The 420,000-nt window shown below is 37.7% G+C and overlaps 133 protein-coding genes across 133 annotated transcripts; 68 read left to right on the plus strand and 65 right to left on the minus strand.

Moving 5' to 3' along the window:
• Positions 1 to 1,327: 1,327 nt before the first annotated feature.
• On the plus strand, positions 1,328 to 5,167 carry SAPINGB_P000778 (uncharacterized protein; the record flags this gene model as incomplete). The annotated part of the gene is made up of 1 exon (XM_031995501.1): positions 1,328 to 5,167. One exon carries the CDS (start codon positions 1,328 to 1,330, stop codon positions 5,165 to 5,167), a length of 3,840 nt encoding a protein of 1,279 aa, XP_031851392.1.
• A 3,747-nt stretch (positions 5,168 to 8,914) lies between these two features.
• SAPINGB_P000779 (uncharacterized protein) lies at positions 8,915 to 10,888 on the plus strand (the record flags this gene model as incomplete). The annotated part of the gene is made up of 1 exon (XM_031995502.1): positions 8,915 to 10,888. The coding sequence occupies one exon, from the start codon at positions 8,915 to 8,917 to the stop codon at positions 10,886 to 10,888; it is 1,974 nt and encodes a 657-aa protein (XP_031851393.1).
• Positions 10,889 to 15,472: 4,584 nt separating this feature from the next.
• SAPINGB_P000780 (uncharacterized protein) lies at positions 15,473 to 17,938 on the plus strand (the record flags this gene model as incomplete). Its single annotated transcript, XM_031995503.1, has 1 exon — positions 15,473 to 17,938. The coding sequence occupies one exon, from the start codon at positions 15,473 to 15,475 to the stop codon at positions 17,936 to 17,938; it is 2,466 nt and encodes an 821-aa protein (XP_031851394.1).
• A 1,250-nt stretch (positions 17,939 to 19,188) lies between these two features.
• SAPINGB_P000781 (uncharacterized protein) lies at positions 19,189 to 20,772 on the plus strand (the record flags this gene model as incomplete). The annotated part of the gene is made up of 1 exon (XM_031995504.1): positions 19,189 to 20,772. One exon carries the CDS (start codon positions 19,189 to 19,191, stop codon positions 20,770 to 20,772), a length of 1,584 nt encoding a protein of 527 aa, XP_031851395.1.
• Positions 20,773 to 21,337: 565 nt separating this feature from the next.
• Positions 21,338 to 21,731, plus strand: SAPINGB_P000782 (uncharacterized protein; the record flags this gene model as incomplete). The annotated part of the gene is made up of 2 exons (XM_031995505.1): positions 21,338 to 21,564; positions 21,644 to 21,731. 2 exons carry the CDS (start codon positions 21,338 to 21,340, stop codon positions 21,729 to 21,731), a joined length of 315 nt encoding a protein of 104 aa, XP_031851396.1.
• A 293-nt stretch (positions 21,732 to 22,024) lies between these two features.
• SAPINGB_P000783 (uncharacterized protein) lies at positions 22,025 to 23,569 on the minus strand (the record flags this gene model as incomplete). Its single annotated transcript, XM_031995506.1, has 1 exon — positions 22,025 to 23,569. One exon carries the CDS (start codon positions 23,567 to 23,569, stop codon positions 22,025 to 22,027), a length of 1,545 nt encoding a protein of 514 aa, XP_031851397.1.
• Positions 23,570 to 24,171: 602 nt separating this feature from the next.
• SAPINGB_P000784 (uncharacterized protein) lies at positions 24,172 to 25,695 on the plus strand (the record flags this gene model as incomplete). The annotated part of the gene is made up of 1 exon (XM_031995507.1): positions 24,172 to 25,695. One exon carries the CDS (start codon positions 24,172 to 24,174, stop codon positions 25,693 to 25,695), a length of 1,524 nt encoding a protein of 507 aa, XP_031851398.1.
• Positions 25,696 to 26,127: 432 nt separating this feature from the next.
• SAPINGB_P000785 (uncharacterized protein) lies at positions 26,128 to 26,787 on the minus strand (the record flags this gene model as incomplete). The annotated part of the gene is made up of 1 exon (XM_031995508.1): positions 26,128 to 26,787. The coding sequence occupies one exon, from the start codon at positions 26,785 to 26,787 to the stop codon at positions 26,128 to 26,130; it is 660 nt and encodes a 219-aa protein (XP_031851399.1).
• A 109-nt stretch (positions 26,788 to 26,896) lies between these two features.
• SAPINGB_P000786 (uncharacterized protein) lies at positions 26,897 to 30,003 on the minus strand (the record flags this gene model as incomplete). The annotated part of the gene is made up of 2 exons (XM_031995509.1): positions 26,897 to 27,139; positions 27,373 to 30,003. The coding sequence occupies 2 exons, from the start codon at positions 30,001 to 30,003 to the stop codon at positions 26,897 to 26,899; spliced, it is 2,874 nt and encodes a 957-aa protein (XP_031851400.1).
• Positions 30,004 to 30,626: 623 nt separating this feature from the next.
• On the minus strand, positions 30,627 to 31,216 carry SAPINGB_P000787 (uncharacterized protein; the record flags this gene model as incomplete). Its single annotated transcript, XM_031995510.1, has 2 exons — positions 30,627 to 31,133; positions 31,205 to 31,216. The coding sequence occupies 2 exons, from the start codon at positions 31,214 to 31,216 to the stop codon at positions 30,627 to 30,629; spliced, it is 519 nt and encodes a 172-aa protein (XP_031851401.1).
• A 2,389-nt stretch (positions 31,217 to 33,605) lies between these two features.
• Positions 33,606 to 38,669, plus strand: SAPINGB_P000788 (uncharacterized protein; the record flags this gene model as incomplete). Its single annotated transcript, XM_031995511.1, has 1 exon — positions 33,606 to 38,669. The coding sequence occupies one exon, from the start codon at positions 33,606 to 33,608 to the stop codon at positions 38,667 to 38,669; it is 5,064 nt and encodes a 1,687-aa protein (XP_031851402.1).
• Positions 38,670 to 38,734: 65 nt separating this feature from the next.
• On the minus strand, positions 38,735 to 51,588 carry SAPINGB_P000789 (uncharacterized protein; the record flags this gene model as incomplete). Its single annotated transcript, XM_031995512.1, has 4 exons — positions 38,735 to 41,215; positions 41,292 to 49,897; positions 49,957 to 51,282; positions 51,333 to 51,588. The coding sequence occupies 4 exons, from the start codon at positions 51,586 to 51,588 to the stop codon at positions 38,735 to 38,737; spliced, it is 12,669 nt and encodes a 4,222-aa protein (XP_031851403.1).
• A 1,958-nt stretch (positions 51,589 to 53,546) lies between these two features.
• SAPINGB_P000790 (uncharacterized protein) lies at positions 53,547 to 56,153 on the plus strand (the record flags this gene model as incomplete). The annotated part of the gene is made up of 1 exon (XM_031995513.1): positions 53,547 to 56,153. The coding sequence occupies one exon, from the start codon at positions 53,547 to 53,549 to the stop codon at positions 56,151 to 56,153; it is 2,607 nt and encodes an 868-aa protein (XP_031851404.1).
• Positions 56,154 to 56,824: 671 nt separating this feature from the next.
• On the plus strand, positions 56,825 to 57,750 carry SAPINGB_P000791 (uncharacterized protein; the record flags this gene model as incomplete). The annotated part of the gene is made up of 3 exons (XM_031995514.1): positions 56,825 to 56,960; positions 57,011 to 57,135; positions 57,187 to 57,750. The coding sequence occupies 3 exons, from the start codon at positions 56,825 to 56,827 to the stop codon at positions 57,748 to 57,750; spliced, it is 825 nt and encodes a 274-aa protein (XP_031851405.1).
• Positions 57,751 to 57,935: 185 nt separating this feature from the next.
• Positions 57,936 to 58,365, plus strand: SAPINGB_P000792 (uncharacterized protein; the record flags this gene model as incomplete). Its single annotated transcript, XM_031995515.1, has 3 exons — positions 57,936 to 58,068; positions 58,123 to 58,286; positions 58,339 to 58,365. The coding sequence occupies 3 exons, from the start codon at positions 57,936 to 57,938 to the stop codon at positions 58,363 to 58,365; spliced, it is 324 nt and encodes a 107-aa protein (XP_031851406.1).
• Positions 58,366 to 58,568: 203 nt separating this feature from the next.
• SAPINGB_P000793 (uncharacterized protein) lies at positions 58,569 to 62,444 on the plus strand (the record flags this gene model as incomplete). Its single annotated transcript, XM_031995516.1, has 1 exon — positions 58,569 to 62,444. The coding sequence occupies one exon, from the start codon at positions 58,569 to 58,571 to the stop codon at positions 62,442 to 62,444; it is 3,876 nt and encodes a 1,291-aa protein (XP_031851407.1).
• A 171-nt stretch (positions 62,445 to 62,615) lies between these two features.
• SAPINGB_P000794 (uncharacterized protein) lies at positions 62,616 to 64,157 on the minus strand (the record flags this gene model as incomplete). Its single annotated transcript, XM_031995517.1, has 4 exons — positions 62,616 to 62,823; positions 62,882 to 63,108; positions 63,211 to 63,240; positions 63,906 to 64,157. 4 exons carry the CDS (start codon positions 64,155 to 64,157, stop codon positions 62,616 to 62,618), a joined length of 717 nt encoding a protein of 238 aa, XP_031851408.1.
• Positions 64,158 to 66,765: 2,608 nt separating this feature from the next.
• Positions 66,766 to 70,395, plus strand: SAPINGB_P000795 (uncharacterized protein; the record flags this gene model as incomplete). The annotated part of the gene is made up of 2 exons (XM_031995518.1): positions 66,766 to 66,864; positions 67,498 to 70,395. 2 exons carry the CDS (start codon positions 66,766 to 66,768, stop codon positions 70,393 to 70,395), a joined length of 2,997 nt encoding a protein of 998 aa, XP_031851409.1.
• Positions 70,396 to 71,649: 1,254 nt separating this feature from the next.
• On the plus strand, positions 71,650 to 75,960 carry SAPINGB_P000796 (uncharacterized protein; the record flags this gene model as incomplete). The annotated part of the gene is made up of 1 exon (XM_031995519.1): positions 71,650 to 75,960. One exon carries the CDS (start codon positions 71,650 to 71,652, stop codon positions 75,958 to 75,960), a length of 4,311 nt encoding a protein of 1,436 aa, XP_031851410.1.
• A 240-nt stretch (positions 75,961 to 76,200) lies between these two features.
• Positions 76,201 to 77,301, minus strand: SAPINGB_P000797 (uncharacterized protein; the record flags this gene model as incomplete). Its single annotated transcript, XM_031995520.1, has 1 exon — positions 76,201 to 77,301. The coding sequence occupies one exon, from the start codon at positions 77,299 to 77,301 to the stop codon at positions 76,201 to 76,203; it is 1,101 nt and encodes a 366-aa protein (XP_031851411.1).
• Positions 77,302 to 77,684: 383 nt separating this feature from the next.
• On the plus strand, positions 77,685 to 79,793 carry SAPINGB_P000798 (uncharacterized protein; the record flags this gene model as incomplete). Its single annotated transcript, XM_031995521.1, has 1 exon — positions 77,685 to 79,793. One exon carries the CDS (start codon positions 77,685 to 77,687, stop codon positions 79,791 to 79,793), a length of 2,109 nt encoding a protein of 702 aa, XP_031851412.1.
• An 82-nt stretch (positions 79,794 to 79,875) lies between these two features.
• Positions 79,876 to 80,864, minus strand: SAPINGB_P000799 (uncharacterized protein; the record flags this gene model as incomplete). Its single annotated transcript, XM_031995522.1, has 3 exons — positions 79,876 to 80,548; positions 80,629 to 80,702; positions 80,817 to 80,864. The coding sequence occupies 3 exons, from the start codon at positions 80,862 to 80,864 to the stop codon at positions 79,876 to 79,878; spliced, it is 795 nt and encodes a 264-aa protein (XP_031851413.1).
• Positions 80,865 to 83,090: 2,226 nt separating this feature from the next.
• SAPINGB_P000800 (uncharacterized protein) lies at positions 83,091 to 83,580 on the plus strand (the record flags this gene model as incomplete). Its single annotated transcript, XM_031995523.1, has 2 exons — positions 83,091 to 83,259; positions 83,447 to 83,580. 2 exons carry the CDS (start codon positions 83,091 to 83,093, stop codon positions 83,578 to 83,580), a joined length of 303 nt encoding a protein of 100 aa, XP_031851414.1.
• Positions 83,581 to 83,825: 245 nt separating this feature from the next.
• On the minus strand, positions 83,826 to 85,464 carry SAPINGB_P000801 (uncharacterized protein; the record flags this gene model as incomplete). The annotated part of the gene is made up of 2 exons (XM_031995524.1): positions 83,826 to 85,174; positions 85,377 to 85,464. The coding sequence occupies 2 exons, from the start codon at positions 85,462 to 85,464 to the stop codon at positions 83,826 to 83,828; spliced, it is 1,437 nt and encodes a 478-aa protein (XP_031851415.1).
• Positions 85,465 to 88,978: 3,514 nt separating this feature from the next.
• SAPINGB_P000802 (uncharacterized protein) lies at positions 88,979 to 90,328 on the minus strand (the record flags this gene model as incomplete). Its single annotated transcript, XM_031995525.1, has 1 exon — positions 88,979 to 90,328. One exon carries the CDS (start codon positions 90,326 to 90,328, stop codon positions 88,979 to 88,981), a length of 1,350 nt encoding a protein of 449 aa, XP_031851416.1.
• A 6,205-nt stretch (positions 90,329 to 96,533) lies between these two features.
• On the minus strand, positions 96,534 to 99,051 carry SAPINGB_P000803 (uncharacterized protein; the record flags this gene model as incomplete). The annotated part of the gene is made up of 4 exons (XM_031995526.1): positions 96,534 to 98,773; positions 98,820 to 98,844; positions 98,894 to 98,953; positions 98,998 to 99,051. 4 exons carry the CDS (start codon positions 99,049 to 99,051, stop codon positions 96,534 to 96,536), a joined length of 2,379 nt encoding a protein of 792 aa, XP_031851417.1.
• Positions 99,052 to 99,209: 158 nt separating this feature from the next.
• SAPINGB_P000804 (uncharacterized protein) lies at positions 99,210 to 100,734 on the minus strand (the record flags this gene model as incomplete). Its single annotated transcript, XM_031995527.1, has 3 exons — positions 99,210 to 99,859; positions 99,916 to 100,177; positions 100,234 to 100,734. The coding sequence occupies 3 exons, from the start codon at positions 100,732 to 100,734 to the stop codon at positions 99,210 to 99,212; spliced, it is 1,413 nt and encodes a 470-aa protein (XP_031851418.1).
• A 152-nt stretch (positions 100,735 to 100,886) lies between these two features.
• On the minus strand, positions 100,887 to 102,317 carry SAPINGB_P000805 (uncharacterized protein; the record flags this gene model as incomplete). Its single annotated transcript, XM_031995528.1, has 1 exon — positions 100,887 to 102,317. One exon carries the CDS (start codon positions 102,315 to 102,317, stop codon positions 100,887 to 100,889), a length of 1,431 nt encoding a protein of 476 aa, XP_031851419.1.
• Positions 102,318 to 102,530: 213 nt separating this feature from the next.
• Positions 102,531 to 108,221, plus strand: SAPINGB_P000806 (uncharacterized protein; the record flags this gene model as incomplete). Its single annotated transcript, XM_031995529.1, has 2 exons — positions 102,531 to 102,723; positions 102,793 to 108,221. The coding sequence occupies 2 exons, from the start codon at positions 102,531 to 102,533 to the stop codon at positions 108,219 to 108,221; spliced, it is 5,622 nt and encodes a 1,873-aa protein (XP_031851420.1).
• A 156-nt stretch (positions 108,222 to 108,377) lies between these two features.
• On the minus strand, positions 108,378 to 110,541 carry SAPINGB_P000807 (uncharacterized protein; the record flags this gene model as incomplete). Its single annotated transcript, XM_031995530.1, has 2 exons — positions 108,378 to 110,464; positions 110,520 to 110,541. The coding sequence occupies 2 exons, from the start codon at positions 110,539 to 110,541 to the stop codon at positions 108,378 to 108,380; spliced, it is 2,109 nt and encodes a 702-aa protein (XP_031851421.1).
• Positions 110,542 to 111,332: 791 nt separating this feature from the next.
• On the plus strand, positions 111,333 to 112,079 carry SAPINGB_P000808 (uncharacterized protein; the record flags this gene model as incomplete). The annotated part of the gene is made up of 1 exon (XM_031995531.1): positions 111,333 to 112,079. The coding sequence occupies one exon, from the start codon at positions 111,333 to 111,335 to the stop codon at positions 112,077 to 112,079; it is 747 nt and encodes a 248-aa protein (XP_031851422.1).
• A 1,267-nt stretch (positions 112,080 to 113,346) lies between these two features.
• SAPINGB_P000809 (uncharacterized protein) lies at positions 113,347 to 114,096 on the plus strand (the record flags this gene model as incomplete). The annotated part of the gene is made up of 1 exon (XM_031995532.1): positions 113,347 to 114,096. The coding sequence occupies one exon, from the start codon at positions 113,347 to 113,349 to the stop codon at positions 114,094 to 114,096; it is 750 nt and encodes a 249-aa protein (XP_031851423.1).
• A 1,118-nt stretch (positions 114,097 to 115,214) lies between these two features.
• SAPINGB_P000810 (uncharacterized protein) lies at positions 115,215 to 119,050 on the plus strand (the record flags this gene model as incomplete). Its single annotated transcript, XM_031995533.1, has 2 exons — positions 115,215 to 115,439; positions 115,508 to 119,050. The coding sequence occupies 2 exons, from the start codon at positions 115,215 to 115,217 to the stop codon at positions 119,048 to 119,050; spliced, it is 3,768 nt and encodes a 1,255-aa protein (XP_031851424.1).
• A 1,256-nt stretch (positions 119,051 to 120,306) lies between these two features.
• On the plus strand, positions 120,307 to 120,807 carry SAPINGB_P000811 (mitochondrial 37S ribosomal protein bS21m; the record flags this gene model as incomplete). Its single annotated transcript, XM_031995534.1, has 1 exon — positions 120,307 to 120,807. The coding sequence occupies one exon, from the start codon at positions 120,307 to 120,309 to the stop codon at positions 120,805 to 120,807; it is 501 nt and encodes a 166-aa protein (XP_031851425.1).
• A 392-nt stretch (positions 120,808 to 121,199) lies between these two features.
• SAPINGB_P000812 (uncharacterized protein) lies at positions 121,200 to 123,908 on the minus strand (the record flags this gene model as incomplete). Its single annotated transcript, XM_031995535.1, has 2 exons — positions 121,200 to 123,622; positions 123,671 to 123,908. 2 exons carry the CDS (start codon positions 123,906 to 123,908, stop codon positions 121,200 to 121,202), a joined length of 2,661 nt encoding a protein of 886 aa, XP_031851426.1.
• A 372-nt stretch (positions 123,909 to 124,280) lies between these two features.
• On the plus strand, positions 124,281 to 124,877 carry SAPINGB_P000813 (mitochondrial 54S ribosomal protein bL21m; the record flags this gene model as incomplete). The annotated part of the gene is made up of 1 exon (XM_031995536.1): positions 124,281 to 124,877. One exon carries the CDS (start codon positions 124,281 to 124,283, stop codon positions 124,875 to 124,877), a length of 597 nt encoding a protein of 198 aa, XP_031851427.1.
• Positions 124,878 to 125,324: 447 nt separating this feature from the next.
• On the plus strand, positions 125,325 to 131,998 carry SAPINGB_P000814 (uncharacterized protein; the record flags this gene model as incomplete). The annotated part of the gene is made up of 4 exons (XM_031995537.1): positions 125,325 to 126,998; positions 127,107 to 131,600; positions 131,655 to 131,749; positions 131,806 to 131,998. The coding sequence occupies 4 exons, from the start codon at positions 125,325 to 125,327 to the stop codon at positions 131,996 to 131,998; spliced, it is 6,456 nt and encodes a 2,151-aa protein (XP_031851428.1).
• A 393-nt stretch (positions 131,999 to 132,391) lies between these two features.
• SAPINGB_P000815 (uncharacterized protein) lies at positions 132,392 to 134,185 on the minus strand (the record flags this gene model as incomplete). Its single annotated transcript, XM_031995538.1, has 1 exon — positions 132,392 to 134,185. One exon carries the CDS (start codon positions 134,183 to 134,185, stop codon positions 132,392 to 132,394), a length of 1,794 nt encoding a protein of 597 aa, XP_031851429.1.
• Positions 134,186 to 136,150: 1,965 nt separating this feature from the next.
• SAPINGB_P000816 (uncharacterized protein) lies at positions 136,151 to 137,632 on the minus strand (the record flags this gene model as incomplete). Its single annotated transcript, XM_031995539.1, has 3 exons — positions 136,151 to 136,441; positions 136,884 to 137,062; positions 137,200 to 137,632. The coding sequence occupies 3 exons, from the start codon at positions 137,630 to 137,632 to the stop codon at positions 136,151 to 136,153; spliced, it is 903 nt and encodes a 300-aa protein (XP_031851430.1).
• A 951-nt stretch (positions 137,633 to 138,583) lies between these two features.
• Positions 138,584 to 141,129, plus strand: SAPINGB_P000817 (uncharacterized protein; the record flags this gene model as incomplete). The annotated part of the gene is made up of 3 exons (XM_031995540.1): positions 138,584 to 138,619; positions 138,729 to 140,612; positions 140,668 to 141,129. 3 exons carry the CDS (start codon positions 138,584 to 138,586, stop codon positions 141,127 to 141,129), a joined length of 2,382 nt encoding a protein of 793 aa, XP_031851431.1.
• Positions 141,130 to 143,494: 2,365 nt separating this feature from the next.
• On the minus strand, positions 143,495 to 145,147 carry SAPINGB_P000818 (uncharacterized protein; the record flags this gene model as incomplete). The annotated part of the gene is made up of 1 exon (XM_031995541.1): positions 143,495 to 145,147. The coding sequence occupies one exon, from the start codon at positions 145,145 to 145,147 to the stop codon at positions 143,495 to 143,497; it is 1,653 nt and encodes a 550-aa protein (XP_031851432.1).
• Positions 145,148 to 146,579: 1,432 nt separating this feature from the next.
• On the plus strand, positions 146,580 to 149,781 carry SAPINGB_P000819 (uncharacterized protein; the record flags this gene model as incomplete). The annotated part of the gene is made up of 6 exons (XM_031995542.1): positions 146,580 to 146,606; positions 146,679 to 147,342; positions 147,403 to 147,512; positions 147,890 to 148,493; positions 148,592 to 148,783; positions 149,048 to 149,781. 6 exons carry the CDS (start codon positions 146,580 to 146,582, stop codon positions 149,779 to 149,781), a joined length of 2,331 nt encoding a protein of 776 aa, XP_031851433.1.
• A 2,156-nt stretch (positions 149,782 to 151,937) lies between these two features.
• Positions 151,938 to 153,656, minus strand: SAPINGB_P000820 (uncharacterized protein; the record flags this gene model as incomplete). The annotated part of the gene is made up of 1 exon (XM_031995543.1): positions 151,938 to 153,656. One exon carries the CDS (start codon positions 153,654 to 153,656, stop codon positions 151,938 to 151,940), a length of 1,719 nt encoding a protein of 572 aa, XP_031851434.1.
• A 1,120-nt stretch (positions 153,657 to 154,776) lies between these two features.
• Positions 154,777 to 155,501, minus strand: SAPINGB_P000821 (uncharacterized protein; the record flags this gene model as incomplete). Its single annotated transcript, XM_031995544.1, has 2 exons — positions 154,777 to 154,971; positions 155,232 to 155,501. The coding sequence occupies 2 exons, from the start codon at positions 155,499 to 155,501 to the stop codon at positions 154,777 to 154,779; spliced, it is 465 nt and encodes a 154-aa protein (XP_031851435.1).
• A 1,598-nt stretch (positions 155,502 to 157,099) lies between these two features.
• On the minus strand, positions 157,100 to 159,778 carry SAPINGB_P000822 (uncharacterized protein; the record flags this gene model as incomplete). The annotated part of the gene is made up of 1 exon (XM_031995545.1): positions 157,100 to 159,778. One exon carries the CDS (start codon positions 159,776 to 159,778, stop codon positions 157,100 to 157,102), a length of 2,679 nt encoding a protein of 892 aa, XP_031851436.1.
• Positions 159,779 to 163,307: 3,529 nt separating this feature from the next.
• On the minus strand, positions 163,308 to 168,857 carry SAPINGB_P000823 (uncharacterized protein; the record flags this gene model as incomplete). Its single annotated transcript, XM_031995546.1, has 1 exon — positions 163,308 to 168,857. The coding sequence occupies one exon, from the start codon at positions 168,855 to 168,857 to the stop codon at positions 163,308 to 163,310; it is 5,550 nt and encodes a 1,849-aa protein (XP_031851437.1).
• Positions 168,858 to 169,304: 447 nt separating this feature from the next.
• Positions 169,305 to 170,441, minus strand: SAPINGB_P000824 (uncharacterized protein; the record flags this gene model as incomplete). The annotated part of the gene is made up of 1 exon (XM_031995547.1): positions 169,305 to 170,441. One exon carries the CDS (start codon positions 170,439 to 170,441, stop codon positions 169,305 to 169,307), a length of 1,137 nt encoding a protein of 378 aa, XP_031851438.1.
• Positions 170,442 to 170,727: 286 nt separating this feature from the next.
• On the plus strand, positions 170,728 to 172,239 carry SAPINGB_P000825 (uncharacterized protein; the record flags this gene model as incomplete). Its single annotated transcript, XM_031995548.1, has 1 exon — positions 170,728 to 172,239. One exon carries the CDS (start codon positions 170,728 to 170,730, stop codon positions 172,237 to 172,239), a length of 1,512 nt encoding a protein of 503 aa, XP_031851439.1.
• Positions 172,240 to 172,321: 82 nt separating this feature from the next.
• Positions 172,322 to 173,184, minus strand: SAPINGB_P000826 (uncharacterized protein; the record flags this gene model as incomplete). The annotated part of the gene is made up of 2 exons (XM_031995549.1): positions 172,322 to 173,113; positions 173,179 to 173,184. 2 exons carry the CDS (start codon positions 173,182 to 173,184, stop codon positions 172,322 to 172,324), a joined length of 798 nt encoding a protein of 265 aa, XP_031851440.1.
• A 224-nt stretch (positions 173,185 to 173,408) lies between these two features.
• Positions 173,409 to 173,825, plus strand: SAPINGB_P000827 (uncharacterized protein; the record flags this gene model as incomplete). The annotated part of the gene is made up of 2 exons (XM_031995550.1): positions 173,409 to 173,717; positions 173,766 to 173,825. The coding sequence occupies 2 exons, from the start codon at positions 173,409 to 173,411 to the stop codon at positions 173,823 to 173,825; spliced, it is 369 nt and encodes a 122-aa protein (XP_031851441.1).
• Positions 173,826 to 173,907: 82 nt separating this feature from the next.
• Positions 173,908 to 174,357, minus strand: SAPINGB_P000828 (uncharacterized protein; the record flags this gene model as incomplete). The annotated part of the gene is made up of 1 exon (XM_031995551.1): positions 173,908 to 174,357. One exon carries the CDS (start codon positions 174,355 to 174,357, stop codon positions 173,908 to 173,910), a length of 450 nt encoding a protein of 149 aa, XP_031851442.1.
• A 234-nt stretch (positions 174,358 to 174,591) lies between these two features.
• SAPINGB_P000829 (uncharacterized protein) lies at positions 174,592 to 175,371 on the minus strand (the record flags this gene model as incomplete). Its single annotated transcript, XM_031995552.1, has 1 exon — positions 174,592 to 175,371. One exon carries the CDS (start codon positions 175,369 to 175,371, stop codon positions 174,592 to 174,594), a length of 780 nt encoding a protein of 259 aa, XP_031851443.1.
• A 252-nt stretch (positions 175,372 to 175,623) lies between these two features.
• SAPINGB_P000830 (uncharacterized protein) lies at positions 175,624 to 178,056 on the minus strand (the record flags this gene model as incomplete). Its single annotated transcript, XM_031995553.1, has 1 exon — positions 175,624 to 178,056. One exon carries the CDS (start codon positions 178,054 to 178,056, stop codon positions 175,624 to 175,626), a length of 2,433 nt encoding a protein of 810 aa, XP_031851444.1.
• Positions 178,057 to 178,326: 270 nt separating this feature from the next.
• Positions 178,327 to 179,796, plus strand: SAPINGB_P000831 (uncharacterized protein; the record flags this gene model as incomplete). The annotated part of the gene is made up of 2 exons (XM_031995554.1): positions 178,327 to 179,073; positions 179,362 to 179,796. 2 exons carry the CDS (start codon positions 178,327 to 178,329, stop codon positions 179,794 to 179,796), a joined length of 1,182 nt encoding a protein of 393 aa, XP_031851445.1.
• Positions 179,797 to 179,874: 78 nt separating this feature from the next.
• SAPINGB_P000832 (uncharacterized protein) lies at positions 179,875 to 181,371 on the minus strand (the record flags this gene model as incomplete). The annotated part of the gene is made up of 1 exon (XM_031995555.1): positions 179,875 to 181,371. The coding sequence occupies one exon, from the start codon at positions 181,369 to 181,371 to the stop codon at positions 179,875 to 179,877; it is 1,497 nt and encodes a 498-aa protein (XP_031851446.1).
• Positions 181,372 to 181,630: 259 nt separating this feature from the next.
• On the minus strand, positions 181,631 to 182,416 carry SAPINGB_P000833 (uncharacterized protein; the record flags this gene model as incomplete). The annotated part of the gene is made up of 1 exon (XM_031995556.1): positions 181,631 to 182,416. The coding sequence occupies one exon, from the start codon at positions 182,414 to 182,416 to the stop codon at positions 181,631 to 181,633; it is 786 nt and encodes a 261-aa protein (XP_031851447.1).
• Positions 182,417 to 182,541: 125 nt separating this feature from the next.
• Positions 182,542 to 184,017, plus strand: SAPINGB_P000834 (uncharacterized protein; the record flags this gene model as incomplete). The annotated part of the gene is made up of 1 exon (XM_031995557.1): positions 182,542 to 184,017. One exon carries the CDS (start codon positions 182,542 to 182,544, stop codon positions 184,015 to 184,017), a length of 1,476 nt encoding a protein of 491 aa, XP_031851448.1.
• Positions 184,018 to 186,817: 2,800 nt separating this feature from the next.
• SAPINGB_P000835 (uncharacterized protein) lies at positions 186,818 to 188,049 on the minus strand (the record flags this gene model as incomplete). The annotated part of the gene is made up of 2 exons (XM_031995558.1): positions 186,818 to 187,980; positions 188,031 to 188,049. The coding sequence occupies 2 exons, from the start codon at positions 188,047 to 188,049 to the stop codon at positions 186,818 to 186,820; spliced, it is 1,182 nt and encodes a 393-aa protein (XP_031851449.1).
• Positions 188,050 to 188,178: 129 nt separating this feature from the next.
• Positions 188,179 to 188,880, plus strand: SAPINGB_P000836 (uncharacterized protein; the record flags this gene model as incomplete). Its single annotated transcript, XM_031995559.1, has 1 exon — positions 188,179 to 188,880. One exon carries the CDS (start codon positions 188,179 to 188,181, stop codon positions 188,878 to 188,880), a length of 702 nt encoding a protein of 233 aa, XP_031851450.1.
• Positions 188,881 to 190,140: 1,260 nt separating this feature from the next.
• On the plus strand, positions 190,141 to 191,499 carry SAPINGB_P000837 (uncharacterized protein; the record flags this gene model as incomplete). The annotated part of the gene is made up of 1 exon (XM_031995560.1): positions 190,141 to 191,499. One exon carries the CDS (start codon positions 190,141 to 190,143, stop codon positions 191,497 to 191,499), a length of 1,359 nt encoding a protein of 452 aa, XP_031851451.1.
• Positions 191,500 to 192,504: 1,005 nt separating this feature from the next.
• On the plus strand, positions 192,505 to 193,380 carry SAPINGB_P000838 (uncharacterized protein; the record flags this gene model as incomplete). Its single annotated transcript, XM_031995561.1, has 1 exon — positions 192,505 to 193,380. One exon carries the CDS (start codon positions 192,505 to 192,507, stop codon positions 193,378 to 193,380), a length of 876 nt encoding a protein of 291 aa, XP_031851452.1.
• A 1,133-nt stretch (positions 193,381 to 194,513) lies between these two features.
• Positions 194,514 to 197,000, plus strand: SAPINGB_P000839 (uncharacterized protein; the record flags this gene model as incomplete). Its single annotated transcript, XM_031995562.1, has 1 exon — positions 194,514 to 197,000. One exon carries the CDS (start codon positions 194,514 to 194,516, stop codon positions 196,998 to 197,000), a length of 2,487 nt encoding a protein of 828 aa, XP_031851453.1.
• Positions 197,001 to 197,122: 122 nt separating this feature from the next.
• On the minus strand, positions 197,123 to 198,526 carry SAPINGB_P000840 (uncharacterized protein; the record flags this gene model as incomplete). The annotated part of the gene is made up of 1 exon (XM_031995563.1): positions 197,123 to 198,526. One exon carries the CDS (start codon positions 198,524 to 198,526, stop codon positions 197,123 to 197,125), a length of 1,404 nt encoding a protein of 467 aa, XP_031851454.1.
• A 1,115-nt stretch (positions 198,527 to 199,641) lies between these two features.
• SAPINGB_P000841 (uncharacterized protein) lies at positions 199,642 to 203,458 on the plus strand (the record flags this gene model as incomplete). The annotated part of the gene is made up of 2 exons (XM_031995564.1): positions 199,642 to 202,008; positions 202,070 to 203,458. 2 exons carry the CDS (start codon positions 199,642 to 199,644, stop codon positions 203,456 to 203,458), a joined length of 3,756 nt encoding a protein of 1,251 aa, XP_031851455.1.
• A 114-nt stretch (positions 203,459 to 203,572) lies between these two features.
• SAPINGB_P000842 (uncharacterized protein) lies at positions 203,573 to 204,202 on the minus strand (the record flags this gene model as incomplete). Its single annotated transcript, XM_031995565.1, has 1 exon — positions 203,573 to 204,202. The coding sequence occupies one exon, from the start codon at positions 204,200 to 204,202 to the stop codon at positions 203,573 to 203,575; it is 630 nt and encodes a 209-aa protein (XP_031851456.1).
• A 1,501-nt stretch (positions 204,203 to 205,703) lies between these two features.
• SAPINGB_P000843 (uncharacterized protein) lies at positions 205,704 to 208,232 on the minus strand (the record flags this gene model as incomplete). The annotated part of the gene is made up of 1 exon (XM_031995566.1): positions 205,704 to 208,232. One exon carries the CDS (start codon positions 208,230 to 208,232, stop codon positions 205,704 to 205,706), a length of 2,529 nt encoding a protein of 842 aa, XP_031851457.1.
• Positions 208,233 to 208,799: 567 nt separating this feature from the next.
• On the plus strand, positions 208,800 to 209,264 carry SAPINGB_P000844 (uncharacterized protein; the record flags this gene model as incomplete). Its single annotated transcript, XM_031995567.1, has 1 exon — positions 208,800 to 209,264. One exon carries the CDS (start codon positions 208,800 to 208,802, stop codon positions 209,262 to 209,264), a length of 465 nt encoding a protein of 154 aa, XP_031851458.1.
• Positions 209,265 to 209,966: 702 nt separating this feature from the next.
• Positions 209,967 to 213,073, minus strand: SAPINGB_P000845 (uncharacterized protein; the record flags this gene model as incomplete). Its single annotated transcript, XM_031995568.1, has 2 exons — positions 209,967 to 212,399; positions 212,450 to 213,073. The coding sequence occupies 2 exons, from the start codon at positions 213,071 to 213,073 to the stop codon at positions 209,967 to 209,969; spliced, it is 3,057 nt and encodes a 1,018-aa protein (XP_031851459.1).
• Positions 213,074 to 213,651: 578 nt separating this feature from the next.
• On the minus strand, positions 213,652 to 214,658 carry SAPINGB_P000846 (uncharacterized protein; the record flags this gene model as incomplete). The annotated part of the gene is made up of 3 exons (XM_031995569.1): positions 213,652 to 213,745; positions 213,793 to 214,546; positions 214,643 to 214,658. The coding sequence occupies 3 exons, from the start codon at positions 214,656 to 214,658 to the stop codon at positions 213,652 to 213,654; spliced, it is 864 nt and encodes a 287-aa protein (XP_031851460.1).
• A 152-nt stretch (positions 214,659 to 214,810) lies between these two features.
• SAPINGB_P000847 (uncharacterized protein) lies at positions 214,811 to 218,698 on the minus strand (the record flags this gene model as incomplete). The annotated part of the gene is made up of 2 exons (XM_031995570.1): positions 214,811 to 218,420; positions 218,499 to 218,698. 2 exons carry the CDS (start codon positions 218,696 to 218,698, stop codon positions 214,811 to 214,813), a joined length of 3,810 nt encoding a protein of 1,269 aa, XP_031851461.1.
• A 629-nt stretch (positions 218,699 to 219,327) lies between these two features.
• SAPINGB_P000848 (uncharacterized protein) lies at positions 219,328 to 221,013 on the minus strand (the record flags this gene model as incomplete). The annotated part of the gene is made up of 7 exons (XM_031995571.1): positions 219,328 to 219,786; positions 219,849 to 220,080; positions 220,142 to 220,239; positions 220,290 to 220,434; positions 220,490 to 220,583; positions 220,677 to 220,772; positions 220,941 to 221,013. The coding sequence occupies 7 exons, from the start codon at positions 221,011 to 221,013 to the stop codon at positions 219,328 to 219,330; spliced, it is 1,197 nt and encodes a 398-aa protein (XP_031851462.1).
• A 2,515-nt stretch (positions 221,014 to 223,528) lies between these two features.
• On the plus strand, positions 223,529 to 224,505 carry SAPINGB_P000849 (uncharacterized protein; the record flags this gene model as incomplete). The annotated part of the gene is made up of 3 exons (XM_031995572.1): positions 223,529 to 223,760; positions 224,209 to 224,277; positions 224,339 to 224,505. The coding sequence occupies 3 exons, from the start codon at positions 223,529 to 223,531 to the stop codon at positions 224,503 to 224,505; spliced, it is 468 nt and encodes a 155-aa protein (XP_031851463.1).
• A 2,187-nt stretch (positions 224,506 to 226,692) lies between these two features.
• On the plus strand, positions 226,693 to 227,833 carry SAPINGB_P000850 (uncharacterized protein; the record flags this gene model as incomplete). The annotated part of the gene is made up of 3 exons (XM_031995573.1): positions 226,693 to 226,936; positions 227,107 to 227,219; positions 227,279 to 227,833. The coding sequence occupies 3 exons, from the start codon at positions 226,693 to 226,695 to the stop codon at positions 227,831 to 227,833; spliced, it is 912 nt and encodes a 303-aa protein (XP_031851464.1).
• Positions 227,834 to 227,841: 8 nt separating this feature from the next.
• SAPINGB_P000851 (uncharacterized protein) lies at positions 227,842 to 234,293 on the minus strand (the record flags this gene model as incomplete). The annotated part of the gene is made up of 2 exons (XM_031995574.1): positions 227,842 to 229,950; positions 230,373 to 234,293. The coding sequence occupies 2 exons, from the start codon at positions 234,291 to 234,293 to the stop codon at positions 227,842 to 227,844; spliced, it is 6,030 nt and encodes a 2,009-aa protein (XP_031851465.1).
• Positions 234,294 to 236,736: 2,443 nt separating this feature from the next.
• Positions 236,737 to 238,278, minus strand: SAPINGB_P000852 (uncharacterized protein; the record flags this gene model as incomplete). The annotated part of the gene is made up of 2 exons (XM_031995575.1): positions 236,737 to 238,082; positions 238,224 to 238,278. The coding sequence occupies 2 exons, from the start codon at positions 238,276 to 238,278 to the stop codon at positions 236,737 to 236,739; spliced, it is 1,401 nt and encodes a 466-aa protein (XP_031851466.1).
• Positions 238,279 to 238,815: 537 nt separating this feature from the next.
• SAPINGB_P000853 (uncharacterized protein) lies at positions 238,816 to 240,998 on the plus strand (the record flags this gene model as incomplete). Its single annotated transcript, XM_031995576.1, has 4 exons — positions 238,816 to 238,854; positions 239,016 to 239,275; positions 239,337 to 239,508; positions 239,562 to 240,998. 4 exons carry the CDS (start codon positions 238,816 to 238,818, stop codon positions 240,996 to 240,998), a joined length of 1,908 nt encoding a protein of 635 aa, XP_031851467.1.
• A 186-nt stretch (positions 240,999 to 241,184) lies between these two features.
• SAPINGB_P000854 (uncharacterized protein) lies at positions 241,185 to 247,034 on the minus strand (the record flags this gene model as incomplete). Its single annotated transcript, XM_031995577.1, has 4 exons — positions 241,185 to 246,272; positions 246,521 to 246,729; positions 246,791 to 246,852; positions 246,943 to 247,034. The coding sequence occupies 4 exons, from the start codon at positions 247,032 to 247,034 to the stop codon at positions 241,185 to 241,187; spliced, it is 5,451 nt and encodes a 1,816-aa protein (XP_031851468.1).
• A 908-nt stretch (positions 247,035 to 247,942) lies between these two features.
• Positions 247,943 to 248,368, plus strand: SAPINGB_P000855 (uncharacterized protein; the record flags this gene model as incomplete). The annotated part of the gene is made up of 2 exons (XM_031995578.1): positions 247,943 to 247,995; positions 248,056 to 248,368. The coding sequence occupies 2 exons, from the start codon at positions 247,943 to 247,945 to the stop codon at positions 248,366 to 248,368; spliced, it is 366 nt and encodes a 121-aa protein (XP_031851469.1).
• A 451-nt stretch (positions 248,369 to 248,819) lies between these two features.
• SAPINGB_P000856 (uncharacterized protein) lies at positions 248,820 to 251,734 on the minus strand (the record flags this gene model as incomplete). The annotated part of the gene is made up of 3 exons (XM_031995579.1): positions 248,820 to 250,829; positions 250,878 to 251,099; positions 251,159 to 251,734. The coding sequence occupies 3 exons, from the start codon at positions 251,732 to 251,734 to the stop codon at positions 248,820 to 248,822; spliced, it is 2,808 nt and encodes a 935-aa protein (XP_031851470.1).
• A 3,804-nt stretch (positions 251,735 to 255,538) lies between these two features.
• SAPINGB_P000857 (uncharacterized protein) lies at positions 255,539 to 258,817 on the plus strand (the record flags this gene model as incomplete). Its single annotated transcript, XM_031995580.1, has 1 exon — positions 255,539 to 258,817. The coding sequence occupies one exon, from the start codon at positions 255,539 to 255,541 to the stop codon at positions 258,815 to 258,817; it is 3,279 nt and encodes a 1,092-aa protein (XP_031851471.1).
• A 1,224-nt stretch (positions 258,818 to 260,041) lies between these two features.
• Positions 260,042 to 262,330, plus strand: SAPINGB_P000858 (uncharacterized protein; the record flags this gene model as incomplete). The annotated part of the gene is made up of 1 exon (XM_031995581.1): positions 260,042 to 262,330. One exon carries the CDS (start codon positions 260,042 to 260,044, stop codon positions 262,328 to 262,330), a length of 2,289 nt encoding a protein of 762 aa, XP_031851472.1.
• Positions 262,331 to 262,484: 154 nt separating this feature from the next.
• On the minus strand, positions 262,485 to 263,369 carry SAPINGB_P000859 (uncharacterized protein; the record flags this gene model as incomplete). Its single annotated transcript, XM_031995582.1, has 1 exon — positions 262,485 to 263,369. One exon carries the CDS (start codon positions 263,367 to 263,369, stop codon positions 262,485 to 262,487), a length of 885 nt encoding a protein of 294 aa, XP_031851473.1.
• Positions 263,370 to 263,963: 594 nt separating this feature from the next.
• On the plus strand, positions 263,964 to 264,998 carry SAPINGB_P000860 (uncharacterized protein; the record flags this gene model as incomplete). Its single annotated transcript, XM_031995583.1, has 1 exon — positions 263,964 to 264,998. One exon carries the CDS (start codon positions 263,964 to 263,966, stop codon positions 264,996 to 264,998), a length of 1,035 nt encoding a protein of 344 aa, XP_031851474.1.
• A 155-nt stretch (positions 264,999 to 265,153) lies between these two features.
• Positions 265,154 to 266,755, minus strand: SAPINGB_P000861 (uncharacterized protein; the record flags this gene model as incomplete). Its single annotated transcript, XM_031995584.1, has 1 exon — positions 265,154 to 266,755. One exon carries the CDS (start codon positions 266,753 to 266,755, stop codon positions 265,154 to 265,156), a length of 1,602 nt encoding a protein of 533 aa, XP_031851475.1.
• Positions 266,756 to 268,498: 1,743 nt separating this feature from the next.
• Positions 268,499 to 270,077, plus strand: SAPINGB_P000862 (uncharacterized protein; the record flags this gene model as incomplete). Its single annotated transcript, XM_031995585.1, has 3 exons — positions 268,499 to 269,041; positions 269,099 to 269,138; positions 269,206 to 270,077. The coding sequence occupies 3 exons, from the start codon at positions 268,499 to 268,501 to the stop codon at positions 270,075 to 270,077; spliced, it is 1,455 nt and encodes a 484-aa protein (XP_031851476.1).
• Positions 270,078 to 270,643: 566 nt separating this feature from the next.
• On the plus strand, positions 270,644 to 273,571 carry SAPINGB_P000863 (uncharacterized protein; the record flags this gene model as incomplete). Its single annotated transcript, XM_031995586.1, has 2 exons — positions 270,644 to 270,703; positions 271,493 to 273,571. 2 exons carry the CDS (start codon positions 270,644 to 270,646, stop codon positions 273,569 to 273,571), a joined length of 2,139 nt encoding a protein of 712 aa, XP_031851477.1.
• An 876-nt stretch (positions 273,572 to 274,447) lies between these two features.
• On the minus strand, positions 274,448 to 274,729 carry SAPINGB_P000864 (uncharacterized protein; the record flags this gene model as incomplete). Its single annotated transcript, XM_031995587.1, has 1 exon — positions 274,448 to 274,729. One exon carries the CDS (start codon positions 274,727 to 274,729, stop codon positions 274,448 to 274,450), a length of 282 nt encoding a protein of 93 aa, XP_031851478.1.
• Positions 274,730 to 275,782: 1,053 nt separating this feature from the next.
• SAPINGB_P000865 (uncharacterized protein) lies at positions 275,783 to 283,992 on the plus strand (the record flags this gene model as incomplete). Its single annotated transcript, XM_031995588.1, has 2 exons — positions 275,783 to 275,909; positions 275,963 to 283,992. 2 exons carry the CDS (start codon positions 275,783 to 275,785, stop codon positions 283,990 to 283,992), a joined length of 8,157 nt encoding a protein of 2,718 aa, XP_031851479.1.
• Positions 283,993 to 284,219: 227 nt separating this feature from the next.
• On the minus strand, positions 284,220 to 286,241 carry SAPINGB_P000866 (uncharacterized protein; the record flags this gene model as incomplete). The annotated part of the gene is made up of 1 exon (XM_031995589.1): positions 284,220 to 286,241. The coding sequence occupies one exon, from the start codon at positions 286,239 to 286,241 to the stop codon at positions 284,220 to 284,222; it is 2,022 nt and encodes a 673-aa protein (XP_031851480.1).
• Positions 286,242 to 292,517: 6,276 nt separating this feature from the next.
• On the plus strand, positions 292,518 to 293,054 carry SAPINGB_P000867 (uncharacterized protein; the record flags this gene model as incomplete). Its single annotated transcript, XM_031995590.1, has 1 exon — positions 292,518 to 293,054. One exon carries the CDS (start codon positions 292,518 to 292,520, stop codon positions 293,052 to 293,054), a length of 537 nt encoding a protein of 178 aa, XP_031851481.1.
• A 108-nt stretch (positions 293,055 to 293,162) lies between these two features.
• SAPINGB_P000868 (uncharacterized protein) lies at positions 293,163 to 294,383 on the minus strand (the record flags this gene model as incomplete). Its single annotated transcript, XM_031995591.1, has 2 exons — positions 293,163 to 294,292; positions 294,359 to 294,383. 2 exons carry the CDS (start codon positions 294,381 to 294,383, stop codon positions 293,163 to 293,165), a joined length of 1,155 nt encoding a protein of 384 aa, XP_031851482.1.
• A 326-nt stretch (positions 294,384 to 294,709) lies between these two features.
• SAPINGB_P000869 (uncharacterized protein) lies at positions 294,710 to 295,589 on the plus strand (the record flags this gene model as incomplete). Its single annotated transcript, XM_031995592.1, has 2 exons — positions 294,710 to 294,898; positions 294,978 to 295,589. The coding sequence occupies 2 exons, from the start codon at positions 294,710 to 294,712 to the stop codon at positions 295,587 to 295,589; spliced, it is 801 nt and encodes a 266-aa protein (XP_031851483.1).
• A 133-nt stretch (positions 295,590 to 295,722) lies between these two features.
• Positions 295,723 to 296,718, minus strand: SAPINGB_P000870 (uncharacterized protein; the record flags this gene model as incomplete). Its single annotated transcript, XM_031995593.1, has 3 exons — positions 295,723 to 295,766; positions 295,916 to 296,438; positions 296,587 to 296,718. The coding sequence occupies 3 exons, from the start codon at positions 296,716 to 296,718 to the stop codon at positions 295,723 to 295,725; spliced, it is 699 nt and encodes a 232-aa protein (XP_031851484.1).
• Positions 296,719 to 297,330: 612 nt separating this feature from the next.
• SAPINGB_P000871 (uncharacterized protein) lies at positions 297,331 to 298,447 on the plus strand (the record flags this gene model as incomplete). The annotated part of the gene is made up of 3 exons (XM_031995594.1): positions 297,331 to 297,558; positions 297,640 to 297,759; positions 297,833 to 298,447. 3 exons carry the CDS (start codon positions 297,331 to 297,333, stop codon positions 298,445 to 298,447), a joined length of 963 nt encoding a protein of 320 aa, XP_031851485.1.
• Positions 298,448 to 299,983: 1,536 nt separating this feature from the next.
• SAPINGB_P000872 (uncharacterized protein) lies at positions 299,984 to 304,519 on the plus strand (the record flags this gene model as incomplete). Its single annotated transcript, XM_031995595.1, has 1 exon — positions 299,984 to 304,519. The coding sequence occupies one exon, from the start codon at positions 299,984 to 299,986 to the stop codon at positions 304,517 to 304,519; it is 4,536 nt and encodes a 1,511-aa protein (XP_031851486.1).
• A 397-nt stretch (positions 304,520 to 304,916) lies between these two features.
• Positions 304,917 to 307,990, plus strand: SAPINGB_P000873 (uncharacterized protein; the record flags this gene model as incomplete). Its single annotated transcript, XM_031995596.1, has 2 exons — positions 304,917 to 305,931; positions 306,009 to 307,990. 2 exons carry the CDS (start codon positions 304,917 to 304,919, stop codon positions 307,988 to 307,990), a joined length of 2,997 nt encoding a protein of 998 aa, XP_031851487.1.
• A 220-nt stretch (positions 307,991 to 308,210) lies between these two features.
• On the minus strand, positions 308,211 to 309,494 carry SAPINGB_P000874 (uncharacterized protein; the record flags this gene model as incomplete). Its single annotated transcript, XM_031995597.1, has 1 exon — positions 308,211 to 309,494. One exon carries the CDS (start codon positions 309,492 to 309,494, stop codon positions 308,211 to 308,213), a length of 1,284 nt encoding a protein of 427 aa, XP_031851488.1.
• An 859-nt stretch (positions 309,495 to 310,353) lies between these two features.
• Positions 310,354 to 311,733, plus strand: SAPINGB_P000875 (uncharacterized protein; the record flags this gene model as incomplete). The annotated part of the gene is made up of 1 exon (XM_031995598.1): positions 310,354 to 311,733. One exon carries the CDS (start codon positions 310,354 to 310,356, stop codon positions 311,731 to 311,733), a length of 1,380 nt encoding a protein of 459 aa, XP_031851489.1.
• Positions 311,734 to 316,425: 4,692 nt separating this feature from the next.
• On the minus strand, positions 316,426 to 317,361 carry SAPINGB_P000876 (uncharacterized protein; the record flags this gene model as incomplete). The annotated part of the gene is made up of 1 exon (XM_031995599.1): positions 316,426 to 317,361. One exon carries the CDS (start codon positions 317,359 to 317,361, stop codon positions 316,426 to 316,428), a length of 936 nt encoding a protein of 311 aa, XP_031851490.1.
• A 1,026-nt stretch (positions 317,362 to 318,387) lies between these two features.
• On the plus strand, positions 318,388 to 319,772 carry SAPINGB_P000877 (uncharacterized protein; the record flags this gene model as incomplete). Its single annotated transcript, XM_031995600.1, has 3 exons — positions 318,388 to 318,421; positions 318,539 to 318,691; positions 318,781 to 319,772. The coding sequence occupies 3 exons, from the start codon at positions 318,388 to 318,390 to the stop codon at positions 319,770 to 319,772; spliced, it is 1,179 nt and encodes a 392-aa protein (XP_031851491.1).
• Positions 319,773 to 320,106: 334 nt separating this feature from the next.
• Positions 320,107 to 321,483, minus strand: SAPINGB_P000878 (uncharacterized protein; the record flags this gene model as incomplete). The annotated part of the gene is made up of 1 exon (XM_031995601.1): positions 320,107 to 321,483. One exon carries the CDS (start codon positions 321,481 to 321,483, stop codon positions 320,107 to 320,109), a length of 1,377 nt encoding a protein of 458 aa, XP_031851492.1.
• A 302-nt stretch (positions 321,484 to 321,785) lies between these two features.
• Positions 321,786 to 323,402, minus strand: SAPINGB_P000879 (uncharacterized protein; the record flags this gene model as incomplete). Its single annotated transcript, XM_031995602.1, has 1 exon — positions 321,786 to 323,402. The coding sequence occupies one exon, from the start codon at positions 323,400 to 323,402 to the stop codon at positions 321,786 to 321,788; it is 1,617 nt and encodes a 538-aa protein (XP_031851493.1).
• Positions 323,403 to 323,706: 304 nt separating this feature from the next.
• SAPINGB_P000880 (uncharacterized protein) lies at positions 323,707 to 326,450 on the plus strand (the record flags this gene model as incomplete). Its single annotated transcript, XM_031995603.1, has 3 exons — positions 323,707 to 323,835; positions 323,895 to 323,912; positions 323,958 to 326,450. 3 exons carry the CDS (start codon positions 323,707 to 323,709, stop codon positions 326,448 to 326,450), a joined length of 2,640 nt encoding a protein of 879 aa, XP_031851494.1.
• Positions 326,451 to 326,631: 181 nt separating this feature from the next.
• Positions 326,632 to 328,557, plus strand: SAPINGB_P000881 (uncharacterized protein; the record flags this gene model as incomplete). Its single annotated transcript, XM_031995604.1, has 1 exon — positions 326,632 to 328,557. One exon carries the CDS (start codon positions 326,632 to 326,634, stop codon positions 328,555 to 328,557), a length of 1,926 nt encoding a protein of 641 aa, XP_031851495.1.
• A 58-nt stretch (positions 328,558 to 328,615) lies between these two features.
• SAPINGB_P000882 (uncharacterized protein) lies at positions 328,616 to 329,554 on the minus strand (the record flags this gene model as incomplete). The annotated part of the gene is made up of 1 exon (XM_031995605.1): positions 328,616 to 329,554. One exon carries the CDS (start codon positions 329,552 to 329,554, stop codon positions 328,616 to 328,618), a length of 939 nt encoding a protein of 312 aa, XP_031851496.1.
• Positions 329,555 to 331,353: 1,799 nt separating this feature from the next.
• On the minus strand, positions 331,354 to 333,135 carry SAPINGB_P000883 (uncharacterized protein; the record flags this gene model as incomplete). Its single annotated transcript, XM_031995606.1, has 1 exon — positions 331,354 to 333,135. One exon carries the CDS (start codon positions 333,133 to 333,135, stop codon positions 331,354 to 331,356), a length of 1,782 nt encoding a protein of 593 aa, XP_031851497.1.
• Positions 333,136 to 334,058: 923 nt separating this feature from the next.
• On the minus strand, positions 334,059 to 336,233 carry SAPINGB_P000884 (uncharacterized protein; the record flags this gene model as incomplete). The annotated part of the gene is made up of 2 exons (XM_031995607.1): positions 334,059 to 335,984; positions 336,213 to 336,233. 2 exons carry the CDS (start codon positions 336,231 to 336,233, stop codon positions 334,059 to 334,061), a joined length of 1,947 nt encoding a protein of 648 aa, XP_031851498.1.
• A 382-nt stretch (positions 336,234 to 336,615) lies between these two features.
• On the plus strand, positions 336,616 to 337,464 carry SAPINGB_P000885 (uncharacterized protein; the record flags this gene model as incomplete). The annotated part of the gene is made up of 1 exon (XM_031995608.1): positions 336,616 to 337,464. The coding sequence occupies one exon, from the start codon at positions 336,616 to 336,618 to the stop codon at positions 337,462 to 337,464; it is 849 nt and encodes a 282-aa protein (XP_031851499.1).
• Positions 337,465 to 337,677: 213 nt separating this feature from the next.
• On the minus strand, positions 337,678 to 340,179 carry SAPINGB_P000886 (uncharacterized protein; the record flags this gene model as incomplete). The annotated part of the gene is made up of 1 exon (XM_031995609.1): positions 337,678 to 340,179. The coding sequence occupies one exon, from the start codon at positions 340,177 to 340,179 to the stop codon at positions 337,678 to 337,680; it is 2,502 nt and encodes an 833-aa protein (XP_031851500.1).
• Positions 340,180 to 343,348: 3,169 nt separating this feature from the next.
• On the plus strand, positions 343,349 to 344,504 carry SAPINGB_P000887 (uncharacterized protein; the record flags this gene model as incomplete). The annotated part of the gene is made up of 4 exons (XM_031995610.1): positions 343,349 to 343,351; positions 343,424 to 343,794; positions 343,944 to 344,209; positions 344,272 to 344,504. The coding sequence occupies 4 exons, from the start codon at positions 343,349 to 343,351 to the stop codon at positions 344,502 to 344,504; spliced, it is 873 nt and encodes a 290-aa protein (XP_031851501.1).
• Positions 344,505 to 344,755: 251 nt separating this feature from the next.
• SAPINGB_P000888 (uncharacterized protein) lies at positions 344,756 to 348,683 on the plus strand (the record flags this gene model as incomplete). The annotated part of the gene is made up of 2 exons (XM_031995611.1): positions 344,756 to 345,751; positions 345,810 to 348,683. The coding sequence occupies 2 exons, from the start codon at positions 344,756 to 344,758 to the stop codon at positions 348,681 to 348,683; spliced, it is 3,870 nt and encodes a 1,289-aa protein (XP_031851502.1).
• A 2,597-nt stretch (positions 348,684 to 351,280) lies between these two features.
• Positions 351,281 to 355,261, plus strand: SAPINGB_P000889 (uncharacterized protein; the record flags this gene model as incomplete). Its single annotated transcript, XM_031995612.1, has 1 exon — positions 351,281 to 355,261. One exon carries the CDS (start codon positions 351,281 to 351,283, stop codon positions 355,259 to 355,261), a length of 3,981 nt encoding a protein of 1,326 aa, XP_031851503.1.
• A 4,697-nt stretch (positions 355,262 to 359,958) lies between these two features.
• SAPINGB_P000890 (uncharacterized protein) lies at positions 359,959 to 361,574 on the minus strand (the record flags this gene model as incomplete). The annotated part of the gene is made up of 2 exons (XM_031995613.1): positions 359,959 to 360,702; positions 360,828 to 361,574. The coding sequence occupies 2 exons, from the start codon at positions 361,572 to 361,574 to the stop codon at positions 359,959 to 359,961; spliced, it is 1,491 nt and encodes a 496-aa protein (XP_031851504.1).
• Positions 361,575 to 362,207: 633 nt separating this feature from the next.
• SAPINGB_P000891 (uncharacterized protein) lies at positions 362,208 to 365,643 on the minus strand (the record flags this gene model as incomplete). Its single annotated transcript, XM_031995614.1, has 3 exons — positions 362,208 to 365,314; positions 365,375 to 365,440; positions 365,499 to 365,643. The coding sequence occupies 3 exons, from the start codon at positions 365,641 to 365,643 to the stop codon at positions 362,208 to 362,210; spliced, it is 3,318 nt and encodes a 1,105-aa protein (XP_031851505.1).
• Positions 365,644 to 366,437: 794 nt separating this feature from the next.
• Positions 366,438 to 367,556, plus strand: SAPINGB_P000892 (uncharacterized protein; the record flags this gene model as incomplete). Its single annotated transcript, XM_031995615.1, has 2 exons — positions 366,438 to 366,699; positions 366,781 to 367,556. 2 exons carry the CDS (start codon positions 366,438 to 366,440, stop codon positions 367,554 to 367,556), a joined length of 1,038 nt encoding a protein of 345 aa, XP_031851506.1.
• A 367-nt stretch (positions 367,557 to 367,923) lies between these two features.
• Positions 367,924 to 369,483, plus strand: SAPINGB_P000893 (uncharacterized protein; the record flags this gene model as incomplete). The annotated part of the gene is made up of 1 exon (XM_031995616.1): positions 367,924 to 369,483. The coding sequence occupies one exon, from the start codon at positions 367,924 to 367,926 to the stop codon at positions 369,481 to 369,483; it is 1,560 nt and encodes a 519-aa protein (XP_031851507.1).
• Positions 369,484 to 369,807: 324 nt separating this feature from the next.
• SAPINGB_P000894 (uncharacterized protein) lies at positions 369,808 to 371,685 on the plus strand (the record flags this gene model as incomplete). The annotated part of the gene is made up of 1 exon (XM_031995617.1): positions 369,808 to 371,685. One exon carries the CDS (start codon positions 369,808 to 369,810, stop codon positions 371,683 to 371,685), a length of 1,878 nt encoding a protein of 625 aa, XP_031851508.1.
• An 85-nt stretch (positions 371,686 to 371,770) lies between these two features.
• SAPINGB_P000895 (uncharacterized protein) lies at positions 371,771 to 372,775 on the minus strand (the record flags this gene model as incomplete). Its single annotated transcript, XM_031995618.1, has 1 exon — positions 371,771 to 372,775. The coding sequence occupies one exon, from the start codon at positions 372,773 to 372,775 to the stop codon at positions 371,771 to 371,773; it is 1,005 nt and encodes a 334-aa protein (XP_031851509.1).
• Positions 372,776 to 373,429: 654 nt separating this feature from the next.
• On the minus strand, positions 373,430 to 374,560 carry SAPINGB_P000896 (uncharacterized protein; the record flags this gene model as incomplete). The annotated part of the gene is made up of 1 exon (XM_031995619.1): positions 373,430 to 374,560. The coding sequence occupies one exon, from the start codon at positions 374,558 to 374,560 to the stop codon at positions 373,430 to 373,432; it is 1,131 nt and encodes a 376-aa protein (XP_031851510.1).
• A 304-nt stretch (positions 374,561 to 374,864) lies between these two features.
• SAPINGB_P000897 (uncharacterized protein) lies at positions 374,865 to 376,048 on the minus strand (the record flags this gene model as incomplete). Its single annotated transcript, XM_031995620.1, has 2 exons — positions 374,865 to 375,922; positions 375,976 to 376,048. 2 exons carry the CDS (start codon positions 376,046 to 376,048, stop codon positions 374,865 to 374,867), a joined length of 1,131 nt encoding a protein of 376 aa, XP_031851511.1.
• A 453-nt stretch (positions 376,049 to 376,501) lies between these two features.
• Positions 376,502 to 378,937, plus strand: SAPINGB_P000898 (uncharacterized protein; the record flags this gene model as incomplete). The annotated part of the gene is made up of 2 exons (XM_031995621.1): positions 376,502 to 378,283; positions 378,371 to 378,937. 2 exons carry the CDS (start codon positions 376,502 to 376,504, stop codon positions 378,935 to 378,937), a joined length of 2,349 nt encoding a protein of 782 aa, XP_031851512.1.
• Positions 378,938 to 383,183: 4,246 nt separating this feature from the next.
• SAPINGB_P000899 (uncharacterized protein) lies at positions 383,184 to 387,398 on the minus strand (the record flags this gene model as incomplete). The annotated part of the gene is made up of 1 exon (XM_031995622.1): positions 383,184 to 387,398. The coding sequence occupies one exon, from the start codon at positions 387,396 to 387,398 to the stop codon at positions 383,184 to 383,186; it is 4,215 nt and encodes a 1,404-aa protein (XP_031851513.1).
• Positions 387,399 to 388,040: 642 nt separating this feature from the next.
• Positions 388,041 to 389,668, plus strand: SAPINGB_P000900 (uncharacterized protein; the record flags this gene model as incomplete). Its single annotated transcript, XM_031995623.1, has 2 exons — positions 388,041 to 388,073; positions 388,226 to 389,668. The coding sequence occupies 2 exons, from the start codon at positions 388,041 to 388,043 to the stop codon at positions 389,666 to 389,668; spliced, it is 1,476 nt and encodes a 491-aa protein (XP_031851514.1).
• An 831-nt stretch (positions 389,669 to 390,499) lies between these two features.
• On the minus strand, positions 390,500 to 391,102 carry SAPINGB_P000901 (uncharacterized protein; the record flags this gene model as incomplete). Its single annotated transcript, XM_031995624.1, has 1 exon — positions 390,500 to 391,102. The coding sequence occupies one exon, from the start codon at positions 391,100 to 391,102 to the stop codon at positions 390,500 to 390,502; it is 603 nt and encodes a 200-aa protein (XP_031851515.1).
• Positions 391,103 to 391,725: 623 nt separating this feature from the next.
• Positions 391,726 to 392,709, plus strand: SAPINGB_P000902 (uncharacterized protein; the record flags this gene model as incomplete). The annotated part of the gene is made up of 1 exon (XM_031995625.1): positions 391,726 to 392,709. One exon carries the CDS (start codon positions 391,726 to 391,728, stop codon positions 392,707 to 392,709), a length of 984 nt encoding a protein of 327 aa, XP_031851516.1.
• A 548-nt stretch (positions 392,710 to 393,257) lies between these two features.
• Positions 393,258 to 394,883, plus strand: SAPINGB_P000903 (uncharacterized protein; the record flags this gene model as incomplete). The annotated part of the gene is made up of 1 exon (XM_031995626.1): positions 393,258 to 394,883. One exon carries the CDS (start codon positions 393,258 to 393,260, stop codon positions 394,881 to 394,883), a length of 1,626 nt encoding a protein of 541 aa, XP_031851517.1.
• Positions 394,884 to 395,095: 212 nt separating this feature from the next.
• SAPINGB_P000904 (uncharacterized protein) lies at positions 395,096 to 397,609 on the plus strand (the record flags this gene model as incomplete). The annotated part of the gene is made up of 1 exon (XM_031995627.1): positions 395,096 to 397,609. The coding sequence occupies one exon, from the start codon at positions 395,096 to 395,098 to the stop codon at positions 397,607 to 397,609; it is 2,514 nt and encodes an 837-aa protein (XP_031851518.1).
• Positions 397,610 to 398,729: 1,120 nt separating this feature from the next.
• SAPINGB_P000905 (uncharacterized protein) lies at positions 398,730 to 399,305 on the plus strand (the record flags this gene model as incomplete). The annotated part of the gene is made up of 1 exon (XM_031995628.1): positions 398,730 to 399,305. One exon carries the CDS (start codon positions 398,730 to 398,732, stop codon positions 399,303 to 399,305), a length of 576 nt encoding a protein of 191 aa, XP_031851519.1.
• Positions 399,306 to 399,374: 69 nt separating this feature from the next.
• Positions 399,375 to 400,580, minus strand: SAPINGB_P000906 (uncharacterized protein; the record flags this gene model as incomplete). The annotated part of the gene is made up of 1 exon (XM_031995629.1): positions 399,375 to 400,580. The coding sequence occupies one exon, from the start codon at positions 400,578 to 400,580 to the stop codon at positions 399,375 to 399,377; it is 1,206 nt and encodes a 401-aa protein (XP_031851520.1).
• Positions 400,581 to 400,909: 329 nt separating this feature from the next.
• Positions 400,910 to 404,073, plus strand: SAPINGB_P000907 (uncharacterized protein; the record flags this gene model as incomplete). Its single annotated transcript, XM_031995630.1, has 2 exons — positions 400,910 to 401,877; positions 401,928 to 404,073. The coding sequence occupies 2 exons, from the start codon at positions 400,910 to 400,912 to the stop codon at positions 404,071 to 404,073; spliced, it is 3,114 nt and encodes a 1,037-aa protein (XP_031851521.1).
• A 168-nt stretch (positions 404,074 to 404,241) lies between these two features.
• On the minus strand, positions 404,242 to 409,868 carry SAPINGB_P000908 (uncharacterized protein; the record flags this gene model as incomplete). The annotated part of the gene is made up of 2 exons (XM_031995631.1): positions 404,242 to 408,634; positions 408,805 to 409,868. 2 exons carry the CDS (start codon positions 409,866 to 409,868, stop codon positions 404,242 to 404,244), a joined length of 5,457 nt encoding a protein of 1,818 aa, XP_031851522.1.
• Positions 409,869 to 410,560: 692 nt separating this feature from the next.
• Positions 410,561 to 416,151, minus strand: SAPINGB_P000909 (uncharacterized protein; the record flags this gene model as incomplete). The annotated part of the gene is made up of 2 exons (XM_031995632.1): positions 410,561 to 415,670; positions 415,808 to 416,151. The coding sequence occupies 2 exons, from the start codon at positions 416,149 to 416,151 to the stop codon at positions 410,561 to 410,563; spliced, it is 5,454 nt and encodes a 1,817-aa protein (XP_031851523.1).
• A 1,624-nt stretch (positions 416,152 to 417,775) lies between these two features.
• Positions 417,776 to 418,409, plus strand: SAPINGB_P000910 (uncharacterized protein; the record flags this gene model as incomplete). Its single annotated transcript, XM_031995633.1, has 2 exons — positions 417,776 to 417,788; positions 417,853 to 418,409. The coding sequence occupies 2 exons, from the start codon at positions 417,776 to 417,778 to the stop codon at positions 418,407 to 418,409; spliced, it is 570 nt and encodes a 189-aa protein (XP_031851524.1).
• Positions 418,410 to 420,000: the final 1,591 nt, after the last annotated feature.

Below are 420,000 nucleotides of genomic sequence, written 5' to 3' on the forward strand. Positions count from 1 at the left end.
CTTTTTCTTCGGTAGTTTCCATGAAAAAATAGTAGAAACAACAATGAAAAATGAAAAATGAAAAATTATAAAAAAAAAAAAAAAAAAAAAAAACGGTTTGTCCCACACGGGATGATGATGGAAAGAATGAATTGTTGTTATTAAAGGACCTAATTATGTTGTAAATATGTATGTGTGTGTGGTTAAATTTTTATTATTATTATATACACCCCCCCCTCTCTCTCTCTCTCTCTCTAACCAACAATATTAACAACAACAACAACAGCCCAAAAAAAAAAAAAAGTTTCGGAGGTAAGCGAAACTATGGAAATGGACCTCCGCACTCTATTTAAATACGACTTATCCCAGCCACCATTTTGAATTTTTTTTTTTTTTTTTTTTTTTTTTTTTTTGGACTCTTTTGGAGAGTATCCTTTTAAAAATAAATCAATCACTTTTATTATTATTATATATATTTATATATATTTATATTTTTGAAATTCATATATATTGAAATTTTTTTTTGATATTAAACTTTTTTTTTTTTTTTCAACATTTATGGTTTCTCTCTTTCTCTCTTACACTTTGGTTTCTCTCTCTTTTATTGAAAATGCTTAAAAGGGTAATATCAGACACTCTGTGACAATTACCTTCCTACTATTATTATTATTATTATTATTATTATTATCATCATCAAAATATATATATATTTTTTTTTTGATATTCAAAAAAATTTAAGAAATTTAAAAATATTAATATTCAACAGAAAAAAAAAAGTTTATTTTCCCACAAAATTCCCAAATCATTTCAAACAAACTAACAAAACAACAAAACAACACATCACACACACATCCCTCCATTTTTACTTCATTCTTTTGATCTATTAATTTTATTTTTGGTTGAATTTTATTTTTGTGGGGAGTTACTCTGGTACGTGCGGAATTCCATTTTCTTTAATTTTTTTTTTTTTGTTCTTTTCATCGCTAAATAAATAAATAATAAATAAATAAACTCCAAAAAAAAAAAAAAAAAAAAAAATTTAACATATTATATATATTAACCATTATGTTTTTTTTTTTTTTTTTGTAGATTTAATATCATTTATAAACAATTGGAGAATAAAAAAAAATTAAGTTCTCCAATATTATTTTTGTTTGTCTACCTTGCGTTCCTCTCACCTATGGCCTCGGAGGACCATCAAGATAGAAAGCAAAGCTATAATAGCTTCCCAGATCAACATCAACATCAACATCAACAACAAAACCAACAAACAAACCCTCAACTTTCTTTTCCTCCAATGAGCGCAATAGTAGCACCTGCACTTTCTCAAAATCACCAACAATCAACAATGGGGCTTGCAATCATGCAGCAGCAACAGCAGCAGCAGCATCAGCAGCAGCAACAACAATACCAACAGTATCAACCCCAACTCTCTCTTCCAATGCCTTCCTCTCAACAACAATATCACCACCAACAACAACAGCAGCACCATCATCAACTCCAACAACATCAACAACTCCAGCTACAACAACACCAGCTTGAACAGCGCATGAAACGACGTCGGTTTTCGCGTCGCGGCCGTAAGAACCTAACAACTCGCGACAAACATGATCTAATTGTAATTCTCGAGGAAAACTCAAACCTGGTTCGTGACAATGACTGGGATGCGATCTCCACTATTTTTAATCGTCATGCGTGCGGTGATCAACGACCCTCGCGTACCGGCGCATCTCTCCGAAGTGCTTTCAGTAAACTCCGGAAACGCGCAAAACCTTCTGGTGACAATCATCTCGATAACCTCATTGATCACGCAAATAGACTCCACTCACTACTTTATACACGGACTGGAGGAGCCCAGCCTGGCGGCGGTGCACCTACACCCGCTGGAGGAAGCTTGGGGTTTAACCCTGGGTTGTTTGAAAGTGAAGACGGTGGTAATAATGGGCTAGGAGGATTTGCAACTACTTCAGGTATTAGTGATGCTCCCAATTCTTCTCAAAACTCACCGGAATATTACCATAGTGATGAACAAGATGAAGGATTAAGCAGTAGCATATCTATGAACACAGTCACAACATCAACAGCAACTGCAGTTTCTTCTACAATTTCAAATGATTTCTCACAACAACAATATACTTCTACACAAACTAGTCTTTCTGGACTTGTTCACAGCGCCAGTCATTCATCAGATCTACACCAACACACTCAACCTCATCACCAACAACAACAACAACAACAACAACAACAACAACAACAACAACAACAACAACAACAACAACAACAACAACAACAACAACCCTCGCTTCGGAGCGTTTTAGGGAACAGTAATATTTTACGGTACGAACAACCAGGGAACTTGTTTGCTCAGTCAAACACTACTCAACAAGAAGACAATGCCTTGGAATATCAACAAAACTCGGTTAGGGACAGCAATGTATCTTCCAATCCTTTTCGGTCATTAACTTCTACGTCTTCTTCTTCATCTTCGTCAAGTGCTCAGTTTCTTACTGAAGATTCCAGAATTCCACGGTTTTCTATGGGTCTTTCTTCGTCCTCATCATCATCATCATCAGCTCAAAACAACAATAACAATAACAACAACTTGACTGAGCAAAGCACAAGATCTGGATTTTCACGATTTGCTCCACAATTTTCCTTCAGTTCTGCAAACCCACTTGATCCGCGGGCCGCTGCTTCCTCTCCGCGGCGACACTCGGAAAGTAGCGGTGGTGGAGGAGAAATTTTCACCTTGACAAGTGCAACAACACCTGCAATAGCAGCAATAGCATCAGTAGCAGGAGAAACAGACACAGGTTCTCCTCTTTCAGCTCATCAACCTAATCCACAACAACAACATTTCCGCGGACCGTCCGATAATCATATTTTTAAACGGCCGTCTTCGGTAGTGTTTCAGTTCCCCAGAAGCGGAAATAATCCCACCACTGCTTCCACAAACACCACTTCACCTACCAATTCCGTCCCTAATAATTCAAGCTCAAGTTCGGCATCATCGGCCTCAAATCCTACGGCTATTTCTTCTTCTTCTTCTTCTTCTTCGGTGGCATCAGTTTCTTCTTCTGGAAATGCAGCACCATCAACTGGAGATTCCTCTTCGAACAATAGCAATAACAACAATGGTCCTGAAGACTCTTCGCTGTCAATTTCTCCTCGAATGAGCACTGGGCCACTGGCTTCTTCTTCTTCAGCAACAGTTTCTGTTTCATCACCTAATACACACAACAGTGCAACCTCAGCATCAAAATCTACTGGTTCTGATGGGGCGTCCATGACGACGACGACCACAACGCCGACGACAACTACAACTTCCACTACCAATACGGTGGGGCTTCAGCCGCAGCTGCAGAACTTCCCAAACGAGCAACAGCAGACAAGACGGCGGAGTGCCGCGGCATCCGCGGGATCTCCGGCGGCATCCGCGGGTGAGACTGGATCTGCCAATAGCAGTGCCACAAATAACAATGCCAATTCAACGGCACCGTCAACGGCCACCAGTTCCTCTAATACTACAAACGCAGAAGCAGCAGCAGCAGCAGCAGCAGCAAGTGAATCTTCATTGACACATACAAGCTCAGCAAGCACGTCCAATGACCAGACTGGCAATAACGAAGGCACAAACTTGGGCGGCTCGCCAACGGGAGGAGCGCCAGGAGCGTCTACCGGATTGGCTAGCTCGTCTACATCTTCTGGGTCTTCAGCTTCGACCAATGTTTCTGGAAACAATGGCAATAATAGCAGTGGAACCGGTTCTAATTTGTTCCGGTCGCAATCCTTCAACTTCCATCCTTACTCACACGCCCGCACAAACTCTCAACCAAATTTCCCAAGCCCACTTGGTCACCCATCATCATCTGCAACTCTGTCAACTTCTTCAACTAGCCCTAACAATTCTAATGCGTTGAACCGAAGGTTAATACGTAACAACAGTCTAACGCTTGGTCATGATGGACAAGTGATTGTTGGTGGTGCTAGTTCCAGTGCTCGATTGTTTCAGCAGACATCTCAAGGGTTTACCCATAAACACCGTCAGCAGCAGCTACAACAACAACAACAACAGCAGCAGCAGCAGATTACGGGTGGAGTGATGACTCAGGGTAGCTACGAGGGATTGGTCAAGGAAAACGGCCGGCTCAGTGAGCTTGTGTACGAGATGCGCGAGCGATTACTGGGAATGCGTGGAGTCATGGAGGAGGTGCGCCGCAAGTACGAGAGCGAACTACAAGACCAAGCGCAGACAATTTTGATCCTGGAGCGACGGCTGGCCGACGCTACACGGGAGGGTGGTGGTGGAGATGGGTCTGATGGATCTAGTCCCAAGACTTCATTGATGGTTGAAAACAGTGGGCCTGGAAGTGAAAGCAATGCAAGATTACGGCAGGTGCTTGTGCAACGAGAACGACAACTACAAGATACTCTAGCAGACGTGGAGTATCTGCGGAAACAAATGGCGTACAAGGACCAGGAAATTGAGTCACTCAAACACTTGCATGGCATGGAACTGCGGACACTGCGGATGGAGTCTGCGATGCGGGCCCGGTCTGGGTTTAAAGGTGAAGACTTGGATGTGGATATGAGTTGTGATGATGGCAGCAATATCACCAAGCGAGATGAGAGCGGTGGTGGTGGTGGTGGTGAGATTAACGATGATGACGATGATGACGAAGAGGAAAAACTCAAGAGGGGGTTGGAAGCTGCAGAGATTCAAGAAGAAAATCGTGAAGAAGATGAAGAAGAAAACGAGCAGTTACAGCAAAGTCTTGGGCAAGTCCAGCCTCCTAGTTTTCATCACCACCGGTCTGCATCTATGGTTGATTTGAAACCATCTGGGAGTTTTGGAAGTGCAATTCTTGGAGCAAGTCATAATAGAATGGCTGGATCAATAAGTTCTCGCATCTCGCTAGGCCCCGTGGCTTTGGATTTCGGAACAGTTGGAACAGCAGTGTCAGGAGGAGGAGGAGAGAGAAGTACTAGTAACAACAGTAATAGTAGCAGTAGTACTGGATTAAGGAACCAGACATTGTCATCACCAAGTAAAAGCGGCCGACTGTTTTCAAAGATTACAAACAAGTTTTCGAGTGGAGATCGTGGGAACCGGGGAAATTCAGGAGGAGGAAATGATGATGGTGGGTCTAGTCTTTTAGGAGCATTGATGCGTACTAGCAACAAGTGAAAAAAAAAAAAAAAAAAAAGAGGATAGATATTATTGATGTTTTTTTTTTTTTTTTTTTTTGGGTTTATTATTTGATTTTTTTGACTGTTTATGAAAAAAAAAAAGTGTTTTTTTTTAATGAATTTATGTTTTTTTTTTGTTTTTTATTTAATTTTAATTTTAGTTTTAGTTTTAATGAAAAAAAAATAAAGTAATAGAATATATACGGGTTATTTCTTTTAATTTTCAAAATTACGGGTTTCTTATATTCAATTCAATTCATTAAATGGACTTAATGTTTTAAAAAAAAAAAATAAATAAATAAATAAATAAAAAAAAGGAAGTTCTATATGAAAATGTTTATTAAAAGTTCACCATGAAATAATTTACAAGATTTGTTTATTTATTTTTTTTTTTTTAAAAATAACCAGGATAAAAAAAAAAGTACAAGATCGGGTAAAAAAAAAAAAAAAAAAAAAGAAGTGCATTTCCCAAATAGGAAAGTGGATATTTCATTTGTTTATTTTTCAATCATTATCCATTTATATTTACATCTCCCAAAAAAATAAATAAATAAATAAATAAAAAATCCCCTATTAAAGTCCCGGTTAAGTTTATAAATTTTATATTAATTTTTGTTTTTTTTTTTTCATCCTAAAGTATAACCGATCAAAAGATTTATATATTTATATATATTTACATATATTTATATATATATTTAAAAAAGCTTTCCCAAAATCATATTGTTTATTCTACCAAAAAAGGAAACTCACAAGCGAGAGTTGGTTAATGAATAATTCTGTTGATTTTGATTTTGATTTTTTTTTTTCCCCCCCTCTATTATTCTTTTTTTCAAAATCTACTCTGTTCTTCGCTTACCTTCTCCTTTTCCTTCTACCCCCCCTAAAAATCAATATATATATCCTTCAGGTACTAACATCTGCATCATAGAAGACATATACATTTTTTTTCCCCCTCCTTCATTTAACGATCAAAACTGTTTTTAAAGATCGATGGTGTTAGGACATTTTTTTTGTACTCTTGTTTCTTTTTCATCAAAGTATTGTTGTCACCGTTGAAGATCTTTGCCGAGAATAGTAGGCTTTTTTTTTTTTTTTTTTTTTCTTTTTCTTCTTTTCTGATTCACTGTGAATTAAACAATTATAAATTAATAAAGTATCCAAAGTGTAAAGAATTTGAAATTTCTCACAATAAGCAATTGAAAATTTTATTTATTTTATCTCTTTGCTCGTTTTTTTAAACTTTCAAAATCTAATCATCTTAAAAAAAAAAAAAAAAAAAAAAAAACTCTTCCTTTCATTTTGTATTTTGTCCAAAGTTTTTTTTTTTTTATAGTGGTAAAGAAGAAGAAAAGTTTCTATTAAACGTTATTAAAAAAAAAACCTAATCTGTGCACTTTTTTTTTTTGTGTTTTTTTTTTTCAAAAACGATTTTGGTTGTACCTGAAAATATATTTCAGGTCCTATTAGGGGTCTTTATTTCTTTTCAAGAGTGGGTGCAGTTTGGTGTGTGGATCATCAGTCAGTTACTTAATCTTAATATCTCCAATGTTTACAAAAAAAAAAAAATAGGTCCAGGTTTTTACTAACTAACGTAATCGGTTATTATTTGAGGAATTTTTTTTTTTTTTTTTTGAAAAATCCTAGATGGAGATGAAACCAATGGACTAAAAATTGTCAATGGGACTGGTCTGTTTTTTAAAAAAAAAAATTCCATCTACTAACTTAACTTGGTCTTAAGAAATAGGTAATCAGAGTTAATTACATCTTTGATAAAACAAAAAAACGTCTTTACAAAAGTATTATCATGAAATCATGAAATACTTATAAGTATTTCATAATTATGAGAAAGAATACAATCATCTCGTATAACACACATGTGTAACAGTTTGACCACATCTATTAGTGCACTTTTTTTTTAATTAGAATAACTAGCGGGTCTCTCTTATCTTTCAATATATGTATATATTTATATAACTAGCCAGTTTGGTTTGAGTAGACGTTTAATCATATGAAGCAAACTAGGCTAGTAGCTTAATAATATTAAAACTTCACATCCTTAAAGAAAAATGAAAAAAAAAAAAATTCAGATAGATTAACCAGGTCATTTGGCTGCATATGAAAACTCAGTTGAATCCAAAAGATAATTTTTTTTTTTTTTAAAATGGAAATACAGGTTCAACAAACTAAGCTTATATAATTAGTTAATTAGAGAACTTTTAGATTTCATTTAAAATTTTATATGAAATACCTTGATTTATTAGGGTTTAAGTATTTAAAGAATTAAAAACGTATACTAGACAGTTATGTATTCTGAGCATAAATAAGTTTTAAAAACAGGGTTTTTTTTATTTTATTTTATTTTAATGTTCCATGATTAGCTTTTTTTTTATTAATTTAATATAATATTTTTTTTTTTGTTTGGTAAAACTCGAGGAGGTCTTTTTTTTTTCTCCAACTTTATTATTATAGAACAAAAAAAAAAGATATTTATTATTTTACCACACAAACCTTTATTATTTCCATAGGATGATTATTTTTTTTTCTTCAATCTTCTGACAAGTTCAATTTTTTTTTTCTTACTGGAGGGGGGTTTTTTTTTATTATAATTATTGGATCCGACCTTGTTTGAAATAATCAAAAAGACCTTTCTGTCGCATTTTTCTCGTACAAGTTGGCCCGCTTTCAAATTATTTATTTATTTTTTCCTTCATCTCTATCTCTATCTGTCTCTTTTTCCTATTTCCAATTTCAATCTCAAATTCTAATATGACCTATTTGTAGCTCAATCAATGTTTACTTTTTTTTTTTCCCAAAGCTTTGGAAATATCTAAACCTAAAGGAAAAATAAATAAAAAAATAAATAAAAAATAAACTGATGAACTTGGAAAAGGACATAAAACGTGCCAAATAAATCAATCCTGGCAAACTCCACTTTCTTTCTACTTTGGAACGTTGCATTTAGATTTCCTTTCAATTTTTTGTGTGTTAATTTTAAGTGATCTTCTTGAAAAAAAAAATTGAATTTCATATATCTTTTTCTTTTCAAAAACATTCAAATTAATATATATATTTTAGGTCTTTCTTTTTAATTATTAACTCAGTATGCACGAACGTACAACCACCACTACTACTACTACTACTACTACTGCTACTACCACCTCCTTCTGTTGGAGTTGAATGTTTCTGATTTATTTTTGCAGAACAAAAGACCTGTGACAAGGAGGTTTTCTCTCTCTTGTTAAACAATGAACAAAACCAACAACAAGATTATGAAAAAAAAAAAAAATTAATAATTGAAATAATAATAATATATATTTTTTTCTGAAATTGTCATTGTGCATTTGTATGGTAAACAAAGAGAGAAGAAGTTTTCCAAAAAATAAAAAAAAAAAAGTACGATGAGACCACGGCTGCTGCCCTTTTTCTTTTTTTTTTTTTTTTTTTTTTGGGCAGCTATGAGATAGTACGTGTGTGTGTCTTGCTCGATAAGGTTACAAACCTACTTTTTAAGGTACAATTAGGTCTTCCATATATAAAATTGATTTAATATCCTTTTTTTATTTATATAAAAAGACCCCGATCTGGCCCTTTTTTTTTTCTTTTTTCCTTTCCAAGAACTTTTTTTTCATTATTTCTTCTATATCTAATACTTCCCTTTTTTTTTTTTCTAGTCACTCTTTAATCAAAAAAAAAAAAAAAACTTACTCACTTATACACTCTTTTATATCCATAATAACTATACAAAATGTCTTTTACAAACTTCCACTCAGCATTACCTCCATCTCTCCAGCAAATTCCTATTCCAAGCACTCCTCTTCCAGATAATGACAGCTCTTCCTCAACCGACTCTTCCACTGCTGGCTCAGACTACTCAAGATCTCCTTCAAATTCTCCTCGCCATCATCACCATCATCACAGACTTCTCACCGGTCCTTCTCTCCATCGTAGTGCCAGCGATTTGCTTCTCTCAGCTTCTTCCTCTTCAACTGTTGACAATGTCTACGAGTATCTTTGTGACGACGTTGATGGAACAACTGCTGCACTTTTGGGAACAGACGATGAAGAGTATATGTGTTCATCTGCCTCCCAGACTAACGTCTCGGCAGCAGATCTTTTGATGTCTTCATCTGAAAACAACATCAACAATGGTACTATTAACAGCAATATGACTATTGGTAAGCCCTATTATTCATTGGAAAAGTTGCAACATTACTCTCAGCTGAGTCTCATGTCTGGAACAATGCGTGTGCACCCGCATTCAGCACACAATGCTCTCCAGAGTGCTCTCGAAGACATTTTTGAGATTCAGCTTCTTTCGGAATCGTCGCTGGACGATGATGACGATGATGACGATGGTGATGAAAGCCTTGAAGATGATGAAGAAGAGAAGAATGGTAATGATGACAACGACGACAACGACAACGACGACAACGAAATGGCTCCTCAGGATTTAGAAAACTCGCTCAGCGAAGTTACTCTGAATAATGATGACGACGATGACGACAACAATGTCGATCAAGAAGAACTTTTCTATAAACAGAAATTGTCAAGATCACCATCTCTCCTTAATGCCCCTTGGTCGTTCTACTCAGGTCCTCAGGCGCCGGCGCCCGCAGCCCCCTTTTGCTCAGCACCACACGTGTATCCTCCTATGGGAGCCTCTGCGGCTGCCTGGTGGACAGATTCTAGTGCGGATGAGGCGGACATTTTGGACCATTATTACGATGATGAAGAAGATGATGATGATGGTGACACTGATTCGAGCTGCATGCCTACTCCTTTATCAGCAACAACATTTGGAGTTTTGTCTTCTTCATCTACAGCAGCAACCACAAGAACTGCAAAGACCAAAATCAGAGACGACAACGCCATGGTGGCCAGTCCGTCGCAAACTCAGGCGTACCATGCTGCAAGTGCAATCTTGTCGTCGGTCAAACAGCGCAACGCAGCGGCGGGCGCGTCTCCAAACTGGGTTGCGTTGCGGCGGCTGCACGATGACTACGAGGCTGCGTTTGTGCATAAATTGCAGCCCACCAACAAGTCGGCATTAGAAACAACAACTACAACTACAATAACAGCCAGTGCAATTAGTGCAGCAGCAGCATCAGCAGCAGCAAAAGCAGCTCACAGTGCAGCAGCAATCGCAATTGCTTCCGGGACTCGGAACAACGGAGAAGACGATTTCTCGATCGAATCACCTGAAGACGACGATTCTTCTTCATACTCGAGCAGCTGCTGTTCCACCTCAAGCGAGTCGGCAAATTACTCGCCGGTTTTCTACATTCTAAGTCCTCCAGCAAGAAACCCTACAGCCACTACCACCACTACTTACCACCATTCTCTTGCATCTACAAACCCATATCTCTCTTCTTCTTCTTCTTCTTCTAAAACAACGGCCATTCGTGCTCCCCCACCTGTCCCATCACGCGTCCCAGCTGCTGCCCAGCCTCCAGCTCCAGCTCCAGCTCGACCCGCATACTGTTTACCGACTGCAGTTTGTACTGCTTCTGTAGAGCGTGCTGCACTTCCTGGTCCTTCCTTGAATCGAGTGCTTGCTGTGCAGCAGCGAATTCAGAAGAATGCCCAGACAAGTTTACGTGCTCGCCGGATTCTGAAGCGCAGAATGATTGTTGAACAACAACAGATGCAAAGAAGCCCAAGAGTTCCGCCCGGATTGCCGGTGCCAATGGGTATGGCAAGCCCGGTGCCTGTCATGTGAAGAGGATGAACAGAATACAATTGATTGATTGACCTCTCCAAGCATATATACTAAATGTTGCTGCGGCTGCATGGAACATTTGGTTAAATGTGATGGAAGATGCACGTTTTTTTTTAGTTACGAAGAAGGAAGAACATGAAGACCAAAAATAAACTTGTAAAAAAAAAACCAAAAGCACACGTTATTATTTGATATTTAGCATTTTTTTATTTAGCATTTTTTTTTTAAAAAATAAACCAAGGATTTATTTATTTATATTTTAATATTTGACTTTTAAAAAAAAGAAGAAAAAAAAAAGGTCTATTAAGATGATTTTTTGGGAAAGTAAAAACAGTTTACTGGTAAAATAATTATTGAGGTGCATTGAGTGGTATCAAAGACCCTACTACCTTATTTCGACTTTTAAAAGCGCTTTGAGAAAAAATCGGATTTGACCGAAGGAAATGAACATTTGAGGGAGGATAGTATTAAAATCTCTTGTATCGGAGACATGCGAGATATGTAAAAAGATTTTGGATCAAATGAAAGAAAATAAAAATGAAAATGAAAATGAAAAAGGTCAACTGGATATTTATTTTGACAATTGTGTCCTATAGAGTATAAATCAAAACGTCGCCTGTAACAATTCTTTGATTAAAACCCTTCATAACCAAATTATTTTACAAAATATATATTTTACAAATTATTTTACAGCAGCTCAAAAAAAACATCCAAATAGAGTCTCCCGTACTAATTAAAGCCTAACTCGTCATCAGGTTAAAAATGATGAACGTCATTGTAGGAGGAAGACTAATATTGTTGGCTCATTGGTAAAGCCACATCAAAAGCGAAAAGGCCCAACCTTTACCAGAAAAGGGTCTGCCAAGTAAGAAGATCGACAGAAAAGAAACAAAACAAATATCAACATTAGGAAAAAAAAAAAAAAGTGGAGAACAAAAGAACCCTTTTTTTTTGATTGACGGCATTTGGATTATCTTCATCGCACCCATAGAATTTTAATCTGTTTAATCTTTTAGAGTGGGGAAAAAAAAACGATTTATTTATTTAAAAAAAAAAAAAAAACTAGAGAGAAAAGAGCGTTTACAGAAGCAAAAGTTTTTAGCCTCGATTTGAGTGGAGTTTAAAAGAAAGAAAGTATCTAAATTTTTTATACATCGATTCATCATAAGTCTGCCTATGTTAAATAAGTTTTTATGCTTTTTTTTTTCTCTTCTCTCTCTCTAAAGTGGCACATACGCGTATGAAATAAAAGATTAATTCGGAATTTGGGAAACTGGAGATTGTGCGATAGAAACATGTGTGTTCAACTTTAAAAATAAACCAAAGAGTTTTTTAAAAAAAAAATTAACTAATTTCAAATAGATTTTTATGATGAAAAAAAAAAAAAAAAACCTAGACACCAATTCTTTAAAAACCTAAACTTGAGATTGATTATAACAAGATTTCATGTTTTTTTGAAACAAAAATTACTCGTTTTTGTTTGCTTTTGTATTTTCCGAGAAACATGTTTTTTTTTAAAGTCCCAAAAGAGTGAAAATATTCCACATCTTAAACTTTGTTTTTTTTTAAACTAGAAACGTAGATTTCCATATTCCCCGATAAGCTTAAACAAACAAGCCTATTTTGTTTGTTATATGGTTATTTGTCTCTTTCTTTCTTTTTTCTCTTTAAACAAGCTTGTTTAAGAAGAAAAAAAAAAATATCCGTGCGCAAAGAAATCTTGTTATTTTTAAAAAAAAAAATTGTAAGAAAAAAAAAAAAAAAAAGCTTAGCTTAGCTTTATCAAACTTGCGTATTATTTGAATCTGAAGTTCTAGAGTACACTTGTAAGAGAAGCAGGAGGAGTCTAATATAGTGAATATAAATTAACTTGTAAAGATAAGCCATATAATAAAAAAGAAATGCTTCAAATTATCTTAACCATTATAAATAATCTTACATTTATATGATTATCAATAAAAAACAAAATTTGACATTTGATAAATCGGGGGAAAAAAACGTTGTTCTTTTTTTTTGGTTTTTTCTTTAAAAATATATATCTGGGTCACTAACAGATTTGCAAGAAACCCCAATTTACAATACTCATGATCAAAGATTACTTATTGCCTTGACTTTTGAGCCCAGAAAACACAATATGACATCAATTTATTTTAGATCCCATCTATACTCCTTGTAAACGCCCAATGTTTTCAATCACATCTTGTAATACCTCGTACAAACTCTTCATTTCATACATTTTTCTTGAAAAACAAACCCCAATTCAAAGTGGTGCGATTTTTCTGATTATAAAGAAAGTTAGGAGAAAAAAAAAAACTATACTTCTTTTTTTTTTTATTAATACACTGATTTTTTTTTTCTTTTTTTAGTTTTAAAATTTTTTATTACATATTTTAATAATTGGTTTCATAGTAATCTTCGATACAAAGTATTAGGAAAGCATAGTCCGTCATATTATCTGCCTCTACATTGTTACCAAAAAAAAAAATTTTTATATAAAAAAAATACAAAGGTGTTTGTAATGATTTTGCCGTATATATAAGGCCATCTTAATATTATATCATTAAAATGGTACCTTAATATAAAAATTTTTTTAGGGTGGTGATGGTGGAGACTTGTCTCGAGATTGGTGCTTGAGACCCAAGGAGGTTTAATTTAATTTAATTTTATTTTTTAATTAACGGAAGGATTAAAGGAACGTTTAGTAACGGTATGTCAACTAGGAACGGAAATGTAAGATTTATTTTTATTGGTTTATAATTTTAGCATAACGGTAAGCTTAGAATATTAATATTTTGGTTTAACAAAACGCGTCTTCTTTTTTATTTTATTTTTATTTTAGTCTTTTTGTTTTCTTGTTCTGACATCTTTGTGTTAAACCAACGTCCAGTCAAACCAAAATGATGGTTGTATTTGAGATGCCCCTTATACACATCAAAAAAAGTCTATTAAAAAGTTTTTTTATAAGCTTAATCACTCCTAACCTCGAGGCAATTCTTCAACTTTTTAAGTAGGAGGGGGTTTTTTTTTCTATGAATTACTCTCAAACTTTTATCTTATTACGCACTTCACCAAAAAAAGAATTTCAGGGTTTCTCTTTTTTTTAAATTAAATCATCAGCTGTCCATTGTTTATCTTGTGTTTTTTTGTTTTTTTTCCTTCAATCACATAAAAAAGTGGTTTCTTTTTTTTTTCTCTCTCTCTCTCTATTCTTTTTGATACACCCCACACACCTCCTTGCTTATTCTTGGAAATCCATGTTCCAACTTTATTTCAATTGCTCAACTGATTGAAGACCAAATCTTTTGTTCTTTTTTTTTTAATTATTGGCAGAAAACGCGAAAAAAATCATCATGCACCACCAGGTTTTTTCATTGTATATAAGCAGGTTGGTGTTCATTCATTTTTTTTATTATTTTTTCTGATGTAGTATAATAGTACAATATAATCTCTTTGTAAATTAAGATTGAATGTAATTTTTTTTTTGTTTGATATACAAAAGATCAAACCCCAAGACAATTGAATGTACTTTTTTTTTTTCGTTCAAAATATTGCAGGTTTGATATTACTTAGATTTTCATGATACAATTACTTACAAAGAACTATATAGATTCAATTTTAAACAGAAAAAAATGGGTTGAGATTTCTTAATGGAAAAAGAAATCAACTTTTTTCATTGACTAACTATGTTTTTACGCATTTATAAATCAAAAAAAAACTTTTAATATTTTTTTTGCTTAGACAATTCTTCTTGTATATAATGACCATCACTGTTAATACGACATTGTTCAGAAACAAAGTAAGGAGGGCTAACAAAAAAAAAAAGACAAATGACATATTATGAAAAACTACCACTTTTATACACCTACTAAAGATCAAGTGGTTTTTAATTCAATAATATATGATCATATATATTCCATAATTATAACTTCCTATATATTTATAATACAAAAAGTAGGGGGATCTGGCCTAGTATCAAACTGGAGACTTTCTGGGTCTTGATGAGAAAGGTGGCCAAATGAAAAAAAAAGTTTGACATGTTTTTTTTTGTTAAATGCTTAACTCATCTGGCCATATTTTTGACTCCTCTCTTTGATCAAAAAAACTTTTGCGCATAGTTTCAAAATTTCAGTATTAAAAAAAAAAAAAAAAGAATGCTACAACTGTGATTGTGGCGTGCTGGAAGTAATTGGGCACATTTTGGTTGAGTGTCATTTGCTGGAAGAGGAAAGAAAAAGGTTGAGACGGTTTTTTTTTTTTTTAAAAAAAAAAATTATTGAAATGCTTATCCAATTGTCATTTTTCAGATCAAGCTTGTATAGACATTAACGACCATTAGAGCTTTCTAGTCAGTCACCATTTAATGTCAAAAGTCCTGAAAATTAAACATGACAACAAGCTTAAACATAGATATTCTATTTAGCTTCCATAACTAAGCAATTTTTTTTTTTTTTTAAAGTAAACAACTCTTCCGATCACCATTCTATTTTTCTATCGCGAAAACTCATCACTACCACAACCTTTAAAAATTCCAACTTTTTTTTCTAACCAAATATATATATATATATATATTTTTTTTCAAACATCATGTCCCAGGTCGCACAAGGGGACCAACGGCAGCAGGTCGCCAAGGTTCCGCGGCACATGAAAAAGTATCGTAACAAGCATTTTGAACGCGTACCAGCCTCTGTTTTTAGTGCCATAGTGTACGCGTTACTTGGAATCAGCGACCCCACACTACCCAAATCCTCTTCTTCTTCATCGACCGATTCCACTACAAACTTTGAAAACGAATTTCCATCGCTTCAAGCGCTACTATCAGTACTTAACTTTGCACTGACGTGCACGGCATTTGCACGCGCAGCACTGCCGATTCTATGGCGCGACGTATACTTTGCAATTGCCGTTTGGATTTCTTACCCGGAGTCTCCATTTTATTTCAGAGCTGCACTACCGCAGCTTGCTCGAAGAGTAGTGGAAGGTGCGCACTCACCGGTAGGACTACTACAAGCAGCGTCGTTTCGAGGGTCGCTTCCTCCACAGGTTGATAAAGGAGAAGACCAGGAGTATGCAAAGTTTTTCCCTGAGCGGCCAGGGAGTCCTGCGGCCGCGATATGCACACAGAAGGGGTATATTTTTTCCAAATCATGGTTTAGATTTACGTCGGTAACAATTGAGGTTCAAGACGATACTGGATCGATTCACGAAATGCCGCCGATTCTTTTTGAAAAAGTGCGAATGGACAAGAAAATTTCAATATTAAAAATATTGCGTCCTTGGAAAATGTTACTAGCCGCGACAGATATCAAGGTGATTATGAATGATTCCTTTTTAACTCCTATAAACTCCGAGCTGGCGCGTCGAACTATCCATTCATTAGGACTGAGCGATCCGCATGTCAAGAATGTAGCATTATCGCTACCATTTACTTGGTATACAAACTTGTCTGCGCTGTCTCCGGTTTACGAGAAGCTCACAGATCTGACTTTACAGTTGCGGGGTCGCCATTGTGTGACTGAGACTATAGGTCATATCGAGAAGGTCCTGCATCTGCGGCGGTTACATATTTCATTTGTCGATATATTGCGATGTAATAATCCATTGCACAAGAACGAGAAGGGTGAAGAGGAGTTGTCGCAGTTTTTTGCGCGCGATTCGCTACCAATTACAGACTTTGGGTTTTATTCGACCGACTTGCGCATTACCACAATCCCCCCTCGTGCAACACGCGTGACACTACGCGCCGACAATTCACAACTGTATGCCAAGGCCATGGCTAACTCGGACGATTTGTTTGATGAGGGTGGGGCATATCCGTTGGTCAAACATTTGTCACTGACGGAGTACGGCGATGTGATGGGTAAGGGTTTGATTCGACAGCCTTCCTCTTCTTCCTCTTCGTCGTCGTCGTCGTCGTCATCATCTTTATCATTATCATCAGCATTGACACCTACATCAGCCTCTTCTTCTTCTGGTGACGAGGAACAACTATGGTTCCCTTTTGGGAACTTGGAAGTACTGGAAATTAATAACTTTTTGTGCTCGGACAATCCGCAGCATGAAAGATTGCTGCGCATTGCACTAACTGCAAGCCCTGGGCTTAGCCACCTGCGGTGCTTATATCTAGACTGGACACTATTGAGATTGATTCCAGAATACACACCTACACTTCAATCTCTTGTGATTATGAGGTCATTACCCATGGACTTGGGGCCTGGGGAGCCTGTTTCACACAAGGTACAGGTTTCTGCACAAAAGGCGAGTCTTCGTCCGGCAAGTTTAGGCACAGGTGCCAGTGTAGAGCGGGTAGCGTCTGCGAGTCCGCTTAATGCAATGACTCTTGATTTCGAGGCTTCTGCACCGGATGCGCTTTCGTTACGGATCTTAGAAGAGCTTCCAATGCTTCAGCTGCTTGTGTTGAGTGTGCGCGCGGATGCTTATGTATTGACGGAAATTCACTATGTAGCTAAGGCACTTCAGCCGCTTGGCATGTTATTGGTGAAGGCTGACCGGACACTTCCTGTGGTCAATGCGTCATTTACTGCTGATGAGCAGTATTCTGCGGCATTTGCAAATGTTGCGAACCAGGGAAGTTCCGAGAGTATTTTACGGTACATCAACAAGCATGGGAAGAGGGTCATTGAGGAAGAGGAAGAGGAAGAGGAAGATAAGGGAGATAATGGTAATGGTAATGGTAATGGTAAAGAAAGACAAGTTGATGAGAGCTTAGATTCTCAACAAAAGAAGAAGGATAAGACGGCGAGAATAGCGGCTACGAGAGGGTTTGAAGAAGGTATTGAAGGGGGATCAGTGCTACATGTTTTTGGACGGGCTTCTGGGCTTGCTCGAGAGACAATTTTTTTTGATGATGCAGCAACAGATTTTGGGTCTCAGTTTATAGTGCCTGAGCGGTATGCATTCCCTCACCTCAAGTTTACTACACGGTCGTATATGGAGTCTGTGGCAAGGTTGAACATAGCTGAGTATTTTGAAGAGACGGCATTGACACAGACATTCCCTTATACATTGTATCATCCGGAGGTTTTAGAGTAGTGACATTTTAGAATTTATTTTGGATATGATTAATTAGTGGATGATGATGAATTCAAATTGAGGGAGGGAGGGGGAAGTGTATTCAAATGAATTGAATTGTTGCATGTTCAGGGCCTGTACTGGTGCACTTTGACAGAATTGTGTATGTGTGTGGGGGAGAGAAATTACAAGTCTTTTTTTTTTTTTTTTGTATTTTGGAAAATAAAACTGTACAATTACAGCGCATGTTGGACTTTTTATTTTATTTTATTTTATTTTATTTTATTTTATTTTATTTTCTTTTATTTTCTTTATCTACAGTGGCAGATGATCGACTAATATTATTTTAAGATAAACCTGAGCCTCTTTATGAAATAGTCAAAAATTGTCATCTTGTGTGATCACGCAAATGCCGATATTGCTTGTAAATGGCTGGGCATTCGATATTGGTAATTGTTAATTTAATTTAACTTAACTTAACCAAAAATACAGGACATAGAAATGCTGAGCCGCTAAGCCTTGTGGTGTTACATTTAAAATTGTAATAAAAAAAAAACATCAATATAATAATAATAATTTCTTTTTTTATTTTTATATTATTATTTATTTCTCCACACACACACACACAAACAGTCAGCCACTTTCCAATTAAGAATTTTTTTTTTTTTTTTTTTTTTTTTTAAAACCTCCAAAAACCTGCTGCTTCTAACTTTCTTCTTTTACTTTCTTTTTTCTTATAAAAAAAAAAAGAATTTTAAATAAACAAACAATTCCTTTTTTTTTTTTTTTTTTTTTATTTCTTCTATTTCATTTTATTTATTTTCTTATTTTAAAAATATATAAATCTTTATATATGAAGACATATTAATACAAACCCTGGCGGTAATAAAGAAAACTTAATATAGTTGCAATATAGGAAAGAAAAAAAAAAAAAGCAAATCCTATCCTACCACCTCCCTATATATATATATATATATATATATAATCCTTATATGCTAAAAGTAGCAGCTCAATATCTTCACCACCACCAAATAGAAACAATCAAAGCACCTGATTAAAGTCTTTGGTTTTATGAATACAATATATATATATATATATATATATCAACACTCATTTTCTTAAAAAATTTTTTTTTTTTTTTTTTCAACCTAATCTTTCTCTCTCTCTCCCTCTCACATCTCCCCCCTAAATTGCCGTCTTTCTATCACAAACTAGGGCCCTCGCCGCGCTGGTCTCTAGATCCCTTTAACTCTCCTACAGCTTACAATCCCATGACTGCAGCAAACACATCCCCCTCCGACGCAACTTCTTCGTCCTCAGAAACTCACGCGCAACGATTTGCTAATGATAGTGAGTATAATGATAACAACACTACCGATAACCATCGCAAGTTTTCACTCTGGGATCTAGTTCCACGAACAAAATGGTCCATCCTATATATGCTAGTCACAATCATCTTCACAGCCACAATTCTCGTCTTAGAAGCCCTCATCTTTGCCTGGTTCACGTCTGGCTTTGGTAAAACTTCCATCGATCAAATGTCCACATCAGACAGACAGGAGTTCATTTCGCTTAAATCAACCATCCCAACATACATGGCCCTTTTCATTTTTGCCGGCGCATATCAAATCGGCGTTGCATTTCTAGCCCTTAGCCGCAAAAACACTTTCCAGCTCTTGCTTCTCATTGTCTTTTCCTTTGCTATGCTCATCTATGCTGGCATCCAATACGACCAAATCAGAGACTCTTACACACTCATCAATTCAGACCACACCCTCAAGTCACAACAAATCCGTTCTATCATTATTGCAATCCCATGTATAATTGCTGGCGAGTGCGTCATCCTCATGATTCTCTCCTGGAGACTCTACCTTGAAAATAATAAAAAAATCTTTCAGGAAATCGGTGCGTCAAGTTCCCGCAAGCGTGCGCGCCGTGATCTTCGCATTTTCGAAACAATCATCCTCTTTGACTTCTTCTTTTTTGTCGGCTTCACTCTCCAGTTTGTGCTCATTATTCTTGAAACAAAGGGCGTCGAGTTTGGACTCACCATTGCTGTCATACCTGTTACTGCCATAGTTCTGCTAGTGGCTGTCATTGCTGTCTACAAGGAAATTAGAGCCATCGTTTACCTCTTCCTTGTATTTTGTCTGGCGGGTCTGGCCTATTTCCTTTACAAGCTTGTGCGCATCTATACTACCAAAGGTGAAAAACATGACCAATACATCAAGGCCTCTAAGACCCTTACTGTTTTCGCTGCAATCACTATTGCCTTTTTGATTATCACTATGCTCATGACCTTGAAATGTTTAAGCAACTTTGGCTACAACCATGGCAAGTCGTTTGGAAACATGGCTGACGATGATATTGATCTCGGAGGCCCAGAACCTGTCACAGATGATGGGTATAATATGCAAGAAGCTTACTACTCGCAAAGCAATACAAACTACGACGACGCGACAAGTGTTGGTACAGGACATAGTGGACACAATGGGCGTAGTGTGCATAGTAGCCGAACAGACACTAGTAGTGTAGACGCTCGGCCACACCTCCCAGGGGGCGATATACATACTGATCCCAGTCTAGGCAACAACAATAACGAATACGGCGGAGGTGACTTGAGCGCGGGGAACCGTGACTCTGACCATACAGCAGCCACTGCCAGTTATTATGATGGCCAAATTACAGCAGACAAGCCTGGTGTGAAATACTCATCGGCGCACCTGACAGACGGGAAAGAATACGACTACGGCGATGAAGAGGAGGAGATGTATGATGCACATACAGGGAGTTACGATATTCATCAAGACAATAAAAGTAAGAATAACGGGGGTATCCAATATTCGAAAGAATGAAGGTGGGCATGATAATGTAATTGCCTTTTTCTCTCATTTTCCTCCTAAATATTAGTTTTTCTTTTTTTTTTTTTTTACAGTTATTGAAAAAAATTTTTTTTTTTTAGGATAATAATAATGATAATAATAGTATTAATAATAATAATAATAATGATGATAATGACAACTTTTGTTTTTCGTTTTTCGTTTTTCGTTTTTTTTTTTTTATGGGAAAAAAAAGCGAGATGTTTTCGTTTTAATTGAATGTTTCGAAATAGTGGCATTAAAAGAGGACTTTTGTCTGATGAGCAGAGGTGGAGGGGAAACCTTAAAAAGTAAGAAGAAGTTGAAACATTTTTGAACCGATACACACGCGGCTGAATTTATATATATAATATATTACGTAACATACAATTAAGTAATATAAGAACATGTAATACATTAAAAAGTGTAACACAATTTTTTTTTTTTTTTTTTTTTTTTCAAAACCTCCAAAAGAAGTATCGCGGTGTAGGTCTTGTGCGATCTCTCTCCCCTCAATTGACTGATACACAAACACACACACACACATATATATATATATATAATGTCAGCAGAAATCGAACCACATGTCCCATCACCTACAGATGTCACTCCTAATACACCAAGTGTTCCCATAGACTCATCTCTTGCGCCGCTGCTACCCTTGGAACTGGTTGACAAGGCGATTGGCGCGCGGATCTGGGTGATACTCCGCAGTGGCAGGGAATTCAAGGGTACGCTTGTTGGCTTTGACGATTATGTGAATATGGTTCTTGAGAATGTTACTGAGTAGTAAGTATAGAAAAGAATCTAAATGTTATATATATATATATACAATTTTTTTTTATAGTACTAACGGTTGATTCTATAGCGATGTGAATGGAGATATCGTGGCAGAACTGCCAAAACTTTTGCTCAACGGCACAAACGTGACCCTCATCATCCCAGAAGACCAGTAAATTATAGATGACGAAGAAGAAGAAGAAGAAGAAGAAGAAAAAAAAAACAAGAAATAAGGAAAAATTTTTCTTCTCTTCTCTTCTCTCAACTGTTTTTCATCTCTCCCCTCTCTCTATCTTTCTCAGGTGTTTTTTATTTTTTTATTTTTTTAAAAAATTATATGTACTTTAGTTTGTGTGCCTTTTTTTTTTTCACCTTGTCTTGTTTAATAAACAAATATATATATATATATATATATATATATCCAAATCCGTGATATATATATATATGTTCATAATGTCTTATTTTTTCTTTATTCTTCATTCTTGACCCGCTTTCGTGGGCCCTCTAGGGCATCCATATCCGGCATCCCGCCCAACTTCCACAACACCAGCATCAAGAGACTCCCGTAAGGTGCAAACTTTTGTCTCACGTACTCAAACTCATGTTCTTCCGGCATCTTCCATTTTAGTTTCTTATTCCCACCTCCTCCCCCTGTATTTTTCTTCTTCTTTACATTATTACCAGACTTATTAAGATCTTCCTCGCGTGCTGCCTTGGCTAGACTTACCACCTCAGGCCGCAAAACAAGATACCGCGCCAACCCGCGCTGAATCCCTAAATCTCCTCGACTAAACACATCAAGCCGCGCAAGTCCAAACAACAGAAACATTTCTGCAGACCAAGGACCTATGCCTTTAAGTGCAACCAATGCTTGTTCAATTTCCGTATCAGACCCATTTTTAAACAACTGCACCGAAAACGGTACTATTGATGTTGTTGTATTTTTTGTAGATTTTTTATCTTGTGACCCCTCTGATTCATTCTCTTCGTCATTACCTTCTGAAGATTCACGAATCGAAACTTGACCCTCAAGTTTTTCGTAGGCACCAAGAAACGCCTGTGATAACCCTACAACATATTCTACTTTGCGTGCAGATAACCCTGCGCTACGCAAAAGTTCAGGTGCTGTGTGAACTACCTGGTACGGATGTGGGAATGACAACCTTGAGTCATCAAAATACCCCGATGTAGTTGTCGACACTTGTGTGTCATTGTTGTCATTGTCATCATCATTCCCAGCAGTACTTGACTTACTTGCAGTCTGTGAATTCAGGGTTTCCCACAAAGCCTCATAATCTGGCACAGATGTAGGTATTGCGTGTGTTGTATGGGGCAGCGATGGCTCCGGCAGATTGTGGAACAGGAGTTTAAACTTGCGTACAATGGAACGTGCAGCAGCCCCAGAGATTTGCTGAGCAAGAATTCCACGCGCCATATGTTGGTAGTACTTGCTAAGCAACGCTTGGTCGCTCATAACAATGTTAGCAATGGTTGAGTTGTCGGTGCCAGTATCGGGTTCTGCATTTGACAATGGTGCAAATAGGTCTGCTTTCCATTCAGGACCAAGAAGTGCGGGCAAAGACGGGTCAGTTTGCAGTAAATGGTGGACCCCTTTGAGGATTGTTGGGTTTAGAATAGTACCTGTGGCAACGGCAGTAGGTTCATTTTCATTTTTAGTCTCGGACTTTACAGAACTCATAAGTTCAAGATTTGCAGCCATATGGACCCGGTGAACTTCAACGTCGAGTACAGGCTGCGGAATAAAAGGCGGTGGACCATCAATAGTATCTGATTGACGACGAGAGGCCGAACGTTTCCTGGAGGATTTGGTTTTAGTCAATGTTGTTGTTGCAACACTGGCTGGTGACGACGCCGCACGGGGCTTGCGAGTCGAAGATTTGGTGGTTACTACTAAACTTGAGCTAGTGGAGGAGTTTACGACTTCCTGGGTGACTGCTGCTGCTGCAGCAGAGCCAGAACCCAGGAGTCTAGCTGAGCGTCTGAGTACTACCATTTAATTTATAAGTGATTGAGTGATTGAGTGAATGAGTGAATGAGTGAATGAGTGAATGAGTGGATGAGTGGATGAGTGGATGAGTGGATGAGGGGAGGATTTATTTTGCGGGGAGGGGGGAGATACCTTTGAATTCTCGAGGCGAAAAAATAAAAAAAAAAAAGACGTCAGAATAGGAAAGCCGCACGTTGTTACCCTGAATAAGTAATTTATTTTAACAAACGGCTGTGCATTTTTTTTTTTTAAATTTTTTTTTTAATTTTTTTTTATAATATAAAAAATATTATAAATTAACGGGTAAGGGTTTCCTACAGAAGTTTTGTTTTCTTCTTGACTTTCCACCGCCGCCGCCACCGACAGACAGACAGCCTAAAAGACATTTTTTTTATTTTTATTTTTATTTTTTCAAAAACAGAGTACAGAGAATTATCATCAAACACTTTTTTAAAATACTTTTTACATTTCAACCCGCCACTGAAATTCATTAAACATTAAGACCAAAAAAAAAAAATAAAAAAAAAAATAAACCAAAATCTATTTCCTTTTTTAATATCTATATTCATAATTAAAGAAAATATTATTATTAAAAAAAAATAATAATAATGAAGCTTACACTTTCTTTTGATGTGGAAACATTCCCTAATCTCCAGAATCCTTTGATGGAGATTGATGCTGCTAAAGACATGTCATTCAATGACTTACTTGCTTATGTCGAGGCTGAGTCTGGTATTGAACGGCGGCGTCTGCTTCTTATGCACAATGCAAAGTTTATTGAAGGGAATACTGAACCAGAAAGTGCACACACTTTGGGGAATCTCAATATTGAAGATGGCGATCTTTTGATTGTATTTGACAAACTCGCATATGTAGCACAATCAGGTCAGTCATCAGTGCAGCAGCAACAACAACAACAACAACAACAACAACAACAACAACAACAACAATCACAACCACAGACACCAAGACTACCTTTTGACCAAAATACCGAGACAAATTGGCAGAGACTTTACGAAGACGTGGAACGCGTACGCAGACATATGTTAACAAATCCCGTTCTGCGATCCGGCGTAATTACACAGTACCCCTGGCTAGAAAATGTTGTGGAAGATCCGGTTCAATTCCGCGAAGAAATGATTAAGATTGAGCATTCACGGGTGAGCCAGGAGATTAACAAGCAGGCAGCCATGAAGAAGCTTCAAGATGATCCTTATGACGAAGAATCACAGAAAATGATTTTAAAATCTATTCAGGAAGAAGCTATTATGGAAAACTTTCACACAGCTATGGAACACAATCCGGAACTATTTGCTTCCGTAACCATGCTTTTCATCAACACCACCGTCAACAACAGACCCGTCAAGGCTTTTGTTGATTCCGGAGCACAGGCTACCATCATGTCACCTAGTTGCGCAGAACGTTGTGGTATTGCACATCTTATTGATGAGCGGTTCCAGGGGATGGCTATGGGTGTTGGTACTGCACGCATTTTGGGCCGTATTCACTCAGTTCCCATCTTGATTGGCGACCAGTTTTTGGCCACTTCTTTCACGGTCATGGAGGGTAAAGGCGTGGATTTCCTTCTGGGTCTTGACATGCTCAAAAAACACCGTGCAATGATTGATCTCAAAGATAACGTTTTACACATTGCAGACGTCACTGTACCATTCTTGCCCGAAGCTGAAATCCCAAGCTCCGAGCTGTTTTTCCAGGATGCAAGGTCACCAACAGGAACTGATACTAAATCTGGTGCAGGACCCAGCAGCAGTGACAGCAATTCCGGGCCATCGTCATCTGTTCCAGAAGGTTCTTTTTCTGGATCAGGAAGAAGATTGGAAGGCAGTAACAGTAGTAGTAGTAGTACAACAACAACAACAACAACAACAACAACAGCAACAGCAACAACATCAGCAGCATCAGCAGCATCAGCAGCATCAGCAGCAGCAGCAGCAACAACAGCAACAACTACACCTAAGCCGCGTACTGGACCTTCGCCAACCCCGGTCAAATATACAGAAGACACAGTACAGAGCTTAATGGCCATGGGGTATTCACGCGATAAGGTTCTTGAGGCCCTGACGCTGGCCGACGGCAACCCAGACCTGGCTGCCAATTTGCTTCTGGGTTAATAGTAGTAGACTGGGCTGGAATTAATAGTTGAAAATAATTATATTAATGTAGGATTTCTAGATAAAGAAGAAGAAGAAGAAGAAGTTTGAGAAAAGGGGGGGAACAAAAAGAGAAAGATTATTCAAAATTGTACTTGTATGTATGTTAAATAGTGTATGCAGAAACAAACAAATAAATGGAATAATAAATTAAAACAAAAAGTTCTCAAGTTGGTAAAAATTTTTTTTTTTTTCATGAAATTTAATTCCAAGCAATAGAATAGAAAGAATTTAAGAAAGAAAGAAAGTAAAGTAAAGAAAAAAAATGATCTATTAGTAGTTTTACATAAGAAAAAAAAAACCAAAAGAAACAAAAGAAAGTAAAATAATAATAATAAAAATTATAAAAAAACAAAAACAAAAGTATATACTTTTTTTTTTTTTTTTTTTTTCTTAGAAAAAGGACGGGTTCAAGTATGCATCAATGTTTGTAAAGTCAGTTGAATTCATGTCAGTATCAAAATCACCAAACACCGCCGAAGAATTCAAATCTCCTCCCCCAGTTACCCCAGACCCTGTCAATCCAGAACCTCCTCCAACATCGTCGCCAACTCCCATTGATACTCCAGATACTGCTCCGCTACCTAACCCATCCGTGGGACCCACTCCTGCGCCTGCAGAAAGTGTGTCCATGGGGTCCAGCGAATCAATGTTGGTCATGTTAGCCATCATGGCGTCCACGGAGTTTGCACGGCTTTCTACAGGTCCATTGTTTCCAAGTCCCTGAGATCCGCTACCGCTACCGCTACCGCTACCGCTACCGCTACCGCTGCTGTTGGAGTTAATGCCGCCATTGCTGTTGTTCCCCGCATTATTGCCACCTCCGATTCCTGGGTGCGTCTGTGTGGGGCTTGCAGACTTCGCTGACCCAATTCCTGTCGAGGCCGCTGCAAAATCCATCCCACTATTGCCACCGCTGTTTCCACCTCCAAAATCCATCACCGGAGATCCGCGGCCAGGCCCTCCACCCAGGGTACTTGTGTTCACATTGGTCATCATCTGATTTGTTCCCATCTGCTGCTGTTGTTGTTGCAGTTGCAATATGTGCTTCATCTGAGCTTGACGATACGCTTGCTGCGCAGCCTCTTGTTGCAACATTTGCGGGCGTGCACCCTGAATATTATCGCTATTATTACTATCGCTATTATTATTATTGTTATTGTTATTGCTGCTGTTGCTGTTGCTGTTGCTGTTGCTGTTGCTGTTGCTGTTGCTGTTGCTGTTGCTGTTGCTGTTGCTGTTGCTGTTGCTGTTGTTGCTGTTGTTGCTGTTGTTGCTGTTGTTGCTGTTGTTGCTGTTGTTGCTGTTGTTGTTGTTGCTGCTGTTGCTGCTGTTGCTGCTGTTGTTGTTGTTGTTGCTGCTGTTGTTGTTGTTGCTGTTGCTGTTGCTGTTGCTGTCGTTGGTACTATTATTGTTGTTATTAAGTCCAGTCGGGCTACTAGGAGGAATGCTTGAGGTGCCAGACATGTTGGACATGCCATTGGGTGGCTGCGATTGTGGTGTATTGGCACTATTACCACCGCTGCTAAGGTTCATATTCATATTGTTGGGCATGTTCATGGTATTCATGTTATTATTATTAGTATTATTCATGTTATTCATATTGTTCCCCATATTATTGGGGCTCAAATTGTTGACGTTCCCCATGTTATTCATATTATCCATATTGTTATTATTAGTATTATGACTATTATTCGTATTGTTTATGTTCCCGCCCATGTTATTATTACTGTTATTCATATTGCTTGTATTTTGGCTACCGTTAGGAAGTCCATTTTGTCCAATATTAATCCCCACAGCCAAAATAGCCGCTTGTATCTGGCTCAGTGTAAGACCAAGCTGTAATAGTGCAGATATACTGCCCCTTAGGTTTGTGTAATTACCCGTGTTTTTCATCTCATGCATCGTCTGAAGGACTTGCTGGATACTCTGCAGATTTTGAGCACTAGGTCCAGGCCCGTTATTGGGATTAGGATTGGGGTTAGGATTGGGATTGGGGTTAAGATTAGGATTAGGATTGGAATTGGGATTGGAATTGGAATTGGGATTGGAATTGGAATTGGGATTGGGATTGGAATTGGAATTGGGATTAGAATTGGGATTAGAATTGGAATTAGAATTGGAATTGAGATTAGAATTGGAATTGGGACTGGAATTGGAATTGGGGCTGGAATTGGGATTGGGATTGGGATTGGGATTGGGATTGGGATTGGGATTGGGATTGGGATTGGGATTGGGATTGGGATTGGGATTGGGATTGGGATTGGGATTGGGATTGGGATTGGGATTGGGACTGGAATTGGAATTGGGGCTGGAATTGGGATTGGGATTGGGATTGGGATTGGGATTGGGATTGGGATTGGGATTGGGATTGGGATTGGGATTGGGATTGGGATTGGGATTGGGATTAGGACTAGAAATAGGATTGTTGTTGTTATTGTTATTATTAGTATTGTTATTGTTATTATTATTATTATTATTATTATTATTATTATTATCATTATCATTATTGTTGTTATTGTCATTGGAATTTTTGCCAGTCTGTGTACCAGAAGATGGTGCTTGGTTAGGACCTTGCTGGGACATTTGCGGAGGTCTTTGCTGTTGTTGTGGAATAGATTGATGCTGGATAGGATGCTGAATTTGATTAGGTTGTTGTAGGATTTGTGTGGGTTTAGGACCATTGTTGATTTGTTGTTGTTGTTGCTGCTGCTGAGGAATATTAACTGGTGGTTTTTGTTGGAAACTCATATTTGCAGGTGACGATGGACCCATGCCTTGAGGGGATTGCTGTTGCTGCTGCTGCAATTGTTGTTGCTGCTTTTTCTTGAGCTGCTGTTGCATAAGTGCCATAACTTCTGGAAACAACCCTTGAAGAGCTCTATAACTATCAGTGAGCGAGGGAACTTCCATAGGATGCGTCAGGATCTGTGGAAACAAATTCATAGCAGATGCTGGGTTACTTTCAACAGAGGTTGGGTTAGAAAGTGCTGTTGTGAGATGGATCAGAAATGTAATATTGGCCTGAAGTCGGCGCAGACAGTTGAGGAACATGCTCTCGTTGGCCTGACCGGTAGGAGCTGTGTTTTGGATCTGCAGATTTGCTGACTTGGGAGCTGTTTCAAGTAGACTCATAGCCGGATCCGCATAGTTTCCCGTGGCAATCATGGCAAAACGAAACAATTCATTGTTGATTTCTAGTACTAATGCAATGCGTTGTCGGCACAAAAGGTGCTGTTGTTCAGTGAGCCCAAACATGTAGGACTGTTGTTGATTGTGCTGTTTGTTATACTGAGCTATGTTATCATCGCTATTTTTGCGACTTCCCATAGGCGAGTTTATTGCAAACATATCATTAAGACTACCTGAAGAAGAGTTACGTTCTCTACTCATGAAGGGAGACTGGCTTGTAGGTGTGTTTGGTTGTTGCGGTTGTTGCGGTTGTTGTTGTGGTTGTGGTTGTGATTGTGATTGTGATTGTGATTGTGGTTGTGATTGCTGTTGCTGTTGCTGTTGCTGTTGCTGTTGCTGTTGCTGTTGCTGTTGCTGTTGCTGTTGCTGTTGCTGTTGTGGTTGCTGTTGCTGTTGCTGTTGCTGTTGCTGTTGCTGTTGCTGTTGCTGTTGTTGTTGTTGTTGTTGTTGTGGTGGTGGTGGTGGTGGTGGTGGTTGCGACTGTTGCGCAAATCTCATTTTAATGGCGGCACTGTTTTGGTGCATTCTTAGTCTCTGTTGGTATTCGATTTGTTGTGTAGCCACCATATTTGCTTGTGACTGTGCGGCATTGTTTGTTGCATTGGGATTTGAAGGAGAAGACGCCAGGGGGAGGGCTGAGGCCATGCTAGGAGAAAGAGCCGAGCCAACTGGAGAATGGGCAGTAGCAGATCCAGGCCGTGGACCGATCATGGAGGCCTGAGCCATGGGCCCAAAGCCCGCGTTTGGAATGATTGGTGATGGCGTCGCGGCTGTTGAGAGGATACCTCCAGGCATTGAAGATGAAGTAGTAGTAGAAGAAGAGCTCATAGGAGCCATAGATGGGTGTGGGCTGTGCATGGGCATAGAGGGTTGTTGCTGTTGTTGCTGTTGTTGTGGAGGTGGTGGAACAGTGGAAGTTTGGTTCACCAAAGGACCTGCAGATGTGGATGATGTGGATGATGTGGATGATGTGGATGATGTGGAAGATGAGGACGTGTTGGAACCATTGTTTGTGGCAAAAGACGCGCTATTGAAGTTCCCGAGATTGAACTGGTACTGCTGTGAGCCAAAGTTCATCACGGAAGATGGAAAAGGGGTAGGTAGATTTATTACCAAAAGAAGAAAAGATATGTAGGAGGGCGAGGTTTAACAGGTTTTGAAGAAGGCGTTTTATTTGGGCGGAAAATTAAAAAAAAAAAAATAAAAAAAAATAAACGTAAAAAAAAAAAAAAAAGGTGGACGCGTTTAGGGGTGGTGATGGCTAAGGGAAAGGAGGTTTGATCATGGGAAAAAATGTAATAAAAATGTAATAAAAATGTAATAAAAATGTAATAAAAATGTAACAAAAATGTAACAAAAATGTAACAAAAATGTAATGAAAGATGTAACAAGATGTAACAATATGAAATGTCACATGTTTGTAATAATAAAATGTAATAAAATGGAACCTGAAAAAAAACTTGTAATTAATAAAAAAATTGCAACAAAACTTGTAACAAAAAAATATACAAGAAATTTCACACCAATCAAAACATTTTGTGAATCCACCCAACCGCATCTGGTCACTACGCCTATTATTGAATCTTGTATATATACACAAAAAAATAACAAAAAAAAAAAAGAGAAGGGGTGATTCTTGTTTAAGAATAATAATCATTAAAAAAACATCTAGGTGATAATAGAGTGTATGTTTACTTTGTTTACATGGCAGCAGCAGAGCCGAACTTCTCGTCGTAGCCAGGAGTCTCCCATCTACCCTTGGTGACAGCCTCGGTGACCTTGGCGTCAATGTCGGGTCTGGCCTTGCGGAGGTCGTCAAGAGTAAGCTGGTCAAAGGGTCTGGCGGTCTCAATGTTGGAGAGGGTGGCCTCAAGGTCCTGGAGCTCCTTCTCGATGGTAGCAGAGGTCTCCTTGGCGTTGGCAAGAGCCTTAGCCTCAAAAGCCTCAATGGTCTTGAGCTGCTTGGAAACGTCGTAGGTCACAGGGGTGAAAGACTTGTAGGCGTTCTCAATCTTGTCGACAATCTCTTGGTTCTTGAGGGTCTTGCGGTAGAAGGCAAAGTCAACGGAGGTGGGCTGAGTGCCGAGCTCGACAACGGCCTTGACGGCTTCATCGTGACGCTTGCGGAAGCCGGAGAGGGCAGAGACAGTGGAACCGGTCAGACCGAGGGTGGAAACGATCTTGGCCCAGTCAATCTTAACGGTGCGCTATATAAGGGAGTTAGATGAGAAAGAATAAAGTCAATTGTAGTGTATGTGTGTTTAATTTAATAACTTACAGCAACAGACATTGTGAATTGGGTGTGTGTGTGTGTGTATGTGTATGGAGAAGGAGGGAGGTGTGGTAGTAGGGAAGGTTTTTTTTTTTTTTTTTTTTTTTTTGTGGAGGAGACACGAAGAGGTTAGAAAATCCAAGAGGGTAAGGGAGAGAAAAAAAACGATACGCGGGAAAATTTTGGCTGGCAGGCAGGCAGGCAGGCTGGTAGGCACCGACTGGCTGGCCGACTGGTTGGCAGGCAGTTTGGGTAGGCAATGAATTTTATTTGAGTCACGTGAAGGAAGAAGAACGGCCACTGGTTGGTTGGAATTGGCAAGTGACATTGCAGGAAAGGCTAAGAGATGTGTATGACAAAAAGTTGTTACATAAATAAAAATAAAACATAAACTATATTACATAAGACTTAAATCATTTATTTTAAACAATATAGAACTTAAAACATAAGCTTAAAATGATATATATATATTTTACCCTTAACCACGGTAGGGATAGGTTTCCCGCATTGCTATATACATTTTCTTTTCTTTTTTTTTTTTGGGGAGAATATGTCCATCAACCCAACAGAAAATGAATGAATGAATGAATAAATGAATAAATGATCGTTCATGAATGACAAGACCGCTAGTGCCGGTTCAATTTCCAGCTAAGGTTGAATATATCGTATCATTGAAAGTAAAGAGAGTGAGAGAGAAAAGGAAAAAATAAAATAAAATAAATATTGAATAAAAAAGAGAGTTGACTTTGGGTATCACCGTGTATAATACCCACTCCTTAACTGCTGTTGTTACTCTTCGTGGAGAAAAAGCTGCGTTACGATAGTGTCAATTCGGTCCGATCCGCCCGGGTTTCCTTGAAAATTCTCAATTCCTCACACCACTTTGTGTGCAAATTTTTGTTTTATTTTATTTTATTTAGAAAAATTTTTTTTATTATTATTCTTGGTTTGGTTTTAGCTTATAAGCTCTAATTAGAGAATTCCATATATATTGGAAGGCAAAAATAAAAAAAAAAATTGCAAAGTAAAGAAGATGAAATTTATATTCAAGTGTGTAATTTCAATGGAGTGTTTGTATAAATATTATTATATATACAACTATGAAAAAGACTTTAAGATGTTCATCACAGTTACTGGTATCGTAGTATACTTACTTACACCTAATTATAATATACCAACACAAATTCCAACAACAACAACAACAACAACAATAACAGCTGAACCACCTATAATGATCATTCTTCCGAAAGTATATTTTATATTTTATATATTTATAATAATAATAATAATAAAATATTCTATTTCTTTCGTCTCGATAAGGTTTTTTGGCAGCCCGCTTTCTGTGTCAAAGTGTGAAGGAGGAACAAAAAAAATAAAAAAATGAAAAAAATAAAAAGAAAAAGAAGAATGACGATTTTAGAAAAATGAAGGAATCCTCAGTCCGCCATCATTACAACATTGTAAACCACCCGTAAATTTTTTTTATTTATTTTTAATTCACTTGTTTAATATATTGTTCAACAACAGTGACTTGGTTGAAATATATTGAAAGATATTGAAAGATTGAAGTTAAAGAAGAAAAAGAAAAAGAAAAAGAAAAAGAAGATGATGATAATGATAATGATCCAAGAGTCAAGATCAAGACTAAGATCAAGACCAAATTATTTTTTTCAATTTTTTTTTTACTTGAATTAAATATATACTCTCATATCATTATCTGCATCATCAAAAAAAGTATTTTTTTTTATATTCATCGTAGTAGTTCATCGTAGTAGTTCTTCGTTGTAAAGTACAAGTCATGATACAAAGCGCTTTCTTTTTCTATTCTCGGGAATTTCTGTTCCTTTCAATATAAATATAAAAAATATATATAACACAACAAAATATCCATATGATTTTTTGTACTTCTGCGTCATGGCCATATGGACAAGCAGCACTTGATATTCCGACTTTTCTTTAAAAATATTTTGGCACTCCAAAAAAAAATAAAAGTAAAAAAAAAAAATCTCGTTCTTTTTTATTTTAAATTTTTTTTCTCCTTATTTTTTTTTTTAATTTTTTTAATTTTTTTAATTTTTTTCTTTTTTTTCTTTTTTCTTTTTATTATTTTTTTAAATATAATAATTCTCTCCATCATTCATCTAAACCCATTGTATTTATTTATTTATTTATTTTAATTTATAAAGTTTTATTTTTATTTTTATTTTTTTTTCAAAATTCAATAATTTTCTACATATCCATCAAAACGGTCTTAAAGTCCCCCATCATATTCATCATCATCCTAATCATCCTAATCATAACCATCATCAACATTTTTTCACCTAAACTGTTCCACACTTTAAAAAGGCATTCTCAAACCTAACAGTCATAGTTTTCATGCTGCAACAACAAAAGGGACTTTTCTGCAATGAATCCTAACCACCAAAATCACCATTACTCAGAGCTTCATGAAGATCCAAATTTATTACGAGAAGAGGCCCCACCTTCTCCACCATCGCAGTCCACCTGCAGTTCTCAGTCTCAGGAGATGAACTCAAGAGCCCTAGTATCATCAGCATCATCAGCTAATTCTATATTATCCAATCCATCTACTACTTCTTCTTCTTCCTCCATAACTACAATCACACCAATATCTGTTCCATCAGCTTCATCATCGTCAACATCCTCATCCTCATCGTCTTCTTCTTCTGCTTCAAAAGACAAACAAAATAGAATCACAGTTGCTTGTGAACGGTGTCGCAAACGACATAAGCGGTGTCACGGTGGATCACCATGTCTTAACTGTATCCGCTCAAAAGCAAAGTGTGTTTACGTAGAAGGAGAACGTAAAATTGTTGTCACGCTGCGATATATTCAAGGCCTTCAATCAGAAAATTCTCGACTAAAGGCTCTTGAAAATGGCAACATAACGACTTCTTCAAGCAATCCTGATTCTCAGCAACAGCAAATTTCAGCATCATTACATCCATCACATTTATCCCAACCCCAACCCCAACCCCAACCCCAATCTCCATCTCAATCACAATCTCAATCTCAATCTCAATCACAATCACAATCACAGTCTCAATCCCAGTCCCAATCTCAATCATTACAACGGACTTATTCCTCCGAAACTGAAGCTCTCCAAAGTCAGTTAAAATTTGAAAAAGAACAAAAATCTGCACTTAAAATGCAACTCCAACAGCTCCAAAAACAAATATCACAGCTACAAAATCAACAAAATCACCACTCCTATGGACTCTCGGCCTACCCCACTGAAACCCAAGCAGAAGTTTTTCCAACATCTTCTTCATCTATATCGGCTTCTTCATCATCGTTATCACTCCAAAATCTCCAGCAACATATTCCATCCCACCGAGTTGTACACCCCTCCGCCTCGGCTACCACTTCTGCCCTAAATACCACGCCATTTTTGTCACCATCCTTACCACCAGGTAACTGCAACAGCTACCCACATGCAGCAACCTATGGAACAATCGGGGATTCTTCTTCTTCTCCTTCTTCGAGGTTCACTACTACTACTACTACTACTACTACTACTACCACCAATATCACTTCTCCTTCGACCACTACGAAAAACCTTTCCAAGTCTTGCAATGGTGAAGGAATGGCAGTGAGTCCTTTTGATTCCGTACCACTACCACCTACTACATCATCTGCATCCTTATCTACTGCCTCCATATCTGCTTCTTCTTCCTCCTCTTCGTTTTTGTCACCCTCTGGTCCTGGTTCGGCTTCTGCATCTTCTTTGTCGGCACCCTATTCCGCACAACCACCACCACCACATCTGGCTGGCTCCCACTATGGTTATGGATACTGGCATTCAGAAAACCCTAGCCCACTTCCATATCCATTTCAGCATGCGGCTCGCGAAACTTCCCAGGCTTCTGCTGCATATGGCCAAATCAAGCATTCTGCGTCGAACTTTCCACCGCCTGCCCGCTCTCACCGGCCTACCTTCCCTCCACCACCTTCTTCTACTACACATGCTATTGCTACTGCTGCTGCCACAGCAACTTCACCGGCCATCTCATCATCTCTTGTTAGAAATCCTTCTATGGCTGTCCAGGCAACCATCAGCAACACTTCCAACTCAAACAATACCGGTTCATCGATTGGGTCTCCTTCAATCACTGGGTCCCGAGGTGGGGTCCTAGTGGCTCCACCACCACCGTCTTTAAGATATAAGCATCAATCGCCAGGTCTTTTACCCCCACTTCCTGAGTCCCTGGCGTCAAGAACGTCATCCCCAAACAATTATGCCCAACAACAACAACAACAACAACAACAAATGCCTGGTCGGTTCCGTACTTCCCCGGGACCATCAGCATCACTAAATACGGCATCATCCCTTACATCAACACCAAACCCATTCTCATCACATCAAAACCCATCAGACCAGTTGCCGATGGCTTCTCCTGGAGGACAAATCTCCACTGGTGATCAACGCCCTAACGCTTCTAGTCCGTCTGGTTTGGGTTCCGGTTCCAATACCATGGGAGCACAAGTCTCCCCAACAACTAGGACAGCAAATGTAAACCACCTTCGCCAGCAACAACTTCATCACCAGCTCCAAGGACACCAACAAGTCCAAATTCTTTCTACCCTCAATACCCATCATTCTGGCTCGGCTAGAGTTCAACATAAGCACCAATCACCCAACTTTTCACCAGCAACTTCTGCACCTTTCCCTTTTTCGTCTTCCGCTTCTCAGGGATACGATCTTAAAACTGCTGCAAGAGCCTTTTCCGCAGTCACGGATGATCTTTCTAAAATGCTCTCCGGGTCACCCCGATCCACTACCCACAGAAATGTTACCCGCTTAAAGCGCTCAAATTCCGGTTCCCTTATCACAGGAAATAATGAAAATAACCAAAATGACTCCTCCTCTTCATCTTCTGCGTCTTCAGGGTCTTCCAGATTCTCGGGACCACCAGTTTCACCCCTTAGTCCTTCATTTTCGGGTTTTGAAACCTCAATTGCTTTGCCGACACTTAGCCGTGATTTCCTAAACTACACTGTCCAGATTCCGCGGTTTGGCCAGTCTCCTACAGTTGTATGCTTTACTGTCCCACCTTGCAATGAAGCTATTCGGCATCTTGAAACCTTCCAGCACTATTTGGGACGTAGCTATTATATTGTAAACCCTGGAAGATTCCGGGCAGAAATAGAGCTCTTTTATTCACAGCCGGCTCAAATAGTTAGCGCCTCACTTTCTCCGGATTACATTGCATGGCTAGTATGTTTCCTCATTATTATGGCTATTGGGGAGCTTTACGAATTTGAGGGCGATGGCCCGGCTACTGGTTCTAACTCGGTCCCATTTTTCTCTCCAGACTCTCAACTAGTTCAATTTTGTAATCTCCCAGGGTTTAAGCACTTTATTGTGGCAAATTATCTCATCTCTCATCTTATGGAAAACATGCAAATTGAGCCAGATTCTTTGTCCACAGCACAAGCCCTGGCACTCTATTCTTTTTATTTTATTCTTGCGGATTCACCAGGACCTCAATACTCTTCCGGTGGCTTGACAACCCGTTATGCTATCTGTCTAGGTCTTCACAGCGACTCTGCAGGTGTTACACTTACTCCCATTGAACATGAGCATCGACGTCGCCTTTGGTGGTCAATTTACATGGCAGATCGCTATAGCGCTGCAAAATCAGGATTCCCACCTTCCATTGGTGATGACTTTATTTCCACGCTACGTCCATGTCATGTCACTGTCCCTTCCGACGAGCCTGATACCTTTGAAGATGAAGGCTATGTTGCCTCATTTATTTTCATTTCTCAAATTACTTCAACCATGCTTTCCTACCTTTACCATCCGAACCGAAAGCCTGACGTGTTGGCTATTCTCACCAATGTTTTGGTTCATTTACACAACTGGCGTCGCAATCTTCCCAAAAAAATCCAAGTAGATTATGCCAAAAAAAAACTGGACGTAAAACGCCATATTGCAAATCTTCACTGCGAATATTTCCAATGTATTAACCTCACAGTAAGACCAATTCTTCTTTACTTTGTACGTCAGCGTCTTCTTGCTGCCAAAAAGGGCACAAACAATGCCTCAAATACATCCTCCTCACCTTCAGTCAAACGCCGTCGCATAATAGCTCCTCCCCCAGTTGATCTTTCCCATTATTCCCAGGAAATGCTTGCTCTTCTTAGTGCTACTTTCCAAGCATCTATCCAAACTATTCGCTCACTACAGCATCTCTATGCCCACCACGAGCTGCCGCTTTTTTCGTACTTTGACCGAGAATACATCACATCTTCCGTATCAACATTACTCCTCTTCAATGCGGCTTTTGGCGTCAACGCCTTTGCTATGACTCGTGTATCTGCCGGACTTGTGCTTCTTGAAGCCATGGCAGCTGGCGGGAACATTAAGGCTGAGGAACGCAGAGACAACTTGCTTGGCCTTATAACTGCGCTTGAAAGACATGGCGTTGTTTCGTATAAAGAAGAGCCACATTTGGATTCTTATCAGGGGCAATCGGAATCCATGCAAAATAGCCATACCAGCAATAATTCCCAAGCTTCAGACTCTGGAATGTCAGTGTCGTCACCGTCAACAAGCGACCCTCTTAAACTCCAAGACGGAACAAATAGATCCATTCTTAATACTACAAACTATGATAACATTCAAGGATCATCTCAGTCTCAGAACATTAATGAAGGACCAAGCTTCTCAGATACCCACGAACATAGTGTTTTGAATCCCTGTTCAATTGCTCGTATTGTACCCGATGCAACAGCACCTATGGCTTCACATGCTACTAGATCACCAGGCAGTGGAAATTACACGCCCACTGAACATTCAGTTTCTACCAATACTAATACTGCAACAACGACCAATGCTGACGGGAACCCGCTGGACGGAAAGGCCCCGTTCGAGTCCTGTGTCGAAAACAACTTATCACTGCTTGGTTTGACCGGAGCTGAGCGTCGCGATACATGGGGCACGCCAGCCAAATTCTCTTCATCATCTTCATCATCTTCATCATCATCATCTTCTGCCGCAAGCTCTTTAGCACCGTCATCTACAGTTTTCCCAGCATCTCTGGCAAACAGTATCTCGAATTTGCTTGCACCTGCGTCGCCGCAACAATCTCGGCAACCGCTTGCTCAGCAGCGGGCTTCACAGCAGCCACCAGCTGTCGGGTCCACGCAGAATCAAGCGTGGGTTCCACCTGAGCAAACCCCGGGCTTTGCACTACCAAATGCTTTCCCACATCCGCCAAATGCTCCTGGCTTGCCGCAGCAGCAGCAGCAGCAGCAGCAGCAACCGTCAACAACTGGGTCACCCAGAGTGGAGGGTCTGGGTAATATGACAGCTGTGCGCGGGTTACCACAATGGTGGGCTGACATTGATCGCGGATTGTGGAACGATATGGCTACACATTCGTCTTCATGGAACGCCTTGCTGCTTGGTGAAGAAGTTGATGATTTATACAGAAATTTGTAAAAAAAAAATATTCTTGTAATTAAAAAAATATATATGTACAAATAAACATAAATAACAAAGCTTTCTTATCCTACTAAACTTTCTAACACAGTCACACTAGCACACGCAGTTTCTTCACCCTCAATTTCCCTCATCGACTGTTCAACATGCGCTGGCAAGCCCAGCCACTCTGGAGGTTGTTGTCGGTCTGGCAGTCGTTCAACCCAATCATTGAATGCAGGTAGTCCACTGCCTTCTGGTGCAAGAAGCGATCCATCAGTGACAAGAGAGAATCCAAGGTTATACGCGTCAGGGGTGAACACACTGCGCACCAATTTGTCTAACACTTCACAGTCCTCCGTGCGATCAATCTTTCCACCATAAACAGTGTCGGTCAGCAAACCCCTGATAGCTTGCCAGGGCAATCCGGCAGGAGCCACATTTGTCCTGGTACCAGCCACCGCGTCGACCCATACATCAATCACGTAGGCACCACTCTCAAAGTCTGCATCATTGAAATCATATGGCTTAGTCCATCCAAGTGGCACCAGCCGTCCACGTTCTTGTAGCACACCGTGAAGCCATGCCAAAAGAAAGTATAGTCTACCACGCTCAATCGGCGGCCGCAAAAGACGGGTGGCATTGTTGAGCCGCAAGCTGGCCTGCATGCTAGATTTGATACCCCATGGCGGTTCAAACATGACCACACGAGACAGGCGCAGCAATGTTGTAGGAATTCGTGCACTTGTCTGCATTGTCAATAGTAGTCTAAAGTCAGGATGGTGACGTGTAGACAAAACATGTTTTTCCAACTTTTCAAGCCACGATGGTGACAAGTGCACGTTTTGAATCAATACCCAGGTGCCTTTTTGCGATCCAGTCAAAATAGCTTTGTCTGCATTCAAGTTTCCTTCCTTAGATCCAAGTGCCACAATCTCACACTTTTTGCCAAGTCGGTTCAAAACAGTTTCAACCTTGAACGAGGGGTCACTACCTCTAGTAGCACAAAGGGCAAGTGGTGTGGAACTATCACTGTGGCTTAAAATCAAATCCTCCAAATCGCAATTCATATCCAAAGGAAATGGAAACAAAGAACCGCAAAAGTTGTTCACATACTCCAAAAATTCTTTAGGCTGAACAAGCTTGACCAAAAGAAGATTGTATAGCTGGCGCAACGCTTCGCTGCATGTTTCACCCCAAATATTGATAGGCACAGATCCACCTTTGCGGTTCTTGAGAGCATCTGTCAACGATGGCTCATCGACAGAGTTGATGTCAATGTCAGCAAATTCATCCAAAATTCCCTCAATCTTAGAGAACCACCCAGGCTCGTCAATGTTGATACCTTTAAGATCGTGCTTGTTCAACACCCGAGCAAGCTTATTAGGGCCAATGTCAGAACTGTAAGCCTGAGCAAGCAACAGCATAAATGCAGGCTTATCCTTGTTAAGAAGCGACGCAGAGGTAGCATTGAAGGTGTTGGCATAGATAAGATTTATGAGCTCAGAAACACGAGAAGATGACATGTCTGATTTAGCTCCAGTGGTCCAAAGAGAAGAAAAAATCTTTAAAAAGTATTCAAGCGAAAACTGGTAAAATGGGTTGATGAGATGAAGTTTTTCCAAAATTGCAAAGATCTTACCGCAGTGCACAGCCAGCGGACGGTACTGATTCATTACTTCATCAATTGTCGTCATAACGTTATCTGTTTCTTCCACCTTGGCACTGATTTCAGCTGCCTCGACCTTAAGCTTTTCAAGGGTGTCAATAATCTTCTCATTGTCAAGAATGTTGCCCTCGGATTCGTTGAGCGCTTGTAACAACTGCGATTCAAGCTGTCTAAGGTGAACCTTGTATTCACTCTGCAATTGAATCAATTGTAGACGCTTCTCTTCGACATCAGGTCTTTCTGCTCTCAGAACCTGATTCAATGTCTGACTTTCCAAACTGCTTCGTGTAACACTAAAGTTAACAATGGTGGTGCGAGCGCTAATGTGTGGAGGAATGACAATAGATGGATCGCGTGTAAGCAAATACAATTTAAAGTCTTTTGAGAAATCAATATCTTGATTTCCAAGTTCTATCAAAACACGACCACCTGTCTTTTTGTATTCCTTATTGAGAATCTGGGAAAGAATGGGATCAAGGTATTCAGCATCTTGAATGAGAATTGGGTTGCCAAAACGGATGGCGCTTTCCAAGTGCTTCACAAATGCATCATCAAGGAAACTAGTGACAGTGAGCTTTTTGTTACTGTGCTGCTTCTCCAGAAATGAAATAACACGTGCTGTTGGATCAATAATGAGAGGGTAGCGGTCATATCGAGAGATCATGACCGCGTTCTCAACATAAAGATTGTCAGGAGGAAGATCAGCGCTACGCCATTTAAGACGTTGTTCTCCAGTGGCAAGGTAGTTTCCAAGTGTATTGTCTTTATGGAACGGAATGCCAGAATTTTCCAAAAAGTTCCTCCAGATCATGTAAATGCGCTCACGAACAGGTTGATCATAGTAACCGGCATAAGTCATGAAAGCAGCAGAAAGCAAAATCATCACCAGGTAAACTTTCTTTGCGGGACTCAAATTCCTTCATATTTGTGCCCCAACGGCTTTTCTCGGCCGAAAGACTTTGCAAAAGCTTGACACTACGGCTGACCTTGTTTTCGACAGCAACCATTTCACTCTTGATAGTCTGCACCTCTGTGATAAGAACAGCGTAATCATCTTTGAATTTCTCAATGCTTTGTTCGAGCTCGCCAATCATATCAATAATGGCCTTGGCTTGAGCTTTGGTCTGGTTAGCTTCTTCTTCGAGAGTATAAACTTCTTCACGCAAAGGACCAACACGCTCAAGTATTGAAGCATAGTTAACTTGAGCCTCTACCCATTGTAGCAATGGCCCACATGCCTTACTGGCTCTGTTGACTGTTTCAAAATTGAAATTAGGCAGTGACAAAAACTCACTTTCCATTCTGTGTCGCAGAGTGGGTGTCATTTGTGATTCACTATCAAAATTGACAATGTTGGAGATGAAATCATCACGACGTACATAAGCCTGAATCTCCTTCCAAGTTTGTGCATTGTATCCAAGCAATGTACACACAGAGTCAAGAGCAAGTTTAACAGCCTCTGGGGGGTTGACCATGGATCTCAGCTCTGTAAGATGCTGCTTTTTAATATTGCTGACGCTCTTTTGAGCTTCGATAACAGCAGGTTCAGCAACAGCCAAGTCATTCAAGACGATTTCTTGGCGCATAGCAATTTCTTGCTCTTGTACCTTAAGAGCCCTCTGAATTTTAATTGACGCTTCACGCTTGCGCTCGGCCTCATTCTGTTCAGCAACCATACGCTGGAGCGTTTGCTTGGCTTCATCGCTCTTGATTTCCAAGCGCGATTTCTTTTCTGCCAAGTTGGCCTTAAGTTCACGTACCTTCAGAACAGTATCCAAAAGCTTTTCAACACCCACGTTAAAGTGACGCTGTTGATCTTCCAGTTCTTCACTCTTTTCATGGAAAATTCTAACAAGGTGGTTGACAAAATCTAAAAAATCACTGGGAGAAATAGAGAGTTTGAACGATTTGTTAAGGTCCAGAACGCTTTTATGAGTGTATACCATGGCATTAACCAAAGTTGCACGGTAAGAGCTCAAGGGATATATCTTGGGAAGTAATGCAGTCGCATTTTCAGAAACCTTAAATTCCGAACGGTCAATACTTAAGAATTCAGTCAAAGAAGAAGCAACTTGGAATAGAGAAGCGTCAGACCAGTCACCCATCCAATTCAAAACACAACGGTTGAAAAGAGCTGGGGATGCAACGGCATGTGAAGAAAGGTCATCATCAGGGGGGTTAAGAGTAAAAATGACATGCAGGTTTCGGATGATTTCGCTTGTGAACCACTTGTAAAGCTCGTCTTGTGAATCAAGGTTAAGACTTTGACGAAGAGCTCCTTCCTTGCAAGCAGTCATGAGAGTCGTAAAATCGTCACCTTCAAACAGGCCAGGAACTTCACCATTAGCCAAAAGTGTATTCATTCGTTCAAGGAAAGTGGCCTCACGGATATTAGACTCATCAAGAATAAAGCAAATCTTTTCGCCATTAGTACCCGCACGACGCAAAATGTGGCGCAAATCAGTGTCAAAATCCTCTTGTGTGTATTTTCGTGTTGTTTTAAGTTGAACAACACGTAGGCCGGTCATCCAAGCAACAAATCGAGATAATGTTGTTTTGCCGCTACCACTTAGACCGATTAAAATCAGATGACCTTGGGGTTGTCTAAGAACACGGTCAATGCGAAGAATATGATCAAGAAGATCGTCAAATAAAATGAGTGGCTTGTCAAGATCTTCTTCACAGAAAGTTTTCATGCGAGCTTTAACAAAAGCCTTGAGCTCATCACCATCAACAGGCAAGTAATCCTTGGTAAGCCAATTGGAATACAAAATAGGCATTTTAAGAGTAGTGATAAGATCCACATTGACAAAATGCTTGTAAGCAACATTGTGCAAAAGTTCGTGAGTCCATTTTCTTTCGTCATCTTGAACAAGTCTATCATGAAATAAACGAAGAGCTTCATGTGCCCAGATTCTAACAAGGCCCTCTAAAGAAAGATGTTCAAGGGGATGGATGGCTTCGTAGATGCCACGGCACCAACGAGTAAGTTCACGCGGTGAATAAATGTAGTGAGAATGCTTTGAGTTTGAAAACTGTGCCTGTGAACACATGTAAAATTCAATCATTGCGCTCGTAAGAATGTTGGCATAGCCACGTAGTGAGGGAACGGTCTTAAGGATGGCTGAATTAAAAGTCTCATAAATTTGATGCAGTGATGTTTCACCAGGATAATCAACAAGAACCACAGCAGTATGGCGCAGGAAACGCATGTTGAGCTCCTGGCGGCCAACATCAGTAGGCGGGTTACAAGCACCCACAAACTGAATATGAGAGAGTGTAATCCATTGCTTCTTGGTAGGACTCCAAAATCCTTGCTGCTCAATCATCTGACGAAGAAGTGAAATAGCACGCTGAGTTCCGTAACGATCCCGTTCAGGCAAATTAATTTCATCACAGAATACAACAAGCCAACGGCCAATTTGCGAGGGGCAAAGGGTCATGCCATTCATAGTCTTTTTGTACTCACAATGTTGCTCAAGCGATTTGATGAGCAGGTTGGGTGTCGTAGCCTTGGAAAAATTAAGACCCATAACATCGAGGTTTGGCGACTTTCGAAGAGCACCAAATAAAGTCATTGTTTTACCAGAACCTGGAGGACCACAAAGTACAATAGGTCGATGACTATTAAGAAGGCTGTAAATCAAGCTCTCGTGACGAACAGTGTCAAGCGTAGGCACCACCACATCAGTCTGAATGATAGAGTGTGTTTCAAGATCCACCCGGGGAACCTTATCAATCCACTTTTCCCATTGAGCTGAAGGTAAGTTGACATCGTAGTCAATCAACAAAGTTGTGTGATCAAGGCCAAGAGTAGAAAATGGTGCAAGCGACAAAAGGTGCTTTCCAAAAGCTTCACGGTCTCTAATCAAACAATCACCGGCAAGCGCCCAAACAAGAGAAAGCAGAACTGACCTTTTAATGTATGCTTGACGTTGGTCAGCATCAATTGAATACTCCAAATGTTGGTTCATAAAGAGTAAAATTTTGAGACATGCCGAGTCGATGAAAGAAAAGGCCGAGTAAAGTGCACGCACGTTTTTGAACTCCATAACATGATTGAGTTCAGCTGCAAAAGAAAGAAGACTGTCAATATCAAGTTCATTAAAAACAGACCTGATATGAACAATTAATTCAGCCTGAATATCTGCAGTATTAAGTCCAGAAATATCTTCTTCAACATCATCATAGGCATTGTCCTTGAGTTGAAATAAAAATCGAGAAAGCTGCATGCGGCTTGTAACAACGTTTGGTCCAAACCAAATCATACCACAACGACTGACAGTGGCAGGTGTTGCATACTTGAGATTCTCAACCTCAAAAAGAATGCGGACATTGTCTGGAAGAGAGATGCGTTCACCATTGGGAAGGGTAAGAATCTTATTGTCATCCAAAACAGAGTTCAAATTTTCAGCCCATTCAGGGTCAACATCACCATCAAATACAATCCAGTGGCGTTTCTGGTCTTCACCACGCAAGTTTTCGACAATGCGACGCAAAATCGCAGTAAAAAACCCGTCAGTCCACTCACGTGTTGTAGAGTCAAGACTTCCGAAAAGAACTTCTTTGGACATAACTTTGGGATCGATCAAATGGAAGACACTTTCTGTCTTTTCAACAGTTTGCAACGCATCCAAAAGTGTGCGCCATACGCTTGATTTACCACAACCAGCAGCTCCAACAAGCATGATACCATGGTGGATCTTTTGAAACTGGTAAAGTTGAATAACCTTTGCTAGCCACTCGTCTGAGACAACATGGCCATTGGTTTCTGCAAAAGAACGAATGCTAGCTTCGAGCTCGGGAGAATGTGAACCCTTGTAGGTAATATTAGGGAAAAGAGTTTCCTCAATGGCCAACATGATTTGAGTGTCTTCTGCCACAAGCTTGGGAGCAACTGTTTCACGCAAACATTGCAAAATAATGGAAGCTTCCCAGGTATCAGTATCTTTAAAAGACTGGTCCGAGAGTTGTGCACGCTTAAGAGTACCAGAAGTAGCCAGCACATTTTTAAGTGCACGTAAACCAAAATCATAATGGATTTGTGACGAGAGACGGTTTTGAAGTTCAGTGAAGAAGGGAACAACAATCTGTGCAAGCTTTTTGGCATGAATGAATCCTTGGGAATTGAGAATAACTTCGGCAATAATTTCTTTGTCAGGTTTGGCCATGGAAAAACTGCGGAAAAGGCGTTTTAGATTCTCTGGTAGGGTGTTTCTACCAGTATACTCAGGATTCATTGTAATAAAAATGCCTGTATTATCGTCAATAGAAACAGTTCGACCCACTAGCTCAATCACAGATTGTGTGTTGGTGTTGATGGATTCTTTAATACCGAGTTCGATTGCCTCAATCTGTGTGGAGACTGCAGAAAGAATCTGTTCATTTAATCTGTTGAACTCATCAAAGCAGCCCCATGCACCAACCTGGCACACACCTGTAAGAATGCGGCCAATTGCCTGGAAATCAAAAGACTCGTCGCAGCAAAAAACAACAACGTATTTACCGAGGTTGTGACCCAGCGCCTTTACAGACTCTGTCTTTCCTGTGCCTGCAGGACCAAAAGGCGACCCACCAAGTCGCTGGTCAAGTGCTTGGGTCATTGCTAAGAAGCACTTGTCAACGAGTGGTGTGGAAACAAGACGGTCGGGCATACCGAGATATTCAAACCCGTACTTAAATTCGGCCTTGGCCTGAATGACTGTAAGACGAAGAGTAGGGTTTTCGATGTCCTCATCATAATAATAGCGAAGCTGTGATTGCCAAGAAAAGTCATCGACAGAATTAACGCCAGTATCAATTAGCTGAGTAACAACGTCACGCTGGTGAATAATCTCAGTAATAAAACTTTCGCATTTTTTGCGGTCAATGATGGAAAGATCTTTGAGAACAGACTGTGCTAAATGGCTCAGTATTTGTGCATATACTTCACGTAGTGAACGCAAATCATCGGGAGAAGTGACTGCATTTTCTACAGCCTTAGTCCAAAAAACTTGGGATGTGACAATGGAGATCTGAGATGGCACAGATTGCAACCAAGGAACAAGAGCATCTGTATTATTAAATACACTTGTAAATGATTGGGTGGAGTCGCCGAGAATAGTCGAAAGTGAAATGCAAACATTTTGTTCAAGCTCTAGCAACCAGTCGACCACCTTGGGCGTCTTGGCCAAATTAATTGGCGAAATAAGTTGAACTTCTTCACCCTCTTTAGAGCGGACACCAGTAATTTGGAGGCCGTCATGCAAAAGCCCGGCAATACCAGCAAACATTTTGGAAAGATGTTTTTCAACTCTATTAATATCATTGGAGTTGCCAATAATTTCAAGCAAGTCGTCATCGCCAATAAAGTAAAAGCGAGCAAAACGTTGACGCTCCTGCTCATAGTACTCACCAAGCGCCTTTTGAACCTTGGAAAGAAGATCTGCAAGACGTTCAATAGACTGCTGGACACCAGGAATGTTGAGAACATCAAGGACAAGAGGCGATTTGTATACCTTGCGCAAAATAACAAAAAGCTCTGAATTAATGCTCTGGAAGCGTGAAGATTCGACAGGTAGAATGTGCTTGATTTCTGAGTTGTTGTTAAAAACGCCTTCTAGGTAAACCCACTGGCGCTGGACATCAATCCAGACGTCAAAAAGAACGTGAACGCGGTTAAGCTTCTCTTCCCATCCGCGTGCTTCCTCTTCAAAGACCTTAAAGTAGTGTGAGTGGTGCATGGCGCTCAGTGAGTTCAAATGGTCGCTGCACGTTTGGAACAATTCGTCCCATCCCTTGATAAGACGGCATGTGTTTTTGTAGTTGATGAGTTGGAGCTCGTAGTTGGACCACACTTGACGCACCTGGCGCAAAAAGATCTCAAGAGCAAGCTCACCTTGTGCTTCAGCAACAATGTCTTTGATAGCTGCAGAGTTTTCCAACAGGCCAAGCCCCCAAACGTCGCCGAGTGTTAACGAGTTGTAGAAAATAGTTTGATTTTTTGAAAGACGCTTAAAAATCTTTTGCCAATGACGTTCAAGAATAGCATCACCCTTAAGATCCACAAGCAACGGTTGAGCTCTAATGAGATTCTTAAGCACGGTCTGGATATGCTCAAATGCAGCGTACTGACGAATCCGTGTAGGCATACCCTTAGTCATTTCCACAAGATCATCAAGACTTTTGCGGATTTTACGAGGGACAATGCTAGCCCAAGGTGTTTCCTTAAGGTCGTTTATGGAGTTCCAAATACTCTCCAGTGCAGACCATACAGAGTTAAAATCACGAATTTCTTCGAGAATTGGCTCAAGACTGCTAGAAACTTTGAATGTTAAGTCGAGTGCATTCGATGCTTTAGCCAAAAGCTCAGCAGATGCCAAAAGCGAAGATGCCTCAGTTTCAAATCGTTGTAAAAGCTGAAGAGCGTTTGAAGGATTAAGAGATCCTGCAATAGGTTTGTCCTGCTCCCATTGGCGATCAAGATTGTTGATGCGGTCAGTAAGGCGCTTCATCTCGTTTTGAACGCGGGCCCGAATAGCATCAATCTGGGACTCAATAATGGCTGATTTCTTTTCAAGAATTTCACCGAGTGCTGAAAACTCACTTTCAAGTTGTTCAACGTAGAGCCAGTTAGAGGGGAACCGGAACCGGTAACGTGAAAGTACCGTCTGACCATTAAGATAAAGATTAACTTCTTTCTCCCACTTTTGCAACGAGATATTGCATGCTTGGACTTTAGTAACAGTAGCGACAACCTGATCTGTAAAAGTAAAGTCAGTATTCATAAGTTCAAGATCACGACGATTAGTTTCAATCACACCGCAAAGATCCCGCATGGCGGTATTGAGCTGTTGAGAAAACTTGAGCATGGCTTCTTGCTCCCATGAATCGTACTTTGCATTAATTCGAACTTGCACAGTACGGAAATCAATTCGTAAAAGTCCGAAAGTCTTGTACATTTCTGTCGTGTCGAAAGTGGATCTGGCTTTGCGGATCTCATTGAGAATCTGGAGCCATTTTGGCATACTGTCGCCAAGGAAATCAAAGACTTGAGTAGGTTCAAGGTCCCAGAGAGATTGGAACTGATACCAATTGTCAAGATAAACCTCGGCATTGTGAATGTGGTGTTCAATCAAAACAAGTGTCTTGCTGATTTCGTGGCTTAAGTGATTTGGAATATCAGAGAATGTAGCATTTGATTGCTGCTGGGCTTTTAGTTGGAGATCGAATCGGTCTGATTTGATCATTTTAAGGCGTGATGCACAATTTACATTCTCCTGAAAATTGTAGAGCCATGAGCTTCGTGCAGATTCAATGGGAGGATAAAGCGAAATGACGCGGTTTTTTAGAATGAGTTCATGAACACGGATATCATTGGGAACGCCAAGAGTTTTAGCAAGCTCGGGTTGGTCAAAAGATGCATTCCATTGATTGACCACCGTGCGGCAGCGCTCAATTAGAATCTGTTCAATCTCATTGTTAAGGTTGTGTACAAAATCCCGGATGTTAGCATAGCCGTCTAGATTGAGTTTATCCACTTGTTCCTGAATTTGTACAAGACACGACTGGAAAGAATCGTATCCAAAAGGGCATGATTTGAGCTGAGAAAGAGATGACGAAATAGTAGAGTATGTGATTGCAGCTTGGTCAGTTTTAGATTCAAGTATCTTGACACTTGTCTCGAGCTTTTGAACAAACTTTGTATGGCGAGTATCCTTGTCAAACATCGAATCGTGGATAAAAGATTCCCAGGAAATGGCAATTCCCTTTGATAAAAGATTATAGACATCATTCTCATATCCATTGAGTAGGCCACTGGTTTTTGAAGGCAACTTTTCAATGACAGTCTGGGTATTGAAAAATGTTTTCAAAGTGTCTATGAGGCCAACGGCGAAAGGGTATGCGCATTTTGCATCCTTGGAGACGGCATTAAGAGAATGGGGGACCGGGAACTTGAGCCATGTAAGATTGCGAATTTCTTTAAAGAGGGTGATGATCTCTGGATCAAAGTTAACAGAAAGCTCATAAACAGCCGTTCCTGATTTTCGTGATTTGGATACGCGGAAGAGATGGCCGCTAATGCTAAGGTTGGGTTTTTGAGCAATGGAGGCAAGCCAAGCCTCATATATGGGAGTGCTATCAAGCTTTTGGCGAAAGGAAACACTTTCTGCATGAAGTTTCTGACCCTCTGCATAGTGTTGCCATCCTTTACCTAGGACAGCCTCGACGCGCTTCATATAGGTATTAAGCTGGCGCTCAATCTGACGGATCCAAATGATGCTGCCCGAAACTGGTGGGATATCACGAATCTTGGACATTTCATAGGCTTCAGAGTTGTAGTACTGGAGACGGAAGCGATTTTGAAGTGTGGCAATGTCTGCCTTGACGTTTTCAATAAGGCGTGATTGATATTCTTGAATTGCACCACGGATAGAAGCACGAACAAACAAAGCATTAAACTTTGAAAAAACCCGAAACATTTCGTTTGAGGTTTTAGCCGTAGCTAGTCTGTCCCTCAGCATTGCAATGATTGCATTTTCAACACGAGTAGTGCGTTCTTCGTATTCTTTTTCAGCCTTGTTCCATGTGTAGACGCCATCTAAAAGAAGTTAGAAACTATTTTTTTTCTTTTGTGTTTTCAAAACACGCTAAACTTACCCTGGGTAGTATCCAAAGCATTAATATTCTTTAAAATAGAATATGCTTCTTCAATCTCGTCAAGAGGATCAAGGCCTTCAAGGCCCACAAGTTGGGTTTTTCCTGCACCAAGCACACGTGCAAGAGTATTTCTAAGTTCCTGGTGACGCTTACGGAAGGATGTGATATAATCAAGTCTCTCTTTAGTCTTAAGATATTTGGCATTGAGACGGATGGGAATAAATTTTTCAGAACGCTTGCGAATGACTTCACGAGCAACGTTGGCAAACTCCTTGAACTGGTCGTCCCAGACAACAAAAATGTCATTGGCTTGGTTTATAGTGTAAAGGAATGTGGAATAGTCAAGATGCATAAGACGGGTAGTGTTAAGAATAGATTGTAGAGAAGCGTTGAAATCAGCAGAAATACCCTCGACAAGAGCCAAGGCACGCCATGCAGGGTATGGGGTAATTCTGAGTTTTTTGTTTAGATGAGAAAAAATGAGTAAAAGGGCACGTTGCACCCCATTTAGAGAAGTTGCGGAAATGAGATCGTCAAGAGGAAAGTCGCGCATGAGTTGATTGTATTTTGCAACTGTTTCCGAAGCTTCTTTAATACCTGTATCGGAAAGGAAACTGACAGTGGCGTGAAAACGTTTGGCATTGCGGAGAATAGCAAGGGTAAGAGAAACACCGGGGCCTTGAAGCTGATCATCAATATGTTTTAAAGCTGTCTCCATAGAGAGCCAAAAGTTAATTTCTTGGGTGGCTGATCCGGTGTAAGGGTCCCGGTTCATGCGAGTTGTACCCTGGATCGATTTGATCCAACCATTGACGTTAGACTGAAGAGTGTTGAGAAAATCAGTATCTGTAAGATATTGAGCAGGAATCAAATCGATTGATGGTGGAAAATCATCCTCTGGCGAAAGGGAAAGTAATGCATGTTCGATGGTAGGATGAATATTGAGAGTGAGTTCTGGAATCTCTACATTTTGTTGAAGATGAAGCAGGGAAAGTTCAAGTTCAGCAATTTTGCGGCGAGTTGCAGGAACAGCAGCTGTGGCAGTGGTGGCTGCTTTGTCTGTAGAAGAAGCGGAAGAAAGCTGTGCAGAGGCCTCAAAAAATGGACTGATGGCATAACGGATGATAGAATGAAGGGCTTCATAAGGGCTGGTCGCACCCTCAGCAAGTTGCGCTGCTGGTAATGGGAGGAGAAGAGTCTGTAGACGAGAGTGAAAGGCGTGAGAAGAGTCAATTGGAGTAGGATCCTTGATGACTGCAATGCATTGTGTGGAATCTGTAGTGATTGATGGTGTAGTATCGATTCGGTAGGTGTAGTATGTGGTTTCTATATAGGTTAGAGAAAATGCTGCAATTTTTTTATTAAAAAAAACTTACCATCTTCTGGGTCAATATGAGCATCTCTAATGATGAATATGACAGCTGTAGAAGAATCTGCGGCAAATGCTGAGCAGAGTTTTAACACAAGAGGCGTAGAAGCCGGGTCGAGAATAGTTGCAGTTGGATCCTCGAGAAGAGTGGCAATAACGTCATTGATATATCCTGCTAAAGAAAGAGGATTGACGGGATCAGGAACTTTAGGCTCGGAAAAGACTTCAGAGTCGTCCGGGTCTAAAGCTGTGGCAGAAGCCATGATTGATTGTTTGGTGTTGTAAGATGTTTTTTTATGGAAAAAATGGTGATGAGGTTTCAAGAAGTTTAGGAGGTTTGAATATTTTGTTGTTTTGTTGTTGTTACAAAACTAGAAATTTGTTACAATAATAATCAAGATACTATTGGTAAGTATTATTGTGATACCGGGTAATATTTGTTACCTGGTAACATAAAAAATTCTACTGCATATGTGTTACATTTATTCAGATTGGAACCGAAATAGATCTATTTACCTACTCTAGAGTAGGTGCAGTTGGTGGCCTAATTGAGTATCCACGGCACCGTCTATTTTTAGGGACTGTCTTGGCGGTCCTTATGAAGGCTTCAGTGTGACGAACTGCACCGACAGAACAAGAAAGTTAATTCTCGTGGTTGCGTATGTGACGTGAGACGACTAGCCGAAGACCTAATTGAAACAAAGGAATGGAGTGAAAGGAATGAGGGGAGTTGTAGGAAAAAGAATTAAAAAAAGAATTAATTAATTAATTAATTAATTAAAACAAAAGGTCTTTGAGTTATCGAGATTGCCAATTTTCAATCAATTATTCCTTTTAATATAGATTGTAGATATGGTTATTAATTATACTAAGTGCTAACCGGTCATACGTAGACATGCATAGCTACCATAGTAAGGTTTAGTTTATTTTCTTAGAAAATGCAAAAAAGGTGAGTTTAATATTGGACGACAACGACAACAAAAGCTCATGAAGATCGAACATTTTGATTACAAGAAGCCGCAGTTGTCCTTAGGGTTTTTCCTTCTTTTCTTTTCTTTTCTTTTCTTGTCTGCCCCGCTTCTGATAAAGGTTTTGGGAAAAGACACGCAATAACTTCGTAACTTTAGCACATGCTGTTCTTCTTCCTAAAAGCGAGCCGAGCCCTAAATATTTTTTTACCATATTTCATGATTCATAGTTCATTTTGTGGATAGGAAAAAAAAGGTTTTTGTAGATCTTAAATGTTAAAACAACCTCCTACAGTTGTTTGTTTATATTTCTAATCATTACTGATTAGAAATTTTTCAGCCTATATACAATGTGTTAGTTTGCCCATTTCTCTCACAACTTAAAGAAATGGGCCACCTATGAGTTGCACCCTCGCGTATTAAATACGACTGATTGGCGGATTAGAGGCTTCCAAAACTACCATCTATTCTTAATATAAAAAAATTATAAAATAAAAAAAGGAGCTTAGTGCTTACTATTGTTTTTTAATTGAATTCTATAGTCAGTATCTAGGGTTTTTTTGTCGGCTCGTCGGTTGCTCATCGGCTACAAATGGAGTCTCACAATTTTGGTCTTGGTAATTATTTCAGCTACCAAGCATTGCTTTTTCAACATTGATATCTATTTATTTATTTACTCATTTCTTCATTCATCGATTTATTTATTAATTTATTTTACTATCAGACTCAATTATATGCTGATTATTTTTTTTTTTACATTCCTGCTTTTATTGCTGATCTCTGTTGGTCAATGCTGATCACTGTTCTGCTGTTTCACCGTTTAAGGCTTGAGAGCCGCTCTCCTCAACTTTCCGGTTACTCGGAAGTACGGAACCTGTGCTACCATTAGCCCTAAACGCATGTTTAACCCACACTTATATGCCCACCCGCCGCCTTGGCTAAAAGCAATTAGGGCTCGGCAGCCAGCCTCCCTTCCTTCCTTTCTTACCAAGCGTTGGCAGTTCCCATTTTCTTTTTCTTTTTCTTTTTCTTCTTTTTTTTTTTGTTTCTTCTTTTCCCCAAGATATAATTATATTTTCTTCTTTCTCCTTTCTTCTTTGATTTTTAATTTTTAATATTTTTTTTTTTTTTTTGGAAAATTTTCGAAACTATCATCATTTACTTCTATATATCTTTCTCTGGGTGGGGGATTCTTCATTGTTTAGAGATATCATCAATTCTTACGTCCTCGCTCACATACTAACTTATTACCAATGAACCATCACACATTCCAGTCACCAAGAGATACCACAAACATTGACTTTCAGCTTGTTTCTCTTGGCTCCCATGATACGGTTGCTACCCCATCTCTGATCTCTTCATTATCGCAACCTCCCACGTTTCGAATAGGTGTTCCTTCAAGAGACTCTTCCAGAATTTCCAAACCAGCATCTTCATCATTATCTTCCTGCTCTAGTTCAGTTACTCAATCATCTCATTCCTCTATTTCCTCATCTTCTTCTTCTTCAGCTCGGTCTTCTCATCGTAGACATAAATCGACATCGCGGTCACCAACATCATCTCCATTAAACGCCTTAGGATCTTTTCAAAATACATCCCAAACACCGTCGATGCCACCACAAGTTCTTAATGCAAACCAAGTTTCTCCGGAGACTGATCTACCAGATGACTACGAGCAACGTTTACTTGCTGGCATGGAACTTGTGCGCAGCGGGGCAATTTCTATCCGTGCAGCGGCCAAAAAGGTTCAAGTAAGCCATGAAACCCTGCGTCGACGATGTCAAGGTGCGTCATCTCGGCAAGAGTTTCATGCCCAGCTTATGGCTTTAACACCAAAAGAAGAAGATCTTATTGAACGCATGCTTTTCACTTTTGTCACTTATTCAAACATTCTTTCTTCCTCGTTTCTTTGTAACCTAGTCAATAACTTTCGTAAAGTTAAAGCAACCCAAAAAAACCAGCCACCTCCTAAAGATCTTGGGATTTCTTGGACTGCAGGTTTTCGTCGTCGTCATGACAAAGTATCTGAAATAATGGCTAAATCCATGAATCGTGAAAAACCAGGAGCGAACTCGACATCAGGCTCCTCTTCCTCTCCTTCCTCAGAAACACCTCCATTACCCCCTTCTTCTTCAAAATCAGTTTATGACCATTGGTTTGATCTTGTTATAGAAGCTATTAAAAAGTACAAAATAGCTCCTGAAAGCATGTATAATCTTGTCGAAGTGGGATTTTTATGCGATTCAACCAATCCCAAATCTTCCAGTTTAGTAAGTGTCAAGCGTGCAGAGTCTCCAAAATCTTTGGATTCGTGTACAGTAATTTCTACATCTATGGAATGTATAGGAGCAAATGGATCTAGTCTTCCACCTCTATTCTCTGTACAAACCCCTACGGCCGGCCATAACATGCTTTCAGGACCAAGTCAAGACTATGGGCTTCTATGTGCAACGTCTGATGGATGGCCTAACGATTCTGCCATGTTTGACTGGCTTGTCAAGATTTTTGACCCCCAAACGAAACCAAAAAATGGCGAGTATAGACTCATTTTCGTTGAGTCTCATGCAGTGCTTTTTTCATCGCAAGTCTTGTTATTTGCCCTCAAAAATAAAATTTTATTTGCAGTTTTCCCGCATCAATCATCTCACGTTCTTCAGCCTTTTGACTTTGGCGTCCTTACTCAGTTCAGAAATCAAGTACATATGTTGGCAGAAAAGTCTCGCATATTTTCGTCACCAATACCCTCTATAAACTGGGACTCTTACTTTGGAATCCTTACTGCTGCTAGGGAAAGGACGTTTATACGAGAAGCAATTGTTGCAGGCTGGGAGAAATGTGGATTAGCACCCCTCAATAAGAATCAGGCTTTGGGTCTTCTTTTCTCCAACACACATATACAATCGGTTTCTTACAGTAATCAAGTTGGTTACCATGTCCATAATTCAAAGCGTGGAAGTAACGGCACCAGTTGTGGTGGGGGAGGAGAGGGAGAAGCTGCTGTTGTTGCTGTTGCAAGTGCCTCGAATCGTGAGAACCAGTCTCACAATCATTCCAGAAAATCAAATGAACGTAGAAACAAGTCAGTGGTAAGTGGTCACACAAACCCTCCCTTGACTGAAAACCATTCTTTGCTGGTAGATATGGATTTTGTTGTTTCTGGAAGCATGCCACAAACAGCGACGGCAGTTGTAGCAATAGCACAACCTACATCAAATGCCTTAGGTATAGCTGCTACTCATTCACAGGTTCCAGTAGGTCTATCAGCACCACTTTCATCTCCTCATTTGCAACCGTTAAGTCTTGCTGAAAAAAGCACCACATTACGCGTGATTAATGCGACTCAGCAATGTTTAACTGAGTACTTTGGCAACAGACCGGAGCTCTACTATGCCAACGGCCGCCGGGCGGATGTTGATGATGCAGAGCGTGCTGGTGCTGTGCTTCAAGGATTGTGGAGTCGATTGCTCAATCTCGATACTGCAAACAACAACAACAGTAGCTCTCCGCACTCTTTGCCGTATACTGATGATCACTTGTATACTACGGCCACAACATATTCTACTACTACAGGTGCCTTTCCAGTGACAACTTCCAGTTACTCTACTGCGTACACTACAAGTGTGCCGACGTTTCCATTGACAACGACAACAGAAGCAGTGGCAGGGGCACAGGGAGAGGCAGCAGCGAATAACAATGGTTATTCGATGCCTTCGGCGTATCTGCCGGTGAATATCATGGAGAGGGGCTCAATTTCTGGAAGTGTTCCACCAGAGTCACCCGAAGGTAGTGGTGCGGGAACCACAGCCTCTTCGTCTTCAGGATACTCTCCAGGAATTGATCCTGCAATGCTTTATCCATGAGCTACAAGCTTTTTGAAGAAAATGAATTTTTTTTTTTCATTATTGATGATTTATATTTGATGACCGTATGATAAATGTATTTATAGCATAGAACCACATGAAGTTTATTTCTTTTTTTTTCTTTTTTTCTTTTTTTCTATTTGAATAAATATCTCCAAGTCATGATCCTTTCTTTCTTTTATTTTTATTTTTTTATTTGTAGTAGTAATCATGACAATTAAAGCTTAGTCGGAATGCTACGTACTTATCACTGCATAACAACCCACCAGCTTAGTGCTATTCTAGTACTGACACCCATTTGGGATTTTCTGCCCGAAAACTTAAAAGCCTGTGGAGTGGCTGCGCCTCAAGTTGACCGCAGCGCTTTTTCAGGGTTTCCTTTCAGGGCACTCCACTGGCACACTCAAACTTACGGCTTATTGGGCATAAAATGAAAATAAAAAAATAAAAAATAAAAGAAAAAGGAAAAAGGAAAGATTACCCGGAAGCACAAATTACAATTAATTGTAAATATTTACAATTTACAAAAAAAAATTGTTTAAATATGAGTTACCCGGCCTTTAAAAATTACCCTGTCCAAACCGTCTACTCTGCTGCGGCTGCTCGGTTCTACACCTTTCTTATCCAGCAACAACCCCCTGCCCGAGTACCGAAAAACTGCTTCTTTTAAAATGGATAAAACTATCAATTCCATTACCTACAACCCTTATCTGCCAAAGCTTTTGCTTTTTGGTGATTCTATCACCCAGCGTGCATACTCCTATGCTGAGGGAAAGACGTTTGTCTTTGGTGCAGCTTTCTCAGATGGTATGTTTCAATTGTGTTTGCAACACAACCCATCCCTAACACTATCATAGACTACCTGCGTCGACTGAACGTTGTGCACCGCGGTTTTTCCGGGTATAACTCTGAGCAAGGCAGATATATTCTACCAGGTATCATTGAGGCTGAGACTAGCGGAAACCACTCAATTGCTCTTGCTGTAAGTAAATATCTTAATTATGTCCTCACCTGCTAACCCTTACATATCCAGACTGTCTTTTTCGGGTCTAACGACGCTGTTATCCCTTCAAACTCTCAATACGTTTCGCCCGAAAGATTTGAAGAAAATGTCCGTTTTATTACTAAAGCACTGCTCGACGCTGGTTCCCGCGTCATCCTCGTGGGTCCTGCGCCGCACGACGAGGTCCACCGTAACCAGCTTTTCCCTGGAGACCCAGCTGACAACCCACGTTCCACACTGCGCAATCGCCAATACGGAGATATTGTAGGCAAAGTTGCAGCAGAGCTCAATGTTGGGTTTGTTGACTTGTGGCACGCCTTCCTCGAGAATGTTGGGTGGAAAGAGGGCGACCCTATCCCAGGCAGACTCAAGGATACACCCCCAGAAGACCGTGACAAGCCATCTCGCATTGCGCATCTGTTATGTGATGGACTCCACTTCACAGGCGACGGATATCGCATTTGGTACAACTCAGTGGTCAATGTTATCAAAGAACAGTACCCCGAGCTTGAGCCTCGCAAGCTACCATTTCTTTACCCAGAGTGGCAGGCAGCTACCGTCGAGGACTTGCAAAAGAATGTCCAGAAAGACTAGCTTACCTGGTAACCTTTGAATTTTCTATTGGCGCCCCCACATATCAGTAATTTAAAACCTCCCTCTCCCCCCCTCCTAAAAAAAATGATGCAATTTTTCTCGTAGAAGCCACCAACCAAATGATCTCTTCGTCCTACCGAACCATCCATCTACTCTCATCTAGAATCCCTTCCTTCACTCGTAAAATGTCCACCGGAAAGCTCTTCACCTGCATCATCCCTGACAAGCCCGGCACTCTTGAGCAACGTCTCAAGGTCCGTGACCAGCACATTTCCAACGCCAAGGACCTCAACTCCAAGGGCCTTCTTGTGGCCGGTGGTATGTATATATAGTTATGGCTGTTTGTTTCTCAATTAACATGAAAATTAAAAGGCGGTTACGCTGACAAGCATCCTGATGAGGGTGAGTCCTTCAACTTTAAGGGATCTATCATTACTTTCCGTGCTGCCAGCCAGGAGGACGTTCAGAAACTTTTGGACACTGATATTTACACCACCACTGGTGTCTGGGATTTACCTAACGCTAAGATCTACCCCGTAAGTATAATAACCAATGGTTTACTCCGATCTTTCGACTAACAACCTACAGGCCATTGAGGCGATTCGCAAGGATTAAGCTTCTCTTTTTTTTTTTATGTAGAAAACCCTGTTGTGTAAATTAAACTTGCAGTCTTCCAATTAAAAAGATACTGCGTAAGTTACATATACGTTATTTAAAAAAAAATACCGCTCACCATTTTTTTTTTCCTCACACCACTCACTTCAGTCTATCTTCATTTACTCTATTTTTTTTTTTTTTTCATTTTTCATCTTCCATTCATGGCAGAATTTATAACGTATCCAGATATTGTCAATGCGTCCAAGACCGTGACGACATCGCAAGGGTGCTTCGTTGACGGGCTTGGGCGACAGATTGTGTTGCGCGGCATCAACTTTGCCGGAGATGCCAAAATGCCGACTCGTCCCAAATACACACCGTCCCATGCCCCTGATGACGACGAGTTCTATGATGGCGACGCTGTTTCATTTGTCGGGTCACCGTTTGCTCTCGATGAGGTTGACGAACATTTGGACCGTCTGCGAGCATGGGGGTTCAACACGTTACGATACATTTTTACATGGGAGGCCCTTGAACACCAAGGCCCAGGCATATACGACGAAGAGTTTATCGAATATACAATAGCAATGCTTTACAAGATTCGTGCAAAGGGGTTCCGGGTCATCATGGACCCACACCAAGACGTTTGGGCCCGTTATTGCGGTGGGTCGGGAGCGCCCATGTGGACTCTTTACGCCGCAGGGCTTGACCCCGCAATGTTCCGTCAAACACAAGCAGCAATTTTGGAAAGTCACTTTGCCAACCCGGACCGCGAGCGACCCAAAATGCTCTGGTCGTCCAACTACACCCGGTTAGCATGCGCAACCATGTTTACTCTGTTTTTTGGTGGCAGGGACTTTGCGCCTAAATGCACTCTTAACGGGCAGAATATCCAGAATTATCTCCAGGACCATTTCATTAACGCAGTGTGCTACCTTGCTCACCGCATCCACAAGTACCACCCACAACTAACGCGTGGAAACTCGACTATTCTCGGCTGGGAATCCATCAATGAGCCCGGAGAGGGCTATCTCGGTATCCGGAACATCTGCTCCATTCCAAAACATCAACAAGTCAAGCTATTTCATGCCCCGACTGCCGCGCAGGCCATGGCGCTCGGGTCTGGATATGCTCAAGACAGTATTGCACACTTTGCCTTTACAACCATGGGTCCCAGGCAAACAGGGACAGACCGGATTGACCCAGGTGGTGTTTCTGCGTGGCTTACTCCGGAACGGGCCAAAGAAATTGATTCACATTACGGCTGGACGCGGGGGTCAGAATGGACAGTTGGCGAGTGCATTTGGAAATTGCATGGAGTCTGGGACTTGTACAAGGGAGCTCCAGTTGTCAAACAAAGCCACTACTTTTCGCATGACAAAATGGGCAAACGACTTAACACAAAACGGTTTGTCAATGCCAACTTTACCGAACATTGGCTGGACTACTCGCGGGCCTTGCGTAAAATCATTAATGCAGATACTTTACTTTTTTTGCAGCCTCCAGTTTTGGTTGAGCCTCCAGAATTACTGGCCCGTGGACTTGTTGACAAGTACACCGTGTACACTCCGCATTACTACGATGGGCTTACATTGATGCAAAAGCATTGGAACACCAAGTTTAATGTTGACGCACTGGGCGTGCTGCGAAGCCGGTACCGCAACCCACCTGTGATGGCTGTGCGGCTGGGCGAGCGCAACATTCGAAGCTGTTTTGCGCAGCAATTGCTGGAGATGAAGCGTGAGGGCGTGGATGCACTGGGCCCTGATGTTCCCATGTTTATGTCAGAGATTGGGATTCCGTACGATCTCGACAACAAGCAGGCATATCGGACTGGAGATTTCAGTGCACAAACAAGGGCCCTTGATGCCAACCATTTTGCGCTGGAACGAGCAGGATTGTCATACTCTTTGTGGGTGTATTCAGGCCGCAACACTAACAAATATGGCGACGGATGGAACGGCGAAGACTTGTCGGTATGGTCGCGCGACAAGGTTGTGGGCGGCGAGGTGTACAATGGCGTGACACACTGCCCTGCATCAGTTGCTGAAGTTTACGAGGACGGAGCAAAAACACCTGTCGTAGCTGGAACAGAAGCAGAAACAACAACAGCAATTGAACCATCGCGCAGTAGGGATTCTTCAAAGACATCTTCGTTGACCCGGCGCGCAAGCACGCAAATCTTTCGACGAGCATCGGCAGTCCTATTACCGACAAGCACACCCATCAAAGGGTTCAAAGGTCCGTTGACAGCAGAGTCTAACTTCCCATTGTACCGCGAGCAGCATCACAAGAATAAGCATAAACACAAGCATGACCACAAGGTTGCAGAGCCCAACCATAAGGAAAAGCACAAGAATAAGAATAAAAAGAAGAAGAAGAAGAAAAAGGAAAAGGTTGAGAATGATGAGGAGAAAAACAACAAGAACAAGCATCATCACCACCATAAAATGATCTTTGTGGCAGCAGACGCTGTGCCATCGTCAGGAACACGGACACCAGATACCCCAGGACTTCCGTTGGCGCTTCAGAAAGATCAGGTGCACGCGGAACTCGAGGCCCAGGCAGTACAACATCGGGTTGCAGAGCACGATGCTGTCAAAACACCTACTTCAGGACACAATAGCCCCCCGACTCCTGGCAGTATTCGTCGGTCGGCAACGGCTATTTCAGAATCCTCGTCTGTTTCGTCGTCGGCCTCAAATGCCTCTGTGATGTCGACATCTGTACTGGAGATGCGGTCGCCTCGACGATCACCACGAGACCGGTCACCAATCAGGTCCGTACACTCGGCAGGTTCTTCTGCGGCATCATCGTTCATTGAGAGTGCTGAAAGTGATGATTATGATGATGGAAGCAGTAGCGGTAACGAGGATGGTGAGGGAGTAGTTGGTGGGCCAAGCACAAGCAACAGTAGCGTGCAATCATCGGTAACAGGATCATTCAAAACGGCATTGGAAGACGTCACAGGGCTGGCAACAGACCCAGAAACGGACCTGGATGATGAAACAGAGCTAGACCAAATGTCTGCAAAACAGGCGTTCCATGACCCGTGTGATTACCTGGAGGGCGCGCGAGCTCCAGAAGCATTTATCCGGCCGTACCCCGTGGCAGTTGCTGGGCGGCTGTGTGCTTATGGGTTTGACATGAAAGGTGGGGTACTGACGGTACGTGTGGAAGGTAGTGCTCAGACAGTCCCCTCGAGCGCGGTACGCGGGCTTGCAGCAAAACTGGCACGGGAAGCACGCCATCAAGACACGCCACCAGACAAACGTGCGGAAATTGTAGGGATGTTGAGAAAACATGCGCGGGCTGAACGCAAGGCATTGCGCAAAGCTGAGCGTCAGGAGGAACAAGCTGCAAGATTACGCGAGCGTGAAACAAAGGTACTATTACGTGCAGCAGCTTCAAGTGGATCAGTCCCCGCACATGAGTTTCTCCAGGGCAATGATCACGAGGAGGATAATGAAGATGATTTGGAAGAAGAATTGGAGGATGACGACGAAGACGATGAATCAGTGTTTGATTATTTTTCCACACAAGACGAGGCCACAACCGATGCACAGTTTGCCGCATCTCCGTATAACTCACTCCACCTAGTCCCCACAGTTATTTTCCTCCCCACGTTCCATTTCCCCTGTGCAGGCACCGCCGTTGCTGTTTCTGCTGGACTTTGGCGCGTAGACCGCGCAAACCAGTTGCTGTACTGGTGGCACCTGGGTGGACCACAAGAACTCGAAGTCCGAGGTGTTGGAGTCGACCGTACAACATACATTGTTAACTCCGTGGCCGCGTTACGTCTCCGTGACCGAGCTGCCTCCCAGGGTCCTAATGGACGTAACATGACGCAGGGAATTCCAGGTGCATGGACGGTTCCACAGCAGCAGCAACAACAACAGCAACAGCAGTCAGTTCCACCAGGAAGCGCAGGCTCAAGAGAGCGACCTGTGACTACACGGGAACCCTCATCTGCTTCTGTTGAACCTTCAGCGGCTTCTAAATCAAGATCAGCATTATCACAGTCGCGATCGCGAAGCAACGTGCAGCCAGCAGATTCTGGATATGACGGATCTGCACCATCATGCACGGTTTCTTAATGTAGATTTTTGAAATTTCAAGGTTGGAATTTTTTATAATGGAAAGAAAAGAAAGAAAGAAAAAAAAAAAAAAAAAAAAAACAAAAGAAAGCAAATTATTTATTTGGAAAAAGCAAAGTTTTTTATAAAATATAATAACAAAAAATCATAAGTAGTCATTAGCCATGGCATTTAAGCCTTGTTGTCAAAGTAGTCTTCCATCTCGGCATCAAGTTCCTCAAGAGTCTTCTTGGGTCGTCGGTTAGACTTCTTAGCAGAAGAGCCATTCTTGGAGGAGCCGTTGGAAGAAGTAGACTTGGTGCGAGCAGCAGGAACCTTTTTCTTTCTGCCACCGTTAGAAGCAGCCTGGGAGACAGCAGCATGAACAGCCTCAGTCGAACTAAAAAGTTAGAAACTGGTAAATATAAAAAAAAATGGTGGAGGGTACTCAAACATACAGAGGGTTCAATCTGGTAGAAAGAGGCTTTTTGGAAGGATCCATGACGAGCTCGACCTTCATACGCTTAGCGCCATTGTCAATAGCAGTGCCGTTGAAACGAACGGAAGCCTTGTGAGCATCGCCGGGACGCTTGAAGGTGATTGTGACAATACCGGTGGATTGGCCACGAGCATTGTAAGAAATGGAGCAGCTGGTGATGGGGCCGACTTCGTGAGAAAAGTAGTCCTATAAAAAAGCGAGTGTTGGTATTATGGAAAAAAAAACCTAGAGTGACATGGCGATTGAACATTTAAATTGTTGTTGCCGTCGAAAAAAAATTTCACTTACCCGAACAGCAGACTCGGTGACATCAGTAGGCTGTAACGGGGAAAATAAAGCGTGTTAGTTGGATGAAATAATAAGCTTGATAACAATAATAATAATAAAAAAAAAAAAAAAAAAAAAAAGGGGGGGAGAGAACGGTTCAACTGAGCTAAAAAATCTCTGAAACCGGACGCGTAGTGGTAGGTAGCGATTTTTTTGTTTTGAAAAAAAAAAAAAAACGTGTAAATTATTCTCGGAAGAAAAAAAAAATCACCACAACCACCACAAATAAACGACACGGGAGAAAATAGCCCGTCTGCGCAAAAGGCATTATTTGAAAAGGAACATTAGACCAAGTCTAGTGTATTCATTTCATTTCATTTTTGCAATGAACCCATAATCAAAGCAATAATTAATGCCAAAGGACGCGAGACACTCAAGACAACAAAGGTTAATGATTTAACAAATTCACCTTGTTTAACTTGGTCAAGTCATTAAATATTCATCACAAAAAAAGTGATGAATGTGCGCAGACGTTGAAACCGGATGGGGATAGTGAGCATACAAAAGCGTACGTCAGGATAAAAGACTTTTTTTTTAGTCAATCCTTTGTTAAACCCATTACAAGTTTTTTTTTTTAAAAAAAAATTATTATTGTTGAACAACAGTAAAAAGTTGATAATTTTACTGTTAGCGAAAAAATATAATCAAGTGCATACCAAGTTGGAGATGATAATTCTGTCGGAAAGCTTTGATGCCTCGTCGAGAATGTTTGTTTTAGGACCTTTAGGAGTTGATGCTGGGAGAGCAGAGGCCTTTTGCTGGTTGGACTTCTTTTTAGAAGCAGTAGAGGCAGAAGAGGAGGAGGATGGTTTAGAGACGCCGCGTCCAGAGGAGCGTCTTTTAGTACCACGAGATTTAGGCTTGGACGAGATGATTTCGTCAAGGGACTTGTCAAGGTTGGAAGACATTGTGAATATATGGATTGGTTAGATGGATGGGGTTTTTTTTTTTGATTTATAGTTTTTGGTTTATGGGATTTTTTTCTTTATAAGGATTTAAAAAAAAAAAAAATTGTATATATATGAAAATTTGTGGGTTGGGTTGGGAAAGAATAGAATCGATAGGATGGTAAGAGAAAAGAAATGGAAAGGTGGCAAAACTTTTTTATTTTTTTTTTATTTTTATTTTTTTTTTTATTTTTCAAAAAATTAGCTGGGCTGGCTGGGTTGATATTTTTTTTTTTTGAGGCTATCTGCCAGAGTGTGTTTTTTTTTTCAGACAGATGAACAAAGGGGTAATTTCATTAGTCATGATGAGTAAATATGTTGTCATTATTAAGTAATAAATTTTATTTTTATGTAACTTAATTTTTTGTAATTAACTTATGACTTTGTTATGAATGTTAAATTAATGATGCACGTGGACGCGTCTTTTTTTTTTTTTTTTTAAAATTAATTTTTTTCTATTCAGACCCCACCATAGAACTTTGTGCTCCACACGTTTCTTTTTGTGGAAATAGAGGCGACATTTTTTTTTTTTTTTTTTTTTATTATTGTTTAACAATAATAACAATAATTGTTAGCCCTCTGAATAAAAAAAAAAAAAAAAAAAAAAAAAAAAAAATATGGCTTGTGGATGGTTATGGCTGCACGTACCCGACTTGTTGAGTATTTGTGTTTTATATATACAATGAACGGGTACTTACATCCATTTTTTCCTTCCACCCCCCCTACAAAACTTTATATGGTATATAAAACTTTTCCAAAGCAGAAATAAATAAAAATAAAAAAAAAAACAACCGGAACCGGGCCCTGGATTCTGCCATTTTCATTGGTGGCGTCAGTAACAACCAGCCAGAGCTAGTCAAATGATATTGATTGATGATGGTTGCTATTGTAGACACATAAACACATAAACATATACGCACATACCCTAAATTAAATTAAAAAATAAAATAAAATAAAATATAACAGCCATCCAGCCGGCACGCTCGGAACCGCCCAGATCAATCATTTGCTAAGGCAAGGCTGTGTGGCCAATATATAGATTGATCTGTTGCTAAAGCCCGTAAAACTGTAAAACTGTAAGACCGTAAAACCCTAAGACCGTAAGACCGTAAGATTGACCGTGTATAGAGTTAACCTTGGGTTCCTAAAGAAGATTGGAATAGAAGGATGGGGATCTTTTAAGCAAGTAACATGGAAGCAATAGAATATGTGGGCTTTTGAATTTGACATAAGATCATTTAATAATATATAAATGTCCTAAATTTATTTATCAATTGAATGATTTAATGATTTTGAAAGCCTATATTTTGATTTCTATTTTATTATTATGAGAAAAAAAAAAAAAAAAACGGTTTTTCTTTCTAAGTGCGTTTTAGGGAATGGGAGGCTTTTTTTTTTTTTTTTTTTTTTTCATATATTTACTTGTATTTAACGGATTTCTCCAAGCTTTTAAAAAAAAATTAAAAAAAAATTTAAGGCTGTAACATTTCCGTAAGTAATTAAAAAAAAAAAAAAAAAAAAAAAAAACGCCCCTCCATCCAACCCCACCATTGCTTAATATAAAAATAAAAATAAAATGCGGCGGCGAATGAGAGACCAGCACTGGGGGGTTTTTTTTTTTTTATGTTGGTTGGCATGTCCGTCTGTACTTTCAGCCGTTAGGCGGCCGTCATTTTCAAAGGTTTTTTTTTTTTTTTTTTTTTTCTTCTTTAATTTCAATTATATAATTGAAATTGAAACAATAAGAATTCAAAGAAACAGAGTTGATTCTATTGATGATTTGATTTGATTTGATTTGATTTGAAAAGCCTTTGAATAGTAGTAATAATAGTAATCATTTCGAGGTTTTTTTTTTTTTTTTTTTTCAATCAATTAAAATAAAATAAAATAAAATAACAAACTACTCAAAATTGGAATCGCCACAATCAAAATCTACACAATCTACACAATCTACTCAATTTCTCTACCTACCATTCACGTATCCCGTGACGCCGAAACCCGCCAGCTGTCCCGTCAAGTACCTGCTGTTGTGGTTTTTATATTAAAATTATTTGTGTTAATTAATTATATATTAATTTATTAAATTATTATAAATAATTTCTTTAATATATATATATATATATATATTTTTTTTTTTCCCGCGTCTGCCCGTTGATGATTTGTTTATTGATTAGGCAGCAAAAATACCTTTACAAGGCCTTTTTTTTTTTTTTTTTTTTTTGCTCTCCTCCAATATATTAATATATTAATATAATAAATAAATAATAAATAAATAAATAATAAATAAATAATAAATAAATAAATAAATAATAAATAAATAATAAATAATAAATTAAAATAATAAAATAATAAAAATAAATTAAAATAATAAAATAATAAAAATAAATATATTTAACCCTTCTTCCCCTTCTTTTTCTTTCTTTCTTTTCCTTCTTTCTTTCTCTTCTTCTTTTTTTTTTTTTTCTTCTTCTTCTTCTTCTTCTTCTTTAGTTCGGATTTTTTTCTGTTTCAGTAAAAATACCAAACCGCTCTATTTCATCTAATATCTCATAATACTCTACATCAAAAAATGTTGAGATCAGCTTCCCGCTCTATCCTGAGCAGGCCCTCGCTCAGACAATCCCTCAGATCCTCTCTCGGTGCTTTTGTCCCAAGAAAGGCCTTTGCTGTAAGTCTTTATTGTTCTTATTTTAATTAAATGTTGGATTTTATATTTATATATATACCCTTGTGTTGTTTTGCCAAAAAAAGTTGATGATTATCCAGTCAATGTATCCTCAATACAATTCTCAAATCCAGCATATATATATATATATATAACATTGACGTTTATTATTGATGATTGGGAAATTCTCTTTTAAAAAAATAACTTTTTCAGCTATTTTTTTTTCAGTTATATTAAATTTTTTTTTTATTTTTCAAAATCACCACTTTAAACCACTCAATTTATCTCTTCTACTGGAAAAATATCAAAAAATATCAAAAAAAATTGAAAAAATCTTTCAATTCTATCTAAATCTCATCAATTTCAATTTTTTTTTCCCTCAAATTTATTTTCCTCATTTCTTTTACCATACTTTTTTTTTATTATTATATTATCTTAATTATTTTATTTTATTATTTTATTTTATTTTATTTTTTATTTTTTTTGGCTGCTTGTTTTGTATGGCTGCTCACTCGCGGCTTTTTTTTTCTTTGCATTGTCATTGGCTACCTTAACACAACAACAACACAACACAGATATCAACAAGACCTAAAATTTAAATCTAAATACTAATTTTGTTTTCTTCCCCCCATATAGACTGGCAGTGATGACGTCTTTCTCTCCACTGTCAATGCTTCCTACATTGATGAAATGTACGATGCCTGGAAACAGGACCCTTCCAGTGTTCACATTTCATGGCAATCTTACTTTAAGAACATCGAAAGCGGCACTCCTAGCTCCCAGGCTTTTGTCGCCCCTCCTACCATCGTCCCAGGTAGTGTCACTCCTGGTGCTTCCCTCGGTTCTTCCGCTGGCAACAACTCACTTGCTGACCACATGAAGGTCCAGCTCCTCGTCCGTGCCTACCAGGTCCGTGGCCATGCTCGTGCTAAGACTGATCCCCTTAAGATTTCTTTTGGCTATGACAACAAGCCTCCTGCCAAGGAACTTACTCCCGAATACTACGGTTTCACCGAGGCTGACCTCGACAAGAACATCACTCTTGGTCCCGGTATCCTCCCTAGATTTGCCACTGAGGGCAAGTCATCCCTCACTCTCCGCGAAATCATTGCCGCTCTCGAAAAGACATACTGCGGCTCTTACGGCGTTGAGTATATGCACATTCCTTCCAGAGAGCAGTGCGACTGGATTCGCGAGAGAATTGAGATTCCTCAGCCCTACAAGTTCCCCACTGACGAAAAGAGACGTATTCTCGACCGTTTGATTTGGGCCGTTTCTTTCGAGGCTTTCCTCGCTACAAAGTTCCCCAATGACAAGCGTTTCGGTCTCGAGGGTGGTGAGTCCACTATTCCTGCTATGAAGATTCTCATTGATGAATCTGTCGAGTATGGTGTTGAGGATATCGTCATTGGTATGCCCCATCGTGGTCGTCTCAATATGCTTTCCAACGTTGTTCGCAAGCCCAATGAGTCTATCTTTTCCGAGTTTTCCGGCTCTGCTGGTTTTGACACTGGTTCCGGTGATGTCAAGTACCACTTGGGTGCCAACTACCAGCGCCCCACCCCTAGCGGCAAGAAGGTCAACCTTTCTCTTGTTGCCAATCCCTCCCACTTGGAGGCCGAAGACCCTGTGGTTCTCGGTAAGGCCCGTGCCATCCAGCATTATAAGGATGATGAGGGTGTTGGCAAAAAGGCTATGGGTATTCTTCTCCACGGTGATGCTGCCTTTGCTGGTCAAGGTGTCGTCTACGAGACTTTTGGTTTCCACAACCTCCCTGCTTACTCTACCGGTGGTACCGTCCACATTATTGTGAATAACCAGATTGGTTTTACCACTGACCCCCGTTTCTCTAGATCTACTCCTTACCCCTCTGATCTCGCCAAGGCCATTGACGCTCCTATTTTCCACGTCAATGCTGACGATGCTGAAGCCATGTACTTTGTCTTTAAGCTCGCTGCTGACTGGCGTGCTGAGTTCAAGACTGATGTTGTCATTGATGTTGTTTGCTACAGAAAGCACGGCCACAATGAAACTGATCAGCCTTCATTCACCCAGCCCCTGATGTACAAGAGAATTTCTGAGAAGAAGTCTGTTTTGGACATTTACTCTAAGGCCCTTGTTGAGGAGGGTACCTTCACTAAGGAGGACGTTGAGGAGCACAAGAAGTGGGTTTGGGATAACCTTGAGGAGGCCTTTGGCCGCTCTAAGGACTATGTTCCTACCCAAAAGGAATGGCTTGCTTCTGCTTGGGACGGCTTCAAGACCCCCAAGGAGCTCGCTACTGAGATTCTCCCCCATCTCCCCACCTCTGTTGAGGAGCCCATTCTCAAGCACCTTGGCAAGGTCATTTCTACCCCTCCCGAGGGCTTCCATGTTCACCGCAACCTTAAGCGTATTCTCAACAACCGTATGAAGACTGTTGATGAGGGTAAGAACATTGACTGGTCCACTGGTGAGGCCTTGGCCTTTGGCTCTCTTCTCAAGGAGGGTTACCACGTCAGACTTTCCGGTGAGGATGTTGAGAGAGGTACCTTTTCTCAACGTCACGCTGTTCTCCACGACCAGGAGAATGAGCAGGCTTATACTCCTCTCCAGCATGCTTACCCTGACCAGGCTAAGCTTACCATTTGCAACTCTTCTCTTTCTGAGTATGGTGTCATGGGTTTCGAATATGGTTACTCTTTGGCCAACCCTGATGCTCTTGTCATTTGGGAAGCCCAGTTTGGTGATTTCGCCAACACTGGTCAAGTCATTATTGATTTGTTCATTGCCCCCGCCGAGACCAAGTGGGCTCAGAGATCTGGTCTTGTCCTTTCTCTTCCTCACGGTTTCGATGGCCAAGGTCCTGACCACTCTTCTTCTAGATTGGAGCGTTTCCTTGCTCTCTGTAACGAGGACCCCCGCAAGTTCCCCACTGAGGAGGCTCTCAACCGTCAGCACCAGGACTGCAACATGCAGGTTGTTTACCCCACCACTCCTGCCAACATTTTCCACCTGTTGAGAAGACAGATGCACAGACAATTCAGAAAGCCTTTGATTTTGCTTTTCTCCAAGTCTCTTTTGCGTCATCCTCTTGCCCGCTCTTCTATTGAGGACTTTTCTGGTGACTCTTCGTTCCAGTGGATCATTGAGGACAAGGCTGAGCTTCCTAAGGATCAGGTTAACAGAATTCTTTTCTGCTCTGGCCAGGTCTTTACTACTCTTACTAAGGCCCGCGAGACCAATGGCATTAAGGACACTGCCTTTGTTCGTGTTGAACAGCTCCACCCCTTCCCCTTTGCTCAGGTCCGCGATGTTTTGAACAGCTACCCCAACCTTAAGGACATTGTTTGGGTCCAGGAGGAGCCTCTTAACATGGGTGCCTACTCTTGGATCTCGCAGAGATTCAACACTGTTCTTGCTGAGTCTGATAACTACAAGGATGCCAAGTTGAGATATGCTGGCAGAGACCCTAATCCTGGTGTCGCTGCTGGTTCCAAGAAGCTTCACCACGATGAGGAGGAGGCTTTTATCAAGCAAGCTTTCCAGCTGTAATAAGGGAAAAAAAATGATTTTAAAATTTCCTTGATTTGATGACGATGACGAAATATTCCTTGGTTTTTTTTTTATATATTCTACTACTACTACTACTACTACTACCCCACAATTCACCTCACATACATTATTTGCCACTACTTCTTCATTTTATAATTTTATAACGAATAATTAATTAAAAAAAATTTGCAAAACATTGAAATAAAAAGAATGAGATTTAATTAAACAGGAGGACGTAAGGTTTTTTTTTTTTTTAAAATAAATTAAACAAAATGTTTTGGAGGAGGTGAAAAAAATAAAAAATAAAAAAGAGATTGAAATAAGGTTGTTCCTGGCACGGCTGGAGGATATTTCATAAACCTTAGCTTAGGTAGTAGATGTGGGGAGGCAGAGGAATAAACATATATATAAAGAAAAAAAGAAGTATTCCGAGTGATCCGTGAATATATAACAAAAATAAAAAAAAAATAAAAACAAAGCAATTGATAATAAGAGGAAGAAAGAAGTAAAACATAATTAAAGTGAAATGGATATAGGTGATAGATATAGAGTTAGAAGAATGAAGTTATAGCCAAAAAAATAAAAAATAAAAATTGGACTGGGAAAAGACTTTCTGGGATAATTGAGTGAATCAAAGAGTTAGTTTGAATGTTAAAAAGAAAAAAGAAATAAGAAAAATAGGAATTAATAAGTAAAAAAAAAAAAAAAAGAGTCGTTTTTATTTTTTTATTTATTTTTTTTCTAACAAAATGAAATTTCATATATTTATATATATATAAATGTCTAGACTTTTAAAAGCAGTTTTGAGGTAGGTATCTCTAGTGGTATATTAAATAAATGAATAAATATCTGAATGATAAGCGCGGTATTATTATTATTATTATTATGAAAAAACAAAATAAAAAAAAATGAAATTTAATAATAATAATAATATATATATATATATAAATTAAAAAAAATAAAAGTATTAAAAATAATGGATTGTTCGGAATACCGGTTTTAATGATATTGAAAATTTTCTTTTTCTTTTTCTTTTTCTTTTTCTTTTTTTTTTTGGCAGGTCTTTCTTTCTTTATAAGGAATGTAAAATATCGACATTTTTCAATAAAAAAAATTTTTTTTTTTTTTTTTCTTCTTCTTCTTCTTCCTTTATCTTTTTAATACCAAAAAAAAAAAAAACACGAATATTGTATAAATCAAATCAAATTCAATTCAATTCATTTATTGTATTATTCATTTCTTATTCTCAAAAAAATGCAAAATTCTGCTGTTAGTACTCCAATAAAACAAAACTCTTTACAACAATTACCTCCTCCTCCTCCTCCTCCTCCTCCTTCTTCTTCAGCCACAACAGTCCTCGCGTCAGTCACTACATCATCCTTCATCCCTCACGAAATCTCAACTTGTACAACTCAACAATTATTCTCAAACCCTTCAACTTCAATTTCAATTTCAACTTCAAATCTACCAAGATCTTCATCTCTCTCTCAACTTGCTTCATCTCTTGCTTCCTCATCTTCTCGCCTACTTAACCATCATGGAGCTGCCGGGCCCCCACCAGCCCGCAGTATCCGCTTCCCGCCGGTCGGATCGCTCATCACAAAGCCTACCGAGCCGCTAAGAAATTCACATCCACATTCGCATCCGCATCCGCATCTACAAAACTCCACAACAAACATATCCTCAATGACTCAAATCGAGTCCCAAGTGACCAACGACCTTCCACCTCCACCATATGGCACGCGTGCAAGCTTGCCGCACGATGTGGCCGCATGGCTCGACAAAATCAATGCGACTCTAAGAGATCTCAAGCCGCACGGATCTTCTTCAAATACTACACGAAACAATCAACCATCACGCCACGAACACTCAAATACCATCCCGACTTCCAATAGAACATCATCACCAGGCCTCAGACTCCATCACATCTCACCACCATCTGTCGACATGAATCTAAACATATTATCGCCGCCAGATGTACTGCAAGTGGGGTCTGGAGAAAACATTTACATACCTCCTAAACGTCAAGTCCGACCACTTTCCAAATCCAGTTCTGCAACCACACTCTCATCAATGAACAAGTCCATGGCCCTGCCGCAGCATACCCGCAACAAGTCCGAAACAAAGGACTTGAGTCTTGTGGCGGCAAATTCCGGCACACCGCAATTTGTGTTCAAGCCGTGGACCCCGTCCACCGCGGAGGGAGGCCCCACCACCGTTAGCGGAAACTCAAATGGAGCAACAGGTACAGCCTTACAGAAGAAACAATTGCCGGCCGTACCTGATGATTCAACAAACTTCACCACATCTAAACGGCTGCGACCTTTGGAAGACCCCACTGCATCTTTGCTTCCGACCGGTCGCAGTTTGAAGCCGAGCCATTCAACGTGGTCACTAGCTCATCAAGCAGACGCAGTTGAACTAAGAATCCATATTAATGCGACACTGGCTGGAATGTGCACCGCACTGGAGCGCGAACTTTGTGAGCAACGCGAGTGGATGGCAGCCCAGGAAAAAACGCGAGCTGCCGAGGTTGAAGCACAGGTGGCTCAACAGGTTGCGGAAAAAACTGCAGAACTAAAGGCCCAAACAGTAGCGGCGGCTAGTGCTCGACAGATGGCAATCGAGCAGCTACAACAAGACATGGCGGCAATATTTGTAGAAGTACGCGCCCTGAGCGGGCGACATTCAAGTGGCAGCAGCGGGTCTGCTACCACTACCACTACCACTACCACTCCTCCCACCATCCCTACCACAAGCGTGTCAACAAGCGAACTCGAAGGTCTTTTGGAAGAAACACGGACCACGGTGCGCCAGCAACGGGAAAAACAAGATGCACTTGCACAACGGATTGATGCGCTGGACGCACAACTAGGGGTCCTGAGTGCATCTGCACTTGAACAAAAGGCCAGTGCTTCTGAAACCATTGAAAAGCTGGCGACGCTCACAAAACGTGTTGACGGCACGGAAAAAAGCGTAGCACAAGCGTTGGAACGCGTGGGCGCTGTGGAACAGGCGGTGCGCGCGCAGGACGCACGCGCAGCAGATCTACAGCGACAACTGGGCGACGTCGCCAACAATACAATTCAGCTGGTCGGGTTGCACCAGCGAGCACTTGAGCGGGAAGAAAGGTTGAGGGACCAGCTGTCTGTGAGCACTAAGCCTGGTGGTCGGGTGGACAGTCGTGTTCCGAATGGTGCCAGAACTCCGCGTTGGGCGTCTGTTGGGTCTGAAACGTCGGCAAGTGAGATTCTTAACAGACACATTGATAGTTTTGAAGAAGGGTTTTCAGTGGCCCTTGATGATGAAGATGACAATGATGAGAATAACAAACAGATTGATATTAGTCTGGCAGAAGGGATCGGACCATTGCACAAATTCATGGCCAAACCTGGGACCCAACAACAACAACAACAACAACAACAACCGACCTCAACACAATACTATTTGTCGGACGAACCCCGATGCACTCTTCAAAACCTGCGAGTGCCTGCCCATGCGCGGACCCGTGTAGTGACCCCTCGGGCAGCCATTGATCCATATTTTCTCCATTCTCAGGTTATGCCGACAATAACACAGCATCATGATTTTGCCATGGACACATTGCCGACAAGCTTGCGCACGGGTTCGCCAATGGTTTTACAGCGGCCCGTGGTATTGCGTAATGGGCATCCGAGCCTCGACAAACCTGGCATTGAAGTTGTGTGTGGGAGCGGGAGGACCACGGCAAGTGAAGAAAGTTCACAGAGCACGAGTTGCTCCAACGACGATGACGATAGCTGGGAAAGCACAACGGCGAGCGAGGACACTCTGGAGGCGGCTGAAGCGGCGGCTGAAGCGGCAGCTGAGTCTGCGGGTAATGGAGGATTCGAAGCAAGCTGCAACAGTGAGACTTTGCGCTGTAGTGGTGGTCATGCAGGCGCAAGTACGATAAAGTTTAGCGGGAGCGGCATGTGCGAAGTGGGTCTTGGTACACAACAGTCTTTACCGCATAACAATACGCATCACAACCATCATCGCAGAAACCCGAGCAGCGAGTTGCATCGTCATGCACATGTATATGGCTACGGGCTAAGTCCCTCAGGGACTTCTGCGGTTTCTTCAACAGCAGTTCTTGAGGATCCGCGTGAAGATGAAGATGAAGATGAAGAAGATGTTGGATCTGAAAAGGGAGGAACGGAAGAGAAGAAAAACCATAAAGAAGACGATGGTGCAGGAGAAGAGCACCCACAAGCGTTTTGCATTTACTATGGAGGAACTGGAGACGTTTCAGAACAAGACGATGAGGACGAGACTCAATCCCAAGAGTCGTCGGGGACATCCCAAGATACCATGATTCACCATCGGGCGGTTCTTCGAGATAGCCACAATAGCCACAATAGCAGCAACACAAGCCCCAGCACCAGCAAAAGCCCTGCAAGTAGTTCGCGCAAGAAGCCTGTATATCCTAACCGGGTTATGTTCCGCGCGGATCTTGAAGCTAGTGTTAGTGGAGAGGAGGTCGGGGATGACGATGACGAAACGACACCTACATTTCGGGGGATAGAAGAAACAATAAAAGAGCCGGTATCGCCGGCACACAGCGTGTGTTTGGGGACCGGGTCTGGGATGGCATTGGGGGTTGGCAGTGGACATTACCAGCAACAACAACAACAACAACAACAACAACAACAACAACAACAACTGCAACAACTGCAGCAAACCCAAATCCAGGGGTTTGCGCCAGTGATTGCTCCACGACCCCGGGGCCATATGCGTGCGAGGTCGTGGTGTGCTCCAGTGGGACAGTCCCGGGTACAATTGAGGGGTATAGACGAAAGAACCGGAGCAGTTGGAAGTGAGAGTCATAGAGTTGCAGGTCATACTCGCAACAAGTCACATTCGCATGCGTTGACAGGATCATTGTCTTATGGAGTTGGTGCAGGGGCTATGAGTGGACTAAGCTTGCAACAGGTGCCAGTTCACCAAGTGTCGGTGCACTCAATGTCCACCCACCTGCTGGCCAGTGCTCAAGCGCATGCTCAAGCGCATGCACAAGCACAAGAACCCACACATGCATCGGAGAATGAATATTATCACCACCATCACCACAACCACCTCCACCACCACGGGTCCACGTCTTGGGGTCATTTCGAAGGGCCTGATTTGGGGACTGTTACGGAGGAATCAGCTGGCGAACTTCTTGGGGAGTTTTGCGAATACCTTGATCGAGAGGCCTTGGGAGGTGACGAAAAGTCGAGTGAAAAGGTCTATGAGAGTCACCAACATCATTTGACGATCAAGTTTGAGCAAGAGCAGGCGCAGTTTCCTCGGCCCCAAGCGTTGCACCAGGCTCACACTCATGCACTCGTAGTTGGTAATGGAGGAAGTAATGGTGGTAGTATATCCGGACTGATGTTTAATGAGGTAACGGTACTTCCGGATCAGCAGGGGAAAAAGAATGTCCGGGCAAGTGTGTACGACCACCGGTTGTACTACCACCCAAAGGTTTTGCATGATGACCATTCACGCAGCCTAAACAACCAACACCACCATTTAGAGGACCGATTGTTTGATGCGTTTTAAATAATAGTAGTAATAATGAGAGCACAGATTTATAAAAACAAATTGAATGAATGGAATAGCCTTCCCCCCCCAAAAAAAAAGACTTTTTCGTAAAATTCCCCCGCCCCCTATCTTGGTGAGGGTTTCTCGAACTTTCACACGCTAAAAAAAAAATGCTGGGGGTGCGCATTTTTGGGTATCTGAGCTGGGATAAGCAAAAATCGCAATCCACTATAAACCATTCATTTAGCTGCTCCCTTCTCAAGATGTGTGCAGTGACTGACCCGGCATGAACAGTCCGTCGTGGTTCCCGAGAGGTCTCCGTTTTGCTTCGATTCCTAGCACATCTTCAAACGTTATTTCTTGTTCTTGTTCTTGATTTTTTTCTTCCCTTTCTTTATTCATTATTTTATTTTTCTCACGGTCTTGCAAAACCTTTAAGTTGGCCTCATGCTCGCACCCGCGTAGCGCCGCAACAACGGGACCCGCAGCCAGACCAAGTACAAACTCGTCCAGGTACACTATGCGGAAACGGGCAAGAACAAGGTCAGGAGCACGCAGCAGTCGCCGCCAGTTGCCACTCAGTGAAGCACCAAACGAATATAGTTCCACGGCCCAACCTTCAGCCAAGGCCTTTTCGACGGCTGCCAGAAACCCGAGCGCAGCACCACCGTTGGTAAAGGCAGGAGGTTGACCGTCACCCGTCGCAAGAACAATGGTACCTGGGGTTTGTGTCTGGCGTACGGTCTGCAGAATGCGTACACTAAGAAGTTCATCCACACCGTGCTCTTTATGGTGGTGAGATGACTCTGGATATGTCTCCACACGCGACATGATTGTTACATCATAGTGTAGTTTCCGGGCATGTGCAAACATCTTTCCATAGACAGCATGCATGGGGTTTGAAGCTGAAGTTGGAGTAGATCCAACGACTACTTTCTGGGCAGCAGCACGGCCTCTTAACAAGACTTTATCTAGGGCTTCCATGTCGAGAGGGTGGATATGTTTTGATGAAGGTTTTTTTGCAAAAGCAGCTGCTAAATCTGGGGCTGCGTAGTAGTAGTCGAGGTATGTTTCGATAGTTTTGCATAGACCAATGTAGACATTGGAAAGGTCTACAAAGACGTGAAGATTAGATGCAGAAGGTGCAGATTTGGGTTTGGGGACTAATAATGTGGACTTGTCTTTGGGGAAAATCTGAATGATTTTGGTATAGAGGTTTGTGTAGCGGGCAATTCTTGTAGCTGGAGACTCGTCAAACGGTGGAGGTGGTATTATTGATTGTGGTGATTGTGGTTTACTATGGTGATGGTCTTTTGGTTGCTTTGGAGGTATAAAAAGGCGTTGATCTGGTGGTGGCATTTTGTTGTTTTTTTTTTTTTATAATTATAATTATAATAATAATAATAATAATAATAATAATAATAATAATAATAATAATATTTGATGATATTTGATGATAGTTGGGATTGGAGGTTTTGAAAGTTTTGGCGGGCAATTTTTTTTTTTTTTTTTTTTTTAAGGTTGGAGGTCCCAAAATAACTTTTTGATTTGTTGCCTCCCTAGTAACTCCCTAGTAATTCCATCAAAACTATAAAAACCCAGCTGGATTTCTCTAAAAAATAAATCTCCTTTTTTTTTTTTTTTTTTTTTTTATTTATTTATTATTATTTATTATTATTAAAATATATAAATCAAATTATATATATACTTGAAATATTTCTAAACTCTCGATTCAACTCAAAATGAACCCACTCGATCAAACAGACCGCTCACCCTCTTCAATCAAACTCCCCTATAGTCTGTCTTCAGTCCCGCTGGCCGTCGACTACTCAGACTTTTACGATTCAACAACATCTTGTTTTGATCCTACAACTGATTCCAATGCTTCTACCACACTCTCGGCTGGTCCTGTGCCTGTAGTATCATCTTCCTCAGCTTCATCTTTATCAACTTTTGCATCCTTCAGCTGTCCGTCTCTAACAAATCTGGCCGGCTATGCAGACCATCATCAACAATCTTTGTCAACAGACAATACTACCGCCACAATGGCTACCAGAGGTCTTGAGCAACGTACCCGTAAGCTTTCGATTTCCCCTGGATCGTTGTCAGGATGTGGAGGCCGCAATCATCCAAGAACATGTGCGGCAATTGCCGGCATTTCGTCCAGTAGTTGTTTGGACCAAGAAATAACGCAGAATATCAATTCCACAGAAACTGCTTCTCCTCCTCCTCCTCCTCCTCCTTCTCAACCTACAACAACAAATTTTGTTGCATGTGAAAATCCTTGTGACTCGTGCCGCAAACCATGTCTTGCCCACCTGGCCATGGCATCTAGCATAGCAGCCTTAGAGACCGACAATTCTTCACAATCGGCGTCTTGTTCCTGTTCTTGTTCTTCTTCCTCTTCCTGTTCCTGTTCCTCTTCTTCTTGTAAAGAATCCAGTGGGCCTCAACAGCCGCGCGTAGGAATGGATGGTCGTCATCACTCATGTGGATCAGAAAGCTGCGGCTCAGAATCAATCACTAAAGGCTCAAAGGCCCATCAACAACAACATACAAACAATAAAAATAACAATAACTGTAGCAGTAGCAGTAGCAGTAGCAGCAACAGTAACGGCAGCCGGCGAATGACGATGCGGGCAGCTGGAGAACGAAGTAGCGGGAGTGGTGGCATTTGCAAACAAAGCCCATTAGAATATACGACGGAGATTCCGGAGATTTTTGTAGACCCGCAGAAAGTGCTAGGTAGTCTGATGAGAGGGATTTTAAAGAGTGGAAGTAATCGTCAAGGAGGTCCCAGAAGTGCTCGTGAAAACAGCTGCGAAGGTAGATCTGGATCTGGTACTGAATCAGCAGTAGTAATAGAAGGAGAGTCTATTGCGGACCGTGATAACAAGCGACGCAAAAAGGGTGAACCGAGTATTCCGGATCCAAGCAAAAAAGCCGAAAAAGAAGAAGAAGAAGAAGAAGAAGAAGTTGAAGAAAAAGAAGAAGAAAAAGAAGAAGAAAAAGAGAAACACTTACAAACCACTCAAGTACCGGTCCCCATGAATGAGGAGACTCCGAATAACTCCCAAACTCTTCCACCCGACCAGTTGCGCCGGAAATCGCACCACAATGGACCAAGGAAACGTGCCTGGGGTATGGCCGGAACAAGCGGTGCTCCACCCCCACCACCTGTTCTACCGCCGCATCTGGAGGCTGCGCTGTTCCAAACAGGCTCGTCGCTGCTTCACCCGCCGGCATCAGTGTCTTTGTCTAGTCCTGGATTATCTTCGGCAACCACAGTGACAGCGGCAGCAGCGGCAGCGGCGGCAGCAGCAGCAGCAGCAGCAGCAAATGGCGATACTTTGAGTAGTAGTTCCGGGTCAAGTGCCACAGCGACAACCGCAGGATCGGCCTCGTCGTTGGCAACTACCCCACGCTCGCGGTCCGTGTCACTGACATCGCCATCGACTCCGCGGCCACTTTTTAATGCGTTCAATCTCCCGCCAGATCAGGCATTTTCAGGCAAATTATCACCGGTTCCTGGAACTCCATCAGGAGAATCAGCTGCTTCTTTAGCTTCAACAGCGCCACCATTACAATTACCATTACCACCACCACCACCACCACCTTCATCATCATCATCGTCATCATTAGGGAAAGCACAAGATCCAGCTCCTCCGTCGTACTTCTCAACAATCAACTTTAACGATATTGAAGATCCAGATACGCTACTGACGCAACCAAACCACGTCACACTCAACCACCTGGCCACGTCGAGTATTCGCAACTCCATTCTTGCTGCGGCGTGCACTAGTCGCTACAAGAGTAAATACATTACTCAAATTCTCTATACGCCCATGTAGTAATTATATATATTTTAATAATTTTTTTTTTTTTAACAATAATGATAATACCAATAATAACAATAATAATAATAATAACTACTCAATTAACGTTACCCAGTGACGTGATTGACAGTTCCTTCATGCTCTGGAGCACCTCCTCCACACGATTATCTAGTGCACCTGTAGCATACTCTTCACGCGTACTGGCATCCAAGTACTGCTGGACCTGGGCCAGGCGGGTGTAAGATTCGGTACAGAAACGGAGTTGAATCTTGACAAGAGCTTCAAATGAGGGATCGAGGTAAGGCACACGGAGGTCAATAAGCTTGGGAAGTTCATCCGAGAGTTGGTTGTTAAGTTGGTCGTAAACTTCCTTTGAAAATGCAAGGTCCTTTTCCAGCCTCGGCAGTTTTGTAACGTCATCGCTTGGTTTTTCTGTCAGACGTTTGACCTTAGAACGCAGTGCATCGTAATCCATCATTTTATGGTTACGCTTCTTGATTGCTTCGTTAATGTCCTGGAAATACGCACAGAATCGTGTGATGGGTTCCAGCACTGTTTCTCGGAATGGACCGTCAAGTGCCTTAACCGTTTCGCTGTCAAGTTCTTGTACTGCCTGCAGGTAGTACTTGCTGACGCCATCGCGTGTTCCCGCATCACCGTAAAAGGCGTCAATGGTTTCCGCAATGCGGGTTTGAGAAGCTGTCATGGCACGCAGAGAATCAAGGTACCCCTTGGCTTCCTTTTGCAGTTTGTTACATGCTGTTTCCATGCTGTTTAAAAGTCGGTTAGTATAGTCAAAAAGATTACTGGGTTGTTTCTTTCTTTGTTTCTTTGTTGATTTATCACTCACGTTCTGTATCGTCGTTCTTCAATTTCAAACTCCTTATCGACTGTTCGTTCAACGTGGCCGGTCTTCATCATTACCTGTGGATAATAGTTAGTACTTGCATTATTTGTAGTCTGAAGATGGTTCCATCCATTGCATGACTGCACCTAGCAGGTGTATGATATATATGGATATATAAATGATTAACATACTGAAGTGCCTGCTCTGTTGATTGCTTTTTTGAATCCGTTCCAACTCATTTTTAATTTAATTTAATTTAATTTAATTTTTTTTTTACTTGTAGTGGTTTATGATGATGATAATGATATATGCTACTGCTGGTCTTTTTTTCTCAATTTCTTTTTGAATGACGACACAAAAAAAGAAGAGGGGGGGAAAAAAACGTGAGATATTTTGGTATAAATGAATAGACCTTTTTTATTTTATTTAATAAAAAAAAAAAAAAAACTTGAATTCTCTTTCAAGGTTATTATTGATTGCTATTTAGGCTTTTGAAATGTGAGGGTATTTTTTTTTTAATATGAAATGTTTTAAAACAAAAGGTGTTAGTGTATGTGTGTGTGTTTGTGGAAAAGGAAGGAAGGAAAGGAAAGATAGAAAGTTGGTGGTAGTTTTGATGGTGGATTTTTTGAAAGTAGTGGTGGTAGTGGTGGTGGTGGTGGTGGTGGTTTTAGATGGTAAAAGAGGCTTTTTTTTTTTTTTTTTTTTTTCGCGCAAACAATTTTTTTTTTTTTTTTTTTTTGGTTTTGTTTTGGTTTTGTTTTGTGTGTCACCTGAAAAGGAGAGCGCCTCATCACTCATCTCTGTCATCAGCCAAGGGAGGCTGTGTGTATGTGTAAGAGAAATAAGAAGAGAAAAAGAAAAAGAGAAAAAAAAAAAAAGGCTTCTTTGTGTAATAAATTATGTAATGCTGAGTCATCTTTAAGTAAATTCTATATTCAGTAACTCCAGTAATTATAATTATAATTATAAAATTATATAATTATAATTATAAGGCTGATTAACCTTTTATTTTATTTTAATTTTTTTTTTTTTTTTTTTTTTTTTTTTCATTTATCAAAACTACAAAAATATTTTGACTTTGACAGAATATTCAGAAATTACTTATATATCTAAAGAATTATAAATATCCAAATATCCCATCAAGTATCTATTTATTGGAATACCCCATAAAATTCGCTGTAAACTCAAGATAAGAAAAAGTCTCTGACAGCTTCATTTAATCTATTTTTTTCAAGTATTTAAACTAGCTTTAGATTTCAAATAATCTTCAACGGCTTATTAAAAGTTTCTCAATATATATATATATAACCCTTCATTAAACGTTTATCACATATTCTTCCAATCTTTTTAACTATATAATTATAATAATATCTTTTCGAGATTCTCGTTCTAGTTTGAATTACCGAAATTAAGTTTTTTTTTTTTTTTTATCTTTTGTTTAAATACCACTTAAAATTATTTTGTGCTGTTGATAAGATTGTGACAACCTGATTTGAACCTTTTTAATTCCATTGTGAAAATATCCCAATTTTAGCAATCAATTTTTTCTTTTTTATTTATTTTTTTTTTTGCATGTCTTAAACTTGCAATTTGGATTTTCAAAGAGTATTGTAATTTTTTTTGTCCAATTTTATAGATAAGAAACAGATTTTGATTAAATTTTTTTTTTTTAAAAAAAAAAAAAAAATAGTGCTTTTGCATCAATATTTGGATATTTAATTGAATAATGTGTGGAGGGTAGTGCTCTATAGCATAATATCAGATCAAAGATAAGAATCAGATAACATATCAAATGGTGATTGTCTAAGGATTAGATCAACTCAGATTTTGTGAGCATAAATAAAAATATAATTGTAGTTTTAAGTCTTCCCTCTTTTTTTTTTTTTTTTTTTTTTTTTTTTTTTGCATTAATTTTAAAAATACAATAAAATGCTTTTTAAATCATTTAAATGTTTCCAATTGGATATCTAAACTGGGGTAGATTCTTTTGAATATAGCTGAACCGAAATAAAATAAAATAAAATAAAATAAAAAACCTTTTTTTTTCTAGAATGGTTTATCTTATCTCTAATCAATCCATAATGCAATACACATAATCATCATCATCATCATCACAAAAATCAACTAGAATTGATCACTTAGGTTTCTTTGAGTTCAGTCTTTAGTCTTTAGTCTTTAGTCTTTAGTCTTTAATCTTTAGTCTTAGTCTTTTGTTCATTGACCATCACGGGGGGTTTCCGTCTTCGGGGACTGGTGCTCGCCACTTTTTGCTTACTAACGTTGAAATTTTTAATGGGAAACCCGCCAAAAAAAAAAAAAAAAAAAAAAAAAAAAAAAAGCAGCTTTATTTTATTTTATTTTATTTTATTTTTTTGCATCACCACCAAATTTTCATAAATTTATATATATATATATATATATATATACACACTCAAACAAACAAACACCATTCAAATAAAACAATGAGTTCAACTACAAATCAACAACCACCATCAAACATTACTGAAGAACAAAAACAAAAAACAGATGAGCACGGTGTGCCGCTGTGGATTCTTGCGCCTACCGAAGAAAAAACATTACTGAAAGAGCACCAGGCTTGGACAGAGAAGATGTGTGAAAAGGAGTTTTCAAGTGAGTTTAGTTAAATAGATTCAAAATGAAACAATTACCAAACAGACCTAACAACAATACCTCCCTTCCCTCCCCTCCATTTCCCTCCATTTCCCTACTAATTCCATTGGATAATTCAAAAATAAATTAATAGATTTTGCCGAGTGTTGTAAAGGTTACCCGGTGTTCTTCCCCTGGAGGTGTTCAGACAAAAAAGAAGCAATGGTGCAGTGTGTTGCACACTACGGATCGCCAGCCATGTTTAACAAACTGCGCGAAGCATACATTGAGCGCAAGATTTCATATCGTGAGAAGCTTGACCAAGAGAACAAGACATTATGAATTTTTTTTTAAAATAATGAAAAAAAAAAATTCTTTTTTTTTAAAAATAAATTTTGTCTTTTTTTTTTATTTTTTTGTAAATAGTCTAAATGAATTAAAAAAAAAAAAATATAGTTTGTATATGGATGGGAGAAAAAAAAAAAAAACTTATATAATACAAAAAAAGGAAAAAATCAAAAGGGAAGGAGGGGGGAGGGTGGGAAAGGGCGTGTGAACAAAGATGCATTGTTATTGATTTCTTGTTTTTAATCCACCTTATTGGAAATCTCACCCTCGGCCTCACTGCCGCCTTGGGGAGAAGCACCCTGAAGAGTTTGAGCTGGTGGAGCCCAAGAAAGATAATCTCTGCGGACCTCGACATAATCATAGGCAAACTCACCAATTTGGTCATCATCCATACCACGAAGCTCAGCGTCTTCAGAAGCACGCAGCTTGCATCCTGGAATGTAGTTAACAATAAAGCCAATAAGAACTGTCATGAAGAGAGTATAACCGACAGAAGCCAACATGTAGCAAATCTGCTTGTAAATTTGGCGGTAGTTGTGCGACAGCCAACCACCACGGTGCTCAGTGGCATTGTCGAGGCCAATGACCCAATCGGCACCAAAAAGAGCATTATAGATGAGGCCAATGATGCCGGCGACACCGTGTTCGGCAAAGGTATCAAAGGAATCGTCAACACGGCAGAGGTACTTGATCTTTGTGGCAAAGTTGCAAACAACACCAGCACTAACACCGAGAATAACCGAGGCCCAGAGGGGGATCACACCGGAGCACGGGGTAGCCGCGACAAGACCGGAGATAATACCTGAGCAGACAGCAACGGTAGACCACTTACGTTCAAGACGGTAATCGAGCAAACACCAAGACATGGCACCAAAGCATGCAGTAATATTTGAGTTCATAATAGCATAGACGGCACGGAGGTTAGCGCCGAGGGCCGAGCCACCATTGAAACCGAGCCAGCCAAACCACAGGAGAGCAGTTCCAAGAGTGACGAGAGAGACATTATGGGGGCGGAAGTTAAGAAGGAGTTGTTCCTTTCTACGGCCAAGAACAATGGCATAAGCAAAGCCACCAACACCAGAGCCAATTTCGACGGGCCCGCCGCCAGCATAGTCGAGAACCCCCCACTTTGCGGCCCAACCATTTGCAGACCAAGCCCAGCAGGCAATGGGGCAGTAGACAATAGTGATCCAAACAGCAGTGAAGACACAAACGGGGAAAAGACGGCCACGTTCAGCGATACCACCAGCAACAATGGCGCCAGTGACGGCAGCAAACATGCCTTGGTAAGCGGCAAAGAGGAGTTCAGGGTAAGTGGCACCGTCATCACCCCAGAGAACGTTTTTCATGCCAAAGGAATGGAGGTTACCAATGTATCCGTTTGTTGCAGTTTTAGAAAAGGCGAGCGAGTAGCCCCAAAAGTACCAGGTGAAGAGAGAAACGACGGCTGTCATGTAGCATGCCCAGATAAGAGAAAGGGCAGATTTTCTACGGGCAAGACCCGAATAGAGGAACCCGAGACCGGGGACCATGATGAGAACCATACATGTTGATACGGCAAGGTAGGAAATGTCACCAGTGTCATAAGCTTTAGAAGGATTAAATGTTAGTAAGGGTAAATAAATGGTTGTGTATGTGTGTGTGGAGATGGTTTGATTGGTCTGAGATAAGAGTTGAAAATTTTTTTTCTTGATGATAAAAAAAAAAAAATTTTTTTCTTTTATCTACTAGACAAATCAAAAGAAATCCAAGAAATCAAACGAGGAAAAAAAAAAAAAAAAAAAACTTACTTTCACCTCGAAATTCCGGGACTAAACCTTCTGCTTCTTGTCGTTTTCTAAGAGCCAGTTCAGCTCCGTGGATAAATGGGTAGTGCATTTTAAATGTGACTGGATATGAAGATTTTTATGATTCAACAAAAAGTTTTTTTGAAATATTTATTGTTGATTGTTTGATGAATGAAGAACGAAAAATGATGTTGTTAAAGGATGATTAATATGATAAAGATAATGAATATGATGATAATGCTAAATTAGTTTCTTTTTATTGTTGTTGAGATATGCCGAAAAAAAAAAAAAGAATATTTATAATATATATGTATGTATATATATGATATTGATTCAAGTTGATTCTTTTTTATTTTCAAATCTTTCACAGAAAGAAGAAAAAGAAATGCTGGATTGATTGATTGATTGAATGATATATATATAAAATGATATATATATTTGAATTAAAATTGGTGAAGAATAAAAAAAAAAAAAAAAAAGAAAAAAGAAAGAAAAGAAAGAAGGAAAGAAGAAAAGAAGGAAGGAAAGAAGAAGAGGAAGAAGAAGTAGAAAAAAAAAAAAAGGAAGGAAGGAAGGAAGGAAGGAAGTATTTATATGTAGTTATAATTATATAGATAGTTAGTTATATATATATATATAGTTATATTTATATTTATGTCCAATAGATGTTTGTTATTGATTTTATTTGTATATATAACTGAAAAAAATCGTCTTTTTTTTTTTTTTTTTTTTTTTTGCGGCCAAAAGTTTCTTTTCTTTTTTTTTTTTTTTATTTTTTATTTCCCACACATATAAAAAAAAAAAAAAAAAAAATACCTTGGCTTGCGTACTCTTATCTTTTGTCTTTTTGTCTTTTTGGCTGCCCAACTGATGCTGCGTGGATGAATGCCTGATTGGGTTATCCACAGAGAGGGCTTTGACGACAAGAAAAGTTTAAAAAAAAAAAAAAAAAAAAAATTCAAATTGAAGAATTTAAAATAAAAAAATGAATTTTTTAAAAAAAAAAAAAAAAAAAAAAATCTGGAGATTTTTCTTTTCTATTTTTTTTTTTTATTTCTATTTTTTTTTTCAAGAAAAAGAAGAATTGATTATTATTTTATTGGTTTTTAAAAAGAAAAAAAAAAAACTCATTCATTTGTATATTAAAAAAATAAATATATATATAAAAATATATATTTGAAAATATTTTTTATTCTGTCTTTATTGATTTAAAACATAACAACTACAACCATAAAAACATAAAATAAAATAAATTAAATTAAATTAAAAAAAAACTACTCACTTTATCATATAAACTACAGAATATAAAAAAAAATAAAAAGAGGCTGCTTTTTTATTTTTTTTTTTTCTTTTATCAATGCTGCCTTCTGCTGCCTTTTGCTGCTTTTTTTTTTGTGTGTGTATTCTCTCTCTCTCTCTCTCTCTCTGATGATGATGATGATGATGATGATGATACTGCTGCTGCTACTGTTGCTGCTTCTTTTCAGTTTGCTGCTACTGCTGCTGCTGCTGCTGCTGCTGCTGCTGCTACTACTATTACTACTATTTACTGCTGTTGTACAAAAGAATAAATATAAATAATAATAATAATAAAACTTTGATATCCTAGAAAGTAAAAGTAAATTCAAATATTAATTTTTAATGTATATATATTTTTTTTTTATTTTTTTTTAAAACAATTGTTCAATTATTAAAAGTCACATATCTTTTATCATAAATAAAAATTGTTGAAGTAATTCTAAAGCCTCTTTCTTTTTTTTTTTTTTAATTTATGCTTATATTTTGAGTATATATCCTTTTGACTTTTCCATGTGAAAATATTTATTAAAATAATTAAATTAATAATTAAATTAGTTAAAATAAATTTCCATGTTTTTTACTTTTTTTTTTTTTTTTTTTTTTTTTTTTTTGTGTCTCCCCCTTTTTTTTTTTTTTTTATAATTCTTTTATTTTATTTATTTATTTTTTTTTCAATTGCCGAAATGTAGAAAATTAAGATAAAAAAAAAATTCCGTTAATCAAAACTTGTTGTTATTGTTTATTTAAACTACTTTTTAACTAAATTAATAAAACCAGTTTCTCCACTTTAAATTTTCATTTCTTCTTCTTCTTCTTCTTCTTCTTCATCATACTACTACTACTACTACTACTACTACTACTCCCCCCTGAGTTTTTTTTTTTTTTTAAATCGTTTCATTGTTTATTATTGTTGTTATTGTTGAATAATAGGAAATATATATGCAAAAAAAAAAAAAAAAAAAAACTGCAACAAAAAGAAAAAGAAAAAGAAACAACAAATAAAGTAAATAAAGTAGTAGCAGCTGTAGCATCCGCATTTACTTTTATTTTAGTTTTTAAATCCTGCTTTATCTTTGATTTTAAATGATTTAAGAAATGATTTAAGAAATAAATTAAGAAATAAATTAAGAAATAAATTAAGAAATGATTTAAGAAATATTCAACTTTCTTCAAATCTTTTTTTTTTCTCTCTCTCTCATTACACATTATTTATTCATAACATATTCAATTCAAATAATCCTCAATAAAAAAAAAAAAAAAAAAAAAAAGTCCTACTTACTTACTTACTTACTTTTTTTTCTTTTATTTGGATTCTCTGTACATTAACCATATCTTAATTATCCACCACCACCATCATCATCATCATCATCATCAACGCCGAGACTTTTTTTTTTTTTTTTTTTTTTTTTTTTTTTTTTTTTTGCCGAGACCGTTATGTTGTTGTTGTTGTCATTGGCATTTTCCCTATCGATAACCAAATCCTTGCCTAATCGCTGTCAAATCAAAAATCTTTTTTTTTTTTTTTATTATTTAAAAATAAATTTTTCACCTCATATTTTATATATTCTCTCTCTCTCTCTCTCTCCTGAAAAAAAAAAAAAAATAAAAAAAAAAATAAAGCTTAACTAAATTTCTCGGCGTTGACTTCATTGGGAAATTCTGTTGCTTTTTTTTTTTTTTTTTTTTTTTTTTTTTTCTTTCTTTTTTTTTTCTTTCTTGCTACTCTTTAATCTGCTCTCCTATGTCTCATATTTATTTATATATTTATACTAATTAGTAGTATTACGAATGAATCCTACCTACTACTACTACTACTACTTTAGAAAAAAAAAAAAAATTATATATATATATATATATATATTTTCCCCTAACCCTTCCTTGTTATCTTTGCACACCATTGGTCTAGCTTCCAGCCGTTTCCCCGGCTTATCTAACTGCTTACACATTAATTTCTCTTGTGCCTTGTCATTGTTTTTTTTTTTTTTCTATTTAATATCATGTAATTACCCGCTTATTCTTACAAATCATTCTTATCTTTCACCCGTTAAAATCCGTCCGTCTAAATAAAATAAAAAATAAAAAATAAAAAATAAAAAATAAAAAATAAAAAATAAAAAATAAAAAATAAAATAAAAACCCTTACCCTTTCAATCTCTCCATATAACCTTATTTAACCTTATCATTCAATTTATTATTATAATAATAATTATTATTATTAAACAACAACGATCCCTTCTTGGCTAAAAATCTGGTGCTCCAGAAGTTACTCCTCCTCTACTGGTGCTCATGAGAACCGAAATAATTCCTTAGGCTTTGGCTTGTTGCAAACTACCACTACCACTACTCTTCTTACCTTTCTTATAAGGGGGGTAATTACCATTCTTACCTTTCTCACCTCTCTTGGCCATCTCATTGCTTTTACCTTTCTTGGTCAAATCACCACCACTACCACTACCACTACCACTACCACTATTACTACCACTATTACTACCGCTACCGCCACCGCTACCGCTACCGCTACCGCTACCGCTACCACCAACTTCTATCTCATTCATCAAATCTCCATTTTTTTTCTTATTCTTATTCTTATTCTTCTTATTCCTCTTTTTCTTCTTCTTCTTCTTCTTATCATCCTTATCATCCTTATCCCTTTTCCGATCACTATCAATCGCCCTTTGATATACCCGACTCATCTGTAACGCTCTCACCATCTCTTCCCGACCAGACCGCCGTAACATCCGCTCAGCTTGTAAAACATTAACCCAAACCCGGTCTCGCTTACCACTCTCCAACCACCGCCATCGCCATCCTTCTGGTCCCTCCTCTTCCTCCCCTCCAACATCCGCCCCATACTCTCCCTCGTAGAAATAAATCCAATTCTCTCCACTGCTTATAACTTCCCCCTGACTCCCCCGAGGGAACTTGCGTAGCTTCTTCTTGTTGAAAACCCCTACCCGTGCAAACTGCTCTCCATTAGGCATCCCCTCCAATTCTATCCGCCGCACATACTCCCCACTGCTTGTCACATGATCCACGTCACAAATTGTCCGACCGTTACCTGAAACCTTTCCTTTCAATCCTTTCAATCCTTCTAATCCTTCCAACCCATCCAAGTTATCCAACCTATCCAACCTCTCCTCCCTGCCATCCTTGCCAAGTTTACGTACTAAAACTCCCGCCTCTTCCCAAGTCTCCCGAATCGCAGCCAACCCGTAATCATGAGCCTCGCGTTCCTCCACTCCACCCTTTGGTAGCGTCCATTTGTTGACCCCCTTTTTGACGCTAACCAGCAAAACCCGATGTCCTCCATCGTCGTCGTTGTCATCATCCTTATTATCATTATCATTATCTTCTTCTTCTAATTCTAATTCTTCTTCCTCTTCCTCTTGTTCTTTTTCTTTTTCTTTCTCTCCTTTGGTGCCTGATTTCTCCTGCTTTGACTCATTACCGTTAGACCCATCACTCTCATCACTCTCATCATCATCTTTATCCTCACGCGATACAACTAAACACGCAACTACCCGCGCACCTTCTTTTGTAAATAAATCAGATGACCCCGACCGCCCAGGGGTTTTTACTACTCCAACAGAATGTCCTTCCTCAACTATTTGTTTTGTGGCACCACCAATTATTGACTCGTTTAATGAACCCATCATTTGGTTGTTGCTCTTGTTATTATTGTTATTACCGCCCATCTTTGATTTACTATTCCCAACTGCGCGCGTAAATGATCGTGTATGATGATGATGGTGATGTTGATGATGATTGCTCTTTGATTTAGAGTGAATAATACTGGGTTGTCCTGAAAAAGAAGAAGATGATGATGAATTTGCTCGTCTAGAATTAGATGAAGGACCTGGATCGATGGTTGAAAGTGCTGCTACTGTGACTCCGGCTACTGTGACTGCACATGCAACAAGCATCAATACCAGCATAATGTATTTAAATATATGCTCTTATTAAATGGGTGGGAAAATAAAAAAAAATTTAAAATTTAAAAATAAACATAAAAAGCTATGCCTTTTTTTTTGGTTTGTTGATAGATTGATTGGTATTATTTAGACGTTTTAAGTTCAATGAAACTTTTTTTTGTCACTTTCTCAGTTTGTTTATTTTTTTTTTTTTTTGGTTTCCTTCCTTTACTTCCTTTTTTTCTTTCCCTCTCTCTCTCTCTTTCTCTCTCTTTCTATTTTACTTCTGTCACAGGCTTTTATGATAAAAAAAAAACAAGAAGAAGAGGATTTAAAAAAAAAAAAAAAAAAAGGTGTGGGTTTGTTTGATGGACTTAAAGGAAGAAAAACAAAGGGAAAAAAGATCTTTTAGGGATATCCTCTTTTTTTTTTTTTTTATTTTCTTTCTCAAAAATATCATAAAAAAATAAAAAGGCTATTGTAAAGTGACAAACCCTGATTACGTAATATTTGACTGTTAACTGTTTGTTAATATAAACTACAACTACTATATATATATACAACAACTACAAAAATGCAGCCATAGACAAACGGCTGTAATAATTATTTGTGACAATTAAATAACAAGTGTATATGTAATTGTTAAATATTAAAATTTAATTCCAAACTATCTTAGATAAATCAATTGATCTATCTAAATCTAATCTAAATCTAAAGACATTACATAAACATATCGACGTTTTTTATTTATTTATTTATTTATTTATTTATTTATTTATTTATTTATTTATTTATTTATTTATTTATGTATTTATGTATTTATTTACTCAGTTTTTTTTAAAGATCAAGCTGAAAAACTTTATTAATAAAATGAATTAGATAATAGATGCAAGAAAACTATATATAATTTTTTTTCATGTCTTAAAAACTCCTGTCTTTTTATACTTTAATTTCGTTTCATATCAATCAATTTGAATTTTTTTTTTCTTTCTTTCTTTCTTTCCCTTTCGTTATCAATTTTGAATAAAATTTGTCACAATAACATTAAAGTTTTTATACACTTATGAATCGGTACTATTGGAGAGAAAAGATTTATGTTTTAAAAGAATAAAAAAAAAAAACCAACAACAACAACAACAAAAATAACAGGTTTAAAAGATAACAAATCTAATTATATCTCTACACAGTAAAAATAGAAAACAAAAAAAAGAATAAGAAGAAGAAAAAAATGGAAAAAAAAAAACATTTCTGGATAAATTGAAATGGTTGCTTTAAAAATTTTTTTGTTTTTTGTTTAAAAAAAAAAGCCAAGATTATCAAAACAACCCAAAATAGTGAAAAAATAAATAAAGAAATAAACAAACCAAATTGTATTTAATATATATATTTGATAATCGTCATAGAATATCGTATTTATTCATATTTCTTCTTTTGAATATAAATGTAAACAAATAATAAAATAATAATAAAGAAGAAGAAGAAGAAAAACAAGATAAAATGCTTCCATTATGGGATTGTTAAAAAAGAAAAAAAAAAAGAAAACTAGGCTAGTTTTTATTTTAACAATAGAGTCTTTTTTTTTTTTTTTTTTTTTTTTTTAAATCTACACTAGGAACATTAATTATAATCAAATTTTAAACAATAAAGTCGATTCAAAATTAATTTCAATTTTACTTTAAATATATATATCAAAACCATGTTAGAAGCATTATTTCTTCTTCTCTTCTCTTTTTTTTTTTTTTCTTATTTCAATAAACAAAAAATAAAAAAAAAACTTTGAAATGTCATCAGGTGTGCATCACTCTTTTTTTTTTTTTTTAAAAATTTTTTTTTTCTTTGGCTGCAAACAACTTTTTTTTTTTTGCCCATTGTCTTTGAGATTAACAAGATACTTGAACTTAGGTATATTCGCTCTTTTAGACAAATATACAACACATTTCATTCAACCTTGTTATCTTGTAAGCGCACTTAAATACTTACATCCCCCACCCACCTTTAATAGAATTTTAACTCACCTCGATACTATCCGCCTTTCTTTTTTTTTTTTTTTTCCAAGGCAACTAGGAATAATAATAATAATAAAAAAAGGGGTAATTAATTGTATTTACAATTTACAATATCTTCCATTGTGTGTATATGCGATAATTGTTTAAAGAATTATATACACAACTATTTTTTTTTATTCCGACATATAATAAGACTTTAGTTCTTATCAGTCAAGACCCCTTTTTATTTATTTTTTATTTTATTTTATTTTATTTTATTTTATTTTATTTTATTTTATTTTACTTATTTTTTTTGACTGAGCTCTTTATACCAATCAAAAGCTGGCTTAACTAGCTTGTCTGTACCCTCGGATTATATTAATATGTAGATATTTCTATTCTTTTAAGTCACGTGCATCTTCTTATCGATAATAGATAAGTTTTTTAATTTCTAACATAACTGTAAAAGAAACTTCCAATAATTGAAAAGCCATGCTTTTTTTTTTTTTTTTTTTCATCAAAATCATCAAACCTACATTGAAAAAAAAAAGTTATTAAATAAAAATTAAACTCCAAAAAAGAAATAAAAAACAGGATTGAATAAGTTGAAAAAGATTATTATTATTAGTAATAGTTGGTGACTTTGTATTGTGATTGGATAACAACAATAACAATGACAACAAAAGCTGCTTATTGCTTATTACTAGCTCACGTGACCACTTTGCAGCCTTCCTTCCCCTCCAGGCTTTATTAGATGCAGCAACAAATCTTCCTAAGGCCTCTTTCAATATAATTTTATTATTTTATAATTAATTTTTAATTTTTATTTTTGATGATAACAGCAATTAATTATGATTATAATCTTTGTATATTTTAAGCACTGCCTCGTTTTTATCGCTTAATGTTATCCTTTTGTTAATAAATATTATCATGAAAATAAAAATGAAAATGAAAATGAAAATGAAAAAAAAAAGGTTTCTTGGCAATTGTAACCACTTTAACTGTTGTTTACAAATTGTTTACAAATTGGTTTAGAAATCCATTTGCTTGTGTATGGGCTTTTTTATTTATTTAAATTTTTTTCAGTAATTATTAGAAAATTATTTAATGCATATGAAAATTTTTTTATTTTTATTTTTATATTATTGTTTAACAAACCACAATTCTAGGATTTAATGAGTTGGATTAAATGTGACTAAAATTTGAGATTGAAACAAGAAAAAAAAAAATATGATTGGAAAAAAAAAAAAGAAAGGATGATTTTTCACAATCATTTAAAAATTTAAAAGTAAAAATAAAAAGCAGCCAAATAATAACGTCCCGTTTTTTTTATTTTTTTATGTTATATGAAAAAAAAAAGAAATCATTATCATGAAATCTTTTGAATGATGACTGGGTTAAGTCTTGGTGATATGTCTAAAGGGGCACAAAAAAAAACATTCATTATCATCATCATCTACATTTCTAGAAGATGATTACTTTTTTTTTTTTTTTTTAACAATAAACCATTGTTAAATTTTATGGGCTTATTTTAATGAATGACGTAAACAACAAAAATAAAACATTTCAATTTTGCTTAATTTCATCATCCACTCCCCCCTTTTTCTTTCTTTTTTTTTTTTTTCAAGTGTATTATCAAATGAAAAAATATAAAAAAAAATTAAGATAACCTTAGATTATATTTTAATCTAAATACTAAAGCCAAAAAAAAAAGTTAAATATTTTCATCTTTCCATTTCTTGTTTTTTAAAATTAAATTTTTTTTTATCATTTTTTTTTATCATTTCTTTGTAATTATTCTTTATCACTCACTAACTTTTTACCATCATAGACTTTATACTCACTTTGTTAACTCTTTTTCTTTTAATCCTATCATTTTCAAAATATAGTCTTGCTTTTTTTTTTTTTTTTTGTGATTCAATTTAAACCAAGTCAAAACAATTGTACTTTCTACAAATTGTGCAAACAACCTCCACATAAACCCCCCATTTTTTTTTTAAAATCACATTTTAATTAAAAAAAGTAAAAATCAGAAAAATTCTTTAAAATACACTTGGCTAGCTTTTTTCCTTTTTAATCTGAGAAGTTTTTTTATCAGTGACTAAAAATTGCTTATTGATTAGTTACAATTTATTATATCTAAATCAAGTTTTTTCAGGTCTCAAGGTTTCAATCAATTATTTTTAATATATTTTTTTTTCTAATGCTTCAATTGTTGCAAAATACTTTTTAATCCCATTCACTGATATGTTTTTTTAAAACTAACTGATTACCTTGTCTTATCTTATCTTGTTAAAATTAACCTAACTTTATAAAGATAAATTCTCTTTTCAAATCTTCATTTATCTTTATTTTTTTTTTTTTTTGACTAAAGTGAATAAATTCAAACTTTTTGAAAAATTTCCAAATTCTTTGTCTCTACTAAAGGTCAACAAGCTTTGGGCAACAAAAAAATATATATATATATATACTACCAAAATCAAACTTCACTATCTATAATTATGTCGCATTATTTTCAATAGATTATTTTTTTTTTTTCATTTTACCGCTGTTCTAGTTACTCGTTATTGTTGACTATATTCTACTACACCATTCATTTACACAGTAATCAAACCCCACCTACTGGTTATGTTTGGACCAGTAGTTGATTTACTAGATTTTATTATTTTCACTTTGCAACAGCTTGTAGTCCCAGCTACTTACTAATAACTTTGCAACTAACCAAGCTTCTTTTCATCCCCCACCATCCTCTTCCACTCACCCCCCCGTTAAACTGTATCTGCAACAGGTTTATCCAAAAAAATAAAATTTATCAAAATCGTTTCATATTTTTTTTTTCTCTTCAACCCGTATTGTTGTCACCGTTACTGAACCCTTCAATTGCTTTTTCCCGTCATAGCCGAGTCCGGTGACATGCCATATAATGTTTTGCACTCTCTCTTTATATACACAAGAATCCAGTACCAAATTGTATACTGAGAATAAGATAGTTGCCATGACCAGAACTTGGTCTCAACAAACTACTATATGTAGATTACTCTATTGGATATCTTTGAAAAAAGGATTGGAGAGGACTGGATACTTTGATCTTTTTCACTGCCCTGAAACCTTTCGTTGTCAAGTTCAGGTACGAACTCTTTAATTACGTAGACACTGCTTCTGCTTCTGCTTCTGCTTCTGCTTCTGCTTCTGCTTCTGCTTCTGCTTCTGCTTCTGCTTTTCTTTCTTTTCTTTTTTTATTATTATTATTTTTGATCCCTCACCCCCCCACTTTCGTTCCTTTTTTTTTCTTCAACCCCTACTTTATAATTTGTATTAGGATTCTTATCGCTTTAACTGGTTTGTAGTTTCTGTCATCTCTTCCATCCTATAATAACAAGCTACAATTCAATTGCAATAAAGTTCATAACTTTTTTGTTCTTTTCCCTTTTAAATGTCCTTTAATAGACACTCACAAGGTAGAAAACCATTAAAAAAATTAAGAAAAAGTATCCTTATATATACATCATCAGCAAAAGTACCCTGATACAATTTCCAATTCCCAAACTACAGGAAACACTAACACTTGAGGCATTTGCTTGAAGTATATATATATAATTATCACAATTATATGAAGTTTTATTCGTATTCTCGACAACTATTAATGAACTTTTTTTTTATTATTATTTGTATGGTAAAAAAATGGTGATTGTTCATATGGTGATGTACCATTTTTAAATTTAAAGATAAATCAGAAATCACGATAATGAAAATTTCTTGTCCTCAAAATAAAGAAAAAAAAAATTACCATTTGAAATTTCTCTAATGTTAGTTAACAACTGACAAAAAAAAATACTTTTAAACTTAAACTTTATTCACAATATTTCATGATTAAAAGAATAATCACTCACTCAAATATTCTCCAATAATAATATTAATCTACAATTTACCTCTGTTTTAAATTGTTACAACTCTCTTACTCCACTTCAATTCCAAGCTTCGGCTGCTGCTTGCTGACAAGCCGTCAACAAGCCCTGTTTCCCCTGGCCTGCTAAGCTACCAGGCCCCGTTATCATCATTTTCTTTGGACCATTGGTTGTGAGAAATGAACGAAGGGTATTTGAAGAAAATTCAGACGCAATACGCCACTCGTATCCCTTGTTCATTTTCTCCCCACATGGAATCGTCCCTTCGCCGCGCTCCGTAGCCTGTTGTAGCCGCTCAACGGCCCGCGCCCATCCCACAAGTGCAAGAGTCCGTTTCCCAGATTGTATCCGCCCAACAAAGGGGTTGTTTGGATCCACAGCTCCTGAACTAAACCCTCCTTCCATTAATGCACCGCTACCAGCTCCAGCCCCTCCTATAGACCCAGATAGCCCATCGCCGCCCGAACCAGACACTTTGTCCCCAGAACTTGGACCTTCTCCAGCATCGCCGTCAGAACCTCCCACTGCTCCAGCAGCGCCACCATTCCCATTGCCGTTACCCGCAGCACTACTATTCCCATTGCCATCCTTAGTACTATCCTTAGTAGTTCCAGCAGATGCCTCGCTTATGGCTGCTTGCACATAACGCCGAGGAATATCAAACACCACATTGGTTCTTGCTGAGCCTGGAGAAACATTGATCACACAGTCTTTCAGCACATTACTCTTGATTTGAGACGCAGCCTCCGGGGCTGCTATTTTGGCCAATGCATCTGTAATTCTTGAATTTAACATCAACGGACCACTAAGTGACGAAACAAATTCATCCACAGATTGTTGAGCTTTGGTATTAAGCATCAATGTTCTGCCTGGAGGTTGGTAAACACCAAGCAATGGCGCAAGACCGCCATCGGAAGTGCCCACATACGGCGCCCGATCTGTTACTGTACTATTACTGTCATCCAAGCCATCCAAAGCTGATTCATTGCCAATGCTAAACCTTGCCTGAGCCAAATCAGTCACCTTATTATCGTCATTTCCATTTCGTGATTGTCGTTCTATTAACTGATAGTGACTGTTAAGGTTAATGTCCACAGCTGCTGCATTTAACTCCACATACTCCCCACGCGAGTCCAGTCGCGCAAGTGGCAGCTTTGAAGTAAAAACCAAACTCTTCAGAATCTCAACTACAAGTGATTCCGGGATCTGAAGTGCTGATGCAATTTTAGCAAACTTGATCCGAGTGTATGGGCGCACAAGCCGCAGTACACCAAGGGCTTGAGCTGAAAACTCAATGTCGCCCAAAAACTCGCGAATAAATGGATCCCCCATAATTTCTTCCGCATTCCCTTGGTCCCGGAACAGTTTTTGAAACTCATCAAGATCATTGCGTTGAAATGCTTCCACCAATTGCACCATCACAGCAATCTTAGGGTCGTTGCGGTATGGTCGTGTTTCTTGTGACTCAAAGGGATTGATTTTCGTCTCACTCAGCATGCAGGCAACAACATAGTACTTGAGCACGGCAATTCGTTGTAATGAACCTGCTTCATCGTAATTCTTAAAACTGTCGAAAAATGCTTCCCGTGCAAGTTCGTATCGCTTTTCCCGCATTTGCATTTTGCCCCCTGCTTCACTGATGACACCTAAAATACGAGGATGTGGCACTGCACTCTTTAGTGATTCTGTTTGTCGATAAATCTCCTTCATTTTTTTGTAGTCGCCAATCCCAGAGTACAATGTAATCATCTGGGCATATACTTCCATCAAGTAAGAAGACTTTAAATTGTTTTCATCAGCAGCAGGTCCTGTTCGTCCGGTTTTGCATCGCTCTTGAGTTTCAACAAGTACAGCAAGTGCTTTTTGAACCTGTCCCTGATCAGAATATAGCTTAGCCAACTTCAAGTTAGTCTTGATCCACATTCTCTCGTTCTTTACTGCAACCAGTTTGGAAAGAGTCGTAACATAAATTTTTTCAACAAACGATGAAGTACTACTAGACTCAAGGCCTTTTTTCAATTGTTGCCCAGAGGCACCACTGCCCTTTTTAGTAGCAGTCAGCAAGTCGAGCATGTTGGTGAAAGATTTCTCTGCATAACTACTGCTCAGTTTGTTGTCACCCAAGTAATCCAAAAGCCTGGTGTATTGTTCAAGAACTTGGTCGCGTTTGCCCTGGGCAAAAAGAATTTTGATCATTTGTTTTTTGGCCTTGAACGGCCAGTCGCCACTGCCTTCTGCATCGCTCTGGGCTACCTGCTCAAACCCCTCATAAGCAGCGTCCAAGTCCTCATCCTTAGAAGCTACTTCAAGTTAGACTAAGTTATATAAAAAACCTCTTAATCTTACCTTTAGCATTGTAATACACATTTTCCTTAAATTGTTAGTCCCGTTATCATCATCGATTAAAACTTATCACTTACTAAATCCATATCCCCTCCTTCTTCTCCTTCTCCAGACTCGTCATCGTAATCAAAGTTATACTACAATTGTTAGCCAATATCAATTGTAATATAAATTCACTTACATCTTCTTCGTCGGCCGAAATATCAAAGGCACCGTCATCATCGCTATACGACATTTTTATTGCTGCTTCTTTTCCAGTTTGTTGTGATATTCAACTAAGATAGTGGAGGCAAAACTAAAAAAATGGTAAAAGACATCCACATATCCACACATGTAAAAATGAAAAAACATCAATAAATTACATCATCAATTACATAAACTACACAATATAAATCACCACAGCGGCTCACCAGCATCATTGTAAAGAATCAAGTTGGGTGTAGACGGCCGAAACAAAAAGGACTGCGGAGTAAGCTGTCCATGAAGTCTTAGAGCAAGTATGGTATGAACAGCTCCCCAGCCTTGGTCTCCCATGCCTAAAAAGTAAGCAACCAATCCGGTCCCAATTGCCGATGACACTGATGTCCCTGAAAATTGCACAAATCCTGGGCCCCGGCTATCCAACGAGTCTACATCAACTCCTGGCGCAAATCCATCAACACATTGTCCCCAGTTTGAAAATGTTGCAACTGTTTCTGTTCGATCATCAAAGGCTCCGACTACAAGTACTCCAGGTACGCTTCCTGGCGACATGCGGCATGCCGACGTATCTTGGTTACCAGCACCTGTAACGACAGGAATGTCCATAGACAACAGCGACTGAACTGCTCGGTTAAAAATATTGTTGCGGACAGATGTAAATGACATGTTAATTACTGCTGGTCGGTTTGAAGCTTGCTTTCTCCGAATCACATAATCAATTCCAAGCAAAATGTGCGACAGCTTGCCTTTACCACTTGCCCCAATCACTTTGATATCGATCAAATTTGCCTTCTTGGCCACACCATGAGTATTCGATCCAATTACTCCAGCAATAAATGTACCTAAACAAAATTGTTAGAATTTATATTCACTTAAAGGTTTTCATTACTTGTGGTACCATGCCCGTTACGATCTCCGGCACCTTCCCCAGTAAAATCTATTCCAAACTGTGTGCGATTTTCAAAACTAGGATGTTCCTTATATATGCCCGTGTCAAAAACATAAACATCTACACCGCTTCCTGCCGAACGATCATAAAGATAATCATGTGGACCATTAATCCGCAACTTTTCATTACGCGAAACACGAGCCAAGTGTCGTGGAGAATCGGATTGCACATTGGAAATTCGCACATTGACATCTCGAGATATATCCAAAACCTGAAAAGTTAGAACAAACCAAAGTGTAACCCCCCTTTATTTTTTTTAATCCTTACCAAGTTGCTATATGCAAGTAATCGGACAAATCGGCGATCAAAATTCCCAAAAACTGCTTTAAAAGCACCAATTGAGACATTTCCTTGCATTTTATATTTCAGAGAAGGGTATACAGTCAAAAAACGGTCAACACTAAGCTCAGGAAGAAATTGAATAATGACAGAATCTTCATTAGTTGTAAATGGCGATCTAAATGGTGCCTTTGTTTTTAGTTGATTATCAGCGTTTCGTGCAGGAACTCTGGACATTTCTGAATTCTCAGCTGCTGGAGAATCGTGCACTTTCTCTAGAGGAACACCGATTGAAGGAGTATTGGGGAAAAATAAATTTGCGTCTTCTGGATTAAAATGGGGATCATAATAAGGCGACTCTGTATCTAAAAGACTGCCTTGCGGATTAGAAAGGAATTTGTTTTCAGTATCATCGATTTCAAGTGAAGATACTGGAACTATAGTCAATCCAAGTATGACTATAGTCAATTTGTAAAACATAGAGGTCATTTTAGTTGGAGTTATTGTTATTGCCAATCTTAGGAGTAATACGAATGGTAAAGAATTAAAGTAGATGAAAAGATGCAAGATTTATAAACTGCTAACAACAACTTCCATCATGTTGCCAAAAAAAAAACAACAGATAAATTAAAGGAAATACATCACTGTGTGGCCCAAGGTGCCTTAGTCACAGACTGAGACTCATTGGGATTTCGAATAGTTGTAGTATGGCTAGAAGTTCCACCACCTAAATATTGACTATTAAGGAGACGAATTGCGGCTGCCTTCTTCTCTTGTTGATCGCGTTCCTTTTCATCATTGACATCAGCTTCGGTACTTGGTAACAATTTACCAGTTACACGGTCTGCCCAAGGAAACAGGCCAGTTCCAAAACAAAAATGCTGAACGACAGGGAACTTTCCAAGAACCTCTGCTACATACATTTTAATCATGCCGCGATGAATTTTATGCCAGGTAGCAACCGAAGATACATCGTATAAAATAGGCGAGTGCTCGTAAAAAGGCCCGATCTTGACCTTATTAATGAAGGCAATGGCACTAAAGTAGAGGTTTGTATCCTTTTCACGCTCTACTACTTGAGGACGAAGAACCAGCTTGGGAGAAAATCGCGGTGTTGGGGTATCAGGCTCAGTGATGTTGACAATTTGCGCAGACCCTAAAATGTATGGCAGATGAAAATGATCATCTAACCCCCATACTCCATGACTTCCTGCAGGCTCCAGGCTGTACTTAACAATGAGTTTGCGAATAGTATTGAAATATGTTTCAAAAATAAGCAAAATATCTTCGCCACTAATTTCTGGATCCACAAGGTCAATTGCCCATAAACCACCAAAAAAGGCTAGGAAACTGAGCTCGTGACCAGTTCCAAAGTCTAATCGCTGACGAGACCCAAATCCTCCCAAAAAGTAAGGGACTAGCTCAATATAAGGGTTGTTGGAAACAGGCGATTCAGAGTTTGTACTTTTGGTGATCTCTTCTCTTGGCTGCCCAATGGTCTCAGGAAGCATAGTTTGTGCGTCTTTTTTCAACCTATCATGAAATGTTCGGAAAGCAAGATTGCCAAACCGACGCGGACCTTCCAGAGGAGGAACATCATCAATTAACTCATTAACCTTTCCCAAAACTCTGAGTAATCGCTTGGTTGATTCACTATCAGTAGTCTGTGGACGCTTTTTCAGTGTTACTTTCAGAGAAAGCACCTGAATAAGACTACGGATCCGAACATAGGCTCGAGACTTGAGAGTAAATGTATCAAGGTCTAATGTTGAATTGATGTACTTTTGGAGGTCTGAGTATCCAGCCTGCTGAATCTGCAACAAAAGCTCTTCACGGGGTGTGTCAGGAATTGGCAGCAGCTCAGGCGCAGGTTTTGGTAGATTGGCTTCTGCTTCTTTCCCAAACTTGGCAGGAACCGCAGTTACTCCTGGACCACCAAGAAATGAAGCAGAGTTTCCAGAAGGCCGTGCTCTTGAACCTAATGTTCTAGGGGGAAGGCGCGTGGCAACATGTTGTGGGGGAATAGGTGTTTGGTTTTGGCTAGTAGGTGGCTGTTGTTGACGGTCTGACATTTTCTTTTGTTGTGCAGGGGAAAAAGAAAAAAAAAAAAAAAATCGTCAGTAAAAAATTTTTTGTTTTGTTTTGTTTTTTCTCCACTACCACCATTACCATTACCACCACCATCACAACCAGCATTTTTCAAGTACTTTAAGAACAAGAATTTCTTGACTTAATCTGGCGACAGATACGACGATAGAAAACTTCAAAGATACACAAAAAACAAAATGGGTATTTGGTCGCCTGTTCCTTTTGTGAATTTTCACGATGCTATTTCGGAGGCTTTGGCGGACCCATTACTAGTAGACCTTACAACTCAATCTAAACTTCAAGAGCTTTTCGATGTTGTTTCAGACGACCTTAAGAATCTTTTTGATGTACCGCCAAAATCTTCTGCAAACAGAGAACTTTTAAGATCTGGTAAGTTATATATATATATATATATATATATATATATATATATTTAAATCTATGCTAACTGTTATACAGGTGAAATTACAATCAACAATGTCAAATATAGCGTTAATCAAGAATTTATTAATGAAGCAAGCGCACTTTCAGACGAGCTTTCAATCGACGAGCTAATTGCTTCTGAATTCCTTTTAAATGCACAAGAAGCTTCTAAACAGTCTCATACACAACCAATCCAAGCAAGTATTGCAACTTTTCATTTGCGACGACAATATATTCTCAACATAATTGCTTTTATTATTGGAAACTTTATTGATCAAGGCCCTTTAGCAACAAAGATACAGTCATTTGCAAAAAATCTGGAAAGTGGACAGACTTCATTTTTTTCTCGCGTCTTATCATCACTTAAATCTGTTGAAGCTAATTTTACTTCTCTTGATGAGAAGGAGTCGAGAGGAGCTATTCTTGGCCAACTTGAGAGTTCCGACTTTCGCAACCAACTGAAACTTGAACGAGATTTTCTTCTCATAGAACACCAAAACCTTTCTCAAATTCTTTACAGTATCATTCAAAAAGGTAGTATTAAATACACTACCGATTTTATTACTCTCATACAACACGTTCGCCAGTTAGATACATACAACTCTCTCTTAGTTCACTATATTCCAGCAATCCATGCAATTTCTTTACAGTTAGATCCTTACTTGAGTGCTTCACCACAAAATCTAGATTTACCGGCCATTGCCAACATTGCAAAAGAATTTAAAGATTCCAAAAGTTGGAGACTTGGCTACTGGAGAGGTCTTGTTCAGTTTATTTTTTATACATATGCAACCGGCTTATATCGATCCAAGTATGTTGAAAGTGATGGCTCAAATACTCCTAATTCTGCAAATGAACTTGATTTCAAAGCCGATTTACAAGACCCTATAAAGGAATCAATTGATGATGGTGCTTTAGAACTTTTAATGTTTACTGCTAGTGATATCAATCCTTCTTCTATCAACTTTGAACCTTTTTACGATTTTCGTCCTGATCTTAAATTTTGTGTCCCAGATTTTAAGTCATTAGGTCGCTTTTCAAATGGAATTTCAGATCTCATTTATTCAAACCTTGAGAAACTTACTGAAGGTGTCATTACAAACCTGGCGGACATTCTCCGTGAAATGAGACTGAATGAAGAAGATATGTACTTGGCAAATGCCCAAAGAGAAATTTATGATGGTGCTAATGAAGAAAACACATGCGGTGTGGACTTGGAAAGATTTTTCATCTTCATCTGTTGCCTTTATTACGACCGTCCTGATTCGGCGTTGCCGTTTTGGGTCGACCAAGAAAGCGATTTATATAACTTCGTTTTGTGGGCTTCCCAATGCGATATCGTCTTTATGGCTACTGCTTTTAGCGCAATGTTGGCATCTCTTGCGTCTGGTCCGGCATGCGCCTTAGCGGTTCATAAATTCCTTTCAGAGCATGCGACAAATCCTTCTTTTGCTTCCAGAACAAGGAAAATTGCAAAGCTATCATGGAGCCAAATAATTAAGGCTCTTTCTTCAAGCATAAAGAACCTCAAACCTCCGCAACCACCACCAAGCTCTCTTCTTTTGTCTAAAGCAAAAGTTATTGCTGATATCCCTGAGTTAGACAGCTCTGATGTTTGGATTCTCACCACTTATTTGCAAATTCTTTCTCAGGTTGTAAAGTATAGCACCGAAGCAAGAGACGAGCTGTTAACCAGTTACCTAAGTTCAAGCGGTGATGGAAAACAACCCACAAAGCCTGAAAACGCCAATGGACCCAACGGCACTCTTCCACCCCCAGCACCGGTTTCAGGATCAAATTCTTTGGTTATATCTTCCTCATTATCCAATGGAGCTGTTACTCAGGTTCAACAACCTCTTGCTGAACCACCCAAGGAAAAAGACAATGGCTTGGTTGTTTCAATCCTTTTTGAATTTTTATCATTCTACACACCTCTGTTTGGTCCAATTCTTTACACACTCTCGGGATTTGCACTTTCCGAATCTCAACAAGTTAAGGACAACCTTTGGACAGCTTTAGATCAATGGCTATTTAATACTACTATTGCTTTCCCCCAAAATGAGTATTTAGGTGCCGATGTTGCTTCTAAAGAGCGTTTATTTAGATTAATGAGCTCATTTCCTACTGTATATGGGTTCGTTTCATTTTTAGAGGCTCTTTTACGACCATCATCTACTCAGCAATCTGATCTATATTCTCTTCCTTTTCCTGAAAATCTTGGAGGGAAGTACCGAAGTCCAGGACTTTGGCCTTATGTTGATTTCATTATTAATGAAGTCTTTGTGACGTCCGCCACATCAACAACAATGTCTGAAAAGTCTAAGATGCAAATTCAGTTACCTACAATTAGATTTATCTTGCATTGCCTTCAGCACTTTGATCCTGAAATTCCAATTATTTCTGCTAGTGCTGGAATTGATATCAACGTCATTGTTAAAACCCAGACTTTCCAAGATTTTATCCAAATTCATCCCAGCTCAATTGCCATGAATTATCTTTTTAGCACCAAAATCTACACGCCTTTAATAGAGATAGCTTCTGTTGGAATTGATGCTGTTTCTGAGTTACCTGAAGACAGCCCCACGGTTTCGATTCTTATTGACACTTTAAGAATAATTAATGATATTCTCAACCTTCAAAATATTTTTATTGATGCTGTTAAAAAGGCCAACAGAGCTGGTGACTCTGGTCCTATTCATTTGAGCACTCATGGGTTGTCTTCTTTTGAAGATGCTATTTTATTCAATCTTTCAATAATCTCACATCTTGCATTATACACAAGCTCTCCAAATGCCACATTGGCACGACTTTCTTTATCGCTGTTGGACAGGGTTTCTCATTCGAGTCAATTTTCAACACCTTCTTATTCTACTGTGGATTCTCGAATTCGTGGCAATCGCCTATTAAGCATTTTGGAAGCCGTTGATGATTCTGTTAGAATTAAGGAGGGAATTATTGAGCAATTGACTCGTCCTCTGGATTCATATGTTAGCACAGGCTTGATTCCTGATGCAGGGCTCAGAATTAAAGAGGAAATTCTAAAGTTTTTAATTTCCAATCTTCCTTCTACTTACAAGGAAGCTTCGATTTCTCATCTTCTTTTGGGATTTAAAATTAATAGTGATGGATCTCTTTCTCCTGATTCTACAAGAGGTGGTATTTTTTCAGAAATTTCGATTCTTGAAACCATTATTCAGACTGCTTTTAACTCAAACAGAGCCATTACAGGATCTTATATTCCATATCAACCAGCCCGTATTTCTAGCTTATGTTACAAAATTATTCGTTTGCTAATCAAGAACTCTCTTTCGACTGGAATCATGATCGAGTATCTTCGTGAAAAGAGCTTCTTTTTAAGCAGCCTGAAATCTGAGCCCATTGTTGATTCAAGAGCTATATGGGACGAAATTCCATTTGAAGATGTGCCTGAATTTTATACATCCTATTCTGCTCGTGCTTTTCTTTGTTTTATTGACAAGCGAGCTTCGCTTCTGGAATGCTTATCTATCGAGCTACACGCTGCTGCACTCAGTGGATCTCTTTCTGCAGTTTCTCGGTACATGGAGGCTCTCGCTAATATGAATATTAAAAATGATGATACTTTTGAGACTTCTTCTGCAACAAAGATTTTATCATTTTTAGATGTTGTCGAGTATACGATTCCACCCAAAGAGCGCCTTAATGAGGAAATCACTAGCACATTTGGTGAACAGTTGGTTGCCCATATTCTCAGACGAGATTCAGAACTTGATGATCAGAGTGCTGTGGCTGAGCTGACCTATCTTTTGAGACTCAAGGGTCTTGAACTCATGGGTACTGGTCACATCACATCTCTTAACGACCCCAGCTTTGTTCAAGCAATCGATTCTGTGATTATCAGTTTTACTCGTAACAGACTCCTTGACAGACTGAGAAGCACACAACTTTCTTGCTTACAGGCTTGGAGCAAACTTCTCCTTGTTGTCGTTAATGATTCTGATTTGGCACCTAATGATCGCACTAATCTATTGTTAGAAGTTTTCCAATCTGTTGTCCATAAGCTAAAGCTCTATTCTACGACTGATTCTGAGTATGCTGAAAATTTGGCGTCTCTTTTGGTTTCGCTTTACAGTATATACCTTAGCGATATTAATGCTATGGAGCGCACAATTTCAAATAAAAATCCATCGCTTCTCAAGAAAAACTCCGCCGAGCGAACACACCCTCTTTTTAAGGCTGTCATCTCCTCGATTTTAACCTCCAACTCTACACCTACACTTCGCTCTGAGCTATATGTCATTGCCTACAAGTATCTTAAGAATGTTTTATCTGACGAGTCTTTGACTGCATCTTCATCTATTATTCGAAACTGTTTGCAGACGATTCGTGTTTCTGGTGATAAACTTATTGAGTTTATTTGCAATGATGCTCTTAATGGTGAAGGTACCACTCGACTCACTGCCTACATTTTACTAGAGGTTTTCAGCACACTTTCTATTCGTGCCAAGTCAACATTTTTGCTGGATACTCTTGTTAAATACAATATGCTTCTTCTCATTGTTAGATCAATTTCGCACTGCGACGAAGAAATCGTCAAAAGAGATGATCTTCAATTCTCTTATTTGTCAACGACTAATAAAAGATCTCATCTATCGGGTGTTTTTGCAGCTGCAAACCGTCATTACCAGATTATGATTTTTAAGTCCATTGTATCTCTGCTTTTGCAGTTAGCTCGGACTAGACATGGTGCTCACCAAATTACTCAGTGTGGTCTTTTTGAAATTCTTAAAACATGCAAGTTTTTGCGTATCGATCCTGACGTAGGAATCGATGTTCGATCAGCATTTAATCCTGTTTTAACAAACAAGAAGTTTGATGCTTCATTTTCAAAGGGCGAAAATCTGAGTGACCCAACAATTGCAGGTATCCGCAATTTCCGAAGTGTGCTTTTCCGTGCATTTTCTCGTTCTTACTCTGGTACCAATGATCCTAATTCGCCGTTTTATGACGACCACATTAATGCAAGCAACCATGGCTCAAGCGCTTTCAATAATACGTCTAATGGAGCTGGTCCTGTAGGAGAAGCTCCTGTGCCGTTCTTTTCTGTTTTCCAGTATGACCCGCAGGCGACGTTTTACTATTTGGTAAATCCTACATTCCAACTTATCACAGCTACACTTTTGTCATTAGGAAGTGAGAATGAACCTGTAATTGCTCGTGTGCGATCATTTTTGCAAAGCCATGAACTATTAGTTGTGGCACTACTGCGTAAAGATGTTCTTGCTCGCGGGAAGCCTGCGGATTTCCTGGAAGATGACCAGCTTTTTGACGATGATATGGATTTGCTTCCTCTAAGCAAGAAGCCTACACCGGTACATGAAGAAAAACCACAAATGGAACAACAGGATAGTTTGTCATCACTAGTAAACCACATTGTACTTTTGATATCTCTTACAAACTATGTTCCAGGAATCCAGCAAAACTAAAAGAAAGATGGATAGAAAAAAACAAAAAATAAATAATTTAGGGGATTTATAATTAAATTTAAGTGCAACTTTTGTAAAAAAAAAGATATAACGATTTATTTATTTTATACCATTTTTTGGTCCTATTTCTGATTATTTTCGATTTATTTCCCAAATTTAACGAAAGTGTCTTGCGCCGTACACTTTATTGGAGACGTCAAGATTATCCCGCGTTTGACTCTTGAGGACTTCAATTTGCTCAAGCTTTTCCTGAAGTTCATTTGTATGTGTATCAATCCATTGGAGGGAAGATAGATGTGAGTTCAAAACCTTGACAATCTGTGTCAGCGGATCGTCATCAGTCTTGGTTCCAGTTAAGTCGGTTGAAACGTCATTAATTTCATTAATGACAGTTCCCAAGTTGTTGCCCATACTTTCAAGTTTTTCATTAAGTTCCTCTGCCAAACGATACGACTTTTCACGCTCCTGATCGACAGGTTGGAGGCCATCAGGACCAGCCAGATCAGAAAGCAGTTCTTGTGCTTGGGCTTCATATGTATCTAGCAGGGCTTCAATATCGTCTTGCTGGCGGTTAATATAATCCAGACTCTGGTCAATTGTGCTTTGCTTGCGTTCAGCAGCAACGACATCAGTATACATTTGAGAAATGCGGTCACCGTTTTCGGACAAAACACGGTCCCAGGACGCAATATCAACAGCTTGCGTTTGAAACTCGGAAGTGCGCTTGCTTAAAGCCATTGTCCATTTGCTGATGATGTCTTCCAGAGATCTGCTTTGTAAGTAAACAGCAGTATCTTGTTCTGTGGGAATTTTAAGTTTAGCAGTCTTTTTGGCAGCGAGCTCTGCATCATCCTTAGCATCAGTCTTATTTTCAGTGATGGGCTTAGAAGATTCACTTAAAGGCTCAGCCTTAGCCTTAGAGTCATCTTTATTCTCAGCAGCATTAGCAGACTCAGTCTTAGCAGCACCTCCAAAGAGAGAAGTTCCTGTCTTAGATGCCTCCTCAGGCTTGGAACCAAAAAGTGAAGTAGATGTATTGGATGCGGTGTCAGTTTTCAAGCCAAAGATAGGAGTGGCAGGTTTGGATGTAGTATCAGGTTTAGAACCGAAAAGAGGAGCGGCAGGTTTAGATGTGTCATCAGGCTTAGAACCGAAAAGAGAAGTGGTAGGTTTGGATGTAGTATCAGGCTTAGAGCCAAAAATAGAAGTAGCAGGTTCAGAAGCGCCCTCTAGCTTAGAACCAAAGAGACCAGTTGATTTGGAAGCCTCTGATTGAGAACCAAACAATGGTCTACTAGGTCCAGGAGCATCGGGCTTAGAGCCAAATAAACTTGGCTTTGAATCGTTGGCTGAAGCACCGCCAAAGATAGAACTAGTAGGCTTAGGAGCATCAGTTTTAGCACCAAAAAGGGTGCCAGTGGAATTACCAAAAGATAAACCAGCAGCTGGGGTAGTGGCTGATGAAGAAGAGCCAAATAGCGAAGTTTCCTTTTTCTTATCAGCTGGAGCAGAAAAAGAAAACGCGGGTTTAGTAGCATCGGTAGAAGCAGAAGTAGCTGGTGTCGAATTTAAGGTAAATCCAGCTTTCTGACCAAATGCAGAAGAGCCAGATGACGCAGCAGAGGTATTAAAAGAAAGTGAACCCGAAGGCGCTGTAGTACTTGACATTTGCCCAAATGTAGTCTTTGATGTAGCAGTATTATCAGAAGGAGCAAACGAAAATGATGGGGTAGCAACATCTTTTTTTTCTTCAGTCTTAGAAAAACCAAGACCAGAGCTGAATCCTGGCGTAGTAGTAGTAGTAGTGGCTCCAAAAGCAGAAGCTGCTGGCTTAGTGGTAGTTGATGAATTGCCGGCGCCTATACCAAAAGCAGACTTAGAAGCATCAAAGGCTGAGGAATTAGTGGTGGATGCACCAAATAAAGTCGAGCCGGTTGTTGATCCAACCAAACCGCCAAATGCTGACGGGGCAGGGGTAGTAGAGCTGGCAGCAGGTGCAGCAGTGACCCCATCCTTATTACCGAAAAGGGTACTGCCACCCAGAGTAGAATTTGAGCTAGAGGTTAATGGCGTAGAAAAACTAAAAAGAGGCTTTTCTGTAGATGTGTCGTCTTTCTTAGCTAAGTTGAGAGAAAATCCTGAAAGCACAGATTTACCATCATTGCTACTGTTGTTGTTTAAATTAAGGGCTGGTACTGCTGAAGAATCTGCTCCATTGTTAGCAGAGTTTCCAACATTATTAACTATATCAATAAATTAGTAAAAGAAAAAAAACAATTGAAAAAAAGACGAACATACATATGTTGCTAGGTGTTGACATTGTTGTAAGATCTACTTGAATCGTAGGCTGTGAAAAAAATTTTGTTTACAAAAAAAAAAGGCTGAATATTCATAAACAGGTCAAACCAAACGGTGGCGGCGGGAGGATTTGCAATTGAAAGGTAGGGTAATAAATTGAAAAAAACAACAACAACAACAATAACAAGATCACGTTTATATCATGTGATAAAAACGTGACAAAACTTTATAATAAAATTAAATCACATGATTTGATAAATATTCGGATGGGTGGGAAATTCCCCACACACGAAAAAGTCTCGGAGCCCCTGCCCGCCCATTGGCCGTCTATTCTATGGGCGTAATTGGCCGATGCTGTGAAACAGTTCACAAAGAAAAAAAAACAAACAAGCATTGAGAAAAAATTGGACAATTCAAAATACAAAAAAAAAAAAAAAGATTTTAAATTTGAAAAATTGATTCATCACCTGAAAACAATTGATATCAGTCTATTCAACAGAGTGATTATTCGCAGCCATGTGTCAATTGGATGATGAAGACACTACAGTATGTAGTGGTGTAATAGCATTATAATTAGTACCTTGTAGTGATGCTTACAACATTACCGGAGGATGTCCTTGTGTGAGTGTAGTAGTTAGTGCCCACGTATCCAAACACTTTAAATACTTTGGCTTTTCCCTGAGTTTCTTTCCTTTCTTTCTTTCTTTCTTTCTTTCTTTCTTTCTTTCTTCTTCTTTTTTTTTTTTTTCTTTCTGTATCCTTTTTTTTTATACAACCATATCTACCCTAACACTTTTCAAAAAACCATTCAAAATGCCCCACACACTTATCCTTGTTCGTCACGGCCAGTCTGACTGGAACGAGAAGAACCTCTTCACCGGTTGGGTTGATGTTCGCCTTACCGAGCTCGGCAAGAAGGAGGCTGCCAGAGCTGGTGACCTTCTTGTCGAGTCCAAGATTGTCCCCGACATTGTCTACACCTCTCTTCTTTCCCGTGCCATTCAGACCTCCAACATTGCTCTTGACAAAGCCGATCTTCTCTACCTTCCTGTCAAGCGCAACTGGAGACTTAACGAGCGTCACTACGGTGCTCTCCAGGGCAAGAACAAGGCCGAGACCCTTGAGACTTACGGCAACGAGAAGTTCATGACCTGGAGACGTTCTTTCGACGTTCCCCCTCCTCCTATTGCTGACGATGACAAGTACTCTCAGTTCCACGATCCCAGATACAAGGACCTTGCCAAGGACGAGATCCCCAAGACCGAATCTCTTAAGATTGTCATTGACAGACTTCTTCCTTACTGGAAGTCTGATATCTCCAAGGACATTCTTGATGGCAAGACTGTCATTGTCTTTGCTCACGGTAACTCTATCAGAGCTCTTGTCAAGCACCTTGACGGTATCTCTGACACCGACATTGCTGGTCTTAACATTCCTACCGGTATTCCCCTCGTTTACGAGCTTGATGATGACCTTAAGCCCGTCAAGCCTTCTTACTACCTTGACCCTGAGGCTGCTGCTGCTGGCGCTGCTGCTGTTGCCAACCAGGGCAAGAAATAAGCGGCTCATTAAGGGTTTTTTTATGTACTGCTTTTTTCTTAAAATATATTAATGACTGCTACGATATATGATTTGGTTCAATTGTATTTTTCTTTGGTACCCCGCACCATGATGATGATGCGGAACAGACCTGCCCTCCACTCGGGCCTGACCTGACCGATGATGGAAAAAATAGTATATGGTGTTGTTTCTTTTTAAAAATAAATTTAGACTTTAACTACAAATTATCTATATATACATCAACGGTTTAAGAAGAAATATCATGAGGTGATGTGAGGGATTATAGTTAAAGAACCTTTTAAAGTACGAAATCTTACCTTGTGCTTTTAAAGAAATGATCTGAGAAACATCACACAATCTTTTATTGAGCAAATATTTTGTTAATGATTTATCAATTCCTTGGAATCACAATTAACTGAGCCAATAACATCCTAAATCTTCTTCACGAGAGAATTGTCTTTTGTCTCCAAAAACACACCATCAGTCCACACAAAACAGAAAGTACTGCCTGCCTCTAGTTTTAGTGGTGCGCGGCTGATGTAACCGCTACTCACAGATCGAGACACTAAAAAAAAAGGTATTAGGGTTGATGTTGGGTATTATCGTTGATTTTTTATTAATTATTTTTGATAATAAATGAAGGATAATTGTAAGATAATCCAATTGACTTAATACAAAATCAGGGTTCTGATCTTTTAAAGCTCATTGATACTGGAAATATCAATTGTGTTGAAAACATACTGTACTACAGTATATGTTTAGAAGAGTTCTTATGGCGCTAGTCGGAAATTTAAAAATTAAACCCTTACCCTTTAGTAGATGTTGAAAATGCAACTTCGAAAACCTCTGTTCAGCATAGGGTGAGGGTTTTCCCCAAACAATACTTAGTATTGTTTAATTGATTTTTTCTTAAATCGGGCTCCGATAGGAGGTCCGTCATTACAACGGTAAAACTTGCTTTAATTATGGGGGGTTTTTTTTTTGAAAAAATTAAAATATAAATCAATTGTATTGTAAAAAGAAGAGGTATTAGCTTAGAAAAAAAATTCATTTGTAATCTGGAATTTTAAAGCTATGGTCGCCATGGATCAAACATATTTGTCCATCTCATGTGTGATTTCGACTTGATACTTTGGATCATCGAATTTCAATGTATATAAATAATCCAAATTCCCATTTTTTTTCTATTATTTTTTTTAAAAAAAAGTAAAAATTATTTATATCAATACTATTAAATCAAAATCCTACTTTCGAATAAAAATATAAAATGTCTTTCAAGAATATTCCTAAAGAATTTGCCCCTGCCCCGCGTGGAATCACTCTTTACTCTCTGGGAACATCCAACGGTGTCAAGATCTCAATTGCTCTTTCGTTGTTAAATCTTCCTTATACTTTGCACATCATTGACATTTCCAAAAATATCCAAAAAGAACCCTGGTTTGTTGAAATTAACCCCAATGGGCGTATCCCAGCCATTTTAGATATTGACGAGAGTGGTAACGTCACTAATGTGTGGGAGTCTGCCGCAATCTTGCTTTATCTGGTAGACAAATACGATAAGAAGCACAAGATTTCCTTTCCCCGTGGATCTCCCGAGTATCTTGAATCTCTGGAATGGCTTATTTTTCAAGTGGCCGGTGTTGGTCCTATGCAGGGTCAAGCTGGCCATTTCAAATTCTATGCACCTGAGCAAATTCCATATGGAGTCAAACGTTACACCGAGGAGACTCGCAGACTGTACAGTGTACTGGAGAAGCAACTCACTGACAATGGCTCAGGGTTTCTTGTTGGAGACCATATTTCCATTGCAGATGTTGCAACTGTGGGCTGGGTTAGCGTCAGTTACAGCCTTGGAATTGATTTGGCCAAAGAGTTCCCCGCAGTTCATGACTGGGTTCAGCGCGTGATTGATACCCCTGGTGTGTATGAAGGCTTCAATGCTCATGGAACTTGGCGCGGATTTACTCAGGGTCCGTGGAAAGCCCCACAAACTCCAACATTATCGGATCAAAAGTAAAACCAAATTAGATTTTCGAGTGATACACATTTTTATTTTAAAAGCTTTTGTTCTTTATTATTAGTAGTGATGTAATAAATCAACTTTAGAGTGATAGAAGGTAACAATTATTATGGTTCATATCGATGAATCGATACTGTTTTGATTTTTGATTTTTTTAGCCCATGGAATTTGATAATAAATTGAGAAAGATAGAATTCAAATGACGACATCATGATGGAAAAAAAAAAAAAATTAAAAACAAAATAAAAAAAAATAAAAAAATAATAAGAAAAACCTTAAGTCACATTGTTTAAGTTTTATCATGGTGGCTTGTCCAGTTTAAGCCGACTTTCTGCCAGCTGGCTTGTTACGTCAGCCCTGACTCAATAAGTACCGCCTGTAGTCAATCCCGAATAAATGTCCGCGCGCAAAAAAACTCCATCACCACCACCAGTACTGTGGCCGAAATTTACTAAATAAGCGTTACACTAAGTAACTTCCAAATTCCAGATCCGCCTAAAAGACCTCTCATTTATTTATTTATTTATTTTTATTTTTATTATTTTTATTATTTTTATTATTTTATTTTTTTACTTTATTTATTTAAAAAAAAATCCACACACAGAAAAAAAAAAAAAAAAAAAAAATTCCACACCACCCAATCCTATTTACTGTACCACCCTTAAACACCAGCCTCTACTTTAAAACTTCACCATAGCATTAATATCACACACTCTACAGCTTTTAGCATCGGCATTCTCAGCTTCATCAGTCGCAGAAGCACAGCTTTTGGAGAAATCGCCACATTTACTTTAGTACCGGATTTAGACTTGCGGAATATAATATCAAAATAATAATAACAATAATCACCACTTAACAAAAGGGCGCCGCCATTTTTCTTGTTAGTTTTGTTCACAGCCACCTTGTCATTTATGTCCTGGCACTTTATGACTGTTCTTTTCACCTTCCCTACCATAACCGAATTTTAATCTCTTCTTAAAACCAAGTATCTAATTCAATACTCGGGCCATTTCATTTCTTTATTTTTGGAGAAAAAAATATATATATATACAAAAAAAAAACAGCATACTTTTCAACCTTGTTCTTTTTGAAGAATTACTAAAAAAGAATTAGAAATGCCAACCCCTCCTCCTGGCGCATACCCCCCAGGAACCCAACTTGTTGTGGGGTCACACAATGCTGTCGTTAAGAATTTTCTTTCAGTTGGTGGCTACGCTCAGGTTTATGTCGTTTATATGAATCCTCCTTTTTCCGACGGCAACCAGATTGCTTGTTTGAAGCGCGTCATGGTCCCCGATAAAGTCCAACTTAATCTTTTGCGCGCCGAAGTTTCAGCAATGGTATGTTACTTAATTCATTATTATTACTTGTGGCTCATTTTATTAACTTTTTTTTTTTTTTTTCATAGCAACGTTTGGAAGGCCATCCCAATATTGTTGAATATGTAGACTCACATGCCGCTAGATCCGCAATGGGTCTTGGCTATGAAGTTTTTGTTCTTATGGAATACTGTTCTGGTCACGGCCTTTTGGATTTTATGAATGCTCATCTCAGAGACCTTCTTTCTGAAACACAAATTCTTCAAATTGCTTGTGATATTGCTTCAGGTCTTGCTTATATGCATTACCAAGACCCTCCATTAATACACCGCGACTTGAAGATTGAAAACGTCCTTATTTCTGGGGACGGCGTTTTTAAACTTTGCGATTTTGGCTCTGCTTCGCCTGTTTTGCGCCCCCCAAGAAATGCACAGGAGTACCAGATTCTTGAAAATGATATCCAAAATAGAACAACAATGCAGTACCGTTCTCCTGAAATGGTCGACCTTACTCGTGGCTTCCCCATTGATGAAAAGTCTGACATTTGGGCATTTGGTGTTTTTGTTTATAAGCTTTGCTACTACACAACTCCATTTGAAAAAGAGGGCGACCCAGCAATTCTGAGCGCCAAATATACATTCCCTCCTAAGCCCGCATTTTCTGAACGCTTAAAACGGTTAATTCGCGTTTCGCTCAGTGAAGACCCTCGAAATCGCCCAAATATTTACCAGATTCACAAAGAAATTTGTGATATGCGCGGCACTCAAACTGATCTTCAGAATATTTACGTTAGTCCCACATCTACTCAGCGAATATCATCGGCTGAACCATCTCTGGCCAATTCAAAACCTAACTCGGGATTGACGGCAACAACACCATCCAAGTCTGCAGCACCCCAACTACTGCAACCTAACGCTCAACCTAAAGCAGCTCAACCCCCACCTCAGGCATCTCAAGCACTAAAACTCAGCTCTGTGACTCCTCCAGCGCAACAATCAAGCAAGCCAGAAACTGGTAATGCCAAGATTACTTCAGCAGCCACAGCCTATCTTGCCACTGCGCAGCAAGGCACCGCTACTCCAAAAGAGCCTGCCACCACTACACCTAAACCCTCATCCTCGAGCTCCAAGTCTCCTGTGGACCCATTTTTGATTCAAGATGACGATGATGTCGATATTGACAAGCTGAATGCAGAGGACATTGAGTCCAAGTACCCCACTATTGAGGAGCTTACAATGAACTTGGAACAACAGTCATTTGGTTCAAGTTCTCCAACAAAACCTGCGCAACCAAAGACGTATACCTCGTCTAATCTAAATCTTACACCTAGCATTTCTTATCCATATTCTAATAATGATGGTGTTTTTACCAATGCACCTACCATTGCACCAGTTTACTCGGTTACATCACCTTGGACAATCCCTCAAACTTCTAATCCTTCTCCTGGACAATCTCTTTCAACAACCCCCAGTGCTGCTACCACACTTGCTGGATCTTTTTCTACTACTCTTCAGACACCAGCTAGTAATAGTCTTTTGTACACCTCTTATGACCAAAAGTTTTCTCAACTTCAGCCAAATGTGCAGCCAGCTTCGCAAAAGATTTACAAATCGCAGACTCAGCCATCTCAAGCTCAAACATATAAGCCAAACATGGTTTCCCATAGCACTATGACTTCACCTGTCGCCAGTAGATCTCATACTCCTGCTGTTGTTTCTAATGTTCAGACCGCTATTGCTCAACAACAGCCAGTGAATCCTCATGTTATCAATCAAGACGCTGCTGTTGGAACCTCTAGATCTTCCACTCCTTCTTCATCATCAGACGATGATCCTTTGGCTGATGATGGTTATTATGCATCCACAACACTCAAGTATAAGTCTCAAACACCAGTAAGTGAAACTCCATATACGCAGCAATTATCTAAACCCAAGTCTGTTGGAAATAACTTGGGAGTTCCTTCTGGCCGTTCTTCTGAGGAACGACCTAGCACAAGACCTGTTTCTATGTACATTTCAGGATCTGACTCTATTAATGACTCAAACGACTTTACTTCAAAACAAGTGAACCTTCAGCCTAAGGTTAGCCATCCAACCACTATTTCTCAGCCTAAACCTCAATCAGCTCTTTTGCAGCCTGAGGTGGTCCTTATTGAGCCTATTGATACAGAAGAAAAGGATCGTCTTAAATCTTTGCTTACCGGTCTTTCGGAGAAGTCAAGTACTATGATATTGGACAGTAATGAAAGCTATATTGATAATGGTGTTGATTTTCTCAAATCTCTTAACAGAGAATCAACAGGCCGTTCACGCCACAGCAGATCTCCTAGCGCGTCATCTATTCATGAAGAATCTCTCCAGCCTCCTCCCTCAAACAGAAAGTCTTCTTTCCACAATAAGAAGAGTAGTGTTTCATTGAAACATGCTGTTTCTTCCAAAATCGGAGATGCTTTTAAAAAGTTTGATGGGAGTAACAAACGCTTGGAAACCAAATCTGCCCCCTTGTCAAATCTTAAAAAGAATAAGTTTTCTTATTCTACTGAAAGTTTGGGTACTTATGATGATTACAATCAAGATGAGGATTTTTCAAATTATAGAAACTCGGGAATGACCCGTCACACTTCTGTTCGTGTTCCAAGTAGCACACAGCGAGGTGGGGGTTATGGTGGAAATGGCTCAGTTCACAATAGAATTCAAGCACTCATGAATCCTCGCAACGAACCTCCCCCAAAGACAGCTACAGGGTATGGTAAATACACTGATCGTAATTGGGAAGAGAACATCATGAATGATGAAGAAAACACTGCTTCAACTATTCAACCTATTCGCTCTTATACCTCTATTCCTAACCAGTATCAAAGAGGCCGCACTTCTCTTGATATTCCTCGAAGCGACCAGCGCCGATCTGTTGATTTTTCTTACAACAGAACCACACCAAAGGACGAGAAAAAATCTAAGATTATGATAACAAGCCCATCGTCTGTTTCTTCTATTTCATCTAGTCCTGCTCCTGGTCGTCACCATATTCCTCATCCACATCTTCCTCATCACCGTTTTTCTAGAAACAAGAGCTCCAAGAATAACTACAATGACGATTTCATTAGATACCGGGATGAAGTTAGTGATAGCAGCGGCGATGAGGATGAACAAGGGAACTATATTCCTTCAAACAGAATTGACTTGCGCGATCAAACTTTAAAAGCTCCACCGGAGTTTCACGCCCACAAGCGCCAGTTATCTACTATCTCATCTGCCTCGTCTTCTACTGAAGGATCAAGTTATTTGGGGCTCCCCAAGAGACCTCCTAATAAACCCATTAAGCCAGCTCACTTAAAGTCTCCAAGAAGGGCTGACAGTGATATTAGTGATACTGGTTCTACAGTTTCTCCCGCTTATAACAAGAGTTCTTCGGCTTCGACACCTGCTTTGGGATCTTCTAACCCTGCTATTAATAAGTTGCGATCTGACATGGAAAAGGCAGGCGCTACAACAACTAGTCGCTTTAATACCGATTCCACGTCTCGCTCTAACAACTCCAATTTGATTGATATCACGCCGGGTCAGTCTCCCATTTCATCTACCAATGAAGACTGGAAAGATGTGTTTAACCACAAGTATCCTAACCTAGTTTAAAAACTCATAAACATATTACTTTTTTTCTCTTTCTCTCTCATATTATCACTTTAAGTAAATACTGTTTAAATAAAAAAAAATTCATTAAAACTTTTAAAAAAAACCGTTGAAATTATAATTTAAAAAGAGCTAATTAGCTCTTATAAGTACAGAATGCGCATTAAACCTCAATTAAAACAGTTCAGCTATTTTAAATAACAAGTCTTAGAAAAATTGAACAAAATCTTTTAAATAAAAATACAATGAAGCTAAATAAATTATAAAGGAGAGTTATTTTTGTTGAGGTGTTCAAAGCAACAATGGTTTGTCTGATAACTCTTAAGAGTAGAAAAGCAATCCAGTTATTGAATCGAAACCATTAATAAAATTAAAACTCGGTACCTGGCGTATTATGAAAAAAATGGGTGGGAAAACAAAAACCATATCATATTTACAGTCGTAAAAAAGTTGTGAAATTCAAAGAAAAAAAAGGGGGATGGACCAATATCGACAGTAAACAATAATGAAAACGATTGTATATAACCAACAAAGACTCCCCAATGCAATATAGAAACATGAAAGATTCATGAATCAAAAAGTAAAGGGGAAGATTTGTTAATCCATAACTAAATTATTTCCATAAAAGAAATAATACGCTCGATGGAAAAAGTTGGTGACATGTTGTGGAAGGTAGACAAAGATTGCCAATGCAAAATATACCAAAAAAGCAAATAAAAATGTGCCTAATGGGTTTTTTTATGTTAAAATACTACTCCTCAAAAACGAAATAAAAAATCAGTAGATTTAGAAACTTGTTGATACTTACCGACAAAGAAATTTTCAACAGGAGTCAGCATGAAACCAGGAATCATCTCAAGGAAAAAAACGCTGTAGATCGAACGCAAAGGTTTGTTCTCAATGAGCAACGGTTCACGCATAGACATTTTGAAGTATATTTATATATGTAAAAATGATAATTAGTCAAATAGGTTGTTTTCAGTTTGTTAATATTTGATAAGTCTACTTGTGTATATGAGGTTGTTCACAGGGGAAAATCTGGCGATATCTGGAATCTTACTTAGCTTTTGGAGGTTTTACTTTTGATGATGGTGATAACAACAACAATTTACCCTGCCTAATAACTAGTCACGTGCATTGACCTTTTAAATTGTGTGTAAAAACACCCTCATAAAATTTTTTTTTCACTACCACCCACATTGGTCCCCATTGGCTCTTTTTGATTCACTTCAAATCACTTTCATCAAATATCACTAGCCATGTTTGCTCTACGATTAGTTTCTGAGTCGGTTTCTCGACGCTCCACAACTTCTTTTCAAAAAGCTGCCTTTTCGACTTCTGTCAGTCGATTCCAAGATTTTCCCAAGAGCTCTAAATCTTTATTATTTTCTAGCATTTTAGAGAGTAAAAACTCTAGTAGCTCTAGTAGCTCTGTTGTTTTCACGACCCCTCCTCGCGCTACCGATGCGACTGCTGCTCTTGATGCCCCCTTGAGTTACACTGTTATTCCACGCACTGGTGTGTATGCGGGCCGCACTGTTGAAGTGTTGAGTGAGAGTGATCTTTCTAGAGCTCTTCGCCGTCTCAACACAATGAACAGTATCAACCGGGTGCGCCAAACTTCTATGGAGCAGACCAAGTACGTACGACCTGGTAAGGTTAAGCAACGCATTTTGATTGAGCGTAAGAAGAGAAAGTACAACCAGAACGTGAAGCGCATGTTTGAGCTGGTTGCTGAGGCGCGCCGCAAGGGTTATTAAAGAAATTAAGATCCCTTTTTTTCTGACATGACTAGTGAAAGAAAAAACTGCCAAAAATGCATAACGACATTATTTTCTTTTCTCTTGATTCCTTTTTTTTTTTGTTTAAACCATCTTGTATATATGTATTTGCCTAAAAAGCAATTGTTTTATTTTACTTTTAATGGAGCTTTGTAAATTAAATATTAGCTTTGAAAACAACTTCAAACATTTTTAACCCAAATAACAGGTAATTAAATTTAAATTCTTTTTAAATTCCTTTTAGATTTACAACGCGTTTTTTTTTTGTGAATATTTTTCCGTCTATGATAACTTTTTTTTTTTCAACAATTTGAATTTTGATTAAAAACTAAAAAAAATTTATAAAAAACTAACTATAATGCATATTTTATTTATTCAACGGAAAGTGTTGCTTCGAGATTACATCTATCAACAAGAGAGTGTTGATCAATAACCTCCTTGTGAAGTCTTTTGAAAAATCTGCAAGACAAATCAATCTCCTTAGCAGTCTTAGTGTATTCCTCCTTTTTGCGAGCTTGTTCTTCAACCTTGCTCTGGAATCCACTGCGCACATCCTGAGCAGGATACTTAAGCACTTTTCTGCATTCCTTCGAAATACGTTGAGCATTCGTATCAACGTAGTTCATTTCCTCAATCTCGGCACGAAGCTTGCGCGAAACGTTGCGTGGCACAGCATATGGAATATCACTGACAATGTATGCAATTCCAGCAAGAGCACCAACAATCAAAGCAGGCACAGCCAGCTTCTTGACAACGTTGATGTCCACCAGCTGTGTCAAAGAAAGAACGCTGCGCGCAACATCGGTGCTGCGAATCAACTGGCCTGTAGTAACAACGGACGCCAAAGTAAGTGCACCTGTGATTGTGGAAGAGGAAGATTCTTCTTTGCGTTCAGAGGAAACTTCAATCGACTTCTTAGAAGAGCTAATAAATGGAATTTGAAGGTCAAACAAGTCACTCAATGAGAGCTCAGTGTAAATTGTGCGTGACATAGTGTCATGTCGTCGGCTAAACATAGCCTCGTCATTGAACACCTTTTTGAATGCTGGCTGATCGCCCAGATGCATAATACCAATGGCCTTGAGAGAGTTAACACCGAGGGTAGTTTCTTTGCGAGCATAGGATTCGCATGTCTCAACCTCGCCAAGAATGCGGTCAATCATTGTTTCACGGGTATCAATAGCATAGTTAAATGCTGAAAAAAGAGAAGTATAAGGAATAACTGGCGATTCACCAACTTCATTTAAAACCTTGGTTAAATGATTCTTAGTAAAATCATGAACCTTTTCACAAATTTCCTCAATCTGGGTATCCATATCCTCGGATACCTTAACGTTTTGGCGCATAGATTTTTCAAACTCCGGAGTAAGTAAGTTCAAGTCATGCATAACTCTGTCTTGTTCTGCTTCAGATACTTGGATATTAACATAAGAAAGCATTTCCAAGTCTTTTAATATGTTTTTAAGATACGTCTTTGCAGGCATAAGCTTAGACAGGGAACGCTTCTCTAAAACAAAGTTGCGCAAAGAGGCTTCCAGTCTGTCGAAATCAGGGTGATCTGGTTCATTATTATCATCATCACCAGGGCCATCATCACCACCACCACCACCATTGTTACCAGGCATCTCGTCAAGAATTTGACTAGAGCTGACAAAGTGAATGAAGTCACGAGCATCCTTATGAGTTTCCGGTGAAAGTTTAGCAACTTGATCCAAAATCAAGCGTTTGCAACGATTCTTGTCACGAATGTTGTCAAATCGATTGACAACAATAAATACAAGTGATTTTTCATGGGCTGCACTCCAAATGAATTCCTTGGCAGAAAGAGTAAAATGGTTTTCTGCACTAACGACAAACACAACCAAGTCAATTTCCTCTTGACGAGAAAAAACCTGGGTAGTTTGGTAGGAGTCCATATTCAAGCCGGGAGCATCAATGAGACAAATGTCCACAACGCCATTTCTAAGCAAGCTTTGATCAATAGGTCGGCGGTCATTGACGTAAACCTTAAGAATGGAATACTTTTCGTATTCAGTTACTAAAGATTCAAGATCTTGGAGAGAAAAAATGGTAAAAGTAGTGTCATCACTTCGGTTATAAGTAACACCAATGGGAACGGCATGAACTTCTTCAACACCATGATTTTCACGAGCGTCAATGACTTCGCAAAAAACACTGGTGCAAGGCTGCTGGTCTTCAGGCAAAAGCTTTCGTCGGAGGAGAGCGTTGCAAAATGTGGATTTTCCGGCATTCAAATCGCCAGTAATAAGAACTTTAGAGGTGGTATCATCAATTCTCTCACGCAGCGACAAAAGATGTCGAATAGTTTGCATAATTTTTTCATCTAGAAGAGAAGCGACAGAAGTCTTTTCAAGTTGGTGAATTAGTTCCGAAGAAGACAAACTTCCAACCTTCAGATCAAGCTTAAAGACATTGAAATCATTTACAGCCTGTGCAGACACTAATCGAGGCTCAAGGATTGGTTTGGGTATTGGGGGTTGCTGTTTTGATTGTGATGGTTCAAAAGAGCTAGAGGAACGTCTTTTAAGATCATAGTTTAAATCGTCTTCATCATCTATGGAGGGGAAATGATTCATTGTGGCGCGTCTTAAAGACTTTCGAGCATCGTCTTGCGGTGTCGCGCTTGCGGGATAATATACGGGCCATTTTCTATTCATTGATTGCAGTTCCTTAAGCATAGAAAGAACAGCAGAAATAGATCTGCCCAATGCCACTCTATTATCGTTATATTGAAGCTGGTTAACCTGGGATAAAACATGACGCCGAGTAACAGCTATCAGGAAATTAGTTTATGTGACAAATTAAATTCATAAATACATACCGGAAGGTGATCTGTGATGGGCAATATTAGAAGAGCCTCGCAAGTATGTAGCTTGGTCAGGATTATTGTCGTTCAAAAGAGACGCACGGTCCCGGGCTTCACTGCCGTCGGGATCAGAAAATGTTGAGCCGCCGACCGAGCCGCCGTAGCCTGAATCAGCATAATCTCGCTGTCTGCGAGGCGGGGCGTCTTCATTGTCTTTAGACTTGTCATTATTCTGAAATCCATGAAAACTCATGTTTGCCTGCCTTCGAAAATATCTTGAATAGCTGGGGGTTAAGCGTGTTTTGTAGTTTGCTATGTTTTAGGAACTGACTTTGGCCTTACGAATGGTCGGGAATAGAGTATTAAAAAAAAATAAAATAAAATAAAAAAAAGTCATTTGACGGAACCAAACCACGTGATTAGAATTAGCGTACTTCTTGGTCTTAAGTATATTGTAGCCCATATTTATGAGCCAACCAGAAAACCCAACCACCATTTGCATGAATCACCAAAAATTTTTAGGTAGTTTTTTTTTCTTCACTGCATCCATAGATACATCACAAAGACTAAACACAAGGGCGGTTTTTGAAAGTCCCATACTAATCAACTATCAGAATCAACAAAAATGCTTTCTAAAAATATGATTTTCAGATCCGCCCTGAATCTGGGCACTAAATCTTTTACCGCCAGGCCAGTCTACCGATCATTCGCTACCTCTTCATACCTTTTAAATCAAACAAAACAACCACAGCAACAACAACAGCTTCCTCAATCTACTCCCAGTGAAATCGCCGCTCCTCATGAGCTTCCTTCTTATCTTCCCCGCCCTAAAAATGCTTTCAACTACTTACAAGTCTCTGAGGAAGAACTGTTACCTCTGAAGATTGGAGGTGCTCTTTACGCTACAGTCCACATTCACGATAGAAAATTTCTTGTCACAGAGGGTGATGAGATCGTTTTGCCCGTCAGATTGCGTGATGCAAATGTTGGCGATGAGCTTATTTTCAACCATGTTTCAACCATTGGTACACGTGAGCACACTCTTACTGGTGATCCAGCTATTGAACCCTCTATTTTCAGCATCAAGGGCGTTGTGACTGAAAAGACTAGAGAACCCAAGAGAACCCATGAAAGAACACAGCGCCGAGTAAGACGTGTCCGAACAGTTGTCACTAAGAATTGCATTACAGTTATAAGAGTTAGCGAGCTCAAGTTGAATTAGGCTTAAAAAAGAGGGAAGAAAAAAAGGTAGAAAGCCTAAATTTTGTTATTTCCCTTGACAGTAAGGTTTACAAACAGTGATCAAATTATAAAATCAAACAAATTGCTGTTATAAAGTTTTTTTTTCCTTTTTTTTTTTTTTACATTTAACTATTAAAATCATTTCGTTCCTGTAAATACTAATGTAAATATATATATATTTTTTTAAATGAGTACGTAACTTCCATTGAAAAGGGGTTTTGCATTTTGACCAGTTTAGGAGACATTAATCTGCAAGTGTAAAAGCCAACCAATTTTGATATTTTTATTTTCTTTAACTAAAAATATTCATGTTTACTTTTAAAGTTATCACATTTCAATCACTTTTACTTCCCTCAGCTTTTATTTCCATATAAGTTACCTTTTTGTACATCATTTCTTTTATTCATATTTTTAAATGGCTTGAGCCATGTCTTCTTCTCTTCCTATTACCAACTCTGCTCCTAAGAATACACCACAAGATGAGAAACAGAAATCTTTAAAAAAAAAGTCTTCAGCTGTCAATCTTGTCGAAAACGTTCCTACATTTATTATTGATAGTTCTGTTCCTATTCTATCAGGCTCAGTTGAAGACATTCAAGGACTGGATACTACAGGATCAAATCCTTATCCAGCAATGGCCAGACCACGCAAAAGCCTTTCAGCATTAGACGCTGAGACTGCTGATACCGATCGTGCATCGACAAAACGTTCCGTTTCCGAAGGAAGTGTTTTACAATCGATGTCTACACCCCTTTTGAGCATCACCCCAATTGTCCCCAGTTCTAAAAGTCCCGATTCTGATTTGCAAAAGAGAAGTAGTTCTTTAAATCCTGACAAAACTGTTTTTTTGCAAAACCACCAGTCTTCCATAACTTCCAACATGGAATCTAAAAGCGAAAAAGAGCCTAGCACATCATCATTAACATCAAAAAAGGCGCCATCCTCTTCCACACTTTCTCCAACTATTGAAGCTTCTGATAATTCTTCTTCGCCGACCTCTGTTTGGAAGGAGACAGCTTCTCAAGATCTCACTCCTAAAAAGCCATCTATTTTAACCAATAACTCTTTCTCGACATCGCACCGTAATGTACAAGTGATTGAATCACCAAACACAAGCATTTCACCTAAGAATGATTTTCAAAATAATTCTAGTCAGGAAAACTCGGTCAGCAGCAAAGGAAGTACACCAGAAAAGGAGCACCTTGATAAAAGGCATTCTGTATCAAGTCTTCCGGGATCACCGTCAAACAAGCCATCTAGACCTTCAACGTCAGGCTCTCTTGAAACACTATCAAATCCGGGGCATCCGAGTCAGTACGATTCATTTAACGACTCTCCACAACCAGAAGCTAGCAGCACTCCAAATATTGCACATCAATCTTTCTCACCTCTATCACCTTCTACCAACATTTCTTCAAGAAGCAGAAATGCATCAGGTCAGCATGTCAACTATCCCAATCCTATGCAAGGAATCAACTTTCGTACAAATGATCCAAATGAATGGACTTTAGAGCGAGTTTTAACTTGGCTAGAACACAACAAATTTGGCCGAGACTGGATTGAAACTTTTCGTTCTAGAAACATTCATGGAGCTGAATTTCTCTCTTTGGTGAGCTACCAGAAGCTTAAAGATCTTGGTCACTTGTCTTCTTCCAATGATATTTACAGCACTACACCGTCTCGATTTATCCATATTCTCAGAAAAGTATTCGATCGTTCGTCTAGTACCTCAAACAGTACCATGGACCCTCAACCATTTCAATCAGACATTGACGAAGAAGATCCCATTTCCACTTATAACACAAATAACAGCATAGAACTTTTTTACAACTCAGAGGCCATGTCCTCTGCAGCAGTCGGAACAACACCAGTAGTAGATTCATTAAGATTGGAAACAGATGCTGTACTAAGCATTCCCGCTTCGGCAAATGGAAATTACCAAGAATATTCGTTTAACTCAACACAGACAATGCGTCTCCCTATTAATAACTCGTTAAGTGATAATATATCAGAAATTGATCCGCAACAAGTCAGAATTCGCAATAATAATAGCAATCAACTTCGACCAATCTCAACCTTAGATATATCAACTTTTAAACAGGTAAGTACCTATATTTATTCCGGCTGGAATGGAGAAAAAATAAAAGAAAGATATCAAATTTTTTTGCCGGAAATTATTTTTTAGTGAAATCTAATGGGCTTTTTTTAGACATCTCCTTCATCTCCCACTGCATTCTCCAACATCTTTTCACGAAAACATACAAAGTCAAACTCATCAGAATCTTTCACTGGAAATCCTATTCAGCCAACCCTGTCAGCTAATCTTTTGATTTCACAAGAAGAAAAGGCGGATAAGAAAACTGGTCTTCTTAATAAATTCCGCAGACGTGACAAAGATGGAAATCGTGATCGCCTTAGAGCATCAAAAAGCGCCACAAATCTTTTCGAAGTTCAAAACTCTCAAATTAATTCAATTCCTCCAATGTTTGCAAGTAGTCAATTATCTGACTCTGTAGGTATATTTCCTTACGGAAATCTCGATGTTCAATATGAACCTGTAAAGCCAAAAGAACATCAAAAGATTATTTTGGTAACCACAACCAACGAACATTTTACAACAATAAATATATCAGATGTCACGAATCTAGAAGAATTAAAAACGCTTATTGCCGATAAACTGAACCTTGATGGTTGGTCTCATTTTACTTTTCATTTGACTGAATTTGGTTGTTCTGAAGGTCTTGCCCTAGATGATGTTACATTTAATAATTTGGTTTTCAATCCTTCTAAGCTTGGCTATAATCCCCACTCAGTTTTGAAGATTTTTATTGGAAATGTCATTCCGTTTGGCTCAATATCACCAGGACAATTGTCTATGGAATATGAGTTTTCAACAAACACTTCAAATTATCCGGCCACACCGTCCTATCTTATTCATGCTCACCCGGATGCTGCAAATAACGAAGCCGTTACTCAGCTACAATCAGATGCTGAGCCACCAGATTACTTTTCTCATAAGCCCCTTGAACAAGCAGCTGCTGTATCTCCACAGGCACCTCTTTTAACACAACAACAGCAGATTTCCTTTCAAGAGTATATTCGCAACATTAACCATCATACAAATAAAAATAAAATGGGCCCAGCATCCACTCGTGGAACCTCTAAGGCTAACTTAACCAACTTTGGTGGTCCAGCAAGTTACAACTACAATCAACAGTACAATCATTTTAATAGTAATTTTCTTCATCCATTTGAAGATACGTTGTCGTTTCGCGATCCTAGTCGACTCAGTGTTGCTAGCATTGATTATAGCGGTCGTCGCTCTTCAGAAGATTCCTTCAAAGTTATTCGTCCTGAACGCCGAGAGATAAATTTTGACGATCGTCGCTCTTCTCCTTACGAAAGACGACCTTCAATTAACCCACAAGCTATGTCCTCTAGACCATCAATTACCAACGATCGTTCAATATCAATTCCGTCAATATCCTCTTCATCTTCGTCTTCTACAAGCACACTACCCTTAACCTTCCCAAGCGCTAACAATCCACATGTCAGTAATTCGGCTAACGCCTCACCAGCAATCGGATATGATGAAACTTTAAAATCTGAAAAAGCAGATGACTTTGATCTGACGCTAAGCAATGATGCCACAGGTAAAATTGCGGATAAGATTGAAGAGCAAGAAAAATCAGAAGATAATAATGAATCTTTATCTAAACCAAAAATAAAAATTAATAGGCATGCATCGATTAGAACAAGCAGAATTTACAGAAGTGCTGGGTCTGAAGATTCCAGAAACTCCATTTTGGATTCAAAGAGTGTTGCTGAAAGTGATGCATCTTTTGCTCCCAAAACAACTGAGGGAAGACTTTCTAGGCAATCTTCTAAATTGGATCGCAAAAGTTCAGTCAAACTGGTTCCCAAACGAGCTGCACCTCCACCTCCTAGCTCTAGTCCGGCATCTTCATTGCCATCACCACTTTTAAAATCAAACAAGACACAATTACATCGAACAACAAGTGTAATTACAAGAGGCTCAGGGACTCGGAGTAGTTCTCGTGCACGTTCAAATATTACTGATTCTACTGGAAATTTTGGCTATAGCATTTCCGAATTGCCTGAGGAAACAGCCCATGAAGTACGCAGAGTTAGTGATAGTGCAGTTCAGATTAGTGATTCTACGGGAAGGAAAGTTAGCATTGGCTCACGTCCTCCATTTGTCCCATATCTGACTAATAATGCACCAACGAAACTTGATATCAAAGAAAGTGATCTTCTAGAAGAAAAGACTGTGCCTGATAATGCACTGTATGGTCTCAAAGAAGAAGGTAAACAGACTTATACACCAGCTTTAGGAAGACAGCCATCTTCAAGAGTAAGCAGTTTAACACATTCATTATCTCGCCGCTCTCATCGGTCTGTTGAAGATAATGAAGCAAATTTTCATGAAAATGAAGTTTCCTTTGCTGATGCTCCTGCTTTTGAAGAAAGTGATGATTCTGGTAGCTCGAGTGATGAAGGACTTTGGGCAAAGAAGCCACCCAAGCTCACTGAAGAAAAAGATGATAATAATGATAACACAGAAATTGAGGAAAAGCAAGAAGCTTCAAATGCGCAAACATTCAAAACATCAGTTCCGATGCCTCCAACACAGTTGCGGAGACTGTCTCAAACACTCTCTACAATTACATCGCCACCGCCGTTACTGTATGGATCACCTCCCCCACCTTTACCAACTTCTTCACCTTTGAAGCTGACTATGGATACCACATATTCCCATCCACTCCCAGTCCAAACTAACCCACCGGCGGAATCAAAGCAAAATATTCATCCCAGATCATCTTCTTTTAATCTTTCTCATAACCAAGCACCTTTACAGGGCTCTCAGTTTCAAAAACTTGATGATAATTCTGCTCAACCTACATTCCAACCTATTCTTCTTGATTCATCTTCTTCATCAGAGGGCCGTCCGACGCTTCATCTAGATGTTTCAGAAGCTGGAGCCAATGCTCCAGGAAATAACAATGGAAAACTTAAATCAGCAACGCCTATGACTCCAATTTCATATTCAGACATCAATATGAATGGATGGGCTGTGCGTCCTCCTGCCGAAGTAGTTTACGAAAATCTGGAAAGATTTTTCCCCAATGCTGATTTGGATCGACCTATTATTTTAGATCCACAAGGAATGTCACCACCTGCATCTCCAAATGTTGATGCTCCAGTTAAAAGTCACTATTTGCCTCCGCTTTCTCCAGTTGTAGAACCAAATGTATCACAAGAAGGATCTGCTACTCTAACGAGCAGCAGCAATTTAAATATTGTCAGTAATAGCAGTGATGATCAACAAGACACACTTTCATCTTCGAATGATACCAATACATTGACAGTCCCTATTCGTCATAACTTTTCCGGCGCTCGAAATTTACAAAGTTCTTTGGCAGCATCTGCAGTAGCACCTGCGTCTATAGAACAAAAGCCCCGTCGTCCCAGTGGAAGTTCAACCTTGATTGCACCGTCAATAGGTAATATTAGTACAATTACATGCAGCAATGTTATTCCTAGTTCAGTATCTAGTCAACCAGTAGCAAGCTCTACTAGTGACGATAATATTCCCAAAGATGAAGTTAAAGTTGCACCTAAAAACGATACCAAAAGTAAATCGAACGAGGTTGATTTTGTAAAGTACGTTAAAAAGACAGACCCGGCTATCGGTATAGGAATTGGAGGCAAAAACAAATTGACGATGCGTACAAAATCGCTACGCATAGTTGTACAAGAAGCCACAGAACGCCGCAAGCGGTTTCAGTCATTGGCAAATCTTAATACCAAGGGTGCAATTAATGTTAATGGACCCGGTGGGCCTGGTGATGTTATTTTAGGAGGAAGTCCAGCCGCTTTACTTCGCCGTAAGAGTACCAAAGTTTGGGGCCAAAAGGTTGTGGAGGTCAAACCAGATGAATTCCGCACTGGAAGTCAGCAGCTTAGTCGACTGAGAGATAACCGTGGCAAAGTTAAACAATTTGTTTGGGTTAAAGGTGAATTGATTGGAAAGGGCACATTTGGTAAGGTTTATTTGGCACTGAACGCGACTGCCGGTGAAATGATTGCTGTAAAGCAAGTAGAAGTTCCTCAAACTCTGAGTGACAAAAACTCCTTGCATCAAAAGGAAATTATTGATGCTTTTCATGCTGAAGTGGAAACAATGAAAGATTTAGATCATTTCAATATTGTGCAGTATCTTGGGTTTGAGGCCTTACCAGATGTTTACAATTTGTTCTTGGAATACGTTCCAGGTGGAACGGTTGGAATGGCATTACGGAAACATGGCCGGTTTGAAATCAGCGTTTCCCAGTATTTCACGCGACAAGTTCTTGACGGTCTTTCATATCTTCATTCCTGTGGTATTTTACATCGAGATTTAAAATCAGATAATATTTTGATTGATTTAGATGGAGTTTGCAAAATTTCAGACTTTGGAATTTCTAAAAAAAGTCGCGATATTTACGCTAATGATGCAGCAATGTCGATGCAGGGAACAATCTTCTGGATGGCACCTGAGGTTATTCATAATGTAATCGATAACGAAAAGCAAGGTTACAGTGCCAAAGTTGATATCTGGTCACTTGGCTGTGTAGTTCTTGAAATGTTTGCAGGGCGACGTCCATGGTCTACTGATGAAGCTATTGCAGCCATGTACAAAGTAAGTTTTTGTGTGTTATCATTTTTTTCTATTTTTTTAGCTAACATTTTATAGCTTGGAAATGCTCGTTTGGCTCCCCCGATTCCTGAGGATACTAAAGATTTTGTTACTAGTGTTGGCAAAAACTTTCTTGATTTGTGTTTCAAAATGTAAGTTTTGATGAATTATTGATTACTTTAGAGTATTTACTAACTATTTCTTACAGAGATCCTGAACTGCGACCGACTGCAAAAGAGCTTTTGGAACATGAATTTTGTGTCGTTGATCCTAGTTTTAGATTTGCAGATACCCAATTGGCAAAAATGATTCGAGTAGACGATAAGGAAAAAAAGATGAAGAAGCAAAAGCAGCAGCAAGAGCAAAGCAAAAAGCAAGAAGAGCAGTTGCAAAAGAAGTAAAAAATAATTACAATTAATTTGATTAATTTAGTGTATATAGATGTAATCAGTTTTTTTTTTTTAATAACAGCTCATCGCGATATTGTAATATTGAAGCATTACTTATTTCCATGATTTCAATTTTAAACATTAAACATTAAACATTAAACAGAAAAAGTAATTAAAATTATCAAGCTATATAGAATTATATAAACAATTACGACGTTTGTAGAAAATATTAAATCATTAACACTATTGATTTAATTATCAAAATATAAAAAAATCGCCTTTTATAATTGTTTTTTTTTCACTCAATTTAGTAAATTGAACTTCACAAACATATTCAAAAAAAAAAAAAAAAAAAAACTACATTAAAATTTAAATAAACCCACTTACTTCCATTAAATAGCATCTTTAAGTTCTTGACATTCCAAATCGGCTCCCCCAAGACACATTTGATCTTGGTTGTTCATAAACAGTATCATTATACACAATCCCACAATGGTTGACGTTTTTGACACTGTCGTAATATGCTCCACAGCTCACTTCTCGTAAATCATAATTTTTAGTAAACACAGTAAAAGGGTTAACGTAACAATACCCATCCAGTACCACCTCTTTAACAACATCCACAATATTAGGCTCGCCAATTGTTTTGTAAACAAGTATAACTTTGAGTAATATCGTTACTCCTAATAAGCACAAAAGCACAATTACCTGAACTTTAACATTATAATAAGTAACAGCAGTTGTTGTCACATATTGGTATTTCACAAAATTGTTCAACCCAGAAACATCTAGTAAGTCGTCATCACTATCTTTAGTGTCAGTATACACACTTAACAAATTAACACCAACTCCAGAAGCAATATATCCAGGGCTGTCAGATGTGTATATTGGCTTACGCTGCACCAGCTGTGGGGAAACAGTATCACAATATACTTGTCTAGTCTGGTTGAGCGTTATAATATCAATCATTACACTTTGACTGGACCCCATGCCTGTGGAAGAATACACCTTTCTAACTTGTAGTATGCTTGTTGTGTTTGTGTTGTCAGTCGCACAATTCGCATAATACTTTTCGGTTAAAATGCTGTCTAATGTATCATTGTTAGCACTTATATCGTTAAGAAATCCAGACGCTGAATCATATGCCTCAGAATTATCATTGTAAATTGATATTGGAGTTATCATACAATCGTCTCCTCCCATGTAACTTGTTATTTCGTTATCAGAGCTATTTATTCGGGAATAAGTGCCAGCATTACTAACGCCACCCACATAGTATTCATTAACATCAATTTTGACTAAAGCCGTTGTCAAGCACATTTTGTTATTACCCTCTATTGCACTTCCGTTATATTGTATATGGATATTTCTTAACGTTCTTGAGCCTGTGACTCCAGTACTGCGTAATGTATTGTTTGTGTAAGCTAAAGAAGCAATTTGTGACATTATTTGATCTTGAATAACATTTTCAGGTGGTACCACGTCCACAAAAATGTCTTGAGAATCGGTTGGCCACCCTATCTGATTTACATCGTTTAGGTTGATTGCAAGCTGAGTCAATGTAATTCTTGGAAGACTAAAACCACTCGAGTATTGATTTATCTCATATGTTCCTTGAGTAGTTACATTAGAAACACCAACTTGTGAATTAATTTTGTATGTAATGGCATCAGACATTGAAAGCTTATCTTGATACACTCGGGTATAATTTCCATTTAAGCAATTGTAAAGAAGCCCCCTCAAACTGTTATGATCAGTCTCTAACTGAGAATAGTTTCCATAATCATGGTTACCACAATCATTTAAGCTTGAACATTGTTGCGCACTTATGTATCTGTATCTTATTTCTCTCGATACACTTCGGCTGACAGCAATGTTTATCCCTGGACCTATGATGGCCAATAGTAATAATGCTATAAATACCACGGTTTTCGAATAATATCCATGTCTGTTAGAGCTGCCAAGGGGTTTAATGGTATTGGCTTTTTTTCTTCTTATAATACCATCTCCATCTTCAATATCGTCTTTTTCATTTTGGAAAGCACTTTGAGATTCAATTATAGTATCATTTTTATTTGATAGTTGTTGAGGGTTTGAATTAATGTTGCTGATGTTCTGATCATTGACAATATTGTAACTACTTCTTTGAGGAATCAGTGCACCAATGATACTATAACTACACAATATTGTTTTGATCATTAACCGTCTGGATATAGAATATAACGACAATATAATATCTAGTATAGTATCTACAAAAAAGGTTAGGGCAATTCCGATTAGAATCGTTAATGCTTGGACCAACAAGTATGAGCTTGTCCACATGTTTGCCTAAACGTGAATGTTAATATGTCGGTGATAATAACTTTTGGGTTTGGTCTGGTGTTTCGAAATAGATATTGGATAAGATGATAGTGATAAATAAAGAGATAAAATAAAATAAAAATAAGCTTATTTTGATTCTTAATTACTGAACCCACTTCAATTAAAACTAATAGAACAAATAATATCAAGAACACGAAAGAAAGAAAATAAAATAAAATAAAATAAAATAAAATAAAAATTAGTAAAAAGAGGAGGATAATTTAATACTTTGAAGATTTCTCAAATTCTTTTATTTTAAGCAAATATATTCATAAGCGATTACTAATTTTGTGAAACAGCCAAGCTAAAGTCTTTTGCCAACCACGAATTTGTACTTGGGTGTGCGTCAAGTCAAAATAAATAATTTGATAAAAGGATTTGGAATTAGAAAATAAATATTATTAAAGCAACTGCTGCCGATTTCCTTTCATTTCCTTTCCTTAGTATTTTTAGGGTCTTCATGTAACTGTATTAAAATCGATTAATGAATTTATTGTTTTATTTTGTAAAAGAAAAAAGAAAAAAAAAATCTTAAGCTGATTTAAATCCATAAAATTAAATTCGCTATATATATACTTTATTAAATCCATTGGTCACTTAAACGATTTAAGAGAATCGGCATTTCCATCTCAGAAAATATTGATTAAAATCCTTTTCGTTTCTTTTCAAGCAACAAACACTTTACCTAAATGTTAATGGATTATCCCAGGTTATCATACCTGTAGTTAATGTGATTTATTTCAAGACCAAACCAAAAAATGTTTGTTTGTTTTGTTTGTTTGTTTGTTTTTATTCAAGGGTTATAAACCAAAAGATGTTTGTTTGTTTGTTTTTTTTTTTTTAAACCAAAAGATTTGTTTTTTATTCAAGGTAAACCAAAAGATGTTTGTTTGTTTGTTTTTATTCAAGGGTAAACCAAAAGATTGTTTGTTTGTTTGTTTTTATTCAAGGGTTATAGAATTATATAACATCAGCATCTGCGCTATCCTTCTTGTCCATACTATATATTTTTTCATTTTGATAATAAACTTTTAATTTTGGCTTCAACATTGCATCTCCAACAGCCCGAAAATAAGTCCTGATGCCAGCTTACGAGGAACAGGGGGTTAAAAATAACCAAACCTTCCCAACTTATCTCCACTTGTCTTCATCAACGCTGTAATTGTATTTCTTAATCCCTCCAAGCAGAGATAAAGCTTACAATCTCTTGTAAGCCAGTTAAACTGTTTAAGAGAGTCGACATGTCCATCTCTGGAGATATCCGTTTCAGTCCTTTTCTTTCCTCTTCAAGCAAAGGACACTCAACTAAAATGTGATGAACTGTTTCCAGCTCTCTTTAACCAAAAGATGTTTGTTTGTTTTTATTCAAGGGTTATAGAATTATATAACATCAGCATCTGCGCTATCCTTCAACCAAAAGATTGTTTGTTTGTTTGTTTTTATTCAAGGGTTATAGAATTATATAACATCAGCATCTGCGCTATCCTTCTTGTCCATACTATATATTTTTTCATGTTAATAATAAACTTTTAATTTTGGCTTCAACATTGCATCTCCAACAGCCCGAAAATAAGTCCTGATGCCAGCTTACGAGGAACAGGGGGTTAAAATAACCAAACCTTCCCAACCTATCTCCACTTGTCTTCATCAACGCTGTAATTGTATTTCTTAATCCCTCCAAGCAGAGATAAAGCTTACAATCTCTTGTAAGCCAGTTAAACTGTTTAAGAGAGTCGACATGTCCATCTCTGGAGATATCCGTTTCAGTCCTTTTCTTTCCTCTTCAAACAAAAGGACATTCAACTAAAATGTGATGAACTGTTTCCAGCTCTCCACATTTGCAGTTGTAACTATCCTTTTCAATTCAAACTTTTTAAACCATGCGCCAAAGTTGCCATGGCCTGTGCGAAATTGAGTAATATTACTCAAGATCCTTCGACTATCTTTCTTCATGATCACTCCCGTAACCATTTTGGAAAGATTATCAGTACATTTCGACTCCACTGTGATATTATGATACCACAGATCCTTACTGCTGTTCCAATACATTTCTTGCCATTCTTCCATTGCTTGTTTCTTCAAAATTCCAATCGTCTGATTTTGTTGTTGTTTCAGTGTAAGAGGTTCAACCCTCTTGCATTTTCGTTTTTCATCCTTTTATTCATATAGTCTCTATCATCTTTCGCCAACATGTAAAGCGTGGTTAGCTTTGCAATTGGAGATTTCTCAATCAATGTTAACAAATGACCATTAATAGGATTAGTTTTGCTAATATTTAGGTGTAAACGAATAGCTTTTCGTGCCACCATAAATTTTAGCCTAATACTATATGGCATAATACCAACTTCCTTTTGTAGTACCGCAATAGGAGTTGTGCGATAAGCACCAACAATTCTTCTTAAAGCCATATTCTGCATTACTTCCAACTTGTGGATTTCTCCTTTCAAAATTTTGTGATGCCAAATTTCTAAGCCATATTCGACAATTGGTCTCACGCAAGCAATATACAGTGATCTGACTGCAGACCCTCGCATACCTTTTGCACGCCACCAAGATGCCAAATAGCACCAACAGCTTTTCTTGCTTTATTGATTTTATTCAAAATATGAGATTTAAAATCAAGCAGATTGTTCAAAGTAATTCCAAGCAATTTAACTTCCTTCTGGGGTTCACGAAGTTCTCCATTAGGTAAAGTAAGTTGCACTTTTTCATCATCTTTAGGTTTCACATTTTTGTAAAATGAATAAAACCCAATTTATCACCCAAATCAATTTTGGTCATTCTTGATTTAGCCCAATTACAACATTTTTCTAATATGTTGCTTAAGCTTTTGGTATTTTCTTCAATTTTACCTTCAACGGTAATAGTCACATCATCAATAAAGCCAAAAGGAGTTCCACCCCATTCTTTAATGGCATGATACATTGGTGTGGAATATATCAAAAAAAGTAGTGGTGAAATAGGTGAGCCTTGCGGAATTCCAGTACTAATTTTTTGCACTGATCCTTTTCTTCGGTCCATGAGCATACTAGCTTCTCTTTCACTTACAAATTGGTACGTCCAGTTTATAAGTGCTTTGGGTAGTTTCATATCCTCCATTGTGTGTGCCAATATATTTCTGTTAACATTATCAAAAGCTCCTTGAATATCAATGAGCATAGCTGAAATTTTTTCCTTACTAGTTTCAATTCTTTGGACAAGTTCCAAAACAGCATCAGTAGCACAATAACCTTGTCTTCCCCCATATTGCTCTGGTGGAAGTAAGTGTGTTGTAAGCTTGGTCATTCTTTTTTGTATAATTTTTTCCAGTACTTTAGATGGAATCTTAAGTAAGGAAATTGGTCGGTATGCTCTTGGCTTTGAATAGTCAGGTTTCTTAGGTTCAACCAAAAGATTTTTACTAGTTAGTTTTTTAAGTATTTTCTTTTTTATATAAATAGCTATCGTTATTTACTTTTTCATATAATTTGTAAGGCACTATGGCCGAGCGGTTAAGGCGAAAGATTAGAAATCTTTTGGGATTTCCCGCGCAGGTTCGAGTCCTGCTGGTGTCGATAATTTTTTTGCTTTAAAAAATTTATTTGTTATATTTCTTTTTTTATTTTTCTTTTATTCTATGAATATATTGTATTTCTGATTAAATAGCTATTTTTTTTTTTTCATTTAAAAATAACTATTCTGGTGAGATATTTTGTAAGATGCAAAAAAAAAAACCCCCCGATCCGAAAAACTGATGTGCCGATTTAAACAGTAACCCCCCACGTTTTATTTTATTATTTTTTATTTTTTTAATTTTCCTGGAACGGATAATTTCCATCATATTGCAGCTATCTCTGGAAAATTAAGAAAAAAAACAAACAATAATCTATAAATTATTTAAACCTTATGACGTTTGAAATTCCCTTTCTTTATTAGAAAGAGTCATTGACTGGCAGCATGTGTATGGGTGGGGGGAGGTGTACAATTTTGAAGATTCTAAATAACCGAGCATCGGTTTTTTTTCTTTTTTTTTTTTTTTTTTTTAACTTTTTGTTGGTCAGTTATTTAACAAAGGTTAAATGAGGAGAAAGACCCGTGCCAGTAATCTTCCTCTAAGCCAAAATGATACTCGGTGATTTTTTTTAAAAAAAAAAAAAAAAAAATCCATTCTTGAAATAGTTTATCTCGCTATAAAATCTCAATGAATTTCCTTTTCTCAATTTTTCTTTTAAAAGGGAAAACTCGTTTGTTTATAAAATGACAATTATATCTGTATTTTTAGGAATTCTACTGGTAAGTAGATGTCCTTTTTTTTTTTTTTTTTTTTTTTTCTAAAGATCTTACATATGGTTAATCTTTTGCCCCACAAAATCACTAACCCCTTTTCGATTTGTTGTTAAAGGGTCTTCGCCGCTCTGGACCTCACTTATGGCGCTGCTACATTGTTACAGCTATTGGCGAACTTCTTGTTCTATGCTTCATCTATGCCGTGCATAGGGTGATTCTAACTACCGGTGTTTCAATTCCAGCCTCGGTTGTGTGTATGATTATACTTTTTGCTGTACTCCTGCTGCTGGAAAGAGTTGTGGGGACTCGCCGCACTGCTCGCGTGGTTCGCTTTATAGATGGTGTAAATTTACTCCAAGACGCACCAGTTATTGTGGCAGCCGTGGAACCAGCAACACAACAACAGATAGTAGGATCACAACGCGGCTTACCGACTACAGATACAATTGAGCTGCGTTCTATGAACGAGCTGACACCTGTGGAAGAGTCTCCACCAAAGACTCTTGGATGGTTTGTACGTGTTAAAAAGCACTTAGTATTTGGTGGTCCCGTAGGGTTTTCTTTACGGTGGATTAACATATGTTTCACGCCTGCATTTGTTGCGCTACCATTATCTGAGCGTGTTTCTATTGCAGAGGCTTTCCAGATTGCTGGAGTATTTGTGTTTGGTTACTTGGTCACACTTGCACTTACAGTTTACTTAGTTTTGGGTTTGCAACGGGTTATTGGGAAACCTCGCCGGTCGTATATGGAAGATGCTGCGGAATCAAATGACGATGACGACGAAGGAAGTGATAGAATCACGACACATAGTGAACAACAAATCCAGGAAGGAATAACCAGTTTAGAAAATATTTCAGAAAACACACATGGTCGTGCTCGTGCAGCTGTGGCCAAAGCTCTAGATTCATTACGTCCAGGTAAACCAAAGCAAGTGAATCGTGCGGTGGATAATAATAATAATAATCATGATCAGGATGATCAGGATGACCAGGATGACCAGGATGACCAGGATGACCAGGATGAAGATGTTGACGATAAGGAAAAAGAAGTTGTTATGCGAGAATCAGAATTTGATGAAGGGCCTTCGACAATTAATCCAGTGAATTCAGTTGATGGTGATCTCGGGATGGCAGCAACCATGGCATATGCAGAAGCAACAAATGTGGACCATGCACATGGTGACATTGATATGATTCCAGGTCGTCGGTCAAGTTTAGGGAGTGACATTGGTGAGAATGATCAAATCTCGGAAACTACTATTACGGCGGTATCCACAGAAGTGAATGTGATTGAAGCAAAACAAAAGTTAAGGGTGGCTCAACTCATTGTAATGCGAATAGACTGGGTTTTTTATGGAACAATGCTGGGAGCTGGTGTGATTGGATACTGGGCTGCACCAACATCATATGCCATGCCAGCCCAGTTAGCAGCGCTAGTTTTATGTTTTCTTACAGCCATGAGGATCCCGCATAAGTACCGTGTTTACTTACATCCGATTCTAGTTTCTGCAGCGCTGACAATTTTAGTATTATATTTGTTTGGAATAATCTACACGGCGACGATTCCTGGGTCTCGTGCTTATGATCCGGAGACAGTTGAACAAGTTATTAATGAAACAGTGGCTAATATTTTAGCTTCAGGAGAAACTTCAACAACAAATTTGCCAACGTTTGTTGGATTTTCTATTCTCGACTCAAGTACTAATAAATTACTACCGGTTACAGAGCTTCGTGCACGTATTACGTCAGCCGTTTTATCACATAAAACGTTTGGGTTCACGTCGTTACGGCAAGCGTTATGGCAATTTAAAACAGGCCGCAATTATTTAACGCTTTTTGACAAACAGGTACAGCAGCCATTGTTATACAATCCTAAAAGACAAGTTTTTGAGCCGGCGCTTCCTGGAGCAGGTGACATTATCTCGACATTGATGGATACTAGTATTGTAGCACTTGCAGTTCCCATGTACAACTACCGAGGAGATCTCAAACGAAATGTGAGTTTTGATAATTTTTGTTTTTTTGTTTTTTTTCTTCTAACAATAAAGTTAGTTTCTGGTAATTATGATTCCATGTATAGTCATTGCACTTGCATCTTTCTTTGCCTACCCACCACTTTGTTATGGGGTTGGGATTCAAAGCACACGCGCACTTTCCTTTGTTGCTCGTAGTGTGACTTTAGCTCTTGCACTTCCTGCAGTAGCATCGCTTGGTGGGTCCAGTACTCTTGTTGCTGTAGTTGGTATTTTAAGTGGGATAGTAGGTGTAATTATAGGTGGTTGGTTTGTTAAGCGAGTATTAAGGGTACGTAGCGATGATTATGTGACAATTGGTGTGGCCATGGGAATTAATAGTTCAGCAATTGGGTCGGCACATTTGTTGGTAACAAATCCACGTGCCAGTGCACTTTCATCATTGAGTTTTTTCGTTTTTGGAACAACAATAGTTATTATGGCAGCTATTACGCCTTTGGTTAATGTCATTAGAGGATGGGTAGATTTACAACCTCTGTAAAAAAAAAAGGTGGAGTTAATAGATTGAGAAAATGAATATAGTTACAGGGGGGGTTAAAAAAATTTTATTATTTTTTTTTTTTTTTTTTTGATTTATATGCATTTTTGTTTTAATATAAACTGAATATTGAGTTATTGATTATGCATGATGATAATATATTTGAGATAACAATAATAAAAATTATAAATATTTGTAATCAATTGGAGTATTATTTTTTTATTTTTTTTATTTTTTTTATTTTTTTTATTTTTTTTATTTTTTTTTTTGTTAAAATAAGTGTAAGTAAGTGTTACACATAATACATTATGATTTTTGTAACAATTTGTTGTTACAAGTACTTATTATTATAATAATAATTATTATTAAGAAGAGACAGATAGCCAAAGTTTTTACTTAAATCTAGATATTATTAAAAAAAATCTTCCCCCCAAAAAAGAAAAAAAAATTTTAAATTATAATTTTATTAATAGTTTATAAAGTTTTATTTTTATTTTAATTTAATTTATTGTTAATATAAATTTTTGTAAATATTTTATTTTTAAGAAATAGTTTGATTTTTATTAACATTGATAAAATAAAATTTATAAATATATATATATACATATATATATATTTAAAAAGAAATTTCAAAAAACAAGATAAAAAAAAAAAAAAAAAAAAAAAAAAAGAACTTGAATTTTAAAATTAATTTTTTTTGATTTTTTATTTTTAATTTTTTTGTCATTTTTAAAATTAATTGAGAATTATATTTATTTTTTTTTTTTTTGCCCCACCATATATTATATATATTAACCCCACGTTCACCCTTTTTTTTTTTTTTTTTCTTGGTAGTACATTTATCATACATTAAATACAACATCAAAGTTATTTTAAGCTCAAAAATAAGCTCATATATATTATGTAATATATATATTTATATATTTATATATATGTACCACACTTTGTTTTTTTTTTTTTTTTAAAATAAAACTAAGCCAGCCGTGCCATATTTTTTTTTATGTTTTTCCCCATAAGTCATCTTTAAAAGATTACTAATAAGGCGATGATTTGAAATATTTGAAAGATTTGATAAGCGGGGTAAAAAAATTAAAGAAATTAAAAAAAATAAAATAAAAAAATAAAATTTTTTTTCTTCTAATTATTTTTTTATTTTAAAACTTAACAAAAAAAAAAAAAAAAAAAATTGTAGAAAACCCTCTTTCTAAAGACTTTTAATTGATTTGAATTGAAATATATATATATATATATATATATATATATATAGGACTTTAAATTTTTAAAAAATAAAATAAAAATAAAATAAAAGTAATCTTTTTATTATTATTATTATTATTATTATTATTTATTAAATAGACCACGGTTTCTGTTCTCTACATTTGATTCATCATTCGCAAACATCGCCAAATAATAAATAAAATAAAAATAAAATAAAAATAAATAAAAATAAAATAAAAATAAATAAAAATAAATAAAAATAAAAAATAAAAATTGATTGCCCACCACTTAAATGTGCACCGGATTAATCCCGTTGCTAATCATATATTCCTTCTTCTTCTTCTTCTTCTTCTTCTTTTTTTTTTAATTAATATATATATATATATATATATATAGGATTTCACTTTTTTAAATCATTTATTTAAAATTTAAAATTTAAAATAAATAAATTTATATATATATATATATTTTCTATCCAATAAAAAAAAAAAAAAAAAAAAAAACCTCACATCCTTCCATATCAACTAACTACTAAACAAAACTTTCTTCCGTCCCCCATTCCGCCGGTGCTTCCCACCCATCACATTTTGCGGTTAAAATTTATTTATTTATTTGTTTGTTTGTTTGTGTACGGGTTTGCCTGTCATCCGAGGGAAGATGCACAACCATCATCTATTGATTTTCATTAATTTCATTAATTTCATTAATAATCTCAATCAATTTTATTGATTTCACTAACTTTTATTACTGATTTAAATCTTTTTTTTTTTTTTTTGTTATTCCCTGATGGTTATCCACTTCGTCGTCGTCATCATTTATCATTGATATGCCTGCCACTCTGGAGAATTTTGTTTGTTACCTGTCATTATCATAATATATAATAATTATCATCATCATCATAGAATCTCTCTCTCTCTCTCTCTCTCTCCCTTATAGGAATATCTTTTAACTTGTAAGCCTCAACACATTCCGTCCAAGTCCCGAATAACCTAATCCATTTTTGTCATTCTTTATTCATTTATAACTTTTTTATAAAAAAAAAAATTTATTTAATAATAATAATAATAATAATAATAATAATAATAATAATAATAATAATAATAATAATAATAATAATATCTTCATTCGTCATCGTTTATTTCGTAATTGCTCATTTGTGCTTGTGCTCATCTTCATAGCTCGATATTATATCATCAAGTACTGGCTTAAGGTCTACATCAGAGGGAACCTTGATAGCCTTAAGAGCCTCACTAATCAATGTCTTGCGATCCTGTGATGGCGCAGGTTGCTTCTGTTGATACGTCTTGTATGAGTATCCAGAGTCCACGGCTTCACGAACTCCTTGGATGTATGGTCCCAGGGGAACGCTCGAGTGTTGCTGCAGAGCGTTGACCAGCAACGTGAGCGCAAGCTCTAATTTGAGAGAAATGTCTGAAGGTTCAATGGCACCATAGTAACTAGGATCAAGTTTGGCCTTTTGTGTGGTAGATGATGATGAAGAAGAAGTATTAGAGTTTGTCTTTTCAGAAGAAGAAGAAGAAGAAGAAGAAGCAAGGGGAGCAACAGTAGAAACATTTGTTGAAGGTGTAGCAAGGGTAGTTGAGGAAGAAGCTGTAGAAATGGCTGATGAAGAAGATACAGCTGTAGCGGAAGCTGTAGAAGCAGAGGCAGCGGCAATAGCAGAAGAAACTGAAAAATCTTCAGTCTTTGGCTTAAGGTGATGGTGGTGATGATAATATCTATCAATTTGGTGTTGCTTAAGCTTTTCTTCTTCAGTCAGTTCCATGTCCTTTGTTGAGTTGCACAACTTTACAAGTAGCATCTCAGTATCTGTGACCTCTCTGGCTAGACGCTTAGAGTATTCAGAAACAACATGGTTTGCAGGTTTCCCTGAAGAAGAAACAGCGGTAGTTGAAGCGTCCAAATATTCATCCCACAAGAGCTTATAGGATTCGTAAAGCTGGTCAAAGCTTTGAGACTTGACCAGTAGGGCATCTGCATAGCGGGGCTTGAATTGGGCCTTAGCACGAGCTAGCTCTTCAAGAGTGCGTGTAACGTTAAGAACAGTATCTTCAGTGACGACAGAGGCATTAATACTAGAAATCAAGTCATTGAGAGACATTGCTGCACGGTTAATTTCCTCATCACGATCGTCGGGTAGCAATACCAATGGGAGGTAGTCACGGTCTTTGCCAACAGTTCCAGAGACGGCATCAAAGAATCGTGAAGGTGCAAGGGGATCTTTTGTTGTAAGAGCTGAAGTAGCGCTGCTTTGTCTTTTACGCATGTCTTCCTTGTCTCTGTCTTCGGGGGAAATTTCCTGGTCCAGCCTGCTGGTTAAGGAAGAAACGCTCGATGTAGAAGTGGCCAAGGCAGAAGAGATTGTACCTGAAGAAGTTTGAGAAGATTTTTTAGATACAGTTGAAGAAGATGCAGGTGATGATGATGATGATGATGATGATGATGATGATGTTGATGTTGATGTTGATGTTGAAGAGGATGATGACTTTAAAGGGAAAAGGTCTGAATGCTGGGATGGGTCAATTTTGCGGTAGTAGTAACTATGGTTAAGGTCTTCTTCTTTAAGTTTACGCACTCGTTCTGAGAGTTGTCCTTGGAATTCACGTTCTTCAAGGAAATCAATGACTGTACTTCCATAAGGAACATATTTTTCATATTGTGGGTGATTTGAAGCAATCCAAATGGCACCAATGTAAGTACCTGTGAAAAGCACACTTGCTTGAGTTAAGCGTTTAAGCAAATGTAAGACTGGTCGCTTAGAAGAGCTGGATAGTGGAGACATATGTGTGATAGTAATTGAATAATGAAGTTTTAATTTATTCTGGGGTATTTTTTTTTTTATATTATATATAAAGTATATAATATATAGATTAGATAGTAAAAAAAAAAATTTAAAATTTAAAAATTAAAATAAAATAAAATAAATAAAAAAAGAGGGATATAAAAAGTGGGAAATTCAAAGTATTTATAATATTTTTTTTTTTTTTGTTCTTATTTGTTTGTATGGAGAAAAAAAAAAAAAAAAAAAAAAAAAGCTACTATGTGTGAGAGGGTCGTGTGCTCCCCCTCCTTCCCATTTATTTCTTGTTAAAAAATTATATAGTTGTCGTTGTCGTCGTCGTTGTTGTCAATAGGAGGGGCAAATAAAAAATAAAATAAAATAAAATAAAATAAAATAAAGTTAATTAATTAATTATTTATTTATTTAATTATTTATTTATTATTAAAACAAAAAATTTCCCGTGGGGCCTTTCAGTGGCTTTGCGCCCAACAAACAACAATAACAGCCTATCTTCTTCTTCTTTTATATTTCATGTTAAGAAGAAAGAAAAGCATTTTTTTTTTTTTAAAATATCAAAAAAAAAAAAAAAAATTTCATTTTTAAATTTTTCATATTTATATTATAATAAAAATAAATTCTTTATATAACCGTTTTATTTTTAATTTTTATTTTTAAAAAAAAAAAAAAAAAAAAAAAAAAAGTCACAGGTTATATAAAGAATTTATTTTTATTTTTTTTTTTAAAGTCCACGGTTTTATTATTTATTTAATTATTTTGAGCTCAAAAATCATGAGATTTGGGCCTCCAAAAGCAAAAAAAAAAAAAAAAAAAAAAAGTTTTCTTTTTAATTTTTTTAATTCCTTTTTCAACAAACAAAATCATGAGATTTACATTCAACTAAATAAAAAAAATAAAATAAAATAAAATAAAATAAAATAAAATAAAAAACCCTAAACCTCCTAAGTTTGTGTTGCTGCTAGCTGTCAGACCGGGTAACTAAACTTTGCCGCTCCTCCGCCGCAATAATTCCCCGTACGCCGTGCGGCGGCGGCTGCCTGTCTTTTTTTTTTTTTTTTTTTTTTTTTTTTTTTTTTTTACTTTCCTCGGTTAACATCACCTAACAACCTCTCTATTCTTCTCTCTCATCTTCCCCCCCCCCCCCATTTACAAGCGTACAAGCGTACAAGCGTACAAGCGTACATATCAGTCTTTAATAGTATATTTAAGTCTTTATCTCTTCCATCAAATCACATCTACTTGTTACAACACATGCACACGTGACTTAGAATCTTATCAGCCATACGTACAGATAGTTCCACGTTTTGTAACAACTTCACTCCTCCTCCTCCTCCAAAAAAAATGTTTGTTTATTTCAACAGCCTTCAATCTCTCAACAAAACTTATCTCTCTAACCAACACACACATACATATTATGGTCAAAACAATCTACATCACAAGAGTAAGTAATACCTTCAAAACAAAAAAAAAAAAAAAACATTCAATTGTTTTCTTCTAATACATTAGTCAATAGCATGGATATAGATCCAATTGGGTCTTGGATAAACCAATGCCTGACCCTCCTACAGGTATCCCTGCAGACCCAGTACTCGCAGACCACGGCCTTGATCAAGCACAAGAACTTGGAACTTACATCTCATCATTCAAAGATTTCCCCGTACAACATATCTACTGCTCTCCCTACTACCGCTGTATCCAAACTGCTACCCCTACTTCTAAATCTCTCGAAACAAAACTTTTCATTGAACATGGTGCATCAGAATGGCTCTCGCGACCCTTTTACGAAAAATCACCACTTCCTGCTTCTACTCACGACTTAGCCCATAAGTATTTCAGCACAGACATTATTGACGAATCTTATGACCCAATTATCCCCCATTCTACAGTCGGAGAGTCCTATGAAGAACTCCTTGCTCGTGCTAAATCTTTCCTCTCAAAACTTATTGCACGTCTTGATAATGAAGCCCCACACATTGAAAACATTCTTATTGTAACCCATGCTGCTACAAAAATCGCTCTCGGAAGAGCCTTGCTCCATGACGAAACTAAAGATATCCGTACTGGCACTTGTTCTCTCGATACTTATGTCCGAGGCGATACCCCGACAAAGTGGATTGCAAAGTCTATTGGCGAAACATCCTTCTTGACCAATGGTGAAGAAATGCATTGGAGTTTTGGTATGAATTTTTTTTTATTTATTTATTTATTTTTGTTTAATCATTTACTAACTATTAAAGACATTGCTTATGCCCCTGGATCAACTGAAGATATTGCTGCCCGGTTACAAGGTTCCGATTCTCAAGTATTAGATAAAGAGGATTCCGAAGTAGAGCCTGAGGAAATGGCGGTGAGTGCTTAATTTTATTATTTCTTTTTTACCCTCTCTTCTTTTTTTTTTTTTTTTTTACTTTTCTATTCCCCTCTTTGGTTAGGTTCTCTTTTTTTTTTTATTTTTGCATTTAAGTGTATATAAACACTGGGTTTCACTATTTTATTTTTATCTTCTTTTGGAGTTTTTTTTTTTTTTTTTGTCAATTCAAAGGTTATTAGAATTCACCACGTATTTAGAATAAATTTCAATATTAATCTGTGGCTATATTTTTTTTTTCATGTAGAAGGCTAAACTTTAGTCATTTAAACCAAAGAGGATATAGATTCTTTTTTATCATTTATTATTATTATTATTATCATTATTATTTTTTTCAATATATTAATTTATTAAAGACTGTTTACGTTACTTTGGATTTATCTCAAGTCCAACAAAACTTTTTGGGCGATTTTGCTTCCTTTTATACCAAGAAAAAGGCCAATGATGATGGCTTAAACTACCAACATAATACTACTGCTTCTGGCGATGATCTAGACTTGGATGAAGACTCTGATGACGACTCAGATTCAGATGATGATTACGAAGATAGCGAAGATAACGATGATGATGATGATGAAGATGATGAAGATGAAAATAGCGAAGAAGAAGATAGTAAAACTTCACTTGACGAAAAACTTAGAAAACGAGCTGGTGCTAGAAGCAATGCCTTTGGTGGACCAAAATCTACTCTTAGAGCTAAACATCTTTCTCAAAAAGAAAAAAAAAAGGCACAAGCATCTGCTGGAGGTGATTATTCACGCCATTTCCAAAACTCATCTCAACGGTCCCGTGCAAGCCGTGCATCCCGTATGGCAGCAGCAGCAGCAGCAGCTCTTTCAAAAAATTCTGTTCTTCAGATTGTTGATTTGGAAAGTGATCATCCACTTTTCAGAGTTGGAAATGATTTGTATATGGGAGTATGGGAGGATCTTGTTGGGACAGAATTGTATACAAATTTTGGTGAGTTTTTTGATTTTTTGATTTTTTTTTTTTTTTTTGATTTTTAATTTCAGATCAAACTAACACGAAATTTTTTTTTTTTTTATTTATTCATTTAGAAGGTGAAGTTGTGGGGAAAACACGAACGCGAATTCGGCTGATTCCTACAAAAGTTAAATCTCGGGCTTTGCACACAGTCATAGAGGGGACTCAGGAACTTTCATTATACTCGCAACCTCTACACGAAAAGCAGAATGAGGAGACTACAGAAACTAATTTAAGTGCTCCAGTTACTCCACGGAAATCTGTAGGTCCTCCTCCACAGTCTGGGGAAGTTAGTAATAATAACAATAATAATAATAATAATAATAATAATAATAATAATAATAATAATAATAATAATAATAATAATAATAATAATAATAATAATGATGATGATGATGATAGTAATCAAACTACAACCACTACAACTACTACAACAACCACAACAACTACAACGGTTACAACCACTACAACTACTACAACTACTACAACCACACCCAAAGCTAAAGCTAAAGCTAAAATAACTTCGAAAGCTGTGACCCCCAAATCAGCCAAGAGCAGTAATAAACTGATTTCTGGGCCTGGAGTAAGTGCAACAGGAACTGGTGGTGTACATGTAGGTCATGTAAGGTTACTTGATCGACTTAAAGAAATTAATTTAAGGCGCATGGCAACTGAAGGACCTCCTGAGCCAACAGCAAGACGGAAAAAAGAAATTGAGGAAGAATCTGAGAGGGTAAAGATGAGGGAGTCACAAAATAAAGAAGAAAAAGAAGAAGAAGAAAAAGAAGAAAAAGAGATTGAAGATGTGGAGATGAAGGATGTAAGTGCAGATAATAATGAGGAGGAGAAGGAAGAAGAAAAAGAAGAAAAAGAAGAAAAAGAAGAAAAAGAAGAAAAAGAAGAAGTTACAAAAAAAACTTCTGAAGAAACTTCTGAAGAAACTTCTGAAGAAACTTCTAAAAAGACTACTGAAAAAACTGAAGAAGAAACTTCTGAAAAAACTGAAGAAAAAACTGAAGAAAAAACTGAAGAAAAAACTTCTGAAAAGACTTCTGAAAAGACTTCTGGTGAGAAGAAGACAACAGGAAAGAGTATTGAGGAAGAATCAGAGAAGAAACATGAAGGGGAAGTTAATAAAGAAGAAGAAGAAGAAGAAGAAGAAGAAGAAGAAGAAAAGCCTATGAAAAATTCTAAGGAAATTATATCAAATAAAAAAAGTACAGAAACAACAACACCAAAGGGAGAATCATCAAATGAAATTTGAAAAAGGACTCTGAGGAACTCATGGGGGGAAAAGAAGTTTGGAAAGGGATTTGAGGAAGAATCAAATAAATAAATAAAAAATGATTAATAAAAAATAAAAAAAAATAGAAAAAATAAAAATAAAAAGTTGTTTAAAGATTCTGAATAATCTAAATAGAATCTTCAAGTCAAAAAGAATTTATAATATAGATTTTTTTTTTTTTTCAAGATCTTTCCAAATTTAAAGATAAAAATAATAATTCATTTTAAAATTTTAAAAACAATTGTTCATTCCAAGTTTTTTTCTTTTATTTTTTTTTATTTTTTTTTTTTCACCTTGTTTAAAGCTTCACATTATTTCTTTTTTTTTTTTTTTTTTTTTTGTTATCTCTTACCCCACATTGTCATATATACATTTTTATTTATTCATTTATTTATTTAACCGTCAAATCTAATTGTAAAGTTTCTTTAAAAAAAAAAAAAAAAAACTTAAACTACAGGAATAAAATTGTCTACAAGATCTATGCGGACAATCTGATAACCGAATAAAACTTTTTAACAATGTCTTTTTTTTTTCTTCTTCTTCTAGAGAGACATTGTTGGTATATATATATATATATATATACCAAGACAAGTAAGGTTTTTGTGTAAAGAAATTATATATATATATATATATATTAAAAAAAAAAAAAAAACGGATAGAAAGACTGACCGTTTTTTGAAAAGGAAAAATCTTGTTATAGTTAAAAAAAAAAAAAAAAAAAAAAAAAAAGCAAAAAATACTTATCTTTATTTAAAGATTTTTTTTCTTCTGATAGACACGTTTAAAAGTTCAGTTTTGATGTTTTTTCAAGTATTTTTTTTTTTTTTTTTTTTTGATTTCAAGAGATAGAAAGAATGACTTAAATGTATTTTTAGTTTTAAAAATCAAAAATTAAAAAAATAAAATAAAAATATATGACTCAGAATGAATCAAAAATAAAAAAATAAAAAAAAAAAGAAATTTATTTATTTATTTATTTATTTATTCTCTCTATTTAAAATGGAGGTTTTTTTTTTCTTTTTTTTTTTTTTCTTTCTTTCAAATGTTTATTTGAATGAATGAATTCATCACCAGTCATAGTTGCGTGCAAATAAAAAATTAAAAAATTAAAAAATTAAAAAATTAAAAAATTAAAAAATTAAAAAATTAAAAAATTAAAAAATTAAAAAATTAAAAAATTAAAAAATTAAAAAATTAAAAAATAAAAATTTCTTTCTTCTTCCAATTTTTTTATTTTATTTTTTTTTTTTTTTTTGGTTGATTGCAATTCTGGCGTCACTTGTGCGTGTTACTAACTTTGCAGCTATCATTAATAATAATAATAATAATAACTTTTTAATTCATTATAATGGTTTTTTTTTTTTAAATCTCTCTCTCTCTCTCTCAAAGTATATAAACATCTAAAAAAACCTCCAATTCTTTAAAAAAAAAATTTTTTATTTCTTTCTTTCTTTCTTTCTTTCTTCTTCTTCTTCTTCTTCTTCTTCTTCTTCTTCTTCTTCTTCTTCTTCTTCTTATTCTTCATCAAAATATTTATAAATATTTCTCACTCTCTTATTCAATCTTTTTTTTTTTTTCTTCTTATTTACCAATCTTTATCATATAAACCATCTTTCAATTAAAAAAAAAAAAAAAAATGCCCTGCGGTTGTTCAAGAGCTAAAGCCCACGCTGCTCCTTTACCTATCTACCAGCCAGGAGATGCTCCTCCAAAGTACTCGGAATCCGACCGTCAAAGTCAAACTTCCACTTTAAATGATGATGATGATAATAATAATGATAATAACAATAACAATAACAATGCTACACAATCTTCATGGCCAAACGAAAAACAAAATAACAACTTAGAATCATTGTCATCCTCATCTTCGTCGTCGTCCCCTCCAAGAGAATCCAAGTTCAAACGGTTTATTTCAAAAATAAAAGCCCATGAAAATCCGGAATCTCTCCAACACAGAATGCACACTTCAAATTCACACCTTTCCAACGACGTAACGCGGGCGTTATAATCTAATTTCTTATTTATTTATTTTTTTCTATAATCTTTTTTAATTCTTTAAACATTTAATATAAAAATACACAAAACCTTTTTTTTTTTTTAATTCTATTATTGTCTTCTTTTTTTTTTTTTTTTTTTTACAACTTGGGTTTGCTGGATGCTCCTGTACGATAACCATAAACAGTATCATTCTTGCGGTCGCGTAACAAACGACGTTGAATCTTACCAGATGCTGACTTAGGAACACTGTCAAGAACAACAACACCACCCCAAAGCTGCTTATGACGAGAAACCTTGTTATCAAACCATGCCTTAATGGCAAGCGGATCAATATCCTTACTAGAAAGAACAATGTAGGCACGGGGGAGCTCAGTACCCTCCTCAGGCAAATTAATGCCAGTAACAGCCGCGTCAATGACATCCGGATGCTCAAGAAGAATGCTCTCAAGCTCTGCTGGGGCAACCTGATGTCCCTTAGACTTGATAAGCTCCTTAACACGGTCTACAATATACCACTGACCATCAGGTGTCACAATACCTACATCTCCAGTTCGTAGCCATCGTCCAGTATGATCAAAAGTTTCGACAGTAGCCTTGGGGTTACGCAAATAGCTCTTCATAATATTGGGACCGCGCAGCCACACCTCACCCCGGTGCTCTGGGCCAATGCCGTGCACGTCGTTACCATCGGCATCCACAAGCCGTGCCTCCAGACCAGGCATGAGCCAGCCGCACGACTCAGCATCGTACTTGTCGAGACCAGGCTTGAAAGACCCAAACGTGTTGATAGAAGTTGTTTCAGTGAGACCATATGATTGGGTAATGGAAATACCATTCTTAAGACGATCCGCAATTTCATCAATTAGCGATTGAGACAATGGGGCTGCACCGGAAAGGAACCCCTTAAGTGTTAGACGAACCTTGTCAAGATACTTGTCGAGAACATGCGATTTTGCAAACAAAACAGCCATGGGAGGAACCACGTGCAAAAACGTGACACCATGTTCTTGAATCTTTTGCAGAAGAAACTCAAAGTCGAATTTATCAAAGACAATGATGGTAGACTGTGCAATGGTTGGGACAGAGTAAATAAAGGTGGTAAGACCGTAAATGTGCGACATGGGTAAAACAGCACCGTAAACACCATTTGGAAGATAAAGGGCATCCCGAGCCGAAATGTGTTGCTGAAGAACATCGGAAACAACATTGAAATGGGAAGTTGCAACACCCTTGGGGACACCAGAAGTACCAGAAGAAAAGCAATAGTATGCATGTCTTTCCTTAGACTCGTCACCTACAAACTTGACTGGGCTGGCTTTAGGAGTTTGAGGATTTTTGGCTTCTTCAAGAAGCGAATCAAAAGTAAAAATGTCTTCAATTGGAACTGGTGAAAAATCCTTAGTAGCAGCACGGGCAATGGGAAGGAATTTTTCTAGACCAATGATAAGCTTAGACTGCGAGACATTGAGCTGATGGTGAAGCTCATGAGGGAGGTATGCAATGTTTGCTGGGGAAATAGCAGCACCAGTGGCAAGAATACCCAAGTGGAGAGCAGGAAGGTAGATGGAGTTTGTCAGTAAGAGACATACGGTATCGCCAACACGCAAGTTGTACTTGTTTTGGAGAATGTAAGTGATGCGGCCCACAAGATCACGATGCTGTGCAACAGTGATGTAGTGAGAGGAATCATGACTGTCAATATAAAGCTTGTGATCAGGATTGGAAGTCTTGGGATCAAGACCAGGACGAGTGAAGAGAAATTCAACAGCATTAGATGTGGGGATATGCTCATGCTTGAGTTCCCAAGGTGACAGATGGATAGTCTGGCCGTTTTCTTTTCTAGTAAGAGCAGACATAATTTTAGACAAAGTAATTTAAAATCTTGATATAAAAGTTGATTTAAAGATGAGGGTATTCAAATAGTTATTAATGAAAAAAAAAAAAAAAAAAAAAAAAAAGATGTATTTATATATCTTAATGAAAAAAAAGAAAACAAAAGAAAAGATTTTTTTTCTCACATTTTAAGAGAAAACTCTTAGGTATTTATAGCTTTAAAGACTTAGTCGGCCAGCTAACCGACAGGCTCCGGAGATTGGAAAAAAAAAAAAATAACAATAATAATAACAACAATAAAAAAAGCAAGTATTTTGAGATTTGCCGACATCGCCGGTATATAAACTTGTGAGTGAGTGAGTAATGGATGGATGGTTTTAAATGAAAACAGAAATCTGAATAGACTTGGACGATTTCATAAGATATATATATATTTGCAACATTTCACGTGACTTGAAGAAGCCAAGAACATGAGAGTGTGAGAGATGAGTTGGAAAAAAAAAAAAAAAAAAAAAAAATTTTTTTTTTCACATGTCTTGCATGAAAAAAAATAAAATAAAATATAATATAATAAGTAATAAAAAACCATAGAGAGAAACATTGGGAACTTAATTAAAGTGTCAAAAAAAAAAAAAAAAAAAACTCGTAGTAAATGGAGACTTTTCGGGAGAGTGAAAATATATTTGAGTTGTTATTGTCTTTTGTCAAACAAAAAAAAAAAAAAAAAGGGTTGGACTTACTGGAAACCTAAATGTGTGGCTTGGAGGGCCTCGGTGTAGGGAGAATTGATATTCATATATATATATATATATATGGAGAATTATTATTTAAGATACCTGGGGAAGCCGCACGCTCATTATTTTCACTTAAAGTTTAAAGTTACGGAAGTTAAATGAACTGATTATGTATTAAGTCGTATACGTTAAATTTGAAAAATTAAACTAAATTAAAATAAAATAAAAATTAAGTTAAGTTAAGTTAAGTTAAATTAAATTAAATTTAAAACGCTCAACCAGCCTAAATCAAGTCCACTTGATTTTGCAAGAAATCAACTTTAATTCCTCCATTGTAATTAATTATTTTAAAATAAAACTTCATTAACACATTCTAACTATTAAAAATCATTAAGGTATATATATATATTTACAAGGCATCGGGCTGCTTGAGAATGTACTCAACGGCCTGGCCAACAGTCTTAATCTCGTCAGCTTCATGGTCAGGAATCTCAATGCTGAACTCCTCCTCAATGGCAAGGACAACCTCAACAACGTCTAAACTGTCAAGACCCAGGTCAGATGAAAAGTTGGTTTCAAAAGTAATGGCAGAAGGATCAGCGACCTTTTAAAAAAAAAAATAAGAGTTAGTCATAAATCAAAAAATTAACTTGAAATATATAAGTAAAAGATTGCCTCTTGTCACAAAAGTACAAAAAAATATCAGGTGAAAGATGAAAAAAAACTTAGAGTTACATGATTGTATTCAAAATTTTCAGTGTGATTGTGATTTTTTGTTCATCATTGTAAATTATGACAAGGTAATTTTATTTTATACATTAACCTCAAAGGGTTAAAAGATAAAAAAAAAAAAAAAATGCATACCTTATCATAAGATTCCAGCAGACCAACAATGCGGTCGTAAACAGAATCCTTTGTGAGTGGAGGAGGACCAGCACTGTACATCCGTCTGGGTATTAAAGTAGCAGCTGCCGAAGCAGTCTTTTGAAAGTGTGAAAGAAGCTGAGGTCGGGCATTGAGCTGAGAACTACGGCACGCCAGCGACAGTGTATATGTGGAAGCAAGACGGACAGAAGCTGGGGTGGCTGCGACAGCGACACGGCGCAGAGACTTGAGAGTGGTGTTTCTGAACATCGTTATGTGTATGTGTGTGATGTAAAAAGGGGGGAGGGGGTATATGTGATTGATTGATGGGAAATAAGTTATTTAGAAAAAAATAAAAATAAAAAAAGAGGATTTAAATGAAAAAGAGAGAGAGAGAGAGAGAGAGAAAGGGAAAGATATATAGAAATGGTAAAGGTTTAAAAAAAAAAAAAAAAAAAAAAATTTTTGGCCATAAAGGAAGGCTTCTTAGTGGTAGAAACACGAGCTTACACACACACACACATATACATACGAAAAAAAAAAAAAAAAAAAAAAAAAATTGACCCGTCTGGTAAAAAAAAAAAAAAAAATTTGTATTGCAGAATATAGGATAAGACGTGTAGTAAGCGTTGCTAGGAGTAACAATATTGTAAAAGTTACTGGCGAATCACACGTCACTAGAAAAAAATCAACGAAATTGACAAGCCATAAAAGTGTGTAACAAAAAGAAGTATTATTATTATTATGTAATGTAATATAAATATTTAATAAAATTGTGTAATATCTTACTTTGTTGTATTGTGTTTACCATATATACTATAATACTAATATATTTTAATTTTAAAATACTTTTTTGATCCTAAAATTTGATTTTAATGATTTTTAGTTACTTAAAAAAGGGTTTTTTTTTTTTTTTTTTTTTTTTCTAATTCATATATTAAAGAGTTAATTGAATTATAATTCCTTTATAAAATACTTTTTAATGATATCTTATAACTAGAAAAGACAAATCTCTATTATTGATACCAGATTTTGGTTCTCCCATATGTCATTTACTCAGTAGATAAAAAAAAAAAAAAAAGTCCGTTAGAAAAATAGTCAACTAACACTAAGAATAATATTACCATGTTATTATAAATATTGAAACCACACAAAAATCAATTGAAAATATATATATATTATATATATATATCAAACACATTTCATATCACTTAATTCAATTTGCTTTAGTTTCTTTTTAAGCATTATCACTCACAAATCTTTCTGTTTTTTTTTTTTTTTTTTTTTTGGTATATTTAGAGACGTATCGTAAATCATAATATTATTCACTTGAAATATATATTTCTATTTCTATTAGATTGATGTTACAATTTTATTAATATTAATAATGTCAAATGTCATAGATCTTAAAAAAATATAGATTTTTTTTTTCTATATATATAGGATCTAATTGTTTCTTGTATAATGCCATTAAAAGCACTTTTTCTGGTAAAGCAATCATATAAATAATTCTTCTCTAATTCAAAGCTATAGCAGTTTTTTTTTTTTTTTTTTTTTTACACATTTTTAACTTGATTGTATAGGTGAAAATCACATATAAAAATAAAAGTCATTTACTGAAATATTTCAAAAGAAAAAAAAAAATATTTATTAACCCCAAAAAAGAAAAAAAAAAAAGAAAAAAAAAAAAAACTAAATACATTTACAAAAATTTTATTTTATTTTATTTTTTTTTTTCAAATTATTATTATTATTATTATTATTATTATTATTATTTTCCAATTTTTTTTTTCAATCATTTTCTCCCCCCCACTTTTTTTTTTGTTCCAAAAATTCCAAAAGTTTTAATCGTTTCAATTTCCTCATACTCACGACATTTGCCCAATTTCCGTGGTAGTTGCATTGAGACCCATGACATTCAAAAACAAATTCAAATTGCCAATCTTCTGGAGACCCATTTCCGGTGGTAATGCCTTGGCCTCTGCCATGACGCCAAAAATCTTTTCACGTACCTCATCAACAATCACACGCTGATGGTCTAGACTGGCAGCAACAGCCAATGACGCCAAAAAGTGCCACACATAAGAGTCGTCAACACGGCGGGGAGGGAAGAGTGATGCAAGGTGGCCTTGAAGGGACTGGAAGAGAGCGTCAAAAGTGGCCTTCCAACTGGCCAAGTCTGTTTCGTCAACGGGTTGGTGCTCGGCATCTTGTTGAGAAATGTACTCGGCTTGCGAAATGAGAACTGTCAAGATAGACAAACCAATCTTGGTCTTGGCTACGTGAACAATGTCGTTTGATGTCTGCAAAATCTCAAGCAAACCAATAACAACGCCAAATTCAGACTCAGAAATGAGTTGGACAAGAGGCGGCAGAACGGATTGCAAAAAGTTATCCACAGACTCCTTGGCGTGAGGCTTCAGGTCTTCACCATCAAGATAAACGCCATCTTGAATAACATCAAGGGTATCGAGATGGTTAATGATGCGGGTCAAAATGGTCAGTCTTTGTGTCAGGTTCAAGTGTCTAAAGATACGTGGAATCAAGCGCTTGCCCTTATTATGGCGCAGAATCTCAATAAACGGGTTACCGACAACATTGCGATTATCCTCTGGCTCGAGAGCAACAAGTTCGAGTTGATCCCAGAGCTTGTGGTATTGTACTTGTAACCGGGCATCCCAGTCCACAGGATCTTCTTCAGTAGACTCCTGAGGCTGCTCAGACTCTTCCTGCTGAGGAGCTTGTTGTTGAGACTGCTGTTGGGATTGAGATTGGGATTGGGATTGGGGCTGGGACTTAGATCGCTCAATTGACTCAATTTCAAGCAAGGTAGAGTAAATGTCTTCAACCAAAACCAACAAGCTTCTCAAGTCTTTGGGAGCAGCTTGCTCATCTCCAGCATTAGTACCGGCCTTGGTAGTCAGTTTCTTGAGAACCAAAGCCTGGCGTGGCTTTTTGCTGTTACTAAGCGAAATCTTACCAAGAGCACCTTCCAAAGAAATCTGCTCCTTTTGAGGATGTTCGCGTGCATATGCCACAGCCTGCTGCACTTGCTGCTGCATACGCTGGAGAGGATTGTCTTGGTGACGGTTACGGCCGTAGCGGCTATTGTTGCCACCACCGCCAAAGTAAAAGCCACCACCACCACGCTGGTTGCCGCGCTGGAACAGGTATGTCTTTGCAAACGAGTTGAGGGGTTGCTGAGGATTAGAACGAGCCTGAATTTGGGACGACACAACGTAATAAAAGTCCTCGTTGAAGGGGTCCTCCGTGACCACACGATTAAGTTGGATACGGGTAATCAGGCTCTTGTCGTAGGCTGTCATCAAGTTGTTGTACTTGTATTGCTGAGCAATGCGGCGACTCTTTTTAAGCAAGCGGTCATTCTCAGCGTCATTCTTCGACATGTCTTCCATCATAACTTGGGCAAGAGATGGGATGGGGTTCCGGGAGACATTAAGATTATAAGGTGGGGTTTCACCATCGACTGAAGGCTGAGTAGGTTGCTGCTGCTGCTGCTGTTGTTGCTGTTGAAGATCTTGCTGGGGGATGGATTGAGCAAGAGGCTGTTGAGGGGGTTGATTTGCAAAAAGCTGAGCAACACCTGCCGAAGTAGGCTGCAGAGGAGGCTGCTGTTGCTGTTGCTGTTGTTGCTGAGGCTGAGGCTGAGGCTGAGGCTGCTGTTGCTGTTGCTGGGGTTGTTGTTGTTGTTGCTGTTGCGGGAACTGCTGCTGTTGTTGTTGCTGCTGCTGCTGAGGTTGCTGGATATAAGGCGGCTGAGCAGGAGGGTATCCACCCATGGGGTTATTAAGAATAGCAGGATCCTGGAGAAACGGACCAGCGGGACCAGGGGCATACTGGCCCGGGAATCCAGCCATACCGGGAGGGTACTGAGGTTGTTGCTGAGGTGGTGCCTGTTGGTATCCGTATTGGCCTGGGACGGGAGCTCCATAAAACATATTTTGCTGCTGAGGAGGAGCCTGAGTGGAAGCCGCCATCATCTGAGCCTCGAGTTCTTCAACTGACAGCATTTTGTTTGCCTTAGGAGGTTCAGAAAGATCTTGCTGTTGCTTGGCTAGGGCAGAGCCAGCGGTAGAAGAAGTTCCTGAGGGAGACCCCCAAAGACCAGGGATAGGCTGGAAGTTGCGAGCTTGGACTGAAGGCGATGACTTGTACTGAGGAACGGAAGTAGCAGGTCCCCCAGCGGCGGCAGCAGCTGCAAATGACATTGTTTGAGGGTTTGTAGTTGCGGCAGCTGCAGAAACAGCAGCAGCAGAGACTACCGAAGGTTGAAGACTTCTGTTTGAACGGTTAAAGACAAACTGTTCTTCGTCGATGGTGTCAGCAACGCGAGCAGTCTGGCCTGCAAAATCAAAGTCCTTGTCGAGAGCTGAGGCGTTGAAGTCGCCAAAAGTCTCGTCATTGAGGTCGTCATTGTCCTCCACAATCTTTCCAGCGAGGTCGTCGTAGGCGGCGGCGTTGGAGAGATCAAACTCCTGGGCCTTAGCGCCCTCGGCTGGAATTGCGTCCAAGCCGAAAAAGGACATTTTTTTTGGGTAGAAAGAGAGAGGGAGGGAGGGAGGGAGGGAGGGAGAGAGGGTTTGTGATGGTTAGGATAGGATGGAGGGTGATTTAAGGTGTTAGCAATGAAAAAGGAGGGATTATGGGTGGTGATGGTGCTGGTTGGATGTATTTATTATTTTTTTTGGGGGTGGCCGTGCCAGGTGGATTTGGTGATTATTTATGGTGGTGGTGAGAGGATTTGGTAAAAATTTTCTTTGTATGACGCATGATAGGAGTCTTTTTTTGGTGGTGTTGCATAAAGTTGGGTAGGGTAACATTTATGCCAAAAGTTTTTTTTGGTGGGAGGGAGGTTGGAAAAAAAAAAAAAAAAAAAAAAAAAGAAGGGACAGACGCCATTCAGTTAAAGTGATATAATTTTAATGCTGGAAATTTTCAACGTTCAACATTAAAAAAAAAAACGATTCAAAGGCACAATGATTGTATTTTTTTTTAAAATAAAGAAGCTAAGAATAAATTATTTTTTAGAGTATAATTGAAGTTTTAAATTAAGAAGGATTTTAAAAAAAAAAATATTAGATGAGGGGTCTCTTTTAAAAGCTATGACCGAAATCTACCATGATTTATTCATTTAAATTTTCTCCGTTAAAATTCTACATTAACTATATTTATATTGACAATTCTATGACCGGACTTTAAGCAAACATTGTTTTTTTAAAAAAAAAAAACAGTTAACCAGACTGTTTGAACAGAGTGGTGCAGAACAATCAGAAAGAAACTAATCAACTTGACCACCAAACTTTGTTAATATTTTTTTTTTGTTGACTATTAGTCTTATAGGACTTGACAATGAATAACATTACTGTCCATAATTATATCAAAATTAACACTTGACCCTTCTTCTGTTCCAAGATAATATGAAGGAGGTCCCATTAAACCATTTTCACTTGACTTTTGTCCAACATTACTTTTCTGACCAGAATTTTAGTACTGTTGATGACAATGGCAATTGAATAACAAATAATAGTTATCCTTGAGTGTCTTTACCAATCGTTATGAGACTCTGTTTGATTCTCATGATGAAATTTTTTTTTTTTTTTTTTTTTTTTTTTTTTTTCAATTGATGAACTTGTTTGGTTGATAAATACAATTGTAAATCCAAATACGAATAAGTAATCTTTAAGCTAAAAGAACTAAAATGAATACATAGATATCAAACTTTATGCGGTTTTAATATGATGAGCATGTTATGTTTATGAATAGTTGATTGAATATTTTACACTTGATATTTTAATTTTTTTTTTTTTACTTATAGTTGAAGTTTAACAATCCAAAAATCAAACTAAGCTTATTTAACGACAACAGATGCAAAACGTAAATAAATATAAAGAAAGTAGTATATGAATCCAAAGGGGTAACTGACCAAAACAATGTACTGGGCTCTACCTGTGAAATAACTGAAATAATAATAAAAAACAACAAAAAAGTAATTGGGAAATAAATTGGTATAAATGTAAGTGTGTGAGATAAATGGAGATTTTTAGACAAATGGATTAGAAGCACAATTTGGGAAAAAAAAGACAAAAATGGAAGGATTTTCAAAACCATTAATGGGTATTTTACTTTAATTAATTTTGATAAATTAATCAATGTATTAACAAAAGTTGTAGGTATCAAAAAGATGAAAAAAAAAAATTAAACTTAATACTTGTTGATCATTTGTAAAACCTTTCAAATCAAAATGTTTTTTTTTTGGTAATTGCTTGAATAGTTTAAGAAAAGAATAAAAAGGGATATTATGTAGCAGATAGTTATATACAGAACTTTAAATACCAATTTTTTTTTTTTTTTTTTCATTTTGAACATTGACAATTACGTATTTCTACTTTTTTTTTTTCAGTAAGGCTTCCTTCCAAAAGAAGCCTTACTGATATAACTTTAAACCATGATCACTGCAACAGAAGGTTAATGCATCAGGCGTCATTGTACAATTCAGTTAGGTTTTTTTTTTTTTCTTTGAAGAAGTTCAGTTTTAAGCAGGAAATTCTTTGTATGGAAGAAAAGAAAAGAAAAGAAAAGAAAAAGCATGTGTTGAGTTTCCAGGTTTTTTCATTATGATATATTTATTAAATATTTAGTAGTCTTTATGACTAGTCTTTGATATTATGAAATTGAATCATATATATATATATATATATATTTAAACTGGTATTTTCTAAAAGTAGTGTTATGGGTTGTTCATGGTTAAAGCTTTTTGATGGTAGTATTATACTATATATTATTATATAGGATACAATAGAATATTTAACCCTAACCTTGGATTATTTACTTTTACACGTAAGTCACATGGAATAGTGTATATTACTAAAATATTACTAAGAAGTCTTTTTTTTTAGTCCACTTAATTAATAAGAAAGAAAGAAAGAAAGAAATATTTTGGTCTGGAGAATTGCAAAAGCGCAACTTTTTTTTTTTTTTTTTGATCAACAAGATTTGAGATTTTCAATTATAAAAAAACAATTTGCTACATTTATTTATTTATTTATTTTCTTTCTTTTTCCTTGATACCATTGCATTAGAATAAACTTCAGGAGATGGTTTTCTATAGAAAAAAGAAAGATAAATAATTATTGTAGGATTTTTTTTATCTTTTTTTTTTTTTTTATTGTTAACCATCAAAAGGTTTTTATTATATATTCTTTCCATTTATTATAAATGAAAAAATAAAACGTCTTTGATCTAATTATTATATCTTTTTATTATTTTATTATTTTATTATTTTATTATTTTATTATTTTATTATTTTATTATTTTATTATTTTATTATTTTATTATTTTATGGTTAGAAAAACTTGATTAGGGAATTACGAAGACAAATAACTTCCATTTCCCTTTTCAAAAACAAAGTTTGGCGCAAGGCACAAAACTTTAAAACACACAAAAAGGCAATTGGGGTGGGAAATAAATCAAAAACAAAAGTGAGTTGGTTTTTTTTTTTTTTTTTTTTTAAGTGATTATTGGATTTATTATTCTATTTCATTAATAAAAAAATGAATATAATAATCTCATAATTATAATAATTTTATTTATTTTTTATTTATTTATTTTAAATTGAAGTAATTTTGGGTAAAAAATCATCTTTAATGTTTTAAATAAATTGTGTGGGGAAAAAAAAAAAAAAAAAAAAAAAAAAAAAAAAAAAACAAACCTCCATCAACACCAACATCAAAACTAAAAAAAAAAAAATTGCATCGCCATAGTGGGGAGGGACTAATTTAGTTATTTGTAAAGAAAAGAAAAGAACAAAAAAACAGACCAATAGTGGAATATACAATACTTAGAGAGTAAGAAACAAAAAAATAAAAAAGAAAGAAAGAAAGAACAAAGACTACTTTAAAATAAACATTATGTATATTAAATATATATATAGAAAAGACAATAAAAAAAAAAAGAAACTAAATATTAATTTTTTATATTAAAAAAAAACACATCATCGTAATCATTATCATCATTCATCATTCATTAACTTCACATCAAACTTATTCTTCTTCTCTTCTACCGACTCACATCAGCACTTGTAATCATCATGGCAGGACCAGCTCCATGTTTACTACCTCCAAAGGGCCCTCCGTGACCATGTCCGGTGCCACCTCCTCCAGCTCTCTTAGGAGTAAACTTGCCAAAGACCCGTTTCATCATAATCTTTTTAGAATTTCCATCCTTTCCAAACCCACCCACTGGAATCATTCCACTGCTACCTCCACCAGATGAGTTTTCCTTTGTTTGATTGTGATTGGAATCATAAGCATAGACTCCAGGTGCAACCACCGTCATTCCACTGGTTACTGGCATTGTTCCAGAAATTGTTGGTGATGATAATAATGATGATGACGATGACGACGAAAACAAGCCTGCAGCAGAAGCAGAGACAGAGGCAGAGGTAGAAGCAGCAGTGGCAGTGGCAGTGGCAGTAACAGTAGTAGTAGTATTAGTAGTGCTGACACCACCCCCTGCATGCATACTTTCATAAGAACTGTCTAACGACTTGCGCACGCCGCCAGCCGCACTGCCACCCGCGTCGTCTAGCCCAGTGTCGAACGAAAAGCGTGGGGTTGAGCCCTCGTCGTCACCTGTGGCCGAGGCATCTCTTTGCCAACCGTAGAGAATAGCTTCATCTGCACGCATTGTTGGTGGAGTGAGGGTGAATTTGAGAGTCATTTCTCGGGGGACTGCTGCTACAAACGCTTGAGAATCTGGCCGTAGTGTATATCTAGTTGTAGAGTGTTTCTTTTCTGGGGTTAATAAAGAAGAAGAAGAAGAACAGGCTGAAGGTTGACTAGCAGCTGTTGAATCATCATCTTCATTACTACTCTTTTTCTTTTTATTTTCTTGGTCATCCAAGGCTTGTTGTTGTTGCTGCTGCTGCTGTTGTTGTTGCTGTGTTTGTTGCTGTGTTTGAATTTGGTCAGGGGTATAGCCGAGAAGCAGGAGGTCTGCAGGGGCTACATGAATGGGGAATCCAAACTCAATCACCTCATCGAACTTGACTTCTGAGACAGCCAATAGTCGTAGCTTATCTTCAATTTCGCGGTCGAGATAGTGTTTTGTGGTTGACTGTGATACAGAAGGTAAAGGAGGAGGAGGAGGATGATGATGATGAGCGAGTGAAGCTTGTCGAGACCGAAATGGGTTTTTTGTCGAAGGCACAGAAAAGCTGGAACTAATGCTACTAAGACTTTTACTTGCCAGCAAGGTTCCGGAAGAGGCAGACGAAGCTGGGGCTGTTGGTGGATGTAAGGCTTGTTGGGAAGGTCTGCGAAAGGTTGAAGATTGTTTATGGTTTAAAGCTGAGGTATAAGTAGATGAGCCCGAGTCTGTTGGATGAAGAGGAAGAGTAGGGTTTACTGGGGAGTATACTTGGGAAAGTTGGGGGTCATGATGTTGGACTGAAAGAGTAGAAGCTGTAGAAGGAGAGTATGGTAGATGAGCTGGTTGTAAGGATGAAGCTGTTGTAGAAGCTGTTAATAGAGTTGTTGTTGTTGTTGTTGTTGTTGTTGTTGTTTGAGTGACTGAAGAAGAAAAAGAAGAAGAAGAAGAAGTTGCCAAAGAAGACGGCAGTTGCTGGTCTGTAGCCGTTGCTGGTAAGGTCTGAGAAGCAGAAGATGAAAATGAGCGCTTGATAAGCATGCTGCGTTTCTTTCTAGCTTTTTGCGATGGAGGAGTAGAAGTAGTAGTTGTAGTTGTAGTAGAAGAAGAAGAAGCAGGAGAATTAAGAGAAGCAGGAGAATTAGGAAAATTAGGAGAAGTAGGAGAAGTAAGAGAAGTAAGAGAAGTAGGAGAAGTAAGAGAAGAAGGAGAAGTAGGAGAAGTAGGAGAAGGAAGAGGGGCAGATGAATCTGTTAAATTAGAACTAATCTGGGATAAAGATTGAGTCACGGGTATTGAAGATTTTGAGCCGAAAAAAGATGGTCGGTGCTTGTCTGCAAAAAGTGCAAAAGAAGAGAATGAAGAGGACTGGGTGAGCCGTGAATTATGCTGGTGTTGTTGGTGCTGTTGGTGCTGATGGGTGCTGGACGAGTTTGCTATGGTAGCAGCAGCAGCAGCTGTAATTTCCATGCGGTTCATGCCAGTTTGATTACCACTTCTGTAGACCGGAGCTTTAAGCGGCATTACGTCCGTGGCCAGAGTTGGAAGATCTTCTAGATGTTGTTGAGGTAAGGAAGCCGAGGGCTGCTGTAATTGTTGTTGTAGTTGTGGTGAGAAATTAGAAGGAGGTGAAGAATATATCTGGTTATTATTATTATTATTATTATAATTATTATTGTCATTATTATTATTATTATTAGTAGTATTATTATTAGTAGTAGTATTATTATTATTAGTAGTAATAGTAGTAATAACAAAATTATTATCACCATTATTCTGGTCACTACTCATAGTAACATCATTGTTTGTGTCCACAAAAGTACCTTCCAAAGACTTCCTAGAAGCCTTTTTTAAAAATTCTTCCTTTCCTTCTTCCCCAAACAACGTCCGCAAATCTTCTTTTTCCTTTTCATCTACTTTAACCTCCTGTGCTCCAACCATCTGGATCCGCCCGGTCGGCGCAAAATGGAATCCTTCCTCTGCCGGCGTTGCCCGGACACCAGATGCCGAATCATTCAGTGGGTATTTTGTCACAGCAACAATCACGTGGCGCCCGAGCCCATTAGTCGCTGTGGTAGTGGTAGTGCTGGTGGTAGAGTTGGTAGTAGCGGTAGAAGTAGAAGTAGAGGTAGTCTTGGTGGTACCAGCAGCAAAAGTCCTAGTATTGATGATACCATCGTTGTTCTTACCGCTTCTGTTGTCAATAGTGCTGCTCTCATTCACACTAATGTCTCCACCAGAATCTTTGTTAGACTTAGCTAACAAAAGTGGTTGCTGATTGTCTTCCCATTGAACAGTTTTGGGTGCAGATGAGACTAAAGGAATAGGAGGGACTAGAGGGACTAGAGGGACTGGAGGAACCTGAGGAACCTGAGGAACCTGAGGAACCTGAGGAACCGGAGGAACCGTGAAAGAATCTTTACGAGTTGTACCATCACGTCCAAGTACCAGTGCCCGCAAAGCAGGCATACTTGTGCTAGCCCGCATTCTTGGGCTTTCCTTTTTTGCCTTGGCAAATGTATCCAGGAAAGAGTGACCAGACATGACACCAGCTTGTGGCTGCTGCTGAGGCGGTGATACAAGTTGATTTGATTTTTGGCGACGTGAGCTAATTTGAGAATGCAACTCAGCTTGTGCTTGACGAGCAGCTTGCATGTTTGATTCTTGAACAGACTTCACCGAGCTCATTGACTGACCAGACCGCACAGACCTCATCGAGTTAAGTGACTGACCAGATCGCACAGACTTGACCGAGTTCAATGACTGACCAGATCGCACAGACTTGACCGAGTTCAGTGACTGACCAGATCGCACAGACTTGGCCGAGTTCAATGACTGACCAGATCGCACAGACTTGACCGAGTTCAGTGACTGACCAGATCGCACTGACCGAACAGACCGCACAGATCCAGTCATGCTACCCGTTCTACCAGAAGAATCATGATATCCAAACAGTGATGGTGAAGGACGACCCAAAAGTCGTGCAGACAAAGACGACGATCGAGGAGCTACCGGTTGAACATTTGTTGTTGTTGAAGAAGAAGAAGTCTTATTAATATTGGCAGAAGCTGAAGAAGATCCAGACCCAGAAGCCGCGGCTGCGGCAGCAGCAGCAGCAGCAGCAGCTGCTGCTGCTGCTGCTATTGTTGCACCAGGAATATTCCCGCTGCCTCCTTTTTTCCTTGGATTGGATTGACTTTTTCTTTCTTGCAAAGATGCTCTTAATGCACTTTCTCGCATTATTGATGGTTGTTGCTGTTGCTGTTGCTGATGGTTTAATGAGCTCCCTATATGGATCGGCTTGGTACTGAATTTCACACTGCGTTGTGGTATTTGAGATTGATTCTTTAACTTTTGCTGTTGTATAGAAGAGAATGATGATACCTTTCCCTCGTTTTGAATACCATTGACGAACGTTGGGGGTGTTTCAAAACGACTGAAACCAGTTCCTACTCGAGAGAAAGTCATGGGCTGCTGCTCTTGCTTCTGTTGATGATACTGGGTTATTGTTTTGAGCTTAGCTGCTGAATCATTCACCACGTTTTCACTTGCCTGAACAGTTATTGTTTCAATACTACCCCGGATTGGTTGCTGTTTTAACTCAGCTCGACGAGGTGAAATAGGTGGCACTTTGGGCGATGGTGAACCCGGCGGAGTTGGTGCCTGCGCTGAGCGAGCAGAAATGTGATTCAACAGTGGCGTGACGACTGGCGTTGTTGTTATTGACGAATCGATTGGGGATGATAAAAAGAAAGAGGGCGAAGACGGTGACGATTCTGATGACGACGATGGAGAAGAAGGACCAGATGATTCAGGCGATGAAGAAGACGAAAAGGCAGATGAAAAGTTGGAAGCTAAGGAAAATGCCGATCCCGCTGGGGCTTGAGGTAATGGTAAAGATGGAGGTGGAGAAAGTGGAAGCGAAGAAGACCGAATAAATGGCGGCAAAAGATTAGGAAGAGACTGGGGCTGAGGGAAGCAAACTTTGGAACTTGTTGATAATGAGCGATTTGACTCTGCTATTGCAATTCCTCCTTGGTAGTGGTGTGGTGCAGATGGTACTTGAGAACCTATATGGAGAGAAGCAGATGAGGATGTTGGGGGGATATACTGTTGCGCAGAAGATGAGGCCATAAGCATGGGGTCTGAACGGCCAGCAGGAAGACAAGCTAGAGGCTGCAAAGCAAAGTTCAAGGCCAGAGTAGATGAGAAGTGAGGATTTTGAAGGTGGTTTGCAATGTGCTGCTGCTGCTGCTGCTGATGATGATGATGATGATGATGATGGATATTCTGAGGATGGGCGTGTTGCTGGATAGGAAGGGGAGATTGAGACAACACAAGTCGTTGGGTGGACCAAAGCTTGTTGCTGCTGCTGTAAAACTTTGTTTCAGTCGTCATAGTTTGAGACACAGATGGTGCCCTAACCAGTTCCTGTGAAGGTCGAGGAGAATTATCCCAGTCATATCGTGCAATCATATCGTCTAGCGCCTGATCATTTGCGTTTTCAATTTTGCTATGGTTGGTGAAGTCGAACTTATCTTCATAATCATCTTCATCATCTTCGTTTTCTTCTTCTTCTCGCTCAAACGGCTGGCGCAAATAATATTGCGGGGACTCAAACGGCTTTGCTCCATCCAAAGTACTGGTTGATGATGGACCACGGTAACTTAGCTGGTTACGACTAATATTATTCCGGAATTTAGGTGTAGTGGACGCTGATGAAGAAGAAGATGAAGGCGATGATGGCGACAAAACTGGGCTAGAAAGACCGGCTGGCCGCATGTCCACAGGCGTTAAAGCTTGTTGCGAAGACGCGTTTAAGGCCGCGCGTTCCCAGTTCATTTGCTGAGGGTCGTGTCGACTACCGGAAGACCATTCTGACAACTTTGGACTACCGCTCGTTGTTTTCTTAATAATATGGAGCGGTGCAACCTGGTCCAGTTGCTGATCTTTGGACATGATAATGCTGATGATGACAATGATACTTTATTTTAAACTGGTTTGTTTGTTTGTTTACAAAAAGAAGAATGAGAAACAAAAGATAGATAGATAAATAGATAGATAGATAAAAAGAAAAAGGTTAGTGGAATGTAGAATTTTTTGGCCGTACCCATATTAAAATCTTCTTACGGGGGAGGTTTATTCTCAAATGTTGAATATTCAATGGCAATCAAAAAGCCCCTGAAATACGCTCAATCGAGGTCCTTACATTTTACCTATTTAAGACTAACAAAGACGGGGCTTATGCAAGACCAAAATGTAAATAAAAAAAAAAAAACAACTCCGTTTTTTTTTAATAATAATAAATGCACATCTTTTTCTATCATAAAGCAATAATAATCTAACTAGTTATAAAAAACAAATGAAAGAATAAAAAAAAAAAAAAAGGAAACTACTAATACAGCTTTACACTCTAGGAACGGGCCCGCCGGGACTAGTGGGCAAACGTGCAGTCAGAACCTCAACTCCATCCTCAGTCACTAGCAAAGTGTGCTCAAACTGCGCACTGCGCTTACCGTCCACAGTCACAGCTGTCCAGTTATCAGGCCACATAGAGTCTCGGTAACTACCCAGGTTAAGCATTGGCTCAATCGTAAAGCACATACCAGCCTTGGCCATACCAATAGCCTTGTTTCGGGCATAGTGGGGAATGTTGGGAGGACAATGGAACAGGCTGTTGACACCATGACCAGAGTATGTTCGCACAACACTCAGCTTATTGGCTTTAGCATGCTTCTCGATAATGTCACCAAACGACCGGAACAAAACTCCAGGCTTGACAGTTTTGATTGACATATCCAAAGCCTCTCTTGTAGTTTCAACAAGTCTCACAGTGTCAGGATCATTTTTGGCCTTATCGCCAACATAATAAGTCTCGTTCAAATCAGCATGGTATCCACCCAAATATATACTAATATCCAGGTTCACAATATCTCCATCTTCCAGAGGACGTTGATCAGGAATGCCGTGGCAAATCACTTCGTTAACACTTGTGCAAACGCTTCGAGGGAAATGGTAGTAGTTAAGTGGCGATGGGTAAGCCTTGTGCTTCATACACTCAGCGTGCACAACTGCGTCAATCTCATCCGTAGTCACACCAGGCTTCACAGCAGCCGCAGCTGCATCCAGGACTTCTCGGCCAATACGGCAAACTTTGCGCATACCCTCGATTCCGTCCTTATCGAGAATCTCAATTGTAGTTGCTCGGGCTCCTTGTTCAGATCGAGGCATACCGTCCCGTGCATAATCGGGTAGCACAACGTCCGGATCAACCGCACGTCTGGGTGCAAGAGGGTAACATGCGTGCAAAGTTCCGGTGTAAACGCCAGCTGGGAAAGGATCGTAGGTCTTGCCCTCGGTATCAGCCTTAGGGTGCACGGCCTTATGAGTCTTCCAGTTGCGCTTAAAGCAAGCCTGCGAGCAAAACACAGACTCCACACCATTCTTCAAACACGTAGGGCACTTGAGACGTGTATTTGTATCCTTACCACAGTCGCTTCCGCAGCACTGGGTGATTCTTGTCTCGTCGTCGGTTGCGCTCATTTTTATTTTTTATTTATTTGGTTGGGAGGGGATTTTTTTTTTTTGTGGGTTTGTGTGTGAAGACAAAAAAAGGCGGTGTGAAACTTAAAAGAAAAGAGTAAAATTTTCAACTAACCCTAGCCCTTATCACGTGCCAACCTAACCCTGATTTCATCACTCATTTTTTTTTTTTTTTCAAAGAAAATTTTTTCAAGTCCAGACAAAAAAAAAAAAACTTCAAAAGTCTACATCCACACATCTCTATCACCACCACCACCACCACCACCACCTCAAACCCATTTCCATCATGGTCAGCAGAGATACCATCGACTACATCCTCTTTGAGGAGGCCGCCGGTTACGCCCTCTTCAAGGTTATCCTGCAGCCTTCCACTATCGGCTCTCGTCTCCCTGAAGTTCAGGAAGCCGCCAACGACGTTGCCAAGTTCCGCAAGCTCCTTGAGCTCGTCTCCTTTGCACCTTTCCAGACCGCTGCCCAAGCTCTGGAGAACGCCAACGACGTTTCCGAAGGTATTGTCAGCGATTACCTTAAGGCCATTCTTGAGCAGAACATTCCTCGCACTGAGAAACCCTCCAAGGAAAAAATCGTCCTTGGTATCTCCGACAAGAATCTGGGTCCCTCTATCAAGGACGCGCTTCCTTGGGTTGAGCCTGTCAACTCTGAAGTTGTCCAAGATATTCTCCGTGGTATCCGTAACCACGGTGTCAAGCTTCTTAAGGACCTCCAGCAAGGTGACCTTGAGCGTTCCCAGCTTGGTCTGGCCCACGCTTACTCCCGCTCCAAGGTTAAGTTCTCTGTCAACAAGAATGATAACCACATTATACAAGCCATTGCTCTCATTGATCAGCTCGATAAGGATATCAACACTTTTTCCATGCGTGTTAAGGAATGGTATGGCTGGCACTTTCCTGAGCTGGCTAAGATTGAGAATGACAATCTGACATATGCCAAGCTGGTTCTTTTCATCAAGGACAAGGCCACTCTGTCCCAAGATAAACTTCACGATCTTGCTGCTCTTGTCAATGAAGACTCTGGTCTTGCCGAGCGCATCATTGAGGCTGCCCGTATCTCCATGGGTCAAGATATCAGCGAGACTGATATGGACAATATTGTTACTTTTGCCCAGCGCGTTGCCAACATCACCGAGTACCGCAAGCGTCTGTTTGACTATCTCTCGGAGAAGATGCACACCGTTGCTCCTAATCTCAGCGAACTTATTGGTGAGGTTGTTGGTGCCAGACTGATTTCCCATGCCGGTTCTCTCACCAACCTGTCGAAATACCCTGCCTCGACGGTCCAGATTCTGGGTGCCGAGAAGGCTCTTTTCCGTGCCCTTAAGACCAAGGGCAACACCCCCAAGTACGGTCTCATCTACCACTCTTCTTTCATTGGCAAGGCTGGTGCCAAGAACAAGGGCCGGATATCCCGTTTCCTTGCTAACAAGTGCTCTATTGCTTCTCGTATTGACAATTACTCAGAAACCCCCACCAACAAGTTTGGTGAGGTTCTCAAGCGCCAGGTCGAGGAACGTCTTGAGTACTTTGACACTGGTAAGCCCCCAATCAAGAACTCTGAGGCTATGAAGCTTGCAATTGACGAAATTGGTGTCCCTAGTGTTGCTGCTGAGGCCATTGAGGAGGTCAAGGAAGTCAAGGAGGACAAGAAGGAGAAGAAGGAAAAGAAAGACAAGAAGGAGAAGAAGGAAAAGAAAGACAAGAAGGAAAAGAAGGAAAAGAAGAGATCTCTGGAAGACGATGAGTCTGCTCCTAAGAAGAAGAAGAAGAAATCCAAGGATTAATGAGGTTATGATTAATAATAATAAAAAATTTACAGTAGAAATTATAATTAAAGAGAAGAAAAAAAAAAAAAAAACTCTGAATTTACAGATACATTCGAGATGATTGCGATGGGAGCGTGGATTGTGTTTGTTGTAGGCCGAGGCTGGTTTTGACTAAGTATGCAAGTGCTAATAGACCATCAGAATCCACTTGCTCGTGATCCACAGGACCTTCGCCTGCAACTACCAAGGCTAGTGCCCGTCTATTTTCCAACTCTGCACGAGCAAGAATTGCAGCGGGTGCACCTTGTAAACTTTCCGGAACACTTAGTGGGGGGACAGCAGCAAGGCCAGGCAATAATAATGGAGAATTTGCAGCAGCACTTGATATAAGACTAGCGACAGGCATTTGTGCACCTCCCACACGGCCTGACCCAGCAGCACCACCAGTGGCTGCCAGAACAATTGTTTCATTTGCCAAACCACCTAATGCTGCAGCCAGTTCATGGGTAGCAGGCACTGGAGTTCCTGGAGCCAAGGGCAGAAGCAATGTGTTTGAGTCAATTTGTAAAATTGGAAGTTTGAGAACAAATGGTGAACGAGATTCTGGGGCAAAGGTCCCATCATCATCATCATCATCTTCATCCAAAGATTCTGTTAGACTCTTTGGAAGCGAAGCTGTCAGAGATACAGTGTAAGCTACAGAAGCTGATTCATATGCACGGAATAAAGGTACAAGACGCGAGGCCACAACCACCAAACGAGAAATTGGCTGGGCTCGGGGTGCGGGGCTTAGGGTGGCGGAAAAAGTTGCTGGTTCTGGGTCTTCAATATCTGCATCTTCTTGGTCGTCCAGAAGATGGCGAGGAGGAGGAAATTCGGCCCAAGGTTTAAACTGAATCAATGGTCAAAATTAACTCTTAAAATTAATTTTTTTTAAAGGGATATTTCGCAACTTACAATCATGATTTAAAAGGATATATAAATATATATATATATATGGTTGGTATATAATGTATAAGTTTGAAATTTTTCTGGTGGTCTTTTATTTTATTTTATTTTATTTTTTTTTATTTTATTTATTTTTTTTATTTTATTTATTTTTTTAGTGTGGCACAAAAACCTTTCTCTCTTTTTAATTTTTTTTTTTTTTTTTTTATACCCACCACCACCATCTAGATCTAACAACCATGAGCGCCGCTCCAAATACTGCCACTCCTGAAGTTAACGAGCTGATCGATCTTCTATCGACTCTCCAGGCCGAGCTTGGAGACTTGATTCGCTCTCGTGAGACTCTTGAAGTCCAACTTAAAGAAAACACAATTGTCAAGGATGAGTTCGACACCCTGAGTGAAGATGCCAAAGTCTACAAACTGACGGGTCCCGTATTGCTACCTCAGTCCAAGGCAGAGGCCGAAACAAATGTCAACACTCGTCTTGATTTTATCAAAAAAGAGATTGAACGTGTGGAGAAAAACATTGCAGCTAAGCAAGAAAACGTAAGTTGATACTAAGACTGTCATTTTAATCTAGTACTAATTAAGTAGATTATGGAGAACCGCAATAAGCTGGCCGCTATGAGTGCGCCGCCTCAACAAGCTGCGTGAAAGAATCTGTACAAAAAAAAATCCATCTAAGAATATAAAAATCAAAAAGAAAAAAAAAGTCAAAATTATTCACGTCTTATTATTATTTGAGCAAATTAGCTGGTCCAAAGCTCATTGGTAATAGTTGTTCAAGTGTCATAATTTTGACCTGTTTTGCATCACTTGTAAACATTACGATGCTAATTTCAGTTCCAAACTCGCGAATCATTTGGCGACACACTCCACACGGACTACACAACTCATTTTCATCAGTAATCACTGCAATCGCTCGAAATGTCTTGGGATCAACACCCTCGGAAACAGCCTTAACAAGGGCTGTGCGTTCGGCACAAATGCCAGCTGGGTAGCTGGCGTTCTCCACGTTACATCCAGTAATAAACTCTCCTGTGGTTGTCAGAATCACAGCACCCACGCGGAAATGAGAGTAAGGTGCGTATGCATGTGATCGTGCTCGCACAACGTTATCGTAGAGGTCCTTAAGTTCATTGAGTGTGAATGGCGCGTAGTCTTTAGAATCGATATCTTCAAGCATTTTGGTTTGTTAGTTTGTTAGTTTGTTAGTTTGTTGGTTTGTTGGTTGTTTATGTATATGTAAGAGATAAGGAAAAAAAAAATGGCTGGAAACGATTACAAAAAATTACAGAAAATTTCAGGGAATTTTATTTTTTATTATTTATTATTTATTAAATTTATATATTTTTAATATTTAAAATATTTACATGTATATACACCCAGTCCACCCCCCAATTAAAGGAGTGCTACTACTTCATGCCGACTTGGCCTTCTTTTTGGCCTGCTTTCGAAGAGCACGCATATTTGGCGGCAGATCAATGCCCAATTCCTTTCGTAGATCGTCTGCATCGCGCTCTAGCTGTTCCTCCCAATAAACATTAAGCAACAGTTTGGCCCTTAAGCCATTTGTCAAAGCCCAAGGAATATAAATGTCCCGAAGACGCTGTCGTTGATCAGTTCTAAGCTTGAATGGTTCTGAAAACGCAGCCAACCCAGTCATTGGAATCCCCATGTTGGCAAACTCAAAAGCCTTGACAGCAACCTCACCTTCCATCACCACAGGGAGTCCTGTTACCGCATGATAAAAGTCATGACACTCCCGGTATCGCTGCATCACGTACGCACATTCTGGGTCCGAGATATACCGTACTGCTGCCCGTGTATCTGGAGAAACATTTTCCGCATCCAACCATCGCACGTATTCACTGCCTAACGTGTTACTCGGTAGCGCTCGCAGTCGTTCAAGGTCTAGCGAAGTTGAAGTAATGCGTGGTCGTTCGCGCAAGATTCGACGTCCAACAGAATCAGCAAGCATTGAGTCGCGAAGCCGTTGCACAGTGTAAGGTTCTGCAGAGGCCTCACCAAACACTGCAACAAGGTCGGGTCGGCGTGGATTGAGAACGGCAGCAAGGCCTGACCCAACAAACAAAAACAAGTGCTGGAAAGGCGTTAATGGGACATTCCCAGGATACTTTGGTAGGGCATGGGCCGTTGCATTGATAGCTGAAGACATGGAAATTAGTGGATTGGTCATTATTGATGTTAGTGTTTATTGAGAAAGAAAGAAAAAAAGAAAAAAAGAAAGTGGTGGGGAGACTTTTTTTTTTTTTTTTTTTTTTTTTTGATATACACAGTAACAAATAACAAATGACAGCAAACGTTAAATTCTCCAAATTTGGTTTTCAAAAAGTCCATTTGGCTCGTATACGGAATTTTAGTTATTTTAGTTAAAATAAAAAAAATATATATATTTAATTGCTTGAGTTAAAAAAAAATAATACAATAATTAATGAGAATCGCCTGATGAAAACGATTTTATCACATAATATAAAGAAATTCCCGCTGCCACCATTGCACCGGCAGTAACTTGATGGCTATATTTGTTGTAAACATCACGCAAATGTGGGGGCAACACAATCTGATTATGAGAAGGCAGATGTGGAGGTTGAACTTCAACGCTAGCCTGAGATGCTGCTGGCTTTTCGTCTTGCTCTTGTGGCTTTTCCGTCGAGCTCCTTGGGCAAGCCTGCTCTTTAAGCGACAGTTCACCAATCATCTTAGACGACTCCATGGCCATTTTCTCAGCGCTTTCTGCCCGATTTTTGTAAATTTCAAGTTGACACCGGGCCTCTGCAAGCTGTTGCGCTAGCTCCTTCATTTTATGATCTGTATTCTCACGTTTAGGCGTGCTCACATCGTCATCCATCGGCTCTGTTACTGTCACAATTGTCTTGCTTTTAATAAGCCCATTACTCAAAGTGGCAGCTGCCGCTAATGACGAAGATGCAGCAGGTGTTGACTTGTACTTGGAAGAATAGCCACGCGACCCTAACATATTCATACTAGACGAAACAGAGCGAACCACCGGCCGCGCAGGCGACACTGGCCTGGCATTGAAAATACCGCGCGGGGATTGGGGCAGGCTTCGGATTTCGGTAAATGGATTTGAAGGACTATGAGGAGGTGACAACGACGGGACGGAAGCTGCACGTCGTGGAACGTGACCGATTTCTGTGACATCATTTTCCTTTGGATATGAAACACGAACATCATCATCTTCATCATCATCATCATCGTCACCAACATAAACATCATTGTATGGATGGCCGTCAATGTCAACCGCCATGGCCATGGGATCACCACCCAAGGCCGTGCTGATTCCAGCGGCACGAATTGCTGGGGGTCCTGCAGCAAGGGAATGTGCTGGTTTTGTAAATGCGGGGGAGTTTAGATTGAGGTTGGAAATGTCAAGAGAAGGTGAAAGTTGATGAATTGGATCGGCATAAAGATCCGGAGATCTGGGTTGCTGTTCGGAATCCAGAGCTTGCACAGTAGTTGTAGTAGTTGTAGTAGTAGTGGTTGTAGTTGTCAATCCTGCTTGAGACGGCACTGCTAATGCTGCCCCTCCTCCTTCTAGAACATTTGTTTTACCACCTTCAAAGTTGTCCTCTAAAGAGCCTTCATCTGAATGTTTTTCGTCAATAGCTCTATCATCTTTGTTAAGCTTTTTGGAATCCTTTTCACTGGGGTCACTTGTAGAGGCTGCCAGCAGCCGCTGCTCCAGATCCGCAATGACGGCATCCTTTTGGGCAATATCGGTTTTGGCCTGCTCCAAGTCCAACGTGAGGGCCTCAATCTGCTGTTTGTAAACATCAAGCGACGGCAGACGGTCCGTAAGGGTCTTGGATTCTTGCTGGTTAGAAGATATTTGTTCAAGCAGCTTGGAAACACTGCGGATTTTTGCAGACTCAACCTTGGCATGGTGAATCTCATTGACAAGACTCTTGACTATTTTCTCCACAATTGCTGTAGAGGTCACGCCTGTACTCATAAAGCCACCACCAACTAGGTTACGTGAATGGTTGAGAGAAAGATCCTCAAGCGAAGCATCAATTTCTCCAAAAAGAGTCACATCTAAACTTTCAGCAGGAGTCGCGCCAGAGCCACCAAGGCCACCACCGCCACCCATTCTTACTAAAGAGTTGGAGCTACCGTTACCAATAACGTGGATACCAGAGCCAAAGCCATTAGCACCAGATGCTCCACCACCATTTTGAAAGGAAAACGATTGACCAGAACCAAATGGAGCATTCGGAACAAGTACAGAGTACGGGCTTTCCGGAGTGGCTTGTAGTGACATCATTGCAATGCGATCGACTCGAGCAGAGATTTTGCGGTGGACAAACGTGGTACGTTCATCATTGGTAATATCGATACCAAGCTCCAAAATATCATTTTTTTTAAGCTCATGGGGCTCTGACTCGCTCTTTTCATTTCCAAGGCGAACTGAGTTGATGTAGGTGCCGTTTGATGACTTAGAGTCCTTGATCCAAACCTTACCTGTGTCCTTGTCAGCCCACACCTCTGCGTGAGACCGCGAGAGTACGCGTGAGTCAAAGTAGCCATTGTCTGGAGCAGGGGCATTCTTTGGCGATGTCTGGCGACCGAGTTTAAGTACTTCAGGATAGAATGGTAACACGAGGGTTTTACGGTCAAAGGTATTGTTGAGAGACACGAGAATGAGAATGAGAAAGTATTGCGAGCGGTGGGGCACAGCTGACTTTGTAGAGGAAGATGACGAGATCTTTGAGGCTGCTGAAGAAGGTATCGATGGAGGAGCCGACGATGGCACTGATCCGGATGAACCAGAAGACCCCGAAGACGACGATGTGCTTGAGGATTGCGAAGGCTGTGGAAGTTGGGGCTTTTTTTTTGCCATTGGAGGTTGTGGGGGGTGTCTATGGGCAGGTGGCATTGACAAAAAAAAAAAAAAGGCAGGAAGAAAAAAATAAATAAATAAAATACAGTGAGATGGTGGTGGTGGTGACGAAAAAAATTTAAAATTAACCAGAAATTATTTAAAAAAAAAAATTAAGCACCACCACCACCACAACTTTTTTTTTTTTTTTTTTTTTTTTTTACTTTGCCAAAACCCATTTGTTATAATTATCACCAATTGAGCCCATATATATATATATCCCTTGCTGCAATGATCCGCCAAATCTTCAGAATACCTACTGCTCGCCGTTGCTACCATGTTGCCGCAACTAGCGCCTCAGCTACTCCCATTGTAAACCATATCTCCTCTGCTCTTGGACTTCCTGTTGCAGCCTGCGAGCTTCTTGAACACGCTCTCGATACTCATGTCCCGACCCTTGGTTTTTCTGAAACTGCCGTTCTTGAGACCCTCCGCGACAATGGTTACTCATCTGCTGCTCGCAGTGTGTTCCCTGGAAGCTCGCGCAGTGGCCAGCTGGATCTGGTTCTTGCGCACTTAGCTCGTTCCCGTGCTCAAATCTCCATTGACGTCGAGACCCAACAGGCTGATCCTGCTACTCCAGTCACACCACAGCTCGGTGATCTTCTTAAAAAACGTCTGTTGCTCAATGCCCCCATTGCTTCTCATCTTGCTGAAGCCCAAGCAATTCTTACCCAGCCTGCCCATGTTCCTTCCGCTTTGACAGAACTGCATGAACTTTCAAGCGATCTTTGGAATCTCACAGGTGACCGATCGCACAGCTTTGACTGGTACACAAAGCGTGCATCTTTGTCGGCGCTCTACGTTGCTGCTGAGCTTGTTATGTCCCAGGACAAGTCCTCCGAGTTTAGAGACACCATTGAGTTTGTTGACCGACGACTTCAGGAATTGAACGACGCTAGCACTGCTACAAGCTCTGTAACAGAATATGCTGGCTTTTTTGCAATCTCTTCGGTTAATGTTTTGAAATCATTTTGGGTACGTGGTTAACGAGCACCTGTGCTGGTATATGGGCTGTTTTCCTCTTCTGTATATAAAAGTAAATAAATAAATAAATAAAAAAAAACACCCTTTTGCATTTAATTTAATTTAATAAATCAAACCATTTTTGTTAATAATAATAACAATAATAATAATAAACCACATCACATAAAAAAAAAACACTCATGGATACACTGGATAGCTGCATTGCCAATCTCTCGTCTGCAGTTTCTTCGGTATGATTAGCTTTCTTATTATTATTTACTATTTGCTAACCACTCACAGCTTCGGTCTGGATCACAAGCTCTGACACCAGTGTGTAGTGACTTCACTCGACTCAAAACAGTTTTACGTACAGACCAAGTCTTTGATATTCTCTCCAATGCTGAGGTCGCTCAAGCTCATACAGACCTCGCTGCTGCTATAGATCCTACAATCACAGCACTATTACGCAAGGCAGATTTAGAAATAGAGAGACTTGAGCGCAAAGAACGCGAACTCATTTCTAAAGGCAATCTTCAAGAAGTCCGGCTAATGCAAATGCGTAGCGGTCAAACAGGCCCGGCAGGTCCGGAACCCTTGTCAAAGTTAGCCAGTTCTTCTGTTAATGAGCCCTTAGCTTCAAAAGATCAGATTGATGAAATTCTCAAATTACAAAGACAACGCGACCGTCTCAAGTATACAAAATGGCAACACCAGCTGGCTGGCCGCCAAAAGTAAAAGAAGGAACTATTTTAAATTTATTAGATTTATTTTTATTTTTATTTTTATTTTTATTTTTATTTTTATTTTTTATAACTATCCGATAAGATCCAAGCGCCGCTTTAAAACATCAATATGAGAAAGTAAAGCACGTAACTTGGCTCCTGACGAAATCAAGCTTGGATCAGGAGACTCTACCCGTACAAAGTCCCGAATTAAGCTTTCTCCAGGGGTTCCAGGATCACTATTACTATCTCCACCACTGTTTCCAGTATTACCTCTATGCACATTTTGGTGCATTAAATTACCTGAAGACCCGCTGTGAAGATGTGCCGCAGAGGGTACACGCAGAAGAGCCGATCCACCTGCTCCAGATTCGTGCTGATTAGTATGCACATGTGCGTGCTGGTTCTGCTGCCCGCGGCGAAACAAACTAAAAACAGACGATAGATCAAGTGAGCTATTGTTCGAACTCACATTGTGCAAGTCGGGATTATCAAACACACGAACCTCTGTCACCACGTTTCCCTCTGACACGTAGAAACTCACCACTGTATTTTCCGGTAAATGTCGCATGAGATAAGACTCCGGGGTCGCATACATAGTGTTTACCAAATCGTCATGCTGATGCAAAGTTATTGATTGAGCTGAAGTTACTGGTGTCAACTTTTCAGGGCTAGTAGGAGTTTGTGCACCACTCAAATCTCCATGAAAGAAAAAGAGTGGAGGTGGACCCCGCAGACAATCCAGTGCTGTACGTACAAGATTCGATAATCGTCCAAGTGTGTCAGAAGCCACTTTAGGATTTGTGTAAGCTGAATCACCATCATCTGCAAGTGTCACGGCCTCACCAAGATAATTTACAGTGTCAACCAGCTGGTACAGCGGCAATGGTGGAGCATCCGGAGTCTGTACTGAGTGCGCTAGCAGTGCTTGCTGTGGTAAATGCTTATGGGAATTATGCACACTCTGATGTTGTTGCTTCTGTTGCTGCAATAAGCGCTCAACAGCAGCTCGTCGGTTCGTAGCATTAGCCATTACTAGTTCGAACGGGTGATATGGCGACTCGGGCCCACTCGGTTTGTAGCTCCCAAACGCAGAAGGCACTGGTCCTGTTATGCATCCAGTGACTGCTGTTGATCCAGGACCTGTGTCACGGTGACTATGTACCGATGATGCAGATGAAGATGTAGTCTGTGGTCCGTTCCCAACTGGGGTATGCACCGGGCTACCTCCAATTGTCACGCCGTGCGTCCCGGCGGCAAGCAGCTTCACTTTGATGTCAAAGTCCACAAGCTGGGTCCCCACCCGCACCAACACACCCTTAACCAAATCTGTGCGCCCACTCGACACTACCAATCTAAATTCACGTTTATCTGTGTTATTCTCACTGCCGTTTATATCACTGGGGGACGGAGAAGCTGCAAGAGCGTCCCTACATTCGCGCAAGTTCGACGCCACGGTAGCTCTCACCTGAGCTTTGGTATCTTTAAGAAGCCATTCAATTTCCTTTGCCCGCGTCTCCTCAAGAAGTTTCTTTAGATCTGCAGGTTCCCGGTTATACCAGGGCTGAGCATTCGGAGCAGAGGCCATTTTGGATATGGTATTGTTAATTTTTGGTTTTTTTTTTTTTTTTTTTTTTTGGCTTAGTTGGTTTAGTTGGTTTAGTTGTGATGAAGGTCGAAATGTCGAAGCCAAGCCAAGCCAATTGTTACACGTATTAGTGGGGTGACTGTGACAGAGTAATTTACTGGTAAGTTCAATACGTTTACCCCAAAATAACGTCCATGTGGGGGGTGGAAAATGTCCCAAGGACTCTATTTAATAATCTATATATGAAATTGTTTCTAGTCTATATATATTCCTCCTCAAGCTCTAGTCCAAAAGACTCTGCAAGTTCCTGGGCAAAAGAATGGGCAGCAGCGGTTACAGATAGGTCAGGACCAGTCTCTTCGTGTGCACTAAGTTGCTGTGCAATGCTCGTTGTTTGTTTGTCGGGCAACCCACAGGCCACAATGCGATCAAACCAGCGGTGAGTATCTGTAGACACATTGAGGGCAATTCCATGAGATGTTATATGTCGGCGCACATGGATTCCGAGTGCACAAATCTTATGATCTGGATCAACCCAAACGCCAGTATTTTCAGTCGTCATGGCACTCAAGCCGTAATGACGGCGCAAAGTAGAAATAATGGTGCGCTCAAGAAGCTCTACATAGCACCGGACAGGCAGTCCAGCGGCATCTGTGGTAGAAGAAAAAGCACGCAGGTCAAGAATCGGATAAGCAACAAGCTGTCCCGGTCCATGAAACGTTGTTTGGCCACCACGAAATGTGGGAACAACAGCCGCCGCGCCACCATCAGATAGATGATGTGCAAGTCCTGAATCATCGCTAAAAGACCCACGGTCGCGGCGACCTAATGTGTAAGTTGGTTCAAACTGGAAAGTAAGTAGTGTAGAAACTGGAGTTGGCGATCCCGCTGGGGCCGAACGCAATTTGGAATCAAGAAATCGGCGAACCGTCTGATCCATGATCTCAGTGCCGCGAGAATAGGGAAGCACAGAGCCGGCAAAGCACCGGTGAACCAGCCTGCTGGGTGTGCCGGGTTTGGGCAAGACTTTGAGGGAGCACGACATGGTGTAGAGGGAATTTGTAGTTTTTTTTAGTGTTGAAAAAGAGAAAGTCCATAAAAAAACCTTTCCCTACAAATTTTTTTTTTTTTTTTTTTTTTTTTTTTGAAAGGACATTTTTTTTTGTTATTATGACTCTAGACGACACTATCACTACTAACCAAAGTACCGGACTGCCACCAGCAGAGAGAAATGCATACTCTCGAACTCTTGCTGCTCTTGTGGCCGCTGCTGATCCGGCCATTTGGGTCCACCCTGCCATCGAACCCTTATATGTTCCAGGGAAAGGTTCGGCTTTTCGCGCAACTCGTGCCATTGCGCCAAACACAGATCTATTGCGCGTAGCTCCGCGTGCACTGCTCAATGTTTCTTCTACAAAGCTCGGATCATCATTGGACTGTGCGGGTCTCTCGGCACATCAGCATCTAGCTTATTTCCTGACAACATTATTTGAGGAAAAGAAAGATGAGGGACTCCGGACAAGTAGCAGAAGTACAAGTAGTCAAAGAAGTAATACACCTACAACCGATGATCTAATCCTAGAACTCGACGATGGCCGGGTTTATGTCCCTCGTGCATCATCATCGGAATCTAAAGACAAAATTATGCTAGCATATCTGCGTACACTACCAACAAACTACGCCAATATGCCCATTAGTTGGCCAACTGAGCATATCCCTAAAGACTTGAGAGCCTCTGTTACGCTACAAAGACGAACCCTAGCATCAGATTATGATACAGTTTGTGGGGCAATCCGTCGTTCTTTTCCAGATTCAACAATTCAACAACCTTCCAGGGCCTTATTCCAATGGGCATGGCTCACCGTCAATACCAGAAGTCTGTACATCGCCGTGACGCCGCACGCGTCAACTAACCTTACCTTGGCCCCTGCCATTGACCTGCTAAACCACACAGCAGAGCCTCACCGTGCTTCGAGTATGCGGTGGGACCGGCTGCGTGGTATGACAATTTACTCGGGACCTGGGGTGGAGTATGGGCCTGGAGATGAAGTGTGTATCACATATGGGCACCACCCAAACGCCTTTTTGCTGCGAGAATACGGTTTCGTGCTTGATGGAAACCCACATGATTCAGTTGATCTTACACCAGCTCTACCCGAGCTTCAACGAGAAGAAGATGATGATGATATAGAATTAAAGAAACCCCAGGCACATTTATCTTTGTCGACTCGGCCCGGATCAGCATTTGATAATATACAAAAAACCGGCTCCCATGTTGTCCGAGATCTCTTAGAGAGTCTTGGATATAACGGTGAATATACACTTGCTGCTTCTGAGCCACATATATCTTTCCGAACAACTGTTGCAGCCGTTGCATTAGCATATCCTGGAAATGCTCGTCTAGTGGAACAACTTGCTATGGGTCTAAGCGATGAATCTCGCTATGAGGCAGAAGTACGCAAAATTGTAAGTGAAGCTATTTCCGATCGCAAAGATCAATTAGAGGCTCAAAAGGAGTTCCTCTCCGACGATGATGAAGACGAGGATGATGCAGATGATACAAAGTCTCTCTGCTGCCAGCTCTTCACTGGATGGCTGGCCATTCTTGATGCTGTCGAACTCAGTTTCCAAGTAAAAGGAGTTTGAAGCATATTTATTATTGCAGAAAAGGTTTTTTGTTTAGATAGACGTTTAGGCTGGTGAATAATATCTAGGAAAAAACAACTTAGAAATCTGGAGTTCAAAGGTGGTGATTATTATGTTGAAATTTAGTTTAAGAGTTGAACTTAAACGCACCTGGCAAATTTAATAAACGACTCGCAAATACAATTCACATTTTGAGTCGTTCAACTTTTTCTTCTATTTTTTCCCCTCATAAGTCTCTGAACCCACTGAGTGCTAAGTCCCATCACTAGTATCCATAAACACTTGAAAATATTAGACTCCCTGGCCCTTCACTCCAATCAAATCCAAATAAAACGTCATCTACTAATCACCCAATTACATAGGCATCAACTTAGATCAAAGAAGAAATTTTGGACTAAAGCAATCATAGACAATGCGTCATAGACAAATGCTCAAATCATCCACGAAAAAATTAAAAAAAATGGGGACATGCGCCATCAACTAAAAAACATTTCAGACCTAAACCTACTTAGATATCATATATTGGGAAAGAGCGTCATTAAACAAAGACGCCATAGTTGACTGGTACTTAGATCAACAGCATAGACATCAACTTCAACTGGGGCTTTAACTGGTTCCTGAACTGGTTTCTGAACTGAAAAAAGCATTTCTGATCTGAGGAGAATGGATAAAAGATCAATAACCAACAAGGACCCCAACGTTAATGAAAACTTGAGCCAGCCAAAAAAATCATCAAATTGAATCAAAACTTTGAGTAGTGCTTGTACTGTGAAAATATCTTAAATAAGAACTCTGGTTATAAATAAAGAATGTATTGTTGATCAAAGCTTCATACCAACTGCGTAGGCCTAAGTTTGGATTGAAACTTAGAGCAGTGTATATACAGCAAAGGTATACTAGATCTGAGAAAGCATGTCAACATCATTAGAAAGGGTATGGGTCAACATCAAAGTTATCAAAGTTAACCGGAACTTGGATCATATGAATAGACATCAATTAGGATTAGGGCTTGGAATTGGTGTATGTGCAGAAAAGACTTCTTGAATCCAAGAAAGGATAAGTGAGGTATCATTGAAAAAAGGGTTGATTCAACACCAATAAGTGTCATAGCTTTAAAACAATGGGGGAATAAGCCATCAATAAAAACATAATAATTAGTAAAGACTTTGCTGACTGAATAGACACCAACTTGGAGGAAGATATAACACTTGGGTCAAGATTTGAGCAATAAGGTCATCATGTACTGAAGCTTGACTCAATCACAATATCATCATGGATCGAGAGTTAGGTAAAAGAAAATATATCAGTATGGATTGAGAAAAAATTCTCCACAAGCTAATAGTAAGATCCTAATACTAACAGAGTGTCAGTCTCCCAGGTAAAAGAATTAGATAGGCTTGACCAGTCAAAGCAACTTAATCATATTAATTTAACCAATCACATAATAATACTAAAGAGGTTTCCAGGCTCCCAAGTAGAAGAATCAAAAAGGTTTCATTAATTAGATAGTTGCCCAACCCCAGCAACCATACCACTGAGATCCTAATACTGAGGGAGTGTCAGTCTCCTAGGTAAAAGAATCAGTTAGGTATAACTAGAATATGTTGGCGGTCGTTAGGTTAAATAGGAGTATGGGAAAAGTTGGTTTTGAGAATAGAGAGAAGATTTATAAACAATATGTATAAGGTTTGGGTATCTTAAAATAAAGGTAGATATGAATTATAAGCGCATGTTGAGAAAATGGGTATTTAAATAAGTGCAAAAGTGTGTTGTAAGAAGAAAGAAAAAAAATTGAAAAGTAATGGGGAAGCGTTTAATTTATATCCAATTTTTTATATTAAAACATAACTTGTGTTGGGAAAACAATGGCTTTCTTGCTTGCTTTTACTTTAAAAAGAAAAAAAAAATAGTTAGGACATAGTATTCAGATTTCCTTGCCCATATTCAAATTCACTGAATTATACTTGCTTTTTTTTAAATTCCCCTGATAAATCTTAAATTTCCAATCAATAGTTCATGAAAAGAGCTTTTGAATGAATATATGAACTTAATATTTTATATTATTTTCAAAGCTCATTTTTGTATAGATAAAGATGGGTATCCAAAATCTTATAGATATGTGAAATTTGAAGCGTCTTAAATTTATTTCGTTAAAGATGTTGCGCAATTTGAAGATGAAAACTACCCCGCTTTGGAAAAACGGAATCATCATGTTATTGGTATCAACTTCAAATATCGGTTTAAAAGATTTTTATTATCAACCTAAATTAAAAGAATAAAAAGCATATTGGCTTTTAATCATACACTAAGGCCTAGTGTATGTTAAGGTGAAGATACAATAATATAATATATATCACGGTAAATACTTATTTGGGCAATTAATTTTGGCAAAAGAAATAGATTTGTATGGCTTTTCTCATATGAGTTTTTTTAAGATTTGAACAACGTTGTTCAATAGTAAATTATTCGGTCTTTTCTTCTTAGTTTAGATATATTATTATGTAGACTAAACTCATGACTAAAGCTAGTTGGGTTTCCTTAATCGCTGTTTTCACTTTTTTTTTTAAAGAAATGGGTTAGGGCCTTGCCACATTTTTTTCATGTATGGCAAATTTTAGAAAAAAAAATATAGATATGGGCCAAGCACACCAAAAACTCAAGATTCCCATCAGGGCTAGGGCTGGATATAGTATTTTTCGGTAGAATCGATAGGTATATCAACTAACAATAAATAGTTCTTAATGAAAACGGTTATTTATATTCTTAATATAATCATTATGCTGTTTTTTTTCTGTCATTTTTAAATATTTACAATTGGAGCTGAACGTTTGGCTCTATCACGGCCCAAAGATACCTTGGACTTGACCAGGTCTAACATCATCTTGTGGTGCAACACACCCTTACCATGCTTATATCCGAGACGTACAACATGGCCACAGATATCATCAATTTCTGTGTCTCGAAGGGCCAGTACATCTTGAAGCATACTGGATCGGTTTTCAGCTGTAGCTTTGATGACGCTAGACACAAGATCAGCAAAGCGTGCGACGTTGAAACTAGCATGCAGCTCGGCCGCTGGAATAATGTCACGATATTCGGCACAGAAAACATCTGCGCACTCGCGGCTTAAACCGTAAACAAGACTATCAAGACTTGAAAGTGCTGAAAGTTCGCCATTGTAACACTCGTAAAGTGCAGTTAGCGGGTTAATCACTGCATTTGCAACCAGCTTATCAACCTGTGTAACCAAAAATTCTGGGTAAGGTACGTAGCGAGCTTTAAGTCCTGGTGCATGCTCCAAAGCTTTCACAAGCGGCGACTGTCGGCTTGCATCTTCTTCTTGTTGTTTCTCAAGTGCCTCATCTGATGTTTCAGCCAGTTGTGGATTGGAAGGCACCCGTGCTATGGTTATGTATCCAGGACTTGCGTGGGTAAACGAAAAGTTAGAGAGGTGCTGTTGATGTGGGGCCCCAACAGAGTTTACTCCATGGGTTGTAATGGCTACATAAAACTGTGGCCGCAGCGCAGGGTCAGGCCAGTATGTCCGGCATAAAGACTCATAGGAACCCATGCCATTTTGTAGCAGCAGAATCGCCGTTGACGGTGTGATGGCAGGAATAAGTGGGCCTAATGCTGATACTGTTTGATGGGTCTTCACACTGACTACCAGATTGTCGAGCGTACTGTTATCAGGTTTGCTTTTGTTTTTATTTGATTGACCCAAGGATGCCTGGTATCGTCGAACAAGTGAGTTTGGATCAACAGCAGGAATTTGACGACTGATTTCCACGGGAACACCTGCCACGGTACGATAGATCGTCAGCGCACCACCCTGGCGCTCATAGTCCCGCACGCGTTCTGGTGATCGCAAAATTAAATTAACGAGTGGTTGGCATGTTTTTCCAGGAGTCGCTGCAAGCGACGTAGCGACTAGCGAACCAATATTTCCAGCGCCGAGGATATCTACAAGATGTTAATTTAAATCAAATGCTGTTGTTTTTAATAAAACTCACGAATTCTAGGGCCAGCCATTTGCAAATGTGCTTAAAATTTTTGTGGTGGTTTGTAAGAAAAAGCTAAATTATTTCAGCCGATATTAAAGAAATTACACCCCGCAAAAAAGGTTTCTTCCAAAAACCATATCTTCTCCGCACAACCACCATGATTATCCTCGGTCTTACAGGCGGTATCGCCACAGGAAAATCTACAGTTTCTAAGCGTCTGCGCGAACATCACAAACTCACCATTGTCGATGCCGATGTGATTGCGCGCCAGGTCGTTGAGCCTGGGACCCCAGCTTACAAGGCTATTATAAACCACTTTGGAGCCAGTGTGACTCTCCCAGATGGCAAAGGTCTTGACCGTCCCGCTCTCGGTCGTTTAGTTTTTGGCAACGAGCCTAACCGTCAGTTTCTTAATTCGGTCGTTCACCCAGCTGTTCGTCGGGAAATGTTGCGCCAGGTGGCACTGGCTTATATGCGCGGCTGCGACATTGTGGTTCTTGATGTTCCTCTTCTTTACGAATCTAAACTTGACCGATTTTGCTCTTCATCTGTTGTTGTATCATGCGCGGAAGATACCCAGCTTACACGATTACTTGCTCGAGATCCACATCTTTCAGAAGATGATGCTCGAAAGCGCATTGCATCACAGATGAGCATGTCAGAAAAGGAGGCCCGTGCACAACACGTCATTGATAATAATGGCACTTTGGAAGAGCTATATGATCAGATTGATGCACTTATCAATAAAGTTCGTCCTAATATCATAGTCAATTATGCTGAATGGCTTGGTCCTCCTGTGGCCACTGGACTTTTGGCTGCGGCGATTTACTGGTTTAATGTGTCTAGGTCCAAACTCTAAGAAACTTGTTTAATGCAGGACATCTGAAAACAATGCTCACGACAATTTGAAAAAAATAAAAAATAAATAAAAAATTATATAAAGTGATGGAATTTCATAAAAATTTGAAATTATTTTCAATAAATTATTCTTTGGCAATGTCTTCGTTAATGATATTACTGAATTTTTGCGAGTCTCAGAAAAACGAACATGAAATACTTTATGATCTTATTTCCGTTAACATTTTGTTAGATAAAGGATTAAGAATAAACAATATGATATCTATTAACAATTTAGAAGGTGTTATTAAAAGTTAAAGTCTTTTTTTCTTTCTCATAATAGAAAATAAAATTGTCGCGTTATTTGATTATAAAAAAAATGATCATACCGTTGCTAACAGCGTTAAACAGAAATCCATATACAATCCATTTATGGATTATATTTTCAATCTTCTAAAGAATAATACTAAGCAGAAACTTGATAGAAAAAAGAATGAAAAATAAAAAGATTTTTTTTCAATATAGTAGCTCATTTTCAAAGACTATTCAAGCCCTACCGGTGAAATTTTTTCGAAAGCTTCTTTTTAGCTTCAAAATTTAGAAGTCAGCTTTGTTTCATGAGATCAATTAAATAAAATTTTAATATTAAAACAGGCAAAAATAGTTGGCCATTTTCATTTTTCGGTTATTGAACAGTTTGATAAGGATGTTGGGAGGTGTTGAAAGTTTTTATCATCAAAAGAAAATAAAATCAATGTTAGCAATTGGTTTTTTTTGTGATAAGATTTGGAAATTTCGGGTCTTTTGCAGTTCGGATGTCGGGCCTATTTTTTAAGGTGGTTATGGTGATACACGTCGGAACTCCTATGCATGGCTTTTTTTTTTATGGAGTCCGAACCATTCATAAATTTCTTTATCTACTATCACTGTTCATTTTATTGATCCATCTTGGCATGTTAAATTCTACCAAAACCAAGATTCTATCTAACAGCAGATAAACCATAAATTAGTCACATTTAGGAAATTGATTTTGATTTTGATTCTGTATATTTTATGGAGGGAGGTTGGCCAGTTTTTGTTTTGAAGTGAATCTGTCAACGCTTGGGTTTTGGGCATCTCTAAATATATTTGCATCATACAATTAATTAATTTGCAATCAATAAATTCAAATTTCTCAGCTAAAAATATTATATTTTTATTAATATAAAAGAATCCATTTTGCCTTGCTTCATATATAAGAATTTTTTCAATCTATTATAATAAGCAAATTCTTTCTTTGCCAATGACATTCAAAATTTTTTCTCACATCAGCCGTGAATTTGGTGTTCATTCTTTGGTACGCGCTTCGCGTGACGTGAAGCTGTTGATCCTAATCAAAGTTGTCAGAATGATAGCTTTTGGACAATCGTCTATTTTCCTAGTCCAATTTTTTCATTCACATGGATACCCTACACATCTTACAGGAGCCTTTATGAGTTGTACACTTGTCGGTGATGTTGTTATTTCTTATTTCTTAACTATGAATGCTGACCGCTTGGGGCGCCGCAGAGTTCTTATTTTTGGTGCATTGCTAATGGCGGTTCCTGGAATAATTTTTGCTGTATCCAACAATTTTTATGTACTATTATTAGCTGCAATTCTTGGAGTTATTTCTCCTTCTGGGGCTGATATTGGACCTTTCAAGGCCATTGAAGAGTCAACACTTGCACATCTAGTACCAAAGGAACATCGCAACGAGATTTACGCTTGGTATTCTTTTTCAGCCACCTTGGCTACAGCATTTGGAAACTTTTCTAGTGGTGCATTCGTTAATTATCTTACGTCTAGTCATTTGGACTTATCTTTACTGAGCGCCTACAAACTAATTTTTGTTCTTTTTGCGTTTTGCGGTGCCCTTAAACTTGTGTTTTCTCTGTTGCTTTCAAACAACATTGAAACAGAAGAATATTTAACACTCAAGCAGGAAGAATCTCAAAACGCTAGAGAAACTTTGCCATTGCTTAACGAAGAAATACCACAATCAGAAACCTCATTTCCAAGCAAAAAGTTTTCTCTTTTACCCAACCTTTCTTCTGAGTCGACTGCTATAGTGATTAAGCTCTCACTTCTTTTTGCTCTGGACTCTTTTGCATCTTCACTTGTGCAGCGAACCTGGATGTCATACTATATATCAAAGAAATTTTCTCTTAGTCCAGAAGTTCTTGGATCGACTTTTTTTTCGACCGGAATTATTTCAGCTTTCACCATGCTTGTGAGTTCTTCGATTGCTAAAAGACTCGGTCCAGTTCTGACCATGTCATTAACCCATCTTCCGTCATCACTTCTTCTTGGATTTATACCTTTGCCATCGACTTTTATAGTCACATTTGCCATTTTTATTTTCCGTTCCTGTACATCACATATGAACATTGCTCCTAGACAGGCTTTTCTTTCAATGGTGGTTAAACCCTCAGAGCGCACGGCTGTCATGGGCTGGACTAATGTTGTGAGAACAAATTCGCAAATCTTTGGCCCATCTATCACAGGGTATTTAGCTGGTAAAGATGCACAATGGATTAGTTTCGTAATTGCAGGCGTACTTAAGGTGGTATATGATCTTTTGATAGTGTTGACATTTGCATTGAAGAGTTTTGATTATTAGAGAAATACAGATGTTTGCATTGTATAGGACATCTATTTTTATCATTTTAGTTTGTTTTTTTATAATATTATAAGTTATAACTTAGAATATCGGAAAAAGGTTAAAAGTTGTCAAAGAATTGTAAAAAAAATATATAATTTGAACAAGAATATAAAAAAATTATTAAGATCAATTACTAAATTGCAATGCTATCATTATAAGCATGCAACCTGGAATACTTTTCAAATAGTGAGTTATTTTGAAGAATCCATTGAAGCAATCTTTGTAAATATTTCCATAAAAGATGAAATGAACGCAATTGTTTACCAAGTTTTAATCTTTTTAATCAAAAAATCAGAACTAAAAGAGTTTCTCTATCGCGTTTCTGACAACCATATCAGGGTTGATCATATGGAACAGTTTGGTTTTAAGAAGTTTATGGAAAATGGTTTGCGATTATGATGTCACAAACTTAGTGTTCGATACAGTTATAATTTGGGGATTATTCCAAAACAGAAGGCAATAGAGTTGAAAATGAAAAAAAAAACATGTTACACCTCTGGAACCATTAGGTAACATATTACATAAGCCTTCTTTTTAGCCATCCTAAGAGCCGGTAACAAGTTCAATTATACTAACATTCTTTTTCAATTAATTATTATATTTTAATTAAAATTCCATTGATTTTTGATTTATAATTTTTGATATCAATTTTTAAATATCAATCAGTGAATTGATATTTTGAATTGATTTCAATGTTCCATTTTATGTTTTTTTCAATTATTAATCAACAGGCCTGTTGTCCTAGGACAGTTTTGATTAATAATGATAATTTGATTTAATTTTTCGAGATCAATTATAATGCCTCTATTTAAAGGCCAGTGGTTTTTGCAAAAAAGTATAAATAAGCATCATTTTTTCCTTCTTCACTGCATTTTATAATTTTTTTAAATCAATTCAAATTCTTTTATATCAACTCAATTTTTTTTTATTAATTCAAAATATTTAAAACCAAAAATATCAACAATGGCATCTACTCAATTGGACAATAAACCAGCTAAAGATCTGGCTGAAGACAATGCTTTTTTCCCTTCGCCATATTCTTTGTCTCTTTACACTTCTAAAAAAACGGATTATGATGGAACAACCTATGAACATCCTTATAAAGGTGAAAAGAAGTTTTTGATGATTGCTACTGATGAAAGATATATTATGATGAAAAATGGCAAGTTTTTTTCTACTGGTAACCATCCGGTTGAAATGCTTTTGCCCATGTTCCATCTTGACAATGCCGGCTTTAAATTTGACATTGCCACTTTATCTGGAAATCCGGTGAAGTTGGAAATGTGGGCATTTCCAACTGAAGATAAAACGGTTGTCGACACATATGAGAAGTATAAGGATCAATTGAAAAATCCTTACAACCTTGATGACATTTTGGAGAAGATAGTGTCTAAGGATTCTCCTTATGCCGGTGTTTTTATTCCCGGAGGTCATGGTGTTTTAGCACATATTCCTGAAAGTACTTCTGTTAAGAAGGTCTTGAATTGGGCTTTGAAAAATGACAAGTATATTATCACTCTTTGCCATGGTCCTGCCTGCTTGTTGTCTGCTAGTGTCGACGAGAAACCAGAAGATTTTCCTTTCAAAGATTACACTATCTGTGTTTTCCCAGACTCTTTAGATACTGGAGCAAACCAAGATATTGGTTATATGCCAGGCCAGTTGAAATGGCTTGTTGGCGACCGTTTATCGAAGTTGGGTGTCAAAGTTCTCAATCAAGATATTACTGGGAAATGCCATAAGGATCGAAAATTGCTTACTGGTGACAGTCCTTTGGCCTCAAACAACTTGGGTAAGCTGGCAGTCGAGACCTTATTGGCAGATCCTGAATTTAAGTAATTGTTGAAGAATTTGGTAAAAAGAAAATTGTTTACAATAATCTTTTTGAATTCAACAGTTAATTCTTATTTAACCAAGTTATTAATATTTAGTTATTTTTAAATATATTTAATTTTTTTTAAAGTTTCATATAAGAATAATTAAAGAGAATTATTAAAAAAAAGAATTAATTAAAACAAATATTGGTTTGTTTGTTTTTACTCAAAGGTTTAGCACCATAAATCCTAATTCCATCTTAAAAGTAACAGGGACCAAAGGCGAACATTCTCAGTTTATTTTCACTTAAATTAAAACAAAAAAAAATTAGTTTGTTTTTATTTAAAGGTTATAGAATTATACAACATCAGCATCTGTGCAATCCTTTATATTCCTATATATTCCTATATATCTTCGTTTTCACAATAAACTTTTAATCTGACTCCAACATTGCATCCCAAATAGTACTAAAAAAACTTTTAGATTCCAGTTAACAAAAAAAATTAAGTTAAACATTAAAATATTTTTAAAATAAAAAACAACCCCACTAGCATTAGAAACTATGAATTTATTTCTTTTACTTTAAATAGATTTTGTGTTTTTAATTTTACAACTAAGTGTGGCGGATTTAGCTCAGTTGGGAGAGCGTCAGACTGAAGTAACAACTTTGGTCTCTATATCTGAAGGTCCTGTGTTCGATCCACAGAATTCGCATTTTTTTAGTAAAAAATTGCTTTGTTAATTTGAACCAATTGTTATATTTTTCTGTACCAGGTAAATTTTTTCGTTATTTTGTCACTATTTTTTTTTTTTTTGTATGGTTCGATAATTTTTTTTTTTTTTTTTCATCATTTTTCATTATCTTTGCTTCACTTGATAACGACCCGTATCTTCTTCGGCACAGAAAGATCAAAACATCTAATACGCAATAATAAAATTTTAGTAACGACTTCCATCACTGCGGCAGACTCAGGAAATTTAACTCTGTGTCTGTTCTACACACTATTTTTTTTTTCCCTCAAACGACCTTATCATCACACTCTCCCCTGTAAACATTCAACATTTTGTGTCAATATACACGGGCCTGACCCGGAGCTGGATTTCACACCCACCCACGCGCACACTAAACCGTTTATTAATATTATCCGTCCAGACTGATGAACAGCGAGCCACTTTCTCTAATAGGAGTGAAGCGAACGCGTTCTCCTTCGCCGCTAGGCAACGTACTGCAAAATGTCAAACAAGCGCGCGGTCCCGAGTCTACGTCGGTAAATACAGACTTATCAAGGACTGGTACTGAGTCCGTCTCAAGTCTTGGACCTAAAGTTGCAAATAAAAACGTACCTTCATCTTCATCTTCGTCTTCATCTTCGTCTTTGTCTTCGTCTTCGTCTTCGTCTGCTACTTCTTCATCGACTCAAAGTCAGCCTTCTTCTTCAAGTGAAGTATTTGGATTGCGATCTGGGTCTTCACTTTCATCATTGGAAACTTCGACTAACCCCACTGTCGATATATCTTTTGGATCTTCCTCGACACCTACGTCCTCAATCACTCCAATGTTTAATAACACATCTGAAACGGCAGCTGCTGATTCAAGTTCTGCTTCGGCTTCGGCTTCTGCTTCTGCTTTGGCTTTGCGGTCAAAGTCTCGTCAACCATCTACTACTGAGCTTGCGTCTGCTTTAGGCGTGAGTTCTAAACCTCGGGAGCGACGTAAGTGGACTGAAGAAGAAGACACCAAGTTGCGGACCCTTGTTGCTGAATGGGGCGATCAAAGGGGGAAAAATAGTAATTGGGATAAGATTAGTGAAAGTATGGAAGGCCGGAGCAGCAAGGATTGTCGTAAGCGATGGTTTCATTCGCTTGATCCGACATTACGAAGAGGCCGGTGGACGCCGGACGAAGACCGAATGCTTATCGAGGCATATGAGAGTATGGGGCCGTCGTGGAATCGTATTGCACAACTTATTACGGGCCGTACCGATGATCAATGCTCAAAAAGATATAACGATGTGCTTGACCCGCGCATTAAAACTCGTTTACGTGAATGGACGAAAGAAGAGGATACTATGTTAATGCAACTGTTTAAAGAAGAAGGTCCTCAGTGGAAAATCATTGCAAACAAAATGGAAGGTCGCACTGGCTTAACTTGCCGTAACCGTTGGCGAAAACTTGCGAACAATTCGGTTGGAGGATCAAACTCCACAAGTAGTAATTCTCAGCAACAACAGCAACAAGGCAGAAACTCTTTATCTGAGGTACGAAGAAACAGCAGCCATAATAGTAACAATAACTCTCAAAGTCAAGATACACAAGATACACAGCCATTATCACCAGAATCAGAGCAGGCATCATCAAATCATTCTACTCCATCATCAGTTCATTCTGCAAGTGCTGTGCCTCCTCCGCCTTTTCAAAATTCAAGGGAGGCGGCTAACCCTACAGCAATTGTACCAGATAATTCGAGTGCCATAAATGTGCAATATTCTGGCAGCCCTCAATTTACCGCCAACTCTGCTCAACCGACTAACAATAACAGTAACAATAACCGTAACAATAACAATAACAATAACAGTATTAACAACAAAAACAACAACAGTAATAGTAATAGTAATAGAGCACCCGGTCCCGGATACTTAAACTCATCAGGTGGATATTCAGGGCAGGAAACGCTGCTTGAGCGATCACTTTCAATTTTACGAGGATCAGAAGCCACTGCGTTTCTTCAAAATGTTTCCAACTTTGCTGCTGAGACAGAAGCAGCTGTTGCTGCAGCGGCAGCCATACCTGTTGGAAATAACCAAGTTTTGAGCAACAATTCCAGCGCAGGCGCTAATAAGACGACAGGCACAGGTGCAGGTGCAGGAGGTTCAACCTCTCGAACAAACAATGGTCTGACTACTAACGTTGTTAATCCGCAAAACAGTACAAACAGTACAAACAGTACAAATACAACGAGTTCAAAAAACACTCACTATACATTTGGATTGGATGGACCTTCAGGTGTGCTAACCCAGAAACCTTCTTACGATGGTTCTAATCCACAGTTTTCATCAGCAATAGATGACAATAATGGCAGTACAGTTGCTCTTAAGCAAGAAGACATTGAGCGAATTGTGATGACAGCTAAACGACTTGGAGTCGCTGTAATTGTACATCAGCATAATCATCACAAGCACGAGAATCATCACCACCATCATTACTATAATGGCGACGCGCGGGCCGAAGGCGCCAACTCAGCAGATGGGCCAACCTCAGACACCAGCAACAGAGCTCATGGTACGGCTGCTGTCAACAACAGTAATAACGGTAACAATAACAATAACAATAATAACGATGATGATGATGGATCAACCCCTCCGTTCTTGCGGGCACACCCTGAATTCCGGGAGTTGGAACAAATGGACATGGACACAGATCCACTTGGATGGTTTGGAACACCGTTCCCGAGTGCCAATGTTTCAAATAATATACCAGGTCCTACGCTGACGGGTGGTGTTAGTAGGGGTGTTGGTGGATATAATAATTCTGGTGGAGACAATTATTCGAATGGATTAAATGGTGGATCATCAATGATGAATAGTTATTCTGGGAAAGGTCCTAGTCCTAATCATTATGAAGATATTCCATTCAATCCGTCTTAAAAAAAAAAAAAAAAAAAAAAAAAAAAAAAAAAAAAAATATTGATTTGGACTGTTTTAAACATAGAAAAAAAGAAAAAAAAATCATATATAGAACGTTTACTATTTTTTTTATTATATATATTTTAGTGCTTCTCGTCTTGTTCATCGTAACTGGGATCAATAGCACCCAAAAGCATTTTGACTAGCCAAGTTTGGGGGTCGAGATTGACACCCAAACGGGCCATTTCGTCTTGTTCAACCTCAAAATTAGATGTACAGTCAACCATTCCACCTACTATTGGGTCAACATCGAGCTTGGCTAAAAATTCGCGTGCACGAATATCATTGCCGACTTGTGCAAACTGGAGACCAAGAGCACCTGGTCCGTATTGTGTTCTTGAGAGCTCATTCTTGGCCTGAGCAATAACATTTGTAAGAGTTGAAGGTGACTCACCGGCAGGAGTACCGTCAGTGACTGTGATAACCAAAACAGGCTTCTTCAGGGCACGGTTACGAGCAGGACCAATAACCAAGGGGGTAAGAACCTTTCGTTCGAGGTTTGTGCCAAGGGGAGTAAGACCACGGAATTGGACGCGAGACACGAGATTTAGCACTTCTTGTTCAGAACGAAGACCATTACCCTCGGTAGAGTTATTCATGAAGCGGACCTCAATACCATCATCATCAAAGAGAGAAGCAATGTATGCTGCACGAGAAATAATAAGTTTCAGGTCATCAATACGTTCACCATTTTCTTCAAAAGACATGGAACCTGAATCATCAGCGTAAATGATAATATCGTAAAGAGCAAGGCGTACAAGATCAAGTGCAATTTCCATAGGAATCTTCCAATATTGAGACACTTGATCAATTTTGTTGCCAATGGAGCCGGCAATTTGCTGAATACGTTGAGGACTGTAAAATGCCTGTAGACGGTTTTCTTGGACTGCCTTCATTAAGCTATTGTAGAACCCTTGAGTACCTGCGCCACCTTGTTGTTGTTGTTGTTGAGGTTGGCCATAGCCGCCTGGTTGTTGGCCATATTGAGGCTGTTGCTGTTGACCGTATTGCTGCTGGCCATATTGAGGCTGTTGCTGTTGACCGTATCCAGGTTGTTGCTGGCCATATGCACCAGGTCTTTGTTGTTGACCATAGGCTCCAGGTTGCTGTCCGTAACCGCCAGGCTGTTGACCATAAGCACCAGGTTGTTGACCATAGGCTCCAGGCTGTTGTTGCTGACCATAGGCTCCAGGTTGTTGTTGTTGCTGACCATAAGCGCCAGGCTGCTGCTGTTGTTGGCCGTAAGAACCGGCTCCGTATTGTTGTTGTTGAGCAGGTCTGTTTCCGTAAGCTGGAGCTGGAGCTGGAGCACCTGATCCATAAGATCCTGGAGCACCTGATGGAGGGGCACCATAAGTATTAGCTTGTTGTTGTTGAGGAGAACCAATTGTGTTTACTCTTGCGGGAGCGTTTTGAGCTGAGGTTGTAGGGGCAGCACCTGGAGGTGCGCCACTTTGAGCGGATGCCAGTTTACTAGCAAGACCCATTTTGGATTAATCAATTAACTTGTTAAAAAAAAAAAAAAAAGAGGTTAAAAAGTAAAAAGATTGGGAATAAAGAAAAAAAGAATAAAAGAAATATGGATTTCTTAATTTGAGTTGTTTTTTTTTTCTTGTTTTAAAACGGTATGGTGTGTGGGAAAGGGAAGAGTTTTTTTTTTTTTTAAAAGGCAGAGGAAATATCTCAATATTTATAGTTTGCCTTAGATTAGTCAATTGCCACCATACAGAAAACATTACAAAATTTATTGTTGTGGGGATCTATCTTTTTATGATCATATATATAACTATAATAAAATTATAAGAAAGTAAGACTTAGATTAATATTCAAGAATGATTGAATTTTAATAAAAATGACTATTACAATGATTAATGATTAAAGTACTTGATTTTTATTTTTGTTCCATTTAAAAGATAGATAGAAATAAAAGAGTTCCAATTGATGTCATTTCATCTTTCATTTCATTTGCTTTGCCTTTGTGGTCCATCATCGCCTCCACATAGACACATAAACATATATATGTATGTTTTTTTTTAACTTTATAAGCAAAGACAAAAAGGCCTTTTTTTTTTTACAGTAGAGTAAGAATTAGAAAGTAAAAGAAAAAAAAAATTAGAAGTATTTCAAGTATTTAATGAACAATTGAGTGATCATGAATCTCCCGAGGTGCCTCGATCGGTTCATTGGGCTGTGCAATTTTGATGACCAGTTGCTCAACTGCCAAACTGCTAAACTGCTGACGTCGTCATTTTTTTTTTTTACTTCTTAAAGCCACAGGGCTGGGTTATATATATACTTAAACCTTGGGACTTAAACAATATATTATATCGGGAGCACGTGTTTTACTTCATTAAGTCTCAAATGTTATTTACGCCGCATTAAAGTTGTAACATAGTTTGTAATAAATAATTAGTGCCAGGAAAGCCATTTCGTTTTATTTTTTTCTTTTTTTTTTTTGGTACACACAAGCCAATGTGGAAATTTCAGCTCGGACTCATGCAGTTTTAAGAACTTTCTCACCACCACTGTAACTAACTAACTACTACTACATCTCAAACTAGCCAGCCTGTCAGTCTGTCAGTAAGTCAGTCAGCAAGCTCAAATGTCTGAGAACGACCCACTGCCTGAGCATTCCACAGAGCCTCCAGCTACTTCTCTGCTGGACTCATCTCATCAACTTGAAGAAAATGAAAATGACATTTCTCAGATTCCTACTAATATTTCTGTCCCCGAACAAACAAAGCAGCAGCAGCAGCAGCAGCAGCAGCAGCAACCCACCCCCACACAAATAGAACCCGAGACAAAAGAATCCTTTGAAGAAGAGAAAAAACAAGAAACTAACAATCTCAAGCAACCTGAAAATATAGAAACCGAGGAATTGCCTGTTGAAAACTCTGATAAAAGCATAGAGTTAAATTCCACTAATGAGTCTGAATTAACTTCCAACTCAAATCTCAACAAGGTTGATGACGATAACACAGATAATAACTTTGTTTCTGAAGTTTCCAAACCAATAGAAGATTCTTCTAAAACTTTAGAAATACCTTCTGAACAGACTGAAAAGATAGCCGAAAAGACATTGCCAGAGTCTGTTTCAACTGCTGATGGTGTTGAAAAACAACAAGAGCCAATATCTGACCAGGTTTCTCCATCTAAATCTACATCTAAATCTACATCTATATCTTCACCTTCACTAGCAGTCTCTACAGCACCCAAAAAACAGGAATTCCCAGAATCCTCTAAACAAACACCCCCCACCCCACCACCAAAACCTCAGACAAAACCAAAATCATCTACCAGTTCTTGGGGTGGTTTACTGAAGCGGGCCGTCGCTAATGTGGAGTCGACTCTTGACCGAATGGAATCCTCTCTCGACAAGGTTATTTCCGATAGTGCAACGTCAGAAATTGGACCTAAACCAACTGAGCCGGAACCCGCAGCAAAAATTACCTCTCCCAAACCTATCAACGTAACTTTGCCTGCGTCATCAAATTCGTCGTTGTTGTCACCAGCTACTCCATCACCATCACAAACACCTTCAACGGGCCGTTTGTCATTACAAGAGCGATTGGCCAAGTCTATTAAATCATCTAGTAGCACACAATCTCTTGCACAGTCGCTCGCTCAAACCCCAACTGATTCACCACGTCAAAGTTTCGATAGATCAATTACATCTCCTAAAACTTCAATTGATAGTTCAAGACCTTCTATTGAAAAGTTAGAATCACAGCCTGAACCATCTGAATCACCAGCACCACAAAATGTACTTGAGCAGGAAAAACCTTCAGACTCAGATGTTGATGACACTTCCAAAACTGAACCCTTAACTTCAAACATCTTAGACTCTTTAAACCTTGGCACTTTAAGTTCTCTTGTTGAAGAAATTAACACTCTTGGTGAGACTGGTTCAGACCCTATCCCCTTGGCTGATCTCAAATCTAAATTTTCTCGTTTTATGGAAGAGCTAAAGTCTCGCGAAGAAACAAACAATGAGGAGCTTCACTCTTATAAGGAAAAGGTTACGTCTCTTGAGTCAAAACTTGTATTTTTAGCACGCGAGGAGTCGGAAAATGCCAAACAAGATAAACTTAATAGTACAGGAATACAAAAGAAACTTGCTGAAAAGGAAGAGCAAGTTGCTTTACTGATTGAAGAAGGCCAATTACTGTCTAAAAAGGAACTAAAGTATATGAACACCATCAAGGCAATTCGCTCCCGAGAAAAAGAACAAGAGAGATCAGCGCTCGAGGCTCGTGATAAACAGCAGCGCTCAGAACGCGAGCTTAAGCAGCTACGAGAGCGTGTTCAACAACTTCAAGATACTGAGAAACGCAACACGGGAGACCAGCGTATTCGTGCCAAACTTGAAAACGAAGTTGAATCTCTACGACGCGAAAAGGCAAGTGCATTGGCCAAGGTTGAAAATCTTGAGGACACAGTTGCTGTATTGAAGCAGCGCAACACTGCAGAACAAACGGCAGCCCAAACAAAAGCTTTGGAAGCTGAACGTACTCGTGTAACGGAGTTACAACGCGAGCTTACACAAGCACAACTGGCGTTGACAGTAAGTAACGATACTCACAAGAGCGAAATTCGGGAACTTGAGACGCGGATGAGACGGGATGCAGCGAGTTGGGAACGGACCCAGGTCAAGACTGAAAAGGAGATTCGACAGCTTGAAGCCAAAGTTGAAATGTACCGCAGCCGGTCTGAGGAGTTATCAAGCGGGTTAGGAAATGGTACTAATGGTACTAATGGGAGCGGTGCTGGTGGCAGTGCCGCCGGACCCGAGTCCTCACAATTGGCACTTTTACGGCAAATTGAGGTTATGCAAACCCAGCATAGCATTGCAACAGAAAATTGGAACGGTATTGAAACCAATCTTCAAAACCGCATTGCCAGTCTTGAGCAACAAGTAGAGGATTCTAATGCTCGTGACTTGCAGTTTAGAAAGAAGATTAAATCGTTGGTAAGTGAGTTGTATTTTATTGAGATGTGAGAGACTAACATGATAAAAAAAAATAATAAAGACTGAAAGCCTTAAAGTACAGACGGCTGAAAATGAAACCTTGGCTGATCAGCTTGAAGAACTTCAAGATAAACTTAAAGTGGCCACAACCACTGGAGCAGATGCATCTTCCAAACTTGAGGAAGCACAAGCTCGGGTACAGGAGCTTGAAGAAATGCTTGCTGATCACAAGAAAAGCAGTGATACTCGAATGCATAAGCTTGAGCAAGAGCTTAGGGAGAGTGTTGATGCTGCTAATGCATCAGCCACTGCTGCTCAGCAAAAGTTACAGATGATTCAGCAACAACAGTTGCAACAACAACAGCAGCAGCAACAACAACAACAACAGCCACATTGGCGAGGCCCGCAACAAGCTCAAGCTCAAGCTCAAGCTCAAGCTCAAGGTCATTTGATGGGCCGACATACCAGCTTGGACTCTGGAAATTCGGATCCCTTATTAAACAGCTCTACATCTTCGGCTTCATCATCTCAAATTTCACTAACTCTTCCACGTCGTGGTAGCGGTGATGTTCAATCAGGGCTCGACGATTTTGGTCCTGGAGGGCTTTACATTAACAGTGGGGCTGCCAATATTCGTGGCAACTCTACAATGGCCAACTACTTGAACGGATTGACATCTCCAACACCGTCACCATCGACATGGGGCTTTGGAGCTCAAGCTGGAGCTGGAGCTGGAGCTGGAGCTAAATCTCCAATGATGATGCGACGATCTTCGAGAGGTAGTTTGCATTCCAACATGACGAATCCTTATGAGAGTGCACATTTGGGGCCGAGTGGTCCAATGGGTATTTCAGAGGTGATGTATGAAGAGAATGAGGAAGAAAATTTAGATAACGATGATGAGGGTGGAGAAAGTGCTGGTCGTGCGGCGTCATTTGTTTCTGTGGGGGATACGAGTGTTGAACTTGGAGGAGAAGCACCTGGAGGGTTCCCAAACTTTGAAGATTCTGCGTCGACAGTTGGTGGAAGTATTGGTATTCGGGAGAGTGAAAGTGATCGACGGGATAGTGCGAGCGGAGCAGGAGGAGGCGGGGGGGCTTCGATTCAGTTGGTTGGGCGCATGTCACGGACGATTCGTATTCTTGAGTCTGAGCTGTCGAGCGTCAAGCTTGAGCTTGCACGGGCTGGTGCCAAAGAGGAACAAGCCACGCGAGAAGTTTTACGTCTTTCTGCTGCACAAGAGGAGGCAGAAAAGAGTCAGGCACGGATTGGAGAGCTTGAGAGTAAGATTGAAAATATGAGTAAGCGAGAACAAACAGCTTTGGAGATGCTTGGAGAAAAGTCGGAGCAAGTTGAGGAGCTGCGGGCAGATGTGGATGATCTTAAAAACATGTATCGGACTCAGATTGAGGATCTAATAGATCAGTTAATCAAGGCCAAGAGTAAATAACAATATGAATATAGATGAATGAAATACATTTAAACGTGTTCATTTTTATTTTTTATTTTTTTTATTTTATTTTATTTTAATTCATAATAATCAAAAAAATAATATACAACAACATTAATTGTTTCCTTGCGCAACGGCTCTCTTTGTGTGTTCGGTAATATCTCTAGATTCCCATGGGTATGCGATCCAGACATCTGGAACAGTACGGGCAGCAACATAGCGGTCCTCAGTCATCATTGCTTCTGGGAGTTCAGCACGTTTAGGTTTATCCTTATTGTGAAGGACAAAAATCAAAAAGGTAGTTTTTTCATCTTGACGGCCGAGGCGTTCTGCTTGTTCACGGACATCCTTTTCAAGTTCCGAGAGGGCATAGTGAAGGGTAGTACGAGTATCATCAACCTCGTCAACAATAAGAACAGTTTTGCCGATAAAGTCGACAGAGCGTTGGGCCATAGTACCAAAGTCAAGCCACTGAGTACGAACAACTTGGGCACCCAAAGTTTCAGCAGCATTAGCTTCATCTTCAGCACCCAGGTCTTCATACAGTGACAGACCAATGGCTTGGATAGGGATATTTTTTTGGCCGGGTTCCTTAAGGAAGGTACGCAGAATACGCGCGGGGATAAATCCACCACCACCAATGGCCACCATAAGGTCTGGGCGGAATTTGGTCTTCATTCGCTCGGCACCTTCCTGGCAGAGTTTGTGAATGTGGTCATAAGAGATGTAGAGTTTTTCAGTCATGATTGATAGAGAAGAAAGAATGAAATGAGTTAAAAGATTGTTATAAATGGATGTATATATATATATATATAAATAGGTCTTTAAAACTTTTATATATAAGTTTTGAATGTTTAGATAAAAAAAACAAAAAAAGAAGAAAAAAAAAAAAAAAAAAAAAAAAAAAAAAAAAAAAATTAAAATGGGAGGAGGAGGAAGAAAAGGGCTGCTTATTTATATATTTATATTTATTTATATATAAATATATATATACATCTATAATATAATATACAGAAAAAAAAAAAAATTTACAACAAAATATAAACTCGCGTGTCCGAAAAAGGCCACAAAGTCATTCACATACACACACATACATACAAACAAACAAACAAACAATATAGTGCGGCCACGGCATTAATTTGTTTTTCTGGTTTAATTGCTTATCGCCAGAAAGTGTGGAGGATGAAGAAGAAAAGGAGAAAGAATTAAATAAATAAAATAAATCAAATAAAAATTCTACAGCAGATTTACTTGAAATATCCAATATGAAGAGCTTTAATGATGATTATTATTTATTCTAAGAATAATAATTTTTAATTCAATAAACTTTTAGTTAAAAGAAATTTTTTTTTTTTTTTTTTTTTTTTTTTTTTTTGATTGATTGAAAATTATTAAAAAAATTTTTCCCCTTTGAAGTGAAAAAAAAAAAAAAAAAAAAAAAAAAAGATAGAAAAACCGGTAAATCCAACGGAAGAAGCCGATAGTATTTAAACCAAATAAAAAAATAAAATAAAAAAATAAAATAAAAAAAATAAAATATTTTCATTTTTTTATTCATTTAAATTAGAAATTTAAATTTTTTTTTTTTTTTTATATATAAATATATATTTAGGACTTTTTTTCATTTTAAAATCTAATGGAGGATAAAAAAAAAAAAAAAAAAAAAAAAAAGAGAGAGAAGAAATGAAATAAAAATAAATTTGTAAATAAATAAATAAATAAATTCCAGCATCATCATCAAATTTCTAAAATGACTTTTCTGTCAAAGTTTATCCGAACTATTAATGCTGTATAAATATATATAGTCATTAATAAAAAAAAAAAAAAAACTTCTTTTTTTTTTAAAAATTTATTTTTATTTTTTTTTTTCCATCTCATATAATTTCTACATTTCTGCTTTAGCCGTACATATATCCCAAAATGGTAATTTGTGTGGCTTTCATATATTTAATACCATATATATATATATATATATACTATGTATCCTGGATATATCTTAAAATATTCTGCTTCTAATCCTTAAAAATTGTACTAGTTTTATGCTTATTTTCTTTTTTGCAAATTCTTTAATACATACAATTACTATTTCTTTTTAATTCTTTTTATTCTGTCCCTAACTAATATCTTCTTTTCTTTCCTTTCCTTTCCTTTCCTTTTCTCTTCTTTTATATCTAACATATTACTTTTCAATATAATTCAATATAATTCAAATTCTTTATTTTTATTTGTCTTCTTCTTTCCCGTATTAACGACGACTAGCCCCATTGGCCTTCTTAAAGCCTCCCTTCTTGGCCCCGCCACGCTTTCCAACTGCCTTCTTCGAAGAAGATCGCTTGCCAGCTCCCATCTCGTCATCACTAGCATCAGGAACTGCAAGCTTCTCAACTCCCTCGGCCTCCACATCACTCATATCATAATCCTCGTCTTGTGCAAACAGTGCTTTCTTATCATCCTCCTCCTCTTCTTCTTCTTCTTCATCTCCATCAGACTCTTCAGCTTCCAATTCAATGAAATCAGAGCCCTTGGTAAATCCATCTTCCTCATCGTCATCCTCCTCCTCTTCATCTTCATCTTCATCTTCATCTTCATCTTCATCATCATCCTCCTCCTCATCATCCTCATCCTCATTATCATAATCTTCTTCACCATTAACAATCACAACATTATCATCCTCAATGTAATCAACATCAGAATCAACATCAGAGTCGTCCTCATCATCATCCCCAGATCCTCCACGAGCACCAGCACTGCCATTCATCTGCTGTGTAATCTCACGGCGCATTTGCAACTGCGTGCGCAGCATCTCCACACGACCTTGCAGAGCCAACAACCGCGGCAGCATGCCAACCTTGTTGGAAAGTGTCAGATGCAGAGACGACAGAGATTGTGCCAGATTGGGAACACTCACAAGGTAACCACCATGTGCAATCAATGTCCATTTGATCCAAACCATCAGTTGACCCGCTCGTCCAGGGCTTCGAGAAATCTTATCCGCAAGACGTTCTACCAGTAACACAGCTTGAGATGACTCTAGGCGCTTCACAGACACCTTGATGTTCTCCTCATTGTGTGTGGTCAAAAGAGACTCCAGCAGAGCATGGTCATTGGTCTTGAGCGACTGCGCCAAAACAAGCGTAAACGACTCAGGTGTCTTGAGTGACATTTCATCAAACTCTTTGCTTAAAAGAGTGGTTGAAATATCTCTGTTCTTATCGCTCTTCTTTCCAGTAGAAGATTGGCCAGATCCGTTAGTCTTGTCCTCCTCATCTGCTTCTAAAACATTAAGGCGCTCAGCAAGAGTGCTAGACTCCTCGTCATCCTCATCTTCATCATCATCCTCCTCCTCTTCATCATCTTTGCTCTCTTCCTTCTTACCGCCATCTAAATGCGACAAGTCATTGCCACTCTTAACTGCAGATGTGTCTTCAGTATATCTCTTTGCAGTAGCAACATCCTCACCCTCATTGTTCAAGTTGTTCTTAGACTCAAGACCTTGTAAAACCTTGATAGCTTTGACAAGACTAATATCTCCAGTCTTGGCATTGCCATCCTGGTTCTTCCACTCAACCTTTTCAAAAACAGGAATAGTACCATGTTCAATCCACGTAAGTGTAGCGTAGTTATCATTGACTGGGAATGAAACATCTTCAACAATAACACGAAGTGCTGCCTTTTGCTTCACAGTAAGAGGCTTCTTGCTTGAAGTAGCAGGTGCAGGACGAGTCACAACAATAGTGCTAGTAGGTGTCAAAGAAATAGCCGCCAAACTCTTCCTGCTTCTAGTAGACTTGCTGGGTGTGGCTGCTGCATTTGCAGCAGAAGAATCCGTAATGGTAGCTAATGGGTTATTGAAAATCTCTACAGTGCCGTTCTCAGTTACAATAGCTGCAACAGACTCATCACTACTCAAAACAAACTTCTTGACATTGGACTGAGCAACAAGCAGAGCCACAGGCTTTTCCTTAGAAATGGAAATGACACTAACATTGCGTTCATTGCTGGAGTATGCAAACACAAGATCTGTATTGCTGGTAGATGGAATAAGTTGTGTAGCAGGCGAAGCAAACGCAGGAAGCGACTTGATGGTGTTGGTTGGTTGGTTCGAATCAATCAGATATATCGAAGAAGATGCCAAAAGAAGAGGGCTCTTGTTCTCGTTTGAAGCGGCAGAAGAAAGCTGCTTGACTAGTGTAATATCTGGCTGCGCAGCCTTGAAGGTGCGAAGAGCAGACTTGGTAGTCAAATCCCATTCGACAATCTTTCCAGAGTTATCACAAGTCCATATCGAAGAAGAAGTCTTGATGGCATCACTAGTAGATGGCTTGGAAGAAGAAGCATCAATGCTACTAATTGGAAACTCATGAGATCCTTGAAGCTTGAAAATGATTGCGTTTTTAACAGGTGAGTACACAAGAATTTCACCGCTGTTGGTACCGAGAACCACAACTGCAGACTCAGGAGAGTAAGGAGTATTGGCGTCCAAATATCTCTTTCTCTTCTTCTTGGACTGGCTTGCAGAAGAAAAGGTCTCGGGGAGGTATGCCCAAGTCAAGGTGCTTACAGAAACACCCTTTTCGAGAACTAAGCTAACATTCAGTGCAGTACTTGATCCTGTAATGTCTCCACCAGTAGAAGAGACTTGGACTTTCGAAAGATCAAGACTGGGGACAACTGACGCAAAAAACTGGCCCGAGACATCAAAAGATGAAGCCACAAGCGAAAGAGCGTTGTTGGAAGCAGGTTGGTTAACAGATTTACCAGTAGCCACTGCCATTATTGTATATTATTGAAAAAAAAAATGTCTATGCTTCAAATATTAAGGTATCTATCTATCCGTAGAATTTCTGGTTTCACTAAAACCTGGATGTAAGAAAAAAAAAATTCCTAAAGATCTTTAATTTAAGAAAAGGAAATTTTTAATTTTTAAAAATCTTTGTTGAATGTTGAATTTTTTTTTTTAATTTGTTAATTTTTTAATTTTTTTTTTTATGATTTCCAGTTGATTTACTTTTGATTTTTTTTTTTTTTTTTTTTTTTTCACCCAAAAATTTTTTCTTTTGGGAAAAAAATGATACTTACATAATCAAGGCCGGGTAAACTCTAAAGGTTACTGGAACCGCATGTCTTGCCCCTCTCCAAAAAATATAAAAAGCGAGCAACGTCCAGCTTTTGACACACAAAAAAAAAAAAAAAAAAAAAAGTAAATATAAATAAATAAATAAATAAAAGCCCGCCTAACCTTCAATTCCTCATCAACAAGAAATCTAGAAACCCTCAATATTTATTAATTTTTAAAAAAAATTTTTTTTTTTTCCAAGCTACTTTTTGAGGATAATTTATAATGTCAGATAGAGGAGACCACGGAGGCGATGATTTGTCACTTCCTAAAGCAACTGTCCAGAAAATCGTATCTGAGATAATTCCACCAGACCTTGTCTTCTCTCGGGAAACACGTGACGCCTTAATTGAGTGTTGTATTGAGTTTATCATGATTTTAACTACTGAATCCAACGACATTGCTGAGAAAGAGTCAAAAAAAACAATTGCATGCGAGCATGTTTTAAAGGCCTTGGAAACACTGGGATTCTACGATTATATTGAACCTATAAAGGGCGTCATTGCCCAGCATAAAGAAGCCCAAAGGGTCCGCGAAAGAAAGGTGGGAAAACTTGAACAATCAGGACGAAGTGAAGAAGATTTGATGCGTGAACAAGAACTCTTGTTTGGGAAAGCAAGATCAAAACTTCAGAATAGCCAGCAACAACAACAACAACAGCAACAACAGGATCCCCCTTCGTCATCTTAGATTTTCTTTTAAAAATAGACTAGTCTCTGTTTTGTGACTTACATCTACACTTTCCGCAACAACTACAAAATACCTTTCCTATGCAACACTTTTGTTAATCGCTGTATTTTAGCAGCAATGACGATTTGATGATTTTTGATGACCGGCAATGACACATGATGATGATGATGATTATGATTACGATTGGATTTTTCCTTCTCTTGCTACTTTTTTTTTTAATTTTCTTCTTTTCAATTACCAGAAGCTAGAAGATACACATACTGAGTTAATAAATAATTTTCAAAGCACGATCTAAACATTTCTCAAGGTTTATTTTTAAATTAGAAATCCTTAAAGAAACGCCAAACTTTTTTTTAAAAAAAATTGGATATAAATTATACAAGACACTTTGAATTTTTTTTTTTTTTCGAGATTAAAATGTCTTTTATAATTTCAATATTTGCAAAGAAAAAAAAAGAAAAAAAAACAATGAATTTAATATAAGCAATCGTTTCTCTCTAAAAAAAATACTTGAATAATGAAACTAAGAACTCAAAAACTAATGACTAATGACTAAAAACAAATAAAAATAATAAAAACAAACAACTTTTTCTGGAGCTTTAGTTTTTCCCAAAATATGAAACTTTCTTTTTCTTTTCCCTTTTTTTTTTTTTTTTTTTTTCTTCATTTTAACAAAGAAACGCAAACCAGAATATATATGCTTTATGCAGAAGAAACACACTGCTCAAAGATTTGGGCTTCTTCAGGAGTGTAACCACCAGTTAAAACATTGTAACGAGCAGGATCGTTGGTTTTAATAGTAATGAATGCGTCACGAACAACAACATTAGGCTCCATCTTATCAAGAACAGTTTCCGTCAAAGGTTCTTCTTCCAACTCATCTCCTTCAATAAATCCAATACCTGTGCCAGGAACTTGAGATTCTAAAAATTCAAGATAGTCAGTAGTGGCCTGTCTATCACCATCATCATCCACTTCATCTTCATCTTCGCCTTCGTCCCATTGTTCGTAAAAGTCTTCCCCATCAAAATTGCCGTTGGCATTAAAGTCCTTTTCCATGTCTTCCTTATTCTTAACAGCCTCGGGGAACTTCTTAAGAACACTAACCAAACCCTTTGAAATTTGACCAAGGTTATTGCGGATAGACTCAGGAAGTTCGCTATCAGGAACACGGAAAAGACCGAGCATAGCTAAGATAACAAGCTTAAGATCGTAAACACGTGAAAATGATTCCATCTTCTCAAACCATTGGGTAAAGAAGTCTTGTGTCAGGTTCTTAGATTCTAAAAATTTAAGAGTATCTTGAGGGTTATAGCAAATGGAAGCAAGGATTACCTCCAAAAGACTGACAAGGTATCGACGGTTTTTAAGCTTTTCAACATTGTTTGTGAGGTGATAAGTAATGCTTTCCAGAATTTGAGGCACAAACGCATCAATATGGCCGTACAAGCTTAAAAGCATCTTTTGAGCGATAGATGAAGCAATAATGCGATCTTCAACACCCAATCTGTCGTTCTCAGACATAACAGTACTAAAGATATCGAAAAGAATATCCTTAAGGCGGTCATTGTTCCCAATCTCTTCAGATCCATACTGTAAATAGTTGTCAATGCTAGGGAATATCTCGCTCAAGTAATCAATAGCATCATCTTTAAAAACGCTATGCATCTGAACAAAAAGCTCCCACATTGTAGGGGAAATTGATTTCAAACAATATGTGCAATTTTCAATCAAACCAAAAACATCAGCATAAAATTCGGAAAGTTTTTGAGAGAAAATGACTTCAATGACAGGCTTCAAAATATTTTCAAGCTCAATAACAACGTTACGAGCATTATCCAAAGCCAGAAGAAGAGTAGACATGGTGTTTAGTAGACCTAATGCAGTCATGGTCTTGTCTTCATTGGCTGCGTCATCATAGTCAATATTTTCAAAGTCCATATTTTGCTGTTCAACCAATTCGCCCAAAAGTCTTAAAAGTTGATCACGCATTCGGGTAGCAAGATCAACGGCAAATGGAGTAAGCTGTTCAGAAAAGACTTCAACAAACTCTCCAATAACACCAGAAATGGCGTCAATGTCAACCCTGCTAGTAAGATCCAAAAGACGAGTCATGACTTCAGGAATTCTAGAGGATAAAGAGGCATGTACACCTTCAATTGTGACCATTGGCTGAAGAGCGAGAGCAGCTTCAACTTGGACTGGGAGATATTTATCTTCCATACAACTCAAAACTGACTGGTATGCAATTGAAACATTATCGACGCTTTCAAACTTAACATCGGCGTAATGATTTAAAAATTCGCATGCACGTGCTCTTAAAAACCCATGAGGACTGTTAAAATCAGGGAAAACATACTGAGCAATGAATGATTCCATTTTATCTGCGATAGGGCTCTTCTTAGAAAGAACAAAATGAGCAATAGAGCCCATAATGCGTAAAGCTGCCTCTTGTTGACGAGCTAACTCAAGATCAGCGGGATTCGACTGATGAGCAGTAACAACACCCTGAACAAAAGTAAGAAGAGGATTAAGTGTATGACGTGATCTCTTGCGAATTAATGTCACTAAGAAATTAGTGGCAGCAATATCAGGAGTGTGGCTCTCTTCATAAACATCAATGTTCTTGTGAATGTATTCGTTAGGATCATTCTCAAAAATATCAATGTCATTGTCGGTGGTGCAAAGAAGTGGGAAAACCACATGAGAGACAATGATTTCAGTATGAGGCTTCAACAGAACCCAAGTTTCCTTGTAGCTAATGCATTCTTCCAAAAATGCAAGAATGTTATAAATCGAAGCATTTCCAAGCCAGATATCCTTTTTGATCCAAAGTTCAATTTGCTCAAAATAAGCCTTAATAATTTCGGGAACATAATTGGAAATGAAAATATTAGAAAAGTCAGCGTACTTTCCGGGTTGACTACCAACCTTTCTAGGAGCTGCATATTTGTAAAACAGACGGTACAAATTGGCAAATGCCCATTTTTTGCACTTGACCCAAGAGTTTAACTCACGATCTTCCTCGCTAAGCTTCATAACTTCTTCAGGGAGTGGTTTTCTAATAACAGAAAGCATAAGATTACCCCAGTTTGCGAGGTTTTCGGGTTTTTGTAATCTCTCAGGTAAAACTTGCTATAATTAAAGTTAATATAATGATTCAAAAATAATATCAACTAACGTACCTGAATGGCGCACTTGTAAATTTTAAGGACATGACGAAGCATATCTCCTGCTGCAGCACTGTTTTCATTGACCAAGGAATTACCAATGCCTAAGACACCATCAAAAGTTGCTTCAATTACAGCATCGAATTCCTGTTGCTCGTCACGAGTCCATCTATAATACTTGCAAATCTCTAATAGACAAATGAGACCCACTCTAATGGTTTCAACATCATTGGACTGAAAAAGATTTAAAGTTACATTGACAAGATTAGGCCATTTTTTGGGGAAATCTCTAGCCACTATAATATTTAAAACTTTAACAAGAACCTGACGAGAAGGAGGAACACTTTTGATTAATGCGGGAACAATACGATCTCTAAAAACAGGCTTTTCATCTTCATCAATAAAAGCATCTTTTGGATTTATCGGAGTCCATCCTTTGGTGATTTTGTTTTTCAAGTAAACAGCAGCTGCTGACTTCACTGGATCTGAAACTCTTGGTTCAATGACAATATCCAAACAAGCATTAATGAAGCCAGGTGTCTTTTCAGCTGCCTTAAGGTCAAGCTCAGCTTGCATTCTAATATTGGCATCTGCTTGAAGGGTTGCCTCAAGACAAGTATGCAAAGCGTTTGTATCCATTTTAATATGCAAATACCAGAAATTTTATAAAAGGAATCGTTCAAGAAATCAGTCTCAAAATAAGGTATCAAGAGGTTCAAACCAAAAGATGATGCAATAAATCTTTAGGGTATTAACTGAATTTTTTTCTATAATTCTTTTTTAAGAAAAAATATACACCCTTTTATATAAAATGTGCCGGAGTACCGCTCTTTTCAAGAGGTCTTGACTGACAGGTTGCAGTTACTGGTATCGTAAGAAAGGTGAGGAGAGGAGGAAAAAAAATTGGCTGAATTGGATAAACTGAAATTTTTTTATTTTATCACGTGCTCTTCTGCATAAAGAAAAAGAGGGTAACTCTAAAAATACCCTAACATCAATAGGCCAGCACTTAACTTTTCAATACCAGACTTATCTAATCAAGTAAATCGAATGTATCATTTTACATAAATTAAATTAAATTAAATTAAATATATATATTTTCCATAATCAAACTGTGTTTGCAAGATCATCTCTAGAGATGTTTAAAGTAAAAAACTTAATAATATGACCGGTTACTATGTATATATTTTAATTATTTGGAGAAAAAAAACATCTATTTAAAAAACTCTTGAAGCCAGCTCATCGAAAAGCTCATTTTTAGCTTGAAGATCTTTGACATAAGCATGATTAGGTGCTGCCAATTTCAATTTTCTAAAAATTGTTAGAAATAGTCAAAAATAGTTGGTAAAAATACATACTCTTCTTGTTCTTCATAAGATTGACCTAAAAGAATTGCGAGTGAAATTGAGCTTATAAGAGCGTCAGGGTTCTCCGGATCCACTTCTAAAGCTTGTGTTACGACCGACTCAGTTTCAGGAAGTCTTCCTAACAAAAGTTGAGATACAATCTTTCCCAAAAGCGATTTAGTTGTTATAGCACCGCCTGAGCATAGCTCATCATAAATATAAAAGCCGTCCTGGTAACGGTCGTAGCCACCTGCCCGGAAAAATGTCCAAGATTCAGCTATATTAAACGCGGTATTATCTTGAGCCCAACTGCTGATAGCCTTAATTTTTTGAGAAGCAGTTTCGAGTTGGTTTTGAATGAGATAAATTTGAATAAGTAAAGTAGCAGCCTCAATATTAGCGTCACGATCTAATAATTCCACAGCCTCTTCCAACCGCTCTTCAGAGACTAATATGATTCCACCAATAAATTGAACAGTATGGTTATCAGAACTTTCGGATATTAATTTTTCAATTTCATTGACAGCATCAACTTTCTGTCCTTGGGTGTATTTGGCCAGTGCCGAAACTGCAAGATAGTCCTCATCGCCTTCAGTGCATGAGCTAAAACCTTTTATGACTTCAGCCTGTCGACCCAAAATAATCTTAGCTCTAGCAATCAAAACATTAATGTAAACAACTGCCGCTTCAGAAAAAGAATTTGTTGATGTATTGATGACCGTCTCGTAATCACCGGCATAAAATGCACGTTGAACATTGTAAACTTCTATGAGATTTGAAATTAAACAACAGTTAGTCAAAGAATATTTTGGTTATTTCAAAGTTTCTCAATTTACAAAAACTATTAAAAAAAGATTCATACCCCGAGTATTAGCCATTTTTTTTTATTGCGGAGCTACTTAGTACCTGGTAAAATACTTGATAATAATATTTGATGATGTAAAAAAGGGTGAGAAAAGTGTTAAAAAAAGGTTTCAAAACTTGGCCCAAAGAACACGTCAAGAAAACAAATAAGTATATTACTAATCAATTACAAATACAAGCTGGCACAAAATACAATATCACGCTTAATTTTTTCTTGTGCCAGTTCCATTTTTTCGTATAGAGTGGCATCTCCAATAATCCTTGCAGCATTCATTACTTGTCTGCAAACTTCGTCAAGTCTAGTAATCACACGAACAATGGTTCCCTCTGGAATAGTTGTCAATTTCATAATATCGCTGAAAGCCATACCCCTACCCCATTCATAGATGGGCTCCATAAGAGCAAATCTATCACTCTCCAAAAATTCAGCTTCTTCTTGAGTGACCAGGACGCTATGTTGCTCAAAAACATCTAATGTCGAAGTAACAACTTCCTTAATTTTTGCTTTTCCGTAGTCAAGCTTCGGGGTTATAGGCCCACTAGTAACATTAGAAGCGCCTTGAAAAAGAAAGACTGATAACAGAGAAACAATTTCTTCCGGCTCATATGACGCCAAAAAGTTATCCAAAATAAGCTCAGTAATAATGAGCTCGAAACCTGTAGTTATCTCACAAGCAACTCTTCCTTTGAGCAAGACGTTCTGATCTTCATCAATATAATTGAGAACTTTCAAAACTTCAATTCGTTGCTCGTAGTCTGGAAGTAAATCCATATTTTCTCCATGAATAAGTTGCTTCAATTGCTCAATGTTATGTTGAGTTTTGTATCTTTCATTTTCAACAGCATAATGTCTGACAAAATGAGGGCAAGAAATAGAATGCGATGATGAAATTAGCTGAAAAGTCTCGGAACGTTCTTTAGAAACAATAGCCATTTCAACTGCTTTCAAATCTTTTTGAAACTCATTCCACTGATCTTGGAAAGAAAACATGGAAGCAAGAAGTTCGATCGCCTCCCTGTACCCAGGATTTTTTGGTTTAGTTAAAATCCAAGGAGAAACTTTGAGAGTTAGCTTAGTGATAAATTCCACTGAAGCCACAGGAATTGAAGTTTGGCGAAAACTAGATGCAAGCACAAAATGATTAGGCATGTTTCTTTTAACGTACCCACCAATCGTAGAGAAAAATGGTGCGTTATCCTTGAACGAATCTGCAGGCTTTCTTGATAGTATAAATACATTAAGCGTTCCTCTGGTAGTATCAAGGTTCGAAACCAACCCAACATATCTAGGTTCGTCGTCATTTTTAAAAACGATGATGCGTCCTTTGGGAAATGCTGACAGTCCATTAACAAATTTTGCGTAGAACTTGATCAAATCAGCAGATAATTTTCTATAAAGATCAATCTTAGACACAACAAATTCAATATCTTTGTCACAAAAATTGCAAGATTCGCGATTAAGTTTGGTTAAGGCGTCCTCGTTAATTTTAACATTCCTTTGGTGTTCAGGAAGCATAACCTGATTGGCATTTTCAGAGAATGATCTCTTAATCATTTCTTCCACTTTCAAAGCCTCAATTCTAAGGAGATTTAAAATCATGTTGTAAGTGAGTCTAAATTGACTCTGAAGTTTTGTAGGCGTACCCATAATTAATTCTCTAAATGATTCTGGTGATCCTAATTCTGAACCAACCATAATCATTACTGTCCCTGTAGTGTCAAGACCTCTACGACCAGCACGACCAGCCATTTGTGTGTATTCACCGGGAAACAATTGTCTAAATGTGTGACCATCAAATTTAGAAGTATTTGCAAAGACAACAGTTTTTGTTGGAAGATTGAGACCCATGGCAAACGTTTCTGTAGCAAAAAGGACTTTCACAAGTGATCTAGCAAATAAAATCTCAATAATCTCCTTAACAATAGGTAAAAGACCACCATGATGAGTACCTATTCCTCTTAAAAGCAATTCACGTATTTCTAAAATTTGTGGCAATTCCCTATCTTCTTTACGCAACCGAGAAATAGCGTTGTTGACAAACATTTTAATTTCAGATTTTTCTTTGCTGGTTGTAAAATCGACACTAGTAATCATAGATGCGTAAGAAGAAGCTTGTTTTTGTGAAAAAACAAATATAACTGCAGGAAGAAGAGATTCTTTTTTAAGATGTTGAAGAAGTTGGAGAACAGTAGTTTTACCGTGTATATTGCTATTAGGACGACGTCCATTTGAATTATTCTTAAGTTGTGGAGAAATGAATAGCTGTCCACCTCCACGACCGCCACGACCGCCACGACCGCCGCGACCACCTCTTCCGCCGCGACCACCACCGCGACCACCACGACCATTAGTATCGGTTTTATCTCCATTTTTGGGACCTGTTGGGACAGCAGGAGGATTAAGCAAATTATTAGCAGCAGAATAACCAACTTCCAAAAATTTCTTATCTGAATCAACTATTTTTATTTGGTTGTTTTTCAGCCAGAGATAATGTTCAAGGGGGACTGGACGTTTAGGCGTCGAAATAACATAAATATCTTTCTGTTTTGTTCTTCCAACCCAATTAGCAAATTCAAATGTATTGGGAACAGTTGCAGATAGCAGAATTAACTTAATATGGTCAGGAAGCATGATAATAACTTCTTCCCATACAACACCCCTATCCTGATCATTAACATAATGAACTTCATCAAATATAACAAATTCAACGTCACGAATCAAATCTGCACCTCTGTAAAGCATACTGCGCAAAATTTCAGTAGTCATAATAAGACAGCTTGCTTCAGAATTAATCTGAACATCACCTGTTAAAATGCCAACATCTTCAAATATATCCTTAAAATCTCTGAATTTCTGATTACTGAGAGCTTTGATGGGAGATGTGTAGATAGCCTTTGTCATATTTCTAGAGGCCATTGCTATAGCATATTCAGCAACAACAGTTTTACCTGCAGATGTATGGGCAGCAACAAAAACTGAATCACCCTGCTCCAAATGATAAACAGCTTCTTTTTGAAATGTATCGAGTTCGAAAGGGTATTCTTTTGCCATAGATGGCACTAATTCTCTAAAATTTTTAATTGTTTTGTTAACATCAACAACATGAGCCCAGTCTTTAGATTTGGGAATTGACTCAATATGATTTTGAATTCGCCCAAAAGTAATCTCATTTGGAAGTAAAACATCAATTTCTGTTGATTTCACAACTGAGCTGTCATTGTTATTAACTTCATCATCCAGGTCTGTATCATCATTACCATCAAAGTTTTCATTTTCTCTTTCGTTATCGTCATCATTAGACTCAATGGAATGATTATTAATGCTTGAGGGAAAATCTGAGTTATCAGAAATTTCTTCTGAATCTTTTAAGTCAACTAAAACATCATTACTAAATTCAGTTTGGTCTTTCTCTTCTTCTAATTCATCCAAAATTCCTCGAGACAATCCAGGAGCAACGTTATATAACCCATTATTATCACGAGAAAAATTTTCAATCTTCTGATTGTCTTCCAATATAGATACACCTCCAGGTGCAAATGGCATATAGCCAGGTCGACCTCTTACAGAATCTGCTTTCGAAGTAGCTTCACGGGTGATTGAAAGTGAATTTTTTGAAGTTTTTGTAGAGAACTCAGAAGGAACAGTGTATTCAGAATATCCAACAATTGATCCTTCTAACCCTGCACGATGAAATTTAAACCCAGTAACTGATTTGTAATGTGGTGGCGTAAATAGTTGAGAAGTGTTGTCATTTAAAAAATCAACTGGAGGAAGTCTATTTTAATTTTCAAGTTAGATTATCATGAAATTATACGAAGTGAAAAAATCATTTTAATTAAACAAATAAACTTACTCTTGAAGATTGTCGAGCCAATTAGATGTAAATTGAGGATGAGGTGTAAGAAACTTTTTTCTAATATTTTCTTGACTAAGTTCTTTTTCAGTAAATTCGTTTAAAGAGACTTTAAGTGATCGATCTATCAAGCTTTGATCACCTGAAATTAAATCTATTTTTTCACAAATAGAATCAAGACAGTTCTTGATTTCAGTCATTTTCAAGTAAGATTACTTGTTTGTTCAAAAGAAACTGGTTGATATGGTTATTTGGTATGTCAAAAACATTGTGGTTAGGGTCAGATAAATAATTGTTGGGGGGTACAAAAATAACAGGTTAGGGTTTGGAAAAGGACACTTAAAAAATTTGTTATTTAAAAATCTACTAGAGTACTGGAGCACTGGAGTATCAATTTTTAAGTTAGATTATACTTTATCCAACTTGAATGATAATTATCATAAATTATAAATTTTTAAGAACTGAAAAAAAAGAATTTATTTTAATCAAAGAACAAATAAATTACTCTTGAAGATTGTTGAGCCAATTAGATATAAGCAAGAAAAAATTTCCCTTAAATACCAAAGCTACCTTTTTAAGTTTATTATTTTTTTTTAATGAGTCGTAATTACGAAAAGGATGAAGCATATCTAAGTTAATCAAAAATAATATATTATATTGGAAAAATATAGATTTCTAAATAAACAAATAACTTAGATGGTTATAACCAACTTCAAATTTTTTTTTAAAGGTGTCTTACTAAACGCTTTGAAAACAGAAATTTTAAGTGACTTGAATTTTATGAAGTGTAACAAAGTATGCCCAAAATATTCTTGTGGAAATTTTCATATTATCTTTTAACAGAGTAAGGCTTCTGTCTTCGTCTTTCATTCCAATGAAGGGTTTTGCTAAGTCCCTGAAACCAGTTTTCCATCTTTTTATCATTTTGTACCTTAGGGAAAGGATATCGCGATGCTGAAACTGTTAAAAAGTCACCTGGATTAAGCTCTATCTGACCTCTACCATCAAACCCACACCATGCACTAACACGAGAATCATATGGCACTGCAATTCTAATGATTATGGAATCAGGTGCAATAAGAGGTCTAAACGATAAAGAGTGCGGACAAATTGGAGATATTAAAATACCAGGTATATCGGGATGAACTAAAGAGCCACCTGCAGAAAGAGAATACGCTGTAGACCCACTGGGAGTAGAAATCACTACACCATCTGCTTCGATCGACGTCAATAGAGTGTTATTTCCATATAACTGTGTCGTTGTCATTACATGATTTGACCCACGATCCTAAACCCTGATTAGACTTAAAAACACACACAAACTTCTCCAATTTTTAAATGAAAACTCACCACTACGACATCATTAAGTATGCAAAAAGTTTTTCCACGTTGGTGCGTTTTAGAAAAGTCGAATACTTCACCACTACCTGATTTAATTTCATGTTCTAGAGAATCTCCAGTTTTTCCTTCTGTAGACAGCGCTGTCATGACAGTACATTCAAATCTCATTCGCAGCGAACATGTTACACCATCGGCCATAATTTCCTTCAGTATGGATTCTCGGTCATCGTAATTGTAATCTCTGTTTAATAAAAAAAAGTTCTAGAATTTTGAAACATGTTTTATGACTATCAAATACTCACGTCAAAAATCCTAAGCTCCCGAGAGAAAAACAAAGAACAGGTGGGACAACTCGCTGAAAAAGCCAACTACTGTAAAGAACAGTCCCGTCACCACCAAGCTAATAGAATTAGAATTTTTTATATAAAATATCAAATTTTATGTTCTTACCGTTATGACTAAATCAAACTTATTTGGCTGATTTCGACACATATCGATTGTCCAAAACTTAAGACGTTCACTATTTATACTGTTTGTCGTGATAATTTCGTGGTAATTGAAAGTCTGGTCGGTTTCTAAAACATCTTGCACAAATCTAGTTTGAAATTAGTATTATGCCGACATCTCATATGAAATAGTTTGGTTCTTACACATTAAGATCTCCCCATGAAGACTTTGTATTGAGAAGGCAAAGAGCCAAATCTCGAGTGTACTTTATAACATCCTCGTCAACTATTTTAGTGACTAAAAGAATATTGCGCATTCTTAATTTCATTGATAAACTCACTTAAAATGATTAAAAAAAGTCCAACTAAGATTATGTGAAATATTACTTACTAAGACTTTGACTAAGGTCGCGAACACTCACGACCAGCTGCGATAAACTGGTCTTAGTCATAGGTTCTGCTTCATAACCGGATACATCTGTATTTTCTGAAGTTAAGTTGGTTAAATTAGCATGGCTTTTGGTAGCTTTGTCTTGAAGGTTATTTATCTCTAATAACTCATGAACAAGACAGCTGGAATTTTGACGTCTATGACTTATTCTTTCTTTTGATCTATCTCCTGGAAATTCCAAGGTGACTGACTCCCTATGTAAACCCGACATCACTGATCGTTTGAAATTATCAAGCTCTTCACGCTCAGTTAATCCTGTAGATGAATTTTGAACCATTTTGACATCAAAAAAATATTTATTAAAAATGAATTAACAGATTCTAACTAGGTATTGTGGATATAAATGACTAGATTTTGTGGACTGAGAACGAGCATGATAAGGTCTCAAATCGAGGAGTATCTAAATTAATAGCCGTTTATGCCCTTACCCTTTACTCACGTGATATTTAGAATTTTTTATTGAAGATTTACAAAGCTTGTTTTTTATTTCTTAATCACTGTAGTAATTTTGCATAAAGTGAGAATGAAAGCTCCAGTTATAGAGCCGTGGAAATCATTTGATGATTTACTATATCTGAGAGTTTGCTTTTTTTCTACCGAAGACCGGATAGAAGAAGGATTATCAAAGGTAGGTGTTTTTTTTTGTTAAAGGCTATCATGAATAATACTAAAATATAAATAGGTCAAGGCATATCAGATTAGAGGCTCTGTACCTCATCCGGTGGAATGTACAGCATTTATTCTTTCAGTTATATCTTCAGATAATGAAGATATAGATAATTATGTTTTGCGATTATCTTATTCTATGGCTTTAGTACGTTTGGTTAATGGTTATGTCGATAACTATGAAGGAAATTCAAATTTTCCTGTATACCATATTGCTAAAGCTATTGGGATTCCTTCTCATTTCGTAGAGTTAAGACATACAGCAACTCATGACTCTTTACCTTCTTTAGAATTGTTACGTGATGTATCAAGGCAAGCACTTAAATGGCTTTGGAACAATTATTGGTCAACGTTAGAACAGACATCTCTTGAATCCACGAACTCCATACCAATCCCCAGGAGTAAGGAACATCAAAGTAAAAAAATAATAAGTCAAATCAAAAAAAATTCTTCATCAGAGAAAGCACAGAACGAAATTAAAAAGTTATTTGTATCTTGGAGAAGATTAAGAAGGAATGACCCGGAGAGCGAGGTTGATAAATGGTCCCCAGAATTATCAACCATAATCACCAGTTTAAAATCATATATTTTGTCTAATGAGGAAGATCTTTATGAAGTATTATTTGAAAAAAATATTTTAATACCAAAGTATGCCTTATTATTTTTATTTTTAAGTTTGTTTTTTTCTTTTGCTAATGTTATTTTTTTAGATCTGATCCAATTGATAAAAGGGCAATTTTATATGGACCTTTATTAAACCAACTTGCAGGTGATTTTTTCATTGAAAGACTTGTTATTCGCTTAAGTAAAGTACTTTCTTCTGTTGGAAATGAGCTGGACCTTAATTTATCCTTACAAGAGCACGCTCTTACTCCTGATTCTCGAGAACTTATGGATCATAAAATTGCTTCATTGTACTACTGGATTGAATATATTTTTTTTGAAAAATCGCAATCTCTGAATAATGAATGGTTTTCTTCTTTGGAAATTGTTGTCAAGTATTTTATCTCATTTCCTCAACCCTGGTATGTTTATCATTTGTGAACTTTTTTAAATTTATTAAATTTCTAACAATGACTAGGAATTTAAAAATTCTACGCCGCTATTTTAATGAAAAAGAAGCCGAAGATTTTATCTCAAATAGGAAAACATCTAGTCTTGTTGACGATTTAATATCTGTATTTGAGTCCTCCCAATCTCTTGATGTTAACTCAATGGGGTCTATCAGATCTTTAAAAAAAGAGCTACAAACATTTAAAGAAAAATTTTCAGAAGTTTTGGAATATGCTCATCATTCAAAAAATGAAGCGGATGATTTAGTGAACAACGAAATCCTGAGTAGCTGCGGGTGGACACTACAATATAATTGATTTTCTTTATTTATGTTTGCTAATGGTCACAATGAAATAAGAATATGTTAAGGAGAATTCATGAAAATAATTGCCCTTGTTTCTTCACTCTTAAACCTTGTAGGGTTCTTTATCCTAATTAGGATATTAAATTATCACTGAAGTATTTACAATAATTTGCATAAAACTCTAGATTATATAATCATTTTATAATTATTTGAGAGGCTTGAGAAAAAAATGTAACCATTTTTATTTTGGAATAAAAATAGGATTTATTGGCTGTTTTATTATAATGTAATTTTTCTATACCCACTAACACCACCAGCATCACCCTAAATTGACATTTAAAAAAGATGAATAGACCGAGGAAAAAAGCTAAGAAAGAAGTTTCTAAAAACAAAATATGACTTATTAGCTTACAAATTAGTTAGTGTAAACTATTTTTTATAGCCTTACTTCATTTAACTAACATAATATGAAGAGTTTTGGCTATGTATTAATTTCGTCGACCCCCCAGAAGAAAATTACAATCCATACGAAATTTTCACAAATGCTTGCAACGATCCGGAACAATCTACTTATTGTATTGATAAGTGGAAGAAAATTTATACTCCAAAACTACTTCTTGAAATTTGTGGTCCAAAATTTTCAAGCCCTTCACAAATTCGTGCAATGGACAATTGTCTTTGAAGTTTTATAGCCAACAACACATCAATTTTTGATCTCTTCAATACATGGATTTGCAGTACCACCCACACTGCGGAATACCGAAAAAAAATGGGCATAGATAAAAGAAATTGGCAATTAGGTGACATTGAAAAAGCAAAGATTTTGTATGCACTTTTAAAGGTCACTGGTGAACCATATCATGGACTTTCAACAAGAATAGTTTTTAAAGATCTTGGAATTTATGACCCGGGAAAGGTACTTGAATACTATGATGAGCGATACCAAATTAATAAACATCACATTGCAACTATTCCCACGCGCTTGTTAGATAATGATAGGAGTCGATTTATTCATAATTTTAATACAGACGATGAATGGAGGATTGATCAACTAAAAAGGTGGGGCGAAAATTTTAAGGATAGATTCAGTGATAAATATGATTCTGAACTCTTAGAACAGACACGGCAAGAGGCTCGAAAAAAATTCAATTATTCTGGACGTACATTAAGTAATGACATCAAAGCTTTGGAAAAGCGTGTTTCAATATCATTGAAAAAAAAAAACAAAAGAGGAAGTTTCTCGCCAAAAAAAAATGGATTTGTTTTACCAACATTTGTCGGAAGCTGATCTCAAAATTTGGATATACCTTTTTACATTTATTTATATCGATTTTTGAAAGAACTTAAGAAAAAAGAAGAAGAAGAAGAAAGAGAAGGGGGAGGACAGAAACAAGAAGGTAAGATCTAATAAAATTAAGAAATTTCCATTTATTAACTTTTTTGATATAGATTCGACGCAGGAACTCAGCAAAAAAAATATCTTGGAAAAGGAAGAAGACGAAGAGGACGAGGAAGGAGGTAAGATTTAATAAAATTAAAAAAAATTTCATTCATTAACGTTTGATATAAATTCCTATAGAGGTCATTGAAGACGTAGTCTATGACAATTATTACCCGGATTCAAGCAGTTTCGATAATTTTGATTTTTTTGAACAAGAGGAGTTTTATGACGACATGTCTGATGAGTATTATGACAACCTTGTTGATAAATACTATCCCGTTATCCCCAAACTATTCGAGGAATAGTAAAGCATGTTACGCCGTGGTGACTGGTCTATAGGAGTTAAAGTTGTTTATTTTTGCAGCAATAGATGGATGGCCTTTTCAGGTTTTAGCAGCGATTTTACAGAATGTGTTGATTATGAGAAGACTCGTTGCCGATGCATAGATATTTTTATTTCTCACCTTGTGAAAAAGTCAGAGATTTTTTTGAAAACACAGGCTTGCCTAGAGTCATGAAGGATGCCCATAAACGACAAAACAATGAAGAAAGAGTAGATGATTTTTTTGACGACCAACTATAAGCTTCTCTCACAAAAATGCATTCAAAACGTTCAATTAGATAAAGATTATCAACAAAAAATATCTCTCAAATATTTTGAAAGTCCTTGGGATCTAGCCTTTTCGAAATCATTTGATGCGATTCTGGTGCCGTTTAATAACTCTTCTTACAATATTTTTATTGCTCGATGCTTAAATCTACCTCCTGAGGAGCGCAATAAATTATCAAAAAAAAAAAAAAATTGATGGCATTTCCGGCTGGAATTTTTTGAAATATTTCCTTAGATCTAGATTTGGAGGTTTAATACACTGAAGTACGTGTTACTTATAATAATAATAACAACTGAAAAATAATCATAGATAATATTTCCCATCTTTGAACACATTAGGATTAATGCGATTAAATCACCATTTATACTTGTAAAAATAAAAAATTAGTAAACCACTCAGTAATATGGATTTTTTAAGCAGGAATTAAAAGAGAAACATTATTATTAGATAAACTGTGCATTGGCCAGTACACTAGGATATACAGTTTATGATGATGATATATGGGTCATGAAAACTGTAAGGCACCATTTGTTTTATCAGTTGCAGATATGTCGGTTAGCTTTGAGTTATCAGGGTTAAGTGGACACACGTCAGATTATCATTGCTGTTACTGTTCAGACGAAAATATGACAGCAATAGTTTTACCCCAAAGGGAATCTATGACTCATATGCCTGAATCATTAGATCCATTACCTTAAAGTTCGAAAAATAATAACAAATGGAGCGGGCATGGACTCTATGGTGGAAAGTCCATAAACAAACAAAAGGTTTAGCGACATACCGTCATGATAATCTACTTCTTTCCTAACCCCATACATATAGAAACTCGAGAGCTTGAGACTTTAAGTGAGACAATACCATATTTAAGGACATTTTCAAGAATCCAACGAGCTTCTTTTCAAACTGCTCGCAATTCACTGAACAAGGCTTAAGCTGAATTTCGGCCATATTTTGTTTAGGTTTAAAATTATAAATAGAATATTTCATCGTAAAAATGGCCCAGATATTTACAAGTCTGAAGCATAGGAATCAATAATCCAATTTTTGGAGAGTTTCAATAATATAAGCTACAATTTTGTTGAAAGGAAGTTCAATATGGCTGAGATAGCCTAGGGAATTAAAACATATACACCAGTTAAGCTTATGGCACACCAAACCACAAATATCCTTACTTTTTTATTTGGTATTGTTATGAAGTCAAATTATAAATATAATAGTTATTAATGTCTTGTTACTAGCTGGTGCAACTTCTTCGATTGCTCTCTTTACCTAAGTTTTCAAAAAATCTATAGAAAAGACTTAAAAATGGAATATATAGAAAACTTTTTAAAGGTTTTTGAAGAGGTATATTTGAAGGATGCTAACAATTGAGCCTTCATGACTTTACCAATACATACGCTGCGTCATAGTGTTAAAGCCATTCGAGAGGTAAATCCACATAGGGTGATATAGGGCTTTCCCACTGAAAGAGCTTGCTCTTTATTAAAGTCTCAAATAAGTGGATTTTGATTTAACGTGATATTTCAAAATCCTTAAGAAAAAAAGTATTTGGACGTTGACGACCATGTACTTTTTCTGATAGGTGACACAATATTGAGAATACTGAAAATATTGAAAAAAGGAATGGAATACCTTCACTCAAAATTAATCATGCGTATATATGAGTATATAGCATAAATTTCAGCACTTTTAAAATTTCCTTTACTTTTACTTTAATTTAGTATGCAATTTATAAATTAGATATAATCAATTTGACACTTTTCTAGATATTAAGCCGGATCAAATTTATTGAGGATATTAGAAATACATAGAAGTTATCAATAGAAAATGACCGACATTAAATCTGGTGGTTTAACTACTGCTTCTATAAACACAGAAAATATGTGCTCTTTTAGCCCAACTAAAAATCTTAATTACCATAAAAATCAGGCAGAAATTAATTGTATTGATTTTGATGACGATGGCGATTTGGCGCTTACTTCAGCAGCAGATGAATCCATTCAGCTTTATGATATGAAACAAGGGAAACATAGAAGCACAATTTACAGTAAAAAGTACGGTGTTACTCTTGCTAAGTTTACACATAACCGTATGAACTGTATATATGCATCTACAAAAGAAGACGGTATGAAACGCAAAAAAAAAAAAAAATAAATAAATAAGTTATAAACTTATTTCAAATTCAAATTCAAGCTTATTTCTTATTTCTTAACCCAAATATTTTTAAAAAAAAACTGTTAGATACTATAAGATATTTATCTTTACATGATAACTCATACATTCGTTATTTTAAAGGTCACAAAGGCCGTGTTCATAGTCTTGAAGTCTCGCCTTTAGAAGACTTGATACTTTCGGGTTCAGATGACAATACTGTTAGATTATGGGATTTGAGGTCTCCTACGTGCCAAGTTAGTATATATTTAACACCTTAACGAAACTTTCTAATATTAAAAAAATATTTATCTAGGGTTTATTAAACACGCCTGCACCATCATTAGTTGCATTTGATCCTTCAGCAGTGCTATTTTGTGTTGCCTCAGAAAAACTTAACTGCCTTTCTCTTTACGACGTCCGAAACTTTGATAAGCAACCTTTTAGTGTTTTTAAACTTGACAGTAACAGTCGACCATGGCAAAAGGTGGAATTTTCAAATAATGGAAAAACTGTTTTAGTCAGTACATCTGAAGATATTCACTATCTTCTGGATTCATTTCATGGTGAAATCAAAGCAAAATTAACAGGACATTCACCTATACCAAGACCTTCACAAAGGAATTCAGGTCATACTTGCTTTAGTCAAGATGGCCGCTTTGTATTTTCTGGATCGGGCGATAAAAGAATCTATATATGGGATACAAATAAACAACCTGATCATGATTTAAGATTACGTCATATTAAAGCTCTTAATTCACCTCAACCACCTGCTTTATTGGCAATGAATCCTAAAACAATGCTTCTTGCAACAGCTAATACAGAGCTAACACTTTGGCTTCCATCGCTCAACAGAGAAAAAAACAAATAATTTATATTTTACATATATAAATCAGATGAAAGCACATCTTCAATGGGCGGATAGTCTATCTCAGATTTATTATAAGACCATTTTACCCATTGTTTTAGAAATTTACTATTCCCTTTTGTTAAAGTTTCTGTGTTGCCAATAATGCATAAGTGCCTCTTTGGTCGAGTTATAGCAACGTTTAATCGACGCTCTTCTGCGAGGAATCCAACCTCACCAGTATCATTGCTTCGTACTAAAGAAAGAACTATTGCAATCTTTTCACGACCTTGGAATCCATCAACAGTAGATATTTCTATTTCACGATGTCTAATATGAATGATTTTTGATAGCAAAGAAATTTGTGCACTATACGGTGCAATGATACCAATTTCTGTAGGTTTAACACCTTTTTTGACTAATGAAAAGACATAGTTGCGAGTTAAATAAGCTTCATTTTCATTGTATTTGCTGAATTCGAATCTGCTGCCTTTTGCCAAACTTTCATCACTATTAGCTTCAGGGTAATCATACCCTTGTGTATCCAGCCATAGAATGGGTGGGATATCTTCTCCTTTATCTAAATGTATAACTTTTTCTGCAACAGACTCATCTGCAATCAGTTTTGATTTATAAAAAAAATTAGAAGGAAATTCCATAATGAGTTTATTCATTCGATATTGAATGCTCAAAAGTTTAATGATATGATTCCCACTAGGTAATTTTTCTAAACGATCAAACAAAGTCTGCTCCAGAACACTTTTTATTTGTAAGTTCTTTGACATAACAACAGGGGGAAGCTGTTTATTATCTCCAGCAATAATTAATTTTGTGACTCCAGGAAAATCCATAATTGGAATCCAGCATTGAGCTTCCAATGATTGTGAAACTTCGTCGATAATAATAACGTCAAATAAATGCTTATTAGATGAATCAAGTGCTCTTCGAACCTGTCTTAATGAATAGGATCCGGCTCCATGAAGGGTAGAAATAACCACTTGGGATTCTAGAATAATGTCAATAATTACTTTCTTTTCACGTTCGCGGTAGTCTTTTCTTAAATCTTTAATGTTATTATAAATTTCTTTCCTTTCTCGTCCCGATCTAGTTTTAGAAATTTTTTTTAAGGTTTCATCAATTTCTTCCCGAAGCTCTCGAACAACTTGTCCGTAGTCATTAGATTTGGAAACGATATCTAAAGAATGTATTCGGTTGTTTTCCAACAATCTTGCTGGATGTCCAATTCTTATTAGCTTATTTCCTTTAATATGATTATGCAACCTTTCTAAAATATTGTCTACTGATATATTAGAAGGCCCACATACTAAAACTCTTTTGCCTTGAGATACGAATTGGCGAATTATCTCAACTAGTGTATAAGTCTTTCCAGTTCCTGGAGGGCCATGAATCACAGCAACTTCACTTTCACTGAGGGAAAATTTAATTGCTTCTTTTTGTGGGCCATTTAATGCAGAATCAAAAAATTGAATGTCTGGTAATGAAACCGGCTTTGAAGGATTAATGTTTCCTAATAAAATTGATTGAACTCTTGAAGGAGATTCTATTTCTTTTAACAATTTTAGTGCATATTCCATTCTCTTGTAAGTAGCATTATTTGTCAATTTAACTATCCATAAACGAGTATCGGATGAAGGTATAGCGTTTGAAAATGCTTCTTCAATCACAACATTTAAAGAATTGGAATTCATAGATACGACACCTTCAATGATTGATCCATCGTTTTTAGAATCAGATGTGTCGAGCTGTTTTGTCTTTTTTTTAATTAGAGTTTTTTTTTTTGTATCTGCTGAATTCAAATATGGGGAAACTCTCACAATATCACCATTTCTTATTTCTCCAAAATCCAATTCCTGATTTTTTTGAGTAACTGCCGGATCAAGCTCAAGAGATATTACAGGTCTGCCGCTTGTTCCAGTTCTGATAGAACCTATAACCAGATTTATAATAGCTAATCCCCTATTAGCCAATTGCTTAGGTGACAAGGAAGTTAGAAGCTTATTGGTCTCATCAATATCTGCAGCTTGCTCCTCTTTCAAGGCTGTGCAAAGTTGTTCTGAAATTTTAGTAGAGCAGGCCATAAGCTTATAGTAAATTTGTCTAGATCTAGATGTGTTATCTAACTACAAATCAGTGAAATGAGGTTTATAAATTTAAGTAATTTACTAATGCAAAGTATTTAAATTATTACAATCAAAGCCCTGGAATCTTGGGTTAGGTTTTTAAATAAGTTACTTAAAACGTTGTAATTACTGTATACAGTAATTTACGTAAATATATCAAACTGATTCATTTATTAATATTAATCTTGATTAATAATATTATTAATCAATCAGATAAATTTGGGCATAAGTAAAAATAAAAATTGTATTTTATTAACTAACTTAACTAAATAATAAAATAATAAAATAATAAAATAATAAAATTCCAAAATTCCAAAATTCCAAAATCTGATATTTTAATGAGCATGTCCAGCATACTTAACATTTGGTAAAAATTCTTAAATATAGTTTTTATCAGCAAAATTCCAGATAATATTAAGAACTGATTCTGGAAACATTTCATTGACAATATTTAAACGTCCCAAAGTATCTTTCTCATTTTCAATGTGTGGCTTAGAAATAAGCGAATCTGGAGCATTGCTTATGACTCCGGCTTCCTTAAGCAAAGGGGCAGCCAGAGAAGCAAAATGAGCAATACTTGCTGAAGCAGATTCCACATTAAACCCGCCCTTTTTGTCGCTATGGGTATTAACAAAATCAGTGAATTCGGCATATGCAAATTTAATGAGCGGCTCAAGATTTTTGGTCATGTTGTCACTGTAACCACGTCTCCCCAAAAGATCATTATTTTCAAAACTCATAATTAACTTTTCAGTAAACTCATCAATTGAAGGAATTTCTTCAATTTTCATGTCACTCAAAAGAGATGCACCTATCTTTCCGACAATAAGAGCACGTTTATCAAACTGAGGTAGACCTACAATCTCAAAGTTGGTGTCGTCACGCTTTTCAATAATGCGATAGTCACGCTCATAAACTGATTGAAAAGCTAAATCATCAATCGACTTCAAATTTTCCTCAGGAGAATTAGTAGCCATTGCTTGAGCGGCTTCAAAACCTAAAGCAGGTCCAGTGACTGTGTTAACTCTCGTAGCCACACGTCCAATAAAGTTAGTGTTGCGAACATCGACTGGTCTCAAAGTCAAGACTTGGGCTCCAGCGGGAGGTCCGTGAGTTTGAGCATGAACAACAGGCTGAGTTACTGTAGCACCAGAAATAGCTTCAGAGTGTGTTCCAGCTGGATATGTGGCAACCGGGGCAGGATTTGCAACAGCAGGCGGATTAGGGATAGCAAAAGGTAAAGATCCTCGGGAGGGGGCTCCTGCAAAAGGATTGGCAGAATTACTAGCAAACACTGGCAAGGGATTGAAAGGTAAAGATGATCCTGGAAATTCAGCGTTTGAACCAAGTTGTTGTGAAACTACAGCTTTAATTTCAAAATCTGGGGAATCTTTACCAGAAATCAAATCCGGAGCAGAGTATAAAGGGTTGGTTGCTTCTTGGGCGAGAATGCTATTAAAAGCATTAAATTTAGATAAGTGATCCGACCCTTCAACATTCACGTCTCGTTTTTGAGCTTCAATAGAATCTGGAGCATTGGTAGCATAAGAACTAACAAAGTTATCACCTGGGCCAGTAACAGTATTTGGTCTAACAGTTGCTACTCGACTTAAAAAGCCTTCAGCACGACCTATATTAACAGGCTGAACATTAATTGCTTCTCTTCCATCATTTGGTGAAAAAGGCTCACTCGCAGCATCCGGGTTCTCAGGAACTGTGACACCAACAGGAATAGGGGTATCAGCAGGAGCAGCGGCGTCGGCGGGAGCTGAATCAGCTGATGAAGAAGAGTCAGCTGATGAAGGTGAATCAGGAGAATCAATAGAATTTTCAGGGGAAGAATTAGCAGAATTTTCAGAACCAGTGGAAACTTGAGAAGGAACAGAAGCCTCAACTGAAACTGAAACAAAAACAGGGGAGTTTGTACTAGAGTCGGGCACGGCATTAGAAGCCTCAACAGCTGAGGAGTTAATACCATTATCAACACTTTGACCTAAGTGAGGGCGGAAAGCAGAGCCAGTTTCAAAAGCAGAGGCTGAGGTAGAACCTTGACCTGACTGAGAAACAGAAACACCAGCAGTTATACTTTGTCCATTTGAAGTAATTTGTTGATGTGAGCCACCCATTGTGGCACAGGCCGCAGTAACAGTGCGAGTAAAAGTGGCAGTAACGGTAGCAGTTACAGTAACTGGAGTTACATTGGCACAGACACACTGACTATTAGGGTTACATGTACCTGTTGGGAGGGTATTCATGGTGCTTGTTGTTGGATGAGTAGAAGTGAAAGTAGTAGGGCATGGACCACCGTTTCCACAAGTCAAAGTAGTAGTACTAGGTCTCCAAGTCGTTGTAGAGGTTGTTGGACATGGGCCGCCGTTCCCACAAGTTAAAGTAGTAGTACTAGGTCTCCAAGTAATTGCAGAGGTTGTTAGACATGGACCACCGTTTCCACAAGTCAAAGAGGTAGTAGTAGGATGGACAGTGGTGGTCGAAGTAGTTGGGCATGGGCCTCCATTACCACAAGTAAGAGTAGTAGTACTAGGTCTCCAAGTAGTTGTAGAGGTTGTTGGGCATGGGCCGCCGTTTCCACAAGTAAGAGTAGTAGTACTAGGTCTCCAAGTAGTTGTAGAGGTTGTTGGACATGGACCACCGTTTCCACAAGTCAAAGAGGTAGTAGTAGGATGGACAGTGGTGGTCGAAGTAGTTGGGCATGGGCCTCCATTACCACAAGTAAGAGTAGTAGTACTAGGTCTCCAAGTAGTTGTAGAGGTTGTTGGGCATGGGCCGCCGTTTCCACAAGTAAGAGTAGTAGTACTAGGTCTCCAAGTAGTTGTAGAGGTAGTTGGACATGGACCACCGTTTCCACAAGTCAAAGAGGTAGTAGTAGGATGGACAGTGGTGGTCGAAGTAGTTGGGCATGGGCCTCCATTACCACAAGTAAGAGCTGTAGAAGTCATTATGGTAGAACAAGGACCACCGTTACCACATGTGAGAGTAGTAGAACTCATCATGCAATTACCGCCAATACAAGTGGAAGTTGTCATACAGGTTCCACTCATACAAGTTGTTGTAGGCTTCCAAGATCCCCATGTGCAAGTTCCTCCAGAGCAAGAAGGCTTCATCATTGTCTTGCTTCCCCAAGTGCACATTCCATTTGAACATGTTGGCATCCAAGAACCCCAAGTTCCACATGTTGTACAAGTTGTAGTCATAGTAGGACAAGGACCACCGTTACCACAGGTCAACGTAGTAGGATGAGTAGTTGTAGTAGTCATAGTTGAGCATGGACCGCCGTTGCCACAGGTAAGAGAAGTTGTGGACCTCATAGTGGTCGACAAAGTTGAGCATGGGCCACCATTACCGCAAGTCAATGAAGCAGTTGTAGGATGAACAGTTGTAGTTGAAGTTGTAGGGCGAACCGTTGTAGTAGAAGTTGTGGCGCAAGAGCCACCATTACCACATGTTTTTACCACTGAATTACCGTTGCTATTACTGTTTCCGTTTCCGCTTCCGTTTCCGCTTCCATTGTTATTGCTATTGACATTGTTGCTACCATTTCCATTGGAGCTGGTGTTGCTTGAAGAATTGCCGTTGTTATTGTTATTGTTGTTAGTGTTAGTGTTTCCACCATTATTGGAATTATTGTTATTGTTTCCAGTTGTACCAGTGTTTGTATTTCCAGTAGTAGATGATCCTCCAGTACCGTTTCCTCCATTACCACCAGAAGAAGACCCACCGTTGCCTCCAACACCACCTGAGCCACCGTTACCAGCATTTCCAGAACCAGTTGATGAACCGCCATTTCCACCAGCACCACCAGCCCCTCCGTTGCCACCTATAGCATTTCCGCCATTACCACCAGTACCACTACCACCGTTTGTGATAGTTGTACCAGCACTAGTGGTTTCACTAGGCCATCCATGAAACTTATGATGCTTAATATCAATACCTTGGGCAATATCAGGAGGCAAAAGACCATGACGGGAATCAGAAGGAATAGAAGGGATGGCCGGAATTTCAGGAATAGTTGGAGCTTCGGCAACTGGAGAATCGGTTCCATCAGGGGCGGCATAAAACGAAGAAGCTTCAGGAGAAGCTTCAGCGTGTGTACCTTCGTTAATAGTAGCGGGATCAACTGTATTGATACCAGTAGCAACACGACTCAAAAACCGGTCAGCTCCAGGAACGTTAACAGGAACAACTTCTAAAGGTTGATCTCCTCGGGCTTTTAGATTATTGTGATCTAAAGCCGCACCATTATAGTTAACAGAAGTGGCCAGCGCAACTGTAGACATAGAAGACATTAAAGCCGCGGCTTTCAAAAGAACATTTGCATAAACCATTGTTCACGTGCTTTTAATATAAATGTTTTATCAATATAATAAATATAATCTATAACTGTTAGAGTTCTGAGTTTCAAAATTGTTTAATTACCAGTTTAAGGTTGAATCGGTAAAACACTACGGAAGAACCCGAGCAATAAAACTTACTTTTTTTTTGAAGTAAAAATTTATAATATTCAAGGTTTTTTTTAGTTTTATTTGAATTGGCGAAGTTTTTAAGGTAGGGAGAAAAAAAATAAATGAGCGACTAGAGATAAGATGAAGGCTGGAAAGAATTCCAGTTGAAAAAAAGGGGGACGAAAAAAAAGATGAGGGAATAGGAGAAAGAGAAAAAAGATGTTTTTGTGGAAAATAACTATAAGAATAAAAGAATGTGATTAATATATTGAAAAAAAAAATTGTGGGAAAATCCATCTTATTTATAACCATTCATCCTTAGACTTATATTCAATTATATTTTAAAGGATATCTAATAATAATGTTTCTCTTTTAATTCCTGCTTAAAAAAAAAATCTATATTACTGAGTGGTTTACCAATTTTTTTTATTTTTACAGGTATAAATGGTGATTTAATTGCATTAATCTAAATGTTTTCAAAAATGGGAGACATTGTCTATGATTATTTTTCAGTTGTTATTATTATTATAAGAAACACATACTTCACTATATTAAACCTCCAAATCTAGATCTAAGGAAATATTTAGAAATATTTGGAAAAACCCCCATTTCCGTTAAAAAGCACACACTGCCGAAACTATTTGTAAACATTGATTACTTGCATAAATATTTAAGCTTCAACATTTTGGCTTTGTGGTTCAAGGTTTAAAATTTTTAATCTTCATTTTCATTTTCATAAATAAGAAATAAACCCAGTATTGTCTAAATGTACATTTCTTTGTATTAGAAATTTTGTATGTTGAGTTAAATACTACTAGTAGTACTACTAAAATTACAAAAAAAACAACTACTGCAAAAAGATAGTCTACAGATAGTATGTTTGTCACATATGTAGTCTAATTTAAGAAATGGATTCATACTTCTCCAAGTTTTGTGGATTGAAGGTAACAAGAAAACATGAAAACATGAAAACATAAAAAAATTCATGCAAAAAAAGTTTTTTAACTCTATTTCATCCCTTAAAATCAGTTTTTCAATGAATAATCTGTTAGTACAAGATATATTATATATTATTTATCTATTTAATAGTTTTATTTTCCAAATCTTTCAAATTTTTGATCAAGTTCTATAGCCAATTTAAAATTGTGTCTCATACCAAAACCTCAACTGTCCAAGTAATAAGTTATTATATCCAATAGAGAGTGGATTAAGATGTCAGTTCGATTGAGTTTTTCGGATTGATATTTACATTCTAAGTCATCTCCAGCCACAAACAGATTTGGCCAATTTGCCTTTGAAAACATTTAAAATAATTAAGTCTTCGAAAATGTTGAAAATATGGCTAATTAGCCATATTTTATTTATAAATATTAATTTGATTAATCATGAAAAATAATTATTATAAAATTTCACATTAAACTTTTTTAAATTTTATAACAATTATAAATTATAAATTATAAGCTTACTTTCAACCTTTTCCTAAGGTTCGTAATATACAAACATTAAATATCCACATATTCAAATGAAAAATAAAACTTAACCCATTGATAAAATTACCGGTAAGTAATTTCGCTTATTTAATTTTTAAAAATTCATTTATCATAGAATAATAAAAGTTTCACAATATTCTGTTTTTGGTATGCTTTTAACTCCTATTTTGTAGTTAAATGAATTTTATTGTATTCTTAAAATGGAAATTTTTTTGGACATTTGCCACATAATTAAACCGAGACTTGTATTGATTTATTCATTATTCAATAAGCAACTGTCTTGAGATATATTCTTTTTCTAAATGACTGTTTTTAATGATTAATATTTTATTAAACGATATTATAAAATCGTAAATTAATTATTTTTTATTTGCGATTTCTAAAATTTCACTTTTTTCACGCCTTGCTTTTAATAAGACCCTTGGAAGTCTTAGTATGAATTTACTTATAAGTAAATTCAAATCTAATTAGATTTTTATTCAATTAAATGCCTTTTTCAACTGAAACCATTTCAGGAAAGATGGTATTTGGCTCAATTACCATATATATATGAATTTAGATTTTAGAAATTCTCCTAAATGAATATAGTTTTTTTATTAGTCAATTATAAAATTCATTTTTTTAAATTAATCCCTTAGAAAACTACCTTTTTCATGTTTTAATCGCAAAGGAATGTATAATTTCAAAAAAAATATATTCGAATTTATTTATGAACTTATTATTAAATAATATTAAACAAACAATTAAAGAAATAGAAATCAAATATTCACAGTACTGTTTCTAATAATTACAAACATCTAGATCATTCCTTAAGAATTTTTTGTATACGTAAAAGCTTAAGAGATAATCTTTTCAAGGTTCTCCAGTTGTGCAAGAACAGCAGATTTAGCAGTTCCACCGATAGCAGTTCGTCTTTCAACACTGGCCTCAAAGTCAAAGACTTTAAAAACATCCTCCTCAAAGCGACTGTCAATTGATTTGTACTGTTCCAAAGTCAATTGATCAATACCAGAAACGTTAGTGGATTCAGCAAGGTGAACAGCCTCACCAGAAATGTGATGAGTCTCTCTGAAAGGAACACCCTTGCGAACAAGATAATCTGCAAGATCAGTAGCAAGCATGTCCATAGTAAGAGCAGCCTGCATTTTTTCAGGAATAACTTTGAGAGTAGAAAGGACACCAGTAGCGATTTGAATTGAATGGCTGACAGTCACCAGATTGTCAAAAAGAGGCTCTTTATCTTCTTGCAAATCCTTATTGTAGGTAGAAGGAGTGGCTTTAAGAGACATCATGAAGCCAGCCAGATGACCAAAAGCACGACCACTCTTTCCACGAAGAAGCTCCAAAGAATCGGGGTTTTTCTTTTGAGGCATCAAACTACTACCAGTAGAGTAAGCGTCAGCGAGCTTAATAAAACCAAACTCAGCAGTGGAATAAATAATAAGATCCTCACTAAGCTTAGCAAGATGGTTAAGAACAAGGGATCCCCAAAACATTGTTTCGACCACAAAGTCACGGTCAGAAACAGCAGCAAGAGAGTTACCAATAATACCATCGAATTTAAGTTCATTGGCAATGTATTCGCGGTCAATTCCATAAGGATGACCAGCGAGAGCTCCTGAACCAAGAGGCGAGACGTTAACACGCTCAATAACCTGCTCTAAACGCTTAAGATCATTTGCAAGGAAAGTTGCATGAAGAGAAAGCCAGTGAGCCCATCTGATGGGCTGGGCACGTTGAAGATGGGTATAGCCAGGCATAAGAATCTCAATTTCTGAACGAGCACGATTAACAATGACTTGAATAAGAGCTCTAAGCTGGGTCTGAGTTTTAGTAAGCTCATCTCTAACATACAAACGCATGTCTGTAGCAACCTGATCGTTACGAGAGCGACCAGTATGGACCTTGCCAGCAATTCCCTTTCCAATCAACTCTCCGAGACGACGTTCGTTAGCGGTATGAATATCTTCGTCACCAGGCTTCTCAACAAAAGTGCCATTGGCCCATTCAGCATGAATGAGTTCGAGACCACGGTGAATTTCGGCGAGCTCCTCCTTGGTCAGGAGACCCAGTTTTTCAAGAGCGGATGTATAAACGCGGGTTCCCTCGAGGTCTGCAGCATACATCTTTTTGTCATAAGGAAGGGAGGCATTGTAAAGTTCCATAAGAGGATCAGTGGCACCTAGTGTAAAAAAAAAAAAAAAAGAAAAAAAAAGAAAAAAAAAGAATAAGATTAGCAATCTTATATTTATGTACAATCAATTGATAACTTTTTTCTGGGGGAACGAAGCAAATTCTTATCATGATAAATATGATTACATACCAGTAAAACGGCCACCCCAGAGTTTTGTTTCAGTAGGAGCGTCAGTAGAAGCCATTGTAACAAATCAATTGATAAAACAATAAAAAAATTATGACAGTTGAGGTAAAATATTTAGGCTATTATGAAAGATTTCGGTGGAAATGACGATGTTTATATAGTTGAATTGTCTAGTCCACGAAAATTCCTTTTTGGGTTGTTGTTGTTGAAAAAAATTTTAACTTTTTGCAGGTTTTTTTTTTTTTTTGGGAAGCGGTTATTCTGACTGAAGCTGTTACATATTTCACGGGGTTGTAATGAGAAATTTTAGAAGAATTCCATTTCATCCCTAACCCTAATTCTAGTAATACCCTGCGGCTTTTTCTATTCTTAGGACAGATTGATACCTATTTGTGTCTACGTCTCTATCTCCAGCCGTTAGGGGTCAGGTTTTTTTTTATTTCTGACTTTCTGCTCTCCTGTACTCCTCAACAATAAGTCTTTTTTCAGAAATCACCATCTTTGCCGCCCCTCGCTTTTCACTGCCGATAAACGACTTCACCAGGGATCTTGTTCTTTTTCGGTCAGTTTTTTTTTAACCCATTAAGCCATAAAAATGGCAGTATCTTTATCTTGGCCTATTTTGGGTGTGATAGTATGTTTGATTGACAGTCTTTCTTTTAATCACAAGGGCATTTCTGTCGATACGTTTAATCGGTTATCTGCTAAACTTTTCTTTCCCACTTTTTTTTTTTTTTTTTTTTTTTTTTTTGGAATTTTAAAGCTGATTTTTACTAATAAAACCTTTGGCTATAGATTCCTTGCATTTTGATTGCAGGGCTTGGTTATGGCGTTCACTTTTTTGTTTTGGTACCTACAGGCGAAAGCAAATGGAAACTCTTGAGTTTCCAGTTTGCTCTTACGATGATTTGGGTATCATATTATTTAGCTATACGAACACCACCAGGAAGCCCTCCATCAAACTTTTCACCTCCACCCGGCACAGTTCGACGATGGTGTTTTAAATGCAACGGATATAAGCCCGAAAGAACTCATCACTGTAAAACTTGCAAAAAGTATGTATATCAAACTTGTTTCGTTTATTTTGACAACATGCTGACTTATTTTTTTTTATAGATGCGTGACCAAAATGGATCATCATTGTCCTTGGACTTACAACTGTGTTGGATTTAATAACATGCCTCATTTTGTTCGTTTCCTATTTTGGGTTGATATCACCACTGGTTACGCTCTTTTTAGACTGATTAAACGGTGTATTGAATTTTATCGGCTTAGAAACATGCCTTCGGTGAGTGTTATATGTAATCAGTTTCGTATATGTTTTACTAACATTTTCTAAAGTATTTAATACCCAGTTCTGAAATACTCATGACAATACTTCTCACACCTGTTACCTTTTTTGTTTGTTTTACAGTTGGGCTACTTTCAATACGTGTTCTTATAAATGTCACAAATGGCTACACACAAATTGAAACATGGGAAGAGGAAAGATTAGCTTCAGCAAAAAGACGTGGTCTTATACCTCGAAACACTAGATTTCCTTATGATCTTGGAATATATACTAATCTTATAAATACCTTTGGTCCCATCTATACTTGGCCTTTGCCCTGGGGTCGGCCCACTATTCTTAACAGATCTGACAGTTCCAAAAACGCCATAAAGTTTGAGCGAAATGAAAGTGGATATGATGACGAGGGTAATGAACTTGCATGGCCCCCAGATGTCTTGACGGTAGATCCGTCACCAGAATATTTGGAGCAACTTAGCCAGCAGACTGAATTATTAGAGACCAATAATGAAGATGAAAATAAAGAAGAAAGAGAAGACACATCTAATCAATCAGAATACATCACGCAAACACACCATCGCAGAACAGGCTCTGATAATCATTCTAACGATTCGGTACCTATCACATTTGCACAAACAGCACAACTTCAGCAACAACAATATCAGAATAGAAATTCAATAGAAATGTCAAACATTCGAAACTTTTCTCAACCCCCACCATGGCTGGCCCAACAATATAACAGTTCTGATAATAGTCATAATATTATTCCATCATGGCGTCAGGCTAGTAATGGAGCTCCAAGAAGTAACAATGATTTTTATAGTCGTGAGCTATGGTCTACCTTTGAAGGAGAAAAATTATCCGACTATGGTGTTGACCTAGATTCCGAAGTTGATTTTTCTATTTACACTATGAATCGAAACAATTTAAACTCTCAACAACCTCACACTTCATCATCTAATCATGATCCAAGATTATTATCTCGTTACAATTTGCCTAATGCAAATTTGCAAACAACGTCAACACAAGAGTTAACAATAAATAAATTTCCAACAGACCAATTTAACAGAAGTGATGAACAGACATCAGTTGCAGAATCAATTGGCGCCTCATCTTCCGCAGCTCTTTCTCGTTCATCCAGTCCGCTTCTTCGACATTCTCCTAGCTCAAACTCGCCTTTAAACATGAAAAGTGTATCATTTTCCACTCTTAATGATGGAAATGGCATAAACTCTACATTACAATCACCAATTGACAGCATCGATTCCCGCATAGATCACAAAGATGATGGCCTTGAAGATGATGAAAACTTTCTTAGAGAATCATTGAGAAAATTCGAAAGTCGAGAAACCAAAATAGAGGGTTTGGGTGAAAGCACTTCAGGAAATACCAGTGTTACTGGCATTGGTTCCTACAACGAAGAAGATTTACCTTTAGCTAAGCTCCTTGTAATGAGAAGGCAGGAAAAGATCAAACTTAGAACTCAGTAATCGTAGCATAACCGGTTATGCTCCATATATATATGATGTTTAGGATCAAAAATTTAAAATAAAACTGACAAAAGCTAAGCGCTTAATCATTATAAATTGGGTGGATATTTTTTTATGTACTAAAGTTTAAATATAAAAAATTCAAATTAAATAAAAAATTAATTGTAATTACTAAAACGACAAATTTCAATCCATTGTAACATCACCATCTTTATCCTTCTTGGTATCATCTGTCTCTTTAGAATTAGTTGACAGTGGTGGTAATGTTGTCACATCTTTCTCATCCTGCTTTGATGCGACATCTTCCTTAGCTTCAGTCTTTTCTTCTCCCTCAGCATTTACAGGTTTTTCTGCAATTGTCTTAGAATCAGCTTCATCATTCAAAGATTTAGTGTCTTTTTCTTCTTCAATAATATTTGAACTGTCTTTCGTTGAAGCCAAGGTAGAAACAAGTGGATTTTCCACTAAAGGCTCCTTTAGAGTCTCTCCAGAGTCTGAAGATTTTACCTCACTTGACGATTTATCAAGCTGATTATCTGAAGAAGCCGATTGATTTGTGATTATATGATCAGATGCCTCCTTCAGTGGAACTTCCTCAGTTAATTCAGCAGGTTCTGAAGAAGTCTCCTTTTTATCACTTTTAATGGACTCCTTTTCTTTTTCCTGTGCAACTGGCTGTTCCAAATCTTGTTCCGATTTCTCCTTGAGATCACTTGTTGGTTTATCATCCTTGATATCCTCAGTTAATACGACGCGGTTAACTTGTAGCGAAGAAGCAGTGGGAATCACTGAGTCTGAGGGTTCTACCGCACTTCGAGTTAAATCTGCCGAAAAATTAGCAGAAGTACTACCAGAAACTCCAGAAACATCAGACATGGTAACATCGTTATCTTTTTGAGCAACACCTAAAGACCCAGGGTTTTGTTCATTGGTAGAAATATGGGTTTCAGTAGCATCGCCAGCGACTGCTGCAACAGCAATTGACGGTTGCTGAGTAATATCAGAAGGTTCTGTTGATACAGGAACTGAAGTTTCTGCAGGACCAGATGCCTTTGCAGCAGTAGCACTCACTAACAAGCTAGGATTATCATATTTCCAGGCATTGTAACGAGCAGTTGCATCAACAGCATCATGGGGTGGAAGATCTTTTTTCCATCCTTTCGGGCCTTGATACACTTCATGCCATTTGCTTTTTCTTTTTGCTTCAGCAGCATCCGAAGATGAATTAGAAGAGACTCCAACCTTACGCGTGAAATAATCGGCTGTATTAGGTTCGAAAAATAAGCGATATGTAGGAATCGAAACCCGAATGGCAAGTCCTTGATCTACAACATCAATAAAATCGCCATCATCTTCCTTCGTAACATCGGCATCTTGGCCTTCACTACCAGCCTCCTTATTTTCTTCTTCCTCTGTTTCGGGAATAGACTCGTCAGTAAGATTACGTTGCAAAAGAGGAACATGAACCTTATCCGCAGGAACGCCTTCTGTAGGTCCCGACATCAAATAAGAAGTGAGGTAATAATTCCACTCCTGTTGGGCAGATCTCTTGTGTTTCAGTGAAACATCATCCTGGCTCAAAAATTGGATGAGCATGTCTTTAGTCTTGTTATTCCATTCAATACGGAACATGTTTTCATCTGATCCCAAAACAGATTTGACACGCATTCTGTATAAAATTTGATCTTTAGTGGATGTAACAAGATTAGTTCGGTCATGCTCCCACAAAACTAATACATCAGACGATTTAGCATCAGAAACAATATTGTGGAGGTGCTTGACGATGGCTTGAGCAACTTTATCGACTGTGTAAAGCTTATAAGCACGGTTCCGGTAGGCTTGACGAATCGCCTCTTCGTACCATTGATGTTCCAAATCGCCTTCAATGAGACGTTCAACAAGATTGAGAAGCTGACCGTAGCAGTCCTTGCTATCAAATGATAATGCCATTTGAGCCATGCGATGATCATAAAGGTCTAGGTCAATGGCAAACTGAACATTTCTGCTGTTTGCAATTTCATTTGACACAATAGATTCAAACTGTTTGACTTCAGCAAGACGCTCATAGAGAATGACAATAAGTCTAATAAAGACATAAACGGTATTGTTAGCAAACAAATTAAATGTGTCCCGGGCTTTGCTTTCAAAAAGGTTTATCGAGGGATTAACGTGGTTTAGCCAAAGATCTCCAGCTCTATCAATAGGATCCTCTTCTTCTTCTTCAGCTTCTTCATCGTCTTCAGCATTACCAGAATCTTCGCGGAAGCGTTTAGCCTGCTTGGACTTTTTCAAAATGTCTCGGAGCATTTCTCCTGTTGTATCACGGGGTCGCTTTTTACTGGCAGAATTTCCGTTAGTGGATATACCATTGCTGCCTCCACTAGAAGTAGAAGAAATAGTGCCGTTGGTGACAGGAGATCTCACATCACCGTCAGCTGAAACATTGTCACCGTCAGTGGAAAGAGGAAGCATATCTTCTGGAAGTGAAAAAAACAGGCGAAGAAATGATTTGAAAAAAAATTCCATTCTCTCACGGTCGTTGCTAGAATATGTAGTTGCATGGCCTAAAAAGCACATAACAATTCTTACTAAATCCATAAGAACTGAATAATCGCCGACAGAATAAACAAGCTGTTCCTTGGGTTTGGCTTGAAGAGGGCTGATACGTTTATTAGATTGCTCAGTCTTGACGGTAGTGATTTCGGAAACAAGCTGGCGGGTAGTCAAATATTTCTTGTCTGTTTGTTTGAAAGTCAGACCGCGGTGATCTAATGACTTAAAAAAGACTTTTTGCTCAGTGTCACGCCAGACCTTGTTCCATTCACGATGGGCCCTCTTCCATTCTTCGTCCTTTTGTTTCATTCGTCGTAAAACAATAGGGACAGCAACAGCAGGAGTATCCCGAAGAGCTTCCACTACTTCCTTGTATCGGGCTTCGCCATAAATTTTTTTCAAAACTTTTTCATAAATGGTAGAAGTATGGCCGAGATTGGGAGGTAGTTTGAATGTCTCCTTTTCTTCTTCAGGCATGTTAGCAATGCGGCTGGCAAGAGTTTCAAGAGTTTGAATAGATCGGAGATTTGCTTCGATATAATAGTCATACTCGTGGCGTTCCTCTTCAACACGATGCATGATTTCTTCATATTGATTTTTACGATGAGCAACAAAACCCGCTTCTTCTGATGCCCAAACAGGGTGACCAACCCATTCATCATTTAGTACTTCCCAGCACATTTCATCACGGCCAGAACAAGGCATGTAAGGTTCCGACTTAGGTAAAAGGCGGTAAGAACGTCCATATGACCGACAAAGAGATAACTCAAGATAATGTTTTTTGTATGGAATGTTTTCAATGTGGAGAGGCTTGCCATCATACTTGACAAAATCCTTAAACCATCCCATGAGTTCACGATTACCACCCAAAAAACCCTCAACACGTTCAACCAGCAAGTTCTTGTCAATAATACGCTGTGAAAAAAGATTCAAAACTTTTAAAAACTCATTATAGGTGTACTTGTTAGCAATAAATCGCTTTGCTTTGTCAAAGAATGTAATCTCCTCCATTAAAACAGCATTTGCACCTTCTCCAGTGAGTTGGTTACCACCAGAAATTGGCTCGGGAATAACCGGAACCAATGTAGGGCTTGGAGGAGCATCGCTTCGGTTTCGAGACTTCTTCAGAATCTGGCCACGAGAGTTAGGAACTTGATTAGGAACATCATATCCATGGGCATGGTGCAAATGCTGTTGCTGTTGCTGTTGGATTTGTTGAACCTGCTGTTGATACATTGCGTTTTCATTGTATTGCACATTATTTGTGCCGCTTGAATTAGCAGCCGCACCCCTTTTTTTGCGCTCACCTCTACCAGCAGGAGTTGATTGTGCCGAAGGGGGAGGTGCAACCATACCCACAGACATAGGATGGCCATGAGTTCCACTTAAAGGAGTGCCATTGTTTTGAATTCCCGACCCTGCAATATTTGGAGGGGAAAAGTTTCCAACAGGAGGAAGACGCAAATTATCTACCCCAGGACCAATCATATGTTGCTGCTGTTGTTGTTGCTGCTGCTGCTGCTGCTGTTGCTGCTGCTGCTGTTGCTGCTGCTGCTGTTGCTGTTGCTGCTGCTGTTGCTGTTGCTGCTGCTGTTGCTGCTGTTGCTGCTGTTGCTGTTGCTGTTGCTGTTGCTGTTGCTGTTGCTGCTGTTGCTGTTGCTGTTGCTGTTGCTGTTGCTGCTGCTGCTGCTGTTGCTGCTGCTGTTGCTGCTGCTGTTGAGAGGGGGGTGGAAGATGAGATGGCTGTTGGGGTGGAGGAAGAACATGTTGCGAAGGCTGTTGAGGAGGAGGAAGACCTTGTTGTGGTTGCGACATATCTGGAAGAAATTGCTTGAAGTCTTCCAGAAGATCCGGAGCATCATGGAAAAGCTGAGTGACTTGAACGTAAACTTCATTAATTTGAAGTTGTTCACGGTGATAAGTTTGAAGAATTTCCAAAAATGTATTGTAAATATCAGGTTGGTTAGCAAACCGCGTCTTGATTTTGTTAACATAGCTAATAGCATAATTAAACTCCACTGGGTCACCCGGACGTCTGTAATCAGACCCAGAAGCAGGTGAACCACCAGAATTGGTTTGAGGAACAGAGACAGAAACAGATGGAGGACCCTGTTGAGCTTCAGCAGGTTCTATTGACGGGTTCATAGCAGCACCAGGTGTACCATTGACTGGAATGTTTCTATTTCCGGAAATTCCGCCATACCCAGGATATGGCTCTTGAGAAATTGGATGCTGTTGAGTAGGAGATTGCTGAACAGCAGCAGGTTGCCACTGGTTATCATATGTGACACTAGATTCTTCATTTGGTTGAGAAGTAGTTCCTCTAGGAGTAGTCACTCTTATAGGGTTGGGGTCTGAAGGATCCAAAGAACACTCAATACGATAACCAGGAGGCAAAAATGTATTGAAGCCTTGTATAAGATTATTGTGGCCTCTAAACAAAGTAGAAACACGAGAAATGACACCGGGTGTATCAATATTTTGACTCTTAAATTCTTTCATGATATCCAAAAATCGGTTATAAACGTCGGGTTGAGTTTCAAACTGTCCTTTAACTTGATCCAAATACGATAGTGCGTCTTTTACATTCAATGGACGATAAGCAGACATAGACTGAGAAGCCGAGCCCTGAGGTTGTGATTGCTGGGGAGGAGGAGATGTCATCTGCTGATGCTGAAGATGGGGAGGCACAGTATTTATACTAGAGCTTTCCTGCGAATTCTTGTTGAGTGTTGTGTTAGCTTTAAGAAAAAAATAAATAAATGAAAAGAAAGTAAATTTTCTAGGGTGACATGAATTTATGTTATTTTTTGAGAAGCCAGCCACTCAAAATAAATTAGAATCCATGCAAAAACTATCGGGCATTTAAGACAAAAGCCCGTTCAACTGTGATTTTTGTTTACAACATGTAAACAAAATAAAGAAAGTGCTACCAAGCAAGTTTTGATAAAAATTTGTTGTTTACTTACCGGTATACCCGTAGGAGGCGGATAATAGTGTTGGCCAGGTTGGCCAAGAGGTTGAGAAGGCTGTTGAGCTTGAGAAGATCCTGAAGCCTGAGCACCATTGACGGCTGAAGAAGTGGCACCTGCTGCAGAATTAGATGGTGCACCAGAAACATTTGATATTCCCGGAAGTGATGGAAGGGAGTTATAGTACTGAGAAGGTTGACTTGTCGCTAAAATATTAAGAATGTTAAAAGCGATATCTTAAAAAATAAAAAATAAAATTATACTGACATGGACCAGTTTGGTGGGTCAAAGAAGACGGAGGTGGAAGAACCGTATGGCCTTGTTGTTGACTGTAGATATAACATTGAAACGAGTTGGTTAGTTGAACTTGATATTTATTTAAAAAAGATAACAAAACGCCACAGCATGAAAATACGTACATGAAGCCTTGGTGACGATGAGGTTGTTTATCTGATGGCTCCTGAGCTGAAGCCCCTGGATTAGACCAGTGGTCCTGTTGTTGACTGGCCATACTGAAAAGATGAAATTTTCACTTGTTGTTTAGACCTGTTTTGACTTGTTTTTGTTATGTTTTTTTTTCTCTTTATTTTTTTCTCTTCGTTTTGAAAATTTTTATTGTTAATGCGTCTTGGTTCAAAAAGAAACAATCGAAAATGCTTCTCCTTTTCAGTCCGTTTCAAATTCAATCGGAAAAAAAAATTGAAAGGATGGAGATCCCAAATCCAAGAGTTTTTATAAACTGCAAGTAGTGGGGAGGGGTGGGTAAAAAAAAAAAAAAAAAAAAAGAAGAAAAAGAAAAAGGGAGAGAAAAAAACCAGCGTAAAAAAGTTTTATGTTCTCTATTGAGTATGCCTTGACACAGATCCTTTATATATATTTTGCAACGCGTAACTTATTTTCAATTTGACACTGATCAAAAAAAAAAAAAAAAAAATAGTACCATGAACAAGAGTAGTTCTAAGATATGAATATATATATATATATGAAGATATCAATATTCTTATTAAAAAAAAAAAAAATTATAAAGAAACCTAATAATGTGAATGACCTTTGCTTTTATTTTAATGAGCGGATTGTTTAAACCTAGCAAAACGCGTGTGTATTGGTGAGTCTCTGCGCGCCTCACATAGGAGCCCCGATGGGCACTAATGCAAGGCTAAAAAAATATAATATTTGTCATGATAGTGTAATCATTATGTAACATGTTACTACATTGTGTAACACCTTTTTAAATCTGTTATTATGTTCTATTTATTTTTTTTTTATTTCATTTTTTTTATGGTATATTTTTTTTATATTTTTATTTTTCCAAACACAAAAATGTCACGAACGCCATCTGTCGCGTTTTGTTCTTATTTTTTCTATAAACCTTGAATTTTTCATCCACATTTTTTTTTAATATACAAGTGTCATTTCAACATGAATGCCCCTGATAGATTTGAGCTCTTTATATTACCCGAGGGTGTTTCTAAGTACGCATATTTTTTATTTTATTTTATTACAACTACAAGTTTTTGCTAACTCACCACAAGAATTGAAATATCTCCAGATCCGCGTATGCCTAATGCTGCTATTATAAAATTTGAACGTGAAGATCATACCCTGGGTAATCTCTTGCGCTCCCAGCTTTTACAAGACTCCCGTGTTCTTTTTGCAGCTTACAAGGTTCCTCATCCTTTATTCCCAAATTTTTTAATGCGAATTCAAACAGAAGAAGGATACTCCCCTAAAGAAGCTCTGAAAAATGCATGTCAAGCTGTTATTCATCAGCTTGGCTTACTTTCAAAAAGATTCAAAGAAGAGTGGGATCTTAAGGCTATGATTGGTGAGCCTGAGGAAATATAACGTTTGAGAATGATATAAAAGAAAATCCAAGTTTTTTTATCCCTCTTACAATAATAATTGAGTTTTTGCATCAATACCCTGGTTCTCATCCCTGTGTCTACTGAACGTAGCAATTTTTGTATTATAACTCACCAATATATGCCCTATTCACGACCTAATACTGCGAAAATACAATTATTAATTTAAAATCAGTTCTATAGATATTTCTATATGTTTTTATTATTACATGGAAAAACTAATTCGTCACAAAATATGGCTTAATCATTAGAGGGTATTCTTTTGAATTTCACAAAAAATGTGAGATTGATGCATTTAATAATTATGTCGTTAGCTGTCATAAAAAAAAGTTAATAATAATGTGTGAAAAAAAAAGTCTTTGAAGGGCCTTCAACTTCTTTTAAGTAACTGTTTTTTATAAAAGAAGTTGATTAGAATAATTTTAGTCAAGTAACTAGCCCATCACGCTTTCTTTGAGTTCACGTTTGCACATTGCCATCTTCCCTTTGATAAAATTAAATATCAAGTCATCTTGTACCAAACGATTGTACAAGCTTTGGCAGCATACGTGATATTGAGGTGTTCCTACACTATTGATGCTATTTTCCTCGTCTCCTCCGTTCATGTATTGCAAATCCTGGAGCCCCAAATAATGTATTTGATCTGAATCAATAATTGCAACACCCTCTCCATGAGCAAGAAAAACAAACTTTGTGTGATCAGAAAAGTTAACTTGACAGTCACCATTGGATAGTTGAAACATAAATGAATCTCCTAAACGAGAGAAATCATACAGATATATAGTGGATTCAGCTGGTCCAAGAGGTGGATTAAAGTTGTCTTCATTAGGATCAAAAGATGAATTATGATGCTGTGGAATATCACTATTTTGCAGGGATTGTTTTCCACAGTCAATGCATGTAGTGTTTCGGTCACCACATTCACGAAGGTTTTTATCCATGTATGAATGCATAGAAGTTGCCAATGCAAGCTGCTTTGATTCATTTGATCGAAGTTGTTGGCCTGGGATATTATGAACTCTTTGAAGAACCATCTGCTTCAAATTGCGGCTATAATGAATCATATCTAACGATCCGCTATAAGTGTTAAGTTGAATTGTCGAACTGTCTGGCCGTAAAACACCTGCCATTCCATTCGCAAGTTCATATCCAATTCCGTATTTGTTTGAATAATCAACCCACTTAGTAATGTAAGTCACCATTGGAGCGGGGATCCCATGAGTAGAAGCAACTATAAACTCTCGACCAGGATTCGTAATAAGATTATTGAGATTATTAAGGCCTACCCCAAAAACATCATAAGGGTGTGGAACGTCAACAAAATCAAAATTAACCACAGTGACACCATTTTCATAAGTTACATTATTTGTTGGTTCTGGTGCTGTGAGACCGTCAGAGCCGTTTCGATAGTTTATTATGGCATACTGATCGGTAGCAATATGTTGTTGTTTCTGTTGCGGCTGGCTTTGCTGGTTTTGCTGATTCTGATGCTGATTTTGTTGTGAATAAAGTTGTTCTTGTTGTATGTGTTTTCCATCATGAATACTGTTGGTATTATAAGTGTTTTTATTAATGATACCAGTCATCGACTTTCCAAGCTCTTCACCACCTCGTTCCACTCGTCCGTAGTTATTGGTATGAACCATAACCATTTTGTACTTGTCTTTAGTAGTTGCTGGAGAAATAGAGCTTGGTAATATGCCATTATCTGGAACTGAGATATTGTTATTCCTACTTTCATCAGAAAGAACGTCCAAAACAGTCTTTCCAGTTTTTGGTCGGTGTTTAAAAGTGCGATCTATTAGCCGTGTTTTAATCATGCATTCAATAAAATTGTGCTCGGCAATTCGAAAGTCCATTGGAATAAAATGTGTAGGAACAGTAGTAATAATTGAAGGATCTAATGCCTCGGGAAATTCTCCAAAAAAAAATGGATGTTCCATTATCCGGTCAAGAGAAGGTCTTTTTTCGGGATCAAATGTCAATAACGACATGATCAAATTTTTAGCTTCATCAGAAACAGTTCTGTTTTCTGGAAATGTGTAATCAATTCGTTTGATTCGATCATAAATTGCTTCCACATTTTTTGACTGAAATGGAGGCTTTCCAAAAAGCATAACGTAAAGAATAATGCCAATCGACCAAATGTCAACTTCGTAGCTATGACCTTTGTCCTTACCAAAAAGAACTTCAGGAGCTATATAGTTAGGTGTGCCACAAATGGTTTTCTTCCGATCAGTTTTAGAGTCAAGAAGAGCTGCCAATCCAAAATCACCTATTTTAACATTCATATCACCATCAAGAAATATATTCCCAAGTTTTAAATCTCTGTGGATAACGCCAATGTCATGCATGTACTTAACAGCTCCAACGATTTGGGTGATATAAAATCTGCATTCAGGTTCAGTAAGGGACCCCCGCTTACGAATCAGATCCATAAGAGACTATAATGTTTGTTAGAAATATAAGAGAAAAAAAAGGGAAAAACTTACACTATTGGGGCACATTTCCAGTAAAATATAGACATTTAAATCATCTTCAAAGCCATCGATATATTGGACAATGTTTGGATGTCGAAGAAGCTGGTGGATTTTTATTTCAGCGACGATTTTTGCTCTACTCTTTTCGGTCGTAAGAGAAGCCTTTGCTACGGTTTTTGCTGCATATATTTGTCCAGACTGATCCTTAACTTGAAAGCATCTTGCAAAACCACCCTATAATAATTTTGTTAGAAAAAAAAAGTTCATTGTAAGTCATTTAAGGTTATACTTACAGCACCAAGACATAGACCACGCTTAAAGCTTTTATTCTTCTTTGGGTTTTTAATAGTAGAAGGTGGGGTCTTGCAGAGCGAAGAAAGTTTTTCTTTATCCTTCTTTTTTTCCTTCTTCTTGGGCTTAGGAGTAACATTTTCGCTATTTGTCGGTTGAATATTTTGTTGTTCTGGAGCCGAAACAGGAATTGGAGCCGGATACAGCGGTGCCGGGATTGGTAATGGAATCGAAGCAGGAAATGACTGGATAGGCTGAGAAGGTAGTGGTGCTGGATATAGAGGAGCTCGTTCAAATGTCTCAGGGTTGTCATAATGAATATCATACATTTTAACGTCTTTAGATGGAGATGCAGGAGGTGCAATTTGAGTTTGGTTTGTGTCTATGAATGCGTTTCGCAGATTATTTCGTTCAGAAAGAGGTTGAATTTGCTTTTGCAAGACAGTTGGATCATTGTTTTCAACTTGATAAGTGGGAATAGAAGGGAACTTAGAAATGTTAAGTGTCGGATCAGTATTAGAATTTCTTCTGTTTAAATCCAATTGTTTGACACTTTGAAGAGGGTATCGTGCAGACATTGTGCAAGAAAAAAAAGGAATTTTAATGCCACCTTTTTATGAGTGCGTTGAATATCCAGTATTTTTATAAGAAGTTTTTAAAAAAAATTTTAAATAAAAAATATTCTGGATATTTAGATTTTATAACAGCGATGTTGTGTTGGAAAAGGTTGTTTATGGGTGTGAAGAAATCAAAACAATCGATAACCTGCATACTTTAAGATGACCACTGTGTATTTATCTTCCATGTTTACTTTTTGTTTGTTGTTTGTTTGTTTGTTTGTTCATTTCTTTATTTATTTATTTGTTTGTTTATTTACTTATTTATTTATTTATTTAATTATTTTCTTCAAATGTCACTACAGCAACTAGATTTTAAATTTGTTACAATATTTTGCTACTTGTTTTTAATTTATTACTGCATTTTATGTAACAATCTTGTAATATAACAACTTTGTAACTATTCATAATCTTAGCTCCTGCTTAGGAGACCTGTTTTTCGCATGTAAGCTTTTTCAAACATAGTCAATATCTTGAAAAGGTTCAACACATAAGTGAAAGGGGTTCTTAAGAGAGAAAAGAGTAACATTAATAATTCAAGATATATTTGGTTTTTTTTTTTTTTTTTTTTTTCCAATTTTAAAAAGCAGATTTTAAGACTTGATATAATTTTTTATGAACTTCTGATTAAGAAATTCAATGGTTTGAAAACAATATTCACCACGTTATCCTTAGCTATTGCCTAACCTTTATTAGTTATTGTTACCATGATTTCATCTAAGTAGTTATTATATTTAAAACTAAAAAAAATGCTTAAACTGTAATTTTTTTTGGTTAATTTGTCTTTCAGATCATCTAAATAACTGTACAGAGAAAGAGCTAAAAAGTTCTTACCAACACTAATTAGTCATTTTTTTTAGATTCCATTTCCATTTGCCGGAATCTTCTTTCTTTATTCTTCATGTCTCTTTCTCCTTTTAAGACTGTCTATCTATATACGATCGGGCTGGCTTGAAGCTATTTTAAATGAGACGCTATACAAAAAGATGTACCCGAAGACCCGGTTAGAAACTATTCGGGTACGGAAGGCAGCTTGGAAACATCTCTTACAAGGGGAAGCCTCTTCTTGGACAGAATAAATTTCTGGACACAAAAAGATGGCTAAATTTAAAAGAAGAGAATGAATATAAAGAAGAAGACGACAACAGGAAATGAAATCTTAAATAATTGACTAATTTTTAGCGTTGGAATCAACTTTTGAGCTTTTCCTTTATACTATATCCACATAATCTTTTTATTCAGTTTCTTTTAGACAGATAGCAGCACCGCCATAAAAAAAAAATACGAAATCTAATAGCTGGGCGTTTTTTTTCAACAGTATTAAGACATTAGCTTTCCTAAAATGTAGTATCAAACCTATGCATAGGTTTCCATGGATTGTTGAGTTATCATACAACACAAGCAGCATTTAAGCGCAATCAACTACCAATGGGAATCAAGAAGCAATATATTCAAACTTTTTTTGTTCTCAAAAGGCTTTTCTCAATTGGGTGCTGGTAAGTCAATGTGATTTTTCATATTTACATATGCTTGAAAATAAATTCAATTTCTAGTTATCGGAAAAATTTTTTTTCATGACGTTTTGTGCAGCCACAGTTCCTTTGGCTACAAGTATTTCCAAATGTAAATTGAATCCAAAAATGTGTTCATAAGATAAAAAAAAATTAATGGCATAAATGCATCTGACGATAATCGATTTATGCCATGCTGAAACTTATTTTGGAAAGTCATTACAATGTGATGATGTAATTTGTTTTTTTTTTTTTTTTTTTTTTTGAAAATGTCTGCTTCTGCAGGGCTAGTACCACAAGCCTTTTTAAGAAAAAAAAATAACAAAAAACAAAAACAAAAAAACTCATTCCATTTGTAGTTAAGGACTTTTTTTTTTAATTATTTCCATTTGACCCTCAAACTAAATCACTTAAGCCGCCTATCACCTTGAAATATAAAATTTATTAGGTTTTTCTATCATAAAGATGAAATTATCAAATGCCAGTTCATTTTTTAAACACTGCCTCGTCTGTAAAGACGACAATCGGTTTAAATTAATTGGGATCAGTCATTTAAAATATTCACTTTAGTCTAACAAAATATTTATTTTGAAAAAAAAAAAAAAATAACTTATTTAAATAAAAAATATCAAAAGAATTTTCCAAACATGAAATAAAATTATAATCTAGACTAGATATAACTTGTTATCGTTTTTTTTTTTTGTATGGTAAAACATGGATATTACTATGTTCTGTGCATATTGTAAATCATAAAACTTATTTTTGTTGTATTTTAAGTATTTTGAGCATGTGTTTAAGAAGCTTGTTATTATTTTTATTATTATTATTATTATTATTATTTATCTCATATAATCCGGTAGGTACCTTTACTTTCAAAGCCAAGTTTAGTGTATGAAGCCTTTTTACTACATTTGGAAAGCGTGGAGTTAGAGAAAAGTGACTTTCATTGGTCACAATAGGTCTAGATTTTAAATAGACTTCGTACCTAGCGCCTCGCGCTTTACGCTTCACGGTATGCACATTGCTCACATATGATGCGATTAATTCCTAATCCTTATTCAAGCAAATGATGCAGATGTCCCACAACTAAACATATCCTTCCCCCTTCAATAGCCATTCCATTATAAGGTCTAAAACCGCATCCCCCCAAAAAAGCTCCAAACATTGAAATCCAAAAAGACAGATGCCCTTCAAGCTTTTATCCACATCAACATCACCAACGAAAATTTTTTTTTGTATCATTCACATGTAATTATACAAAAGACCAATTAAATGGAATATCTTGCTATTATTATTACTAAAAGTAGTTGCGGGATTTTATTTCAAGTTTGAACAAAATACGTTTTCATAAAGCCTTTTCTTCATATTCATTTAATCCTTGTAACAACAAAAACTGTTGAGCTTAGTTAGTACTGTCAACCTAAAATTTTTTTTTTTTTACATGACATCACTCTATTTCAACTAAGTAACCCCTAACAAAAAAAAGGTTCGCCTTAATAATAATCCGTTTTTTTTTGTTAAAAAAATTAATATTTGTTGAGAACAAGTTAAAACTTTGTTTTGGAAAATTTTTATAAAATCCTTATAAAAAAATATTCAAAAATTTTAATAACTTATATTCATTATGGAGAAATATGTTTTATGGTAAACCAATTAATTTTTTTAAAGAAGCAAAAAGCAAAAACTAAAAAGCAAATATTTCACAAAAAGTAGATTCATTTTCATATATTTTTGAATAAAAAAATTATAATGTTTAGATGGACATTATTATCATTAGTGGGGCAATGGAAAAAATGTACCTATGAAAATGAAGAATTTATTTAATTTTTTTTTATTGTAACCAAGCTTTTTTTTTTTTTTTTTTTTTTTTTTTTCAAAGAAAAAATAAATAAAAATTGTTTGGAAGTTTAAAAGCATACAGTAGCATAGCCCCTAAAATTTTAATATAGGGGCATATCATAAATCTAAATTATTTTTTTTAATATGGGCACATGCCTTCTACTCACACATCTTTATTCAAAAACAAATAGTACAAATAAAAAAAAATTAGGAGTGAGCGATTTTGAAAACCATTATGTAGAAATGTCCATGTAAATTGTTTAATAGAAATACTGAAATTCAAAAAAAAAAAAAAAGAGAGAAACTATATAAAGTCCCAAAATTTTTCAATCTTTGAAATTTATTTCTATACACAATACATTCATACATTTCTATCAGTGGTAATCTTTATTAAATCTACTCATTAATTCGACCCATGTCTCACGACAGTTCCAGCGAGCTCAAAAGAAGCTTGACTTCAGAAAGTCAAAGCTATCTTGAAAAGAGCAATAGCAATCTTCCAGAGAAAAATATTACATTTGATGTTGATATTGAAGCCCAAAGACATGTCGCTTTCGGAGCACCTTTGTCAAGAAGACCTTCTCTTCATCGTCGTCTGTCTGATGTTTCTCTGCAAGAAAGGGTTCCTGCTGAATCAGTGTTGCCGATTGCCTTCCAGACAATCTCACACCAAATCAGCGATGCTGGAACTGAAGAACACCTTGATGAAAAAGCTAAGCAGTTTGCTGACAAGAAGTGGCACGTTATAGAACCAAATGAAGTGGCTCTAGAGTTGAACACAAATATGGTTTCTGGTTTGAGTGAATCAGAACACTCAATTATTTTAGGGGAAATTGGTCCAAATGTTCAATCAAAACCCCCTTCTGGAATTTTCCGTAAAATTATCAGCTACTTTTTTGGAGGATTCGGTCTTTTACTAATGGTTGGTGGAATTTTATGCTGTATTTCTTGGAAACCCTTGGGACAGCCTCCACTTGTGGCTAATTTGGTTCTTGGTGTTATCTTGTTCATTGTTTTTATTTCTCAAGCTGGTTTTAATTTCATTCAGGATTTTTCATCCTCAAAAGTTATGGATTCTATTCAAAATCACATGCCTGCTGAATGTAAAGTTATCCGAAGCTCAAATACTTTTGAAATTAAAGTCAGAGACTTAGTTCCTGGTGATATTGTTATTTTGGAAATGGGAAATAAAGTTCCTGCTGATGTTAGAATTTTTGAACATTCTCATGACCTGTCTTTTGATCGGTCAGTCTTAACTGGTGAATCAAAACCAATTCCTGCTTCAGTCAAAGCGGAAATTCAAGAAAGCAATTACTTAGAATCTACTTGTATTGCCATGCAAGGTACCTTTTGTGTTATGGGAACTGGTAAAGGAATTGTTATTAGTACTGGAGACAGAACGGTTTTTGGACAAATCGCAAAGATTTCATCTGTACCAAAAAATGATCTTTCTCCTTTACAAAAAGAAATTTTGCGGTTTATCATAATTACTGTTTCAGTTGTCATCTTTTTAATTGTTCTTGTCTGTATTTTATGGGGAGCTTGGTTGCGCAAAACATTCCCCAACTGGATCACTGTTCCTACACTCATTGTTGATATAGTCTCAATTGCTGTAGCTTTCATTCCCGAAGGCTTACCTATTGCATTAACAACTTGTCTTATTATTACTGCTGGTGTCATGAAAAATAAACAAATTCTTTGCAAATCACTATCTGTTGTTGAGACTTTAGGGTCTGTTTCTGTTCTTTGTTCAGATAAAACTGGTACTTTGACTAAAAATAAAATGTTTGTCACTGCCGGAACAATTGGAATTGAAGAACTTGATGCTTTTAGGGAAGAAGACAACGATACTGAGACCAAATTACATCAAATTGAGGGCATGCAACTGTTCCATGCAGTCACTGGTTTGTGTAATACTTCTTCATTTGATCCACGCACTATTCATTTGCCACTCAAAGAAAGGGTCATTTTTTCTAATGCTACAGATCAAGCAATCTTTAGATTTGCTGAAAAAGTTGGGTCTACAGAAAAATTAAGAAATCTTTGGCATATGATGGCAGAACTTCCTTTTAACTCAAAAGTCAAATTCATGGCACGTTTATATGAGCCTCGTGACTCCTTGGCTGGTGAAAATTGTCATGTTCCTAAAGGTAGTCTTCTTTTCACGATTAAAGGTGCCCCAGACATTTTGTTTGAAAACTGTTCTCATTATCTTCAAGGAAATGAAATTGTTGAGTTTGATGAAGAGACTAAATCTAAAATCATGAAAATCCAACAAGATTGGGCCAGTCAAGGACAAAGAGTTGTTCTTCTTGCTTCAAAAGTTGTTCAAAACAACAAGCCTCAAGATTTCTGGCTTGAGCAACGAGATGCCTCAGACTACCTTACTTCTCTTTCTGTGAACGGCTTAACACTTGTTGGGCTAGTTGGTATCACAGATCCTCCAAAGGATGATATCTTCAATGTTGTCAATGTTCTTAGGGGTGCTGGTGTTCGTTTATCCATGGTTACTGGTGATTTCGAGCTTACTGCGGTTGCGATTGCCCGTAAATGTGGTATTATCACTCATGATACTGTGGACCGTTCAGGTGATTTATTACTGTATCAAGATAATGAAGGACTAATCGATAGAGCGGTGGTAATAACTTCGACAGACTTGAACACATTGCAAGATGAAGAATGGGAAGTTCTTACAAATTATTCGGAAATTGTTTTTGCAAGAGCCACACCTGATCAAAAACTCAGAATTGTTGAGAAATTTCAAGCTGCAGGAAACGTTGTCGGTATGACTGGTGATGGTGTTAATGATGCTCCCTCATTAAAAAAAGCAGATGTCGGTATAGCTATGGCTGAGGGTTCTGATGTTGCAAAGGAAGCATCTGATTTAGTTTTGCTGGCAGAGTTTTCTTCAATAATAGATGCCTTATTATATGGACGTCTTGTTTTTGAAAATTTAAGAAAAACAATTGCTTATCTTCTTCCTGCTGGTACATTTGCTGAGTTGTGGGCCGTTTTACTAAACATTATTTTTGGATTACCTCAAGCCCTATCATCTTTTAACATGATTATCATTTGTTGTTTGACAGATTGTGCAGGTGCTATCACAATTGCTTATGAGTCTCCTGAAAAAAACTTGCTAAAGAAAAAACCCCGTTCTATTTCGAAAGAAAGATTAGTCGACTTTAAGTTGTTTCTTCATTCTTATTTTACCGTTGGTACATATTACACATTTGCTTCCATGCTTGTTTGTTTTATTCATTTTCAAAGAAAAGGCATTCCTTTTAGTGCACTAACTTTGTCATATGGCAACTTCAAAGATGGTATATCAGCTGAAGAAGTTGCTCGTATAGGCGAACAAGCCTCTTCGGTTTACTTCATTAATCTGGTCATAATGCAATTTTTTAATCTCATGGCTGTCAGAACTCGGTATTTGTCTATATTTCAGCATCCACCGATTTTTAACAAGGAAACACAAAATTTATTGATGTTTGCTGCTATGGCCTTCGCATTGGGAGTTACATTTCTTTTTAACTACATTCCATGGTTTCATAGAGTTGTCGGTACTTCCCATGTTCAAGTCGAGTATTACTTTATTGCAGTTGGTTTTGGGTCAATGTTGCTGGCATATGATGAGATTAGAAAATACTTCGTAAGAAAGTATCCGGAAGGGTTTTTGGCCAAGATTGCTTGGTAAATATAGAAATTTATTTGTCTTCGTTTATCAATTATATAGCTTATATATATATATATATTCATTAATTATACTATTATACTACATAATTACCCCCACATGGTCTAATGTTTTAATAAAAATGTTTTTAAAAAACCTTGAAAAGTTTTGAAATTTAATTAGGTTATTAACAATGTTTAAACTCATTCATTTTTATTTTGATAGTTATACATCAAAATATAGCTGATCTAATTTAATAGAATATTTATATTAACAAAAGATACAACGACTTAAATCTTTTATCAGATATCTTTTTATAGATGTAATTAATTAGCTGAATCAGTTGATTATATTTCAAATGTTCTAGTGAATGATTTTTGATCTATTTTTTTTTTTGCATAAATTGATTTAAATATTTTTTTTTAAAAAAAATCACTCAAAACAAGCCAAATTTTATACCTTTTTGTTAATGATAAACAAATTTGATATAAACTAAACTGAACTACAGTACGGTTAGATACAAAAAAAAAAAAAACATACACAGAGGAAGCTTAAGTCGCTAGTCAAGTTACAAATCCGCTTTTTGCCGCATGCCATCGTGTTACAGAATAATTGAAAATTTTTTTTGGAGAATTATTCTGAAAGTTCAAAAAGCAATAAAGTTGTAACAAAAATTTACAAGTTACATATTATGTAATAAAAACAAATTAAAAAAAAACTTAAAATAATCATGGTCACGTGCAACATTTTTTTATATAACATATCTCCTTGTTTGTCTTGAAAAAAAATCTTCTCTTTTTTCTTTTTTTCAAAAACAACAATCAAATAAAGAATTCTTTCAAAGTTCTCAAGATTTTTCGACAGAATAATCTGAATATTTTTGTTCTTTAATTGAAAGTATTTTTTTTATTTGAAAAATAAATTTACACAAACGCGTTAGTGGTTTTCTGAACTTATTGGTAGCTTTTAAGAGGCCCCTGTTCGTGTCTTATAATGCGATTTCCACTCCAGGTATATTCTTTGGTCTTTTTTCTTTTATTCATTTAACTAATATTTTTTTTTCTTGTAGCATTGAAAAGTTCTCTTACATATATCCCTTGCGAAGATTATCATTTATTTTATCTTAAGGTAATTATTTTTTTTTTTGGAATTTCGATCTGTCATTAACTTAAAATTACTAACTTTTTTTCTTAATTTCTAAAGAAATTTAGACCTTTTCATTCAAGCAGAAGCATAAATCCTGTCGCTATGAGTGTAACAGTAAAATCCGAGCGTCAATCGACGCAGATTGATGTAAAAAACGCGTCTGCTTCAGTTGCAGAAACAAAAAAGCGTAAATCAACACCATCAACTAATGGCAGATCTAAAAAAGTTAAAACCGAAGACGAAGATAAAAAACCAGCTTCTGCTAAGAAAAAAGAAACTGTCCCTACCAAAACAAAATCTACTGCTTCTAATGGTAAATCGAAGCCAGCTACAACTAAAAAAAGTACTCCCAAAACAAAGGCTTCCCCTAAAGCTGCAAATACCCCTAAAAAAGAAGAAAGCGAAGACCTGGATGATTATCCGGAGGATGATGAAGAAGAAGAGTATAAATGGTGGGAACAATCTGAAGATACTGACAATTCAATCAAGTGGACTACTCTTTCTCATAATGGGGTTCTTTTTCCACCTGAATATGTACCTCTTCCTAAGAATATCCATCTTATTTATGATGGAAAGGCAGTCTCTCTTCCCCCCGAAGCAGAGGAGGTTGCAGGGTTTTTTGGTGCAATGGTTGAAACCGATCATGCCCAGAATCCTGTTTTTCAGAAAAACTTTTTTAATGATTTTGTTGCGGTATTGAAAGAAACTAAACAGCCAGCTCTCGATAAACAGACCAATACACCGGTCCGTATCCAAAGCTTCGAAAAATGTGATTTCACGGTTATGCATAATTATTTTTCAGCAGAACGAGAGAAAAAGCGTAATCTTCCGTCGTCTGAAAAGAAAAGGATTAAAGCTGAGCGCGATGATCTCGAAGCTCCTTATAAATTTGCGTTTTTAGATGGTCGCAAAGAGGCTCTTGGTAATTTTAGAATTGAGCCTCCTGGTCTTTTCCGAGGACGTGGTGCTCATCCCAAAACTGGAAAGCTGAAAAGAAGGGTTAAACCTGAAGATATTACAATAAATATTGGTAAAGAGGCTAAGATACCTGAACCACCATCAGGACACAAATGGGCCGAGGTCAAACACGATAATACTGTTGCCTGGCTTGCAACTTGGCGTGAAAATATCAATGGTGCTACTAAGTATGTCATGCTAGCTGCAACTTCTTCTCTTAAAGGTATGAGTGATTTCAAAAAATTTGAAAAAGCTCGCGAGCTCAAAAATCACATTAATCGTATTCGAAAGGACTACGTAAAGGAACTGAAGGATCCTACCATGCTTGCTCGTCAACGTGCTACTGCAACTTATCTCATTGATGTGCTTGCCTTAAGAGCAGGTGGTGAAAAGGGAGAAGATGAAGCCGACACTGTAGGTTGTTGTTCTCTTCGTTATGAACATGTTTCTTTAAAACCCCCCAACATTGTTGTTTTTGACTTTTTGGGTAAAGACTCCGTGCCTTACCATAATGAAATGGAAGTCACACCTCAAGTTTTCAAAAACTTAAAGATTTTCAAAAAGCCGCCCAAAGTCACTGGTGATCAAATTTTTGATCGTTTGGATCCATCTATTCTTAACAAGCATCTTCAAAATTATATGCCTGGTCTTACAGCTAAAGTGTTCCGTACATTTAACGCTACACATACAATGCAACAACAATTGGATCTTATTCCTAATAAAGGTACAGTAGCGGAAAAAATTGTCGCCTATAACTCAGCTAATCGGCAAGTTGCTATTTTGTGTAACCATCAAAAAGCAATTGGCAAAACCCATGAAACTACAATCGAAAAGATTGAAGATAAGATCAAAGAATATAAGTGGAAACGAACCATTCTCAAAAAGACCATGGTTGCGATTGATCCTAATATCAAAAAGAAACGCAAAGCTTATTTTGAAGATATGTCCGAATTTACCAAGGCTGAACTTGTTGAAATTGTTAAAAAGTTTTACGAACGTGAAAAAGAAAGATGGACTAAAAAGTTTGAGCGAATGTTTGAACGTCAAAAGATAGAAAAGGTTCCCGTTGAAGACAAGGTCTATCAAAAGGACTTAAAGGAAAAGATTAGTGGCATTAAGGCACAGGAAAAGGCATCTTTGGCGGATGTCAAGAGTCAAAAGATTGAGCCTAAGCCTAGTCAAACAATTGAAAAGCTCGAAGCTCAGGTTGCCAAGTTAGATGAACAGATTAAGAATACTCAGCTTAATCTTCAAGACAAGGAGGATAACTCACAAGTTGCATTGGGCACCAGTAAGCTCAATTATATCGACCCTCGTCTAACAGTCATGTTCTCCAAAAAGTATGATGTTCCAATTGAAAGACTTTTTGGGAAGTCCATGCGTGAAAAGTTCAAGTGGGCAATTGAGAGTGCTGATGAAAATTGGAGATTTTAAAATAGATTTAGCAATTGAATGCTGTTGTACCTAAATTATAGCCCGTGTATATTAACAACCACTGATTTTCTTATGAATTTCTTTAAATAAGTAGAGTAGTAAATCAATATAAATTTGCCTTTTAAAAATAGTGCACTTCTTATAAATAATTTCGTTAAGCTTTACGAAGCCATTGAGGTGCGAAATCAGAATCATACTCGATAACTTCCTTAAAACGTTCAATAAATTCCAAATCAGCATCTGATTTACCATTTGCAAATTTAATATATTCATCAAATGTTGTTGCAAGAGACCACCCTTGAAGTAAAACTCGCATAACGCCAATGAGGACGCCAATTCGATGTTTTCCTTTGTTTGAATTCAAAAGTACTGGTAAGTTTCTGGTATCAAGAATAATTTCGAGTGCTTCTTTGATAATGTCTTTGTTGTTTTCTCGAAATGGTTCTTTTGCCGAAGGCTGATGAAAATGAACTAGACGAATATTTTGCTCTTTGGCCCATTCTTGATACCGCTGAAATATCTTCACACTGTTAATGTCCTTTCCTTTGTCTTTGCTGGAGGGTGGATCTCCAATATAGACTATTGTGCGGAGATTCAAATTCTCAATAAATGGGTGGTTGATTTCCAAAGGGTGTCCAGATCGATAAACATCTTCGGCTACTAATGCAAAATTAAGTGGAGGAACTAAAAGCTTTACATTACATAATCGAATTGTTTTTTGAAGCTGACTGTCCTGTGTACTGGGTTCTTGTTTAGTTCTTTGAACCTCATATGACTGAGATTGAAATCTATTACTAGGTTCTTGATCCATTTGTGTCTCTTGTTCAACTTCATTCGAATTCGCAAAACTGTTGTTTCCATAAGTATTTTCTCTATTGACATCATCAAATTGTAAGTCTATTGAGTATTGGTTTCTATTTAAAAGATTTCCGGTACTTGTTTGGATATTGTTTGATGGTGGTATTAGTAAATCATCTTCGGTGTTCTCATTAAAAGATCCAGAAATAGGAACTATTTTTTGTTGATCAAACCCAGACATTTATGTGACTTTTTTCTGATATATTCTGATATATTTATTGATAAATTTAACTATGAACTTATTAGGAACTCGTAATGGAAAGTTATTTAATAATATGTTTACTCGAGCATGGCCTTTAGCCAACATATGTATATTAGAGAATTACTTTGTTACAATTTATATTCATTTAAATTTTGTAACATTATTGGCACGTGCAAAAACAGTTCAATTTGTATCAGATGTTTAATGCCGACAATTCCTTAAATTGTGGCTTATAATAATAAAATAATAATAATAATAATAGTAATAAAAATACTAAAAATAATAAAAATAATAAAAATTGTAAGTTCATTCTTGTATTTACTTCTTTTCTTCATCTAGAATTTCAATGCTTTATTAACATCACCTTAATTTTGAGGTTAGAAATTCTTGAAACAAAATCGTTTTGACCTACATTCATTATGCCTGACCTTTACTAAATATTTTTTGATTGGTTGCCTTAATTAAAGGCCACTAATAAAATTGTGAGTCATATATGTTACAACTAAAACATTTCAGCACTTATGCAGTTTCTCTCATTTTGAGATTGCAAGCATTCAACTATATTAAATATTCATGTCTTCAGAAAGTCCTATTAGAGTTCTGCTTGTTGGAGCAGGTGCAGTTGGTTTAATTTATGCTAGCTATCTTGATTGTCATTCTAATGTACAAGTCACAGTATTAGCCCGATCAAATTTTACCTCCATCAAAAATCATGGTTCAGAAATCAGAATTTTGACTGATCCTCCCAAAATAACGACTTACAAGCCATATGAAGTTATTGAATGGAACGAAAAAACACTTGTATCATTTAATAAAGAAAATGCTTTTGACTATGTAATCATTGCGACTAAGTCACTTGGAAAAGATGCTCTTCAAGGACTGCAAAATTTTATGACACCAGAAAAAACGTTAATTATTTTATTTCAAAACGGCATTGAGATTGAGAGACCTTATCTTGATTCTTATCCTGGAATTCCACTCGCTTCTGCCGTTGTTCGTGTTGCAGCCAGTTCTGACGGTCTGAGAGTAGCAGAAATGTATCCAGGTGGCATGCGGGTAATTGCTGGATTAACCCACAATTATGCTGGACAGATAAGCCTTGAGAAAAAACTTACACAACTCATGAACTTGTCTTTGAATGGAGGGATTGAAAAGTTTTCTTTATCCTCGAACATTGACGCGGCAAGATGGGAGAAAATGCTATGGAACGGCACCTTTAACATGTTGGCATCTATTATGGACCTTAATACTGGTGAACTTTTAGAAGCTGGTTTAGAAGGAATGCTTCGGCAAATGATGACTGAAATTTGGCAAATTGCTCATGCCATTTTTGGTTCAGAATCCAAAGACTGGCCTTCTATCTCTAAGGTTGACGAATTGATGGCATGGACACTTACTCATGTTCCAGCGACATTTGTTCCCAGTACACTTCAAGACGTTCGAAAAGGAAACCAAATCGAAATCGAAGCAATAATGGGTAACACTATTAGAGCTGCTGAAAGAGAGAAAGTAGATGTTCCAACATTGAATAATATTTACCAACTTCTTAATGCAGTGAATTACAGATTGAAATTAAAGGCATCTCATAAATTTGCTAAATCGAAATAGGAAAAAAAACATGGAAGAACAAGTCATTGAAATTTATATTAATTCAAACCACCAAATTACTTTTTTTTTTATATTTATCAGTAATACATTTTTAATCAAAGATCAACATATGAAACTATGAATTTCAATAAAGCCATAAAACAATGTTTCACGACTTAAAAGAATTTGTACCCTTTAAATTTTCGAGCTGGAAGATTTAGTTTGAAAAGACGATCAATTTCGGAGTATGTTCTATTAGCAGTCTCAGGAAGTCTAAAGTATGTCCAAACTAACGTCAAAATTCCTAATACGAAGAACACAAAGCATGTTTTTCCGCTCCAGTTTGCCTTTTGAGGATTCAACATGTATGGCACCGCTATTTGAAAAACAACACCCCATAGTGAATAGGCAGTAGTGGCTAATGCAATTGTTTTTTCTCTTAATCTGACAGAAGGAATCTCAGAAACAATGATAAACGCAACAGGGCCAATGGTCAAGTCATAAATAAATGCAAAAACAAAAAAAAAGATAGACTGGCCCCAAGCATATTTGGTCGAATTATTATTTTTTCTAGGAATATCTAGTATTCCAATAAAAAACATCACTAAAGCCATAAGAATTAATCCTCCCAGGTAGTTTGCTCGACGGCCAAAGCGAAATGTTAAAAACCAGGATATAATATTTCCAATGAATCCTACTGCTGTGAGTCCTAAAGCTATTTTAAACGCATTTGTCTCGCTGATTCCAGCCATTTCAAAGAAATATGCAACATATCCAAACATGGGATTACCACAAAGAGCTTGACAGCTCCATACCATACATGCAATTTCCGTCCGGCGTAAATCTGTTTCACGAAAGCAATCACTCCAAGTAATGCTATTGTCTATTTTTCTTGCCTCTTTGTCTGTTTTGACAATTGTATTTAAGTACTTCTCTAGCTGATCCGTGTTATTAAAAGATGTTAGTCTTTTAAGAGATTGTCGTGCGTCGCTAACTCTATCCTTTCTGACAAGCCACCAAGGAGACTCGGGTGCAAACGGAAGAACACATAATATCATTACAGGCCATATCCATTGAATTCCAAAAGGTATTCTGTAAGCCCATTGACTTTTGACATTAACAAAACCATTCATGACACCCATGTTGATGAACTGACCGATAACCCATGCTAAGTTAATATATGCAGTTAGTATACCTCTAAGCTGAAGTGGGCAAACCTCACTAGCATATGTAGGAGCCAGTGTGTTAAAAACACCCCATAATATACCACTAAGTATCAAACCTGCACAGAGCATTCCAATTGAAGTGGCGAAGAAAACAATAAACAGTATACCTATAATCATGATTAATGCACCTATTAGTGTATATTTTCGACCAAATTTGGAAGCAAAATATCCAACACCAAGTCCACCAATGACTCTCCCTACTGGAGAACCCATACCTAAAGCAGTCTGCCAAGCCGCTGAAATTGAATAAGTCCCATCATGAAGCAGCTCACCGTAGTATTTTTGAAAAGCTGGTTGTGCATAGAAACCACTGACAAGGGCACCGTCATATCCATCCATTACTATCGTTAAAGATACAACAATGCACCAAAACACTGCTTTTTTGTATAGTAAGAAAGAATCAAAGACACTAAGCTCGTGTTCAAATCTATTAATATTATTAATTGGAAGTTGTATACATTCATCATCTTCAAAGCCAGTAGAAGTTGATGTAATGATTGTTTCTGTAAGAAAGTTGGATTTTCGATTTTCAAGAGAAATATCTGAAATCATGGAGACTATTTCATTTTTGTTTTTTTATTTATTTAAATTTGATGGTAAGCTTCCTCTTTATATCTCAGAATTTAATTCTATATCTATTTATGCTTGTGCAAATTTTAATTTCTCAATATAATACGCAAACTATTGTTTAAAAGAAAATAGAACCATCAGTATCTTAATAGGGAACTCGAAGCAATAGACTTTTATCTTTTTGGAAAAAAAACTCAGTCAAAAATAGAGATTAAAGTTTCACAAATTCACGATAGATATGTAGTTATTATCATAAACATTAGGGTAATATTCTAGATCCATCAAGCGCTCAATTTAGGGAAATATTTATAGTCTTGTTTTAATCTGTTTATGTTTGAAAAAAAAAACAATAAAAAAACTGTTTAAAAAGTCTTTCAAAACTATTTCTGTGTCTTCAAAATATAATTTTAAGAAACACTATCCTGAACATAATAAATGCCTAGTTTTATTATAATTCATGCTAAGAATCATTTTAACTGTGCTTATAGTTTACCTCTTTAAAAAAGTAAAGGCTTTTAAGTCAATACTTTTTTAAATAAAATCAAAAAATATATTTAAATTGTAAATTATCTTAAAATATTTACTTTTCTAATAAAATTCACAAGTACTTCTTTTTGAACTATATATTAGGTATTTTTATAAGCAGTTTTTGATTAGTTCATTTTATTTATGTACCTTTTTTGTATTGACTGTTGAAAATAGGTAACGCAAAAAATAAAACGGGGTTGACCAGTTGATAAATATCAAATGGTCATCATTGTTATAAATAAAGTGTTTTTTTACATAACTCCATCTATTTTAATTGTAAGAGAAAAGAAACAGCCGTTGAATCTTTATTATCCAAAATAAAATGTATCGTGTTTCGCTATCTTTTCAACAACAAAAAATCTTATAATTTCTGGCTTCTCCTGCTCTTTCATAGTTCTTTTACCCAGTTTTAGTTTAAATAATCTTTTTAGAAAATTCCATTTTCATAGAAAGAAAAATTTTGGTTTAGTGTAATCAAATTAATTTGTCAATAGTGTTTAAAAAACAGTGCATGTCAGTTATCTAGCATACAAAATTGACACATTGGTTACTACTCAAAGATCAAGCATGAATAGTTTTGTAGCTTAATCTCCTTCATCAACAACTTCTTTTATTACAATTGCGAGTATTAAAGTTTGAAATCTTTGGTGGGAATTTCACTACAGTTTTTTAAAAAAAAAAACTCAAGCAAACCAAATGTTTTTTTAATGAAAAAAAAGATGATTCATGTTACTTTTAGGAATACAAAGGAATCATTCAAACAACTAGTAAGGACCTATAACTGTATAATAGTGATTCTAGTAGGTCTAGGTCCTTTTTTAAAATTCAGATGTAAACATCATATGAACAGCAAGTTTAAGTACCCCGCAATATTAAAAACCTAAAGGAAAACAATGACAGCTCATACTGTGAATTTGAGATATGTTCATTTTGATCAGCACCCTCTAATAAACTTATGTTTGATTTTATTAAAGACCTAATTTTTTTTTAAAGGAATCGTTCTAAGATAGAATTTTCTTTAAAAAAAAGTTTATAAATAACAGGAAAAATTCCTTTTTTATTTTCATTTTGTTTTATTTATCTACAATCCATTCAATACAATCTTGAAAAAGAATATTCATCATCTCGAATCTATCTCAACTTTCAAAATTAAGCCGCACAAATAAGTTTTTACTAATCTAAGTAATAAAAAATAAAATGCCAATTCCAACTTCTGCCAATTTCCTTGAAGCTTCCGAAAGCATCATTGATTTCCAGAATTTTGATGGAACAGGTCTTAAACGCCCCTCTGACTTGCCCGCCCCTACCTACGAGTCTAGAAAAAAGTTGCTAGAACTTTTGTCTGAAAGTCATCGAGTTTACAATCTCTTGTACTCTCAAGAGTTGCGCTATCATAACCATACACCCCATGTTTTAATTTCCATGTATTATTTGGGTTGCAGTGCTCAGCAACTTGAAAAATACTTTCAAAATATCGTCAAATCTCTTTTGCTTTGGAAAGATATTGACAGTTTGCCTGTGAGAGATGAAACATGGAGTGAATATATTGCTGATAAACAGCATGTTCGAGGCTATTTTGACTTTTATTCCGAAAAATCCGTAAACACTAAGAAGAAAAATTGGAAATTATTGGTAAACAAGTATTTGACAAAATCGTTTTCTGACAAACAAACTGGAAAGTTAAAGAGGCTTTTAGATGGATTTTTTGGAGGACTAATGCATACAGTGATTCATTTAGGAGTAAGTCTAAACAAGAAATAATGCAGTTGAAAATTTCTAACTTTTTTTTTTAATAAGTATGCTATGGAGCTTGACGACGAAAATTTAGGAATTGAAGGTGAGTTAAAAAAAATCTGTTTAGTCTAGACTCTTTTTTTTTTTTTACTAATAGTATTTTTGTATAGCAATAACCTTGGCAACCACAGAATATAATGATTATGGTTTAGATAAACTTATGGGAGAAAATGCAGTTCTTACCAGGTCATCTTTAAAGAAAGAGTCTGATGGGCCAGGAGATAGTGTATTGCATATTCTTGAACTTATTCAAGGAGATCATAGATTTGATACTGGCCCTGTTATCATTCATCCCGATCAGTTTTTTGCTGGGTTAATTTCAAAACAAGATCTTATTGCTGAGTATGCAAATAAACTTGTGATAACTCAAGAAAATCTAAATCAGGTATTGCATGAGCTACTCCACGCAGCTGTTCTTCTCACGTTTACGACCTATAGGGATGAGGATGCTGAAAAGGGACAGCCTTGTTATAGTTTTTTTCTTTTGCATCTACTTACTTCTCTTCATGCCATCATTGAGATTTGGAATATATCTTTCGGTAATCAACAAGCGAAGGAAGCGAGCCAAGCAGTTATTGTTGAGGACGAGTTTGTGGGGGTTGTTCTAGACTATTGGATTACATTTATTGGGGTATATGTGTTTCAATTACGGCCTACATTTAAAGAGTCCCGTGTGGATGTGACTATTGAGGCTTTTGGCCGCAATAGGCAGCATATGCCGGCTCAAAATAAAGTCTGGGGTGAAATTCACCAGATATTATTTGGCGACGGAACCAAAAAGGTTGACTACGACTGCCACATTCTCAAGTGCATCCGATGTCTTTTATTTGTCCAGGAGTATTTGAAAGATGAGTACGGAGACCCCAGTATTTATTCAAAGATGGCATTTATGATGGCTGCAACAATGCCTGGTAAAAGGTTTGTTGGGTTCCCTGGTGAAGACGGTTTGATGTTGGATATTGTCGGTGGTGGGGAGAAATAAGACTTAATTCTTGTATTAGGTAATCTCTTGGAGCCGAGATTAGCGAAATAGGATTAAAGCAAGTTTTTGAGCCTCCCCAACAGCATCTTTACAAGTGAAATATTTGCTGCGTGCTGTCAAATCACGGGTCATGTATTATGTATTTATTATAATTTATGTATCCAACATCTTATTCAAACGAATGTCGCACGCCTTTGCTTAGGACTGCGCTAGTATATATATATATATATTAGATATATTCTTGGTGACGAGTAGGTCGAGCGTAAATTTTCTAAACCTTTAAGATTTGCCACCTCCTCACCAGTGGGTGGGGCATTTCTGCTCACCATCAAAGCGATCTGGTATTATTTTTTTCTCAGTATCGGAAAAGGATATATATATATATATATATGCCCATATTAACAAAGCTTTTTTTTTTTTTTTTCTTTGGAGAGAAATATGACAGACAGCCTTTGGTGCTACTAAAAGCATCTTTTTCTATCTTTCAGTCCAAAATGAGCAATTTTGTGTTATTGCCGGTATTGCAATTGGTAAATAAACCCGATGCCAAGATTACACAGTCCTTTATGGCACAAACTAAATCCGTTGCCGTTGCCGATATGGAATCACAGCGGCATGCGCACATAGTCAGCCCGTGACTTTTTGGATCTCTACCGCACTATGTTTTTTTTAAGTTACACAATATCCTCGGATTTTTCCAATGGGCTAAGCTCCGGGGTTGGCCCAGAAAATCTTATTTCTCGTCTTTTGTTCCACTCCACAATCTTCTTTTTTTTTTTTTTAATATTTTATTTTCATCCCCTTAATATTTCTAAATATATGAACGAAAAAGTGAAAACACACTGTACAGGTGTGGATATCATCTTTCTGTTTGAATCTTTTTTTTTTAAAAATAACCATCTTTCTTTATGCTGCGAGACTGTTTTTGGTCTTTAAGACAATTTTAATAGTTGTTGTCCAAATTTCACGTTTCAAATTTCTTTTTTTTATTTTTTTTATATTTTTTTTTACTTTTCTTTTTGGCTGAAATATGAGCCCTAGAAAATCAAGTTCTTCAACTTATTTTCTTCTTTACTCTTTGATAATACTAAAAAAAGAAGAGTAAAATATATTGGTGTCAATATATTTGACTCTTAAATTATCATCTCCTTTTTTCTGAGATCATGGATAAAAATAAATCAAGCACCCCACCTCCAAGAAAGAGAGTGCGAAAGACCCTCTCTTGTGCACCTTGCAGAAAAAGGAAAATAAAGGTTCGTTAAAAATGATATATCTTTTAAGAATAAATTTTGATCAGTTTGGTCGATTATTGATAGATCAACCAAATTTTTTTTTTTAATTTTTTTTTAATGTTTTCAACTTTTTCAATTTTTAAGCTTTTTTTTTTCAAAAATTTGTTTTAACATATTGTCTAGTGTGATCACAAACAACCTTGTGGCCAATGTATACTTAGAGGTTTTAAGGATCAGTGTCAATACGAAGTTTCTAATCGTTGGGGTTATTCCAATGATCCACATGAATCACCTGAACAAACGCCAACTCCAACTCCAACTCCAACTCCAATTCCAACTTCAGTAACAACTTTACCTTCCATCTCTTCTGATTCTATTCCTAATGTTAAGTTTATTAATACGTTCTCCTCAACTTCCGTTTCTTCTACTCTCTCTACTTGTGCAGTTATTCCGTCAATTATACCAGAGTCAGGATCAACTTCTATTTCCCCTACAGAGTCAACCTGGAATGGGAGCTCCTCTTCTGGTTCAAGAGGAGTCTTAATGTATCCTCATAATGGTTTCCCAAACGATTACAATTTCAAACACAACCAATCGTTACAATTTTCAAAAGAAAATCGAAAATATTCTACTTTGGATTCAAATAATCGATCTCTTCCATATCCAGCCAAATTATCATCCAGCTCACAATTACCTTCCAACCTAATCGAGATTACCAACTCACCAATTTCTCAGCAAGATGGCGAATTTCTAATCAATGAAACTCGACGATTATGTTCATTTTTGCCAGTAATGAACTGGGACAAAATTTACCAGACTTTTCAAGAATGGAATAAATTGGATATAACACCACCAGGCTCAAACTGTGACCTCTTATCAATGTTGATGGTGATATCTATAGGCTGCAAAATTTCATCTCACAACAACCTCGCAAATCCAATTTTCTTTCAGCAATGGATTGATAACTTGATTGGAGAAGCAAGTAAAGAGCTTTATTATTATTACCCTCCTTCATTTTACGGGATGAACGATATAACAGCATATTTATTAAGTGCAAGTTATCTTTGTTATGATGATACAGATCATATTGGAATATCGTGGACAAAAATGACAATGATTACTGCTTCTCTACAAAGACTAGGATACAGATTTAACATTAACGATCAGCAAAATATAATCAATACAGTATGGTTAAGATATTTTAAAGGAACTGAAAAACTTATCGCCTTTAGTATGAGAACCCAGTCTCTTTTGAACTCTACGCTTTTCCCCCATATCTTAGAGGCTTCAAGTGCTGATGGTACTTTTCCATCTGTAAGGCTTTCTCTGTTTGAAGCCATCGACAATATTCTAGAAAACATATATTCCGTTCGTCATCTTGTTCATCCAAGAAATTTAAGCAAGTATGAAAACTTGGTGCGGAAAATTGGCACAGATTTTGCCAACACCTTTACTCCCCAACAACTCCAGGATCCTAAAATTAAATATCAGATCCTTACGATTCAATCTCTTTGTAATTCTATTATTTTACTCATATACCGACCTTATATCATAACTATTCCTGATACCACAGTGGAAACAGAAATTTTTCGGCGAAAAGGAACATCGGCAGCCATTGGTACAATAGAAACAATGATTCAATTTTTGGAGGGGGATCCAGCTACATTCAAGATTTACAAATGGTTTTCTTGGGTTGATATACTAATGGGCGCATTTGAAGCATGTGTGCTTTTGATATTAGACCACAATACACGCCAAAAGTTGTCTATTTCTCCCGATCAAAGTTACATGATTCAGAGGTTTGCCATTCGATTATTTAAATGTCAAGATGCATCTACGCGTTCTTCTGGTAATAGCGCAAAGAGTAGTAGTAGCACAAGTCAGGCTAGTCCTCAGCAATCAAATGATGGTTGCCCACAGGCTCCAGAAAAAAACTCAATAGAATCAGTCTGCTGGAACTGTACTGATTTTAACTGGCGAGTGAACTTGGTCGAAAAGTGTCGGATCCACTTTATGAGACTCTCAACAGGGGAGCTGAGTAGGCCCGCCAAAGCTGCAACAATACTAACTGCCATGCTTGGAAATATGAAAGTCACTCAAGTTCCTAAGCTTTTTGGGCCTTTCACAAAAGCTTTGGAGGGTTCATCGCGTTATATTATTGCACAATATGATGAAAGTTTTTTTGCAAAAGTCGGGTCGGAAAGATCAATTGAGTTTAATCAAAGGATCGGGCTCGCAATTAATGACACTATGACTTTTTAATGATTACAATTACAAAATATAATAAAATAAATTTTTTTATTTTATAGGAATACGCTATATACTTTTTGAAGGTTATTGAAATTAATAACGGAGTTGGTTGTATTCATTCCGAAAAAAATATACATGCAAGATTGTGAGCCATGGCTTAGAATGTCACTCGATTTCGCTTACATCATGATATTATTGAACTATGATCATGTATAGTTCAATATTATAAATTGTAATAAGCTCATTTGTAATTTGTATTTATCAACTTCAGAAATGATTCACGCAAAGCCCGTAAATTCAGATGTCAATTTTAGCGTTCATAAAGAAGAATGTTCATCCGGGTAACTTGAAAAAGAAATTTTGAAGAAAAATGATAATCACCACCAAAAATCAAAGATACGAAAATCATGGCAATTCAGCATATTACCGAGAAATCAATTCTTTGACAAGCCATGATACCTGAGGTATGGCCATTTCATAATTATGTTATAACATCAAAAACTTGTATTTTCCCCTATAGTAATCATTTAAACCTAAAATTTCAAGACCTAGGACAAAATCTTTTATAACTAACATTGTTTAGAATAACATAAATATATATAATTATGATAAAGGCGGTTAAAATAACAAATTTCCTGGAATTTATAAAGAAAAGCAGATTTATTTCAAACAAAAAAAAAGAAAAAAAAAAAACTAAAGTATTTTATTTAAAAAATTTAACATTCATTCATCATTAAGTTAGGAGTCGCTAGTTCGAAAAACAGAAATGTACAAATAAGTGCAGGTTAGATTTGCCTTCAACTTGGAACAATCGGTTTGCTCAGATCCATCCTTTTGTATTATCGTGGAGAAATTAAAAAAAAATAAAAGCTGCTTTTAATTACAGATTTAGTAAATCAAAGCACCTCCAATTTGTTCTGTGTGAGCTTCAATCACGTCATTGTCGCCAATGTCAAGAGAAGCAGGTGTATCAGTATCTCTGATACGTTCGCCATCATACAAGAATCTGAGAGCAGAGTGATCCTTGCCCGTTCGCTTGCAGAATGCGTCCATGACTTTCTTAAGCTGCGTTGTCTTCTTAATCTTAAAAAAGACGTCTGTACTGGAGTCAGTGACCTTGATGTTGATGTGTTCAGTTTCAGGCTTTGGTTCCTTGGGTTGTTCAGACATTGTTGAAAATAAAAGTTGTTGATGAGCTGGAAACAAAAAGAGTTGGACGAATCCTTTTAAATTACAAGCTGTTTAATTGAATTAAGTTAATAACTGAGGCTCTCAAGATAAAATCCCGAAACGTTGGTAGTTTAGTAAACAAAGTAAAGAGCAAAAAAAAAAAAATAAGAAGGAAAAGTTTGAAAGGAAACGAAAAATGTAAACAAAAACAAAACAAAACAAAAACAATAAGGTACACTATTTTAGATTTTTGGCTTAGTATGTAAGTCCGGGTAAGTGCAATTTTTTTTAACAATTGCTGATTAAAGTAAGACTTATCTCAACCATTGACTTAATCTATGGATCACTTGAAAAAAGTCCTACAAGACATGATGATATTTAGAAATAAAAATTTATTAAAATATGAACTATATAGTTGATCAATACTACAACAGAAATGACAGCAATCTCCCAAATCAAAAATATTAAATTGCAACTTTGAGCAATCTCAGGTATTAAAAAATAGCCAAAAGGTGGTGAGAGGCGGCTATTCTCCACACAACCCACTCACATCAAACTTGGATTCCGAGGAATACAAGTAAGCAGTGTGAGAATAAACGGTTAACAAATACCCATCATCATCGATTGTTTAGTTGTGAGGAAAAAAAAAAGAAGAAGAGAAGAATGAAAATTTGAGTGACTTATATATAAAATATTTTTCAGCCGGGTAACTTTAAAAATTTTTCACTGAACATTCAAGTTGACGCATAGTGTGTCATAGTTGCTTGGTAACCATCTCAACCACCCTAACCCACAATATTTGGTCGTCTGAGAACCAATACTCCAAGAAATTTTCTTTGCCTCTTGCAAACTGTGCTTATTCAACTCAATTCATGTCCGGTTCTATATGCTGTTATTAGAACTCAGTCTTTCATTTTCTTTGGAAAACTTCATTTTAAACATAAGTTATTAAATGTGAGTTTCTGAAATTACAAAAAAATTGGTTTTTTTGATGGATTTGAAAAAATCAAACAGAGAAAACTAACCCTCATTGTATTAGATCAGAAATTACTTATGGCAGAGCGGCCCACAGAAAGTTGGGGTACCTTGAGTGCCGAAGCTCCTTTCCAGCTTTTGAAAACATCGCCTTTTATCCGGGCTGCTTTCATTGAAAAACTTGCAAATCTTGCAAACAAAGAAGGTATGTGTTTAATGGAGTTCCTAAATCATCAACTGTTTCTAACTATACTATAGGTCTAAAACAAAATGATTCGACTGAAATTGTAACCGCAATTTTTTCAAAATATGCACACTACAACGACAACCATTCACGACTAGCTGCTCAAAAAGCTATAATTTCCCATATCAATGGCACCTATGGGTCAGCTGTTTTAAATACTTTGGCTAAGTTGATCACAGTTACTATTTCTCAAACTAAGGCCATTGGCAGTAACTTCACAATATTGGAGTGGGTCAACTCATTTATTCTTGATAAATCAGCCACTTTCGATTCAAACAAGGAAGCTGTAAAGACTTTAATTATTTCTCAAGGTGAAATTTTATATCAGATCGTTACTTTTGCTGAAATTGAAAAACACCAAAGACAATACGTATCTTCTTTAAGGAAAACCCGCACTGCTATTGCGAAATCTCTTGGCCGTCAAAATGAAAAATCATTAGAATTCGCCGACTTTTACATTGAAACTCTTATTTCCAAACCCAAAAATACTATCGAATATATCCCCCGCTTTTTGATCATTTCTGCTCTTGCGGGTGCGTCGATTGATCTTTTATCCGCAAACCCCTCTGTGCAGGCCAAGGTAGAGGCAAAAAAGGATGAATTTTTCAAAATTTATATTCAAAGTGTCCTCGGAACAAAAGTTCCATTGACAAGGCATCTTGTTGACTCATTTTCTCCATTCTTTGTTGACTTTATCACCCAATCCGATTTTGACAAAGTACTTGCACCTGCAATTTCTAAAGCAATTTTACGAGCCTCCGAAAACACACTTTCAACTATTTCTATTTCTCTCTTTTCTAAACTTTCTCCACTTGTCGATACCTCTGATTCCTTGAACTCATGCCTTCTTGCCCCTATTTTATCTTCTTTTGGCTCTTCTAAACCTCAAGTTCGTGTTTACTCCTGTGACAATCTCAAGTCTCTTTTGCAGTTGGCCCAGCCCTCTGAGAAGCTCGATAAGGTTATCAGTTCAATTGTTACACCTCTCAAAACAAATAAAATTACAAATCCGGAGCAACGAGTTTTTTATGGTCTGGCACTTTCCTCTGTTACTCCTTACATCGGTGGCTCTAAGGCAATTTACAATAATCTTCTCACTACTTTAGGAAAAGATGTCAACGAAGCATCTCTATCTTCATTATCGGACGCATTTTTTAAGCATTTGTTTTTTGATTTACAAAGCAATGCTGTTTTGGAGAAATCTGTTCTTGACACCACTTTAAAGGGTGTTTCTGAAAAGAAAGCTAATCTCAAGAAAGTCTGGATTGAAAATCTGGTAAAGCAAATTTTAGATCTTACTAACTGCTCTGCCGAACTCGAAAAATTCATTTCAGGTATCAGCAAATCTTTGACAGATGCTTGGAAGGATATCAACAATAATGCTTCTTTGGCAGTTCAAAACAAGGTTGTCACTATTGGTCATGCCGTTGTTTCTCTTATTGCTAAGTTACATCAAATTGATGAGAAGATTGTGGTACCTTTTGATAATGCCAAAATTATTTCCTCTTCTTTAAAAAGTGAAAAGGCATCTTTTATTACATCTTACCGTGTTTTTACAAAGCTTACAGAGCCAAGTGAGGTTGAATGGGCCATTCGCTCTTTGAGCGCTAGTGCCAAGGAGGTTGTTGCTCTCAACGATGCTGCTATTTCAAATGACTGGGCTTTAGCTTGGATATACTATATGGTTACACCTGTTTCCCCTTCCACTTCTCAACTCGCACTTTCTTTCATTAAAGATTTATATGCAACCTATCAGTCATTTATTGGCAAGTTATTTATTGATAACATTTACAAAATTATTTCTCTGCCGGAAGATTCTAAGCCTATTGATGATGATAACTTGACTCATATTCCTCGAAGTGCCACATTCAATCACATCTTGACTGCTTTGTTTTTACCACAAAATGAAGTTGATGTGTCTGTTCTTGAAAATGATCTCGTTTCATTGTTTGTTATTGCTCACCATCCAAAGTCCAATATTAAAGGTGGATGGGTTTCTCTTTGCTTAGAGTCCAACATCGATCCTGGCAAGGTTGTTGAAACTCATGGCGAGGTTATGCTTCAGAATATTTTTGCCGTTTCTGATGATGCGGCAAATCATAACGATGATGTCATGCTTGATGCTGCAGTTTCTGCTGCTGCTACTCTTTCTTTTATTAACAACTCTCTCATCACTCCCAAGCTTACTGAGTCAATTGTTTCTGGACTTAACACTTCTCAGTTCCCTGAGTTTGATGAAGAAAAGCTGGCTGTCTGGAACACACCTGAGGGTACTCTTGCCAAGAATCCATTTGAAACTTCAAAGGTCTATGCTGAAAACAAAAATTCAAAGGACTATGAGACTAAGAAGTGGGAAGAGTCACTTAAGAAAGAGATTGAAGCTAAGAGGGGTACTAAACCCAAGTTTACCAAAGAGCAACAAATCATTGTCAATGAGCAGCTTAAGAAAGAGAGCGAAATTCGCTCTGAGTTAAAAAAGATTTATGCTAACGTTCATAGGTCTTTGTCTTTGATTTCAAAGCTTTCTATTTTATCGACAACTGCTTACAATGGAATTGAAACTTGGTTTCCGGAATCGATAAAGTCCCTTGAGAATCTGTTTAGCACTGGTCCTATTCTTTCTATTTTTAATGGTGAACCTTCCCGTGTCTTTATTGAACTTTCTCGTAACGTGACTGATCGCATTGGTTCCCACCGCGATATTGCTGGCGTTGCTATTCTCCGAGCTCTCAGCGTCTATGATATTGATTCAACCGCTCTTTTGGAAAAGGATACTTTGAAGGACTTTTCTACCGGTCTTTTGTATAAGATTCAGTTCCAAAGTGAAAAACGGCCTTTGGACTCTATTTCTCTTATTTACCTTCTTCCTCTTATTTTGAAGACTCTTGAAGGTCGAGGAGGCATTGGTACTACTGTTGATGAAGAGATTGAAGAACAAGCTATTTTGTCGCTTGACATTCTTACTGCTCATGCTGAAGAGTTTAAACAAGAAATAACTCCCAGAAAGCATCTTCTCAACACTCTGTTATCGTTGTTAAGCACTCACCCTTCCAAGGTCAAGTCTATTAAAGATTCTTTGGTTAGAATTGTTCAAAGTATTGGTGCAACTTTTACTGATGAAGAGCTCAACTTGTTGATCAAGGCTACTATTTCTTCCGATCTTGCTATTCGTTCTATTGTTCTTGAAATCATTGATAATGAGCTTGATATCTCTCACGTGGATTACTCCAACGAAATTTGGATAGAACGTTTTGACTCTGAAAATCTTTCTGCGATAGCTGACTCTATTTGGAACGATAATGAACTTGCTATCGATGAAACTTCTGCTTTCAAATTGGTTCCATTCCTTGAATCAAATCAATCGTTTTTGCGTATTGCTACTTCTAAGGCAATTACTGCCGCTGTTGAACCATATCCCGATATTCTTGATACTTTGTATGAGAACCTCACTGAGCTCTTTATTGAAAGAACCCAGCCTCCTATTCCTGTTAAGGATAAGTACGGTATGGCTGTCAACAATGGCGGTCCTACTGACACTTGGGAGGTGAGAAGCGGCATTGCTCTTACTTTCAAAGAGCTTGCACCTTTCCTATCTAATGAGCTTATTGAGAAGTTTTTCTCATTTTTGATTGACACCGAGGCTTTGGGTGATAAGAATGCTGAAGTTAGATCCGAACTTCAATTAGCTGGAAAGGCTATTATCCAGCAACACGGCTTAAACATTGTTGAGTCACTTATTCCAATTTTTGAAGCATACCTTACTAAGGAAGTTAAGAAATCGGAAGTTCATGATCGTATTCGTGAAAGTGTTGTTATTCTTTATGGTGATCTTGCTTGTCATCTTAAGCCTTCCGATCCCCGTGTCACTAACATTATTGACAGACTTCTCAGCACTCTTGACACTCCTAATGAGTTTGTTCAGTACGCAGTTTCAGATTGTCTTGCACCTCTAGTCAAGCTTTTTGAATCCAAACTTTCTGATTATTTTCAAAAACTTGAAGAAAAACTTTTCTCCGATTCTAAATATGCTGGCAGACGTGGTGCTGCATATGGTATTTCCGGTCTTGTCAAAGGTGCTGGTATTTCTGCCATGTCAGACTACGATTTAACTCGTATTTTAGTTGATGCAGTAGAAGATCGTCGTGACCCCAAGAAGCGTCAAGGTGCTCAGTTTGTTTTTGAATGTCTCTCTCAAAGCTTGGGCCCTTATTTCGAACCTTATGCACTTGAAATTATTCCTTTGATTCTTGCCAGTTTGGGTGATAGTTCTCCAGAGGTTCGTGAAGCAACTTCTTATGCTGCCCGCCAAATTATGAAGCACTCTACTGGTTACGGTATCAAGAAGTTGATTCCAATGGCTTTGGAAACTCTCGATTCTACTGCTTGGAGAGCTAAAAAGGGTGCTGTCGAGTTGCTTGGTATCATGGCTTACCTTGACCCTAGACAGCTTTCAACATCTCTTTCCACTATCATTCCAGAACTTGTGGGCGTGTTGAACGATTCCCATCGTGAGGTTAGAACTTCTGCTAACCAAAGTTTACAAAGATTTGGTGAGGTCATTAAAAATCCTGAGATTCAATCTTTGGTTCCTGTTCTTATTCAGGCTATTAGTGATCCTACTCAACATACTGAAAAGGCTCTCGATGGCCTCCTTAAGACCCAGTTTGTCCACTATATTGATGCACCTTCTTTGGCTCTCGTCATTCACATTTTGCACAGAGGTTTGAAAGATAGATCTGCCAACATTAAGCGCAAGGCTGCTCAAATTGTTGGTAATATGTCTATTCTTACTGACTCTAAGGATCTTATTCCTTATCTTTCAAGTATTGTTTCTGAACTTGAGGTTTCTATGGTTGATCCTGTTCCTGCTACTCGTTCTACTGCCAGTAGAGCTATTGGTGCTCTGGTTGAGAAACTTGGCGAAGATCAATTCCCTGATCTCATTGGAAGACTTATGGCTACTCTTAAATCTAAGGATAAGGTTGGTGATCGTCTTGGTTCTGCACAAGGTCTTGCTGAAATTACATACGGTTTGGGCATCCGCAAGCTGGAGGAGCTTATGCCTATTATCCTCAAAAATACTACCAGCTCTCAGGCCCATGTCAGAGAAGGTTTTATGCCATTGATGATTTATCTTCCTGCATCATTTGGTGCTTCTTTCAGTCCATACTTGACTCAAATTATTCCTCCTATTTTGGCTGGTCTTGCTGATGATGTTGAGGCTGTTCGTGAAACTTCTCTTAAGGCAGGTAGACTTCTTGTTAAGAACTACGCCACCAGAGCAATTGATTTGCTTCTTCCCGAGCTTGAACGTGGTCTTTCTGATTACAGTTATAGAATTAGAACCTCTTCCGTCGAGCTTACTGGTGACCTTTTGTTCCAGCTTACTGGTGTTAGTGGAAAGACTGAGCTTAGCGAAGAAGATAAAATCATTTTTGGTGATGTTAGCAAGAGTATTGTTGATGTTCTTGGTGTTGAACGCCGTGATCGTATCTTTTCTGCTATTTTTATGTGCCGTACTGATACTTGGCCTCAGGTTCGTGGTGCTGCTGTGGAGGTTTGGAAGAGTCTTGTTTTCAACACACCTAGAATGGTTAAGGAAATTTTGCCTACTCTTACCCAGATGATTATTCGTCGTTTGGCCAGCACCAACGAAGACCAAAGAACTATTGCTGCACAAGCACTTGGCGAGCTTGTGCGCCGTGTTGGTGGTACTTCGCTTTCTAGACTTCTGCCAACTCTTAGTGAAGGAATGACGACTAATGATGCTGATGCCCGACAGGGTATTTGCATTGCCATTACCGAACTTATTGGTTCTACCCAGGTTGATGATTTGGAAGCTCAACAAACTTTGTTCATTAACATTATCCGTATTGGTCTTGGTGATTCTGATGAAAAAGTTAGATCTGCTGCTGCTAAAGCATTTGATTCTCTTCAGAGTGCTATTGGAAACCAAATTCTTGACAAAATCTTGCCCGACCTTATTAAAATGCTTCAATCTGAAGATTCGGCCGAGAACGCACTTGCTGCTTTGCGCAAGATTATTTCTACAAAGGGCTCTGTCGTTTTCCCTATTATAATGCCCACTTTGTTGACTCCACCTATGACTGTTTCTAACGCTCGTTCTCTTGGTGCTTTGGCTGCTGTGGCCGGTCATGCTTTGATAAGACGGTTGGAACAAATTATTGATGCTTTGGTTGATGCTATTATCGATGCAAAGGATGAGGAATCGAAGAGCGTCTTTTCTTCATCTTTGGATTCTGTCATCTTGTCAATTAATTTTGATGATGGCACCCATACTCTTATGCACCATATGCTCACTCTGGGTCGTCATGTGGAATCACCACGTCGTGAGATTTCCTTCAACCACATGGCATCATTTTTCACAGAGACATCTTTGGACTGCTCTCAATACACAGAAGACTGGGTTCAACTTTGTATTTATTCTTTGGAAGATTCAGATGAGAAGGTTGTCAAAGCTTCATGGACTTGCCTTAACAGCCTTGTTAAAGCTCAAACTAAAGATTCACTGGAAGAGCTTGTTAAACCTGCTAGACAGGCACTTAAAACTACAGGAATCGCAGGCCAGGAACTTGCTGGTTTTGCTTTACCAAAAGGTCCAAGTTGTGTTCTGCCAATATTTTTACAGGGTCTCATGTATGGAAGCAACGAAAACAGAGAAGTTGCAGCTCTGGGTATTGCTGACATTGTTGAAAAGACGAGTGCAGCTAATCTCAAGCCATTTGTTACTCAAATCACTGGTCCTCTTATTCGTATTGTTGGTGAACGCTTTTCTTCTTCTATCAAGGCTGCAATTTTGTATACCCTTAACATACTCCTTCTCAAGATCCCCGCATTTTTGAAACCATTCTTACCTCAATTGCAGAGAACATTTGCTAAGGCTCTTGCTGATCCCCACAATGAAACCCTTCGTTCTCGTGCAGGAAAGGCTCTTAGTACATTGATTAAACTTCAAACAAGAATTGATCCCCTTATCACTGAGTTGATTTCTGGTGCTCGCAACACTGAGGATGAAGCAGTTCTTGTCTCGATGCTTCAAGCACTTTCTGAAATTATGTTGAATGCTGGTAAACTCATTAATGCTTCTTCCAAGGCCTTAATTCTTACCTTTGTGGATGAGCAACTTGAGATTGCTGATTTTTTAAAAAGAAAAAGTCTTGCCAAGCTTATGGGCGGTATTGCAAATGCAATGGACAACGAAGAACTTAGCAAACTCATTACCACAAAAATCATCCAAAATCCCGATCAAAAATTTGCGGTATTGACTCTTAACGCATTACTAAGGGTTGCTGGTTTAAAAATCAGCGAAGCTGGTGTTAGTACTGAAATTGCTCATTACATCATTAACAACATGGATTGTACAGATTCTGAAATTTCGGAGAATTTAGTACGTGCCGCTGGAAAATATTTGCTTGATACTTACTCTCCTGATCCAAAATCTGAACAAGACGAGGAAGACAAAGATATTGTGAAACTAAACTTTGATTACAGTCCGGAAGTTATTTCTCAGTTTGTTCAGGCGCTTTCCACTGTTACGGTAAAATCTCCATCACGGACAGGTGAAGCTAGAAGATTATCATTTGTTGTAATCCGCACTGTTGCTAGACACAAATACTCTCTGTTTTGTCAAGAAAAGAGCCTGGATGTTTTGGTTCCAGCTATTTTTGGTTGTGTGCGTGAAAGTACTATTCCTGTCAAGCTTGCTGCCGAAAAGGCTTTTATTCAAGTTCTCAAGCTTACTGATGATCTTTTATTAACTGCTGGTAAGGAGGGTGTTGCCCCTTCAATTCCTACATTTGACAAATGGTATAAGCATGCGGTGGATGATAATGTTTTGTCTGGTGCTATCCCAAGATCTCTTTCAGAATTTACAAAGCGTGTTGGTCAAAAACTTGCATTGGCTGAAGTCGATCGTATCCAAGCTGGTGGTGATTACAGTGCTGTATACTCTGACAGAATTGAAGATGAGATGGATGTTTGGGCTATTGGTTCTCCTGACTTGGAAAAGGAAGAAGATGAATAAATGTAATTTTTAATAAATAAATAAATATTAACATAAGTTTTCTATACAATGAAATTTATTGATAAATAATGCAACATTAACGAACGAATGATGATTAATAAAAATTGAAAAAAAAAAGAAAAAAAAAGAAAAAAAAAAGAAAACGAGAGAGAAATGCGCATAGATAAATTTATATGACAGAAAACTTCACATTGGGAAGCTTGTTAAATTCTATAAAAAAAATTGTTTTATTGTGGAAGTGCTGGCAAAGTATGTGGAATTGTAGCGTTTCGTGAATTCAAGGGGCTGGAAGTGCTAGGAGGCAATGCTGAATGCATTGGAGGTTGTACAGTGTTTTGAGACAGAATATTTTGCTGATGGATAATTGCCGAATCAATGGGAGGCACTGGAACTGTGCCAGTTCCTGTTTGAGAAGATGAATCATTAGCTAGATTTTGAACCTTTGATGATGCTACACCATTGTTATTTGAATTTGTGTTATCAGCCAATACTATTTGGGGTGGCTGTGATTGATAAACATGAGGTTGCTCAGAGTTCTGACTTGTTGTGGCATACATATAAGACTGTGGAATTGGTCTAGAGGTAACTGCGGTTGCATCTACGTGAACGGAATGCTGTTGAGTAGTTCCTGAAGGCACAGCATATGAAATAGATGGTAAAACATTGGTCTGTGGATTTGCATAATAGTTTCCATGAATTGGTATCCACATTGGTGACTGTTGAGGATGCTGCTGAGCCATATGTTTCATTTCGATAGGACCCATTTGCCTGGACGATTGATCAGTAGGGTTGGTATGTGAATTTTCGGCAACCTGAGATAATTGAGGGTTTGAGGACAGTGCTGGAAGCAAATGGGATTGCTGAACTTGGGGATGCATTTGATTTTGAGAATTCTGGTGATGAGCATTAGACGCTGCAGACATTGCTGCTGCTTGTTGTTGTTGGATTCGAAATTGATCTATTTGCTTTTTGCGTTCAGCAGCAGCTAAAACTTGAACTGTTCGTGTCAAATTAGTTGGATGATAAATAAAAGTTTTAATATCAGCAACAAATAACGGGTATAAAATATCAACTATTCGTTCACGTGTAGAAAATTCCAAAGCTCTTTCATAAGGAATCCATACTCCTTTTAAATACATTGTTCCGATTTTAACAACATGTCTTATTTTTTCACTTTTTAAAATTCCATCTCTTCTACCTCTTGTCATGCCGGCAACATTCAAAAGCTTTGTTCCATTAATCATATTATTATCTTCTCTTCTTGCAACACAAATCCCTTTCACTTCTACCTGGAAGCATAGTGTTCCTTCATCTTCCCAGAGTGAGGTTGTTACACGTGGTTTTATTCCACCAGCTGGGGGTATTTGCCCTACTGCATCTTCAGAGGGTTGTATTGTTCCTAGCATAGATGGAAATTGGGCTGCTGCGTTTAAAGAAATAGCTGAAGGTGCATGAGCTTGATGTGAAAACCCCATATAATGTGGCGCTGCAGAAAATTCGTATGGCATGTGTGGTGGCGGTGGAGCAGCGTGAAAATGATAATACGCATTTTGTTGAAAAGGAAATGCTGGTCCAGGGTGATTTGAGATATAGGGTTGTGGAGGCATTGCTTGTTGTAATTGAAACTGTGGTTGAGGTTGAATCTGTTGCTGTAGATGAGGCTGGGGAATCGTATGATTTTGACTTTGACTTTGACTTTGATTTTGTTGCTGAGAACTGGGTGTAAGTTGTGAGTATGGCTGGGTTTGTATTGGGGCTTGAACTGGTGTTGATATTTGTACTTCAGCTTGAGATTGGGATTGAGATTGCAACTGAGACTGAGGATGGGACTGAGGTTGGGAGTGGGACAGAGAAGTATTTTGAGATGGTGGAATTTGAAATTGTGGTTGCGGTTGTAAAGGTGGCTGCATAGGCGGTTGTAGGGATGACTGCCAAGGCTGTTGCAATGGCGGTTGAGGAAGAATCTGCAGCGCTGAAGGCAAGTTTGGATGCAAATTTTGCTGTCCTTGAGAAATAAATGACCCTTCTTGTTTCATCTGCTGTTGATTTTGTTGAGGCTCGCCTTGTATTCGTTGAACCACATCTTGTTTATGCTGTACATTTGATTGACCTGAGAATTCCGTTGAGGAAGAGGAGAACACATCATTTGACATTGTATTTCGTATCGAAGACTGTGAGCCAGGAAGGGCCTGTTGAAAATCTTGTTGGTTTGGTGGTGAAAATGGATGCTGTTGAGAGGGCAGTACCATGTTTTTTGCTATTGGATAGGCTAAAGATATCATATCCAAATGACAAAGTCAGCCATATTGTTGAATGTTGGTAGCACTGTAGCTAGTAAAATATTTAAAATAAAGAAATTTTGAAATAAATATGACCTGTCTTCTGATTTTTAAATAGTTATTAAGGGCAGTTTATCGGATATAAGGAAAAAAAGTCACTGGGTTCAAATCAGAGGAATAATTAAAAAAAAATATATCTAAAAAAAACAATAATTAGTTGAGTTTAGAAAAAATCTTCTTTAAAAAATTTCGAAAAATAAAAATAAAAAATAAAAAATGAAGGGAAGGGAAATTCTTTTAATGCAAATTTTTTTTAGGATTTTGATTTTCTATTATGAAAACAAGTTTTTTTTTAAGTTAAAATGAGGCTGAAAAGTTTTTAACAGTTGTGATAAATATGAAGGTTTAGAAGATAAAAAAAAACTCCTGTTTTGTTTTAATGATCTCTTGAGGAATTTGGGTTTTATTTAAATCCTGTCCAGCGCTATAAAACAATATTATCAAAAATTTATACTTATCAAAGTAAGGTTTTGAAAAAATAATTGATAAATTATTAAGCCAGAATGGTATAAAATACTGCTAAAAGGGTTGAAAGCAGGGTCATTAATGTAATCAGTTATTTGGTTACTTTTTTTTGTTTTTTTAAGGAGGGGGGTATTTGGGAATTTCAACTTTTTTAAAACTTGGTTATTAGTTGAATCCATCCTTTTATATATTTAAAATCGTAATGAAGGTAATGCAAAAAATGAATGAAAAAAAAATTTGAGTTAGGATTTTAAAGAAAAAATGTTTACAGCTGATTTTGTTTCTAATATAAACCATAAATTTCCAAATGAACAACGCAAATGAATAGAAAAAAAAATCCAAAGAAGAAAAAGGAAAAAAGTTCTTAAAGGATTTTTTTTACCTTATGTTAAAGCTTATTTTTAAATCATCCGTATTTTTGGTGCTTGTAATCAATGGCGAAAAGGGTTTAAAAAAGAAAAAAATAAGGAATCTACTCATATTTATAAAAAGTTGTCAACACATTTGGCCTTTCATATTGATAAAAAAATAATAACCTTTCACAGCAACACCATAGCTTTTGTGACAAACGGACATTGTATGGATATTTTAAAATAATATTTTAGATGAAATAAAAATACAAAAAGTTACAAGTCTGTTTATTTAGGATTTAAGTTTTTTTAAAAGATATTTTGATCAAAACTAGGTTTTATTTTTTGTACTATTCATAACCAAATGATTTCTGAAAGCAGTTTACTAAGACTTTATATATATCTTTTAAATATGTATTTATATTTGTATTTATATTTATATTTATATTTATATTTGTATTTATATTTATATTTATATTTATATTTGTATTTATATTTATATTTATATTTATATTGACTAAATATCTTATCTGTCTTTTTTATTTATGGGAAATCCCCAAGTAAGATATATATTTTTAATGTTTCAGCACATATTAAATCAGATGGGTAGTATACGTAAATAGTGCTTACTTTTGAATCTTTAATTTTTTTTCAAAAACGTCGATTTGTTGGGTTTTACGACATGAACGCAAAAAAATCTTACTCGGGTATTGAGCTTAGCACTGTAAAGGTACTTTTTAAATGATTACCTGAATTTTTTAACAATAACAATGAATCACTAGTTCAAACAAATTATAATGCTCCTAATCCAGTCATTAGGCCAAAGAAATGATTCCTCATTAAGGATTTGCAACTACTTAAAGTCTTAGTTAGAATGAATCTATAATTAATGGCAATGACCTAATTCCAAAAAACCATCGAATAAACAAATAGTTCATATATATATATATATATATATATATATATATTTGGTGCAAAAATAAGTGAATGAAAAAAAAAGTTAATTCTGATGTTTGTTTCAAACTTAAACAATTCTGGAAGTTAAAATTCTTTTCTTTTTTGAAATAATATATATTATTTATTATCGTTTTTTTTTTTTTTTTTTTTTTTTGATTCTGACGAAGTATTGAATAATGTTTTCAGCCAGAAATACATAATATGTATCGAAAAATAGTGATTGGGTTGGTATTGCCAAATAAAAAAAAAAGAGGAACACATACTTAGGTAATTAATTTTATCACCGATTTCTTTAGCTGTTTATTTTATTTATTAACTGATGATCATAATGGGCCTGGATTATTGCATTAGGGTTTACTAACAAGTTTAACAGTTGTGAAGAAAGTTTAAAAAATAAAGTCAATCAGGGTTAGAATTACTACATGTATGAAAAAAATTAGTCGTAAAAGTATTCCATGAAAGCAGTTTTTTTTTTAATATCATGACTTAAGCAGTTCATCAAGAGGAAAATACCCTATTATCAACAAACCAAGTCACTAATGGTATTTTATTCAAGCAGTATTTCAGATTTAGCGGACTTTGAATTTTTTTTAACGAATATAAGCATCCGACACATTTCAAATTTAGGTATTGCGCAGATAGGTTATGTGAAAAATAAATGATAATTCCTTTTTTTTTGCCTTAACTTTACTTGTAAAAAATGATACATGTTGTATCATCATTATTTTCAAATTAAATCTAAATTCTATTTGATAAAACTTAAGGCTTTGGTTAGAAATCCATTAAAATGACCTAAAGACGACTGTATCAAAGCGACTAAGCTCAAGGAATTGTTTATTTTAGAAGCAATTAAATTTTTAGTCCTAATGATGTTATTCATCGTTATTGCAAAAGTCATTTCTATTGAGTCATGTTTTAAAAAAGGCGACTTTTTGTGTTTTAAAAGCGTACATAAGTGTATTTTTTAGGGAAATAAACTAATGGTAGCTTATTTAATGTCATTTATTTATTTTTTGTAATTCTATCAGCACTGGTATTATTCTTAATAATAATAATATTATTAATTAATAAAAAAAGATTGTATTACAGGACACAATAGCTATCAGAAGCATCAGAAGCATCAGAAGCATCAGAAGCATCAATTGCAGTTCAAACCATAACCCAATGTAACATATAAACAATTAAAACAGAATATCAGCTTAAAAATACGTATTAAACTTTTCTTTGACGGTTCTAAGCACCTCGAAACTAATTCTGGTATCTATTTCAGCTAATTGGCACGCAACACTCAAAAAATTGGCACATGTTCACAAAAGGTAAAAAAAAAATTCAATATATTAATAATTTCATCGTGCTATTGTTACGAATCGAAATGTTTAATAGTTGTTTCAGATGAATGTTACATATAGGCGGTATTTCGCTTAAAAAATGGTATATCAATAAAAACTAAAAGTGATAACATTGCTAAAATAGTTCTTAAATAACTAGTTTCAACCAATTTTCAAACTTGTTATTGCTTTGTACTCAAATAATAGGACAATAGTTTTAACTATGAAACAATTTCTAAAAGTTCAAATGGACACACAGTAATTCAATGAACTATTTCTTAGGCACAAGATTTACTCGCAGCAAAGCATTAAAATATTTCGGGAGGTATATTTCTTTCGGAAAAAAAAGTCCAAATTCGACCTAAAGACCGTTGCTGCTTATACTTTTTCATGAAAAAAAAAACGAAGTCTAGGTTTTAAACATTTCAATATCTTAATCTTTAAACATTTTGGGGTGCAGCACCCTTTAACTTGACACAATATATTAATGACAATAGCCAAACTTATAAATAAAGGTTGATTTATTTCTTTTATTGTGGTTGAATTAGGGATATAAAAGGCATTTTTATTTATGCTTATAATATTTTAAGATGGAAAAAAAAACAAGTTTTTATTTAAAGGCCTACAGACTCATAATAATAGGTACAACGTCAGTGATTGAACAAAATCCATAATATTACATAATATTACATAATATATTAGCGATGATATGTAATATAAATGTGATAATTTTGATTCAAGAGGTACGATTCAACTGGTTAAGATCATATGTTAAAAATAAATAGACTTAGAATATTCTTTGTAAAACACTCCATTTTGTAATGATTAAAACCATAAAATATCATAATTGAAATAAGTAAAATTCTACTTAAAGTTTATTTTTTGTTAAGGAAGTTGTTGGTTGTTAAATCTTACATTCCTTAGATTAAGTTTTTCGTTTCGTTCTTCACATTCAAACCCTTGATAATCCGCCCAGGTATTTAACAAATGGACAAATACGAACAATATCTTTTGAATCAAATAAATAAATACCTAAACTCTAATTGATTCTTTATAATCTCTTGAATTATCTATATAAATGTAGCCCATGAATATATATATTCTTTTTCTTCTTGGTTCAAAGAATCTCGAAAACGTCGTTGTTGTTAAATGATGAGTTTAGCGATTAATATAAATCTACTTTTCATTTTATTTTCCTTAACTGAGGCAATCTGGTCAACTATATACACTGGAGACAGCTTAGAAGCCTATGTTCATTTTTCCAATAATGTCTTATTGTTGGTGGGACCGGCAACCCTATCCCCACTGCCAATGAAAGAAATTGCACAACCTCCACAGAATTCAACACTTGCATTGACCGCTAATAATACACTTGTAGCGTTTCATGGATCTTCATTTTGTAAACCATTAGAAATATCGGCATATTCTGTGTTTGAAAACAAATGGAGCAAACTTTTATTAAATTCGTTTGATTCTGCCGCCATTCCAAGATATATGGACAACTCGTTGTACATTTCTTCACCATCAAGGTCTTCAATTTATATATATGGAGGAAGAAATTTAACAAACTCATGTGATATCTTTCTTTTAAATTATTACTCGTCTTCTTTAAAATGTCTGGAATCTTTGTCGGTTATTGACAATCAAATATACGTCTCTAATGATATTTTTGAATTTAATTTGGCAGATCAAAGTTTTAAAAAGTGTCAACAAATTTTGAACCCATTGAAATTTTTGGTGCAGGAATTTTTCATAAATCAAATTTGTCATCTCTCATTATAGGAGGAAAGACTTCTCATGGTTGGGTTGGGTCAAATCAGTTGTCAATTTGGGAATATTCTTCATGGGAATTTATATCTGCCAAAAACAACGAAAGAGTGGACTCAAGGACCAATCCTTTAATATTGCCATTATTAACACCTCTTAATTCTAGTAATTATTCAAATACCAATTTTGAGTTATCCAAAGAAGTTGACAACTTTTTAGTAATTGGTGGAAGCGTTAATGGGCATGACGCGTTACCTTTTGTAACAAGTTTGTCTTTCAATACTAGCACAGGATGGGTATGGAGATCGCTAACTACTCAAAACATTTTAAATTCGTCTACAATTTTAAGTGCAGTGACGTTTGGAGATATTTTAATTATATTTTCTCAGGAGACAAGTAATAGTCTATTGAGGAGAAGTGGAGACAATCTAAACATTCAATATATTGATACACATTCTTGGGGAGAAATCAAAAATTATTCTCCTTTAAATTCACAAACTCAAAGTTTAAAGAGGATCTCAACAAGTGTGAAATCTGGAAACCCTGTAAACTTTAAGGATTCTAGTACATCTATTAATTCACCCCCATATAGTAGTACAGTCTTAAATGAGTTTTCATCGACAGAGACTTTCGAAACAACGGAAAATGATGACGCCTCAGGGAAAAGTACAAAATTCGAACTTGCTGTGGCCTTACCTTTACCATTAATTTTTTTTGTTGCACTCTTTGCAATATTTTATAGGATGTATGCTCAAAATTGTATTCCTCTTCGAGACCAGAACAAAAGGAAATTATAAACACCTGGTTCACCTTATTTAGGACCACTGATACCTTCAAACACTTTGCAATCTTCAAGTGCAGTGGAATACCCTGACTTCAATCTTTTTGACTCAATTAGTAGCTGGGCAGAAAAGAGATTGGTTTACGAACTGGCTGTTTCAAAAGCCCAGGGCATTCAAAGGTCTTTGGGGATTTCAATTCACCAAGAGCCGTATCAATCAGTTAAAAGTGTGTCTGCGGCAGTGAAATCCCCCCAAAGCGTTAGAATAACCCCATATTTTGAAGAATTTGAACCTTTTGTGGGATCTAGCGAACTAAAGAAAGATGGGGTATTCCAAACAATGGAGCGGCTTCAATCAAAACAATTTATTCAAAATCTTTCCAGTCCAAACAAACCACAAGGCTTTCTTCTAAGACGAATGAGCACACTTTTTGAAAAAATTGGAACAAAAGGGAGGAAAAGTTCACATAGTCTTGAGAACTGTGAAGACGGCATTGGATCACCAATTTTTTTACAAAACAATACAGTCAGACAAACTATGCAGCCTAATGGAAGCTCATATAATGTCCTGAAACAAGATTCCCATGAGCTTTTCCAAGCTGACGGTTTGAACCACGGAAGACGATTTAGTTTTGAAAGTATCGGGGTTCAGGCTCTTGAGATGAACAAAGAACCCTTTTTAGATAAAAACGATGATGATGATGATGATGATGATGATGAGGAGGACGCTCTCGAGGGCATTTTCCATGGCCGGGAGGTGCAAGATCTTATTTTTTCTCAACGACAAAATCAACTGCGGGTAACAAATCCCGACCCCGCAGCAAGCCGCACCAATAGCCAAAGATCTGTTATTGGAGTTTCAGTTGAGATGGATGAGAAGGAAAAAAAGAAAGGTGAAGGTAGAATAAGGCGACTGGAGGTGAGGAAAACACGGACAGCAGTGACCGAGACTATGAATAGAGGGGGGTCATCTGAACAGATTGAGGGATCTAAGAAACAAATCTTGGGAGAAATTTTTGGTGGTGGCACTCGAGCAGTTTCCAGTGGAAGCACATTTGGACGACTACGAAGATGATGGGATAGGATATTATACTACTCTAAACAGTTTAAAATTATTTATTTTTTCAAGATTTTATACATTAAGTTCGTAAAAGTTTTCGTTTGATGATCATCTTGCTTAATCTTAGGCCGAAGACTTTTGAATATAAGAGAAAGTAGATTCACGGGCAGCCTGGATAAGCAGGGCATCGGCCAAAACAAGGGCAGCCATGGCCTCAACAATGGGGATGGCACGGGGGACAACGTTGGGATCGTGTCTGCCACGAGCAGCAAGAACACCCTCCTCACCCTTGTAGTTGGCAGTCTTCTGCTCCTGGGAGATAGTGGCAGGAGGCTTGAAGGCGACTGAGAAATAAATGTTCTCACCGTTGGTGATACCACCCTGGATGCCACCAGAATAGTTGGTCGTTGTGCGGAATTTTCCAGTCTCGGGATCCTTGTAGAAGGGATCGTTGTGCTTGGAACCAGACATGGTAGCACCAGTAAAACCGGAGCCAATCTCGAAACCCTTAGTAGCAGGAATAGAGAGCATAGCGTGGGCAATGGAAGCTTCGAGCTTGTCAAAGACGGGCTCACCGAGACCAACGGGAATGTTGCGGACGACACAGGTGACGACACCACCAACACTGTCCTTGGCGTCTCTGTGTTCCTCGACAAGCTTGGTCATCTTGGCAGCGGTCTCAGAGTCAGGGCATCTAATAGGACCAGACTCATCGACCTGGTCACGGGTGATTGTGTTGAGAAGCTCAATGAACTTGGGGTCGGAGGGATCACGGTTCATGCTGACGGGGCCGACAGCCGAGACAAAGGCAACAATCTCAACATTAGACTTGAGCTTAAGGACCTTTTCAGCAATAGCGCCAGCAGCAACACGGCCAATGGTTTCTCTGGCAGAAGAACGACCACCACCGGAGGAAGCCTTGATTCCGTACTTGGAGAGGTAAGTGTAGTCGGCGTGGGAAGGTCTGGGGAAGCCGTCTGAGTCCTTGTTAGTTTCGGTGTAGTCGTGGGGTCTTTGATCCTTGTTATTGACAATCATGCCAATGGGGGTACCAAGAGTCTTGCCAAATTCAGTGCCAGATTGGATAATGACCTGGTCGGCCTCGTTTCTAGGAGTCGAGAGTTTGCTCTGACCGGGTCTTCTGCGAGTAAGCTGGGGTTGGATATCGGCCTCGGTGAGGTCCAAACCAGGAGGAACGCCGTCGACAATGCAGCCGACAGACTTGCAGTGGGATTCGCCGTAGGTAGTAACCTCTGAAAGAAAAAAAAAAAAGATAAATTAGATGAAGAATAAATAGAAAGGCTTGAGTTGTTACGTACTGAAGATTTTGCCAAAGGTAGACATTGTTAAAGATGGTGGGTTGGGGTGTTTGGAAAGGAAGGAAAAAAATCAGGGAAATGACGAGGTTCTGCAGAAATTTTAGTCTCGCCATGATCTGCCCTGAAATTTTTTTTTTTTTATTTTTAAAAAAATAAATGCAGAGTCATAGTCACGTGGTTATGGCGTGGTGTTCTTCCGGGACTTGTTTAGTTAAAGAAGTGGATTTTCCCACTACCCGTTTAAAAAAAAAAAAGTTGTTGGTTGGTTTTGACACCACCATTTAATCCAATATATTTGAACATCCCCCCCCCCCCCCAAACCCCCTCCCCCTCATCATCATCATCATCAGAATGGTTGTCGAATTTTTATATGCAAATATTACTGGAATTATAGTGGCCCTTGTGTGTATTCTTCTGGGCATTGCTTTGACTGTCTATAGAACAGGCAATAACCTCCCAGGTGGTCGCAAACGCAACTCACAACCTACAATTATAATTGCGGGGCCCCCATCAGGAGGTAAAACATCGCTCTACACTCTGGTAAGAAGAAGAAAGACTTTTGATTATTTTATAGCTAACTGATTTATTTTTTTTATTTTATTGTATTTTATTTTTTTAGCTCACTACTGGCAAGGTTGAAGATACTGTTACTACTCAGATACCCAATGTGTACAATTCCTTTAGTATTCCCTTTGATTCGGAAACAGACGCCTCTCGCATTACCCTAATTGATCTCCCTGGTCACCCCAAGCTGATACACCATTTGGACGAGGCATTATTGGTTAATTCCAATATTAAGGGCATTTTGTTTGTGTTAGATGGTGCTAGCGGAACTCGTGGCATTGAACAAGCTGCACAGTATTTGTTCAAGGTTCTTTCCCGGACAGAGTATCGAATGGGTGGAATTGACATGATGATTGCATGCAATAAGGCTGATTTATTTAGTATGGTTCCTGCAGCCAAGCTGCGCAAGATTCTTGAGCAGGAGCTGACATTTATTCGTGATGCACGGGCTCAAGGATTGGGTACTGTTAAGAATGAGGATACCCTTGGCGGAAGAGCAGCTAGAGATAACCCAGAAGATGACGATGCAGAAGGAAGCTGGTTGGGTCAAGGAGAACCGATTGATTTCAGCAAGCTTGATGGAGAAATTGCCATTGCAGATGGTAGTGTTAAAACTAAGAGTGTGGAATCATGGAAGCGATGGATTGAGGGTGTTGGTGTTAATTAATTAAAAGATTCAACAGTGTATATATAATATTCCAATGATTATCTCTCTCTCTATCTAAATAAGACAACATGAGCATATTTGAATTAAAGACAATATAAAAATTATTATTATAACTACGTAAAATTGATTAAAGTTAGGATATAAAAATAACAAATATAGTTTCCAAAATAGTAATGGCTTTTAGACAAGTGTCTCAGGGCTTTTTTTTTTTTTTTTTTTTTACAAAGGCGCATCATTACTTCCATCCCCGGGAGGCGGTGGTGTTGTTGTTGTTGTTGTTGTTGTTGTTGTTGTTGGTGGTGGTGGTGGTGGTGGTGGTGACGTACCTGAGCCGTTTGGTGATTGTGATGATTTTGGTTCCTGCTTTTGTTCCGAGCCTGGAATGTGGGTGGGGACTTTGGGAAAAGTAAGAGGATTGCTGAGCATTTGGTCAACCTTTTTACTAAGTTGGGCAGAGCGATGTGAGTTAATGCGCATAATATAGTAATGCTTGTCAAGGTTAAAGACTCGCGGTGGCTTGTCGATGATAGCTTTGAGCGATTCCTGCGTTTCTAAAAGCTTATCGAGAAGAGCTTGTTCCCGATCCCAAGAGTTGTTCGTGGTAAGAGCAGCACTAGAAGTTTCCTTATTTTCTTCCTTGTCATCTTTCTTGCTATCTTTTTTATCATCCTTTTTTTCAGTATCCTTGGACTTCTTTTTAAAAAATGAAGCAAGATATCCTGGCTCTGCTTCTTTACGTTTGGCAGTCACCGATTGCGTGAGGGCAGTGATTTCGGGTTCAATTTGTGCAAGCTTTGACTTTGCATTTTCAACCTCCTGATCAATTACAGGCGTTGCAAAACCAGTATCCTTTAGATGGACTTCACATACGTAAAAAAAATCTGCCTAAATAAAAAAGAAGGTTGCATTTCACCATGAAGTCTGTAGATTAGATGTATAAGAATTTCCCAAAGATAAGCTAGAGAGGGGGGAGAGAAAGTTAATTTCATGCACGTACCTTTCCATCATTAGACACAAGAACGGTGGCAGTTGGTTTACAACAAATAAAACAAGCACGAGATGATGCTTGAGCAACAAGTCTTTTATGATAGATGTTTTTAAAGGGAGGAACTATTTGTTTGGAAGCCATGATGGCGATGATACTGATTGATAATTTTGAAATCTGCCTGCGGATGTTTGGATTTTATTTATGTAAGGATGATAGTTGTATTTGTTACAAAAAGGTGGGAAATACTGGGGGGGTTATTTAATTGTAACAAAAAAAAAAAAAAGGATGGCCGGCAAAACTGAGTGTGCTCTCATAATAATTTATAAATTTAAAAAAAAAAAAAAATTGAACATCCATATATGGCTGGCCTCCTCTTTTCTTCTTCTTCTTATTCTTTCTCTCCCCCAACAATTTTACTAACAACAATCTCTTTAATTCTGAAGTGATTGTTCCGAAAGTGTTTTTTTTGATATATTTGAGACCCGTTTCGTCATTTGTTTTGTTAAAGGTGGCCGTTTTTTTTTTTAGGGGATAACGTTTATTAAATTTTTTGGGAGTTGGATACGCTGAAATTCTAAAAATTCCAAATTACAATTAAAAAAACAAGTTTATCAATTCCGAACAAATTACTTCTTTTTCTTCTTCTTCTTCTTCTTTTTATTCCTTCTTTTTTTTTTTTTTTTTTTTTTTGTTAAAAAATAGACTCACTGTTTTATTTATCAAGAAAATTATAATATTCATCATTCTTTTATAATGGCTTTCAAAAAAAAACGAACTTTTTTCTACGCAGGCAGTCAAAAACTCCCTGAAAGTGGAGACGGGAATTCACAGCAAGGCTCGTCAGGAGGGGCTGGAGGAAGCGGTGGCTACAATAGGTACAACAGATTTAACAGAAATAATAACTACAATAATAACGGCGGTGGTGCTGGTGATGCAGAGGATGGTGCCTTTGCGAATAGCGGGCCCTCAATCACACTTCAAGTATGTTTAGTGGGATACTTTTGACGCGTTTACTTGAGTGAATGTATATATATATATATATGCTAACAATAGGATTAATAGTTGGACAAGCGAAAAAAAATCACTGTGAGGTCATACCACGGTGTCAAGCTGGTTGATATCAGAGAATTTTTCACAAAGCGTAATGACGACGGAATGCAGCAGGAACTGCCAGGAAAAAAGGTATGCGGGGAATAGTTTTGTTTTGTGGTGGCGTATGCCAATTGAGGAGTCCAGGATTAACACGTCATTTTAGGGAATCTCACTGACAGAAGAAGCTTGGAACAAGCTTGTGAGCCAGATTGATGCAGTCAAAGAAGCACTAGCCAAGTTGGATGATCCCACGGCTGCTGCTGCTGCCGCTGCTTCTTCTTCTTCTGCTGCTGCTGCTGCTACCATACAAGAGGAGCCCAGCAAAAAGAAACTCAAAACGGAAGACGGTTCTGCAAAGGCTATTGAAGAACGAAAAAAACCTAAGAAAAAAACCAAGGAAGAGGAAGACGCTGAGCTGGAAGATTCTGAAGATGAGGATGAGGATGATGATGATGATGATGACGACAAGCCTATCCGACTCGCAAACCACCCGACTGCAAGTACAAATACGGCTAATCAGGAGGACAATTCTTCAGATGATGATTCATCTTCGGACGAGGAAGAAGGCAAGGATGATGTTGTTGGTGAGCTTGAGGCTGCGATACTGGAAAATGAGCTTGAAGATGACAATGATGACGATGAAGATGATGATGACGATGATGATGATGATGATGATGATGATGACGATGAAGAGGATGAGGTTGACATTGGAACAAAAGCAAAGGCCGCCAAGCCTGGGAAATCGCGGCAGGACGATAGTGAGAGTGAGGAAGAATGATTTTATGAGTTGATTGATGAAGTTGATGAAGTTGATGAAGTTGATGTGAAGAAGGGAGATTTATTGTCCATGCTTATGTATATATATGAATAAGTTATTTGAAAGGAACACTTTACCGTAAATGAAGTTACCAGGTAAATTTTGTTGAACTAAGTTAGGTTATTTTGTGGTAGAGCTATATATACATGTGTTATGGCTAATTACGTTCCCAAGACAGCCATGGGCCTAAGCCCGTGGGTAAGCATTCCACGTGAAAGCGCGCGTGGCATGCGTGTCTGCGGGTCCCATTCTCGTGTTTATTTTTTTCCTAAAGAAGAAATTTTTTGCGATAAGACATAAATAATAATATTTTTGAAAATTGGTCAAGAAAAAAAAAATATTTTTGAAAAAAAAAAAAAAAAAAGTTTTGATGAATTTGCATTCCGTTGAAAAAGGAAAATTTATAAGATACTAACAAGATGAGATGAGAGGAACAAGCGCGCGCAAATCTTTACGGGGGAAAGAAGCTGCATTTTTCCTTCCTGGCCGATGGCCTAACAGGGTACAGTCAAGACAGACTTTTTAGCTGTGCCTGTTCCTGATTCACTTTGGGAATCCCCTGGAAGCCTAAATCTGTTGTTTTCAAACAGCTGCTTACCTGGTGTTGATGCCTGGCTGCTAATATTGATGGGATCTTTTGTTTGATGATGTTGTTTACTTTTGATTAAAATTGCAAACGGGCCAAAATGCAAGATATAAATAAAACAATTTTTCTTTTTTTACCAGAAAAAAGATATATATATATATATTATTAATTATTAAAATAGCCTGAAAATCTTTTATTTAAACGGAATTTAAAGAAAGAGATTTCTTCTAGATATGTCACGTCAAAAACAAAAAGGGGTCCTAAATTTCTATGTAAAAAAAATCTTTCGAAAATAATGTATTTAGAAAATTGTAATGAAGTTTTCCACAATATCGTAAACAAGGATATTTTAGTTATAACAAAAAAAAATTTTAAAATCCAGTAGAGAGAATGGAGAATCTCTATAAATAATAATAAACAATAAATAATTATTTATTATAATAAATAATAATAAACAAATGCACGCGTTTATCACTTAGAAGGTTGGCTGTATATAATTATAAGTAAGTTTTTTTGGAGAGAGGAAGGAAGGGCTTTTTCCAAAATAATAATATTATATACTGACTAACAGCCCATCGCCCTTTTTTCAAAATAAACAGCACAGCAACATTTCTGCGTTTGTTTTGCTTTTCCTTTTTTTTTTCTTCTTCTTCTTCTTCATCTTCATCTTATTCTTATTCTTATTTTTTCTTATTCTTCTTCTTCTCTTTTTACTTGAAATTCAATATATAAATCTTGGTGGTCGGCGATTGGGGAAATCATTGTTGACACTAGTCTAGATTGTTATTATTTTTTTTTTTTTTGTTTCTACAAATCACTAATAAAAAAACAACAACAACATATATACATTCCATACACAGAAAGATAAAACCTCTATTCCGAATCTCATTATCACAACAAAAACACCAAAAATGGTTGATCTAACTGACCAAGGTCCACCAGTAAAATCATCAGACTCTGCTGTAATTAAAAATAAGACTAGGAAAAAGTCTCTTCCGTCAGCTTCTCCTTATTCTTCTTCTACTCAGCGACGTAAGAGCTCTTCTCCTAAAAGCCCAGATGATAATATTAACAACAATAACAATAACAATAACAACAACAACACTGCAGACCCAGAAATAACACCAAAGACTAAAAAATCCAAAGGAAAAAGCATAAAATCACAAACATCTACTACTTCTACTAAACGACCCTCTCCTTCGCAAATTTCTCACCGGTCTTTCCGGTTCATGGTCGAAACCACCTCTTCCAATGATGGCAAATCGCTCGATGAATCCCGAATCCAGTCGGCCATCGACCTTGTGGAAGAAAAGGGGTTGTCACGCCGCGTTGCAGCCAGCATGACACGCATCTCGGCAAACACCCTTAAGCGACGGCTTCAAGGATCGTTACCCCGCGTTGAGTACCTGGAAAAGCTTAAAAAAATTAGCAGCAGCGAGGAAATGATGATTGAGTGTGCCATTGCAATTCTTATTCATCAAGGGGCAGACCTTAAACCCTCTGGGCTTCGATCAATCGTAGCTCTTTATCTCAGCCACGTTGGATCCCGTCCTGCAGTCAACTTTTTCTCTTCAAGCGATCATATTAAACGAAAATACCCCTTGGAGGACCTCACCTCCGTCCGCAAAGGTTGGTGCAGCAGGTTTTTCAAGCGCGCGCGATTCCTCCAACTGCGTGATGGTTATATCCGCATCAAAGACGACGTGCCCAGTATCATCAACGCATTGGATATCGGCTCAGAACCCATTGACAACCAACAAATTGTGCTGACTCCAGAACTTGAGCTTCGAGGTAGAGTTTCAGACAGCACAAAGTACCACCGGCTGGATCACCGGTTCATGTATCCAAACTCTGGCCGAGATTCCATTAGAGCATCAACACTAAAAGCCAGTGAAAAGGTATATTTAGTAGATGACGAAAATGAAAGGGAACATGGAGAAAAGGATCAAGACAATGATGAAAATAAAGAGCCAGAAATCATTTACAAAAAGGAGAAAAAAGAGAATAATGGTGGTGAAAAAATTAAAGAGGAAAAGCAAGAAGATTCTGTGCAATGTATAGTCAGTACAACCTCATCTGGCCAGATCTTTCAACTTTCCGGAATGCCTGTACCTTTACCAGAGCATAAGTCAGATCTATCTCGGTGGGATTCATTTTACGATACTTCCGGAACAGCCGAAGCCCAGGAACACAACCGCACGCACAGCCCACATGTTCTTGTGGAAGAGGCACTTTCAAAGCTCAAAGATCTGACCCAGACCACAGAGTACAAACTGGTCAACAGCATTGCACAAAAAATTGAGCTGGTCCCCCAGCAACAATCACTCGGAAGCCCAACAGAGGAATTAACACCAGTCAAAGTAGATCTCTCAGAGTACCTCCAGTATCTTGGCACAGTGGTCCGCTTAGCTGAAACCACCCTTAAAACTGTACTCAGCACCCAAGTCTATGCCGACTTCCAGTTGGTTTCTGCCTTGGAAACTGATGCAGATTACTGCTTGCATAAAGTTCTCAACACTGACGACGAAAAACCGGCAGCAAAGGCCTCCTCCAAAACTTCATCAAAACCAGTAACTATTCCAACAGCTTCAGTAGCAGAACTGGCCAGCTCGAGTTCAGAATCTTCGTCGCCTAATTCAGAAGTTGCAGGTAAAATAGACCCTACTTTGTCTACAACGTCTCCAAGACCACTGGCTTCTTCACCATCCTCTTCAACGTCTTCAGAACGTTCTGGCTTGTTGAGCCCTCAAAGCCAAAACAATGAAGATGATTCTATGGCGCAGGATCTGGATATTCTGCGAGCTGAAGAAAAAAACCACTGTCTTCAAGAAATGTACTCTAAAACTTTTATATCTCTCCGGTCTGTGTTGGGGCTTATCAGCAACGTGGTTTACGATCTTTCAACCTCAGTTACTATTGTTGCAGACAACAAAGTTGTCCATAAGGGCCGTGTTCCCACCAAACCCATCTCCTCTGCTTCACAGCTTCCCGTATCATCACGACCCGTTTCCACAGATGCTCGGTTTAAAGCTTCAACATCTTCAATTGGTAACGGTCGGACTGTCATGACTCCACCTGATAGCGACCAATCGGGGGAAAAAAATCGTATACCTTCAACTGTGTCTATTACAGCTGCATCTGTTGCGCTTTCGCAACAACAGCAGCAACAAGCTCAAGCGGTGGCTGCAGCTATGAGTAAGACACCAACACCTACAGGCAAGGTCCCAGGTAGTATCCGGCCAGTAGTCGGAACCATTACGCAGAAATTGCCTATTCCAACTACACCAGACACCCCGCAACTGGACTCTGGGTTTGGACCAGGTACAATCCAGACTTTGCAAGTAGCAGTCACACAACAGATGCAAGTACAACAACAGATGCAGATCATGGCGCAAAACCAGCAGCAGCAGCAGCAACAACAACAACAACAACAACAACAACAACAACAACAGCTTCCCCCGCAAATGTTTGTAGGCGGGCTTCCACCTGGTCCAATACTAGCTCCTGTTAACCTGGGAGCTCCGCCAATAATTCCCATGGTGCCCAGTAGCAGCAGCATAAGTCATCCCGGATCCCCGGAAAAGTCAAAACGACACCGGCCACAGGATGACGCAGACTCATCTACTGAAGATATTCAGTTTAATACAATGGTGACGACATCGCTGCCCATTGCAATGCCCATGCCGCGTGAACCTGAACCACCATTGCCTCCGAGCCCAGTCAAACCACCAACAAGCGGATCGCCACAACGAGCGTCAACACCCAAGCGTATTGTGTCCCGTAAACGAAGTCGCACAAATCTTAAAGGCCAATACGCAGTTCCTAACGACCCAGATGAGGTTCCTCCACTACCTGATTTGCCTAAAGAAGGTGCTCTTCCTCAGCAGCAAGTGGAAACGCCTATACTTCATCAGGGCCCAATGTCAATGGACATCATGTCAAGTGCATCATCGTCAAACATTGGAGCTCATGGACTGGGGCTTTATACAACACCTGGGTTTATGCCATCGCCTGATTTGTATGCTAATGCAAGGTTTGATACTGATTCTGCGTTCCAGACTTATTCGATGGCCCCACAACAACAGCAACAGCAGCAGCAGCAACAGCAGCAGCAGGATCAGCAACAACCACAACAGTCTCGGCCAGGGATCAACACAGAAACCTACTTCATCTCATCGTTCACAGGGGTGCCTGCAACAACTGCACAACTAGCGACAGCTGGTGCTAGCATGTTTACTATGGATGGCAGTGAGGGCTACGGAAGTGGAGTGGTGATGGCCGATTTAAATGCGAGTTCCCCTGAGCAACAGTTTTCCTTAACTTCCCCTCTAGTTGCGGGACCCACTGCTAGCACAGATAGTGGTACTGGTGGAGGAGGTATGGGAGGGTTTTCTGAGCAGCACCAACGGCATCAACAGCAATTTACACGCGCCATGAGTACTCCAACTCTGGACATGTCTTATAACTTACCTGGACAGCCTGTTCCCCCACGAGTTGTGGGGCTAGGCCCAATGAGCCCTATGTACTTAAATGTACGGCCAGAATCCCAGCAACAACAACAACATCATCATCATCATCATCATCATCATCATCATCAACATCAACATCAACAACATCAGCAGCAACAACAGCAACAGCAACAGCAACAGCAACAGCAACAGCAACAGCAACAGCAACAGCAACAGCAACAGCAACAGCAACAGCAACAGCAACAGCAACAGCAACAGCAACAGCAACAGCAACAGCAACAGCAACAGCAACAGCAACAGCAACAGCAACAGCAACAGCAACAGCAACAGCAACAGCAACAGCAACAGCAACAGCAACAGCAACAGAATATGCACGCCACCATGCAGTCAGGGACTCCTGGGAGGTCTGCTTCAGATATTGTGGGATTGGGATTGCTATCATCTAACGACACGGACAGGTATATGGTAACAACTGCAACAGGAACACCTCCGGCAGCAACAGCCACAAGCAATGATTATGTGGGAACATCTAGTCATGCTTTAAGTGAAAACATGGGGCTGGCTATGCCACGGAGTAAAAGTGTGTCGGGCGCGGTGCCGGTGCGGGGCGCTGGCATCGGCGATCCCCAGCAGCTCTTAGTCCAGCAACAGCATCATCATCACCATCACCATCATATTCCTCAGCATCACATACCCCAACATCATCAATCGCACCAGTTACTACCACTGCTGCCGCCGCAGCAGCAACAGCAACAGCAGCAATTACAGTTTATTTTCTACACACCTACCGGTGGGCCTATGAAAAATGAAGGAAGTGTCAGCAGTGCAGGTGGTGCATTGTCGGACTCTGGGTCAGTTGGAGTTTCACCTGTAGAGATTCGTCCTGATGGTGTGCAGGCGGGTATGTCGCGGTTTGGTACCAATACGTTTCGACGGTACATGCCTGAGAATGGCGGCGGGTTTCACGAGACACTATAGATAGACTTTTTGTTATTTTGGTTTTTTTTTTTTTACATTTACTTCTTTTTTTTATATTTTGGGTTTATATTGTATATTTTTAGTTTTCAAAAGTCTTTATACTTTTAATAATTAATTGTTAATTGTCAAAAAAAAAATTCTTCAATTGATATATATCAATTCAGTTCAATATTGAGTTTGCTTGATTTTGGAGTGTTGTGATAGTCCTGAAATTTCGGCTTGTCACGTGTGAAGTTTGGGGGTTTTTCAGCCCAAACCTCCGTCTTGCGGGTTTCCCGTCCATCCAGCTAATTAATTAGCTGGCAGACCTAAATAAACACTCGAAAAACCTCTCAAAAAAGGTCCCCTCGAGGTCTCAAAAAAGCAAAAAAAAAAAAAAATTAACTCACAAACAAAAATGGATCCGACCAGCCACGGCCCTTTAGATGTGAACCAACACGGACGTGTGCGGGCTTCTGTGTCAAGCATCTTTGCGGGTGCTTTAGTCTCAGACACTTTAATCCATCATCGTCCTGACTTTGATTTTCCACAAACTCTGCCGCATAACACAGGCCTCCAACATCACCAAAACACCCTCCATAATAGCCACAATCAACATCTGCCTGACTTTGCCGGGTTTACAGCCAGTTTCCACGAGTCGACACTCCTTGCATCGTCGCCCGTCTTGACCGTCTCGTCGTTTGAAGCAGATCTTGCCCGTCCCAACACAGCGGCATCCAATCCGCATTACCTGTTCCCACGCCGGCGCGACGCGGACGCCGAGTCTGTGCACTCTGTAGATTCAGCCACAACTGCACTTTCTGCTGTTTCTGTTGCCAGTATAAGTGTGCACGGTAAATCGCGGCGGTCAGTAAGTAGCAGTGCGCGGTCTGGGAGTACGACGCCGTCGCAGCGCAAGCTTATGGAAACGTTGTCGTCGTCACCTTCAAGTACGTTTGCATCCCTGGCCCAACGCCAGGTACGTAAAGTGTCGTCGGCCATGTCTTTTTTTTCAAGAAGACGGTTGTCTGCTGCATCTGGATCTCCGTCTATCTCGACGCACAGCCCGGTGTTGGATGCGCAGAGCAAGGATTTGCCAGACGATTTAGAAGAAGATGAGGGGGACTATGGAGGGCCAGTTTCAGTGTTATTGCATGGAGATATCAGTGGTGGTTTCTTGAGGGAGATTCAAGAAGACTTAAATGGCCAAACTGACCAAACTGACCAAATTGATCAAATCGACCGAAATTATCAAAATAATCAAAATAATCAAAATGATCAAAATAATCAAAATAATCAAAATAATCAAAATAATCAAAATAATCAAAATCTCATTTCCATGCCCATAGGCGTGCCAGATTCGGAACAAAACGACATGCACAGTCAACAACCAGAGCACTCGAGAACCCCGTCCCAAACGACTGTAATTCCAGGTAAGTCCGTTCTAAAAATCAATTCATTTCTTATTCCTTCTAATTGCTTTTTTTTATTCTTTTTTTTATTTTGATAGATTCGTTGGCCCTTTTGGACCCTCCTGCTACACCAGTGCTGAGCCGCGGGTCCTTTAATCCTGGGCCAAACCTTGTTCACAGCCATCACTTACACCATAACCACAACCACCACCTCCGCATTTCTCCTTCCCAACAACCTTCTCAGTGCGGGGCTCCCCAACACACAATCTCATCTACTACCACAACTGCCTGTTCCTCTACAACCACTCCCACCATCCTTCTGTCGCCATCAGTATCTTCGCATAAACTAGCAATCATGGTAACCGATAATCAAGCAGAAAAAGAAGATATTCTCCCCGATGCTGGAAAAAAGAGTCCGGTTGCAGCCACGGCTTCGCCAGTCTTATCTCGCTCGGCCTCTAAAGCAAGCCTCGTATCCTCTAGGGCATTGTCCATCCAAGACCTTACAAAGCTGGCATCTGCATCTCTTGAGGCTGCATCCCTAACTCCGACCTTGGATTCTTCATCTCCAGGACCTGCTATTGCCCGACAGACAACGTTTGCTGTGACGACACGCAGTCGAAGTGGAAGCAGTAGCGGTAGTGGCAGCAGCGGGGGGATCGTCATGACATCGTCTGTAACTACCATTCATCATCATCATAATAGTCATCATAATAGCAACTATCATTATCACCACCGTGACCACGCCACTCCAGGAAAGCGACTGCCCTCACGCAAGTCTATGACGGCTTTGGCCCGTTCCGGTGGCTCACGCAACGCCTCTCAGTTATCGCTTGCAGATTTTGTCGGGTCTTCGCGGTCGTCACTCAAGCGCAACTCGCTTGCGAGCCAAAGCACTAGCACACTTGCTAGCCCACGATCCAAGCCTGAACCGCTGACTTTGTACACAGGGCCTTCGTCTCGGAGACCCTCCTCGGCAGTTAGCGCAATCAACTCCACAGTGGATTCTGGGAGCCGGCACCAGTCGCTGTCCGAAGTTGCAGCAGGAATGTTGAGCCCGCTGCTTGCTCGGACAGGCTCGCGTGTATGGGAAGAGATTCGCGAGAGCAAAGGTCAAGGGTGGTTGTCGACATCACGAGCGCCGTCAGTTGGATTTTACGATGAAGATGAGCGCGAGGCATTGCGAGAAATTGAAGAGGCCGAGGTTCAAAGTCGGCTAGAGGAGTGGCGGGAGCCTGATGAGCGTGATGATGCTGAGGGTCTTTTGTTTGAAGAACAGATGTCAAACAATGCTGAAGAGGATTATAACCCATTGACGTACCAATCGCGGACTATGGTTGGGGTCGAGATTGATGACCGTGATAGTGATACCGAGAGCGAGATTTTGGGTGAGTCTGGTAACTCTAGCGATGAAGACGATGGTGAGCGGATTTTGCACATTGGCGATTTGCGCAAACTAAAGCGAAAGCTTCAAGCTCAAGAGAAGATTGATGAGGAGAGGGAAAATGAGGATATTGTTAAAGTTGCTACAGCTTCCGGCGAGGTTCCTGGTTTTGGCGGGTCCGAGTACCTTGACCTTGGGCGCAGGACTCCCAAGAAAGAAGAAGAAGAAGAAGAAGAAGAAGAAGAGGGAGATTATTCTACATCCGACAACGACTCAGACGACGACGACGCCGAACTTTTATTGGAACCCTCTCATAATGTTTTCTTTGAAGTCGTGGATTGGGTTCTGGGACTTGGTCATGAAAGCGTTTCGTTCAGTGTGCCGATGGCTGTTCAGGCGGCTTCAGCCAAGGCCCGTGCGCGCGCTGCTGCTGCTACGGCCGCTGCTGCTGCCGCGGTTGCTGCTTCCGCCGAATCGGGCTCCTCTGGGATTGGAGGCAAGGCCGAAGAGGCTGAGGCTGAAATGCGGCGACAAGAAGCCGAGTATAAGGCTCAGCGACGGCGGGTCCGGCGCTTAGAGCGGCGCCGAGCAGCGGCTGCGAGTCGGGCACGGCAACAAGAACGGCGGGATGCAGAACAGGGACTGGAGTTTGATGTAGGGCTTGCACTTGGGTATGCGGCTTACCTGGTAACTTAATAAATAAGATGATTAAATATTAAATAGGCATTACTTATTACGGATAGTTTATGATAATTTATGATAACTTATGGCTATGTACACACACAAAGGAAACGAGTAACTTGAATAACTTAAACTACTTGATAAACTTTTTTTTTTTTAACGTAGGCTTTGAAGAAAAGATGATGCAAATGAGAGACTCTAAAAGAGCAACTGAAGAAAGTACGATCAAAGCACACTAACTCCAGTTGGATGGGCCGGAAGAGTACTTGGAAAAAACACCAGTAGCTGGAATGACAGGAGCCGAAGGCGGGCCTGTAGGGACGATGCCGGCAGCGGCAGCAGAGCCCTGAGGAATGTCTGCGTTATTGTAATAAAAATGATTGTTATAGTTGCTCTGGTGGTTCTGGTCATTCATCCACCGTAAAGCGTTACGAAGGTAACTAGCAGCAGGAGTCAGGAGTTGACCCGAAAGCTCGTTATGGTTATCAAGTTTGTGCTGCCAGCCACCGTATGCAAGGCCAAGACCATTTGCACGTTTTTCAGCTTCCTGAAGGGCCAGGACCCACGCAGCAGCGATTCTATCGTAAGCGACTGTGCGGGCATGGTTGTTTTCTGGTGAAGCCCAAGTGGGTAGTTTGTGGAGAAGCATTGTTGCAGCGTCCAAAAATGCGAGGGAGTTACTGGGCTGGGTCTCATTAGGCGGAAGGAAATGGGCAGTATAGTCTGCGAGGGCTGCGAGGAAATCGTCAATAGCTGGACGCACGCGTAGATATGCATAGTCACCGGCCTGGTCGCCCTTGTAGGGGAGACCCAGGAAAATGGTTTCCAGCTTTGCTGAGAGCGCGGTAAGAGCCGAAGCTACAGACACAGCCGGAGCAAGTGCATGAATGGCTGGAGCCATGTCTGGTCGTGCGTGGACGAGAGCTGTGACAAGGGTTTCCAGAGCCTTCTTGTCGAGGGTTTCGACAAGTCTAGCGACAGGCAAAGGACGTCCGGACATGCGGTCAAAGCGGGCGCGCTTGGTCGGCTTTGATTGTTTCAGGGGGGATTGCTTGCCGATTTTGGCCATATTTTTTTGTAAAGTAGAAGAAGAGAGAATGCTAGAAGAAGATGCTAATGGTGGAGAAGGTTGTTTACGGAGCAAAGAACGCCGGGATTCTGTAGAAGAAAAAAAAGAAGAAGACTGCTTTTGTATGCTGGATTCTTCATCAGAGTCGTCTTGTCGGGGGATATCATCGTGAAGTTTCCGTTTTGGACGAGATACGGATAGGTGGGATAGATGCAGAGCTGTAGCCGTCTGGTCACATGGATTAGAAGAATTTAAAGCTGATGAATGTGAGTTTGAAGCAGGGCCATGAGAAGCTGTCAGGCTTTGTTGTTGTTGTTGTTGTTGTTGTTGCTGATGAAGGTGATGGTGATGGTGATGATGGTTGTGAAGTTGTTGCTGGTTCTGAGCAGCTGAAGCGTGAAACTGGAATCCCCAGCCAGTACTTGGAGGCAAAACAGCGTTAAGACCCATGATATATATTATTTAGAAATGAATAAGAAGATATTTCTTGAAATATTAATGGAAATAGAAAAGGATGAAAGATTTCTGAAAGAAATGAAAGAAAAAAAAAAAAAGTTGGACGTTTTCTTTGTAGGAAGAAAAAAAATTTTTGTAAGAAAAAAAAAAAAAAAAAAAAACCAGGCAAAAGTAGGCCAAAAGCAGGTCTTTTTATATTTGCTGGAAAGGCGCTGGGCTGTGCTGTTGCTGTGCTGATGGTGGTAGGTATTTTTAGGTGGCGGCATCACATCACACTAAAAATTTTTTCTGGCGAAAAGATGTAAAGCCTTACACTAAATTAAAAATATTATGTAATCATATGATATTTTTGCTGGGTGGCTTCTTTTAGCTTTAACCATTACATTTTTAGCATAATTTGGGAGTTTGGCCGAGTGGTCTAAGGCGCCAGCTTCAGGTGCTGGTCTCTTCGGAGGCGAGAGTTCGAACCTCTCAGCTCTCATTAATTTTTTTAAATTTTTTTTTTTTCTAGTGTAATTTAATTTTTGTTTTGTTTTTTTATTTCCCAAACCAGCCAGTGCCTTGTGTGCGCCGCGCCACGAGCACTTTTTTTTTTTTTTTTTCTGTGGTGGTGGGTTTTTTTTTTTTTGTTTCCTTACAGTATTTTTGAAACATCCACCATTGCAACAGACCCTTAAAAAGGCTATTTTTTATATATATATTTAAAAAGTCTTTCTTTTACAAAAGTATAAAAAGATCCTTTTATCCTTTCCTTTCTTTCTTCTCCTTCTTCTTCTTCTTCTTCTTCTTTTTTTTTTTTTTTTTTTTTGCTTCTTTTGTTTTTATTTGTGTGTCTTTTAATTACTCAAATAGAATGGCCTCACAGAATCTTAAAAGTCCTGTTGTTGCTGCTGCTGCTGCTGCTTCCGCTTCTGCTCAAACTATTCCCTCGTCCACAATCTCAACAACCACGCCATCTTCAATTTCCCTAATCTCCCCTTCTGATCCACCCAATCATTCATTTCCACCACCACCAGCCCTCTCTACATCTTCCTCCTCTACCTCTACCTCTACCTCTACATCCTACTCAGTATCTGCTCCGCCAAGTAACGTCAACGTCAAAGTCTCGCTCACAAAAACTTACTCGGGTACGTCCGAGCGGGAGCTTCTCCACATGGCCTCGGACATTTCTTACGCAGACCTTAAACGTCTCTACACGCTCAACCCATTAGCATCCTCAACAACCACAGCCAAGTATCCTGCGGTGCGAGCTCTCAACCCGTTTCAGAAAAAACGTATTCTCGTGACGGGCGGTGCCGGGTTTGTTGGATCCCACTTGGTGGACCGGCTCATGCTCATGGGCCATGACGTGCTTTGCATTGATAATTACTTTACCGGGCATAAAGCTAACGTTGCCCAGTGGATCGGTCACCCAAACTTTGAACTCATTCGCCACGACGTAATTGATCCCATTATGCTTGAAGTCGATCAGATTTATCACCTCGCTTGTCCTGCATCGCCTGTCCACTACCAGTCAAATCCTGTCAAAACTCTCAAAACAGGGTTTCTGGGGACTTACAATATGCTGGGACTTGCCAAAAGAGTCAAGGCCCGAATTTTAATTGCATCAACCTCGGAAATTTACGGTGACCCTCTCGAACATCCACAGCGTGAGTCCTACTGGGGTAATGTCAATATTCAAGGTCCTCGGGCGTGTTATGACGAAAGCAAGCGTGTGGGTGAGACTCTGGCATATTCATACATGATGCAAGAACAGGTGGATGTTCGTGTAGCGCGTATCTTTAATACCTATGGGCCTCGCATGAATTGGAATGATGGCCGGGTGGTTTCCAATTTCATTTTGCAGGCCTTGAAAAATGAAGACTTGACAGTTTATGGACCAGGAGACTCTACCCGGTCTTTCCAGTACGTGATTGATTTGGTGGACGGTTTGATTGAACTCATGAATTGTGAGGAACCCACGGCCTCGGAGCCTGTCAATATCGGCAACCCTGAAGAGTACACCATTTCTCAATTTGCACAAATAACAATTGACCTTGTCAAGGCTGTCACAGGCAAATGTGACTCACGTATCGTTTATCTGGACCCCCTAGTTGATGACCCACACCGTCGGAGGCCAGATACGACCCGTGCACGAGAATTACTTGGTTGGCGGCCCAAGTGGTCAGTGGACCGAGGGATGCGTGAAACAATTGAGTATTTCAAGTGGCAAGTGGAAATTATGTCTAGTTAGATTATTAGAAAAATAACAAGGGCATAATTGGTTAGTTTAAGAGGATTTGTTTAAGTTTTAGAAGACTTTTTTTTATTTTTTATTTTTCAGCATATTTTTATTCATTGTACATATAATTTTTTTTTTAAAGAGAATACAAGCCTTGACCTCGCACAAGCACCTAGAGCCTGAAAAAAAACTTTGACTTATGAAATTGTTAAGCTTAGTAAAGCATTCTTTTTTTTTCTAGTAATTAAATGATGTTAAATTACACTACAAACCCTTTATGTAGAAATGTTTTCTTTTTATTTAAGTTGCAAAAGAAAGTTTGATAGGGAATTTGAAATGCTAGAAAAGTATTTCATTTTGAGACCAATTATAGCCAGTTTTATGAATAACATTGATGTTTCTGTTATGAATCCAATTAGCAATTTTGTAAGTGATTGCATTAGTAGCAATTAACAAAGATTTCATTATTGTTTCATCTCATAAACTTGCATCTGGTAAAATGTTTAGTATTGTCACGAATTGAATATTAATTTTTAAAAGGATATGATTGTCTGGTATGTTTTTTTTTAATTGCAATTATAAATATTCTTTATCAAAGGTTATAGCATGTTTTATGTCATTTGGAAGAAAAAAAAATCTTTTGCTGATATATGAGGTTTTATTATTCTGTCATAAAAATATTTTTATAAACATTTAAATTGTAATTAGATTACTGACTTCCTGGTGTTCGCTTCATTCTTTTGTCTTCAGTCTTTAATTAACTAAGTTATGTTTAGTTTTGATACTATATGATTGAATAGAGTAATTTAATCTCATTATTTTTGTCTATTGTGGTATTGAAGACATATGAAAATGTTATGAATGCGAGTGAAATTGAAGTAACGCAATTTTTTTTTTTAATAATTGTCAAAATCACAGATGAGACATTTGTGGAATAATAATTCATTCCAACTTTTATTACCGAAAGTTATTGTGTCTAATAGATTTACTTTAGTCTACGATTAATATTATTTGAATTCTAACTAAGCTGGGGTTTAATTGATTGATATCTTTCATTGCCTTGAGAACAATATTCAGGTATTATTTGCATTGTATTATTGCATTAATCTAATTCACTGATTAAATTTATTTTGAAGACTTTTTATTTACACCTTTGGGATTTTTCACTAACAAAAAGTGACTCCCACCACACAAAATGAAAATTTTACTCTGGAGCTTTTGGAGTCCTGGTTATATAACCCAACCCACCTGGTTAAATAAGCACATTATTTATTTTCATCTGGTGAAATAAACATTTGACGTGGTTAAATAAGCATCTTTTTTTTATTATTATTTTTTAATATTTTTTATTAAAAATCAACAAAAATATTTATTTTTTCCCACACAAATGAATTTTGGTTTTTTATTTTTCTATTTTTTTTATTTAAATTTATTTTTTTATTAAAATTTATTTAAAATAAATTTATTTATTTATTTATTTTTTGTTTTTCCCAACACAAAAAAATTATTTCCCAGCACACTGACATTTATTTTTCTATTTATTATTATTTTTTTTTTATCTAACAATAATAATAAAATTTCAAATATAAATATAAAAATAAAAATGCTCTGACTGAAACTGTAGTAAAAATATATATTCTTTTTTAAAACTCAATATTTATTTTATATTTATTTTATATTTATTTTATATTTATTTTATATTTATTTTATATTAATTTTATATTAATTTTATATTTATTTTTTTATCTTTTATTTATTTTTTTATCTATTTTTTATTTAATTTTTTATATATTTTATATCTATTTTATATCTATTTTTTATCTATTTTTTATCTATTTTATATCTATTTTTTATCTATTTTTTATCTATTTTTTATCTATTTTTTATCTATTTTTTATCTATTTTTTATCTATTTTTTATCTATTTTTTATCTATTTTTTATCTATTTTTTATCTATTTTTTATCTATTTTTTATCTATTTTTTTTTTTTTTTATCTATTTTATATCTATTTTTTATTATGTCTTACTAGTAATACGCCCTCTATCTTTTTTAAAAGATAATATCCCATACCCAAACCACAAGTTCTTTCTTAATCATTTTCCTCCAATTCACAAGCACATACCACATAAATAAAATACATCATGATGTAATTTACATCTGACAAAGATGGCCCAAATATAGAATCTGAATTTCCATACGTTGACTGCTCCTTTAAGTCCGTGTCCAAGTACTAAATAAATTCCGTGGCATTATTACTAGAAAATAGATAAGTATATATATAAAATATATAATACGGATAATTGGTTTTGTCAACAGCTTCAGCAGGACTAAGTTTTGTTGAGCCTTAATCAATCATTATGTAACCATAAGTTTATATGTTGATTGGAGTGTGTTATAGGGTAGATCTTTTATCTTTTATTTATTGTTAATATGATGAATATATATATATATATATAGATATAAAAAAATAAATTGATTGTTAAGTTGGAAATAATAGATGAAATAATATTTTAATTTCTAGTTTCTTACAACAAAATAGACATATTTAAACTATTTATCAAACATAACAATAAGATATTTCCATAAGAACAATGATTACTAATATAACAAAATTATGATAGAGCCAATTAGACTTAAAGTACATTTTTACCACAGTGCATATTTCTTTCCTCAGCCAATAAGAATTCTCTTTAGATTAAATCTTTAAAAAAAAAGTATAAAAAAAGCTGCTCTTCACCTTTTTCTTTTCTTTCTACACATCACTTTTTTTTTTTTTTTCTAATACAATTCGCCTTATAAGATATGGAAATTTCAGAAGTTTAAAGTACTATAAATCTTTTTTTTTTTTTTTTCAGAAAAGGTCATAATATTAACAACTTAAAATAGTTTTACAACTATGAAGATGGCTCACTTGCTGGCGACAAACGATTTTGACGCGTTGATACTTGGAGGAAAGAACGATGATGCTCACTTGACGAATAAGTTTGATGCATTGATACTTAGAAAAAAGAAAGATGATGCTCACTTAACCAAGTTGACGCGTTGATACTTAGAAGAATAACCGATGATGCTCACTTAAACAAGTTGACGCGTTGATACTGAGAAGAACGAACAATGATGCTCGCTTGAAGGACAAGCTTGAGGCATTAATACTAAGAGGAACTAATGATGATGCTCGCTTGACGAACAAGCTTGAAGCGTTGTAACTTGGAAGAACTAATGATGATGCTCGCTTGACGAACAAGCTTGACGCGTTACTACAGAGAAGAACTAATGATGATGCTCGCTTGACGAACAAGCTTGACGCGTTACTACAGAGAAGAACTAATGATGATGCTCGCTTGACGAACAAGCTTGACGCGTTACTACAGAGAAGAACTAATGATGATGCTCGCTTGACGAACAAGCTTGAGGCATTGCTACCAAGCTATATATATATATAAATATATAATTCTGTATTTTATAATTTAATTTAAGGATTTTTTTAAAAAAATTTCAAAAATTTCAAAAATTTCAAAAATTCTAAATTTATTATATGCGGTGAATTAAACATTTAAATTTGCTTATTTAACCAGGTGGTTGTGCTTATTTAACCAGGTGTGTGTGCTTATTTGACCACAGAAAATATTAAATTTACCAGGTGGTTGTGCTTATTTAACCAGGTGTGTGTGCTTATTTAACCACTGAAAATATTAAATTTACCAGGTGTGTGTGTTAAATAAAAAAAAAAAAATGTTTATTAAGCAATTTTTATAGTGGGGGAAAAAATAAATTTACCACGTCTATTTGTTTAGTAAACCACCACTTTACTAGGGGAAAAAGTGCGAAAAATCCCAAAGGTGTTAATTTTAATATCAATGTGACTGTAATGTTAATATTAATGTTATTAATGTTTGTTTAGATGTTGATAGATGTGATGATCATCACCATGATGATGAGAGTGATATTTGTGTTATAATTATTACAATATTATTACTAGTATATCACGTCAGTTAGACATGAAAATAAAATAAAATAAAATAAAATAAAATAAAATAAAATAAAATAAAATAAAATAAAATAAAATAAAATAAAATAAAATAAAATAAAATAAAAAATAAAATAAAATAAAATAAAATAAAATAAAATAAAATAAAATAAAATAAAATAAAATAAAATAAAATAAAATAAAATAAAATAAAATAAAATAAAATAAAATAAAATAAAATAAAATAAAATAAAATAAAATAAAATAAAATAAAATAAAATAAAATAAAATAAAATAAAATAAAATAAAATAAAATAAAATAAAATAAAATAAAATAAAATAAAATAAAATAAAATAAAATAAAATAAAATAAAATAAAATAAAATAAAATAAAATAAAATAAAATAAAATAAAATAAAATAAAATAAAATAAAATAAAATAAAATAAAATAAAATAAAATAAAATAAAATAAAATAAAATAAAATAAAATAAAATAAAATAAAATAAAATAAAATAAAATAAAATAAAATAAAATAAAATAAAATAAAATAAAATAAAATAAAATAAAATAAAATAAAATAAAATAAAATAAAATAAAATAAAATAAAATAAAATAAAATAAAATAAAATAAAATAAAATAAAATAAAATAAAATAAAATAAAATAAAATAAAATAAAATAAAATAAAATTAAAATAATATAATATATAATATAATATAATATAAACCTCTTGTTTCAACGACGCTTGACTACGAGAGACGAGTTCAAAAGATTGAGTTCTTGAATGGTATGAGGAAACTCATTGACTCCATACTCTTTGCGTGGAAAGTTGCTCACAAAAACAACAAGCGCAGGATCATAATCAAGCCCCAGTTCACGTACAGCCGCAACAGCAACTTCTCCTAGCACGGTATCGACGGGGAACGCGAAAGCCTTTGCACCTCCTGGAGGAGCATTCTCTGCACGTAATCTAATTTTTGTATCTGTTGGAGGGGGTCTATTCGCGGCAGGCTTTGGTTGGGCTTGTGTAGTACTTGATTGAGTAGTTGAAGGCTCTGCACTACTATTTGCCTTTTTGGCGGCTGCACGAGCACGCTTATCGGCCTCGATAAGATCCTTGATACGCTGTTTGGCAGCAGCATCTTCGCGAGCTTGCTGTCGTCGTTTCTGGGCCTCCTTTGCGGCCTCTTTGCGCTGAAGTTCTTCCATGGCGTTAATTGATTCTTGGTCACGCTTTTTACGAATTACATCGTTTTGACGTTGCTCCTTGGCCAACTCCTTTTCCTTTTCTGCACGCCGTAGCGCTGCTTTTTCACGCAACACAGCCAGTCGAGCTTCACGCTCTTCAGCAGTTAATGGGATTGGTTCTGGGGTGGAGGTATTATTCGATTGAGTTTCTGAGCTGCTGGATTCATCCGCAGGGGTAGTACTAGAGTCTGAGGCTGTGGTGGTAGTATTTGTGGTATTACTTTGAGCAGATTCTTTTTCAAAAGCAAAGGCACTATTAGGGTCATCTGCTAGATTTGCTGTAGAAGTATTTGTTGGTCTATTTTGAAGCTCTTCAAGCCATGTTACAGCATCTTCAAGTGTTCCGGAAGTGTTTCTAATAGCAGCTTCTATTTTCCCTGCGGAGAAACCCATTTCGACGAGGGCTCTTCTTGTTTCAGCCATTGTGTGTGTGTGTGTGTGTCTGAGTATATAAACCAGGGTTAACAGGAATTATAAATTCTTATAAATCTTTACAAATGGAATTGAATTTTAAAAAAAAAAAAAAAAAAGAAGAGAGAAAGATTTTGAAAATTTTCAGAGTGTTTTAGAAATCGTCGTTTAAAACGAAGCAATCAAAAAACGAAGATTTTCAAAATCCTGGTGGGTTGGGAAATTGACACGCTTTAGTTAAATTGAATTTTTTGTATGAGAGCTATTTAACATATATATATACATATACATATTAACATCAGGGTTAGGGAATTTTCATAGTAAAACGCGTCTTTTTTTTTTTTTTTTTTTTTTTTTTTTTTTGAATTTTTGAATTTTTGAATTTTTGAATTTTTGAATTTTTGAATTTTTGAATTTTTTGTACCTGCCATTTTGGATTGTTGCAAAACATAACTTGGGAAAATCAAAAAGCCTAAATGAATTGTCTTTGCAGCAAGCAACTTATGAACTTTTAAAATTTTTTTTTTTTCTTTTATTCGGCTATTTTGTTTTTTATTAATAAAAAAAAAATTCTTTTTATTTTATTTTTTTTAAATATTTTTTCTTCTCTTGTGTGTGTGCACGTTAAAAAAAAAAAAATAAAAGTTTCTGCGCGGTGGCATCTTTTTATTTTATTTTATTTTATTTTATTTTATTTTATTTTATTTTATTTTATTTTATTTTATTTTTTTTCTTTGCAAATTTACTGTTGTTGGCCACCATAAAAAAATCCGCCCTCATAAAAAAAAAAAAATTCCTGCCAACACAATACTTTTTTTTTTTTTTTTTAATTTTTTTTTTTATATTTTAAAATATAAAATTTATTATTGTTTTATTATATTTTTTTTATTTCACCACCACCAAAAAATAAAACCTCCACTCAAATTATCACCACCACCACCACTAAAATAAAATAAATAAAAAAAAAAAATCTATCATCACTGCCACCTTCACCAGAAAATTCAGCATATCTGCAAAACACATTTAAAGACCACCACAATGGAAGTCTCGCCTAAACACCTGGAGTTTTCTTGTACGTCTCAATTTATTTTCAATTGCTATTCATATATATATATATATATATTTATTCATCAATCTTTTTTTTTCATACTTCTTTCTCTTTCTTTATCAGCTAACACTACTTAAATAGCTCCCTTCACCTACCAGAACCAAACTTCCGTCACGCTCCACAACAATACTTCGGAGCGATTCGCCTTCAAGGTCAAAACAACCGCTCCTAAGCGTTATTTTGTCAGACCAAACACTTCAATTGTTGAGCCTGGTGAAACTCAAACTGTGACTAGTATGTTTCTATTCTTGAGGTTTTTTTTTTTTCTTTTTTTTTCTTTTTTTTCCATCTAATTCTATATAACTAACCATCTTTCTTTATAGTCATACTACAACCATACAGTGAAGAACCACCACAGGACACAAAATGTAACGACAAATTTTTGCTCATGCAGTGCCCAGTCCCTGCAGACATAACCAATGATTCTTTTGCCGACTTTTGGGCCGCCCAGGAACACGAGCACGCTGACACCCTGATAAACAAAAAGCTCCGCGTCCACTACAACATTGCCTCTCCGGAAGAACTCCCGGCCCTGCTTGCTGCCGCCTCGGCTGCCGCCGCCGCCGCAGGTGTTGCTACTGGCACAGGCGTCGGAGTTGCCAGCTCTGCTCCTCTTCACCACCATCATCACCACCATGATGACTCTGGTGCTGCTGGCGCTGTTAATACTGGTTCTGTTGCTACTGGTGTTCCATCTTCTGTTGCTGCTACTCCTGCTTTGGGTGTTGCTGCTACACCTATGATTCCTCAGTCTCCTTACCCTAACCAAGCCCCAATTTCACAACAACCCGCACACGACCAACATCCACATGTAGCAACATCAGAACTAGCACAAGGAGCTGCGCCAGCCGACCGGGCGCTTCACTCTGAAGTTCCCTCTGCTACTGCTGCTAGTAAGATTCCTGGAGCTCCTTCTACTGCCCCAGTTTCTTCTCCTGATGGTTTTTCTCACCTTGCAGAAAATCCCTCCACTCCATCCCATATCTCAGCTGCCGATCATGCTGCAGCCTCCGTTGAAAATCGTTCTAAGGCTGTTGCGGACGAAATTGAGAGAGAAAAAGCTGCCGTGTTTGGAACCACAAAGCCTCTGGCAAAGTCAACCACTGCTACAGCCGCTCGAGGCCCTACAACTACCTCCAGCACAACTACCTCAGCCATTCCTAGCAATGGTCCCTCTTCTTCTTCTTCTTCTTCATCCACTTATGGCACCCAACCCCTTCAGCGCAAGATTATTGATGGCAACACAGATATCCCACTTCACCAGGTCATTATCATGGTCATTGTATCTTTTTTGATTGGTTGGTTCTTTTTCTAATCTTTGTGTGTGATTTGTGTTTTAATATTAAAGAGATTGATATAAAAAAAATTCGAGGTAAAGTAAAAAAAAAAAATGAAATGAAATGAAATGAATTGAATTGTAAAGAAAAAAAAAAGAGATTGATGGATTAAACTATGAGAAAGATGGAACTAATACTTTTATATATATAGCAAAATATATATATATATATATATATATATATATATATAATAAATAATCTTTATATAACTGGAAAAAAAAAGAGAAAAAAGAGAAAAAAAATTAACAAATTAAGTATTTCATTTTCTCAATCTACCTAATTAGAGAGGGTTATAACCTTCTCTTTCGATTTTTAATAATCGTCACCGCGAGAAAGAACTTCCTTAACAGTGGGACGTAACAGAATAGTGTGCTCGTACTGAGCAGTGTAAGATCCAGGGGAATCGTACAATGGTGGGTACTCGTCTACAATACCCTGGCGCACCAATGTGTTAAGACCCAACAGGTACTTGTCCTGGCCCAGGCGGTCGAGGTATCTGCGGCAGAATGGCAGGGTGCCAAAGTTCTTGTTAATAACATTGAGTAGGGACTTTGCCGAGTTAAGACGCACAGGAGCATTGCCCATATCCGCATTCATGGCATAGTGCGAGATTTCGCCCTGATTGACTACATGACCGCGACCAGTCGAGCCAAACGTCTCAATCGCAAACACCTCACCTTCTTCCATCTTGGTGGTGTCGCCATTGTTGACAATTGGAACACTCTTACCACCATGGATCCGGTACGGCAGAATATTGTGGCCATTGAGGTTGCGAATGCACTTAATAGGATAGGTCTTGCCGTTCAGCTCAAGCTCATAAGACTCCATCACCTCCTGAACCTGAGCGCCAATGTCACACAAGCGCACGTCAATTCCAGCCTCGCGAATACCAGTGTTGGTAGCATCACGCACCGCATCCAACAGAGCATCGTACTTGCCCTCCTCAAACGTCATAGTGAAGGCCGAATCAATGATACGTCCATTCACGTGCACACCAAAATCAACCTTCATCACATCCGAGGCCTTGAGCACCGTCGTGTCGCCCTTGTTGGGTGTGTAGTGCGCCGCGCAGTCGTTCAGCGACAACCCAGTAGGGAACCCAATTCCGGCATCCTTCAAGCTTGAACCCTCGCTCAGTGCACGAGTACCATTCTCAATCATATTGGCAATCTGAACCATCTTCATGCCAGGCTTGATATGCTCGCGCGCATACTTGCGCACCTGTCGATGGATCTCCGCACCACGGCGCAGTTCCTCGTACTTTTGCTCAGCCTCCTTGCTTCTCTCTAGAGCACGCTTCTCCTCATCAGTCTCTCGCTTCAGATTCTCTTCACCATAAGTGTATGTGCTAGTTTCTCCAACAGGATACCGTCTGTCCACAAAGATCTTCGACAGCCCCACACGAGGTGGGCTGGTCTGCTTTGCAGGCGTCCCATCAGTTGGCAGAGCGAGGTCAACAACAATGGGACCAGGCTGATCTTGGCCTTCATCATCATCAGGACTAATCTCAGGAGCAGTCGATTCAGATGATGAAGTTGTACCATCACCGGACTCTCCTTCACTGATCTTCTTTTGCTTCATTTCTTCGAGAAGGGCATCCAAAAAGGCATCATCGTCGTCGGCAGTAGCAGCTGGCTTAGAAGCAGTCTTCTTAGACTGAGCTTTCTTATTATTTTTCTTAGGAGCCATTTTTTTTTTTTTTTAAAAAAAATTTCTTATTTAATTTTTAATGTCGAGAGATTTAGGTCCGATGTGGGTTAGTTTTTGGTCAAGTGTAAAATGCTCTTTTTTATTTTATTTTATTTTATTTTTTTTTTTTTTCACCATCAAATTTTTTCTCTCCTCTTCTACCTTCATGCTACCTAAAATACCTAAAATACCTAAAATGCCTAAAATGCCCAAGAAGAAAGTCTCTCAATTAGATAACTGATTACGTCACTCCGCACAAAGATCGGCTGTCGGCGCTTCTAGCCAAGCGCTTAGCCTCGGCTTCATTCGGGTCGCGTCCCGGTTACTGGAGACCCTCGCACTTCGTGCAAAAATGGGTTTGTACTTTTGTACCCGCTCCCAACTGCAAGCCCAGTTTCATACCCGGGCGGCGTTCGCGATCGTGGCGTGTGAATGCTACTGCTTCCATTTCCACCAGTCGGCGTGGCCAGTCCAGAGTGAGTTGGCGAAGGAGTTACCGATGACGGTCCGCCCCGGTACCCTTTTTGAGCAGCATCCAATTTAATATCTGTGGCAGTGGATGCTGCTGTCGACGTCGCCCATGCACCAGGAACAATATCTGGCGTTGCTCCAAATCCATCCGACTGCAAAGCAAGACCCGACAGCAACTTGTCGGCGTTGGTCCACACAAGTTCCCGCTGAACCCATCGGTCTTCGGCTGCAAGTCCGTGATGCTGCAACTGCTCGTCGCCAGTCTCCCCCGTTGGCAACGAAGACAACCCGGCCACCAATGTTGACGATCCTCTTGGTGGTGGCGGGGGCTCGCTGACCTTGGTGACAAGGTACGCTGTGCTTGCTTCTGCAATTCCATATGCCACAATCCCTACAAACGGTGTCTTCAAAAACAAGTAAAACACAGCACCAAAACCAAACATGATGCCTTCACGGGCCCGGAACCACTGCTCGCGTTCTGCCCGCGACAACGGCAGCCGAGAAAAATACGGCGCAAGTAGCTCACGCACCAGTGACCGTCCACCCCAAAATACCGTCAAAAACTTGACTGCATACCGACGAGGAACATTGTAACCCAAAGCAAAAATCGCCACAGCTGTAGGGGTGCCCACAACACTGTTGAAACTATAAAACGACGCAATGGGCATCACCACACGTCCCAATGTAGGAATAAATGACAACAAGTAGAGGGCCATGCTAAAGGCTGCTTGCCTCAAAGATCGTCGCACAAATACATGAAAAGGATGGTTGCTTTGAATATTTTTCGCGAACCCTGACACCCCGCTAATTGCTCCCTTGCACTGTGCCAGCAACTTCTGGAGCTGGCCCCGGCGTCCACGCGCATATTCCTTCTTCGGCACCGACTTCTCCAGCCCAATTGAGCCCTTTGTGTACTTTTTCTCATCAATCTGTGATCCTGTTCTCAAGCTGATGCTTGACCCAGTGTGCCGTGCCTTTTCAGAGCTAGGCCGTAGAATCAGTGGTGCGTAGTACTCTCGATGAGATTCGGGATGCTTTTTCTTGTATACCTGGTCCACAAACTTAAGTGACATCAAAAACATATCGTCCATTTCCGGTCGAAAGTATCGCATAGCAGTCACCAAAAACGGACCCAAGTTTAGCACATTATTTTGAATAAAGTGTAAGGTATCGAGAATCGCTTCGAGTGTTACACCAGCTTCTTCAGATGCAACCAACTTTAGCACCGCAAAAAATAGTCGCAACAGTGCAAGTGGGATCCAAATTACCAATTGAATAATTACAGATACAACTATTGCTGTCAGCACATGACGATAATACCCACTTTCCACCAAGTATGGATTTCGCAGAGCCCTAATAGCGCCCAGAAATGTCAACTGAACACCACGGATTACCGCCAGCAACGAAAACCCTGCCGGAGGACGTGAGATAAAGATTGGCGAAGGCATTTTTAGTTAAAGTAAATGAAGAAAGTCTCTTAGTTTGCTTTTTTTTAAAGTTAAGCAAAAATAAAGAGACTGTGGAGATGACGTGAAGAAGAAAGAAAAGAAAAGATTTAGGACTTCAGATGTCATAGAAATTCTAAAGAAGAAAAAAAAAAGGTGCTGAGTAATTATTTAAGACTTAATACCTATCACTTAAACCGTTTATTTATGCGCGTTAAGTACGCGTCTAAAGCCATGTAAAAATTCGCGTTTTTTTTCTGCTACTTTTTATTTTTTTTTCTTTTGTTTACCAAACATCACACAAAGCATGCCCACTCATATCGACATTGACTACGACACCGAAAAGTCGTCCGGGACTTTCGGTCATCCATATAAACCATATGATATTCAGATTCAATTTATGAAAGAACTTTATGAGGTGCTCCAGAACAAAAAAGTAGGCATTTTTGAGAGTCCAACAGGTAAGCTATACCATACTTTATTGATATATTAAAGCTAACGCCTGTAGGAACCGTATGTTAAAATGCTATCTGTAGTTTTTTTTAACTAACAATCTAGGGAAAAACTTTATCACTAATTTGTGGGTCCGTTTCATGGCTACGAGACATTCGACGCAAGCAGTTTGAAACCACGGGTGAGGATGAAGAAGATGAGGCTGCTAAAAAGCTTCCCGCATGGGTCCGGGAACAAAGTAAGCAAATAAAGCAAAACGCCATTGTTGAGCAACTAAAAGATCTAGAGGTCGCTTTAAAAGAAGCTATATCTTTTGAAGAAAATGAGCTAAGAGAAGCTCAGTCGTTAAAACGTAAACGAATACCCCCAAATTACATTACGAAACGCCAAAAACCCGCTACGGATGATCTTGACTCGGACTTTTATGTCCTCCAAGATCAAGAAGAATCATTGGATGACGAGTTTCTCACACAACAAGAAAAGGAGCTTCAAGCAATGAAGGCTCGCACAAATGCCCTTCTCCAAGCCCTTGAAGAAGGTCCGTCTACTAAAGACGATCAACCAGTATTTGGCAAGGACCAACCTAAAATCTTCTTTGCCTCCCGAACCCATTCACAGCTCTCCCAGTTTGTAGGACAGCTTCGTTTACCCACATTTAAACCATCTGTACCAGAATTCATGCCTGACGAGCCCATCAAGGAAATTTCCCTTGCGTCGCGTCGCCAGTTGTGTATCCACCCCACCGTGTCAAAGTACAAATCCACCCAAAAAATGAATGATGCATGCCTTGACATGCAAAAGGAAAGTTGCGGCTGTGAATACATGGTAAACACACGCGATATCAAGTCTCGGGTCCGGTATCGCGAGTTTCGCAATGCTGCTTTGGCGAAAATCAGAGACATTGAAGATCTCGCGCAACTCGGCAAAACAAAACGCGTTTGTCCGTACTATGCAACCCGCGAAATTGCAAATAATGGATGGGCTGAAATTATTGCTCTTCCATACCAGCTATTGCTTCAAAAGGAAGCTCGTGATGCCCTTGGGATTAACCTGACCAATTCCGTTGTTGTCATTGACGAAGCACACAATCTGCTCGACACGATTTCATCTCTGTACTCCTTAGAGCTGACTTACTCGCAAATTTCGCGCGCGCTCACAGGTCTCCAAACGTATCAAAAAAAATTTCAATCAAGACTATCAGGAACAAACCGCATTTGGCTTGCAAAGTTAATCAAGACGGTAAAATCTATTGCACAGTTTCTCAAAAAGGCACAGAAAAAACCACCACAAGAGACTGGACCAGGCAAAAATATTCCAGCTTCTAGCTTTTTTGAAAATTATGATGGCGCTGTCGATACCATTAATGTACACGATCTCGAGCAGTTTGTCAAAAAAACCAAGCTGGTCTTTAAAATTGAAAGTTATCTAGACAAATTGGAAAGCCAGGAACAGCAGCAGCACCACCATTTAGTCCTAGGGAAAGTTATTTCTTTTCTTTTAGCAATCGGAAACCCATCGTGGGAGGGAAAATTTTTTTATGGTCGCAACGCAAATAAAGAACTCCAAATTCAGTACATTTTGCTCGACTCCAGTGTTAAGTTTAAGGAAATAGTTGACGAGTGTCGTTGTGTTATTCTGGCGGGTGGCACTATGAAACCAACTGAAGATTATCTTACATATCTATTTCCTTATCTACCTAAGGATCAGATTTCAATCTTTAGCTGCGACCATATCATCCCAGACAGAAACCTAACCGTCTTACCTATTGGCCGACGGTCAGGTGTCAAGTTTAATTTCACTTTTGCTGAACGCAACAGCAAGTCGATGATTGAACAATTGGGGTTGACTCTTATTGACATTTGCAAGACAGTTCCTGACGGTGTTGTTGTATTCTTGCCAAGTTATGTGTATATGAGCTCTGTCATAAAAATATGGGAGTCATCGACAACAAACAACCGCACAATTCTCAGTGCACTCAAAGCAATCAAGTCGGTTTTTTGGGAGCCTCAGAACAGTGGCACAGACTCGTCTTACACAACTTCTTTAGAAACTGCTGGTGCCACCACCAAGATTCTTGATGAGTACACAAAAAAGATTGAAGATGCAACTGGCCGTGGTGCTATGTTGTTTGCAGTTGTCGGGGGGAAAATGTCGGAGGGTATCAATTTTTCTGACCGATTGGCACGAGCTGTAGTTATGGTCGGACTGCCGTTCCCGCATGCATTCAGTGCGGAGATGGTTGCAAAGCGCGAGTACGTTGAGCAAACCACAATCAAACAGAGACAACAGACTAAAAATGACAACAACGTAGGTAAGACTCTACCTTCTTTGTCGTCATTGCAACAACTAGGCAAAGCAAAGGCTCGCGAGTTTTACGAAAACGTCTGTATGCGCGCTGTCAATCAGTGTGTGGGCAGAGCAATCCGCCATGCTGGAGATTATGCTGCTGTGATTTTACTTGACGACAGATATGGCACACTCCACATTCAAGGGAAGCTGTCACAATGGGTCCAGAAACGAATTGTAAGCGTTCAAAATGGTGGGTCGTTGGACAACTCGGATGCGCTGAATAAGCTCTCCGCGTTTTTCCAGCGGTGAACGTTGAAATTTAACAGTTTAAGCTTAGAAAAAAAAAATTAGCCTACTATTTAACGTTGATACGATTAATACGCTACACGCAAGTACCTGTGGAGAACCAAGATAAATTTGAAAAAAAAAAAAAAATAATTTTCTTTTTTCTTTTCCATTATTTTTTTTTTAAAGGAAATTTCATCAAGCCATGGAAGTGCCATCATCAAGGAAGAGCGTTATCCCCGATATCTCGTCACTGCCTCCGTCAGATAGAATTGTCGAGCTCGATAGGGACGCAAAGATAGACTCGACTGTCATCTCCAAAGATATTGTCGATCCTGGGTACAGTGACGATCCTAAACCAGAATCAGAGCCTGAAGAGCCCTCTTTTTGGGAGACACAGCTCATCCAGATTCTCAATTACCCAGAACTGTTGCTGCTCTTTCTGCCTATGTACTTGGTGTATCTCTATTTCTTAAGCGTTGAAAGCCGTCCTTTTTTTGGAAACTTTTCTCAGGTTAGAGTATTTCTCTTCATTCCAATTAGTGCAGATTTTGTCATCCAGCTGCATCGTGTTTTCGAAAACAGGTACAACTTTAACTTCCCTCGTATATCTCCGCTAATCTTACTGATTACTCTTTGGGCTACCGGCCGCATCGTCAACCAAGTCTGCCAGGCCTCTATGGACATCAACTTTGTCGAGGCCGATACCCGCCAAGGCATTGCTGTCTTTCTCTCGTCATTGCCATTTACCATAATTGGTGGCCAAACAATCTTTCTTGCCAAATACGAGCGCCATACAACGTCTTTTAAACAGATTGCATATACATATGCGGCGGCTTTTGCTCTCTATTTTATCCCCATCTCAAATTCAATCTATCTTTCTTTAATTGTAACAACTTTCTCTTTTATTGTGTCGGTGTACCGCGATGTTTATGTTAATGATACCCCTAGGAGTATTGCTGTGCAAACCACCGTTGCTATTGCCTTTATGGCGGCCTTTTCAGGCTACTACATGAGACCCCCTGCCCGTTCTTTCCTTTCTTCCGCCAGTTTTCCCTATAGCAGTGCCGACCAGTCAATAACCATTTGGAACAGCACTGATAGCATCTCCGGAAAGGTTATAGTTGGCGATTTGATTCCTTCAAAGCCAAGCGCTTTTCCACAAAAGAAGAGAAAAGGCGGGCCAGAACAAGATTATGACCAACCGATTAGATTTTTACGCATTGACCATTCGCTCATTGGTGGTATCTGGATGCCCAAATACCCGTCCCTTGAAGAATCACAATCTATTTATTCCGCTTTTTATCTGCAAGAAATTTCTCAATATGTCGTCCCGCCTCCTTATGCCAACCCTAATAACAAGTCAGTTATTTTGCTTGGCGTCGGTATAGGAGCCTCTGCAAAGGGCTTTGAAGAGAATGGATACACTGTTGATCTCTTAGAACTTGATCCTGCCATTTACGAAAACGCAGTCAAGTACTTTGGCTTGAACCCTAATTACCATGTGCAGTTTGGCAACGCGCTTGATTGGATCTACAGTTATGATAAGGACAATGTACCCAAGAAAAGATACAGTGTCATTAACCACGATTTTTTTTCTGGCGAAAATGGTGACTCCAAGCTTTTTGAAGAAAAAACTTTTGAAATCATTAAGAATAAAATCTTAGAAAAGGACACTGGTGTACTGACCGTCAATGTTTATGGCAGTCCTAATGATTTTAAGATTCTTCGGATTTACGAAAACTTACAGAATGTGTTCAATCAACAGTGCGATATGTACCACGACAAAATCACTGACAATATGAGAAAGGGCTCTATTTACGTGGAACGTGAAGAAGAATTAAACTTAGTGTTCTTGTGCAGACAGAAGTTTGGTGAAAAAAAACTAGTTATTGACGATGAGTTGATAAATAAAACCGTCAAACAAAACATGCGTGGTGTTGTCCTTTCTTCCAACCATGTGCGCAAGATTCCACGCCTAAGCATTATCAAACTTCAGGATTTGATTGAAGTTGGCGTTAATGAAAATGACAGTAAAGAAACTAGATGGCGGATTTTGTCGCGACAGTCCCGTAAACATTGGAACGTTATGGATAAGGTTCTTCCACGAATTGCTTGGGCATATTATTAGATAGAGACAAAAAGGGTTTTTTTGTTTAATTTAATTAATAGAGTATTTATGTTTGTTTTTATGGCTTAATTGCTCTCCACCGAAGACGCACGTACCCGGCATAAGCTTGCTTTGAGTCTTGAGGGTCGTAGCAAATAGTAGTAAGTAAGTCGCAGACTTCCTGAAGAAACCTTTCAGAAGAAACCCGTTCAGCCGCCGGAACATTTTTGCGTTCCTGAAACTTTTCAAAAGCGTCCACAAAACTGAATCCAAAAAGCTTAATCCATTCCAAAAGACCTTTATTGCCATGGGGAAGTGGGGTCGATCGGTAAACACGCTCTATTTTTTCCACGACAAATCCAGCAATTTCCAAGAGGTTGCGAATCGTGTCTTCGTGCGGAAAAAACCACGGGCTTGCACCAACACGCTGTGCTTCGGCTGGGGTCATTCCATACCGTGCAAGAGTTGCGAGAAAAGCCGTGTGAATCTCAGCCACATTACCCAATCCTCCCATTTCTGCTGCAAACACAGCGCCGACGCCAGATTTGAGAGAAGCAAAAACCTGATTGAAAAAGTTTTGGCGGATTGTATCACCCAAAAGTTGCGTTTCGCTTGAGGAGGCTCCAGCATTCAGTTTAGCCTCAGCTTCATTCTCTCGATCGCGTGTATTTAAAACCCAATGAAGGGCTGCATTTGACATAACCTTATCAAAAAAAATGCCATTGTTAAACTCAGAGACCACCTTTTTAGCGTTCAGGTCGCGCCCGTCGAGTAGCATGACATTAAGGCCATGGTTGGTGCGCGCAACCTCGAGCAAAGATGCGGATGAATCAACACCGTAAATTTTATTGCAAGGAATGCGAGAGGTCAATGCACCGTCACCGCAGCCAATGTCCAAAATTGTGTCAGTGGGTTGGGGTCGTAGAAAATCGTCCACCAAAACTGAAGTCAGTTTGGGCACGAATGCCGCGTTATTGATGTAGTCTTTAGCCACCCAGTGATCTTCTTTGTCAGTCATTATAAATTGAAAAAAAATATGTAAAAATTATCAAAAATATAGAAAAAAATAAAGAAAGAAAGAAAGAAAGAAAGAAAGAAAGAAATAATTGTTTAGCAAAAAAGAGAAAAAAAACAAGCATAATTCATAGGATATTTATACTTGGGCCAGGATTAAATTATTATTTACTCGAACACAAAAGCTTAAAATTACGGGGTAAATTTCAAAGCGAAAACGGTCGCCAATCGGCAACAATCGCTCCTATACCGGGCCGTAAAGTCATTTAACTTGAAAAAGCAAGTGGGGGAGCGCATGACCGTCTGATAAAGGAGCAAAGTGCATTAAAAAAAAGCAGTTGCATGGTTCCAAAACCTATCCCCACCCATTTTTCCACTTATAAGATAATTATAATAATTATTTTCACAGACACCAATGTATTTCTTAATCCCTTCCGACAAAGATGCGGTCCGTAAACACATTCGAACATAGGAGTTGGGTTTACTTCTCACCAGGGTAACCGAAAAGTTCTGGCGAAATGTATACTCCATCTAAAAAAACGGGTTATCTGGGAACTGAGCCCTGTATCTTTCGTAGTCAAATGAATGTGTAACCCTTTATATTAACTAACACTTTCATTAAAACCCAGACACTTTTGTTAATCCTTCTGATTCATACTATACATCTTTTCATTTTAATAATAATTGTTTGTTTGTTTGTTTTTATTCAAGGGTTATAGAATTATATAACATCAGCATTTGCGCTATCCTTCTTGTTCATACTATATATCTTTTCATTTTCATAATAAACTTTTAATTTTAGCTTCAACATTACATCTCCAACAGCCCAAAAATAATTCCTGATGTCAGCTTAGGGGGTTAAAAAACCAAACCTTCCCAAAATCTTTCTTCATAATTGTTTGTTTGTTTGTTTTTATTCAAGGGTTATAGAATTATATAACATCAGCATCTGCGCTATCCTTTTTATTGTCTGACTATGTGACTTGCCGGTTTTCATTTGTACCTTTTTAGTACTGGTGGTTTCTGTTCTGTGCGTCTCCGGTAGCCCGGAAGATGGGCCCTGATGCCAGCTTACGAGGAACAGGGAGAACCAGTCTGTCGGTCCCAAAACCTTCCCAACCCATTTCCACTTATCTTTACGGACGCCAATGTATTTCTTAATCTCTTCCGTCAGAGATACGGCCCGCAATCACCTGCAGGCTATTTAGACTGTACGGAAGAGTCGGCATTCCTGTAACCAGGGTAGCCTATGGTTTTCAGTCTAGGTGTATACTCCCGTACACATCCTCAGGAAAAGGGGGTATTCTGGGAATCGAACCCAGTATCTTCCGCTATCGAGCGAACGTGTTACCCTTTACACCATCCAGCCCTTTCCCCCTTTCTTCATAATAAAAACCAGACACTCATATCACGTGATACTCAGTAATTTATAACATTATTTTAAATATTTTCCAAAAATTATTATTAAATAAAAAGGTCGTATGGCGTAATGGTAGCGCATCAGATTGCAGATCTGCAGGTTCCTGGTTCGATTCCGGGTGCGACCTTACTTTTTGTACTATAAATAGTTGGATTATTAAAAGAGCTAGTTGAGAGAGATATCAACAGAGTCAAAAACATTTTAACCAAATACTATGAGTGTTTATTTCAAAATAGGGGTATATGCCCATGTTTATTAAAGAAGTCTGCCATTTATAGGATATTTTCGTGAGCAAGAAAACAGGCTTTATCAAAAAAATAACTTTACTTGAATTAAAGGAGAGATAAAAAAAATATCATAGAGCTTTCCATGTAATTTGTTTGTCAAATCCATCCGTCAAACTCCGGGCCCTCTTTCACTTTAAAATCCTTATTCCAATTATCAACCCAGTCATTAGCCAACTTCTTCGTTTCTAAAGCAAATGACTGCTGTTTTTCCAACTCGATAACACATTCTAGGCTCCCTTCAGAGTTCTGGGTATGGGTATGGGGCCCAATGCAGTATACAAATGGCAATTCAAAAAGCTTACTATAAACATTGAAAAAAGTGCTTGGATAAATGTGGTCTTTTTGCAAATCATAATACATGTTCATGCCCAAGTATGAATCATCTTCAGGGCCGAAAGTAACAAAAATCTGCTTGATATTTCCATCTTTGTTCATGAGTTCTAAAAAGTGCGGAGAAAATGGCATGAAACTATTGCTTTTAGAATTCAAGTAAAAGTATTCCAGTTGCTTCAGGGATTGAATCGCCTTAAACATGCTTTCTCTCACCCAAATCCACCGAAATAGATCCTGGAATTCATCTGCAAAATTGGAAAAATCTGTATTTTCGGAGGGACAAAAAATAATTCTCAAAATTGCTTCTACTATTTCATAGCGAGCGTTGAAAATAGGCTCAGTATTGTAACACTTCAAAAGGTCAGACGAAAGAATCATTTCAATCGTTTTGGCTCCCTTCTCTATGATTTCTGATATATTCTCTTCTTCGTAATTTATAAAAATATTGAGAACCGAGTGTACAACTGCAGTTTCAGGCAAATCATCCTCAGCCCATCTGGAGTATTTCAAGTCTAAGCGCCGCAAGTGCTTAGTCTTTCCAAGAGTGTCAGCTAATAGTTTCATAAGGCTCATGTCACGTTCGAGCTGATAATAAGATAGCTCCAGTGTGGTTATATCAATAGAAATGGTAGGTGTAATACTTGTAAATTTGTAAGACTCTGCATGAAGATTAAAATATGAAACATTGGGGAAAGAAAAATAATCAAACACAAAAGGTGGATTAAATTGAACCAATTTATATTCAATTCCAGTCACATCGGGAACTACTAACTTGTTAGATTTTGAGCCGAATTGTTCAAGTTTTTGGCCGGTATATATATTAACTTGATAAATGGGAAAAAATTTAAGTATAAAAGTGTTGATTGTGTTTGGGAACTTTTGGGTCAATACCGTAAAGGATTTTTCCATCATATTGTTTGTCTGTTGAAATGGAACATCAAGTTTTAAGTATTCCAAATGAGGTAGTTTTGCTAGTTCATTTGGCAGGTCCATAGAAGATTCCAGTTTAATGTGAAGTCGGTTAATGCTCTTGAAATCCAAAAATACCTTGGCGCAAGAGTCTTTTTCTACATTTAAAGATAGAGCAATGACCATTTTTCCCCAATTCATAACATACGAAGAAATTTTATCTTCACGGAGTTTTAGTCCCAAAACAAAAGAATTCATCATGTTCTGGAACTCAACAACCTTTAATCTGGGGTAATGTTTTTGGAAGAATTCGTCAGTAGCGAAGTATGATATCAGCTGATCAAAGAGTTCAGTGTTACATATTTCATCGGATAACCGTATTGTGAATATATATTTTGTCTCAAACCAGCTGTACTTTTCTGGACTCAGGAATACATTCAGAGGGACGCTGGGATAATTCAATCTTTTGCGGTCGCTCTCTGCTTTGAAAACAAATGTCTTGGACCATTTGTGTACAGAGTAAAAATTGCGGAGGTTTTGGGATGTCTTGCTGAGGTTGTTGAGGTCTTGTTGTTTCAAAAAATCCAAGAGGTTTGTGTGGATATCTAAGGGGAGGTCGTTTAGAGAAGTTATCATGATAAGAAAATGATGGTCCTGGGACTTAGAGCATGGAAATATCTTGCCAGCTGAGATGTTAAAAGAAAGTAAATTGTACCAAAAAATACTGGTTGGTAGGTGTTTTTGTTTGTATGTCTAAGTTATATGAGAAATCCCGTGGAATTTAGAAAGAAATATCAGTATGGCTTATTTCTGTGATAGTTAATTCCGAGGTTTCTCGAAGTGCCTCTGAGCCCCCCTCCCCGGGTTTGGGTGGTTAGGTTTAGGCAGGGTTTAGTGGCAGCATAACCAGATACTAAGAAGTATCACCGCATGATCAGCACAGCACAATAAGATATTACTGAGGAGGAAAATCAAAAATAAAATGACTTCCCACGAAATATGGGATTGGAGTATAATAACGGTATATTTGTTAGAGTAATGGAGTTGACAATTTTTTTTCAAAAAAATTAGTTCGCTGGACTCATGTTTAGGCCCTTTTGTTTAATTGGATCGTATTGACTATTTATTGTATTATAATACAACCAATATTGAAGAATAAGACCTATACCTTGCTGTGGACATGAGTTTTTATATAGAATAACAAAAAATCGTATTCAGGCTCAAGCTTTAATATGGTGGTAATAATGGTCGATCATTTAATTTGAAAAATTAATAAGCTTTTGTCCTTAAACAAATAATCGTATTTTTTATTGCCAATGTATTATTTTTTTTAACTATATATAGTTTAGGATTTAACAGGTTTCATGAAAATCTTTGTGACTTTCAACAGAGCGATACAAATTACGTTATAACATTAATCATCAAATAATTATTTAATGATTAATGACTATTGTCAGAGATCAGTTGATTCCGTATAGAATATTTGGACAAAACCCTACCGACATTAATAAATATCAATCATATTTCTCCTACACAAAAAAAAAATAGAAACAACTAAATTACAACTTGAGAGCCATGAGAGAGCCCACAAACGAAAGGATAAGGCGTGATCTGACTTCGTTAATATCTTCAGGAACAAGGAATATCAGAGCTCCCAGTTTACGCGCAATGGAAATGGCAAGCTTGGCATTGGCCAAGCGCTCTTCCTCAGTGCGTCCTGGAGTAACGAGGTCGTAATCAACATAACCAGGCTTGATACCGTTAATGACATCCAACAGGAATATACCTGTAGCCAAACTGGAATCCTTGAAAGAACGAACCGTTGAGTTGCGGCCACCCTTGTGGACGTGCTCTTGAGCCCACTTAAGAATATCCGTATCAGTGAGCTCGCGACCACCATGAGACAAAGACTTGAGCGTTGTAATGATGTTGCGACGCATAAGTTGCCAAACGAGGGCGAGTGTGAGAGTCTTTTGGCCATCAGTGATATCTGCACCCTCAATGCCAACAAGAGAAAACTTATTAGCCTTTCCGAGCTCGACAGCATAGTTGGTGTTCTCGACAGCTTTAAAACGAAGCATCTCACCACCATTGGCAGGAGGCTTGTTGACGTGACGGGGGTTAACGGATCCAGGAATGACCTTTTCAAAAGCTTGGAGAAGAATAGTACCGTCCTTGAGATCCTCAAAAAGAGAAATGACGGTGGGTTCAACGTCGAGAGAGTTGAGCCAAAGAGTGAAGACACGGGCTTCGCGCTCGCCCTCGGCATCAAAGTCTTCAATCTCAATATTATCGGCCTCGGTAATGGGATCCAAACCAGGGTGAGTGTTGAAGAGATGGGCGACAAAGGCCAGATTCAGCTTAGGATTTCCGGCTACAAGCGCGGTAGGGGTAAGATACTTGCGGGCTTCAATCCTTTCAGCATTGTCCAAGACCTGCTCAGCACGCTGAAGAAGGTTTGTAGTGTTAAGAGGCTCGAGACCACAAACTTCCGGAACGAGCTGGTGAAGAAGGACTGTGTAATTCTCACCATCGGAGACATCTTTAGAAAAGTTGTTGACACGTCGAGGCCAGTTAGCGGCCTTGAGATGATAGTTGAACCATCTGAGAAGAATCTGCTCAGGAGGGAGTCGCAGGAACTGCTCGAGAGTCTCATCTTCCTCAAGTAGACGGTACAATTCAGGATGGAGCTTGATATCAATCTTGGAGAGCAGACCACGACGAATTATTTGCCAGATGAGACCGAGAATCAAATGTTCTTTACCCTCAATAATATCCTCAGCGTGGACATTAACGACAACACAGCCAATACCTTTGGCAGAGTTAATGACAACATTTGCGTTTTCGGTCATGGTGAAATTGTTCAATGACTTTCCATTCTTGGGTTTGTTAAGAATACGGGTATCGATAGTATCAGGAACTGAGTCATTAATGAGCTTAGAAAGAATGAGACCGTCACGGGCCTCATCAAAAATCTGAAAAGTGTCGGTGGGAATGGGGAGACGAGAGCCAATGTCTGGGTCTCCAGCAAGAACTGAATTGATGTGGCGGGTAAATTCAGTGCGCTCTTCTTCGTTAATAGTATGAGTGGTACCGGAAGAAGAGCCAGAAACAACAATGTTAGCAGAGCCGGAACTAGAACGGGTATGACTAGAATGATGACCACCAGAGCCGCTAGCAGAGCGGACACGATTGCCAAAAGTAGGCACGTCAAGACGCTGACGTGGGGCGGCGCCAGGACCGCGGCGGGACTCACGGAGCTTAGAGACGAGTTCGACGTAGTCTTCAAGCTCGACACGTCCTGAAGCGTCAACATTGACAGTTTTAAGAGTATTACGGATTTCGTCATAAGTTCCCTCGCCTGAGTCGGTGAGAGTCTTGACAGCCTGCTGCTTATCGAGATAGCCCTTGTCGTCAATATCGACAGAACGGAACTTTTCAATAAGCGAGAAGATATCTTCCTGGCTGACAATGGGAAATTTTTTCTATAATAAAATGAAAGTGGCAATGAGATGAGAGATGGGAACAGCACCAAACAGAGTGAGTAAAAAACGCGCAAACAAAGAAGTTTTATAATTCTTTTGCCTCTAGTTTTTCGTCAAGAAAAAGGTCGTGTCGTGCTGCACCATAATCATCTCCGGAGCTCATTGGGCACGGATGAGTCAACAAATAATTCTTTAACGCGTCGTAAATGGATGTCAATGCTCACATACATGTAGTTTAATTGCTTCCATAATGGATATTGGGAGGATATACTAGTTTCGACTGGAAAGGTCTTGCGTGGTGATTTCGTAGAAAAAAATAATGGTGTATTTTATTGATATTTTTGGATGAGCAAAGAAGGCGGAAGAAAAAAAAAAGGCGGAGCACAGGCTGTGCAATGCTGAGCTAAGCACTAGTCACGTGAAATTATATATGACATTTTGTGTTACATTTGTGTTACATTTTGTGTTACAAGATAATGATGCCTTCCTATTGCAGCATTTGTAAACAAACAAACCTCCAAAACCAGAGAAGGCATGTTTTCTCTCTTTGCCCTCTCATCAATTATAACATAAACAAATAAACAACTAAAAGCAATCGCAGAATAAATTCTATAATAAACTTCGAAATATAATGACTCAAGAATCTAAACGTATTCTTCTTGATTACCATGCTCCAAGATTACCTGCTGGTGCTCGCCAGCTTTCAATAGACTCGACTCGAGTGGCCGGAGATGTTAGTGTACGCTATTCCGCCCCTCCTACATCTGCCGGGTCCTCGTTTTCGTCGGCTGCTGTAGTTTCTGAGCGAATGCCCCAACTTCCAGAAGACCTTCAGGCTAAATTAGCTCATGTTGGTATGCGCACTCGTAAGAGTGTAGCTGATGGATACAAGGTCCAAGGCTCGATTCCATCCTACCAATCCACCGCTACGTTTTACGGTGGTGCTATGGGATTATCTACCATACAGACTCAACAACAACAAGCTGCCCGTAAATACTTTTCGGAAAGCGACAAGTTTTCTTTTCAGAGTGGATTCAGCGCCCCTACTCTGGTAAGTGTTCCCCGACGACAACTTAAACGCACGCGCGAAGAGTCTGCGCTGGACGCCGACGCTGGCGCTGATACTGATGATGATGACGATTGCAATGATGCCAGTGATGTGACTTTAAACGACGACCATGGAGGTGCACCTGCTTTAGGAGTAGGTCTTTCGCGCGGTTTAGTAACTCCATCGCAGGCGACGTTGACTGGTGCAACTTGCAGTTTTAGTGGTGAGGAGCCAGTACCCAAATCATTGCGTCAATCATCAAATCAAGGATTCTCCTCTGTGAGTGATAAAGCAAAATTTTATGAAGCGCAACAGAAACAGCAGCAGCAAAACGAAATTGATGGTGGATGGATTCCAACAACAGCGTCAAAACTTGTATCGAGCGACGGAAACTTTGAAGAAGCACCGTTTCTTGACAAGTCCAATTTGTAAGCATGATCTTCTTGCAAGCGGCTTTTTATGATTAATGGTGTTTTTTCTTGTTTTATTTTATTTGGCTTATGACTCTTCTATTCAATTGTATTTTTTCTGTTTTTTTTTTCATTATTTATCAGTCTATATTTCTTAATTAAAAATAATGTGTACAAGGTGTTTTTCTATAATGCAAAAAATAAATAAAATAAAGTACGAAATCAAACAAATCCTTTAAAATTTCAAAAAGGTCTGTTTTTTATCCGTTTTCATACGTTTGGCCGTACTCTGTAAAGATCCACTTGCACTTCTTTTTGACCCTCCATTGCTCTTGCTTGTGGAAACAAATGACGGTTTAGATTTAGGTATTGGCGTAGGTTTTTTAGTCGTCAGCTTCAGAGAGCGTTGTGGTTGTACAGATTCAGATCCACTTGTACTTTTACTCTTGTCTTTGTCCACTACAGCCTTATATTTGGGCGCTGTCTTGAAAAATGACGATAATGACGTGTTGCCTAACCGCTGTGCACGAGCGATGTCTCGTGCAAGATGCCAATCACGATGCTCACTAATATCTGAAAGTTTAAGTGCACGCTGACATCGAGGGCATTCAACTGTTTTAGTAGTAGAAGTTTCCCCATTTGCTGTCACAAATAGGTCTTCAAGCTTATCCCAGTCTACATTATCTTCTCCATCATTATCATTTTCATTATCTTCATTTTCAGATCTGGTCTCTGGGATGATTCCATTCACATCAGGTTGAGAAGACACATCAGCCCATAAACCTTTCTTGGAAGAACTCTGTACAATGGCAATTGGTGTCGGGCTTCCTGGAGTCTCATCACCACCATCAACATTGTCCTCATCTTCTTCTAGAAATGGTACATCTAGTTCCTTTGGTTTTTTAAAAGGACTGGAATTCTTGCTTAAATTTCCCTCCCGTTTTGGGCTTGTATGTTTTTCAGCTTCCACGGCGGACCGAGGCTTAAAAAATGAGGAAATGGGTCGCATAATGTTTCCTCCAGAGCCTGCAACTAAATTATTTATAAATCCGTGAATTTCCAGCGACAACATTTCACATGGGTATCGTGCCTTGACCTTACTTGAATCCTGCGCTGTTTCGAGCTCCCTAAGAATGTTGCGTCCCATCTCAAACAGTTGGTCACGAATAGTTGCAACTGTTGCACCCACAGGAAACGGAGCTTGTTTATTTTGTGCACGCGACATGCCCTTACTTTTAAACCCCAGCGAAATGGTTCGCGGATAGAATGATAAAGGCATTTTTTTACTAGAATTACTCTTGTGTAAAGATTCTTCAGAAAGTTCAACCACTCGGCCAGCCAAATCTGCAGAATAAACCTTGAGCCATTCAATCGCCTTCCCAGAGTTGGACAATGGAAAGTATGTGAAGTTTTTGACCGAAGACATGGACTTGACATCGGTACGGGTATTTACGTGTGCGTATTCTTCACCGCGTGCAAGACTTTTGAGCCGTTTTGTGAGTTGAGGGCTTAGTCTTTCAAGCATCTCTTCACGCGGCATCGCGTCAATAAATGCAATTGATCCGGTCGGAGGAAGTCGTAATGCGGTCTTTATGTGTTCTCCCAGCTTCCCGCCAAGTCCACCAATCTCAGTGATTTCAAAGCGTGAAAGAAAAGATATAATTGCAGCAGATCGCACAACATTTTGGGTAGCTGGTTTTAGCGTTCCAGATGCAAGTTTAGCCAAAACCTTGGTTCGCGCAATGCCTGCGGAGCATGTGAATCCGAGTTCGTTAAGAATAGTATGCCGTAGTTTTTTAAGAATAGTACTGGATATCATAAGAACAACATCATCCCAATCAGTAACTTCAAGAGGGATATCTTTATGGCGTGTTTGAGTTTCTTTATTCTCGTTAATATTTTTGACCTTTTCATCTTCATCTTCATCTTCATCTTCATCTTCATCTTCATCTTCATCTTCGAACTTTTTCTCGTATTCAGCTTGTTTTTTTTCACTATCTTCTATTTTTGTTTTGTTTTCGTCTTCATTTTTTTCATTATTATCTTCCTCATAAAGATCTAGGCCAATGGGATCCCCTTGGTATTCATCTCCACAGCTCCCCAACACTCTTCCTTCCCATTGCAACCCAACAGTTTTTAATCTCTCCATTGACACAATTTCAGGTAACTTATCATCTGGCCCTAAATCTGCGAGCCCAGGAAATTTTTCTAACAATTCTGCGTAAACTAACGCACCGAGATCCATATACGTTTCATCAATGCTAGCCTTTTCCAAAACACTTACTGTTCTCCGCAGAATCTCAAAAATCTTTCTGCTTTCACGCCGGTACGGGTCCAGTGATACCTTGTGAGTTTCTTTAGCCGGTGGGTATAATCCAGGAGAGGAAGTTGCAGGGTCTGCATACTCCCAGTGAGTTGCGCCGCGCGCAAACGTAGCAACGTGTGCAGCTATGAGCTTAGGACACTTAAGTCGTGCAGAAGTAATCGTTTCGTGACGAGAAATTCCATAACGGCGAGCACCGTAGCTCACAGCAATAATGCCTTGCCACTGCTGACATACAACAGGCGCGAGTTTGGGGAGCCCGAGACGTACCTGCTCGCACTGAGCATAGAATGCGTCAAGGTCGAGATGTACAATAGCAGCAAGAGGGGTATCGTATGACCGCTGGGGGTCTGCAAGCGCATGCAGATCTTTGCCGAAAAACCGTGACTCTGAAGGGGATTCCCCGGAAGTCATTTTTTTCCCGTTATAAGTAAGTGTTGCGTGCTTTTATGTTAGATCAAGGGGTGTGTGTTAATAACCAAAAGAGCAACCTAACGGTATTTACACAAAAAAATTCAAAAAGTAAATAATCACAGAGTCAGATGTGTAATTTTCAGAACAGCAAAATTAGGAAAATTCCTGGAAGCAGCATGTGAAACAACAATTAAAAAAAGTTAAAAAAAAACATTAGAATCACAGTTTAAACTGTTATTTAGAAATAATAAAAGAGACAAGTTAAAGAAAGTATTGAAAAAAAAAATACATAGTCAATACTAAAGTTAAAAATTAATGTCAAAAGAAATTGATCTCTGGCGGGATCGAACCGCCGATCCTCGAGTATACAATGAAGTTGCTTGTTTATTAGCACGATGCCTTCAATCATTTTTTCAATAAACTGAGCCATCAAGCCCGACAATTCGTAAGCTGGCATCAGGACTTATTTTCGGGCTGTTGGAGATGCAATGTTGAAGGCAAAATTAAAAGTTTATTATTAAAATGAAAAGATATATAGTATGGACAAGAAGGATAGCGCAGATGCTGATGTTATATAATTCTACAAGCGGTTTTGGCGCTCGTCGCTTCGCTCCTCGCGGACCCGCAAAAAGTAGAATTAGAAATTTTAAACGGGTAGCAAGAAAAGTTAGATATTACGTCTAAAATATTAAGTATATAGCACTGTTTATAAAGTAGATTATGAAGTTAAAAGATGTAAAAAACAAAATAGCTTGGTATTTACGATATTTCAAAAGGTAAAATTTCTTTGGATTAGAATATTCATGGTTAAGTTGTCAAAGTTGTCAAAGTTGTCAAAGTTGTCAAAGTTGTCAATATTTTTAATATGATTTAAGGTGATATAAGCGTGGAGTTGAAATATTTTGTATTTTGAAATTTTCATAATATGAAAGACATTTAAAACAATTATTGTTGTAACTACATTTATTATTAAATAAGAATATATATCCTTTTTGATGTTTGTTTTTTACTTTTTAATCTTATTATATTTATCTGACGGTTATTAATATATATATTATTAATATTTTGGTCAAATTCAAATGGTTGAAATTGAATGGTAGAATAATTTATTGATGAATCAAAGAAAAATGAATTGATAAAGTTTTTATCGAAACCCTAACCCTGATGTAAATTTTGCGATTCCTTAATGTTTTCAATCTTGTCAGAAATTAATAAGATGAATAGAATAGTATAGGTTTTTTTATTTTTTTTTTATTTATATTTTTAATTTTGCACAAAATATTTGCATATAATATGGACAGATCTTGAAATGAATTATGTTGTGCTTTAAAAATTTCAGAGATTTCAGAAATTTCAAAAAATTTCAAAATTGAAAAACATTCAAGATAATTCGTGGTAATTATTTATCACCGAATAAAAAATATATATCTTTTTAAAGGTTTAATTTTCATTTTGAAATAATGTTACAGATACTTGATGATAATTAATGTAGAAATTATTAATAGTTTCATCAGTTTTGACATGGTTTAAATAAAGTAATTCCATAATTTATTGATGAATCAAGAAAAATGAATTGATTGGGTTTTCATCAAAAACTTTAATATTGATACCAATTTTGCAATTCTCTAATGTTTTTAATCAATTTTATCACAATATAATTAAATGGGCAGGTAGGGTAACTCCCTGACTTTTTTTTTTTTATTTTTCAATTCTGATTTAATTTTTTATTTTTATTTTTATTTTCAATTCTGATTTAATTTTCCATTTACATTTTCATTTTCATTTAAGATTTTTTGATTTTTTGATTTTTTAGTAAACATAAAATAAATGGATATATAATTTGTGTTGATATTTTCATTTTTATAAACTGTTTGATTTAATGTATATACATTCCTAATTAGTATATTTGCGGCTTTTATTTGTTTTTGTTTTTGGATTTTTTTTATTTATAAACTGAATACCATTTTATATTTAATTGATAAATTCAAAAACAATGATAATATAGATTTTGATATATGGATATATATATATATTTTCTAAGGGTGTGATAATTTTTGTTTATGGATAATCTAGTTTTGACAAATTGATGATTTCAATGTAAAGAATATAAAAGAATAATTAGAGCATGTGATTTTATATGTGGGGTGACTTTTTTTTTTTTTAAAAAAAAAAAAAAATTGTCGAACAGGAAAATATCACCTGGGTGAAGTCGTTTTTTTTTTTCCAAAAAAGTGAGACTTGATGGCCAAGTTTATAGATAACCCTTGAATAAAAACAAACAAACAAACAAACAAAGATAATTAAACTTGACTTTTTTTTGTGAACTAAAATTAAAAATTATCTTTGGGTTTGTTAAAAGTCAATTTTTAGTTTCAAATTAATTTTTTATTGTGAGAACGGATCTTTATATAGTATGAACAAAAAAGGATAGCGTTGATGCTGAGTCTATCTTGAATAAAAATACAAAAAAAAACATTTTTGAATAAATTTAAAAAAAATATTAATGTTCTTTTCTTATACAAGAATAAAAGGATAAATCTTATATAAACTTCATAAGGTTGGGCGCTAGTTAAACGCTATTAACATTAGGAACGACCAAAGTTACAGCTACAACCAAACCTAGAATAAATTAAGCTCACATTAATAAAAAATCACTTTTTTTTCTTAGTCTAATCTTATATCAAAAAAAAAAATCGATAACTAAATTTTACATATATAGTCTCATTTATCGCCTCCTCATTTTAGTGTATATTTAACGCTTTAAAATGTCGATTGAAAATCTTCATTCATAGTCTTTTTCTCGAATCCACGTTCTGAAAGTCATTTGATTATGTAGTCTATCATAGCAAAAATAGGTTTAGGTGAGAGGTCCAAATTTTTTTTATGTGTATTCACTTGGTGAATTTGTTAAACAAATCTAGCATGGGAATTAAGTCAACAGTGTAATTATAAGCAAGTCTTTTTTTGTGCCATAATAACTAAAATGTTTTGTGTTCGACTCAGGCCCGGGGAAAAAAAATTATTTTTCATTACAAAGTATTTTATTTGCTATTTAAAGGTTGACTAACTTACAAGTTATAAGTTAATTAACATTTCAAAATTTAAATCATATATTTATCTACATATAAACAGTTGGTTAATTAATGCATAACATATTTTACTACCACTCATGGTAAGTTCATTTTCTTTTCTTTTCATTCCTATAGATTTCGTTTTTGAATTTTTATTTACTAACACTGTCCAGGTTTGGCCAATTGTTGCAAGTTTAGTTGGGGCTTTGGCTTTCACTTCAGCCCGAGCTGCGTGCCGTGCATACGGTCGTCTTAAAGCCATGCCACCTGAAGCTTTCTACGGAAACTTCAATAGCTATGGTGGAAAGTCAGCTCATGACAAGTACAACCGGCCCTTTTACGAGGGTGGATTTGATGCCCAAATGACAGTATCAGAAGCCCTTGATATATTGGGCATGACTGGCGAAGCTGAGTTGACCAAGAGGGCGATTCGCACAAATCACAGAAGAGTCATGCTTCAAAATCATCCAGACAAAGGTGGTTCTCCATATCTAGCGACTAAGATCAACGAAGCTCGCGAAGTGTTAGATAAAGTGGCGACCCGGTAAGATACTGCGACACACGTGTACTGTATATTACGCAAAGCCCTTGAAAACTTGAGAATGGGCTGGCAGTCACAAACAACAAATAAAAATGTGATTTGACTATTCTCTATCCATTGTAAATATTTTTTCTCCTTAAAATGACAAATAGACGATCTTTATTATCAAGAAAAACTGATCTTGTATATTTAATATACTTTGTTCAGCATGCCGTAGTCACTTTGCTCATTGACTCAACTGTTATTATTCCTTCGCAGTATCAATTGGGAATCCAGTCTTCACTGGCCAACTTTCATATCAAATCCAATAATGATGTTCTTCTCGAGTCTCCGCCTACTTGGTTAAAATCATACGTTTGGTTAGAAGTTTTATTTCAACTTCCACTTTTTATCGTGGGCCCGTACTATTTGTACAAGGGTGAGTAAAGCCAGAAAGGATTATGAAAAGTTTTATTCTAATTATTATTGTTATATGTTTAGACTCGAAAAAAGTTTACATTCCTATGCTGGTCTATGCAGTTGAAGCTGCAACAACCACCTTTGCTTGCATGATTGAAATTTTGGGAGTAAACAATCTGACTTTTGCTGAAAAAATGAATCTTCAGCTACTTTATGGTCCTATTATAGTTGTTGCTTTATGGATGGCTGTCGATATGAGTCTGAGAATTAATAGGTGGATCCCCAGTGACGACTTGTTTTCAAAGTCTAAATAAGACTTGACGAGCCGAGGTTCTAAATAAGTGGTGGAAACCACGAAAAAAAAAATGGACGTCTCCACCACCACTTTTTTCAAACCTTTTTTTGATACTTTTTTTTTTCCCTCCACATTTTAATTTTCAACCTTTGAAAGAATCTTTATACTTTTCAGTAAACAATTAATCTTCCTTTATTTCCATTTCCATTTTTATTTTCGATTTTATTTTTATTTTTATTTTTATTTTATATATTCATTTTTGAAAATAAAATGCCTTCAGCAGTGCCCATTGTGCCTGTTGCTGGAAGAAGTCTCAAAGAGGGACCTAAGTTGCCCCGCAAACTAACTCAAAACACCCGCACGGTGATTTTCTTTTCGGATCTGATTCCTCAAGATCATGTTATTCTATCCAATCAAATCTATCAGAAACTATTTCCTTCTGCGAAAACAACTGGTAATTTCGTTGTGTTAAATAGCCTTAATTGTAACAAGTGGACTCTTTTTGCAGTTTTACCCCGCCATGAAACCCTTTCTTCACAGCTAACGGTTGAGCAACTTCAGTCTCAATTTCCTCCCGACTCATGTATAGTGTCTTCACACTCTCGCTATGCGGTATCTTTTCTTTCTAGTGTGGCATTAGTTTGCTCGATTATTCCTCCAGTTTTGGATCAAGTGTTGATTCTATGCTCTCCTGATATCTACACTACCCTTCACCAGAAAGATCATAGCCGTCTTGTTGAAATAATCCAATCCTCTGGATCCATTCTTCGACAGGGTGAGTTTTGTTCGGCTTTGGGAGGACTTGTCAAGCTATGTGATCCCGTCGATCAAGGTATTGTTGATTCCCAAATAACTAAGGTCACCATTGTCAAGGACAAGTCACTTTCTATGATACCAGCCGCACAACAAACACCACATCTTACCAACGAAATCTCTGAACAGCCTGGCTTTTCCGATGATATAGATCAAATAGATGCGGAAATTTCAAGATATCTTGATTTTGTGAACGACTGGGACTCTCCAGAAGACAACCTAGAATCTAGCATACTAAATACATCTCCAAATGGATCAACATTGGAAGATAGTAAGACGGAATCTTCTGCAACCCCGCTTACCTTTTCAAAACCAATAGCAATCAAGCCCCTTGAAAAACCAATTCATCCTGCTGCAATCATCCCCCTTCCTTTCCCCAAAGATGACCCTGAAGCTCGAGGGTTTGCTAAAATTGAGTTTCTTGCTGAAATTGGATGTTTCTCTGGTGATGTGGTAAGTATTAAACAAAATCCCCCATGTGATTTAAGAGTGCTAATCTGCTATTTTCTAGGTACTAATTAAAACAGCCACAGGCAAACGACACATAACTCTTTTTTCATACCCAGAACCCAATACTTGCCCTTCACGTACGCTTTATGTGTCCCCTGTGTTTTTTTACAATTTAGGTTCTCCTTTTGAAATTCAAATTGCAAAACTTTCTGCGGGAAAAACAGACACTACCAAAATTAAGGAGGTATCTTACACAGGATGTCTGCAAACAGCCAAAGAGGTTACAATTTCTCGAATTGCTTCTGCAATTACAACAGATCGCACTCTTCAAGTTGCCTTTCTCTCTGGTCTTCGAACTTATTTTGAAGCCAGTTTTCGTGTTGTCAAAAATGGTGATATAATTGCTATACCTATTGATACCATTCTTGCGAAAACATTGGAGGATATTGATGATGCTGGTGCAATACCTGTTGGAAGACCTAATGAAGTTGCTTGGTTTAAAGTTACTGCTCTCAATTACGCGGAGAGTGATTATGACGATGAAAAGCCTTTAGTGACTGATGATGACAATGACAATGACTATATTATTAATCCTTCACAAACAAGGATGGTTCAGTCTGGTATTGTCACAGAAAATTCTATTCCAACAAGTTTACCATGGAAACAGTACCTTTCACTTCCATTATATCCTTACTACAATCTTGATGATTATTCCTCTCCTAAGTTTGAATATGCTCGCAAGCTTCACCAATACTTCTCTGCAAGTATTTCTCCTTTGGGTGTATCTTTGAAAACCACGATTCTTGTTCATTCTTCTAAAAGAGGTACCGGGAAGTCTTCTGCTGTCCACAGTGTTGCAGCGTCTATGGGAATTCATGTCTTTGAGGTTGACGGATTCAGTACTATCAGCGACAATGATGCGAAGACTTTTGGTGTTTTACGTGCCCGTCTTGAGCGCGCTTCTGAAGTTAGTCCTTGTGTTGTTTTTATTAAGCATATTGATGCTTTTGCAAAAAAGTCTGAGCAAGATGGAAAGGAGGGTGCAGGCATTACTTCCAATATTATTAACTTGTTCAACACTATTCTTTCAGAGAAGGAAAATTTCATAATCACTGCTACAGCTGCAGATGTTGACAAATTATCGGATTCAGTAAGAGCCCTTTTTAACTTTGAAGTCGAAATTGGTGTTCCTTCTGAAGATGAGCGCAGAGATATTTTTCGTTACATTTCCAAAACCCAACTTCCGGAACAAGTATCTGAACAACGATTTGGACAAAGAAAATTATCTTATACATTTGCTTTACGTGGTGATGTTTCTATTGATACCTTGGCATTACAGTCAGCAGGTTTGACACCACCAGATCTTATTTCCATTGTTCAGACTAGTAAACAAAAGGCACTTACTAGATTACAAAATATTTCTAAGGAAACTTCTTTGGAATTATTTGATCTTATTTTAAGTTCCGGTGGTGTCATTAAAATTACACCTGATGATATTGAAGATGCTATCGGCGAAGCTCGTCGCAAATATTCCGATTCTATTGGTGCTCCTCGTATTCCTAATGTTTCATGGGAAGATGTTGGAGGTCTCGAAGGTGTTAAGAAAGAAATTCTTGATACTATTGAAATGCCACTTAAGTATCCCGAGCTTTTCAGTGGTGGAATGAAAAAGCGCAGTGGCATTTTATTTTATGGACCACCTGGTACTGGTAAAACACTTCTTGCCAAAGCTATCGCCACAACATTTTCCCTCAATTTTTTTTCTGTTAAAGGTCCAGAACTTTTAAATATGTACATTGGTGAATCTGAAGCTAACGTCCGAAAAGTTTTCCAAAAAGCTCGCGATGCAAGACCTTGTGTTGTTTTCTTTGACGAGTTAGATTCAGTGGCTCCAAAGCGTGGTAATCAAGGTGACTCTGGTGGTGTTATGGATCGTATTGTATCCCAACTACTAGCAGAACTTGATGGCATGAGTGGTGGAGGTGGTGAAGGTGTTTTTGTTGTTGGTGCTACAAACAGACCAGATTTGCTTGATGAGGCTTTGCTACGTCCTGGTAGATTTGATAAAATGCTTTACCTTGGCGTATCAGATACCCATTCAAAACAACAAACTATCTTGGAAGCTCTAACCCGAAAATTTAAGCTTTCTGAAAATGTCTCTTTAGAAAAGGTTGCAAACAAATGTCCATTCACATATACTGGTGCCGACTTTTATGCTTTATGTTCCGACGCTATACTTAATGCTATGACTAGAACAGCTGGTGAAGTTGATGAAAAGTATAATAGGTATAACCTAGAAGAGCGCCAAGCTAAGGATCTTAAAGAGATTTCAATTCGATCGTGGTTTGAAAATGTTGCTACCGATAAAGATATTGATGTTCTTGTGACAGAATCCGATTTTGATAAGTCTCTCCGCGAGCTGATTCCTTCAGTGAGTGCTGATGAACTAAAACATTACATGAGGGTTCGTGATAATTTTCAAGGAGGAAAGACCAAAGCTAAAGGTGAGGCTCAACAAGTTGAAAAAGGAAGAATTGAAGAGATTGATGATATTGATGGTATTCTTTCTGAATCAATTAAACAAGCGATTGGTGAAGCTACAAGACAGGCTGGTGCTTTAAACATTAATGGAACAAATAATTTTTCTGTTTCAAGATCAACCGAGTATGCCATACCTAACAATATAGCTTCCGAAACTAGTTCTTCTTCATCAACTCCACTGGCAATTCCAGCGTCTTCTGATCTTCACAGTGTTAATGGCGCTTCAGAACAAGACCTTCTTACTCAGTTAACTAATGGAAATGGTGCTGTTAATGGAAATTCTAGTAACCACGGTGTTACTAGTAATGGAATTAAAGGTGATGATTCCGAGAAAAATAAAAAGAAAAGTAAAGGCAAGGGCAAAGGAATCAGTAAAAAACACTTGACTCCCTGATTCTATTACTTACTAATCTTTATAGATGTGTTGTTATTAGAATATGTATATAAATAATTGAATCACTATTAACATAACTACTCAACAATTAAGCTAGTGTTTCAGAATATATATGCTTTACAAAATCATCATATCTTTGAGTACCCATTCGGAAGAACAAGAAATAACTTACGGGTGGAGATCATAATTTATTTAAATTTGACTTTTGTCGATAAAACGTACCAATAGAATTTAGTTCATTTATAGTTAATAAAAAAACAGCCCTACGGGGGGCTCGAACCCCCAACCTTGAGATGATTTTTTTAAGAGTCTCACGCGTTTTCGATTTAGCCCAATTAGGAAAGTGTACTTTTTTTCCTCAAAATCCGCCTTTTTTTCGTAACGCGTTTTTTAAGGATCTGTGGTATCATAATATCACAGTGGAGTCGAGGGAAAGGGCTGGATGGTGTAAAGGATAACACAATCGCTCAAAAGCGGAAGATACTGGGTTCGATTCCCAGAATACCCCCTTTTCCTGAGGATGTGTACGGGAGTATACACCTAGACTGAAAACCATAGGCTACCCTGGTTACAGGAATGCCGACTCTTCCGTACAGTCTAAATAGCCTGCAAGTGATTGCGGACCGTATCTCTGACGGAAGAGATTAAGAAATACATGGGCGTCCGTGAAGATAAGTGGAAATGGGTTGGGAAGGTTTTGGGACCGACAGACTGGTTCTCCCTGTTCCTCGTAAGCTGGCATCAGGGCCCATCTTCCGGGCTACCGGAGACGCACATAACAGAAACCACCCGTACTAAAAAGGTACAAATGAAAACCGGCAAGTCACATAGTCAGACAATAAAAGGATAGCGCAGATGCTGATGTTATATAATTCTATAACCCTTGAATAAAAACAAACAAACAAACATCACGAGAGGAACCCCTGTTACTTGTAAACTGGCATCAGGATTTATTTTCGGGCTGTTGAAGATTCAACTTTGAAGCCAAAATTAAAAGTTTATTATGAAAATGAAAATATATATAGTATGGACAAGAAAGATAGCGCAGATGTTGATGTTATATATATAATTCTATAACCCTTGAATAAAAACAAACAATGCGCATCCCAACCTTCAATATTCTGTAGATGCTCTAAAAACTACCATCAAGTAACCTGTAAAAAAATACAATTGATCTTGATATCGGCAAAAAAAATAACTGACACAGACAGGAATCGAACCTGCAGCCTTTGGATTTGGAATCCAATGCTCTACCATTGAGCCACTGCATCAAAATCCTGAAATAAAAATATGTATTGCTTTTTCAAAGATATTGATTAAAATTACAAAATATCAAGTAACTGAATTTTAATTTTTTCAAATAGAAATAAACAAAAGATTGTTTAAAATTTTTTAAAAAACATAAAAAAAAGCACAAATAACGTTTTTTTTATTTTTTTTGTTCAGATATCATCTCTTTTCCTTCAGGGAGTATACCGGACCACTCACCTTATCTGAAACCCTTAGTTACTCTGGACAAAGCTAACATCCATTCAGTATAATTATCAGAAGGCGACCACGGGCCGTATCTTTGGCTGAAGAGATTAATAAATACATGGGCGTTTGTGAAAAGAAGTGGAAATGGGTCAGATAGATTTAGAACCGACAAACTGGGTTTCATTGTTCCTTGTAAGCTGGTATCAGGGCCAATCTTCCGGACTACTGGAGGCACACAGACCAAAACCTCCCGTATTGAAAAAATACACCAATAGATGGTAAGTCACCTTAGTCAGGCAATTATAAGAATAGTGTTAATGCCAATGCCAATGCTAATATACTTTTATTCTTTGAATAAAAACAATCAAAGTCTTAATTCAACTTTTTTTTCAAGAGATATTTATATCTAGATCTGGTAATTAGTGAGATCCAAAAATCCTTTTGCTAACTTTCAAAGCAATTTGTTTTGATATCTGAAACAATCCAAATATTTTTGATCACAAGTATTTTTAAAGTGAAACCTTTAGATGTTGCCAGGTTAAAGTGTCGCTGAATTAAAATTCACAAATTGATTGAAGTTAAGAAAAAAAAAAGCTTCTATTTGGTAAAACCCTTTCTAGCTAATGCAAATAATGAAATTATTCTTTTAATTAATATTAGAAACTTGACAAACCCTTGAGCTTATAAGAGTGCCCAAATGGAGAAACCTGGTTTAAGATTGTACATTAGCGCCTATTATGTGGATGGACCAATAAGTTAGTTTTCTGTGTCGCTCCTCCCAAAAATATTTTTTTTAAAAAAAAAAATCCAAACCACCAGAAAAAGCTAAAAGGTTTGCCACCAAAATAAGAAGGAGTTAAGAGATACACGCATAACTTAGTCTGTAATTTTTTTTAACACCGTCATTCTTTCTTGATTGGAAATATATATATATATTTCATTTTCATTTTCATATTCATATTCATATTCATATTCATATTCGTTTTCATTATCATTATCATTTTATTTTTAATCACCTTTTCACCTTTTCTCGAAACGTTTTATCTCAACATTGGTTTTTTTAATTCTACTTTGTATGGTCACTTGCTGCTCACTCTTATTCTACCTTGGACCTTATCGCAATGGTACCTCTTAACGACCCACAGGAAAATCTGACGTCAAACCAAGACCCTACCAAATATGGTGAAGGAACTTTCCAGCGAAGTCTTTTAGGCCACCCTAAACAACAAAATCAACCGACATCTCAGATCCTAAATCCTCATCAACAATCGTTTGCTTCACAACCGACCCAGCAATCTCTTTCTTTTGATCGGAGCACCCCAAGCTACACGTTTGATCCTTCATTTTATTCGCCTGCAGGGCAACCAACAGGACCACAGGATGGATCCGTTTCTAGCGACTCAAAGTTTTCCAGTCAGCTCTCAGGATCTTCATCCACGAATGGTGGCATGCCTCCTCAACTAAAAAATCTTCTGGATTTAACTTCTCTCATGTCTATGCCTAACAATCAATCTTCACTTCCTCCAACTCCTAATAACAGCAATCTTACAAGAGAACAACCGGGCACAACTTCAGCGCCCTCTTTTCTTAGTTCTTTAGAAGAATCTTCTGCTGATTCAGGGAACCGAGTAAAACCAAAACGTCGTCGTAAACCTATTAACTGCAGCTTTTGTCGACGAAGAAAACTAAAGTGCGACCGTAAACAACCGTGCTCTTCTTGCATTAAAAGAAAGATGCAGGCTTCTTGTGTTTATGTCACTGAGTTACCAGGTATTTCTTCCTCAACTTCTTTTTCTTCCAATACTCCCACTCAAGAATATGAAAATTCATCAGAAACTCCTGGTGATAATGGAAGTCGCTTGTATTCAGGAAACAACTATGAGAACTATATGAATGGCGATTTTGCTATTCCTCATTCCACAGGAATAAGGACGTCTGTTGAAAATAGCACACGTCTTGCTCCAACATCTGAATCACAACAATCGTTATCCAACTCCTCGATCACTGGAAATATAGATGAGTCACCTATGGATACCACCAACCCATTATTAAATCAAGTTCTTGCCTCTAATCCAAAATCTAATTTGTCTCTAAGCGGTTCTTCCCTTGATAGCAATAACAAGAAAAATGATGGCGTTCATATTATGAGTAATTTACCTCATTCCTTGGCCTCTTTCCGTGATGATCAAAATGCTCGTGACACTCCTTTTTCTCTGCCTTCATCTGCGCCATCTATTTCACTTTCAAACCCTCCAACGGGAACCCCTATTTTTACATCATCGACAAATGGTATTGATTCAACTCCAAGCTCTTCTTATTCTGAAAATAACTACTCTAGAAATTCATCTCGTTCTTATGCAAATAATGGTGACAGTGGCACTAGTCGTGGATATTCTCGGTCTTCTTCATTACATTCTGGTAATTCACCGCCTTATTCTTTGCACAATGGAGCTGTTCACCTGCGAAATGGTTCTAAAGTCTCGAATTCCCAAACTTCCATTGGGTCTCTTGCGCCATTATTTTCTAGTGCTTCTCGCCATAATAATACACAAACTCCCGGGATAAATAATACATCTTCGCCTTTACAATCAACACCCTCTTCTTCTAGTGGTATTTCATCTACTGGCACTCCTGGTGAGCTCCAATCTAGGTTAGACACAATGGAAAGACTTTTGATGACACTTATAAAGCAGCAACCTAGCTCTAGCGATAGAAATGATCAATCTGGTAATAATAGTCGAAATGGAAGCATTCAAGAACCACCTAATAAAAACTCATCTTCAAGTAACCACCGTGGTAGTATTGAAAGCGACAAAAATCTATCTAGTTCTTTGGATGACAATCAAAAAAATGATGATACTATGGCTACACTTCGAGAATCACTTGGAATGCTAAAGCTAGACACAACTGGGAAAGCTGTATATCATGGCGACACACATTGGGGCTCACTAATAACTGAAATTGACGAAGTTACCGAGATTTTAGGGAAACTTAAAGCTGAATCATTACGTTTGTCGAATCAGACTGACACCTCAAATGAGAACCGCACTAGACCTTCAGCTAATGGAGAATCAACTCAAACACCTGAATCCTCAAATGGCCATTCCGCTCAAGGTCCTTTGGGGAGTGTTAAAAATCCTGCTGATCAAATGACAACAGGTGGGTGCTTTAGTAATAATTCTTACTTTGCTACAATTCAATCTAATGAGAGTTATATGAAAGTACTTGATACTTTACCTCCTCGAGATCAATGTGATATTTTAATTCAAAGATATTTTGAATCTTTCAATTTAGTCTTTTCGATCATTAATAAAACAACTTTTGATGTTGAATACATGGCATTTTGGGAGGATCCTTCTATAACAGAAATGTCATGGATGGCTGTTTTTCTTGGAATGCTTTGTCTTGGGCTACAATCATTTGCAACAGATACCATTGAATTATCTCTAGATGCTGATGAAAAAGCACCTACACCCGAAGCAAGTCGAAAAGTTTTTCCTGCACCATTTCGAGAAAATCCGGAGCAAATGTGGAGTTTGTGGCTAGAAGGTGCTGAGTACTGTTCAAACTCTTGGAAACTTAACTTTAAGCCTTCAATAACAAATATTCGAGCTATGCTTATACTCACTCTTTGCCAGCACCCTTCATCCTTTGATTACGATTGGATGGATCAAAATTGGATTGATATTGGGGATATTGTTCGTATTGCACAGACAATGGGTATGCATCGCGATCCTCAATGGTTTGCTCTAGATATTTTTGAACGCGAGGAGCGTCGTCGCTTATGGTATCTTATCCAAACATTAGATACCTACCAAACTCTTCTTCAGGGTTTACCTCCACTTATTCGTACTGGTACTACAGATGTGCAGTTCCCTGCTCATACAAATCTTTCAACTGTGGCTAAGTATTGGAAATATTTTCAGCCAGAAAGTAAAGACAGCTCACCTGATTCTGTCCATTCAGGTGTGTTAATGTGTGCACCATTCCCCATTCGAACAGACATGTCGTTTTTTTTAGCAAGAAGTGCTATTTCAATGTTTAGTACTCAAATATATAATATCACGACTAGTCTTGAAACTCCTAATGTTCCTTATGAGCAGATTCTAGCCTTAGATAGCAAGGTTCGCCACATGTTTAACCGCGCGCATCCATATCTTCAGCAATCAGTTATTGACAATAACTCTATATCTGGAATCGATGAAAATAATGGTGACGAAGCAAATAGCCCAGATAGCATCAGCAGTGTTGATACTTCTGTTGCATTGTTGGAGCGATTTTTATATGAGATTGACTATCTTAAAGCTCTTATGGTTCTTCACAGAAAGTATTCATCCAAAGGCTTGGAAAATCTAAAATATCGCCGAAGTCGGGAGGAAACAGTTTATAGCGCAGAGCGTATGCTTATGTTACAAGAGTGGTTTTACAAGTCAAAACGTGCTGCCAAATTGCGTCACAAGTATTCTTACATTGTCACTAAATTTGTGTTTCCACAGTTCACTCATGCTGTTATTTTGCTTGCTCTATATTTCATTGGAAATCATTTTGATTCATATCCCCTTCACACCGCTCGAACTCAATTAAGACGTATTGAGGTGTCTTGCAACATTGCATTTGATGTCGGTCAAAAAACAGGTGACTTACATGTTTCTAAGCATATGCATCTTCTTGTTATTCTTCTTCGTGAAGCTAAAACAGTTTTTAAGATGACTCCAGCTGAGCGTGAAGCGCTTAAAGCTCAGCGTCAGGAACGAAAGAAGCGTCATCCAAACAAGCAATTTACTGCTTCATCATCTGAAATCATGGACCAATATTTTAAATCTCCACCAGGAACTTGCACTAGATCTGAAACAGATGATTATTCTTCAGGTTATAATACCTTTTTTTATGCATCTTGGGAATTTGATACCATGAAGCGACAGGTTGCTACTTTCAATCAAAACCCAGATCAATATTATAATGAATGGAGACTAGAGCATTTTATGGATGTTGATGATGATCTTAATAGTGCACTGAATCCTAGCAGTTTGGGGTACAATATCCAAACTACGAATATCAACGAGCAAAATTCCAACCACCGTTCCAATCAACCTCAATCTTAAAAAAATTAATAAAATAGTTACTTACCAAGCCATCATCATAAAACTTAATGAAGCCCAAAATTCTGGTATTAATTAACTGATTATTAACCTTTTTACTTAGGCTTTTCAAACAATGTATATACTTATTAATTAATATATTTAAATTTTTACAAAAAACTAATTTAATATATTGAATAATTATTCAATATATATATATATATATTATAAATATATATATTTATATTATTCATGAACAATGAATTTTTTAAAATCGTTTGATTTACCAACTAAATTGTATCTTATTCCTTGAAGCTTTTGGATAATTTTGTTTTAGAATAAGAAACATTAGTGACTTGCCTTAATGAAGATTCAACTTTTGGTCGATAATCTTTCTTTATTTCATATTGTTTACAGGGATTTTTTATGTCGTTAAATAATTTAGGCCATTGCTTGAAAAGGGGGGATCTGAGCGTTTTGCTATTAATATTAACAAAAACATAATCATTTTCTTCATCATGATGAAATATATCATTTAACACCTCTTGATCATTACAGTATTGTTCGGTTTCATTGTAAAATTGTTCTTCTTCTTCATTTTCGTTTTCTTTACTATCATGTTCACACTGTTCGCCATTATTGCAATTGTTGTTAAAATCGTTTTCATTCGCATATGATATCTCGAGTGATGCGTTTAGTATTGGGCCTGCCTCAAAATCTTTAAAAAAGGTTGAAGAAGGTAGTTCTAATAACGTCTCCTGAAATCTAACTTTAGAAGATTGTTTAGGTGATTGAGAAGTTTCAAATGTGGTCCATAACTGCTTTGGCGATACCAAAAAAAACTTTTCATTGAAATTATCACTAGTCTTCATATAATCTTTATTGTTATTTAAAAAGTTATTCCCATTTTTGACATTAACAATAATATCATTATTAGTATTATCAACTGACTCAGAGCTATGTAAAATTCCATTAGTTTTTGATTCATTAAAAAATTTGATTTTTTTGTTGACATTTTTGATAATTGAATTATCTAAAATGATTTCTGTAAAGTTGTCTTGAGTGAGAGGTTCATTGTTTCGTAAAATATTTTTTTTGATGACATTATCACAGGTATTTGCAGAAAATAAAATAGGATCAAAACAGGATTTCATTTCATCAGCTGTAGGATTTCTATTCAATAAACTAGAATCATCAATCATATTTGGGTTTGATTCTGAATTCATTGAATCATGAATCAAAGTCTTAGAAAATATTTGCGTATACATTAACGGTATTTTGAAAATGGAAATGAAATTTTGACAGTTGTAACAATTTTTTTAAAAAAATAAGAGCAAGAAGTTTTCTATTATACATATAATCTTCAAATATTTATAATAAAAATTGAAGTGAAGTCTTCAAGTTTATTGGTAACCAGATCTGTTTAAAAAAAATATTTAAACAATACTAACATTTAGTATTAATGCATTATAAACGATTGTTGAGTTAAGATCTAATCTAGCATTATATGATTAACTTTTTTCTATAAAAAATCTAAAGAATAAGCAAGATACATCATAATTAATGCAAAATATCTGGTTTGAAATAGGTCACCTTGAATAGTGACAATCGGTTTTCAGTATTAATAGTATTAGTAATAACCCGATATAACATCCAATATAAATTTGAATGTTTTTTTTTTTTTTAAATATTGAATTGATTAATATCCTTATTAATTTTTTTTAAAAAAATAATTAATGCTGGTACCTACTGTTACTGATCAATAAGTATCATACACCAATATAAAATCGGGAAATTTTTGATTTCAAGACTTTTTATTTGATGCAAGGTTTAAGAAAATTTTGAAAGTTGTATAAAGACATTTAAATTTATGACCTAAAAAAATCATTAAAACCTTTTGGATTAGCGTACTATTCAAATGAATAATAACTATATAAACAATACATTTATTAGGAACAAATTTTTATTTGAAAAAGTATCACGTAATGTGTTTTTAAGAACATTCACAATATTGTAATAGTTCCAATTTGTTAAAAATACAAAATAAATAAGATATATAAGATATAAATTTATAAACATATATGTACATGATAGGGAATATTTTCAATAATAGAGGGCAAATAAAACCCATTTAAACCCAGGTTAGAATAGTTTGTGACCTTAATATTATTACTATGTAAAAAATTTAAAATTGAATAATAACACAGTAAAGTGTGTTTGAAACAAAAGATATTGGTTTGAGTAGTTTGGGAGTACATGTAAATTTTAAAAAAGAAATATACTATATTAATATATTAGAAGTTTAACTAAAAGATATCTTTTCTTTAAAAAAACCTAAAGAAGTCTTACAAAAAAAAGTATTCAATTATTAGATATTTGTATGATAATTACATATATATGTAATATATATATTAGTACCTAACATTAATCAATTTATTAATGTTATTATTTCTTTAACTATCTTTGAGGAAAACAAAAAAACAGCATTAGTAGTAGCAAATAATATGACAAAAATATCTTGTAATGAACTTCAAGGCGTATTAAACTTTGTTTTACTTTAAACATTTGTAGTAATCGCTTAAGTTGCAGAAATTAAGAAATCAGGGTTTTCCATGGAATGTATTTTTATTTGAAATAAAGAACTTTAAAGAAGTGAATGCTTATAAATATATGTTTAGCAAAAGAGAATGTTTAAAAACGCTAGAATACGAGTTTGGCAATTCTCGTGTATCCACATAACAGACAAGATGACATAAACTTTCAACCCTGTCTTAAAGGAATTCCCTAATTAAAATTATTATAATAAATTTTGGGTAATTAGATTAAAGGAACCACAGCCTTTTCATGCGTTTGTAAGTGTGACTATTTTGTTTGCTTAAAAGATGAATTTAATTTTTTTTAAAAAAACAACTCATTGGATACGCAAGATCTTGCGCAACCAACAAGGTTATAAAAAATTAAAAATTCTGTTAATTATTTAATTCTAATAGGTTTTTATTCAAATGAAACGTTTTTTTTAAAAATTTCAATAGAAAAGAAAAAAAAATTCAATTGGCTATACAATGCATTAATCACAATATTGTTAAACCGATTTGCGCTGCAGTTAGCACTTGGTCAAGTGAAACATAACATATGCCTGTTAAACATGGAATGTCTCTAGCTTTAGTAAGCCAATTAACTTTTTTAATGGTTTGCTACACTTTGCTTTTCGACGTTAATTAATATCATTTTTTCAAAAAAGTTTTAAGTGCATTTCACTTTGAAAACTTGTCCGGATTGTTTACTAATAATTTCACCAAAAAAATCGGGCAAAAATGATCGTTAAACTTTGATATCATGACTTTATTTGCATAGAGAGGTTCTGATAATATATTTCTTTCATCAAAATAAATTTCCCGGGCATGATTTCACCATGATGTTTTAAAACTCACTAACTGCCTTTTTAGGTCTTATTAGAATTTCGTCAGCGAACAATTTTTTATAAAAAAGGAAAATGTGAAATTCGATTAATTGACCCTAATATTAGAAAAAATATATTAATAAACAAGTAGCTGTTAAATATATTTTACTTATTTCATAATTATGGAAACTTATAAGTTTTTGGCAAAGCTTTGATACCACTTTTTAAAAAAGGTGTATTCACTTTACCATAACTGGTTTTTATTATTCCCTCTTAATCTTTTACAGTTTCAATTAGAATGATTATTTATATTTATTATATTTATACGTTGAGAGCAAGAATATAATAATTATTAAAATAATAAATCAGTAGCTAAATAAACATTGTTTGTTTGTTTGTTTTTTATTCAAGGGATAATTTTATATAATATCAGTATCTGTGCTATCCTTTTTATTCTTTCTATTTATATTTTCCTTCTCATAATAAACCTTTAATTTAACTTCAACATTGCATCTCCAACAGCCCGAAAACAAGTCCGGTCATCTTACAATAAACTTTAAGCTTAAAATAACCATTGTTTGTTTGTTTGTTTGTTTGTTTTTATTCAAGGGTTATAGAACTATATAACCTCAGCATCTGCGCTATCTTTTTATTGTCTGACTATGTGACTTGCCGGTTTTCATTTGTACCTTTTTAGTACTGGTGATTTCTGTTATGTGCGTCTCCGGTAGCCCGGAAGATGGGCCCTGATGCCAGCTTACGAGGAACAGGGAGAACCAGTCTGTCGGTCCCAAAACCTTCCCAACCCATTTCCACTTATCTTCACGGACGCCCATGTATTTCTTAATCTCTTCCGTCAGAGATACGGCCCGCAATCACCTGCAGGCTATTTAGACTGTACGGAAGAGTCGGCATTCCTGTAACCAGGGTAGCCTATGGTTTTCAGTCTAGGTGTATACTCCCGTACACATCCTCAGGAAAAGAGGGTATTCTGGGAATCAAACCCAGTATCTTCCGCTTTCGAGCGAACGTGTTACCCTTTACACCATCCAGCCCTTTCCCCTTCTGCAATCCTTGTTTGTTTGTTTGTTTTTATTCAAGGGTTATAGAATTATATAACATCAGTATCTGCGCTATCCTTCTTGTCCATACTATATATTTTTTTATTTTGATAATAAACTTTTAATTTTGGCTTCAACATTGCATCTCCAACAGCCCGAAAATAAGTCCTGATGCCAGCTTACGAGGAACAGGGGGTTAAAATAACCAAACCTTCCCAACCTATCTCCACTTGTCTTCATCAACGCTGTAATTGTATTTCTTAATCCCTCCAAGCAGAGATAAAGCTTACAATCTCTTGTAAGCCAGTTAAACTGTTTAAGAGAGTCGACATGTCCATCTCTGGAGATATCCGTTTCAGTCCTTTTCTTTCCTCTTCAAGCAAAGGACACTCAACTAAAATGTGATGAACTGTTTCCAGCTCTCCACATTTGCAGTTGTAACTATCCTTTTCAATTCCAAACTTTTTAAACCATGCGCCAAAGTTGCCATGGCCTGTGCGAAACTGAGTAATATTACTCAAGATCCTTCGACTATCTTTCTTCATGATCACTCCCGTAACCATTTTGGAAAGATTATCAGTACATTTCGACTCCACTGTGATATTATGATACCACAGATCCTTACTGCTGTTCCAATACATTTCTTGCCATTCTTCCATTGCTTGTTTCTTCAAAATTCCAATCGTCTGATTTTGTTGTTGTTTCAGTGTAAGAGGTTCAACCCTCTTGCATTTTCGTTTTCCATCCTTTTTATTCATATAGTCTCTATCATCTTTCGCCAACATGTAAAGCGTGGTTAGCTTTGCAATTGGAGATTTCTCAATCAATGTTAACAAATGACCATTAATAGGATTAGTTTTGCTAATATTTAGGTGTAAACGAATAGCTTTTCGTGCCACCATAAATTTTAGCCTAATACTATATGGCATAATACCAGCTTCCTTTTGTAGTACCGCAATAGGAGTTGTGCGATAAGCACCAACAATTCTTCTTAAAGCCATATTCTGCATTACTTCCAACTTGTGGATTTCTCCTTTCAAAATTTTGTGATGCCAAATTTCTAAGCCATATTCGACAATTGGTCTCACGCAAGCAATATACAGTGATCTGACTGCAGACCCTCGCATACCTTTTGCACGCCACCAAGATGCCAAATAGCACCAACAGCTTTTCTTGCTTTATTGATTTTATTCAAAATATGAGATTTAAAATCAAGCAGATTGTTCAAAGTAATTCCAAGCAATTTAACTTCCTTCTGGGGTTCACGAAGTTCTCCATTAGGTAAAGTAAGTTGCACTTTCTCATCTTTAGGTTTCACATTTTTTGTAAAATGAATAAAACCCAATTTATCACCCAAATCAATTTTGGTCATTCTTGATTTAGCCCAATTACAACATTTTTCTAATATGTTGCTTAAGCTTTTGGTATTTTCTTCAATTTTACCTTCAACGGTAATAGTCACATCATCAATAAAGCCAAAAGGAGTTCCACCCCATTCTTTAATGGCATGATACATTGGTGTGGAATATATCAAAAAAAGTAGTGGTGAAATAGGTGAGCCTTGCGGAATTCCAGTACTAATTTTTTGCACTGATCCTTTTCTTCGGTCCATGAGCATACTAGCTTCTCTTTCACTTACAAATTGGTACGTCCAGTTTATAAGTGCTTTGGGTAGTTTCATATCCTCCATTGTGTGTGCCAATATATTTCTGTTAACATTATCAAAAGCTCCTTGAATATCAATGAGCATAGCTGAAATTTTTTCTTTACTAGTTTCAATTCTTTGGACAAGTTCCAAAACAGCATCAGTAGCACAATAACCTTGTCTTCCCCCATATTGCTCTGGTGGAAGTAAGTGTGTTGTAAGCTTGGTCATTCTTTTTTGTATAATTTTTTCCAGTACTTTAGATGGAATCTTAAGTAAGGAAATTGGTCGGTATGCTCTTGGCTTTGAATAGTCAGGTTTCTTAGGTTTAGGTATAACAACAATAATGCCATGTCTCCAGACTTTTGGGTGGTATCCAAACTTCACTTCTGCAATCCTTTACCTATTTTAATATAGTTAAATTTTAATAGTTAGTTTTAAATTGTCCTTAAAGTAAAAACTTTTAACGAAATTATTTGCCTTGCTAGCTCAATCGGTAGAGCGTGAGACTCTTAATAAAGTCATCTCAAGGTTGGGGGTTCGAGCCCCCCGTAGGGCTTTTTTAATCTTTTAATTTGATATGGTTTGAAGGAATATATGGGTATTCATAATTTTTTATTTGCTACGTTTATTATATATATTACTTTCATTTAATTAAATCTGCTATAAGTCCATTTCCAATCATTATTTTATTATCCAAAAAAATTTTGATTTGTTGAAAGCAAGCTGTTTGTTTTTATTCAAGGGTTTTGAAAGCAAGTTTGTGAGTTTAGGCTGAAATACTTTGAATTAATATACACGAGCCTAAAATTATACAAAATAAACAAAAATAATTTATAATTTATAATTTATATAATATATTAACTACCATTCAGTATAGTCAAATCGTGCTAACTCTTTGGCACAAGCAATTACATCTTTTTGTGCCTTTTTCCGCATGTAAAATATGGGGCAATCCTTACTGGAACAAATAACTTCTTGATGCATTTCACCCTGACAACGCTGGCATTCAGTCCAAAGTTTCGAGAATTTGCTTTCAAGAGAGTTAAGTTTGGTTATTGTCGACTGATAATAGTAGGGTGCGTAGTCTAGGCAATCTAAGCATAATGCACCTTTTTCTTCGTCAATTACAGAATCATTTTTTTCAGCAGTTGAAATGGAAACTGATGTATTAAAATTTTCCTTGCCATCGAACTTTGACGAGGAAGAACCAGGTTTTATCATTGAGTTTGTGGATTTAGTTTTCTTGCGCTTAAGTGGTCGTTTACAGTGCATACAAACTTCAGTTTTCACCGCAAACTTCATTAAGCCACCTGTTGTAGGAGCGGCAACCCTGATGGTACGAGTATGATCGCCTGTCAGTAGCAAGTGAGCCTTCTTTTGACCAAGAATAGGCTCAAAAATACGTGTTAATGGATTAGAAAGTTGGTTGTCGAGATAATACTTGGTATCAATAGGCAAATTGTGCTCAAGAACGTAAATTGGGTCTTCACTTTTTTCATAGTTTTTTCCATTTGCACCACCTTTTATAATAACATAAGGAACACGATCACCGAGTTGAGGAGCAGAACCCGGATCGCGCTTGCGCATGCGCTCGGCGAGCTCAACATGAGCCTGCTTAGCAGCATAATCAGCACGAGAAATTTGTTTGGTGATGACAAGCAGGGACAAATCTACCTGATTCTGCATAAGCTTAGAAATAACCATCTTAACATATGCTTCAGCGCCAGCAACATCCCGCTCCCGTAAAATTTTTTGAAGGACTGTCTCAATAACATTTTGAACCAACCGACAGTTATCACGGCGAACAGTTTCAATACCCTTGGTATCCATTTTATCGGGTTTGTCAGTTTTGGTCCAGTACAATCCAGCATAACGTTTCTTATTGATGAGCAAATAAGGGAAGTAAACCTTTTCAAATTCTAATTTAATGGGCTTTATAAACTTTGTGGAGACAAAGTCGGCAGCTTCTAAGCCCATCTTCATGCATGTTTCAAGATCGTTTGGCCCAAATTTAACCATCACAGAATCAGTATCACCATAAATAACAGTAGCATTATGAGAGTACCCATTCTCTATTCTGTATTTTTGTTCGACCTCATTTTTTGTCCGTTCAATCATCACACGGCCAAAAGATGTGACAGAGGAAGAAATAGCAAGACATGGAAGTTTGCCAATAGTAGCACCAGTGAAGCCATAAACTGAGTTAGCAGAAATCTTCAAGGCAAGCTGTCTACCATCAAGAATAGCACGTTTGAAGGGGTCGGTTTCTTTCTTGAGATCTGCTTTGGCACGCTTACGGGCACTTAGAAGTTCGTTTAAAACATCGGGCAAAATGCCATGCCGTAATTTTGATTTTACAAAACAATCATTATTAGGTGTTCTGGTGTAATCTTCGTCCTCTTTAAGATTCAGCCGTTCAATAGTGTCTTTGTCTAGGAGAGTAGTATAACAAAGATTGTGAGCCATCATGATACTAGGATACAGCGAAGAAAAATCAAGAGTAGCAATCGGAACATCATAATAGCCGCGAATGGGTTCGATAACAGTAGCACCTTCGTATTGTTCGTCAGAAGAACCTTCGCTACGTAAACTGGGAATAACGAAGCCGAGATCCAGAGTCTTGCGAAAAAGTTGAGAAATAACTTTAATTTGTTGACCACGAGTCAAAAGATAAGAAAACGGAACTCCAGTGACACGAGCCATTTCGGTATAATTTACTAAACACATGAGTTTTTCCATTAGACGCATCGGTAAAAAGGCATCTTTAAGACAGTAAACCGCAAGACGTCTGCGTGTTTCACTGGTGCCGTTCTGTAAATCTGTAATAATTGAATGATGAACATCTTCTTTTTGTTCACCAAGAAAATGAGCTGATACACTATTAAGAGTGTAGCTACGGAGTTTAAACTCACGTCTGATGAATTGCAGCATATCAAATTGCATTCTGCCATCAATGTTGATTGATTTAGACTCGGAGGCTCCAAATGCTTTCGAATTAAATGTGGTCTTTTTGGCCTGTTGTTTAATGTTTGTCATACGTCCAAAATACGGGAAATCATTTAATCCCAATGCCTCTGCACGGTCTAGAAGATATGGAAAATCAAAGTTTGTTGTGTTGTAGCCAATTATAACATCTGGATCGCTTTTACGGACAAAGTCTCTCCACCTCATAAGAAGTTCCCGTTCTGTTTCGTTTTCAATTATCTGTGTACTGACAATTGGAGCGCACGTATTAAGTGTAAAGACGTTTCTGATAAATGGAGTAGACTCGCCATATGTATTAACTGTATTTGCAATTTGAATAACAGGATCTATTTCTGCCTCAGGAAAAACACCTTTGCGACCAGCACATTCAATATCAAATGAAAGGATACGCAAAGGAGCCATCTTTGACCAGTCTCCTTCAGCTGAATGAGAAATAATGTCGTTGTAATCAATCTCAACTTCAATCTGACAACGAGATAATCGCTTATTTTTTGGAACTTCTTTATATTTTCCTGCTGAGAGTGTGATCCAAGACATACCAGTGATCTTACAGTCAATCATAGCTCGAAGGACGTAGTTTATATTATCATAAGAAGTTCCTGGGTTGTTGAAAAAAACTGAGCCATTTGATGAAAAGTTGATTTCGCCACGTTCAAATGCGGCACGAATACGTTGGATGGAACGGGTATCTGAACAAAATATTTTTAAAAACGGAGACTTTACATTGCCATTGTATCCCCAAATAGACTCTTTAAGAACTATTTCAATGTCTTTGATTGACCCAAGTTCTTTTGTTTTGATGTGTTCTATTAACTTAGAAATTTCAGGTTTACGAAAGCCGACTGGCGCAGGAAAATAGAAATAGTGGCTGAAACCCGTCATGTCGCAAACAATAGAATGACCATCTTCTGTTACCCCAAAGAGTCTCACAAGGGAATTTCCATCATGAGAAGTCGCTTCTTCAGCGTCAAGCTGTTGAAAGTCTATGGACGTTAATAATGAAAATGAAAATATAAATATAAATATAAATATAAATTGCATACTTATTGTGTGTGTAGACGGATTAAAGTCATCTGGTATTGATGGTCTTTCCCACATTTGTTCTGTATCTATACAAAGATAAAAAAAAAGTTAGTTTGAAATTAGTTGAAAGTTATTTTTACGTACTCTTGACAACTGTATCTTGAGAGATCTGGCTTAGATCATGCTCAAAAGAACTGGATTCAACAACTTTTGAACGCTTATTACTGCTCTGAGAAGCAGGTGTAAAATGACCACGCTTCACCGGTGTTGGTTTTGCAGAAATAGACATTAAAAAGTTTGTATTAGTTATTAGTTAGATCAATAAATGAACAAATGAAATGAAATGAAATGAAATGAAATGAAATGAAAAGAAAAGAAAAAATGGAGTTGGTGAATTGTTTATCTTTGTAGAGGGTGGTGAAGGGAAACTTTTAGCAACAAACAATCAAAAAAAAAAAAAAAAAAAAAAACAAACAGACAGACAGACAGAAAAACGCGAAATTATGTAATACGCGTCTAGCCCGCGTTTTGTTGTTTGTAATGTTACGTGATATATTTTTGCCACGTGAAACCCCGTTATTAGTAATCTTGTTTAAAAACATTAATAATATTTTCTTGGCTTTGCATGTATTGCCTAACCGCAAACAATTACAATTTTTACGTCACCTGCGAAACTTTTCTGCCAGCCAGTCAGCCTAAGTGAACCACCCATATAGCAGCCAGCCAAACAGCCAGCTAAACACCACCGCTCAAACCTACTAAAGTTATCGCCGCCACTAAAACCTACCAAAACCACCAATTTTTGCTTTTTCATTCCATTTCTTCAGCTACGAACATATCCATTTCACAACAGGATTTCCCCCTGTTTCTCATAAAAATTTTCTAGCAGACTGCATTTATTACGCAGGCTGACTGGGTTTTTTTTTTTTTTGGTTTTTAATTTTGACCAATATATCAAATTAAATTAAATAAACTCCATTTTCTTTTTTTTTTTTGTTTTCACCACGATTTAATACCGGACCATTTTTATACCCTTTCAAAGCCTCCCTCTTTTTCATCCCCTGATTTTTAGCCACCATCACAATGTCATCAACTTCCAGCGAGAAAAATGAAACGAATTCTCGGACCCGAGACCATAATCAAGGTCGTCAAGATCGCGCTTACACATCTGCCCAAGCAGCAGCTGTAGAACGAGTCCGCAAATGCAAATCCACAAACTACTATGCTATTCTCGACATTGAGACTACCGCTACAGAAACAGAGGTTCGCAAGGCCTACAGAAAACTTGCCCTTGTTATGCATCCTGATAAGAATGGCGCCCCAGGTGCTGATGAAGCTTTTAAGAGTATGTTACCTTTGTGAGACTATGGTCGTATTTCCAGCGCTGAATAATCTTACTAATAATGTTCGTTTTCTGTCTTTTTAGTGGTAGCGAAAGCTTTTCAGGTACTTTCTGATCCGGACAAAAAACGGATATATGATCAAACTGGCTCAGATCCTGAATCTCGAAGCGCTGCTGCTTCCGGTATGAACGGGTTCAGCGGGTTTGGCCCAGGAATGGCTCGGGCCGGTGGTCCCGGTGCTGCCGGATTTTCAGACGATTTCGCAGACGAAATATTTCGAGCCTTTTTTGGCGGCGGAGCAGGTGGTGATGCTTTCCAAACTTTCGGTACTTCCTTTGGACCTAACATTCGTTTTCAAACTTTTGGAGGACCGCGGCGAGGTCCGGCCGGTGCGCGGCAAGCCAACGGAGGCAACGGTGTGCCTCAAGAACCTCAAGATTTTATGTCGAATCTGGTGCGTCTACTGCCGCTTTTATTGCTTTTTATCACACCGCTTTTATCTTCGCTTTTTGATTCCTCATCATCGTCAGGATATGTTCGGAACACCCGGTTTGAATTCACACCTAGTCCACCATACACAGAATTACGCACAACTTACCAGCACAATATTCCTTATTTTGTGAATCCATCAGACGTTCGCAGCATGTCAACAGGAAAACTGAGGCAATTAGATAACCGCGCTGAGTTGACATATTTGCGGTCGTTACGGGATATGTGCAATCGTGAGTATGAGACTCGACAACAGAAGATCATGGATGCTCAGGGATGGTTTTCCACAGATAAGGATGCTTTGGAGAAGGCAAAAAAGATGAAGTTACCATCTTGCCAAAAGCTTGACAAGTTGGGTATACAATATTGATGATTATATGATGTAAATCTTTTAAAATTTCAAAATGTTTTTTATGACTTAAACTGAATTTATTTTTAGGCGCGGCTACCATTCAATTATATTTTTACAAAGTTTGAATAGCCGTTTTTTTCTTCATTGGGATGATAATTGATTACTTTTCGCTTAATGAAGCCTTTTAAAAATTAACTATCCTTTTATTTAAATACCCCCTCTTCCCCCCCTTTTTTTTAATATATATATATATTCTTTTATTCTTATTATTGTTTTTTTTTTAGTTTAAAGCCATAGGTCAAATCAATTTTTTTTAATTATTCTTTTAGTCATTTTTCCAATACTACTTTTGCTTCAGCATTCAAGATACCTTTGTTTCAATATTATGTATCTGCTTTGGGTTATTGCTGTGATGATGGTAAACGTAGTTGCCTCAACAAACATAGGCACTACACGCATTTTCCCCATCAAAAAACTTGATAATGCCAGTACCAGCAGTTCCAAAAAGTTTCGACGGTCCATATCATCTTTAGACCCATCCACACTACTTTCTGTCGAAGACATTATTTCCAGCAGCTCTGATAATTTCATTAACAGTTTTCTAGGAGCTCACGCGCTTAATTCTGATGTTGCAGCAACAATTAGTGGCTCCACACAATTGATAGACAAAGGTTACTGGAAAAAAAATTCCCGCGGCGCTGTTTTCAAACACGGCTCACTTGATAGCCGCAGCATTATTATCGATAACAATAACACGTCCGATTCAATTTCATATTATGCTGAGATAAAACTAGGAACATTCAATGAGTCAACTGAGGAAAAAGTGTTCAATGTTATTGTTGATACTGGCTCCTTTTTTACTTGGGTCTACTCCTCCAACTGTACATTGGCTGAATGTGCTGACCATACGCTTTTTGATGCCGAACAATCAAAGACGGGCACTTTCACAGGTTTGCCTTTTGAAGTTATTTACAATACTGGACTTATTAATGGAACATTTATTCAGGATCGTGTTCGTCTTGCAGGCTTTGATTTTGGTAATCAATACTTAGGCTTGGCGAACAGTGGCCAGTCTAGTTTCTATTCTTATGCTGTAGATGGAATCTTAGGTTTTCCGTCAAAGGACCCAGATAGTTCAACGCATGGAATTCTTAATACTCTATATTTAGAGTCTCTTATTTCTCAGCGTGTTATTGGAATTAGTTTAAGCGGAGATAATGGAAATTTTACTGATAGTAACGAAGGAAGTCTTTCCATTGGTGGTCTTGATTCGGAAAAGTATTCTGGAGAAATTGAATATTACTCTATCAATAACTCTTCAATTTTCTGGGAGATTCCACTTGCCCGTACTCTTGTTAATGGAACAGAAGTTTCCTTTGCAGCCGGAAATAGCGACAATGGAACTAGGACAGTTATTGTCGACACAGGAACTACTCTTCTACTTATGCCACCTAATGATGCTCTCATGCTTCACAGTTACATTGGAAATTCATCCACTGATGGATCAAACTTTGTTATTCCGTGCAATTCAACAATTGAGTTTGCATTTTCTTTCGGTACCAATAGCTCCTCTCGTAACTGGACCGTTGGCCCCGATTCTTACATTGGTGAGCAGTATAATGATGAAGGATTCTGTTTAAGTAACATTCAAGGGCTTTATGTTGATGAAAAACAATGGGTCCTAGGTGATGTTTTCTTGCGTGGGGTTTATTCTGTTTTTGACATGGACAATGCCGTTGTTGGTTTTGCCACCAAAAAGTCTTCAAATACTAGTGTTACCCCTGAAAGCACTTTTGTTTCCTTATCTTTAAATTCATCTATAAGTACAACTTCAGAATCCTCTGCTACTGCTACTGCTACTGCTACCTCAACTTCTGGAGCTTCGGGACTCTATGTTGGGGTTTACACTTTAACATTATCTCTGATTTTGCAGTTTTTATTATGATTATAACACTATAGATTTTTTTTTTCTGTCTTTTAGAAAATTTTTGAGTTTTAGATTTAATTTTTTAGAAATGTTATTCTTTTATTTATCTATTTATTTATTTGAGAATTTAGAAAACTTTTATCTCTAATTTTAAAGAAGTAAACCATTTGGGACTATCCAAAACTTTTGGTCGATTGTTTGGTCTCAAACCTTAACTATATGCATTTAAGGTATTTTATTCTCTACATAAAACCAACAGAAAATTTTCCAAAAGAAAAAAAAAAAAATTTCAGCCGTCCTCGAAGCAAATTCAAAAGAAAATCTTCAAAACTACTTTCATCAATGCCAAACCTCTACGAATCGGCAGCAAAGATCCTTGAGTCATTGGCAAAGCCCAATGAACCAGTAAATAAAAAGAAAGACGCTAAAAAAGATACTAAAAAAGAATCTCAATCGTTTCCCTCTGTGACTAGTACCCAGCTTAAATCGCTCATATATACAAATAGTCGCAGTACCACCACAAATACAATCACATCTTCTTCTAAGAAGCAAGTCAAAAACACAAACAACCAAAACAATAATAATGATTTGCGTCAGCTGTATGCTATAGTTGCATCTACACTCAAATATGCTCCAATTTTAAGACCAGTTGTGCGAGCTTCAGATTTGCTCAATCCTAAGTTCCCCACTTTTCGTTACTTTGTGAATGAATGGCATGCCATGGCCATGGTCCAAGATTTGCTTTTTTCAAAGAGCGGTCGTATAACAGCACCCAAATGCAAAGCAAAAGAGGCGGTACTTCAAAATAAAACTCGTCTTCATGGTGAATTTGTTAAATGGAAGGTTCGTAACCGTGTTCGCGACCCCAAAACAGATCTCGAAAAGTTTACAGTTCCTATTCTTAATGATGCACAGCCAGTAACCAACCGTCATGACGATGACGACGAAAATTTAGACGAAAACGATGAGACTCCTGTGCGTTGGGTTCGTTTGAATGCTATTAAGTGTACCACTCCCGATGATCTGGTGTCTCGTGAGCAAGAACTTACTAATGAGGGCGAGCTTAAGTTTGTTTCTGATTGGCATGACATTCGAAAAAACACCGACCTTGTTGTTTACAAAGACAAAATTGTCGCAAACCTCTACGGTGTCCACCCCAAGCGTTTCCCTATCATCACCACTAAACTTTACACCTCTGGAAAGCTAATCATTCAAGACCGCGCATCTTGTTTACCTGCCACAATCCTTGTTCATAACCTCAAGGCTCTTGGTGTAGATCTGAAGCCACCTTCGGAGCTCCAAAGCGGACAAAAACTCAAAAAGGGTGAAGCTGACAAGAGTTCTATTCAGTTGATTGACGCATGCGCAGCGCCCGGAAACAAAACCACACATTTGACTGGGCTTTCTCTGACTGCGTATCCTCGCCTTTTTGCTGCCGCTTTTACCAAAAATGGTAATAAAAATCCCTTACAGCACAAGTTTGTGGCTGCATTTGAACGAAATGAGTTTCGCGCAAAAACTCTATCCAAAATGCTGAACGTTGCTGGAGCATCCAAATATGTAAATGTCAATGTTCAAGACTTTACCCAAAGCAAGCCTAGCGACTATCCAAATGTTTCTGGATTTGTCGTAGATCCCTCCTGTAGCGGGTCCGGCATTTTTGGTCGTAAGAACGCTGCTACGCTTGCTAACGAAAACAATGCAGAGGAGAACGAGGAGAATAGCGACAACAAGAAAACTTCTCTCACCCAAGACGAAGAAACACGGTTGCTTAAGCTAGCAGGATTTCAGTACAAAGTGGTCAAGCACGCTCTTTCTTTCCCAAATGCCCGTGTCGTTGTTTACTCAACTTGCTCGATTCATGCACATGAAAATGAGCATGTTGTAGACCGTCTTATGAATGACCCTCAAGTCGCACAAGCATGGGGGTGGCGTGTGCAATCACGCAAACATGTTGTGCCAGATTGGCCCCGTCGTGGTTTCCCTGAAGAGTTCCCGGTCTATGCCCAAAAGCATGCAGGAGAAGAGGATGAGCTTTTTGAGCGTGAAAGAATGGCAGAGGGATGTGTGCGTGCGTTACCTAAGGAAGATGGTGGCATTGGCTTTTTTGCAGTATGCTTTGTGCGTGATTTGCCTGAAAGTGAGGACAACAAGGGTGAGGGTGAGGATGAGGACGAAGTCTTGGATCAAGAAGAAGAATGGGGTGGATTTTCAGATTAACTTAAGACAAGAGGGAGAATAGTGAAAATAAATAGTTAAATAAATAAATAAACTCATTAATAACATTAGGGTATGGTTAAGGATTTCATGAAGCCATTAACTTAAACTCAAGGTATCGGATGTCCGTAAGTTTAACTGGCTTGCGGCAAATGCTACATCGCGGATTATACCCAACAACATTTGCTGCACAATCACTACAATACAAATGTCCACAAGGCATAGCTACTGCAATATCAGGCTGTTCATAGCAGATCGGGCACTCTAAAGCCTCGAGTGCAGATACTTCTGTGTTTTCTGGTCGTTCTTTGGGTGGGTTAGCCAAGATGTTTTGAATTTCGGAGAAATCCTCGTCAAAATCATCGAAATCATCAAAATCGACAAAATCATCAAAATCATCAATACGCGGTCTTTTTAAATTTGAGCGACTATTCTCTGTGGCAGTTTCTGTATCGGTCTGTTGCTGTTGTTGTACATTAGAGTCCTGCTCTTGATTTGTTTGTTGGATCGTGGTTTGGGTGTTATCACTAATATTGTTTTCTTGAGATGCAGATAAAGGCACAGCCCTACGTCGCAGCTCTTGAAAAAGTTCCTCATCAGCAATATCTTCTTGACGTATTCGACGATTGACATTAGACAAATTGCGAGAACTGCTGCTTCTAGATTCTTCAACGGTTTCTCGATGTCTTGGTCTAGAAGAAGTGTTGGAATAAGGTCGGTTGTCTGTAAGATCAAATGAGTTATTTGTTTGCTGTTGATGCTGCCAGTTTGCAGCAAAACTTGTAGATTGTTCTGTAAATGCAGGGCTTTGTGGGTCATTGTCGTTTTCTAGTGTCAAATCATCAGGATTCTGAAAACTTGGATCTATTAGTTCGTTTTCTAAAGCATCGGTAATAGAATGGTCATCAATAGAATTCCAGTCGTCCTCTAATGACTGCCATGCAGCTGATTGCGAAACTTGTGAAGTTTGAGAGGGGTTAGAAGTTTGTAAATTTTGCCGTGATGTGCGTTCAGTAAATGGTAATGATGACTGAACGCTGGGTCGACGTGAATTTTCGCTCCTCCTTTTCGAGGTGTGTGTTCTAGTACTCATTTGAGATACTTTATGGTTGGTTTGAGAAATGCAAGAGTGATGAAATGTTACTGGTTTATTGTTGGATGTCTGTCTCAGCTCAACTATCGCCATGAGACAAATGAAATGGTGTAAAATATATTTAAATGATAAATCAACTTAATGACAAAAAAATAAGTCCCAAATTTAATTAATATGCAATCTTTTTTCCTCAAAATTGTACTGATTTCTAAAATTTAGTGAAGTGTTTGGGTGTTTGAACACTTGAAGATTCTCAAAAGTAAAAAACTATATGTATCTAGGACAGGTGGGAAAATTAATAGCTGGTGGCAAGACGGTGAAACCATTAAACCCCTAACCAGATTGGTCATATGATAGACTGTCTATATAATAATTTATTTTATTCTTTTTCATTCTTTGAAAACAAACAAAATAGAAAAAAAATATATTGGTGCAATAAACTCGAAGTGTATTATAGTACTTCAAAACTTTCAATCTACTTAGTTTTATAACTCCATTCTCCAAATCTAATAAAATCAATCAACAATCCTATTGATTAATTTCTGAAAAAAAAGGTACCCTTGAAAAATTTAAAATTTATATTGATTATGTAATATATAATTAATGTTGCATGTGCGGCTTATTCAGGAAAATACCATGAAAATACTATGAAAATCACAATTTTGAGAGTTCAGGCCAGTAGTTATTCGCCAACTCTTCTTCTTCTTCGTCGCCCATGTTTCTAATGCTCTTCATATTAAAATTTCTGCTAGCGCGAGGCTTATACTTTGGCGCAGTTTCAGGATTCCCCAATTTTTGATTTGAAAAATCCTCCATTTTGCCTAAGATGTCCACAATGCCAAACTTCAGATCGCCCACATATTCCATGCGGAACTGCTTAATGAATTGGTGGGGAAGAACTTCCTCAAAAAGCAAATTTTTAAAATCCAAGTCATATGAAACAAGTTCATGAATGGCTGAAACTACCGTTGAACTGCAAAGATTTTTGCAAAAGACTGTCAGTTTAAAATGATCTTCCCTCATACTAAGAAGTCGGCCTTTAAGTTCTAATGAAATTGGTAGGGTGACGATTTTGCGCCATAACTGTCGTTCACCTTCTGACGAAGCCTCATTATCAAACAAGCACTCAACAAACCATTCCAACTCGCGAAAAAAGGTCACATTTTCTTCTGTTAAACTAAACTTTGCTGGAATGAAGCTTAAAAAGTCCGTGTGTGCCTTATTTATAATTTCAAAAGCAGTGCGCGATGGCTCAGGAGATGAAAACATGGCAAAAGAAGCAATTTTTCGTGAATCTCCCTCTCTGATTTTAGGATCAGAGAGACCTTCTCTACCAAAATATTTAAAAAGATCTCGGCTAATGTAAATGTCTTTTATCAACTTTTTGGCGATTTCGTTATTTGGAACCGTGCAAAGTTTCCAAAACTTTTCCAAGTGTTCGTGGCATATAGTCTTTTTACCAAATTCTCCCATTAGCATATTAAGTGTGATAAAAGTTTCAAAAACGTCAATCTCATTAAAGGCAGAATATTTTTCATCGAGTTCAAAGGGATACCTGTCACTAAGCCTTAGTCGGCGGTAGTGTGAAACATCTTCCCGGCAAGTTTGAGAGGGTATTTTTACCACGGTCGGGACCAAATGAAAGCGTACCCGTTTTGGTTCATTACATTTCTTGCTTCCTGGCTGCTTAAAGTTAGACTTTAAGGTTTTCTTTTTATTTTTATTTTTGGAAGAATTCTTGGAATCAGAATCCTTGTGATCTTTCTTTCTGAAAATATTTGCCATTTTGATTAAATTGGTAATTAAAGAAAAGTGAAAGTGAAAGTGAAAGTGAAAGATTATGGGGAATCTAATCTCTTTATATATTTTCCTGAAAAATCAATGAATTCATATGCATGAAAATCTGGTTCCGTTGGAATTTTATTTTCCATGAAAAATGTGCTTGCATGATGATTCTGTCTTCGACTCGAGTCAACAGATCCCAAAGTAAATGCTCTTCAGCCGCATATTTCTATGTAACCTCATGAATTATTTTTTAATGCTTTCCAAAGTATATACTTAAATAAGTTTTTTTTTTTTTTTTTTCAATTTACAGTCTCTTGATAATGTCATTGATGACATCCTGGGTAGAAGAGCTGCCACCCAAATCAGGAGTGAGAATCTTGCCCTCAGCAAGGTTAGCATCAACAGCCTTGTAGATTCTGGCAGCAGGGTTGGGGAAGCCGAGGAACTCAAGCATCAAAGCGGTAGAGCGGATAGTGGCAATGGGGTTAGAGATACCCTTGCCCTCGATATCAGGGGCAGAACCGTGGCAGGGCTCGCCAATGACGAACTCATCACCAACATTGGCGGAGGGGACAACACCAAGGGAGCCAACGAGGGCGGCAGCACCGTCGGAAAGAATGTCACCGTAGAGGTTGGGGCCGACAACAACGTCAAAGACCTCGGGCTCACGGAAGAGTCTGTAGACCATGGAGTCGACAATCTGCTCATTGACATTGACAGAGCCGTACTTGTCCTTGTTGGCGTCGTAGAACTTACGGATAGTCTCACGGAAAAGACCGTCAGAAAGACTCAGGACGTTGGACTTGTGGGTGATGGTGACAGTGGAAGTCTTGTGGATGGAGGGGGCACCAGCATCACGGAGAGCCTGGCGGGAAAGAGCAATGTCAAAAGCCATCTTGCCAATGCGCTGAGAGGCAGTTTCGGTGATGCGCTTGATGGCTTCAGCAACTTGAGTACCGTCCTCGGCGGTGTATTGGCGCTCCTGCTTGATGTAAAGATCCTCAGTGTTTTCACGGACAATGACGAGGTCGACGGGACGGCCAGGGGCACCGTCAACAGACTTGACGGGGCGGACGTTGGCGTAGAGGCCAAGCTTCTTGCGGAGTGCAACAATGGGGGAAGAGTAGCCAGCAACCTTGGTTGTGGGGGAGGAAACAGCACCAAAGAGGGCACCATCGCACTCCTTCTTGAGAACCTCGACAGTTTCATCAGGAAGAGCAGTGCCAGTCTGCTTAAAGTGCTCGAAACCGGCAAGAAGGTTAACGAACTCGAAAGAGAGACCGTCCTCCTTGGGGAGAGCCTCAAGGACAGCCTTACCCGCGGGGATGACTTCGCGGCCGATACCGTCACCGGGAATGAGACCTAAATACAGTAAAAGGTTAGAAGAGTCATGCAATAAGAATCAATTTGCATACCAATCTTGAGGGTCTTGGTAGAGTAGGCTCTGGCAAGCGTAGAACGGGATCTGACAAAAGAGGATCTGAGCATTGTGATGACTGGAGATGACAGACTGAATACGAGGAAGAAGAAGATGAAAAAGAAAAGGAAAGGGAAGGGAAAAAAATGTGTTATTTTTTGGAGGTTTTGAAAGTTTTTTTTTTTTTCCTTTAGTAGTCTTACACTAGACTTAAAGGGTCAGTTCATGGCTGTGATTGGATTGTGGAAAGTTGCGGAGTCCCCCAGATGGCCGCTATCGGTAAAGTGGATGTTACAATTTTGTTTCACGTGATCAATATTTTAAAATATATATATATATATATGTGACATTACAACTTTGTGACAGGCTTCGAGTCATTTCTACTCACATTGTGATTTTTCACGCCTCTAATTTTTATATTTTTTTTTTTTTTGCAGTATATAATTAATATATATATATATATAAAGGCTATTAATGTTGCCTCTGAAAATATTTCTTCATCCGCCAAAATAATAAGACCTATAATGCCTGATCTAGAGGTAGAACATAGTCATGAAGACTGTCATGGCCATGATCACAATCACGACCATAAAAATGAACATCAACATCATCAACAACAACAACACGCTCATGTTTACGACAAGCTAGATCTTGCCGAATCTCTGCTGGCCGAGATTGAAGACGGTCAGTACATATGTCTAGTGTGTGCCGATGAGCTTGACGCCAAATCGCCCATTTGGAACTGCTCGGTATGTTACCGTGTGTACCACCTTCCATGCATCAAGCAGTGGGCTGAAAAGTCGCTTGCGTTTCGTGCAGACTCGCCTGATCCGACAGTAGAGTCTTGGAAATGTCCATCTTGCTCAACTACCTCCAGCATGATTCCACGCGAATACCGATGCTGGTGCAAAAAGGAACTGAACCCTACATATGATGGAATTGCACCACATAGCTGTGGGCAAACCTGTGCTGCACCACTCTCGTGTATTCATAAATGTATGGCTATTTGTCACCCGGGCCCACATCCAGAATGCACGGCTTTGGGCCCAATGATCAAGTGTTACTGTGCTAAAAAGTCAAAACAATTGCCATGTATTCTTACCAGCTACAGCGGTTGGCAATGCAACAATATTTGTGGAGAGCTGCTACCTTGTGGCATGCACAAGTGCCAAAAAAAGTGTCATCAAGGGCTCTGTGGCGATTGTTCGGAAAAAATCAATGCCACTTGTTACTGTGGTGAAACAGTTTTACCGGTGACGTGCAACAATTTGGAGCCAAAACAGAGCGTTGAGATTGATGCAGAAACCGGAAAGCAATCTAAGTCTTGGATTGGGTTTTTTGTATGCGACAAAATCCAGGAAGGCAAGTACGAATGTAATGTCCATTCATACAAGCTCGAGTGCAACAAGCGTACTGCAGATACTTACAAGTGTCCACTGAGACCCGTTGAGGGCGAGACATGCCCCTGTGGTAAATCTCCAGTGACTGATATTCTTGGGCACCCGAGATCCTCATGCGAGGAAACAATACCCACGTGTGGCCAGGTGTGCGACAAGAAACTTAAATGTGGTCACACATGCAAATACCCATGCCACGAGGGCGAGTGTCCTCGTTGTTATTTTGTGACAGATATGCGGTGCCGATGTGGCTACAATCGGTTTTTGGTTCCATGCGGGTTTGCAGTTACTGGCGAGAAGCCAATTTGTGCTAGACGATGTACAGGCAACTTGAACTGTCGTCGACACCGATGCACAAATGTGTGCTGCGAGTTTGAAAAGAAAGCTATCAAGTATGGCAAGAATGCTGTTTGGGGCAAGGGTTACAGTGTATATGATGAGACGATTGAGCGGGAATACAAGGAGAAGCATGGGTGTACGCAAACATGTAATGCAATGCTCAACTGTGGCAAACACCGATGCAACAAGGAATGTCATGTAAGGCCGTGTGGGCCATGTCTGGAATCGTCGAGTGAAGACTGGGTTTGCCCCTGTGGGCGAACAATATTACGAGCTCCTGTGCGATGCGGAACTATGTTACCTACGTGTCCGTACGAGTGCACGCGTCCGACTCTGTGTGGGCATCCGACGCCTAAACACCCGTGTCATGGGGACGACAAGGAATGTGACCGGTGTCTACGGCTTGTTAGCAAGCCATGTGCGTGTGGCAAGAACCCTGAGGTGAAGAATGTGCCGTGTTACCAAGAGTATGCATCATGTGGGCAATTGTGCGGCAAGCCCATGGCGTGTGGACATCCTTGTCCAAAGATGTGTCATCGGCCAGGGGAATGCGAGACTAAGTGTTCGCGGGTATGTCGACGAGAACTACCATGTGGACATTTACACACGACAGCAAGGTGTCATTATCCAAAGCTATGTGCTCAAACAAATCCAAAGTGCGCTGAGGTGCACATTTTGGGGTGCAAATGTGGAGAGATTTCGAGGACAATCCCCTGTAAAGCTACTGCGGCGGACCGTGAGATGAATTTATTGATTCCATGCGAAGAGAGTTGTTTGGAAGCTGCGCGGCGACGGCAGCTTGCAGAAGCGTTTGGGATGGATCCTGCAAGGCAAGCACCTGGGGAGTTTGAATATTCGGACAATGTGATTGATTTGTATTTAGCCAACCCTGGGTGGTGCACGAGCACTGAGAAGAAGATTCGGGACTTTGCATTGTGTCATGTGGGTAACGGTGATAATGGAACTAACAAGGTGCTAAGGTTCCCTCCGATGAAGAAGTATGATCGGATGTTTATTCATGAGCTTGCTACTGCATATAACATTCGGTCTCAGTCGTATGATCCTGAGCCTCAGCGTAACGTTGTGTTGTTTGCCCCGCAGCGAAGTGGGCCTACCTCGGGTAGCAGCACACCTGGAGAGGCTGGGACGGTGACTGTGAATGGTCCAGTGTATATTCCACGGTTGACTGTTGGTCGGTATATTACTGAGCATGGGATTGCATAGTTGAGAGTTTAAGTTGAGAAGGATAGAGTTTTTTTTGTAGAGTATATAAGAAAAAAAAAAAAAAAAAAAACAATTGTTATATAAGGTCTATGAAAATTCTGGGGTTAAATTAATAAGTGGAGGGGAGAGGGATAAACATATATATTTAAAAAAAAAAAAAAAAAATAGGTTTTTTCATATAGAGGGGAGATTTTACTGCTGCAAGATGTAAAATTGCAAAAATAACGGGTTATTGTTGCATGTAACGTTTTTTGTAACAAAGTACTAATTGGGAAAAGTGCATAAATTAACAAACAAACCTTAATTTAGCCGTGCATCTGATAAGCGCATGCATGCAAAAAGCAAAAGAAATGAAAAAAAGATAAAAGAAGAAATAAAAAAAAAAAAAAAGAAAAGAAAAGAGCTAAGCATTTTATTTTTTCTTCTTCTTTTGTTATGCGTAAGCCTTTATCCAGCAGTGACTGTGAGTCAAAAAGTTTGAGCTCAAAAATATATATAAAATAATGAAGAAGAAGAAAAAGAAGAAGAAGAAGTAAATACTTCAAAATTATTTAAGTGTAAGTTGGAAAAGAAGAAGAAAAAGGTTTAGTTTATTTTAGAAAAAATATTTTTTTTTTTTTTTTTTTCATTCTTGCAATTGTGGGTCGTTAAAGTCTAAATTAGGACTAATGAAAAATATGATGATTAGCAAGTATTGAGTAGTGTATTTCAATTCAATGTTATTAATATTAATTAATATTTTAAAGAAAGAAAGAAAGAAAGAAAGAAAGAAATAAAGAAACAAGCAATCAAGCAAACAAGCAATCAAGCAAACAAACAGACAAAAGAAAATTGGCCATATATCAAAGCATTGATGTCAAGATTGATTGATTGATTGATTGATTGATTGATTGATTGATTGATTGATTGATTGATTGATTGATTGATTGATTGATTGATTGATTGATTGATTGATTGATTAATTGATTGATTGAATAAACGACTCAGACACATACTGCTTTTTATTATTATGTCACATATATTAGCCCCATTAATTTTTTCCTTCCCCCTCCCCAAATGACTCAATTAGGTAAATATACGCATAAAGCGAGGATGTGATCGATTAAGATATTTTCAGCATCATCATCGTCATTGGGAAACAAGAAGAAAAAAAAAAAAAAAAAAAAAAGTATTGCAAGCTGGTTGGATGGGTGCTTTTACACATTACACTTTGGTGCCGCCATATTGGAGAACAACAACTTTCACTTTCACTTTCACTTTCACTTTCACTTTCACTTTTTATTTTTTGTTTTTTGATTCAGGGATGGGTTACAAAAATAAATCGTATACTTTGAATGAAGTATATTGTTACATTTGTCATATTTTTTTTTTTTTAAAAAAAAAAAAAAAAAGTTCTTTGTGCCGGATCGATTTCAACTTTTATTTTCAATTATTATTATTTTTTCTTCTAGATTTAGGTCTCGACTTTTTTTTTTTTTTTTTTTTTTTTCAACATTATCGGAAGAATCACGTACCGGGGAATCGTTTTGTTTTTTCTTAATTTCCGGATATATATAAACTCTCAGTTGTTTTAAAAACTGATAGATGATCATATATTGGGTTTAAAAGAAAGTCATCAAGACCTTTTATTTTCCTAAAAATTCCAAGAAGAAAAAAAACAAAATTTTTTTTTTTTGTAAATGTTTTAGAAACAGAAAATTTTTCTTCCGTTTAAAAAAAAGAAAAAAAAAAACAGGCTTAATCTACATCTTTTTTTTTTTTTTTTTTTGCAATGTTTTGTGTGTGCCCGAAACCGAATTGTCTTAGAACTGATTATAAAAACCTTTAAGGTAAGGTAAAACTTATGATACATCTAATGTATTCAGAATAGGCTTTAGATATTCCAATGTTGCAAGAAAATCCACCCCATAAGCTTAGACTTAAAGGCCCATTGCGTTTGGGTTAGAGTACTTTTTATAAAAAAAAAGTTATTTTTATTTGCACATCACAACGTATATATATATATATATATATCTATATATAAATAATCATTACTGTACTACAACACTAAGCGAAATAATTATTATATTGCAAAATGCACGTCTTGATATCTTCATTTGCGCAAGCAATTATAGGGAAAGTAACAAAAAAAAATTGGCAATATTTTATTGGCGATATAGACAGTTGGAAACCAGATTGTTGAGTTTCAGGTATTTTGAGAAATTTGGGAAATTTGAAAAAAAAATGGCGTCAAATATCTTCTTTTTCTTATTATTATTCTTATTATTATTTTTCATACGCTTCTTACGAAGGTTTAGTATTACACTACCAAATGTGTTTTATATAAATATCTAAATATATATATTTTAAATTTTAAAGTTATTGAAAGAAGTGAAGAAGAAGAAGAAGAAGAAGAAAAAAAAGGCCATATATACACGCAGTCTCGCATTTTAGGGAGTCCGCCGAAATTTTTTTTTTTTTTTAAAGAAAACATCACAAATAGGTTTATATACGTCCCATCCCTTCTTCTTCCTCCTCCCCTCCCCCTCTTCTTTTTCATTTTGTGCTTGATTTTCAAAAAGTGAAGCAACAAACGTGAAGATTTTGTCACTTTTTCGCAGGAAATTATATAAATCTAGGTCAATGATAGGGTGGAAAACAAGGCAAAAGTATTAAAAGTATTAAAAGTATCAAAAGTATCATGTAGTTTCTTATTTTAACGTTTAGACCACAATAATTGTCTTTACCACTACGGCCATTTTTGACCATATAGTAAATATTCTTTTTTAAAAAAAAAGAGAGAGAGAGAGAGAGAGAGAGAAAGAAATAAAGAAAAAAAAAAAGTAACTCTAAGCATATGAAACTTTTTTTTTTTCTGGTCAAAATAAGGAATACAGAGCGTGAATTATAAGAGTGAAAAAAAAATAACAAAAAAAAGTCATGCAAATATTGAAGTCTTTATAAGCATATATATATATAGATATATATAGATATTTATGGTCCAATATACTAAACTCTGTATTACACGCAATTAAAGTGAAAAATATTAAGGTCTTTAACCAGCAATCAATTGTGAAAAACAAAATAATAATAACAACGTTTATAAACAAAAGAGTTACGGAATGAACAAAACAGATCTTTTTTAATTTTTTTTTATGTATAAGAGTATTGCACGTTGATTAATTTTATTTATTTTAATTTTAATTTTTTTTTTTTTTAAAAATTATAAAGTAATATCTTTGAATTATTTGCTCTGGCTTGGCCCGATTTGTGATCTTGCTGTGGAGAAAACGTCTTAAGGAAATGTGCGCCACAAACGAAAGGTCAAAGAAGAAGAAGAAGAAGAAGAAGAAGAAGAAGAAGAAGAAGAAGAAGAAGAAGAAGAAGAAGACGACGACGACGAATTAAAGTCTTCAAATATTGTTTTTTTTTTTTTTAAAATAAATATTTAAGGTATTTTTTTTTTCTCCTTAATATAATTCTTTAACTTGTTAATTGTAAGTAAAACCAACAATTCTTTAAGAAGAAGAAGAAGAAGAAAAAAAAATCCAACTTTTGGTGCCTTTCAATGCAACGTGGCTATCTCAAAAACATACACTCACACAATAAAAAAAAAAAAAACAAGGGCTAGGCAGCAACAGCAGCAATAGTGGCATCATCATGGCCATTATCTTGAAGTCTTATTTATTTATTTATTTATTTATTTATTAGTTTATTAATTTATTTATTAGTTTATTAATTTATTAATTATTACAAAGGTCGTCTAAAACCAGAAGCAAATAAAAAAAAAAAGTAGAAAATAGAACTTCAGGCCGTTAACATTAAGAAATTTATAACAAAAAAAAAATAAACAAATCAGTCCTTTATCTATATAAAATATATGCTTATATATACTTATCTATGCGTGTATTTGTATTCTAGTTAAAAAATAAAAGTAATAATATATATAAACAAAAAAAAAAAAAGCAGAAAATCGATGCAATGGATGGATGTGCTGCTGCTGCTACTACTGCTGCTGCTACTCATGAAGCTTTTAATTTTTTAATTTTTTAATTTTTTAATTTTTTAATTTTTTAATTTTTTAATTTTTTAATTTTTTTTTTCTTGAATTTTTATTTTTTATTTCTTTTTTTGGTCAAATTTTCAAAATGCATCCTGCGCACAAACAAGTGTAGACATTAGTATATCTTTTTTAAACACTGTCTCATCGCTTTCTTTCCTACCCCACGCCCCCCTTGAATTGCCCATTCATTTTCCTAGCTCCTGATTACATGTATCCATGCTGCACAGGTGCTGACATGTATACCTCTCCAGCAGGCGACATAATCTGCTGCTGTTGTTGTTGTTGTTGTTGTTGCTGCTGCTGCTGTAAAACTTGTAGAGGTACAGACATGCCTTGAGCCAAACTTTGTGCGAGTCCCGGGTGCAATCCTGAATGTAACCCCTGAGGCAACCCTTGAGAATAACCTTGTGGCAATCCTTGGTGTATCCCCTGGTGTAATCCATGCTGTACAAATCCTTGTGTCGGAACTTGACCTTGGTGTAGCCCATGGCTCCCCATAGGCCCTCCAGGTGACATTCCATGAGGGGTAAGACCCGAAGACCCATTGGGCGTGGTTGCCGTTGGTGCCTGTTGGGCAACAGAAGTAGTCACAGAAGAAGAAGCAGAAGAAGAAGCAGAAGCAGAAGCAGAAGCAGAAGCAGAAGCAGAAGCAGAAGCAGAAGCAGAAGCAGAAGTAGAAGACGAGGAAGAAGACGAAGACGAAGACGACGAAGGAGGAGGAGGAGAGGCATGCTGTGGTGGTGCCATACCTACCATGGAAAACGGCACACTTGCAGGAGGAGGACCCATGTCAAACATGCCCAGAGGCATCCCATTAATATCCACAGGAACAACCATCATCTGGTTCATTTCTTGTGTATTCAATGCAGCTGTGGTTGTACCTGTAGTCGCCGTGCTATTCGAAGTTATGCTGTTTACGCTGTTATTTCGACTATGGCCATTGCCATCATGACTTGTGCTTTCAAACTGCGCTTGGAACCGCGGTTGCAACATAGGCCCATCGGATGATTGAGTAGTAGCTGTAGGATTACCAGGACTGGGAATTGCTGCTGCTTGCATGTAGCGTATTATTTGCTCATGGCGTTGCTGATGATTATTCCCCGCATACACTATTTGATCCGCCGAAGTCCCTGGTGGGCCAGCCAACAAGGGCTCCGGTACAAGTGCACCTGTGCGTGGATCCACAAGCACGTACCGCACAGCTTCGCCAGGAGCTCCCGTAGCACCGGTATTGACAGCATGACTATGAAGGTTAATGCTAGTATTGGTGGTAGTGTTGTTATTTGTAGTGCTTGTCATGGTATTGTTAGTAGTGCCGTCGTGTATATACATGGGTGGATAGGATGCAGGCGAGCCGGCGGCTGAGGCCGGGGTGTAAGGGGTGGCCGAAAACGATGTCAACAGTGGTGACGACGCTTGGTGCTGGTGCTGTGGTGTAGCCATGACATAGGCCATGGGTTGGTGCTGTGGTTGATGATGGTGATGAATCTGCTGAAGTTGATGATGTTGTTGTTGATGATGATGCTCAGTAGGACTTTTGAGAGGAAGCGGTTGATGTTGATGTTGATGTTGCTGGTAGATAACTTGGGTGTATGGAGTCTGTGAAGCATTAGCATAAGACGGTGGTGCCTGTGGAGTTTGTGGCAGCACTTCATGCTGTTGTTGTTGTTGTTGTTGTTGTTGTTGTTTGATTGTCTGTGCATTTGAACTAACAGGGGCTGCAGGAATGCAAGATGGAACTTGAACAGTAGTTTGTGAGACCTGAGGAACAGTGTGCATTTGAATCATTGAGGTTTGAACAGAAACAGGAGCAACATGCGAAGACGTTGTCTCCGCGGATGCTTGAATAAGAGGCCGTGTTGTTGATGATGATGATGATGATGATGATGCTGCTGTTGTTGTTGGTAAGACCTGAGGGGTAGATGCTACCGAAGTGGGCCAACCAGAAGTTGCTGCAAATGCAGAAGCAGCCGAGACTGGAGCAGAGGCTGGAACAGAAGAAATCGATAGACCTGTGGTAAATGTTGGTGGTGGTGCAATTGAGGTAGAATTGGAGCTAGTAGAAGTAGACACTGGTCTAATAGGAACACTGTGGAAGCCAGAAACAGTGGTTGGGGTAGGAATAGGAGTAGGCAGTGGTGTAGTTGTTGGTGAGATGGGTGTTGAAGCAGTCAAAGTTGGAGCAAAACCTGCTACTGCAGCTGATCCACCACCTGCATCGGCTATTGAAGTTGAAAGAGAGCAAGCACGCTTCTTTGTGGGTCGAGGACCCGCTTTAGAAGAAACCCCACCAATGGGCGGATTTGCGGAGGCAATGGAGGAGATGGAAGATACTGAAGCTGCACGAGAGGGTCGAGTGGTTGTAATGTAGGAGGAGGAGGAGCAAGAAGAGGATGCTGAAGAAGAAGTTGATGAAGAAGAAGTGGATGTGCGAGCCATTGCATGCTTTAGAGCTGTAAGGGCGTCATCTGGGTCGGGTCCACGAGGAGGCGAAGGTGCGACATGTCTAGACTTGAAGCGAAGACTTGGTGAGCGAGCTATAGTATATAGATCTGAATAAGGATCCGTGAAGCTATTTTCATCTTTGTAGTGACGAAGGGGGTTATGACTGTTGTTGTTATTGTCATCGTCATCATCGTCATCTTCATCATCGTCGTCGTCGTCATCATCATCATTAGTACGATGGCTTGTTTGGCTAGAATCATCTGCAGAGTAGCTATAATCATTACTGAAAAGCAGACTATTATTTGTTGAATCGTCTGGGTCTGGGGTTGGGACAGCACAGACCACAGCACGGCCATTGGATGAGATGGAGAAGTTGACAGAGCTTGCTTTACGTTTTTTGGGTGACACAGGGATGCGGGTGGTAGTGGTAGCTGCTGAAGAAAAAGAAGAAAAAGAAGAAGATGAAGAAGATGAAGAAGAGGGAAAGGGAGAGGAAAAAGAAGAAGATATGAAAGGTTGGGAAGGACCTCCAGAAGTCATTGATGCGATGGCTGAGCTACTAGCTGAGAACTTAAGACGTGGAGGTCCAGAGTCTAATATTCTAGTTTGGAAGTTTGAGGTGGGGATGCTATTGATACTGTTGATGCTGCTAATGCTGTTGATGCTACTGCTGCTACTATTGTTGCTGGTGGTGGTACTATAAGAACTACTGATGCTACTATAGGAGTTACTATTGGGGATTGTAGGGGGAGCATTGGAGGATGCAGTGGGGATCTGAGGAAGACCTGTATAGTAATGTTGAGTCCTTAGATGGGCTGCGACATCTGCAGCAGACCGGGACCTAGGCGGAGCTCGGACCTGAGGAGGCCGGACCGGCGAGGGGGGTTTTTGGGGAGGAGGGGGTGGAAGCATAGCCGAGGAGGATGATGAAGATGAAGATGAAGATGAAGATGAAGATGAAGAGAAAGATGAAGATGAAGAGGAAGTAGAGGAAGAAGAAGAAGAAGAAGGCCTTGAGAAGGAAAAAGACCGGAAAGACCTTGAGGTCGACGGCAGCGATTGATGATGGGCTAAATGTGGAGGGGTTTGCAGTAGAGGGGATGGTTGTGGTGAAGAAGAAGAAGAAGAAGAAGAAGGGTGGGAGGAAGTAGTAGAAATATAAGCAGAGTTAGTGGTGGTAGTAGTAATGGGAGTAGTGTTAGTAGTAGTATTAGTAGTACTACTAGTAGTATTTGTGGTGGTAGAAGAAGAGGAAGAAGAAGAATTTGTTGGAGGAGAAGCAGAAAGGTTGCTGGTGGTGGAAAATTTTCTAGGACGAAACTCTTTGGATTTGGCAGTTGCCGTTGACGAAGATGAAGATGAAGATGAAGATGAAGACGAGGAAGAAGAAGAGGAAGAAATTTTCACGGACGGCCCAGGCGCTGCGACGGCAACCGCGGAAGGCTGGAATTGGTGGTTGAATTGGTGGTTGTGATTGTTAATGATGAAGCTGTTACTGCTGTTGTTAGGGTGGTGGTGGTGGTAATGTTGGTGCTGCGGCAAAGAAGACGGCGACAATGATGGTGACGGGGACGACGACCTTGACGAAGATGACGAAGATGACGAAGATGAACTGGAAGAATAAACTGATGGGGCCGATGGGGCCGAAGGAACTGAATTAACCGAAGGAACCGAAGAAGAAGAAGAAGAAGAAGATAATGCAATGGGGTAATTGGAATAAGACTGGTGGTTATTAATGCTAGATGGGGGTTGATTAATCAAGAGCTGCTGATGTTGATATTGAAGGAATTGCTGGGATGATGATGATGATGATGATAATGATGATGGAGCAACAAAAGCAGAGGACTGTTGTTGTTGTTGTTGTTGTTGTTGTTGTTGTTGTTGTTGTTGTTGCTGCTGCTGCTGCTGCTGCTGTTGCTGTCGAGTACCGGACGGAACTTGTTGGCGGACCAGCGGCGGAGTAATTGTGGCCATAGTAATAAGCGAGCTGGAGATTTTTAAATGGCAGGACTTTTTCGGAGTTGAATTTTGAAACTTTTTCCAACAAAAACAAAAACAACAACGATAACAACCGATTGAAGAAGATTTTAAAATTTTATTTTAAAGATAGTTTTTTTTTTTTAAATGAAAGGAAGAAGAGTAATAAAAAAATATATATATATAAAAGAAATAAATTATTTTAATAGTAGATAGAATTCTATATTTCTTTCTTTCTTTCTTTCTTTTTTTATTTAAATTTATATAAATTTATAAAAAAAAAAAATTACGAAAATAGCCAGGCGGACCTAATAAATAATTCATAGTTACAAGTTATTAAATTGATTTAATTTTTCAAGTAATAAAAGTTCAAAATGATTTTTTTCCCCTATTAAATTAAAAAATTAATTTACTTAGTCATTATTTTATTAATTTATATAAATTTATAAATTTATATAAATTAATAAAATAATTACTTTACAAACATCACATCACATCACATCACAAAACAAATTCGTCAAACAGCCACCAAAAAATAAATAAAAAAAAAAAATTTCCATTCTGAGCTTAAAAAAAAAAAAAAATTAAACCAAAAATCCTATTCAATCATTTCCCATCAATCCATTCAAAACTAAAACTATGCGAGCCATGCCTGACAAAAGAACTTATTTGGTAAGACAAATATATATATATATATATATATATATATAATATAACATCAAGTTATAACATTCCTTTCACTCTCCTCTTCAATCCTTCCACTTGACCCCCTTCTAAAAAAAAAAAACCTCTTTTTTTTTAACTTTGCTCTCAATCATATATAGAACGCTGTCAAAGCTCTCAACAGCCTCCAAAGCAACTATGCTACCATCCAAGCTGCCCAAGCTGCTGGACCACAGCTTGATAAGGCCATCCCTCATATGATTGAATGGGCTCGCCGTGCTGGATACTCACCTTCAGATCTAGACAAACTCCGAGTTATCCATGTAACCGGCACAAAGGGCAAAGGTTCCGTCTGCGCTTTTGTTCAAGCCATTCTCGCTCAATACCCAGCTGCAACAGGTAATAAAACTGGTCTCTACACATCACCACATCTCAAGTCTGTACGAGAACGAATTCGTATCAATGGTGAACCAATCTCCAAAGACCTCTTTACAAAATACTTTTTCGAACTCTTTGACCGTCTCTCCTCCTCCACAAGTGACCTCTCCATTTTCCCTGAATTTGCCCCTGGAATTAAACCAAACTACTTTCGATTCCTTACCCTCCTTTCTTTCCATGTCTTTCTCAGCGAGGGTGTCAAATGTGCCATCTATGAAGTCGGTATTGGTGGCGAATATGACTCTACAAACATTGTCCCCCATCCAGTCGCCACAGGAGTAACTTCCCTCGGCATTGACCACACAAACATGCTAGGTAATACCATTGAGGAAATTGCTTGGAACAAGGGAGGCATCTACAAGTCATCAGCCCTCGCTCTTTCTGTCCCACAATCCCCTGCAGCCCTCAAAGTTCTTGAGGATCGCGCACGTGAAAAAAATACCCCATTTGTCGTTCTCGACCCTAATACCTCTCCAGTCCGCTCACTCAAACTTGGCCTTCCTGCTCGTTTCCAATACATTAATGCTACACTCGCTGTCGGCCTTGCAAAGCAATTTCTCCTCAAATCAACACCTCCCATCCCAGATCTCAATATTGACCCAAACTCCCCACTCCCTGAAAAATTCATAAAGGGTCTTGAAACTGCCTCCTGGCCTGGCCGCTGCCAAACTGTCTCAGATGGACCCAATCTTACTTGGTTCCTCGACGGCGCACATACCCATGAAAGTATAACCGAAACTGGTCTTTGGTTCAAAACTGTTGTCAGCCCTAAAGCAAACCATAGAGTCCTTATCTTCAACCAACAAAAACGCGACGCAGGTGCGCTTGCAGAAACCCTCTACAATGCAATTGGCTCAGATACACCCTCCTTTGACCACGTTGTCTTTTGCACAAATGTGACTTGGGCTTCCGGACAATACTCGGCTGAACTGACCTCCATCAACACCTCTGCGACCTCTGTCGACTCTCTTATAGTCCAAAAGGGGCTTGCAGATGCGTGGGCCAAAATCGATCCCTCTAGCCAGCGTCACATCTTCCCAAGTATCCAAGAAGCTGTAGAGTTTGTAAAGGCTTTAGATGGTCAGACTCAAGTTTTGGTCACAGGCAGTCTCCACCTTGTTGGAGGACTACTAGCCGTTTTTGATGGCCCCGATGAAGAGGAGTAAAAGAACTAGCCACCGATTGAAAATGGGACAGTCATGTGTGTGATGATCTATTTTCTTTTGCTTAAATTTTTTTTTTATATCGAATTGGATCTAGTTATATCATTTTTCTTTTGGTTTAGACTTGGTTTTTTAATTTTTTTTTTTTGTTCTCTCTTAGACTAATACTAAAATAAGCTTAAAAATCGCAATTAACTGTATGGTTATCGCAACTATCTTTCCTTTTTTTTTTTTTTTGCTAAAAAAGAAAAAAAAAATAATAATAAATGACTTGATTTTTTTTTTCTTTTAATATTTAACCCGCCCCACCTGTCATAAAATCACCGAATTGAACCATCGATGGTAAATGGACTTACATTTATATACCACTGCTCTGGCACGAACTTGGGAACGATATTATAATAATTATCAAAAAAATATATAATTGATTTTCAATTTCTTTTAACCGATTGAAGTGAATCGCCTACAAAATTTCTAAATATATCATCATAAAAACTTATTAGCCTATATATATATAAATAAATAAATATATATAATTATATTGACTTATAAGTCAATAAAGTCAATGTCTTCAAAAAGGACAACTATCCTCAATATTCTACCCTCAAATATTAACATACCACAGGCCTCAAATATTATTATTATTAATTATAATGTTCCACCTCAAATTTTCTTTTTTAGAAAGAAAAAAAAAAACTCCCCCCCTCATTGAACACATTGCCACTGCCTTTTTTTTGATATTATTCAACTTTACCAGATGATAAATTAACTCTTCTCTCTCAAGCATCTTTGTTTGATACCTGAAACCTTTTAATCACCTTCCCTTCTTCCTCATTACTCCACTGGCCGTGCCTTATACCCAGCCCCAGTCATGTAATCATAAAACATCTTCTCAAACCGTGTAAACACACTTGTGTCTGGAACAATTCCATCACGCACCCATACAGAACACGCACCCATGCTATGCGCCAGCGCAACATCAGTCAATAACCGGTCCCCAACAACCGCAACCTCAGCACCACGCTCCGCAAGTCCTTGTTCCCTCAGATGTGCAAGCACCTCAGCCCCACACCCAGGCTTTTTAGATCCATGGTGTCTCAGCACATCCACTCCAGTCGCAGCCTCTAGTCGCTTAGCTTGACTGTCGTCGTGGTCTGATGAAGATCCTGCTGTGTTGCTCACAATCAGCACCCGTGCTCCGGGGTATGCTGCTCGTAACCGAGACCACGTGGCTGCGTAAGCGGGCCACACTTCGTCAGTGTGCGGCGCGGCAAAGCAATTGTCCTTGTCGAGAACCACAACTTTGATTGGTGTTTTAGATCCTGGTGCACGGAGGGGAATTGGCAAATCGGCAAATGTAGAAATTGTAATATGAGGAAGAAATGCAGAGGGATTGTAGAGCAACCGAAGTGCTCCAAGAGTTCCAGAAACGTTCATTTTTTATTTTATTTTATTTTTATTTTTTTTTTTTTTGCAAGTTTTTGTATTGTCTCTAAAGTTAGTGGTGGTGAAAAAAAAAAACAAAATTTGAAAAATTTTATTGTGCGGCTTTAACATAATTTTTTTTTTAATTTCATTTGTTTTAATTTAACGTGACAAAACTTGAAAATAAGTTACTGCACAGCCGTACTAGATAACGCAATTTAATTTTCATCTTATTCTGAGCAAAAGCAACAAACCCATCTTTCTTAAAAAAAAAAAAAAAAAACCCATCGGGGTTTGCCTACTTCCCGGACACTCTTGCAACAAGCCCGTCCACCAGAGTTAAGTCTGGACCCGGTCCACTGTCATTTTCTTAGTCAGAAGTACCGACATAACAAGGAAAACAAACACGACTTTTGTCTGCCAAGCTCGTTTGATATTCACTTTAAACGGACATTTCCAAATCCCAAATTTCAAATCCCGCAACATCCTCCGTATATATAAAGTCCTTTCTTTGTATCTTTTTCTTTTTTTTCTTTATTTTTCTTTATTTTTCTTTATTTTTCTTTATTTTATTTTATTTTTATTTTTCCTATCTTTAAACATTTTGTCTTCATCTCAAATACAACAACAATCAAATGTTCACATACTTCCAATCTGCTGTGGGCGCGTTCCTGCTCCACATTGCAACATCCACACAGCTTTACGGCAATGGTAAGGTCTTTGGATGCTCCTCCATGCTTTACAACACATTTGCATCTCCATCTATCTTCAACCTCCCCGCTGTTGCAGGTATCGTTTCTTCTGTCGTTGCTGTTGCTAAACTTCTCCCTCAATATCTCCCCTCTTACGACAATGTCCGTGCAATTGCTCCCGTCTTTGGTTCTTACTCCGCCACTCTTCTTCTCTCTGGCTTCCTAACTGGTGCAGGCACTCACCTCGGCTCTGGATGCACCTCCGGACATATGCTTTGTGGCCTTGCAAGACTCTCTGTTCGCTCTCTCGTTGCTACTGCCACCTTTTCACTCGTTGGCATGATCACACAAGCAATTTTTCACACTGCACCTGCATGCGTGGGCGGTCCCTGTCACGAGATTGCAAATCCGGCTCCTACTGAAGTTAAAGTTTTGCTTGCCCTTCTTGCCGTCATCTACACAACTTCACTTGCCATTAAAAAATTTGCATCCAAATCAAAGCAATCTGAAACTATCGTTTCATATTTCTCCGGGTTTGTTTTTGGCTTAGGCCTGCTCATTTCCGGCATGGGCTCTCCCGGTAATACACTCGGTTTCCTTGCCGCTATCCCTCCTAAATTCAATCCCTCTCTCATCATGGTGGTTCTTTTTGGCATTGTTCCCAACCTTGTTGAAATTCTTCGCAAGCCTCTTGTTAAGACTCAGGAATATCCCACAGCAGTCGAAAACTTTGATCTGCCCACAAAAACCCAAGTCGATGCAAAGCTCGTTGCTGGCGCCGCCCTCTTTGGCGTCGGTTGGGGTCTTTCGGGTATTTGCCCGGGCCCTGGAATTATTCTTGCCACCTATAACGGACTGGACGGTTTGTACTGGCTTGCCGCATTTTTAACAGGCTACAAGCTTATGAAATCCGCTAACACTTGTTAAAAGTAAATAGTAAATAATAACAGTAATAGTAATAATAGTAATAGTAGTAATAGTAATAATGATAATAATTTCTTATGATCACCACTAGTTTTTTTTTTTTTTTTTTTTTTTGATTTTAAGCTCCCACTGGATTATCAATAATCAAATTAGAACGTTTTTTCAGCCGAATAAAGAAAAAGACCCGTGACTTATTTTTTTTTATCTTAGCTGTGGTCAACACAGTTGCATGAATCTTGACCGGTATCGGGTAATCAAACAATTATCGTCTGTGCAATTCCAGCCCAACTATGTTAAAATTAACATTGCAAAATAATTTCAGCTGAGAGTTTTAAAGGCAAGTCCAACTAGGGTTTCAAAAACAAAAACAAAAAACAAAATAGATTCAACATTCAGGGTTATATTTAGATGACGTGAATAACTAATTTCCTTTATTCGCATGAATACAAATTTCAACACATTTTCTTTTTTCTGTGAGATATATATATAAATACACAAATGAGTCCTCATCATGACTCTATATATAATATATCCAAATAAATATAAAAAAAATGTTTCCTACGGGGTCAACTGACAAGCTTGAAAGAGACTTGGTGACGGTCACGGTTGAAAAATACAACCCTTCAACTCCTTCATCTTCAGTCGAAAAATTTTCTCATGTGGAAGAGCTGTCTCAAGATGATCTAGCTCCTCAAAAGATAGATAATGGGGAGGGCCAAATCACATTCATTTACAAACAATCCCAATTCCCGCCAGACTCAGAGCTCGCAAGATATGCCGCTAATAATGACGACAAGATTACCTACACACAATCTGAAGTCAAAAAGCTTTTACGTCAATACGACAAACACATTCTAACGTTTGTATCATTTCTTTATTTCCTTTCCCACCTCGACCGAGGAAACATAGGAAATGCAAAACTCGCAGGCATGCAAAAGGACCTCAATTTTGAGGGCCGCCAATTTGAGCTTATTGTCATCATGTTTTTCGTCGGTTACATTTGTTTTCAGTGGGGCATTCTTCTTTGGAAAATTGTGAAGCCGAGTCACTTTGTTCCATGGATCATTCTCGGCTGGGGCATTGTTTCCACATGTTGTGCTGCAGTTCAAAACTGGAAACAACTTTTGGTACTTCGCGTCATTCTGGGTATCTTTGAAGCTTGCTTCTCTCCAGGGATTTATTATTATTTTTCCTTTTTTTATCATAGAGAGGAAATTGCTAAACGCATTGGAGGGTTCCAATGCTTTTCACCAATTAGTTCAGCCATTTCAGGAGTTATCGCATATGGAATCACAAACCATGCTCCCAAAGGTATCGTTCCATGGCGTCTCCTCTTTATTGTTGAAGGAGCTCCAACTATTCTTGGAGGCCTTATCGCATTTTTTGCAATAATTAATAGCCCCCACTCTTGCTGGTTTCTCTCAGAAAAGCAAAAACTGATTGCCCAAGCACGCACCCTAGGCCAATCAGGTAGTGTCAATAGAGGTGGCCATGGCCTTAATAAAAAGGAAATCATCGCCGCATTACTTGACTTTAAAATTTGGGCCAATACTATCCTTTTCTTTTGCATCACCATGTGTCAGGTTCCTCTCCCCATTTTCCTGCCTTCCATTATTGAAGGAATGGGCTATCAAAATATAGAAGCCCAAGGCATGACCTCCCCGCCTTATCTTGTTGCTGTTATAGCCATTTTAACTGTTTGTTATTTCTCCGACCGCTACCTTAAGCGCGCCTTTTTCCTTGTTGCAAGCCTGGCTTTAGCTGCGGTTGGATATATCCTCTTAGCTGTATCTCCAGTAACTGGTGGCCGGTATTTTGGTCTTTATCTTGCTGTCCCTGGAGTATATGCTGCCCTGGCTATGATTATGGCATGGACCGGCGACAACCAAGGTTCCGATTCAAAGCGCGGTGTTGGATACGTCATTCTTCATGTTTTTGGAATGACTGGCCCTATTGTTGGAACATTTCTCTTCCCAGATTCAGAACGTCCGCATTACAGAAAGGGTATTTGGGTCACATTTGGTATTGTCATTTTTACCATTGTATTTGGCGCTGTTTATGGCTTGTATTTGTTTAGAGAAAACAAAAAGCTGGATAAAAAACATGGGCCTGCAGATCCTAAAAAAATAAGAACTTGCAGCGATGATACTCAAAAAGATTTTCGTTATGTCATTTAGAAATTATGGATAATTCGTTTTATTTAGAAAGAATCATAAATTTAATTAATCAGAAAAAAAAAGTTTTATGGCTTTTATGTTAATTCGTTTGAAAATCAACCTCAAACTGATTTCAGGGCTAGGGTACGGCTAAACTACAAAATTTTTTTTTTTTTTTTTTTTTTTTCAAAACCCATCTTGCTTGTAAACCAAAAAATCCCACACAACCAGCTATGACTGCCTTATACAAACACCAAGCTCTGCTTAAAGTTCTTGGGCGGGCTTCAGGTGGCTTATACTCATGTGTCAGGAATTCTTCAAACATTTCTGTGGCGACTCGCTCTCGTCGAAGTAACCCTACCCTTCGCGATTTGAACGCTGTAGGACATCGACTAAACGCTGTAAATCGGTTGCCTCCATCGACGGTCCGCAACGCGCTACGACGTAAAGTTCAAAGAGAAAAGGAGCAGCGAAGTAAATTGGCCGCTCTCTTGGATCTTCCGCAACAACCAGAATTTACTGAAATTAAGACAGTAGAAGATTTAAAGCGTGTCGTGCCTTTTATGCCTCCCGAGCAACAAGAGCGTGTTCAGACGTTAATTGCTGAATATGGCGACGGTCTTAACGAGTATTTAGAGCAGGCTGCAAACATGGCTGAACAGGGTACTTTAGAAGAAGAGCTGGAAGGTGTGGCACCACGAGGTGGCAATGACAAGATCAAGGGTGGCGAGTATGGTGCTGCAATTGAACTCTTGCAGCAAATGGTAGAAGAGGTTATTGAAGAAGAAGAAACACCCCCATCGCATGATTCCCTTTGGCGCAATGTTAATATTTTTAAAAAAATGCGTGTGGATCCATCTGTGCCTCCACCGCTCGAGTTATTGGTGATTTTATTTCAAATTGCGAAAAACGAGACAGACGAAACAGTGCGCAATAAGGCATTGATGCTTGTCGGAAACATTCTTTATGGTTACCAGCTTGTTAGACTTGATCCTTATAATGAGGTTGATTATTTGAATGCATTAGTCAAAGGACGCAAAGTAAAACGTGCCATTGACATTTGGAAATCACGACGTGCCAAACAGGACGTTGAAAATTCAATCTATTGGGTCGAAGTCGGTAGCTGTTTATACCAGGAGGTGTACGATATGAAAAATGCCGAGAAACTAGCAGCTGAACTTATTGAAAAATTTGATTATGTTCCTCCAAAAGTGACTTTGCGTTTCATTAAATGCTATGTCAAGATGCATAAAGCTGATGATGTTTGGCGATGGACAGAATACATGATTGATCAAGTCAAAGCTAATGGTGCATTTGGCGAACCAGTTACTATTTCAGGAAACTTTGATCCAGAAGAAGCAGATGCTGTGTTTAACGCCAAACATATTCCCACTGCACGCGATATTTTAACCACTTTTGATCAAATCATGGTTACTGGAAACACAGTATATGGACTTTTGTGGTTTGATAGAGTCACAGACCTTGGATTATCTGTCAACGTGAAAAGCCTGCTGAGTATCTTTAATTCTGCGGCCAAAAACATTACTAAAATTAATCAGCCAAACACATTGAAATTACTGACCGCCCTAAAGCGCACAAAGAAAAATAGTAGTAATACTACTGCAACTAGCCTTTCATCGAATTTTCACATTGGAAATAACTTGATTGACCAACTGGCATTCCGACTATTAAATGAATCCCCTGAACTAGCCAAAAATTCTCAATTTTACCAAATTTGGATTTACGGACTAATGCAGCTAAACGATATGGAGCGTGTAAGTGAAGTCTTACAAATGGAAATTAATCAAAACCTACTAGTGACATCTTTCGCCTTTCATTCGACACTAAAAACTCTTCTAAACAAAAAGAAGTTAAACCTAGCATTAGAACTTTTGGATTGCGCCGAAAATCCAGGGAAATTCAAACTTAATAAGCCACAAGCTAAGCACTATGCCCTTTTCATTCAATACGGCGCCCGGCGACACGACGAAGAGTTTGTTAAAAAGATTTTAAATCGCATGACTGAACACGGGGTAGGATACGATGAGTCTGTAAATTTGGCTCTATTTCACTTTTACTATCGCATGCGACAATTCACGAAATTTTTTAACCATTTGGAAGCTGCTATTAATCTTAACGGTCATCAATTTTCTACGGAAGGGTACACAGTAATATGGACCATTATAAGAGATTATCTGCGGTCCAATCCTTCAAAAGTGTCTAGATACCTTGTCACTGGTTCAATATCTGAACCAGATTTGCATTTTGATCTTAATACCAATTTTTTTAACATGCTTCTGCTAAGAATGATGCAGAGCAAAGATTTTGTACCATCAACTACAGTCTACGAACGCGCTATTCAGACATTCTTAATAGTTCATGACTACACAAAGGTTTTTGCCTTAGTCAAATTTATGGGGGAAAATAACCAACTAGCTTTGGACCCTGCATTCTGTTTTAACTTGACAAATCTAGCCAAAAAAATGGGGAAGATTGCACAAACCAACCGCATACTTAAAAATCTAAACCACCAGCAACGACCACCAACTCTTCCCAGCTCTTTGTTTTCTAATTCACAAAACACTGCCATCAACAGTATTGCCGTGGCCAATTCTATTGCCCAAAACCGCTCCACTAATGTTTCCATTCCTCTTGAGACTTTTACTGAGTCACTATGTTTGGCCCTAAACTGTAAATATTCCGATTATGAGGACTCGGTCGCGGAGCTGGTCTCCCAGTTTGCCTAAACGCATTTCTTTGTAAATACTATTTATCTTGTTTATAATGATAAAAGTTTTTCATAATTATTGCTTTAACCTATCTATTTTTTTTTTTTTTTTACTTTTTTGGTAAATTTAAAGGCTGCAGATGAATGTATTAATAACAATGTGAACTGAATAGTAAGCTGAGATAGAATATGAAACGCCTAGTATGATTCGTCAGTGTTAAAATACAGAAAAATCGGTGCTAAGCTTTGTAGAGCTAATGGATGAGATAGGTGAGATTAAAGATGTATGGTTTATTGTTTTTTGATGGAATGAATAATAATAAGAAACGCCTCGAATGGAATTTCTTCTTCACAAGAAGCTTTACTGGTTTTCGTGAAAAGCGACACTAGAACATTGGGGTTCGATGCTGAATCATACAACGGGGAAGCGTGTCACATATAACTCCAAGTTATAGCAACGTACTCACGTTAAGGCATGCCACTTCTCAAAATAATTAAATAAAATCATATCATTAATACTGCTTAAAGGTATTTTGATTTGCTCTAGAGCATCATAAATATCTTTACTAGTGACAATACGTAGTACTAATTAAAGTTATTACTTATTATAATGCGCGAAAAACTTTTGTATGCTTAAATGATTCTAAAATTTAAAAATTAGTTTGCAGGTTGATATGGTCTTAAATAAAAAAAAATGTTAAGGACAAATCTATTACGTTTAAAAAAAAGAATCCAAATCTTAAAGAACTAATCAGTTTCAGAATTATTACTGAAAAACTAGACTAATTAGTATAATAAGAGATGATAAATGAAAAACAAGAAATAATTGTTTCTAGAAATTAACAGAATTCTTTTAAATTTATTTATGGCGATTTACTGTTAATTAACTTGTTATAACAAATTATCAAAATATTAACGTTGATCAGTATTTTTTAAAATTTACGACGGAAAGAAAAATATATAATCACGTGAATTGATAATTATAACTAGACGTTACCCTACTAACCAGTGACATTTTTTTTGTTGAAACAAGCCGTATTGTAACATTTTGAAAACTTCGTGTCCACTTTAATTTAACGGTTCTCACATCATCAATACTTTGCAACTGACACCTCCATTCATAATCTTTTAAAACTACAATGACATCAGTATACGGAACTCAAAAGGACCCTATTAACCTTTATAATACATCTTTACTTAAGTCAACATCTGATGATCAAGTCCCATTAGCTCTTAAGGAGCTGGGTTATTCTACCAATAACTACCTCGTTGACGTGCGCCTGGCACTGGGCTACGCGTCGGTCATTGTCGCCGCACTAACAGCGTTTTATGATCACAAGGTTGGCTTCTTTGCCGCAAAATACCCTTGGACAGTTCTTGGACTTTTTTTCTATGCTGCCTTCAACATTGCCTACACTTATTGGATTTGGTTTGTCGAGGCCGGTGTTATCTATAGTGGCACTAAGGGCCCTCTTAAAGTCTCAATTGCCACCAACAAAGGCAGCAAGAAATCAAAGTACGACCCTGTCTATGATATAAAAGTTACTGTTTCGTCAGAAAAGACTAAAGCTGTGTCAGAAAAGACTGGCACATTTGACGGCTGGTTTGCCACCAACGGCATGATTGACTATAAAAAGTTTGCTGCGTGGATTTCAAGTGCAGTCTCAGAGGCCGAAGCTAAAGTTTCTGAAACTGCCTCCAAAAAAAAAAATTGATTTAAAACAAATTTGTACATTATTTTTTATTATCAAAAAAAAAAAAATATTTTCCATTCATTACTTTATTTAATTCAATTTTCCAATCAACCGCTTTTTTCCAAACGTTTGCATTTGATCATCCATTTTTGTGATTTTGCGAAAACCTTCAGTAATAAAGCTAGGAAGTGCCCAAAAAGCCCACGAGATACGCGTGTAGAATGGCATGCTTAGAACACCCGTTTGACCAGTGACAATTGCTGCACCAATTTCATGTGCTAAGTCATTGGCTCGCACTAGTGGCGCAATGAATGTAGACGGAGTATCAATTGTTTTGAACATGCTTGTATCCAGCTGACCCGGGGTCACAAGTAGTACATTAACCGGGGGTTTCTCATCAGAGGCAGAATAGTAAGGCTCTCCAACCTCGTGAAGGAGACAGTCATGAAATAGACGGATGCCGCCTTTTGACGCACAGTAAGCAGTCAATTCAGGACATCCAATTGTTCCAAGAACTGATCCAACATTAACTATTGAAGCTCCACGGTATTTGGTATCAGAAGCAAAAACCTGGCTTAAAAGAGCTTTGCAGGTCCAAAAAGGGGCAAGAAGATTAACACTAATTGTGCGTTTAACAGTTTCAGGATCAATATCTATCAAAAACTTATTATGAGTGACTCCAGCGTTGTTGATTAAAATAGAGGGTAAAATACCCTCGGGAAGTAAACTCTTCAAATCATCTTTAAAAACCTTGGCAACTTCTTCGTATTCTGCAACGTTGCATTTCGCAAACTGAATTTTGGGAAGTAATTCGTCTTTTTCTGTATCATCCTGCCATTGAATATCAAGCACTATAACAAAGAATCCGCGCTTCTGAAACCATTTTGAAATAGCCCTACCAAGCCCATCCTTAAGACCTCCACCAGTAACGACCACCGCATCTTTTTTAGGGTCTGGTAAAAATGTTGCATGACCACCACGTCGCCGGGCCAAAAAGGTATCGAGTACAAGAATATCCCAACATGCTGTCACCACAAAACAAAAAACTAGGTACCATTTCCACCCAGCAGACCAAGGCAGAATGTTTGTCTGTATATATAGAAAAACGGTGAAAAGGATTTTGTCAAAACTGCTTTCTGCATATGTAGCAGCTTGGATAACCTTTTGCACACCTAAATCATATGATTCGATTGCGAGCTGGAGACCGGACCGCAAAATTAATGGAGCCCAACAAAGTGTAGGGCTCAGGACTGTAGCCTGAAGAACAGTTACGATCGAATCCAAAGAAATGGTCATTTGTTATTTTGTTATTTTGTTATATTATTGGGATGAAGAAAAAGTGAGATAGAAGGAAAAAAAAGGGTTATTGTTAAAAACTACAGCTGTATGACACGAAAGCCAAAAAAAAAAAAATACATATTGCATCTTTCCGGAACATGCAACTCAACAAAAAAATTCCAAAAGTAGCAGTTAAATAATAATTTAACTAACAACTCGAGCTCTTCACAACTTGACAATTGTGATAAAATAGAAAATAAAAATGCTTCTTCGAAAAATTTTTAGGATCTTTTTCTTTCTCATATTAACACCGAATACAAAATACAAAAGGAAGGAAAAAAATTAAAATGAAATCTAAATCATCAGTTTCTACCACAATTGACAATCCAAGTCTCATTTATTACCTTGAGACGCGCTTCAACTTCGAGGCTGAGCTTTTAACTCCAAATACTTTTTTTCCTGGAGTGTCAAAAAACATTTCAACTTCACCTACTTCATCTATTGCTCCTTCACCTTCAACGACTTCACCTTCAGCATGGGAGTATCTTTTTGAAGAGTTCCACAAGTCACATACTCCTGAAAACTTAATTAAATTTGAAGGCGAATTACGGTCACGCCAGGCTCCAGGGCTGGAATACAGTGATGCCACTAGTTTTATTTACGATGCCATACTATTGATAAGTCAGTTTTACGAAAAAGACGTCGGTCTTTTGAATGCTATTCTTAATCTGGTTAACGAATTGACCCACCATAGTAGAGCTAAAAAGTACTTCCCCTACATTATTGTTCCGCGCAATGTTTTGTTGGCATTGTCATTTGCTGTAACTGCAAGTGTTGATAAAGGACTTTCAGCAACTTTTTTTGCCTTGGCAATGCAGGTGATCACATCTTTTGATTCAAGCTGCCTACCAGTCAAATTAGTTTATAGCTTGTTTTTGCCTAAGGAATCTTTTGGGGGATATTTTCCACATAAACTCATCACCTCTATAAACGCTTCCCGTTATGTGTCATGCCCTATAGATTCTCATCCATTTTCGTCTTTTCAAATCTCTTCCAATGATAACTTTGGCAATGATGATGAATATGATGAAGAATATGATGAAGAAAATAAAGTTGATTGTGACATGAACTCTGACTCTTCTTACATATCTCATTTACGTCGTTGCTTATGGCTTATGACTATTCTTAATGCTAACAAGGCAAAAAAAGAAAGTTCTGAATCCCAAGAACTGTGGGATTCTGTAATGGCTGAAGCTGGATTTATGAGTAATAAGCCAGGCTTTAAGTTTGCATCTTTATATGAATGCATTCCTAAGTATGTTTCAATTTTATCTTTTATGTATTTGCTATCTGACCCTATTTTAGAATTTTTTTACTTGTCGGATCTTCTGAGACAGACTGTATTATCAACCAACTCAAGATGAATAGCCATCGACCTATTTCTATTTATGAGATTACGGCCATGTATTTAGAGATTTTTCGAATTCACCCAGAAGTATATTATGAAATGATCAAGACTGCAGAATTTGTCAAATGGATTCCTGACGCAATATTAAACTTTAGTCCAATAATGTCTTTAAAGAATTTGCCTTATCAATCAGCGAATCCACGCATTCGGGCTCGTACTGATGTGCTATTTAACGGAGGAGCCATTCTGCCTTACTCATCTTCAATTGCACCATCATTGACTTCTACAACTTTCTTTGAGGCTGTGGAGTCTCAATCATGTCTCGATGAAAATGAAACTAAGCATCTTTCTCATGAGCAAGGAAATATTCTACCTGTATCTACCCCTTCAAACTTGAATCGCATGGATAGTACCAAAAGTACTGCCACTCATATGACAGTGGCAAGTGAAGCAACAATTACTCTTGCAAACTCAAAAGACTGTACTTCTGTTAAATCATGTTTTGAGGAACCTTCTTCTGCTTCTAGTATGTTTTCCGAAAAATCTAAGCGAAGCATGGTTCTCGATGTTGTTCCTGATGATGATGAGGAATCTCAAGTCAACCTTGGAAATGACTCAATGTCAACTGAAGTAATTGAAAGACCTGATGACACTATTGAGATTCAATGTGAAGCTTTAACCGCTAGCAATAACCCAATACCCATAAGCTCTAGTACTGCGGAAATATTGGATACTTCTAATTCAAACGTTACTTTAGTTGGTTCAAATAATGCTAAAGTCATTTGTGTTGATGAAAAACAAAAAGCATTTATTGAAAAAAACGAGAAAAAAGATTATCGAAATAAGAAAAGAAATGGTATCAATGAAAGTGGCAGTGATACAAAGGAACAAAATGATGGGAAAAAAGATAGTAATTTATCGTTAAACGAATTTCGCGCATACCTCAAGGCTCCACTTAAAGATGCAAAAAAAAATCATCATACCAAGGAACATAATTTTTGTGAACAAAACCCAACCAAGGAATCTCAAAGGCGTCCTCGTCACCATCATAGAAGTGGAGGAAAAAGTACCAGATCTAAATCAAAGCCAGGAAAAACTAGAGAAGCACTGGAGAATGCATCTTTTTTAGAAGATCTCAATCAAAACCAAACTACTGAATTGGATTCTTCTGAAACCCAAGGATTAAATTCTAAAAGTGTTTTGCTTGAAAAGAATTTAGTCCATTCCAAAAAGACTGAATTGCCAAAGTCACCATTAGAATCTATCTCTATCACTACTAAGATCAGTCACAAAGATACCACATTTTCTAGATCTGATTCTAAAGCCACTTGCAGTGATCAAATGAATAATGGTGTACTGAGACATGTTCCTATGGGTATTGTGCAAGTGCAATTGGCTCCTGAAATTAAGAAAACTTCTCATAGGACCGCTAAGGGAGCTTCTAGTATTAACTTTGCATCAGATATTGTTTTGATTCCGCAAAAAATTAATTTTTCAGGTATTGTTGTGGAGCCTGAAAGTGCTGAAATTGGAAATTTTAAAGATTCAAGTCTTGAAAGCATTTCTGAGGGTAATTGTTCTTCTTCTTCCACTAAATTAGAAAGAACAACTAGTAGAGCAAGCAAAGATGAGGAAATGGTGCTTAAAGGAGAGGAGATGGCACAAATTGCAAGTGTCATTGAACGACTTGAAAGCGCCGACGGATCTATTGGAAGTTCTGATAAAGAAGTTGTTCAGCCCACTGATGGAGATGGTGAATCATTTCACAGTACTCAGTTTCAAGAGAGTTCTTCAAGCGCTAATTTGGAAAAAACAGGGAAGGACCAAAAACAAATTTCAGGGAAATTTGAATTTGATAAGTGTGAAAAGTTGCTGAAAGCAAAAATAGTTGAAAAAGAGATTAATAAAGCATATCGCAAAACTTTAGAAAGTGGTGAATCTCTACTAAGAACATCTAACAAAGCTCAACGAACTCTTTCTGAGAGGTTAACACAAAGCCATATTAGCAACAAGTATATGGCATACAAGCGAGTGTTCCCGGATGATGAAATTCAAGAAATGCAAGAAGACATGATGAAGAAAAATATGCTAAAAGAAAAATAATTGTGACTACAGTGATTGTGACCTAATTTTATTTTTTTATTTTATTTTGAAAGGTTCGGAAATGTAAACAAATAAAGAATTACAAGTTAATAAAGATATTTTTTTATTAATTTTTATCATTATGATATATTGTTTATTTTATTTAATTTTTTTTTTTTTGATAAATCTCTAGTATTGTCCTAAGTCAAACAAACTGCCTCGGAGATTCTTTTCAGTAGGACTAACACCATGGTTACGTACAATCTCCATAATAACTGTGGTATGAATACTAGGATCTGGGTGCGCCATGGAGATTATGATTCGTGGAGACCCACAAGAATGACTTCCGCTGTGAACAGGAGGTTGGCTAGAGCGACTACAAGTAAGCAATTTGATATTGCGACCAGTAATGACCTGAACAAGAGATTGGCTCAAATTATGTGCTGTCACTAATCGTACCTCAATCAATTGTGGAGAAAATAGCAGTAAATAGGGGTACCATAGATATGCACTTTCAATTTTGTGCAAATATTGAAGTCGGAACGGCTTACAAGCACCCATTCCGCTTCCAGCACTACCAGCACCATGGCCAGGAGGGACATATAGATCGCCATTTCGGACTGACATTACAGCAAACTTATGGAAACAATGAATCAAGTTCGGCTGATTGTTAGTAGGAGGAGCAGTATTCGATCCTGAACTAATGCTGTTACGGCTTTCAGCACTGGTAACACTAACATAACTATTACTTCGAGCAGATGAAGGTTGTCCCTGAGACGGTTTCCGATCCCAATGCATAAATGAGACTGATATTGTGCGTGCATTTTGAAGTTGTGTTTTAAAATCGGAAATTGCAGCATCCGAAAAGCCAGCATTGTGAAGAACACTGCCAATGGTATCTGTTCGTGGGAGAGGCTTTGGGTTTCTGACATTAAGTTTAAGATGATCGAATGAGTTATTGGTAAGGAAGAAAAAGTACGAACCAAAAAAACTGAAACCATGTATTTTTGTAGGGGAAAAAAGTTCATGGGCAATAAGAGTTGGTTTTTGAAGTACTTCAGCAAATGGAGAATCATGACCCTTAAATAACCGTGAAAATCCTTTACGTTGAGACTCGCGTGGTCCATTTTTTGTAATCTCATAAACAAAAACATCAGTTTTCTCAAGGCCTTTAGTTGATTTGTTAGCGTAAAATAGGTAGTTTTGACCTCCAAGTTCACCAGTATGAAAGCACTCAACGCTATCGCTAACAAGAACTGGCGAAGAAATAATAGACTGAGTTTGCCGATCCTGCGGCGAAAGCAAATCTACTAAAATTTCATTAAGTTTGAGATATACCAAACGATTGTTTGACAAAATAAAAAGAGCTGGATCGCAAATCTCAATATGTGTAACGTTGGGAAGCTGTACTGGAATCCGCCATTTCAATGGTTGAAGTTTTCCTGTTGAAGACTTAGTGTGTCGAGCACAGTAAAGGCCAAGAGAAGTGCCAATAAATGTTACATCTTCATTCATGTATGAGTAGTCAAGAGCACAATTGACATTAATTAGTCCGTTAGGTCCAGACCCTTTAACAGGAGTGGAGCGAACAAATCCACCAGCTTCTTCAAGAGCAGTATCAACAACATCTCCATAAGTGAAAACTGTTGGAGGCAATGTTTCTGATATATCAGTGTAAGGGAAAGATGACTGATCAAGAACTTTCAGACCGAGAGGGACTTTATGATGATGTAGCTGTGATTGGGCATACTTTGCTTTTGTTTCCAAAAGTAAATCAATGAAATTCTTGCGATCTTGTGGTCTATCAAAAGCAACCCGACATTTGTGGTCATTTTCAATATTACGTATCCTCACAGGGTATATTAGTTTATCATTTTGCTTAGGAGCTAAATCGACAACCATTGCATGAGCTGGAGCTGAAGTTTTTAATGCAAGAGGTGCTGGCGAAGAAGAAGAAGATGGAGAGCCTACATCTGAAAATTGTACTGAAGACGTGGTAGTGGTAGGCGATGATACTGAAGAACCTGATGGTGAAGAAGTCAAAGAAGAGGTCGATCCTGTTGATTTAAATGAAGGCGTGGAAGGTGTAATTGGAACACTATGGTCAACTCCATTGAGTACTGGAGAATTGATACTACTATCTGTCATTTGAGTCTGCACTGGAGTCAATGACTGTCCCTGGCTCATAGTACTACTGCCACTACTAGAAACACTAGAAACGCTGGGTTTGTGTTGAGGTGGTGTGTATTGTGAAAGAGAAGCTGGCCTAGCAGATCGGGGCATATGTCCTGCAGCTGCATGTGTAGGCTGCCGTCTTACAGCTGCAATAACAGCAGCACCTGTGTTTTTGTAAATAGGAGGATCTTGTAGACTCTCTAGACGCAACAAATCCATATGAATTGGTCGTTCAAGAACTTGCCATTCATTGTATGAAATCTTTTTAACAAGAAAAAGAAAATGATCAAGTAGAATAATTGTGATAAGATGTGTGTCCCATGAGCCATTTTTCTTCTTTCGATACGCTTGCTTTTCGGCAACCTGAGTATGATGTACAAAGTTAAGCAAAATTTGGTCTTCTGGGTACTTAAACTTAAAGATTTGTTCATAGCGTTGCATTAAGAGTCGCGATTCTTCATTCCTCTGAATTTCATTAAGTTCTTTCATGAGGACATCAATTTTTGCAACACATAACTTTAATCCCTCAATTGTATCCTTATCTTTAAGAAGTTGTTGAGCATTAACATTTTCAGATCCTTGTTTTTTTGTTAAAAGCTTGGCCAATTTTTCAAAATGTGATTTGTAAAGACCAAATCGAATACGAGTACTGTGCATTAGCGAGCTGAAGTCTTTGCCACTATGTTGTTGTGCTCTCTCATGTGCAGAATTCAGAAAAGATTTAAAGTTTTCATTTGTTTCCATTTGTTCCTTAGTTATGCTGTCGGCAAGAGGGAATTCTTTTGCAAAAATCAAAAATGGTGTTTTCACTTTGTCCAGCCATTCAAGAACGTTTGGTACAAGGAAATCTAAAAATGGGTTTGGCTCGGGTTGTTCAGGTGTAATATGATTATGCGTCATTCGCTGTTTAATGAAAGGCATAAGCAAGTATTGATTGTTGACTGCAACAAGTTCCTTTAAAGGTTCGAATAACGAATCAACAAATTTTTTACGCGTAGAATTTGAATCAATGGTATCTGCAAGTTTATCATCGCAAAAAACATCGAGAAACACGTGTAGACCGTTAACATAATTTTCTTCTTGCTGAACAAAACTATGCAACTCGCTTTGATATTGAACATCATACTCATTGAATTCGCTGAGTTTTTCTATTGGAATATTCCAATACTCGTGCCAGGCACCACTGTTTTGTTTAACTGAAATATTGTATAGTTCAGGTTTTGTATTGTCGGAATCCCATGGAGCATCGAATGGCCGATCTGCATTGCTAGACGATACACTGGAGTTTCTGCTCAAAGAGGATTCTAAAGCAGCACCGGACGTATTTGGTCGAACAGAGTTGGAGCTGTTGTTGCTACCTGGAGGTGGTGGTGCGGGAAAAGATGGTGCCAAAGGATTATTTGTTAGAGTAGCTGAGGTAGAAGCAGCTCTTCCAATTCCTATATTGCTATTGCTTGGTATTCTTCGGTGAGCCAAATTAGGGTTGTGAGGTGGAGGAAGTTGGTCAACTGAAGGATAATGACGACGAGCAGCGGATGAGATTGCAGCCTCAGGCGCCGAAGGTGCACGTTGTAGAACAGAATTTATTGTAGAGGATGTCATGTAGTTATAGGTAATTTTTGGAATGGGAGGAATAAAAGATTTAGTAGAAGTATTTGTAGAAGTATTGGTAGAAGTATTGGTAGAAGTATTGGTAGAAGTATTGGTAGAAGTATTGGTAGAAGTATTGGTAGAAGTATCGGTAGAAGTATTGGTAGAAGTATTTGTAGGAGATACTACTGGTGTTTCTTGAGTCACTGTGCTAGTGGTAGAAGGTACAAACTCCGTGTTTAGACCGTTTCCAAAACTGAATGGAGAGTTTGACATGTCAGTAGGTGACAAAGCTGATGAGGAAGTGGGTGTGGTACTTCTACTACTACTATTGTTGCTATTACCGGATGGAATTACTAGACTCACTGGTCTAGAAGAGGGTTCGGTTCGAATGGAGTCTACTGAAATGATTGGAATATTTGATAAAAAACCAGCGTCCAAGTTCCCTGGGGTTGGTGTTGTTGGAGAAGAAGATAGAGCAAAAGAAGGGGAAGGTGGTGGAATTGCTTCTAATTTTGCTGGAGGGTTATTAAGGTCTGAGACATTCAATTTCTCTGCGTCGAAATACTGGTCATGTTGTAACTTCTTGTCTGCGCCAGCGCAATTTTGAAATTCCTCCTGGATAAATGGAGTTGAAGTTGATGGTGCCCAAGACCGGCGTCGATTTTCGGTATTTTGAGGTACATTAAGTCCTGGAAGAAGAGTGTTCAACTGTTTTTGATTAGTCATTTGCGGAGGAACTGGAAGGGAAACTGACGACGAGGCAGGATTTGAAAGAAGTGAATGTCTTCTTAAAAGTTTTTCAATTTTTTTGATTCTATTAAAAAAAAAATATTGGTAGTTTAAAGTTAGTAAAGAAAAAAAAAAAAAGGGATAACTTGGATTGGTGGTAGTATTTAGCTACTAAAGCTCCAAACCGTGGATGAAGTAAAGTTTTAGACGTTTGATTTTTCCAAAGTTAATTTTTTTTTTGTTAGGTTTACTTACTCGGCAGCTTGGAAATCCGGAAGCGATTCAGGAGATATATCATGTCGAGTATAATCATTAGAACGCGAATACCTTCTTGCAATCGATGTTTTACTTCTTAAATTCCCAGGATCAGGAGGATGTTGTGGCAGTTGTTGCTCTTGACCATAAACAATTTTTAGATAATTGTCATTGCTGGTATAATTCTGTTCAGGTCTAGATTGAGTTTCAAACCCAGAGGATGAAAGAGTTCCAGAAAAAGAAGGAAGAGGAGGTGGAGGAGCACTGCCCAAAGGCTGTGGTGATGATCTTGGCGGAATGCTATGTTGCTGTTCCTGATGTATCGAATTCGTGTCATCTTGGCCAGTATGATTTTGTGGTGCATAAAACAGGGGCTGAGATGGAGTAGGGGCTTGACCAAAATTTGATTGCACAATAGAGCCAGCAATCGAATGTCGCTTAACATGATTACTAGTTTTAGTTTGATGGCTAATAGGTTTGCGAGGAATATGAAATGGATGCTCCACCGTCGTTGTGTTAGATACAACTGTGTTTTGGGATGAAGATGCTGGTTGCGATTCAAGTGGTGGTTGTTTTGGCAACTGAACATTATCTGCTTTTGTATCGTTTGTTGGCAAAGCTGATGATTTTCTTGCTAAAAACAAAGGTGGCACAGAAGGAACCGGGTCTGTATTAATTTGAAGTTTTGGAGGAAGTGGAGGTGCCATATCTGTATTTGATTTGAAAGTATTTTGCATATTATTTGCTGATTCAGAAAAGGATGGATTGTTTAAGTCTGAAAACGGGACTGGGAAATGGGTATATAAAAGACGTGAACTATTTGATTTCTGCTGGCCTTCAGAATGCATCAAATTATACACTGGCTTTTTATCAATATCAGAGTTAACAGATGTTCGAAAAGGATTGCTAGATGCGGGCTGTATCGTATTTTCTGTTAAAGGTAAGTTATCAGATATATTGTTAGATGGATTTGAAGTGTTAATACTCTCAAATGCAGACCATCTGCGGTCATTTCCTTGTCCAGATTGTGACTCTGGGGGCGTGTGCTGTGAAGAAGAAGACATTGGTGATTTATCGAAGCAGCAGCTTTATTTTTGACACTAAAAAAAAAAAAAAAAAAAAAAAAAAAAAAAAAAAAAAGAAAATAGTAAAATAAAATGATAAATAATGAAGAAGTTGCAATGTGAAATGTGTTAAAAAATATAAATAAATATATATAAATATTTCTTTTTTTTTTATAGTTATAAAATCATAATAACTTATTGAAATGGAAAGAAGGAATGTCAAATAAATAAAAAAGTGGAGGCAAAAAAAAATAAAATAAAATAAAAAATAACAACAAACAAACAAACAGCTAAATTTATAAAATTTTGACAAGGGCAAGAAAATAAAATATTGGAGGGCACGTGATAGGTTATCAGTATTAGTATTATTAGTATTAGTATCAGTTCTTTACACGAAATGCATAAAAAAAACATAATAATAAACATAATAATAAAAATAATAAACATAAGGGGCTGAATTGAAAATATATCTATCCAAGTTTATTAAAAAGAGCAATTTATCTCTCTCTCTCTCTAAAAAATATATATAGACTTAATAATAAATTTTATATAAAAATACATCAACAGCGTCATTAAAATAATACTCGTACAAATTCTCATTATTCATTAGTTTTTTTTTTTTTTTTTTCTCGGGTCTTTTCTTTTTCTGTTTCTTTTGGGGAAAAGGAGGGGGAAGGATTGTTTCAAGCAATCTATAATCCAAGCAAACTGCTATTGTCATCTTCAACAACAAACTCATTTGGAACAAGTTCCACCAACAGTTGCTGGTTGCTATATTTAGGATGAGCCATACTAATCATGATTTCTTGACCTTGCTTACTGCGTTTACTCCCATCAACAACTAGTCGAATATGTTTGCCTGTAATAACCTGCTTCAACTCACAAGAACTATAATCCGATCCTTGGAGATTGGCACGCGTAAACTGGGATTCTTGAGGTTCAATTTCAATTTCAATTTCAATTTTGGAATTCCTTTTGGCCTTGGGATCCACAGCTGCAATTGCAGCGTTTCTAATTTTACGCGATGCTGCGGCACCGTGAGCTGCAGCAGATCCAACATCCATCTTGCGTACTTCAATCATTTCGTCACTAAAAAGAAGTAAATATGGATAGCTTACTAAAGCAGATTTGGCTCGAGCAAGCAAGTTTATGACTATTGGTGAAGACATTTCACCAAATTTGTCAACAAAAATCCCAATCTGTTCATAAACAAGCAAAATGCAGTTATCATTAATCATAAAAGCACCAACAGGTTTACTACCATCAATTTTGCGTCGCACAGCGTCGCTTAATGTTTGTGGCGATGGTGATAAAAATCCACCATTTCCAGAACCATGATGATGATGATGATGATGATGATGATGACCACTTGGTTTATTGGTAACAGCTGCTGAACGATTAAGAGCATGACTGATAGAGGCAGCATCAGGAACTAAACGAGGAATTTTGTATGAAAGAGCCAAAATCTCAAACCCACGGCCCGTATGTGCAAAAAATGTCGAGCCAAAAAGAGTTATACCAAAAATTTCTCCATTGACAGTTACACTGTCATATTCGCGAAAATATTCAGTAGATGCATTGCTTATTCCAGCTCTATTAGGTATGGTTCCTGAGCGTATAGCTGCACCAGTTTCGTCAAAGTTATCACTCCGTGTATTATCATTGGATTTGTTAACGATAAAATGAGATCGCTTCTTTTGAGAACCTCGTTCCTTAACAGGCTCAACAACTTCAACAGTCATACTGCCGCCATTCTTTTTTATGGCTTCGCGTGGATCCTTTGGTCCACGTTTTTTGACATTGTAAAACACAAGTTGTCGTTTACTATCTGCAGTCATTCCGGGCCCGCCAGATGACATATAGCCTGTTGCAAAAAAGGTAACTTCTTTGGCTCGTGAAATAGCATAACCAGTGAGATTGGAATCACGAGGCTTGCGATTGTTGTTCATCACAATGGCCAAGATCTGATCAAGAGGATAGTAAGCAAGCGTACGTTCTGAAAGAACAATTAAAACATTGTAGTCAGTTAGGATCTCTAGTTGAGTAGTCTTTTGTAAGTCAAGAACTTTCACCCATTGGGGAGCCACCCATGTTGCTGTTTCTTCATTTTGCACTCCACTAGTTACTTCTGTTTCAGGAACAGTAGCCAAAGTTTTGCCTCCCTTATGGGGACTGCTAGACTGGCTCCTTTTTGGTATATCAGCGGGTGTAATTTTTTTCATGGACATGTCACACGCGTAAATTCCATTTTCGAGACCAACAACCATAAAGTATTTCCCGCCAAGACTACAAGTCACACTGCAGTTGATCCGAGACGTAGCTGTCGTCAAAGTGCCCACACGAGTAGATCCATTAGCAGCCTCGTACTCACATATACCGCGGTCAAGGGCAGTTGATTCTGCATACACAGCCAGTTTAGGGGCTTCGCCATTGTCGTATGAAAAAAATCGATCCTCAACGACCCGCACACGGAACGGCTCTGAATTCTGAGCAAATGCAGCCGAACTGTAGTCTCGTTTAGCCAAAAGCATCTTAGACACCCATGCACGACGCTCTTCATCAGTCTGTGTGTACAAATAGTATACAGCTTTACTTGCATGGTTCCCCGTGGCTCCAAGGTCTCTAACTTTGATGGGATAAATGATGTTTTCATTGTCGTAGACAGCCCCACTTGATCCAGATCCAGCTGGTGTGCCTGTGCCGTTATTACTACCGTTTCCATTTCCGGAGCTTCCATTACCGCTACTTGAATTCTTAGATTGCTTTTTGGAGTCATGGGATCCTCCTGATAAAACACCCGTAAGCATTTTGGTATTGGATTTAATCACTGGCTCTCCATCGGCTTGTTCAATAACCAGCAACTCAAGAGGGATTGGTCTTTTGGTAACCATGTATTTTTCCAAGTTGTCCTTTTTGACTTTAGCAAGAATAAGATAATTATCGAGCAAAACCATGTGTGTGTCAACATAGTCAAGCCCAAATTCACCTTTGCGCAAAACATCACCCTCATAATATATTTTGCGGCGGGAGTCCCGCAAGCGTAAATCAACCTTTTCTTCAAGGTTTGGGAAAGTTATGCGTTCTTCCAAAGTCATGATACTGGAAATGTCTTCTGATTCACCATGGATGCGGTTATATTCCTCAACAATTATACGGCATTCATCAATACAACGGCCCCATAATCGATATTCAGGGTCATCAACAGGAGTGCTAGCTCGAATGCGATCAAAGAGTAAATTGTAACGGCACAGACGCATAAATGGACTAGACATTAAAAAGTCAAATTTTTGTACTCTTGTAAGACGAGGATCTCGTTCAGCTTTATCAAGCCATGCAGCAAAAAGTTCATTTTTTTTACTTTTTTCGCTAGACACAACACGCATAGCATAAGAATATGTTGATGCGCGTTGTAAGTAAGGAGTTCGGGCAGCTTTAAGCCAATTAAGAACCAAGTCTGCAATTGATTGAATAAATGGACCTTGTTGAGCTTGTCGAATTTTTAAATACGTCAGTAACTGATTGTCATTTGAGTCGATTAAACCTTGAATGCACCCAAATGTGTCATTCCAAAAGCGTGCTTGATTGGAAACAACAGGTGGCTTTGCACGATTGAGATAATCCCCGTAAACATTAAGGAAAGCCTTGAGTCCACGTACATAAATTTCCTCAGTGCCAATAAGTTCTTGAATAGCGCATTGTCGCTCAATGACCTTTTTCTCAAGTTTTGATAAGTCGTCATCAGAGAGGTTCCAAATTTTAGCCCAGTTGACACGATCACTGTCGTTAAACTTTTGAGCAAGATTTATGTTAGGAAGAACAGGTTTATGTGGAATAGTCCTGGAACACCTAGAGCTATAGCATCGATAAATTTGCTTGTCTTTTGCCGTGTTATCAAACTGATGACTCCTAGATGAGTAGCAGCCTCGTCCAGTAATTGATGGTAAAACGCCAGAAATAGCATGATATGGGTTTACCATCAACACACCAGTATCCTCATTGATTGTAAGGAAAGAACATTTTGTGAGAGACTCCAATAAAGGAACTGTGATACGCTCGGCTGCAACCCAGCCAAGAGTTGGGACAATATGGCAGAACAAATTGATTAATGCTTCAGAGAGTGTTTCAAACGACATTTCTGCAATAGTATTAAGGTATTCAATCCATAAGCAAATTGATGAAATTGCCCATGGCGTTTCACAAAGATCAAAATCACGAGAAGAGAGTTTGTCTGGGTCAAGTCTAGTTCTTGAGTCCGGTATTGAAGGTAAATCAAGTTTAAGCATAAGACTGTAATCTGTTGCTCCAGAAATTAGGGAGCTTCTCATCGATGACTTGGATATAGGAGTGGACTTAGATATAGTAGAATACGACCGAGTTGGAGGAGGTAGTATGTCATGATGATCATCTGTCATGTCTGTATAGGTTTGTGAGCGGTGCATACGAAATTGGTCAGAACTCTTGACTGTGTCTCCCGACATTGATGACGTTGAATCCATCAAGACACCAATTTCGCCAGTTTTAAGCGAGAAATTTGCAAAGCTTTCAATCATATCCTGCCGGGAAGAACTCTTTTTTGGTGGACTGGAAGATATAGGAGAAACGGGATATGGTAGAGTTGTTTCATCAATTGGGTAAGCCAAAGGTTTTTGTGCCGGCTGAAATGCGTCTGGTGGAGGATGGACATGTTGAGGGGAATAAGAGCTAGATGAATAAGACGAAATATTAGAGTAAGTGGAAAATGCTGATTTTCCTGAATGCCCAGAGCTATTAAGTGCATCTACTTCACCATTTGACTCCATTGATTTATGGCGATCCAGATTAGGTTTTGAGACAGTAGGTGGTACTGTTGAATTTGAAATGGATCCAATTGATTTGCTATGAGAGTGAGTAGGCGATGTCGAAATGTCTTTACGTTTAATTAAACTTAGAGGACTAGTAGAAACAAAAGGCCCAGAAACTATAGAGCAGTGGTCAAAAGACTGATAACGGTATGGGTCGTCAATGATGGAGGCGTCTGAATAAGAAGGTGGAGAAGATCCTGCAGGGAACTGACCATACAAATTTCCTAAACTGTTTGAGTAGCTGTGACCAGAAGAAGACCCGGTAGATCTGGATCCGCTAAGGCTATTACTATGTCGGTGTGTCGGCTTGTTTGGTGTTTGAGGGGGATCTCTTGGAGATTGAGCCGAGCGTTGGGCAGCTGACGAAGTACTAGAAAGAACAGCAGAAGATGAAAAACTTGATGGAGGTAACCGAGGTCCTAAAGGTTTACGGTCTAATGGTGTTGACTGCTGCGAGGAACTTGAACTGCTAAATTGTTTTGTTGGAGAGGAAGATCGAATAGTAGTGTCGACGCGAAGAGGAATGGGAGAACGTGATGATGAGGTATTTTGAGTATAAATTGATGAGATACCAGAGGCACTAGCAGGAGGCGACCTATTGGGAGATGAAGAAGGGAGATTTGTGGGAACAATTGAAGCAGAAGGATATGTGTTATTGGAAACATATTGAGAATACTGAGATTCATGAGTATATTGTTGTTGTTCATAATCCGTAGTGCTTGTTGCTTGGTAGTGGGGAATGTACGCGGTCGTTGTATTGTTAATGTTTGTTTGAGCTAAACCAATGGTATTTTGAGTGCCATAAAGATATATTGGCGAAGCAGAATGAGGAAGTTTGTAAGAGTAGCCATTGTTTAAAGATTGGATGACTGTTTTATACTGAGTAGGCTTTGGCGGAAGGTTTGGTGGATTTGAATCTTCTAAATCTGAAGGATCCATAGTTTCAGTAAAAGGATCAGGACTAAAAAAAAAATAGGAATGAGTATGAACATATATATATATATATATAAAAGTAAAAGGGGAAACAAAAAGTAAAAATCCTATCATTCTATTTATTTTCAATAGAAATGAATAAAAAAAAAGGTCTTTTTTACTTACAGTACATTCGAACGAGAAATCGGGCTTACAGTTCGAGGGAGTTCTGCATACAGCCTTGTAGGGCTAGAACTGTCAGCGCGGTACACATTTACAAGAGGGCTTCCGTTGGCATAACGATATTGGCGTTGTACATTGTCTTTTGGTGGAAGTGGAGGTGGGATTTGCTGTTGTTGATTTTGCTGAAGCTGTTGGTGTTGTTGATAATATAACTGATGTTGTTGCTGCTGGTATAGTTGTTCTTGCTGTTGCTGGTAAGCCTCGTAAGAGGTCTGAGCAGCATTATTGCTAGAAGATGGTATATAACCAGAGCCCCTAGGTGGAGATGAATTGTTATATGGGTACATTATCAAAAAAAGAGTGACATTGTGTTTTTTTTTTTTTTTCTCAGTTGGCGATATTGTCTGGTGGTAAGTTATAAGTTAAAGATCTCTAAGGTTCAAGATGCCGATGTAGACAGGCGGCGGATGCGAACGGAGGTTTGCAGAGGTAAACAAACATGCAAATAAACAAACAATATTACACGCCTTATGTTACAAAGCATGTGACCCCAGGAAAAGAGATGTTATTCAAAAAAAAAAAAGAAAATGTAACATATTAACAATGTTGTAATATATTTGTAACATGTTTAAAACAAATTTTGTAATATAATTTAAATGATTTTTGTAACACATTTTGTAAATAGGTTTCACGAAAACATTTAGTAACAAAACTAATTTTAATTGTATTGTAATTACAAGCGAAGTTATGTAATTGGGAAAGCAAGTATATAAATATCATTTATGATTTATGATTTTATATAAATGGTGTAATCTATCTAACAAATATTTCCTAATAATAAAAAAAACAAAAGAAATAAAAAAATTATTATTTGGGTCAAGGTACTGAAATACCAACCAGTAATATTTTAATGTTACTGTTTCTAGCCATGATGGATTTGATTGATTAATTGATTAATCTGATTAAATGAAAAATTTCTTCAAGCTTGTTAAAACCCGGAATTTCAAATTTCCCTCGTATAGCTGCTACATCCCACAAATTTCTACTATAACGTTAGTATACCCACACTCCCACACTCCCACACTCCCCCCCCATAGAGGTTGTGGACCAGTTGTAATTACTCTTGTCTCGTCTTGCCCTGCTTAGCCTAGCCTAGCCCTTTGACTTTAACTAACAGCCCATATGAGCATTTTAAAATACCTTTTCGACTCTCAAGGTTGTCAAGTCGAAGAAATGTACCTTGCATGAAATACAAAATGGCCCATCGAATTTGAAAGACATAAAAGAGCCCATAATTCCTCTGGTTATCATTTATTTCAATTCAATTTTTTTTTCCCCTTTTTTTCTTTCATTTTTTTAATAAAAAATTTTCAAGTTTTTTTTTTTTTTGTTCCCACACATACCCAGACTTGTTGCACACACAGACTCTCGCTAATAGTCAGTGTGCTCCACCCATGATACCAAATTAAAATCCAGCAGCCACTTCATGTCGGGTTTTGCAAAAGTCACACACACCTATTTTACCCTCACACCCATACCAAAACATGCTTTAAAGATGATTACAATAACTGGAGGAATGAATGCTACCTAAAATATTTAAAAAATTTAAAAAATTTAAATAAAAAAAATAATAATAATAATTTAAAAAAACGAGGAAAACAGATTTGGAAATACGTCAACTTTCTTGCCAAAATAGGCAGTCATTATTGCAATTATTTTGCATTATTGAAAGAAAGTTGCTATGAACCATTTGTTCTGGGCCTTCCGGAATTTCAGAGCTTGATAAGCCAATTTTAATGTCTGCAAACATATAAATACTTAAGATTCCCTTTTAATATCTACTTTTTTTTTCTATTTCTTTTTTTTTTTATATTATCATCTGTTAATTTTTCAATATTCAAGTTTTTTTTTTTTTTTTTTCCAAGAAACCTACATTTTCACATATTCTCATAATTCATTAAATAATTAAAAATGGTCACTGCTGGTAAGATTTTTGAAATTTTTATTGCTTTAAAAAATCAATTGGCTAATCCCCCTCATTTTTTTAGTCGCTGTCATCTCCGGTAACTCTACCGTCACTGGTACTATCACTTTCAACCAAGCATCAGCTGCTGAGCAAATCAACATTGCCTGGAACATCACTGGTAGCACACCCAACTCTCTCCGTGGTTTCCACGTCCACGCTTATGGTGATCTCACCAATGGCTGTGCTTCTACTGGCAGCCATTTCAACCCCCTCAACGAGACCCATGGTGCTCCTTCTGACTCTGTCCGTCACTTTGGTGATCTTGGAAACATTTGGACTGATGCTTCTGGTGCTTCCCTTGGTTCTACCACAGACCGTCTTTTGACCCTCTTTGGTGAGAACTCCATTCTCGGCAGAGCGGTTGTTGTTCACACTGGTACTGATGATTTGGGCAAGGGCGGTAATGCTGATTCTCTCAAAACTGGTAATGCTGGTGGCAGAGCTGCCTGCGGTATCATTGGCATTGCTCCTACTCCTAGCAACACTGGCACCACTACTGCTGTCACCACTGTCACTGTAACTGTCGCCGGAACTGACTGTGCTACTGCTGCTGAGGCTACTTCCACTGCTTCAAAATAAACTCCTCAAATCTTTTGTATTTTTTTTTTAATTTTGTTTTACCCCGAATCAAGACAATTTAAAATGTCAATTAAAAGTTAAATTATTTTTAATATATAATCCTTAATTAGATTTTTCAATAAAAAAAAAAGAAAAAAAAATCATCATGCAAATTTTTTGCTTTCAATTAAAAATGTTGTGATTTTTTTTATTTGAGAACTCTACTGTGTAGGATTTTTTCTTGAATTCTTTTAAATAGTTTAGCAGTTCAAATCGAACGCCATCTTTTATTTACACTGGGTCATATTTTTTAGTCATTGAATAAGATAATTGTCCATAAACATAGTTATCTTATTGATGCTGTATTTGGTCATGACTACCATTTAAACTATCTAAATTCCAAACTATGTGGGTGGCTGCTTGCTGTGGCTGCTTATATAAGATTAAATGAATAAAGTTTAGCCAAGTTAATTTTAAAAAAATTCTTTTAACAGTTTTTAAAATTCCGTATAGAGAAATGCCCCTGATTATGATCCCTAGTGTGCCAAGGAATTCACATTAAATGTAACAATGTAATAGCTTGTATAGCTTGTAATAATTTCAAGGCGAATCGTGATATATTTGCCTTTAAAAAAAAATAGCGGTTAAACATGAAATGAAGTTGTCTAGTTTCAACAAATGTTAAGGCTGGGGTTTGCCTATGCTTAGCAGTTTCTAATCCAGTGATATTAAGAGATACGTAATACACCTTAAAACTTAATTTGAAGGTTGTTTTGTTGTAAAATAGATAAAAAAGAAAAAAGAAAGCACTTCTTCCTGGAATGTTTAAATTAAAAAGCTTTTTTTGGGGAAGAAAACAGAGTAGTCAAGAATTAAAATGTAAGTGATGTTTAGAATAAGTATTAAGGAATGATATAAACAATAAATTGAAAAATGTTTAATTATAGTGTTTGCGGAGTGATTTTTACAGGGAAATAAAAAAAACAAAGTTAAAGAAAGTCTTTAAATTAAAGACGACGTATTACGTTAAGAAGCTTAGACGTTAAACTTATTACAATCAAGTCTTTAATTTACGTATAACTTCAGTGTGCTAACATTTAAGCTTCTTTTTGATAACTTAGTATCAATTGAAATAGTTTGGAAACACAGTACAAATTTCACTGGGTAATAAACTTGCTAAATTGTAATCAGTTTTAAAATTAATTTTTTTTTTAATATACTCAAGATAATGCTTCTAGACTCATTATTAGAATCTTGTGATTTAGATGATATAAACTAAATGAAATCAAAAACGGAAACGAAGTTTAAGATAACGAAAACATATTGTTATGATCAATAACTCAATTTAAAAGTTTTCAAAACCTTGAATTAAAAAAAACCCCTTTAACTTATAATAAAAAGTCATATCTAAATTCTACTATCTATGGACAGATTTCATGTGCTATCAAAACAGTTTTAAAGGGATATTCTTTTTTTGTTTCGGAAAAGTTTATTTCTCCGTCAATCTTCTGAGGACTTTCATTTTGTCCATCAAATAGAACTGTCCTTGGCATCATTTGCTGTAAAAAAATATTTGTTGTTAACTTTGAAAAAGACAGGAAACATAGAATTA

Source organism: Magnusiomyces paraingens (assembly GCF_902498895.1).
Source record: "Magnusiomyces paraingens strain CBS 517.90 genome assembly, contig: contig1, whole genome shotgun sequence".
NCBI lineage: Eukaryota > Fungi > Ascomycota > Dipodascomycetes > Dipodascales > Dipodascaceae > Magnusiomyces > Magnusiomyces paraingens.